The sequence below is a fragment of the Manis javanica genome, chromosome 5, assembly GCF_040802235.1.
Source record: "Manis javanica isolate MJ-LG chromosome 5, MJ_LKY, whole genome shotgun sequence".
NCBI lineage: Eukaryota > Metazoa > Chordata > Mammalia > Pholidota > Manidae > Manis > Manis javanica.
The window spans coordinates 133,771,044-134,347,759 of NC_133160.1; the positions used below are offsets into that span (position 1 = coordinate 133,771,044).

General features: G+C 37.9%; 6 protein-coding genes and 3 pseudogenes across 34 annotated transcripts; 3 read left to right on the plus strand and 6 right to left on the minus strand.

Annotated features, from left to right (window-relative positions):
- The first annotated feature begins 2,671 nt into the window (after window positions 1-2,671).
- On the plus strand, window positions 2,672-17,603 carry OCIAD2 (OCIA domain containing 2). Of its 11 annotated transcripts, none has more exons than XM_073237631.1 (9): window positions 2,672-2,809; window positions 3,173-3,427; window positions 3,736-3,886; window positions 5,055-5,175; window positions 9,084-9,180; window positions 10,659-10,712; window positions 14,362-14,409; window positions 16,399-16,516; window positions 17,428-17,603. In XM_073237631.1, exons 4-9 carry the CDS (start codon window positions 5,110-5,112, stop codon window positions 17,507-17,509), a joined length of 465 nt encoding a protein of 154 aa, XP_073093732.1. In that variant the 5' UTR covers window positions 2,672-2,809; window positions 3,173-3,427; window positions 3,736-3,886; window positions 5,055-5,109; the 3' UTR covers window positions 17,510-17,603. The 11 variants fall into 11 exon arrangements, with proteins under 11 accessions (XP_073093732.1, XP_073093734.1, XP_073093737.1 ...); XM_073237633.1 differs by having other exon boundaries at window positions 2,700-2,809; window positions 3,216-3,427; XM_073237636.1 differs by having other exon boundaries at window positions 2,700-2,809; window positions 3,273-3,427.
- Window positions 17,604-26,115: 8,512 nt separating this feature from the next.
- Window positions 26,116-54,000, minus strand: OCIAD1 (OCIA domain containing 1). 7 transcript variants are annotated; one of them, XM_036998657.2, is made up of 9 exons: window positions 53,860-54,000; window positions 52,303-52,365; window positions 51,819-51,899; window positions 47,683-47,736; window positions 35,894-35,941; window positions 34,461-34,596; window positions 33,405-33,580; window positions 29,815-29,967; window positions 26,116-26,631 (listed from the first exon to the last, which is right to left on the minus strand). In XM_036998657.2, the coding sequence occupies exons 2-9, from the start codon at window positions 52,358-52,360 to the stop codon at window positions 26,594-26,596; spliced, it is 744 nt and encodes a 247-aa protein (XP_036854552.1). In that variant the 5' UTR covers window positions 52,361-52,365; window positions 53,860-54,000; the 3' UTR covers window positions 26,116-26,593. The 7 variants fall into 7 exon arrangements, with proteins under 7 accessions (XP_036854552.1, XP_036854549.1, XP_017509457.1 ...); XM_036998654.2 differs by having other exon boundaries at window positions 29,815-29,961; window positions 53,579-53,935; XM_017653968.3 differs by having other exon boundaries at window positions 53,745-53,933.
- A 33,782-nt stretch (window positions 54,001-87,782) lies between these two features.
- Window positions 87,783-95,837, minus strand: LOC118968430 (cytochrome c oxidase subunit NDUFA4 pseudogene; annotated as a pseudogene).
- A 31,905-nt stretch (window positions 95,838-127,742) lies between these two features.
- FRYL (FRY like transcription coactivator) lies at window positions 127,743-423,651 on the plus strand. 8 transcript variants are annotated; one of them, XM_073237639.1, is made up of 65 exons: window positions 127,743-127,963; window positions 180,870-181,045; window positions 220,367-220,498; window positions 273,079-273,278; window positions 287,316-287,369; window positions 293,133-293,272; window positions 294,195-294,291; window positions 302,896-302,975; window positions 303,355-303,435; window positions 306,067-306,235; window positions 306,523-306,615; window positions 313,741-313,839; window positions 314,858-314,959; window positions 317,905-317,949; window positions 320,258-320,361; window positions 320,556-320,664; window positions 322,236-322,322; window positions 324,585-324,756; window positions 325,207-325,339; window positions 327,507-327,614; window positions 331,016-331,253; window positions 332,124-332,309; window positions 332,577-332,663; window positions 334,510-334,778; window positions 336,997-337,189; window positions 337,991-338,115; window positions 341,438-341,495; window positions 342,856-342,947; window positions 345,364-345,536; window positions 347,100-347,260; window positions 347,785-347,895; window positions 348,703-348,857; window positions 349,167-349,266; window positions 350,345-350,513; window positions 353,914-354,173; window positions 354,520-354,660; window positions 357,624-357,792; window positions 359,611-359,695; window positions 360,216-360,328; window positions 361,266-361,416; window positions 362,067-362,170; window positions 362,514-362,699; window positions 364,022-364,226; window positions 365,375-365,496; window positions 367,367-367,557; window positions 368,886-368,980; window positions 370,080-370,687; window positions 370,979-371,076; window positions 374,824-374,994; window positions 376,181-376,321; window positions 378,774-378,971; window positions 384,043-384,204; window positions 384,325-384,399; window positions 384,721-384,897; window positions 388,558-388,761; window positions 390,816-390,980; window positions 396,627-396,874; window positions 405,683-405,890; window positions 407,229-407,378; window positions 408,066-408,164; window positions 416,553-416,621; window positions 419,298-419,315; window positions 420,065-420,175; window positions 421,037-421,227; window positions 421,554-423,651. In XM_073237639.1, exons 4-65 carry the CDS (start codon window positions 273,159-273,161, stop codon window positions 421,810-421,812), a joined length of 9,084 nt encoding a protein of 3,027 aa, XP_073093740.1. In that variant the 5' UTR covers window positions 127,743-127,963; window positions 180,870-181,045; window positions 220,367-220,498; window positions 273,079-273,158; the 3' UTR covers window positions 421,813-423,651. The 8 variants fall into 8 exon arrangements, with proteins under 8 accessions (XP_073093740.1, XP_073093742.1, XP_073093743.1 ...); XM_073237641.1 differs by having other exon boundaries at window positions 364,025-364,226; XM_073237642.1 differs by lacking the exon at window positions 419,298-419,315.
- LOC140849627 (acidic leucine-rich nuclear phosphoprotein 32 family member E pseudogene) lies at window positions 287,378-291,757 on the minus strand (annotated as a pseudogene).
- On the plus strand, window positions 378,985-384,028 carry LOC140849628 (la-related protein 7-like; annotated as a pseudogene).
- Window positions 388,745-431,293, minus strand: ZAR1 (zygote arrest 1). 5 transcript variants are annotated; one of them, XM_036998546.2, is made up of 5 exons: window positions 429,695-431,293; window positions 428,087-428,179; window positions 427,931-428,005; window positions 424,253-424,312; window positions 388,745-388,881 (listed from the first exon to the last, which is right to left on the minus strand). In XM_036998546.2, the coding sequence occupies exons 1-5, from the start codon at window positions 430,631-430,633 to the stop codon at window positions 388,810-388,812; spliced, it is 1,239 nt and encodes a 412-aa protein (XP_036854441.2). In that variant the 5' UTR covers window positions 430,634-431,293; the 3' UTR covers window positions 388,745-388,809. The 5 variants fall into 5 exon arrangements, with proteins under 5 accessions (XP_036854441.2, XP_036854444.2, XP_036854442.2 ...); XM_036998547.2 differs by lacking the exon at window positions 388,745-388,881 and adding an exon at window positions 420,171-420,406; XM_036998549.2 differs by lacking the exon at window positions 427,931-428,005.
- Window positions 431,294-431,461: 168 nt separating this feature from the next.
- On the minus strand, window positions 431,462-437,052 carry SLC10A4 (solute carrier family 10 member 4). Its single transcript, XM_017674720.3, has 3 exons — window positions 436,330-437,052; window positions 435,379-435,589; window positions 431,462-432,519 (listed from the first exon to the last, which is right to left on the minus strand). The coding sequence occupies exons 1-3, from the start codon at window positions 436,899-436,901 to the stop codon at window positions 432,013-432,015; spliced, it is 1,290 nt and encodes a 429-aa protein (XP_017530209.1). The 5' UTR covers window positions 436,902-437,052; the 3' UTR covers window positions 431,462-432,012.
- A 52,198-nt stretch (window positions 437,053-489,250) lies between these two features.
- Window positions 489,251-559,501, minus strand: SLAIN2 (SLAIN motif family member 2). 2 transcript variants are annotated; one of them, XM_017678665.3, is made up of 9 exons: window positions 558,554-559,501; window positions 532,577-532,725; window positions 527,083-527,247; window positions 525,170-525,331; window positions 521,983-522,342; window positions 521,399-521,536; window positions 513,000-513,077; window positions 493,509-493,827; window positions 489,251-492,205 (listed from the first exon to the last, which is right to left on the minus strand). In XM_017678665.3, exons 1-9 carry the CDS (start codon window positions 558,940-558,942, stop codon window positions 492,139-492,141), a joined length of 1,827 nt encoding a protein of 608 aa, XP_017534154.2. In that variant the 5' UTR covers window positions 558,943-559,501; the 3' UTR covers window positions 489,251-492,138. The 2 variants fall into 2 exon arrangements, with proteins under 2 accessions (XP_017534154.2, XP_017534158.2); XM_017678669.3 differs by lacking the exon at window positions 513,000-513,077.
- Window positions 559,502-576,716: the final 17,215 nt, after the last annotated feature.

Sequence of the window (576,716 nt, forward strand, 5' to 3'; positions counted from 1 at the left end):
ATTTATTCACTCCTGAGGGCAAACAGTGTTCCACTTACTGAACAAGATCAGTCCCTGCCTTCAAAGAGCTCATAGTCAAGAGGCTGTGACAATGGATGGCAGCAGTGGTGGTAACACAGTGTGATAACAACCCAGGGACATCAGAGTGGCACTGTTGTGAGCACTAGGCTCCAGGGTCTTATGTGACTGAGTTAAGTTACTAGCACCTCCCTTAAGGGACTGCTGTAGGGATGGAGTGAAAAGGTGAAGAAAGACCAGAAGAGTAACTGGCACATAGTGTTCAACAGATGTTAGTTATGAATATTAAACTTATATACATATATATGCATAAAAATATACATCAATTTACACACATACGCATAATAGGTATCATTGTAGAGTGCAAGGGGAGCACAGCAGGTGGAAGGGAAACTGGAGTTGGGCAGGGCTGCCCACAGGGCATGACCCCGTAGGTCCACCTTTAGGAATGAGAGAGAGGCTGAAGCAGAGGAACGCTGAAGCTCCCGCACCTGAGAACGGTGCGGGAAAACAGAAGGGAAAACAGCCACTCTGTAGGCCCCTGGAGAGCGTCAGAGAGATGTACTGGAGGTCAGACAGGAGCTGAATCATGCAACGCCCTGCTAATGCATTTGGATCTTGCCTAAGGGCAGTGCAGGGTTGTGGAAATTGTTCAAGCTTGAGCCTGCCATGAACATTTTGGCACTTTCCAAATCAGCCACATTTTTCATAGCATTAGCCAGCAATAATCAACTTTGTAGTCACCATCCTGAGGCCCTGTAGGATGCTCAAGCAAAGACTGCAAAAGGCCCTGATCAATGTTACATTTTTCTAGGGCCAAGTATGTTTTATTTTATTCTAATTCTTTGAGAAGTGATAAATCCTTTGTGGGAAGGACCCATGTCTTTTATCTCTGAAAGTGCCTAGAACAATATGTGGGCACATTAGATTCCTCCAACAAATGCCAAGTGATAAATTCATATTATGAGGGCACATCACATATTGGTAACATCTGGTTTTGTAGGCCAAGTAACTGAAACATTCTGGCAAAAAGTGGAAATGGGGGCAGGAACATAGACTTTATTGTAGCAAGTTGTTAACAGACACATGCCCTTAGGGTATTTGTTGGAAGGTAGACTTGGATATAATGAAGGGCTGTTCAGTTTTATCACAAAACCAATTAGAAAGCTGTGCCTTTCAGACCACAAATATTTCATACCATAGGGCTATTTGTGACTTCTGGTAACACAATGAAAATTAGCAATTGAACTATATCCCCTTAATTTGGAGAAGAGGGGAAAAAAGAACTGGTGCATCACATGGAGGAACATAGGCTGGGGGATGTACTGAGGAAAAAGGACACAGCAAAATAGCAGTGTCTGGCCAGACAACCTTAGCCCAGGCTCATTCATTCATGCCCAGCAGCCACCTGTTGGCGCCCCTGCATCCGCGGTGCTGAGTATGCAGCGGCCCAAATAGACAACGAGTTCTATATCTCGTGAAGATGACACTGAAGCCGGGGAAACAGGCTGGGAACAAACAAATACACTGATAACCATCTAATCACAAGTCATGATAAGTGGGATGAAAGAAAACAGGACTTCCTGCTACCAAAGAGAAGAAGGAGACCTACTTTAGGCAGGGTGGGAGTCAATGCAGGTCAAGGAGGACAAGTCTGAGGAGGATGAGCAGGAAAAAGCCAGGACAAGACTGAGGGGAGGGGATTCCGGGCAGGGTTTCAGGCCTCAGGTGACAAGAGCTGGGTGCACAGGACCAAGAGGAAGGAGGCCCGGGAGACTGGAGGAGGGGCCAACAGGGGGCCGAGCGCAGGGGCACACAGACCAATTAGGACAGTAAGAAAAGGTGAGAAATAATAAGGCCTTCCACCTGATCCACAACCTCTCTTCCAACTCAACACACTCCGCAAGCCTGGCGTCTCCAGGGAAGAGTCTTAGCTGAGCTAAGGGTGAGCGATACAGGTAATAAAGACATCCAGCGGCTTCCCCCATGTGTCAGGAGTTGGGAATGGCCGGCGAGGCGAGGGGAGAGGCAATGGAAAAAGAGGGCTTGGGAACCAGAACAGCTTGGCTTTGACCCCAGAGCCCCAGGATGCCCTTGCGCACCAACTCAGCTACCTAGTCCATGAGATGATAGTACTCAAGCCAAAGGGTGTAAAATGGATTGCACTGGGGTGGGCAAAAATGGGTGGAGGTCGTCAAAAGGTACAAACTTCCGGTTATAAAATAAATGAGTCATGGGGAAGTATTGCACAGCATGATGACTATAGTTAATAATACTGTATTGCATATTTGAAAGTTGCTAAGAGAGCAGATCCTAAAAGTCCTCATTCTAAGGGAAAAAAATTTTTTTGGCAACTATGTATGGAAATGGATGTTAACTAGACTTATTGTGGTGATAATTGTGCAGTGTATTCAGACATCGAATCATGTGTCGTGCATCTAAAACGAATATAATGTTATATGTTAAAAAAAAAAAAGATTGCTGACAAGCGACTGTAAACACCTGGCCCAGGGAGGGTGTTCAGTAAATGGCCGTTGCTGTTAACTGGGAGAGGAAAGGAGCTATTTGGAAGACAAGGAGGAGGTGGAATCTACCAGGCGCCAGGACAGTACAAGACTTGGAGCGGGTGGGGGTTTCTAGAGAGGGCCGGGTCGGCCGGAGCTGGCGGGCCTGGGTGCTGCTGCCCCAGAGGAAGGCGGGGCTGGGTGCACTTGTTGAGTGACTAAGCGAGGAGCGGCGAGCTGAGGGCGGAGCGAGAGGAGAAGGAAGGCCGAGGGAAGCTCGGAAGGAGGTGCGGGCCGGGCGCGGGGAGCGGGGACCCGGGGACCCGGGGCTGCGAGGGGTGGGGCGGCCGCGCGGGGGAGGCGGGCTGCGCGCCATCCTCACCCCCGCAGGTGAGCCGGTCGGCGGGGGGACGGCGAGAGGGTCGGCGAGGAGGGGGGGCTCCCGTGCGGCCGTACGAACGGGGCCCTCGGGGACGGGGGTAGTTCGCAGCTGCGCCCAGAGTCGCCCCTTCCGACCCCTCCCTGCGGGGTTCGGACTCCCGCTGCCACCCGAGCGAGGCTGGCGTGTGGGAGGAATGGGGGAGGGGGGGCGGGTGGGGTTGGGATCTTGCAGGCGGCGTGTGGTTGGGGACGGCAGCGGATTCCTGCAGGCTGATTACAGGCCGCCCCCCGCCCCCGGCCCCCGGCGACCAGAAAGTGCGGTGACCCCCTCCGCTGTCCGGGCAACTGCGCGCCACCCCTCAACCCCAGACGGCGAACTGCTGCGCGCCTCCCTCCCGCTGCCCACTTGTCATCACTCTTGCCCCCGCCTGAAGAAGCTGAGGGTCCCCAAACCAGACCGGGCTTGGAGGCGGAGCCATACCTGGAAGGCAGGACCATCAGAAGGCTTGCTTGGATGTGGACTGGTGAGTGACTGGGTGCCAGGGAACGTGGCCACTAAAGCTGAGGTATGTATGGGATCTTTGTTTCTTGATTTGAGGCAAGGCCTATCCTTTAGTAAGGAAAGATTATCTAATTTGGCTTTAGGTCAGCAAAGATTTGCTGGGGGTCCTCAAGAAATAGGGTGTCCAGGGCCACACAGACAGCTGCCCTTTGCTGCTCCCACACTGCCTGTGTGCTGGGTGCTGAGCTGGGCTTTATGAACCTCTCTTTTCATTCCTCGTCCTTGCAACAGCCCCTCAAGGTGGCTGTGTCCATTGCCCCCACTTAACAGGTAAGAAAGCTGAGGTACAAACCTATAAAGTCACTTGCCCCTAAGCACAGGGCTTGCAAGGAGTAGAGTGAAGATGTGAACTCAGGTTGAGTTCCAGGACCTTCCACTGCAGGCCATCACGCTGCCTCTACAGGAGCATTAAGCACCTCAGGTGAGACCTGTTCCAGGTAAGGGTCCCCTTAGCTCCTAATGCCTGGTAGTTCAGTAGGAACAGAACTGTGTGTGATAAGATGTTCATTTTGCAGGGAAATCCATGGTAGTCATGGAGTCCAGGGGTGGGGATGGGGTGTGTGTGTTTGGGGGTGCACATGACTATGACCCTCATGGCCAAATCACTTCTGAGCCATGTGACCCCTTCAGAAGCTCCCTCCCCTTTGTATCAGCTATTCCTTCTCAGTTATTTCCTTGACCTGGTTTTTTTTTTTCATTTCTTCTCTTGCTGCTATTCCCTTGACTTCCATGTTCACATTCTCCAGTACCCTTTTTAGACAATTTTGTTCATCTTTCTTGCTTTGTCTGTCATGTCTGAGGTGACAACTCCTAAAATCATCTTTCCAGCCTTCCTCTAATCTGTAGCTCCAGACCCAAACTCTCAAATATTCTAATCCCTACTGACCAATTACAACATATTCCCTCACGGGCACCCAAATTCAGTATTTACAAACTAAAATTCTTCCCCCCAGGGTCTTGGTTCATGTTTCTTCAGTTCCTTGCCTGGACTATTACACCTTCCAAGCTGGTCTCCCTGCCCCTGGAGTCCATCTACCCTGTATAGACCCTCTTGAAAGCTCAAATGTCTTAGCCTTTGGTATGTTCAGGCCTGACCAGAGAGAACAGAACTTTTATCCCCATTTAGCACGCTGTGCATACCTATAGGAGAGCTCTTTGTATGTTACAGTAACTGCTGACTTGTCTATCTTCCCCTTTGAGGGGTGAATTTTTACTACTAATTTTACCTTATCTTCTTTGTATGCCCTGGCCTGGCACATAATAGACATTAAGTAAATATTTGTGTAATTCATGACCTTGTAATGAGTTGAAACTTTTTTAGGACACAATTTATAGGTAGAAAAACATTTCACTGTGTATAGTATGACATTTCACTCCACTCTAAACCTGATCTGTCACCATTAGTGAGTTAACTGGTGTGTGTTGGTGGGAAAAGAGCATTAGAAACTGAGTTTGTGGGATGTTGGAGATTAAGACTAACGACAAAATGAAAATAAGTTTTCCAAATAGATGAGTTGATGCTAAGGGTGTTTTTAAGGTAGATACAAACACTCAGTCATAGCCTAGTAACTCTCCTCTGCTTTCCTTAGACATCATCTGAGGAGGCGGAATACATTCTAGAAGAGAAGCAAAGACGAAGTCATTATGGCTTCCGTGTCTACTCATGGAAACCAAGACAAAGGTCCCCATTTGTCACCACCAAGCAAGCAGGTATATTTTTAATTTGCAAGTCTGTCTTTGGAAGAGAAACGTCATGTAGGACTTTCCCTTAACCTCATCCTTGACCAGCTATCTTGCTTTTTTCAGCCTGGCACGTTAGTGGATGGGTTCAGAGAAAATGGGATGGGGAAGGAAAGTGTGTTTTAGGCTGCCTTGAAAAGGAGCCTTTTGAAATTTTATTTGCAAATCATTTCTTTACTCTTCCCTGTTTAGAATCCAGCTTAACTAACTGTTACATAGGCTGTTAGTGATGAAGAGATTTCCTTTGGCAGAGCAAAACTTAATTGAGTCTAACACAATGATTCTTTATGCTTGTTTTTACATTTTTTGTTACCAAGGCTAATCATACAAAGGTGTTGCTGTTCAGGATAGCAGAGTCCTTAACTAGTATGTGAGCCATCAGATTGAGGACCCAAGTGTTAACATGGGCACGATTTTTCAGCTTGTTAAGAATGAATATAGTGTGTTTTAGGAACATATAAATGAAAAAAAAGGAAGTATTGTGATGGGTGAATGGAGTTCTTATTCTCTAGGATCAACTTTTCAAGATGTTTAAGGAGCAAAGTTTAGGAGAGGCCATCAGACATATGATACCAAGTTCACAAGGGAAAGAACTTAGACACCCTAGTTGCCGCTATGAAATGGAGAGCCCTAAAACATTCACGGCTCTGCAGAGGAGGACCAGCAGAGTCTCCCCGACAACCAGAGCTCCGCTGGGGAGACTCTGCTGGAGCTTCAGTCCTGCCCGCAGGACTCACAGCGACGACGACGGTTGGTGTCCTGACCCTGGATGTGTACGTGTTTGTGTGTTGGGGCTGGGGAGACAGGAGGTGTTCCTTACTTCTGCTGCAGCCACAGGCAGACCCAGGAAAGATATTTATACCAGCGTAAGGAGGGCTGGCTGAGGAACAAAGTAAGTGGAGAATGCGAACGACCCCTTCTCTGGTCTCTGAGACCACCGCCTCCCTGTGCTGTGCTGTGCTGGGGGAGCTGTAGAGGAAGAAGAGGGAGGCTGCCTGCTTGGGTTGTTGTAGAGCTCAGGGCTCTGAAGACTGGGTGCCATGGAGTCCTTCCACCTTGTCATCGTGCCTGTCAAGTGCTCGGCACAGCTTCTGCCCATGGGAAAGTGCTCAAGAAATGGTAATCACATTGATATCTACTGCAAACAAAGAGTCTAAAAAAAAAACTGGCAAAATAGGCAAAGTAGACTTCAAAAGCCAAAGAGCGGCACTTAACAAAGAAAATACTACAATTCCAAGAGATAAATGGCACAGGATCTACATAAATTATTCACAAACAGGGAAATATAAGTGTGACTTGTATAAGAAGGAACAAATTAAATCAAACTTTCTAAAAAAAATTATTTGAACCACCTACAGAATGGGAAAAATTTTTTGTAAACCCTGATAAGGGTCTGGTATCCAGAGTATATAAAGAGTTTTACCACTCAACAACAATAAGACAAACAACCCAATTTAAAAATAAGCAAAGGACTTGAATAGATATTTCTTCAGATAAGATATATAAATAGCCCACAAGCACATAAAAAGATCCTCAGTGACATTAGTTGTTAGGGAAATGCAAATCAAAACCATGATGAGGTACAACTTTATACCAACTAGCATGACCATAATTAAAACAAACAATTTAGTTTAGTTAGCTTACATAAATTGAGTGATTTAAATTTTTATGAAACAAAAAAATTAAATGTGCCAATTTGAAGACAATAGCAAACAAATCAAAATAACAAGTCTTGACAAGGTTGTAGAAAAATTAGAACTCTCATCCTTGTTGGTGGGAAAATCGAATGGTTCAGCTGCTATGGGAAACAGGTCAGCAGTTCCTTAATAAGTTAGCAGAATCACCATATAGCCCAGCAGAACTGAAAACGGGTTCAAACAAAAACTTGTATGGGAATGTTCATAGCAGCTTTGTTCACAATAGCTGAAAGGTGGACTGTAATCCAAATGTTCATTAGTGGAGAAACAAAATGAGTCTATCTATACAGTGAATATTATTGAGCCATAAAAGGAATGAAGTACTGGTACAACATGAAATACGCTACAACACACATGTATCTTGAAAACATTATGCAAAGGAAAAAGCCAACCACCAAAGGTCACATATTGTATGATATCATTTGTATAACTATCCAGAACAGGCAGATCCATACAGACAGAAAGCAGATTTGTCGTTGCCAGGAGCTAGAAGGAGAAGGAATGAGGAGAAACTCCTTCATGGGCATGGAATTTTCTTTTGAGGTTATGAAAAATTTCTAGAACAAGATAATGGTGATGGCTGCCCAACATCGTGGATGTACTTAATGCCATAGATTGTATGCTTTAAAGTAATTGCACTGTAAATATTATGTGTATTTTACCACAATAAAAATTAAGGAGCCACTGTGTAACAAAAAATGACAACCCAGGTCCTATTACTGAGATTGCCTGAACACTGGAGGGTAGCCTGGCTGACAAATATGTAGAGATGTTCAAAGACATTAGATATTAGAGAAATGCAAATAAGACACTGAGATATTACTTAATACCTATTAGACTGGATAATGCCAAGTGTTACAAAATCCTTTCATTACCCTGACCTGCTTAGAATCCAGCTTAACTAGCTCTTCCGTGGGCCCCGTGCGCACAGAGGAGTGTTCGGCAGTGCTGGTCGGGTGGATACTGGTGTGCCATTGCGGGAGCACTCTACCAAGTCTTTGTCAGATTGGAATATACATGCCCTACATTTTCCTTCTGGATACATACCTGGAAAACGTTCCCACATGGGTCTGTAAGGGACATGTGGTGGCAGGAACTTGGAGGCATCCTGGAGCATTATACAGCATTAGAAACAATGGACTAGATGTACATAGCAACATGGATAGATCTTTACAGCATTGAGCTGATTTGAAAATATTCTTTTAAACATCATTAAGTGTACAAAACAATGCTATTTGCATAAAAAAGATGCACACACTCAAAATAATGAACATTTTGCAAGAATGCATACAGAGGATCCATATTAAACACCCAGAATGGTGGTAAGGGGCAGAAGAGAATGAGAATGGAGAATATGGGTAAGAGTAAGTGATACATACCTACAAAAGGGGAAGGATCATAAAAAACACGAATTAGTCCAGATCATAACATATCAACATTATAAAAAAAATACCCTGGAACTACTAAAAATAACTATGTCAACAGTTCCACCAGAAATTTCGTGTGGACTAAAAATAACTTTGTCAACCATATCAACAGTTCCACTAGAAATTATGTTTGCACGTATAAATGTGCAAAAAAGAAAAAAAAAAGACTGTTAAGACAAAGCAAACTATGGAGAAAAACAAAAAGCAGTCTGTTGAGCTCATAGCCTGAAACTGCATACTGAAGTCTAAATAGGTAAAGTGGAATGCAGATCTATAAATAGATAATTTGTATTGCACTGCTTTGAGTGGGATCCCAGATGGGTAAATATTTTGCTCTTGGGGAAATCTCTCTTTTCACCCAAGAGACAACATTGAACAGACCTTAAGGAGACTAGGTAACGAAGGGAGTGAGTAGCATCGCAGAGACTGAGTTGCATGGACCGGGGCTGGAGGTGAGAAAGAAAACGTGGCCACAGCAGGAATCCGTTGTGACCACTATCTATCTGTTCCATGCTCGCTAGTCAGTACATAACTCTTTGCTTTCCAGCTGGGGTTCCTTCCTTGCCCAAGCCCATCCAGCATTCCCAGCGGGAAGGCACTAACTGAAACTGGCCATTACTCTGTTGCTGGCAGTCTGCACAGAACTCATGCTGTGTGACCAGGGTGAATAGACCTCGCTGCCCTCCTCCAGAGAAAACAGAGCAGATGCTTTTCTGGTGATTTCAGTCAACTCACCATATAACTTTCCTTACAGAGTCTATTGTTTTGTCCAAAATCAAAACTGCATATCCATAGAGGAGAGATTTCAAAGATTATCCGGGAATGTCAAGAAGAAAGTTTCTGGAAGAGAGGTAAATGCACCTCTCTTAATCTTTGTTAACATATTTGCTGCAATAAACTGCCTAAGTAGCATATTAGAATGATGGTAATGATGTATTTGTGAGCAGGAACTTTACATAATTCCCTGAAGAACTTTGGTATGTGGGGCTGTTTAGAGTTGAAATCCATGTAGGGACCCTTTTAAGGGCAGAGATAATGTCTGATTTAGGAGCACTTTACCTTGCATAGCAAAAAAGTGATGCACACAATACTTCCCTTCATGTGGGTGAGAACACATACCCAGAGTGTTATTTAGAATTTCCTGAGAGAGTAGACCTTCCTAAATGCCAGCAGACTCTAACCTTTAGAGCTCAGAATGATATTGGGTTCATTGCTTCATGAGCCAAGTACAGTGCTTCACATACAGAAATACCTATTAAATATCTGTGGAATGAATGAAAGCGACAGCCTTCCATGAACTCTTCTCTTACAATGTCTGAAATAACCTTTCTGCTGAGCTCCACCCTCTTTCTGGGCTTGCCTTACCTAAGACAGCAGTATGAATTCAGGCCATGTATTAAGGTCTCTTTGAATTTAAAAAATTCACAATTTGTCATATAAAAATGCCATAATAGAGCCTATAGGTATAGTCCCAATGTTTTGCAATAGAGATGATTTGCACTTTGGAATACTCATTTTGCTTTCTCAAATCATTCAAATTCACTATTAGTTGTTTGGGAATTAACAGTTTAGAAACTGATATTCATTATGTATTACTATGATTATTGTGCAACCAGAAATTCATGTTTTTTCTGACAACCTGAGTAAATTTAATTAAGCCCTAGCGATTAACATTTCAGTATGAACCATTTAGCTACCATCGGGTAGATATGAGTGGAAAAATTGGTTGCCATTTCATTTGTCTTGGCTGCCAGGAAGAGCTATATGTTTTTCACTGCTCTCTGCTTTTGGAAGAAGCCATTTTACACATTTTGACAGAACTAGAAACTGCCTATGCCAGACTAACTTGCCTGTCTTGAAAATCATAGCTAAACATCATCCATGCTTAATGTGAATGTAGCCGTCGTGAAATCTTCGGAAAACAGACACATCCAAATTGTACAATGAATGTCATCAAAGACAGAAGCAGGGAGCTACCCTAGACAGGGCGTGCGGCTTGTCGTGCTAGTGCTGCCTGTCTGTATGTGGTGATCAGAGTCTGGGGTGTGGTGCACAATCCGTGAGCAGGACGTCAGAGGTGGAGAGGCAGGGATTTAGGTTTTGTCTGAATAGTGCTGGGCCTCCCTCAGGGTGAGCACCTGGGGCAGAGCCCAAGGAAATCCCCATGTGGTACTTAACAAATATCCTGTTGGGTAAGTAAAATAACAAATGACCTAAAACTCATTGCCCAGGTAGGTCAGAGACAAAACTCAAAGTAATTCTCCCTGACTTCTAGGTGAGGTGCCAAATTTAAAAACAACCGATATTGAGGGGCATTTTTGTTTTACAGCTCTGCCTTTTTCTCTTGTAAGCATGCTTGTCACCCAAGGACTAGTCCACCAAGGTAAGAGTCAATATTTGTTAAATAATATAACCTAAGAGAGCCCAGTTTTCTGTGACCCTCCCACCAGCTTTTTTGGCCCCTGGCATTCATTTTTTGGTGAAGGATTTATTTATGCAGGTTTTTGCCTATTTTCAGCCTGTGCCCCCATCTCCTGAAGATGTCCTAATCCCTAGAATGAATAGTTGTATTAGGTTACACGGCAAAGGGCAAGTAAGGTTGCAGATGAATGAAAGTTGTTAATCAGCTGACCTTAACAGAGGGAGATCAGATTATTCTGGATTATCCTGATAGGCCCAATGTAATCAAAAGGGTCACTGGGATTGAGTGGATTAGAAAGCAGAATTAGATGGCAGCTCGCAAAAGGCTTAGCTCAACACCACTGGCTTTGAAGATGGAACAAGAGACCATGAGTCCATGATGGAGGGTGGCCTCTAGAAGCCAGAAAGGCAGGAAATCCTCGCACCTCCAGAAAGGAGTCCAATTATGCCAATGCCTTGATTTTAGCCGAGGGCTATCCTCTGAATGTTGGTGTCCCCTCCAAAGTCACATGTTGGAATCCTAATGCCCAGTGTGATGGGGTTAGGAGGTGGGGCCTTTGGGAGGTGATTCAGTCATGAGGGTGGAAACTTCATGAATGGAATTAGTGCCCTTGTAAAAGAGACCTCACAGAGCTCCCTAGCCTGTTTCACCACATAAGGATACAATGAGAAGTCTATGACCCAAAGAGGACCCTCACCCAACCTTCTGGCACCTTGATCTTGTACTTCAGACTCCAAAACTGTGACAAATTTCTGTTGTTTATAAGCTACCCAGTCTGTGGTATTTTGTTAGAGTGGCCCAAAGGGACTAAGGCACCCAGTGAGACCCATTTTGAACTTCTGACCTCCAGAACTGTAATGTAACAAATTCGTGTTGCTTTAAGCTAATAAGTTTGCAGTAGTTGTTAGAGCAGCCACAGAAAGCTAATGCTGTGCCTTTCTCTGTACCAGAGTCTCTGTGTCTCCAGGGGCTCAGTATGTGGTTAGCCAGGCTGTGGCCTGTACAGGTGTGCTCCAGGGAGGAGGGAGGTGGGGCTGGAGTCTGCCCAAGCACTCTTCATTAGCCCTGTGTCCTGGCAAGAGGCTGGATCTGCCTGAGGAAGGGCCCCGAATTTGTATAACAAATCAAGAGGACTGGCAGCTGCCTGCATCTCCTCACATAACCTCTCCTTGCCTCTCAGAGTTTCCCAGTTTCCTCTCTATCTTCCTGCCTTGTTCTCTTCTTTCTCCTTGTCTCCATCTCACCAGAGAACCCCAGGCATTATATAGTCCCCAAATAACAAGAAGGCACATCGCTCTGTTGAGGTCCATTATATTTAACACTGCTGATTACCAGCATCTTAGAAAGAGTGTTTGTACCCAGCAAATATGAGGGAAGATTTCTAGTACTTTTTTGGGTCTCAAAGACTACATGTGTCATATATCTAGGAGAATCCCACTTCAATCAATATTATTCTTGTCCTGAGAGGTGATATGTTAAATATGATTTCACTTGTGTGACTTGAAGATAGTGTTTTTACAGACGTTTATTCATCAGTCAGTAATAAGCCTTTGTCAGACCATTTCTGACAACAACAAAAAAAATTTAGGGATTGTGTTGTATAAGTTAAACTACTCAAAATCTACCATCTCTTGTATATACTTTTCCAGAGTTGTATGTTAGCTTTCTACAGCTGCCAAAACAAATTACCTCAAACATCATGGCTTAAAACAATGTAAATTCATTATCTTACAGTTCTGGAGGTCAGAAGTCCGAACTGGGTCTCCCTGGGCTGAAATCAAAGTGTTGGCAGGGCTCTATTCCTTTTCTGGAGGTGTGGAGCTTCCTTTCCCTTTCTAGCTTCTAGAGCCCACCCACATCCCTTGGCTCCTGGCCCCTTCCTCTGTCTGCAAAACCAGGAACATTGAGCCATGTTCCTCTCATACTATCATCCATCTAGTTCTGTCTCTGAATATCTTTTCTACATTCAGCGGTGATTATGATTACAGTGGTCCCACCCAAATAATCCAGGATAATCTCCCTATTTTAAAGTTGTCTGGTTAGCAATCTTAATTCCATTTTCTACCTTAATTTCCCTTTGTTATGTAACCCATAGCATATTCACAATATCCAAGGACTAGAATGTGGCCATCTTTAGGAGACCATTATTCTACCTACCACAGGTTGTAATGTTTTCATTTAAAAACTGGGGTAGCTGAACAAAAAGGCATGTTACAGTCTGGGAGAATATATTTGTAAATGACATATCCAACAAGGGGTTACGTCCAAAATATATTAAAAACTCACATGCCTCAACACCCAAAAAGCAAGTAACTCTATTAAAAAATGGGCGGAGGATATGAACAGATGCTTCTCCAAAGGAGAAATTCAAATGACCAACAGGCACATGAAAAGATGCTCCACATCGCTAATTATCAGGGAAATGCAAATTAAAACCACAATGAGGTATCACTTCACACCAGTTAGGATGGCCAACACAGAAAAGACTAGAAACAACAAATGCTGGCGAGTATGTGGAGAAAAAGGAACCCTCCTACATTGCTGGTGAGAAGGTAAACTAGTTCAACCATTATGGAAAGCAGTATGCAGGTTCCTCAGAAAACTCAAAATAGAAATACCATTTGACCCAGGAATTCCACTCCTAGGAATTTACCCTAAGAATGCAGGAACCCAGATTCTAAAAGACATATGCACCCCTATGTTTATCACAGCACTATTTACAATAGCCAAGAAATGGAAGCAACCTAAGTGTCCATCAGTAGATGAATAGTAAAGGAGATGTGGTACACACACACAATGGAATACTATTCGGCCTTAAGAAAGAAACAAATCCTACCATTTGCAACAACATGGATGGAGCTAGAGGGTATTATGTTCAGTGAAATAAACCAGGCGGAGAAAGGCAAGTACCAAATGATTTCACTCATATGTGGAATATAAGAACAAAGCAAAAACTGAAGGAACAAAACAGCAGCAGACTCACAGAACCCACAAATGGACTAATAGTTACAAAGAGAAAGGGAGGGAGAAGGGGAATAAGGAGCATTACAATTAGCACACATGACGTAGGGGAGGGGAGCACAGGGAAGTCAGTATAGCACAGAGAAGAAAAATAGTGACTCTACAGCATCTTACTATGCTGATGTACAGTGACTGTAATGGAGTATGTGGTGGGGACTTGATCATTGGAGGAATCAAGTAACCACAATGTTGCTCATGTGATTATATATTAATGATACTAAAATTTTTAAAAACTGGCAAATACAGACTGTGGATCTCTGAATTGAAATTCTGTGTTGAGCTATGTAAAAAGAGGCAGAGCTAGTAACTAGTTTTTGAAACTAAATTGTAAGCCTCACCTGTGCCTCGATATCTTTAAATCAGTTTTGACTTGTCCATTTCCTGTTCTTTTTCTACATGTTAAAGCTAATGCTTGCTACGTCCCCAGATGACTATTTCAGAGTCAAATTCAATCAAGAATTGATTTATAAATACTTGTAAGATTACCTCTTTAGATTGAGAATCTGTATATATCTTAAACTTTGAAGGTTTCTTAAATCTAAATAATTTATAAAATGAAGTAATAATGTACTTATATATTACTCCTTAGGTTATTTAGCAGCTAATCCAAGATTTGGATCATTGCCTAAAGTTGTGCGTAAGTCATAGAAGTATAAAAAACAAAAAACAAAATGATTCTGTTTTTTTCATATCATATACAACTGTCTTTGTACATCTTACGACTATCAGGGAAAAGAGGCAAACATTTCTGCTTCAGTTGAAGTATAGCTGACATAACATATTTGTTTCAGATGTACAGAATAGTGATTTAACTTTTATATACATTATGAAATGCTCACAATGATAAGTATAGTTACCATCTGTCACCATACTAAGTTATTACATTCTTATTGACTGTATTCCTTATGCTGTGTTTTTTTATCCCTGTGACTTATTTATTTTATAACTGGAAGCTTTTTTGTTTGATATATCCCACTGGTTATTTTTGCTTTTGTTCCCTTGTCTAGGGAGACATATCCTGGAAAAAGTTGCTAAGACTGATATCTGAGAGTTTACTGCCCATGTTTATCTTTTAGGAGTTTTATGGTTTCAGGACTTACATTTGAGGTGTTTAATCCATTTCTATTTTTTTTTGTATGTATGCTGTAAGAAAGTGGTCCAATTTCATTCTTTTGCATGTTGTTTTCCAGTTTTCCCAAAACCATTTATTGAAGAGACTATCTTTTCCCCATTGTATATTCTTGCCTCCTTTGTCATACATTAATTGACCATATAAGTGTTAAATTTGTTTCTGGGCTCTCTATTCTTTTCCATTTCTCTATGTATCTATTTTTGTGCCAGTGCCATACTGTTTTGGTTACTAAAACTTTGTAGTATAGTTTGAAACCAGGAAGCCTGACATCTCTAGCTTTGTTCTTCTTTCTCAACATTTCTTTGGTTATTTGGGTCTTTTTTGGTTCCATATACATTTTAGGATTTTATGTTCTAGTTCTGTGAAAAAATGCCACCAGTTATTTTGATAGCAATTGCATTGAATCTGTAGATTCCTTTGGGTAAGATGGACACTTTAACAATATGAATTCTTCCAGTCCATGAGCATGAAATATCTTTCCATTTATTTGTGCTGTTAGATTCTTTTTTTTTTAAAGGTATATCACAGATCAAGTTTCATAGGTATGTTAGATTCATTTTTTAAAAAGAAAATGTTTAGAGCAACAGAGATACAGATGTCCAGGTTAACCAAATTGCCTCTGTTGACTCTCTGAAAAATCAATGTCCATTCTTTGCCACTTTGCAGTCAATACTTAGTCTAGTCAGCACTTTCTGATATAAAGCTGAGCAATAAGGACTTCACATTAAGCAGTCCTCTTTAGAGCACAGACTAGAAGGGACTGGCAGGATATACAAGAGGATATCAGTAGCCAAGCCTCTGAATGATAGATCTGTTAGGGATTTTAATTTCCTCCTTTTGGCCAGTCTTTTCAAAATATTTTCTATAATGGACACATAATAAAATCAGGGACCTCCTAATACACTTACCACAAACTTGGAATTTCATCTTCTTCCACTCATTATACATAGACATGTACAAAGATGTATTCCAGTTGACAGTCTGAAGCCTTATTCCCAGAAGGAGGAGCAAGTTGGAGATTTTTCCCATAGGAGATTCCCTCTGCCTCATGACCTCATTCCCCTCAGGCAAATGGACTACAGGTCCCCATATTCCAGTCCATAAAGAGAATTAAGGGGTTTTCCTGCCCAGTGATTTGCAGGCTACCCATAGACACCACCCAAGCCCACCTGTCCCTCCCCTGGCAGCCTCAGACCCTTGTTGGCCAGCTGGGCCTCCCTCTGGCTGCCCATCTCTGGGACAGCACCTTTGCTTGCTCTTTCCTGGCCCTTCTCACACCAGTTCAAATCTGAGGTCAGAAAGTCTCTAGTTCCCAAACCTGCTTCAAATTAGCTTCCTAAAAGGGACCTTCATCTAAGAGTTTTTGTTCATTGATTTATCATCATACTTTTAACAAAAAAATTGCTATTGTTAATAAAGAAAATTCTAGAAGATAATTAATGGAGGAGATTCTGAACCATTAAAGTATCTATCTTTCCTAACCTGCTTTTACAGTTGTTGGTATCCTAGGATTTGGCCTTGGAAAGGCATCATACATAGGCATATGCCAGAGTAAATTCCATTCCTTTGAAGATCAGCTACGTGGGGCTGGTTTTGGTCCAGGACATAACAGGTTTGTAATCTGACTGAGGGATTGTAATGAGTAGAATTATAAAAAGTTAAATGAAAGATCATTCACCATTTATAATATTGAAGTTTTTTAACATCCATATGTTGAAAAAGAAACCTCATTAATCCTCAAATTTTGAGTTGTTACTATTCAACTTCAATTAATAATTATTTATTATTAACTTAGTTACCTCTTTCATTTGCTCAGCAAACATTTAGTGAGTACTTACTATATTGAAAGCCTTGGGCAAATCTCTGAAGCACACTTAATCAGCAGAATTGGCTTCTACTGTCACAGGGTCACACAAAATTCAAATAAGTTTCTTTGCTGCAGGACTTCTCAGAGCCTTTGCTATGTTAATATATATTGTGATTCTCATTGGGGAACATAAGCAGTGAAACTCTGGAGTTAATGCATGATCTCTGCTGTTAGAGTACTGCGCAGTGAAAACCAGTTCTACTACTTTCTAGGCATGTAATCTTGGACGGGCTTCTGAATTCAACTCTGATCTTTAGTCTTCTCCTTCGTAAAAAATGGTGGTCCAAATTGTTTTTATGGAATGTTATAAGGAATAAAAATGATTTATGATACTAAGTGCTCAATAAGTAAGAGCTATTTCTAGCATAGTATTACAGGACTAGTGTTTGGGACCCATTTTTCTAAAGACCCTCACATGTCACCATGGGTTCTATTTGATAGGCAGCGCAATACTGTGAAAATAGCATTGGACATGAAGATTATTGGCTTTTGGGGAGGATGAAATTATAGAGGTCTCATACCAAGAAAAAGCTCCTGTTATCCCTATTAAAAAAAAAGTCTTGTGAAGTTTACCATAGAAAATCTCTCTAAATACCATGTTAAGACTAGAGCTTCCATTGTCAGAGTACAAACCTCTATTTTTGCTTCTATTCTAGGCACTGCCTGCTTACCTGCGAGGAATGCAAAACTAAACGTGGATCAAGTGAGAAGGGAGATTCACAGCCTTCGGCTTCCTAAACTGTTTTGCATTTGAAGTTTCTTAAACCTCTGAATTTGTACACACTTAACATGTCAAGTGTACTTTAAAATAATATAGTGGAATAGAAATATTGTGATTCTCTCACTCTATTGAAATGTTTTCTGCCGAAGGTTCTCAATTGGATTGAGCACTGTATGTTTTTCTGCTATGTAAGCATATGTTGGGAGCATCCACACACCAAAGGAAATGATGTTGCAGTCTAACTTGCTAAAGACTAAGTAAAAGACTTCTTATCTTTTGACCCTCCCCCGCCCCCATCCATTCTTTCACTCTGCTTTTGTTCAGGGTTTTAAGATCTCTAACAGAGGACAGGATGAATGTTGAGGAACTTGGGAAGTCACACCCCAAAGAAAAGCAATGTATATGAAGATGGAAACAGGGCAAGAGAGATAGTATCTTTGAAGTATGGGAAGTGCTTTCTAAAATCTGGGGAACAAGATTTTTTTTTTTTTACAAACAGTTGAGGTATGCATTACTTTATTTATTTACACTTTTTTAAATTTTGGTATTGTTAATATACACTTACATGAACAGCAAGCGTTGTGGTTACTAGATTTTCCCTGTTTTCAAGTCCCCACCACACACCCCATTACAGTCACTGTCCATCAGCATAGTAAGATACTATAGAATCACTACTTATCTTCTCTGTGCTATACTGCCTTCCCTGTGCTCCTCCTGCATTATATGTGCCAATCGTAATGCCACCTTTTGTCCTTATCCCTCCTTTCCCACCCATCTTCCCCAGTCCCTTTCCCTTTGGTAACTGTTAGTCCATTCTTGGGTTCTGTGATTCTGCTGCTGTTTTGTTCCTTCAGTTTTTTCTTTGCTCTTATACTCCACATATGAGTGAAATCATTTGATACTTGTCTTTCTCTGTCTGGCTTATTTCACTGAGCATAACACCCTCTAACTCCATCCTCGTCTTTGCAAATGGTAGGATTTGTTTTCTTCTTATGGCTGAATTATATTCCATTGTGTATATACAGCACATCTTCCTGATGGACACTTAGGTTGCTTCCATGTCTTGGCTAATGTAAATAGTGCTATGATAAACATAGAGGTGCATATGTATTTTTCAAACTGGGATCCTGCTTTCTTAGGGTAAATTCCTAGAAGTGGAATTCCTGAGTCAAATGGTATTTCTATTTTGAGTTTTTTGAGGAACCTCCATACTGCTTTCCACAATGGTTGAACTAATTTACGTTCCCACCAGCAGTGTAGGAGGGTTCCCCTTTCTCCACATCCTTGCCAACATTTGTTGTTTGTCTTTTGGATGGTGGCCATCCTAACTAGTGGCCATCTCATGTGGTCTTGATTTGCATTTCTCTGATGATTAGCCATGTGGAGCATCTTTTTATGTGCCTGTTGGCCATCTGAGTTTCTTCTTTGGAGAAATGTCTGTTCAGCTCCTCTGCCCATTTTTTTTATTGGATTATTTGCTTTTTGTTTGTTGAGGTGTGTGAGCTCTTTGTATATTTTGGATGTCAACCCCTTATCAGATATGTCGTTTATGAATATATTCTCCCATACTGTAGGATGTCTTTTTTTTCTATTGATGGTGTCCTTTGATGTACAGAAGCTTTTTAGTTTGATATAGTCCCACTTGTTCATTTTTGCTTTTGTTTCCCTTGCCCGTGGAGATACGTTCATGAAGTTGTTCATGTTTATATTCAAGAGAGTTTTGCCTATGTTTTCTTGTAAGAGTTTTATGGTTCCATGACTTACATTCAGGTCTTTGATACATTTCGAGTTTACTTTTCTGCATGGAGTTAGACAGTAATCCAGTTTCATTCTCTTACATGTGGCTGTCCAGTTTTGCCAACACCAGCTGTTGGAGAGGCTGTCATTTCCCCATTGTATATCCATGCCTCCTTTATCATATATTAATTGACCATATATGCTTGGGTTAATATCTGGACTCTATTCGGTTCCACTGGTCTATGGGTCTGTTCTTGTGCCAGTACAAAATTGTGTTGATTACTGTGGCTTTGTAGTAGAGCTTGAAGTTGGGAAGCGAGATTCCCCCCTGCTTTATTCTTCCTCTCAGGGTTGCTTTGGCTATTCGGGGTCTTTTGTGGTTCCATATGAATTTTAGAACTATTTGTCCCATTTGTTGAAGAATGCTGTTAGTATTTTGATAGGGATTGCATTGAATCTGTAAATTGCTGTAGGTTAGGCAGGATGGCCATTTTGATGATATTAATTCTTCCTAGCCAGGAGCATGGGATGAGTTTCCATTTGTTAGTGACCTCTTTAATTTCTCTTAAGAGTGTCTTGTAGTTTTCAGAGTATAGGTCTTTCACTTCCTTGGTTAGGTTTATTCCTAGGTATTTTATTCTTTTTGATGAATACTGTATATCTCACTTACATAGTTTTTAAGCAGAGACTCTTTTCTCTGTGTCAGAATAGATGATTTATGCATTTATGCACAATTCCATTGTGAATGGAATTGTTTTCCTGATTTCTCTTTCTGTTAGTGTACAGGAATGCAACAGATTTCTGTGTGTTAATTTTGTATCTCACAACTTTGCTGAACTCAGATATTAGATTTAGTAGTTTTGGAGTGGATTCTTTAGGGTTTTTTTTATGTACAGTATCATTACATCTGCAAACAGGGACAGTTTAACTTCTTCCTTGCCAATCTGGATGCCTTTTATTTCTTTGTGTTGTCTGATTTCCATGGCTAGGACCCCCAGAACTATGTTGAATAAAAGTGGGGAGAGTGGGCATCCTTGCCTTGTTCCCAATCTTAAAGAAAAGTTTTCAGCTTCTCGCTGTTAAGTATAATGTTGGCTGTGGGTTTGTCATATATGGCCTTTATTATGTTGAGGTACTTGCCCTCTGTACCCATTTTGATAGTTTTTTTCATGAATGGATGTTGAATTTTGTTGAATGCTTTTTCAGCATCTATGGAGATGATCATGTGGTTTTTGTCCTTCTTTTTGTTGATGTAGTGGATGATGTTGATGGATTTTTGGATGTTGTACCATCCTTTCATCCCTGGGATGAATCCCACTTGATCATGGTGTATGATCCTCTTAATGTATTTTTCAATTTGGTTTGCTAATATTTTGCTGAGTATTTTTGGATCCATGTTCATCAGGAATATTGGTCTGTAGCTTTCTTTTTTTGTGGTGTCTTTGCCTGGTTTTGGTACTAGAGTGATGCTGGCTTCTTAGAATGAGTTTGGAAGTATTCCTCCCTCTTCTATTTTTTGGAAAAAAGTTTAAGGAGAATGGGTATTATGTCTTCTCTAAATGTCTGATAAAATTCAGCAGTGAATCCATCTGGTCTGGGGATTTTGTTATTGGGTAGTTTTTTGATTACCAATTCAATTTCTTTGCTGGTAATTGGTCTGTTTAGATTTTGTTTCTTCCTGGGTCAGTCTTGGAAGGTTGTATTTTTTTAGAAAGTTGTCCATTTCTTCTAGGTTTGGGGACCAAGATTTTTAACTTAATGAAAAACATTTTGCTTGAATAAAGAGTATAATGCACACCAATTGCCCTTTTACTGACCTAGTTGGCTCAATGTCTCATTAGTATGGCAGGGTTTTGGAAAATCTCCTCATGTTTAGGCTACTAGCTTAGGCAATGGGTACATGCTCATGGTCAGCACTCAAGAACTGAGTTCTTTCATTTACTGCTAGTGGTCTGAAAGAATGAACACTCCCCAAGGAACAGTTTATTTAGAGGAACCACTGGAAGAATTCCCAGAATGACACACTTTTGGGGCTCCCAGGAGCTTGGAAGCAGCCAACCCACCCCCAAGTTGGACTCCTGGTCTCCTGTCACATTTTTGTGTGTGAGAAACAAACACCCCTTTTCCAATGAAGACCTGTTTTCTAGGACAGGTTGTCTGAGTCCCCAAGAAACTTCCCTTGGTCCTTGCATTTTCAGGAAAATGCTTCATTGATGTGTCACCATTTGTATATTGTTTGTGTGTATGTGTGTGTTGTGTGTGCACATCTTGAAACCTGTACCTTCAAAGGAAAAACAGGAAGCATCATTGGTAGTTAATACATGGTATGAAATATTTTATTTTAAACATCAGAAATACTTGAAACGTTTTATTTTTACATGATCACTGAGTGTATGAAATGGAATGATTCTAAGTCTCTTTTTATATATCCTGGTTCTTCAGTTGATGAAGTTCTATTTCTGTATATCAGTGCAGAGCCAATTTCATAGTTTCTTGGAAGCAGTTTAAGTCTTGGCTCTGACAACTACCAATTGGTGACTGTCCATTATCTTAGCTATTGGGCACATTTATTTCCTGCATCCTAGAAAATTATTTCCCAGGGATCAGAACATTTTCACATTGCTAAGCACAGCAAGTCATTTTGAAATCAGTCTCAGGGTACTGGGAAAAGATGAATCTTATTGTTGAGAAGGCACATTGTTTCTCCAGCTGACATCTTCATAGTTCTTCTGAATCAAATTGGGTTTATTTGAGCTCTCTGCTTTTCCTAAGTAGATATTATTCATTTGAAGCAGTTTATCACAGTGACCTTAGTGTGAAAGGAAATCAATAAAGAAAAAACTGGAAGGTCATCCAAGAAATCTCCAATATATTGCTGCACTATCTGTTTTATATAGCAGAAGCAAGTATCTGGGGAAGAATGTCTGTTTCTCATAGGAAGATGTGCTGAAGGAGCAGTATTTGTCATGTAGCACTTAGCAATTATAAGGCTTTTCACCAAGCTGGTCATAAACTTAGGAAAGCAGTACCCTCATAATGAAAAAAAAATACTGTATATATCTCACTTAGATAGTTTTTAAGCAGAGACTCTTTTGTCTGTGCCAGGATAGATGATTTATGCATTTTGTTAAAATTATGTAATAAAATTTATCTTGAATGACTTGATTTAAAAATGTCACTTAGGTAATTTTTTTAAACTCAGTGCAATCTGTTAATCAACAGAGAACCTCTCCACTTTGAAAATCCGCCCCCAAATGTCAACTATGGAGTTTTATTTCACAGACATTTATCTGGCAGAGATTTCAGTGATTAACTCTGAGGCTGCAAAGTCCAGAAGCAGACAGATAAAGTAATTGAGTAAAGCTGGACAGGGGCCCGGTGTGGGGGGGTGTTGGTGCAGGCTTTATGTGAAATATCCTGGTTTTTAAATGTTTCTTTCATATCCAATTATTGTGTGCCTACTCTGTGCCAGGCACTGTCTTAGGTTCTGAGAGTGTTAACAGTGAACACAACCAACAAAATTCCACATTCCTGGAGTTTTTATATTCTCATCACTGGTTTGGGGCTTGAGATCCAACCCAACCCCCCCTACCCCGCCTATCCACCATGGGAATCCCCTGTGCTGTCTGGGCAGGAGAGATGCCAAGACGTACATATGTATTTCCAGGGGAAGAACACCTGTTGGTCCAGGTGCAACCCAGTATACTGCCCAGCTGCCAAATGATTCAGAAAGTCAAGAAGCCCAGGTTTGCCTTCCTCCCCTTCTGAACTAGAAGCTCCTCCAGGACAAGAAATGTATCTTTCTTTTACTTATGCCTCTCCACCTCCTGCCCCAAGGAGAATTCTTGGCCAGATTACAGGCACTTTGTGAATGTCAGCCTAAACCTGTAAAGGGAATGAGAAAGAATGGGAATGGGACAAAAGAGGAGGGGTCTGGGGTGTAGAAGTTAACATTAGGGAAAGAAATATCAAAAAGGAACCTCCCTAAATAGGGTTTGGAAAACCAGGGCTGTCACCACAATCCTTACGATTTGGAAGCCCAGAAATGGCTTCATTCATTGACAAGCATTTTTCAGTACCTACAATATGCAAGGCAAGGTGCTCAAATAAATAGGGGTACATTCATATATAACATAGTCCCTATCCTCAAAAGAGGTAAGTAGAGGAAACAAGAAATGCAAATAAATAATACAATGTAATATAATATTTACATAAGAGATACAAACTAAACCCACTAGAATTCAGGTGCAACATGGTTACTTTTGCTGCCTTTGTAGATTGTAATACCGGCCCAGTTCCTTAACTCTCCTCATATCCATGGCTTTGTCATGTGATTTTGCATTTCCTTCCCAGAGTGAGTGGGGCATACTTACCTCTTGATTTTAGGTTGGTCCATAACTGGCTTTAGGCAAAACGAGGCAGAAATGAATGTGTGCCAGTTTCAAACTTAGGCCTAAAAAGACCTGTTTCCACTTGTTTCTGTCATGACCTTAAGAACATACCCCAACACTAGATGCAGAGGCAATAGCCTGCAGATAATCCATCAGCTCCACACTTGCCTAAAATTTAATCCCTATAATCAACCCCTTACTCTATATTATTCATAGCAACTCATCTGCTTTTCTATCAAACTCTATCAAAGAAACTGGGTAGCGGGAAGTAGAATGGTGCCAAAACAAAAACCTAAAATGTAATATTGGTTTGGGGAACAAGTGGCAGATGGGTGCTGGCAGGACTTTTAGGAGATTGTTAGTGAAAACCTAAAGGGCCTGGATGAGGGTGTTGGCAGAAGTCTACAGAGCCTAAAGAAAAAACTGGAAGGTCATCCAAGAAATCTCCAATATATTGCTGCATTATCTGTTTTATATATCAGAAGCAAGTATCTGGGGAAGAATGTTAGGAGCCCATGCTAGCCCACGGAGACGCGGTCAGGCCCCAGCTGCTCCAGCGCCCTGCGGCATCTGACTGCATACTGAAGAGACCCAGAGACAAAGACCTTCCAAAGAGGGATTATAAAGGAGAGGGAAATGCTACTGGAAGCTGGCAAACTGATTTTGTGGTAAAGTTTAGCAAAACTGTTACCTATGGTAACAGAAAATAGCAAATGTACCTAGTGAGCATGACAATCTAGCTAGGATTTCTAGACAGTGTTGAGGGTGCCACCTGGCTTTTTCTAGCTTCTAAAATAAAATGAGATGCAGTAAGAACAAATTCTTCCACTTCCAAATGTGATTTGTAGGAAATAGACTCAGAATTCTGAGACTTTTAAGCCAGCAAAGGGCTCTCATATTCAAATAGCTTCCAGGCAAAGATTAAATCCTGAACGGGGCAATTACTTTTTTTGGGCGGGGGGAAGGGGGGAGCAATTACATTTTCTATTCAAGACCACCAAAGTAGGCAGTGCCTCTTAGGTCACTGCAGGTACATGTTGCTCATGGCTTATAGAACTTTAGGGCTGTTGTTCCTCAGCCTCGCAGGGAACCCAACATAGGAAAGAGACTGTTTCCAACAGACTTACGGGTGACTTTTGTTCAAAGGAATGGATTATAAATAGAATCTTACGAACTCTGTAAATTTAAAAATTTTCAGTATGGATAGAGACAATATTAAAAAAAAGAGGCCTTGGGATTCCTGATTTCTATAGGCAGGAAACAGGCTGAGAAAACCATTCATCTGCAAACACAAGCTACTTTTACAGGAAAAGCAAGACTGAGAGCCATGGTGAACCCCTGAGGGATATACCTAAGCCCTTGCCACCGAACTGGCAACATGAGGCTAACTAGACTTCACAATTGCCATGGGCAGGTGACTGATCTAAACCTGCACTACCTGAATGGGAACATCCAAACAATTAATGTTATGCCTAATTAGTTAAGTATTTGAGATGAACAAGACATATAACCTCTCTTCAGTTCACAGGTGTTCAGACTGAGAGGAATGATACTTCACTCAAGGATTTCCCCAAGCATCCCTTCCACACCTGGACCTGGTTAGGTGGTGAGCTCCTCGACTTTGAGCTATTACAATAGGATACAAACTGGAGGTCCCAGTAAGGTAGGTTTACTTTCTATGTGGGAGGGATGTGAATTACTGTGGCCAAAGAGTGGTTGAAAAGAAAATTACAATTTCTGTCTTATATATTCTTTTAAAGATGTGGCTAGGTGGGGAGTCTTCCATTTCTGCCTTTTGGTGGGCAGGCTTGTGAAGCTAAAAGACTCCATGACTTCTGAGGCTAGGTCACAAATAAAAGACAACAGATTTTGTGCTTGCTGGCACACTCCCTCTAGGGCCCTAAGTGGTCACACGTCAACATGTTGTCTGATGTCCCTGTGCACACCCTGTTGCAAGGAGCCCATGCTAGCCCATGGAGATGCGGTCAGGCCCCAGCTGCTCCAGCTCCCTGCTTTCAGCTCCCCCCAGCATCTGACTGCATACTGAAGAAACCCAGAGACAAATCACTCAGCAGACAACTTCCTTAATTCATGACCCACAGAAAAACTGAAATCGTTGTTTTTAAGCTACCAGTTTTGTGATGGTTTGCAGCATTACTTAACTGAAACATTATGTTTATGGTAGAAATGGAAGGTAAGTAGAATTTAGATAAGATCCCAATTTCATTTTCCACTCATCTGAACCAGAAACAAAATTAGGTCAATAATGAAAAAAAGTATTACTGAAGTTTTATTCCCATGGAACTTGCAAATTTTTCAAATATGACCATTGCCTTTTTAAGGCACTGAGCTATTTACTGTAGGTTGATTTTATTTACAAGACACATTCGTATCATTATTAAATATTCAGAGATAGATGACGATTTCCTATCCCTACATCACTTATAATCGTACTTCAAAAATAGATGGCAAACAATAAAATCATCAAAAAGATGCATGTTCCTTTATATTTTATTTACCATAAACATTAATACAGCAAACACTGAAGAAAGGCTTAATAGCTTTTTGATGTAAAGCTTAATACTTAAAATTAGGATTGTTCCCCACACCCACCCCAATTCAACATGCAAGATCATTTACTTTCATATATGCTGATTCCAGAGCATTACAATCTCTTGATAGTTTTGGAAGAGAGTATCCTTGCCCTGTAACTTAAAACAATTTCACAAATTGCATATAATCACGGTATAATACCATCATTCATGTAGTTCCCCAAGGTGAAAACATTCACAAAATATTAACATTAAAATGTTTCTAAAGCATCACTTTGTAAGCCAAACCATAAAAACCCAGGTTCTAGTTGTAAATGTGTTTATGAAGACTGCTGCTGAGCTCAAAGCATGCAGATATTCATGACCACCTAGATGAAGCTGGATATTGAAACTCCTTCAGTAGGTCCAATGATGCAATTTTTCATTCATCCCAAGTATCTCCATATTTGTTTACTTTGACTAGGAAAAAAGCACAAATATCAATGATTCCAGACAGTAACAAGGCACTATCCTATCTTAAGTTTGTTTCTATTATGATGAAAAGTTATGTTTATCTTTCATTTGAATAAATGCACATGAGAGTCAAATTATAATTATAAAAAGGGGCTGGCTAGACTTTTGTGAACTGGAAGTTGACAAAAGCACTAATGCACTCTATCAAGAACTTCATGTAAATATTTGATCCTCACAACAACCTTATAAAGTAAACACAACCCCCATATTAAGGATGAGAAAACAGATTAGTAACTTGCCCAAGGTACAAGCCTAATAAAACAAACAGAACTGAAATTTGAAAACAGGTTCTGTTTAGGTCCAAAGCCTGGGGTTGCCTTTGTAACTTTACTATACTAGCTAAGTAAACATACATATTACAGCACACACACAAAAATCACTGGGAAATAAAAATTACGAATAGTTGAATTTCAATTTTTTACAAAAAATACAGTATTAGAGACAGTCAAGTCTTCAGGTTGTAGTTAATTCAATCTTCTCTCCCATGAGCTGTAATACTAGTACAAAGAAGGAAATGGTTTTCCAGTATTTCTGCATTTTACATGAAATTCAATTCTGAAACATACTCCTCCGTCTTCTCTACTCTTTGTCTCTCTTCTATATAGCTTTCCTCTGTGAATTACAATCACTCAGAAGTATTCATTATAATGTAAAGAAGCAGTTATCAAATTATGGACTAGGAATCCCTTCCCCAAGATTTTCAGGGAGTCTGTTAAGTCAAAACTACTTCATTATTATATTAAGGTATTATATAGCCTTTTCCTCCCTTATATTTTATCTTTTTCTCTTGTTTTTATACCCTCATGAATACAGGGGTGTCTTCCAGAAGCTACATGATGTATGGTGACATTGCTGCCTGACAGCTTATTGAGAATGTCTGTGTTTTTAAAATTTCTCAGTCTTAATTTCTAATTAGGTAAATGCCAATAAATATAATCCATACAAATTACAGTTGAAAACTTTAAGTGACAGTTTCTGACCCAGTGAATCTACACTGTACTTTTTTCTATCTAGATTCTGGAATAGAACATTCTAGAAAATCACCAAAACATTCCATAACAGGTGTTTTCTTTAATGATACAAAGCTCTAAAAAATCAGCTTTCTTTCACGAAGAAATTATTTCACATCACTATGTTATGTAACAGAACTTTAAAACTGTTCAGTCAAAACCACAAATGTTGAAATCCAGCAAATGCCAAAGGTTTATACCCTATTTCCTTTTCTTAACCTTTATTATGATAGAAGACCTAACCAAAACACTCCATTTCTCATATATCAGTGCATGGTACTATGCTGTGCAGACATACAATAGAAAAGATTACAAAAATTAGAAAAACACTAATGCCTGCTCTCATGGAGCTTACAGTCTAAATCCTCTAATTAATCAGCAGAACAAAGTACAAGTAAGCCTACATATTACAGAGAAATGGCCACCAAATGCATCAGGTTTATGCTACATTTTTAAAATGACAAACATTAAAAACTGTTGTTGGAGGGAGGAACAACCTAAGACAGGCACAGTCGCAGGGGGGCCATCAGGTGAGAAATTGGGGATCAACAGAGGTGAGGCTTAGAATCTCACCCCCACTGTTTTGAGAGAAATATTCTGCATCCGTGGATGTTTTGTTGCCCTTGTCTAGCTTGGATTAATACTTAGCCTATAGGCACAAACCTGATCATCTACATTTGCTTTCTTACAGCACTAAACTATGTTTTCTACCTTTATCTTGCATCTACCTACCACTTCAGCATTTTATTTAAAAATAATAATAATAATAATAATAATAATAATAATAATAAGGGAGAAATGTGGGATTCACATATAAATCAAGTATAAAAATCAAACGAATATTCGTATCTGACCTGATTGTTTGTAGTTCATAATGCGTGATCAAAACCAAAAGTTTCTGTGATGACTGCCCTTGTACTGTTCACCATGTAAGAACTTATTCACTATGTAAGAACTTGTTCGTTGTGCTTCAGAAGATCGGAGACTGATGAGAATTAGGCTTGGGGTGGATTAATGATTGTGCATTGAGTCCCCTGTACAGAATTTTATTGTTGTTAACTGTTAACAACCATTTGATCAATAAATATGAGAGATGCCCTCTCAAAAAAAAAAAACAAAAAAAAAACTGTTGTTGGTTGCAAGTCTGTTTTTTAATGCTAGATTCTTTAACATCAGTAATATTAGAGAGATTATCTATCATTATGAAAACAGAATTCTAAATGAAGCAACCACTAACAAGTGGAAGTAAAACTGACACTAAAAGAATGAATGGTCATAAAAAATACTAAACATTTTTATGTATGTTACATTCTTTGTGGCATATGACTCACACAAAGGTACCAAGGACCTATTTCTTCCTTTAATTTTTAAAGTAGCAATAGAAAACCTTGAAATGACAACACAACCTCTAAAATTCCTCAAGAGAAACATAAAATTCTGTATCAAATCAGCTACAAACCCTTATTCAAAAAGCCATCTTCTGTTAGAGGTAAACTTGTGTGTCAGGAAATTTACTTGGGTTATTATATAGCTGTTCCAAAAGTACTTTTAAAAAATCTGAAAATTTATAATTAAAAAACTTTTAAATTTATAATTAATTATAGAGCAAAAGTACTGTTTAAAAAAAGGTCAAACTCCTCTTTTGGAAAAGCCCTAAAAGCTGGTCTATAAGGCATATAACTGTATTTCAATTTCACAAACATAAGAAAATCAATTTCATTACTCAATCATGATTCTGATTCTGCCAAAAGTAGCATTACAGACTAATTATCAACCTTAGGTCACTAGATCTGGTTTTATGCAATACATGCATCATTAAAAAACCAGTATCAATTCCCAAGGTGACTTCTTATAAAAGGGAACAAATGGATGTGTGAATTTTACACTGTATTACAACTAGTCTGTGTTAAGTCATACTATTTGGACTTCATATTTTCTAACACAAAACGGCCTTTGAACACCTTAAAAAAGGAAAAATTGGTAACTGTGAAATAGCTATTCTTAAATGTTTGGTTAATTGCTTAAGGAATTAAATTGCACATTACGATAATTAATGTTTTTAACTAATGCTGCAGTTTCCAATCCTGAATAGTAAAGTGATTCAGACTAACTATCGTACCTTCTTTTTTTGGCATTCTTTCTTGCATAGGCCTGACTGAGGGGTCAGTCTTATGTGTTAAAGTTACTTCATATGACTCTCTGTTCTTATTCCTTAATTCCTCATATGTAATGTTTTTTCTTTTAGGACTTTCTTCAAGGTTGGGATCTGGTCCTAAAACAACAAACAGTTAATAAATGGTGATAAAAGGATTTGAATGAATCCAAAGCAATTAAATTTTATAAATGCTCTTTACCTACAATAAAAATAAAGTGAAATAAAGGATCAAGTTATTACCACCATTCCAAAGTACCATATTTGCCCCAATGTAATTACAAAACTAAAACCAACTTCCTCTTACACTTCTAAGCTTTTGTAAAATTTTAAATCTACATAAAAATTTAAAACCAACCACAGCTATGAATCTACATAAAAATTTAAAACCAACCACAGCTATGAATCTAATATATGCCGGCACAATTCACTCATTAAAATGCTACCACTGTTTATATAACTAAAGAGAAACTTATTCTACTACTGACCATTGAACAAAACCTGACATAATTCTACTTTAGTAATATTTCCATGGTTACATGTTCCTATAGTAGTCTATATGCAAACCCACCAATTACTAGAAAAAAATTTTTATTTTTGCATATTTAAACAAAAATACTTGAAAATAGCTATTGAAAAGTATAAAATACTTTACTCATATAGTATGCATCATTTTTACTCAGGTCTAATGAATGCAGTACTGAGGCAGAAAAAGTGGCAACTATAATTTTGACCAGCAAAAAGCATTCAATCTTTATCTCCCCCAAAGAGATATATTTGAGGTATGAATATTTATCAAAAGTGTCAAATACTAAAGCAAAAAATAGGTGGTTTACTCTTAATATTGGTTAACAGGAACAAATATTGAACACAGTTTATAAAATGTATAACCAGCAAAAAAGGCCATATAATCATTTTTAAAGAAATTAATGCTAATGTACTTCAGTGAACTACTATTTAACTTAGTCTTACACACCATTCCAAAAGTATTTTTCAAAGAGGTTTTAATGAGATATATATGAATTGGGCATATCATTTTAATAATATAATCATATTAAATAACTAAAAACATGATTTTTCTAAGTGGTACTATTTCGGAACTCAATAGTAAGGTCCCAAGAATAATCCAGAATTTTCAAAACAATGTAACATTAAATGTTTTCAACCATAATTAAATGTTTTAAATTAACGTTTAATTAAAATTTTCAACCATAAAACCTTTTTGTCTTGCTACAAAATATATTTCACTTCTATAAAGCAAACCTTAGGATTTATTTTTTACTAATTAAAATGTTATACCATTCTTGGAAATGTTCTTGCTAAAAAAGAATGTATTATAACCTCACATTGGGCTTAAAAATTAAAAGCACTTTGCATTTCATTAGTAATGAGTAATTACTGAACTCATTTCCCTTCACCATAAATGATATTTTTAGATGTCTGAAGGAGACAGCATGTACTAGATTCCTAGTCAGCAACCCACAGCCAATAATTAGTAAATGTCCTTGGGCAAATCACTAAACTTCCTTGCATCCTGGTATTCTCAATCATGAAATACACAAGTTTGACTAGCTGATCTATTTCTTAAATTTCTTCCAGGTCTAATACTTTTTCTTACCATAAAGAAAAATATTTCCTTGTTATGAAATTGTGACAAATAATGGAAACATAAATCACAGAAGATTAGGGAAAAATTTTTCCACACAAAAAAGGCCCAATGAAAATATCCTGCATTGTGTAGGCAGCATGACTTACTACTTTGGGAAGGTTAAAAAGAGCTGGAAGGATAAAGAAAACGTAAAACAGTATTGATCTAAGTCTAACTATTGTAATAAACTGTCTATGGTTAAGTCTAATAACAACTATTAAGGAGTGCTTTCTATTTTGAAACATTAGTAGTAACTCCTTCAATTCCTGTTAGGAGAAAGCAGAACTGAAGGCAGCAAGTAGGACTTAAACAAAAGGGAAGGGTGTCCTGGCAAGAGGGACAGCGGCTGGGACAAAACAAAGGAGGCCACTGTTGGCCCTTGTGGAGAGCAAAGAACGGCAATCCTGACTTAGAGCAGGGGATGAGAAAGCAGAGCAGTGGACAGATGGATGGCTGTAGTGGAGAACATAAAACATATGAAAATATGGGTCTGCAAGCAGATACCAAAGGGCTTTTTGTTTGCTTGCTTTTACTTGGGGAAGAAATTACATGACATGTAATGGAATTTTCTAAAGCAAATAAGAAGGAAGTATACAAGTGATTACAAGGGAAGAGTTGGTGCACAGTTAGAATACAAGTAGAATGGATTTGAACTTGAGAGACTGGGAAAATGAGACGCAGTAAGGGACAAGGACAACTGCCTTTGGAGATAAAATAATGACTTTCACCACACTTTCCTAATCTGCCTACCTCCTTTCCTTTCTGATAATTGGATGTCTCTGTTTCTACCCATTCAGAAAAAAAAAAGTTGAAGTTGAAGAGATTCTCAACAATTTCCAACCTTTTAAGAATTTAATTATCTTAATTTCCATTCTCTCCTGTTTCTTTCTCTGCAAATTTAATATACACCCTCTCCCTGACCCTGACTTTTGCTCTAAAACAATGCTGTCCAATGTAATTTTCTGTAATAATGAGAATGTTTCTGGCTGCACAGTCCAACACAGTAGCCATTAGAACATCTGGCTACTGAGCAAGTGAAATGCTGCCAAAGCAAATGAGGAACAACTGGTTTTTAAAGCTTTTCAGATTTTAGGATTTTAAGTAAGAAATTGCAGACCCTTACTTCCTATTTCTAATTCATCTTTCACTGAAAGAAACTAACATTTGTTGAGAGCCCATTACTTGCCAGGTAGGAACTGATTACTTATCTTATTCCAAAAGTTCTTTAAGAGTGGTATTATCACCTCCATTCCAGAGATTAAGAAACTGAAGGGATCACAAATTAGTTACTTGCCTAAAGTTCCACATAAACTAGCAAGTGTCAAACATGATTCAAATCCAGTCCTTAATCCAAAGGTGATGTTTCACTTACATTATGCGATCTTCAAAGCTAGTATTTACACAAACTTCACAAAGCATTTTCACATGGATTTTCTCACTTGACAACAGTTCTGTAAGGCAGGTAATCATTATTTTTCTCACATTACAGATAAAGTTGAAAGTCTTTAAGACCAGTCTATAAATGTAACTTTTTCTAGAGCGTCCCTGCCAAACAATGTCACTTCTTCTTTGCTATCTACTAAACTTTGAATATTAGTATTTTCCAATTAAGGAGACATATTAATAACCTGTCCTTTGTTTCTGTATCTTCAAACAGTCTGAGAAGAGTTTCTCAGGAACCAGAACCAGGACTTACTCATTTTACTTCTATACTTAAGCAGAGTGCCAGACACTTCCTGGACCTCAAAATATGTGGAATGAATGAAGAAATGAACAAATGAACAAACATGCTGTGTTTAGGCTGACAGTGGAAACATACAGGTGATATCCAGCAGAAAAGTCATCAAATAAAGTTAATACATACGTTGGACCATAAAATGGTGAAATTCATTTCAAGAGAAGTTTCTACCTTGCGCAATATGATCAGTAATACCAGTGGGCGCAGATTCATTCATAGAAGCACTGAATGGAATTGGTTCATAATGAGGAAGCATCTCTTTTTCTATGTCGTCTGCTGCTGGGGATGTCACAAAAGATGACTGACCACTCATATTTGAGTCGTATTTTGACTTTTGAGAATAGTGCCTATTAAAAGAAAATCATATTATGTAAGAAAAAAAACATCAGCTATAGACTATATCTATTTAAAGTGTACTACAGTATAAAAATCATTTTCTAAAGGAATCATTAAATTTTAACAGTCATTCAAAAGAGTTAAAGGGAAGTCTGTTTCATTCTGCTATAAAAACATTGAAAATATGTTGACTTACTTAGACAACTTAAAAATTGTCATTCTTAATATAAAGAAAAGAAAATGTATATCCTATTATCTAATTACGAAGGTTCAGAGATCATTTTAGTGTGTTTAAAGTTCTTTGGAAGAAAAAGTACTTCAGATCAGATAATGTGTCTATTTCCCACATTAATTGGGAAGTCACTTCCACAGCTAGGAAGCCATAAAACACTACTGTGCTAAAACATATAAGGAATGCTAACCCTCATGGGGTTTACATTCTTGCCACTTATGACAGTATATACCAAATCCATGTAATAACCTTTTTACCTACCTATTCAGGCAGATTCATTTATCCATACTTACACAATTTCCCCACTATTTTAAACAACAAAAGGATTAAAAAGTTAAAAATTTTTAAGAGGTGAGATTGACATAATTTGGGAATTCAAAATTCAAGTCCAAGATACAGTAACAAAAGATGTTTTCCAAATTAAAATCCTTTATTCTGGGACATGGACTCCCAACAGGATACAGCTATATTTAAAACAAAGGTAAACATATTTCACCCCACTTTAAAAAGCAAAATTGGCATCAGCTTGAAGCAAAATAGCAAGTTGTCAAAGGTCTTTCAGTTAGGCAATGTTTCATGCCCTGAATTACGGAAGTATCCAGTGACAATTTTTTCTAGCTAACATTAAAAATCTTTAATAAGATCAAAATCTAGCTTACCCAGGTGGTGAAGATCGTCGTGGTTGTCCCGATCGTAAAGCTTCTCCAAGGGGAGAATTCTCAAGATTCCTGAACTTCTCTTGGCAAGTTTTCACGTAAGAAAGCTTTCCAGCAAAGTATCCCATAATACAAGCAACTTATTTGTAAAAACAAAGAAAAAATGTGACCCAATGTGCCTTTTTAGATAAAAATCTTTTCTAAAAGAACATTTTTAAAAAATGTGATTCTAAGTATGTCTCTATGTGGACAGAAATTCCTAAAATAATGGTAGAAGTACCAAATTAAATCAGATTCAGAGTTCAAAGAAAGATTCTGTAGACATAATTCACTTTCACAAAACAAAATAAGCCAAAATAAAACTGTTATAAGATAAATTCAACTTTATTATTTTATTAATATAGATAGAAAATGTGTGGTAAAAGTATAACGGAATGAAGAATCAAAACATCAGAGTTCTAGCTTAGTCACAGAAATTTAGGCCATTCTTTTCCTGTAAAATGGGAATCATACCATTTGTCTAGCTAACTTCATAAAATAATTTTTAAAATTAAGTGCAATAAATCCTTTAAAATAATGAAGTATGAAGTGCTACCTAAATGTAGCTATTGATGCATCATGTATCCATTTTCCAATACAAAAAAAGCTAACCTGGGAAGATTCATAAAAAGCCTCAGGTATTCCTTTTTAGGGCAATTAAGCTTCTTTTCTATTAACTGTATTACAAAATGTAAGTCAGTTATGCTTATTTACATTTAAAATGTAAATTAGGTTTTTAAATTAGGCTTTATTTAAAAATATACTTTGATTAATCAGAGTATCTGAATAATTTTCTTTCCTCATAGACCAAGAGAATGTATTTTCAGATATTTTTGTATTAAAGTATCATTGATATACAATCTGATATTGTACAATACAGTGGGTCAACAGTTACGTATGTTATTAAATCCTCATCCCCTCTAGTGCAGTTACTATCTATCAATATAGAAAGATGTTAAGAGAATCACCAATTACATTCTCCACACTGTACTACAGTCCCCACGAACCACATTGTGATTGAGAATTACTGTGCCCCTTAATCCCCCTCACGTACTCCAAACCCCCACCTTAGTGCCGACTAGTCACTCCTCAGTGCCTATGAGTCTACTGCCATTTTGTTCATTCTGTTTTGCTTTGTTTTTATATTCCACAAATTAAGTGGAATATATGGCAAATGCTCTACAAAATAAATTTATAGCTCCATTATAAAGAGAAAAAAATGACTTTTAAGTAACTAATGATTTTTAATGCTAACAAAATGTCCAAGTTTAATAAAAAGCTTAAACAAAACTCATTAAGGCAAATAACTCAATTAACTGTTACAAGTTAGGCAAGACAAAATATCTGATTAAAACTGTTTTTCTTAGCTAAAGAAAACTAATTTTGTTCATACTTACATATAAGTTTAGGCAGGGAACCATATTTGGGATGACTTGAAAGGATTCCTAAAGTTAAGAGTAAATATTTCGTCATTAATTGTTGAAGAAATCACATTTACATAATTGATGTTTTATCTTGTATTAAGATAAAGTTTATGCCAAGTTTATTCTAAAAGTATGTAAGAAAATGACAAACTGGTAAAAAATGAAAAGAAACTATGCTAGTAATTATCTGCTAGTCATTATCTGGTCTCTTTTAATGTGAGACAGAAGTAGTTTATAAATTTAGCAATGAATATAAAAATATAGCTATTTTGCAGCCACTTTGGGCAACACAAAGATATAAGGAAAAACTAATACAGACTATTTTTAGTATTACCAGACATTAGCTCTTTTTATAACCCCAAAGAAGTTTAAAGCTACTTAAAAGAGAAAACCAAGTAAATTAAGTATCAACAGAAATGAAGAAAATCCAATGACCCTACAATCTATCAGAATAGGTGAAGTCACTTGATATGAAGTCAATATACAAAAAATATATATTATTTCTATGCACCAGGAAAAAACAAAAACCAGGAAGTAATTAAGATGAACATTTTTAAAAAGACACAATTTATTAACAGTACCAAAAAATATCCAAGACCCAGGAAGTATAATGGAAAATATGAAAAGTTGCTAATACATTGAAAACTACAAACCTTACTGAGAAATGAAAGCTAAATAAACGGAGAGATACACCATTGTCCATGAACTGAAAGAGTAAATACTGTAAAGGTGGCAATTCGCCATGAATTTACATATACATCCAATGTGATGCCAATTAAAACCAATGAAGTTTTCCCCAAAATTTTGAAGCCAATTCTAAAAATCACAGAAACACAGAGCCAGAATAACCAAGGCACTACTGAGAACAAAATTGGAGGACTACCAAAAGATATGAAGACAGTCTGTTGCAGAAGAGAGTCCAGAAACAGAGCCACACATACAAAGCAACACTGCATTGTACTGAACAAAGAATAGTCCTTTCAAATTACACTGCTGGATCAACTACATATACATCAGCAGGAAAAGTGTATCTTGATCCTACCTCATGCTATATTCAAAAACAATGATTTTGGATCATCTCATTGTTTTTTAATATAAGTATGAAATATAAAATAAAGTTTATAAAAGAAAGATGCCCTTGTAAGAGACAAAAATCTTACACAGGCCACAAAAAGCCCTCATCATAAAGGAGAGATCTGACATATTGGACTCTACTACATAAGAACTAGTTAATCAGTGGGAAAAAATAACTGCAATACATACATCTGACAAGAGACTTTCTACCAGAATATATAAAGACCTCTCACAAAACCAATAGAAAAAAAGACCATCCAGTGGAAAAATGGACAAAAGATTTGAACAGACACTTCACAAAAAGGATACATTCAAATGGGCTATTAACAAAAAGGTCCTCAATTTCACTAGTCACCAGGGAGAAGCCAATTAAAACCACAATGCACTGTTCATTCACAATAGCTGAAATTCAAGACACAAAAATATCAAGTGTTGGTAATGTGACAAAAATAGAGTTCTATTAATAAACTGGTAGTAGGAGTGTAAAGTGGTTCAGTTTGCAAAGTTTGACAGTACCTACTAAAGCTGAATAGATACATAATGTTGTGACCCAGCAAAATATCTACCAAGAGACACTATATTCTTGGCAGAATTATTTCCAGTAGTCAAAACTGGGAACTGCACAATAGCCAATGTATACAGTGGGATGGATAAACTGTTGAGGTATACTCACACAACAGAAAGCTGTATGACAATGAGAACATATAATCTCAAACTACATGGAAAAATGTGTATAATGTAGTGATGCACTGGTAAACCAGCTCTCCAAATAAAAAGCCCTGATTCTAATGTCAGTCAATTTCTGTTGAGTAAATACTTACAGCATGATAAATTTCAAGCTACCAATGGTTTAAAAACCAGCTTGCCAACACGTGGGCAACATTGTGCTTAACAGATCCCCCCCATTATCAAAGTCCCCACCACATACCTCATTAGTCACTGTCCATCAGCGTAGTAAGATGCTATAGAGTCACTACTTATCTTCTCTGTGTTATACTGCCTTCCCCGTGCCCCCCACAGACATTATGTGTGCTAGTCGCAATGCCCTTTATTCCCCTTCTCCCTCCCTTCCCAACCACCCTCTGCAGTCCCTTTCCCTTTGGTAACTGTTAGTCCATTCTTGGGTTCTGTGAATCTGCTGCCGTTTTGTTCCTTCAGTTTTTGCTTTGTTCATATGCTCCACAGATGAGTGAAATCATTTGGTTACTTGTCTTTCTCTGGCTTATTTCACTGAGTATAACACCTTCTAGCTCCATCCATGTTGTTGCAAATGGTAGGATTTGTTTTCTTCTTAAGGCTGAATAATATTCTATTGTGTATTTGTACCACATCTTCTTTATCCATTCATCTACTAATAGACACTTAGGTTGCTTCCATGTCTTGGCTATTGTAAATAGTGCTGCAATAAATATAGGAGTCCATACGTCTTTTTGGAAACTGGGATCCTACAATCTTAGGGTAAATTTCTAGAGTGGAATTCCAGGGTCAAATGGTAGTTCTATTTTTAGTTTCTTGAGGAACCTCCATACCGCTTGTCACAATGGTGGGACTAGTTTACATTCCCACTAGCAGGGTAGGAGAGTTCCCCTTTCTCTGCATCCTCATGAGCATTTGCTGTTCCTAGACTTTTCTACGTTGGCCATCCTAACTGGTGTGAAGTGATATCTCACTGTGGTTTTAATTTGCATTTCTCTGATAATTAGCGATGTGGAGCATCTCTTCATGTGCCTGTTGGCTATCTGAATTTCTTCTTTTTCTTAATAGTTATTTTTTAATAGAGTTATTTGCTTTTTGGGTGTTGAGGCATGTGAGTTCTTTATGTATTTTGGATGTCAACCCCTTGTCAGATATATCATTTACAAATATATTCTCCCATACTGTAGGATGCCTTTTCATTCTACTGATGGAGTCTTTTGCTCTACAGAAGTTTTTTAGCATGATATAGTCCCATTTGTTCATCTTGCCTGAGGAGATGCATTCAGGAAAAAATTGCTCATGTTTATATTCGAGATTTTTGCCTATGTTGTCTTATAAGAGTTCTATCATTTCACGACTTACATTCAGGTCTTTGATCCATTTGAGTTTACTTTCGTGTATGGGGTTAGACAATAATCCAGTTTCATTCTCTTGCATTTAGCTGTCCAGTTTTGCTAACACCAGTTGTTGAAGGGGCTGTCATTTCCCCATTGTATATCCACAGCACCTATATAGTACATTAATTAACCATATATACTTGGGTTTATATCTGGGATGGCTCTCTAAACTGTTCCATTGGTCTGTGGGTCTGTTCTTGTGCCAGTACCAAATTGTCATGATTACTGAGGTTTGTAGTAGAGCTTGAAGTCAGGAAGCATAAACCACCCCCCCACCTTTATTCTTCCTTCTCAGGATTGCTTTGACTATTTGGGGTCTTTTGTGGTTCCATATGAATTTTAGAACTACTTGCTCTAGTTTGTTGAAGAATTCTGTTGGTATTTTGCTATGGATTGCGTTGAATCTGTAAATTGCTTTAGGCAGGATGGCCGTTTTGACAATATTAATTCTTCCTATCCATGAGCATGAGATGTGTTTCCATTTGTTGTTTATCTTCTTTAATTTCTCTCATGAGTGTGTTGCAGTTTTCAGAGTGTAGGTCTTTCACTTCCTTGGTTAGGTTTTTTCCTAGGTATTTTATTCTTTTTGATGCAACTGTCAATGGAGTTGTTTTCCTAATTTCTCTTTCTGCTAGTTCATCATTAGTGTATAGGAATGCAACAGATTTCTGTATTAATTTTGTATCCTGTAACTTTGCTGAATTCAGACATTAGATCTAGTAGTCTTGCAGTGGATTCTTCAGGATTTTTTTATGTACATCATCATGTCATCTGCAAACAGGGACAGCTGAACTTCTTTCTTGCCAATCTGGGTGCCTTTTCTTTCTTTGTGTTCTCTGATTGCCATGGCTATGACCATATAATGGCCTTTATTATGTTGAGGTACTTGCCCCCTATACCCATTTTGTTTAGAGTTTTTATCATGAATGGGTGTTGAATTTTGTCGAATGCTTTATCAGCATCTATGGAGATGACTGTGTGGTTTTTGTCCTTCTTTTGATTGATGTGGTGGATGATGGTGGATTTTTGAATGTTGTACCATCCTTCCATCCCTGGAATAAAACCTACTTGATCAGGATGATCTTTTTGATGTATTTTTGAATTCGGTTTACTAATATTTTGTTGAATATTTTTGCATCTATGTTCATCAGGAATACTGGTCTGTAATTTTCTTTTTTTGTGGTGTATTTGCCTGGTTTTGGTATTAGAGTGATGCTGGCCTTGTACAATGAGTTTGGGAGTATTCCCTCCTCTTCTACTTTTTGGAAAACTTTGAAGAGGATGGGTATTAGGTCTTCACTAAATGTTTGATAAAATTCAGAAGTGAAACCATCAGTCCAGGTGTTTTGTTCTTAGGTAGTTTTTTGATTTCCTATTCAATTTCCTTGCTGCTAACTGGTCTATTCAGATTTTCTGTTTCTTCCTGGTTCAGCCTTATAAGGTTGTATTTTTCTAGAAAGTTGTCCATTTATTTCTTCTAGATTATCCAGTTTGTTAGCATATAATTTTTCATAGTATTCTCTCATAATTCTTCATATTTCTGTGGTGTCCATAGTGATTTTCCCTTTCTCATTTCTGATTCTGTTTTTGTGTGTAGACTTTTTTCTTGATAAGTCTAGCTAGGGGTTTATCTATTTTGTTTATTTTCTTGAAGAACCACCTCCTGCGTTCACCGATTCTTTGTATTGTTTTATTCTTCTCAATTTTATTTATTTCTGCTCTGATCTTTATTATATCCCTCTTTCTACTGATTTTGGATCTCATTTGTTCTTCTTTTTCTAGTTTCATTAATTGTGAGTTTAGCTTGCTAAGTTCTTGAAAATTTAATAATCAGCTCTCTGGAGCTGGTACAATTCAGTTCCAGCATACCACTGGATGAATCTCACAATGTTGAAAGAAGTTACAAAAAAGAATTCTTGAGAATTGGCTTGAAGATGGTGGCATGAGAAGTGAGACAGAAACCTCCTCCCAAAACTACATATAATACAAAAATACAGCAAATACAACTAATCATGAAAGAGTGACCAGAAAGAAGACTGAAAAGAGAGACCTCACGGAAGAGGGTAAAGCAGCAAAGGCACGATCCAGCGGGACCCAGGCTCTCCCTCTACACCAGTTCACTGGTGGAAAAGTAACAGAGCTGGGAGGGAGTAGAAGCCCAGATGGCTGGACGCACAGCCATGGAGATCCACTTTGGGAGCACAAACCTACATTACATGGTGCTCTGGAGATTAGTTGGGTTGGAAAGCAAAGACAGGCAAAATACTCAGAGAGACTGAGATTCCAGCCACTTGTAGAGAACAGGAACTCACAACCAGCCACTCTAAGACAAAAGAAAGGCGGGCACTTTGTAAAACTTCACAACAGTGAGAGGGCTGCTAAAGGCCCAAGTATTACACAGAGCTTATTGCTCAGGAGAAAGGACAAGTGGACAAAACATCCTGGCACACTCAACCCAGCAGGTTGGAACTTTCAGTGGCTTGAGGCACTCCTTCCCCCCTGGCTGGCAATGCAGCCTGGAGGTCCCCCACAGTGATACGCAGCCTGCGTCTCCTTCCTCCTGGCCAGCACCAGTTCACTTGCCTGCTGTGAACAAGACAAGGAACAAGACAAGGATGACCACTCTGTCCACTTTTATTCAACATAGCACTGGCGGTCCTAGCCATGGCAATCAGACAACACAAAGAAATAAAAGGCATCCAGATTGGTAAGAAGTTAAACTGTCCCTGTTTGTAGATTACATGATATTGTATATATAAAAACCCCTAAAGAACCCACCCCAGAACTACTAGAACAACTGATTTCAGCAAAGTTGCAGGATACAAAATACATGAAAATCTGTTGCATTCCTATATACTAACGATGAACTAGCAGAAAGAGAAATCAGGAAAACAATTTCATTCACAATTGCATCAAAAAGAATAAAATACCTAGGAATAAACCTAACCAAGGAAGTGAAAGACCTATACCCTGAAAACTACAAGACACTCTTAAGAGAAATTAAAGAGGACATGAACAAATGGAAACTCATCCCATGCTCTTGGGTAGGAAGAATTAATATTGTCAAAATGGCCATCCTGCCTAAAGCAATCTACAGCTTCAATGCAATCCCTATAAAATACCAACAGCATCCTTCAACAAATTAGAACAAATAGTTCTAAAATTCATACAGAACCACAGAAGACCCCAAACAGCCAAAGCAATCCTCAGAAGAAAAAATAAAAGATGGGGGGATTATGCTCCCAGCCTTCAAGCTATACTACAAAGGCACAGTAATCAAGCCTATTTCGTACTGGCACAAGAACAGACGCGTATGTCAATGGAACAGAATAGAGAGCCCAGACATAAATCCAAGCATATATGATCAATTAATATATGATAAAGGAGCCATGGCACACAATGGGGAAACGACAGCATCTTCAATTACTGGTATTGGCAAAACTGGACAGCTACATGCAAGAGAATGAAACTGGATTACTGTCTAACTCTATACACAAAAGTACACTTGAAATGGATCAAAGACCTAAATATAAGTCACGAAACCAGAAAACTCTTAGAAGACAACATAGGCAAAAATCTCCTGAATATAAATATAAGTAACTTTTTCCTGAATATATTTCCTTGGGCAAGGAAAATAAAAGCAAAAATAAACAAATGGGACTATATCAAGCTAAAAAATTTCTGGACAGCAAAGGACATGATCAGTAGAATGAAAAGGTATTCTACAGTATGGGAGAATATATTCATAAATGACATAACTGACAAGGGGTTAACATCCAAAAAATGTAAAAGAACTCATATGCCTGGACACCAAAAAGCAAATAACCAATTAAAAAATGGGCAGAGGATCTGAACAGACACTTCTCCAAAGAAGAAATTCAGATGGCCAACAGGCACATGAAAAGATGCTCCACATCGCTAATTATCAGGGAAATGCAAATTAAAACCACAATGAGATATCACCTCAGACCAGTTAGGATAGCCAACATCAAAATGCTGGTGAGGAAGAAGAGGAAGGGGAACCTTTCTACACTGCTGGTGGGAATGTAAATCAGTTCAACCATTGTGGAAAGCAATATGGAGGTTCCTCAAAAAAATTAAAAATGTAACTACCATTTGACCCAGGAATTCCACTCCTAGGAATTTACCCAAATATGCAAGATTCCAGATTCAAAAAGAAATATGCACCCCTATGTCTGTCACTGCACTATTTACAACAGCAAAGACATGGAAGCAACCTAATTGTCAATCAATAGATGAATGGATAAAGAAGATGTTACATATATACAATGGAATATTATTCAGCCACAAGAAAACAAATCCTACCATTTGCAACAACATAGTTGGAGCAACAGGGTATTATGCTCAGTGAAATAAGCCAGGCAGAGAAAGACAGGTACCAAATGATTTCTCTCATTTGTGGAGTATTACAATGAAGCAAAACAAAAGAACAAAGCGACTAGAGGTTACCAAAGGGGAGGGGGAGGGGAGGGTGGGCTGGGAGGGAGAAGGGGATCAAGGAGCATATTGATCGACACACATGGTGTGTGTGGGGGTCACATGAGAAGACAGTGTAGCAAAGAGAAGACACGTAGTGACTCTGTGGCATCTTGCTATGCTGATGGACAGTGACTGTGTGGACTTGATAATATGGGTGAATGTAGTAACCACAATGTTGTTCATGTGAAACCTTCATAAGACAGTATAGCAATGATACCTTAAAAAAAATTATGTATCAGTGATACTGTAATAAAAAAAAACTTAAAAACGTATGACTTCATGTATACAAAGTATAAAAACAGAACTAATTTATGCAGTTAAGCTTTATACAACTGAGGTGATGAGAAAAAAGATGTGCCAACAGTACTTACATTCACAGAAAATTGTTCCTTTATTCTGTCACTAAATAGTTACAGATCACTTACAAATATAGGCATCATGTACTAGGAAATAGCAATGTACAGCAAACAAGACACTCTCTTCAGAGTTTACAATCTTGAGAAGGAATGAAGACAACAGAATAGCGATGGTTGCTATTCTTCCAAATAGTCGGGAACCTATCACATGCACTATGTCATCTGTCAGCCACCAGACAGCCTTTTTTTTTTAAGGAAGTAGCAAGATTCGAGGCAGACTTACTGAAGGCTAATTCAGTATTCCTGGCAACAGTAAGTTGAATTAATTATAGTGGCAATGCAGATGGAAGCAGACAGTTCACAGAGATATTTAAGAGCTGGACTCGAACTGACATTTACTGGACAAGGCAAATAAGGGATATAAGTGGAAAGTATGTCTCAGATTCCTGGATGAAGAGTGATGCCATTCAAACAAGGGAAAGATGGAAGAACTAGTTGGGGGCAAATGAATTCAATCTGGAATGAAATGAGCTCAATCTGAGAATCCTGCAAGGAGAGCAATTCATGTGGCAATGTGCAAAACATGGTCCTGGAGCAGTTATCTAGGCCAGACATAATTATGGGGATTTCAAGCAATAAATGGTCAGTGAAGCCCACATCATTGCTGGGTAAAATAAATATGTAGTCAATTACCCATCTTCAAAACCCACTTCTTCCATGAAACTCTCCTTAATAAACTAACTCTCTCTCTCTCTCTCTCTCTACCTAAAGTCAGACTATGAAGACCACCACAAATGGAAGAAAATCTACACTACTATGTAAGTATCAAAAGATCATAATTTTTGTCTTTTAGCACTATATTCTAAAAACAGTGCATAGTACATATCAGACACTCAAAAAAAACATGAAACAGTGGAGGGACTGCCAGAGATAGAAGAAAAATCAGAAGAATGTGCAGTCATGGAAGCCAGGGGAGGGGCATGTTTCAAGGACTGGTTAAAGTTGAATAATGGTCAAGAACAAAAACTATCTACTGAATTTAAGCAACAAGGAGGTAGTGTTGGCAACTTTTGCAAAGTTTTGGTAAATGTTAGAATAGATGCATATCTATGAAACAGGCTGCAATGGATTAAAAATAGTAGAAAGTAAAGTGCTCACTCATAAAGTCTGGCTTCAAATGTATGACAGCTAGGAGCAATTGGAAAGGGATATGAACGAAGAATTTTTTCAAGTTAGAACAGACCTGAGCATGTTTCAATGTTGTGACAGAAAGGGAACAAGTAAAGAGGGAGTAGCTAAGACTATGTACAGTATGACACACTATGGATCAAAGCAGACATAATGTTAGCCATTCTGACTAAATGCAAAATGTCCTGGTGGATTCTGTTTTCCTTTTCTTAAGTTTCTCCTGATTTCTTTTTGGAGACTGACTTTTCTTTATTAGAATACTCCACCAAAAAAAATAGGACCCCAGTACAATTTCAATAATAATAAATTAAGCCCTTAATTCTGGGAGGTAGTTATATGAGTGATATCACATTCAATGTTTTATAAAGATGATGTGACATTCTGAACAGAAAATAAATGTCATCCCACAAATTAGGTTAAATCATTTTCAACTTATCCTTCAACTTATTTTCAATTTAACCTTTCTAAAAAATGGATCACTAAATTCCACCACAAGAATTCAAGCAGTCATTAATGGCCAATTACAGTGGAAGATGTTGGAATGTTGCCACTCATACATACGACTTTTGCAAAAAAATCATACAGGCATAAACTGCCATTGATGACAAACCAAATAATTAACCAGACGATGACTAAAAGTCTAGAATTTAGCTACAAGAATTTGGATCCTTCTTAATATTAGGTCCTAGTATTTTGAGTAGGATTCACCCTAACTACATGAGAACAGTTCTAGCAGGATGTATCAGCAACTAGAAAAATTTGCCTGGTTTAATTTCCCTCTGGTTCAATTATATATGAAATTAGTTATGCATAGGAGCAAGGTGTAGCTTAGGAATGCTAGGAGGGAATAAAAGAGAGCTGTGATGAGATTTTCTTGCTGGTCTACATGAGTACATACCATCTGACCTCCCCAACTGTTACTTCTGTCTTACCTTCAAGACCTCCAGAGTCTCCTGCTCTAACTATGCCCAAAAGCTCTAAAAAGTTCACCTCACAAAATTACCATTTCTCCTGGTTCTTTCTACCTCAGCTATTCAGTAGTCTTCACTCCCTGCTACATGACATTGCCTCTCTAGCCACATCAGTTTCCTGACTGTCCCTCCCAATGGTCATGTTTCTAATTCTGATCATCATATCCCTCCTTCCTGATTATTCCTTCTCTTCTAATCTCAATGCTTCCCATCTTCAAAACCCATTTCTTCCAAGAAACTTTCCTTAATTATAGCAGCCCCACAGAAACCTTTCTTTCAAGACCTATAGCTCTTGGACTCTCTCTACACAATTTAGCAGCTGATTAAGTATTTAATTATATTCTCTATTTGCTTCAACATTGTGTTCACATTGTTTCCTCAGATGAACTACTAGCAACAATTAAATTTCTTTTGTTTAATCCCACTCATGCCTAGCTCCAATCATTAGTTCAATACCAGGCTGGATTACCATAGACAAAACAAGTAGTACAATAATAAACACTATAATTTCTGTTTATAATTTTCCTTAAGTTTTCCTTAAAAGTTACCAGTTTCATAGTTTTCCTTAAAAATAATGTGATTAAGATGTTTTTGTTTCACACTGTAGAAACAATCTCTATAAAACAGCTTATTACTAAAGGACATGTAAGTGCATATTATCTTGACTTTCCATTTTTAAGATTCCTGTAATGGTAGCACATGAGTTTCTTTGGGAATTCTTTAAATAAACAAAAATAAATTTTACCCCCCAAAATCTTCATTTCCCTCAAAAACGACTTTTCTTAAGAGTTGTGTCAGTACTAATTCATATTAATGTGAAAAGGCTAAAATGTCCTATCTTAGTCACATGTTAGGAGGTGCTATTTACCTAAATGCATAGGTTTCTGGAATTATGTGGAGGCCCTCCTAAGATCACCACCCTTTTCTGGCATACCTTATTCCAAGGATGTAGTTCACATAGTAAATGTAATAGCATTTCATTTTAAGATACAGAGACTAATACATTTAATACTTATCTAAATTCAATTCTACATATGAATACACTATACTACTTTAGCCAATAGAATTTGGAATAAAATGTGTCCCCTTCACCCCACCACTATTGTAAGACAAAGCTGGTTTAAGGAGCTAGGAAGCTATTGATCTGTAAACCAGTGCTTAAGAATCACCTAGAACTTGTTAAATCAGATTCCTGGGCCCTATGTCAGAGATTCTGATTCAGGTCTGGGATGGGGCCCACGAGTTTGTGTTTCTAATCAAGCTCCTAGGTGACAGTGATGTTGATGGCCCCCCCCCAGACCAGGTTTATCTACCTCCGTGCAAACCTTAGGCAATTTTTTAGTTACTTTATGGCTCTTGAAGACTGTTAATGTTTCTACAGTGCAGAACATCAAATTCTCAAATCAAGATAATGTGAGTCGATGGGTCCAGTAGAGACATAACTCTTCTGACACTGTAGAAACTTATCAATGATGTTTCATACGATACATTATCATACTTCATCTAAAAATCAGGAAAATAACACGTAAAAACATGATGTTATCCAAAATGCTAAGTAAATTAGAAGTTTAAATATTTACCTTTACTAATTAATCCTTGAGTAATCAACATACTCGTTGCAGCCAAAGGCACAGCTACAGAAGAAAAAAACTTGTCAACATTAACAAAAGGAAAAGATTTTGTCAGAGTTCATTAAGATAAAGTGTGTATCAGTTATACCACCTTCGAAGTATGTTGCACAATTATCATCTTTAAGAGATTTTTCCATTTTTAAAAGCTGTATTGTACATAGCCAGAGGAAATATAAAAGCAGCATTTAAAGAAAACATTACAAAATATTAAGTGATGTAACTGAGAAACTACTGAGATTTAGGCTATAAAAGAGCATTCATTATTATCATCAATTAAGACAACATCAATTAAGTAAATAGTGACCAAAAGTTACATGAAGCTTAGAGATGTTAATTAATTTGCCCAAGGCCATACAGCTACTTCAGTGCCAGGTTCCAGATTCTAATGAAGACTATATGATACTAGATCTCAATCTTTTAAGTACTGTATTACAATGCATGAACCAAAAAACGATATATTTGCCTGCAATCGTATGATGGGGACAAGAACTAAAAAGCATGTATTTTAAATACTGATGGTTTTTCTTATAAATCAATTCCTTAAAACTAAATGAAAATATTACATCTGTATACATATGCTTATTAACCCAGAGTGAAAAACCCAGTTCTCATTGTAATCTTAAAGGGGCACAAAGCTAAAAACCACTGTTTTCTACACCAGCAATGTCCAGCAAACTTTTCTACGCTGGGAGTGGTCTATGTCTGTGCAGAAAAGATTAACACAACAGCCTTTAGCCTATCCTTAGAAAGGCCTGCTTGCAGGGTCCTGGCTGACGTCTAGAAACGAACAGTTTCCTACACAGATACAAAACAGCCTGAATGAGTAGTGGCTCACTGTGCCTAAACTGCTTATACAAATACAGTTTATGCTGAACATCTTGCTTTCCTTCTTGGAGTCTGCAATTTTGGTAACTGCTAGGCAAAGGGTACTTATATGACCAGCCCCAGTAAAAGTATCTACTGAGACACCCCAGGCACTGAGTATCTACAGAGATTCTTGGTAGGTAAAACCACTGTACATATTATTACAACTAGCATCTGGAGAAATTTAGCATGTCCTTTGTCCACTGGAGGGGACTCTTGGAAGCTTGTGACTTATCTTCTCTAAACATCACCCCATCCTCCTTCCCCTTTGCTGATTTCATTTTCTAAGCCTTTTTGCTCTTATTTTTAATTTAAATAGCTGTATGTGGCTGCCACACTGGACAGTGCAGTTCAATACCAGGTTTTAGGAAATATCTGTAAAGGACCAGATAGTAAATAGCTTACGTTTTGTGGGCCACACAGTCTCTGTCCCAACTATTTAACTGCCATGTTAAAAGCAAAAGCACTGAGACAATACAGAAACAAATGAACATAGCATTGTTTGAATAAAATTTTATTTATGGATACAAAAATACGACTTCATGTGATTTTTAATGAAACAAAATATTCTTGATTTTTTTCATCATTCAAGAATGTTTAGCCCATAGCCATATAAAAACAGATTTGGCCCTTGCTTGGACTATAGTTCCAGATGTAGCCCTAGACTAAATTCTGGTCTAGACTACACATGGGCAATTTAAGAACTAAGGTAATTAGGACATTTGAATTATCAGAGAAATTTCATGATTAAAATCCTTAACTCTGGAATAGGGCATGAGCTTTACCACCAGACACAACTTGTAGAAACCCTTAAGTTTGAATCCTTGATCTACTTACTAACAGATTTTACCTTTGCTGGAAAAATGGTTTATTTAATGTGGGCTGGTTAGAATAACTTCATGTATTATCATTTAAGGTTTGTCATAGGACAAGTCTCTTAATTATAGCATTAGTACAATATGCAGTCATTTTTTTCCTTCAGCTTGGTTCAAGGTTGCAAAATGAAGTACTGAAGAATCATGTAACAAAAGGCAATGAGTTATGGTAATTGACAATGCTTTCCCCATTTCACTTTCTCCTTAGGACAAGATGGTATAATGCAAAGAACAGTCTGATTAAGGAGATTCTAGTACTAGTTTTGCATTCACCAGCATATCTTTGCACACATCTCTTAATTTCTTCTTAATGTATACGGGTACTGGATTAGAACTAATGTCTCTTTCCAACTCATGTATTCTGTCACAGAATAGGAGAATGTTAAATTGAAAGGTACTTCAGAGATTATCTAGTCTTCATCCTAATCTGAGTAAACTGCTATCTAGAAAGAACAAGTCATCTGCTTAAAGCAACATGACGGTTGGTCTGTGGTAGAGCTCAGATCAAAACCCAAGTCTCCTGACTCCGAGGTCAGTGGCCTTTTCCACTGCACTTTGTGACTCCTATTTCAGTCTATTAACTCTGGTTCTTTAGGCACATCAATAATACTCCTGACCAAAAGCTATTCTACATTATGACCATGGTCCAAAACATATCCAATACAGGACCCTTAAAATTCCTTAAACTCTTCTTCCCTTAAAATAGCAAAGTGCTACTCTTAAATTCATTGTTTTCAATTAAATTTTATTTCATTAATCACAACAGCACTAATAACCATTTGATAGCTTTACACTTACACAACAATTGTAATTGTTAATCCCCATAACAATCCCATGATAGGTTAATAATCCCCAGTTTACAGATGAGGAAACTGAGGCACACACACATTTTGGAATTTGCCCAAAATCTAAAGCTAACAAGTGACAGGGCTAGGATTTGAATTTTGCAGGGTCAGGCTCCAAAGTCTATTCTCTTCTCACTATAATGTCTCATTAAAAAACCAAAACTATACATATATATTATTCACAAAATCTATAAATGATGCATGAATCAAATATTAATTCATACACCTTTTCAGTAATTCCAGAGGTTGAGAACTACTGTAATATGTAATACACATTAAACTGACTCTTTTACATAGATTCTTTCATTAACTATATGTTTAGGTACAGATTTTTTTATCAGTACATAGGGCCACAATTTTAAGCAACTGGAAATAAGATACCTTCAGTTATATTTTAAGATTAATACAAGGTGGGTTCAAGGAGGAATAAACAAAGTAACCTCAAAGAAACAGAATGGCACTTAGATGGACAAGTCTAATTTTAAATTAGGATGACTGTAACTGATTATATTTAACAGACCTAAAAAATGTGTAAAAATTACCTTCGTAAGTATATGTATTTTTTGCATATTCCTACTTTCATCACAACCTTTTTTAAATCAATAGAACAAGATGATACTCTCCAGAGTTAACATGGATTTAACTATTCATTTACATAAATATATATGTCACATACTGCATAGAATGGTCCTTATTTCAAGATAACAAATAAATACAAAGTTTCCTATGCATGATTATTAGTCCTTTCCTGGTAATTATATATTGAAGTCTCTATCATCTGTGCTTACAGCACTGTTAAGCATAACACACCAACTGATGAAAATGGACACCCTGGTAAGTCACTGAAGTCACCCCATTTTCAAAATTCCATTCTGCTTTTTTGTTAGAATTACTTATCTGAAAGGAGCTCAGTGAGCATGTAAAGCAACACCAGTTTTGTTCAAAAGTATCATGTTTTATGTTACTTTCAACATTCTTCGTGCTTAAAAAATAAAAAATTCATGTATAAAACGTCCATAGTCAGAAATCAAGAGCTGGTAGTATAACAACATTTCACAATGATAGAATGGGAACTAGCCAATTTTTACGTGTAATGGTTAAAAGTAGAAGAGTTAAAATCATAAGCTTTTGTTTCAGACAGACCTGGCTTCAAGTCCAGACATAACAACCTACCAGCTGTACATGCGAGGTAACTCATTTAACATCTCTAAACTTCACTTTATTCATCTGCAAAGTTCAGGGAAAGTTATCAACCCTATGACGTGTTTTTATATAATCATGTACACTTGATAAATGTTATTACTATTATCAACAAAATGCCTCATCATCTTGAAAGAAGTTCTTTCACTACTACTTTAAAATATGGATGATTCTACTTCCTTAGTCAACCTCTTTTAGCAATAACCACACTACACTAGAGGGTGCCAATTTTTTCTACATTAAGTCAAGATAATTTCAGGTACTAAAAGTCAAATTTTGTTGATTAGAAAACTTAACTTACATCTGAACCAGAAGCTTTCATCATTGCATTCTGCGAAGACTCTTCTTTCTTCTTCTGTTGGAATGTAATCAGCCCCTATGTCTTTTTACCAAGGAAAATCAGCAAACATTGTAACACCAATGGAAAAACCAAGTCTAAAAAATCAGCTCTGTCTAAACATTAACAAAATATATGCTTTTTCAACAAATGAAGTAATAAAACAAATGGCTTGTAAATTTTTAATAAACTTTAACTACTATCTGCTAAGTCAGGACTGGCTACATAATGTGCTGGATCCAGGGCAAAATGAAAATTAGGACCCCCTTGTCAAATTATTAATTTCAAGATGGCAAAGTAGATCATTAAGCCAAGTGTGGGGGAGCCCCTGTGCGACTGCACAGGTCACATACCCATGAAGCAAGCCAGCACAGCTGCCACTGTTATTCAAGGCAGTGAAATCTCTCTACATAGAAAGTGCTTGTAATTATATTTAACTGATAGTTACGGGGAATTGGTCTTGGAATTTCTGCATTCGGCTCTCGAAAATCAGCCCTCCCATTCATCTTTCCTGCATCAAAGAGATTTACATTAAGTATTAGAAACAATCAGGAGATAGGCCAAAGTAAATCCAGATACAGTATTATAAAATTACCTGTCAACATGGTAATCAACCAACAAATATTTACTAAACACTACTACACCTGAAGTACTTGACATAAAAAGTTACCCAAATAAAAAAGTCAGATCTATTACTAATTTTGGACTGATTATTCATTGCAGGTCCCTTAACTAAAAAAATAAGTGCTTTAGAAGTACTTATCAACTGATTATATCAAGCTAAAAAAGAAAAGGATATCAATAAAACAACGTATTTTTTTTCCTCCTGGACCTGGTTTATTTCATATTATCCTATGTTTTGGTCCTTTCAGAAATACATGCCCAGTGATTGTTGATAATCCCCCCAAACTGAAGAGGAAAAATCTCAAGTCATTTGATTCCATTTTTCAAAAATGAAATACTCATCAGGAAACATACAGTCACTACCACAAAGCAGTACTCAAAAAAAATTTAACAAAAACGTCATATTCTACTGCCTGTGCTGTAAAGCTAAACAAATTCTGTACCCTCCAAGCTTTCCTCATTCCCCGAAGAGACTTAGCCTCTTCCTCCCCCAGACTTAGAATATATGAAATTTTTAAATGCATAGCATTTCAAGAACATATTTTTATTTTATAATTATTTTTTAACCCATGCCTCAGGACTCAGGAGACACAACAGATTAGATAATTATGCATTTTACAGAATGCTTACACAAGATTATTCCCACCTTAAAAACAATTTACATGAAAACGGGAAATGGCATATCCAATGCGAACAATAATTGGCGCCTTTCCATAATTCACTTATTCAATTAATTTCTCACTAAGGATCTACTACATGTAATCCTTTAGCTAGGGAAAAAGGAACAGAAGGACAGGATGAATTCATGAATGGATGGAACTTGATCAATAAACAACTTATATACTAAACCGTAAAAGAAGAAATGAAACCTCACTTCCCATACCAGCATCCTACCTAGAAACCCTAAAAATAGACTGTCAGGGTTGACAAGGTCCTTTTAGCCTTTAAGTTATTTTAGCCCTTTAAGCTCTTAATCACAAGGAAAAAAACTGAAATGAAACCTCGGCGGCCTACGACAGATCCCGCACTCCATCCCCTACCAACCATAGCTGCCTCTCCCACTTGCAACCCGCCTCCGCCCGCGCTCCCCACACACACACCCGTCACCACGAGTCACTCCCTTCCTCTCCAGGTCACCCGCACTCAGGTGCCCGAGACCCCAGGCGCGGCCTGCCCACCCTCACAGGCGGGAAAATGGCGGAGAGTGAAGGCAGGCGGAGAGCCGTGCGGAGCGGGGAGTGGGGCGGGGCGGCTCTCTGCCGTCACCTCACGCACTTCCCGACGACAACGAGCCCGGGAAGTCAGAGACAGAAGGCCCTTGGGGGATCCGAGAGGGGTCAAGAAGGAGGACAAGGGCGCGGAAAACGGAGGCGAGTGGTACCGCAGTAGTTGGGGTGGGTAACAGACAGCAACCCGGCTGCCGAGAAATCTCCCAGCTACGGCTCAAAATGACCGCGACCCGGAAGCACTGGGGCCTATGGAAGGAAATGACGTCAAAATCTCCCTGCGGGCACTAAAAGCAATCAGTCTCGAAATATACGAAGGCGACCGCGTCCGTCGGCCCCGCCCTTCTCTGCTCTCCCCTCCTCCCTTCGCCTCCAGCCGTGGCGCTCGCGACCTGCACTGCGGCTGCGCGTGCCCCTTCTGCGGGCCCGAAGCGTCGCTCCGCCCCGCCCCTCGGTCCGCCGCGGTGGGAGGCCCTTCTTGATGTCCTTGCGACGTACGTCTGCTGTTCCCACGACCACTGGCAGAAATGTCCTGGAATCCCTTTTCGTCCCCTTGTTGAGAGTTCCCGACTTCCCTTGGTTTTCTCTGTTTTTAGACTTTACATAATTCATTTCATTCTTTGAGCCTAGGCTAAGTAGTATAAATACTAAGCATGAGTACTTGGCTGTTACTTAAGGCGTGGTTGTTACCTTCCTGAGACGTGATTTTTGCATCCGAAAAATGTAATTAACACCTATCCTACATAATTATTAGGATTAAAACAACACACTTAAAAAGAGGCTTAAGTACTTGATGTTTATCCATGCATGGAAATCTTATTTGAACTCGGGGCGTTAGACTTTTGTTCATCAGTCATGCTGCCACATCCAGCCACCACTCGATGTATCGATGTATTCATTCTACAAATATTTATTGAGTGCCTATTCTAAGGCAGATACTGGAAGTTACTGGGGTTTCCACAAAGAATACCAGTTTGTTTTTGATTCAACTCCTAAAATACTCAGATCTTTCTGAGCCCCTCTGCCACTATCCTCATTTCATCATTTTCATTGCCTTAGAGATGCCCCGAATTATTCTCCCACAGACATTTAAGAGAAACAGCCTAGGTAGAGCCTTTGGTAGCTCCCACCATGCACAGAAAATAAGGCCCTTCATGGTTTCACCTCTATCCTCTTGAACCTTACTTTCTTGTATTGTCTTGTTCACCAATAGGAAACACAGCCTACCATCTTTGCTACACTATCCCCTGTATATTGTTCCCCCTGGTGCAGCGCTCCTCCCTACGTGATCAACTCTGTTGGTATTTCAAAATCCTACTTTTATATTATTTTCTTGATGAAATCTTCCCTGAAACAGACCCTAAAGAATTAATCACTCCCACTTAGCACCTCTTTACTTTGTTCATACTTCTGTCACTACAATGTTGTAGTTCTGCATTGTATTGTGATCTTTCTGCTTCCATATCTATTACAGAGCTCCTTTAGGTCAGAGACCTTGGTTTATAAGTCTTTATACTCCCAAATATATCCTTAAGATAATCATTATTAATAATGTTCATTTTGTTCCTGGTACATGCTAAGCTGGTTCTGGGCCCAGGGCCTTTTCAATTGCTGTTCCCTCTTATAGAATGTTCTTCCTCCAGATGTTCACATGGCTTTTTGTCTCAGATTACAGCTAATATAACATCAGAGACACCTTCTCTGATCACCCTTAAAATAGCACTCCAGTACTTACAAGTAAGAATAAAGCAGGGAGGATTACGCTCCCCAACTTGAAGCTCTACTACAAAGCCACAGTAATCAAAGCTATTTCTTACTGACACAACAACAGAGAGCCATAGACCAATGGAATAGAATAGAGAGCCCAGATATAAACCCACACATATATGGCCAATTAATATATGATAAAGGAGCCACGGACATACAATGGGGAAATGACAGTCTCTTCAATAACTGGTTTTGACAAAACTGAACAGCTACATGTAAGAGAATGAAACTGGATTACTGTCAAACTCCATGCACAAAAGTATACTCAAAATGGATCAAAGACCTGAATGTAAGCTATGAAACCATTAAACTCTTAGAAGAAAACATAAGCAAAAATCTCTTGCATATGAACATGAGCAACTTTTTCTGAACACATCTCGGGCAAGGCAAACAAAAGCAAAAATGAACAAATGTGACTACATTAAGTTAAAAAGCTTCTGTATAACAAAGGACACCATCAGTAGAATGAAAAGGCATCCTGTAGTATGGGAGAATATATTCATAAATTACATATCTGAACAAGGGTTTAACATCCAAAATACATAAAGAACTCACATGCCTCAACACCCAAAAAGCAAATAACCGATTAAAATATGGGCAGAGGATCTAAACAGACACTTCCCCAAAGAAGAATTTCAGATGGCCAACAGGCACATGAAAAGATGCTCCACATTGCTAATTATCAGAGAAATGCAAATTAAAACCACAATAAGATATCACCTCACACCAGTTAGGATAGCCCACATCTGAAAGACAAAGAATAACAAATGCTGGTGAGCATGTGGAGAAAGGGGAACCCTCCTACACTACTGGTGGGAATGTAAATTAGTTCAACCATTGTGGAAAGCAATATGGAGGTTCCTCAAAAGACTAAAAATAGAAATGCAATTGACCCAGGAATTCCTCTTCTAAGAATTTACCCTAAGAATACAGGATCACAGATTCAAAAAGACAAATGCACCCCTATGTCTATTGCTGCACTATTTACAATAGCCAACAAATGGAAGCAACCTAAGTGTCCATCAGTAGATGAGTGGATAAAGAAGATGGGTTACATATATACAATGGAATATTATTCAGCCATAAGAAGAAAACAAATCTTTTGCAACAACATGGATGGAGCTAGAGAGTATTATGCACAGTAAAATAAGCCGGGCAGAGAAAGAAAAGTACCAAATGATTTCATTCATCTGTGGAGTATAACAACAGGGCAAAAACTGAAGGAACAAAACAGCAGCAGACTCACAGGCTCCAAGAATGGACTAGCAGTTACCATAAGTAAAGGTTTGGGGAGTTTGGGTGGGAAGGGAGGAATAAGGGGAGTAAGGGGTATTATGATTAGTGCACATAATATGGGGGGGAGAGCATGGGGAAGGAAGTCTAGCACAGAGAAGACAAGTAGTGACTCTGTAGGATCTTACTATGCTGGTGGACAGTGACTGTAATGGGGTATGTGGTGGGCTCTTGATAATAGGGGGAATGTAGTAACGATAATTGCTCATATGAAACCCGAGTATAGATTGTATATCAATGATAGCTTCATAAAAAAAAATAATACTCCTGTCATCCATGTTACCTCATGTATCATTGTCATAGCACTTATATGAACTAAAACAATTATTGTTTATTATCTTTTCCACTCACTAAGGTAAAATATCCGTGTCAGAGGGAGCCTGACAAAATGATTGACACACAGTATGAAATCAATAAGTACTTATTAAATGAATATGTTGAGTACATTTTTACAAGAAAAGAAACAAAAATAAAATTATAAGACTGTGGGTAAAGTTGTAACATTTCCAGAATATCTCACCTGACTTTGGTACATTTGCATATACTCAGGGGTGGAGAGAAGTTCATCTCCATGTCAATGGGTAATTACCTGGGCTACTGAGGGCATGTCTGAACCTGAGAGGTTAAGGGGAGAGGCTTGCTGGCTGGCTGGCTTCTTCCAGAGCAGGGGAGAGAGACAGCACTGGACTGCAGTTTGTAAGCAATAAACAGGTTTTAAACTTTATTTCTCCCTTTGACTGATTTCAGTTTTTAGAGGTATTTTGCCCCAGGATTTCATCTCCCTGGACTTACATTCTGGCGCAGTCGGCAAGATTCCTCTGAACCCAAGATCTGTCATAATGGGTACGACCTTTGGAAGGGCTGCTCTTGTGGATGGTGGGGAGGCTCCAGCAGATGCAGCAGCAGAGGGTGCCTCTTCACCTGTTATTACCCCCCCCAGCTGTGGGGCTTCCAATTTGCTAACCCCTACTGGGGAATTGGTCTAGGATAAAGTACCTCTTAAAGGGGTGGGGCCTTCCCCAGAACTGGGGAAGGGTAGAAACACCAGAAACTGCAAAATTAGACCTCCACGAGTTGGAAGACTGCTTGGAGACCTTAGGTGGCCGTGTAGAAGCTGGCATTGTAGGGTCTCTTTTCACCGAGACAGTGGAAAATTTTATACAGGAGAAAGACAGGGTTATCAAGAGGGTTAGCAAGGAAAGAGAGGGTCTTAGGCAGGAGAGAGACACACTTCAGCATTGCTTGGAGGAGCTGGGCCGATACCTATGGGATACTATTAAAGAAGAGAGACAGTTACTGAAAAGACAGGGCATGCTCCTAGAAGACTCCTTAGCAGCAAGGGGGAGGCAGCAGGAAAAGCCACGTTGCAGGAGGCCATCGGGGAGGGGGAAGGAAAGAGTAGTGCCTTGAGCCCCAGAAATGGTGAAGGAGGAACTGTTGGTGAAGGAACCGGAGGAAGAAGAGGAGGAGGGGAGGACACTGGCAGATCTGCTACCCAGGTCACAGCTGGAGGTACCATCTTCTCCTGTTTTAAAGGCCTGCCCAGCTGTAATTAAGAAAATAAAAATGAAACAACTGCAGCTCCTCAGGGAGAAGAGCAGCCCCCTCCTCAGGTTGTGGAGACCCCATGCTCCACCCCTATACCCAGGATGAGCTGGTGGACATGAGCATCCACTATAGGCAGAGGCCATCAGAATCTCTGCCTACATGGCTTGTATGTCTCTGGGATATGGGGGTGGAGAACATTGTTATGTTGGGTACTGAGATGAGTAGAATGGCTTCTCTGATGACTCACCCTTCCCTCTGGCAGTGGTTGCAAAATTCCCATCACACCTCCAGAAGTCAGACACTCCTGGAATGGCTGAGAGCTACCATGAGGGTAGTTGGCCTAATCAGGGTGATTTACCATATTTTCCCAGTAGTTGGAAAACATTTGCAGAGCAGGTACTGCAGGATTTGGGTATGAAAAATATCATCTATAGGAGGGACCGCCAGGGCCCTGATGAGGAGGCGTTCACTACAGGAATGAGAAATCTGGTGCTGCATACAGCTCCCACATCTCTCCTTGGGTCCCTAGTGAATACTTTTGACCCCCACCTAGGACAACCCATAAGTGAGGCTACTCGTACTTTAGCAGATCTGGGGGACGTTAAAGCAATAAGGGCACAGAGGGAAGTATGGGCCACTACTGAAAGGAGAAGTGCAAAAGGCCCCATGAAGGTCTCGAGGACCCAGATGTGGGTTGACTTGATAAAGGCCGGGTTAGTGAAAGAAAAACTCAATGGACAGCCCAATAGAATATTGTTAGAACTGTGGCACCAATTAAAGCCAGAGCAGCAGTTCCAGACGCTGAGGTCCAGGACACAGAAACCAGAGTCAAGGCCTCATGCCCGGCCTATGTCCCTGCAAAACTTCATGAGAGGCAGTACTCAGACTCGCCTGAGCCCTCACCTCCACAGGAGAATGATTGGGCATCACGGTTTGACTGAAGAGGGGGTCAAAGTCCCCACCTTGGGGGACACCATGGGGACCAGAGGCTATATGTAGAATTAGCAATTCATTGGCCCCCTGTGCTGGTGCTGGTGGACACAGAAAGCCAGATGGCTCCTGGCATATGACTGTAGACTACAGGGAATTGAATAAAGTCACACCCCCTTTGCATGCTGCTGTTCCCTCTATAGCAGACATTCTGGACACCCTCAGCCATGAGCTGGGAATGTATCATTATGTAGTAAACCTTGCTAATGCTTTCTTCTCTATTGACATAGCACAGGAAAGCCAGGAACAGTTTGCCTTCACATGGGAAGGCCAGCAGTGGACATTCACTGTCCTTCCACAGGGATACCTCCACAGTCCCACCATCTGTCATGGACTTGTAGCCCAGGACTTGGCCACATGGGAGAAACTGCCAATGGTGTGGCTGTACCATTATATTGATGATGTCATGCTCACATCCGATTCTCTTTCAGATCTAGAAGGTGCAGCACCTAGACTGGTCACATGGAAGAAACTGCAAACAGTGCGGTTATATCACTACATTGATGACTTATGCTCACATCTGATTCTCTTTCATATTTAGAAGGGGCAGTTGCTACACTGCTGCAACATCTACAGGAAAAAGGATGGGCTGTGAACAGCACCAAGATTCAGGGACTGGTTTGTCTGTGAAATTCTTGGGGCGTGTCTGGTCGGGTAAAACTAAAGTTGTTCCTGAAGCAGTCATAGACAAGGTCCAGGCTTTCCCCACCCCTACCACTGTGGCAGTATTACAAGAGTTATGGGGTCTTTTGGACTACTGGAGAGTGTTTATCCCACACTTGGTACAAATTCTGAAGCCCTTATACCGGTTGGTATGAAAGGGTATCAGGTGGGACTGGGATGAGACATGTGCAGCTGTTTTGACTGCTGCCACACAGGCAGTCAAGGCCATACAGGCCTTGAATGTAATAGACTCATCAAGGACCTGTGAACTAGATATTCATGTAAGCAAAGATGGTTATGGATGGGGTCTTTGCCAGTGGCTTGAACGGACATGCCAACCTATTGTATTCTGGTCCAGCTATGGAGAGGAGCAGAGGTGTGGTACACTTTGATAGAGAAGCAACTGGCTACTGTGAACCATGCCTTGCTGGCTACGGAGCCCATCACTGGAACAGCTTGGACCAAGGTAATAACCACCTATCCCATTGCAGGGTGGGTGCACGACTGGGCCCAAAGGCCACAGAGTGGTGTGGCACAGACACCTACACTGGCCAAATGGGGCACATATTTATAGCAGTGTAACACCCTCTCTACTAGCCCCTTACGTGGAGAACTCCAATGCTTATTGGAGCCAGTGACCTATACCATTGGAAAGCAGAAAGAACTTGCTTTTGAGCCATTGGTAGCTGAGAGTCTTCATCAGGAGGGAAAAGCCCCCATACCTGAAGATGCTTGGTACACAGATGGCTCTAGGCATGGGCAGCCCCCAAAATGTAGGGCTGTGGCTTTCCATCCTAAGACTGAGATATTATGCATGGAGAATGGAGAGGGGAAGAGCAGCCAATGGGTTGAGTTGCAGGCAGTATGGCTCGTGATCATCCAGAAGCCTTCCCCCATAGTTGTCTTCACTGACAACTGGGCTGTCTATGGGGCTTGACCCTGTGACTACCAACACAGTATCATGCCAATTGGATGGTTGGTCACCAGCCCCTTTGGGGGCAAGAGTTGTGGCAAGACCAATGGGCCTCTAGTCAGACTAAGACCATTACCATATATCATGTGACTGGCCATTTGCCTTTGGCATTCCCAGGGAATGATGAAGCAGACTCACTGGCCCTGGTGCACTGGTTAGAAGTGAAAGGAAAGGAGCGACACACAGCAGCAATTCACCGGAGAATTCCGCTTTATTAGGGAAAGGTGCTGGGTTATATAAGAAGGGGCATGGGATGATTGCAGTCTTACTTCTACGGGGCTGGTGGCTATTGGCTAGGTGCTGGGATTGGGAGGGGGGCGAGAGGTGATTGGGCTTCAGGTGGCGCCGGCAGGAACCGAGGACCCCGAAGAGAAGCCGGAAGTTCGCCATCTTACTGGTGGGGGCCCTTCAAGAAGGAAAGCCTGCCTCTGATGTGACCCAATGGCTACACCAGCATTTGTTGCACAAGGGGCAAAAGACAATGTGGGCTGTACCCCTTCAGTGGGACTTGCCATTGACCTTTAAAGAAGTCAGCAGAGCCTGGAAGGAATGCCTTGTGTGCTCTAAGAAGGACTTAGACCAAGTCCCACAGCAACATGGGACAATAGTAAGGGAGCCAATACCCCTTGTTAGGTGGCAAATAGACTATATTGGGCCTCTGCCCATATCTGAAAGATATCCGTATGCCATGACTTGTGTGGACATGGCTACTGGAGTATTGGTTGCTTTTCCTGCACGTTGTGCAGATCAGGAAACCACCAAGAGGGCCCTGGAGCATCTCTTTGCAGCATATGTCTGGCTGCAGGTGACTGAGAGTGATCAAGGCACCCACTTTACTGGGCATGCATTATAGGAATGGGTGCAGCAATTAGGAATAAAATGGAAATTTCATGTACCATATAATCCTACTGGGGCAGGCATGATAGAGAGGTACAATGGTTTGTTGAAATCTGGCCTGAAGTCAAACACCAATAGTCTATAGGGTTGGTCAGCTCACCTATGAACAGTGCTGTGGCGTTTGAATGAGAAGCCACGTAAAGGAGCCTTGAGCCCTGTGGATATGCTCATACACCTTGCTGCCTCTCCTATACAATTGTACTTCCAAACCAAAAAAGAGTTATTAAAGCCAGGATATGGCCAGCAGAGCAACCTCCTCCTGCCAGCCCCTACTACATTTAGCCCTGGAGACACTGTTGAATGGACCTGGCCCTGGACATTTTGACACATGGACCAGTGATGGCTGGCCCTTCTGGCACCTTGGGGGAAAGGCCTGTAAGCTGACCTCCTGTGTATTTCTGGAATAACAGCTGAATGGCCCCCAAAGGTCATGGTAGTGTACCTAAAACATCCAGGAAGTATGAGCATCTTGTTGGGAAGTTTTGTTTTATCTTTATGGCCAGTGCATGTACCTCCTGTAGCCCTATATATTGACCCATCTGTAACTCCCACACAGAGGGGAGTGAAAGTCTGGTGTATTAGACCAGGACGAGATCCCATTCCTGCCACTGTTCTATCACAGGAACACTCTCTTGCATGTACCCTACCTTATGGACAAGATTTGCCAATGCTGGTGTCATTAAAACATGTATTTTATCCCCCTCAAAGTTACTTTCTTCTACAGTCTTTGTGGCCTGAATGCACCCCCTGGCTGCAGCTGCCACATGATGATTCCTCTGAACCCTCAGCTACTGACTGCCTATGGAATGGACAAGCTATGGACTTAATCTGCATAAGACTTTGAACCTAGCTGAATCCTCTGGCTTGAGGATTGTCATGATTTTATTGCTGCTGCTATTGTTATATCATTAGTCTAGTCACAATGCTCCAGTTTTCTCACCCAGGGACCATTGCGGAAGAAGGGGAACAAGTAGATTGTAAGGCAAGATTTCTGAAGGGGTGGCCTGTGGGTAAAATTGTAACATTTCCAGAATATCTCGCCTGGCTTTGGTGCATTTGCATATCCTCAGGGGTGGAGAGAAGTTCATCTCCATGTCAATTTGCAATTACCTGGGCAACCAAGGGCATGTTTGAACCTGAGAGGTTAAGGGGAGGGGCTTACTTGTTTGCTGGCTTCTTCCTGAGCAGGGGAGAGAGATGGTGCTGGACTGCAGTTTATAAGCAACAAACGGGTTTTAAACTTTATTTCTCCCTTTGACTGATTTCGGTTTTTAGAGGTATTTTGCCTGGGATTTCCTCTCCCCAGACTTACAAAGACGTACTAGGTAAGCTTTTGCTAAAGCAAAAGCTGCTCTTTGCTTTCTGACTAAATTGTAAGATTCCAGAGTCCAGTTTTATTACTGAGCCAGGCCTAACACATGATAGATATTGATGAATGTATTTTCTGTTGCCTACATATTTCTTAGCAATCAAGTCAATTAATAAATTGGATTTCTATTGATGAAAGGGTATGGAGCTCTTTCTATGGGAATAAACATGATACTGCACATTCAAGGGAAACTATCATTTTCTGTGCTGGCATTTAGAGGTTGTTGAGTCCATTGATAATATGGCCAATGCAATAATCAAAGAATTCAAACATAAACTGTGTAAGATCCAAAGTCTTACTTGAAAGCTATTTCACATTTGATAGAGCCTACAGTATTTATTAGCCAGTTCAGACCATTGGTGTTTTAATCTTAAACTGTGAGATCACCAGAAATCATTATACTTGGATTAAATTAAATCAGCTCACTTCAAAATACCTCCACTGAGTTAAGATGTAACAAAATCTCACCATAAGAAATGTGCTCTTGTTGGACAATTTTTAAAAAATTAATTATAAAATAATTGTTTATATACTCATTAATTCATGTAAATGAAACCCACATAATAAATTCCTCCATGATTTCAGTGTCAAGAAAAAGTTTGTCTTTTCAGGTGAACTCTTGAACTTCCATAATCACAATCATTATTTCAGCATATTTCCACTTATGCTCCATGAGGGTAGAGACTGAGTCTTATTTGTTCACTGTAGACTATCCAGTGTTCAACATATATTTATTGCTCAAAATGTAATGTAATATGGTGATCATTTCATAAAGCATATAAACCTCTGAAAGTAGCTAGTGGAAAATAAAGTTTAATGACATGTCCCTGTACTCTACAGATGATGAAATGTGGGCAACATTCAGCTCTTCACCCTAAATGGCAGAAAATTCAGCAAAAGGGGATGTTGCTTGTTGCCCATTGTGGGCAAGGGACACTTAAAGCTACCAGAGATATTTATGCTCTAGATGACCAGGAAGCATGGCCGGCATCCCAAAGTGTAGCTGGTTGGGTGGAGACACAAGGAGACAGGATAAGGGCTCCTCATGGCTGCAGCCCCAGGGAGTAGTCCTAGAGAGCAGCCCCAAATATCAGTCTTCACAGTAACTGGACATGTCTGGCCTTTTGTAGTTGATATATCATTTTTGAGGTATCCAGGCTAGCTGCAGGGGGACTACTCAAACAATGCAAATTATAGCTCATCATTATTTTGGTATACTTAAAATGCAAAAATTCATTTGGATTCAAAATTCTATGTTACATTTGTTAATGAAAAATAAGAAAGATCTGTTAGACTAGCACACATAATGTGGTGGGGGAACAGGGAAGGCAGTATAGCACAGAGAAGATAGGTAGTGACTTTATAGCATCTTACTATGCTGATGGGCAGTGACTGCAATGGGGTGGGGGGACTTGATAATATGGTGAATGTAGTAACCACAATGCTGCTCATGTGAAACCTTCATAAGATTGTATATCAATGATTCCATAATTTTTAAAAAAACTGTTTTTAATAAAATGTTACATAAAAAAGATCTGTTAGCCTTTAGATAATTCAAAAAGAAAATCATTAAAATTCAGAAAATTTGTGTAGCCATTTTAAATTTACATCTAACATTTAGAGTTACATTTAGTGAAGAAAGTTTCATGTTTAAGAGACATCTGAAGTCTTTTTACAATGCAATATTAATTCAAATAGAGTCAATTTATTGTCTTTTGTTTTCTACCCTTGTATTCCATATTTTACTTTTTATCACCATTACATTATAAACATACACCTATATGTGTAAGTAAATATGTATAGGTATATTTACTACATATATACACACATATATATAAGCCCTCTGTAGAAGCCTCAATCTTCTCCAGTTTATTCTAGTGAATTGCACAAATGTCATTTTTCTATGTTTACTGTTACATAAAAAAGGTTGGGACATACATAGAAATTCTGTGGAGAGGTAGAGACAGATGAGACAGAGGATAGTGCATAGATGATGGATCAGTGTAAATCGGACAACTGACGCATCCTTTGAAACAGGGAGGAAGAAGGAAATGAAAGGTACAAAATACCAGTTAATATATTTGTGAATGAAAGACAAGGGCGTTGAGGATACTGGCAAAAAAAATATTTGAAATGATGGGCAATAGAATTGAAGTTGGGTGGGGAAAGAGAGAAGAATCAGATAGGTATAAAGTTGGGGCTATCTGAGACCTGGCAGTCACCATGACAACAAAACATAGATGTATGTGGGCTTATCTGTTTGGGGAGCAGGAGGAATTCAGCATTGCCCAGAATGTAAGTATTTCATAGTCAGTGGATTCACACTGCTACTACAAAAGGCTTTGTCATCATTAAAATGCAGTTAATGGGAAATGAAAGGGAGGTTAAAAGAGTTTGAGGTTGCTGGGGTTCTGAGCTGCAGGATAGTTCCACAGGTTGACCTCCTATCCCTTAGCATAGGAATCCTGGGATTTTATAGGAGCTGAAGCAGTGCTACCTGAGAATGGAAGGAGAGATTGTCTCCACATGGTCAGACCCAGGTTACTTCATGGACCTCAGGAGTAAAGTCTGCATTTATTCACATATAAAGCCCATTCTAGTTTTCATACTTCTGTCAAAGTGTAACACTTCTTTAAGATCCTGCAGAAGGCAGGCTTCTCAAGGGATGTGAATTCACTGGCAGATTTAGCACATGACTCCAAATAAACACAGTTTTAGGCAAATGAAGTTTCAAGACAATTTACCCCCAGCTCCTCCTTGCAAACTCATTGTCACTCCTGAGTCTCTGCTACAAAGAAATCTTACCTCTGTCACTGTGTGAATTTCTTTTAGACCTAATTTGAAGGGATTTCAGAGATTTGGGAATCCTAGCATGTATCTGAAATTATGCTTGGACATATTTTCCTGGGGCACATTTTGTGCTTGGTTTCCCTTTCACAGTGGAAGATATGAAGAAAAGTATCAATGGAATTAGGGGTCTGTGTTTCTCGATACGAGCTTAAAAAGAGTCAATATTTTTGAGATCCTAAATCACATAAAGAAAGCACGAAGCACAGGGTGCAGCACTTAGTTTGTATGCAGTAAATGTGAGTTCTTTTATACTTTTTCTTCAGGATTTGAAGTGCTAGAAAGGAATTTAGGGGAAAAAAGAGAGCAAGTGAGATGTGTGTAAGCATACAGGTGATGTAACAAAGACTGTTAATCCCTGGTTAACAAATGCAATCATTTGTCCAGCTTTCCCATTAAAATTTAAAATAAGTTTATTTTTAAGGGCAATATAGAGCTTCCAATGATGAACTATCCTCATTCTAATCAATGCTGTGTGGTGGCTAATAAATCCCAATTATGTCATTTATTTGCTCTTTCATTGATTTCAGCTCTCTTTTTGGTATCCTATTATGTTCAAACATGAATCTGTCAAGTTTGTTGTAACTACACAGAGTCAACTCTTCGTCAAAGGGTAGAGAAGAATTTTTTTCCATATCTAGGTGACCCTCTCTTTTGCTAAGAATCCTTTCACTACAATGCATATTCGAAAAGAAAGCCTTTCTGAATAGCCATCCCCTGCTTTTTTTTGTATGAAAGTTTCTTTTGAAGGCAGAAGCAGGAAGGGGGAGGGAAGTCCTCCACAGGAGGTGACCCTTGCAGCCTGCTCCTTATGCTGTCAGTCAACCAGAGAACCATCTGTCCTACTTTCGATTTCAGGAGCCATCTTGCACATCTGCTGTGCCTTTTCTAATGTCACTAAACCCACTAAAAGCTGTTAGATGAATTGGGGGAACCAGAGCGCAGCTGTGCTTGGCTGATTTTGTGTATTTGCAGCTAGGTCCTACATGCCAGTCTCAGTTTTGAAGTTATTTTTTTAATGAAATTAGAAAAAAAAGGAATAACTTATTTTATAATAACTCCTAATAGAGTGAACCTTAAAATTTTGTCCTCTGAAAGTTTAAAATATATATAAACTCCCACCAAATGTTTAAAATTCAAGACTACTGTAAATATTTAAGTAATTATTTATGAGTTCCTCTTAAGAAAAAGTATCAAATAAAAATCTTTTTAAGACTGACTCAAGAGCCAACTTTCTGAGATGGAAGTAAGTTTTTGCTATCTATATGCTACAAGTTTGCAGGCTAGAAATCTAAAGTATTAAGAGGTTAGGCCAGTTTCTCTCTATCAACTTCAAATTGACCAAAAGACAAATACAGTATTTGTTTGTTTATCTGTGCAGGAAATGAGGACTTTTACATTCTTGTGAGGCTATATGATAGAATTTTAAAAGCTTATTGAACCAGAATATTGAGCCATAGGAAATTATTCCTGGCTGCATGCCTATAGACTCTGAAAATTCTCTTCAGTTTTTCTCAGTATTAGCCCCTGACAGCATTTTCATATGCCTTTTTGATAACACTTGCCACACCAAAGTTATTTATTTTCTTGTTTAAGCGACATAATGATCATTGCTTTGAGAAAAAGGACTTCCCCCTTCCATCTTTATATCAACAGTATCAAGCATACTAGGCTCTTGTTTAAATGTTTAGTTAAATGAAAATGAATCAGGGCAGGAACATGGGACAAGCATCATGATTAAGTTTTCCTGCCTATAATGAAAAATGCCAAGATATAAATAGTATAGTAAGAACAGGAGTGACTCCATCTTAAGGCTAAGATTCCATTTAGAAACCAGAGATTTAGGAGGTAAGATTCCTAACATACTTTATAGTAATCAGTAACCTACCCTATTTTAAGGTCGGGCAAGCAGTCCTAAATGATATGTCCCCACTGCTTGAGGGTAACCACTATCTTGGAAAAGAACAGAATCAAGAAATTCCTTGTGTTAAGTTTTTCTTACAGAATATCCAGGGGACTGACCATGGATAATGTCACAATGTCTCTCATTGGAAATAAACATCGTCAGTCCATAAGTTATGTCAAGCCTATGCCCCCAACCCCACCCTTTGCCACCATTCTCAGAATCTTTAAAAGACACAAATTCCAAGCTTAAGCGTGCCTCCTCTCCAATGTTATCTATACTCCCTTTTCTTCACAAAGGTGTGTACTTGGCCTTAAATAAACCCTCCTTGCTGCTCAGCTTATTGCATTTTGTCTCTGTGCTATTCCAGTGGTAAGCATCTTTGTTACCTCACTATTTTATTCAATTATCTAGATTTAAGCACAAGTCTTCTCTTTGTTCTACTTCAGACAAGTAGGCAAGGGCTACTGAGATCTCTGATCTGAGCTTGCAAGTTCTTGTCACCTGGGTGACCTGGACAGGACCATAGCTATGCAATCATGCTTTTTAGTAGCCTGTCTGAAAATCTCCTTTCTTTGCCTTTGGGAAGTTCTCAGAACATAATCTCACTCCATCCAGTGCTCTACAGTTCTCCCAAATCCTGGGATAGTAGGGACTTAGCTTACATGCTGTGCAGATTCAAGCAGACACTGGACACCAGGTGACCTTGGCTTTAGGAGTTGGCAAGAAATCTGCCCTATGTCGAGCAGGAGCTCAGTGAGCCTGCCTTTCCTCCCTCTGTTCTTTCTTGCTCTCTACTGCCCGTGCAGCTGCTGCCATTCACTACTGCTCTCGTTTTAATGAATTCCTTCCTTACCTACACTCTTCTGACCTGTTCAAGAATTCTTTCTCAATCACAGTCAAGAACCCTCCCCCATCCAGAAAGAGGTTTCACCTAGTGTGCAGAGAGAGACCTCCCCAGATGCAGCTGCCCAGCAATACAAAGTCATTTATGTGTGTAATAGAGAAACTTTGTTGTATTTCTTCAAAGGACCTTGAATAGATGGAATTAGCATCCACAGGTTCTTATCACAACATCTGCCTTCTCATCTGCTTCTGTCTTTCTGAAGTGGACTTGTCTGAAGTAGAACAGAGAGGAGACTTGTGCTTAAATCTAGATAATTGAATAAAATAGCAAAGCAATAAAGATGCTTACTATGGGAGAAGCACAGAGACTAAATGCAATATGTGTGCCAATATATTCTCTTTCCTCCTGTTACTACAAATCTTTCACCTGTGTTCCTATCCCAGACCAGCTCTACACTAGAGACAGAGCCTATCCTCTCATCCTCTCTCATTTACCCAAAGGCATCCCTTCAATAGCTCTATCTACTCTCTCCCACATCCCTGATTTCCCTCCATTGTTGAAAAATTCCCATTGACTTATCAACAAGCTGTCATTCTCACACTTTTAGCAACAAAACCTGCAAAGCTTCCCTTGATCCCACATCTCCATTTGGTTGCTATTCTATGGCAAAACTCCTTGAAAAATTTGTCTTTAATTCTGTCTCCATTTCCTCTTCTCCCAGTCTCTGTTGGACCTACTTTGAGCATGCTTTTATCCTTCCTTTTCCTTGGTAAATGTCCTTGTATAGTCCCCATGACCTCCATGTCACTAAACTGATGTCTCAGTCCTCAATCACTGCATTTCTTGACCTATTCTAAAGCATTTGACACAGTCGATTGTTGCTCTTCAGCAACAAGAAGGTGGGGGGACAAGCAGGACCAGCCTGTTATCCCCGGGGCTGAGTGAGAGGGCAAGTGTTGGTGGCTTGGACACCCTCCCCTGAGATCCGGGGAAAAACAAAACCACACCAAGCCGGGAGATGTGTCAGCCTTAAGGGCGCAGCAAAACTCAGCTTTATTCCATCAGAGGCTTAGTTATATAGGGGAAGATAAGGAAGTAACAGAAACCAATGGGAACTGATTATCTCATCTGTCACTAGGGTCTTTAGGCAGCTTTTGGGTTAGGTGGGGAGGAGGAGTTAGGGCCAAGAGCACGCATGCGGGAAGCTAGTTAGGCCACGAACGTGGAAGTAACGAGGGAGGGTGGAAACCTCCAGTGTGCGGCTGTCACAGGCCTAAAAGAGACAAAAGGTCCCAACAATTCTCCCTTTTTGTTTTATAAATGCTCTGGGATGTCTGGGGAGGCAAGGCCCCTGTCTTAGGTTGTCCCCCTCTGGGGATCTTACCCATCATGGGCGCATGGGGAGATAGTTAGGGGGAATTAATGGACATGGCCTCATCATAAGGTTCACAGTGATCATAGGGGTCACTAGCTTCTGTGGCAACTCTCTGGTAATGTACCTGCACACACATCAATTGAATTGATTCAATTCTTTTTTGGACAAACTGGATAATCTTGTTAATAATGCAGGGCCCAAAAGTGAAAAGTAGGAGCAAAAGGATAGGACCAAGGAAGGGCAGAATATAGGGCAACCACCCATGTAACTCAGTCCAAAGAAAATTGGCTTGTAATTCTTTTCGGCATCTCTCGAGGTCTTCTTGAAGTTGCTTGACCTTATTTTGGACTATGCAAGAGCGATTCACATAAAAGCATCACTCTTCCTGTAAAAAGAGACATAAGCCTCCCTTTTCAGCTGTGAGGAGATCAAGCCCCCTACGGTTCTGTAGGACTACTGTCGCGAGGGAATCCAATTGTGCTTGGAGGTCAAGAATTGTGCTGGCTACAGCTTGTATATCATCAATTATCTGTTGAGAAAGAGCTTTATAATAATGCAGAGAAGTCCCCAATCCTGCTGCCCCAGTGGCAGCTCCAGTGGCCACCTAAAGGCCTATAAGCAGGGGGATAACTTGGATGGCCCTTTTTGATCTACCTCCAATGTGGTCTAAAGCAGGAATAGGGAGGCTCTGATTATTAGGGACCACTCCAATGTCAGGGAAAATTACAGCTGGAGCACAAAGCCCCGTCCAGTCTGTCGGGAGAAAGCCAAACGCGTCTTACCCACAAATGAAAACTGTTCCATTAGGGGGACAGAGAAAGGTATTGTTCACAGTAATATTTTGTTGGCAAAAAGAATAGTGGATTCGACCTACATCTCTCCTACTAGTATTATCAGTACGGGGGTCAGCTTTGAAGCATGGGCCTTTAGGGGAAAGAGGGTCTAGATAGACTCTAGAACTTGGGGTAACAGATGGCACTGGGACTCGGTCTGTGACAGGTTAACAAGAAGAGCATTGGCTTGTAATGGCCCCAGCCTCAAGCACAGCCAGCAGTCCTTAGCTAAATCGGGACTGGTTCTATTGAGTAAGGTAAAAGCAGCCTGTATGATTGATTGTGTCTCAGGATCAAGAAGCAATTCTCCCCTGATCTCCGGGAGGCTAAGAGGGTGGTAAATCGGGGGATTTTGGTCTTCAATCAGCCTGTCTACAAGTTTTTTAATTTTGGTACTGTCGAGCCTGATCTTGGACTCTGCCCCCATCAGAGGCACCTATAGGGGCAAATTTATTCCAGCAGACGTTCTCTCCCCTATTCTTTCAACAGTCAGCATATTCATCCTTGCCTTTTATCAGAGTTGCATACCAGTATGTTTTGTTCTGGTGAGTGCAGGGGATAACATCCTGATAGCACTGAGCATGAATGGAGGCAAGAAAAGTGGTGCAAGGACACTCAGAGGGGGATTTCCCTTGAGCATGTGAAGATATTTTGGGACCTGGCCAACAATGGTGAGAGAGAACTCTCCCAGGGAATCCATTTTCTGTCCCTTGCATAAGTGTAACTGCCCATTGCCCATTAGGGCAGGTTTTGGTAGAAGCATAACAGTGTGCGGGGGCAGGGGCCTTGGAGTGAGTGCAGGCTGTACAGGGGTCTCCAATGGTTTTTCGTAGTATGGCTTTTGCTTGACCAGGATCTCCAAATCCTGTCCTAGCTAATGGGAGATTTATTGCCATTAACAGGAAGACCAGCATCATTGGGTTCATTACAGACCCTGAAAGAGAGAAAGAAGAGAGATATCCTCAGGAGACGTGGGGCCTTCTGGGTCATCATTGACATCAGTGAACTCCCCCTCCTTAGGGGGGTAATACTTGAGATCCCTTGCGGGGACCCAGATTGGCCTTTTTTCATTGGTCGGAAAGACACAGTCAAATCCCCTTCCTGCTATAATGAGGGGGTCTGGGCCCCTCCATTCTCCAGTAAGGGGGTCCTCCCATTGGGCTCTAATCATCTGATAAGTAACGGTTGTTGTCCAGTGCTTTTGGAAGGGCGAGAAGTGTTTGCCTTTGGCAAAATTTAAAATATTTAGAGTAAATAATGTCTTCTTTAGTTGATCATGGTGGGGGGAGTGTTCCCCCTTTTTGTTTTATTATTTGACATTTGAGGGTATGATTGTGTTTTTCCACAATTGCTTGTCCTTTAGGGTTATGAGGAATTCCAGTGGTATGGGAAATTTGCCATTTACTCAAGAATTCAGTGGAAGATTTACTAATAAAGCAGGGACCATTATCGGTTTTGATTTGATCTGGCAGGCCAAGAACGGTGAAGCACTGGAGAAAATGGCTTATGGCATGTTTAGATTTTTCTCCCATATGGGCTGTAGCCCAACAAGCATGGGAGAAGGTATCAACTGTTAGAAATATGTATTTAAGCTTCCCAAAAGGGGAAAATATGTGACATCAGTCTGCCAAAGGTTATTGGGCCTCAGGCCTCCTTTTGAAGCAGAGGAACTTGTAGAAAAGGTTGGCATGACTTCATGTCCTAATGATCTTTTTTAAGTCTCTGACAGGAACCTGATGGAACCGATGGTGTAGTCTCCTCCAATTAGCATGTGTAAGTTGATGAAAAGAGGTGGCCTCCTGTACTGTGTAGGCTGAAGCTAGTCGGTTGGCAAGAGCATTGCCTCTCTACAAAAAGCTTGGAAAATCTTGATGTCCCCTTAGATGTTGTACAAAAAGGGCAACTAGTCTCTGTTTTAACAAATTGCAGGCTTGAATCATCAAAGGAGTGATGGGATTATCGTCAAGTCTGATGTGTGTGCCCACAAGGTTGGGCAGTAGATTGACAACTAAAGGCTATCTGAAAACAGATTAAGAGGGCCTTGGATCTCAGATAGAGCTAAAACAACAGCATAAAGCTCTTTAAACTGGGTGGAGCCCTGTACCTCATGAAAGAGGGTTACGGCCGGAGGGCACTCACTTGTGCCTGGGGGGAACATTACCATAGAGGCTCCCCGTTTACCCCTGTTGGTAAAAACAGAGGGGAAAGAGGGGTCTGCCTCAGTGAGGAACATTTATGGTGGCTGCCATGCCAACTGGCTAAAAGAACTCATCCACTTATAGGGACCATAGTGACAGTCCACTATCCCCAGAAAGCTTTCCATGGCCATTGCTGATCTGGAATTATTTCTCTGTAGCCACAAGAAATCATTGACCTGAAAAGGGACGATCAAAGAGTGAGGTTCACACCCAAAAAGACAGACAGAAAGATCTCATCCCTTGACAATGCAGTTGGCCATTTGATCCACTATAGAGTACACTCGGGGTGCCCCTCCCACAGATAGATGTATCCAATGTACAGGATCTCCCTCCTGAGCAAAAAGGGCAGTGAGGAGGGTCTCTCCCACCATAATATAGAGGATTGGTGGCAAGTTTGGATTAAATCTTTTTAAGGCAGCGTTATCAATGGCATGGTGAACTTTTGTCAATGTGTCTCTATGTATAGGGGTTAAAGTCACTGTTGAAGCTAGGTTAAGGCCTTTTAATAGGTTGAAAAGAGGGATAAGATCAGCTGTGGTTATAGGAATCCAGGGCCTCATCCAATTGATTTCCCCCAGCAGTTTCTGGAGCTCTGGTAGTGTATACGCGTCCTGAATACATAACTGGGGCTTAACAGGGGAAACAACATCTAATGTTAAAGTAGTCCCCAAAATTTTAAAAGGAGCTATCTGTTGAACTTTATCTCGGGCAATTTGAAAGTTGTAGTTTTTGAGCAGGGAAAGGCACCTTTTAAAGAGGTCGTCTAATTTGTGGGAACAAGTGGCCCCCAAGATAATATCATCCATATATATTTAAAAGAGTATGTCAGATTCCTCTCAGCTTGTTGCTGGCATTCCTCTTTATACAAAGCACACCACTTAATATAAAGGGGGCCAGGGAGAACTGCCTGGGCAAGAGCTCTCCAATCTGCAGTGGTGCACGGATGGTGAGCAAGTCCCTGGAGGATGGTCTCAGTCCAAGGAGCATTGGGGCCATCCTCAAGAATGGCCTTCTTTAATTCCTGAAGGTCACCTGGCTCCCAAGGGTACCAGGGGCAGGGCGGTCACCTCTGGGATTAACAATGACTGGAAATAGCTGACATGGCCCTGGGTTAGGTTGTGGGTGGAACAATGGATTCTCTTGGGGTTGGCAGCCAATGGGAGAGCATGAGTCCTTATATGGGAAAGGAGCTGGAACCTCTGCCCATTGGCAGCCAATAGGAGAGCATGAGTCCTTATATGGGAGAGGAGCCAAAACCCCTGCTCGTTGGTATGGAGGAGGGGGTGCTGATGATGATTTGAAAGGGTTAAAAGAGGAACTAGTACCAGGAAGTGGTGGGTACAAAGGAGCCGTGGATTTGGGAGGCCAGGGGGTGGCATCAAAAGGGTCGAGGGCACCATTGCTACGATTCTCATCCAGCTCTTTATGGCTATCTTGTCCTGCCAGTGTGGACTCAGCATGAGGAAGGGGATCAGAATCTCCCCAGGAAGGGGCTCCCAACCCGGTGGTTTCCCTGTCTATTAAGTTCTTGGCAGCTGGCTTCGATGGCTGAGGAGGGAAGCAACTCTTAAGGGCTGCTAAAGTGGGGAAGGTCTCCGGAGGGGGGATATTGAAAGGAAGGAGCAACACACAGCAGCTATTCACCGGAGAATTCTGCTTTATTAGGGAAAGGTGCTGGATTATATAGGAAGGGGCATGAGCTGATTGAGGTGTCACTTCTACAGGGCTGGTGGCTATTGGCTAGGTGCTGGGATTGGGAGGGGGGCGAGAGGTGATTGGGCTTCAGGTGGCGCCAGCGGGAACTGAAGACCCGGAAGAGAAGCAGGAAGTTCACCATCTTATGGGTGGGGGCCCTTCATTTCCCCCTTTCTCCTCTATGGGGTTGTGGACATTTTTTTCTCTCTGACTGCTTCCTGCTGAACAGAGGCGGAGAAGGGAGTGAGGGCTTGAGGACTGGGAGGAAAGGGTTGATAGGACTCCCCACAGTAAGGACGAGTAGATGTGGACTTCTTCAGATTGGAAATTAATGAAGGTTCCCTGTAACCATAGGTCGAGGACCTGTTGATTCCAATGGTGCCAAGAGGATATGGGTGTCAGGAGCCAGGCGTCTGCGGCCATTGTTTCTAGGAACAGTTTCCAGTGGAGAGAGGGGTCCATCTCAGTGTGTAGTGAGGAGGTCACGTGAGGGTGAGGGATCTTCTGTGGCCAGAAGCTGATAGTTCCTGAGTAAAAGCTGGTTGAAAGTTTGATTAGAGATTTTTCCGACTTGGGATTTGATGAACTTTATGATACAGGGTAAGAAGAGACAAGTGAGAAGAATGATTATTATGGGGCCTGCAATGGGCCAGAGCCAGGTGAGGAGGGGGTTTGTTAGTATTGAAGAGAATGGGTTGGAATTGGAAGCAGAGTGGAGGCTGGAGGCAAGGTCGGTGAGTTTGGTAATGTCAGTTTCCACAATGCCGGATTTGTTGATGTAATAGCAGCACTCTTCCCGAAGGAAGATGCAGGTGCTGCCCTTTTCGGCTGTAAGCAGATCTAAGTCCCGCTGGTTTTGAAGGGTGACCTTAGCTAGCGAAGTGACATGTCTTTGGAGAGAGGCCAGGGAATCGGCAGTGGATGTCAGGGCTCCCTCAAGTTTGGCGTTGAAATCTCTAATTGCCCATAGAGAGTGACCCAAGGCTCCCCCTGAAATTCCTGCCCCAATGGCTGAGGTGGCTAGGGAAATACCAACCATAATGGGAAGGAAAGCAGCCCTTCTTGTGAGCAAGGGCAAGGGAGGTTGGAGCTCAAGGAATTCTGCCATGCTGTAAAGTGTAAGCTGTGGGATTAGGGTGACGAGAATGCAGGGTGTGCTGGAGTTGGGATGCAGTGAGTTGAAAAGACTGCCATTACACCAAAAGAAGTGTCCCGGTTGCGTAAAAGTTGTAGAGCCGGAGGTAGGGGTGTAGATAGACAGTGAAGTGCACTGGAGGGGAGAGGGGTTGGGCTACACAGTGGTGGATGGTGAGATTATCTGTGTATTCTGGTTCCCATGGGGGTATGTCTGCCAGGGGGCGGAGGGGTTGTCCTTCTGCATGGAAGGAGTAGTTGGAAATATTAAGGGGCAGGGCGGCCAGCAGTGGGCGCTGTAGTGATGTGCACAAGAAACAATTGGCGGTGTTGAGGGTGTGATTGAGAAAGATGATGGTATCTTGAATGAGCTGTAACTAAGAGTAGGAGAAATTAGAAGAGGGGTGGGGATAGGAAGATGATGAGGTGCCATCAAATGTTTGAATAATGACTTTTTTGGAATGTCCGATATCTGATGCAACTTGAGAGATCTAGGAATGAGAGGGAACATACTCTCGAGAGATATGAAGGGTACCATGGGGGGTCAAGGACCCCCATAGTAAACTGAGGCTGTGACTCCGGTGGCCCATCGAGAGTCCCAGGGATCTGGGATTGATAAGGAGAATGAGCCGTTGGGATATTTTATGAAACGGTTGGAGGAGTAATACTGTGGGTACCAGGAGTTACCCATGTAGTGAATGGTGCAAGACCAGTAAGGACATCCCCCATAGGTGTCTGGCCATCGCCTGCAATAGGTTTGTTTTTGGTCATAGAGGAAGCAGAGGTAGGGAGAATAAAGGTAGCTGCTAGTGAACACTTCAGTGGAGGGAGGAAAGTGGAGGTATAAAGGCTCGGAGCAGCCTTTCAGAGGGCAGTCTGATGTGGCAAAGAGGGCAGTAATTTTTGCTTGATGCTGTGTGTAAGTCTGTCTGACTTTGAATCACCATACAAAGGAGTCTGGGGTGGCAGGGAAGACAATAGGAATGAGGAAAAAAAGAGAGAGCAGTAAAGGAGGAAAAAATCATGATTCGGGTATGGATGGCAAAGGGGGTGAATGGGAGATGTGGAGTAAAGGAGGAAAAAATCATGATTCGGGTATGGATGGCAAAGGGAGTGAACAGGATATGCGGAGTTTCAAGGGATCAGAGGGTGAAGCGTGGTAGAGTAGACAGCGTCTTGGGCTGTATCCGAAGGACTCTGGGTTGTGACTGATGGGTCTTGGGTGTCCAGAGAAGGTGGGTTCTGGGTGTTTGGTTTCAACCTGGAGATATGAATCCAAGGGGTGACAGAGTTATTAGGCAGTGAGAGCTTGGCGGCCAAGGGGGTGCAGAGAATAACTGGTGTGGACCTTCCCATTTTGGGGTGAGAGAGGGCTTATTTTCTGGAGGCTTATAAAACACTAGCTGACCGGGTCGTAAGACAGGAGGGTTTTGGGAAGCGGATGGATCCGGGAGAAGCCAATCCTGATATTTCCATAGTTTGGTGCAGAGGAGAAAGTGTAGCGGAAGTGCCATGTTGGGAGGAATTGGTCCTTTGTGGGGAGGGAGCCCCGGGGGTAAAATTGGGCAGCCGTACATGATCTCAAAGGGTGACAAGAAAGAAGGTTTTTTTGGGAGGGCCCGAATGTGGAGTAGAGCTAAGGGAAGTAAGCGAACCCAGTCAAGGTGTAATTCCAGAGATAGTTTGGTCAGGATGTCTTTTAGAGTCCTATTGGCTCTTTCTACTTTTCGCAAAGCCTGTGGTCGATAAGGACAGTGTAGATGCCAGGTGAGTGAGAGTGACTTGGAGAGGTTCTGAATGATTTGGGCAGTGAACTCAGGGCCATTATCTGATTGGAGGGAAGTGGGCATCCCAAACCTAGGAAAGATCTGGGTGAGGAGGATAGAGGCAACCGCGGATGCTCGTTTGTTAGTGGTGGGGAAAGCTTCGACCCATCCTGAAAATGTATCTACTAACAGGAGTAGGTATCTGGTACGCCATACAGAGGGCATGTTAGTGAAGTCTATTTGCCAATCTGCGGTGGGGACATTACCCCTTGCTTGATGAGCCGGGAAGTGTCAGGCCTTGTGGGGCGTATTAGGGTTAGTGCGTTGGCAGATGGTGCACCTGCGGATGATTTGGTCAAGTAGGGTTTTGTCTTCAGGAGAGAGAGAAAAAAAGGATTGTAAAAAATGTATCAAGGATTGGAGGCTAGGATGGAACAGATTGGATAAGAAGCGGAAGAGGAACTCTTTGTCCTGGGAACAGAGGGTGTCTTGTGATAAGGCTAAAACCACAAGGGCAGATGGATCGTTGTCTGGTGCATCTTCTGATAGGGCAACCGACCGGGCTACTCTGTCAGCTTTGTTGTTACCCCTTGTAATGAGGGAGTCATCTTTTTGATGTGATTTGCAGTGGACTATGCCCAGTCGGTGTGGGAGTTGTGAAGCCTCTATAAGTTTGGTAATTAAGGCTGAATTAGTGATGGAATTTCCTTTTGTGGTGAGGAGGCCTCATTCTTTCCATACTGCCGCATGGGACAAGAGAATGTGGAATACGTATTTGGAATCAGTGTACAGTGTGAGAGACGTGTCCCAGGCTAAAGTGCAAGCTCTGGTGGCCGCAATGAGTTCGGCCTGTTGATTGGTTGTACCAGGGGGTAGGGCTCATGCCTGGTTGATGTCTTTGAGGGAGACTACTGCATATCCTTTGTAGTGCATGCCCTCATGTTTAAAGGAGGGCCCATCAGCAAACCAGATGAGGTCAGAGTGTGAGAGGGCTCCTTTGGAGATTGTGGAGTGGCATGGAAGGAAGTTGTGAAGGGTTTCCAGGCAATCATGCGAGGGAGTATGAGGAGAGTAGGGCAGAGGAAGAAGAGTGGCCGGATTCAGGGGCTGGCAGGGGAGGAAAGAAATGTCTGGATTTTGGAGGAAAGAGGACAGTAAGGTCAGGAGTCTGGAGGGAGGGAGAGTCTGTAAACTTTTGTAGGTTAAGAGGTCTTTTAGGTGATGTGGGGACAGAATGGTAAGGGGCGCCCCGAATGTCAGTTTATGAGCTTCCTTCTGCAAGAGCTGCCTAATGCTCGTAGGCAGGGGGCCCATCCCCAAACTGTGGGGTCTAATTGCTTGGAAAGATAAGCTACTGGGGCAAAGGGTGGGCCATAATATTGGCCTAGGACTCCTAGAGCTTGACTGGACCTCTCATGAATGTATAATGAGAAGGGCTTTGACAAATCAGGAAGATGGAGAGCTGAGGCTTCTACAAGGGCTTGACGGAGCTTAATGAAGGAGTGTCGGGGTGAGGAGGATAATGGTTCTTCAGGGGGGCCCTTGCTGAGGTCATATAGGGGTCTTGCCAACAGGGAGAAGTTAGGGATCCATGCTCTAAAATACCCAGCCAGGCCTAGAAAGGAAAGGATTTCTGTCTTGGTTTTGGGAACAGGCAGGTCAGAGAGGAGTCATTTTCTGTTTAAGGTAATGGACTTTCTTTGTTGAGATAGAAGGAATCCGAGGTAAGTGACAGAAGGGGAAGAGATTTGAGCTTTGACAGGAGATACCCGGTAACCTCTGGAAGCTAGAAGGTTAAGTAGGGAGGCAGTGTCAAGTTGAGACTGTTCCCACGAGGGACTGCAGAGTAGAAGATTGTCCACGTATTGTAATAAGGTGAACTCGGAGTGATCATGATGAAACTGTTTGAGGTCCTAAGCTAGGACCTGTCCAAAAATATGGGGATATGGGGACTATCTCGGAAGCCTTGTGGCAAAACTGTCTAAGTGAGTTGTTCAGAATGTTTTGTGTATGGGTCCGTCCAGGTGAAGGCGAAAAAATCTTGGGAGGAGGGGTCCAGAGGGATAGAAAAAAATGCGTCCTTGAAATCTAGGACTGAAAAGTGGGAGGCTGAGATAGGGATCCGTGATAAAAGGGTGTGTGGATTTGGAACTAAGGGATGGATAGGGACGACGGCCATGTTGATGAGGAGAAGGTCTTGGACAAGGCGGAAAGATCCGTTGGTTTTTTTAACAGCTAATATGGGGGTGTTAAATGGGGAGTGAGTGGGTCTGAGGTAATTTTTGTTTAAAAGATCTTGAATGATGGGTTGAAGGCCTATGAGGGCTGAAGTGGTTAGGGGGTATTGGGCCTGACAGATATACTGAGAGGGGTCACGTAATTTGATAGAGGCAGGAGGACACAGAGCCACGGAGGGGCTTGTAACGTCCCAAACTTTGGGATTTACAGGGTGTATGAGGGCGGAACCGGAGCTTTCATTGGGTAGAGGGGGGTCGTTGGCTATGACGGCCATCAGAAAGGGAGTACTGGGGGCTGTGGGAGTGGATATAGTTATGGAAACATGGAGGAGAGAAAGGATGTCCCGTCCTAGTAAAAGGATGGGACACTGGGGCATAACCAGGAAGGAGTGGGAGAAAGGTATGGGATTGTCTTGGATTGTGCATAAAAGGTGGGGGGTGGGGGGGGTTTAATGGGAAAATCTGTTTACCTCCTACCCCAACTATAGGAGTAATGGCAGGTGTGGTAGGGCCCCAGTATTCTTGCAAGACCAAGAAGGTGGCTCCTGTATCTAGGAGGAAGGAGATGGGGCAACTGTCTACTGTTAAATTAACTCTGGGCTCCTGTTGGGTGATGGAAATGGTTGGGTGAGAAGATCCCGGGCCCCATCAATCCTCCTCCGCCAGTCCCACTAAGGTGGGCTTAGGATGGGGGTTGTTCGTCCAGTCTCCCCTTCGGGTGGTTGGGCAATCAGACCCCCAGTGGCCCTTTTTGTGGCATCTGGGGCATGGGGTGGTAGGAGATCTGGGGGAGGGGCACGCCCTTGACCAATGTCCTTCTTTTCTGCACTTGAAACAAGCTCCTGGGGGGGGGGGTTGTTTGTGGAGGGGCTCCCAGGTTGTGGTTTTATCAACTGGACCAACATCTGAAAGTTGGCCTGATCAGCCTTTTGTTTACAGCGTTCTTTCTACTCCTCACAGTTATGGAAGACTTTAAAGGCCACTGTTAGGATCTCAGTCTGCGGAGTAGCGGGGCCCTGATCTAACTTTTTGAGTTTAGCTTTAATGTCGGGGTAGCTTTGAGCCAGGAAGTATGTCATAAGGACATGTCTTCCGTCCGGTGTTTCTAGGTCTAGGCTGGTGTACTGTAATAGGGCTTGGGTGAGTCTATCTAGGAATTCAGAGGGAGTTTCTTCCTTTTTTTGAATTATGTCCTGGAGCTTTTGAAAATTGACTATTTTACGAGCTGCCTTTTTCAGACCTGCTATTAAGCAGGAGGTGAAAATATCCCGAGAGCGGAGACCTACAGCAGTGTTATAATCCCAGTGTGGGTCTTGTTCGGGGACAGCGGTGCAGCCAGTGGGATAGGTGGGGTCAGTCCTGTGGGTTTCGGTAGCATGTGTTTGGGCGAAGTCCCAAACTCATCTACGCTCTTCAGGAAGGAGGGTATTGGCCAGGAGCATGAAAATGTCATGATGTGTGAGGCTGTAAGACTGGAGGGTCCATTGAAACTCCCTGATATATGTCGTGGGATCAGTGGAAAAGGAACCAAGGTGTTTTTCAAGTTGGGCTAAATCCCCTAAGGAGAAAGGGATGTGAACGGATCCTGCCACCTCCCGTAGGGGGGGGCAATAATTTGGGGAGATCCCCAGGATCGAGTCTGAGGGGGACTGAAGGGTTCTGGCTCAGTCTGTGGGGGAGAAACAGGTGATGAGGGTAAAGATGGAGGAGGCCCCCGGGACCTAGTTAAAGGGGGGCTGAAAGGCTCAGGCTCAATCTGTGGGGGAGGGGCAGGTGAGGGGGCGAAGGCAGAGGAGGTGAGATGGGGAAGGAGATGGTGGGAGAGGAAGGGGAGGGGCTGTTGTAGGAGAGGAGGGGGAAGGGAGAGGACGGGAGACTTGTGCGGGGGAGGCAGTGGAGGCTGCAGCGATGCGGGAAAAGGGCGGAGGGGTTGTAGGAGGGGGAGGGGCCGCGGGGGAAGCCTGTATGGTAGAGGTTCGTTGGCCAGGTCAAAAGTAATCGAAGAGGGACTGGGAGTGTGTGGAGGGGAGGGAGGCGGCCTGCAGGCTAGGAGAACTTGGGGTGGGCAACAGGTGGTGCAGAGGCCGGGATTTTAGGCTAGGAGGTGAAAAGCCTCAATATAGGGAATCTCCTTCCATTTTTTCAGGCGCTGGCAGTAGTTAAAAAGATCGCGAGTGATGTCAGGATCAAGAGTTCCCCCTGCAGGCCATTGGTTGTGATTGTCTAGAGGGTATGTTTGGCCAATCTTGGGAGCAGTATTTATGGAGAAGTTTTGGTTTTATATCAGGCGTCAGGGAGAGGGTGGCTAGATACTTGAGCAGGCATTCAAGAGGTGAACTTTCAGGGAGGGATGAGGAGGCTCCCATGGCTAAAGGAGAGAGAAGGAGATGAACAGGGGAAGATGAAAGGAGATCCTCAGACTGGGAGCAGACTGCAAGGAGACAAAGGGCATCCCCGATGATCCTTGGTGGTCTGCGGAAACTCGTATACGAGTCAGAATTTCTTAGGAAGTGTGGGTCGTCACCCAGACTTCCCTAAGAAGGCAGAGTGCCGGAGTCATGAGGAACCTAGTACTAGGAATTGCCGGACAATCATGGTCAATGGCGCTGCGATAGTTTGGGGAAGAGCGGCCTGCTCCAGGGGAAAACTTACCCAAAGGCCAAAGAGGAGTGGTGAGTGTGAGGAGCCAGTGCCAGAAAAAGAGACGAGGGCAAGGTGCTGCTGGTGTCGCGGGAAGACGGGCCCAGTTGGGGTGTCCCGTCTCCCGGGTTTTGGCACCAATGAAAGGAAGGAGTGACACACAGCAGCAATTCACCGGAGAATTCCGCTTTATTAGGGAAAGGTGCTGGGTTATATAGGAAGGGGCGTGAGCTAATTGAGGTGTCACTTCTACGGGGCTGGTGGCTATTGGCTAGGTGCTGGGATTGGGAGGGGGGTGAGAGGTGATTGGGGTTCAGGTGGCGCCGGCAGGAACTGAAGACCTGGAAGAGAAGCAGGAAGTTCACCATCTTACGGGTGAGGGCCCTTCAGATATCACCCCGATTAACTTGGGCTTTGCGTACAAGTTGCTCCACCTTGTCCCATGTTTCCCAGTCAAACAAATTACTTGCAGGCAGCCACGGGGCGACCTTTACTAAGGTCTCCCAGGTTTTGATAGCTTGGCTGTCAGAGAGCTCTAGGCCTCTACTTCGGAGGAGGACCCTAAGGGATTCAAGAGAGGGATCAGGCTTGGAAGAAGAATGTCCCATATTTTATGAGATTACACTTACCCATAGTCCGATTAGCTCGTCAGCGAAGTTCCTCATTCCTCACACGGGGCACCAGTTGTTGCTCTTCAGCAACAAGAAGGTGGGGGGACAAGCAGGACCAGCCTGTTATCCCTGGGGCTGAGCGAGAGGGCAAGTGTCGGTGGCTTGGACACCCTCTCCTGAGATCCGGGGAAAAACAAAACCACACCAAGCCGGGAGATGTGTAAGCCTCAAGGGTGCAGCAAAACTCAGCTTTATTCCGTCAGAGCTTAGTTATATAGGGGAAGATAAGGAAGTAACAGAAACCAATGGGAACTGATTATCTCATCCGTCACTAGAGTCTTTAGGCAGGTTTCGGGTTAGGTGGGGAGGCGGAGTTAGGGCCAAGAGCGCACGTGTGGTAAGCTAGTTAGGCCACGAACGTGGAAGTAACGAGGGAGGATGGAAACCTCCATTCTGCAGCCGTCACAGGCCTAAAAGAGGCAAAAGGTCCCAACAGTCGATCATTCCTTTTTTAAACATTTTCTTCAATTGGCTCTAAAATATCCCACTTCCACGTTTTTTTTTTTCTATTTTACTGGCCTCTCTTTTTCAGTTTCTTTTGCTGTTTCTTCCCCCCTCTCTGGCTTCTAAATTTTGGGGTGCCCTTGGATTTGGCCTTGGACATCTACATAGTCACTTCCTCAGTAATCTCTTCCAGTTTCAAGGTTATAAATACTATCTGAAAACTCTCAAGTTTAGTTTTCCAGTACAGCTCCCTCCCTCTGGAACTTCAGACTCATGTATCCATGTACATATATCTAATTGGCATCTTAAACTTTACATACCTTAATCCAAATTCCTGACCACCAACTCTATAATAGAAGAAAATTAACCTCTTATTTTCAATCTTTTCCAGCTAACTTGAAGGCAAGTCCTCTTTGCATTTAATTAGGTCAGAATCTTTGGAGGCATCCTTGACCCTTTTTTGTTGTACACCCTACATAATCTCTTGGTAAATCCTACTGGTTCTAATACCAAAGCATATCCATCATCTGATCCCTTCTCACTAGGCCCACCACTACCACCCTGGTCCATGATATCATCATCTCTTGCCTAAATTATTGCACAAGTCCCCTAACTGCTCTCCCTGCCTAGCTTCAACCTAATCTTAACATAGTGGCCACAGTGATCTTGTTAAAGTCCTAGTTAGACATTGACTCCTCAGTTCAAACCTTCCAATGGCTTCCCATCCCTCTCCAATAAAAGATAAAGTCTTTATAGTATCATACAAGACCTTCCAAATCTTTCTCAACCTCCCTTCTAGACCTCATACTCTACTATTTCCCTTACTAAGAACACTAGGGCAATGCTGCTTTTGCAGTTTCTCAAACATGCCAAGTAAGAGCCCATCTTAGTGTCTATGTAATTGTTTCCTCTGGGTGGGATGTCTGACTGCCCTTGGATATGTGCCTAATTAAGTCTTTCATCTATTTCAGATCTTACTTGAAATATCATCATTTCAATGAGCCCTTCTTGATCATCCTGTTTAAAAATCACATCCCCTCTCCTCCTTCTCTTCCATCCTCAATCCCTGCTCATTGCTTGCATATCCTATTCCCTCTCCTACTCCCTGCTTTTTGTTCCTCTTCCATAGCACTTACCACCACCTGTCCTATTGTTCTGCTTACAAGGGGAGCAGCTACATTAATTAAAACTGTTTTACGAGTCCAAAGAAGAAAGGATAAAGGCCTGAGCTAAGATAGTTGAAGTGGTGACAAAGACAGGAGAATGGATTTCAGAAATAAAATAAAATGTATAATCAAAAGGACATTGTTACCAACTGAGTAGGGTGGTTAAAGAGGAAGAGCACAAGAATGACTCCTGAGTTTCTACCTGTGGTAACAGTGCCAGATGATAGAACCACTGACTGACATAGAGAATACTGTAAGGTTGAAGGCACTGGGGGGAGGGGGGAGCATGTCAGACACTGATGATGTGCCAAAGTCCCTGGCTGCTGGCCCCTCCCAACCTGAAAAATGTGCCTTAAGCTAGCCAATCCTTGCTCCGCTGTAAATCTAAGCTCTGCCTCCCCCTACCTTCTTTAAAAACTCGCTGCCTGTCTACTTTCACTTGACTTCCCTCGCCTGTGATAGCCAGACCGCGGAACCTCGCCCCAGGGCATTCAAATAAATTACCTGGCCCTTTGTTGCCTCTCTTTGCCTGCTTATTTTGGCTAAAACTTATCTTACAAATACTGGAGGGGAAATGGATGGAGGGCTGAGTTTTGGACATGCTGATTTACATTGTCTACAGGATACCCAAGTGGAGGATTGTAGTATATTGGTGTGGAGCTCAGAAAAATACCTGGGCTAGTGTTCACAGGCTTTGATGGAGTTGATGTCAAATGGTGGATTAGAAGAATCGTGCATTTAAATGCACAGCATTTAAAGCATTGATTCCCAATCCAAGGACTTTGAGCATCAGATCACCTCAGGAGATTTTGAAAATATGGGTTCTCTGGAGCCCTTCCCCAAACTTACTGAATCAGAATTTTCAGAAATGAAACTGAAGGACCTATACATTTTTGGAAAGCTCCTGGTTGATTCTGCTGGGGCTAGTGTGCAGCATGTCAGAGGCAACTGAGAACCAGTCATTAAAATGATGGATAGAAGAGTCCAAGAAATATTACTCCAAAGAATAGGTTAGAAAAGTTAATTAATAACACCCAACATTTGTTGTGCACTTACTATAAGTCAGGCAGTGTTCTACATATTTCAGAGCAATATCAAATGAAATCCTCACAACAACCCTATAGATAGTAGGTATTACTATTGTTCCCATTTTACTATTCCATTTATCATTACTATTCTCCATTTATTATTTCAGATGAGGAAGTGGAGGCACATAGAGGTTTGCATAACTTATTCAAGATCACATATCTAATAAGTGATAGAGGCAGGATTTGAATTGGGCCCATACTCTAAATCAGTGCCTCTCAGACTTTAAAGTGCTTACAAATCATCTAGGATTTGTTTAAAAACTAGATTCTGATTGAGTTAAAATGTCAGAGATTCTGTACGTATAGCAAACTCCCAGGGGAAGCCAATACTGCTGGTCTTAGAATCACTTGAGACAGCAGAGTTCACCACTGGTTCTCAGCTTGGTTACATATTAGAATCACCTGGATGGATATTTTAATAAATCATGAGGCCCCCACCCCAAACTAATTCAAGCACATTTTTTGAGTGTGGGATCTGGGCAGGGAAGAAACTAGGGGTGGGAATGGAACACTGAAAGTAACTAAAGTTAATTTTTCCAAAGTGGGGAGGATGGCAGTAATGATACTGTGTCATCAACCAAAGAGTGTGATTAATCAAATCATTCTGTGTAACTGTGATCTAATTTTTATTAAAAAACCCACACAATTTAAAATGATTTTTTAAATATATTCTGTAAATATCAAGAAAATGTAAAGTCTTTCTGAGTAAAGATAAATTATAAAAGTAACTCAAGGAAAGGATGAAAACCAACAAAGTTCAAAGTTTACAAAGAAGATGTTCTAACAAAAGCAATAAAAATTGAATGTTTCTTTCAAATGTTTTCCCAAGTTTAAGTGACAAATGCTAAAGCCAGACATGAAGCTGTGAATGAATAGAATGTGGGTAGTTCTAATTTTTGAAGTTCTAGGATATTGTCTTTCCTAGAAATCAATTATTTATAAAAACAGCATAAAATGTATATATCCACATACCCACATAAAAAAATTGCTTATCACTTACATTTAAATGATATAATTTTCTTCTAAATAACTGTAAACTAAACATACATGTATATGTAGATAAACTAGGATAAAAGAGACAAGAGAGAATTCTGATAAATCTTATATATGTTCTTTTTGAAGCCTATCCAGTATAAGTCATACAATTAGCAAGACAAGAATTCAGATTGTTTATTATCTGTATACCCTCATCCATTCCTTTCCATTGCTGTGTAACAAATTACCTTCAAGCTTAAAACAATAAACATTTACTGTCTTGTAGTTTTTAGTGGGTCAGAAATTTGAGAGTGGGTTAGCTGTGTAGTTCTGGCTCAAGGTATCTCATAAGGCTGTGGTCAAGTTGTTACAATTATCTGGAGCCCTCTCTTGGAGCTGCCATTTCCAAGGAAACACACCCCCATGGTTGCTAGCAAGGGCCCCAGGTTCTCTCCATAGAGCTGTTTGAGTGTCATCATGACCACGCAGCTGGCTTCCGCAGAGAGAGCATTTTTCCCCCTTTAATTCTAATAGTTTATTTCCTAAACCCTAGTTACAAAGTTCAGAGCAAGTTTTCAGCTTTAAATAGTGACACATACGAAGTTTCAGACATCTATTAATGAGTGCAAACCCCAACACAATACACCAATGTGATTTCATGTATTTAGAGGGGAAATATTCCCTGGTTAAGTGGAAAATTGTGCAGATGGCTTCTGGAAGACCTTCATTCTAAGTTGCTGTATAATGAAACCATTTTATTTAGAAGTCTGAATCTTCTCTCTTCAGTTTTCTGTCATCTACATTCACTGAGAAGAGCCTGCATTGATCACTGGGACTCAATTTATTCCAGGGTTCTGGGTTATTCTTTCTATCACAACTGACATCTGGAATGAACAATGCCAGGCACAAGACATACGGTTCTGCTCCACTACCTCTGGCTCCAATTAAGATGAAGAAGGGGTCAAGCTCGGATGCTTCGTAGCCTTACTGACAATCTGGCAGAATTTGATTGCAGCAGAGGCCACAGGTCCAGAAGGGAGAGCCAGGGCAAGTATTCTAAGAGATAGAAAGGGGGAAACTGCTATGCCTTTTGTAATCAGACGCTACCACCATCACTTCCTCCACATCTGTTAGAAGCAAGTCACTGTGCAGCTCATACTCAAGAAGCGAGAAAGAGAGAAAGTTTCCCCTTGCTAACTTTGGAGTTCTTGGATCCAGGTGCACATGAGGTACAAATAGTCACTATTTTTTAGTAAATGAGAAAGTTGGTGTACAAGTGGTGCTATAGGATCATAGGATTGTAGATAGAATACTGGAGTGCTTCACAGTAGGACTGAGCATCAGACAATCATCCAACTTTTGTGACCTTCAGCAAATTAATTTCTCTGAACTGATTTTTACTCTGTGAAAGGTGGAAGATGCTCATAGTGCCTATCCCACACAGTTGTTGTGAAGAATAAATTAGATAATTCATGTAAAGCATCTTGCATGTAGCAAACTCTCCATAAAGGCTATATGTACACATTAGAAAAAGATATGAAACAATATACCAAAATTTTAGTGCCTTTTTTAGATAGTGAGCTTACTGATGAATTTTATTTTTTACTACTTTCCATATTTTAAAAATTGTAATAATAAAAAATCAGATTAAGGTATCTGTCTTCCTATAAAATACAAAATAGAAGGAATCATCACCAATAATATTAAATATCTCAGAGAGATTTGGTGCAGTTTCCCAATGAGAAGATTGGTCTATAACTATACTAGCAGATTTCTCTCCAGATAAAAATGCATGGGAAAGAGGAAATCCTGGGAAAGTTCTCAGTCAAAAGGGAACATTTGAAGGAAGTAATAATATCTCGTATTTATGTAGCACTTTTTACTTTACAAAGCATTTTTACAAATGTTCCTGAATCACCAGAAAAGGTCATAGAGATACGGTTATTTCCACTTTACAAACAAGAAGCTGATGCTCAAAGAGATTAAATGACAAAAATAACAGAATTTGCAAATAACACAGCTGGGATTGAATCGAGTCTTCTAGGTTCCAAGAAAAAAGATGAAGAAGAGAAAAGAACATAGCATTGTTGCTGTTTCAGAATCTGGAGAACCTTTTCCTAGAAGTTGCCCATGATAATAATATTAGATATTTTTTCCTGTGACTCATTCTGAAATATCTTTTCACTCCTTAGGGAAATTCCATAATATTATTTTCATCTTTAAACAGTATTTTGTTTTTTGTGTTGTTTGGTTTTTAATGGACAACAATTTCCAGTGTAGATGATTACTTGTGGAGTTCTTACTAAAAAAATCAAATTTCAAGAAAAATTTGAGTAAAGCACATAGCTCTGGAGATTTTTAGTGTGTATGTATTTGTGTTGGGGTCGGGGTGAAGGGAAGGTAGTGATAAAATGAGTAACTCCTGTTGACCAAAACGGAATTAAACGTTTACAATCCAAACATGAATGAACATAAAGAAGTTGAGAAGCTAAAGATTAATCACTCCAAATCTAGAGGAAAATGGCATGTGGATTTGTAAAAATAGGTAGGAACCTTAAATAAACTTGGACAGGAATAGTGTGTTTGTACTAAAGGCAGGGCAACAAGTTTGCTGCTCACATGAAGAGCAGCAAAGGCCATTAAAGGGAATGTTAGGAAGGGAGTGACATTGTCAAAAGGGCAACAGAGGAAGTTGATTCTGGCAGCAGCTTTGGGAAAGGACTTGAGAAAAAAAATCTGGAGAAGAGGCTTTTCTCAAGGGGAGTAATGACTATACAAAATACATAGGTGGGGTTGCAAAAATGGAAAAGTTTAAGCATACAAGATTCATCTGTTTTAAACTTTTATGGAACCTTTCCAGCTCAAGTCCTTTTCATCAAATCTTAATTTTCATCTGTCTCTCCACTATCCTTTTGAATTTAGCTTTCATTAAAACCTACTCAAAATCATTAAAACAAGTCTATTTTAAAATCCACTGTCTGATTTGACCACCTGCATTAACCTCAGGTTGCGTCCCAACAAGGCTCAGGCATGTGTAATCAGCTGTGGAGCCCAACCATCTGGGCATTCCAAACTCCAGCAGTAAGCATTAACACCTTGGACTTGAAATTCTAGAACAGAACGCCCATTGTTTCAAACATCGTCTGTGTCATGAATTTATGATAAGGGGTGTTAGGTTAGGGGGGAAAGGCTGTTACTCAGGCTTGTTGAACCACTTTTAACTTGTTGGGACATGAGTTTCAACTCTTTGAAGTCTAGTCCTCTCCTGTTTATCTGAAACAGTTCATTGTTGAATAAACACGTAAGAGCCTGTAAGTTTTCTTTTTCAGACTGTTGCTAGTTTAGTTTGCACTCAGCTGCTTTGTATTCTATGTATATAGAAAGGTTGCATGTAGAACGGCTCAGAGGACCCAAGGAAGGTGTCGAAAGTCAGCCTTGGTAAAAATCAGCGCTCTCCCTACTGTCACCCTGCCCTCAGCAGGGTGGAAGGGCGGGCCATGGGGCTGCACCTTCCCAAGGAGCATGAAACTGCTCACCTCTCTCCTACAAAGTGCCAAGAAATCAAGCCTAAAGCAGGGGCTGCCATGAAGATTGATACCCGCCCTCTTTTAAGTGACCATCAGAATTCATTTCATTATGCCAAATAGCTTATATACTTAAGCAGAACAAATAAGTCCAACTGCCTGGGTCACTCATTATCATTCACAGAGTTTAGTACATCCACAGATCTGAATAAGTCTCCCACTGCTTCCCACCAGCCAAACTCTTCTACTGTGTGCTTTGTAATTTATGGTTCCTCTTTCTTTAACTAAAACTTAGCTAGCCTTTGAAGACACTACATTGTCCTCAGCTTTCTCAAGTGGTAGCTGTGTTTTCTCCCACACTCCACTTAAAGAGGAACTAGAGATGATGTCCTCATTTTTCATTGCTGCTTTTAGATATTTTTATTGTTCTTCCTCCCTAAAAAGACAACATCAACAATAACCAACTCAGCTTCTCTGAAGCATGTGCTATCAGACCACTATCCCTCTATGAGTCATCTAACAGCCTTGCTAACTCTTCCTTGTTCAATGAAGATTTCAGATTTTGTTTTTCTTTCTCTCCACCATTACTCTACACTCCTGTACTAGGTGACTTAAGCATCCACAAAAATTATCCATGTAAATACCCTATCTTCTGAGTTCGTTAATCTAACTTCCAATATTATTTTCCTCCACTGATTTCAGCAAAATACTATCATGGTCATGTGGCTTAACAAACTTTTACCACATGTCTATCTCACCTCCAGAAATCTCAACTTTCAGTATTTCACCCTATTCTGATCAATCATTTCTTATCTTTCTAGCTCTACCATCACCACCACCCTCAATCAATCTCTTTGGAGCAACCAATCTAATGGCCTGCTATTTCTTTATTGTCCATTTTCCACTGTGTTACTGTCTTTTCTCCTTATGTGGTTCACTAAAAACCCACTCCATTGCATATATCCACAACTTCCTTGCCTTTCTCACTTCCAATCTTATTCACTAGAAAAACCCAACCCTACCTTAAACACAATTCTTTATATACTTCAAATCAGCATCGATCCGTTGAACATGGCTAGAGCCCATGTGGGCTTCTCATACTTCAAAAAACTTCTAACCATTGTCTTGCCAATGGGTTTCAGCCCTGGGCAAGTTCACTATGGATTCACTGTGACCAAAGAAATTGACAGCAAAACGTTCTTGGGGTGAAAGGGTTTATTACCCGGCTTGTTCTCCAGCAGTAGGTCAAGCACTAGCGTCTCTGCCTTCGCCCAGAGCTGATCTCTCTATATAGCACAATAATAGCTTATTGCCTACAGGTGTGGAAGCGGCAGCCCAGCAACAGGCCAGTTGCATCATCAGGTGGTTTAAGGTCAGCGAGGATCCTAGCGATAGGAACCCCAACTTCCCCACACTCCAGAATCTACAATCTACATACACCCTTTCAATCTTCTGCAATGGTCCCTGTGCAAGAAAGCTGGAGCACTGTAACCAGATTCCACAATAGCAACAGAGGATAACAACATCCTAGAGATAATAAAAATTAAGATACAGCAAGATTTTGATAGAAAAATTATAATTATCCTCAAGCCAGAGGAAGTTCCCAATCCATAAAGACTTTAGGGGCAATAAGACACATGTTTTAATGCCACCAACAGAGGCAAATCTTGTCCATCAGCTAGGATGCATGCAAGAGAGTGGTCCTGTGATAGGACTGTAGCAGGAAGGGGGTCCCTTCCAGGTCTAGTATACCATACTTTTACTCCTTTCCCCATGGGGGTTCCTGAAGGGTCTATATATAGTGCTACTGGAGGTGCATGCACTGGCCATAATGATAAAACTCTTGGGTAAGATGCTCTTACCTTCTAGCTGTTCAGGATATAATATTGTGACCTTTGGCAGCCACTTTGCTGTTATTCCAGGAATACACAGGAGGCCAGCTTCCAGGCCTTGTCCCCAAGGTGCCAGGAGAGCCAGCTATCATTGGTCCATGTGTCGAAAGGTCCAAGGCCACATCCACTCAATGGAGTCTCCAGGGTTCAGTGCAGTTGGTGCTGGCAGCATGATGTTATTCTGGTGGCCAAACCTCGGCTTCAGTGATTCTTCCTTGGTTTGTACTTGCAATTGTATGGGGGAGGCAGCCATATGTGCTAACATGTCTACAGGGATCAAAGCTCCCTTTTGGGGTCTCTCATTTGAATGCCATAGTATGGTCCATAAGTGGACTGACCATCCTCACAGACTATTGGTATCTGACTTTAGTCTGAATTTTAACAAGCCATTGTGCCTCTCTATCATGCCTGCTGCAGTAGGATTGTATGGCACATGAAACTTCCACTTGATTCCCAGTTGCCATACCCATTCTTGCAGTGTATGTCCAGTAAAATGGGTGCCCTGATCACTCTCAATCACCTGTGGTCGGTCATAAGCAGCAAAGAGATGCTCCAGGCCTCTTTTGGTCACCTGCTGGTCTGCACAACAGGTAGGTAAAACAACCAGAAGTCCAGTAGCTGTGTCCACACAAGTCATTGTGTACTGATATCCTTCTGACACAGGTAGAGACCCAATATAGTCTATCTGCCACATGACGAGGGGTATAGGCCCCTTAGCAATTTTTCCATGTTGCTGTGGAACTGGGTGTAAGTCTCTTTTGGAGCACACGACACACTCCTGCTGGGCTCTACTAACTTCTTCAAAGGTCAAAGGCAAGCCCCACCGATGGGCTACAGTCCTCATTGTCTTTTGCCCTGCATGCAGCAAACGCTGATATAGCCATTGGGCTACATCAGAGGCAGGTTTTCCTTCTAACCAACGTATCTGGGTCAATTTATCTGCTTCATCATTTCCTGGGGATGCCAGTGGCAAATGACCTGTCATATGGTATACTGTAATTATTTTGCTCTGACCACAGGCCCATAAGTCTTGCCATAGTTCTTGCCCCCAAAGAGGTCAGTGATCAGCCAGCCATTTGGCATGGTACCAGGTTGGTAGCCACAGGTTCAAGCCCCAATAGACAGCCCAGCTCTCAGTGCAGACAATTATAGGGGAGAGCTCCTGGCTGATCATAAGCCACACAGCCCGCAACTCTGCCCATTGGCTGCTCTTCCCCTCACCATCTTCCATCCATAGTGTCTCAGTCTTAGGATGGAAATCTATGGCCCTCCATTCTGGGGGCTGCCCACGGCTGGAGCCATCTGTGTACCATGCATCTTCAGGTACAGGGGCTCTTCCCTCCCAATAGGGACTCTTTGCTACTAATGGTTCAAAAGCAAGTTCTTCCTGCTTTTCACTAGTATATGTCACCAGCCCCAACAAGCATTGGAATTCTTCACTCAAGGGCCTACTAGAAAGAGCACTATGCTGCTATAGGTAAGCACCCCACTTGACTAGTGTGGGTATTTATGCCACACCACTCCTTGGCTTTTGGGTCCAGTCTCATACCCACCCCAAGATGGGATAGGTGGTATTACCTTTATCGGGGCCCTTCCAGTGATGGGTTCTGTAGCCATCAAGGCGTAATACACAGCAGCCAGTTGTTTTTCTATCAAAGTGCATCATACCTCTGCCCCCTTCCAGAGTTGTGACCAGAATCAAACAGGTTGGCGAGTTCGTTCAAGCTGCTGCCAGAGATGCCAGCCATAACCATCTTCAGTGACATGAACATCCAGCTCACAGGGCCTTGATTGGTCTATCACACTCAAGGCCTGCACAGCCTTGACTGCCCATTTTGCTGTAGTAAAGGCAGATGCACATGTCTCATCCCAGTCCCACCTGATGCCCTTTCATACCAGCTGGTATAAGAGCTTCAGAATTTGCACCAAGTGCGGTATAAACACTTTCCAGTAGCCTAGAAGACCCAGAAATTCCTGAAGCAATGTTACAGTTGTGGGGGTAGGAAAGGCCTGGACTTTGTCTATAACTGCTTCTGGTATAATTTTGGTCTTACCCAACCAGATGACCCCCAAGAATTTAACAGACAAACCAGGTCCCTGAACCTTGGTGCTGTTCAGAGCCCATCCTTTCTCCTGTAAATGCTGCAGTAATCTAGGTGCTGCACCTTCTAGACCTGAAAGAGAATCGGATATGAGCATGACATCATCAATATAATGGTACAGCCACACCGTTGGTGGTTTCTCCCATGTAGCCAAGTCCTGGGCTACAAGTCCATGACAGATGGTGGGGCTGTGGAGGTATCCCTGTGGGAGGATGGTGAAAGTCCATTGCCGTCCTTCCCCTGTGAAGGCAAACTGTTCCTAACTTTCCTGCTCAATGTCAATGGAAAAGAAGGCATTAGCAAGATCTACCACATAATGGTATGTTTATGTTCTCAGTTCATGGCTGAGGGTACCCATCAAGCCTGCAATAGAGGGGACAGCAGCATGTATAGGGGGTATTACTTTATTCGGTTCTCTATAATCTATAGTCATATGCCAGGAGTCATCTGGCTTTTTTCAGGCCACACTGGGGAATTGAAAGGATTATGGGTGGGCTTTATAATACCCACCTTTTCCAGCTCCTGGAGACTTTCTGCAATCTCTTTATGCCCTCCAGGCAGTTTGTATGTTTGGTATTAGTCAACCCCCCCCCCCCCCCCCCCGCGAGGCACAGGCAAAGCTATGGGTGGGTGCCTAGCATGTCCCTTCAGAACTGCCTTCACCACACGTACCTCAGTCTGAACTCACCTGCAGTGGTCTGCAACCATAGACCCTGCAGGATATCAATCCCCAAAATATACTCAGGAATAGGAGATATATACACAGTATACTCTTTTGGGGTAGACACCCTATTCCGGAAGGGATTTGGGCTCTTTTCACCCAGATAGCCTTCCCCCTGTATTCATCTATGATACTGGGGGTCCTGGGGAACTGCTTAGGGTTACCATGAATCAGCGAACATTCAGCCCCTGTGTCCACCAGAGCAGGACACGTTGTATGTTCACTGGGGACCAATAGACAGCTATTTCAACATGTGGCCTCTGGTTCCCCCCTGGTCCCTCAGGGCAGATACCTTGACCTTTCCCTCAGTCAAACCATGTTCCCCAATCACCTTCCTGTGTGGGCTCAAGTGAGGTTGGCTTGTTCTCCAGCAGGAAGTCTTGCAAACACACAGACCGGATTTGTGGCTCTGTTTCTGACCTCTGCCTCTTTTGTCTTAATGGCTGGAACTGCTGCTCTGGTTTCAGCTGTTGCCATAGCTCTAGTAAGATCCTATTTGATTTCCCATCTAATTTCCTTCCATCTGCTCCTGCCCATATTAAACCAACCCACATCTGGGTCTTCATAATCTTCATGGGGCCCTATAAATTCTTCTTGTGAGTAACAGGTCTTATTTCTTTCTGGATTCTCATTGCTTCTGCCTCTCCTAAGTCTGCTACTGTACGTGTCACCTCGCTTCTGGGATGCCCTAAGTGAGGGGAAAGAATGGCTACTAGAGACCCAAAGAGGGATGTAGGAGCCATTTGAAGTATAGTATTTCTCATCCCAGTAGTGAAAATCTCTTCACCTGTGTTATAATTCTCTGGACTATATATGGCATTCCTTATGCCTAGCTCTTGTAGCACCTGCTGGAGTTCAGCATATGTCTGCCATCTAACAGGAGAGGATGGCAGATCACCTGGATTGGGCCACACAGCATGAAGTACAGCCATAAGCCAATCGAGGAGGGAGTGACTCTCTAGAGTCTGATGTGCATTTTGTAGTTGCTACCTCAAGGCAGGCTGCACTGTCAGGGAAGACAGCTTTTCCATCTCTGATCCCGACAGAACAATTCCATCCACCCCTAAGTCCCACAGCCACTGGCTCAGCCTGAGTATAGGGGCGGACCATAGAGTGCTCCATGGCCTGGGGAGGGGCTGCTCCTCTCCTTGGGGAACTTTCAGCTGCTGGGTTTTTATTTTCTTTACAACCACTGGGCTTGCTTTCAATACAAGAGGCTCCAGTGCCTCTGGCACCACACCTTCATCCTTCCCCAGCTCCTCCTTTTCTGGGGCTGATGGCACCTTTCTCTCCCCTCGCCCGAGTGCCTCCTCTGCTACAATCTTTACCTTTTCTACTGTGCATCACAGTGATGCTACCTCTGTCTTCAGAAGGTCTCTTACCTTCAGCTCAATGCTTTGCAGCTGATGTTCTCATGCCACCTCCACCTGTGCTTCCCTCAGGAGTTCATCTTTTTTCTTGATGACCCCTTCCTCCTTCAGAACTGCCATCTCGTCTCCTATGGCACTTTGCTGCCAGCGCTTTCGTGCTGCCTCCTCCCACATCCAGGCCATCTCCTTCCTCAGGGAATCCACAGAGGTTTGCAGTTCGCATTCTCGTGCCACTCCTCCTGCATCAATGCCATTTCCCTCCTCAGGGAATCTACTGAAGTTTGCAGCTCATGTTCTGACGCTGCCATTTCTTGGGTCTCCTCTGTAGACCTTTTTAAGACTGTGAGAAGCAGCCAACCCACAGTCCCCCCTGCCTCAGAGGCACTCTGCTTCTCAAAGAATCTGCTCACTCTACCAAGAGTCACTCCTACTGCCTCAGGTGTCACCTCCACTTGCCTCCAGTCCTGGGGTGGGGCCCAGTCCTCTAGGAGGCAAGCCACCTCAGACCACATGCCCATTGGGGGACGATCCACTGTCTCACCATTCACAGGGGCAGCCTGCTGAAGCACCCCTCCCATAAGGGCAGCCTGTCTTTTCCCTTCATCAACAGTGAACCCTACCGACTTTTGCCAATTGTCTTGCCAATGGGTTTCAGCCCTGGGCAAGTTCACTATGTATTCACTGTGACCAAGGAAATCGACAACAAAATGTTCTTGGGGTGAAAGAGTTTATTATCTGGCTTGTTCTCTGGCGGTAGGTTGAGCACTAGCATCTCTGCCTCCATCCAGAGCACTGGGCTGAGCTCTCTATATAGCACAACAATATCTTATTGCCTACAGGTGTGGAAGCAGCAGCCCAGCAACAGGCCAGTTACATCATCAGGTGGTTTAAGTTCAGTGAGGATCCTGGCGATAGGAACCCCAACTTCCCCACACCATAGAATTCCTGTTGACAGTCTTGCTGCATTTCTCTAGTCTTTTCCACTCTCTTAGATCATTACTATACAGCTTCTCCTCTATCTTCAAAGGTCAAACATCCCCACCCCACTTCTCACTTTTAGGTAATGACAACTCTTCCAATTTGACTGAGAAAATAGAATCAGTTGGCAAAAAAACACCTCATTTTTTCTTCCTTAAATGTATCAGCCTGCCAGCACCTGTTCCTATCTATTTTGCCTTCCTTTCCATTACCCTGCATGGCTGTCAGTGTTCTCATCTGAAGCCAACATTTCCACATGTGTACTGATTCTGTCCTTTTGGCCCATCAATGATCTCAATACACCATTAACCCCTCTCTCCCCTGCATGCACAATTTTTCCTTTTCTTCTTGATTATTCCCATCAGCATACAAGCAGTATGTAAATTCTCTCTAGTATCCTTGTCCTCCTCAACTAATGTCATATTTTCCTACTCCTTTTTACTGCAATAGTCCATTAAAATTTATCATTACCATCTTTACTTTGTCACTGCATAATCTTCAATTCAACTCTCTCCATTTCTGGTGTTTACATTGACTATTTCTCCAAGAATACTCTTGTTAAGATCAAACAATAAATCTATATTGCCAAATCTGTTGTCATGTCTAAGTTCTCACCTTGCTTGATTTTCATAGCATTTGATTTGATGATCATTCCCTCCTTAAACATTTCTTCACTTGGTTTCTTGAGCACATCTTTTTCTTGCTTCTCCTACGTCACTGGCCAGTCTTTTAAGACTGTTAAATGTTGGAGCACATCAGTCATTGACCTTTACATTATCTTTGCTTGTTCATGCTAATTTCCTAAATGCTCTCACTTCATAGGTCTACAGCCGTAAGTACCATCTCTACAATAAAGTCTCCCCAATCTATCTTTCTGGCCCTAACCATTCCCCTGAGCTCCAGACTCATATCCCAGTTCCAACTTGATAGCTCCCCTTGTATGTGTACTTGGTATTTCGAACTCCAGCTCTTTATTTCCTTTCCCAAACCTGATCCTTTCCATGTGTACCCCATCTCAGTAATTGGCACTCATCTTTCATTCCTTTGACCTGGAGTCATCCTGGACTCTTTTCTTTCCATCATTTTTCCCTCTATTTTCTTTTCAGTGCTTCAGCAAGTCCTATCAGCTCTATCATCATAATATATTCAGGATCCAGTGAAATCTCACCACCTCCATTGTTACTGATAGGGAAAAACTTACAAAGACAGCAGTCTAGTCCAGGTGGCTCCCTTCTGCTGCTCTTCTTAGCAAAGACAACAGAAAGTCCCTTAACTTCCCCCTCCCCTTCACTCCCCACTCTGCCAGGCACTTACTCCCTAAACTTACTCCCCCTTGCTTGCTCCTTTGCTGTGCACATAGGAATGTTACAGAAGCAGAAAGATATATATTGCTTCATTTGCCTTCATTTGGGGCTCAGACTTTGGGAGATTACTCCCATCTGAGCCCGCCAGTGTAAAATAAACCCTCAACACTCCAAGACTTCCAAGTGCCGCTAGGTTCTTCCATCAGTGATCCAGTCCAAGTTTTTCCAGTATTTTCTGTAACATTACCATTCAAGTTCAGGCTTACATAACCTCTCCTGCAGTTTTTAACAATATTCTTCTCACAGGTCTCTCTGGTTCAACTCTTGCCCTTACACAATTCATTTACAGAATCTAGAATGATCTTTAATTGGTAAAGCCCTGCAGTGTTCTCCATTGCATTTAGAATACAAACCCAGTCTTTACCCATATCTACAAGGCTCTAATGACCAGGCCCACCTCTCTGACCTCATCCCTATAACTCTCCCACTCCTTCACTCTGATTTAGCAACTTGGACTTCCTGCTCTTCTTTGAATATACCAAACTTGTTCCTGTCATAGGGGGAAATACAGATCGGAGAGAATCTGAATTTGCTTTTAGGATAGACAAAAACATAGCAGTGATTTGGTTAATTAAGCATGCTGGGTTTCAGATGGATCTATCAGTTGAATCAAATTGCACTTGCAATGTTATACATACAGTATTTGTTGATGATTGTTGATGAAGTAGTGAATTCCATGGACATGTCAGAAGCCCATAGTCATACAGTACTTTGGCTATTCCTAGTGCTAGTTGCTCTTTAGCCAAGACTGCTTTGGTTTGAGTTATTTATATCACAATGTACTTCTTTTTTTCCAGTGGGGGATAAGATGGAAGATATTGCTCTTGTGATTAATATATTAATAACCTCTCATGAAACCTACCTGTGGCTTATTTTTTAATCAACTCAGGATTTTTCTTCTCTTCTCCTTTTCTTACTCTCGCCTGTCGGAAAAGGCCCACCCATCTCTTTTCCACTTTCTTCTCTTTTCCTTTCATTCTCATTCTTCTCCCAAAACCAGTTTGAAGAAATTTTACTTGCCTCAAATTTTAAGTTAGTCTGCACTACAAGCAACCCGAGGGCAAAGGCCATGCCTGTGTTGTTCACTGCATTCACAGTGCCTAGCACATTGCTTGGCACATAAATTAATAATAACTGTGAAATGCATGGATAAATGGAAAATACATTCCCTAGTTTGCAAACAAAAACCTAGCAATTTTTTGCATGGCCTAATAGAGAAAATAGAGACCCAGTCTTTGCAGAAATAAAAATGTTTCATGCGGTAAGAAGAGGATTGTCATGACAGAAAGGTCAGCAATTATCCTTTAAGAAACTTCCCAGGAGCATGTAATACCTGAATGATACTATTTACAACCTTTGCAGCCATCATTGTTGAGAGGCTCAGTCATAACCTTAACAGGCCCAATTTTATCAAAATACTGAGTATACATCCATTTCTTAGGACTGGACCAACATTACCGAAATTCATAATTATAACTTATGAGCCAGAATGCCAATCTATTAGTTTATCATGATAACTATAAACATTATAAGAATTAGAATAGATGAAGTTTCTATAAACAGTACATGCCTGTAAAAGAAGCTTTATAAGATGGTATATCAAGTAAGAAGGTTGCTTGGTGAATAGGGATTGCAGATCCATCACAACATAGTAATTAAGACTCAGACAGAGTTGACTTAAGATCCTAAGCCTGTCACTGATAACCTCTGTGACCCTGGGCAAATTATTTAAGCTCTGAATGCCTTAATTTCCTCATCTGTAAAATAGGGATAATAATGGTCCCTATGTGTAGAAAATGTCTTTTGGGATGTCTTCACAGGTCACACTGGTTCACTTCTTCTAAGAATAAAGACCCTTCTCTCTCTTCCTTAAATATAGGCTTCTTGTAGCCATGTTTTATTGATTGACTGATTGTTTGATTGATACAGTCTTATTTTATTTTCTAGTATACAACACAGTGGTTCACAGTTACCAATATTATTAAATCCTCACCCCCACTAGTACAGCAACTATCTGTCAACATAGGAAGATGTTACAGAATCAGTGACTATATTCTCCATGCTGTACTACTGTCCCCATGACCGACTTATAATTGAGAATTTGTGCCCCTTTTATTCCCTCACCCTCCCTTCCCACCCATCACAACCCCTCCCCCATGGCAACCACCCATCCTTTCTCAGTGTCTGATTCTACTGCTGTTTTGTTCCATCTGTTTTGTTTTGTTTTTATATTCCACAAATAAGTGAAATCATATGGTATTTGCCTTTCTCTGCCTGATTTATTTCACTGCCTCAAGACCCATCCACGTTGTTGCAAATAGGTGGATTTCTTTTCTTTTTATAGCTGAATAATATTACATTGTATATATGTAGCACATCCTATTTATCCACTTGTCTATTGATGGACTCTTAGGTTGCTTCCATATCTTGGCTACTGTAAATAATGCAGCAATAAACTAGTGCATATATCTTTTCAGATCAGGAATTTGGTTTTCTTTGGGTAAATTCCTAGAAGTGGAATTGCTGGGTTGAATGGCATTTTTGTTTTTTGTTTTTTGAGGAACCTCTGTACTGTTTTCCACAGTGGCTGTACCAATTGACATTTCCACCAATAGTGTAGGGGGGTTTCCATTTCTCCACATCTTCACCAACACTTAATATTTCTTGTCTTTTGGATAGTGGCCATTCTGACTGGTCTGAGGTGATATTTCATTGTGGTTTTGATTTGCATTTCCATGATGATTAGCAATGTGGAGCACCTTTTCATTTGCCTATTGGCCATTTGTGTTTCTTTGGAGAAATGTCTGCTCAGGTCCTCTGCCCATTTTTTAATCAGGTTATTTGTTTTTTTGGTGTTGAAGCATATAAGTTCTTTATACATTTTGGATGTTAACACCTTATTGGATAAATTGTTAAGAATATATTCTCCCATGGTGTAGGTTGCCTTTTTGTTCTGTTGATGGTGTCTTTTTCTATATAGAAGCTTTTTAGTCTGAGGTAGTCCCACTTATTCATTTTTTATTTTGTTTTCCTTGCCCAAGGAGATGTGTCTAGGAAAAAATTGCTCATATCATATCAAGAAATTTTTTTGCCTATGCATTCATTTTAGAGTTTTATGGCTTCATGTCTTACATTCAGGTCTATGATCCATTTCGAGTTTACTTTTGTGTATGCAGTTTGACAATAATTCAGTTTCATTCCCTTGCATGTAGCTGTCCAGTGTGACCAACACCAGTCATTGAAGAGGCTGTCATTTTCCCCATTGTATATTCATGGCTCCTTTATTATATATTAATTGGCCATATGTATGTGGGTTTATATCAGGGCTCTCTATTCTATTTCATTGATCTATGGGTCTGTTCTTGTACCAGTACCATATTGTTTTGATTGCTAGAGTTTTGTAGTAGAGCTCAAAGTTAAGGAATGTACTCCCCCCAGCTTTGTTCTTCATTCTCAGGATTGCTTTAGTTATTCAGGGTCTTCTGTGGTTCCATATGAATTTTTTTATATTCATTTTATATCATTAATCTACAATTACATGAAGAACATTATGGTTACTAGACTCTCCCCTTCACCAAGTATTCCCCCCAAACCCCATTAAAGTCACTGTCCATCAGCATAGTAAGATGCTGTAGACTCACTATTTGTCCTCTGTGTGTTGCATGTCCCTCCCTATGCCCCCCACATATTATACATGCTAATCGTAAGGCCCCCTTTCTTTTTCCCTGCCCTTATCCCTCTCCACCCACCCCTCCTGCCCAGTCCCTTTCCCTTTGGTAACCATTAGTCCATTCTTGGGTTCTGTGATTCTGCTGCTGTTTTGTTCCTTCAGTTTTTCTTTGTTCTTGTACTCCACATATGAGTGAAATCATTTGACACTTGTCTTTCTCTGCCTGGCTTATTTCACTGAGCATAATACCCTCTAGCTCCATCCATGTTGTTGCAAATGGTAGGATCAGTTTTTTTCTTATGGCTGAGTAATATTCCGTTGTGTATATGTACCACATCTTCTTTATCCATTCATCTACTGATGAACATTTAGGTTGCTTCCATTTCCTGGCTATTGTAAATAGTGCAGCAATAAACATAGGGGTGCACCTGTCTTTTTTAAACTGGAGTGCTGCATTCTTAGGGTGAATTCCTAGAAGTGGAATTCCTGGGTCAAATGGTATTTCTATTTTGAGCTTTTTGAGGAATCTCCATACTGCTTTCCACAATGGTTGAACTAATTTGCATTCCCACTAGCAATGTAGGGGGGTTCCCCTTTCACCGCAACCTCGCCAACATTTGTTGTTGTTTGTCTTTTGGATGGTGGCAATCTTTATTGGTGTGAGGTGGTATCTCATTGTGGTTTTAATTTGCATTTCTCTGATGACTGGTGATGTGGAGTATCTTTTCATGTGTCTGTTGGCCATCTGAATTTATTCTTTGGAGAACTGTTCAGCTCCTCTGCACATTTTTTAATTGGATTATTTGCTTTTTGTTTGTTGAGGTGCGTGAGCTCTTTAAATATTTTGGATGTCAACCCTTTATTAGATCTGTCATTTATGAATATATTCTCCCATACTGTAGGGTACCTTTTTGATCTATTGATGGTTTCCTTTGCTGTACAGAAGCTTTTCAGCTTGATATAGTCCCACTTGTTCATTTTTGCTTTTGTTTCCCTTGCCCAGGGAGATATGTTCATGAAGAAGTCACTCATGTTTATGTCCAAGAGATTTTTGCCTATGTTTTTTTCTAAGAGTTTTATGTTTCATGGCTTACATTCAGGTCTTTGATCCATTTTGAGTTTACTTTTGTATATGGGGTTGGACAATAATCCAGATTCATTCTCTTACATGTAGCTGTCCAGTTTTGCCAACAGCAGCTATTGAAGAGGCTGTCATTTCCCCATTGTATGTCCATGGCTCCTTTATCATATATTAATTGACCATATATGCTTGGGTTTATATTTGGACTCTCTAGTCTGTTCCACTAGTCTATGGGTCTGTTCTTGTGCCAAGAGGAGAGAATTCTTAAGTAGCCTTGGGAATATTTGGGTACTAAATGGTTTCAGGATTTTTCAATGAAAATGGAGCAATGGCAGGTAGACAGAGGTAATACCTGGAGGTACTCCTTCAGAAAAATCTTTCAGGGAACAATTTGAATTAGTTGTTCATGTATAAAACAAGGAAGCATCAGTTCTGCGATCCTCACCTCTTACATTAATGCCTACCTTTACCCATTGTAACAGGCTGTATTCCGATATCAGTTCTAGTAGTTTTGGAGTGGAGTCTTTAGGGTTTTTTATGTACAATATCATGTCATCTGCAAATAGTGACAGTTTGACTTCTTCTTTACCAATTTGGATTCCTTGTATTTCTTTGTTTTGTCTAATTGCCATGGCTAGGACCTCCAGTACTATGTTGAATAACAGTGGGGAGAGTGGGCATCCCTGTCTTGTTCCCGATCTCAGAGGAAAAGCTTTCAGCTTTTCACTGATCAGTATGATGTTGGCTGTGGGTTTATCATATATGGCCTTTATTATGTTGAGGTACCTGCCCTCTATACCCATTTTGTTGAGAGTTTTTATCATGAATGGATGTTGAATTTTGTTGAATACTTTTTCAGCACCTATGGAGATGATCATGTGGTTTTTGTCCTTCTTTTTGTTTATGTGGTGGATGATGTTGATGGATTTTTGAATGTTGTACCATCCTTGCATCCCTGGGATGAATCCCACTTGGTAATGGTGTATGATCCTTTTGATGTATTTTTGAATACGGTTTGCTAATATTTTATTGAGTATTTTTGCATCTGTGTTCATCAGGGATATTGGTCTGTAGTTTTCTTTTTTGGTGGGGTCTTTGCCTGGTTTTGGTATTAGGGTGATGTTGGCTTCATAGAATGAGTTTGGGAGAATTCACTCCTCTTCTATTTTTTGGAAAACTTTAAGGGGAATGGGTATTATATCTTCTCTGCATGTCTGATAAAATTCCGAGGTAAATTCATCTGGCCTGGGTGTTTTGTTCTTGGGTAGTTTTTTGATTACCACTTCAATTTCTTTGCTGGTAATTGGTTTGTTTAGATTTTGTTTCTTCCTTGGTCAGTCTTGGAAGGTTGTATTTTTCTAGGAAGTTGTCCATTTCTTTTAGGTTTTCCAGCTTCTTAGCATATAGGTTTTTCATAGTAGTCTCTAATACTTCTTTGTATTTCTGGTGGGTCCGTCGTGATGTTTCCTTTCTCATTTCTGATTCTGTTGATTCTCTTTTTCTCTTAATAAATCTGGCTAGAGGCTTATCTATTTTGTTTATTTTCTCAAAGAACCAGCTCTTGGTTTCATTGATTTTTTTCTATTGTTTTATTGTTCTCAATTTTATTTATTTATTCTCTGATCTTTATTATGTCCCTCCTTCTGCTCACTTTAGGCCTCATTTGTTCTTCTTTTTCCAATTTTGATAATTGTGACATTGGACTATTCATTTGGGTTTGTTCTTCCTTCTTTAAATATGCCCGGATTGCTATATATTTTCCTATTAAAACTGCTTTCACTGCATCTCACAGAAGTTGGGGCTTTGTGCTGTTGTCATTAATTTCCATATATTGCTGGATCTCCATTTTAATTTGGTCATTGATCCATTGACTATTTGGGAGTGTGTTGTTAAGCCTCCATGTGTTTGTGAGCCTTTTTGCTTTCTTTGTACAATTTAGTTCTAGTTTTATACCTTTGTGGTCTGAAAAGTTGGTTGGCAGAATTTCAGTGTTTTTGTATTTACTGAGGCTCTTTTTGTGGCCTAGTATGTGGTCTATTCTGGAGAATGTTCTATGTGCACTTGAGAAGAATGTGTATCCTGTTCTTTTTGGGCGTAGAGTTCTATGGATGTCTATTAGGTCCATCTGTTCTAGTGTGTTGTTCAGTGCCTCTGTGTTGTTACTTATTTTCTGTCTGGTGGATTTGTCCTTTGGGGTGAGTGGCGTGTTGAAGTCTCCTAAAATGAAAGCATTGCATTCTATTTCCTCCTTCAGTTCTTTTAGTATTTGTTTCACATATGCTGGTGCTCCTGTGTTGGGTACGTATATATTTATAATGGTTATATCCTCTTGTTGGACTGAGTCCTTTATCACTATGTAATGTCCTTCTTTATCTCTTGTTACTTTCTTTGTTTTGAAGTCTATTTTGTCTGATAGTAGTACTGCAACACCTGCTTTTTTCTCCCTATTGTTTGCATGAAATATCTTTTTTCATCCCTTGACTTTTAGTCTGTGCATGTCTTTGGGTTTAAGGTGAGTGTCTTGCAAGCAGCATATAGATGGGTCTTGTCTTTTTATCCATTCAGTGACTCTATGTCTTTTGATTGGTGCGTTCAGTCCATTTACATTTAGGGTAATTATCGATAGGTATGTACTTATTGCCATTTCAGTCTTTAGATTCATGGTTACCAAAGGTTCCAAGTTACTTTCCTTACTATCTCAGAGTCTAAATTAACTCACTTAGTATGCTGTTACAAACACAATCTAAATGTTCTTTTCTATTTCTCCTCCTTTTTCTTCCTTCTTCATTCTTTATATATTAGGTAGCAAATTCTGCACTTTTTGTCTATCCCTTGACTGACTTTGAGGATAGTTAATGTAATTTTGCATTTGCTTCATAATTAGCTGTTCTACTTTCTTCACTGTGGTTTTATTACCTCTGGTGACAGCTATTCAACCCTAGGAATGCTTCTGTCTATAGCAGTCCCTCCAAAATAGACTGTAGAGGCGGTTTGTGGGAGATAAATTCTCTCAGCTTTTGCTTATCTGGAAATTGTTTAAGCCCTCCTTCAAATTTAAATGATAATCTCACCAGATAAAGTCATCTTGGTTCCAGGCCCTTCTGCTTCATGGCATTAAATACATCATGCCACTCCCTTCTGGCCTGTAAGGTTTCTGCTGAGAAGTCTGATGTTAGCCTGATGGGCTTTCCTTTGTATGTGATCTTATTTCTCTCTATGGCTACTTTTAGCAGTCTGTCCTTATCCTTGATCTTTCCCATTTTAATTACTATGTGTCTTGGTGTTGTCTTTCTTGGGTCCTTTGTGTTGGGAGATCTGTGGATCTCCATGGCCTGAGACACTATGTCCTTCCCCAGATTGGGGACGTTTTCAGCAACTACCTCCTCAAAGACACTTTCTATCCCTTTCTCTCTCTCTTCTTCTTCTGGTATCCCTATGATGCAAATATTGTTCTGCTTGGATTGGTCACACAGTTCTCTCAATATTCTTTCATTTTTAGAGATCCTTTTTCCTCTCTGTGCATCAGCTTCTTTGTATTCCTCTTCTCTAGTTTCTATTTCATTTATTGTCTCCTCCGCCGTATCCAATCTGCTTTTAATACCCTCCATCGTGCTCTTCAAAGATTGGATCTCTGACCTGAATTCATTCCTGAGTTCTTGGATGTCTTTCCATACCTCCATTAGAATGTTGATGATTTTTATTTTGAACTCCCTTTCCGGAAGAGTCACTAGGTCCATATCATTTAAATCTTTTTCAGGAGTTGTATTAATAATTTTACTCTGGACAAGATTCCTTTGGGGTTTCATGTTTGTATATGGCGCCCTCTAGTGTCCAGAAGCTCTATTCTGGAGCTGCTCCGCCCCTGAAGCAATGTCAGGGTTCGCAGGGGAGCAGTACTGGTGCCTGAGGGGAGAAAAGAGCTGTTCCCCACCTCCCGGCTGCTGTGCCTGTCTCCACTGCCTGGGCCAGTGAGCCGAGCACACAGGTATACGTTTTTGTCCCAGAGCAGCCGGATATGGATCCCTGCTTTCCACAAGCGGCTAGAATCCCAGTCTCCCCAGGAACTCTGCCTGTATTAACTTTCCAACCCAGTAGTCATGCGAGTTTCATGAAAGAACTATGAAATGTAGGTTTGTGCTCCCAGTGCAGATCCCTGGAGCTAGGTATTCAGCAGTCCCAGGCCTTCCACTCCCTCCCTGCTCCATTTCTCTTCCTCCCACTGGTGAGCTGTGGTGGGGGAAGGGCTCGGGTCCCGTGGAGCCTCAGCTCTGGTACATTACCCCGTTCGGTGGGGTCTGCTCTTTTTTCCAGGTGTGTGCAGTCTGATGCTGTCCTCTTTCCTGTTGCTCTCTCAGGATTAGTTGCACCAATTTTCTAATTGTATGCAGTTTTAGGAGGAAACCTCTGTCTCTCCTCTCATGCTGCCATCTTTAGTCCATCAATCTGGTTCCATATGAATTTTAGAACTATTTGTTCTATCTAGTCCATTGGGAGATGCTTTTGGTATTTAGATAGGGATTGCATTGAATCTGTAGATTGCTTTGGGCAGGATGGTTATTTTGACAATATAAATTCTTCCCATTCATGAGCATGGGATAGATTTCCACTTATTCATATCTTCTTTAGCTTCTTTCATGAGTGTCTTATAGTTTTCAGAAGATAGGTTTTTCATTTCCTTGGTTTATTCCCAGGTTTTTTATTCTTCTGATGTAATTGTAAATGGAATTGTTTTCCTGATTACTCTTTCTGCCGGTTTGTTGTTAGTATATAGGAATACAACAGATTTCTGTGTATTGATTTTGTAATCTGCAATTGGCCTGAATCCAGTTATTAATACTAGTAGTTTTTTGGTGGAGGCATTAGGGTTTTCAATGTATAATATCATGTCATCTGCATATAGTGACAACTTAAGTTCTCCCTTACCAATATGGATGCCTTTTATCTCTTTGTGTTGTCTGATTGCCATGGCTAGGACCTCCAGTACTATGAAGAATAAAAGTTGTGAGAGTGGACATCCTTGTCTTGTTTCTGATCTTAGAGGAAAAGCTTTCATCTTTTTGCTGTTGAGTATGATGTTGGCTGTGGGTTTGTCATATATAGCCTTTATTATGTTGAGGTACATACCCTCTATGCCCATTTTGTTGAGAGTTTTTATCACAAATGGATGTTGAATTTTGTCAAATGCTTTTCCAGCATCTACTGAGATGATCATATGGTTATTATCCTTCTTTTTGTTAATGTGGTGTATAATACTGATGGACTTACAAATATTATACCATCCTTGTATCCCTGGAATAAATACCACTTGGTCATGGTAGATGATCCTTTTGATGTATTTTTTAATTCTATTTGCTAATATTTTGTTTAGCACTTTTGCATCTATGTTCATCTGGGATATTGGTCTATAATTTTTTTTGTAGTGTCTTTGCCTGGTTTTGGTATTAGAGTGATGATGGCCTCATAGAATGATTTTTGAAGTATTCCCTCCTCTTCTACCTTTTGGAATACTTTAAGAAGGATGGGTGCAAGTGTTTCTTTAAATGTTTAGTGGAATTCAGTTGTGAAACCACCTGTCCCTGGATTTTTGTTTCTTGGGAGTTTTTTGATTACCAATTTAATTTCATTGATGGTAATTGGTCTGTTCAGATTTTGTGATAATTTCTGGGTCAATCTTGGAAGGTTGTATTTTTCTAGAAAGTTGTCCATCTCTCCTGTCCAATTATTGGCATATAATTTTTCATTGTAATCTCTAATAATTCTTTGTATTTCTGTGGTATTTGTTGTGACTGTTCCTTCTTTATTTCTGATTTTGTTTATTTATGTACTCTCTTATTTTCTTGGTAAGTCTGGCTAGGGGGTATTTTGTTTATTTTCTCAAAGAACCAAATCTTAGTTTCATTAACTTTTTCTATTTTTTATTCCTTATTTTATTTACTTCTGCTCTGATCTTTATTATGTCCCTTCTTCTACTGACTTTGGGTTTCATTTGTTCTTCTTTTTCCAGCTTCTTTAACTGTGAGTTTAGACTGTCTATTTGGGATTGTTTGTTTCTTGAGGTAGGCCTTTATTATTATGTACTTCCCTCTAAGAATGGCCTTTGTGGCATCCCATATATTGGATTGTTGTATTTTTGTTTTCATTTGTCTCCATGTATTGTTTAATTGCTGTTTTAATTTGATCATTGATCTATTGATTATTTAGAAGCATGTTCTTTAGCCTCCATGTATTTGTAGGTCTTTTTATTTTCTTTGTGTAATTTATTTCTGGTTTCATACCATTGTGGTCTCAGGAATTGCTTTATACAATTTCAATGTTTTTTAATTTATTGATGCTCTTTTTGTGGCCTACTGTGTGATCTACTCTGGAGAACATTCCATATACACTTGAGAAAAATGTGTATCCTGCTTCTTTTGGGTGGGGTGTGCTGTAGATGGTCTCTTAAATCCATCTGATCTAATGCATTCTTCAGTGCCTCTGTTTCCTTATTTATTTTCTGCCTGGTTGATCTGTCTGTTGATGTGAGTGGTGTGTTAAAGTCTTCTACAATAAATGTATTGTAATCTATTTGCCCCTTTAATTCTGTTGGTATTTATTTTATATATTTAGGTGTACCTATGTTTTTTGCATGTGTGTTTGTGTATCTATTATAGGCTCTAGGTTTGTGATTACCTAAGGTTCAAGTATAGCTTCCTGACTATATAAAAGTTTATATTAAGTTGCTGATTGCTGATTGCTGTATTTCAAGCACAGTCTAAAAGATCTTTTTTTCTTCTTCCTCCTCCACACTTTATGTGTTAGATATCATAATCAAAACTATTTAGCTTTAGGAATATTTCCATCTATAGCAGTCCCTTTAACATATCCTGTAATCATGATTTTGTTGTTATAAATTCTTTGAGCCTTCATTTATGTGGAAATTGTTTAATCCCTGTTTCAAATTTAAATGATAATTTTACTGGGTAGAAGATTTTTGGTTGAAGGTCCTTCTATTTCAGTACATTAAATATTTCATGCCACTCCCTTCTGGCCTGTAAAGTTTCTGCTGAAAAATCTTCTGATAGCCTGATGGGGTTTCCCTTATAAGTAATATTTTTTCTCTCTCTGGCTGCTTTCAATGCTCTATCCTTATCCATAATCTCTACCATTTTAATTATTAAGTCTTTGTGTTGTCTTGCTGGGGTTCCTTTTGTTAGGGGCTCTCTGTGTTTCCATGACCTGAATGTCTATTTTCTTCTCCAGAGTGGGGAAGTTTTCAACAATTATTTCCTCAAAGAGACTTTCTATCCCTTTGTCTCTCTCTTCTCTTGGTACCCCTATTGTGTGAATATTGTTTCATTTGGATTGGTCACACAGATCTCTTATCATTCTTTCATTCCCAGAGATCCTTTTTTCTCTCTGCTCTCAGTTTCCTTGTGTTCTTTTTCTCAATTTCCATCTCATTGATTGTCTCCTCTACTTGCAGCAATCTATTGTTCATTCCCTCCATTTTGTGTTTCATTTCAGTTACTGTATTCTTCATTCTGGCATCTCTTTGTTGAAGTCCTCCCTGAGATCGTTAATACACTTCTGCAGATCAGTGAGCATATGTATGACTTCTACTTTGAAATCTCTGTCAAGAAGATTGGTAATCTCCCTTTCATTTAGCCTTTTTTCTGTTGTGTTATCCTGTAGTTTTGTTTGGAATATATTATTCTGCCTCCTCATATTGTCAGAGTTTCTGTGTTTCTTCCTTTGTTTTAGATGGATCTGCTATGCTTCCTGATCTAGAGAGTAATGGCTTTATGAAGAAGGTATCCTGTGGTGCCCAGAACTCAGGATTCTTTCCTCTCCAGTGCCTACTTTTCCTTTGCTGTGGAGCTCCAGCTGCTATTGGTGGGCAATGTGCGGGATTGCCTTTCTGTCTACCTGCAGTGGGTTACGTCAGTCTGCTGATGCTGGTGGTTTGCCTCTACCAAGTTTATGTGATCAAGCAGTGGTTTCTTCTAGGATCATTGTGGGTGGGGCCACCCTCTGCCTGCCTTGCAGTGATAGTGGGCTGCTGGGTTAATGGGGTGGAGAGGGCAGTTGCAGGATGAGTTACACAAGGGCAGGGTGCATAGTCTCATGGCAGTGGCAAGTCACTTGCTTGTGGTGCCCTTGGGTGCTCCACAGTGGCATGGAGTCACGTGGTGGAAGGGCCCTTGGGCTTGGGGTGGTGTGCAGAAAAGAGGGCATCATAAGTCCAATGGTGGGAGGCCATGTCAAGTGCAGAGGCAGTTAGAAGTGCTGCAGGGAAACACTGCTGCAGCAGTGAGTCCTGTGGGTGCCTTCTAGCAGCAGTGAGGTGTGCAGCACCAAGCTTGGCCACCTGTGAGGAGGAAGGAGCTTTTGGAGTTGGCTCCTGCAAGGGTCTCTCCAGTTGGGCTGAGATACAGCTGTTAAAACTGGGAGATTCTCCCTGTGCCTGCCAGGCAGCAAAGATGAATGCTGCTGGGTTGAGTGGGCTAGCAGATGGGTGGAATGCAGGAAGCCTATGTGGGGCCCAGCCACCAGTGAGGGGGATGGAGCATCTGGGGCTCCTGAGAATGCTCAACATTGTGGGCCAAGGGAGGGCTGGAGAGGTATTGTCCACCTGCCTGTTATCCTGCACAGACAGCCCTGTCCAACTTTCACCCCTCTGGCTTTTCTCTCACTGCTGGAAAATCTTTCAAAGTGCTGCCTCAGAGTTTGGTCTCAGTGGGACCATCAAGCTTGCCTGTCCTCCCAGTGTTCCAACTGTCCCTGACGTCCAACCCCTTTAAGCACCAGAACCCAATGCAATGTGGACTCATATTCCTGAAGCAGATCTCCAGGGCCATAGTTCCTGGGTACCTATCCCTTCCCTGTTCCTTTTCTCTCCCTCCCACCTGTGGGCTGGGATGGGGAAAGGGCTGGGGTCCCACTTTGTCATGGCTCTGCCACTTTACCCTTGTCTGTATGGTCTTCTCTTTTTCCCCAGGTGTAGATGGTCTGTTTTGCAGTCTTCAGTTCATTTTCAGGTTTAGTTGTGTTTGTGGGCCAAGGGAGGGCTGGAGAGGTATTGGCTTCCTTTGTGTGTGTGTGGGAGGAGGTTTCCATCTTGCTTTCATACTCCACCACCTTGAGGGTCCCCCTCCCGCCCCGCCCATGATTTTATATTATAACCTTGTACCACTGTCCACAAGGAAATGGATGATGTCTGAACTTATTTAGATGGGGTTAATCAGATTCTCTCCCATGAATTTGCAATTTAGACCCAGAGATTCCATCTAGTATGTTCTGTTTGCTTGAATGAAGTGACATAAACCTGGGATTGGAGCTGCCACAGTAGAGTATGATGCCTGCCTATGTGCTGCCAGAGCTAGCTGAGGCTGGTCTGTGGAGAAAGGGAGAGGGGAATGAGTGAAGTAGACTTGCCAGAGAAACAGAGATGAGGACTATGGGGCACCAGAGAGAGATACTGGGGCAGTGTCTGCCAGCTCCCTGTTCCAGGTCCTTCAGAGGCTCAGCAGCTTTACTCTTTCTGGAGACATCCCTGTGTTCTCTCATAATAAAGCTCCTCTTCTTGCTCAAGCTATTTAGGGCTGGTTTCTGCCACTTGCAACAAAAGAACCTTGACCGATATAGCACTACATGGTATTTTAAAGAAGTCAGTAAGTTAGCATGTGTAATCATAGTACTTTGCCACTGGGACTGATAGATTGACTCCTTCAATCCAGTCATTCTCTCTCCATAAGAGCTTGGATGAAGGCTGTTAACAGTTCTGTGACTCTCCTATTTCTCAGTATCCATGGCTAACCATCCACATTCTGATAGGCTTTTTAGATACAAGGCATATTTTATCCTTTCAGACTAGTCTTGTAATGTTGGGAGCCATTCCTTTTATGGTGACTTTGGATTTCTCTTCCCTAATTCATTGTGTGTTGGCTTTACAATGAACTCCAAGATGACCTTTTAATCCCTTTCATTACCAGATACTGTAAGGAATCTCAATGCAGTCTCTAAACTTTGAAAATAGCTTATGATCCACTTGGCTTGTCTGTTAATGGGTATTAAATAAGCTGAGAGATCTTAACAACTCTGTTGTCTATCTTGTTCTCATCTTCTTCAGATTCCTTTATTGATTTCTTAAGGTAATTCATATGGGCTAAGTCAGTCTTCTCTGTCTCAGTTGTTCCAATGCCCCCATAGTTAGATACCACTCTCTTAATTGCTCTGTTAACCTTCTTGGACCCTACTCTTCAGAGGACTTTCTCTGATGTAGGCTAGGGTAATGAAGGAATTAGGAGAAAAACACACAGACCAATTGGATATAAATACTAGAGAATAGTGGAAGATGGTGGTAGCAAAGAGTTTTGGGGTCTGTAATGGAGTGGCCATTAAAAACAGCAATAACTCAGGTTCTCTGAGGTTGCAGAATCTCCATGTCTGAGCACAGATTGAGGCCCAGATGCTTTCTCTGTCACCATCACTCATCAGTGACTGCTGTTGCCGTCATGCCTGCCAGGAGGAGCCACTGCTCTCCTTCAGACTTGTTATTGCCACCATTTTCACTGCTTTTTCTGGAAGCTCTTCAGTCACAAGTTCTCCAATGTGAAGGACACTTTTGATGTCAGTACCATTTTGGAAGCTAGAACAAACTGTTTTCTTACTTGCATGAAAATTACCAGGCTGACATTGTACAGGCTAAAAATATTCACATAGCAGAACTTCTATAAATAGATCCAAAATACTAAATTGTGTTGAATGCGATTGCACAACATCCATCAGATATCTACATATGGTTTGTAAAATGTGTGTTATGGAAAATATGACCTGCTAAAGTGCTGGGACTTAGAAAGCTGAGGATTTTCATGAGTGGAAAAAACCCTCACAGATAAAGATTTACATAGCTTTACTGATTGAGTGAAAGAGCACAATTCTCTAAAGGTAAGATGCCTCTTTGAAGGACAATTTAGAATATTGTTCAGTTATTATGGATTTTATTCTATGTCAAGCAGTAGTTTACTGAAAGGTTTTTATTTTTTCAATTGGTTTGTAAAAATATTTACTATGTTGGTACTTTTATTATATGTAGAAGATAAATAATTTTTGGTGTGGTCAACATCCTGAAAAAATTACAAATCAATTGCATATTGTTTTGCTACTTGAACTTCAGCCTCTGCTTCTCTATGATCATATTGGCAGAATTGCTAATATATTTCTGATCTGTTTGTCATTACATAATTAACATATAGGATATATAGGTATATATACATATCTATGTCAGTTATCAGAACTGAAATTCATGCCAAATATGCTTGCAGAAAAATAGTAAAACATTAAGGTTTTTATCTGGATAGTTCAAACAAAAGAAGCCCATTAATCAATGGATGACTAATATCAAGATAATTGTGGCAAAGCTTTTTTTTTTACATTTTTAAAAATTTTGTTATCATTAATTTACAATTACGTGAAGAACATTATGTTTACTAGGCTCCCCCCTTCACCAAGTCCCCCCCACAAACTCCACTACAGTCACTGTCCATCAGCATAGTAAGATGCTGTAGAATCACTACTTGTCTTCTCTGTGTTGTGCAGCCCTCCCCATAACCCTCACCCCTGACATTATACACGTTAATTGTAATGCCCCCTTTCTTTTTCCCCACCCTTATCCCTCCCTTCCCAGCCATCCTCCCCAGTCCCTTTCCCTTTGGTAACTGTTAGTCCATTCTTGGGTTCTGTGATTCTGCTGCTGTTTTGTTCCTTCAGTTTTTCTTTGTTCTTATACTCCACATATGAGTGAAATCATTTGCTGCTTGTCTTTCTCCACCTGGCTTGGCAAAGCTATTTTTAAATGTACCTGTGGGATTGAGCAAGTTATTGGTTTCCTTTTGCTATAGATAACTTCAAAGAATATTTATTTGTATATCTTTGTATTATTATTCCAATTGGCTAGCAGGACTACTATATATATACTGTGTATCTTTATGTGGTTTTTGCAGTATCTAGGAACCACCTAGAAAATAGGCAAGTAATGGTGAAATTAGAGGATAATCCTGGAAAAGATAATGAAATAGGGTCTAAGGTTCCAAGGCTGTGGTTCCACAGAGCCCACTTTTTCCTGATCTTTCTGTCCCCTTTCCTCATCACTCTTACCTGTGGAGTTTACATGATAGTAAATGTCTTTTTTATTTTTAAAGATCAGGTAATACTTCCAGCTATAACAAATGATGGTGTGCTTACCAAAAGACATATTCTTCCTTTTCTGCATGCTGTCAAAAAAATGATATTGTAACAATTTAAGAAAAAGGGATGCTTGTCTCAATGGCTTGGATCAGAATTCTTTTTCGGGAGAATTTCAAACTGTCTCCGTTTTGGGAAAATGCCTCAATAAGTTACTAAGCCTGGACATCTTGAATACCAGCTTTAGAAAGGGAGTAAAAATTGCTTAGTTTGGGAATTTGCAGGTTAGGAGGCGAGAAATTCTTGGCTACTGGGAGAATGTTGAGAAGAGAAAGAGGAAAGAGCCTATCAGAAGGGTGAGCATGATCCAGGGATCATGGCAGACCATGAGAAACCATTGGTGGTATATGGCTGAAAGGACTCTGAAGAAGAGAGTATATACAATAAAGCACTCCGTTGAGCTTTCCTGAGGCTGTGCCTTCTGCCTGAAATACTTTCCTGCTCCCCACCGCTACTTCACCATGCCAATTCATACTCATTTTCAATCTTCGTCCAAGAATCCTTCCTCAGGGAAGCCTTTCCTGACTTCCTAGCCTAGATTAGAACTCATTGTTCAGAGCAACCCATACTTTTCCTTCGTAGCCAGTTATTACGGTTTCTATAATCACACTTATATATATTTGTGTGATTATTATGCCATAAGCTCCCTGAGGATAGGGATCGTGTCTATCTTGTTAGCCATTAGAGTCTGCATGCTTAGCATAGTGCCTAACACATACTAGATACTTAGCCAAGAATGATTTTTTAATGACTTAGAGTTATTTTAGAGCCGGAGGTATCACTACAACCCACTGGCTAGCCCATAGGTAAATCCTGCCCACTACTTGTTTTTACATTACCTGCAAGCTAAGAATTGTTTCTGTATTTTTAAATGGCTGGAAAAAAAATCAAAAGAAGAATGACACATCTTGACCCATGAAAATTAAGTTCCACTTCAGTGTCCATAAATAAAAGTTTCATGGGATCATAGCCGGGCATATTCATTTATGTATCTCTATGGCAACTTTTGAGCTATAGCGACTGAGTTGAGTAGTTGTGACAGAAACCATATGACCCTCAAAGCCAAAAATATTTACAATTTGGCCCTTTACAGGAAAAAAATGCTGACCCCTGTGTTAAACAATAGTAGTTCTTGGCTCTGGGGCAGCTTGTGTTCAGAGAAGCACCTGCAGGTGGCTTTTCTCAATTGTTAACAATTTGCTTCTGTTGCTGAAACAAGTGGTGTATTTATTTTCCTTAGCTGGTAGGATAATTAAAGAGACTTTCCTTTGTCCTTTGTTTTTCTGCTCCTCTATCAACAGCCAGAAGCCCCCACAGGCAAGCAGTCATATAGTAGATTCCTTTGCCAGTGGTATGATCATGTAACTGTTTTCCTTCCCTAATTTCCCAGGTTTTTTTTGGACAATTCATGAATTCCTTTCCCAAGTGAGGTAATGAATTGATAGGTGGTAGCAATGGATTTAAATAACATGCCTCATTTTCCCTTTCCTTTAGCTCATAAACTGGGAATGGATTAGAATTATTTTCTGTCTTCTTTTAAAGGGACTATATTGCTTTCCAGTTATAAATTCCTACTTAGCAGAACAAAACTTTAAAATACACATTAAAATCTAACAGGATTTTAAGAGAGTTTCAAAGTGTTTTCATCAGAGTTCTAGACAACCATCCCAACAGGAACAGATGAACTGTTCATTACTTCAAATAATTTAATTAAAACGTCTAATCTGAAAAGTAACCACTGTATATGTTCTTGGCTGCTGCATTCAAATATATTTTTAGCTTCAGAGTAGACAAAGGGGATTGTACTTTAATATAGGTATCTTTCTTTACATTATGCCTTTTACTTCTGAAAAGCTGTTTGCGAGTGGATATAGATCTAAATTGAAAAATATTTTAAAAATTCCCTCAGAGTAACTCACTTACAAAGTAAGTATTTAATCCTTGATTTGTCTTTTCTTTAAGTTCACATTTTATGCAATGGATCTGTTTAAAATGGAAGTCCCCTTCAAATGCTAAAAAGAAAGAAGAATGTTAGAATACTAACTTACCAGCAGTAAGATACTTTGGATAAAGTTAAGATCTTATTGACAAGGCATTCCAATCTATATAAATACTATTAACATTTCTATTAATAATAAAACTAAAAAAATATTCAAGAAGCATTTAGCAAAGGCCTCCATAAACAATAAGAGTTTCTCTTCAAATATTTTGGCAGGAAGCTAAAAAGTCAATTAGTGATGACACTAACATTTACTCATGGGCAGAGTGAAAATTAATAAATAAAAAGTCAAAGAGTTTTTTTCCCCTATGGACATTGTGGAGTTAAAAATACTTTAGGAATATTTTTATTTCTAAGCCATCCTTTAAAAGAGATGAAGAATCATCAGATCAAGTAATGAGTTGAGTGTAATGAGTATTCTAGACTCAGTTGGAAGTTTGTGTAATTCCCTTATAACATCAAATTTATTCAATGAACTTTCATTCTAAGTTACAGTTTTCCCAATTTTGAGTTCTGAAATATTCTGATTTTATGAAATAATGCTGAGAATAAACAGAAGATTTATTTATATTTATATTTATTTTATTTTTTTAAATTTTGTTATCATTAATCTACAATTACATGAATAACATTATGTTTACTAGGCTCCCCTCTTCACCAAGTTGCCCACACACATCCCATTACAGTCACTGTCCATCAGCATAGTAAGATGCTGTAGAATCAGCACTTGTCTTCACTGTATTGTGCAGCCCTCCCCATGCGCTCCCCCATATTATACATGTCAATTGTAATGCCCCCTTTCTTTTTCCCCACCCTTATCCCTCTGTTCCCAGCCATCCTCCCGAGTCCCTTTCCCTTTGGTACCTGTTAGTCCATTCTTGGGTTCTGTGATTCTGCTGCTGTTTTGTTCCTTCAGTTTTTCTTTGTTCTTATACTCCACATATGAGTGAAATCATTTAATACTTGTCTATCTCCACCAGGCTTATTTCACTGAGCATAATACCCTCTAGCTCCATCCATGTTGTTGCAAATGGTAGGATTTGTTTTCTTCTTATGGCTGAATAACATTCCATTGTGTATATGGACCACATCCTCTTTATCCATTCATCTACTGATGGACACTTAGGTTGCTTCCGTTTCTTGGCTATTGTAAATAGTACTGTGATAAACATAGGGGTGCATCTGTCTTTTTCAAACTGGAGTGCTGCATTCTTAGGGTAAATTCCTAGAAGTGGAATTCCTGGGTCAAATGGTATTTCTATTTTGAGCATTTTGAGGAACCTCCATACTGATATCACAATGGTTGAACCAATTTGCATTCCCACCAGCATTGCAGGAGGGTTCCCCTTTCTCTGCAACCTCGCCAACATTTGTTGTTGTTTGTCTTTTGGATGGTGGCAATCCTTACTGGTGTGAGGTGATATCTCATTGTGGTTTTAATTTGCATTTCTCTGATGACAAGCAATGTGGAGCATCTTTTCATGTGTCTGTTGGCCATCTGAATTTCTTCTTTAGAGAACTGTCTGTTCAGTTCCTCTGCCCATTTTTTAATTGGATGGTTCACTTTTTGTTTGTCAAGGTGCATAAGCTCTTTATATATTTTGGATGTCAACCCTTTATCGGATCTGTCATTTATGAATATATTCTCCAATACTGTAGGGTACCATTTTGTTCTATTGATGGTGTCCTTTGCTGTACAGAAGCTTTTCAGCTTGATATAGTCCCACTTGTTCATTTTTGCTTTTGTTTCCCTTGCCCAGGGAGATATGTTCATGAAGAAGTCACTCATGTTTATATCCAAAATATTTTTGCCTATGTTTTTTTCTAGGAGTTTTATGGTTTCATGACTTACATTCAGGTCTTTGATCCATTTGGAGTTTAATTTGTATGGGGTTAGACAGTGATCCAGTTTCATTCTCTTACATGTAGCTGTCCAGTTTTGCCAGCACCATCTGTTGAAGAGACTGTCATTTCCCCATTGTATGTCCATGGCTCCTTTATCATATATTACTTGACCATATATGTTTGGGTTAATATCTGGGGTCTCTATTCTCTTCCACTGGTCTGTGGCTCTGTTCTTGTGCCAGTACCAAACTGTCTTGATTACTGTGGCTTTGTAGTAGAGCTTGAAGTTGGGAAGCGAGATCGCCCCCACTTTATTCTTCTTTCTCAGGATTGCTTTGGGTATTCGGGGTCTTTTTTATTTCCACATGAATTTTTGAACTATTTGTTCCAGTTCGTTGAAGAATGTTGTTGGTAATTTGATAGGGATTGCATCAAATCTGTATATTGCTTTGGGCAGGATGGCGATTTATGATATTAATCTTCCTAGCCAAGAGCATGGGATGAGTTTCCATTTGCTAATGTCCTCTTTAATTTGTCTTAAGAGTGTCTTATAGTTTTCAGGGTATAGGTCTTTCACTTCCTTGGTTTAGGTTTATTCCTAGGTATTTTATTCTTTTTGATGCAATTGTGAATGGAATTGTTTTCCTGATTTCTCTTTCTATTAGTTCATTGTTAGTGTATAGGAAAGCCACAGATTTCTGTGTGTTAATTTTGTATCCTGCCACTTTGATGTATTTTGATATCAGTTCTAGTAGTTTTGGAGTGGTCTTTAGGGTTTTTTATGTACAATATCATGTCATCTCTGCAAATAGTGACAGCTTAACTTCTTCTTTACCAATCTGGATTCCTTGTATTTCTTTGTTTTGTCTAATTGCTGTGGCTAGGACCTCCAGGACTATGGTGAATAACAGTGGGGAGAGTGGGCATCCCTGTCTTGTTCCCGATCTCAGAGGAAAAGCTTTCAGCTTCTCGCTGTTCAGTATGATGTTGGCTGTGGGCTTATCATATATGACCTTTATTATGTTGAGGTACTTGCCCTCTATACCCATCGTGTTGAGAGTTTTTATCATGAATGGATGTTGAATTTTGTCGACTGCTTTTTCAGCATCTATGGAGATGATCATGTGGTTTTTGTCTTTCTTTTTGTTGATGTGGTGGATGATGTTGATGGATTTTAGAATGCTTTTCCATCCTTGTATCCCTGGGATGAATCCCACTTGGTCATGGTGTATGATCCTCTTGATGTATTTTTGAATTCGGTTTGCTAATATTTTGTTGAGTATTTTTGCATCTACATTCATCAGGGATATTGGTCATTAATTTTCTTTTTTGGTGGGGTCTTTGCCTGGTTTTGGTATTAGGGCCATGTTGGCTTCATAGAATGAGTTTAGGAGTATTCCCTCCTCTTCTATTTTTTTGGAAAACTTAAAGGAGAATGGGTATTATGTCTTCTCTGTATGTCTGATAAAATTCCAAGACAAATCCATCGGGCCCGGGGGTTTTGTTCCTGGGTAAGTTTTTTGATTACCACTTCAATTTCTTTGCTGGTAATTGGTTTGTTTAGATTTTGTGTTTCTTCCTTGGTCAGTCTTGAAAGGTTGTATTTTTCTAAGAAATTGTCCATTTCTTCTAGGTTTTCCAGCTTGTTAGCATATAGGTTTTCATAGTATTCTCTAATAATTCTTTGTATTTCTATGGGGTCTGTCATGATTTTTCCTTTCTCGTTTCTGATTCTGTTGATATGTGTTGATTCTCTTTTTCTCTTATTAAGTCTGGGTAGAGGCTTATCTATTTTGTTTAGTTTCTCGAAGAACCAGCTCTTAGTTTCATTGATTTTATATATTGTTTTATTCTTCTCAATTTTGTTTATTTCTCTCTAATCTTTATTATGTCCCTCCTTCTGCTGACTTTAGGCCTCATTTGTTCTTCTTTTTCCAATTTCGATAATTGTGACATTAGATTATTCATTTGGGATTGTTCTTCCTTCTTTAAGTATGCCTGAATTGCTATATACTTTCCTCTTAAGACTGCTTTTGCTTCTTCCCACAGAAGTTGGGGCTTTGTGTTGTTGTTGTCATTTGTTTCCATATATTGCTTGATCACTATTTTAATTTGGTCATTGAACCATTGATTATTTCGGAGCATGTTGTTAAGCCTCCATGTGTTTGTGGGCCTTTTTGCTTTGTTTGTATAATTTAGTTCTAGTTTTATTCCTTTGTGGTCTGAAAAGTTGGTTGGTTGAATTTCAGTCTTTTTCAATTTACTGAGGCTCTTTTTGTGGCCTAGTATGTGGTCTATTCTGGAGAATGTTCCATGTGCACTTGAGAAGAATGTGTATCCTGTTGCTTTTGGATGTAGGGCTCTATAGATGTCTATTAGGTCCATCTGTTCTAGTGTGTTGTCCAGTGCCTCTGTGTCCTTACTTATTTTCTGTCTGATGGATCTATCCTTTGGAGTCAGTGGTGTGTTGAATTCTCCTAAAATGAATGCATTGCATTCTATTTCCTCCTTTAGTTCTGTTAGGTTTTGTTTCACATATGCTGGTGCTCCTGTGTTGGGTGCATATATATTTATAATGGTTATATCCTCTTGTTGGGCTGAGTCCTTTATCACTATGTAATGTCCTTCTTCATCTCTTGTTACTTTCTTTGTTTTGAAGTCTATTTTGTCTGATAGTAGTACTACAACACCTGCTTTTTTCTTCCTCTTGTTTGCATGGAATATCTTTTTCCATCCTTTGACTTTCAGTCTGTGCATGTCTTTGGGTTTGAGGTGGGTCTCTTTTAAGCAGCATATAGATGGGTCTTGCTTTTTTATCCATCCTATTACTCTATGTCTTTTGATTGGTGCATTCAGTTCATTTACATTTAGGATGATTATTGAAAGATATGTACTTATTGCCATTGCAGGCTTTAGATTCGTGGTTACCAAAGGTTCAAGGTCCCTCAACTTTTGCTTGTCTCGAAATTGTTTAATGCCTCCTTCATATTTAAATGATAATCATGCTGGATACAGTATTCTTGCTTCAAGGCCCTTCTGTTTCATTGCATTAAATATATCCCATTCTCTTCTGGCCTGTAAGGTTTCTGTTGAGAAGTCTGATGATAGCCTGATGGGTTTTCCTTTGTTGGTAACCTTTTTCTCTCTCTAGCTGCCTTTAAAACTCTGTCCTTGTCCTTTATCTTTGCCATTTTAATTATTATGTGTCTTGGTGTTATCCTCCTTGGATCCCTTCTGTTTGGAGTTCTGTGTACTTCTGTGGTCTGATCGATTATTTCCTCCCCCAGTTTGGGGAAGTTTTCAGCTATTATTTCTTCAAATACACTTTCTATCCCTTTTTCTCTCTCTTCTATTTCTGGTGCCCCTATAATGCAGATATTGTTCCTTTTGAATTAGTCACACAGTTCTCTTAATATTGTTTCATTCCTGGAGTTCGTTTTATCTCTCTCTGCTTTAGCTTTTATGCATTCTTGTTCTCAGGTTTCTATTCCATCAATGGCCTCTTACATCTTATCCATTCTGCTTATAAATCTTTCCAGAGATTGTTTCATTTCTGTAATCTCCTTCCGGACTTCATCCCTTAGCTCTTGCATATTTCTCTGCAGCTCCATCAGCATGGTTATGACCTTTATTTTGAATTCTTTTTCAGGAAGATTGTGTAGGTCTATCTCTCCAGATTCCTTGTCAGGGGAGGATATCTGGGTTAGTCTGTTCTGTAGCAAATTCTTCTGCCTTTTCATGGCAATAGAGGTAGTTGTAGGGAGTTGGCGCCTGTGTTGGCTGGGAGAACGTCCCTTATTGTTGGTTTGTGGCCTTCCTCTCCTGGGAGAATGGCAACCCCTAGCGGCTTGTGCTGGGCAGCTGTGTGCAGATGGGGTCTCTGATTCTTGTCTGGCTGCTGTGGAGTTAAGCTCCACATTGCTGTGGGCGTGGCCAGCATCAGGCTGCTGCTCCACTATGGCAGAGCGGCGTCGGAGGGGAAACAGGCGTGAGGCTGTTTATTTCTGTGAGGGGCCTCCAAGCTGCACTGCCACCCAGGGCGTTAGGGTGATCAGAGTTCCCTGGGATTCCCAGCTGCTGGGCTAAGTGTCCCAGGATGTTTCTGTCCAGCTGTGGTGTCCCTGTCCCTTTAAGTCTTTCAAAAGCACTCACTTTTCTTTGTCCCAGGGGCACTGCCTGCGGGGACCCACTCGCAGGTTTTACTGTCCTGTTTCCCTAGCATCCAGCACACCACGCACTGTGTGTCTGCGCTCCAGTGCAGATGCCTAGGACTGGCTATTTAGCAGTCCTGGGCTCCCTCTCCCTCCCTGCTCTGACTCCTCTCCTCCCACCAGGAGCTTGGGTGAGGCTTGTATCTTACCCCCTTTGTGAGGTGCTGGGTTCTTGCAGGTATAGATGTAGCCTGGCTGTTGTCCTATATCTTCTGGTCTCTCTTTTAGGGATAGTTGTATTTGTTGTATTTTCAAAAATATGGTTTTGGGAGGAGATTTCCCCTGCTCTACTCATGCCACCATCTTGGCTCTGCCCCTATTTATATTTATTTTTATACCTCAAAATAAAATGTTGTTTAGCCTATATCAGTTCTCAGAAATTCCTTGCAAATTTTACCATTGCATGGAATTAAGAAGTCTGGGAACCAGTTATCTAGACTAATTGATAAGGTAGATTTACAATAAAATATCAATTAATTAAAATACTCTCAGGATAGTATTCTCCTTATTATATTTTCCCTTTGTAGCTTAACCTTTCTGTTTCATTGATCCCATTTTGACATGCATTTATTGAAATCCTTCAGTTATGCCAGCATCATCCTAAGTGCATAAAGATGGATGCAAAGATGCATAAACACAGATTTTTCCCTTGGAGGACAAACCAGGTAAGTGCGAAAGACAAAAAGAAATGCTAAATTCATATACCTGCTATCAGAATAATAGATGTATATATGTGGTAGAGAAATCATTAAGTTGGGGAAGAGGGTGCAAGCAGAGAAGACTTCAGAAAGAAAGTAACACTTTCACTGGGTTTTGACGGACAGGTAGGAGAGTCCTCCAAGTGAGCATGAGAGGATGGCTATTCTACACAAAGGCAACCACATGCCCAAAGGCAATGGAGGCTTGAAAGAGCAGGATCATTGATATTGAAAGAGCAGCCATTTCAAGAGTCAAATAGGTGTGCAGGGAAGAAATCTGAGAGGTAGTCTGGAGTCACATTATAGAGGGATTTATATGTTTGGCTGACATGATAGACTATATTCAGTTTGTATACTTATAAGGTGATTCATTATACTCTTTGGAGAATGGAAATCTATTCTTCACTGCCCCCCTCAACATTCTTCCTCAACATGTAATAGTTACTATAAAAATGCATGATGAACTGAAAATAATTTGCAAAATAAATGGCAACACAATTTTTCTGAGAAGAATTAATTACTGGCTTAACAGGTGGTTCTTTGATATATATTCTTCCTTATAAAGAAACAGGAAGAATAAGTGATCATACTGTATTTCACGCTTTGAAAGAGTTTAACAAAGATCTATATACAAGGATGTTGAAATCTTTGGTTTTATTGGTACTCTGCAGGGATATTTCTTTTTTTTTTTTTTTTTTTTTACTATTTTTTATTTTGGTATCATTAATATACAATTACATGAGCAACATTGTGATTACTAGATTCCCCTCATTATCAAGTCCCCACCACATACCCCAGGGATAATTCTTTTTAAAGAATCTGGATCTGACTTAGAGATGGGAAACAAAGGTAGGAAATAAAGTCCCTCTAGAGGGAAAAGTTCAAGTTGTACATTTCTCCAGTGTTTGAGTTGGGGCTGTTTTCAGTAACAGTGAACATTCTTAAGAATGACCTACTGGAAGCTCCTGATTTGTAGATATTCTAACTTATTCCTCACTATGAAATACCAATAGGTTAGGTGTATAGGCTAAAAAATGATAAATAATCCTATTGTGTGCAAGTGTAAAATAGAGAAAAAAAACATAAACTATACTTATAAGGTGATGGTCTCAGCATGGTTGGTTAATGAAGGGAAGAGAATCTAGAGGTTATTGTAGACTAGTTTCTGGAGTTGTGAGTCCAATATGCTAGTGTTAACAAAACAATCTGGACATCATAAAGCAGGTGTTTTACAAAGAACTTGAAAACATCGTATAGACAGATGGCGAATGAAATCTGCAATTGCGTACACATCTGAAATACTAGATGTCTGTATATCCAGGAGATCATACAGGATATTAGAATATAGAATATTCTTATTCTGACTATATTCTAATATAGAATATCAGAACACAGCAGCAGCCTCTAAGCTTGAGAACATTAAATCAGGAGAAAACCAGCAGTATTTGGCTGTAGTAAAAAAGAAAAAAAAAGTAACAACCAGAACCCAAGCAGAATAGCCTGAACATAGGGGTTTAGGTATGGCCACTTAACAAATAATTTATAATAAATATTTGTGAAGGCCATATAAGTATAACCCATATATTTCCTTGTCTCTTGTCCCCACAAACACCTACACGACCTACACGTTTTTCCCTTTTCTCACTCTTAGATATTAATGGGAATCCCCAAGAGATTTTTCACCTGGGCTCACAGAAAGTAGTTTTATTTACTTAAAAAATGTATAAATAAAACAAGTTTATTTCACCCTTTCTAGCACTCAATCCACTTCAAGATACTGCTTGCTGAGCGCTGACACTCTCTTGGCACTACGGGGTTCCACTGGGCGATCACTGCAAATGCACTAAATATAGTAAGGTCCAAAGTCTCTTAAAGTTCATTGTACTGGCAAAAAGGGGCAGAACGCTTAACCATTTTCCTCTTACATCCGTAGATGGGTACCAAAGCACTAATTGTACCCAGTTTTAGTCGTCACAGCCCTTTCAGTTCTTATGGCTTCAGCGGGAAACGGGAAATCCTACTGCAGACTGCAACAGGCAGCCGCAGAATTTCTCCTCTTTTCACGCGTGAGATTTTGCTGTAGGGTCAAGCTTCCGGTGCCATACTCCCTTTCCCTGAAGGAACAGCCTTCCGGTGCCCGCTTGGGCTCCCCCTGGGCTCCCCCTGCTACATTCCTAGCAAGGAAGACGGACGTCTTCAACTTTTGAGGTTGTCATGAGGGGGATCATCTCTTCAATCTACTCAGAAGAGTAATATAGCTCTTGCGACAAACGCCAAGACAACACAAACGACATGAATTAAAGGGAACTTTTAATGGAAATGAGTTAAATGATTTTTAAAACGGATTGCGAGACAAGGACATCTCAAGGTTTGCAGATACCTTTATTGAAGTTCTTCGAGGGTAGCGAAATGCCAGTGGAATCGACAGAGAAGCGCACAGTGAGTGAAAACTTGTCGAGTGTATCTGGGACTAGAATTTCAGGTATTCTACTCATTGTGCCCACTCCTAGACCACGCAAAGAGGTTTCACAGGATCCCAGCTCCAGTTCTCTGGAGAAAATTTTGAAATTTCCTCTTCTCCCTTTCCGCCTTTCCCCACACACGCTGTGATTTTGTTCACGAGCACTACCAACATTTAAAGGAAAAAGCCTCTAGGAGTGGCAAAGTAGGGAAGATTTTGCGGTTCTATTTCTCAAACCCCCACAGGGAGAGTGATAAAGGGTAAGGGGCGTGCAGGCCAAGTTCTTCCTTGTCCAATCAGATGCACAGGAAGATGTCCTTTTACCAATAAAAATAAAGATCGCTTTCCGGAGGCGGGAGGCGAGCCTTGACTGCCAGTTTTCCAAAGCAACGATAAAGTCAAGGACAGAGAGTGATTGTAGAGAGAACCAACCCGGAGAAGGGGCGGGGTCGGGGGTTGTGGGTGGGGAAAATATTGAGCGGCGTCTGGACTGGCCAGTGGGGAGCGAGAACTGCTGTTCCTGTTGTAGGACTTTCCGCCAATCAGGAAGGCAAAGGAGTGGGCGGGGTGGTGAAGGGGTGGGAAGAGCTCGCAGCACCACCGGGCGTCCGTCGGGCTTTGGGAGAGAGAGAGCAATCCGGTTAAGATCCGAGTCGGAGGGAGGTTTAACCGAAGATCTATTCCGATCGGATTATTCCTTAAAGGGGACGCGCCATTGTCAAGAGAACCGAGTCTGGGCGCCGGAGGGCGGGGACCGGCGGCGCCCGAGGAACGAGGCAGCTGTATTTGGACTGGGGACCGGGTAGGTGCTTCCTGGGGAAAGGCTTCATTTCACTTTCTCTTCCAGCCCCAGGGGCAGGCGCCGGGATGCCCGGCGGCCGCAGCCACAGCCCTGGCGGGGAACGAGGTCGCTGGCCCTCGCCGGCTGCGCTTCCCGGTGGGAGCGGAGAGAGGCGGGCCCGGATGGCCGGCGAGCTGCGCCGCCCGGGCGAAGGTTCCTAACGGACACTAAACCTCGGCGCAGCCCCCGCCTCAACCGAAAACCCGCCGGAGTGGCAGCGTGTCCTGCGGGAGCGCTGCGCGCCGCGGCTCCTCCGCTCCCCCGTTCTGCTCGTGCGCGCCGCCTTCTCGCGCCCTCGCGGGAGCCGCCCGGCGGGGAGGAAGGCGGCGGCGAGGCGGAGGAAGGTCGAAGGCTACGGCTTCGCGGGCCCGGCTGCCAGGGGAGGGCTCGGGAGCAAACGGCGCGGCAGCAGGGGGCCTCGGGTGGGAAGGGGCGCTGGGGACCCGTGGAGCGCGCGGAGTCGCCAGGCTACCCGGCATTGTCCCTCTTTTCCTTTGCTTGCGTCTCTCCGCCCACTGTTGGCGGTCGTGGGGAGGGGCGCGGCCGCCACCGCGGTGCCTGCGCCGCTCGTGGCCGGCCGCGCACCCCCAGACCCGGAGCCTCCCGGAGCCGGAGTGGGCTCCGCGGACGCCGCCGCCGCCGCTCGCCGGCCGGCCGGGCCTGCGGAGGGTCTGTGCTGCTCGCAGTGTCAGCACAGGCGCAGGCTGTCTAGGCGCTAAGCAACTTTTCTCTGCCGATTGATGGAAGTTGTGACTTCCGGGCGGCAGGTTCTTTGAGCTTAGCCTCGTTTCCTGCGTTCTGGAGAGGCTGGTTTCTAGGCGGAATGGTTTTTCGATTGCTGTCGGTCTTGCCTCCCATCCCAGTTTCGTCTCTGGACACCTGAAATCGCTTCTCTCCTGGATTTGCAATTATATGGAGACATTAATCTCTCAGGACAAGATAATTTGAAAAGAAAAGGAAAGGAGATGGTGGTGCTGGTGAGGTACAAGGACTCTACATAGAGCTGAATTTACCTTAACCTTTGAAACCGTGAAAAGTATGACCTCCACGTATTGGCGAAGGTTTTTTTGGAAGGAAGGAGGAAAAAAAAAAGTTGCTAAGGTCTGTAGGACCAAGAAAAAAGACTTGATAAAAATAAACTTAGTTTTGTAAAAGGCTCTTACATCTAGCAGATTTCTTCCGTAAAGTTAATTTCTACTACCAAACTCATAGGCATTATAATTAGTAACAGCAGCTTTTGCTGTTGATAAAACGAGTATAAGAGATTTCTTTCATCAGCATTATTGCTATATTCAACCTGTCAATACTTGCTAAAGAGACCTATTTAGGAAGAGCACATTCCTTGTTAGATACCTTATTTAGAAAAGGAATGTTTTCATAAGCATTCATTTTTGACAGTTTCTTCTTATGCAATACTTTGTACTGGCATGTGCAAGTTACAACCCTATAAACAAAGTAGCAGGGCGTGTGTTATTCTGTAGTCTTTTTTTTTTTTTGTTATAAAAAATAGCGTTCTATCCTGTCTCTTCCCTTCTGAGTTTTTTGTAAGAATACTTCTCCAGAAGAGTGAACTTTGTTGGAATACCTGGCCCTGTGTTTTGTTTTATTTTTTTATTTTTTAAAACAATACTGACAACTTCCCAAAGTGTTCATTGACTAACTCACTGTCTAGTAACTTTCAGGGTGGTGTGGAACAGAAGTTCACCAGGCTCATCAATAACACCAAAGGAGAAACTGTGCTTGGGAAACAGAAAGCCAATTTCAGATGATAATGTTTGAGAGATACTCTTCCCACAGAATTTAGTAATTGTAGACACACAAAAACTTGATCTTTTGTACTAACTTTGATGGTATCTGACATTGTTACACCTAATTACCACCACCGCCCCACACTCCCGAAGTCCTCTTCTGTGATAAGGATGTCAGGCAAGCTTGCTGGCATAATCTTCCTTTGGGTCTCATAATAGAAAGTAGAAGCCTAAAGCAAGTTCCAAGTGTCTGCCTTTGTTTACTTATCAGCTTATTTGAACAATAGAGAAAAGAATTTCTGAACTTTTAAAAGATCATGTATAAAGACAGCATTCAGAAAGAATCTTTGAAATATTGAGGCTGTGTTTCCTGGGAAACATTTTTTTCTGGTGTGTGTTTTGCATTGTTTTAAACACATTGTCATATATACACATTGCTGAGACATTTCTTGAGTTGTGAACTGTCCCTTGAGGTCCTTGGGAACCAGCCCTGTCCTCCATTTCTGTGCAAATTCACTCTATCACAATAAATGTGTTATCTTAGATCTTTGTGACAGAAAGAGGTAATGTTCTATAAGGCTGCTCAAGAGACTTATTCAATTTTTTTAAATACGTTTCTGAACAAATTATACCTGAAGAACAGCAGTTAGTGCAGTGTCTGGGGGAAGATTTGTTAATATAGATGATTTTCGTTTGTAATTTGTTTGTAGTATCTGTTCCACAGACATCTTTTGTAATAGTGGTAACTTACTGTCACAATTAGGTTTAATCTGTCCACATCTGTTTAGTATCTCTTTATTTAAGAACTGTTATGGGCAGATAAGTAGAAATGGATGACAATCATTGCCCTCAAAAGTATACAGTTTAATGGGAAGATATAAAATTATCATCATAGGAAGAAGTATGTATCTCAGTCCAGTAACATGTGCAAAACAGCAGTGACACAGGATTTGTGCCAAAATGGTAAAGGAATAGCAGAAGGAGAGAAAAAAACCTAGGGGACCTGGGAAAGTTTTCATTGATTTATATAACAGATTTTATGGTATAGTTTGAAATAAATTTTTTAGAAAGTCTGTTTGGCGGTTGGCTGTGTGTATTTCTCTGCCTGGACTACTTTTATCTATAAAATATTTTTTTGGGACAGAGCATGTGCTCTGAATTTCAACTATTACATCACTAGAGGAGTCATCCATCTAACCCTGCTCAGGTGTCACTTTGTGTTCTCTTAATCATAAGTGATTGGTCCTCTTACTCCTGTAAAACCCTTTTATAGCACAAGCCATGCTGACTTGTAGTATGGTAATGTGTATATTTCTTCATTGGATTGTAGACTTTGGTAAAAACCATTAATAAAACTTGAGTGTTCCCCCCCCTTTTTTTCACTGTTACTGAAATATTTGAGCAGTTTTATTAGCCCACCATTATTCTGTAAAACTGTAAGCTACAAAGAAGTTCAAATTGTTTATTTGGGGAAAGTGTGTATATGTGTGTTAAATATAAAACCATTTTTTAAATCAAAATTTCACTTGCTCATTGTGAAATGTTGATATAAAAGAAATGTATAATTTAGAAATTAGAAGTGCCTCCATAACTCTGCCTTTTATCACATTATAACCATTGATACTGGTTTGCTGTTTTTTTTCACCTTCTTTTATTACCTTCAAATAGGACTGCCTTAAATTATTCCAGTTTTTCCCCCCTTCTTTTATTACCTTCAAATAGGACTGCCTTAAATTATTGCACTTGAAAATTTTAATTAGTAAGTTAGGTATACTGGGAATGGAGAAAGAGCATCAATTTTATATACTCATTTATTATTAATTTCTCCAGGCTCAGGAATTCTAATTCTTTTACCTTTTCATGAAATATAAGGCTGCCACTAGGGTGTTTGTATTCAAAACAGAGCCTTCATAATCATTTCTAAAATTGATCAAAACCTGTGTCCCTGATAATTTGGAGTGCATATTCTTAGTATAATCTCATGTTTTGATTCTTCTAATCTCTAGAGAGCATTAAAAATTGCTTTGAAACTGTCAACAGACACTCCTCATAGTAGTCCAAGGAGGATAGTAGGAAGCCATTTGTTCATGATCAAATCACATGCAGAAGTTTGCTATGTTGCTCATGACAAAAAAGGAGCTACACTCCAGGCTGATAAATAGGTGATGCAATTCTGTTGTTCTGGGTGCTTCTGTAAGCTAGCCCAGAGGGGAAAAAGGTTTTCCAAAGGTCCTAAATAGAAACCCAGCTGCAAGCTGCCAACTGGCTTAATCAGCTGAGAAATCTCCATTCATTCAGCAGATTTTAACTAAGAACTGCACCTACTATGTGCACCAGGATAGGCATTGAAGATAACGTCTCTACCACAAGTTATGAGCTCCTCTGAGTAGGATCCTCTGAGTAGGGTCCTTAAATAGAGTGGTACCTATGCATTAAAGGTAGTGTGAACAAAGTGCATGCCTACCTAGGTGAATTTATTATTCACTCCTGTGTATTGTTCTGCATAGCTTCTTCCAAAGTGTCCTAAGAAACAAACTTGGACTAACGTAGGAGGTGGATTGGGGTCCATGGAACCTGTTAAATTACATCTGTAAGCTCTAGAATTTTTCTTGAACACTGCCCTTTCTATGGGGCAGAATATTTTTGAAATTATGCAGAGATTGATGTGTCTTTCCTTAAACCCTACAGGGATCGTCCATTTCAAAGACTGCCATTATGTGACTATCTGTAGCCAGCCTATAGTTCGTAGTTTGCTGATAAAGAGTAGTAACACATTCTTTTAAACTCAAAACGTTATAATAAGCAGATGCCTTTATCAGGATTTTGTTTTTATGTTACAAAAATAATTATTTTGGAAAATCACTTGTATTAAAATACAGTGTAAAGTATATCTGACTTTTACAAAATGGACTGCCCCTACCCTCACCCCCTCCTTTTTATTTGCCGGAACGAATTGGATGGTTAGGAAAAGGGCCTTGTAGGACTGCCAGTGATAGAATCAACCAAGCCAGGAGTATCTGACAGAGGGGTACTCTCTGGAGTCTGACCATAATGCAGCAGTTTGTGAAGAGTTAAAATTTAAATAACAGCGTTACTGAGAAATAATTTACATACAATTCACCTATTTACAGTGTACAGTTCAGTGGTTTTTAGTATATTCCAGAGTTGTGCACTACCACCACAGTCAGTCAGAACTTACTCCCCTCACTTTGTCACCTCTCTTAACCTCCCTTCCCAGCTCTGGGCAACCACCAGTCTACATTCTGTCTCTATACATTTGCCCATTATGGATATTTCATATAAATAAAAAATAACATTTTAATAAATGTTAAATTATTTTCTCTTAGTATGTATAAATCCTAGGAGTAGAGAGAGTCCTTTTATGATATGTGTAGTTCTGAGTGTTGAAACAAATTTTTAAGAAGGAATTACCTAAATCCTTATTTTACCTAAGCCAGGAGAGCAATGGCAAAAGAGGTTTATTTTCCCCTCTAAGAATCTTAAGGCTCACTTTAGTAACACATTTTTAGATTCATTTAATTATTTGGTGACTCTCTACAAGCAAGCAATTTATGTCTCAAATTCTATATACTAGACTTATATAAAGGACAGTACTCTAAAAGAAATGAAAAGTACATAGTAAGTTCTGTTCACTGCTGAATATAATGTGATATTTACTTTATTGGTTCAAAATGTACTTGTATTGTGCAACTTGCCATTTATTTGACCAAACAGTACTGCATAGGTGGATCATGGTGAACTTGTATTGTCCCTGCACAGTGTGGGTGGCCTTGTAGGCACTGAACAGTAAGTGCATATTGATTGCCTGATCACTACGATCATAGATATTTTCCTCAGCTCTCTTGGCCCTTATTTCCCATCTTGAATAACAATGGTAGTGAAATAATATTATTGAGTACTCACTAAGTAATGTGATGAGTACTTTTTTTGTACTATCTTTTAAGGTAAAGGGATGCACTTTAGTTTTGAGAAATTTCTGTAATTACCTCCATTGAGTGTAACTGTAAAGGCTTCTGATCATGTCTTTGTCTGTTTTTTTTTAAATTTTGGTAGCATTAATCTACAATTACATGAGCAACATTATAGTTACGAGACTCCCCCCATCATCAAGTCCCCACCACATACCCCATTACAGTCACTGTTTATTAGCGTAGTAAGATGCTATAGAATCACTACCTGTCTTCTCTCTGTTGTACAGCCCTCCCCATGCCCCTCCCCTACATTATGTGTGCTAATCGTAATGCCCCTTTTTCCTCCTTATCCCTCCCTCCCCACCATTCTCCCAAGTCCCATTCCCTTTGGTAAATGCTAGTCCATTCTTCTGTGAGTCTGCTGCTGTTTTGTTCCTTCAGTTTTTTCTTTGTTCTTATACTCCACAGATGAGTGAAATCATCTGATACTTGTCTTTCTCCACCTGGGTTATTTCACTGAGTATAATACCCTCTAGCTCCATCCATGTTGTTGCAAATGGTAGGATTTGTTTTCTTCGTATGGCTGAATAATATTCCATTGTGTATACTTACTACATCTCCTTTACTATTCATCTACTGATGGACTCTTAGGCTGCTTCCATTTCTTGGCTATTGTAAATAGTGCTGTGATAAACATAGGGGTGCATATATCTTTTTCAAACTGGGCTGCTGCATTCTTAGGGTAAATTCCTAGGAGTGGAATTCCTGGGTCAAATGGTATTTCTATTTGAGGTACCTCCGTACTGCTTTCTACATTGGTTGAACTAATTTACATTCCTACCAGCAGTGTAGGAGTGTTCCCCTTTCTCCACATCCTCACCAACATTTGTTGTTATTTGTCTTTTGGATGTTGGCCATCCTTACTGGTGTGAGATGGTATCTCATTGTGGTTTTAATTTGCATTTCTCTGATGATTAGTGATGTGGAGCATCTTTTCATGTGCCTTTTGGCCATGTGAATTTCTTCTTTGGAGAAGTGTCTGTTCAGATCCTGTGCCCATTTTTTAATTGGATTATTTGCTTTTTGTTTGTTGAAGTGCATGAGCTCTTTATATATTTTGGATGTCAACCCTTTATCGGATCTGTCATTTATGAATATATTCTCCCATACTGTAGGATGTCTTTTTGTTCTATTGATGGTGTCCTTTGCTCTACAGAGGCTTTCAGCTTGATATAGTCCCACTTGTTCATTTTTGCTTTTGTTTCCCTTGTGCTGGGAGATATGTTCATGAAGAAGTTGCTCATGTTTATGTCCAAGAGATTTTTGCCTATGTTTTTTTCTAAGACTTTTATTGTTTCATGACTTCATTCAGGTCTTTGATCCATTTCAAATTTACTTTTGTATAGGGGTTTAGACAATGATCCAGTTTAATTCTCTTACATGCAGCTGTCCAGTTTTGCCAATACCAGCTGTTGAAGAGGCTGTCATTTTCCCGTTCGGTATCCATGGATCCTTTATCGTATATTAATTGACCATATATGCTTGGGTTAATATCTGGACTCTCTATTCTGTTCCACTGGTCTATGGGTCTGTTCTTGTGCCAGTAGTAAATTGTCTTGATTGCTGTGGCTTTGTAGTATAGCTTAAAGTTGGGAAGCGAGATTCCCCTTGCTTTATTCTTCCTTCTCAGGATTGCTTTGGCTATTCAGGGTCTTTTGTGGTTCCATATAAATTTTTGAACTATTTGTTCCAGTTCGTTGAAGAATGCTATCGGTATTTTGATAGGGATTGCATTGAACCTGTAGATTGCTTTAGGCAGGTTGGCCATTTTGAGAATATTAATTCTTCCTATCCATGAGCATGGGATGAGTTTCCATTTGCTAGTGTCCTCTTTAAATTCTCTTAAGAGTGTCTTACAGTTTTCAGGGTATAGGTCTTTCATTTCCTTGGTTAGGTTTATTCCTAAGTATTTTATTCTTTTTGATACAGTTGTGAATGGAATTGTATTCCTGATTTCTCTTTCTGCTAGTTCATTGTTAGTGTATAGGAAAGCAACAGATTTCTGTGTATTAATTTTGTATTCTGCAACATTGATGAATTCAGACATTCTAGAAGTTTTGGGGTGGATTCTTTAGGGTTTTTTATGTACAATATCATGTCATCTGCAAATAGTGACAGTTTGACTTCTTCTTTACCAATCAGGATGCCTTGTATTTATTTGTTTTGTCTGATTGCTATGGCTAGGACCTCCAGTACTATGTTGAATAACAGTGGGGAGAGTGGGCATCCCTGTCTTGTTCCCAATCTCAGAGGAAAAGCTTTCAGCTTTTCGCTGTTCAGTATGATGTTGGCTGTGGGTTTATCATATATGGCCTTTATTATGTTGAGGTACTTGCCCTCTATACCCATTGTGTTGAGAGTTTTTATCATGAATGGATGTTGAATTTTGTCGAATGCTTTTTCAGCATTGATGGAGATGATCATGTGGTTTTTGTCCTTTTTGTTGATGTGGTAGATGATGTTGATGGATTTTTGAATGTTGTACCATCCTTGCATCCCTTAGATTAATCCGACTTGATCTTGGTGTATGATCCTTTTGATGTATTTTTGAATTCGGTTTGCTAATATTTTGTTGAGTATTTTTACATCTATGTTCATCAGGGATATTGGGTCTGTAGTTTTCTTTTTCTGTGGAGTCTTTGCGTGATTTTTGTATTAGAGTGATGTTGGCTTCACAGTATGAGTTTGGAAGTATTCCCTCCTCTTCTATTTTTTGGAAAACTTTAAGGAGAATGGGTATTATGTCTTCTGTATATGTCTGATAAAATTCTGAGGTGAATCCATCTGGCCCGGGGATTTTGTTCTTGGGTAGTTTTTTGATTACCAATTCAATTTCTTTGCTGGTAATTGGTCTGTTTAGATTTTCTGTTTCTTCCTTGGTCAGTCTTAGAAGGTTGTATTTTTCTGGGATGTTGTCCATTTCTTCTAGGTTTTCCAGCTTGTTAGCAAATAGATTTTCATAGTATTCTCCAATAAGTTTTTGAATTTCTGTGGTGTCCATTGTAATTTTTCCTTTCTCATTTCTGATTCTGTTTATGTGTATAGCTTCTCTTTTTCTCTTAAGTCTGTCTAGGGGTTTATCTGTTTTGTTTATTTTCTCAAAGAACCATATCTTGGTTTCATTGATTTTTTTTTCTGTTGTTTTATTCTTCTCAATTTTATTTATTTCTTCTCTGATCTTTATTATATACCTCCTGCTGACTTTGGGCCTCATTTGTTCTTCTTTTTCCAGTTTCAGTAATTGTTAATTTAGACTATTCATTTGGGATTGTTCTTCCTTCTTTAAGTAGGCCTGGATTGCTCTATAATTTCCTCTTAGAACTGCCTTCACTGCATCCCACAGAAGTTGGGGCTTTGTGTCATTGTTGTCATTTGTCTCCATTAGTGCTTGATTCTATTTTAATCTGGTCATTGATCCATTGATTATTTATGAGGATGTTGTTAAGCATCCATGTCTTTATGAGCCTTTTGTTTTCTTTGTACAATTTATTTCTAGTTTTATACCTTTGTGATCTGAGAGGTTGGTTGGTAGAATTTCAATCTTTTTGAATTTACTGAGGCTCTTTTTGTGGCCTACTATGTGGTCTATTCTGGAAAATGTTCCATGTGCACTTGAGAAGAAGGTGTATCCTGCTGCTTTTGGGTGTAGAAGTCTGTAGATGTCTGTTAGGTCCATCTGTTCTAGTCTGTTGTTCAGTGCCTCTGTGTCCTTACTTATTTTCTGTCTGGTGGATCTATCCTTTGGAGTGAGTGGTGTGTTGAAGTCTCCTAAAATGAATGCATTGCATTCTGTTTCCTCCTTTAGTTCTGTTAGTATTTGTTTCACATATGCTGGTGCTCCTGTGCTGGGTGCATATATATTTATAATGGTTATATCCTTTTGTTGGACTACCCCGTTTATCATTATGTAATGTCTTTCTTTGTCTCTTGTTACTTTCTTTGTTTTAAAGTCTGTTGTTGTCTGATACTAGTACTGCAACACCTGCTTTTTTCTCCCTATTGTTTGCATGAAATATCTTTTTCCATCCCTTTACTTTTAGTCTGTGGGTTTGAGATGAGCCTCTTATAAGCAGCGTATAGATGGGTCTTACTTTTTTATCAATTCTGTTACTCTGTGTCTTTTGATTGGTACATTCAGTCCATTACATTTAGGGTTATTATCAATAGATATATACTTATTGCCATTGCAGGCTTTGAATTCATGGTTACCAAGGATTCAAGGGTAGCTTCTTTACTATCTAACCATCTAACTTAAATCTCTTACTAAACTATTATAAACACAGTTGGTTGATTCTTTATTTCTCTCCATTCTTAGTCTTCCTCCTCCATTCTTTGTATGTTAGTTGTTTTATTCTGTACTCTTTTGTGTTTCCTTTGACTGCTTTTGTGGATAGTTGATTTTATTTTTTGCCTTTAGTTAGTATTTGGTTGGTCTACTTTCTTTGCTCTGATTTTATTTTCTCTGGTGACATGTTTAGCCTTAGGAGTGCTTCCATCTAGAGCAGTCCCTTTAAAATATCCTGTAGAGGTGGTTTGTGGGAGGCAAAGTCCCTCAACTTTTGCTTGTCTGGAAATTGTTTAATCCCTCCTTCATATTTAAACGTTTATCATGCTAGACACATTATTCTTGGTTCAAGACCCTTCTGTTTCATTGCATTAAATATATCATGCCATTCTCTTCTGGCCTGTAAGGTTTCTGTTGAGAAGTCTGTTGATAGCCTGATGGGTTTTCCTTTGTAGGTGATCTTTTTTCTCTCTCTGGCTGCCCTTAATACTCTGTCCTGGTCTTTAATCTTTGCCATTTTAATTATTATATGTCTTAGTGTTGTCCTCCTTGGGTACCTTGTGTTGGGAGATCTCTGGGCCTCCATGGTCCGAGAGACTCTTTCCTTCCCCAGCTTATGGAAGTTTTCAGCAATTATTTCTTCAAAGACACTTTCTATCCCTTTTTCTCTCTTCTTCTTCTTCTCATACATGTATACTGTGAATATTGTTCCATTTAGATTGGTCATACAGTTCTCTTGATATTCTTTCATTCCTAGAGATCCTTTTATCTCTCTCTGCCTCAGCTTCTCTGTATTCCTGTTTTCTGATTTCTATTCCATTAAGTTCTCTTGCATCTTGTCCAGTCTGCTCTTAAGACCTTCTGTTGATTGTTTCATTCTGTTATCTCCTTCTGGACTTCATCCCTTAGCTCTTGCATATTTTTCTGCAGGTCCATTAGCATGGTTATGATTTTTATTTTGAATTCTTTTCAGGAAGATTAATTATATCTGTCTCACCAGGCCCTCTCTCTGGGGATGTCTGAGTGATTTTTGACTGGACCAGATTCTTCTGCCTTTTCATGGTAATAGAAATGGTCGCAGGCAGGTGGTGCATGTGTCAGCTGAGAGAACAAAATCCCTTCCTGCTTGCTGGTTGCCTTGCCTTTCTCCGCTGCCTGTGTTGATTACCCACACACTGGGAGCAGTTTCTGGGATAATCTCCTGAGCTGCTGTTGGTAGGGTGGCCCTTGGGACAGCCTAGCATATTGTGGGTGGTGGCAGACGTGCTGGGTATGTTCTCCTGTGAAAACAGCACCCCTTTGTGCCTTCCCGACCTTGCTCCGGCTTCCACTGCCTGTGCTGATTACCCTCACACTGGGAGCAGTCTCTGTGATAATTTCCTGAGCTGCTGTGGGCATGGCGGCCCTCAGGATAACCTAGGGCCCTGTGGGGTTGGCAGACTCACTGGTGTATTCTCCTGTGCGAATGGCACCCCTTTGTGCCTTCTGGACCTTGTTCTGGCTTCCTCTGTCTGTCTTGGGCAGTTGTGCGCTGGTGGCAGCCTCTGGGTCTGTCCCAGTTAGCTGCATGTTGGGAGAAGACTGTGTTGTTGCTATGGGCCATTGTGCCTTCTGGCTGCTCTGCAGCTTTGGCGGGTCCACTGGTTTGCTTGCAGCGCCGGCTGGGGGGAATGAATGGTAGACTATTGCTGTGAGGGGCTTTGGGGCTTTGTTAATGCCCAAGGGGTTAGGGTGCCTGAAGTTGCTAAAGATGACCAGCCTGCTGGCCTGAGTGTGCCGGGACGATTTTGTCCAGTTGTTAAGCCTTGTTCCTTTAAGACTTTTAAAAAGCACCCGCTTTTTTGTCTCAGGGGAGTCTGCTATGGGGACCCGCTCACAGTCTCCATCTCGGACCCTACCCTCCATTTCTCTAATATCCAGTACATCATGCAATGTGTGTCTGTGCTCCCAGTGCAGAATACTAGGGCTGGTTATTTAGTAGTCTTGTGCTTCCACTCCCTCCCTGCTCTGATTCTTTTCTTCCCGCCGGTGAGTTGGGGTGGGGGGAGTGCTTGGGTCCCACCGGGTCACGGCTTTGTATTTTACTCTTTTAATGAGATGCTTAGTTCTCACAGATGTAGATGTAGCCTGGCTGTTGTACTGTGTCTTCTGGTCTCTCTTTTAGGAGTAGTTGTATTTGTTTTATTTTCAAAAATATATATGGTTTGGGGAGGATATTTCCGCTCCCCTACTCATGCTGCCATCTTGAGCCCCTCCCCATGTCTTTGTCTTTTTAAGATTATTTTTTAATGACCGTTTCTGATCAGTCCTGAAACACTTTGATGCTACTTTCTTGATCTTGCCAGGAGTTGTCAACATGAGGTTTTCACAACTACATCCTGCTGTTGGATGACAGCATTTGCAAGATACAGATCTATTTCAAAGCATCCATACTTCAGAGAGGTTAAAGTACTGTTTTTTTAAAATGGCACCTGGGAATTGATTAGAAAAGGGATATTATTAGTCTGTTCACTGACTGCAGTGCAGTGCAGTCTTACTTTTTTGGCTGTAAAATATTCACATGTATGCTTTGTTGCCTGAATAGACCTCAGCATAATGTTTCAGCTCTTCAGGATTCCTTGTTTTATTTTGTTCTGTTTTGTTTTTTGGTGTGTCTGCATTTCATGGTAACCTTTAGATGTGACATAAATTCAGTTTAATACTGAGTAATGCTGGAAAGATAATTTAAATGCGATATTCAGTTTTGTTCTCCATTTACAAATTTCAGATGGATTATGCTGTCTATAATACTAGTAAAAGTACTGTTGGTGGCTCCATTCATGTGTCTCGGGTGTCAGAAGAACCTTCAGTCATTAGTTTCAGCCAGCAATATATACCCCACCGTATTTTGTTCGTTTATTGGTGAAACTGTTCCTTTCTAAATCATGTCTCTTAGTATACTTTGAAAATGGTTAGAGTTTTAGTCATATATGTCTTTATGGTTGTTTCACTTTCTCCTGTTGTAGGACTCATGGAGTTATGTTTTTATAGCTGGAATGTCCTTAGAAATGATCTAATACAACTCCTACATTTTTAGATGAGAATGAGACTGTGACTTGTTTAAAGTGTGGATAGAATTGAATTCTTTTTGATTCTCAGTTCAATGTTTTTACTGTTTTAACATTGCTTCCCCAAGTAAAACTTTCAAGGATAGAATCTTAGACTTTCATAGCCTCTGTAACAGAGGTCTGCAAAAATCTTACATCACTCCCCAGCAGTATAAAAATTGTGTCTACATTCCCAATATATGTGTGTATGTCGTGACTATATTCTACATATTATATGCATAATAAGACATTGACAAAAAATGAGATAAAGATGAAAAACGTTTTAGAACAATTTAAAATGTATTATTTCTGTGTTTTTGATTCCACTTAAAATATTAATAGTTAAAATAAGAGAAGTATGATTAAATGTCATCACTTAGAAAGGTTTTTATTTTGAAATAATTATACTCATTGGAAGTTAAGAAAATATATAGAGGGAGTCCTTCAGTCAGTGGCCCCCAGTTATAATATCTTACATAATGTTTTAATAACAACATTAAATCAGGAAACTGACATTGGAACTATACTGTTAAGTTGCCATATTCATATTTCACAGTTTTTAATGCACTCATTTGTGTATGTGTTTAATTCTCTGCAATTTGTTAACATTTCATGTCTAGGTTCATTTAACTGCCACCATAATCAAGATGTAGTACTGTTCCAACACTGCCAAGAAATGTCCGCCATTGTGCCCTCCTTCCCCATCTCCCCTGGCCCTATTTACTGGCAACCATTTATTTGTTCTTTACCTCTGTAATTTTGTCATTTTGAGAATGTTATCTAAATGGATTCCTACTGTATATAACCTTTGAGATTTGAGATTGACATTTTTCACTCAGCACTATGCCTTAGCAAACCATCCAAATTATTTTATGAATCAGTAGTTTGTTTCTTTTATTGCTGAATAGAATTTATTGCATGGATGTACCACAGTCCACAGTTTACCTGTTGAATTAAGAATGTATGAGTTGTTTCCATTTTTTGGTGTTTCAAATAAAGCTGCTATGAACATTTGTGTATAGGCTTTTGTATGAACAAAGTTTTCATTTCTCTGGGATAAATGTCCAAGGTTCAACTCTAAGTGTATGTTTACTGTTATAAGAAACTGTCAGACTGTTTTCCAGAGTAGCTGTATATTTCCACCAGCAAAGTATGAAAGATCCAGTAGCTCTAAATGCTTGGCAGAATTTGGTATTTTCACTGTTTTTAAAAATTTGAGTTCATTTTAATAGTTGTTTAGTGGTATCTCCTTGTGGTTTTCATTTGCCTTTCCCAAGTTGCAAATTGTTTCCCTAATGAGCATATTGGATTGTTTTTCATTGTTGAGCTTTGAGAGTTCTTTACATATTCTACTTATAAGATAAGTCCTTTGTCAGAGTTCTTTACATATTTAATTCGTAAGTCCTTTGTCAGATATGTGGTTAGCAAAAATTTTATTCCCATCCATAGCTTGTCTTTTCATTCTCTTAACAGGGTCTTTTACAGAGAAAAAAGTTTTAAATTTTCATGTAGTGCAGCTAATCTTTTTTTTTTTTTTCTTTTGTCAGTTGTACTTTTGGTGTCATGTCTATGGACTCTTCATGTAGCCTATGTAGCCTTAGGTCTTAGAGATTTTTTCCCCTATATTTTCTTCTTAAAGTTTTATAGTTTTATGTTTTATAAGGTAATCACTTTTATGCCTTACAGATAAAGTACTGGGATTGGCAACTGGTAGTTTCATCTCTACCATTTTCTTGTCTTGCTTGTATTTTGTTTTATTAATAGTATTTATTATAGTAATTTGCCTTTCTTTGCAAAAAATCTTTTAAAAACCCATTATAGAATGACATCATTATTCTGATGAGATCTGCAAATCTACGTAATTAGGCCCATGTAAACTCCTGATGTTGCAGTGTGCTGAGAGGGAACTAACAAGTGAGGATGGCACAGAAAGCCCCTCCCTAGTGTGGCACTGCCACCTTTCCTTTGGGAAACTTAGCTGTTGTAATGTATTGTGTGTTTTCAGTGTCACAAACAAAAACTCTTCTGAGATTCTGAAGCCAGAAGAGATTTAATACAGGTGTTAGGAGCTTACAGAATTGTTAGAAGGGCATAACATCAGGCTTTAGGGTGGCAGTGTAGCAGTAACCCACCCACAAGGAATGCTTAGGGTACATCTCTGGAGCTGTGCTGGAATCTGTTTTGGGAAACATTCATTAGAATTCAGTCAGCACTATTCTTTCTTGCTCTCAGGACCTCTGTCTAACACCTATGTTTTCTCTGCTCTTCCTGGAGAATAATGTAAAAGAGGTGAGTTTTCTCTTAGCTGTGCATGCCAGTGGCTTGATTGCCAGCAGTCATCACTACCTTGGTATTTGTTGAAAATAATTAAAGTTTGGTTTGCTTTATTGTATCCCTTGCATTTTATTCCTGGGTGTAGCAAATTTTGGCATGAAACCAAAAATGAGACATACAGATATCCTGCCAAAGACTGGTTTTATATAATCTGTGATGGCAGTTGACTTAAAATGCAATAAAATAAATTGAGAAATTTTGAGTATGTGTTCATGTTTGTTTTTCTGGGGAGAAGTCCATAGGCTCATCAGATTCCCAAAGCAGTCATGACCCAGGAAGAGTAAAAATGGCTGTTGTAGAGGATTAAATTCAGTCAATCATTTAACAGCAAAGCTTCTGCCATCAATCACAGACCCTTTTCCCTGATCCATCCTGTGTAGCCTTTTTTCAGGAAAAAAAAAGAAAATTACTCCTACCCAAGTGTTTAGGAATGGGCCAAGGAATATCCTAAGAGTTCATTATTAGATGAGAAGGGATCCCTGGGAGTCAAGTATAGCATCCCAATAACTGTTTTTTGAAAATGTTCCCATATGACCAATAAGATCCTGAAAAATAATGGGTTATGTATCAAGATATATTAAAATGTTGATAATCTATAATATAATTCACCTTGGGGAATTTATCTGAATGCTTGAAATAGTTATAAAAAACTTATATATTCAAATGTGGAGCCTGAAGTTGTACAATTTAGGAGGGAACTGACAAACTTAAACTCTGTAATCTGAAATTGGTAAGATATGTAAATGTATTGGATTTTCAGATCTGATAATGCCACCTTTTCACATAATTTTGGCCTTACTTCTTAACATATGACCTCTTCTCATATACCAGAGCCTAACTGGAATGTTACTTAGTGTGTAGAGATTTAAAAGCCTTTTCTTTATAAACACAATCATGCACAGAGACCTCAAATTTAAAGTAATCAAAGGAGAGATGATTTTGGTTGAAGTAGGGGGCAAGAAAAACCTTATGTTCTGTACATTTCCCTTTATTCTCAAATACATGTGCACATCCACAGATACACACATGAATACATAGAGCAGTGAAGGTTTTAGAAACAGGCCAGTGGAGGCTCTGCCTTCTGAATCCTGGTCCAGGTCCACAAACATAATAGTATCTCCTATAAGCCTAGGAGTTTGGGTAAGTTTATTCGAAGTTTCTAACAGTGCCATGTGTAGCTTCCCATTCCTCATGTATAAAATGAGTAAAAGGTGATTTCCCTCAAAGAGTTGTTGTAAGGATTAAGTAAACAGATTTAAAGGAAACACTTAGTGCTTGTGGCAGGCAGAATAATGGCTTCCTCAGAGATGTCCACATGGTAATCCCTGGAGCCTGTGAATTTTGTGTTACATGGCAAAAGGGAATTTAGGTTTCAGATGAAATTTAGGTTGCTAATCAGCTAACTTTAGGGAGTGTATCCTGCATTACCAGGTGGGCCTAATGTAATCACAGGGGTCTTTAAAAGAGGCAGGAGGCAAGGGTGTCAGAACCAGAGAGATGGCATCCTGAGAAGAAATCAACTGGCCATTGATGGCTTGAAGACAGAAGGGGCCAAGGAGTCCACGTGGAGAGCTTCATTAAACTGCCAAACAAGAAAACGAATTCCTGAGAGCTTCCAGAAAGGAATGCGGCTCTGCTGACACTCTGTTGAGCTCAGTGAGACCTCATATGGATTTCTGACTCCCACAGCTGTAAGATACTCAATTTGTGTTGTTGTAAGCCACCATAAGCCACCGAGTTTGTGGAAATCTGTCACCACAGCAATTGATCGCACTGTACTGATACAGTGCTTGCTTAATACATGAGAGCACCTAAACATTTTCTCTCAAAACAGCCTGAATTTGATTGAGCCTTTGTCTACATTAGCATATCTCTACCTAGTTTTCCCTTTTTCCAAAGAAAGATGTCCTTTATCGCTCTTCACTTAAGCCCCAGAATCTCATTTCTTCCACATTTTCCTTTACCTCCTGTAGCTTCATTTCTTTCCTGTCATTTTGCCCACTGCCTTGAAATATGCACAAAGCTGCCTCATCTGGGGAATCACCTGTTTGATCCTGCTTTACCACACTACCATTGCCCTGAAGACCCACAGGATCCTAACAGGTCTTTAGATTTATCAGATAGTTTTCACTTTAATTCTTTATAGGTTTATAACTATTATATGTGATATAAATTAATATAAAAATTGTAGTGCCTACCATTTCAAGCACTAAACTCTGTTGGTTGTGATGAAGTTTGAATGAGAAGGAGGTACATCTCCACAAGATCCTATTGTAGATAATAAGCAAATTGCCAAATAGTTAGCAAGCAATAAATACCAAGTATCAGGTGACTGAGTGTCAAAGTGAGTGGTAGAAAAGAAGAAATATGGGTGGCCAACAGACACGTGAAAAGATACTCCACATTGCTAATCATCAGGGAAATGCAAATTAAAACCACAATGAGATATCACCTCACACCAGTAAGGATGGCCAACATCCAAAAGACAACAACAAATGTTGGTGAGGATGTGGAGAAAGGGGAACCCTCCTACACTGCTGGTGGGAATGTAAATTAGTTCAACCATTGTGGAAAGCAGTATGGAGAACCTCAAAAAACTCAAAATAGAAATACCATTTGACCCAGGAGTTCCACTCCTAGGAATTTACCCAAAGAAAACAACTTCTCAGATTCAAAAAAACATATGCACCCCTATGTTTATTACTGCACTATTTATAATAGCCAAGACATGGAATCAACCTAAGTATACATCAGTAGATGAATGGATAAAGCAGATGTGGTTCATATACACAATGGAATATTATTCATCTATAAGAAGAAAATAAATCCTACCATTTGCAACAACATGTATGGAGCTAGAGGGTATTATGCTCAGTGAAATAAGCCAGGCAGAGAAGGACAAGTACCAAATGATTTCACTCATTTGTCAACAAACCAAAACTGAAAGAACAAAACAGCAGTAGACTCACAGACTCCAAGAAGAGACTAGCGGTTACCAAAGGGAAGGAGTTGGGGAGGGTGTGTGGGGAGGGAGAAGGGGATTAAGGGACATTATAGTTAGCACACATAATATAGGTAGGTTATGGGGAAGGCAGTACAGCACAGAGAAGACAATTAATGACTGTAACATCTCACTATGTTGATAGACAGTGACCACAATAAGGGGATAAGGACTTGATAACATGGGTGAATGTTGCACCACTGTGGTGTTTATGTGAAACCATCGTAGGATAGTTTATCAATGATACTTAAATAAAAAGAAAAGTGAGTGGTAGAAGACAGTAATAGGTATCACAAAGGGCAAAGCAGAGGCTCATTTTAGAAGTAACAACTTCTGAAGGCTTTGTAAAAGATTTTTGAGCTAGGAACATGCTTTTCAAGGAAGTAGGGAAATTGGTTTCAACAAAATAATCTGTTACTAAAAACAGTAAACTTCTCAACGTTTACTAGCTTTTATTTTTGTGAATATATAGGGAAACGTTTTCCTGTTGGACTTAAAGTTAAGGAGAGGCTCTTCTAGTATTAGAAAAACCTGTGAACTGAAATTACAGTAAATTGACGACACAGTTGTCTTGATAATTTGAAGTATAACCCAAGATACCTTTATTCCCTGTGTTGTCTTGAGTGATATGTATTGCTTTTCACTGTATTTTATTTTAAAGCTCTGTAAAAATCTCAGAATATGATTTGAAATCTAGCATGGTTTAATCTGAGTTCATTGTGTTTTATGTCCTAAAAACATTGACTGTGATCACATTTTTAAAGGAAAGTATTACATGGCCTCACTAAAGATAATTATGTTAGACTAACCTTACTTCTTTTTAGGTACCATTATTAGTTGCCAGTGGAGAGAATGCAGAAGATATGGTGTAACCAGATTTCCACCAGACATTCTGCAACATTTCTCTCTGTTGACGAGAGGGAGAATGTGGGCTGGATGACCATAAAATTAGGTGAAATGTGATTGGTTGAGTAGCACCTCTAAAAATTAATAATGAATTGATGACAACTGCAGAAAAATTTCTAGTTACATGCTGAAGGTTACTATCCCTAGTTTTTTATGATGTAAATGAAAACATGGCTACTTTGCTTATCAAATTTTTAGATGAAATGAATTTTTGGGGATGACTTCTGAAAATAATATTTGTCTGAAATGGTGGACCAAGGCTGCATAACTTAATGGAGCTTGTGTAGTCCTATATATGGGTTCAGAAAACAGCTGCATAATTACAGGGATGAGGGAGAGAGATGGTTGAATACAAACAACTTAGGTATTTCAATTGCTGTAATAAACTCAATATGGATATGAAATGTACTGTGAGTACCAGAAAGGCTTTATAGAATCATAGTCTGGACTAATAGGAGAAAGAGGTTCTGAAGAGGAAAGGTATTAGTCTTACTTTATTCTCTACAGTCCAGACTACACCTGGAGTATTGTATTGAGTTCTGGATGTCACATTTGAAAATGACTCAGAGAACAAAATAACAGGTATAGGTAAGGATGTGCAGAAATTGGAACCCATATACATTGCTGGTAGGAATGTGGAATGGTGCAGCTGCTGTGGAAAATAGTTTGGTACTTTCTCAAATAGTTAAACCTGGAATTATGATTTGACACAGCTATTCTACTCCTGTGTATGTACCCAAAATAATTGAAAACAGGTATTGAAACAAATACTTGTACACAAATGTTCATAGCAGTACTTATAGCAGGTTACGGTAGCCAAAAGGTAGAAACCATCCAAATGTAGATCAGCTGATAAATGGATAACCAAAATATGGTATATCCATACAATGGAATATTATTCAGCCATAAAAGGAAGTATTGATAAATGCTACAAGGTACATGAATCTCAAAAACATGCTCAGTGAAGGAAGCTGGACATAAAAGATCACATACTCTATGAGTCTATTGATATGAAATATCCAGGCCAGGTAAATCTGTAGATACATAAATTAGATTAATGGTTGCCGGGGCATAGGGAGTGGGAAGTGACTGCTTAATGGGGACCAATTTTTTTGGGGGGTGATGAAAATGGGAAGTAAATAGAGGTGTTGGTTGGAAAATGTGCATGTACTAAACACCATTAAATTGTATAGTTTAAAATGGTTGCTTTTATATTAGATGAATTTTACCTCAATTAAAAAAAGTGTTAGTACATATAAATCAATTGAATAATATTAAGACTTCAGAAATCTATGCTCAATTGATTTTTTTTTCTTTTTTTGGATAGAGGTGCCAAGACAATTCAATAGGAAAAAATAGTCTTTTCATGCCTTGAGGTCCATGTGCAAAAGAAGGAATTTGAACCCCTTCCTCACACCATATATAAAAATTAAGTAAAAATGGATCATAGACCTAAATGTAGCAGCCAAAATTATAAAATTCTTAGAAAATACGTGTAAATTTTAGTGATCTTAGATTAGGCAAAGCCTTCTTAGATGGGACACTAAAAAGCACAGGCAAAACAATATATATAAATTGGACTTCATCAAAACTTTTATGCCTCAAAGGACACCATCAAGAATGTGAAGAAAATACAGAATAGAATATTTGCAAGTCATATCTAATAAGAGACTTGTATCTAGGATATATCAACAACTCTAACAAGTCAATATTAATGTTAGGAAGGAAGGAACTTGGCTCCGTGTCGCAGGGAAGTCAGATATAGTGACATGAGAAACCAAAGTCAAGAAAGCAGTAAGTTTTAATGAACTCTGCATATAGTTGAGACAGGCTCTGGTGCTCATTCTGAGGCTTCTTTTATGTGGTTTTGGCGGGGCAGCAAAGTTCTTGACTGATAGCTCTTAGCTCTCTAGGCTTGTTCGGATTGGTGAAATGAGCACATGGGCTGTGCTGTGCCTATACTGATGTTTCTTTCCTGGGGAGACCCTAGACATCGCCTGAGTCACTCTTGGACCCTGTGGCTTCATCTGATCAACTTCCTGAGTCATTTTTTGGGGGCCCCCTTTTCTTTTCATCCGGCTCATTTCTGTCTTTCTGCCTAACATTAAGACAAATAACCTAATGAAAAATGATGACTAAACTGGTAAATTTTATGGTATGTAATTATATCTCAATGGAAATTGTTAAAAAGATGAATCAAGTATGTTTAGAGGCGATTTCTAGTCTTACGGGATTCAAAGTTGAGATCCTACTCTTTTTACTGCTTCTCTTTTTCCCTTTTTCCCTCCCCCACTCCATTTGCCAACTTCTATCAGTTTTACTTTTTATACTGACAAGGTTGAAAGCATTTACATTCTGTTCTGTAGCCTTAATGAACTCTTCTGTTGGTCATGTGCCTTATAATTATTCAAATATTCATTGCAGAGTGGAGTAGTGAGTTATGATGACATTTCCTTCTTTACACGCCAGTGCCATAACCCCATGTCAGTTGAAGGATGATGTCTCTAGTATGAAAGACAAATGGGCTCTCTTTTCCTGTAATCCATCAATTGCTCAAAATCATGTCATATATATATTTTCACACTTGAGCCATGACTTCCTTGAATAGCTTTTGTTGTTTTTATTGGTGTATCATTTTGGGTGTGTAATTCCAGGGGGAATATATTTTCCCAGCCCGGGGCAAAATACCCTTGAAACTGAAATCAGTCAAAGGAAGAAATAAAGTGGGAGAAACCCATTTATTGCTTACAAGCAGTCATCCATTTCTGCTCACCTGTGCCTCTTGCGACCCAATTGCAAAAAGGGACCCGACCCAAGCTCCCTGGTCCACGCTTGCCCTGGCTCCCCATTCCCCTTGTAATCACCTATTCATATGGAGATGGCTGCTTTTCTTCATCCCTTGGAAACGCCTATTGTTATAGAGATGCATTAAGGCATCTTGATCTCAGGTGAGATATTCTGGAAATACTGCAATTTTACAGATGACATATCTGTATGTCCTGACCTTATGCCAGTTGCCACTTTAGTTCTAAACACCATTTTCTCACAGGCAGAAAGAAGGGGAGAGGGTGGGTGCTGCTGCTTTTGAATCCTCCCCCTTTTAAAACATACTTAAAATTTTTTTAAACATAAAATTGTGAGAATAGTAATGTGAACCCCTGTCTAACTTTCCTAGATTCATCAGTTATAAACAGTTTGCTATACTTGCTTTTCCTTTCTTTACCTTTGCCTATATATCTAGATCTGTAGCTGTTTTTATTTTGGCAGATCTTTTGAGAGAAAGTTGAAGAGATCATGACTCTTTATTTACCCTTATGTACTTCACCACATATCACCCAAGAAAAGGACTTTCTCAGGTGATAGTGGAACAGTGATTAAATTCAGGAAATTTAACATTAATTGTCACAGGTTGAGTTCTTTGAGAGACAGGTGGAGCTGTCAGGTTGTGATGGTTCCCTGTCTGCCAGGACAAGGAACAGATGTGGAGTCCAGGTTGTCCATTAGAGGAGTTCCATACTGGGCAGAAATTGCTTGGCCTGTACCTGGACTTTCTCAGTTATGGGTTGGGAGCTGTCCAGAGAATATTGAGAGCCTCTCTTGGAAGTTGAGGCCAACTCTGATGAAGCTGACAGCTGAACCATACCACTCACACCCTCACACTTGGTCGTCATTTGGATATAAGTGGTACATCTCCATGTCTACCCAGCACAATAAATACCATTATCTAATATACAGCCCATATTCATATCCACCAATTGTCCAGTAATACTCTTCATAGCAAATTTCTCCCCATCAGATCTTTTTATCTTGGAGGAAAATGTTTTAAGAAGCTCCCCAGATGACTTCCCTGTGTATATCATTTGCCTGAAGCAAGTGGCTTGTTCATGGTGGAATGGGAGCACTTACTTGCTCAGGCCAGTAGCTGGCAAAGGTGAATGGGATTCTCAGGCTTAGTTTAGAGCAGCAAGTGATTCATCCCATGGGTCTGGGGGAGGGGCTACCTTCTCTAATCCTGTGCTTGTCACCTGATACTTTAAACAAAAATTAGGTTTCTTTATGAAAGAATAAGGGAGGAAAGCTGTGGGTTAATGATCAGCATTTTGCTGGAGTTTTCTGTTCCATGTCTCTTTCTTTTCTATTGAGAAAAGAAACATGCTGTCATTATAAGCCAGCCTCTTAGTTATTCTGTCTTTTGAACAACCCATCTTTTCTTCTTTTCATGGAATTCACTAATTTTCTGTCTTAATAGGATGAATTATTGTCTAGTCTTACTACACAGCTGCCATCTGGGACTTCTTTTTCATTTCACCCTTGGATCATTTCCACTGTTTCTTGTGTTCCCACATCTACTATATTGGTTTTCATCATTGTTTGCTAGAGAATACCCTCAAGTAATGTCCTTACATGTCTGAAGTCTTTTTATTCTGTCTTATCACTTGATTGATCATTTGGATATAAAAGGTCAAAGTTATTTCACTCTGGAAATTTTGAGACATTGCACTTTTATAATGAGAGTTTCTGAATTTAGATTCTAAATTCTTGTTTTTTCCTCAAATTAAAATCTTTTCTTGGTTGTGACATTTCACAAAATTTGTCTTTTTTCATGGGACAGAGGGTAGGTTGCTTATTCATCACCTGACTCCCTGTCTTATTCTGTACCTGTACCTTTATTACTGACCTTACTTCTTTTATTCTGGGTCATTTTAATATTGATTTCGGTGGTTCCTGCAATACCTTTGGCAGGTCCTGCACGTGTTAGTAATTTCTCCCTTTCCTTGATAATAGAAGCCCAGTTTGTTCAGATGTTTACTGCCCATGTGCTTTATGGGCTGCCCCGCACTCAGCCCAAGGGGGGAAATTCATGAATGTCACTCAGTTTAAAGTCAGTTGTGTCAGTTCCATTTTCCTTGACAATGATGGTTAGGCATAGTGATACATAAGGGAAGGGGAAGTCTGCTGGGACTCTGGTTTCCTGCAATATATGAAGGTACAGCCCTTCTTTTGGGTATTGTCATGTGAGCTGATCATACTTGGAACTGCTGCAGCCATCTTGTGTTATTGAGGAAAAGATAATGAATGTCCCTCAACTCAAAATTAACTTATCTAAAATTGAACCCCTTATTGCCAGTCCTCCCTCCCCCCATTTTTCAGTCCATCTTTCTAGTTGCTAAGGCCAAAAATCATGGCATTCTTTTTTTTTTATTAAGGTATTGTTGATACACAATCTTAATGAAGGTTTCACATGAGCAACATTCACCCATATTATGAAGTCCCGTACCCACCCCCCATTGCAGTCACTGTCCATTGGCGTAGTAAGATGCTATAGAGTCACTACTTGTCTTTTCTGTACTATACTGATCATGACATTATTCTTAACTTTACTCTTTGTCTAACACCCCATGTTCTATTAGAAGATCCTATCAACTTCCCTTTCAGATTTTATTTACAGTCTTATTACTTTTTCCTATTTATACCACTACCACACTGATCCAAGGCACTACCATTTCTTGCCTAGGTTACTGCAATAGAGCAGTACCTATCCAGGGAATTTTCTTTGGGCTCAGCTGGACAGACCTATGGATTGCCATTGATCACACTTGACATCATGTTCACTTGGGAGGATAGGGGATAGGAAAGAGCTTACCATCAGGGAAGCATCAGATGTTCTGTTTGGAAGTGTTCCCTGTAGCAGTCCACAAAGAGAATAGCCAGGACTATTTTCTGAGCCTCTCTTCTCCTTCCAGGTGATGTTAGGTGTGAATAATGAGGCTAACATGAGTGAGTGTGTGGCTAACCTGGCTTAGGAGCACCATGTTCCACAGAGCCATTATCTTGTATAACAACCCATGAGCATAGCTTCCCTTCTAGTACATGCCCAATTATAGGAGTCACCACAATGAGAGAAGGCCAGAGTTATGGCTACTCACCAAGAAATTCACCAATGGGTCATTTTTACTATAGCAATGTTGACTAGTGATACAGCTGACCTTCTATCTGTATGGTTTCTGGGGGACCAGAGCTAGAAAGGTCCACTGAATCCCAAGAGCAATTGCTCATGCTGAAAGACAGGGTTTCGCCAATACTTGAGTCATAAATAGCCTTTAACAGAAAGGTCCCCTGCTTCTGTGTGTTCCCTGTGCACTCTGTTCTAGGCATTGTAGCCAGAGCAATCCTTTCAAATGTATGACAATCATGTTACTCTTCTGCACTTATTACCTCTTTCCAAACTATTCTTTCTTCATTCATCTGCTCTAATCACCCTTGTTCTTTCTTCAGTGTGCCAGTCTTGTTTCCACTTTAGGGCCTTTGTATTGGCCCTTCCCCATGGCTGGAATGTGCTTGTTCCTGATAACCAACTGGCTGACTCTTTTTCCAAATCTTTGCTCAGATGTCACCTTTCAATGAGCTGTATTCTGACTGTTAAAAATTGCAATCCCTACCATCCCTGGCACTTGCCATTCCATGATTCTTTCTCCCTTTTTTTTTTCAAAGCTTCCCACACCTTTTCATACTCTGTAATTTACTTATTATATAAAGTGTTTGTTGTCTTCCACTGTTAACATGTAAGCTACAAGAGGGCAGGGTTCTTTTGTCTGTTTTGTTCATTGACATATCCCAACTGCCCAGCACAGTGCCTGACACATGCTTATGTGTTTAAATGAGTGGGCGCACTTTTACAAAGGGCTTACTGTGTGCTGAGCAATTTAACATATAGTAATTAATTAATCTTCATGCAAACCTCTTGAAATAGGTCCTTCTACTGCTTCTTTTTTAATGAGCTTGGAAACACAGGATAAGAAACTTACTTCATGTTGCATAGCTTGTAAGTGATTCCTCACAGGCTGGCTGTAGAGCTCTTAGTGGATATATGCATCTTTCTGTATACATAATTGCAAACCTACTTTTGATTATTTCTTTGGGTAAAATTTCCTTTATTAGGTTAGGGGTATGGACATTTTAATGTCTTAACATATATAGGTCAATTATTTTCTAGGATCCCATCCATCACAGGTGAATGCGTTTTTTTTTTTTAAAAATATTGCGGTGATTTGATTGCCTTCTAGTTGTCTTCTTTTTCTGATAATGAACTCTTACAGTGTTCCCTAGTATTTCTCTATATACTTGGGTGACAAATTATTTTCCTTTTATGTCTCTGGAAAGGGGCAACACACCCAGGATGAAATTAGGGAAGGTTTCCTGATTAATGGCAGCAGAAACCTCAGTGTTAAATAATGGGTGAATGTCTTGATTTAACTAACCCCTGAGAACTTGTCATTCTCAGTCTGTTCTGGGTCATGGGTCCCCTTTGAGAATCTGATAAGAACTGTAGACCTCTCATTAGAAAAATGTCTATTAACACATAACTTAAAATTTTTCATACAACTTACTGTATTGTATATTGGTTTCCACCACAGGCCATGTAAAACCAGTCTGCAAAGGTTTCTGTAAGTCTCATTTTTGTTTTTGTGTGTAATTATTTGCTATATTGAGGAACAAAATCCAAAATACTTGATAAAACAAAGTAAACTTTAGTTATTTTCTAAATGTAATGGGAAGGCTGGTTTATAATAAGTTGGAATTGTGGCATTGCCTTTGATATAGTGATATATATATATGCCACTTTTTAAATTTCCAAAAATGTTTACCTTTTGGCTTAATGGCAACCAAAGCTGAAAACCTGATTTGTAAGATACGTGGAAACAATTGGAGTTAGAGCCAGATCAGGTAAGAGGTTTTTTTAAAAAATTAAAAATAAAAAAACCCTTATATTTTAATAGACATTATTTATTTTTTATGAAGACTTTTTAAAGAGCCGTTACTGAGTCACAGCGAAATTGAGAGGAAAGTATAGATTTCTCATGTACCCACTGTTCCCACTTACATAGAGCCTACCCCATTATCAACATTCCACCCCAGAGTCATACATTTGTTTCATTCATGTATTCACATTGTCACATCATAATCACCCAAAGTTCCTAGTTTACATTATGGTTCAGTTTTGCTATTACACATTCTGTGGGTTTGGATAAATGTATAATGACATGTATTTGTCATTATAGTACCATACAGAGGATTTTCACTGCACTAAAATCTTCTGTATTCTACCTGTTCATCCCCTCTTCCTTAAACCCTGGCAACCACTAATCTTTTTACTATCTCCATAGTTTTGCTTTATCCAGAATGTCATATAGTTGAAGTCATAGAGTATGTTGCTTTTTCAAATTTGCATGTCTCACTGAACATTATGTATTTATGTTACTTAATGTCTTTTCCTGGCTTGGTGGCTCATTTCTTTTTAATGCTAAATAATATTCCTTGGTCTGGATGTACCACAGTTTGTCCATTTGCATTCCAAGGAACATTTTCATTGTTTCCAAGTTTTGGGAGTTATGTATATCTGCCTTAAACATCCATGTGCATGTTTTTATGTGGAAATATTTTCAACTCGTTTGGGTAAATACCAGAGAGTGCAATTGTTGTGTCATATGGTAGGACTATGTTTAATTTTGTAAGAAAACATCAAACTGTTTTCTAAAATGGTATACCATTTTGCATTCTGCCAGCAATGAATAAGAGTTCTGGTTGCTTCACATACTCCCAGAATCTGTTGTTGTCTGTGTTCTACATTTTGGCCATTCTAAATGTGCAGTGATATCTTGCTGTTTTAATTTGCATTTCCCTGATGGCATAAGATATGGGACATCTTTTCAGATGCTTATGTGTGATCTATCTTCTTTGGTTAGGTGTCTATTAAGGTCTTTGGGCCATTTTGAAAATTGGGTTTGTTTTCTTACTCAGTTTTAAAATTTCTTTGTATAATTTGGAAAACAATTTTTTATCAGATTTGTTTTTTGCAAATATTTTCTCCTAGTCTGTGACTTGTCTTCTCATTCTCTTGTCATTGCCTTTTGCAGAGCAGATGTTTTTCATTTTAATAAAGTCTAGCTTATCAATTGTTTCCTTCCTGGATTGTGCCTTTGGTGTTGTATGTAAAAAGTCATCTCCATATCTCAGGTCATCTAGGTTATCTTCTGTGTTGTGTTCTAGGAGTTTTATAGTTTTGTATTATACATTAAGGCTTATGATCCACTTTGAGTAAATTTTTTGAAGGGTGCAAGGTCTGTGTTTAGATTCATTGTCTTGTATGTGGATGTCCTGTTGGACAGCCCCATTTGCTGAAAAGACTGTCTTTGATACATGGGATTGCCTTTGTTCCTTTGTCAAAGATCAATTGCCTATATATATATTTCTTGAATTTATTTTAAATTAATTTTTTTGGCATCATTAATACACACTTACGTGAACAACATTGTGGTTACTAGATTTCCCCCATTATCAAGTCCCTACCACATACCCCATTACAGTCACTGTCCATCAACATAGTAAGATGCTTATAGAATCACTACTTGTGTTCTCTGTGCTATACTGCCATCCCTATGCTGCCCCCCACCACATTATGTGTGCTAATCGTAATGCCCCTTATACCCCTTCTCCCTCCCTTCCCACCCATCCTTCCCAGCCCCTTTCCTTTTGGTAACTGTTAGTCCATTCTTGGGTTCTGTGAGTCTGCTGCTGTTTTGTTCCTTCAGTTTTTGCTTTGTTCTTATGCTCCACAGATGAGTGAAATCATTTGATACTTGTCTTTCTCCACCTGGCTTATTTCACTGAGCATCATACCCTCTAGCTCCATCCATGTTGTTGCAGATGGTAGGATTTGTTTTCTTCTTGTGGCTGAATAATATTCCATGTGTATATGTACCAATCTTCTTTATCCATTCATCTACTGGTGGACACTTAGGTTGCTTCCATTTCTTGGCTATTGTAAATACTGCTGTGATAAACATAGGGGTGCATATGTCTTTTTCAACCTGGGCTCCTGCATTCTTAGGGTAAATTCCAAGAAATGGAATTCCTGGGTCAAATGGTATTTCTGTTTTGAGTTTTTTGAGGAACCTCCATACTGCTTTCCACAAAGGTTCAATCAATTTACATTCCCACCAGCAGTGTAGTAGGTTTGGTTCCCCTTACTCCACAACCTCGCCAACATTTGTTGTTGTTTGCCTTTTGGATGTTGGCCATCCTAACTGGTGTGAGATGATATCTCATTGTGGTTTTAATTTGCATTTCTCTGATGATTAGTGATGCGGAGCATCTTTTCATGTGCCTGTTGGCCATCTGAATTTCTTCTTTGGAGAAGTGTCTGTTCAGATCCTGTGCCCATTTTTTAATTGGATTATTTGCTTTTTGTTTGTTGAGGTGCATGAACTCTTGATATATTTTAGAAGTCAACCCCTTATTGGATATGTCATTTATGAATATATTCTCTCATACTGTAGGATGCCTTTTTGTTCTACAGATGGTGTCCTTTGCTGTACAGAAGCTTTTTAGTTTGATATAGTCCCACTTATTCATTTTTGCTTTTGTTTCCCTTGCCTGGGGAGATATGTTCATGAAGAATTTGCTCATGTTTATATTCAAGAGAGTTTTGCCTATGTTTTGTTCTAAGAGTTGTATTATGGTTTCATGACTTACATTCAGATCTTTGATCCATTTTGAATTTACTTTTGTGTATGGAGTTAGACAATAATACAGTTTCATTCTCTTACACATATTTGTCCAGTTTTGCCACACTAGCTGTTGAAGAGGCTGTCATTTCCCCATTGTATGTCCATGGCTCCTTTATCATATATTAATTGTCCATATATGCTTGGGTTAATATCTGGACTCTCTGTTCTGTTCCACTGGTCTATGGGTCTGTTCTTGTGCCAGGAGTAAATTGTCTTGATTACTGTGGCTTTGTAGTAGACCTTAAAGTTGGGAAGCAAGATTCTCCCTGCTTTATTCTTCCTTCCCAGGATTGCTTTGGCTATTCGGGGTCTTTTCTGGTTTCATACGAATTTTTGAACTATTTGTTCCAGTTCGCTGAAGAATGCTGTCAGTATTTTGATAGGGATTGCATTAAATCTGTAGATTGCTTTAGGCAGGATGGCCATTTTAACAATATTAACTATTCCTACACAAGAGCATGGGATGAATTTCCATTTATTAGTATCCTCTTTAATTTCTCTTAGGAGTGTCTTGTAGTTCTCAGGGTATAGGTCTTTCACTACTTTGGTTAGCTTTATTCCTAGGTATTGTATTCTTTTTGATGCAGTTGTGAATGGAATTGTATCCCTGATTTCTCTTTCTGCTAATTCATCGTTATTGTATAGGAAAGCAACAGATTTCTGTGTATTAATTTTGTATCCTTCAACTTTGTTGAATTCAGATATTAGATCTAGTAGTTTTGGAGTGGATTCTTGAGGGTTTGTTATGTACAATATCGTGTCATCTGCAAACAGTGACAGTTTGACTTCTTCCTTACCAATCTAGATGCCTTTTATTTCTTAGTGTTGTCTGATGGCCGTGACTAGGACCTCCAATACTATGTTGAATAGAAGTGGGGTGAGTGGGCATCCTTGTCTTGTTCCCAATCTTAGAGGAAAGGCTTTCAGCTTCTCACTGTTAAGTATGATGTTGCCTGTGGGTTTGTCCTATTTGGACTGTATTATGTTGAGGTACTTGCCCTTTATACCCATTTTGTTGAGAGTTTTTATCATGAATGGATGTTGAATTTTGTCAAATGCTTTTTCAGCATCTATGGTGATGATCATGTGGTTTTTGTCCTTTTTGTTGATGTGGTGGATGATGTTGATGGATTTTTTATTATTGTACCATCCTTGCATCCCTGAGATGAATTCCACTTGATTATGGTGTATGATCCTCTTGATGTATTTTTGAATTCGGTTTGCTAATATTTAGTTGAGTATTTTTGCATCTGTGTTCATCAGGGATATTGGTGTGTAATTTTCTTTTTTTGTGGTGTCTTTGGCTAGTTTTGGTATTAGAGTGATGCTTGCATCATAGAATGAGTCTTTAAGTATTCCCTCCTCTTCTATTTTTTGGAAAACTTTACGGAGAATAAGTATTATGTCTTCTGTATATGTCTGATAAATGGATTCAGTGGTGAATCCATTTGTCTTGGGGTTTTGTTCTTGGGTAGTTTTTTGATTACCACTTCAATTTTGTTGCTGGTAATTTGTCAGTTTAGATGTTCTTTTTCTTCCTTGGTCAATCTTGGAAGGTTCTTTTTTTCTAGGAAGTTGTCCATTTCTTCTAGTTTATCCAGTTTGTTAGCATATAGATTTTCATAGTATTCTCTAATAATTCTTTGTATTTCTGTGGGGTCTGTCGTGATTTTTCCTTTCTCATTTCTGATTCTGTTTATGTGTGTAGATTCTCTTTTTCTCTTAAGTCTGGCTAGGGGTTTATCTATTTTGTTTATTTTCTCAAAGAACCAGGTCTTGGTTTCATTGATTTTTTTTCTATTGGTTTAGTCTTCTGAATTTTATTTATTTCTTCTCTGACTTTGGGCCTCATTTGTTCTTTTTTTTTCAGTTTCAATAATTGTTAATTTAGACTATTCATTTGGGATTGTTCTTCCTTCTTTAAATAGGCCTGGATTGCTATATACTTCCCTTTTAGAACTGCCTTTGCTGCGTCCCACAGAAGTTGGGGCATTGTGCAATTGTTTTCATATGTCTCCATATATTGCTTAATCTCTGTTTTAAGTTGGTCATTGATTCATTGATCAATTAATTTGGTCATTGATCCATTGATTTTTAGGAGCATGTTGTTAAGCCTACTTGTGTTTGTAAGCCTTTTTGTTTTATTAGTACAATTTATTTCTAGTTTTATACCCTTGTGATCTGAAAACCTTGTTGGTAGAATTTCAATCTTTTTGAATTTACTGAGGCTCTTTGTGTGGCCTATTATGAGGTCTATTCTGGAAAATGTTCCATGTGCACTTGAAAAGAATGTGCATCTTGCTGCTTTTGGGTGTAGAGTTCTGTAGATGTCTCTGAAGTCCATCTGTTCTAGTGAGTTGCTCAATGCCTCTGTCTCCTTACTTATTTTCTCTCTGGTTGATCTGTCCTTTGGAGTGAGTGTAATGTTGAAGTCTCCTAGAATAAATCCATTACATTCTATTTCCTCTTTTAATTCTGTTAGTATTTATTTCACATATGTCGGTGCACCTGTGGTGGGTGCATGTATATTTATAATGGTTATATTCTTCTTGTTGGATTGACCCCTTTATCATTATGTAATGTCCTTCTTTGTCTCTTGTTACTTTCTTTGTTTTAAAGTCTATTTTGTCTGATACAAGTACTGCAACACCTGCTTTTTTCCCCGTTAGTTGCATGAAATATCTTTTTCCATCCCTTCACTTTTAGTCTGTGTATGTTTTGGGTTTGAAGTGAGTCTCTTGTGGGCCGCATATAGTTGGGTCTTGGTTTTTTATCCATTCAGTGACTCTTTGTTGTTTATTGGTGCTTTCAGACCATTTACATTTAGGGTAATTATCAGTAGGTATGTACTTATTGCCATTTCAGGCTTTAGTTTCATGGTTACCAAAGATTCAATGGTAACTTACTATCTAAGAGTCTAACTTACCTCACTTAGTATGCTGTTACAAACACAATCTAAGTGTTCTTTTTTTTTCTCCTCCATTCTTTATATATTAGGTATCATATTCTGTACTCTTTGTCTGTCCCTTTTTATTACCTCTGGTGATAGCTATTTAACTTAAGAACACTTCCATCTATAGCAGTCCCTACAAAATACACTGTAGAGATGGTTTGTGGAAGCTAAATTCTCTCAGCTTTTGCTTATCTGGAAATTGTTTAATCTCTCCTTCAAATTTAAACGATAATCTTGCCAGGTAGAGTATTCTTGTTTCGAGGCCCTTCTGCTTCATTGCATTAGATATATCATCCCACTCCCTTCTGGCCTGTAAGGTTTCTGCTGAGAAGTCTGATGATAGCCTGATGGGTTTTCCTTTGTATGTACTCTTATTTCTATCTCTGTCTGCTTTTAATAGTCTGTCCTTATCCTTGATCTTTGCCATTTTAATTATTATATGTCTTGGTGTTGTCCTCTTTGGGTCACTTGTGTTGGGGGATCATTGCACCTCCATGGCTTTAGAGACTGTGTCCTTCCCCAGATTGGGGAAGTTTCCAGCAATTACGTCCTCAAAGACACTTTCTATCTCTTGTGCTCTCTTCTTCTTCTGGGACCCCTATAATACGAATGTTGTTCCGTTTGGATTGGTCACACAGTTCTCTCAGTATTCTTTCATTCTTAGGATCCTTTTTGCAGGAATATTTTTGTGAGCTGAGCATGTTAGTAATTTTTATTTTGAAATCTCTTTCAGCAAGATTCATGCAATCAATTTCATTTGAATCTTTCTCAGGTGTATTCATAATTTTGCTTTGAACCAGGTTCCTTTGACATTTCATAATTTGTCTATGATGCCCTCTAGTGCCCAGAAGCTGTACTGTCTGGAGCTGCTCAGCCCCTGGAGCAATGTTGGGGGTTGCAGGGGAGCTGTGTTGCTGCTAGCCGGGAGGAAAGAGCTCTTTCCTGCTTCCTGGCTGCTCTGCCTCTCCCCACTGCCAGAATCAGTTGACCAAACACACAGGTGTAAGCCTGTATGGTTTGTGTTTGTAGCTGCTGCAGGTGGGGCTTCCCTCTGGCTGGCCTGACGCCAGGGCAGGGGTTGCCTGTTTGTGAGTCTGAGCCAGGTGCAGGGTAGCCTAGAGGAAGACACAGCAGGCTGCGTATCATGGTGGGGGGCGGGGGCTTTGAGCTGTGCAGCCAGCCAGGGGGATCAAGCGTCTGGAGACTCTTTAAGCTTCCAACCTGCTTGGCAGATTGCACCTGGACAATTTGGTCTACCTGTCCTTTCTCCTGAGCAGTAAGCTCTGTGCAATCCTTGCCCCTTTAGCAATCCTCTCGCATTTAGGAAGTCTCTCAGACTGCCCACCCAGGTCAGCCGGATATGAATCCGTTTTCCACAGCAGCTGGAATCTCTGTCACTCCAGGTATTCCACCTGTCTTAGATTTCCAACCCCACTAAATCGCCAGAGAACCATGCAATGTAGGTTTGTGCTCCCAGAGGAGATCTCCAGGTCTAGGTGTTCAGCAGTTCCAGGCCTCCACTTACTCCCTGCTCTGTTTCTCTCCCTCTCGCCAGTGAGCTGAGGTGGGGGAAGGGCTTGGGTCCCACCACGTCCCAGCTTTGGTATGTTACCCTGTTCAGTGAGGTCTGCTCTTTTCTCCAGGTATAAGCATTCTGGTGCAGCCTTCTTTCCTGTTGCTCTTTCAGGATTAGTTGTATTCATTATATTGTATGTGGTTTTAGGAGGATGTCTCTGTCTCACCTCTCATGCTGCCACCTTTAGTCCAGTCCTTCAGTTGCCTATATTTATGTGGGTCTGTTTCTGGGCTCTCTTTTCTGTTCCACTGATTTATTTGTCTAGCTTTTCTCCAATATCACATTATTTTGATTACTGTAGAATTATTGTAAGTCCTGGTTAGGTAGTGTCATTCTTCCAACTTTGTGCTTTTCCTTCCAAGCATTGTGTTGGACAGTCTGGCTCTTCTGCCTCTTGAAATAAACTGTAGAATCAGTTTGTTGATATCAACAGAGTAAGTTACTGGACCTTTGATTGGGATTGCATTGAATCTGTAGATCAAATTGGGAAGAACTGATTATGTTGATTATACTGAGTCTTCCTGTCTATGAACATGGACTTATCTCTCCATTTATTTGGTTCTTTGATTTTGTTCCCCAGAATTTTGTAGTTTTCCTCATGTGGATCTTGTACATATTTGGTAGATTTATACCTAAGTATTTTGTTTTTGGGGGTGCTGATACAAGTGGTGTGTTTTTTTACTTCTGGTATATAGGAAAGTGATTTACTTTTGTTTACTATATGTATCCTGCAACCTTAGTATAATTGCTTATTAGTTCCAGAAGAGAGAGGAGGAGGGAGGGAGGGGGATGGGAGGAAAATAGTGGGCTAAAAGGGAGAGAGGGAGTGTGTGTGTGTCTATTCTTTTGGATTTTCTATGTAGAAGATCATGTCATCTTCAAACAAAGACAATTTTATTTCTTCCTTTCCAATCTGTATACCTTTGATTTCCTTTTCTTGTTTTATTTCATTAGCTAGGATTTCTAGTACAATGTTGAAAAGGAGTGGTGAGAGTGGATGTCTGGCATTGTTCCTGATCTTAGTGGTATAGCTTCTAGTTTTACACCATTAAGTATCATGTTAGTTGTAGGTGTTTTGTAGATTATATTTATCAAGTTGTGGAAGTTGCCCTCCATTCCTATTTTCTGAGAGTTTTTATCATGAATGGTTGTTGGAGTTTGCAAATGCTTTTCCTGAATCTATTGAAATGATCACGTGATTTTCCTTCTTTGGCCTGTTGACCTGGAAGTCTCTCTTTCTTACTTTTTCTATCATTTCTTTTCCTGGAGGCAACTGGTATTATAAGTTTCTTGTGTGTCCTTTCAGAGATAGCTGACTGTTCTTAAAATTTTTAAAGATGAAATTACTGATTTTTGAAGGTGTATTACTATTTCTGTGGCTGTAGTCTATTTCTCATTATGATGTTATATTTGTATGTTTTCTATTTCTAAAACTCCTTTCCCTCATCCAATTTTTTCTGAATTTCAGTCAATTTTATTGAAATTTTCAAACACTAGTTAGGTTAGCTTATGCTGCAGTAACAACAATCACCAAATTATCAGTGATTAAAACACAGATATTTATTTCTTACTCATGTCAAAGCCATGTCTTTTAGGCAAGTTGCCTTCTCTGTATAGGCTTAGCATTGTTCAGCACCTGCATCTGTTGATTGCTGAGGCAGTGGGAGAAGGAGGTACAGAGCCAAGCCCTGACAGTTAAATGCTCCCATTGGAAGTGTATATATAATTTCTCAACATTTCATTGGCCAAGACAAGTCCCTTGACCACACCTAACTTCAAGAGGGAGAAGGAAAGTACAGTCCTCCACTTTGCAGAAAGAAAGAGAAACTGTTCATATCCTGTATCTTTAATTTTTTTGACTAGTTGATTTGTGTTTTCTTGCGAGAAAGAGTATCATAAAGCCTCTAACCCTAATTGAAGACACTCTTGGTAAGTCTGACTACCACTCCAGCCCCACCAAAGAGAGTAAATATCTTAAAAAAGCAAATGGTTTTTCTTTTCATGCATTTGTTGGAAATTTACCAATCTCATTATCCTTGGAATTCAGAAAATTTTGATTAGTTTTTATCTGCTGAGTCCCTTAAGACTCTAGATTTTTTCACATACACATTATTCTGTGTTGATAAATAGCACAGGCTCTGTCACAGTGTGGCATGACATTTATTCTCTCTTCCTCTTCTCTTAAAGGATAGTTAGAGCTTGCTGAAGATTGTAATTAGTTTTAGCCCAGTGAATAGGGATTGAGCATGGGCCATTCTCTTCTGGGGGCACCTAAGTGGAGTCGACTGGCAAGTAGGCTCTCAGAGCCTTTTCTCACAGCAGATAATGACTGATGTAAAGGCAAGTTGCTTCTCCTTTCCCACTGTTCTACCTTAAAACAGCTGTGTGAAAACTGCTGATTTCAGTTGTATGAAATTTCTGATTTTTAATGTTGCTTGAATTTTCCCTTTTGTGCTGATTAAATCATCCCAGGGTATATTGAAGCAGGGAGCAAGTCAAATGTGTATTCTTAGCTTACCATCTGAGTATTGTTCCTTCTTTTAAGCTTGTTTGTATGTATGTTGATTCAGGTATGTAACAAGAAGAAAGGAAACAGTTTAAAAATCTATTGTTTTCTGGAAACATTAGGTCACATCTCAAAGTAGATATAAGGTAGGGTATGTAAATATATTGGATTTATGTGTTGAAGACAAGAAATTCACCTCTCTCCCTGTTATTCTTGCACCAGTCTCCTCTAAAGATTCTAAAATGAAAATTTATGAAGTTAATATTTTGTTGAATAAAATATTTGAAAGTCTATATGTTGATTTTTTTCTATCTTTTTTTTAGTGCATGTCATTCATTAGCATTGGCATCATTCACTTTAACAAATGTTTATTGTGTGTCTGTGAGCCGGGAGATGGTGCATGGGGATTATAAATATAAACAAGACAGTTTCTTCCCTCCTGGAGCTTGCTTTTTTTTTAGTTGGGCAGGTGCAATTAAATAAATATTGAATGATAAACTATGATGAACAAATTCGTTTTGGCTAGAGAGTGATGGAAGAGTGTTTGCTGTTTCAGATAGGGTGATGTGGGAAGAGCCTCTTCGGGGGCAGGAAACATTTGCAGCCATCTGAATGAAGGGAGGGAGCAAGTCCTGCTCCAGGGAGAGAACTCTCCAGGCAGAGTGATTAATAAGTACATAGACTGGGATGTGAGAATAAGCTTCTTAAACTTGAGAAGAAGCAGGAAAGTAGGCATGGCTAGACAAGAGGAGATGTAAAGTTTAGAGAGGCCATCTTTTTCTCCATGTGATGGTAAACTACTGGAGGATTTTTGAGTATAGGGAGAGTGAATAAATTTATATTTTATAATGATTAATCTGGTTACTATTTGGAGAATTGGGGGATGAGTAGATAAGGATATCAGTTAAGAAGCTACTTTAATTGTATGGGCCAGAGATGATGGTGGTGCTGACTAGGGTGGTAGCAGTGTGTGGGAGAGAAGTGGTTAGATTTAATATAGTATTTTGAAAACAGGGTTGCCAGTACTTGTTGATGGATTAGATGTGAGGTAAAGAAGGGAATAAAAGTAACTGTCAGATTTTTGGCCTGACCAGCTAGAAAAGTGATGGTATTATTTACTGAGGTGCTGTGCTGGGGGTAGGTGTTTATTAGTTGAACTTGAGATACAATTAGGTGGGATAGATGTCCAAAGGGATAGGTAAATTTTTAAGGTTAGGCTCAGGAGGAAACGAGGTCTGGGCTAGTGATACCATCTGTATGTTGACAATCCCAAATTTGAATTTAAGGCCTTGAGACTGGATAAGGTCACTTAAAGGTGTCAGTGGAGAAGAGGGCCAAGGAGGGACCCTCAGTTCTTCTTCATTTTGAGTTGGAAAAGAGGCAGAAGAAGAGCAGCTTTTGAGGAAGAGGAAGAAAACCAGGAGAGAGTGGCATTTTGCAATCCTAGTGAAGGTCTTTCACAAAGGAGGGAGCGAAACGCTGCCTAGAGTCCACTAAGAAGAGAACTGAGAGAACCTTTGGATTTCATGAGGTGCGGAGGTCATCAGTGGTGTCGGCAAACAGTCCTGCAGAACCGTGGAGTAGAAAGCCTTGGAGAGGAGAGAAGAGCGAATGAATGAAGGGAAGCTAGTGGAAGCTGAACAGGGACAACTGTGTGGAGGACGTTATTATAAAGGGGAGCAGAGGAATGAATGTGCAGGTGCTGACGGGCTTGTCGTTGTCGAGGAAGTAGAGATTCTGGTCACCAATTCCAGTGTGTGTGTTGAGTGGGTTTCCCACACTGTCAAGCATTTCTCAGATGCCAGCAGGGTGTGCGACAATTCAGCTCAATTCTGACATAACCTGGCGATAGCATCAGATCCCATGGGCAGACAGCTCAGTCCTGTAGACTGTCCCCTGCCCCTAAACACATGCTTCAGACACCGGTCCAGATTGTCACTCATACTAATGACCTACCCACTGGCTGTAGGATGGAAGTTCCAACAACCCTCTCCTTAGGTTCAATTAGTTTGCCAGAGTGGCTCACAGAACTGAGGGAAATTATTTTATTTTCTAAATGACCAGTTTATTGTAGAAGGATGTAACTCTGGAACAGCCAGATAGGAGAGATGCATAGGGCATCTCATATGGGGAAAGGGTGCTGAGTTCCCATGCCTCTCCACGTGGCATCTCCCTGAATTCACCAATCTGGGAGCTCCTTTGGGTTTTTGCCCACACCTTGTTACATGGGCATGATTGTTTATGTCATTGGCCACTGGTAATTGGCTCAGCCTCCAGCTCTCCCACTCCAGTCCAGGTCAGGCCTGTGGGACTGACAGTTCCTACTCTCTAAATGATGAGGTTGGTTCTCATGGCAACCAGTCCCCATCCTTCGTGAGTTCCAAAAGTCACCTCCCTAACATAACAAAAGACACTTTTATGGCTTTCATTACTTAGGTGATTCTAAGGGTTTTAGGAGTTGGCTAGAAACTGGATGAAGAACAAATATATATATATTTCTTATTATAAGTCACAGTATCAGAAGAGGGCTTTTTTTTTCTCTCTCTTTAAGGTGAGTGATCATTATAGTATGTATGCTGATGGGCATGATCCCTTAGAAATGGAGGGGAAAAAAAGTGAGATTTTTGTCACCTTGAAACTGATATTCTCAAGTTTTAAAAAGTCCTTGGGAGATGATGTTGGATTGGAAGTTTTCTCTACCCCACCCTTTTCAGAGAGCCTTGTAAATTGCCTTTTATTTTTCTCCTTTTGGCTTGCTTAGTCTTATTGTGTATCTTGATAGATTTTTATCTTTCACATTTCTGGTAAATGGTGATCATTAGGAAGTTGAACCAATTGTGTTTAAAAATATGTAAAAGACATCTAACAAGGAATGTGTTTCCCAAGGCCCATTGTTTGCCACAAGAAAAGGAAACCACTGACTTCTTATTACATCAGTGAAGGTAAAATTACATTGTGAGCACAGTATTCCTTTTGTGAGTAACATTTTTTATACTGCGATCAAAAGAAATTATTTTATGAAAACAATAAATAAATGGGAAATGCAGACTTTTGTTACAAGTGGGGATTTATATAGTGAGAGCCCTTAAAATATCTGATTTCTCAACATTTTAAATTACTCTGTGGAAGTATTTGCTGTAATTCAGTTTATGATAAGTATAGTTTAAGCAAGTTAGAAGTTAAGTACTTAGGTCTTAATTTCTTGAAGTGTAATATAAGTTTTTAACTAATTTTAAGGGAGAAAATGTAGCAATACAGGATGGTGGAAATGTTTACTTTCTCTGTGAAGTAGAACTTTATGTAAGTTTAAGATATATAGCATAATAATATGACATACATATATTATGAAATGATTGCAAATCAAGTTGTTCTTGACTAAATCGTGAAATGGTGGGCTGCCATCGTTACATCATGAATTGGTCTGAGCGTAGCTCTGGGAGCCAGGACAAGTCCCCTGTGAATTCAGTAAGACCAAAGGAAGGCAAGAGCAAGAAGTTGGGAAATGAAAGGGTTTATTCTCACTGCTCAGTTCTCACTTGCACTGGTTGCTCTCTTCGGCACTTCTTGGGACCCCCATTGTGCACGGTTCCCAAGCTCGCTCTCTCTGACCGCCTTCCCCCTCTGAACCCAGGCTGCTTGGCTTTCTCTCTCGCGATCCCCCTCCCGCATTGGGACTGAACTGCCAATCCCATGACTGCAAATATGCTCTTATTACACAATGGGCGCTATTAAGGCCAGGTGGGAATCCTGGTCAGAAGGTTCCATTTTCCCCACAGTTAGATTCCCATAAACTGAAAACTACTGGTTGTCAGAATTTTCATCATCTTAACTTTCAGAGGTGTCAAACCTTAAACTGTTGGTTTTAGAGCAAAGAGTATAGTATGGCTGGAAAAGACTATTTATTTTTGTATTCTACCTCAATTAAAAAAATATTTATTGGGCACTCAAGTAGAATTAACAATAGTAACAGCATTTGTTGAGTGATACCTAGTTTTATACTTGATTACACATCTAATGGCTGGCTATTCTAATTCATTTTATACTTAATAACACATATAATACTTCTAAAAGTTTATAATCCCTATAAAAGAGCCCTTCAGTGTGTAACAGTTGAGAAACCCAAGACTCTGACTGTATAAGTAATTTTCTACTTTAAAAATAATTTCAGAGGAATTTCAATGCATGGGAATGAGGGAAGGGCAATCCTGATGCAAGAGAGATCTGGGTGAATGAATGAATGGGATGTTTTTGCCCAGAGCAGAACTTGGAGTGACTGTAGTCTAGAAAAAACATTAGGGAGATGGGCTAGCAGTTTATTCTCTTCTGTTAGCATTTTGACTTTGAGGCTAATGAATTTCTGGACTTTACCTTGTAGGTTTTGGGAGTACCACTGAATTGCTAAGCTAGGGAGTTTTGGGGTCAGAGTTGTGCATTAGGAAGGTGCATTTGGCTGTAATATCTGAGCTGCATCTGGAGTAGTGAGAGAGGGGAGGTCAGAAGCAAGTTAGAATTATTTTGAAGTCATTAGGAAGAGTATTTTATTATTGCTGTGTTTGAGGGTAAGTTGATAGAGAAAGTAAGGCATGTATGTGTGGTAAGAGGAAATAAACAGTCTATGGTGTGTGAGTCTAAGATTTTTTTTTTTGGTTTATTTTTTAATGGTCATCTGAATATACAGGTCAGATGTAGGTTTAGCTCTGAAAAGGGGGGATTTGATGAAACTAAGAGCACAAGAAGAGGGACTTTAGCACCCTTGAATTGAATTTGAAGAGTTTACATTGGGTTTCCTCTTTCAGTTTAAGAGACAACCGTATCTGTAGAGAGTACAGGACTTTGGCGGAAACTTGAAGGGTACTTTGAAAGGTAGAAAAGTTTCAACCTCTCTAAGGGGGAACTCATTAGGGTCAACCATCACTCTTCATAGTGTGAGATACAATAATAGTAATAGAAACTGTACTTCTGTTGGTCTTTTGTACAAGTAACTTAGAGTATCTCTCTGATACAATATTAGTTGTATAAGCAACTAGTTGAGTTAGTTAAACAGAAAATTTGTTTAAGATGAAGAATCAAGAGAAGGATACATACCTTAAATATTTTATAATTGGTAATGCTTATACATTATCAATCTTGATGTATAGTTGAGGCCTTCTCTTTAGGTTATCTTTTAAGTGACCTGCCCTTTTCAAGTCATATATCTTAATTTTCAGAAAGCATTTTCTTTTTGTGCTCATTTTTAATGTAATTTTTAACTAAATTACATAATATAGTAAGGACAACTGGCATAAACAGATTTTGGTACAAATACAATTTATTCTTGGTTGGCATGCTACTCAACTGCTGGGAAAAAATAAGATGGTGTACCAGAGAGGACTCTGCACCCCCCAGAAGAAAATTGAAATTTGGAAGCTGCGGCTTTCCAGGATTTCAGGTTAACAGGAGCCTGGTTTTATCTTGAATCCAATGCTTTTGCCATTATATAGTGTTACAAGGTGATAAGGAATAACGTGTAATATTGGTTAGTGGTCAATAAGTTGTAGATTATATTGTTTAATGTAATAGCTTTATTGGGAGATAACTCATGTCATGCAAATCACAAATTTAGAGTGTACAGTTAGAGCTTTCTGTATATTCAAGGATTATACAACCATCACCAAAATCAACTTTAGAAGTGATTTTCATCACCATTTTCATCAACCCCAAAAGAAATGCTATACCCTTTAGCAGTCACTCCCCATCTCCTTCCTCCTGACTATAGTCAACCACTAATCTATTTTCTCTCTGTATAGATTTGTCCATTCTGGACATTTCATATAAATGGAATCATGTAATATGTGACTGGTTTTTTTACTTAACATTTCTAAGATTCATCATACTGTAGCCTATATCAGTACATTGCTCCTTTTTATGGCTGAATAATATTCCATTGGCCAGATATACCATGTTTATTTATCCATTTATCAGTTAATGATATTTGTGTTGTTTCTGCCTTCTGGCTTATACAGATAATGCTGCTGTTTACATTTGTATACATATTTTTGCATGGATATGTTTTTTTTCATCTCTATTGGTGTATTTCTGGGAGTGGAATTGCTAAGTTATGTTTAACTTTTGAGGAGCTGCCAGACTATTTTCCAAAGTAGCTGTACCATTTTTACATTTCCACCAGCAGTGTCTGAAGGTTCCAACCACAAAGTTGTCATCACTTGTTACTGACTATCTTTCTTTTTGATTATAGCTATCCTAATAGATATGTTTATGTTTTCAAAGTGATTTTATTTTTTTGACTCTAACAGTTATAAAGGTCCTTTGGAGATACTTTGGGAAATATAGAAAAGGATAAAAGAAAAAAGTCACTATTTTAAATCACTATTTATAAGTAATACTTAGTGGGGTTTTTTCCCTCCATGTTTTAATGTAATTTAAAAAATGCAGCTGAAGTTGTATATTATTTTGAGTCATGCCTTTTTGTTTGTTTAACAGCATTTTTTCATATTATTTTTGAAATTCTGTTTTCATTTTATTCTATCAAGGAATTCCTCTTCTGTTCTCTCTGCTTTTGTGTTATTTTCTATTTAATTTTTCAAATTTTCCAATTATTTCAGAGAAGCCTGGGATGAAATGGGAATAAATATTCATGGTTAATTTGCCATGTTTAACTAGAAATCACTTCTAGATTAACTACAGCATAATATTTCTTCTGCTGAGTAAGTCATAACTATTTCTCCATTATGGACATCTAGATTTCTTATAACTTTATAAGTTGTGTTGTAAAAATTTGTATATAAAATTCTATCTTCAGAGTTCTCAGAAGTGTAAGTACTAGACAAATACCTGTTTTAAAGATTCTTGTTACATACTGACAAATATTTTCAGAATGGTTGTAAATTTTTTTTTTTTTTTGAGAGGGCATCTCTCATATTTATTGATCAAATGGTTGTTAACAACAATAAAATTCACTATAGGGGGTCAACGCTCAATGTACAATCATTAATCCATCTCAAGCCTAATTCTCGTCAGTCTCCAATCTTCTGAAGCATAACGAACAAGTTCTTACATGGTGAACGAATTCTTACATAGTGAATAAATTCTTACATGGTGAACAGTACAAGGGCACTCATCACAGAAACTTTCGGTTTTGATCATGCAATATGACCTATAAACAATCAGGTCAAATATGAATATTCATTTGATTTTTGTACTTGATTTATATGTTGATCCCACATTTCTCCTATTATTATTATTATTTTTATTTTTAATAAAATGCTGAAGTGGTAGGTAGATGCAAGATAAAGGTAGAAAACATAGTTTAGTGCTGTAAGAAGGCAAATGTAGATGATCAGATGATCAGGTGTGTGCCTATGGACTAAGTATTAATCCAGGCTAGACAAGGGCAGCAAGACATCCACGGATGCAGAAGATTTCTCTCAAAGCAGGGGGGGTGAGGTTCTGAGCCTCACCTCTGTTGATCCCCAAATTCTCACCTGATGGCCCCCCTGCGACTGTGCCTGTCTTAGGTTGTTCCTCCCTTGAGGAATCTTACCCGTCTCTGGCTAACCAGTCATCTTCCGGGGCCATACAGGGAAATGTAAAGTTGGTAAGTGAGAGAGAAGCCATATTGTTTGCAAAGGTTAGCTTTTTACTTCTTTGCAGATTTATGCCTTGTGGCTTCTATGCCCAGCACTTGTCTCGAGGTATCTTTACCACCTGGAGGAATTATGATACTCGGTAAATTCGATATGAGGCACGAATTCTATTTAAGGGTTGTAATTAGGAAGGAAGAAGAAAAGCTATAGATGTAGCATATGAAGGAAACATGGGAGGACTGATTATTTCTTTGACATATCTTCTTGTATAGTACCTTAAGTATGTATAGGTTTTAAACTACTAACTAATTTGCACCCACATATTAACATAATAGGAATATGGTGACATAAACAAAGCAAATCTATAATTACTATCCATCTCCAGTGAAGCCAAGAAAACCATTTAGGCACCCTAGGCATTTGTGAAAATTTATCTATGATATGATGGATATTGTCCAACTGTACTTGAACCATCAGACAAATTAAAGCAGCCCATTTCTGGGATCTGTTCACATCCCATATGTTCTTTTAACCATAGATAGTCTATAGTCATGCGATTTTGGAGTGCTACAACTTGCACCCCTCCCAACTCCTGGTTGAGTTCCAACAGTACAGATCTGGTCAAATTCGTTGTCTCACTGTATGCACATGCCAGCCTAGACATCTCCCTCCTCATTCCTATGGCAAGTCCAGGAGACGGTGGGCTGGATGCAGCCACAACCGCAGCATCGTCCGGATCCCTGTGGAGGCTTTTTGATGATCATCCCCCGGCACAAGTCCTCCAGAGAGTGCTGATGCCGGAAGCTCCTCCTCATATCGTATCTTAGTTCATTTTCTGGGTATCCAAGCTAGGCCTTGATCTTCTGCGTAGAAACAAACAGACCCTTTGCCCACACTTTGACATGCCCTCTATACCACTGTGCAGAACTCATTGGAGGTCAGCACACAGTAACTGCTTTTTTTTTTTTTTTAAATTAAGAGAAAGGAATATTATCAGAAAAGAGTACCTACATAGCTGATCATCTGACACCCTTTAAGTGATCAACATTAAGGATATTTAAAGCATGCGTTGGTCTTTGATTTACCAATAGTTTTATCCTGTTAAGGAGTAATCCCCCTTTTCTTTCTTTCTTTCTTTCTTTTTTTTTTTTTAATTTTTAATCTACACTTACATGAAGAATACTATGTTTACTATGCTCTCCCCTATATCAGGTCCCCCCTAACAACCACATTACGGTTACTGTCCATCAGCTTAGCAAAATGGTGTAGAGTCACTACTTGTCCTCTCTGTGTTGTGCAGCCCACCCTCCCCTTTCTCCCTCCCCCCATGCATGCTAATCTTAATACCCCCCTTCTTCTTCCCCCCCCTTATCCCTCCCTGCCCACCCATCCTCCCTAGTTCCTTTCCCTTTGGTACCTGTTAGTCCATTTTTGGGTTCTGTAATTCTGCTGCTGTTTTGTTCCTTCAGTTTTTCCTTTGTTCCTATACTCCTCAGATGAGTGAAATCATTTGGTATTTCTCTTTCTCCGCTTGGCTTATTTCACTGAGCATAATACTCTCCAGCTCCATCCATGTTGCTGCAAATGGTTGGATTTTTCCACTTCTTATGGCTGAGTAGTATTCCATTGTGTATATGTACCACATCTTCTTTATCCATTCATCTACCGATGGACATTTAGGTTGCTTCCAATTCTTGGCTATTGTAAATAGTGCTGCGATAAACATAGGAGTGCATCTGTCTTTCTCAAACTTGATTGCTGCGTTCTTAGGGTAAATTCCTAGGAGTGGAATTCCTGGGTCAAATGGTAGGTCTGTTTTGAGCATTTTGATGCACCTCCATACTGCTTTCCACAATGGTTGAACTAATTTACATTCCCACCAACAGTGCAGGAGGGTTCCCCTTTCTCCACAGCCTCGCCAACATTTGTTGTTGTTTGTCTTTTGGATGGCAGCTATCCTTACTGGTGTGAGGTGATACCTCATTGTAGTTTTAATTTGCATTTCTCTGATAATTAGCGATGTGGAGCATCTTTTCATGTGTCTGTTGGCCATCTATATTTCTTTTTTGGAGAACTGTCTGTTCAGTTCCTCTGCCCATTTTTTAATTGGGTTATTTGTTTTTTGTTTGTTGAGGCGTGTGAGCTCTTTATATATTCTGGACGTCAAGCCTTTATCGGATCTGTCATTTTCAAATATATTCTCCCATACTGTAGGGTTCCTTTTTGTTCTATTGATGGTGTCTTTCGCTGTACAGAAGCTTTTCAGCTTAATGTAGTCCCCCTTGCTCATTTTTGCTGTTGTTTTCCTTGCCCGGGGAGATATGTTCAAGAAGAGATCACTCATGTTTATGTCTAAGAGGTTTTTGCCTATGTTTTTTTCCAAGAGTTTAATGGTTTCATGCCTTACATTCAGGTCTTTGATCCATTTTGAGTTTACCTTTGTATATGGGGTTAGACAATGGTCCAGTTTCATTCTCCTACATGTAGCTGTCCAGTTTTGCCAGCACCATCTGTTGAAGAGACTGTCATTTTGCCATTGTATGTCCATGGCTCCTTTATCATATATTAATTGACCATGTATGTTTGGGTTAATTTCTGGGGTCTCTAATCTGTTCCACTGGTCTGTGGCTCTGTTCTTGTGCCAGTACCAAATTGTCTTGATTACTATGGCTTTGTAGTAGAGCTTGAAGTTGGGGAGTGAGATCCCCCCTACTTTATTCTTCTTTTTCAGGATTGCTTTGGCTATTCGGGGTCTTTGGTGTTTCCATATGAATTTTTGAATTATTTGTTCCAATTCATTGAAGAATGTTGCTGGTAATTTGAGAGGGATTGCATCAAATCTGTATATTGCTTTGGGCAGGATGGCCATTTTGACGATATTAATTCTTCCTAGCCATGAGCATGGGATGAGTTTCCATTTATTAGTGTCCCCTTTAATTTCTCTTAAGAGTGACTTGTAGTTTTCAGAGTATAAGTCTTTCACTTCTTTGGTTAGGTTTATTCCTAGGTATTTTATTCTTTTTGATGCAATGGTGAATGGAATTGTTTTCCTGATTTCTCTTTCTATTGATTCGTTGTTAGTGTATAGGAAAGCTACAGATTTCTGTGTGTTAATTTTGTATCCTGCAACTTTGCTGTATTCCGATATCAGTTCTAGTAGTTTTGGAGTGGAGTCTTTAGGGTTTTTTATGTACAGTATCATATCATCTGCAAATAGTGACAGTTTAACTTCTTCTTTACCAATCTGGATTCCTTGTATTTCTTTGTTTTGTCTGATTGCCGTGGCTAGGACCTCCAGTACTATGTTAAATAACAGTGGGGAGAGTGGGCATCCCTGTCTGGTTCCCGATCTCAGTGGAAATGCTTTCAGCTTCTCGCTGTTCAGTATAATGCTGGCTGTGGGTTTATCATATATGGCCTTTATTATGTTGAGGTACTTGCCCTGTATTCCCATTTTGCTGAGAGTTTTTATCATGAATGGATGTTGAATTTTGTCAAATGCTTTTTCAGCATCTATGGAGATGATCATGTGGTTTTTGTCTTTCTTTTTGTTGATGTGGTGGATGATGTTGATGGATTTTCGAATGTTGTACCATCCTTGCATCCCTGGGATGAACCCCACTTGGTCATGGTGTATGATCCTTTTGATATACTGTTGAATTCTGTTTGCTAATATTTTATTGAGTATTTTTGCATCTACATTCATCAGGGATATTGGTCTGTAATTTTCTTTTTTGGTGGGGTCTTTGCCTGGTTTTGGTATTAGGGTGATGTTGGCCTCATAGAATGAGTTTGGGAGTATTCCCTCTTCTTCTATTTTGTGGAACACTTTAAGGAGAATGGGTATTATGTCTTCTCTGTGTGTCTGATAAAATTCCGAGGTAAATCCGTCCGGCCCCGGGGTTTTGTTCTTGGGTAGTTTTTTGATTACTGTTTCAATTTCTTTGCTTTCTTTGTAATTGGTTTGTTTAACTTTTGTGTTTCTTCCTTGGTCAGTGTTGGGAGGTTATATTTTTCTAGGAAGTTGTCCATTTCTTCTAGGTTTTCCAGCTTGTTGGCATATAGGTTTTCATAGTAGTCTTTAATAATTCTTTGTATTTCTGTGGAGTCTGTCGTGATTTTTCCATTCTCATTTCTGATTATGTTGATTTGTGTTGACTCTCTTTTTCTCTTAATAAGTTGGGCTAGAGGCTTATCTATTTTGTTTATTTTCTCGAAGAACCAGCTCTTGGTTTTGTTGATTTTTGCTATTGTTTTATTCTTCTCAATTTTATTTCTTCTCTGATCTTTATTATGTCCCTCCTTCTACTGACTTTAGGCCTCCTTTGTTCTTCTTTTTCCAGTTTTAATAATTGTGATGTTAGACTATTCATTTGGGATTGTTCTTCCTTCTTCAAGTGTGCCTGGATTGCTATATACTTTCCTCTTAAGACTGCTTTCGCTGCATCCCACAGAAGTTGGGGCTTAGTGTTGTTGTTGTCATTTGTTTCTATATATTCCTTGATCTCTATTTTGATTTGTTCATTGATCCATTGATTATTTAGTAGCATGTTGTTAAGCCTCCATGTGTTTGTGAGCCTTTTTGTTTTCTTTGTAGAATTTATTTCTACTTTCATACCTTTGTGGTCTGAAAAATTGGTTGGTAGAATTTCAATATTTTGGAATTTACTGAGGCTCTTTTTGTGAGCTAGTATGTGGTCTATTCTGGAGAATGTTCCATGTGCACTTGAGAAGAATGTATATCCTGTTGCTTTTGGATGTAGAGTTCTATAGATGTCTATTAGGTCCATCTGTTCTAGTGTGTTGTTCAGTGCCTGTGTGTCTTTACTTATTTTCTGCCCGGTGGATCTATCCTTTGGGGTGAGTGGTGTGTTGAAGTCTCCTACAATGAATGCATTGCAGTCTATTTCCCTCTTTAGTTCTGTTAGTATTTGCTTCACATATGCTGGTGCTCCTGTATTGGGTGCATATATATTTAGAATGGTTATATCCTCTTGTTGGACTGAGCCCTTTATCATTATTTAGTGGCCTTCTTTATCTCTTGTTACTTTCTTTGTTTTGAAGTCTATTTTGTCTGATATTAGTACTGCAACCCCTGCTTTCTTCTCACTGTTGTTTGCCTGAAATATGTTTTTCCATCCCTTGACTTTTAGTCTATGCTTATCTTTGGGTTTAAGGTGAGTTTCTTGTAAGCAGCATATAGATGGGTCTTGCTTTTTTATCCATTCTATTACTCTATGACTTTTGATTGGTGCATTAAGTCCATTTACATTTAGGGTGACTATTGAGAGATATTTACTTATTGCCATTTCAGGCTTTAGATTCGTGGTAACCAAAGGTTCAAGGTTAGCTTCTTTAGTATCTTACTGCCTAACTTAGCTCGCTTATTGAGCTGTTATATACACTGTCTGGAGATTCTTTTCTTCTCTCCCTTCTTATTCCTCCTCCTCCATTCTTCATATGTTGTGTGTTTTGTTCTGTGCTCTTTTTAGGGGTGCTCCCATCTAGAGCAGTCCCTGTAGGATGCCCTGTGGAGGTTGTTTGTGGGAAGCAAATTCCCTCAGCTTTTGCTTGTCTGGGAATTGTTTAATCCCACCATCATATTTAAATGATAGTCATGCTGGATACAGTATCCTTGGTTCAAGGCCCTTCTGTTTCATTGCATTAAGTATATCATGCCATTCTCTTCTGGCCTGTAGGGTTTCTGTTTGAGAAATCTGATGTTAGCCTGATTGGTTTTCCTTTATAGGTGACCTTTTTCTCTCTAGCTGCCTTTAAAACTCTTTCCTTGTCCTTGATCTTGCCATTTTAATTACTATGTGTCTTGGTGTTGTCCTCCTTGGATCCTTTCTGTTGGGGGTTCTGTGTAATTCCATGGTCTGTTTGATTATTTCCTCCCCCAGTTTGGGGAAGTTTTCACCAATTATTTCTTCAAAGACACTTTCTATCCCTTTTCCTCTTTCTTCCTCTTCTGGTATCCCTATAATACGAATGTTATTCCTTTTGTATTGGTCACATATTTCTCTTAATGTTGTTTCATTCCTGGAGATCCTTTTATCTCTCTCTATGTCAGCTTCTATACGTTCCTGTTCTCTGGCTTCTATTCCTTCAATGGCCTCTTGCATCTTATCCATTCTGCTTTTAAATCCTTCCAGGGATTGTTTCACTTCTGTGATCTCTTTCCTGACATCTGTGATCTCCTTCCGGACTTCATCCCACTGCTCTTGCATTTTTCTCTGCATCTCATCCCACTGCTCTTGCATTTTTCTCTGCATCTCATCCCATTGCTCTTGCATTTTTCTCTGCATCTCTGTCAGCATGTTCATGATTTTTATTTTGTATTCTTTTTCAGGAGGACTAGTTAGGTCTGTCTCCTTCTCAGGTGTTGTCTCTGTGATCTTTGTCTGCCTGTAGTTTTGCCTTTTCATGGTGATAGAGATAGTTTGCAGAGCTGGTACAAGTGACCGCTGGAAGAGCTTCCCTTCTTGTTGGTTTGTAGCCTTTTCCTGGGAGATTAGCGACCTCTAGTGGCTTGTGCGGGGCAGCTGTGCGCAGACAGGGCTTCTGCTTCCTGCCCAGTTGCTTTGGGGTTTATCTCCGCTGTTGCTGTGGGCTTGGCCTGGCTGGGGCTGTTCCTCCAAAATGGTGGAGCCCCGTTGGAGGGCGAGCGGCCGGGAGGCTATTTATCTCCGTAAGGGGTCTCTGTGCTCCCTGCTGCCCAGGGGGTTAGAGTGCCCAGAGATCCCCAGATTCCCTGCCTCTGGTCTAAGTGACCTGTCCTGCCCCTTTAAGACTTCCAAAAAGCACTCTCCAAACCAAAACAACAACAGCAACATTGAGAGAGGGAACAGAAAGAAAGAAAAAAAAAAAAAAAGGAAAAAACAAGCGATTTTTTTTTTCTTTTTTTTTGTCCTCAGGTGCCGGTCCCAGGCACCCGCTCACTGGTCCTGCTGCCCTGTTTCCGTAGCACCAGGGTCCCTGTCCTTTCAAGGCTTCCAGAAAACACCCACCCACCTGTCCCGCAGGGAAGGAACGCTCGATATTCTTTGTCCTCAGGCACTGGTCCCAGGCACCCGCTCACCAGTCCCGCCGCCCTGCCTTCCTTGCACCGGGGTACCTGTCCCTTTTAGGCTTCCAAAAAGCACTCGCAGAAAAGAGAGAAAAAAAAGGGGAAAAACGCGCGATTTCCTCTGTCCTCAAGTGCCGGTCTCAGGCACCCGCCCACCGGTCCTGCAGGGAAAAACGTGGGATATTCTTTGTCCTCGGGCACCGGTCCCAGGCACCCACTCACCAGTCCCGCCACCCTGCCTCCGTAGCTCTGGGGTCCCTGTCCCTTTAAGGCTTCCAAAAAGCGCTCACCAATAAGAGAAAAAAAAAAAGGGGAAAAGCGCGCATTTCCTCTGTCCTCAGGCACCGGTCTCAGGCACCCGCCCGCCGGTCCCGCAGGGAGAAACGCGGGATATTCTTTGTCCTCAGGTGCCAGTCCCAGGCACCTGCTCACCGGTCCCGCCACCCTACCTCCCTAGCAACGGGGGCCCGTCCCTTTAAGGCTTCCAAAAAGCGCTCGCCAAAAAAAAAACCGCTCCGGTTTCTTTCCACCTGCCGGGATCCGGGGGGAGGGGCGCTCGGGTCCCGCCGGGCCAGGGCTTGTATCTTACCCCCTTCGCAAGGCCCTGGGTTCTTGCAGGTGTGGTTGTGGTCTGGATGTTGTCCTGTGTCCTTTGGTCTCTATTTTAGGAAGATTTTTCTTTGTTATATTTTCATAGCTCTATGTGTTTTTGGGAGGAGATTTCCACTGCTCTACTCACGCCGCCATCCTGGCTCCGCCCCAGAATGGTTGTAAATTTTACATTTCTTCTTAGAGTGTATATTTATTCCATTATTACTGTATATCATCACTAACAATGAGAAAATAGATAATCATTGAGTTTTAAGGTAGAAGAGCAGAGATTTTGCAGTTTTGTTCACTGATGTATATAGTGCTGGTATATAACAGGCACTGAATATGTTGAATTGCTGCCAGTAGGAAAGAGAAGGTTTTTTTCTGAAGGACAAGCAAAGAATTTGTCATTTCATTTTCTGGGAAAGTATCCTTTTATACTGATCATATAATACCTCATGTTTTCATGAAAAAATGATGAATGAGTAAAAGTCAAGCTTATTTGGGAAACAAGTTTAATTTTGTTTGAACATTTATATGTCTCAAGTCAATTTCAATAATGATATATATTATATAAAGACTACTAAAATGATACAACTTTTGTTTTAAACATGGTTGTTATTAATAACTAAACATATTTCTCTCTTTTTGTTTTTTTTGGTCTTATAGCGTTTCACATTCCTTATTCTGCTTTGTTTATGGCGAATCACTACTGCTCTGAGCCAGTGTACCCACTTTTGTGCCTGTAAAGAACAAGCTCCAGATTGAAAAAGCTTCTAGATGGATCCTTTCCAAATTTGGTTTCTTTTCTACAAGACTTGTGCCTCAACAACCCTATCTAAGTGGTAAGAATATGCATTTTAAAAAATTAAAGAAATTAGTAAAACAATTTTGCTTAGTATTGCCTTCCACTTTTTTATGCCGCCTTTTTACATATTAGTAATGCCTGCACTTTTTTTTTGGCTGTTAAAAATCATAGCTAAATATAGCAACCTCGAGGTTTTGGAGGCTTCAAAACAGTTCTTTCCATATTATATTCTGGGTACAGTATAATATGTGATATTTATGAAGAATATAAAAATATATAAACAATATTCTGTGTGCCTGCTTGATGTGTTGTGCATGTACTCTAGTCCCTTATTGTAAGGCTGAGGTGGTTTAACCTGTTACTCTCTTTTCCTATTTATTTAGGTAGGTATTTTGAGACTGTTGGGTCAAGAATATCCTTTTACTTCTTAGCAATTATAAATTATGTGCACATTTATGGAGATAAGAGAGGTGTGTAATGCTGCCTCTTCTTTTTATAGCATGGCACTGTGTGTGCCATTTCACATCCTAACATTTATTGGAAGCAGAGATACTAGGTAGCTAACATGTTTTTTGAACATCTCTGAGATTTACAAAGATTTTTTGCAGAGCAGAGGAGTAAAATTGAATAGAACAAGTTGCTAAAGTGGGAGAACTTTAAAATAAAATTATCGAAGTAGGCTCATTTTGAATGTTAGCCAATAAGTGTTTACCAAATGCTTGCTATTTATGAATGAAATATGTAATGATACGTAGTTTTGTAAAGAAGTAAGTCACTAGAATGGAAACCACGGCATTATATGAGGATGCAAGGGAGGGAGGTGAAGGCAGGGAGGAAGGAATGCGGTTCATTTTAGCTCTAGGTCTGGTCATTAATTGCATAGTGTTCTTCAGTGCAGTTAACCTTCATGGACCTTGGTTTTCTCATCTGTAAAATGAGTGGATTAGGACACATTGAAAAAAAAGATGATGGTGTGAAAAGTGAAACAGAAATCTCCTCCCAAAACCACACGTAACACGAAAATACAGCAAATACAACTAATCTTTTTTTTTTTAGATAATTATTTTTTATTGAAGGGTAGTTGACATACAGTATTACATTAGTTTCAGGTGTACAACACAGTGATTGAACATTTATATACATGATAATTCTAGGTACCAGCTATCACCATACCAAGTTGTCACAATATTTTGACTATATTCCTTATGCTATACGTTACATCCTGGTTACTTACTTATTTTACAATTGGAAGTGTGTACTTTATTTATTTCTTTTTTTAAAATTTCTTTCTTTTACTTATTTATTTATTTATTTTTTGTGAGGGCACCTCTCCTATTTTTTTTGATCAAATGGTTGTTAACAACAATAAAATTCTGTATAGGGGACTCAATGCTCAATGTATAATCATTAATCCACCCCAAGCCTAATTTTTGTCAGTCTCCAATCTTCTGAAGCATAATGAACAAGTTCTTACATGGAGAACAAATTCTTACATAGTGAGTAAGTTACATGGTGAATAGTACAAGGGCAGTCATCACAGAAACTTTCGGTTTTGATCATGCATTATGAACTATAAACAGTTCAAATATGAATATTCGTTTGATTTTTATACTTGATTTATATGTGGATACCACATTTCTCTCTTTATTATTATTATTTTTAATAAAATGCTGAAGTGGTAGGTAGATGTAAGATAAAGGTAGAAAACATAGTTTAGTGTTGTAAGAGAGCAAATGTAGATGATCAGGTGTGTGCCTGTAGACTATGTGTTAATCCAAGCTAGACAAGGGCAATAAAACATCCACGGATGCAGCAGATTTCTCTCAGAATGGGGGGAGGGAGGTTCTAAGCCTCACCTCTGTTGATCCCCAATTCCTCACCTGATGGCCCCCCTGCGACTGACTGTGCCTGTCTTAGGTTGTTCCTCCCTTGAGGAATCTTACCCGTCTCTGGCTAACCAGTCATCTTCCGGGGCCAGACAGGGAAATGTAAAGTTGGTAAGTGAGAGAGAAGCCCTACTGGTTGAAAAGGTTAGTTTTTTACTTCTTTGCATATTTATGCCCTGTGGCTTCTATGCCCAGCATTTGTCTTGAGGTATCTTTACCACTTGGAAGAATTGTGATACACGGTAAATTCGATATGAGGCACAAATTCTATTTATGGGTTGTAATTAGGAAGGAAGAAGAAAAGCTATAGAAGTAGCAGGCAGAAGAAAACATGGGAAGATTGATTATTTCTTTGACATATCTTCTTGTAGAGTAACTTCAGCATGTATAGGTTTCAAACTACTAATTAAATTGCACACACACATTAACATAATAGGAATACAGTTACATAACCAAAGCATACTTATAATTACCAGCCATCTCCAGTGAAACCAAGAAAACCAGTTAGGCACCTTGGGCATTTGTGAAAACTTATCTATGATATGGTGGATATTGTCCAACTGAACTGAAATAGCCTGAGAGAAATCAGACAAATTAAAACAACCCATTCCTGTGGACTGTTCACATCCCATATGTTCTTTTAACAGTAAATAGTCTGTAGTTGTAAGATTTTGGAGCGCTATAATTTGCACTTCTCCTAATTCTTGGTTGAGTTCCAACAGTGTAGATCCAGTCAAATTTGTTGTTTTACTGTATGCACAGGCCAGCTTAGATGTCTCCTTCTTCATTCCCATGACAAGTCCAGGAACCGGTGGGATGAGTGCATCTACACCTGTAGCAGTGCGTGGATCTTTGTTGGGGTTTTGTGATGATCATCTTCTGGCATGAGTCTTCCAGAGAGTGCTGATGTTGGAAGTTCTTTTTTGTATCGCATCTTAGTTCATTTTCAGGGTAGCCAAATTAGGCTTTGATCCTCTGTATAAGCACAAACAAACCCTTTGCCTACACTTTTATATGCCCTTTATACCATTGTGTAGAACTCATTGGAGGTCACCACATAGGAACTGCTTTTTTTTTGTTATCCTTAATCTACACTTATATGATGAATATTATGTTTACTAGGCTCTCCCCTATACCAGGTGCCCCCTATAAACCCCTTTACAGTCACTGTCCATCAGCATAGCAAAGTGTTGTAGAGTCACTACTTGTCTTCTCTGTGTTGTACAGCCCTCCCCTTTCTCCCACCCCCCATGCATGCTAATCTTAATACCCCTCTTCTTCTTACCCCCACCTTATCCCTCCCTACCCACACATCCTCCCCAGTCCTTTTTCCTTTGGTACCTGTTAGTCCATTCTTGAGTTCTGTGATTCTGCTGCTGTTTTGTTCCTTCAGTTTTTCCTTTGTTCTTATACTCCACAGATGAGTGAAATCATTTGGTATTTCTCTTTTCTCTGCTTGGCTTATTTCGCTGAGCATAATACCCTCCAGCTCCATCCATGTTGCTGCAAATGGTAGGATTTGCCCTTTTCTTATGGCTGAGTAGTATTCCATTGTGTATATGTACCACATCTTCTTTATCCATTCATCTATCGATGGACATTTAGGTTGCTTCCAATTCTTGGCTATTGTAAATAGTGCTGTGAAAAACATAGGGGTGTATCTGTCTTTTTCAAACTTGATTGCTATATTCTTAGGGTAAATTCCTAGGAGTGGAATTCCTGGGTCAAATGGTAAGTCTGTTTTGAGCATTTTGATGTACCTCCATACTGCTTTCCACAATGGTTGAACTAATTTACATTCCCACCAGCAGTGTAGGAGGGTTCCCCTTTCTCCACAGCTTCGCCAACATTTGTTGTTGTTAGTCTTTTGGATGGCAGCCATGCTTACTGGTGTGAGGTGATACCTAATTATAGTTTTAATTTGCATTTCTCTGATAATTAGCGATGTGGAGCATCTTTTCATGTGTCTGATGGCCATCTGTATTTCTTTTTTGGAGAACTGTCTGTTCAGTTCCTCTGCCCATTTTTTAATTGGGTTATTTGTTTTTTGTTTGTTGAGGCGTGTGAGCTCTTTATATATTCTGGACGTCAAGTCTTTATCGGATCTGTCATTTTCAAATATATTCTCCCATAGTGTAGGGTTCCTTTTTTTTCTATTGATGGTGTCTTTTGCTGTACAGAAGCTTTTCAGCTTAATATAGTCCCACTTGCTCATTTTTGCTGTTGTTTTCCTTGCCCGGGGAGATATGTTCAAGAAGAGGTCACTCATGTTTATGTCTAAGAGGTTTTTGCCTATGTTTTTTACCAAGAGTTTAATGGTTTCATGACTTACCTTCAGGTCTTTGATCCATTTTGAGTTTACTTTTGTATATGGGGTTAGGCAATGGTCCAGTTTCATTCTCCTACATGTAGCTGTCCAGTTTTGCCAGCACCATCTGTTGAAGAGACTGTCATTTCGCCATTGTATGTCCATGGCACTTTTATCAAATATTAATTGACCATATATGTCTGGGTTAATGTCTGGATTCTCTAGTCTGTTCCATTGGTCTGTGGCTCTGTTCTTGTGCCAGTACCAAATTGTCTTGATTACTATGGCTTTGTAGTAGAGCTTGAAGTTGGGGAGTGAGATCCCCCCTACTTTATTCTTCTTTCTCAGGATTGCTTTGGCTGTTTGGGGTCTTTGGTGTTTCCATATGAATTTTTGAATTATTTTTTCCAGTTCATTGAAGAATCTTGCTGGTAGTTTCATAGGGATTGCATCAAATCTGTATATTGCGTTGGGCAGGATGGCCATTTTGATGATATTAATTCTTCCTAGCCACGAGCATGGGATGAGTTTCCATCTGTTAGTGTCCCCTTTAATTTCTCTGAAGAATGACTTGTAGTTTTCAGAGTATAAGTCTTTCACTTCTTTGGTTAGGTTTATTCCTAGGTATTTCATTTTTTTTGATGTAATTGTGAATGGAGTTGTTTTCCTGATTTCTCTTTCTGTTGGTTCATTGTTAGTGTATAGGAAAGCCACAGATTTCTGTGTGTTGATTTTGTATCCTGCAACTTTGCTGTATTCCGATATCAGTTCTAGTAGTTTTGGAGTGGAGTCTTTAGGGTTTTTTATGTACAATATCATATCATCTGCAAATAGTGACAGTTTAACTTCTTTACCAATCTGGATTCCTTGTATTTCTTTGTTTTGTCTGATTGCCGTGGCTAGAACCTCCAGTACTATGTTAAATAACAGTGGGGAGAGTGGGCATCCCTGTCTAGTTCCCTATCTCAGAGGAAAAGCTTTCAGCTTCTCGCTGTTCAATATAATGTTGGCTGTGGGTTTATCATAGATGGCCTTTATTATGTTGAGGTACTTGCCCTCTATTCCCATTTTGCTGAGAGTTTTTATCACGAATGGATGTTGAACTTTGTCAGATGCTTTTTCAGCATGTATGGAGATGATCATGTGATTTTTGTCTTTCTTTTTGTTGATGTGGTGTATGATGTTGATGGACTTTCGAATGTTGTACCATCCTTGCATCCCTAGGATGAATCCCACTTATTCATGGTGTACGATCCTTTTGATGTATTTTTGAATTCGGTTTGCTAATATTTTGTTGAGTATTTTTGCATCTACGTTCATCAGGGATATTGGTCTGTAGTTTTCTTTTTTGGTCGGGTCTTTGCCTAGTTTTGGTATTAGGGTGATGTTAGCTTCATAGAATGAGTTTGGGAGTATCCCCTCCTCTTCTATTTTTTGAAAAACTTTAAGGAGAATGGGTATTATGTCTTCCTTGTATGTCTGATAAAATTCTGAGGTGAATCCATCTGGCCCAGGGGTTTTGTTCTTTGGTAGTTTTTTGATTACCGCTTCAATTTCATTGCTGGTAATTGGTCTGTTTAGATTTTCTGTTTCTTTCTGGGTCAGTCTTGGAAGGTTAATACAACTAATCTTAAAAGAGTGACCCAAGTACTGCAGAACAGACTGCGTACATCTGGGCGAAAGAGATGACCTCACAGAAAAGGGTAAAGTAGCAAAGCTGTGGAGCTGATGGGACCCAAGCCCTTGCCCAATCGCAGGTTACAGGCAGGAGGAAGAGAAACGGAATGCGGATGGAGTAGAAGCCCAGGACTGATAAACACCTAGCCCTGGAGATCTGCTATGGGAACACTAACCCATGTTACATGGTGCTCTGGAGATTAGTCGAGTTGGAAAGCAAAGACAGGCAGAATACTCAGAGAGACTGAGATTCCAGAAGCTTGTGGACAGCAGGTATACACAACCTGCCCCCTTGGAACAAAGAAATGTGGGCATGTTGAAAGAATTTCCAGCAGTAAAAGGGGGGCAAAGATTACACAGAGCTCGCTGCTCAGGAGAAAGGGAAGATGGACAAAATCGTTCTACCACACTCAGTCCAGCATGTTGGGAACTCTCAGTAGCTTCTCATGCTCCATCCCCCTGTGATGTACAGAGGCCCCCCACTGTGATATACAACCTCCCACTCCTTCCTTCCTGCAGGCACTGGTCCTGCACACCTGCTGCTCCTGTCATCATGCCAGGCCAGCTGGAGGATGGCCATGCCTACAGCAGCTAAAGGGGCATAGCATAGAGGCTCCTCCCTGTGCACTGGGCCTACTGGGCCTGCCAGTAGAGGCAGCCACTACAATTGGGAAGCAGGAAAGAGCTCTTTGCTCCCTGCAGGCTTCAGTTCCACCTGCCTGCAACCCCTGCCATTGCTATAGGTGCTGGGCAGCTCCAGAGAGTAGAGCTTCTGGGCACTAGAGGACACTGCCTACACAAAGTTATTATTCCATAGGAATCACTAAAAAAATAAAATGGCAAAAAAATTTTCTACAAGTGAAAAAACAGCAGAAGATGCCAGAAAGAGCATGAAGTGAAACTGTAATAATCAATCTTCTTCATAAAGATTTCAAAATAAAAATCATAAATATGCTTACCAAGCTACAGAAAAATATTCAAGATCTTAGGGAGGACTTCAAGAAAGAGAAATTGTAAAATAGAGTACCTGAAATGAAACATACAAGGGAGGGATTTAAAAGTAGATTAGATGGGGTAGAGGAAACAGTAAATGAAATAGAAATTAGAGAACAGGAAAACAAAGAAGCTGAGGCACAGAGAGGAAAAAGGATCTCTAGGAATGAAAGAATAATAACAACTGTGCACCCAATCCAAATGGAGCAATATTCGGATTGTAGGGGATCCAGAAGAAGAAGAGAAAGAAAAAGGGATAGAAATTCTCTATGAGGAAATAATAGCTGAAAACTTCTCTAATGTGGAGAAGGAATAGTCTCTGAGGTCATGGGGGTGCAGAGATCTCCCAACACAAGGGATGCTAGGAAGATAACACCAAGACATACAATAATTAAAATGGCAAAGATCAAGGACAAAGAAAGAATTAAAAGCAGCCAGAGAGAGAAAAAAGGTAACGTATAAAGGAAAGCCCATCAGGCTATCAGACTTCTCAGCAGAAACCATACAAGCCAGGAAGGAGTGGCATGATATATTTAATGCAATAAAACAGAAGGGCCTCAAACCAAGAATACTCTATCTGGAAAGATTATCATTTAGATTTGAAGCAGGGATTAAACAATTTCAAGAAAAGCAAAAGTTGAGGGAATTTACCTCCCACAAACCATCTGTACAGTGTATTTTGGAGGGACTGATATAGATGGAAGTGTTCCTAAGGCTAAATAGCTGTTACCAGAGAAAAATAAAACCACAGTAAAGGAAGTAGAACAAATGAATTACTAACCAAATGCAAAATGAAAATACCCACAAAGTCAGTCAAAGGGTACACAAAGAGTACAGAACATGACACCTAATATATAAAGAGTAGAGGAGGAGGAAGAAGAAGAAGAAGAGGAAGGGAGGAAAAAAAAGAAAGAACCTTTAGGTTGTGGTTGAAATAGCATACTGAATTAAGTTAAAATGTTAGATAGTAAAGAAGCTGCCCTTGAACCTTTCGTAACCACAGATCTAAAGCCTGTAATGGCAATAAGTACATCTGTTGATAATCATCCTAAATGTAAGTGCACTGAATACACCAGTAAAAGACATAGAGTTACAGAATGGATAAAAAAACAGGACCCGTCTATGTGCTGCCTACAAGAGACTCACTTTAAACACAAAGACATACACAGACTAAAAGTGAAGGGATGGAAAAAGATATTTCATGTAAATAATAAGGAGGAAAAATCAGGAGTTGCAGTACTTCTTTCAGACAAAATAGGTTTCAAAATAAATTAACAAGAGACAAGGACATTACATAGTGATAAATATGTCAGTCCAAGAAGTGGATATAACCATTATAAATGTCTATGCACCCTATTTAGGAGCACCTAAATATATGAAACAAATACTAATGTAATTAAAGGGGGAAACAGAATGCAATGCATTCATTTTAGGAGACTTCAACACACTACTCACTCCAAAAGACAGATCACCCAGATAGAAAGTAAGTAAGGAGATAGAGGCACTGAAAAACGCATTAGAACAAGATGTACCTAACAGACATCGACAGAACACTCCACCCAAAAGCAGCAGGATACACATTCTTCTCAAGTGCACATGGAACATTTTCAAGAATAGATCATACACTAGACCACAAAAGAAGCCTCAGTAAATTCAAAAAGATTGAAATTCTATCAACCAGCTTTTCACACCACAAAGATATGACAGTAGAAATAAATTATGCAAAGAAAACAAAAATCCCACAAACACATGGAGGCTTAACAGCATGCTCCTAAATAATCAATTGATCAATGACCAAATTAAAACAGAGATCAAGCAATATGTGGAGACAAATGAAAACAACTCAACACCCCAAAATATGTGGGATGCTGTGAAGGAAGTCTAAGACATAGCAGGACAGCCTTACCTCAAAAAAAGAGCAACCCCACATGAACAGTCTAAACTCATAGTTAATGAAACTAGAAAAACTAGAACAAATGAGGCCCAAAGTCAGTAGAAGAAGGGACACAATAAAGATCAGAGCAGATATAAATAAAATTGAGAAAAATAAAAACAATAGAAAGAATTGATGAAACCAAGAGCTGGTTCTTTGAGAAAATAAACAAAATAGATAAACTGCTAACCAGACTTATCAGGAAAAAGAGAGGGTGTACACACATAATCAGAATCAGAAATGAGAAAGGAAAAATCAATATGGACACCACAGAAATACAATTATTAGAAAAATACTATGAAAAATTATATGCTAATAATTGGAAAACCTTGAAGAAATGGACAACTCTCTAGAAAAATACAACCTCCCAAGCTTGACCCAGGAAGAAACAGAAAATCTGAACAGACCAAATACCAGCAATGAAATTGGACTGGTAATCAAAAAGCTACCTAAGAACAAAACCCCTGAAACAGATGGCTTCACTGCTGTATTTTATCAAACATTTGGAGAAGAACTAATACCGATCTTCCTTAGAGTTTTCCAAAAAATAGAACAGGAGAGAATATTTTCAAACTCATTCTAAGATGAGGCCAGCATCACTCTAATACTAGAACCAAGAAAAGATACCAGAAAAAAAAGAAAATTACAGACCAATATCCCTGATGAACATAGAAGCAAAAATCTTCAACAAAGTATTAGCAAACTGAATTCAAAATACATCAGAAAGATCATTCACCATGATCAGGTGGGATTTATTTTAGGGATGCAAGGATGGTACAACACTCGAAAATCCATCAACATAATACACTACATAAACAAAAAGGACAAAAATCACATGAGTATCCCAATAGATGCTGAAAAAGCATTTGACAAAATTCAGCATCCATTCATTATAAAAACTCTTAACAAAATGGGTTTAGAGGGTACATACCTCAGCATAATAAAGGCCATATACAACCAATCCGTAGCCAACATCATACTTAACAGCAAAGAGCTGAAAGCTTTTCCTCTAAGATCGGGAACAAGACAAGGATGTCCACTCTCAACAGTTTTATTGAACATAGTACTGGAGGTCCTTGCCACGGTGATCAGGCAACGCAAAGAAATAAAAGGCATCCAGATCAGTGAGGGTGAAGTTAAACTTCCTCATCACTGTTTGCAGATGACATATTGTACATAAAGAACCCTAAAGAATCCACCCAAAAACTACTAGAACCAATAATTGAATTCAGCAGAGTTGTAGAATACAAAATTAATACACAGACATCTGTTGCATTCCTATACACCAGTGATGAACTAGCAGAATGAGAAATCAGGAAAACAATTCCATTTACAATTGCATCAAAAAGAATAAAATACCTAAGAATAAACTGAACCAAGGAGGTGAAAGACCTATACTCTGAAAACTATAAGCACTCATGAGAGAAATCTAAGAAAACACTAATAAATGGAAATACATCCTGTGCTCATGGATAGAAAGAAATTAATATTGTCAAAATGGCCATCTTGCCCAAAGCAGTCAACAGATTCAATGCAATCCCTATCAAAATATTGACAGCATTCTTCAATGAACTAGAATAAATAGTTCTGAAATTCATATGGAACCACAAAAGACCCTGAATAGCCAAAGCAATCCTGAGAAGGAAGAACAAAGCTGGGGGTATTATGCTCCCCATCTTCAAGCTCTACTACCAAGCCACAGTAATCTAAACAGTTGGTACTGGCACAAGAACAGGTGCATAGATCAATGGAACAGAGTAGAGAGCCTAGATATAAACCCACACATATATGGCCAATTAATATATGATAAAGGAGCCATGGACATACAGTGGGGAAAATGACAACCTCATCAACTGGTGTTGGCAAAATTGGACAGATATATGTAAGAGAATGAAACTGTACTATTGTCTAACTCCATACACAAAAGTAAACTTGAAATGGATCAAAGACCGGAATGTAAGTCATGAAACCATAAAACTCTTAGAAGAAAACATAGGCAAAACTCTCTTGAATATAAACATGAGCAATTCCTTCCTGAACACATCTCCTTGGGTGAGGGAAACAAAAGCAAAAATGAACAAATGGGACTACTTCAAATAAAAGCTTCTCTACAGCAAAGAACACCATCAGCAGAAAAAAAAGGCATCCTATAGTATGGGAGAATATATTCATAAACAGCATATCAAACAGAGGGTTAACATCCAAAATATCTAAAACATTCACATGCCTCAACACCCAAAAAAGCAAATAAAAATGATTAAAAAATTGGTGGAGGATATGAACAGACACTTCTCCAAGGAAGAAATTCAGATGGCCAACAGGTACATGAAAAGATGCTCCACATCGCTAATTATCAGGGAAATGCAAATTAAAACCACATGAGTTATCACCTCATACCAGTTAGGGTGATGATGCTGAGAAAGGTGAACCCTCCTACACTGTTGGTGGGAATGTAAATTAGTTCAACCATTGTGGAAGGCAATATGGCGGTTTCTCATAAAACTAAATATAGAAATACCATTTGACCCAGTAATTCCACTCGTAGGAATTTACCCGAAGAAAATAAGATTCCTGATTGGAAAAGATATATGTACCCCTATGTTTATCGTAGCATTATTTCCAATAGCCAAGATACAGAAGCAGCCTAGGTGTCCTTCAGTAGATGAATGGATAAAGATGTGGTACATATACACAATGGAATGTAATTCAGTCATAAGAAGAAAACAAATCCCAGAGTTTGCAACAACATGGATGGATCTAAAGGGTCTTATACTCTGTGAAGTAAGCCAGGTGGAGAAAGAACAAGTACCAAATGATTTCCCTTATTTGTGGAGTATAACAAGTAAGCAAAACAGCAGCAAACTAACAGTCTCCAGGAAGGGACTAGCGGTTACCAAAGGGAAGGGGTTGGAGAGGGAGGGAAAAGGGGATTAAGGGGCATTATAATTAGCACTCACAATATAGGTAGGTCAAAGGGAAGGCCATATAGTATGGAGAAGAAACGTAATGACTCCATCTTACTATGCCAATGGACAGTGACTGCAATGAGATGGGGTGTGACTTGATAACATGAATGATTGTTGGGACCATAATGTTGCTCATGTGAAATCTTCATAAGGTTGTATATCAGTGATACCTTAATTAAAAAAAAATGAGTGGATTAAACTAAATGGTAAGGTTTTTTTGGTGTTTTCATATACCTAACATTTTGTGACCATATCGAACAAATCAGTAGATTTTTTTGAGGATATTTTTTCTTCCCTAACCTATCTGATAGAATTTTAGACCCTATTCTTGTAACTGTGGGATTAGAATAGGGTCCTATCAGAAGATTTTTCACTTAATTATTTTCTTTTGAAGTTACTTTTATTCTTTTTTCTCCCCGTTTCTTTTCCTTGACCTCTAGAATTTTCCTTCATTTGATTCAAATGTTGCCTTTTTGTCTCTTGTATCATGTTAGTGGCTCTCATCATGCTTCCTTTACCCATCTACCACCCATCATTTTCACCTTAGTAATTTTCCATGATCACCATATCTTAGACTGGTGGTTTCAATCTTGGGACCTTTTTAAAACATATAGATACCTTTTGAAATGAGCTTAGGAGTCGGGTGTGATTCTTTGGCCAGTAGCTGAAACCAGTTAGTAAGACAGCATTAGTTCACCAGGGCTGTAGCCCCAAAGTCCTTCATACTATGCACACCAATCAGTTTTTGCCATAGGCCTCATCATCACCCAGAACACTTCAACACTTCTATTTCTGAGGTCTTGGAATGTTTCCTGTCATGATTTCTACCCTCTTTCATGTCACACTTTTTGAATCTGGTTTTTGTCTTTATTACAACTTGTTGCTTCTTGGCATTTCCTCATTTTCTCATCAAGTTAGCTATTTTCTAGCCTCTTTAGCTTTCTACTCACCCGAATAGTCATACTTGTGGCAGCATCTTATGTTTTCTTGCCTTATTAATGTTCTGAGGAACCCTCTTACCAGATCTCAAACTTAAGTTAATTTACCCTGTATGTTTTTTCCTAGTTCTGGCTGCTGATGCATAACCAAGGTCACATAACCGAGTTTGGATCTACTCACCAATCACTTGCTTGGTTTCAAAACTGATTCTTTTCAGAGTTGGCTTCTTATCCTTTCTTCAGAAGACCCCACACCTTGTCACTGTCAAGTTGCCTTTTGGGGGCTACCTAGCATACTTCTTGACCTGTTCTCTTTATTTTAGATTTTTTTGTTGTGTCTGAAGAAGAAATTTGTTGCTTTAATTTTAATTTTTATTTGGAAAATTTAAAACAGACTGGTATAAAGAACCCCTGTGTATTCATCACTCAGGTTCAGTGATTTTCAAGTAATGACTGGATTGTTTGTTTCCCACTGACTTCCCTCCTGTTCCTATATTATTTTAAAGCAAGTCCTAGACATTATATGTTATTTGTATGTTAGTGTGTTTAAAGAACAAGACCTTTTTAAAAATATAACCATGATACCATTTCACTCTTCAAAAACAGCAACAATTCCAGTGTAATCAAATATCCAAACAATGCTAATTCTATTCCTCTCATACATTTTAAAGCAGTTGATTTGATTGAATTCAGATCTGGATAAGCCCTCTCCCCATTGGAATTGGTTGGTTGTTCTTTTAAGGTCCTTCTTGTGCCTTTTTGTCCTTAAAATTTATTGAACAAATTGGGTCTTTGTCCTAGATGTGGATTTTCCTGAGTTACATTCTTTGTGAAGTGATTAAACCTACTTATCTGTTCTTTTTATTTCTTACTAATTGGTAGTTGGAGCTAGAGACTTGCTCAGATTCAGGTTTGATTTCTTTTGGCAAGTGTCCATCTGGTGCACACAACATCTAGTTAACCTCTATTTTTCTGATGATTAGTTTCCATTTGTGCTCAATGCTTTAGATCAAGGGTTGGTTGAATTACTCTGTAAGGGGGCAGATGGTGCATATTTTAGGCTCTGTTGGCTATTCAGTCTCTGCTGCAACTACTGAGCTGCTTTTGTAATGGAAAAGCAGCCATAGACAATATGTAAATGAATGGTCTTATCTGTGTTCCATTAAAACTTTATTAACAAAAAACAGGGGATGAACTCCCTGCTTTAAGTTTATTAAATCATTAAGGGTTGTAAGAGTGCTATTTTAATACTAAAACCTTACTGTTCATTTATTAGGTGCATGTTCTATGAAGAGAAACTGTTTCTTGTGTATCTTTGTTACCTAGTAGTACATTTTGTGTAGGAAAGGTTCCATAAAACCTTGATAGTTTCCCTTTGGCTTACCAATTCAAAGTAATGAGTTGATTCTATTAGCCGTCTCTAACAGTGACCAATTAGGATTTCCCCCTCTCCCCTGAACTCATTATGGACTCTTAGATTTACACGTATTGGATTTTTAAAAAATTCATCGAGGAAATTCCCCTTATCAATGCTTAACTTAATCTTTGGTTAGGGAGAGCCTTTTACAGTTGCTTGCTGAGTTATTTTGACATGACACTAGTAGTTTTGATAAATTCTTGATTATCTAGTGTGACAAGGAGTTCCAGGCTAACCATGTACATTTCCTCTCCACACCTGGGATCAGCAGTTTCTCCCAGAAGTTCTGATTCCTTTGCTGGGGATTGGGATTTCAAGACTACAATCTGGGCTCCAGGTGTTCTCGTTACTAATGGATTGGTTATTGTTTCTAGGCCTTCTCAATAGTCAGGACTAGGAAAACAAATTTTTAAGATAGGGAACCTTCTGAGTTCATACTGATACTTCTAATTCAGTTTGAGCACTATAAGATTTTACTTCATCTTTTCAATTTTGCCATCTGTGTCTTGCAGTTAAGAATTTTGGTTCTCAGTGACACCAAAAATAATACAATTAGAACATTATATAATTATTTATAGTACTCATTATAAATACAACAGTCTCAGAATAGCAATACCAATGTTGAAGTTTTGTCTCTGCTTTTTTTTGTTCAACATTATGTCTGTGAGATTTACCCATATTGAATGAAATAGTGCTTTGTGTTTTTGTTTTTTTCATTGCTGTGTAGTACAGTTGATCCTTACCCACCAAGTGGAGTTGAAAATCCTCATATAACTTTTGTTTCCCCCCAAACTTAACTATTAGTAGTTTACTGTTGAGTGGAAGCCTTACTGATAACATAGTCAATTCATACATATTTTATATGTTATACGTAGTATTTATTATATTCTTAAGTAAGCTAGAAGAAAGAAAGTGTTTTTTTAAATTGTCTCAAACCTCAAAAAAAATATTCAATGTATTTATTGAAAAAAGTATGTAAGTGGACCAGTTAAAACTCTTGTTATTCAAGGGTCAGTTGGAGTACCACAACTTACGTATTCATTCTCCAGTCAGTGGATATTTGAATTACTTCTAGTTTGGGATGATAATGAGTAAAGCTCACTGTGAACACTCTTTTGGTGGATATACACACTTCTTTTTTTTCTCAGATAAATACCCAGCCATGGAATTTGCAATTCTTTTGGGCATAAGACACATTCCCTTAGGAATGTTTAGTCAAAATACTGTGTGTATTAGTTATGTATTGCTGTGTAACAAATCACCCCAAAACTTAGTGGCTTACCACAGCAAACATCTCACATTTGGTATGGTCAATTTCTGTAGGGTGCAGCTTAACTGGCACCATATAGAGAGACCCTCTAGCTCAGAGTCTCATAAAGATACAAGCTAGGTCAGGTGGGACTGTATTCATCCCAAAGCTCAATTGGAGGGGACATAAAGGAACCTTCTGGAGTGCTTCTAAGCACATTTATGTGATTATTGGTAGGTCTCAGGTCCTTTCTTGGTGTTGACCAGAGACGAGTTTCTTGGGTCTCTCCATAGGGCAGCTAACAACATGGTACTTGGTTGTTAGCTTGGAGTGAGGAAGAAAGGGTGTCCAAGATAGCAGCCATAGCCTTTTCATAATCTGTTATGAAAGAAGAATGACAAGCCATCCCATATGGTGCATATCTATTTAAAAAATTATTGTGGCAAAATATATATAACATGAAATAGATCATTTTAACTATTTTAAGTGCAAAATTCATTGTTATTATTAAATACATTAACAGTTTTGTGTAGTCACCACCACTATCCATCTCCAGAACTTCTGTCTTTCAAAACTGAAACTATACTTATTAAATAATAATTCCCCAATTCCCCTTTTCCCCAAGTTCCTGGCAACCACCATTCTACTTTCTGTCTCTGTGAATTTAACTACTCTAGGTACTTCATAAGTGGAATCACACAGTATTTGTCCTTAAGCATGTGGCTTAGCATAATGTCTTCAAGGTTCATCTGTGTTGTAGCATGTATCAGAATTTCATTCCTTTCTAAGGCTGAATAATACTCCATTCCGTGTTTGTGTAACATTTTGTTTTTTCATTCCTGTGTTTGATGAACATTTGTTTCCTCCTTTTGGCTATTATGAATAACACTACTATGAACACTACTATTTTTGGAAGCTAGTCCTAAATCCAGCCAACATTAAAGGGGAGGTAATTACATGAGGCTGTGGGGATCACTGGGTGCCTCTTACTACACTGTGTAAGTCAGTCCTGGTAATTGTCCTCTATGCAGTTATGCCACCCACTGGATATATACATAAGTTCACTTACCTTATTTTTGATATTTAATAATTGTTCTAAAGTATAATTTTGTTTTGTAGTCATGTATACTAGTTTTGTGGTTCCAGAGTTAAATCCATGAAACAGTGATTGTTCAAAGGAATCTGTTTTCTCTACCCTTCTCTCTTCTTCTCCTTCTAAGTAATTATATTCTAAAACTTCAGTTTATTCTTCCAGTCCAATTTTTAAAATAAAAATAAGCAGGCTATATATTCATATCCCTCTTTTCTTATATAAATGACAGAATACTGTATACCTTATTTTTTACACTTAATATGTTCTGGAAATCATTCCTTAGTAGTAAATTACTCATTCCTTTTCATAGTTACATAATATCCCTTTGGGTGAATGAATAAATCGTAGTTTATTTAACCAGTTTCCAATTGATGGGCATTTGGGTTGTTTCTAATTTTTTGTAAATAGGACAGCAGTGAATAACCTTGTCCACATATATATCTTTTCATAGTTTGCCATTGTGTATTTGGGACATATTCCCAGATATGGAATTGCAGGGTCAAAGGGTAAATGAGTATTCAGTTTTACTAGATATTGCCAGATTTATCCTCATAAGAATTACATGTTTGTGTTCCCATCAGTAATTATGAAAGTACCTATTTGTACATAGCCTTATTTACAGACTATGTTGTTAAACTTCTGTTTTTTTTTACCAAATGGAATCTCATTGTAGCATTAATTCCCATCTCTCATTTTGAGTGAATATCTTTTATTTTTAAATTGAAGTATCATTGATATATAATCTTATATTGATTTCAAGTACACATTCAGCAGTTACCCATATTATTAAATCCTTGCCCCCACTAGTGCGGCTACTATCTGTCAACATAGGAAGATGTTACAGAATCATTGGCTGTTCTCCATGCTGTACTACCATCCCCATGACCAACTTATATTATGATTGGGAATTTTTGTGCCTTTTTATCCCCTACCTTTCCTCCTTCTCTACTCACACCTCCCCTTCCCCCATGGTAACCACCAGTCACTTCTCAGTGTCTCTGAGTCTACTGCTATTTTGTTCATTTTGTATTGTTTTGCTTTTATATTCCACAAGTAAGTGAAATCATATGATATTTGTCTTTCTCCGCCTGGCTTATTTCACTTAGCATAATACCCTCTAGGTCCATCCTTTTTGCTTCTCATCCTTTTCAATAATGTTACATTTGTTTTTCTGGCTTAGTGATCATTCAGTATCAGATGACTCCACATCTATTCCACTATTCCTTCAAACTCAACTGCCTTGGATAGAGTTTGACTTTGTCCACAAATCTGATGTTCCTGTGCTCCCTCTCTCATTCATTGTGTATATGCACCACATCTTCTTTATCAATTCATCTATTAATGTGCACTTTTCATATCTGTCTTGGGTATGGTAAATAATGCAGCAATAAACATGGGTGCATATATTTTTTTCAATCAGGGATTTAATTTTCTTTGGATAAATTCCTAGAAGAGTGATTACTGGGTCGTATAGTATGTCTATTTTTATTTTTTTGAGGAACTTACATACTGCTTTCCACTGTGGTTGCACCAATTGACATTCCCACCAGAAGTGTAGGAGGGTTCCCTTTTCTCCTCATTCTCACCAACACTTATTTATTGTCTTTTGGGTAGTGACCATTCTAACTGGTGTGAAGTAATATCTCATGTGGTTTTAATTTGCATTTCCCTGATGATTAGTGAGTGATGTGGAGCATCTTTTCATGTGCTTGTTGGCCATCTATATTTCTTCCTTGGAAAATGTCTGTTCAGGTCCTTTGCCCATTTTTTAATCAGGTTATTTGTTTTTTTGGTGTTGAGGCATATGAGTTCTTTATATATGTTGGATGTTAACCCCTTATTGGATAATTGATTAAGAATATATTCTGTCATTCTGTAGGTTGCCTTTTTGTTCTGCTCATGGTGTCCTTTGCTGTACAGAAGCTTTCAATTTAATGTAGTCCCACTTGTTCATTTTTTATTTTGTTTCCCTTGTCTGAGGAGATGTGTCCAGGAAAAAATTGCTCATGCTTATGTTCAAGAGATTTTTGCTGATGTTTTCTTCTAAGAGTTTTATGGTTTAATGTCCTACATTTAGATCTTTAAACCATTTCAAGTTTACTTTTGTGTATGGACAGTAATACAATTTCTTTCTCTTGAATGTAGCTATTCAGTTTTCCCAACACAAGTTGTTGATGAGGCTGTTTTTCCCCACTGCATGTTCATGGCTCCTTTATTGACCCATATGCGTGAGTTTATATCTGGACTCTCTGTTCTGTTCCATTGACCTTTGGGTCTGTTGTTGTGTGGGTACCATACTGTTTTAATTACTGTAGCTTTGTAGTATAACTTGAAGTCAGAGAGTGTAATACCCCCAAGCTTTGTTCTTCTTTCTCAGGATTGCTTAGGCTATTTGATGTCTTTTGTGGTTCTATATGAATTTTAGGATTATTTGCTCTAGTTCATTGAAAAATACTGTTGTTAGATTGATAAGGATTGCATTGCATCTGTAAATTGCTTTGGGTGAGGTGGTCATTTTGACAATTTTAATTCTTCCCATCCATAAGCATGGGATAGATTTCCATTTATTTGTTTCTTCTTTAATTGAGTAAATATCTTTAAAAAAAACTTAAAGTTTTCTACAAATGTTTCAGAACCATTTAAGTCAACAATGAAATTTTTTTTAGATAACACACCTTGTTTACCTTAATTGGGCTGAATATCTTTTTACATGGTTAAGAGCATTTGCACTTGTTTTTCTGTTAACTGTATGTCTTTAGCCCCCTTTTCTCGAGGCTTGATTTGGTACTTTCTATTTTATAAGGAATATTTACATATTAGGAATAATTCTATTTTGTCTATTTGTTTTCTTCATCCTGCCAGTTAAGTGGAGGTACAGTATTCTCTAATGTGCTATTTATTAGCTTTCTTTACTTTGCTTCTCATCCTTTTCAATAATGTTACATTTGTTTTTCTGGCTTAGTGATCATTCAGTATCACATGACTCCACATCTATTCCACTATTCCTTCAAACTCAACTGCCTCAGATAGAGTTTGACTCTGTTCACAAATCTGATGTTCCTGTGCTCCCTCTGTCAGGTAATAGTATTGCCATTTTCTCAGATGGGAACTTGAAGTTGGTCTTCTGTGGCTAATTTATTATTAATTAAGCAAGCATTAGTTGAGGACCTATCATGTGTTAGGTACTGAGCTAGGCACTGGTAACTAATAGTCATAATCCTAGCTCTTAGGGGATAGTCTGATGGGGAGTAGGTATTAATCAAATACACGCACAAACCCATGTTTAAATGTGTGCTAAGTATTTCAAGAGAGAATTTAAGGGTTGCAATGTGTGATTAATTGGAGAGGTTAAGGTTGGTCTCTTTGGGAAAGTAACACTTAAACTGAGATTTCAAGACCTGTTAGAGTTCACCTGGTAGGAAAAAACCTCCATGCCAGTTTCCAGATAGGAGAAACAGTATGTGGAAGGATCCTGAGGCAGGGAAGGAGCTGAACTTCTAGAAGATGGAAAAATTAGTTTGGCTGGTATGTAGGGGAAAGAGGTGAAGGGCCTTGAGTTGTGATTTGATTTACTTTGTAAAATGGTCACTCTGGCTATGATGGGGTAACACCTTGGATGGGGTGCATGTAGAAGTTGGTGAGGAGGCTGTAGTAGTAGTTGTGAAAAGTAATGGTGTTCCATTTGTTCAGTTGTGACATTCTCTTAGTTCTATTTCATTGCTTTGCTAAATTCTCCTGAATTTTTATATTCATTGCCTTTTTCAGAAAGTTTTCTTGACTACTGTGATAGGGTTTTACATATTGTAAATGTTCTGTCCTCTTTGTTTCAGTCTCTGTTCCCCTTCCAGTCCGCTTCAAGATACTGTAGAAACCATAAGTCTGTTCATATCACTTCCTTTCTCAAAAATTCATTGTGGCTCCCTGTGATGGTTAACATTATGTGTCAACTTGACTAGGCTAGGCAATGCCCAGATTGCTGGTCGTGTCTGTGAGGGTGTTTCCAGAACAGATTAGCATTTGCATCGGTAGGCTAATTAAAGATCTGCCCTCACTGATGTGGGTGGGCATCATCCGATTCCTTGAGGATCCAAATAGAATAAAAAGGCAAAGTAGGGGTGAATTTGCTGTCTGTCCTTGAGCTGGGACTTCCTTCTGCCCTGAGACCTTTGAGCTCCTGGTTCTTGGGCCTTCAGACCCCAGGATTTATACCAGCAGCACCACCCTTCCACCTCTGGCCTAATACTCAAAGTTACACCATTGGCTCCCCTGGTTCTCAGGCCTTTGGGCTTCTGCTGAATTACACCACTGGGTTTCATTGTTCTTTAGCTTGCAGAGGGTATATCGTGGGACCACTCAGCTTCTACAATCATGTGAGCCAATTCCCACAGTAAATCTTCTCTCTCTCTCTCTCTATATATATATATCTCCTTTTGTTTTTTTTTCTCTATGGTCTCTGAGCCCTCACATACATCCCCACTGTGGAAAAATGAAAGCCGACCTGAAATTGAAGGCTTTATTCATCATTTTCTTTAAGCCTCAAGGTCTGCTCCTCTGAGACTACTTTCCTTTCGGCTACCAGACAGATACTTTTACCTCTTTTCTTTAGCTCATCAACTTCTGTCATGACATGTCTGCCTCTGGAACCCTGTCTTCCCTCTCTCTTTTTTTTTTCCCTCAAAGGCTCCACTCAAATTCTAACTATTCCTCTAATCCTTGTTAAATCCTTACAGTCAGGTTGACTTTTAACCCACATACCCTTTTCCTTTGTTGATATGCCTATTCTAAGATTCCTCACAGTCTGTTTTATTAGAAATATGTATTTATTTGGAGTGTAAGGAATTGTGTGTATTTTTCATTTTCGTAACTAATAGGAACTCAATAGACACTTGTTTAGTAGTGTAAAATTAGGGAGTATTCCATGTGGCAGATCTCTCATTGAAATCTCTTAGGGAAGAGAGAAGTCACAAGTACAATTTTACAAACATCTTGTATTGAACCTTTAGGAAGTGACTTTGTTTAGAGATACAAAAATCCTAACTTGCCTTCTGAAATAGTCTTTACAGCTCAGTGAAAAAATCAAATAATATTTTTACACTAGTTTGACAAAAATATGTTTATATGGCAATATCAGAGAGTTCTTATGACTTCAGGAGGGTAGTGGCATCTTTAGAACATTAAATTTTCGATTCCCATGGTGGTAGAGAATGGCCAATAAAATCATGAATATGTAGCATATCTAAATGTAGCTCTGCTTTCACCTGAGGTCTTTTGCAGATGAGTTGTCCGTGTAACTTGTTACCAGGTCTCTTACTAGGTTAAATATAGTAGTCTACATCTTGACAAATATTAATATATTTGAATCTCATATGTGATTTTGTTTATATATTGGGCCAGCCAGCATGTTTCTTCTGTGAAGAGAGGGCTACTAGTATTTACTACCTGCAAAATTGCAAAATGATTTTATGTAGTCTTTTTTTCTTATTCTCACAGGTTTTCCTTTCTCTCTCTCACCTTCCTCCTCCTTCCCTCTCTCCCTTTCTTCCTTAAATGGGTAAGTTAATGTAGCTTAGTATTATATAACTTGTACCACATACATTGTGCTGCCTGCTCAAATGAGGTCATTTTTCTGAAATTATATAAAGGAAATGGGATTTATACAGATTTGTTTTACATGTGACTTTTCACATATTAATCTTTTAGTCTGTTTGTTTAGATCATCTCTTGAAGTAAATGACTGTTTTTGTCATCTAATGAATACTGATTCAATAAAAGGTTTGGGAAATTATGATAATTTTGGTTCTATTCTAAATAGGATTTATATTTGTCATTGGAAATGCAGTAGGGGCTAAACTCTTAAACCTATTTTAAGAGTAAATTTTCTAAAGTCATATATCAGATTTTTGGCATTTTAGCAATATTAGCTAGTGAGAAGTATTTCAGTTGTATTATTTTAAGGAAAAATTATCTTGATGGAAAGTTTGAATGAGCTTGCTCAAGATTAAATTAGGACATTAAGTCTTAGTTTCTACAATATGATTTTTTTTTTTAATTTGAAACTTTAGGGCAGGTGCCCATATAGGTAAGAATCAAATTATCATTTGGTACTGTGATCTTCAGTCATAATGCATTTAGAGTGATGGAAGTTTTCATTTTTAAAACTTAGAATCTGTGAAACAAAAAATGTTTCATGTAGGTCATGGTTTGACAGGTTTATGAAAGGCTTAAAAGATAAAATTGTCATTAGAGCAATATTGCATTCCATGTAGGATTTATGTAAGGAGTAGTTGGTGAAAAAGCCTGACAAGATGGGAGAAATGACTCAGCTCCTCACTGTGCACCCTCCACATCTTATTTTCTCTCTCATTTCAGCTTCAGATATCATAACAACACTAATTTAGAAGCCTGATATATAAGATAAGCATTTGTTGTTTTGTATAATAACTGCATTTGTACCATCCTGGGAACTTCTTATAACATTCTTATTCTAGGACAGTTGATAAGGGGTGGTCCTAGAACTCAATGAGTCATACCACACCACGGATTCCCTAAGGTCATGGATATTTCCTATTCATTGTTTGTGTCCTTTGCTGCCTAACTTGATATACAGTTGGAGTCACTGAAGGCAGTAGAATTATGTCTGTTTTTATTCGTTATACTATACCTGGTTTCTAGAAATAATATCCTAGACAACACTCCCAGGGTATTATTCCAGTGACCCTGAACTCCAGTAAACTGAGCCAGGAACCAAATATTCACTCAACATAAAGCAGGAATAAAGAAAAAAAGGCATGTAGGGACCTTGGATAAAAAGGGATGATTTAAGTGGAGTGGATGGAAGTTTCATTTCAACCCACAGATATGGTAATTGATACTTGTAAACTTTATCAGGTTTTCCCTGTGATGTAAAACTATGACACAGAATTTTGCAGCTCATTGAAATATCATTGTGTTTGAACATTTACCTTTGGGAAACATTTTAGGTTAAAGACTATTTGAAGAAATCTGGCTGAAAGAGAGGATTGTTTCCTTTATAATGAAGTTATTCTTAGACTTAAATTAACATTAAAACATTAACAATAGAGGATTAAATTTAGTCTTAAACTAATCTCTGATTTGTTGGACAGGATATGATTTCTCCTTTATCCTCCATTTTTTTTTGCTTTCATGAGTTATATAAAATAAAGTCCTCAAATTAAAATGCAGTTATTTCAATGTTTTTATATTAATTCTGAACCTCATACAACTCCATCTAAGTTTATTCTTTTAAAATATAAAGGAATCTAGGTGTGCACTGTTTCTTAGTTCATTTACTAGCTATTTCAGTTTCCACAGTTGCAAAGTTGAACATTTACAGAAATTTGGATTAGTTTGGGATAAAATGAAGTAATGCATGTAAAACACCTAACCTAGTTTTTCATACATAGTAGACCCTTAGTAACGAAATAGTTCTTATTGTTCATATAATTATTGGGTACTTATTTAGCTTGGATTTCGAAGGCACCATTTCTTAGGGTGCAGTGAACCAATACTGAATTCTCCCCTCCTGTATTTGTAATTTATTTAGACTGATTTAACTACTGTGAATAATAAAGCCTGTGGTTGGGTAGGGTGGGGTTTTGACTTGTGTGTAAGTCCTTTTAGAGTTACTGCATGTACTGGAATGTTAGGGATTAAGCATTGTGGCATGTTCCATATGGTAATCCATAGTGACCAAATTGATTTGAAATGTTCTTTTGTTACAGCAAACATCCTCTGTACAGAAAATAAGAGGATATTGATCTGAATAAATTGCTTATTATTCTTTACAAATTTCTAGAATGAGAGGAATCATCAATCTGTATAAACCTTACCTGACTTAATGCTGTCTTTCATAAAAATGAAGAGAATGCAATTCCAAAATAACCATTTTGAGGGTAAAGCTAGATGCTGTTAGGTAACTAAGAGGGTATGTGATAGCACCCAATTTTGGAGGAAATTATGGCTTGGAGGCCTACAGTGAAACAGTCATGTTTCTTAGGCCATAATGTGTTACTTAAATGGCTCTTCTATCAATAGTTAGCTCCTCAAAGAAAGGCAAAAAGGCATTCACGTAGTGAAAGACAGTTCCTCAAGTTGGTCTTCTGGCATTGGAGGCTGAGAGCGCACTTCCTTAACAAAGTCTTCCCAGTCTTCTCCTTCATCTAAATTGATGACTGCCTCCCTTATACTTGACTGTAGCTTGAACATACTTAGGTAATTTCTCTCAAAGTATCTAAAATGTGTAGTCACACTTGTCTCTCTTACAGCTGATCTGTAAGCTCCTGGATGGTGGCATTTGTGTCTGTGAGTGCCACTTAGTACAGATTCTGGACACTTAGGGTTGACCCTTAGTCAGTGTAAAGTGCATGTCTCCCTGTGGCTTGTAGAGACTTCTCAACATTAAGTGCTCTAATTATTTGATGTTATCTCTCACAATTTTTTAATGAATAACTTGTATAGAGGCTGACCCCATCCTGTATCCTATACCACCCCCATCATTCCCCTTATTACTTTCTCCTCTGCCAATGCAATTTCTCTACTTCCTTTATTTCTTTCAAGGAACAATTCAGCCCTTTTCCATGAAGGTTTTTAAAAGTATGTTTCGTTTTAGTTAGTAGTAATTAAAAATTAGAAAACCAAGAAAAAGTGAGAAATGTTAACCAGAACTGGAAATTTGGAATTGGCCTGTTAAAAATATATTCTTTTAGTCAGAAACACATACAGAAATACAAATGATTATGAGATTACTATGAAAAATTATGTACCAACAAATTGGATGACATAGAAGAAATGGATAAATTCCTAGAAACATGCAATCTCCCAAGATTGGATCAGGAAGAAATAAAAAATCTGAACAGTCTAATTACGAGTAACAAAATTGAATCTGTAGTAAAAAAAACTCCCAAGAAATGATGGTCCAGGACCAGATCACTTTAAAGGAGAATTCTACCAAACATTTAAAGAAAATTTAATACCAACTTTCTCAAACTATTCCAAAAAATTGAAGAGGAAGGAAAGCTTCTAAATTCATTCTATGAGACCAGCATCACTGATACCAAAACCAAATACACTACAGAAAAAGAAAATTATAGACCTATATTCCTAATGAACATAGATGTAAAAATCCTCACCAAAATATTAGCAAACTGAAGTGAGATTTCTTCCAGGAATGCAAGGATGTTCAATATCCACAAATCAATTGTTTTGATACACATTAACAAAAGGAAGGATAAAAACCATATGATCATCTCAATAGATCACAAAAAAGCATTTGACAAAAATTCAACATCTATTCATGCTAAAAGCTCAATGAAGTGGATATAGAGGAAACACATCTTGACATAATCAAGGCTGTATTTGACAAAATCACAACTAACATCATACTGGTGAAAAGTTGAACGCTTTTCCTCTAAGATCAGGAAAACAAGGATGTCCATTCTCACTTTTATTTGACACAGCACTGGAGGTTGTAGCCACAGCAGTCAGACAAGATAAAGAAATAAAAGGCATCCAAATTGGCAAGGAAGGAAAATTATCACTTACTTGCAGATGACATGATTTGTACATAGAAAACCCTAAAAGCCTAAAGATTCCACCAAAACACTATTAGAACTAATAAATGAATTCAGTAAAGTTGCAGGATAGAAAATCAATATACAGAAGTCTGTTGTTTCTATATACAAATGACAAATTAGCAGAAAGAAAAATTAAGAAAACAACCCCATTTACAATTACATCAAAAAAGAATAAAATACCCAAGAATAAATCTAACCAAGGTGGTGAAAACTGTAAGACATTGATGAAAGAAATTGAAGAAGATGCAAATAATGGAAAAATATTCTGTGCTCATTAATAGAAAGAATTAATATTGTTAAAATGACCATACTCTTCAAAGCAGTCTACAGATTCAGTGCAATCCCTATTAAAATACCAAAATACCAACAGAACTAGAGCAAATAATCCTAAAATTTGTATGAAAATTTGCTGGAGTAACCAATACAGTCTTGAGAAAGAAAAACAAAGCTGAAGGTATCGTGCTCCCTGTTTTCAAACTATAGTACAAAGTTACAGTCATCAGAACAGTATGGAACTGGCACAAAAACAGAGATGCAGAGCAATGGAACAGAATAGAGAAATAAACCTATGCCTATATGTTCAATTAGTATATGACAAAAGGGGTAGGAATATATAATCTTTTCAGTCTTTTCAATATATGGTATTGGGAAAACTGGACAGCCACATGCAAAAGAATGAAACTGGATCACTGTCTTATACCATACACAGAAATAAACTTGAAATGATTAAAGGCCTAAATATAAGACCTGGAACCATAAAACTCCTAGAAGAAAACATAGGCAGTACACTGTTGAACATCAGCATTAGTAATTTTCTTCTGGATACATATCTCCCCAGGCAAGGGTAACAAAAGCAAAAATGAACAAGTAGGAATACATCAAACCAAAGAGCTTCTGCACAGCGAAGGAAGCCATCAGCAAAGTGTAAAGGCAACCTACTGAATGAGAGAAGATACTTGCAAATGATATATCTGATAAGGGGTTAATACCCAAAATATATAAAGAACTCATACAGCCCAATGCCAAAAATAAAATTAGAAACAAATAACATGTCCCAAATAATTAAATTAGTAATTTTAAATTTAAATTTAAAAGTTAAACTTAAAATTCAATCCCTGATTAAAAAAGTGGGCAGGGGACCTGATCAGATATTTTTCCAGAGAAGACATACAGATAGATGACAGACAGACACACTAAAAGGTGCTCAACATCACTAATCATCAGGGAAATGCATATCAAAACTACAATGATATATACCACCTCACCCCAGGCAGAATGGCTATTATGAAAGACAAGAAATTACAAGTATTGGTGAGGATGTAGAGAAAAGGGAACCCTCGTACACTGTTGGTAGGAATGTAAATTGGTGTAGCCACTATGAAAAACAGTATGGAGGTTTCTTAAAAATCTAAAATTAGAAATACTATACAACCCACTAATTCCACTTATGGGAATTTACCTGAAGAAAACAAACCCACTAATTTGAAGAGATATATGCATTCCTGTGTTTACTGCTGCATTACTTACAGTAGCCAAGATGTGGATATAACCTAAGTGTACATTGATAGATGAATGATAAAGACGATGTCGTACATATATACAATATAATATTATTCAGCCATAAAAATAAGTCCTGCCATTTGCAGCAACATGGGTGGACCTAGAGGGTTTTATGCTAAGTGAAATAAACCAGGCAGAGAAAGACAAATATCATATGATTTAATTCACTTATGTGCTATCTTAAAAATGAACAAAAAATAAAACAGACTCATAAGCATAGAGCAGACTAGTGGTTGCTAGATTTTTTCCAATAACTTAGTTCAGAATCTCAAAGTAATGGGAATTTTAGGTAAAGTTTATGGAAAAATGTGGGAGCCATGTTATGCTTTTTAGGTTATCATAAGAAGGTGTCTTTGATTACATCATATGGCATTTTATAGCACATAAAGGTATAAGGATTGACCTATTGTCTTTGTTTATAAAAAGGTTTTATTGTGATTTAAAATTTGAAGTCTTTTACATAGACTCCTTTTTCACCTTCCTACCACTTAAGTTAAAGCAGAAGAATCTGATAGTTAATGTATATATAGGACAAATCTTTGTTACTGAAATTTTCATTTTGGGGGGGAAAAACTATTCCTTCTAAGACAAAAGCAGAGGAGACCATTTTAGCCAAGAACTGGTGGCCTTTAGAGTACTCATGGTTGAGTTGTGAAAGTTTTGTGTTGTTTAGGCTTCTACTTTCTTTTTCTTTTTTTACTTGGCCTGTGTTTTGCTCTTTTCCTTGCTCATTAGTAGCAATATCATTAAGCCCACAGGAAGAAAAGATATTGAAACTAAATGTTAGTAGAATAATTTTACAGTGAATTGTTTTTATACTTTTTATGTACAAAGGAACTAGAATAGTATGTTTTGTGACATGTTCTATATATACACACATATACATACAATAATACATATTTTAACATTTTTATGCTTATAAGTTTTAAAAAATACACAATAGCTTTTATTTTTCCATTTAATAGCATGTGGAAAACATTTAAGTGACAGAAACATTTACATTTATCTTAGTTTGCATTACTGTTAGTTGAATTTAATCTCTATTTAGTGCTTCATTTTTTAATGAAAGCTCACTTCGTAGGCATTGGAGACGGAAGGATGAATATCTTACCCATCAGGGACTCATGATCTCAGAGCCAACTCTTAAAACCACAGAATTTTAGAACAGGGAGAAATTTAAGAGATGGTCTTTGGTTAGTTAGCAGGGTGTGTGTTTAGGCAGAAGTCCTCCAATTCCCCCCACTTCAGGGTCTTCTGTCCCCAACTCTCCATCCTCCCAGACATGCAAAATGTCATTTTCTGTGCAGAGGAGAGAGGAATTCAAGTAGGCAGATGATTGGGTGGCATTAAATGTGTAGCTTGTCCATCTTATTACACTGATGGACAGTGACTGCAGTGGGGGTGGGAGATGAGGACTTGATAATACCAGTGAATGCTGAAACCACAATATTGTTCATGTGAAACCTTCATAAGATTGTTTATCGATGATGCTTTAATTTAAAAGAAAAGTGTAGCTTGTCAGGTACTCTTTTCCATTTCCTTTGCCTGGTAAGCAGGGCAAGATGCAGGACCTTTTTTTCCCCCAAGGCCAGTTTTTTAGTCCAGAAATTGAAAACTGTGAAGTCAAGAATCGTTTTTAGTGGGTATTGACTAGAAGATAACACTTTTCTTTTTTTAATAGTTTGGAAACGATCAAAGTGTATTGAGGATTCTTTCAAATGTGTCATGCATGTATATATATGTGGCTTTTATAAAATGTTTTATAAATTCATTCACATAAAGTGTATTTTTTTACTGTGGTGAAGAGAGTTTGGAAACATGTCTTCTACTCTGTACATTGCACCCTTGCTTTAAACGTGGGGTCAGCCAGTGATCCCCCTTATACTTAGTGTGTTATTTATGCCCTCCTGTTGGCATGACAACAACAAAACAATAGAAAGTTTACAGTGAAAAAGCCAATTATTGCTTTTAAGTGCGTAAAATGTTTTCTACAGAGGTAGAAATATACACAGGTTATATTTTCTCCACAATACATCTTAATAAAGAATGTGCAGTGATGTAGTTTTTTCATTATACTGGTCTTACTTTCATGCCTCTGGGTACAAATAAACACTGTGGTGGATCTGTTATTCTGTATTGTTTATGATGTGCCTAACTTCATACTAAGATATGATTTAAGAAGTACCAAGAGAATTTGGATTATTTAATAATAGTATATAATAAAACTACTTATCAAATATTCATGTGGGTCCATACAGAGGCATAATTGTATTCTTGTAATGCACAATATAAATACTAATATTGTTTTGGAAAATCAGCATGGTATGCTGAAGCCATGGTTTGGCAAAAGGCATTGTAGTAAGTTTTTATCTGTGGGAATTACTGGCAAGTATAATTGAGAGATTCTAAATACTGCAGTTGTTTACTTCGCTTTTGAATTTGGCTTAAATATTTTTGGTCTTGTTATTTTTTAAAATAATCATTGAGTTATTGTTCTGAAAGACTGATGACAGTAGCTAAACCATAATTCTATGGATTTTAATAATTATATCTTATTTTAAAGATTTAAAAATAATTTCCTCCCACTGATGATAGTTTTTAAGATATTTAAATGCAATAGAGGAATGAATGTTTTCTGCTCATTCCTCATCTTAATGGTTACCAGCTCTTTGCTATTTTTACCTACTTCCTTTTTCCAGTTCCCAGTTATTTTGATGCAATTCCTCTGTCATAAAACATCATCTGTAAATATCTTAGAATGCATTTCTGAAAGGGAAGGGCTTCCATTTCTAGACATATAAAGCAGAATCTTAACCTTTTTAAGGAATGTACAGAAGTTATGAATGCTCAAATTGTGTTTGGGAAAATGAGATCATTTAAATGGAATAAGTGGAAAAAGAGAAATACCTGGTAAACAGTTATACTTAACAACAACAACAAAACAATAGAAAGTTTACAGTGAAAAAGCCAATTATTGCTTTTAAGTACCCATGGAGAAAAGGAAGAAATTGGTATTTTTGAACACCTAGTATGTGCCTACATTCCATACAAGCTAGTGGGGAGTAAAGCCAAGTGTATTTTCATGCCTTTTGAGATAGAAATTCTGTTTCTAACAGGTCTTCTTGAAGGGAAAAAATCAAAGATGTGTATAAAGACTGCCAATCAAAATATTCACTGCAGTATTATTTATAGCATTGAATAATTGAATCTAATGCTGAATAATAGTGGAATAATCATTATGTAGAATATAATAGTGGAATAATAATTAACAATCCACTAATGCACATGATATATTTATCAAGTATTGTAATGTTTTGTAACCACTAGAAATTACATAATATGATGTCAATAGTTTAAAACAGTTAATGCATATCAAAAGACCTGAAAGAAATTAACCCAGATATTAACAGTGGGTAATATTTATTAACAGGATTAATAGTGGCTATTTCTAGGTGTTAGAGTTATGAGTGATTTTTAGTTTTTCATTTTCTTTCTGGGAAGTGTTGGACATTTGTCTACCAGTGTATGTGGTATAAGTTAATAAATAATAAACACTTACTGAGTACTTACTCTGCAAGCACTAGTTAAGCACTTTGGAGCTTTTACACTTAATTCTCATAATAGCCCTAAGAAGTTTTATTATCCTTATTTTATAGATGAGGAAGTGGAGGCATAGAAAGATTGAGAACCTGGACAATATGAAGTTATCCTTATAAGTTTATTCTTTTCTTCCAAACATAGTTTTATTCCAACAATTAGGAAGATGCTGTCTTGTTTTTCTACTTCTTATAAGTACTGTTTTGTTTTTGTACTTCTTACCTAAAAATATTTGGTGAATATTAGTAAAAAATGTTTCTTTTAACTTACAGATAACATTTCATCTTATGAATATACCATGATTTTCTTCAACTGGTCCTTTGTTTTTGTTCAATGCCTGCCCTCCAGCATTCTGTTTATGGGAGTAGGGGTACAATGAACATCTTTGTAAATAAATCTGGATGTGCATTTTGAATTGTCTTCCTAGAAAAAGCTCTTGGAATTATTGGGTCAATGAACATAAACATTTTAAAGGCTTCTGACAAATGTTGTGAGATTGTAGTTGCCTCCTGCACTTCAGATAAATTGTTTAAAGGCTGTAAATTTGGGGAGGAATAGATTGTCTAAACATTAAGAATTTGTGCTTTCATAGTTTCTTTTTTAAAGTTAGTCTTTTCTCTAAGCCTTGCTGAAGATAGCAAACACAGAAAAAGAGGGGAGATGAACTTTGAAGATTAAATTGTGACCAACTGGCTTTATGACTTTGAGCAGGTACTAATGCATTTTTCTGATTAACTTAAAATTTGATTAACCTAAAAACCTTTTTATTGCAAATTGTTTTATAAACACTTATAAAATTTACATACCAAAAATTTGGCATCAGTTTTTTTCTTTGATCTCATAGTACATCAGGGTCATAATCAGGTAGAGCAATTTCTATTGTGAAATTTTAAAAATTACAGATATTAAAGGTATACATTGATTAGAGACTATAACAACACTTGAAAGTGTTTTAGATGTTGCATTTTAAAATAAAGATTTTTTTTTTCCTAAGAGGGCACTTACTTTGTCTTTGTGCACAAGCAAGAACAGAAAAATTTTTGGCTAACTGATGGTTTCTGTTAAATAATTAAGGTTTTATTATGTTTTTTCTTGAGCATATCATCTTCCAGATACAATGTAGGGGGCTTCTACAAAGACTTAACTGAAGGTTTGAGCAGAGAGAGGAGGATATTAACCTAAGGATGTCCAGAGATAATTAATGTAATCAGAAACTTTTCCTATGAAGTTCTGAGGAGGTTAAGATCCAGTTTTCTGGAGAGACCAAGATTGGTAAAAGGTAATCTGAGAGTCTAAAAATTTGTGAGAGGTCTAAATGGAATAAATAGAAAACGTTCTATTTAAACTTCAAGGCTGTAATTATTTTAATGGAAAAAAAGGTACTACTTCTGTTTATTATGAATAGTAAAATTATGAAACTACAATAAATGGTTCATGTACAAAATAAGCACGAGGGGGTAGGGGATTTTTATCAGGGGCTCTTAATCTGTAGTTAATGATTGGATTAAAAAGGTTCATCACCTTGTAAAATCAGGTATATGTGCATTTTGGAAGAAGCGGCCTGAGAGAGGGCGAGGGGAGATAGACCTAGCCAATCTCCCCAAAAAAGAATTCAAAATAAAGGTCATAACAATGCTGATGGATCTTCAGAGAAATATGCAAGAGCTAAGGGATGAAGTCCAGACGGAGATTACAGAAATGAAACAATCTCTGGAAGGATTTATAAGCAGAATGTATAAGATGCAAGAGTCCATTGATGGAATAGAAATCAGAAAACAGGAATACAGAGAAGCTGAGGCAGAGAGAGATAAAAGGATCTCTAGGAATGAAAGAATATTAAGAGAACTGTGAGACCAATTCAACGGAACAATATTTGCATTATAGGGGTACCACAAGAAGAAGAGAGAGAAAAAGGAATAGAAAGTGTCTTTGAAAAAATAATTGCTGAAAACTTCCCCAAACTGGGGGAGGAAATAGTTGCTCAGACCACAAAAGCACACAGAACTCCCAACAGAAGGTACCCAAAGAGAACAATACCAAGACATATAATAATTAAAATGGCAAAGATCAAGGACAAGGACAGAGTATTAAAGTCAGCTAGAGAGAGGAAAAAGATCACCTGCAAAGGAAAACCCATCAGGCTATCATCAGACTTCTCAACAGAAACCTTACAGGCCAGAAGAGAATGGCATGATATATTTAATGCAATGAAACAGAAGGGCCTTGAACCAAGAATACTGTATCCAGCACGATTATCACTTAAATATGAGGGAGGGATTAAACAATTCCCAGACAAGCAAAAATTGAGGGATTTGCCTCCCACAAACCACCTGTACAGGGTATTTTAGAGGGACTGCTCTAGATGGGAGCACTCCTAAGGCTAAATAGATGTCAGCAGAGAAAATAAAATCACAGCAAAGAAAGAAGACCAACCAAATACTAACTAAAGACAAAAAATAAAATCAACTACCCACAAAAGGAGTCAAAGGAAACACAAAGAGCACAGAACAAAACATCCAACATATGAAGAATGGAGGAGGAGGAATAAGAAGGGAGAGAAATGAAGAATCAACAGACAGTGTTTATAATAGCTCAATAAGCGAGTTAAGTTAGTAAGATAGTAAAGAAGCTAACCTTGAACGTTTGGTAACCACGAACCTAAAGCCTGCAATGGCAATAAGTACATATCTTTCAATAATCACCCTACATGTAAATGGACTGAATGCACCAATCAAAAGACACAGAGTAATAGAATGGATAAAAAAGCAAGACCCATCTAAATGCTGCTTACAAGAGACTCACCTCAAACCCAAAGACATGCACAGACTAAAAGTCAAGGGATGGAAAAAGATATTTCATGCAAACACAACAGCTACAAAAAAGCAGGTGTTGCAGTACTAGTATCAGACAAAATAAACTTCAAAGAAAGTTAACTAGATAAAGAAGGACATTACATAATGATAAAGGGCTCAGTCCAACAAGAGAATATAACCATTATAAATATATATGTACCCAATAGAGGAGCATAAGCATATGTGAAACAAATACTAACAGAATTAAAAGAGGAAATAGAATGCAATGCATTCATTTTGGGAGACTTCAACACACCACTCACTCCAAAGAATAGACCCACCAGACAGAGGCACTGAACAGCACACTAGAACAGATGGACCTAATAGACATCTATAGAACTCTACATCCAAAAGCAACAGGATACACATTCTTCTCAAGTGCACATGGAACATTCTCCAGAATAGACCACATACTAGGCCACAAACAGAACCTCAATAAATTAAAAAAGATTGCAATCCTACAAACCAACTTTTCAAACCAGAAAGGTATAAAACTAGAAATAAATTGTACAGAGAGAGCAAAAATGCTCACAAACACATGGAGGCTTAACCATGCTCCCTACTAATCAGTGGATCAATGACCAAATTAAAATAGAGATCAAGGAATATATGGAAACAAATGACAACAACAACACAAAGCCCCAACTTCTGTGGGATGCAGTGAAAGCAGTCTTATGAGGGAAGGTATATAGTAATCCAGGCATATTTAAAGAAGGAAGAACAATCCCAAATGAAAAGTCTAACATCACGATTATTGAAATTGGAAAAAGAAGGACAAATGAGGCCTAAAGTCAGCAGAAGGAGGGACATAATAAAGATCAGAGAAGAAATAAATAAAATTGAGAAGAATAAAACAGTAGAAAAAATCAGTGAAACCAAGAGCTGGTTCTTTGAGAAAATAAACAAAATAGATAAGCCTCTAGCCAGACTTATCAACAGTAAAAGAGAGTCAACACACATCAACAGAATCAGAAACAAGAAAGGAAAAATCACAACGGACTCCACAGAAATACAAAGAATTATTAGAGAATACTATGAAAACCTATGTGCTAACAAGCTGGAAAACCTAGAAGAAATGGACAACTTCCTAGAAAAATACATCCTTCCAAGACTGACCAAGGAAGAAACACAAAATCTAAACAAACCAGTTACCAGCAAAGAAATTGAAGCAGTAATCAAAAAACTACCCAAGAACAAAACTCCCGTCCAAATGGATTTACCTCAAAATTTTATCAGACACACAGAGAAGACATAATACCCATTCTCCTTAAAGTTTTCCAAAAAAAGGAAGAGGAGGAAATACTCCCAAACTCATTCTATGAAGCCAACATCACCCTAATATACCAAAACCAGGCAAAGACCCCACCAAAAGAAAACTAGAGACCAATATCCCTGATGAACATAGATGCAAAAATACTCAACAAAATATTAGCAAACCGAATTCAAAAATACATCAAAAGAATAATACACCATGAATAAGTGGGATTCATCCCAGGGATGCAAGGATGGTACAACATTCAAAAATCCATCAACATCATCCACCACATCAACAAAAAGAAGGACAAAAACCACATGATCATCTCCATAGGTACTGAAAAAGGATTTGACAAAATTCAACATCCATTCATGATAAAAACTCTTAACACAATGGGTATAGAGGGCAAGTACCTCAACATAATAAAGGCCATATATGATAAACCCACAGCCAACATCATACTGAACAGCAAGAAGCTGAAAGCTTTTCCTCTGAGATCAGGAACAAGACAGGGATGCCCACTCTCCCCACTGTTATTCAACATAGTACTGGAGGTCCTAGCCACAGAAGTCAGACAAAACAAAGAAATAAAAGGCATCCAGATTGGTAAGGAATAAATCAAACTGTCACTATTTGCAGATGACATGATATTGTACATAAACCCTAAAGACTCCACTCCAAAAGTACTAGAACTGATATCGGAAACTGATAACAGCAAAGTTGCAGGATACAAAATTAGCACACAGAAATCTGTGGCTTTCCTATACACTAACAATAAACTACCAGAAAGAGAAATCAGGAAAACAATTCCATTCACAATAGCATCAAAAAGAATAAAATACCTAGGAATAAACCTATCCAAGGAAGTGAAAGACCTATACCCTGAAAACTATAAAACACTCTTAAGAGAAATTAAAGAGGACACTAGCAAATGGAAACTCATCCCATGCTCTTGGCTAGGAAGAATTAATATTGTCAAAATGGCCATCCTGCCGAGAGCAATATACAGATTTGATGCAGTCCCTATCAAATTACCAACAGCATTCTTCAACAAAGTGGAACAAATAGTTCTAAAATTCATATGGAACCACCAAAGACCCCGAATAGCCAAAGCAATCCTGAGAAGGAAGAATAAAGTGGGGAGGATCTTGCTCCCCAACTTCAAGCTCTACTACAAAGCCACTGTAATCAAGACAATTTAGTACTGGCACAAGAACAGACCCATAGACCAGTGGAACAGAATAGACACCCCAAACATTAACCCAAACATATATGGTCAGTTAATATTTGATAAAGGAGCCATGGACATACAATGGGGAAATGACAGTCTCTTCAACAGATAGTGCTGGCAAAACTGGACAGCTACATGTAAGAGAATGAAACTGGATCACTGTCTAACCCCATACACAAAAGTAAACCCCAAATAGATCAAAGACCTGAATGTAAGTCATGAAACCATAAAACTCTTAGAGAAAAACATAGGCAAAAATCTCATGGACATAAACATGAGTGACTTCTTCATGAACATATCTCCCTGGGCAAGGGAAAGAAAAGCAAAAATGAACAAGTGGGACTATATCAAGCTAAAAAGCTTCTGTACAGCAAAGGACACCATCAATAGAACAAAAAGGTATCCTACAGTATGGGAGAAAATATTAAAAAATGACCGATCCGATAAAAGGCTGGCATCCAAAATATATAAAGAGCTTATACCCCTCAACAAACAAAAAGCAAATAATCCAATTAATAAAGTGGGTAGAGAAACTGAATAGACAGTTCTCCAAAGAAGAAATTCAGATGGCCAGCAGACACATGAAAAGATGCTCCACATCGCTAATCATCAGAGAAATGCAAATTAAAACCACAATGAGATATCACCTCAGCCCAGTAAGGATCGCCACCATCCAAAAGGCAAACAACAACAAATGTTGGCGAGGTTGTGGAGAAAGGGGAACCCTCCTACACTGTTGGTGGGAAATAGTTCAACCATTGTGAAAAGCAGTATGGAGATTCCTTAAAATGCTCAAAATAGAAATACCATTTGACCCAGGAATTCCACTTCTAGGAATTAACCCTAAGAATGCAACAGCCCAGTTTGAAAAAGACAGATGCACCCCTGTGTTTATCGCAGCACTATTTACAATAGCCAAGAAATGGAAGCAACCTAAGTGTCCATCAGTAGATGAATGGATAAAGAAGATATGGTTCATATACACAATGGAATATTATTCAGCCATAAGAAGACAAATCCTACCATTTGCAACAGCATGGATGGAGGTAGAGGGTATTATGCTCAGTGAAATAAGCCAGGCGGAGAGAGACAAATACCAAGTGATTTCACTCACGTGTGGAGTATAAGAACAAAGAAAAACTGAAAGAACAAAACAGCAGCAGAATCACAGAACCCACGAATGGACTAACAGTTACCAAAGGGAAAGGCACTGAGGAGGATGGGTGGTAGGAAGGCAGGATAAGGGCCGGGAAATAGAAAGGGGGCATTACGATTAGCATGGGTAGTGGGGGCGGAGGGGTCACGGGGAGGGCTGTACAACACAGAGAAGACGAGTAGGGATTCTGCAGCATCTTACTACTCTGATGGATAGTGACTGTAATGTGGTTTTGGGGGGGGGGGTTGTTGAAGGGAGTAGCCTAGTAAACATGATGTTCTTCATGTAATTGTAGATTAATGATACCAAAATTAAAAAAATAATAATAAAAAGAAAAAATACTTGGTGGGGCAGTCAACAATTATGGTACATCTGAATGATAGTGATTATGAGCATGGGCATGTGAATTAGTATTTTATTTATATTTATCAGTTTTTTTGGCTTCAGAAATTTAGTTTTAGTAATGATTTAGTTGATTATGCCTGTGAGTAAATGGAATATCATTATATTTTTTCTAACTTGGCTAAAGGAATTTCAATTAGGAATTTAAGGACAAAATTAATATTTTAGGGAGCAGTTTTTTCTGTTGGGCTACAGATTAATTTCATTAAACAGAAAAAAATAAGTAATAAACTGTTATGATTTAAGATGAGGATAATTTGAGTTTCAATGCCAGGTTTAAAATGTGGCGTATTTAAGTTAAAAAATGCCAAGACCTTTAATGGAAATGAAAACATGGAGTGCACACAGTTATATGTGAGTCTTTATATGCAGTAAAAGGATAGCTCCCTGTCGTCATTGGTTTTATTCTTAATAACCAATGAATTGTTAATAGATATGATATAGTAGTTTATAAACCATGACCCCCTTAGAGTTATTATAATTGGACTTTGAAAAATATGTATCCCAAACATTCTTTGTAGATGGGATAGATATTAGGCCTAGTGGATATATGAACTATTTTGCAAATCTGTTTATTTTAGTGTACAAAATAAAAATGTATTAAGTATATTATTGATTAATTAAGGTGTTAATGTATTAGGTCAGTCATTGGTTAGTAAGAACATTATTTGAGACTGCAAAGAGAAGAAAGTAAAGTGGAAAACCATACTTAAAAGGACTTAAGACACAGTAACAATTGCCTGTAGGGATTTTGTTTAGTTCTGGATTAGTACAAACTGTTTAAGAAAACACCAGGACACAGGTGGGGAAAATTGATACTAATTGGTAATTGATGTTATACAGAAATTATTTTTAATGTATTGTAGGTATTATAGTGATACTGGCCTATGTTTAAAAAGAAGTCTTAGAGAAATACATACAAAATTATCTACAGATGAAGTGGCACAATGTCTAGAATTTGCTTCAGAATAATCCAGAGCGGTGGGATAGGGGTCGGGGGTGGGTGAGGATATAAATGAAACATGATTTGCCATGAGTTAATCATGGTGAGTTCATTGTACTATTCCCAATCATTCTTTATTAGTTTGAAGTTTTTCATAATAAAAATTCAGAAAAAAATGTGATGCAGCATTATTGAAAGAAGATACCTATAGCACTAAGTGACACAGCTATGTAGGATGGATATAAGCAACATACAAATGTACTGATTATAAACAATCTAATGTAAATCTTGTATTTTGTTTTTCTTCAGAGCCAAAGCCATTTATTTGAATCTTGGAAGAATAACACCTAAATGCTTAATTCTCAAAACTGCTCAAGAGTCCCACAGTCAGGATTGAATGATCCATGTTACCACCAAGAAATTAGTGTCTTGAATTCTATGGTAAGATTATAACAAATATTTTAAAGTCTAAATAGTGACTCTAAAAAGATTTTTGAATGCTATGTCTGAGGAGCTAGCTTTTATTAATAATTTCTTAGTCCTGTAACCATTCAAAGTTGTGATAATCAACCAAAGATCTTAGCAATACCAACACACAAACACGGCTTTATGGCATTTCCTCTTTGCAGGTTCAGCTAGCAACAGATACAGTTCTGTCTCTTGCATGCCGTACGTTCCCCCGTCCTTTCCCCCAGGGTGGGTCCTTCTGAAGCTGATGCTGAAAAGCCAGGCTGTTTATTATTCCAGGATGTTTTTTAGGGATCAACACCCATAGGGAGAGGGGATTATTAGAAAGCAGATTGAGCAGAGGACACTGAACAGCAATGCAGGCTCAGCCAAGGCTTGGCCAGCCCTTCAGGGAGAATTGTGGTTGGGAGGATTGTGGTTGGGAGAGCTTCTTTGCCTTCATAGAGACATCTCCTCATTGCCTTCACATTTTGCACAGGCCATTATAGAAGTTGCTCGGCAAATGTTTTTCAAATGAAAGAAATCTGAGATAAATATTGTGGTCCCTTCTCTAGCACCTAATTTGTGCCCTTCCTTTCCCCGGTTGAACGTGCAGTTTTGAAAGGTGAGGTTAATAGTGGCACAGATGTTGTCTTGTACACTGTGAGCAAACCTGAAGGGAACTTGCCTCTATAGTCAGTACATATACCATTGTTTCTGGGCTCTTTAGATAAGGAAGAACTGCTAAGGGATCTGAGGAAACCCACAAACAACCAGTTAAGAACATGAGATCGTGTCCATAAAGAGGGAAAAAGCACTGGAAGACCAGGGGTATAGCTTCGAGGTCATTAAGGCATGGGGATTCTGGTTCTAGCCAGTTGTTTTTTCTGTTTGTGACTAATAATCTGACCAGGTATTCATTTTTATCCTTTTATGAGATCAAGGGTTAAGAGAGCTTCTACTACTTAGAAGTATATATTTAAAAGCCAACATTTCTTTCTAGTAGATGCAGTCCTGCTTTAAAGGAGGACATTTAAGATTTTTGCTTGACTTCATATTTTCCCCCCTTTTTACTGTAGGATTCCTTGAGATAAGATTTGGCTTAATAAATCCTCTAAATTTTCTCTGAGCCTGAATACTATATTAATGCTTTACATGTGGAGGGCTCTCAGTTAATCTCTTTCAAGTGAATGAAATAAAAAAATAATTGACTTCTTAGCTAATGTGGTAGAAGAATAAGAATTAATAACTCAGCAATTCAGAACCAGAAATTTGCTTGTTTTTACAGTACATTAATTTTTAATTCTTGTTATCTTCAGAGACACATGCTTCATCTTTTAAAATATGTACATCATTTTCTTCATGTTGAGAACAGGAAGAATGAGATTGTACTTGTGTTCACTAAGTGCATCAGATTTGGTTTTTTATTACTGAAACATGTATCCTTCAAAGTTGTAAGTTTGATTACTTAGGAAGTGTATGTCTTATCACTTCCCTTTTTTCCCCCATTTCCTTCTTGCTCACTTAGTACCCCCACCAGAGGGCAGGCAAAGGAAGGAAGAAAAGAAAATATTAATTTTAGCTCTCAAAGTCTTATGTAGGCACCTTTCAGTGGCATATTTTGTCATGCTTCTAGATTACATTAAGTCAGTAGGATCACCTACTTTGGCTATTTAAAAATATTTAGGAGAATGCCTAGTTATTTGGAAATGACTTATGTAATATTGATTACTGGGTTTGTTGAATTTAAATATTTATACTTTAAAATTTATATTCTTAGATCCATATATTTAAAATTATCAATTTTTTTTGGTAATTCACACCCAGGTTTCCATTGCTACTATTGATAATTACAACTGATTGTAATGAGCTTTTTGTGTTTAAAAGTAAATTAGAATGCTCAGAGTATAAAGTTTTAAATTGCTCCTTTTCATGTCCAATAAAGCTTGATGTTCCTGAGGTCTGCCAGTGAATTTTCAGAATGATAAGAATTATCTTTTGAATATAAGTTACTGTTTTGCACTTCAGTTGAAAATTTGTTTAAAAGGAAGACACACCTCAGACCAAATACAATTTGTCTTTTAACATTATCACAGTATAGGTTTTCAAAGTCTAAAAGTTAAACTAGGTGGAGGCTCAACATTTTATGGTGTCAGTATTGCTGTTAACACCCATTGCGTGTGTGTTTGTATATGTATACGTGAAATGCAGTTTCATGGTCTATAGCTGTTTGGTTTGTTATCAGTATTAACAGCAAATGTCCTAAAATCAGCTTCAAAACAGCTGGCAGTTGACCTACTGGTGTTTAGCACCACCTAAATTCACATGACGTTTCTTTGCTCTTTGACACAAATAGCATACCTTACCTTCTCATCAAGGAAGTTGGTGCAACCACCTTTCTGTGTGCTTGTGGGTCTAGTAAAGTAGAAGAACCTCAAAATGGATTTTTTAAAGAGAGTTGTTCCTCCCATTCTTTCGGGAGATGCTGTTTTGGATACCAGAGATAGTTTTCAGGAAAGTTCCCCAAGATTACTTAAGGTGAAACGACTCAGTTCACTTTCATCAGAGAAGACCGTAGATGAGGAAGATGGAATCAATTCCTGTCATAGTGATTATGACAGACACCAACATCAAAAACTAGGTAAAGAAAATGTTTTATTTTCAGTTCCTTAAAAAATATTTTAGGAAAGTAAAATTGTTTTTATAAGTATGAATTGTAGTGCACCTAAATCTTGTTAAAAAATATTTAATGCAGTAAATATATAGTTGGTCTAAAATTTTTAGTATCAAAATTTTTGCTTGGAACAGTTGTTTCCAACTTCTTTAATTGTTAATATAGAATTTGAAAAGTTATTTCGAAGAATGTTAGACACGATTGTAATATGGATGGATAATTATACTTTTGTGAGAGCATCAATTGAGAATAAACTAGTCTGCAATGTATAGAAAACTTACCTGCTACTTTTAATGCCAGAAATATTTATAGATGGTTGTGGTTTCTTTAGTGAAAAATATGTATAGAATTTTGAGGTATTTGTGGGGGTTGATATTTTGAAGAAACTTTTTCTTTGCTTTTGATAATTTTTTTCTGTTTTTAACTTTATTAAGTAAGCAATGTGATATTTTAAAAATTTTATAGAAATTCTCAAGCAACCCACTGAATTTACCAGAAATCCTCTATTTATTTGTAAAATATATTAGCAAATTCCTATAGTACAATGCACACTGTTCAAATCCCCTGTTACCATTTCTGCTCCCAACAGTTTGAGTTGTGGGCTTACCAGGAGTTGGTTGTGTTTTGAACAAACCTGTCTATGCCAGGTATACTTGTAATTATGTGATCATATAATTTAATTAGGTGTTACATAATTCAGTAAAGTATGAAACTGAAAAGAAAGGGTTATTTTGGTGAATGCTTTGGTCAGGCTCCATAAATTGAATTCCTAAAATCAATTTGCTTTTGAATTACATGTAGAGCAGAGAAGTGTACAATATTGGTGGTATTTGTCCTCAGATATCTTAAACTTCCCACTCTAGTTTGAAGATATTGAAACTGGAAATCGTAGATGATGGACGTGGATTGCATTTTGGGCAAGAAAGGCAAGGGTGTAATCAGCAAAAAATTCACCTTAAGAGATAAGAACTTGGCATCATATCAAAAGGCTAGGGAATAATATGACATATGACAGGCTAGTTTAAGTTAACATAAAACCTTCCGTGGGCTACTGATCTTTTTTTCCCAGATTCCTACTTCAGTGGAGCTTTTTGATTAAATGATTAGCTAACTGTTGTAATTTGCAGTAAAGGGACTCTAGTGTATATACTTGTATAATACTGCAATTCTGTTAAAGAAGTAAATCATTTATTTGCTATTCCTACTTCCTTAATAGAAAAAAAAGGAATCGAAATGTTCATGTTATGTAATTTTACTCATGAAAAGCTTAAATATCCATATTTTTTTTGTGGAGTCCTAATCATGTCATCAAGGACTGATTTCACTGATGAATATTAGTAAGTGGCACAAATAATATCTATCTTCAGACACAGAAGTTGGTAGGGAGAAAATGCCCTTTACTGATTCAGAGTATACTACAATGTCTGACCACTGAAGAACAACAAATATTAGGCATAGGCACTAGTCAGAGCCTAAGGATCAGGCAGTGTGTTTCCACAGGCTTCTCTTGTGACAGCTGGAAAGTTCTTGCATCTCCAGGATTGGGTTAATTTTACTCTGATGGAATCAGCCTTAATTTTGTTGTTGTTCGTTCTGTTTGGAGTTAGAATAAATGAGTATAAATATAAGACTTATCTTTATAATTCACTAAGAATGGAGATAATGATACATTGAACAGAATTAAATACATATCAGCATTAAGGACGAAAGAAACTCCAGCACCTTCTGCATCCCTCCACTCCCCAATCTCCAATAAAATGTAAGCTGTGCATGGACTTTGCTCTGTCTAGTGATATGTTCCATGGGTTGAAACATAATAGTTACTCAATAAATACTGGTTGAGTGAACAAATCTAAGTCCTCTTGAAAACCCTGTGATATAGGTTGTTACATGAAGCTTTAATTCAGAGAGGCATAACCAGGTTACTTGAGGATTTTAAGCTACTGATGGGTAACCATTATTTTAAAGCCAGACATTTGCACCTTGTACTCCATCCATCTCAGTGCAATATTGATGTTTCTGGATCTTTATAAAATATATTTCTTTAAACATTGGTGTATCTATCAACTTCAGTTCACTAACGAACATACACTTTTTTTGGTGCTTTCATTTTAATTAGCTATATTTCAATAAGAAAAAGCTTTAATTCTGGTACAAATTAAGCATTACTCTTGGAGACCCTGTTACACTTTAATGAACAGTTGATAATTATTTTTATAACACTCTGGTTAGATAAGCTGATTAAGTGAATAGCTGTTTTCACATGACTTTTACAAAAACAATTAAGAGACACACATTGAGATAACCATTTCCATTTCATTACGGAGTGTTAATGACTCCATGGGATATAAACATTTAAAGAGTATACTGGTATACCTTTCTTGAAGTATTCAGCACAGCTCCCTACCAGGGACAAAGCAAAATGTAGCACTTGTTATGAAATCCAGATGCCTTTTGGTTGAGTTTTAAAGACAGCTACCTATATTTGACTAGTAATGAAAGGGGATTCTAACTTATGAGCTGAATTTCCTCAATAAGTAATCTTTTCAGTTACAGTTTTGCAAAACCATTGCTCTCAGTGGTTGGATTTTGTATCTCCAGAATAGCTTGTTTTTGTTTGACATGCCTTTTACTGGGTAGAGGAATAGCATGGGAGGCCAGTTTTTTTTTTTTGAAGGGAGTGTGATGGGTAAAGAGTGATTTGAGTCTTCATGAGAGACTGGACTATTAAAATAGGGAATTTAGAAAATGTCCTCGGAGAAAACCAGGAGGAAGTGTTGTGACGTTTCAAATGCTTGTAGTGCTAACAGACCAAAGGAGATGGAGAATTGTTTGGAATTGAAATGTGATTTAAAAGGTTGTTGGTCAGGGCAATGTCATGGAAGAACTTGAGCTCCAAATAATCATTAGTCTGCTGTGAAATTTCTGGCCTGACTTAAATGATACCTTGTACTTACCATGTAAGTGTGTGAAGTTTGGAACTTCTTGCTTATACAAATGGGACTTGGAATCATGGGGCTTTCATAGTGACATGAAATCAAGTAGGTTCCCTTGCTTAAGAGGGCCTTTGAAGGGCTTTTCAGACTGTAATCACTGGAGGATGTAGGAAAAGGCATATTGGATGGTTTATATTCATGCCTTCTCTGAATCTGTGAGAATTCTCATGATACAGGAGTGATATTAGGAAGAATTACAGGCATGATGGCAGAGAGACAGTGAAGTATTGAGAAAGAAGTGGAGTGGACTTTGACTCAGACTAAGCTGATCTCCCCCAGTGACTGGCTGTGTGTCCTTGAACAGGCTACAAAGTTTCTCTAGACCAGTTAATCTCACCTATCAATTCGAATGATACTTTGTTTGTAGCATTGTTGTCAAGATTACAATAAAGGCAGCTAGATTGACACATAGTGAGCTTATGGGGCCTATTATTTACAAAAGCTTTTGGATTATTGACTTGGAGACAGATGAATAAAATTTAACTAGAATTTATTTTGGAACTGTCCATCACAGAAGATACTCTAGAATTTTGGATCTAGGTCTTTTATTGTGCATAATTCCAAAAAGTGTTATAGCATGTGATTTATACCTATGTGACAGTTCAGAGGAGTTGAACCACCTTTTCCTTTGCTTCTTTATTCACACTGTGCATTCTTCCAAATAACTCCTGCCAAATGAGTGTATGATTCAGATACTAAGGTTTTTAGAAGGTTAGTGCAACAGTATTCGTGGTTTCTCTTGGCTGTTTTTAAAATAGCCTATTGCTTCTTAAGAAGGATCATTTTAGAGTGTCTCCTCAAGTTACATGGTATGTATATTTGTAAAAATTTGGGGCAGTTAAGTATGCGGCTTAAGTTAGGGTTAGGCTCTTTACTTTTTTGGCTTTTAGAAACAGCTTGTGAGAAAAGCTGAAATAAAGATGCATCTGTCTCTCTTTTTAAGGGTTTTGGAATAGTTTTCTTTCTATCTTGCTCTGCTGTTTGCTAATCATAAAACTGATATTTATCCAGTATGAACTGGTATGGTGATACTGGTTGTTAAAATATTATAATTCCTCATATCTGTTGATAATTTAGCTACTGCTCTCTCTCCTCCCCTAAGTGTTCCTGCTTCTTCAGTCTTCCTACCCCTACCCCAGGACCTCTTAAACCACTCCAGGTTTCATCCATTAAAGGGTGAGTCCTAGGCACACCGTATCTCCCAGGACCCACCTCCACTCTGACTCTGGCCTTGTGCTAATTGTTGTTATCATACTTTCCTGATAGCTGTTTGGGTGATCACCCCTGCTTATTCTCACTCAGGAAGCAAAATGAAGGCGGTATTATAACTAAGATCAAATTGTTGAAACAAAAGCAGATAAGTAAGTATTAGGCAAAACATAATGAAATAATAAAGGTGTTAAAAGATGAATAAGATGAAAAATAATATCTATATTGAAAGATAATAAAGATGAGGTTAGAAGCTCAGTAAAACAGGTTAAGATGACTAAAACTATAAGTTTAAAATGTATCTAAAGGAATATGCTAGAGAGGTTAAACAAAAGGAAAGTGTGCTATAAAAGGAATTCAGGAAGCAACATGTAGTCCAAGGGTTAACTCCACCCACGGCCAACTGGTGACCTTGGGGTTGAGGCAGCTATAGATAGTTAAAAGGTCCTAATCCCAGTCACTTCCTGAAATTGGAACTCTGGGGTGGAGGGAACGAGAAGTCTGTGTGTCAATCCCAACCTCAATTAATTATTACCCGTGTCAGGACTCTGACTTATTGTAGTTTCTATTATTTCAATTAATATAAAAGTTTTATTTCTCTTACCAGATAGTGAGTTCTTTGTGAACTGAGTTGTTCTTATTTATGTAGGTAGCCCCAGAGCTTAGCCTGATAGCAGGCACTCATTGAGCAGTTAGCAAATATTTGTTCGTTGTTAGAGCCCTCTGTTCTTTGGTTCTTATCCTTTATGTGCCAGAGCAAGTTTTTACTTGTTACTGAGAGCTGCAGTCAATTGCCATATTTAGTCTACTGAATTTTTCTTCAAAATCACCTAACATGTTGCTCAGTAGTCAGTGGTTCCTAAGGCAAAACCAGCCTTTCATTAATTTCAAAAAGAAAAAAAATGGAGAAAAAAAAAGCTTAAGTCAAGCAAAGAATGATCTAGAACAGAGGTTAGGAAACTTTTTCTGTAAAGGGCCAGACAGTAAATATTTTAGGCCTTAGGGGCCACAAGTCTCTGTCACAACTACTTTGTTCCGATTTCATAGGGCACAAAGGGCCTAGGTGACATGTGAATGAAAGTGGTGTGTGGCCAGGCTGTCCAGTACAATTGTTTTCTATTTACAAAAACAGGCAATGAACCAGATTTGGCCTGTGGACCAAAGTGATCCAACCCCTAAGCTATAATACGGGAAGAATATTGCTAACATCAGAGGGCTACATGCAGTAACTTACTAGGAAATAGAAAATGGAAGCTTTGAAGAAAGGGTCCAGTGTTATACCTACTTGTATTTTCTGTAACCTTTGCAATAGTGTTTTTGTCTGTAGTAGGTGTTCAATAATTTGATTTGGGATCCACGGTAATTATTTAACCTCTCTGGGTTTCATTATCTTATCTAAAATTTAAGGGAAATGTTACATGAGCTTTAAAGGTCTCTCCAGTTAAAGAAATATCTGTGATTCTGTGACTGTGGGAGGCCAGATGGTTTGTTTGACCATAGCAATTGTTGGCTTACTACATTTCCTGTATGCCCTTAGTATCCTCATGTGAAGTTCTGAGATGGTAGCTTTTATCAATCATTTTGTTTATGGACCTTTCCACAGTGGAACTCATTGTTCACTAGGCTATACCTACTCCTCCCCCCTATATCACCCCATCCTGCCACATACATGGATAGAATACACATTTTGTCTTATTTTAATCATAAAATAAATTTATTAAGCCTAGTCATTTTTTTGTTTGTTTGAAGGCTGCATTAGCTCTAAAGGTAACTACACAATGTCAGGGGAGATTCCTTTAGAAAGTTGGCGATCAAGTTGAGAATCAGTTTGTTTTTTAGAATTATATTTTTCTAAATTTTGTATTGGCAAAGTGAACACTGATTACATTGTTGATTTATTCATTTAAACTGTTAAAGATAAACAAAAATCCAGAGTAATCTTCTAGATATTACAGATGTAAACTATAGTCTGCCTTACATAAATTCTAAATTCTTCTTTCACTTACACTTTTGGTAGGCTTTTCTGTTTCTAAAGAGTGATTTACTTAAGACTAGATAAGTTGTCTGATGATTTTATGTCACTACAAGTATCAGCTGGTATGTAATTCTAGTCTACTAGATGAAGAATCTAAAAAACTTTGAAAAGTTCTTGGTAAAAAGAATACAGAAAATGTGTCTTTTATTATTACAGAAAATGTGTCTTTTATTATTTCTCAGGCTTCTGAATTTTCCCAAACCCTATTTTTACATAAGTATAGATGTGTGCTAAAAATGACATGAAAAGATAATGATATTTTTATATTAGTGTACTTTAAAGTAGTTTTTCTTAAACATTAATGTGCTTAAGAATGACCTAAGGGATCTTATTTAAAAAAATGGGTTCTGCCAAGAATGGACTAACAGTTACCAAAGGGAAAGGGATCAGGGAGGATGCATGGGAAAGGAGGGATAAGGGAGAAAAAAGGTCATTACGATTAGCATGAATAATGTGGGGGGGGTACATGGGGAAGGCAGTATAACACAGAGAAGACAAGTAGTGATTTTATAGCATCTTACTACGCTGATGGACAGTGACTGTAATGGGGTATGTGGTGGGGACTTGATAGTAGGGGGAGTCAAGTAACCATAATTGTTCATGTAATGGTACATTAATGAAAGCAAAATAAAAATAATAAAAAGTAAAAAAAAATGGGTTCTGATTTATCAGGTTTAGGGTGAGGCTTTAGAAAATAATAGATTATGAAAGTAGGTTTTAACAAATTCCTTTTAATACAGTACATTATGATTAAGGTTAACTGTGCATAAACATTTTTCTGTGTTTTGGGCTTGCCCATTTAATTCTACTGAACAATCTCTTCATCCTTTTTTCCTACCCCCACTGGTACACTACTTTTATTTTTTTATTAATGTAACATTGATGTATACTTTATGAAGGTTTCACAAGAAAAACAATGTGGTTATTACATTCACCCTTATTATCTATTCCCCCCCACACCATACCCCATTGCAGTCACTGTCCAACAGTGTAGTAAGATGCCACAGAGTCCCTGTTTGTCTTCTCTGAGCTACACTGTCTTCCCCATGACCCCACACACACCATGTGTGCCAATCATGTTACCCCACAATCCCCTTCTCCCTCCCTCCCCACCTGCCCTGCTCCACCCCTCCCTTTTGGTAACCACTAGTCCCTTCTTCGAGTCTGTGAGTCTGATGCTATTTTGTTCCTTCATTGTTATACTCAAATGAGGGAAATCATTTGGTATTTGCCTTTCTCTGCCTGACTTATTTCACTGAGCATAATGTCCTCCAGCTCCATTCATGTTGTTGCAATTGGTAGGATTTGTTTCTTTCTTATGGCTGAATAGTATTCCATTGTGTATATATACCACTTCTTTATCCATTCATGTACTGATGGACACTTAGGTTGCTTCCATATCTTGGCTATTGTAAATAGTGCTGCAGTAAACATAGGGGTGCATATGTCTTTTTGAATCTGAGAAGTTGTATTATTTGGGTAAATTCTTAGGAGTGAAATTCCTGGGTCAAATGGTATTTCTATTTTGAGTTTTTTGAGGAACCTCCATATTGCTTTCCACAATGGTTGAACTAATTTACATTCCCACAAGCAGTGTAGGAGGGTTTCCCTTTCTCTGCATACTCGCCAGCATTTGTTGTTCCTAGTCTTTTCTATGTTGGACATCCTAACTGGTGTGAGGTGATGTCTCACTGTGGTTTTAATTTGCATTTCCCTGATAATTAGCAAGAAACCATCTGGTCTAGTAGTTTTGTTCTTAGGTAGTTTTTTGATTACCAATTCAATTTCGTTGCTGGTAATTAGTCTATTCAGATTTTCTGTTTCTTCCTGGATCAGCCTTGGAAGGTTGTATTTTTCTAGAAAGTTGTCCATTTCTTCTAAGTTATTCAGTTTGTTACCATGTAATTTTTCATAGTATTCTCTCATAATTCTCTGTATTTCTGTGGTCTGGAGTGATTTTTTCCTTTCTCATTTCTGATTCTGTTAATGTGTGTAGGCTCTCTTTTTTTCTTGATAAGTTTGGCTAGGGATTTATCTATTTTGTTTATTTCCTCAAAGAACCAGCTCCTGCTTTCATTAACTTTTTCTATTGTTTTATTTTTCACAATTTTATTTATTCCTCCTCTAATCTTTATTATGTCCCTCCTTCTACTGACTTTGGGCCTCATTTGTTCTTTTTCTAGTTTCGTTAATTATGAGTTTCGACTGTTGTTCATTTGGAATTGTTCTTCTTTCCTGAGGTAGGCCTGTATTGCAATATACTTCCCTCTTAGCATGGCCTTGGCTGCATCCCACAGACTTTGTGGTGTTGAATTATTGTTATCATTTGTCTCCATAGATTACTTGATCTCTGTTTTTATTTGGTCATTGATCCATTGATTATTTAGAGCATGTTATTAAGCCTCCATGTGTTTGTGGGCTTTTTCGTTTTCTTTGTGTAATTTATTTCTAGTTTCATACCTTTGTGGTCTGAGAAGGTGGTTTGTACAATTTCAATCTTTTTGAATTTACAGAGGTTCTTTTTGTGGCCTAGTATATGATTTATTCTTGAAAATGTTCCATGTGCACTTGAGAAGAATGTGTATCCTGTTGCTTTTGGATGGTTTGTTCTGTAGATGTCCGTTAGGTCCATCTATTCTAATACGTTGTTCAGTGCTTCTGTCTCCTTACTTATTTTCTGTCTGGTTGATTTGTCTTTTGGAGTGAGTGGTGTGTTGAAGTCTCAAATGAATACATTACATTTGTTTCCCCCTTTAATTCTGTTAGTATTTGTTTCACATATGTAGGTGATCCTGTGTTGGGTGCGTAGATATTTATAATAGTTATATCCTCTTGTTGGACTGACCCCTTTATCATTCATTATGTAATGTCCTTCTTTGTCTCTTGTTACTTTCTTTGTTTTGAAGTCTATTTTGTTTAATACAAGTACTGCAACTCCTGCTTTTTCTCCTTATTAGTTGCATGAGATATCTTTTTCCATCCCTTTTCTTTCAGCCTGTCTATGTCTGGGTTTGAAGTGAGTCTCTTGTAGGCAGCATTGATGGATCTTGTCTTCTTATCCATTCAATGACTCTATGTTTTTTGATTGGTACATTCTGACCATTTACATTTAGGGTGATTATTGATAGGTATGTACTTACTGTCATTGCAGGCTTTAGATTTGTGGTTACCAAAGGTTCAAGGGTAATTCCCTTACCATCTAACGGTCTAATTTAACTCACTTAGTTACAAACGCAACCTAAAGGTTCTTTTTTTTTTCTCCTCCTTTTTCTTCCTCCTTCATTCTTTATGTATTAGGTATCATATTGTGTACTCTTTGTCTATCCCTTGATTGACTTTGGGGAAGTTGATTTGATTTTGCATCTGCTTAGTAATTAATTGTTATACTTTCTTTGCTGTGGTTTTATTTCCCCTGGTGACAGCTATTTAGCCTTAGGAACACTTCCATCTATAACAGCCCCTCCAAAATACACTGTAGAGATGGTTTGTGGGAGATAAATTCTCTCAGCTTTTGCTTATCTGAAAATTGTCTAATCCCTCCTTCAAATTTAAATGATAATCTTGCTGGGTAGAGTGTTCTTGATTTGAGGCCCTTCTGCTTCATTGCATTAAATTTATCATGCCACTCCTTTTGCCTGTAAGGTTTCTGTTGAGATGTCTGATGATAGCCTAATTGGTTTTCCTTTGTATATGATCTTTTTTCTCTCCCTAGATGCTTTTAAAAGTCTGTCCTTATCCTTGATCTTTGCCATTTTGATTATTATATGTCTTGATGTTGTCTTTCTTTCTTCTCTTGTTTTGGGAGATCTGTGCACCTCCATGGCCTTAGAGACTCTCTCCTTCCCCAGATTGGGGAAGTTTTCAGCAATTACCTCCTCAAAGACACTTTATATCTCTTTTTCTCTCTCTTCTTCTTCTGGTACCCCTATAATACGAATGTTGTTCCATTTGGATTGGTCACAGAGTTCTCTCAATATTCTTTCATTCTTAGAGATCCTTTTTTCTCTCTGTGCCTCAGCTTCTTTGTATTCCTCTTCTCTAATTTCTCTTCCAACCATCTCTTCTACTACATCTACTACATCTAATCTGCTTTTAAGTCCCACTGTTGTATGTTTCATTTCAGATATGGAATTTCATAATGATTGAATCTCCATCTTAAATTCGTCCCTCAGTTCTTGAATATTTTTCTGTGCCTCCGTGAGCATGTTTATGATTTTTATTTTAAAACTCTCTTTCAGGAAGATTGGTGAGTTCAGTTTCATTTGGCCCTTTTTCTGGGGTTTGTGAGATTTTGGTCTGAACCAGGTTCCTTTGATATTTCATAATTCTATGTGGTGCTCTGTAGTGCCCAGAAGCTCCAGTCTCTGGAGCTGCTCAGCCCCTAGCGTGAGGTTGGGGGTCATAGCGGAGCGGTGATGGTGCAGGGGATGAAAGAGTTGTTTTCCTGATTCCTGGCTGCAGTGTCTGTCTACAGTATTAGAGCCAGTGGGCCGAGCACACAGGTGTAAGCCTCTTTGCTTGGTGTCTCTAGCTATTGTAGGCGTGGCCTCCCTCTGGCTGGCCTGATGCCAGCACAGTGACTGCCAGTTTGTGATCAGGTGCCAGCATGCCAGGAGGAAGGCGCAGCAGGCTGCATGTCACAGTCGGGGGGTCTTGGAGCTGAGTAGGCTGCCAGGGGGATGGAGTGCCTGAAGCTCCTGAAAGTTCCCAACCTGCTGGGCAGAGTGCATCCAGACAACCATGTCCACTTATCCCTTCTCCAGTACAGCAAGCTCTGTGCAAACCTACCCCTTCAGCAGCCCTCTCTTTCAGGGAGATTGGTTAGTTCAGATTCACTTGGGCCTTTTTCTGATGTTTGTGGGATTTTGGTCTGAACCAGGTTCCTTTGGCATTTCATATTTGTGTGTGGCACCCTATAGTACCCAGAAGCTCTATTCTCTGGAGCTGCTCAGTCCCTGGAATGATGTCGGGGTTCACAGGGGGAGTGGCACTGTTGCATGGGGTGAGCAAAGAGCTTTTTCCTGCTTCCTGGCTGCAGCACCTGTTTCCACTGTCAGAACCACTGGGCTGAGCACCCAGGTGTAAGCCTCTGTGCGTTGCATTTGTATTTGCAGTAGTTGGGCCTCCATCTGGCTGGCTGGCCTGATGCCAGGGCAGGGACTGCCTGTTTGTGAGCTCGTGCTGGCAGGCTTGGAGGAAGGTGCAGCAGGCTGCATGTCACAGTGAGGTACCTCAGAGCTGATTAGCCAGCCAGGGGGATGGAGCATCTGAAGCTCTTGAAAGTTCCCACCCTGCTGGGCAGAGCACACCCAGGGAACCTTGTCCACCTATCCCTTCTCCTGAGCAGCAAGCCTCTTGCACTCCTTGGCCCTTCAGCAGCCTTCTCACTGCTAGGAAGCCTCTCAGACCGCCTGTCTTTCCTTTGTTTCAGAGTGGCCAGATGTGGATCCCTGTCCTCCACAAATAGCTGGAATCTCAGTTTCTCCAAGTATTCTGCCTGTCTTAGCTTTCCAACCCTACTAATCTTCAGAGCACCATGCAGTATAGGTTTGTGCTCCCAAAGCAGATCTCCAGGGCTGGGTGTTCAGCAGTCCTAGGCTTCCACCCCCTCCATGCTCTGTTTCTCTTCCTCCCGCCAGTGAGCTGGGGTGGGGGAAGGGCTTGGGTCCCACCAGATCCAAGCTTGGTATGTTACCTGTTTTGTGAGGTCTGTTGTTTTCTCTAGGTGTATGCAGTCTGGTGCAGCCATCTTTCCTGTTGCTCTTTTAGAATTAGTTGTATTAAATGTATTTTTGTATTATATATGGTTTTGAGAGTAGTTCTCTGTCTCATCTCTCATGCCACCATCTTTAATCTCCCGCCTCTAAGTGTAATTTTTGTCTTTACATTTAGTTGCCTCTGCAGTTTATTGGCTCTTTCTTTTCCTAGTTTTGTCTCTTCCTCTTGCACTTTATTACAGCCTTGCTGACTCACTCCTTTATTTTGTAACTAAGAGTAATATCAAAAATTACTCTAATGATAAAAACCTCTAGTTGATGGAAGATTTACTATGCAGACTTATTGATAATGCAGGAAAAATTCAGAAAGGCAAATATTGACAGGAAATATTGTGCCTTCACTTTGCAATGGGTGCTGCATGGATAAGGTGACTGTAGGTCTTCAGAGACCCTGGCCAGTTGTGGTGTACATCTCAGTTCTGGCATGTCATTAAAGGACTTACTGTCATGATCAAAACTTTATATTCACTCTATTTATGGATCATAGAATTTTACCTATTCGCTAGTAGGATTGACAACTTACAATGCATATACTCTTTCCTTCCCAATACATCTGTATGACATGCATTGATAATGAAAGTACCTTAATATTAACAATTGTAGCTTCTTTGGGGACAGTGAATATATACTGTGTGTGTTGTAAAAATACAAATCCAATAACTAGCAGCATTTTGAATAGAAAATTTTAAATTTGGATGTTTACTAACAGTATCTTAAAAAGTTATTTCAGACAGTTAAAGATAATATCTGATGTCCAGAGTTCTTAGGATTTTAAGAATCAATTTTAAATATATTCAGAAACATCAGGGCTTTTTTTTTTTCATTCAAGAAATAATAATATTTTAGTGCTGGGCCAAATGATAGCAAATTGGTATGGTTTGTGAGGGCAAAGAAGGAAGTATGATTACAGGGTAGAGGCTGCTTTGTTTTAAGCAAAGGAAGTAATTTTTTTTCTTACGTGTGAAGTACAGAAAAAACTTAAACCAAAAGCTAGGAACATGTTGGGCTATTAATATGTTCTCTGTGTCAGGAAGGTAACAGTAATTGTACCTTATGGAATACACAAGTAATATAATTGCTGCATAGGTTACCACTTCCAAAATCTTAGAGCTTAGTTAAAATGCTTTTTTACTAGTTTTATGTTGCTAATTGTGAATGTAATGATGTATTGGTCCAACCCGTGACATTTGTGTAAAACTTATCTTTATTAGACACCCTTTTATAGCTATGACCATTAGTTCAGAAACTTGACTTGCAGTTCTATAATAAACAGTTAATTTGGATGGAGCCTGAAACTTCTCTGCCCTGAAATCTGGGTGGAATTCTGGTCCATCTTTCAGGAGCAGATTCCCTACATTATTCCCTTGCTTATTTTGTTCTGTTCTTTCATAGTGCTGTATTAAATTATTGTCTCTCTCTCTCTCTTTGGTGGTTTTATTTTTCTTCATTTCAGTTGAACCCCATTAGTTAGTTAGTGGTTATTCTTAGTCAGCAAGTATGTGAACATAATGAATCCAGATTTCCCTGCTCATCAGTGGAGAAGACAGCTGGGTTTGGCTGGTTGTCTGTCTGCTGCTCTTTGTTTTAATGTCCTCCTCTTACCTCTACCCCTGACATCACTTCTGCACTGCGGATTTCTATAACCAAAACTCTGTTTGGTGCCACATGCCTGGCTATTGCACATTTAATGCCACCGTCCACACACAGTCACCTAAGCCTCAGGGTCATTTTTGAGTTTATCAGCTTTACTTTTTTTCGTATCCTATCAATCACCAAATACATCAAGATATATTGTAGGAAAAATTGGAATCCCTTATTGCCTTTTTAGGAATTAGTATAAGTATACTATTTATTTTTTAGTCATTCTCAGCAATTTAAATAACTCATTGACTTCCATTGTGTTCTCTTCAATAATTCTCTACTTAACCCGTCAAGTAGTGAGTCTGACCTTTTTCCTGCTCAGGAATCTTCTACAGCATCTAATTACCAGTTTCAATATTTCTTGGGGCCCTATGGGTATTTCAGGAATTCTTTGCAAGTCATCTCAGGCAAGTGGAAGAAGCAAGTGGTAGGACTCTGGTGCTCTAACCCTGGTCAGCCAGGGTTACTTTGATTTTAATCTGTTTTCCTTTTTGGGGTTCTTAGGGTGCCAAGAATCAATTAAAATGTATTCTATAAATCATGATATCTTAGCACTGGTCCAAGTGATAGTGAATTGGTATGGTTTGTGATAAGAAAGAAGAAAGTATGATTACAGAGTAATCATCTTTAGGCATAAAATTTCACTCTTCAGAAGGAGATAACACTGCGGAACAGATTTCAGGTTTGGTGGTGTTCCCTCAGAGGAGCCAGCCCTGTCTCAGTAAGGCCTTGTCTGGTTTTCTCTGTCACTGTACTTCTTGCTTTCATAGCACATAGACACAGTTTATAGTTTTACTTTTGTGATTTATGTATGTAATTTTAATTTACATTTTACATTTATATTTGTAATTACAAGATAAAAGACAAAATTACATTTTGTAATTTTAATTTACATATGTAATTTAATTTATGAATATAATTTTGTTTTTGCATGTATGTTTGTTCCTCTATATGTGGTACACCATTTTCTTTGACTGCTTGTGAGATTTTCTCCTTGTCATTTGCTTTCAGTAGTTTGACTATAGTGTGCCTTGGCATGTGTTTCTGGTATGTGTATTTATTGCCACTTGAGGTTTGATGAGAGTTTTGAATTTGCAGGCTTATAGGTCTTCATCAAATTTAGAGAATTTTTTATCATTATTTCCTCAAATAGTATTTTGTGTTCACTGCTGTGAGATTCCAGTTATGCATTAGACCATTTGATGTTACTCCACAGGTCACTGAGGCTTTGTACATTTTTTTCACTGCTTCTTCATCTGTGTATCAATTTGGCAAGTTACTGTTTCTGTTTCTTCAAGTTTATGGATCTTTTTTTCTGCAAAATCTAATTTTCTTTGGTCCCACCCAGTGAATTGTTGTTTTAAATACTGTATATTTTATTTCTCAAAGTTCTATTTGAGTCTATTTTGAGATCATCTATTTTCTCCTCATTGTGTTTATTTTTTCCTCTAAGTACTTGAGCCTATTTATAATAGCTTTTTTAAGAGCCCATATGCTAATTTCATCATCTCTGTCATTTCTAGATCTACTGTATTGACTGATTTTTATGGGTCGCATTTTCCTACTTCTTGACACATCTAATAATTTTTAATAGGATGTAAGACATTGTAAATGTGACATCGTTGAGAGCTAGATTTTTGTTATATATATATATATATTTTTTTTAGAGGGCATCTCTCATATTTATTGATCAAATGGTTGTTAACAACAATAAAATTCAGTATAGGGGGGTCAACGCTCAATGTACAATCATTAATCCATCTCAAGCCTAATTCTCGTCAGTCTCCAATCTTCTGAAGCATAACGAACAAGTTCTTACATGGTGAACGAATTCTTACATAGTGAGTAAGTTCTTACATGGTGAACAGTACAAGGGCATTCATCACAGAAACTTTCGGTTTTGATCATGCAATATGACCTATAAACAATCAGGTCAAATATGAATATTCGTTTGATTTTTGTACTTGATTTATATGTTGATCCCACATTTCTCCTATTATTATTATTATTTTTATTTTTAATAAAATGCTGAAGTGGTAGGTAGATGCAAGATAAAGGTAGAAAACATAGTTTAGTGCTGTAAGAAGGCAAATGTAGATGATCAGATGATCAGGTGTGTGCCTATGGACTAAGTATTAATCCAGGCTAGACAAGGGCAGCAAGACATCCACGAATGCAGAAGATTTCTCTCAAAGCAGGAGGGGTGAGGTTCTGAGCCTCACCTCTGTTGATCCCCAAATTCTCACCTGATGGCCCCCCTGCGACTGTGCCTGTCTTAGGTTGTTCCTCCCTTGAGGAATCTTACCCGTCTCTGGCTAACCAGTCATCTTCCGGGGCCATACAGGGAAATGTAAAGTTGGTAAGTGAGAGAGAAGCCATATTGTTTGCAAAGGTTAGCTTTTTACTTCTTTGCAGATTTATGCCTTGTGGCTTCTATGCCCAGCACTTGTCTCGAGGTATCTTTACCACCTGGAGGAATTATGATACTCGGTAAATTCGATATGAGGCACGAATTCTATTTAAGGGTTGTAATTAGAAAGGAAGAAGAAAAGCTATAGATGTAGCATATGAAGGAAACATGGGAGGATTGATTATTTCTTTGACATATCTTCTTGTAGAGTACCTTAAGTATGTATAGGTTTTAAACTACTAACTAATTTGCACACACATATTAATGTAATAGGAATACGGTGACAAAAACAAAGCAAATCTATAATTACCATCCATCTCCAGTGAAGCCAAGAAAACCATTTAGGCACCCTAGGCATTTGTGAAAATTTATCTATGATATGATGGATATTGTCCAACTGTACTTGAACCATCAGACAAATTAAAGCAACCCATTTCTGGGATCTGTTCACATCCCATATGTTCTTTTAACCATAGATAGTCTATAGTCATGAGATTTTGGAGTGCTACAACTTGCACCCCTCCCAACTCCTGGTTGAGTTCCAACAGTACAGATCCGGTCAAATTCGTTGTCTCACTGTATGCACATGCCAGCCTAGACATCTCCCTCCTCATTCCTATGGCATGTCCAGGAGACGGTGGGCTGGATGCAGCCACAACCGCAGCATCGTCCGGATCCCTGTGGAGGCTTTTTGATGATCATCCCCCGGCACGAGTCCTCCAGAGAGTGCTGATGCCGGAAGCTCCTCCTCATATCGTATCTTAGTTCATTTTCTGGGTAGCCAAGCGAGGCCTTGATCTTCTGCATAGAAACAAACAGACCCTTTGCCCACACTTTGACATGCCCTCTATACCACTGTGCAGAACTCCTTGGAGGTCAGCACACAGGAGCTGCTTTTTTTTTTTTTTTTTAATTAAGAGAAAGGAATATTATCAGAAAAGAGTACCTCCATAGCTGATCATCTGACACCCTTTAAGTGATCAACATTAAGGATATTTAAAGCATGCGTTGATCTTTGATTTACCAATAGTTTTATCCTGTTAAGGAGTAATCCCCCTTTTCTTTCTTTCTTTCTTTTTTTTTTTTTAATTTTTAATCTACACTTACATGAAGAATACTATGTTTACTATGCTCTCCCCTATATCAGGTCCCCCCTAACAACCACATTACGGTTACTGTCCATCAGCTTAGCAAAATGTTGTAGAGTCACTACTTGTCCTCTCTGTGTTGTGCAGCCCACCCTCCCCTTTCTCCCTCCCCCCATGCATGCTAATCTTAATACCCCCTTTCTTCTTCCCCCCCCTTATCCCTCCCTGCCCACCCATCCTCCCCAGTTCCTTTCCCTTTGGTACCTGTTAGTCCATTTTTGGGTTCTGTAATTCTGCTGCTGTTTTGTTCCTTCAGTTTTTCCTTTGTTCCTATACTCCTCAGATGAGTGAAATCATTTGGTATTTCTCTTTCTCCGCTTGGCTTATTTCACTGAGCATAATACTCTCCAGCTCCATCCATGTTGCTGCAAATGGTTGGATTTTTCCACTTCTTATGGCTGAGTAGTATTCCATTGTGTATATGTACCACATCTTCTTTATCCATTCATCTACAGATGGACATTTAGGTTGCTTCCAATTCTTGGCTATTGTAAATAGTGCTGCGATAAACATAGGAGTGCATCTGTCTTTCTCAAACTTGATTGCTGCTTTCTTAGGGTAAATTCCTAGGAGTGGAATACGTGGGTCAAATGGTAGGTCTGTTTTGAGCATTTTGATGCACCTCCATACTGCTTTCCACAGTGGTTGAACTAATTTACATTCCCACCAGCAGTGTAGGAGGGTTCCCCTTTCTCCACAGCCTCGCCAACATTTGTTGTTGTTTGTCTTTTGGATGGCAGCTATTCTTACTGGTGTGAGGTGATACCTCATTGTAGTTTTAATTTGCATTTCTCTGATAATTAGCGATGTGGAGCATCTTTTCATGTGTCTGTTGGCCATCTGTATTTCTTTTTTGGAGAACTGTCTGTTCAGTTCCTCTGCCCATTTTTTAATTGGGTTATTTGTTTTTTGTTTGTTGAGGCGTGTGAGCTCTTTATATATTCTGGACGTCAAGCCTTTATCGGATCTGTCATTTTCAAATATATTCTCCCATACTGTAGGGTTCCTTTTTGTTCTATTGATGGTGTCTTTCGCTGTACAGAAGCTTTTCAGCTTAATGTAGTCCCACTTGCTCATTCTTGCTGTTGTTTTCCTTGCCCGGGGAGATATGTTCAAGAAGAGATCACTCATGTTTATGTCTAAGAGGTTTTTGCCTGTTTTTTTCCAAGAGTTTAATGGTTTCATGCCTTACATTCAGGTCTTTGATCCATTTTGAGTTTACCTTTGTATATGGGGTTAGACAATGGTCCAGTTTCATTCTCCTACATGTAGCTGTCCAGTTTTGCCAGCACCATCTGTTGAAGAGACTGTCATTTTGCCATTGTATGTCCATGGCTCCTTTATCAAATATTAATTGACCATATATGTTTGGGTTAATTTTTGGGGTCTCTAATCTGTTCCACTGGTCTGTGGCCCTGTTCTTGTGCCAGTACCAAATTGTCTTGATTACTATGGCTTTGTAGTAGAGCTTGAAGTTGGGGAGTGAGATCCCCCCTACTTTATTCTTCTTTTTCAGGATTGCTTTGGCTATTCGGGGTCTTTGGTGTTTCCATATGAATTTTTGAATTATTTGTTCCAATTCATTGAAGAATGTTGCTGGTAATTTGAGAGGGATTGCATCAAATCTGTATATTGCTTTGGGCAGGATGGCCATTTTGACGATATTAATTCTTCCTAGCCATGAGCATGGGATGAGTTTCCATTTATTAGTGTCCCCTTTAATTTCTCTTAAGAGTGACTTGTAGTTTTCAGAGTATAAGTCTTTCACTTCTTTGGTTAGGTTTATTCCTAGGTATTTTATTCTTTTTGATGCAATGGTGAATGGAATTGTTTTCCTGATTTCTCTTTCTATTGATTCGTTGTTAGTGTATAGGAAAGCTACAGATTTCTGTGTGTTAATTTTGTATCCTGCAACTTTGCTGTATTCCGATATCAGTTCTAGTAGTTTTGGAGTGGAGTCTTTAGGGTTTTTTATGTACAGTATCATATCATCTGCAAATAGTGACAGTTTAACTTCTTCTTTACCAATCTGGATTCCTTGTGTTTCTTTGTTTTGTCTGATTGCCGTGGCTAGGACCTCCAGTACTATGTTAAATAACAGTGGGGAGAGTGGGCATCCCTGTCTGGTTCCCGATCTCAGTGGAAATGCTTTCAGCTTCTCGCTGTTCAGTATAATGCTGGCTGTGGGTTTATCATATATGGCCTTTATTATGTTGAGGTACTTGCCCTCTATTCCCATTTTGCTGAGAGTTTTTATCATGAATGGATGTTGAATTTTGTCAAATGCTTTTTCAGCATCTATGGAGATGATCATGTGGTTTTTGTCTTTCTTTTTGTTGATGTGGTGGATGATGTTGATGGATTTTCGAATGTTGTACCATCCTTGCATCCCTGGGATGAACCCCACTTGGTCATGGTGTATGATCCTTTTGATATACTGTTGAATTCTGTTTGCTAATATTTTATTGAGTATTTTTGCATCTACATTCATCAGGGATATTGGTCTGTAATTTTCTTTTTTGCTGGGGTCTTTGCCTGGTTTTGGTATTAGGGTGATGTTGGCCTCATAGAATGAGTTTGGGAGTATTCCCTCTTCTTCTATTTTGTGGAACACTTTAAGGAGAATGGGTATTATGTCTTCTCTGTGTGTCTGATAAAATTCCGAGGTAAATCCGTCCGGCTCCGGGGTTTTGTTCTTGGGTAGTTTTTTGATTACTGTTTCAATTTCTTTGCTTGTAATTGGTTTGTTTAACTTTTGTGTTTCTTCCTTGGTCAATCTTGGGAGGTTGTATTTTTCTAGGAAGTTGTCCATTTCTTCTAGGTTTTCCAGCTTGTTGGCATATAGGTTTTCATAGTAGTCTTTAATAATTCTTTGTATTTCTGTGGAGTCTGTCGTGATTTTTCCATTCTCATTTCTGATTATGTTGATTTGTGTTGACTCTCTTTTTCTCTTAATAAGTTGGGCTAGAGGCTTATCTATTTTGTTTATTTTCTCAAAGAACCAGCTCTTGGTTTCGTTGATTTTTGCTATTGTTTTATTCTTCTCAATTTTGTTTATTTCTTCTCTGATCTTTATTATGTCCCTCCTTCTGCTGACTTTAGGTCTCCTTTGTTCTTCTTTTTCCAGTTTTAATAATTGTGATGTTAGACTATTCATTTGGGATTGTTCTTCCTTCTTCAAGTGTGCCTGGATTGCTATATACTTTCCTCTTAAGACTGCTTTCGCTGCATCCCACAGAAGTTGGGGCTTAGTGTTGTTGTTGTCATTTGTTTCTATATATTCCTTGATCTCTATTTTGATTTGTTCATTGATCCATTGATTATTTAGTAGCATGTTGTTAAGCCTCCATGTGTTTGTGAGCCTTTTTGTTTTCTTTGTAGAATTTATTTCTACTTTCATACCTTTGTGGTCTGAAAAATTGGTTGGTAGAATTTCAATATTTTGGAATTTACTGAGGCTCTTTTTGTGAGCTAGTATGTGGTCTATTCTGGAGAATGTTCCATGTGCACTTGAGAAGAATGTATATCCTGTTGCTTTTGGATGTAGAGTTCTATAGATGTCTATTAGGTCCATCTGTTCTAGTGTGTTGTTCAGTGCCTGTGTGTCTTTACTTATTTTCTGCCCGGTGGATCTATCCTTTGGGGTGAGTGGTGTGTTGAAGTCTCCTACAATGAATGCATTGCAGTCTATTTCCCTCTTTAGTTCTGTTAGTATTTGCTTCACATATGCTGGTGCTCCTGTATTGGGTGCATATATATTTAGAATGGTTATATCCTCTTGTAGGACTGAGCCCTTTATCATTATGTAGTGGCCTTCTTTATCTCTTGTTACTTTCTTTGTTTTGAAGTCTATTTTGTCTGATATTAGTACTGCAACCCCTGCTTTCTTCTCACTGTTGTTTGCCTGAAATATGTTTTTCCATCCCTTGACTTTTAGTCTATGCTTATCTTTGGGTTTAAGGTGAGTTTCTTGTAAGCAGCATATAGATGGGTCTTGCTTTTTTATCCATTCTATTACTCTATGTCTTTTGATTGGTGCATTAAGTCCATTTACATTTAGGGTGACTATTGAGAGATATGTACTTATTGCCATTTCAGGCTTTAAATTCGTGGTTACCAAAGGTTCAAGGTTAGCTTCTTTAGTATCTTACTGGCTAACTTAGCTCGCTTATTGAGCTGTTATATACACTGTCTGGAGATTCTTTTCTTCTCTCCCTTCTTATTCCTCCTCCTCCATTCTTCATATGTTGTGTGTTTTGTTCTGTGCTCTTTTTAGGGGTGCTCCCATCTAGAGCAGTCCCTGTAGGATGCCCTGTAGAGGTGGTTTGTGGGAAGCAAATTCCCTCAGCTTTTGCTTGTCTGGGAATTGTTTAATCCCACCATCATATTTAATTGATAGTCGTGCTGGATACAGTATCCTTGGTTCAAGGCCCTTCTGTTTCATTGCATTAAGTATATCATGCCATTCTCTTCTGGCCTGTAGGGTTTCTGTTGAGAAGTCTGATGTTAGCCTGATTGGTTTTCCTTTATAGGTGACCTTTTTCTCTCTAGCTGCCTTTAAAACTCTTTCCTTGTCCTTGATCCTTCCCATTTTAATTACTATGTGTCTTGGTGTTGTCCTCCTTGGATCCTTTCTGTTGGGGGTTCTGTGTAATTCCATGGTCTGTTCGATTATTTCTTCCCCCAGTTTGGGGAAGTTTTCCAGCAATTATTTCTTCAAAGACACTTTCTATCCATTTTCCTCTTTCTTCCTCTTCTGGTATCCCTATAATACGAATGTTTTTCCTTTTGTATTGGTCACATATTTCTCTTAGTGTTGTTTCATTCCTGGAGATCCTTTTATCTCTCTGTATGTCAGCTTCTATACGTTCCTGTTCTCTGGCTTCTATTCCTTCAATGGCCTCTTGCATCTTATCCATTCTGCTTATAAATCCTTCCAGGGATTGTTTCACTTCTGTGATCTCTTTCCTGACATCTGTGATCTCCTTCCGGACTTCATCCCACTGCTCTTGCATTTTTCTCTGCATCTCATCCCACTGCTCCTGCATTTTTCTCTGCATCTCATTCCATTGCTCTTGCATTTTTCTCTGCATCTCTGTCAGCATGTTCATGATTTTTATTTTGAATTCTTTTTCAGGAGGACTAGTTAGGTCTGTCTCCTTCTCAGGTGTTGTCTCTGTGATCTTTGTCTGCCTGTAGTTTTGCCTTTTCATGGTGATAGAGATAGTTTGCAGAGCTGTACAAGTGACCGCTGGAAGAGCTTCCCTTCTTGTTGGTTTGTAGCCTTTTCCTGGGAGAATAGCGACCTCTAGTTGCTTGTGCGGGGCAGCTGTGCGCAGACAGGGCTTCTGCTTCCTGCCCAGTTGCTTTGGGGTTTATCTCCGCTGTTGCTGTGGGCTTGGCCTGGGTGGGGCTGTTCCTCCAAAATGGTGGAGCCCCGTTGGAGGGGGAGCGGCCAGGAGGCTATTTATCTCTGTAAGGGGTCTCTGTGCTCCCTGCTGCCCAGGGGGTTAGAGTGCCCAGAGATCCCCAGATTCCCTGCCTCTGGTCTAAGTGACCTGTCCTGCCCCTTTAAGACTTCCAAAAAGCACTCTCCAAACCAAAACAACAACAGCAACAATGAGAGAGGGAACAGAAAGAAAGAAAAAAAAAAAAAAAGGAAAAAACAAGCGATTTTTTTTTTTCTTTTTTTTGTCCTCAGGTGCCGGTCCCAGGCACCCACTCACTGGTCCTGCTGCCCTGTCTCCCTAGCACCAGGGTCCCTGTCCTTTCAAGGCTTCCAAAAAGCACCCACCCACCGGTCCCGCAGGGAAGGAACGCTCGATATTCTTTGTCCTCAGGCACTGGTCCCAGGCACCTGCTCACCAGTCCCACCACCCTGCCTCCCTAGCACCGGGGTCCCTGTCCCTTTTAGGCTTCCAAAAAGCACTCGCAGAAAAGAGAAAAAAAAAAGGGGAAAAACGCGCGATTTCCTCTGTCCTCAAGTGCCGGTCTCAGGCACCCGCCCACCGGTCCCGCAGGGAAAATCGTGGGATATTCTTTGTCCTCGGGCGCCGGTCCCAGGCACCCGCTCACCAGTCCCACCACCCTGCCTCCCTAGCACTGGGGTCCCTGTCCCTTTAAGGCTTCCAAAAAGCGCTTGCCAAAAAGAGAAAAAAAAAAGGGGGAAAACGCGCGATTTCCTCTGTCCTCAGGCAACGGTCTCATGCACCCACCCGCCGGTCCTGCAGGGAGAAACGCGGGATATTCTTTGTCCTCCGGCGCCGTTCCCAGGCACCTGCTCACCGGTCCCGCCACCCTCCCTCCCTAGCAACGGGGGCCTGTCCCTTTAAGGCTTCCAAAAAGCGCTCGCCAAAAGAAAAAACCGCTCCGGTTTCTTTCCACCCGCCGGGAGCCGGGGGGAGGGGCGCTCAGGTCCCGCCGGGCCGGGGCTTGTATCTTACCCCCTTCACAAGGCGCTGGGTTCTTGCAGGTGTGGATGTGGTCTGGATGTTGTCCTGTGTCCTGTGGTCTCTATTTTAGGAAGATTTTTCTTTGTTATATTTTCATAGCTCTATGTGTTTTTGGGAGTAGATTTCCACTGCTGTACTCACGCCGCCATCCTGGCTCCGCCCCCATTGTTATATTCTTTTAAAGAGTGTTCTTCTGGAAGGCAGTTAACTTGCAGATAGCTTAATCTTCTGAGGCTTGTTTTGGGTCCTTTGAAGCTAAGGAGAATTTAAAGTAGACTTTAGCAAAAAAAAAAAAAAAAGTAGCCTTTAGCAGCATTAGTAAGGCATGATCCTTCTGGAGTGTCTACAAAATGTCATGGGTATTCAATCATAATACTTTCAGATTTTTCTTGTTTTTGATGATATTGATAGTGTTGAGGAGTGTTGGTTGGGTATTTTATAGACTGTTCAATTTGGGTTTCTCTGATTTTTTAAAAATAAACTGGTGTTATTTGTGGGTTTGGGGGAGAAAGAACACAGAGGTAAAGTACTACTTTCATTATATCATATCAAAAATGTGTACTCTTGACTTAACACTGATGATGATAACCGTGATCTCCTGGCTGAGGTAGTGTTTATCACATTTTTCCACAATAAAATTACTGCTTTCTATATTGTACTCTTTACAAGGCAGTCACTAAATGTAGACTACATTTTTAAGGGTTGAAGAGTAATGCTTCTTCTTTGAGTTTGAAGTAGCCACAGGGATTATTTGAAATTCTTCTGAATGTGTGTCAGAGCTCCCTAAGACCACTTCAGGTTTAGTTAGAAGGACTCACAAGATATAGCGTATAGTTGGACTCACAGCTCTGATTTATTAGAGCAAAAGAACACTAAGCAAAATTGGCATAATGAAAAGGTGTGTTGGGTGTAATCCAGGGAAACCAGGTGCAAGCTTCCAGAATGTCTCCCAATAGCTTCAAGAGGAGGCAACTGATTTCCCAGCAGTAAGCAACAGACACCACAGGTGAGATGCTCCAACCAGAGAAGCCCATTAGAGACTCAGTGCCCAGGATGTATAGTGGGGCAATCACATAGGCACCCCCTGCCTGGTGCATACCCAGGTTTTAGACTCCCTAAACGAAAGCAGAGGTTCAGCATGAACTGTATTGTTTGTACCAACAGTTTAGACATAGTGAACTACTCTTAATCATTTCTGGGAATGGTGGGACCCTCTTAAGATCTAAGTTCTTACTTGCTAGTCCAATGGCAATCTCGTAGGTAAGCCTTTCAAAGGATACCTGTTAGGCCTGTTAGGTTAACTTCTTTCTGTACAATATGAGATTTGTCTCTTCTCCCTTACTTATTTAATTTAACCATACTTACCTTAGTGAATCATATATTTATATCAGTAGAGACTAATGGATGTTTGTATTATACTTTGGGTTATATTCCAAAATTACATTATTTCACTGTTCAAACTGTTAAACTTTGGTTATGAGCTACTCTTTCATCTGGCTCCCATATGCCTTTGACATACACACACTGTTTTTGTGTTTCGAGCCCTTTCCTACTTTGTGGTTTATCTAGTGTGTTCCATGCCTTAGCTCTAGAACCAGTCATTTCTCCAAGGAGCCCTGCTTCCTTTTTGTGATAATGTTTTAAGATGTTAAAACAAATTCATTGCAGTACATTTGAAAACTATATAAAAAAGTAAGTAGAAGTAAGTACACTAAGAAATAAATGTTAATCACTGATATATTATAGATAATTATTGGTAATGGTTTGTTTCATTATTTAATGAGGTTTCAAAACAAAATATGAAGTGACATTTATAACTCTCTTTTTGTTTTGGTGCATGTGTGGTATTAATTACCTGTTAGCCTGAGAGCATCTTTCCTTCCTGTGGCAAATTTCTTAAAATAAGCCAAAAATGAAGTTTGCTGCATCAGTTGACTCTTACTTTCACAGTGATCTCTCTAGCCTGTGATGCTGTTTAACAGTAGTAGATTTTACCCATAGTAGAATTTTTCTATTAAAATTGGAGTTAGTCTCCCTCAAACCCTGCTGTTGCTTTATCCACTAAGCTCATGTAATATTCCAAATCCTTTGTTATCATTTTAGCAATCTTCACAGCATCTTCACCAAGGAATGATTCTGTCTTAAGAAACAACTTTCTTTGCTTGTGCATAAGAATCAACTCTTCATCTGGTCAAGTTTTATCAAGAGATTGCAGTAATTCAGTCACATCTCTACCTCTAATTCTAGTTCTCTTGCTATTTCCACCACATCTGCAGTTACTTCCCCCACTGAAGTCTTGAACCCCTCAAAATCATCCATGAGGGTTGGAATCAACTTCTTCCCAACTCCTGCTAATGTTGCTACTTTGACCTTTTCCCAAGAATACAGAATATTCTAAATGGCATTAGTATGGTGAATCCTTTCCAGATGGTTTTCAAATTACTTTGCCCAGATCTGTCTGAGGAATGTCTATGACAGCTCTAGCCTTATGAGATGTATTTCCTAAGTAATAAGACTTGAAAGCCAAAAGTACTACTTGATTCCTGGGCTGCAGAATGGATGTTGTGTTAGTAGGCATGCAAACAAGAGTAATCTCATTGTGTATCTCCATCAGAGCCCTTGGGTGACCAGTCATAATTTGAAAGGGATCTTTTTATGAGCAGTAGGTTTCAACAGTAGGCTTAAAATATTCAGTAAACCTTATTGTAACCAGATACACTGTCTTCTAGGCTTTGTTCCATTTCTAGAACAGAGAAGAACGGACTTAGCATAGTTTTTAAGGGCTGTAGGATTTCCAAAATGGTCAGTGAGAATTGGCCTCAACTTCAAGTCACTAGCCGCATTAGCCCCTAACAAGTGAGTCAGCCTGTCCTTTGAAGCAAGGCATGACTTCTTTTCTCTTGCTGTGAAAGTCTAGATGGCATCTTATTCCAGTCTAAGACTGTTTCATCTACACTGAAAATCTGTTGTTCATGAATGACCTCAGCTTGATCTTCTGCATAACTTGCTGTAGCTTCTGCATCAGCACCTGCTGCCTCATCTTGTACTTTATGTTATGGAGACGGCTTCTTTCCTTAAACTCATGAACCAACCTCTGCTAGCTTCAAACTTTTCTTCTGCAGCTTCCTCACCTCTCTCAGCTTTCACAGAATTGAAGAGAGCTGGGGCCTTTCTCTGGCTTAGGCTTTGGCTTAAAGGGAACATTGGGGTTGGTTTGATCTTCTATCCAGACCACTCAGACTTTCTCCCTCTCAGCATTAAGGCTGTTTTGCTTTCTGATCATTTGTGTGCTCACTGGAGTAGCACTTCTAATTCCCTTCAAGAACGTTCCTGTTGCAGTCACAGCTGGGTGCAAGAAGCCTAGGTTTCAGCCTATCTCAGCTTTCGACATGCCTTCCTCACTAAAGCTTGATCATTTATACTTTTATTTTAAAGTGAGAAATGTGTGACTCTTCTTTTCACTTGAACAGTTAGAGGCCATTGTAGAGTTATTGCTTGGCCCAGTTTCAATAGGTGTCTCAGGTAACAGGGAGGCCTGAGAGGGAGAGAGGTGGGGGAACAGACAGTCAATGGAGCAGTCAGAACACGCACAATATCAATTAAGTTTCTGTCTTATGTGGCTGTGTTTCTTGGTGCCCCAAAAGAGTTACAATTGTAACATCACAGATCACTGATCACAGAACACTGTAAAAAAATAGAATAATAATGAAAAAATTTGAAATATTGCAAGAATTACCAAAATGTGGCACAGAGACACCGAAGTGAGCAAATGCTGTTTTCAAATTGTAGCCGAAAGAGTTGCTGGATGCAGGATTGCCACAAACTTTCAATTTGTAAAAGGCACAATATTTGTGAAGCACAATAGAGTGAAGCTTAATAAAATACGGTGTGCCAGTATTAATATATAATCAGAACCTATATCTAAATGACAATATTTCTGTAGTATTTACTGGTAATTTTCCTGGTACACACTCTCTTGGTATATCTACCTTCAACTTAGAAATGTAAAGCAAGTAACTCATTCTATGAATCCTTAAAATAGCAGTGAAAGGGTTATAGAATTGCATGGAAATTGATGAAAAGAAAGAGAGAAACCTACTTTCTAACTCCCTGAGGGCAAGAGACCTGCCTTGGGCATCTTTTGCACCTAGTGCTTTATGAGCCCATGCCAAGAGGACCTTAGCAAAGGCTGACAGTGTTGAAATTCTGAATTTCTTAAAAGAATTATGAATCTTATCACTTAAAAGCATTTTAAAATATATTCTAAAAGGTAGAGAGAAGTATATTTGAAAAAAGCTATCCAAATCGATTTTTTTCTGCTTTGCCAAAGATATGCCATTGAAAAATGATTTATGTGGCTATCTTTTTATGATGATGAGAGCAGAAAATGTATATGTATGACCCAACTTGGAGAATTGTGAGTTTATAGAAAAAATAAAATAGAAGACTGACATTTTGAGTGGTCTTTTGGCAAGCTTGCAATAAGTTCTAGGCTATGTTTCTTTCTGTGATTAAACTGATATTTTCAGAATGGAGAACTCACTTGAAGAATGGTTAGAGTATTATTATCCATGTAATTTAGAAGTATGATTAGTAAGTGAAGGATTGAGAAAGCATTCAGAATACAATAGAACTCTGCCCTGGTCTTCTAAAGGAACTGTTGTGTGCATATGTAGTTCTCCTGGCCAATACTTCAGTGAATTGGGTAATAAAAGTTTGGGAAGGGTTAGAAAGGAAATAGTTACTCCACCAGCCTTTTTTAACATAATTAATAATTGGAATAGTAACACTATTTATTTTATTCTTTACATGTCAGAATAAAGTTCAGAGTTGAGGCCCTGTCCATAAGGGCCTATTGACATTTTCTGTGTAAGTGAAAAAGTGCCATTTTCACTCACCTTCCGTCTACAAGGAAGTCTTGGTATAAAATGGAGCTTCCAAAATTAATTTTCCTTCTGACATTATTTTTAGGCATCTGTGTCCCAAAGAACCTGTTGATTTACTTTGGCCATATATACATAGTAACATACTGGTTAGATATAATAGAAATTTCAGGTCCTGACTTCCTCTTTTAGATCCATATAGACAAAATTTAAGCAGAAGAAACTCCTTTTTTGTTAAAGCTTGTAAGAAAATCACCTATTATTTAACCCTCATTCCCCAAAGTTATTATATTCTGATATTCTGTCTGACAGTTTTGCTCATTATAGTTTATAAAGGCTTACTAGGACTAAACATTGGTTGATTTGGTGGGACATTATAGCCAAAGAATATTAAGTAGTTTTTAAGATTTGTGTGAGACTAATAGACTTAGCTATTGGAGTAGAAAAAACATGATAAAACATCTAGGTGTATATCTCCTAACTTGTCTGCTTATTTACATGGTTCAGTTCTGAGTCTGGGGATTTAATGGCATTTGTGTTCCATTAGACCAGGGGAAACCTGCTTTTGACTGTTTCTGAGATGTCTCTGATCAAGAAGATGTGCATAATGGTGGTAGTGTGGTGGTGAGGTTGTGTGTTAAGCCTTTGCAGCCCTGGTTTGAATTTAGCCTTGGGGCCTGTTCAGGAGTAGGAATGGCTCAGACTTATTCCAGATTTCTTGGACTGCTCTGAAGAAACACAAACTATAAGTGACACTCCCAAAAGTAATGTTACCACTGAATATGTCATCATAAATATGCTTATCTTTTTCCCTTAGTTTATGATACCTATTCATGGAAGCATTGAAAGTTCTTTTAGCTTTTAATACAGTACCATTTGGCTGTGAATAAATTTATTCAGTTATGACTTTGATCAGTGAATTTCCTTACTCATTGAGGTATTTAAAGGTAATATAAATACAGTGATATAGATTGATCATATAAATATTTTGCCACATATGGAGAAACACATGCCCCATTGACCTTCAAAGTAACGGTAAGCTAATTATGAGGTCAGGACATTTCTACTGATATTATTTTTTGTCCAATTTGTGAATTTTTTCTACTATTTTGAAGAGCCATTAGGCTTTTAACAGTGTCAGTTTCCAGCTTTAAAACAGTTTCTATAGGATAAAGTTTTAAAATTGGGCATTTGACCAGAAGATTCCTTGCTATTAGTTGATATTCTGACTATAAGATTTTCAGGGGAATTACTGCTATATGAAGAATGGGAGACTCTATGTTTTAAAATAATCCCATTATTATCATAGAGCTCTCACTTTTGAATAAGTAGCATGCAGCAAAGGAAACTTTATCCTGAGCTGAGCAGTTTTAGAGGACTGAGGGAGCTCAGCCATAGCATTCATGACATCATCTTTTCATTCCAGTAGCCAGCGCACTCGGCATCATCATAAACACACTGAGAAAGTCACTGCTTACTGCCTGGGTCTGTAGAGGGGTGGAGAGAATTTACTACAAAAATTGCCTGGAGAAACTGATCCTGGAGTGGGATAGTATCTCCGATATATTTCTCTGTGGGTCAGCTCTTGCAGGAAGAGATTTAAAGATCACGTTGGATCCGAATTCATTTTTATTTCTAAAGCCCTTAGCTAGTGAGAAAAGTTGGCGCCCAGGGCAGAGCTCTCTATCCTTGTCTGTTTATTAGCCGTAGTGGCTACAATGAAAGCAGCTGGAGACACAGCTCATCAAAACTGATAACAGGAACATGCACAGAGGAGAGAATTTTGGCCAGGGGTGTGTCTACATAAAGATAGGTGACAGTGCCCTTCCAGGCACTTACAATAAACTTGTAAGCTTTTATTCCACCGGATGGTTCATCTGCATTCAGCAGCGCTTCCACTATAGTTGTGCGTCACTGCGAGACTGCATGGTAATGAAGCCAAGACACTGTGGGCCAAACTGCTGCCTGTGAGAGGAGAGGGACCAGCGGCCTAGGGAGCGAGATCAGCAAACCGGCTCCTGCTGCTGCCAGTGCAGCCAGTGGAGACAGAATGTTGAGTCTACAGGATTCTGTGTTTTTTGAAATTAGCATAAAGTCCTTGTTAAAGTCCTGGAGCAGCAGCTGTGAGTATAAATGCCTAACTGGGAGAAATGCTGAGGTATGATCATGCCATTTCTTGCATGCTAATTCTTTACATCAACCCAGATAAAATAAAAGCTGTTGAAAATAACATGAATGTTTTCTTGAATGATAATCACTAAGATAGAAAGTCTAAATGTGTACACACTGGACAGTTGTAACATCAGCAGTTAGCTATTCTTTGATTAAAATGTACCAGCCTTGGCTTTCTTGTTAATTTGTATCTTTCTGGCAAAGTTTCTCTCAGTTGTGAAAAATGGGGGAAAAAGATGACAGACTCTAATCTCTTCAGGGTTATCAGATACCAATACTATTCCCTAGTTCTCTTAGCACAGAAAGGTTGTTTCAACTGACACCAGCTATCTTAAGGCTTCAGACAATGTAATATAAGGATCATAACTTTCCTGTAGTCCTGTAATTGAAGTTACAAGGAGTAATTTCATATGTAGTGAATTTTCTGGTAAAGAACATTCAGGATGGCATACATATATTCAAAGTTCAGGTAAGTCAGTAAAAATAGTGTCATTTAGCTATTACTTTGTCCATAATTCCCTTCCTAATTTGTGGATTTGGCAGAAATAGATTTTGTTTCCAATGCTGCTTTTCCCTGAAATCTCAAAGCAGTTACAGAAATTATTTACCTAGTCTGTTTTTCTTCTTTTTTTTTTTTTTTGCCAATATTGTATCAGTCTTATGACACCAAGTTAGTGAAGTAAGCAAATAAATAGTGTGTTATAGTCTGTTTTGCCCAAAGGAAATTGAAGTATAGAAAACAAAGATGTGACTTTTCCAAGGTCATCCTGTGGCAGTGAACTGGAATTACAACTCGGTGGTTCCTGCTCCCAACTGTCCTCCTGGGACCTGAGCAGACTAATGAATAAAATATGAGAGACTGGATCTAATTTTTTTCCAATTAATCCTACCAAAATATTTATTTAGTGTAGTTTTGTTTTATAAGCAAATAACATAAAAAAGACCAAATGTTGAAATAGGGGAAAAACCCTCAGATAAAGCCTTACAGAATATAATATGAGGAGATTTGTATTATACGAAATAAACTGCATTTATAATCTATTTCTTCTGTTTTTGATCTGTGAGTGATCCTTGCATACGGAGACACTGTTTTGCCAAATGGCAGGAAGTATCTTCATTCTAGGGAAGTTTCTAAGTGAATAATATGTATAGTTAAAATATTGGAAAAATTATAATTAACGACTAATTTAAATTAAATACTTTTTACTACTTAAAAGGGTAATACAGAACACAGTTTTACTAAAATAACTAGACCATGGTTTCTAATCTTTCTTTCCTCCTTCCTCCTTCTTCCTTCCCCCATCCTCACCAAGTACTTTTTAAAAAAAAGTAAGACATTTTTATTGTGAGAATGAAGCAATAATTAATGACTTCTTACATAGTGACAGTGTGTTATGTCAGAGCAGGTATCTTATGAAATCTTAGTTCACAAGTATCTAAGCAAACTGTGATTAGTTTTGTGAGCATTTAAATATTTCTACATGTCATTGCCTGAACTCTGTAACCAGTGACAGCCAACTCTCATGTAATCATATTCCTTGAATCCAAGAGTGAACCAAAACCAGATGTTTGTAAAGCCTTTGTTGATAGCTGTTATTAGTATAATGATTCACTTTATGGGCATCCCATTACCCTCCCGCATTAATGGTGACATATCTCTTGAAGGTGTTTTTACAGTTGTAAAGCAGTAAGTTAATATTGAAAAGACATGACTCGCCTCACTGTTCTTCAGTAAGGCCCTACCTATGTCTGATTAGCCCTGGAAAGTGGAAGAGTGTTGTTATTTCACCAACATTGTGGTTGTCTGTTTTTGGTCTTCTCTTAGCCCTGTTGTATTTTAAAAAGAAAGGATTCAAATATTTTTGAGGCCTTAGCAAAGGACAGTAATTATCTGTGTCTTCCTAGGGATGTTTTGTTAACACGACACTTCAGTAGTATTAATTGAGCATATACTGTGCTGTAAAAGATAGATGTGATCTTTGCCCTTAAGGAGTTCTAGTTCAGTCAGAGTAAACATGAAAAGTTAGCAGTAAGGAAGTTAAATCAGAGTGTTGCATATGCATGATGACTTATCAAGTGACTGTCACACGCGTGAAGAGCAGAGTACGAGATGGAAGGAATCATACTGATTCCTTATCAAATGCCCTTATAAACAGGGGACAGAGAAGGCTTGGGAGGGAATTTGAGTTTAATTTTGAATGATAGCATGTCCCCCACCATAGCAGGCAGTACTGCCATCTATAGTCCCCTTGAGATAGATAGCGGGGCTGAGTAACACCCCTCACTCGCCCCTGCTCTCTAACCCCCACCCCCTCTCTTTCAGGTGTTTTGTCAAGACTTGTCATTCTGCCTCTGACTTTCCTCGTTATCTCCTGCCTCTGTGGTCACAGCCCCTTGCCCTGGGTCACACCCCTCCGCGTTCTCACCTGGGCCTTGCCAGTACTTCCTTCTTGTCCTGCTGGTGTCTTCTGCATCGCTCCCTGGGGTCATTCTAAACACTCACTCTGTTAGTCTCTCCCCTCCCTACTTCGCACTTTTCTTTCCCTGTGGGATGAAGCATTTCGTCATTCAGGCCCTGCTCACTTTGCCAATTGCCTCTCTTGCCTAGAGCATGCTTGCCTATTTGTGGCAACCTTGGCCTGGAATGCACCCCCTCTACTCCCCACCTCCACCCCTTTGTCTGCTGCACAGTGAATGCTTTGAAGACCCATCCTTTCCTGAGTCAGCCAGGTATTTAATGCTGCTTCTGTTCTGTTCTTCACTTTAAACATAATTGTATCATTACACTTAGGACCCTGTTTCATGTCTTTCTCAAGTACTTCAGTGTAAGCTCCTAAAGGGCATAGACTGATTGTCTTTTTGTTCTTTGTATACTAAATGCTTAGTTAAGTTATGGTAAATGTGCAGGCAGTTAATAGAAAGCTGAGAGATGCAGTCGCTTTTGTTGGAATGGATTAATAATAGGAAAAAAGGTAGGAGGAGAAATATATGACCCCTCTTATATTATGTGATTATTATTATATTAGCGATGCCTCTCACGGGAACAGTTATTGAATCAGGAATGCATAAAATGATGCCTTAGTGATTTAAAAAATGTACGTTTTGCTAAGTTCTGTTTAGTGAGTTTCTTGGAAAGAACAGAGAAAAACCTGATTTATTAGTAGTCTTTGTAAAACAAAAAAGAAATGGCAAATAATTTTTCCATTAAATAAATTAGACATTTCAAGTATTGCCCCTATTTTCCCAAAGATACAAAGAAAAATCTGATTTTTGTTATTGAACTTAATAGCAGTACGTATTATGAATTTTTACCATTGAACATAATGTTTCATGTTTACAAGATGCATTTGCTATGATTTGTATTACTATTAAATAATATTGCTAAATACACTTTATATTAATCGCTGGAGACCATCTGTTTCAAGGCTGCTTAACTGGCAGAATGGTGATGCAGTACTGCTGAAGTTTGATTATAGTTGAGCTTATTTATTTCAGTAGAAACAATGAAGTGACATTCATATGGCCTAAATTCAAGATTTTGTCTTTTTGCCAATAGTTTTAGGCATTACTTCTTTTAAAAACAGAGCCAGGAACATTCTGTTAAACCAGCTGTGTGGTGAGGATGTTATCATTTAAAAGATGGGCTTAATTTCCTAAAATTGAGACAACAAGGCAAGATTCACTACTGAGATCTATCCAGTTATGTATCTGCAATGTTAATTAAGGTCTCAGATGCACTTATTATCAATATAATACCCTTCTAAACATATTAAAAATCATAGATTTAATTTTGCATACATAATCTTAGGGCAGCTAGTGTTTCAAAGAATTCAGTTTTTATTGCAGACACAGAAGAGTTTTAACCACAATTTTATAAATCAGAAGGTGAATAAGATGTGGTATTAAGGAACTAAATTTGCATAAGTTACCTGGATTTTTGCACAACGAACAAGGTCACAATTGGAGTTTTTAATGTTCAGATGTCTTTCCTGGATTGCAGAGGTAGTAAAAGCCAATCCTAAAAAGCACAGTTATGCATTTATGTAAATTTGCATTAAAATCCATCTATTACTTGATTAAAATTATTTACATTACACTTACCATTTATTGAAGTAATTATGGGTCTGGTGTTGTGGTAAGTACATACTACCTGCATTTGTGTGTGTACAGCAAATTATGTGTACATACATTCATTAAATCTCAGGTAATCATCTTGAAAATCTGATGAAGAAAACTTATTGCTATTTAAATTAGTAGCTAGTTGTGATATAATTCACACACCATAAAAATCAACAGTTTAAAGTGTGCATTTAGTATTTTTTAGTGTATTCACAAAGCTGTTCAACCATCACCACTTTCTAATTTTAGGATATGTTTATACCCTCAAAAGAAACCTCATACCCATTAATCAGTATTTCTGTATGGGTTTGCCTACTCTGGACATTTCATATAAATGGAATCATACTATGGGTATTCCTTTGTGACTTTTATTTCACTTACCATATTTTTAGGTTTATCTGTTTATAGCATGTACCTAGTTATTTTTTATGGCTGACTTATATTCCATTGTATGGCTTTATCACATTTTGTTTATCCATTCATGTGTTGATAAATCACTGTTTTTCACAGAAGAATAAATTAGGGCTCAGATAAGTTAAAGAGTAGTAAGAATAAGCCCCCCCTCCCTGCAAATACACATCCAAACTTTTCCCCCAGTTTTGAGATATAATTGACACACAACATTTTATAAGCTACGGTGTACAATGTAATGATTTTATATAGGTATCATTAATCTACAATTACATGAAGAACATTATATTTACGAGGCTCCCCCCTTCACCAAGTCACCCCCTTCATAGTCACTGTCCATCTGTGTAGTAAGATGCTGTAAAATCACTACTTGTCTTCTCTGTGTTGCACAGCCCTCCCCGTGACCCCCACACACTATACATGCTAATCGTAATGCCCTCTTTCTTTTTCCCCCCCTTATCCCTCCCTTCCCTCCCATCCTCCCCAGTCCCTTTCCCTTTGGTGACTGTTAGTCAATTCTTGGGTTCTGTGATTCTGCTGCTGTTTTGTTCCTTCAGTTTTCCTTTGTTCTTATACTCCACATATGAGTGAAATCATTTGGTAATTGTCTTTCTCCGCCTGGCTTATTTCACTGAGCATAATACCCTCTATCTCCATCCATGTTTTGTGAATGGTAGGATCTGTTTTTTTTATTATGGCTGAGTGATATTCCATTGTGTATATGTACCACCTCTTCTTTATCCATTAATCTACTGATGGACATTTACATTGCTTCCATATCTTGGCTATTGAAAATAGTGCAGCGATAAACATAGGGGTGCATCTGTCTTTTACAAACTGGAGTGCTGCATGCTTAGGGTAAATTCCTAGAAGTGGAATTCCTGGATCAAATGGTATTGCTGTTATGAGCATTCTGAGGAACCTCCATACTGCTTTCCACAATGGTTGAACCAATTTGCATTCCCACCAGCAGTGTAGGAGGGTTCCCCTTTCTCCACAACCTTGCCAATATTTGTTGTTTGTCTTTTCGATGATGGCCATCCTTACTGGTGTGAGGTGATATCACATTGTGGTTTTAATTTGCATTTCTCTGATGATTAGCGATGTGGAGCATCTTTTCATGTGCCTGTTGACCATCTGGATTTCTTCTTTGGAGAACTGTCTATTCAGCTCCTCTGCCCATTTTTTAATTGGATTATTTGCTTTTTGTTTGTTGAGGTGTGTGAGCTCTTTATGTATTTTGGATGTCAATCCTTTATCGGATCTGTCATTTATGAATATATTCTCCCATACAGTATGGTACCTTTTTGTTCTATTGATGGTGTCCTTTGCTGTACAGAAGCTTTTTAGCTTGGTATAGTCCCACTTGTTCATTTTTGCCTTTGTTTCCCTTGCCCGGGGAGATATGTTCATGAAGAAGTCACTCATGTTTATGTCCATGAGATTTTTGCCTATGTTTTTCTCTAAGAGTTTTATGGTTTCATGACTTACATTCAGGTCTTTGATCTATTTGGAGTTTACTTTTGTGTATGGGGTTAGACAGTAATCCAGTTTCATTCTCTTACATGTAGCTGTCCAGTTTTGCCAGCACCATCTGTTGAAGAGACTGTCATTTCCCCATTGTATGTCCATGGCTCCTTTATCGTATATTAATTGGCCATATATGTTTGGGTTAATATCTGGAGTCTCTATTCTGTTCCACTGGTCTGTGGCTCTGTTCTTGTGCCAGTACAAAATTGTCTTGATTACTGTGGCTTTGTAGTAGAGCTTGAAGTTGAGGAGCGAGATCCCCCCACTTAATTCTTCCTTCTCAGGATTGCTTTGGCTATTTGGGGTCTTTGGCAGTTTCATATGAATTTTTGAACTATTTGTTCCAGTTCATTGAAGAATGCTGTTGGTAATTTGATAGGGATTGCATCAAATCTGTATATTGCTTTGGGCAGGATGGCCATTTTGATGATTTTAATTCTTCCTAGCCAGGAGCATGGGATGAGTTTCCATTTGTTAGTGACCTCTTTAATTTCTCTTAAGAATGTCTTGTAGTTTTCAGAGTGTAGGTCTTTCACTTCCTTGGTTAGGTTTATTCCTAGGTATTTTATTCTTTTTGATGCTATTGTGAATGGAATTGTTTTCCTGATTTCTCTTTTTATTAGTTCATTGTTAGTGTTTAGGAAAGCCACAGTTTTCTGTGTGTTTCTGATTTCTCTTTCTATTAGTTCATTGTTAGTGTATAGGAAAGCCACAGATTTCTGTGTGTTAATTTTGTATCCTGCAACTTTGCTGAATTCCTATATTAGTTCTAGTAGTTTTGGAGTGGAGTCTTTAGGATTTTTTATGTACAATATCATGTCATCTGCAAATAGTGACAGTTTGACTTCTTCTTTACCAATCTAATACATACATATTTTGCAAAATGATTACTACAATAAGATTATTTAACATCCATCACTTCACACAGTTAGAATGTTTTTTTCCTTGTAATTAAAACTTTTAAGATCTGCTCTCTTAGCAACTTTCAAATACATAATACAATCTTGTTAACTACAGTCACCATACTGTATGTTACACAAAAATTCTTTATCTAGCTAACTTCCTTTAATCCTTCATATTTTGATTTAAAGTCTTCCTTGATACTTAAGCAAAATCTGAAAAAAGCAATAGTAAACAGTTTGGGAGAAGGGCAGGTGGGCAGAAAGGATATCATGTGCTGGAGGAAATACAGCCAGTTTGGCTGGATCAGAGAGGTGTGGAGCAAGGAGGAGTGCCGGCAGTGAGCGGGAAAGGTTGCCAGGGGCCAGGCCATGTAAAATCTTGAAGACCTTGTTATGGATTTTGTTCTCTAACCTAAAGCCATGGGGAACCCATTGATGGGCTGTGTGCGGGTGGTTGGGTGATTTCCCCAGGCTCCATTGTTCATGGGGTAGGGGCAGAGAAGAGTGATGAGAGAGGTGCTGTGTATGCAGGGAAATGAGTTAGAATACTTCTGCAGTAGACCAGATATGAGGTGAAAGTTGAACGAATGAAGAAATGTTATTTCTGTATTTAGTAAGCATGAATATAATGCTTGGGTAGGTATTCTTCTAAGTGCTTTACAAAATACCAACTCATTTAATCATGTATATGGGAAATATTTAAAAGGTAGGTACTCTTCTAAGTGCTTTACAAAATACCAACTCATTTAATCATGTATATGGGAAATATTTAAAAGGAAATATTTAAAATATTTAAAAGGTCTTGGGTTAGATATGGGAGGTGAAGGAGATTTTTAACTAGGTTTTTATTAAATGAATTTGGTAGGATAATTTATGTTCTCATTGACATTAATTCCATTGACAGTTAATGTGGGTCATCATAGAAATGAATCATCTATTGCTTATTGCCAAAATGCCCTCTCATTCCTGAGAGAAATCTGATTTAGGAAATGAAACCTAGACGAGGAAGCCAACTCGTTATGCTTTAAGTGAACAGTGTCAGTTCTGTGATGGTTCCCGAATTTAGAGTCCCTAGCTGCACATCCTGAATTTGGGAATCATAGGTCTGCTTTATTCATTAAAAAAACAAAAATTCCATCTTCTTGAGCTCTGTTTAGTTCATTTGACAAAAGAGACATTTTATCCTCAGGACAGAACATTTTGTGTTGTGAGAAGTTAGGTACAGCTGATTATCTAACTCAATAAGCATTTGATTTCATGATTCATTTGAACATTTTTCATTGGTAAATATTAGAATAAAGAGATACAAAATTTGAAATCAGGGAAATCCTACATAGCTGGTCACAGTATTCATAGGTGTCTGAGAGTATTCATAAAGGTCACTGTGATTTCTGTGGTAAGTTTCAGACCCATGATTACATAAACCCTGACATCCTTACCTTTTCCGCCCTGGGCCGTCCTATGCTAAGGTAGGGGGTTTGGAGAACCCAGCTCACTAAGATAGGTGGCTCAGCATCAGCCTCATTCAGAATCTTGGCCTGACTTTGTTCTTGGGTTGTAGCATCTAGGCTGCTACCCATTCTCATGTCAGAGCCTCCACCTCTGATTATTGGTATTTATTTCCTCCTTCCTTAGCCTTCCCTTGTCAAACTTTTTGTACTCCATTTCCTCCAAGTTTGGGACCATGCTTTGCCCTTCAAGAGAAAGAAGTTTTTATCCAAAAACAGAAACAAAGACTTGAAGAGAATCAAGTTCTGCTGACATATGTTTTTAATGATTAACCCCCCTCTCTAGCTGCATATTTCCTGGTCTTTGACTTTGCATTATATATCCATTTGCTACCGTAACATCTCTTGCTCTTTCTTTGACCTCGCTATAGGGCTTTTTACCTGTTACCACACTTAGATACCGTATCTGCCCCCATTACTAGATTTCTTATTACCTGTAACTGATATTCAGCCATTATGCATCCTTATGGCTTTACTAGTATTTATAGCCAGAAACTGTTCTGATTACTCCTTTGAACTGATTGTTAAATATTTCAAATATGGTATCTGATAGGTATCTGGCTTACAGTGTCTAGGCCCCAGATCATTATTAGGTTCCAGCTTGTTCTACTGCTGTCTGTAACTCTTTTCGGCTTCTCTTCTGGAAGTAACCATATTTATGATCTCACTATCACAGTGATAAGACATAGTTTGCTAGACATTTACCAGATGAGATGGCTTTGTTCTCTTGATTATTCCTGCTTCTAATCTGTTAATTTCATGATGTCACAGGACACTGCCTGTTCAGTGGCATTTCTCACAATTTTATTTTGAGTCTACTGGTTGGTTTTCATTAAGCATGTTATTTCCCAATTTAAAAATTTTTGATAAAATGAGTAATACTTTTAAGGGTTTTTACAAAAAGAGAATTTTTAAAGAGAAATGTGTTTGAATATGAAAAGCTATAGAAGCCAAATTCTAAGTTATCAGACCTATTTGTACTACAAGATAATGAATTGTAAATGTGATAGTAATTCATAATAGAAAAATCATATGGACTGTTTTAGAAGCAGCATTTTTAGTTATATTTATTGACACATGATACAGATAGTAGTTATAAAGGCACTCATAAAAAAACAATGAATTAATATCCATTAACATGTAATAATGGCAGCAACGTAATAATAACAAGCAAAGATTTACATTGGATGTATTAAATGGATCTTTTCTATTTAAAATAAGCTTCAGTGATGTTTATAGCAGCTTTATTTATAATTGCCAAACTTGAAAGCAACCGCAATGTCTTTCAGTTGGTGAATAGGTAAATGAACTGTGGTATATCCAGACAGTGGAATAGTGCTAAAATGAAATGAGCTGTCAAGCCATGGAAAGACTTATAGGAAATTTAAATGCATATTACTAAGTAAAAGAAGCCAATCTGAAAAGGCTACATATTATACTGTATGAATCCAATTCTAGGACATTCTGGAAAAGGAAAACTATGGAGACAGTAAAAAGATGAGTGGTTGCCAGGGGCTGGAGGGAGGGGCAATAAATAAGTGGAGCCCAGAGGATTGTTTTGGGGAAGTGAAACTATATGATGAGATAATGATGGATACACTTGTTCAAACCCATATAGTGTACAACACCAATAGTGGACTGTCAGGTAAACTATGAATGCTGGGTGATAATGATGTATCAGTGTAGGCTCATCAACTGTAAGAAATGTACCACTCTGCTAGGATATGTTGATAATGGGGAGGCTATGCATGTGTAGGGGCAGGTGTTATATGGGAAATCTCTGTTGCTTCCTCTCAGTTGTGCTGTGAACCTGAAACTGCTCTAAAAAATAATGTCTTGAAATAAAGAAGGAAAAAAAAGGTTTTACATAAACTTTTGTAACAATATGTGAATGAGTCATTTTTAATGTAGGGAGAAGATGGAAAAAAAGGAAATGATAATTCCAATAAAACAACCTTAGCAGTATTCTTGAAGTTGAAGTTAGTAGAGCATTTTTACACAGAGTACAAAGACAGTGTATCACCATGTTTGATGAACAGGGCCTCGTATGTTTCAAATAGAAAGTAGTCACTCTGGCTGCTGTGAAGTTGCTATTTGATCTGCTAAGAGACAGGGATAGCTGTAAAGGGAGATTTCTCAGGAGTCTGCATAGACTATTAGTATCTGAGCTTAAAATTCAGCTATGCAGAAAGAAGAGGGGATTACTTTCAGTAGAGATGAGATCTGATGGCTAGACTAGATACTGAACATAAGGCACAGAATCAATGATGGCTTACATCAGTGAAATTTCAGCCTTTGAAACCATGGATGATGAAAGACAGGATTAATAGGGCTCCAAGATATGTGGTTTGAGGCACAGACAGTGAGTAAAACGAAGTGGCTGAAACCCTGAGAGAAAAATTGGGTCATCAAGATCTCTAGTATGATCTAGGAGAATCATGTATGACTTTTTAAAATTAGGTTTTTGAATTGCTTTATTGATCCTTCACTTTGCTTCCTAGAGCTTTGTTCCTGACATGCATTTATTTAACACACTCTCTGAATCGCTTGATGGACATTATTTGTGGAATTATAAAAATAGGTTTCCTTATTTATGGTGTTTTTAAAACTTTAATGAGTAAAATTAGTTTTAAATAAAATCATTCTGTAGAACCAACTGTTGCACTTTAGAAGAAGAGTGAGTGTAAGGTAGTAGTTTTCAACCTTGGCTGCCCATCAGAATCAATATACAGGACTTTTCAAAAAAAAATACAGATGCCTGGGCCTTGCTCTAAAGATTTTGATCCTGAGTTAAGGAATTATCATAGAAGGCCAGCAAAGACTGGGACCAGGTCTGAAAACTTGACTTTGCCTTAATGCTGAGAATGGTTATAAAATCTTTTTCTGGGGATGGCATTATAATAAACAGTCTGACAGAGACAAGTTTTATGTTTGCCAACTTACTATTTTACTATGAGAAATATACCAAGTGGATATTACTAGAACTGGCTGATTGGCCTTTGTTTGTGGGGTACATCATACAAAACTAAATGAATTGTAATCACAAAGTTGCATGGAGATCCTGAAAACCAAAGAAATTAATATCTGTGATGCTTTGCATACAGGGGCAAAATACTCATCCTTTTGTCCAGCCTGTTTGGACAATGTATTTAGGTGGACATTACCTTTGCATCAGCAGTGTGTTATAGGTTCAGTTTCCTTGTGCATTGCCAACAACGGGTCTAATTATTCTTTTTTAGTATTTGCCAGTCTGATGTGTATAAAATGAAAGCTTGGTACTACTTTAATTTGCATTTTCTGGGTACTACAAGGTTTGAATGCTTTTTCATATATTGTCTTTTTTTGGTTTGTTCTTACATGAATTGCCTAGTTATATCTTTTGCTGATTTTTTCTATTTTATCTTTTTCTTATTAATTTGTAATTTTTTAGTACTTTGAATATTTTATATTTTCTGTGTCTGTATTATATTTTTTACAACTTTTGTCCTTGTTTATGATATAATTTACCTTATTAATATTTTAATTTTTTATTTGGTTGAATGCATTCATCTTTTTTATAATTTTGGATCATCTGTTTCTTTACCCCTGGATTATACATGTTGACTACTAAACTTTTTTCTAAAGCTTTTAAGAATTAATTTTCAACTTCATGTCCATCTGAACTTTAGTTTTTGAATGTAGTATATTATTTTTTTTTCAGATAAATAGCCAGATATCCCAACATTATTGCTAAATAAATCATTCCCTTCCCTCTGATTTGTCCATGTTAGTATTCTTACTTGGATTTGGGGTGTTCTCTAATCTTTTATACTAGTCTGATTTATCTTATGTTTACTGAGTTGATTACTGTTATATTCTGATATAGTTATGTTTTGATATAGTGTTTCATTTATAGTTACAATATATTCTCATTATAGTTGTCTTCTGATTTAGGAAATATTCTTTGTATTTTTTGAAATAATTTTTTTAGCTTTCCCTAGGTATTTATTCCTCTATCCTCTTAAGATAGTTTCATCAAGTACCATCTAAACAAAATAGTGTTGAAGTCTTAATTGGAATTGTACTAATATGTTAATTTTGTAAGAATTGACACTTAAAATAACAAATGCTCCCTTTGACAAATATGTCTGAACATTTGTTCAAATCTTTTGTGTCCTTTAAGAAATTCTTGTACTTTCCTCTGTGTAAATCCTATGCTTTTCTTATTAAATCACCTATTTTATATTTGTGGGTAGAAGATTATCATTGATTTTCATTTCTAGGTGACTAATGCTAGGTAATAGAGAAAGTTTTATGTCTTCTTTGCAATATTTGTGACAATGATTGATTGCATTTACTTATACTATCCTGTAACTTCCATGATAGTGTTGATTAATAAGGCAAGAATCAACATCTTTGTTTAGTTTCTGTTTTTAGTTGAAATAGGTTTAGTGTTTTGAAACTTCGAGTGATATTTGTGGCTGGTGTTGGGAAATATTCTTATTTTCTTTGTCTCTGGCTACTGGATATCAGTATTGTGCAGTTAACATTTCTTTGTTTACTAATTGAGTGTGGGCCATATGACTGCAGTATTTTAAAGTGTAGTCCCAAGAGTTACAGAAGGGAAAGCAGTCTCAACCTCTGTGAGCATCTTTTACGTTGTCTTTTCTGTTGTCTTTTTAAGATCCTTGTCTTCTCCCATCCTTTCAGCCTCAGGTGTATAGAGGATTCAGCCAATCTATTTAGATTCTGCTCAGCTTCTCAGAAGTCAAAGATGGCAGCCCATCTATGTGCAGTTGTTTACCTCCCTCATGCCCTGGTCTAGGTGAGATCCTTCCTGTGCCAGGTGAGGTCCTGCAGGATTCTGGGGTTCAGATTTTTCACTTCAGGCCTCTCCTATGCTGAACTCCAGGCTCAAGTTTAGCCAGAGGAGACAAGTTTGCCACAGTAGCTTTTTCACTGGCAGTGAGTATTTTTATGAGGAGGAGGAGAGGGGAACAAAAGGAAAACAATTGTCTTGTTCCTTCTGATGCATACCCATGGATGAGATGTTATTCAACTCATTCATTTTCTAGAAGGAAAACAAACGCTTTTAGAGAATAAGTAATTTGACCAAGTTTATGATACTGAGTAGCCAAATCAAGCCTACGGCCCTTGTATCCTGACTCGTAGGCCCATGCACATTTTATTTTATTTTATTATTATTTTTTATTATGGTATCACTGATACACATTCTTATGAAGGTTTCACAAGAAAAACAATGTGGTTATTACATTCCCCCTTATTATCTAGTCCCCCCCATACCCCATTATAGTCACTGTCCATCAGTGTAGTAAGATGCCACAGAGTCCCTACTTGTCTTCTCTGAGGTACACTGCCTTCCTTGTGACCCCACACACACCATATGTACCAATCAAGATACCCCGCAATCCCCTTCTCCCTCCCTCCCCACCTGGCCTTCCCTACCCCTCCCCTTTGGTAACTGCTAGTCACTTCTTGAAGTCTGTGAGTCTGCCGCTATTTTGTTCCTTCAATTTTGCTTTTCTAAAGCTTTTAAGAATTAATTTGTCTTTCTCTGCTTGACTTATTTCACTGAGCATAATACCCTCTAGCTCTATCCATGTTGTTGGAAATGGTAGGATTTGTTTCTTTCTTAAGGCTGAATAGTATTCCATTGTGTTTGTGTACCACATCTTCTTCATCCATTCGTCTACTGATGGATACTTAGGTTGCTTCCATATCTTGGCTAATTTATATAGTGCTATAATAAACATAGGGGTGCATATGTCTTTTTGAATCTGAGAAGTTGTTTTCTTTGAGTAAATTCATAGGAGTGGAGTTCCCGAGTCAAATGGTATTTCTATTTTTAGTTTTTTGAGGAACCTCCATATTGCTTTCCACTCCTTTACATTGAACTACTTCACTTTCCCACCAGCAGTGTAGGAGGGTTCCCTTTCTTCACATCCTCACCAGCATTTGTTGTTCCCAGTCTCTTCTATGTTGGCCATCCTAACTGGTGTGAGGTGATATCTCATTGTGGTTTTAATTTGCATTTCCTTGATAATTAGTGATGTGGAGCATCTTTTCATGTGCCTGTTGGCCATTTGAATTTCTTCTTTGGAGAGTGTCTGTGAGTATGGTTAGTTTTATAAGAGACCTCCAAACTGTCTTCCAAAGTAGCTGTAGCATTTTGCATTCCCACCAGCGATGAATGACAGCTCCTGCTGTTCTGTATCCTCACCAGCATTTTGTGTTGCCAGTGTTCAGATTCTGGCCATTAGAATGCATGTGTAGTGGTTGGTATCTCTTGTTTTAATTTATTTCCCTGAAGACATATGATGTGGAGTATCTTTTCCTAAATCAGTTTGTTGATAGCCACAAAATAATTTGCTGGGATAGGCTTGCTTTTTAAACTAAGAATTTTGCTTTTGCTTTTTAAATTCAGAAAGTTTTTGTATTCGTTCTTATTCTGAGGCCATTTACTTTATACCATTTCTTTCTTAGGTTATCATCAAAATTTTATTGTTAGCCAATATAAGTAGTAATTTTTGTAATAGTAAGCAAATATATGGAACTTTATTGCTTTGTTATAATTTTTGAATTATATAAATTTATACTTACACATATGCATTGATATGCACATACATACATATATATAAGTTTGTGACTATAAAGTAGGAATTTTTATCCTTAAAGACACCACTTTTAGGGGTGAGGAAGTTGCAGGCAGCTTTCACAGACTCTGCTGTGAAATCATGTCTGCCAGCTCCTACCATCCTTATTTGAAATATCAGCATTGTTGAGAATCACTCTGTATTTTGAGGGAAATTACTGTGCAGAGTACTGTGCCTAAACATATAGTAGAGGCAGAGGAAAAAGAGGCTGCTATAAAATGATGAAACCAAACATCCATCACTGTAGGGGTTACTTGTCTTTTCTCCTTGACTGAATTTAGACATATTTTATAAGGGTATAGTAGTCTTATGAACTTGAAAAAGATAGTAATTATTTTATTAAGTATGCTATTAAGTTCAGTGCTATATAGAGAGTAAGCTATCTAAAAATGCCATATTTTATTTTTTTATTTGTACATTATGTACGAATACATAAAGCATAGACATGCTGGCATTCAATTCCCATATCTTAAGTATTCAGGTCTTGCTTTATTATTAGTAGTAGTTTGATAGTCCAGGGATGTTTGATATGACATTGGATTTTTACAATTTATAATTCAGTGCTTGAATTGTGTTCTTGAGAATTACACTCTTAACAGTTGCATCTTTATTCTCTCATAGGCTTACACAGATTAAAAACAAATTATAGTAGCATCTAGAGAACTATTACTATTTAACATTATAATATATTTAACTCAGGCAGTCCAGTGGTATCAAATTAATCTAATGAAGTGGAAACTACCCACCTTACCTTGTGTGAAGTGATCCCCCCTGTTTCTTAACTGTTAGCAGAATGTGAGAAAGATCCACATACTTCCACCAAAGCTGAACATTATAGTGAAATACACAGTTGCGGGGAGGGGAGCACACAGATAGATAAAAATTAAGGTCTAATTTTTATGTTTTAAAAATATTATTAAGGTTAAATATTACTTCATGTTTATTACCCCTCTAGTTTATCTTTTGTGGCTTGTTTGTTCATGTCTTCTGTTCAGTTTTCATTTTGGGGATGTGGGTCTCAACTGATTTCATTAGAGCTTTGTGGATGAAGATAAAAGTGATTAACTGTATTTATTCTACGTTGCAAATATTTTTTCTTGCCTTTTAATTTTATTTTGGTTTTTATACATACTGTCTTATGTCCTGTTTTCACTTAACTCTGTATGTTGAACATTTTCCTGTGCCATTCAGTATTTTTGGGTAGTGTCACTTTTTCAGTTGTCTCTACAGCATTCTGCTTATTATATTATTCAAATAATTAACTTTGCCAATCTCATATTATTAACATTAGATTGTTTTGTATCTGAAATTTCAAACAGCAGATCTGTTAAGTGTTACTTTTTGGTATTAATAAAGTCAACAGGGATTTAAAAAATAATAAGTACAATTGAATAAATAAATTTATTTGATTTAAATATTTTTCATACTTGACGTATTTTTATTTTAGATGATAATGCAGATATTTGTAAGATAAAATATTTGTAAAATCTTTTTGGAAAATAAATAGGTTTTTCCTAAAATTTTTGGCTTTTTGGCAAATTTCTTAAAAGAGTGTTTTTTAGGTTAATTTATGTTATGCATTTTAGGAGGCAAAAAATATTAAAGGCAACTTATTTGAGGGATCACTTCTGCTAATTTTTTTCTTTTTTGATGAGACTGTTTGAAGGCCTAATTGTCATTTAAAAATTTTATACATCATTGAAGTCTATAATTTAAGTAATTAGGTCTGATAGAAGGCTTCTTAATTAGTTACATTTATTGTAAAGTTAATGCCAAAGAAACTTTGTAGCTCTGTTATGATCTTATGAATCTTAATTAGAAGAAAAGTTATATTTTGTATCTGCTACATAAGTTAAAATCTTGAGAATATTTCCTCATTTTTATTTCTAAAATGTAAATTAAAATTCTAGAAACTATGTGAGTAGTGTTTTTTGTTTTTGTTTTTACTGTTTTATAATTGCCTAATCATTTTATTATATTCAGATACAGAGTACACTTAAAAATCCAAAATATATTTTTAAAGTTTAAGATCATCTTTTTTCACAGTGACATTTGTTAACAGATTCTCTCCTTTATAATACACAATGTTGGATCATGAAACAGAGTAAACAAATAGGTCATTGTTTAAAATAATAGTGTGTACTGTTTTCAAAGCTCTGTGAATTTTTGTTTTGAATTGTTCTTATATAATTTTGGTACTAGAATACAATACATGCTGTATTTTGATTTGATGTGATACAAAAAATATTTTAGGTGCAATATTAACAGTTTTTTATATTCTCTGGATTATTATTTTACATATGTATATGTCATTTTTAGTATATAAACATAACTTTTAATCTTAACCTTGGAGGAAATTATTCTGTGTAAAATAAGTAAATACAGATGTAAAATAAGTAAAGAGAATGAATAGGGTGTGAAAGAAAGCTAAGCATTTGAAAGTTCTGTCTTTTAAAAAAATACATACTTTTTAATTTGCAAATTCTTTTTCCTGATCTTACTGCCATAACCTGACTTTGATTACTATCTAGAACTTTCTTTTGGGTCACCCTTATATATGTGTGTGCATGTATGCATATGTATCACAGGTTACTCTGACATACCATGTTTGGTAAAGTAGATTTTTTTTTAGTTGACAGACAGTGCCTTATGAGTCTGGAGTGTAACTATTTAGAATAAATTTGTTCTTTAGTTACGCACACACATACAAATAGAAATTCGGTGTTTGAATAATTGTATTCTGCTTCCTTTTTCAAGGCAGGGTTTACTTCTCGGATAGCATATGAAAGGGCAATATTTGGAAATCAGGTTGAGATATAGAGATGTACAAATTTGCAGGTTCTTCATGAGTATTCTAGGCCAAAGAGGATGCAGAAGCAAAGTTAGAAAATGGAAGGGTCTGTGTTATGCAGCAGGCTGGAAGATCAAGGTGACTGGATAAACTACATAGAAAGCCAGGTAGATTGCCCAGGCAGTCAAGAGAACAAAATCTGTGAATATAAAAAAGCAAGCAGTGGTGTGTGCTCTTTTGTGCCACAGTGTCCTATTTGCCTGACACCGTGTCATCCTTATCTGAGGAAATGGCTCTACTATTCCGTGAGTGATTAGAACAAAACCCTATGAATCATTCTGATTGCTTTTGTTCACCTTGATAGCAATCCTTTTCCTTTCTCCTGTGTCAGTGTCTTCCTCTTTGCCCATCTCACTTGGATTTCTCTAATGGTTTCTTGATGTTCCCTTTGCCTCTTCCAGTCCATTCACTGGAGGAACCAGAAGGATCTTTTAAAGAGAAGCCAGATCCTCTTATCTCCAAGATAATACTTTTCACTGAGTTTTAACTGTATTTAGAATAAAATCTAATTTCCCTTAAAAGTTCTAAAACTTTGATCTCAGGCGAATGATTCTGACCTTGTCTCACATTGTCCTCCACCCCTGCTTCCTCCCTTGAGCTCCAACCACACTGGTCTTCTTTTTGTTTAATGTGCACACTCAACTTTGTGCTCTCTGTTCCTGGTCCTTTGCCTTGCTGCCTCTTTTTCACGATCTAGATTTAAGTTCAAATGCTTCTTCAGGGAAGCCTTTCCTGCACAAGCTCTCCTCCAATGTAGTATCTTTCAATCCCCTAACTGGTCACTGTTTCATTTATTCACATTTGTTTTATTTCCTTCATGGTACATGACTTTGTTTAGAATTCATTCATTAATTCACTATGTATTTATTATATACCTTGTATATGCTAGGCATTGTTCTACGCACTTGGGATTTATCAATGAACAAAAAAGACAAAAGAGAATCCCTATTCTTATAGGATTCACATTAAAATAGGATACAGAGAAAAACAGTACATAATAAACAATACATATCTGAGTCATCGTTTTGTTGGGCTATATGCTAGGAGGTGGCAAGTATAATAGACAAAAATAGAGTATGGTAATATAGGTTGGGAGATCTGAATGGGGGGGTAAGGGGCAGGATGCCTATTAAATAGGGTGGAAGTGGTAGGCCTCATTGAGTTGATCATTAAAGTAGAGTTCTTTTGTTTCTTTTATTTTAGCTTCAGCTCCAGTCAGCAAAGTGAGTAAGTATTGCGCTTCTTCAAGCTTTCATTCCACTTTGGGAAACAAGAGTATCATCATGTCAAGCATTACGATTGACCCAGATGTCAAGCCTGGTGAATATGTCATCAAGAGCCTCTTTGCAGAATTTGCTGTTCAAGCTGAAAAGAAAATTGAAGTTGTAATGGCTGAACCCTTGGTGAGTAGAGCTGACCTATAAATCAGAAATATTTTCTTGACTTTTCTATTAACCATTATAATATAATTTCCCAATGGAAATAGTATATTTGAAAAAAATATTAAAGGAAGCCAATCTGAGAAGGCTACATACATAAAATTCCAACTCTCTGACATACTGAAATTATATTGATTCCACTCAGTTTTGCTATGGACCTAAAACTGCTCTTAAAAAAAAGTTTTTAAAGGGGATAGGTTAGTAGTAAAGTGATCAAGAAAGCTGTAATGACTTAAAAACCCACTTTGATAAGTTACTGCAGGTCATCAAAAAGGAAACATGGACTTCACCAATGGTAGTAGTTGATACAGATAAAACATAAGAGAAAATTAAGGAAAATCTGGAATATTCTGCAAGTTGATGATAAAGCAGTAGCCAAACTTAAACAAGTCAAGTTGTTTTCAATGTATATATAGTACAAGAAGCATACTTAAAGAATGTGAGGAGCCCCATGTGATTAGAGCTTTTGGTGAGGAAGAAGAAAGAAAGGACTGAAAACAGACGTTTGAGTCAGATTCTGAAGAGTTGTGAAGGCTCTTATACATAACATAGTGGTTGGATAATGAGAGAGAGGAGAGATTTGAGGGAAAGAATGTTTAGCTATTGCATGTAATTCAGGCTGGAATGAAGAGAGTCTTGAATTAGGACATTAACAGTAGAAGTGGTTGCAGAAGAATGTAAGGTAAATAATGGAAGTAGTTTTGTCAAGCAGAACCTGACATAATTAAATTGGAGTAGGTATTTTGAGTGAGAGTGAAGGTTAAAGGTTCTTTGAAGTGTTGGAAAAGGTGGTAATGTATTTATCTAGGTAAAGAACACTTTATTATTGGGCTAGAGGTGTAGAAGATAAATATTCTTCACATACGTTAAGCTTCAGATACTAGTGATCTAAACCATGTGGGATGATTTGATCATAGCTGGAGACTCTTTTGGAGAACTCACAAGAGATGGTGGTCAGAAGGGCAGATGATGGTATCAAGGGAAAGAGAATATAGAATAATGTTGTTACTGTTAAGTAGTAGAGAGAGGCGGAGTACACTGAGCACTGAGAGAGGAGGTGGTTGGGTTTGGTAAGTCAGCAGCCTGACAACAGTTTTATTAGGATGATAGAACTTTAGGAAGTAACTCTGGGTTTGAAGGCAGTGGGTATGTGCCATATGGAGACTGTGATATACTTAGAAGTAGGTTGATTGTCATGAAAATGGAGGTGGAGGATGTAACAACTAAAATTTATTTACTCCTTACACAGCTGGGTTAGGGATAGGTGTTCACCACCAGTTTGAGACTCTGAGGGTTTGTTACGTGTCTGAAGCCCAAAGCTTCAGAACGAGGCAGAACGTGGCAGAACAAGGAGTTAGCACAATAATAGCCTCAGAAGCTGCATGCTTACTTAGCCTGCTATGTTTCCTCTGAAGGAAGAGAGGAGAGGAACAGAAGAGAGAACAGGTGGTAAGATAGGACAGGAGGGAAGTTGAAGGAGGTACAGTTTTGTGTTCCTAATTTTCTTAGTGAAGCAGGTCTTAGCATTGCTGATTGTGAAGGTATGTGAGTGGGTTCCATGCATGCCTGAATTTCTTTCAGATCATTAAGTGAGAAAGGCAGCTACTCTGAGGAAAGCATCTAGAAATCATGTCTTTAAGATCTAATAAATATGTAGAAGATCATTAACCAGAACATATATTTCCAAAATGTGCAGCTCACTATATTCAAATAAATCATGCCATGGTTGCTGTCTGCATAACAAATTAATGATTTTTTTTGACATTGTATATCTGTTTTATAGCATTTATGTAATATAAAATTCCATTTTAGAAGTAAGATTACAAGAACTTGTAGATGTGAATTAATGATTATAAAGTTTGATTATAAATGTGATTAATCTATACAGTGTTATTTTCTTCATCAACGGCCTATGACTTACATGACAGAATGCTACACTAGCCTACTTCCACAGTATACAGTAAGAAAGGGAACCACTTTAAAAAGTATATACATTTAAAAAATGTTTGTGGAACATGGTGACTATAGTTGATGATACTGTATTGTATAATTGAAATTTGTTAAGAGAGTAGAATGTAAGGGTTCTCACCCCCTCAGATAAAAAGATAAATATGTGTGATGATGGGTGTATTAATTAACTAGATGGTAGGAATCCTTTTATGCATATATCAAATGTATGCATATATCAAATCATCACATTGTGCACTTTAAATTTAATTTTGTCAGTTATGTCTCAAACCTGGAAAAAGAAAAAAATGTTTATGAAAATTTTCAAATATTGATAAAAGTAGAGGTAATATTATAATGAACCCTCAGGACCCACTGCCTAGCTTCAGTAATTTTCAACTTGCACAGGACCTTTTAAAAACACTTTACAGATTTTGTAAAATGTTTTATAAACAGCACCATGTGATCTGTCCGTGTTACGTCTCAATTATTATATATTCTTACAGTACTTTTAATCTTAAAATATAAAGGTCTTGAGTAAAAAGCATTAAAAGAAAATGTGGGTGAAATTGCCTAATTCAACTGAATCTATAAAAAAGTGACTTGGTATCTTTCTCCTTCCTTTTTCTTGCAATGCTGTTGTTAATGTCCAGCTCAGGGTCAGGTTCTGTCATATTTCAGGCCAATGCAGTAGCTTTCTTACTGGTTAAAAAGTGACCCATTGCCTTTAATTTTTCCTTGTTCTCACCAGATGTACTTCATTCAAAATACAAATATTATGACCTTTCTGCTTTAAAAATCTTGCTCACTTTTTATTGATCTAGAATAAAATAGAAGGTGCTTGGTAGAGATTTGTATTTTCAATTAACTTTAGCCTTTAAAGCATAGCTGCGGTATATGCCCTTTGTATTCTAACAAAACATAAGGTCATTGTTCTAGCCAGAGTTTTTAATAGTTCTTTCAGAATAGTCTGATGCTGATATACTTTATTTTTTCATTTAGTAACTAACTTCAGAGACATCTGTTGTATAATCTGAGATCAAAAAATTATAGGGAATAGTAGTGAGGATTCCATCAGATAATATAGATCTTCCTCGACTTATGGTGGATTTACATCCTGGTAAACCCTAAGTTGAAAATACCTAAGTCAAAAATGAATTTTATACACCTAACATACCAAACATGATAGCTTAGCTAAGCCTACCTTAAAACATGCTCAGAACATTCACATTTAGTCTACAGTTGGGCAAAATCATCTACCACCAAATCTGTTTTACAATAAAGTATTGAATATCTCATGTAATTTATTGAATATTGTACAAAAGTCAAAAACAGGATGGCAGTGTGGATATAGAATGGTTCTAAGTGTATCAGTTGTTTACCTTGTGATTGCGGGGCTGACTGGGAGGTGCAGCTCACTGCTGCTGAAGCAAGGATCATACCGCATAATCTCCAGCCTGGAAAAAGACCAACATTCAAAATTGACTGTACAGTTTCTACTGAAAGCATAATCGCTTTCCCACCATCTTAAAGTTGAAAATTTTAAGTTAAATAATCATAAATCAGCAACCATCTTTAGGTGTTTCTACCCCATCACACTGTGAATAGGAGTTCCTGCTTACTCTTCCTGACATACAACGAGAATTTCCAGGGACACGGCTGGGAACATCCCCATCATATTTTACAGATTTTAGCCCCTGTATTCTATATACCAGCATAAATTCTTATCTGAATCAGATCTCTGCCAGCTTTGTTTCATTTATGGCCAAGTCTGAGTAGATTGTTTTTGTCTACCACTCATCAAGATTAGATAATGAAGATACATTTAATATTCTGTTGTTGTAATGTGTAGATCATAGCTTCAGATGTGTTTATCGTGATTTTATTTCTTTTGAAATGTATTCTGCACCCTTTTCAGTAGTAAAAACCATCCAAGAAGACTCATCTTGAGTCCTGGTATGAGACTTTTGCAGGGTCACTTTAAAGACAATAGCATTCATGTATTGTTATATATAAGGAGGCTAGTATGTCTTATGGTCAGTTGGACAGTAGGTCACATGGAAACTTAGAAACACCAGTGTGAATGGCTTTTGCTGAAAGAATTTAATTCACCACTAAAATGAGAAAATTTTCCTTTTCATTCTATTATAAGAATCCATAATAAAAAGAGGTTAAGGAGGCCAAAAGATATGAAGATTAGCTGAGCTTGATTTTTAGCCACAATTTCATTTTTATTTTAGAAGGAAGATTCAAGAAGGAAGGACAATCACTGATTGAAATTATAGCTTGCAAAGTATACAATCCAATACCTTAGGTTTCTTTCTTCCCAAAAGGAAGTGGATCAATCCCGGGTATTGATCCAGGCACACCCAAGCTTCTCTATTAATCTTTTACATTGCCAGGAACTAGAAAAGAAGGTTTTAACCAGTCACCTACTGATTTAGACTTTATGTGTTTGGTTGAGGCCTGACATTTTCACAACACTGCAATTTCTACCACTTTTTTTAGAATATTAAAAAGAAAGCACATACTTTGATTTCTCTATACTATCTCTTATTTCCTCTAAAAGTATTGCCTTCCCCTTAACCGTTTATTGTAACATTTTATGTTTTATGGTCGAGGCACTAAGCAGCTGATTGGAAGCCTGTGGTCTTCACTCTGAGATCATCTGAGACATCAATGTCAGATATTTTCTGGGATTCTTCAGAGTCCTCAGAGAAGGCTCCTCTAGTACCCTGAATGGGGGGGTTTGGGCTTAGCTGCTACCATTCTGGGGATTTCTGCCACCAGAAAATAACTGGTTTTTGATATTTGGTATATACATTTTCTACTTAAGCTCCCTGTCTTCATTATACCTCGTCTTCAACTGTGATATCCCTTAGTCAGCGTTTCTGTCTTGCCCTTTCCTTAGGACAGTTCTTCTGTGGGTAACGTGTCAACCTGCTAAGCAGAGTGGGTGAAGGGAATGAAAGGGAGGGTCTCAGTGTTTTTAAAATAATCGTTCAACCAGTGCTCATATCTTGAACTTCATCTTCACCCACACTTTCAGAGGACCAAGTTCTCCAATTTATGAGCCTTTTGGGAGTTCTAATGTATTGGCTGGATTATCTTGCCTTCCCTCTGAATGATAAACTCACTCACTTTCCCTGATTACATACAGTTCAAATGTCATCTTAGTGGTCATTCTCTCAACCCCCATTCCAGCCTCCTATCCTAAAGTCTAAGGTAATATATATTTTCTTTGCTCTCTCATTAGACCTTAGCTCCATGAGGATGGGAATTGTTTTCCATCTCATTCATGACTAAATGTCTGGAGCCTAGATCTGTGCCTGGCATACTGTACACTCAGTAAATAAGTCAGATGAACGAGTGAATGGGTGCATGAATGAAAAGGTGTCTGACTTTTCCCCTGGCCTATTTAGGACTTGGTGTTGTTCGGTGAGATACATTAGTTATGCTCTTTATCTGTTTACCTCTCTCATTCTCTCTACCTTTTCATTTTAAGCCTTAAAAAAATCCTTTTATTCTTGTCCTGATGGTTTAGGGACAATGGAGGCTATGTGTGTGTTCAGTCTACGTTACTTAATTGCAAATCATTGAAATATTTCAGTATTATTGTTACGCCATCAAAGTCTTTTCAATAAGCTCTCTTGCTGTCCCTGGCAGCTACATGTTGCTTTGGTATACTATACATATGTACTTAAGAATCCAATTAAAATAGAAAGGATTGTGAGCTTTAGAACCATGATTAATGTTTTATATTAATGACATTACAAAAAGTGGAAATAGTTCCAAAGGTTATATAATAAAAGTAATGACTAACCTTCCATTCTGGATCAAGATCATCACTGTCCACAGTTTTTGGTCTGTCATTTTTCATGTCTATTACTTACCATCTCTGGAGTACCTGCCACCTGTTCATAAGAACAAAAATGGGAGATTTTTGTATATATATACATACCTAGATGTTTTTATTTTAATATGTAAATCGGAAATTGTTGTTAGCCCACATAAATTTGCCTCATTACTTCTAATAGTTGAATATTATTTCAATAAAAGAACGTTCCATAAATTTTTTTTTAGTTATTCTATATTGATAAGTAGTTTGGGATTACCTCAGTTTGGGCTACATTTGGAAAAATAAATGGCTGTAGTAAACATTCTTGTACCAAACTCTTTGTGTTCATGTATATGTGAATATAGAGAATAATTTGTATTCTTTTTAGTTGTGATAATGGGTTGAATACACTATAGGCATATTTTTTAATGGTTTATCTTTTCAAAATTTCCTATCAAAAGACCATGATTAGGGCATCTTTAACTGTGCTATAGTCAAACAGAGAGGTTTATACAAAGCCCTTGATTAGTAATTTATATTTAGTGCAGTACACTTTTTTCATGTTCTTGAACTTATAGTAATGTGAATATCTGAATATCCTTTTGTGTTCAAAGTCATTTCTGAGTTCTCACTCTGGAAAAAAATAGTCCAGGTTTAGGGAAAGTTTTTGTGAGATGTCAGATCTTCAGAAATCTTTGAGGAGATGTGAGTTTGTGGGGAAAATAAAAAATATTAAGTGCAACATATATAGCATGATAATATATATAAATATTAATATAAATATTATGTTTGTAGATATTATATATAAATATTGATACATATTTAAGTGTTAAGTTATAAAACAACAATATACGTGTTTCCAAAAAGGTTATTGCTTTCTTTCATTCTGCTTGGCCATTACTTTATTGTATAAACATGCTGTTGAGTAATAAGCCACTTAGTTCAACATTCCTGAAAATATTACTGAAGACTTTTAGAGTAAAAATGGGGATTAAATAAGTAAGTTGGGGAAAAAACGCTTATTGTCTCCCCCAAGTTCCTGTCTTTGATATACAGGGTACTACACATTAAGATAGTAAAGGCCATTTTAGCTCAGTATTTTTCAGACTTTTAGAATCTTTTAGAAACAGTATTCTTTGGGACTTGTTTTGGGACTTACTGTTTTGATTAAATTTTAGAACTAGTTAACTGGGCATATATATTATTGTGCAGAATCATCATCATGTTGCATGTAAATGGTGTGTAGTTTGGTTTTAGAGATACAAGACCTGCTCTGCAAGATAATTACCAAAGTGTAGGTTTATATTGCAGTATACTTCCCTCTTAGCATGACCTTCACTGCATCCCACAGATTTTTGCGGTGTTGAATTATTGTTGTCATTTGTCTCTATATATTGCTTGATCTGTGTATTTATTTGGTCCTTGATCCATTGATTATTTAGAGCATGTTATTAAGCTTCCATGTGTTTGTGGGCTTTTTCATTTTCTTTGTGTAATTTATTTCCAGTTTCATACCTTTGTGATCTGAGAAGCTGGTTGGTACAATTTCAATCTTTCTGAATTTACTGAGGTCCTTATTGTGGCCTAGTATATGATCTATTCTTGAAAATGTTCCATGTGTACTTGAGAAGAATGTGTATCCTGTTGGTATTGGATGAAGTGTTCTGTAGATGTCCGTTAGGTCCATCTGTTCAAATACATTGTTCAGTGCCTCTGTCTCTTTACTTATTTTCTGTCTGGTTGATCTCTCCTTTGGAGTGAGTGGTGCGTTGAACTCTCCTAAAATGAATGCATTGCATTCTCTTTCCCCCTTTAATTCTGTTAGTATTTGTTTCACATATGTAGGTGCTCCTGTATTGGGTGCATAGATATTTATAATAGCTATATCCTCTTGTTTGACTGACTCCTTTATCATTTATGTAATGTCCTTCCTTGTCTCTTCTGACTTTCTTTGTTTTGAAGTCTAATTTGTCTGATACAAGTACTGCAACTCCTGCTTTTTTCTCCCTATTAGTTGCATGTAATATCTTTTTTCCATCCCTCTACTTTCAGTCTATATATGTCTTTGGGTTTGAAGTGAGTCTCTTGTAGGCAGCATATAGACAGGTCTTGTTTTTTTATCCATTCAGTGACTCTATGTCTTTGGGTTGGTGCATACAGTCCATTTGCATTTAAAGTGATTATAGATAGGTATGTACTTACTGCCATAGCAGGCTTTAGCTTCATGGTTACCAAAGGTTCAAGGGTAATTCCCTTACTGTCTAACTCTAATTTAACTCCTTTGTATGCTATTATAAACACAACCTAAAGGATCTTTTTTTCCTCCTTTTTCTTCCTCCTCCGTTCTTTATATGTTAGATATCATATTCTGTACTCTTTGTCTATCCCTTGATTGACTTTTGGGGTAGTTGATTTGATTTTGCATCTGCTTAGTAATTAATTGTTCTACTTTGCTATGGTTTTATTTCCCCTGGTGACATCTATTTAGCCTTAGAAATGCCTCCATCTATAGCAGTCCCTAAAAATGCACTGTAGAGGTGGTTTGTGGGAGGTAAATTCTGTCAGCTTTTGCTTATCTGAAAATTGTTTAATCCCTCCTTCACATTTAAATGATAACCTTTCCAGGTAGAGTATTCTTGATTCGAGGCCCTTCTGCTTCATTGCATTAAATATATCATGCTACTCCCTTCTGGCCTGTAAGGTTTCTGTTGAGAAATCTGATGATAGCCTGATGGGTTTTCCTTTGTATGTAATCTTTTTTCTCTCTCTAGCTGCTTTTAAAAGTCTGTCCTTATCCTTAATCTTTGTCATTTTAATTATTATATGTCTTAATGTTGTCTTCCTTGGGTCCCTTGTGTTGGGAGATCTGTGCACCTCCATGGTTTGAGAGACTATCTCCTTCCCCAAGTTGGGGAAGTTTTCAGCAGTTACCTCCTCAATGACACTTTCTGTCCCTTTTTCTCTCTTCTTCTTCTTGTATCCCTATAATGTGGATATTGTTCTATTTGGATTGGTCACACAGTTCTGTCAATATTCTTTCATTCTTAGAGATCCTTTTTTCTCTGTGTCTCAGTTTCTTTGTATTCCTCTTCTCTAATTTCTCTTCCATTTACTGTCTCTTCTACTACATCTAAACTGCTTTTAAACCCCACCATTATATGTTTAATTTCAGATATGGAATTTCTTAATGATTGAATCTCCATCTTAAATTTGTCCCTCAGTTCTTGAATATTTTTCTGTACCTCCATGAGCATCTTTATGATTTTTATTTTGAACTCTCTTTCAGGAAGATTGGTGAGTTCAGTTTCATTTGGCCCTTTTTCTGGGGTTTGTGAGATTTTGGTCTGAACCAGGTTCCTTTGACATTTCATAATTCTATGTGGTGCCCTGTAGTGCCCAGAAGCTCCAGTCTCTGGAGCTGCTCAGCCCCTAGTGTGAGGTTGGGGGTCGTAGGGGAGCAGCGCTGGTGCCGGGGAGGAAAGAGTTGTTTTCCTGATTCCTGGCTGCAGTGTCTGTCTCCAGTATTAGAGCCAGTGGGCAGAGCACACAGGTGTAAGCCTCTGTGCTTGGAGTGTCTAGCTGTTGTAGGCGGGGCCTCCCTCTGACTGGCCTGATGCCAGCGCAGTGACTGCCGGTTTACAATCAAGTGCTGGAAGGCCAGGAGGAAGGCTCGGCAGGCTGCGTGTCACAGTGGGGGGCCTCGGAGCTGAGTGGGCTGCCAGAGGGATGGAGTGTCTGAAGCTCCTGAAAGTTCCCAACCTGCTGGGCACAGTGCATCCAGACAACCTTGTCCCCTTATCCCTTCTCCTGTACAGCAAGCTCCATGCAAATCTGCTCCTTCAGCAGCCCCCTCTCTGCTAGGAAGCCTCTCAGACTGCCTGCCTTATCTTTGTCCCAGAGTGGCCTAATGTGAATCCCCATCCTCCACACACAGCTGGAATCTCAGTCTCTCAAGCACTTTGCCTGTCCCAGCTCCCCAACCCCACCAACCTCTAGAGCACCACACAATGTAGGTTTGTGCTCCAAAGCAGACCTCCAGGGCTTGGTGTTCAGCAGTCTTAGGCTTCCACCAGCTCCCTGCTCCATTTCTTTTCCTCCCGCCCCTGAGCTGAGGTGGGGGAAGAGCTTGCTTCCCACCAGATCAAGGCTTTCATATGTTACCCTGTTTCCTGAGGTCTGCTCTGTTCCTGAGGTCTGTGTGCAGTCTGGTGCAGCCTTCTTTCCTGTTGCTGTTTTAGGGATAGATGTATTAACTGTATTTTTACACTATATGTGGTTTTGGGTGGAATTCTCTGTCTCACCTCTCACGCCGCCATCTTGAATCTCCCAGAGAATAGTTCTTAAGAGATCTTTAAAGTACAAACATATACATGCAACCATACATTTATTGTTGTTTGAAAACAATTAGATTTGAAAATAATGAAATGTAATCACCTCACTTCTCTGTGCCTCATGAATTTTGTTTATATTGTTATTCTCACATTTTAAAACACCTGTATAACTGTAGTTTTTGTACTTATATTGTCTTAGTTCTGTAATTAAGTAACAGCAGGCCTCAAGTTTAAGAATGAGATGAAATAATCTGCATTCTTTGTGGAAAATTCAGAAAATAAAATTAGCTAATAATGGAACAACCACAAAACAACCTATAATCCTTCTTGTTAGTGTGTGGTGTATATATTTCTAGTGCTTTAAATTTACTTATATGTATATACCACCATATGTATCTTATCTCTCTCTTTTTTAATTAAAGTATCGTTATACAATTTTATGTGCATTTCAAATATACAACACAGTGGTTTAACAATTATCCATATTATTAATTCCTCACCCCCTCTAGTGTGGTCACTGTTATCGACATAAGATGTTATAGAGTCATTAACTGTATTTTCCATGCTGTACTATTGTCCCCAGGACCAACTTACATTGTGATTGCAAATTATTATGCCCCTTTATCCTCCTCCTCCTCTACCCTATATTTCATCTTTTTGTGAGAATTTTATCTATTCTTCTCTAACTTAATTAATACATTGAGAACATTTTCCCAATCTGTAATTTAGTTCTACCTGTGATTTTACCAGCTATGTAATAGTCTACTATTTGGATACACTGTGGTTTTTGTACCCAAACTCCCCATTGTACATTGATGTTGCTTCTCGTTTTTTACTGTTTATAGTGAATGTCCTTCTATATACCTTTTGTAAATGTGGACACATTTTTTTCTCTGGGACATATCTTTCTTGAATCAGAGAGGAAGTTAAATCTGAAATGATGTCTGTTGTAGCTGGGATTCTCTAGAGAAACAGAACCAATAACGTGTGTGTGTGTGTATATACAAAGAGATTTAGTATAAGGAATTGACTCACATGAACATGGAGGCTAAGAAGTCCCAGGATCTTCAGTGGGCAAGCTGGGGACCCAGGAGAGCTGATGGTGGAAATTCCAGTCTGAAAGCCAGCCAGCTTGAGAACCAAAAAGAGCTAATGTTTCACTTTGAGATAGGAAAAAAGGCAGGTCTAGGCTGAAGCCCGAGCTGAGTGCCGGCAGGGTGGAGGAGTTCCTTCTTATTCGAGTGGATCAGCCTTTTTGTTCTTTTCAGGCCTTCAGCTGATTAAATGGGCCCCTCCCATTTAGATAGAACAGTCTGATTTATTTAGTTCTACTACTTTAAATGCTAATCTCATCCCAGAAATACCGTTACAGAATAATGTTTGACCAAATATCTGGGCATCCTGTAGCTTAGTCAAGTTGACACATAAAGTCATCACAATGTCCAATGCCCATCAAAACTTTTATCCGTCTAGGATTTTCTTTACTCCCCATTTCTCTCAACCTACTGCAGCATAGTATCATAACCCATCTTTGACTCTTTTGCTTTTTAATGGGTGTAGGTACCTTTATATACCAATGACAACCTTCCTGTGCTAACTTGACAGTGATGTAGACTGACGCTTTCTCAGGCATTTCTTCATACAAGCAAGAGTGAGTGCTCATGCAGATGAGAGACGGTGGAGAGACTTTAGTATCCAGCATGCCCTCTGGACCCAGTGGTTGAAGTGTAAAGGATCTAAGCTTTCCACAATTAGTTACTCCAAACCGTCTTTGGTCACTGCTTGCTTGTAGTAGGAACTCAGTATGTGTTTTTTTTTTTTTTCAGTAAATAAATTAACAGGACAGATGGAAAAAAAATTCCAGTACTGTTGTGTCCTGAAGCAAGATGCAACACTAAACAGAATCTTTTCTTATTACCATTTTAATTAATAGGAAGCAACCATACTGAAAGTTCACTTCATGAAAGTATTGTATTTCACCGTCAACATACTCTTTCTTTATAAAGTGGGCTCCTGTGACATCATGAAAGTTCAAATAGTGCACAAATCTATACACAACTTTCCACTCCCAGCCCCCAACCTTCACCCCTTTTCCTAAGTATCCAATTTTCTCTCCCTACTTACAAACTTTCTTTTTTTTTAAAAAGAGGTATTCTGTATATTTAGCAGCTAATGTGAGTGTATGTGTGTATAGTATGTACTGATTATGCCTAGAGGAGTCTTCTATGTTAATATGTATGTAGCTGTGACATTCTTTTAAAAGTCTTCATGGTATTCTCTAAATGCATCCTAATATAGGTAGCCTTTTATTTCTAATCTTTGCTCTTCCAAATGAGACTGTAGTGAAAATTCTTTTCAAACATCATTTTGCAGATACATGACTATATCTGTAAGATAAATACTTAGGAGTGGAATTTTTTGCTGGGTCAAAGGATGTATACATCAAAAAATGTTGGCAAGTATTACCAAATACTGTTCTAAGGAGATTATTAATCTGTTTACTTTCTCGTTTGCATTATTTGAGAGTCCTCTTTAGTAGGTAACCTCTTCCACACATTGTGCTATCTTTTGTGCTGCTATTGCACTTCTCTTTTTTCTATTGAGTTATTGTATTTTCCCAAAAAAGATATTTAGAAACTCTTTATGTGTTAAGAAAGTTAGGCCTTTGTCTATAGTATTTATTGCAAATATTTTTCCTATTTTATTATTTGACCTTCGTTCGTCACTTTTTTTTAACCATGCATATACTTTTCTTTTTATTTACATGTGGCTGATTTATTATCTTTGTTTTGCTTCTGCATTTTTGTATTCTATTTTGGAAAGATCTGAGTTTGTTAAAAAAAACCTACCTTCTTCTAGGACTTCTTTTTCCTTCTATGATTTTGATGATTTGACTTTATATATTTAAATCTTTAAAACATTTAGGATTCATTGAGGTAATGATCCCACTTAAGTTTTCCTGAAGGCAAGTAGTTGTCCCAATATCATACATTAAATTTTCCATCTTTGCCCCAATATTGAATTTCTACCCTTATTATTTTCCCATGTGTATTTGTATCTTATTTCCATGTTTTCTCTACTGATACAGTAATATGTCTAATTATGTGAGTTCCCAGTTGTGTGAAATTCGTTATTCCTGTTTATTTCTCCATATGAACATTGTAATCAGTTTATTGAATAATTTTTGAAAAGGTTTCTGTTTTTAGGAGGGTATCACATTAAATTTATTTTAACATTAACTGTTAGAGTTGCTCAAAAATCAGATCTAGGCCCTTTCCTTACTGATGTCTCCCTAGATAACTGACTTTGTTTCTTGAACTTACTCTCTAGACAGTGATGACTTCCAAATTTCTATCTCCAGGCTAGTTCTGTTCTTCTGTGTTTCTTTAATCTCCTATTAGCCAACATTTCTCTTTTATGGCTCACAGGGACTTCAAACTAAACATGAACAAAATATGTCCTTCCACCTGAACTTTGTCTTCCCATTGTGCTCCTGTTTTGAGAGAATGGCACCTCCGTCCATCCGTCCACACACAAACTGGGCACTTAGGAGCCATCCTGATGCCTCTTCTCTTTCCCTCCCGTGGGCTCCTGCTCTCTCCCCACCTCAGCCTTCTCCTGCCTTTCCCCCACACCCCACTCCAGTCGTAGGACCTACACCCACTCTCCTTGGAGGGTGTCATGGAGGAAGCCCCGGCTCTGGACCCACCCTGCCAGGGCTTGAATCCTAGTTGTGTGATCCTGGGCAAGGGGGAGACCTACCTATCTTTAAAACAGTCAGATTACAAATGAAAACAAAAAGAAAACCAACTCACAAATCAAAAGTGTTTATCATATATAAGACTTCTAATATTCTGTATTTATACTTTTTTTTTTAAATTGTAGGAGAAGCCGTTGTCTAGATCTCTTCAGAGGGGTGAAGATCTTCAGTTTGACCAGGTATGCCAGTTTGGGGGATTATTTTTTCCTGAAAGGAAATGATTGTCCTAACAGTCTGGTCCAAATATATCCAATATTAAAAAGTTCATTTATTTTGGTTAGTGATCTTATATATCTTTACACACTGGAGTCAGTCAGGAGTTGCTAATTTGTTTCTTAATAAAACAAAATGAGCTATAAACTGTGAACTTCATAAAGTGAACTTTATTGGTTTCTGTTAATATAGCATTTAAGACATTTTACTTATCATTTTAATCTTTGAAATTTTTTGAATTTTTTTTTGAAATTTTGTGCCCTTTGAGATTTTTTCTAGAATGTTTCCAATTACATCCCTGAATCTTACCTTGTGTACTAATTTCCTACAGTTTCAACATAATAAAAGTTTACCTTTTAACATTTTATTTTTTCCTGTTGGGGTTAAGGTCATGCTTTCCACTTGTTGAGTTTAGTTTTTGATCAAGTATACTTTTATCATAATTAATGTTTGCTCAAGAATTATGATGTGTTGATTCTTTGCACAAACCAATGACCCAGATTAGCTGTCTATTGCCAGCTAGTATTCCTGAGCTACTTTTTTCAAAATTATGTATTGAGAAAACAGAAGTTAATATTCATATAAGTCTATTTGATTAGGTAAAGATGACTAGTTAGAATTATTTACTAGAGGCATAAAAAAATACTGTGTTTCTGTATAGTCTACTTCTGCTGAATATATATCACCAGGAACAGTGCTCTGGTACCTATAGTTTATAGTAGCTCCCCAGGTGATTCTGATGCGCACTTAACAGCCACCGATCTAGGAGGAAACCATAAATAGGAAGACCTATCCTCTGTTAAAGTAATACTAAGATCACCTTACTATTTTTCAAATTTGGTGCTACTAAAAAAGGTATTACCAATTACTGTTATTTATCCATTACTAACATATCCTTTTAAAGTTATATCACTCACATTTTGAATCTGCATCAGTAATGAATGAATGAATGTGTAATGAGAATTTGAAATCCTATTAACACTTTAAGGAAAATTTTCATTTTCTTATGTAAATGATTAATAAAACTATACATGATCATGCCTCATAGTATGATTTTTTTTTAACAACAAATCTTCAATTTATTTGAAGCAATTCAGTTTCAAAAACTTCTAAGTTACACCAGTCACAGAAAAAAAACAGAACAGTCAGAAACAATAAAAGAATAATCAGGAGTACTGCATTTTTTTGTTTGTTTTTAACACTGTCATGGCTTTATTCAAAACACAGATGCACAAAAGTATTAACTTGAGTTTTTAAGGAGTTTTTCAAGAATTTAACACACTATTTACATACTGCCATACAAACAACATTAAAATAGGACTAAAAACTTCTACAAAATATAAACCCCACCCTTAACTTATTTGCATGGAAACACCACCCACAAAGTTAAGTAAGTCTTAAGAAGTAATTTGGAGGCTCTAAGTGTTGTTTTCAAACCAAAGAACTCTAATTTTGATTGCTCAATAAGATGATTGATAAGAAAGTCAATAGATTTAATTTTTAAAATAAGTATTTCATAAACTGTTACACGTACTATGTAATGAGAATTGTTAGGGACTAAAACAGGGCATTTCAATTTTAAAAAGGTGTAAAATATTAGTCTTTTGGAGATCCCAATTCCCCCACTAAAGTTTTCCAAAGAGTTTTATTTCAGTCAATTTTTCAACTTTTTTAGCTTATCCACATGTAACTTCATACTTTTTACTTTAAAACCCTAAGTCATAAATTTTAAACTAAAAAAGAAGCAGTAATATATATACTCTGTAATTTAAATGTGTGCCACTATGGAAGTACAACTTCAACTAATTTCAAAACGGGAAAAAATTAGACAGCCAAGATTAAAAAAAAGCAATTGCCTTGAACATGGAACCTCCACAACAAAGAGGAAAATGTACTTATCTACTCACATTATATTTAGTAACCATAAAAGGAAATACACACTCACACTTATCCCAAATTATTTTTCTATTTTTAACGGACATCCACTTGAAAGTAAATCTTAATTTTAACACTGATTTAGTTTAGTTTAAAATATTTTTCCAGTTACCCAGCATATTCCAATTAAATGCTATCTGTGATGCTTAAGAACTGTAGGAAGAATAATTAAAGGTTCTACTCAAAAAAAATTAGAAATATTTTGTAGAACCATGACTAAATCATTTGGGAAGCTAACTTAACTTGCATGTCTTATTAATTATTATTATTATTAATTACTACTCTGACTTTTGAAGAACACTAATGCTGCTTCCAAAAGCCTCCTCTGCTCCTTTTCTTTCTTCATCTTAATAGTCTGTACATTTTGTCAACCAAGAATGAATTTCAGTAAGCAGAACCTGTTGCATAAAATTGTATTGATAATAATATTCTCATCTCAGAAAATACTCAATTTCTTTCACTTTGCTTGTTTAAAACTGAGACAGGTCTGAGAAGGTGGTTGAGGTATAAGACTAAACAGTTCCCTGGGTATATCCATAAGTTTCTCAACTTTTGTTTAAGATAGAGGGAAAGGAGTAAAACAAGAAAGGAAGGCGAACCTAAGGAATTGCTGAGAGAAAAATGAAGGATATATACTTAAAAACAAAACAAACAACTGTTGGCATCTTCAGCTTGAAGAAGAAAGGGTTCACTTGCATGTCTCTGAATTTAGTACAAGCAATTTTTCCTTCAAAAATAAAATCTTATTAGTCGCCTGGCTTAGTTGGTTTCAGAAGGGTCCACAAAAGCCATGAACTACATTGCTGAATAGAACCTTTGCTACGTTGCTTACTTTCTCCAAGTTACTCATATAACAAAAAGCAACCAAATCCTCTCAGCCAAAAAAAAAAGTCATTACCTTCAAACTAAAGATCTCTGGGTCACCTCTAAAAAAATTAACAAGTTTTTATCCAAGAGATTATTTTCATTTCATATTCCAGCTGACTGTGATTTGTTAATTTACAAATAACTTTAAAACTTATGAATAAAATTCACCATACTACACCTGTGTAAAAGCAATCGTGTTTTAATTATGGGCTAAAAATGATTAACACATTAAGCTTGAATTAGGAAATGAAGATTTTAAATAAATTGCTAGGGAATTTCACAATGGGAGAGTCAATGAAATTTTTTCTCTACATACAATGATCATTAATAGACTAGTAAATCTTATTTGGAATGATAAGGCAAAAATAGTAAAATCACACTTTTCCTATAAAAAGTTACACTTTTATCTTCTGTAGGGATCGCTATCATACATGAAAAAACAAAGATGTGACCACTCTACTGCACACCTGAGAACATTAGGGAATCTGATCTTAGAATGATCTAGTAATCTTCCTCCTCTCCATCATCTTCAGCATCTCATTTTCTCTTTTGCCCTCGAAGACCTTCTTCCTCTTCCTCCTCCTCTTCCCCTTCTTCAACATAGTCATCATCATCATCTTCTTCATCCTGAATTTCTTCTTTCATTAAGTATGAGAGGCCCACTTCCTCTTCTCCCTCTCCCAATTCTGAGCCTGCTTCATCTTCATCCTCCTCTTCCTCCTCCTCCTCTTCCTCATATCCTTCAGGTAGACCAGCTTCATCTTCCTCTTCATCTTCATCGTCTTCATCTCCATCCTCATCATCCTCCTCTTCTGAGTCTGGTGCGTCATTATCCTCCTGATAAATCCATCTAAGTATGTGATTTGCTGCAGCAGTTCAAAAATACTTTCTCTTTAATCTTCGAGGTTTGTGATCTCACAGTTTAACAAGTCAAGACTTTTCAAATTTTTAAGATTTTGCAAAGCTTCTACTGCACTGAGATCTTTGATTTTGTTTCCACTCAGATTGAGGTAGATAAGATTTGGACATTTTTCTGCCAGGATTTCCAAGCCTCCAGAAATTACATTGTCACTTAGTTTCAACTTTCGAAGTTTATTTAAGCTGGGCAGCCTAGTCAGTGAACTTAGTTCCACGTTTGCCATACTCAGAAACTCTCGCTTTTTAAAAGTATCATTCAGGCCTTCAGTTTCCCCATTGACACACAGGCATTTATCAAGGACTAACTCTGTCACCTCCTCTGGGGCTCTGTTCCTTAACTCCAGGTTAATCCTCTTCTTCATCTCCATGTCCTCCTCCTGCTCTTCTACTGCTCTCCTCCCTTACCCTTTCCCACTACCAACCCTCCCCCACAAAAATTAAAGATTTGCAAATGAATGAAAACGCAAATATAAACGCCCACCACCACTAGATAGATGGGGTTGGGTGGGGGGAGAATAGTAAATGGAGTCGAAGGAGTTGGGACTCTAACTCGGCTGCCCCCACCACCTTGTCCACACACTCGCGCGCACTAACGCGCGCGCGCGCGCGAGTACACACACACACACACACACACACACACCGTATGATTTTTTTTTTCACAGAAAATTTATGTATATAGTATAACTGCTTAATACATATTTATAGTAGTGAGGGTGTTTATTCCTTTAGATACTACAGCATTTTCCTTTGAGTACTGTTCATTGTTAATAAAATATAAACTTCAAAAAATACTTAAATATAATCAGGATCTTGTTTTTCCTTTAATTTCCTACGTTGGAAACTATTTACCTGTTAAGTTATGGTAATTGATAAATAAAAGCATGATTAAAGGAAGGCCAAGATAATGAAAAAGAGAAAAACAGGCCCCATAGTCATATAAACTATTTCAGTCTTTTCTGCTTTCCTGGATGAAATACATTTTGTTTTGAAGTTACATGAACAACATAAAATATTAGGAAATCAAATGTTTAATTCCTAGCAGTATCAACTTACCTTCATTAACTGACACTTCCTATAGTCATGGAACTGAATGAGGCTTTGAGTATTAATGCAACCCAGTTTTTTAGTTTAAGGGAAAGCATGAAGCATGTTTGGCTTTATTCTTATTTTAAAATAATAGTTTTATGAGCAGTGGGTTGAATCAGATACAGAAGTTCTTAGAAAGAGAGATTATTATTTTTTCTTGAGATCCTCAAGATGAAGACTGACCTTAGGTACCTCCTAACACCGCTACAGGAAAGTTGACTTCACTCATGAAGCAGATGGTACTGACCTAGAACTTAGGAAGTTTCAGGGATGCCTCAGCTGGATTGCAGTTGTTCATCCCAGTACAATTATCCCTATGCTGTGCCATTATATATCCCAAGCTTTAAAGATTATTTACAACACATTTCCAGTATGTTTATTTATGGGTATCACAAATGAATAGTGTAATTATAATTCTCTGTTCTGTGTCATAGCAGTACAAAGTACATTGGAGTTTTCCCCACAGTTTCAACATACGGTAGTCTCCTTCATCTATTCTAGGCAACATTTTAGAACCTTTTGTTCCCTTATGCACAGAGGAACTGAGGGAGTGGGGAGGGAAGTAGTGGTTTCCTTGGTGCCCTGGGTCTCCTACAGGTGTCCCTGTGTGTAATCAGGGATGTTACTCATGGTTGTGTTTACACTTGTATCATCTGGAGGCAGGAAAAAGGTGGGAAACCGCTGAGCTAAACTGAATGGATTTGGGTAAAGTTTAATAGCAGTGAAATTTAGCCCACTTTACTTTATTACTGGATTAAACCCCTAGTCCCCTCGCTTTTTTTTTTACTTTAAAACACATTTATTGCATTCGAGTTAGTATGTTTATTTTAGAAGTTAATCATTTCTAAATTGTTGCTAGTAGAGTTGGGAGCATGATACTTTGACGATGCATTTTATCTTCTGGTAATATCTTGTACTTTCAGTTGATAAGCTCTATGAGCTCAGTAGCAGAGCACTGTCTCCCTTCCTTACTTCGCACCTTGTTTGACTGGTACAGACGCCAGAATGGAACTGAAGATGAATCTTATGAGTATAGGCCTCGATCTAGCACAAAGTCTAAGGGGTAAGTGGCTTATTTTCCACTGTTCTATCTGAAATTGAAACACTTCTAATGAAAGGACTGATGGTGTTTTAACTGAAAATTGTTATTCTTCAGTTCCTAAGTGAAAACATTGATAACTTTGGTTATGAAGGTGGTAGTAAGGGGAAAGGATAGTCCATATGTAAGCTCTAAATCAAGAGAATGGTACCAGTTAAGCTAGGCACAGCTCTACATGACTTATCACTGGTACTAGTGATGCAAAAATGAATTTTAGGAATACCATTTTGGGTAGTTGAGGGAAGAGATTTAATAGTTATAGAGGAACTGAAAATATTCAAAGAAGGGCCTATTCACAAGATTTCTGATGGGAAGCAATTGGGTAATACAGAAAGACTACCAAAATGGGTGCCTTCTCAGTGTATAAATCCTAGAACTTATCTTTGCCTTCTTCACATTTCCCAGGTAGACCTTGACTTTATGTAAAACAACTATTTGTGTTCAGGTCCATGGTTTAGAATTGGATGCCATTTGTGATTTTTCAACTTAGATTTGTGAAGAAGTTACCTGGCACTGTATTTTCATCAGAAAAGGTGTTACTTCTATTTCAGTTTTTAATTTAAAAAAAAATACTAATCAAATATGGAGCAATGTTAGGTTTTCTAAGTGAAATTTCAAAAATTTTACTTCCACTTACTAATTCCTATAGAGTTGGTTTAATGTCTGACAGGTGTAATAGTAAAATGTGTGTATAAATACCAAATGTACAAAAAGAGACCACAAGAACATGTAATACATACATTGGGTTATTAAAAAAACTTGTACTAACAATTTGCTGTAGGACACCATACATATTAGGAACTCACTAAATAAAATGACCTGCTAACCAATAGCTATTTTTAAACTTGAAGTCTTAATGCGATCCTAATTGGGGTTCTTGTTTCAGGGATGAACAGCAACGTGAAAGAGATTATCTTCTTGAAAGGAGAGACTTAGCAGTAGATTTCATTTTTTGTTTAGTTTTAGTTGAAGTTCTAAAGCAGGTAAGCTCTTTTGTTTCTGCAAAGTCTGAATTTCTTATTTTCTGCTTATTTTGCTTTCATGTTTGAGTTACCTAATTTAGAGCATTATATCTAAGATTCTGACCCTCCTTAACTAAATTCCTATAATTTAATTGCCCTTCTTTGAGTTGCCTGGGACTTTCATGTCCTGTAATTCACTCCCTATTCCTTTTATCTTTGTGTGCAATCTAAGTAATGAAATCTTGTTAGCAAAATTGAGCTGAATAGAAATTATGTTAAATAAGGGCTTTTAGTTACAAATATAGTCTGCCTGTCATTCACCTACTTCAATCCACCTTCAAAGAAGTGTACTTCCTAAGGTATCAAGCCTGCATTTCAACATGTAAAATTTGTACAACTAGAGTTGAGAAAATGGGGGTGATTTGACATGGGTAAGACTGAATTGTCAAGTACAAATGGTTTTTGGACAAGTGAAAATACCTCAGGGTAATAAATTATTTATGTATATTCATTCAGTGAATGCTAGAATGACTACTTTGGAGGCACTGTTCTAGGCACTACACTCATGAGCTGAAAATCTGAATGGCATAGACAGTAAAGCTATAAATGTATAATATAATGCCAGGTATTATATATATTTTTACTATTCAGAATCAGTACAAGTTCACATACTGTACTAATTTTGAAGGTATTTTTTATAGTTTGTAGTCCTTAAAAAGTTGTATGTCATTGAAAGATGGTCCTTATATTTCTAGCCATGCACATTGTAGTGTTTTGGAAAAAGCTAGGCAACATAAAAGAAAAAAAAACCCCACATTTTGCATATGACATGTTTGGACAGGGAGTTTTTTGTTTTTGTCAGATAAAATGGAATAGAATATATAATATGACAATAAATAGCAAATGTAAATTATAAAAATTGTCTATTTTTTGACATAGCCAATATAAAAAAAATCTGAGTTATATTATCATTTATACTTTGCCTTTATTTTTACAACATGTATGAAAAAGCATTGCAAGCTATTTGAAATCTACAAAAGAAGTAATTTTAAAATATGTAAATAAATGAGTTAAGACTAAAATCACTGTAATTACTTTATAACTTTCATAAAGGTTTTTTAGAAGATGTAGGAAGGAAATGCCCTCAGAATTGTTCTAATAAGCCACATTAACTTTCTGTGACCTCCAGTGTAGCCAGGGTCATAAGCCCCTAAGGCCAAAGTAGGGGTAGGAGGCGCTGAGGACCAACAACACCATAGACCATAAATGGACATTGACTAGAGCTCATTGTGAATTATTCCTGCCATCCTTTTTGTGCAAAATGCAGGTCATTTGAGTGTTTGATAACTAGCATTTGCTTTTCTTTGCCAGGTAAATGGTACAGAGTTTCTTCTTCCAGGAGGAGAAACTGTAAATGCCCTGCCCTGACATTCTGGGCCCTCCCTGATGGGGCTCCAATGTGCTTTCTCTCCTCTGTTTCCCATGGCAGTCTTCTGCTTAGCAATCAGTCTCTCTTCTCACTGAAAAGTTGCCTTGACTGCACTGGCGTCAGAACCTCAACACAGACAACTCCGTGGAGGTTGTTTTTTTCTCCTCTTCCTCTTTCCCTGTCCTTCCCCCTTCCTGTAGTCTGCTTTCATCCTCTTCCTCCTCCTTTTAAAAAATAACCCAGATAACTCTTGTGGTAGAAAAAAACATCAAGATCTATAAAGGTGAGAACATTCTTTCAGTAGTCTCATTTATTTTGAGTCTGTTGCACAAAACCCTCCCAAGACCCATGGTTCACATGGACTCAAAGTGTGGAAAAGAGAAATACAGTGGCTCTGATAGCTAATCTTTGTTAAGAGTTCTTTCACCAAATTGTTCCAACCTACAGTACCCTTTCTACTTACCCTTTCTCTCTTTTATCATTATCTTCATACCTTCATTCAAATGTACCTGTCAAAGAATAAAATATACCACCAAGAACACAGATACGCATTATTTATTTAAAATCCTGTATAGATTTTCTTTTTTCTGAGTGAAAGGAAAGTCTTTTTAGCTTCTTCAAAACTAATAAAACTACATAAAATGAAGTAAAAATCAATAGAACTTTCTGAAATATCATGACAAACTAACCCAATTTTCTTATGTGTCAAAGTGATGTAGGGTTTAATAGATCCGAGGGTAATCAATGTAATATATCTTGAATTTAATAGGACTTTTGCTTTCATCCTACATAATATACATATATTAAAACATGATTCAGTTTTACTTGGATGAGGTGTATGGTTCCAGGAATACTGAAGTATTGAAACGAAGTTAGTTCAGTCTCAAGGAGTAGTAGATATTCCTTGTGGGTTAGTCCTTGACCTAACATATTATAAATAGTTTCTTGAATAGTTTGTCATGTCTTCAGTGATAATCACACATGTTTAGAACTCTTCATAATGCATAAAGACTCTATAACCTCTTGTAGCAGCTGGTCATTATAATAAGCTCTGGGAGATAGCCACAGCAAGGGTTTTCATCCCCATTGTGTCATTTACTTGCTTTGTAACTTGGACAGGTTATTATCCATTAACTCTTTCCTCCTCTGTAAAAGGATGATAATAGTACCATTTTTATAGAATCATGAGAATAAAATAAGATAATGACTCGGACTTGGAAACTGCCCAATAAATATTACCTGTTATTTGCATTTTGCAGTTGAAGAAATGTTCTTAATTGTAGTGACTTGCTGATGATTATAGAGCCTAGTTCACTTTTTGCCCCAAGTTTTCTCCCTTTAATAAAAAAACAAAATCGTTCTTATTGGTAAAATCTGTGTCACAAAATTAGGTGATGAAATGACCAACATCTTGGAAAAGTTAACATTTTAATCATAACAAGTTAGACAAAGATTTGAGTTAGTATAAATGTGATGAAATTAGTGTAATTCACCATGGGAACAAAATTAATTCAAGATGATAGAAGACTGATTTTATTTTTTCAAGAGAGTCAGAAGAATAATTTTGGGGTTATGGTCAAGTATAAATTTTTGCATTGTTAATACCAAAGAAAAGGCTTTAAACATGATAAAAAGCATGTTTAAACAGCATGTTGGAAAGTTTCAAGTAATTTGCTTTTTAGTCATATATTAATTTTTTTGAAACAAGCAAGATTGGAAGACAAGGTCTGTGAACCATTTCAAGCTTTTGGCTTAGTTTTATCACTGCTATTGTGAAAGTACCAAAGGTGGAGTAGATCCGTAGTATTTTTAGCTTTAACATAAGCATTTTAGATGTTGAGTGACTTTGAAGGTTGTGGGATTATTTGTGATTTTGCTAAAATGTCCATTACTCACTTCCTTTGCTGTTGAGGGGTCATAATATAAGTAATGAAGAAGCCTTACTGGCTCCCCAGTATCCCTATTTTAACCTGGATTTGTTGTTTTTACTTTCATGATGTGATGAGAATATTACATTTTGAGAAGTGGTGGTAGGAATAGACTTGGAATAAAGCTTGTGTATTCTTTGAAGTTTCTTGAATGTGCAAGTCAGATCAGAGCTGCTTTTAAAATCACACAAATGACAAGATCTGAAAAATTCTTGATAACAAAGATACAAATATTACTCCATGAAAGCAGAACTTCTTCTCTATTAGCTAAAATGGGACCCTTTCTCCTCCGTTTTTGAAATTCAGTTTGGGAGTGTTTTGTTTGTTTTCTAACTACTGAAAGTAAGGGGAGGAATAGGGATGTCTGTGTGTTCTGGTAATGTTCTTTAACATTCTGAAAATGTGCTTTTTTTCCTTCTAAAAACTGTAAACATGTATTTCTTCTTTCACTTCTGTTTCTCTGTCACTTTTCTGGCTATAATATGATAAAACTGAAAGTTTACTTTGCTCATTTGTTTCATTTACTAAGTGCATTTTCTTATATCAGAAAGTCCACTCTAACTTCTGGACTTCAGTTCCCTATTGTAAAATAGGGGACAAATATCTACCTTGTAAGTCTAAGTGTTAAAAATAATGTTTACAAAAATGTCTAATGGCTGGCACACAGACACTTAAAAGTGCTATTGGGGCAATAGAAGGATAGAGGGTAGGGACAGGGAGTGCACAGTTGTGACTAAGCAGTGTCCCTTTCTGTCATTGTTAGAGTTAGGCATAACTAAGAGAAATTCTAGGGTTATGTTAACTTGTCTTTGTATCTCTGGCTTAGAGCACATTAACCATCCCTGTGAGAAACTCAGTATGGTAAAACCACAACACAGCACAGTAAGTGGGGTACAAAAAGATTAAATCACGTTAAATGCAGTGTTGCATTACTGCCAAAGTTACTGAAGTGTCTGGAGACAGCCTGCGTGATTAGCATCATGATCTCTGGGCTAAGTTCTGGGGGTCAGGCCGCTTGGTCTATATATAACCCATTCCTGACTAAAGTTTGGTATCACCTCGTGATAGATGTCTGCTCTGTTTTAATTACCAATGGGTAATTACCAAGTGGGATGTGTAGGACAACAGCTGTGGTTCCAGAAATCCTTTTGTTGCCTTGGGCCTATTTCACAGGCAGCCAGACTAGGAGAGCACATCTGCCTCCCTGCTTCCCTAGTGGGCTCTGCTTTCCTGCTGTTTTTTTCCCCACTAGGACTTGGCCTCAGTATCTCCATCCTGTTCTAGTCCCTTCATTTGCCCTGCATTTGCAGGTGGTAAGAATTTGGGCCTGGTCCCTTTTAGGAAAAGGTTGAAAAGATGAGAGAAGAAGAGTGAGTCTCTTGTTGTAATACACCCGGTTTTGCATTGTCCCAGGGCTAGTAACTATAAGTTCTAATATGTTACCTACATTTTACAGGTGGGGATGTAGAGACTTCCTCAAGGTTACAAAACTAGCAAAAGGAGAAGCTTTTTTGATTAGACTAATCCAAAATCCATGGTCTTTCTACACTTCTGTCATTATAATCAAGGAAATGTTTTTATTTATCATATTTATTTATTATATAGTTTACCTATAATAAACAGCTTGGCATGTGTATAAGGGAGCACTTTGGGGATACTGGTGTTAGTTTCTTCTTAATGTGAGATGAACAATGTGGTCCTGAAAAGAGGTATTCAGATTACCAGGTAAAAGATTACTGTGTTTCTACTTAATTGATGAGTCAATGTTCTGAAAATTCCTACTTCAGTAAGATGTGATTGCTACACTTTTGTAGTGATGGAATGTGTTTGCCTATAAAAGATTGAAAAGCTTTTTGTAATTAAGCAGTCAATCATAAAATTCCTAGTTAAGTATCCCTGATTGCTAGAGAAAATTTAGTTTACTGATGTGAGACAGAGGTTAAGATTATTCTTCTATAGTCAATTCTTGACCTTTACTTTGTAGAATAAACTCTGTCTTACTATTAACAAGGGATTTTAAAATCTCAGCTTCTGCAAATTGAACAAACTTCAATTCTTCCCTTTCATCAGGTTACTTTTAAGAGGCTCACTGAGAGCTAGAAAGGTAGAGTTTGGGTTGCAGCTGCTTCCTTACTTAACATCTATTTGCTTCTGTGCTAGGATGGTATAGGACTCTTTCTCAAGGTCCATTTCCTTGTGGATTTATTGGATTCCAGATATAGACCTTTAGGACAGTCCCCATTTCTAGGAAATCTGAGACTAATTCTCTCGCATCCTCCTCTGGTTAACCATAAATATCAAGCCACTTCATCAAGGTGAGGCTGTAGCCATCAGTCCTGAGGTCTCACCAGGCACCTCTTAGAGCCAGGTCGGCCTCCGTGCTTCCTTCTGCTGGGGACCGTGTCTTAAAAGCAGTGCCAGTGTTCTCCTCAGTGTTAGGTGAATTAGTCATCTTCTCATTGACTTAAAGAAATCTAGTTATTTATTGGCTTTCTTGGTTTATTGTCCCTCATTACAGTTTAATTATGGTTACTCTGTCTAATGCCTCTCTCCTGTTTACTCATTTTGAATTAGTTCCTGATTATTTTTCAGAACTAAATTCAACCCCCTCCTGAGACTCCTGATTTTCCTTTGTAGGAAATAAATTACCTTCATTTTTAACAAAAATCTCTCCTTTATCAAACCCTTAGGAAGCATTCCAGCCATCTCTTAAGTAATCACAATTCTGTTTTTTTCCCCAGTCTAGTTTGTGGCTTTCTTGGTTATATTTTAATATCTCTATTACAGTTTTGTCCTATTGATGAGGTGTTCTATAACCTGTATTGTTAAACATTTCAAGGAAATACAGAATTCCTGTGTATGCTATTTTGTTTTAATTAGACTGCAGAGCCATAGAATTGGATAAATCATGATCCTGGTTCAAGATACATTGCTGTCAGTGATGTCTGCATGTCTGCCTTTGTTATGTGTTTGTTTACAATATAGTAGTCACCTGTGAGTCCACTTTCGCCTATTATTTAAGCCTAATTATGCCAATTCTAGTTCATTCCTTGGCTACTCTCTTATTATTATACTGATTTTTATGTTAATCATTCCTTTAACTTTAAAAAATGTTTGCATTTTGTTTGAGTAATGTGTTGTTTTTTTTGTTTTTGAACTTTCTAAAGTCCTCTGGGGCTTATTATTTTTGCACTCAACACTGTGTCATTAGGATTAAGCCGTGAAGCGCGTAGCTATGACTGATGTTTTTCTTGGGTGTGTAATTGCTAGTGTATGGTGCTCTACCCTCCTAGGTTCAGTGTCCGGGTCCCTGGAAAATTAAACTGACAAATGTCCAGTTAACAAGAGAAGAGATTATATGGAGGCCTTCATAGAAACGAAGTGAAGGCCCAAAGAAGGGTTGGACCAAGAACTTTATTTTAACAAAGAGCAGTACTTTGTGAGGAAGTGACAAGATAAAGGAAAAAGGCTTGGCCTTGTAGGGGTGGTAAATTGGGGGAAGGTAAATGTATCCAGTAAACTGATGGAAGACAGGGCTGTTTAGTAAGGTTTGTTTGTACAGACCCATTTTAGTTCCGACTTTCTGTTCTGGTGATTATGGTTGTTCTTCTCTTCATGGTACAGGAAAAGGGAAGGGAGACTGCTTTTAGGCAAAAAAGGGAAAGGGTAAAGGGTTTTCCCTGCATCTGCTGTTTCTCATTTGCCTTTGGCTCAAGACATTCCTGTGCCAAAGTGCCAGATTTTGTGGTGGCATACTTTGATCCCCTTCATGAGATTGCAGGATATGTAAAAAATTGATTTAAACCTACACCGGCAGTGTATGTAAAACCTTATTCACTTAACATTGTCTCTGTATGGTCAGACTTAATTTTTTTCCCATTGCATAGGTATAAAATGATACCCTGTGTATTTTCATTCTCCTTATTACTAATGAAATCAAGCATCTCTTCATATGTTTATTGTCTTGGGAATAGTATAACAAAGTACAAAAACAGAAAACTATGAAACTCTGCTGAAAGCCTTTAAAGAAGTGGAAGGATATTCTATGTAAATACGTAAGAATAGTTATCTCCAAATTGCTCTATAGACTCATTGCAACTCCAGTAAAAATCCTACCAGTTTTTGTGGAACTTGGAAAGATGACTTTGAATTGAATATAGAAGAACAATGGGCCAAGAATAGCCAAGCCAGCTCTGTAGAAAAATAAGGGGTGGGGCAGGGGAGAGGGACAGGACTTACAGTACCAGATATCAGAACTTATAGTAAGCTGCAGTAATTAAGACAGCACAATTTTAGTACAGGTGTACACAAATTGACAGAGTTCAAAAACAGACCCACACACATATAGAACTAGAATATATATCAGTCACGACTTGCATTATCTTTGACCTATCAGTTCATGCTTTTGGGCTCTACCTTGTGTAACTGTGTAAGTATATAATCTTAAATGTAGAGGATATTTATTGTATAACATTTTAAATATTGAATATTGAAAATCTGGATTGAAATGTTCATTAACAGGGACCTAATTTTATATATATATATATACTGTGTATTGTATGGCTGTTAAAAATATAAGGAGGAGCTCTAAGTACTGACATAGATGCATCATTCTGTTGAGTAAAAATAGGGGGTGCATGTGTGTAGGGAAAAGTCTGGAAAGATATACACCACATTGTTTATAGTGATTATATATGGGGTCAGTGATAGGGATTTCTGGTTTAAATATTTTTATCTGTTTTACCTATTTTATATACTAGAATTTAATTTTGAAAGACCTCAAGAAAACAAAGATATTTAAGTGACAAATTTCTAATACTAATAAGGCCATTAATAGTTTTATAGTTGGAAAAGTTGGTATGCCTTTTGACTACTGTTCATGATTTAAAAAATCAGACTATCTGGAATGTGGGGCTGGCTCAGTCAAAGATTGCTTTCTGATAAGCGATGCAGAGAGGCAAACATGAGTGTCTTTTCTACTTCCTAGCAGTAACAATTACAATAACAACTACAATAAAGGCACGTTTCCTGTCCTATATAGTCCATAGCTCAATATGAAGCTAAAATTCTTAAATAGAGTTTGCTAAATTAGATGAGTAATTAAATTCTTAGAGAAAATAGCACTCTTAGAAAAAAGTAATATTCACATTAATAATAAATCATATAATGGGAATTAAAATTGTTGATTTAATTAGGTGAAATGTTGAGAATACTAAATAAAAAAAATTATGGCCTCACTTTCTTGGTAATTTTTTTTTTCTATTCTAGATTCCTGTTCATCCTGTGCCTGATCCCTTAGTTCATGAAGTTCTAAACTTAGCTTTTAAGCACTTTAAACATAAGGAAGGGTAAGGAAAATTAAAATTTGGGATCATGCTTTTCTCTGAAGTTCAAGTTTAGACTGTTCAAATATAATTTGACCTCTCATTGATCATGTGTTTTTAGAGTTCAAAGCAATTATCTTCCTATTTTGTTGAATCTACACAAAAAGCTAATAGGGGAGATTTCATAAAGATAATTCTTAAAACTTGGATTTATAAGAATCAGAAGGTTAAATTTCATGGGAAATTGAAATCTAGACAAAGAAGAAAATTCATATGGTTTTTATCCTATAAATGAATCTTCAGAGAAAATTATATAACGCTGATAAGGAATTTTAAGATTTATTAAGAAAAAGTTTGTAGAAAAATTTAATGAAATACTACATTTGTTCTCTTGTAATTTTAGATATTCAGGAACCAACACTGGGAATGTGCATATTATTGCAGATTTATATGCAGAAGTAATAGGAGTTCTTGCCCAGTCAAAGTAAGTTTTATAAATCACAGATTTTGATTTGCTGTGGATTTTAGAATCCTTATTACTAATTAATGTAATAGACATGAATAATTTCAGGTTCATTTTTTTTCAGTTATTGTGAAGTCTGCTCTTTTATTAGCTGCTCTGTTTCTTAGATGGTTTTTAAGTAACACCTTAATTTCACAATTTGTTCTCATTTATTGGAGGTGTTCCATAAATGTCTGAATTGAGGAAGTCAGAAATAGCCAAGAATAGTCAGGACATTCCTTTATTCCCTATTTGTAACTATTCCCTTATTTCCTAGTCTAAGAGGTATTTTTAAAAATACTTCTTTCAGAACTCTTAAAGCTAATAATTTTAATACTTTACAGTTATTGAGTGCTTTTATTTCTGAGAGAGCAATGTAGTGTCTTCTTTCTAATCATCTCATTTGTTTTAATACTACACAGTTTTGAGTAGGTGTAAGAGATACAAGAAGGGAAAGGCAGAAGATCGTAGGTTACTCCATAAAGATATTATTCATTATTAGGGGTAGTGAAACATACTTATAGTAAACAGTCAAAAAATGTTTGTCCTTAGTGTCTTGTGGTTGCTCTAAAGACTAAAGATTTTAAATTTCATTTGTTGTGACTGGGAAATTTTTAAGGTAAACATATCAGTTCAGATTTTCTTGGAATCTATTTAAAGAGTGTTTGGACCTGAAATCATCTTATAAAAACCTTTCTAAATTCTAAGAAGGCAAGCTTGTTACTGTTAATGTTTTAGCATTTAGCTTTTAATGTTAAATAATGTATTTTATTTAGTATATTTTTTATCCTTTGTAATACACTATGGACCCTGTATAATTAATGCTATAGAACTTAGAACATACTGTATTTTAAATGATTTGAACATAGAGTAGACAATAATATCTTAATATTTCGTTATATTTAACCAATAATGAAACCCTATCTCAGGAATACAGGCACTTAAACATAAGACACAAGCAATGATATATCTCTTTTTGTGGCTTAGTAAGTCATGATATTTTAATTTTTATCAAAAATGAATTTCTATCAGGAATATATAGATTAGAAATTCTAAATTATATATTAGCAAGTTAGATCCAAGGGAATACTACATAACCGCTAAGTTAATTCTAGGATGGTAAGAACAGTAAATCCAAATGACCAGTAAATTTAAAGGTTATGCTCACCCTCATTCGTCTAGTTATAAAGGAAATGCCACTGAGCAATACTGAGGTGTTTTCCACCCATACATATAGTGAGCACAGAAGGAAACATGGATGGATCTACATTAGGTTAGGCTCAGAGCACATGCATTTGATGGGGCAGATGGTGAGGTAGAGTAGAGGAAGGGGAGGGGAGATAGAGAAGGCTGGGGATGCAGTAGAATTTTGTCTATGCATTTCCTTTGATTGTAATGACTAATAATTATTATGAGAAATTTAACAAAAGAAAAAACCCTTGAATTCTAATATCACAATGGAAAAATTCTTACCACTTTATATTTTCTGAATAAAATGCAAAACAATACTTTCATGGAAAATGGTATTATTCTCTTAAGACTCAAATAGAAATAGATAAGTTATACTTGTATCCATATTTCATTAATATGTAATTTTCTTTTTCCCTGCAGTTGTGAGTGACCATTGGAAAGTATTCTTCATTTGTCATTTTAACTTTTAGAGCCAGTTTCCTCATGTAACATTAACAGTAAAATCTTTGTTTCCTTATATATACAGAGGTAGAAATTAAGTATTATTGGTTAATAAACTATTAGATTGTTTTTGCAGTATAAGCAGAAGAAAACTTAGTGGCCTTAACAGTTATGGTCATTTTGAATCCAAGATGATGCTCATATGTCTTTTTTTTAAATTGAAGTATAGTTGATTTACAATCTTATATTGGTTTCAGGTGTGCAACACGGTGATTCAACAGTTACCCATATTATTAAATCCTCATCCCCACTAGTGTGGTTACTATCTGTCAACATAGGAAGATGTTACAGAATCATTGGCTATATTCTCCCTGCTGTACCCTGTGACCAACTTATATTGTGATTGAGAATTTCTGTGCCTTTGGTGCTCATATTCCAGAAGCATTTTGATTCTTTAGCTTATTGTCATTGAGACCAGTGTCCTCTTCCTTCTCCTCATCAGTTTTTCTACTGTGTAAGGAGATACTAATGTTAAGTGATCATTAATACCCTCCAAACGATTGGTTTTTCTCTTTGATCAAATCTATAGTCTCCAGTCTGTTCTCCATATAATTCCAATTATAGATTGCATATAAAGGAGTTTTAATAATTGGAGATATAATTTACATGGAGACTTTTTGTGGATGGATTATTTGATCTTACTTTTATTGTTATTAATGGTAATGGTGATGTATTGACATAGGAATAAAGAAATTCTGTTATCTCTCTTTAAGGAATTTCTGATTTTAAAATAAGCAAACAACACTGTTAGAATAACAAATAACTTTGTGTGCCTCTGTGTGCTCTTCTGATAATTTTGATGAGGGCAGAGAGAAGGGGGATGATATTTAGTTAAAACATCTTTTGATTTCATCTTTTAATACCATATGGGAAATTAGTGTTTTTAATTCAGATCAAATGATGTGTCCATGTGTATTAAAGATTTCAGGCTGTGAGGAAGAAGTTTGTGACGGAATTAAAAGAACTGCGACAAAAGGAGCAAAGTCCACATGTGGTCCAAAGCATCATCAGTTTAATAATGGGAATGAAATTTTTCCGAGTGAAAATGTATCCTGTAGAGGATTTCGAAGCATCATTTCAGTTCATGCAGGTGATATACCTTCTCTGTTGCAGTGATTAGAATTAGCCTGCCAGTGCTTGTTCTTGCTTTTCACAACGTTGTAAAAGAAATAAAATACATGTAAATCAGTGACATCAGTACCATAGTTCCTTATTCCAACTGTTAAATGGTCACAGGTGTGAATTAACTTTCTTTTTTAATTTGAGCATGTTTTGGCCTCAGCTTTTGGTAAACTTGCAGGGTTTACAAAATGATTATGATATTCAAAAATTTTTTATCTTTTTTGTTAACTGAATATACCTTTTCCCCCTCTCAAGGAATGTGCTCAGTATTTCCTAGAAGTAAAAGATAAAGATGTAAAGCATGCACTTGCTGGTTTATTTGTGGAGATTCTTATCCCTGTAGCTGCTGTAAGTATGTTTTTATTTTTATATTATATTTTGAAAGTACCTTTTCACTGAAGAAGTTGCCACATGAAATACTCTTCCTTTCTGGTAATGTCATAGATAATTGAGCAGAAACGTTGACTGTAATGAGTATGGAGAGAATAGTTATTAGGCAAAAAGAAGAAGAGCATCCATCAGTTTCTAAATTAAAACCCCAGGCCCTTAAGATACAGAGGCTGTAATATAAGGAGGGCAAAGTATTTGCAAACTAGCAGTAATGGTTGCCTCCAGTAGTTTAGTATAACACACTGCTTAAATTTACTCCTGGCATTTTGCTCCTTACAACACGGCAGCCATTTTAATAGCTTCTGAAGAATTCAAAAGTACTGACATAGATCCTAGAATTTACAGGACCATCTTGCTTTTAAAAAGCCTGAAGTTGCCATCACATTCATCATACATTATCAAAACATGTATCCTAAATTATTTAGAAAATATGACTGCTATAAATATAATTGCAAAAACTTCAAGGGAAGCAGATTTATAGGTGCTTTTCTTGGTATAAATGTGTGTTACTAAAAAAATAATTTTGTAGTTACTAGTAATAGCAGGCTACAAATGGGATTAAGGGATTTTATAATATTTAGATGTTAGGGTTTCTTGTCTCCTTTTGTTTTCTCTCACTCAGTTTTTCTGTATGTATGTGATATGCTACACACTTTCAGTATTAATATGCTTTATTTTATAAGTGATATTCTTTTTGTATGTATATTACTATTTCACTTTTAAACAGACAAGGTAAAATTGACATGCAATGAACTACACATTTGACATATGTATATGCCTATGAAACCATCACCACAATGAAGTTAATGTATATATCTGTCACATCCTAAAAGGTTCCTCATGTTCCTGTTTAATGCCCCCCCACCCCCACTCACCCCACCTAGTTCTAAGGCAACTATTGATCTTTTTCCTATCCCTCCACATTAGTTTTGAGTTTCCTAGAATTTCATATTAGTGGATTCTTAACTGCACAAACTTTTTTTTCTTCCTTCATTCTGAATAATTATTTTGTGTTCCAGCTATCTAGTAGACTGTGTCACTTGCTATTCCTTTTTCATTGTTAAGTAGTATTTCATTGTATGACTTATGTGTTTACCTGTTTTGGAACATTTGGGTTGTTTACAGGTTTTGGGTGTTAACAAATAAAGCTGTTAGGAACATTTATTCATAAGTCTGTTTATAGACATATGCTTTTATTTCCTTTGGGTAAATATTGAGGAGTGGAATTGCTGGGCCATATGTTTAACTTTTAAAGATAATTGCCAATCTACGTTCTAAAGTGGTTGTGCCATTTTGCTTTCCACCAGCAGTATGTGAGAGCTCTGATGCCTTCACATCCTCACCAGTGCTTTGGCCAGTCTGTTCAGTTTCAGCTGTTTGTGGTATTTCACTGTCCTTTAAATTTGTATTTCTCCAAAAACGTATGAGGTGGCACATCTTTTCATATACTTATTTATCATTTGTATCTCTTCTTTGATAAAGGATCTATTCAGATGTTTTGCCCATTTTTAAATTTATGCTTTTTCAAAATTGTCTGTTCTAGGTCCATTGCGTTTCAGTATAAATTTTAGAATCACCTAACCAATGAAAAAAAACTGGTATTTTAATTGGGATTTTATTCAATTAATAAATAAATAGGGAAGACAGACATCTTAATACAGATTCTTACAATTTGTGAACATAGAAGCTCTCTCCTATTACTTAGGTCTTTATTTTCTGTCAACTATGTTTTTTAGTTTACAGTCTACAGTCTTGAGCATATTTTGTTAAATTTATCCCTAGGCATTTCATATTTTTATGATGTTGTAAATGGCATTGTTTTAAAATGTCATTTTCCAGGTGTTCAAAATGCCTTTCAACGTGTACATTTTATTTTTGCACTGGCTCAGACCTCCAGTGCAATGATAAATGTAAGTGATGAGAGCAGACTTCCTTGCCTCCTTTCACACCTTAGGTCTAAGTGGTCAGTCTTTTACCAATAAGGATGATATTACCTGCAGGTTTTTCACAGATGCCTTTTATCATATTGAGGAAATTGATTTCCATTCTTAGTTTGCTACAGGTTTTTTTTCCAGGAATAATTGTTGGGTTTTGTTAAATGCTTTTTTCCTCTGTTGAAATAATCACATAGTTTTTTGTTTGTTAATATGGGAGTTACATTGATTTATTTTTCAAACATTGAATAAACCATACATTCCTGGAGTTAAACTCTGAATCATAACAAGATGTTTTTATATTGTTAGATTTTATTTGCTAAGATTCTTGATTGAGAATTTTTGCATCTGTCTGCATTCACAGAGGCAATTAATCTTTGGTTTCCTTTTCATGTAATGTTTTTGTTTGGTTTTATTATCAAGGTAATTTTGAAAGAACTTGTACAGATTTACCTTTATGGCTTCCTTTAGAATTGGATAGAATTCACCAGGAAAGCCACCTGGCCTGGAACTTAACTACCAAATAATTTCCTTCAAATGACGTAGGGCCGCTTAGACTGTTTCTTCTTGAGTAAGCTTTCACAGGAGTTTGTCCATTTTGACTGAATTAATCAAATTTATTGGCTTTAAGTTGGTTATAATATTCCCTTATTTAAATACGTATAGTATCTGTAGTGACTTTTTAATTGAAGTATCATTGATATACAATCTTATATTGGTTTCAAATGTACAACACAGTGATTCAACAGTACGCATATTATTAAATCCTCACCCCCTCTAGTGTGGTTACTATCTGTCAATATAGAAACTTGTTCCAGAATCATTGACTATATTTTCCATGCTGTACTATGTTCCATGTGACCAACTTATAATTATGAATTATTTTGCTCCTTTATTCCCATTCCCCTTCCCACCCACACATCCCAACCCCTTCCCCTTGGTAATCACTGGTGTAGTGACCTCTTTTATTCCAAATATTGGTAGTTTGTGACTTTTCTCCTTTTGTTACACATCTGTCTGGCTAGAAGTTTATTAATTGCTTCTCAAAGAACTGGTATATCTTGTGTTTTCATTTTCATAAAGCTCAAAATACTAATGCCCCTTATGAAATCCATGGCTTATTTGGAAGCATTTTGTTTACTTTCTAAGTATTTGGAGATTTTCCAAAGACTTTTAGGTTATTCATTTTTAATTTGGGTCAGAGAACATACTCTGTATGGCTTGGATCCTATTAATTGCATTAACATGTGTTTTTTGGGTCAGAATATCATTTATCTTGATGAATATTCCATGTATACTTGAAAAGACTATGTGTACTGCTGTTGGATGGAGTATTCCATAAATATCAAGTAGGTTGAATTGGTTGATAGGGTTTTTCAAGTCTATGATAGTCAGCCTTGCTAATTTCCTATCTACTTGTTCTATCAGTTATTGAGAGAAGAGTATTGAAATCTCTGACTGTAACTTCAGATTTGTCTATTTCTCTTTGCAGTTCTGTCAGTTTTTGCTTATATATGTTTAAGCTCTATTATGAAGACATAAATGTTTAAGATTGTTATATCCTTTCAAATTGACACCTACATTATTTTGAAATAACTTAACCCTGATAGTATTCTTTGCTCTGAAATCTACTTTGTTTGATATTAATTGTAGCCACTCCAGCTTTTTTTTATTATGTAAGTATAGTATATCTTTTTTTCCCTTCTTTTGCTTTTAACCTACTTGTATTTTTATACTTAAAAGTACACTTTTTTTTGTAGGCAGGATATGGTTGAGTCTAGCTTTTTATCAAATCTGCATCTCTGCCTTTTAATTGGGGACCACATACATTTAATATGATTATATATTGATATAGTTATTTTAAATCTGATTGTATTTAGTTATTTATCTTCTTACTGTATTTTTTATTTTTCCCATCTATTCTTTGTTTTCTTCCCTTTTTTCTCTGCATTCTTTTTGGATTAATTGAATGTTATTGTGATTTATCTCCTTTGTTGCTTGTGAGTTATCTCTCATTGTTTTGTCATATTGTTTATGGTATGCATCTGTAACTTTTCACTGTCTACCTCAAACAATATTGTACCATTCATGTGTAGTGCAAGAACCTTACATAGGTATGCTTCCACTTTTTCCCTGAAAACTCTTGCATGGCAGTAAGCTGGGGCTGCCAAAGGGCTGGTCTCGTTTATTTTCCATGCCACAGGGATTCCTTTCTTTTGTTGACTGATGGATAGCGTTTGGCATATCATTCCATATATTTTGTCCATTTTTTGTTTGTTTCAGATGGTATTGTAAATTCAGCAGCCCCCTTTACAATATTTTCGTTAGAGATGGAAGTTAGTAACATTCTGTTTATTCAGGCTTTATTCTATTTAATGATTTAAAAAAAAGGTATTTATTTTCACATTGAGAGTTAATATGAATAGTTTTAGCTTTCATTTATAAGTAGTAAATTAATTGACTTGTGGTTTATGTGTTCATTTGAATTGGATGGTAGTACTCAGGTCCTATCTTTATAGTTTAGAATGGGTGGACAAGGAATTATAAGAAAAGTTAAGAGTTGAAAATATTAATGACATTGTGATTGGCCTGATATTTTTTACCTGTATTGAATATTTACTTACAAATATTTAAGATTTTTTTTAATGGGTACAAACAAAAATCATGAATTACAGCTTTGCAAGTAGTTTGAGTCAGATAACTCCCACCCTCTCACCCATTTTTTTAGCCATGTGATTAGGTTCATTATATCAAAAAAGAAAACACGATTATCACTTATAAACACCATGTTAGCTTTAGTCTTTTATCATTAGTGCATGTACTTGAATTTCTTTTCCTAGAGATGGGTTGAATTACTGCTTATTCATCTCAGATTGTCATTTGTACTTCTCTTTGCCTGAAAATCTATTTTGCCAGGTATCTAACTGGGCTTAGGTTGTAGATTTTAAGGTAACTCATCAAAGGAGCAGGTTGTAGGAAGCCCCTTGACTGTGGTACATTATTACAATGTTGCCTAATTCTTCTTTTCTGCTCTGTTTGCTTTTGCAATTTATTTGTTGGCTAAAGCAGCCCTAACATAGTGCTTCAAGTTAGGTGGCTTAAACAATAGAAATTTATTGTCTCACAGATATGGGGACTATGTCTGAGACCAAGATGTTGGCAGGTTGATTCTTTCTGAGGGCCTTGGGGCAATCTGTTCCATGCCTCTCATCTCACTTCTGGTGGTGGTTTACTGATGATCTTGGCTGTTTCTTGGCTTGTTGAACCATCATTACCTTTTCTCTGCCTTCTTCTACACATGGCATTCTTCTTATGTGCATGTCTTTGTCCAAATCTCTCCCACTTTTAGAAGGACACTGGTCATGTTGGAGTAGGGCCCTCCCTATTCCAATATGATCTCATCCTACTTAACTAATTACATCTGCAATGACCTATTTCCAAATAAGGTTACATTATGAAGTATATGGGGTAGGACTTAAACATGAATTTTCAGGTAGAGGAGTAGGGAAACACAAAATTCAACCCATAACACCTGCCTCTGCACATGAAGCTCTTTTGTCTATAATGTTCTTACCTCTTTAATAACCTCCCTTCCCCTTTGTCTGGCTGAACTCTGCTTATTTGTGCATCAGAGCCTCTTCTGTGCAGGGAATATACCAGTGATCAAGTAGGAAAGACTCCCTGTTCTCCTAGAGCTACTTCTAGTTCAAAATAACAGACCACAAACTAGTATATGAAACATGCTGTATGTAGATGGTAGTAAGTACCATGGAGAAACATAAAGTAGACTGGGGGATAAGAATTGCTGAAGGGTCCAGGGGTTGAAATTTTAAGTAGAGTGGTATAGGAAAGACCATCACCTTGAAGGAGATGGTGACAACTGGGCAAAAACTAAAGGAATGAGGGAGTAAGATGAACAGTGTCTGGGGCACAGGCTTCTTAGGCAGAAGGAACAAGTCCAGACAGCCTGAAGAAGAGCACGTATATGTTCTAGGAAGAGCAAGGAAGCCAGCCAGTGCGGCTGGAACCAGAGCAGGGGCAAGGTAATGGAGATAAGGCAAGGGAGTTAAATGGGAAGCTGTTCAGATATCTCAGGTAAGAGATACTGAGTTCAGGTTAGGTGTTACTTCCTTGCGGAGATTTTCATAGGGGTCCCTTCTGGTTTGCCAAGACACGGAGAATTTCCTCTTGCAGCTCTAGTTATATTGTACCACATTCCCACTGCCTATTGACTTGCCTGTGTTCTTTGCTTGTTCCCTCAGGGCAGAGACCAGGTTTATCTTTTTTACTTAACATCTGGTCATTTGAAACATTGTAGTATGGTTGACCCTTGAACAATATGGTTTGAATTACACAGGTCCACTTACATGTACATTTTTTTCAATAATATCATATTGGAAATTTTTTTGAGATTTGTGATAAATTTGCAAATGAACTATGTAGCCTAGAAACACCAAAAAAAATTAAGAAAAAGTTAGATTTTTAATGAATACATCAAATATATGTAGGTACTAGTTTTTTTGTCATTTACTATAATAAAACAACACATCTGTTAAAAAAGTTAAATTTTATCAAAACTTACACAAACACTTGCAGACTCTACATGGTGCCATTCACAGATCAGAGAAATGTAAATAACCATAAAGATGCACAATTAAATCATAACTGCATAAAATTCGCTAGTTCATACTGTACTACTGTAATAATTTCTTGCCACCCTCTGTTGCTATTGCAGTGAGCTCAAAGTCTCAAGACAACTCGTCTTACAGACAGCATAAATGAAAACAGTGTATTACTATAATTGTATTCTCCTAATTTTTTCCTCTAGCTTTATTGTAAAAATATAGTATATAATACATTAAACATACAAAATATGTGTTAGTCAACTTTTAATGTTATCTGTAACGCTTCCAATCAACAGTAGACTGTCAAGTTTTTGGGTAATCAAAAGTCATACACTGATTTTTGGCTGTGCGGTGTGTTTGCGTCCCTAACTCCCATATTGTTCAAGGGTCAGCTGTACTTCAGTGAAATACTCAGTGAATTATTAAGGAATTATTTCTAACCTTACAGAGAAAGTTCCCATAATCATTCTGTAGTTTCATGTCTGTAATCATTTTCTTTCTTTTTGTATTACTGTTTTACCTAGGCTGTTAAAAATGAAGTGAATGTTCCCTGTTTGAAAAATTTTGTGGAGATGCTTTATCAGACTACTTTTGAACTGAGCTCCAGAAAGAAGCATTCATTGGTATTGAGAAATATTTCAAAACGTTACATATTTAATTAGGAGTTACAGTAGTTTATTTATGAACTTCATGGAAATTTATGAGAATTATAAAAATTGAAATTGTAAAATATCCAAAGTGTAATATAAAGGCAAATTTTATGTATTTTCTCCTGTTCTTTTTAAAGCTTTCTATTCATGCTTTTACTAGCTCTACATTTTATAGGTTATTCAGACTTCATTCTAGGTATTTACCTGTCTTGACAGGTGCCTTAAATTATGTATTATAATATGGAAAAGGTTGAATGTACTCCTATATTAAACCATTAATTCCTTTATTTTACATTATAATAAATTGCATTTTGAAGCACCAGATTATTTAGGACCCATTGTCTAATTATATCTTCTCTATTTAGAGATTTAAGGCATTTTTTTGCACTTAACCACCCATTTTGTGTAACTGAAGGATTTTCTTTAATTTTCATGCAGTTTGGGAGAAAGTTGAGAGAATTGTACAAATACTTAACCACTTAAGACAAAAATATAATAATAATAAACATTGATCATTCCAGGCACTGAGCTAAGTGCATTGCATTTCTTTGTCTTACTTTAAGCCTCATAACCCTATAGGATATGTCTGATTGTTAGTCTCCATGTTACATGTTAGTAAAGTGAGGCTTCAAGCATTTTACATATCCTCTCTGAAGCCACACACCTGGCAAATAGAAAGCTGAAACTTGAATGCTGGTGTGTCCTCTGATCCCAGATCTCAAAACAGCTATACTCGTTGAGGGAGTACTGGGTCTAGGGAGGAATAGTAGCATGTTCTAACTCAGGGAGATTTGATAGGTCAAGGAAGTGTTCATATAGAAAATCTGCCCTTTATCATTCTTTGTTAGATTTCTCTATGAGATTGTATTTCTTATTACAAATGGGATAACTGCTTAAAAGAATTTTTTTTCTTTGTGTATAAGAGTAGATGAAATATAATTTACAGGTTTTTTTCAATATGTATTAATTCTCTTTTCCCTGTTTTCTATAGGCTCTATATCCACTAATTACCTGCCTTTTATGTGTCAGTCAGAAACAATTTTTTTTAAATAACTGGCATATTTTCCTACAGAACTGTTTATCACATTTAAAGGTAAGACGTGATCACGTTTCTGACCTGTAAGCACTGACTGTAGTATTCACTCACACTTACGCATTGAACAGTGTGTAATAACACTTTCATTACTGCTGGTATACTTAAATAGTAATACTTTACCACATTCCTTTTCTTGTACATACTTCATTCCTTCTACAGGGAATCATGTATAGACATGAATAAACTTGGTGGAAAATTTAGTCTGTCTTGATGAATGCAAAATTATACTTTTTAAATGATTGTTTATATTTTCTTAGCACTAGCAGTATTTGTTAACAGATTCCTTTAGAATTGCAGAGTATTAGCTGATCTTAACAAAACACTCCAGATTTTGTGTGTGGGGGGGGGGGGGTTCGACAAAATTCAGTAGTGTTGGCTCAAGTCTGAATGATACGAGAAAAGCCTTGCTGATAAAATATCACCAAGAGCACATTTAATGTAAGTATGCCTGGCCAAACATGCAAGTGTGGTACTGGATCCACATGGGCATCAAAGCTCCTGCAATGATTCTGACTGGAGTCAAGGAATAATTGTTACTAACACTATTTGGTGCATCATGTCCGGTCTCTCTTAGTATTGAAAACAAAACTATGAGATGGAAGAAAGGATCATTGTCTTCCCAGGATGCTCTCTGGGAAGGATCTAACAGGATCTTCTTTTCTTCTGTGGCTAAGAGCACAGTTAATGTCTGACTCAGAACATGGGAATACTCTTCATCTACATGCCACCTGAATGCTTGATTTGAATACTGTTTTGATACGTAGATGGATAGATTTGAATATTTACTTACGAATTACAGACACATGGCAAATGTGACATTTCATTTCTTATTATTCCTCTAAGTTAGTGTTAAGTCTGAACACATACTTTGTATCTCTCTGTGCCTTGTTTTCACTGTCTTCAGTGACTTCCTCTGGATCTATAGCTCCTTGTGGTGGTGTCAGAAGTAGGGCTGGTTCTTCTTTCCCACTTGAGGAATGATCTACTGGACAACATATCCTATCTATCTTTTTCATGATTTTATGTATCATTTTTAAAAAATCCTTAATTTCTTAGTAAGGCATACAGGAAATACAAGTCTTTGAAAAACATTTTTGGCTGTTTTTCTCCTAGATATACGTTGATGTTATTCATGTGTGGGTGAGAACTGATATATTTACTTTGCTTTATTTATGAGAATGCCCAGGACCCAAATCAAGCTGATTATACTGTTGGTGTCATGTCACCAGAAAATAAGTTCTATTTCATTAATTACATTATATTGTTTCTGTCCTTATTTTGATAATTCATACAGATATAGGTATTAAAAGGGAACTGATCATTTTCAGGGTAGTATAATTTTTTCAGACTTTTAATGAAATATTTTAAGACATGTATTTAAGTGTTTCTGGAAGGTTGCTTTGTTTCATGACAATTCACTTTTCTGTTGCTTGTTGGAATTTTTATATATCTATCTATATATATATAAAGATAATATATAGATATGTATATGTATTTACATTTCCTATATATATAAAGATCATATATAGATATGTATATGTATTTACGTTTCCACCTAACATTTGCAATAACTTTTTTTTGTCTTAGGCTTTCATTTAAAATGCTTCTCTTTTCTTTTAACCCTTTCCTCCTGTTTAAATATTTCTGGCATCTTGTCCATTTTCATTAATGGCTGTGTCAGTTTGCCAGGCTAAAGGAGATAAGAGCCACTTAGCATGAGTATTTGGAATATAGTTGTCTTGGCCATTAACCCTTAACTTAAATATTAAGGCTCTATTCAGCAGAAATTTTATGAATTGGCTCCTGTTTATTAAGTTTTAGATACTGTGGCTATGCTGTAGAGTTGAGGTGAGGAGCTGAGCATTCAGGGTAAAACAATGCTACTTATCTGTTATAACAGGTGTAAATAATTTGTTTTATATGTAGGAAAAATTGGTTCAAGATACAGGCCTTACCTAAACTGATTCTGTTTTGAAATTTAAGTAGTCTCTTGATTTCAAAAAAAATCTGTAATATTTTTCCATTTATTAGATGTGCTACTACTTAAAACTGATTTTTATTAATATTTACCATATGTTAGATTCTCTAAACAAAGTAACGGAAGATCTGTAAGCAGCCCATGTTCAGGGAGCCAGGAAGTGATGGAGGCAGGGTCTGCATCTAGGCCCATCCAGTTCCCTGACCTTCACTCTTCCCAGTCCACCAGGTTACCTTTTAATGTATTAAAAGGAATGTTGCTGAATGGAATGTTTTAAGAAAATATTTTTGCTGTAATTCTGGGATACTAAAAAGACGTTATTCTCTTGAATCACAGGAATAAATCTGATACATTTTCAAAGCACTTTAAGATACTGCACAACTTTTTTTAGGTTACCATACCAGTTTTTGAAATTGGTGACCATGAAAAATGGGCTTTAGTCCTATAGGCTCACAAATAGCATGAGAGAGCATCAGGTTATTGTCACAGAAAAAGTCTGTTATTTTTGTCCCAAACAGAATAATTTGGTAGTTACCCATTCCCATATCTTTATATCAATTGAGGGCACTATGTGAAACTTATTTTAAAGTTTCTAATCATAACGGGGGGATAATAATAATAGACTTCAGATAAAAATAATTTGAAGATTTTTTCTACAGCATATGCTTATTTTCTTGTGAAAATTTAAACTCATTTGAACTCAAATACAGTGCTGTGAGAGGAAAAAATAGGCAATTAAAAATGTAACTGTTTTCTCTAGGTTTGAGTATTATAGATTTATCCCATGATGCCCAAATTATAGGATTTTTTTTTCTTAGTGTTTATGGTCACTGTCTTGGACATTTAAAATTTCTCCTAAATAGAGACCTTGCTGAATAGCTGTCTTGTTTTGTGCTTATTTTCACCTAACATGCATGTGCTGCATCTCATTTTCATGTTTGCTGTCTCACATTGCTTTATTTAGATGCCATCTAACAACAGTATCAGAAAACAAATAGAAACACTCCAGGTGAGTTGTATTGATGTTACAAAATAAAATACTGCTTTCTCTCTGTTAAGTGTGGCTTTTTTTCCTTTACTCATTGTTGCACGGCATGTCTAATGTATTATTCAAACCTGCTTCTAATACTGTAAATGAAGAGCAGCAAACAGAAGGAACATTTGTAGGTTTAATATTCATGTAGCCCCATGAAGATAAAGTTGAGAGATAAAAGTGATAACAGATGTTGCTGTTAACCAGAGTCCTTAATTTTAAAATATTCTGTTTGATTTAGATTAGCTGTTATAAATGAAATTTTTTAACAATTTTCCAATGAAATTAAAGGAACAGTAGCTTAGAGTTTGAAAAAATATGATTTTGATGCATGACTTTTAAAAGTATTATCCTATTGTTTGGGTTTTAAACAAATTATTTTGCTTGTGGCTCACAGTAGAAAAAAGGGGAAGAAACATTAAAATGATTGCTGCCAAAGAGCATATTGGACATATCAAAAATTTATTGTATGTTAATATTGGGTTTATATAACAATCTGATTTTTCAAATTATACCAAAATTGTAACTAGGTAATTACATATCTTTTTGTTTAAGGCTAACATCAATTTAGGATGTTTTTATTATTCAGACAAGTATAGCAGCATTGTAGTGACTAAAAATAATTAATATTTGATTTTTATTACTTAATCTTGTTGTTTTGGTATTATTTAGTATAGTTTGCTTTGTAAACATAGTCCATATTGGAAAGTTTGAAAATCAAGTCTTTTTCATGCCAGATACCCCAGCATTTAAGATAATCAAAATATTAACCATTTCTATGAGAACAATTTTTTATGTGGAATTGGCCTTAAATATTTTTAATATATCTCATTATATATTTATTTTATTAGTCATAGTTTGAAATAATTTAATGTGGAATAATTTGGAGTGTACATAAAACAAACTGAATTCATATTTTAGTACTTGATACCTTGGATTTAAATGATAGAAAAGAAAGCTATGTTATAGAAAAGAAAGTACTACAAAAAGCTTGTTGTTATTAGTAGCATGCAAACATATGATATACTTTATATGGTACTTCACATTACTAACAAATTAGTAGAAACTACTTGGAGAGTATATTTGAAGTTTGGGATCTATTAATTTGCGATGAAGGGGGAGGGGTTGATATTGAGACTCTGGTAAAGTAACTAATATTCCATTCCTAATAATAACAAATTTTCACATAAATGTACAAAATTATATTTTCTAGTTTTTTTATAAAAATATCTTCCAGTTGTTATTTTTTTTCCATTGCTTTCAGTCATACGTAGATGTCCATTCTATGGGATGGCTAAATTAGTATTTTAAAAGCACCTTTTTGTTAATTGCTATATATAAAATAACTGTTAACAATAAGAAATCCCACAAATCAAATTAACACTAGTTTAAAGCAATCTTACCACCAGTGAACAGATGCATAAAAAGTTTCACTTAATAAAGGTAGTTATTAGCTACTTTACAAATTTCACAATTAAATCTTATTACATGATCAGTCATTTGAGAATTTTTATAACAACTAGTATGAAGAAAATGTTTGCTGATCAGATTTTGATTGAAATAGAATACTTCCTTGATTCTAAATACTAATTTAAATAATCTATTCTACATAAAATCAAAAGTATAACACCTAACATTTAGTGTCTAACACCTAATATTTATTAACATGTGCCAGGCATTGTTCAACTTCATTACTCTGTGGGGTAGGTGGCGTGGTATCTCCATGTTGGAGGTGAGATGGTTGTGGCACCAAGCAGCACACAATGCTCAAGGACAGGGTTTGACCAGTCATTCCTAATTTCAGAGTCTACCCTCTTAACCCACTATTCTACATTCTCTCTTACAAACATCATCACTCAGTATTTTGCTTTTTTTCATAAATAATATTTGGTGTTCTAAATTTTCACTGTGTATGGACTGCAGTGAATTTTCTCCACAGATGAGCCATCCTTCATCATTATGTCCATATTGTGTGAGCCATTTACCATCAAGTAGCTGATGTGTGTATACTTAAGGAATTCTTTGAGGTGTCAATGTAATGCTAATATTTCACTGTTTTGAGAACTAAGGAATAGCTCAGAATTTCCTTATTTTTGATTACTTTTGCGCTGTTTGTACTTAATCTACCGAACATATACTTAACACATTTAAACCTGTTTTAGATCGAATACAAAAAAGGGGAGTGGTGAGGGCTTTTAGTTGTTCACAGAGAATATATTTGATTTTAAATGATTGTTAGTATTTTAATAAGTAAGTTATTTTACTCTTTTTTGTTTTTAAACAGAATAAAGATCCTAAAATGTCTCGAGTTGCACTGGAATCTTTGTATAGATTATTGTGGGTTTATGTAATTAGAATAAAATGTGAAAGCAACACTGTAACTCAAAGGTGAGTGCCTTTGTATTCAAGAGTATTTAAAGTAAAATCTTAGTTTAAAAAATCACACTGATGAAATGTTAGCTAACACTGTATAAATATCTTGAGGAGGAATATGAATTCTCTTGGTATGTTAGGAAGAATAGGAAGAATGTTTTGCTGTGAATTTCATTATCCCATTATGACTTAATCTTTTTTTCCTCTAGTCGTCTTATGAGCATAGTGTCAGCACTTTTCCCAAAAGGTTCACGCAGTGTGGTTCCTCGTGATACACCGCTCAATATATTTGTCAAGATCATTCAGTTCATTGCTCAGGTGAGTGCTTCATCCCATGATATGTATGTACATGTAAATTATAAGAGTAATCTATTGCAGGTTTTAAAATTTATTATACATCTAAAAAACATAACAAAAACATTTGTTAATATTGAATAGTGAAAAAGAAAAATATGCTTTCAAAAAAGTAAAAAGATGTGCTGTTCACTTTATGTGACACAATAAGTTTAAACCATTGATCTACATGCTTGGGGAAGAAAAGGAAACCCACAGGTGGAAACTATTAATTTAGGAAGGGTCAAGAAAGTGTCTCTTAATCTTCCTCTTAGGAAATGGACTAATTACCTCATGAGTATCTTGAAAGATTTTTGGAAACTTGTTTTCATAATCTGAATTAATCTGGGTTTTAGTTGCAGATACTAGAACCCATTGTAGCTTGTTGAACCCAAAGGGATCTTTTAAAACATACAGATAGTTCACAGTATCACTAGTAGGACTGACTGGTCTGAGTGACTAAGAGGAAACTGCAGAATTGGTCTCTCAAGGAAGCTGCTACTCTGCCAGTCAGAAAGCTGCCCAGATTAGGAGGTCACCACAGGTACTTCAGATTCAGTGAGCTGCCGTGAGCCCCACCAGTAAAAGATTGCATCCTCCTCTACCGCCTCCTGTGCTCCATTTCTTGAAGACTCCCATGAGTGTCACTTGGCAGGGTCTAAATCACATCCTGAAGCCTACTGTCCTAAGGAATCCTGGGAAATACCGTTTTAGCTTTCTGGCCTCTGCAGTAAAGGAAGGCATACTAGAAGGAGGTTTTGGTCACATTCTCTTCTGGGACATCAGCCTTGGAGAAGCATAGGTAGGGTTACCTCCTCAACTTAGAAAATGCTTTGATTCCAGAATATTCTGTATTTTCTTTGAACTAAAACTGACCACTTAGATGACCCATAATGTAAACATTTTTGACAGTGAGGTACAAGGAATATTAAGTAAAATTAATACATTTCTATTACTGGAGCACAGGCCTAATGATAATTAGATAAGTATAAATGTGTCAGTAAGATGAATGACAGCAAATTGTGCTTTAGATCTAGTGTTTGGAAGAATTTGCCATTAGCTTGCATCTCTTCCCTTTTTTTCCTCTAGGATCTTACCCGCTCCCTTGGGTTAATCACACCAACACTCTACCAGAACTATAAAACTCTCAAACATCAGTTAGTCTTATTAGGCAAGCTTTTTCTTGGAGATTTCCTTCCTGGAGCCCTGTTCTTCCTGTCTCATGTAAACTCACTGTTCTTTAGGCCTGTTGCATAGCAGTATCTTAGGACTTCATTTCATAATCATTCTAGAAATTCCTTCAGTTAGTTTTATAAATATTTTTGTGAATAAATGTTTACAACTTTTATCCTTTTGGTTGGGATATTAAAACATTTGATAATATAATCATGTTTTTTAACCTTTATTCATATGTGTTTTTCTTTTATCCAACTAGATTTGAGGACTTACGGGCACAGACCTGTGTTATTGCCATTATATGTATAATTCTGAACGTGATACCCAACATATAGTAGTAGGAAGTTGTAAGGATTTATTACTATTTTTTTTTCTTCTAGGAACGTTTGGATTTTGCAATGAAAGAAATAATATTTGATCTTCTCAGTGTTGGAAAATCTACTAAAACTTTCACCATTAATCCAGAGGTAAAAAAATTATAATGTAGTAGTATATTATCCTATTCAACATTTTAATTTAAAAAAAGTTTTTTTAGAGCATAATTTCTGGAACCAAAATTTAATGTCTCAAATCCCTAGTCAGAAGCTTTACTTCCAACTACAAGTGTGACTTGAGTCAGGTTATTTAACCTTTCTGATGACTGGCTGAATGGTTTAATAGTAGTTTTAAACATGGTGAAAAAGTAATTGAAAGAGAGGAAATTTCCTGGCTAAGCCAGCTCAGCTAACTTCTAAAGTTGAGACATGAGCTCAGGTTTCTTTTATTAATGTTAGTATTATTTCTTTAATAAATATCACTTATTCAACATTTGTTGAGCATCAAAAATGTGTCAGGCACTGTTTTAGGTTTTAGAGATAAAAATCCTTTTAAGTGGAGCTTACAATCTTAAAAAATATTGAAAAATTAAGATAAACGTTATTTTTTATTTCTGTGGCCCTGTTATTCACTAGTAAACTCTAACTCTTTAGACATTACATTTTAAGATTGTTGAAAAGTATTTTACAGACTACTTGCTCATAGGAATCTAATTACACTGGAGAATATAAAAGGCAAAATAGGTGTTCCCTTTTTTACTTCTTTTCAATTACTGTGCTGGTCCTTGTCATACTCAAATCCTGAGATATACATGTAATTAACAAATGAGTTAGAATGTTACTGGGGCTTTTTAAAGTAGGTTAGTAATTATTTCCAGATTTATAAAGTGAGCAGAAATGAGTGTTTTTATAGATGACACATTTACTGTGCTTTTCAGCAACCAAAATCACATAAGGAAAGACATTTTTTTGAACATCCATTTTAAAAAATATTCTCTCCATTAAACAAGTTTATTTCTAAAAATAAGTTTTTTCCTTACTGAAGCTCTCTATACTAGGAGTATAAAAAAGGTGATTTTTGCTGTTTTGTTGCTGTTTTTCCAGACTGACTTTATTAGGAGTATCTTCAATCTCTGTTTTCTTTTCAGGAAGCTTTTTAAGCTTGTGAGATCTAGTTAAAGACAAATAAAATGATCCATTAATCCATTTAATCAAATACATGCAAGTTGCAATTCCCTGGAGGCACCTCTGTGAACACCAGGGTATTGTAGAGTTTTCCCACCCCCCCTCCAGGTGTTTTCTGTGACCATGTGATAGGACCATCTGATACTAGTAAGGGAGTGCACCAGTACTATGTCATAGGTAAAGACAAGTAAAGCTTAAAACCTTAATCTTATTTAGATAGCCACATATATAAATAAAGGTTCTATTTCCCCCCTGTAAGCCAATGAACTATTTTGCATACACACTGGGATGCACATACCCTCTTTAGAGACCACTAGTATTAAGTCAGGGATAATAATAGCTTGGCCTGAGATAGTGGTGTGGGTGGAGAGAAGACCATTTACCAACACATTGAGAAGGGAGAAATGCACCTGTTTTGAACATGTCATTTCTGAGGTATTGTTTTGACATGCAAGTAGAGTCGAGTGGTCTGAGGGTCTTCTGAGTTTAGAGGAGAGGTGAGGCCCAAATTAGTGGATGATCTGGTATGGGTGGTAATTGAAACCATGTAAATACATGAATGTACTGTGGGAGAGAATACATAATGATAGAAGGCAGTCCAGGACCTCGTCTTGGAACAGTCTACCATTTGATACTCAAATAAAGGAGGCTAAACTAGAAATGCAGGTAGAGATGATACACCTGACAGAGGCACAGGTGTATCAAAGGAAGAGAGTATTTCAGGAAAGAAGGAATGCTTGATAGTGTTCTGTGCTGCTGAAAAGTCAAATAAGATGCTGGAGAAATGCCATTGTTTTGGATAGACTGGTCACTGATGAGTAAGAGTCGCTTCAGAAAAATATTGTGGAGAGGGCTTATTCCATGAAGATAGTTGAGTATATTTAACAAATTGGAAATATTCAATTGAAAGGGAAATGTTGAAGAGAAAGGATAATTGGTAGTGTAATGTTCCTGCAAGAGCAGATGGGATTCCAACAGCTAGGAAGACAGTACCCCAGTCCCCCCTCAACTGTAGTAAGAGCAAAGGAGAGGAGTAGGAGGTACAGATATAAGCAAATGGTTGTTTCTGTAGTGAGAGATTGAGGAAGTTAATGTTTTTTTCTTCCTGTGAAGTGGGAGACGTACTTGCTGAGCAGGGGCCAGGGGCCAGGATGGTAGGACAGTAGGAAAGTTGAGAAAAAGATATTTTCTGGCACTGACTTCTTCATTTTGAAACTTTCTTTTCTGAAGAGGATGAACATAGGCCTCAGAGTCTTCCTTGTGATAGCGGACAGCTTGCAGCAGAAAGATGGTGAGCCCCCGATGCCGACAACGGGAGTTATTCTTCCATCAGGAAACACTCTTCGTGTGAAGAAAATTTTTCTAAACAAAACTTTGACAGATGAAGAAGCAAAAGTCATAGGTTAGTGTTAACTGAAACAAATATATTGCTTTTTAATACAGTTTCTTTTGTAAAATTTTATGATCAAATCTAAAATGTATATATATATATTTGCCCAACATGTCTATTCCATTATACAAAGCGATACAAAAACGAGTACAATTTTGATATCTGTAAGTCTTCATATTAAGAATCTCCTGGTTAAATCTTTATATTCTTACATGATACTATTCACTGCATTTTGTCCTTCCTTCAAATTAATTTTAGTTCTGTGAATAATTTGGCTCATTTTCTGCAATATAGAGAACCTAATCACCAGGGATAAGATTATATGTCACAATTGAAATTACTTCTTTGGTGACAACAGTAAGCTAACATCACTGAAAGATTGATGGGCATTTGTTTTCTGCAGAAATAACTGTATTCTCTCTCTAATTTCTGACATCTTCTAACTGAGGTTTTTTCCCCTAGGAATGTCAGTTTACTACCCGCAAGTGAGAAAAGCATTAGATAGCATTCTCAGACATCTGGACAAAGAAGTTGGGAGACCTATGTGTATGACTAGTGTGCAGATGTCTAATAAGGAACCTGAAGATATGATTACGTATGTCACACATTATTTCTCTTCATTGCTCTTTCAGTTTTCATAAAAAATTATAGATGGTTGATTCTTGTGTGTTTCCTTATTTTCTTCTCGAGTTCTCCTGTGTTACCATCTACTGCAGTTTTTAATACAGCGATTCTTTCCATATGCTCAACTTTATTCTTTAAAGTGCTGTCCAACCAGTATAGACAGCAAAAGGCATCCTGGATCTTGGTTTAGTTTGTTGTCAGTGACAAGGCCCTATACTTATTTCATGAGTGATAGATTAATCCTGGTTACCCCTGATGTGTGTGGACATGGTTGGTTTATTAAGTCAAACAAAAACTCTTATTTCTAGAATCCCAATAAACAAAAAAGAACACTTGAAAATCTGGTAATCAGAGGTACAGAACAGAATCAAGTGAGTAGTTTTTTCAAAACAGTACCTCATCCCATCCACCCCCATGGTCCTAAGACATCTGTCACTGCCTCTCATCCCAGCACCTTTTTTTTCCTTATTGTTAGGGATGTCCCCCTGAAAGGAGGATGTGTTTATAGCAATAATTACTTTTATATGCTTGGAAGTATCTACATATATTGTGTAACGGGGGGCATTTTCTAGATAGTGAGAACTGCACTGTAGGTTTTAGGGTACCAAATTGCACAACTGATCTCTCAATACAGAGTCATTATATACTAGTACACACTAACTCTGGAAATTACTCTAAAGTGATATGTTTTTCCCGCATTATGTCCCCTGGGACATCTCCATCCTTTTGTCACAACCACTTTCCTCATTTATGTCAGTAAGTTTGCCCTCACTAAGTTCCTGGCTTGAATGTAGAGGCTTCCACCACAGCAGTGTCAGCTGGTTCTTCTGTAACTCCTGTTAATGTCTGATCCGAATTTCACTTCTGGTGATAGCACTTTTCCTTTCTTTGCTGCACTTCCATCTTTATTGGCCAGTTTCCCCTTTTGATTATCCATGTTAGGGTTATAAAATGTTTATTAATTATCTCTGGTGACAGGAAAGCAGCACAACTATACCCGTTGCTGTCTGTGTGAACTGAGTAACAATTGTCCAGCAACCAGTCACAACAGACTTTGAAAAGGTGATGTGATTAGACACTGATCATAATACACATCTATTGTTAGTGATTTATGGACTAAAGAGCTAATAGGGAAGCTTATTTGTGCAATTGCTTTCAGTTAATATGTGATAACCGAAAATTAAGCTATGTTGTTGGGGACTGGCATTATTAACTAAATTGTGATAATTGAAGTTCATGCATATTGGAACCATGCAGAGAAGATGGACTAAATAAAATCTCTAAAAGTAGGTAGCAAATACATTGCCACTATAATGACTACTGACCCACAATGCTTAAGATATCTAAATTCTTTTCTACAGAAGAATTACTTTATTGGGCCAACTGAATAACAATTTGAATAAAATAAATTAACTAAAGCTTTACCTTGAAATACAGATCAAACTAAAAGCCAGTATATTAGGAGGTCAATACTTAAAATAAAATAATAAAATCATTGAATAATTAGAAGAAAATATAGGAGAAATAAATTGCATCAAGCCTCTGGAAGAACCAGGGTTTTCAAAAATTGACACATTTTATGACATTAATATGTATATTTGTGTGTATATGTGTGTGTGTGTACTAAGTAAAATAAAAAGACAGGAACAGACAATACCAACAGTGGTCTATAAGAATATCTATTTACTAAGACCCCTGTTAGTATATAGTATAAATTAACAAAAAATTTTTTGCTAACTTTATAGGCCCCCATTATTTATATAAGATCAATATTATTTATAATTTAATAATATAATTTATTGAAGGATAGATACTGATTGAATTATTTTTTATTCTTTGAAATATATTCTAAATAATTTTCTTAATATTATTTAAGCATAATAGTTCCTTTTTTCTTGTTTTCTAATTACTAAAAATCATTTTTGCTTGCTAGCAGTGTTTTTTTCCATGAATTATCTCTGTATTCTTTTGTCCTTTTATAAACTGGTAACTATTTGCTGGATTTGTTTGAGTTCTTTTTATATTAAATACATTAAACTTTTCTGGGGGACTCCTGTATTCTCTATTTTTCCAAGTCAGCTTTCACTGTCTAGCATATGTAATATACTTACTAAATTCTGTTGTGATGTATTTTTCAGGGGGGAAAGAAAACCCAAAATTGATTTGTTTAGGACTTGTATTGCTGCTATTCCAAGGTTGATTCCTGATGGTATGAGCAGAACTGACCTCATTGAATTGTTAGCAAGGTAAATGAGAATTACTATTTGCTAGTTAATTTTATCTCTTTCAGTCCCTTTAAATTTTTAACACAGTTGTTACTGTTGTCATTAGAAGAGCAATAATAAACACATTTTAAAATTATTATTTACTTGCTAAACTTCCATTTTGTCTTTATGCTTTGTTAAACACATTCTCCCCACTCATTTTTAATTTTTAAAGTTCTTTGGATTCCCCTATATATCCTATTTTTCAGTTCCCTAGACTTTCATCTAGTAATATTTCTTGGAATTTATGCCACACATTACCACTTGTTGAATGGACATAATCAGCGTGTGATGAGGCCCATTAGGCTATTAAGTGTCATGTTAAATCCTATAGTCATTTCTTTAGCACCTCAGGTGGTGACCAGCTGTCATTTTCACTTTCATTCCTGTTACAGAGCCTGTAGGATTCAAATGTTGGTCTCGCTTTCTTCTGTTGGGCATGGGCATGCCATAGCTCTGCAAAATGAGGAATAACTTGACAAGCCACACTTGAATACTAGCTCCTAAAACTAATTCTAAGATGAGATGATGGGCCTATTGAAAAACTGCTTTGTTGATGTACTTAGGGATTCCTTAGATAAGGGGGTCAGCAAACTTTTCTGTAAAGGACCAGCTAGTAAATAATTTGGGATTTGCAAGTCAGATGGGTCTGTCACAGCTTCTCATCTCTGTCACTGCTGTGCAGACGCATCATGGGCGACATGTACAGGAGTGGGAATGGCTGCGTGCCAGTGAGCTTCTGGCTCAATTTGACCCTTTGCTATTGTTTGCTGGCTCCTGCCCTAAGTGAAAAACCAAGTACAGTGACTATCATGAGCAATGGTGCTTGACTGTATTGAAAGATGTTTACTGTTGCTAGGCACTTAGAACTGAGGCATAGATAAATTCACAATGAACAGTCAGCTGACAGACTTGTCCAGCAACCTTTCTGCCTTGTCCTTGGAAGGGCCTTAGCATTACACACACCCGTGCATTACCCTATCCACAGCTGTTGTAGGTTGTGATTACATACAGAATGGCATTTGTCTCTATTCAGGATTATGAGGAGAGAGGGAGTTACTTTGAAACTTTGCACCATGAGATGTATTCATCCCTTCCCACTCTATCTTCATTGTTGTTATGAATTAGATAGAAGAGTTACAAAGTTCATGTCAACATTAGGGAGGGAAAAGAAGTTTAATGATTTATAATGTTCCTTAGGAAAGCAGTAAACAACTCTCATTCAATTCTGCTTTTATTCCTCCCACCCCAGTTTAACTTCCCTATGTCTTTGTGGATGGTGATCACATGTCCCCCACCAGAGTGAAACCACATAAATGAGGGGCAGAGATGGGGAGTCTACTGAAGGAGCGAGCATGGGAACAGGGAATGGCAGTTTGCCTTGCCATTTACTTTGCTGCTTTTCCCCATGATACTCATTTACTAATTAATATACTTTAGCAGAAAAAAAGATTTTAGGGTGTGTGCTATTTTGTCCCCTTTTCCTATCACAGGATAATAGTTTAACTCTTACTTAAAAATAAAGGAAACTAAACAAAGATGGCATTGTAGATTTGTAGACTTGTATGCTGTATCTAAGGAAAGTTAATTAATTCCCCTGCCTTAAATTAGCCAGGCTACATTGTTACTCTCTATATATAATGAGTCATTAATTCATGCGTACAGCTGACCCTTGAACAACAAAAGATTTAGGGGCACTGAGTCCCTGCACAATCAAAAATCCATATATAATTTTTGACTCCCCCAAAACTTAACTACTAATAGCCTACCATTGACAGAAGCCTTACCAATGACATGAACAGTCAACTAACACATATTTTGTATGTCTTATGTATTATATGCTCTATTCTTACAATAAGTAAGCTAGAGAAAATTATTTTTTTTTCCAAATTGTTGCAGACCTTCAAAAAAATTTCCAATATATTTGTTGAAAAAGATCTGCATATAAGTGGGCCCATGCAGTTCAAACCCGTGTTGCTCAAGGTCATCTGTATGTATCCTGAGTCACACAGATAGGTGAAAGATGGGTATTTATACCTCTGTGGATTCAAGGGATGTTGAAATACCTTGAGAGTCAGTGTCACCGAGACAGTCACTCGCCTCTCCCGCAGTATGTCCCTGGGTGCCGCCCTCAGACAGAATCTGGGGCTGGAGCTCCTTGATCTGACCCTGTAAGACATATCCGATGTGATCCTCAAACTGCTGTGGCCCCACGGCTTCCTCCCAGGTCTGTCTAGCTGGGATAAGTTTTCTCTTCAGTCTCCTTGTCAGCTGAAGTTTGGCTTAGTGAAGACCAGAAATGAGGTCAGCAGAGTGAAGACTGTGCTGCCTCCTTCACCTGAGCCACACAGTGTTCCTCCTTTTGTCATTGAGAATCACTCCAGCTTCCCAGCTTCCCAGCTTCCCAGCTTCCCAAGCATGTAATTGTGACATATTGTTAATACTACCTACTGACTGTATTCATTCAGGCTGTTTGTAACTCTGATGCATTTTTCTTGATGGTCAATCACTAAAGTAATCCTCTTTAGCCCCAAAGCAGAAACTCTTACCCATATGACATTCCCTACTGGTTTTCTTGTTTATTTCTTATGGTTTTCTTGTTCGTCATTCTCTTTTCTATGTTCTGTTAAAACCCTTTAATTAATACTATGTTCATGTCCTCGTACTGTTCTGTTATCTTTAAAAGGTAATTTTATATAACCTCTCCATTGATTTTTAGACTTAACTCTTTAGGACCTTATGTATTAGTCAACACATTTTTTTCCCATTTTTTTCTAGACATAGTCCATTTATGATGTTACTCTTAAATTTGCTCTCATTCTTACCTTCAAAAACTATTTCTGTTAAATTGATTCCATCTTGATTTCTTCTATTTCCTTCTTTACAGTCAGCCATCTAATATTTAACTCTACCTCAGCAGCATGAAAGGAATGATAGAGATAAATCATCTTCTTTCCAGTGATGGTAAAGGACTAAATACATGTGAGATAGTACTAAAATACTACATGATTGGATATAATTTTTGGACTGACTACAGGATAACAACATTTGGTATTTTAAGGATTAAAGAATTTTTAAATGTAATTCTGATGTGCTAATCTATATTTTCTAAAGGAGAGCATTTAGATTTTAATGAAACTTACTATCTGAATTATAGTAAAAATACCAACTAGTATTAATAGATTCATATGTGAATTTAAACAAATAAATATAGAATACTTAAGAATGAACATAACAAAAAATAAACATTGATCCCTATCTTCGTACTTCTTACAAGCCAATCAAGAGGACATTCTTTTTTTTAAGTTCTTCATTTTAAGTTTTAGATGAAAAAACTAGTTGGGAGGCTTTGAGGTTTGCTAATGGAATTTTGTTCCTGGTAGGCTCACAGTTCACATGGATGAAGAACTGCGTGCTCTGGCTTTCAATACTCTGCAGGCACTAGTGCTTGATTTTCCAGATTGGCGGGAAGATGTTCTTTCAGGATTTGTGTATTTTATTGTTCGTGAAGTGACTGATGTCCATCCCACGCTTCTTGATAATGCTGTAAAGATGCTGGTACAATTAATAAATCAGTGGAAACAAGCAACCCAAATACATAACAAAAACCAGGACTCACAGGTACCATATTATTTTGTATTATCTCTTTGTATGTGGTCAGTGGTAAATGACCAATAGTGATGTTAATGTACACTGACTTCCTCAAAAACTGAGAGTTTTACTAGTTTTATTTTCCTTCAAAGTGTTCATAATCCCTTAAATGAAACTATCTATAGTTCAGTATTAAATACAGCTTTTGTGTCCCAAATTTTCCAACCTTCCTCCTTTGGTAGCAGTCTTGAATGAACATAGAGAATAGAAGTATTTCTAGCTCACATTTAGGTTGTTTCCAGTATATTTAAAACTGATATAATAAAAGTTTTGGGATGTCTTCCATTTGTGTTATTTCCTTGTGTAGCCATGGCACCAGTCCCTATTTCACATACACAGTATGTGTGTTTCTCAGCCATATATGGTGCTCAAATTATTGATTTATGGTAATGTATAGTCCTACAACCTTGGAGTTTTAGAGCTGTGTATTTATCTAAGGCAGCCCAGCTTCTCAACCTCTGAAGATCGTAGATACCACCAGGGGCCTGAAAATCTCTGTTTCTAACAAGCTCTTGAGATAATGCCATGCTGGTCCACCGTTTTGAGTTTGAATGAGATGATCCAATCCCCTCATTTTCCACATAGAAGTGTTAGACCAAGAGTGGTCGATTGGGTCTGCTCCAAGGTCACGAAATAGTCAGAGAATGATAGAAGCTACTAGGTACAACGTAGTATTTAGACTGCCAAGTAAATGCTTTTTTGCATTGTGTACATTAGATTACCTGAGCTGAGTCAGACCTGTAGCTATAATTTATATGATTTGCTTTACTCTTTATTGTTTTACTGGAATATTTATTCATATTATTTTCTTTTATATTTAATTTCTGCTTATTTTTCAAGCATGGTGTAGCTAATGGAGCCTCTCATCCCCCTCCTCTGGAAAGGAGCCTGTATTCCAATGTATTCCATGTGGTCGAAGGGTTTGCACTTGTCATTCTCTGTAGCAGTCGACCTGCCACTAGGAGATTAGCTGTCAGTGTCCTTAGAGAAATACGGGCTTTATTTGCACTTTTGGAAATACCGAAGGTAAGATTTAGGTATATCATTTAGTTATCTAATGAAAATACTTATATACTACCCTTTTGTCCATCCTTATTCCATTTCTGTTAATACTGTGCAGGTATAACTTACTTTATAATGAAGTGTTTCTGGCAGGGTCTAAACTAATCCACCTGCCATTGATTCCTTTTTTTAACAAATAGTGCTAAAGTGAATTTTTTATGTTTACTTAGATTTGGCAACTTTTCTTAAAATTTCCTAAGTATTTAAAAATTTATGATGTCTTTTTTACAGGGTGATGATGAATTAGCCATAGATGTGATGGACAGGCTGAGCCCATCCATTCTAGAGAGCTTCATCCATCTCACTGGGGCTGATCAAGTAACTAATGATTTTATGCTATTCAGTCTTGTTTTGGAACTTAAGATAGACATTCATACAGGAATTTCCCTTACAAATGTAATGCATTAGAGAGTATTTTCTAGAAAGTACTAGAAAATTCTTCCAGAAAAACAAACACTATATGGTTTCACTTAATACATGGAATCTGAAAAATGAAACAATAGATAAAACAAAACAGAAATAGACTTATCAACACAAGAAATGGACTGTTGGTTACCATGTGGTGTAGGGGAAAATGGGTGAAGTAGGTGAAGGAGATAAAGAAAAATAAACTTCAAATTACAAAATAAATTAGACACGGGGATGGAAGTGTAGCATAGGGAATATAGCTAATAATATTGTAACATCTATGTGGTGACAGATGGTAACTACACTTACCATGGTGAGCATTTAGTAATATATATAATTATTGAATCACCGTGTTCATCTGAAACCAATATGATATTGTATATATATTAACTATATTTCAAAAATTTTTTTGAATAGAAAGTATTTTTGAAAACCGTGAAGTTCTTTAAAAATAAATATTTTTTAAAAGTAGTACTCGTTGATGCTGTGATTAGCCCTTTTCCCGGCAGAAATAAAAATACTTTGTCTTGGTAAGATTCCACTCTGTCCAGCCTAGGAAGTTTCTCTTTAATGTTACTATTGACTACTATTTGCTACTTATTATAGCATATAATATTCTTGACATAGATGTGCTGCTTGCTTAAAAATGCTAGGGTAAAATTTTTTGTTGAAAGTTGAATCAAAATAACTATATTTGTTTGCTTTGCCACCTAAGTTTAAGTGCAATGGAGTAAATATGTAGTATTTCATGCCAGAGTCATAAATAATTTGACTCATTAAAATGAAGTAGCAGCACTTTGTCAACAAAGGCATTGTCAAGAAAGCATTTGTAGTGAAAGCTTATGCAAGCTTTCTTAGTTGGGTTTGAAAAAAAGCGTCATAGATCTAGATGTCAAGATTGATTTAAGAGTAACTATCAAACTTCACCACTTGAAACTTTTTTCTTCTGGAATACGTTGGGTAAGGGTCTCTGCTTTCTGCGTAACACTTGGCTGTTAAAACTTACAAGTTATTTATGATTATGGGAGATAGAAAAATTTTATAAACAAGAGATGATCATAAATTTGTACAATTTAAAGAATTCTGTTTCCCGTTATTAACCATGACTTATGCCAACAAAAGGAGTAAAGGATGTCTCTTGTCTAGTGCCTAAACCCACCCCCTGCTCATAGCAGGGATGTTGTAAATATCTGTTGAATGAATTGAGCCTCTGTTCAGTTTAAGACTGCATTTGTTTTTGTTGTTACTGTTCAAATGATACATAATTTGCTCTGAAGTTAAATTTTTACTTCTTCAGAATAAGAACTTGGAATATCATTGAGCAAATATTAATAATGTGCATTTGGAGAGGAACCCATTTTCCCATCTGTTTCACTTAAGTTCTGTAGGGCATATCACCATGAAAGTTAATGGTCTGTTTTTGAGTTCTCAGCAGCTTCAGTATGAAAGTTGTATATTCATGTATGAATTACATAAGTAGTGGTTCTTCACCATTTTAATTTATAGATCCTTCTGAGATTAATGAAGGCCATGGAATCTTTCTCCAGAGAAACACATGTACACACATAAACAAAAAAGCTTACATGTGATTTCAGGAATTCAATACTCCCTTAAACCCATCTTGGGTCTCATATTACTCCTGTTTTAGAACCTCTGTTCTAGAAGCTAATAGGCCACTTATAGTTTAAAGTGACTCATATAGCAAAACTTTGAGAGTTATTAAAATATAATTGATTGGGTTTTTTTCTCTACATAGACTACTTTGCTGTATTGTCCTAGCTCAATAGATTTACAAACATTAGCAGAATGGAACTCTTCTCCTATTAGCCACCAGTTTGATGTGATCAGTCCATCACACATATGGATATTTGCACATGTAACCCAAGGCCAAGACCCATGGATTATAAGTCTCTCCAGTTTTTTAAAGCAAGAGAACCTTCCAAAACACTGCTGTACAGCTGTGAGCTATGCCTGGATGTTTGCATACACAAGACTTCAGTTGTTATCCCCACAGGTTGATATAAAGTAAGTGATTTTCCCAGTGTAAATTTGAAAACATACAGACTGTTTTTATAATGTATGTATTTGAAAAATTATACAAATTAGAAATCCCATAAATAATATGCCACAATGTATTGATTATTAAGGAGGGAGATGAAAGAGGTAAAGAATATAGTCTCATAATCTCTTCATCCTTTTCATGTTATTCAGTCTCACCAAACTGTAATTATCAAGTTACTTAATAACACAGTGGTTGGTACATGGTGTATGTCTGCTGAATCTGTACTGAATAAAAGAATTAATGAGGAAAGAATCTCAAGATAAGGATGGATATAGATACAGATAAGTTTGTAGATAAAGGGTGAGAAGTAAAGAGAAACCAGGCTCAGTGACCTTACTTTCCCTGATGATGTTATAAGGAAGTCCATCTGCCGATAGGGTTTAGTGATAATGGCATTAATTAGGTTATGGTGTTGAGGGTAATAATGCTAAGGGTTTGGAGTAACTGGTGATGGGACAGAGTGTTTTCCAAGGTCATTATAAACTGCAGTTAAGTTATTGTTGCTCCTAAACATAGAAGAGAATTTTTGAACCAGACTCCTCATTTCACTTTATCCAGTGTGCCATTGATCAGATTGCATGAGTCTCTCATGAAACTTGCCCATATAAACCCAAAACCTAGAAATATGTGATAATAAGTCATTTTCTTTTTCCTCTACACAAACTACTATGCTATAGGCTTACATTAAAGGCTCTCCAAACCTGGCTCCAGTCTACTTTTTCCCTTACTGTCTGTCATTGCCATCCATGTATTCTTAGGTTTGATCCAAAACAAACCTCTCAAAGTTCACAAAATGTGATCTATAGTTGCCATTCTGTGAGCTTTTGCTAACATGAGCTTAGAATGCCTCTTATCTTCCCTATCCCCTGCATGTCCTTATCTGGCATATCTCTTAATTCCACTTTATTTTTAAAAGCATCTCTTCATCTCCAACTCAGAGGAATGATTTCTTCTTTTGGATTTGCATATATTTTTTTTTGGTATTCCTTACATATACATGCTAATTATATATCTATGTATATTTTCAGATACTGTGTGTGGATTTTTTTTTTTTAAGTGAAGATTGACACTTGGCACTTTGCATAAAATTTATGGCCTCATCTTATTTAGTCACCCCTAATTACCATATTTTAAATTACAAGCTCCTTTCCTACCACCATTCTGTTTCCCCTTTCTGCTGTTTCCCTTGATCAAACTTAGCATCACCTGACATCTGACACATTCTATTTATTTTTGTATTGTCTACCTCCCCAAACACACAGAGTGGTGGTGATTATTATATAGATTTTTGGTTTTTTGTTTTGCTGCTTTCACAAATGCTGTGAACGTTTTCTAACATACTAAGGCACTTTAATGAATTGAATGTATCTATTACTTATCTTAATATTTTATAAATCTACTGAAGGCAAGGATTATCTATTTGTATTTTTCCTGTTTTTGTTTTGCCCTCAGTCCTTAATCCCCACAGAATTTTGATGTTTGGAAAGATTTATGGCATCATTCCATACATATTTTTTTTTTGGTCTAATCTTTCAACACAGAAATTTGACAGAAGCCTTAACATGTAGATATTCTTTTTCTTCTGCAGTTTCATTTGCAGGAAGTTACCCAGGAAAATAATTAAACTCTTATAACTAAGCACACATTCAAATGTACAGTGTCAGGTAAAATAGGGAAAAATTACTACTAACTGAAATAACGTGGAAGATATTTAAAATATATGTTAAGTATAAAAAGTAGGTACAAAACAAAAGAAACAATATTTGACTTCCATAAAAGACATATATTCCTATATTTATATACATGCACACATATGAATTAAAGATGTACAGTAGAATGAAGTGCTTATTTTGGTATGGGATTAAAGATGATCTTCATTTTGTTTTCATTTTTTTGTCTACCTTGAACATACAAACTAAGTTATAAGATGTGGCCTGATAAAATATTAACTTTGGACATAGGAATAATAGATTGTGTTGAAATGATCCTATAATGTTTTAATTTTCAGTCTTTTATTTTATTCCTGTATATCTTACATCATTCCACAAAGATTTAGTAGTAGTAGTAATAAAAACTTTATGTTATCTCCCCTAAATTGATAGAAATTTAGCATTAGTTAAAAATTAACTTTTCAAAACATGGTGTATTATTTGTATCTACCTGTTTTTTTCCCCACTGAAGTAGCCCCATCAATGCTAAGAAAGTAAATACTACCACAAGCAGTGACTCCTACATTGGCCTGTGGAGAAACTATCTGCTTCTTTGCTGCAGTGCAGCAATGTCCCCATCTTCCACATCCACGGGTTCTGTGAGATGTTCTCCTCCTGAGACGCTGGCGTCAACCCCTGATAGTGGCTATAGCATTGATTCCAAAGTAAGTGCTCCACGTCTGCCTCTGAATCTGAATGGCACCATATAATAGTGTTCTAAAATTTCTTTTCCAGGACAATAAAGTAACTTGGTGGAAAAGTACATTACTTGCACTAATGATCGAAGTAGTTCAAGAAATCCCACTACTATGGATTCCTGGTTGGAGTCAATAATGTATAGAGTTTATCTTTGTGGGGGGAAAAGGGTCATGCTCATTAAATTCACTATAATGAATATTTTTTAAGTAATTTTCATTTCCTCCTTCCCTTATTCTATTTCCTATAGTGCTCACACTTTTCAGTAGCCAAAAGAAATCGTTTAAGTGATGAAATACCTTTTTTAGAATTTTTCTAAATTACGTAATGATACAAATCATACTTGATAGGAATAGTTGTATAGTCTCCATATTATGACACAAAACATTTATAAAGTAATTGAAGAAAATTTAGAAAACTTAAGACCTGGATGTCTAACCAACACTGATGACTCTTAGAAGTAATTTTGTTGAATTCATTTTCATGAATCAAAAACAGAATATCTGTCTGATGGAGGGATCAGGCTATTGTGTAATGGTAGGTATCTGTAAGAAATTAAGAGACCCACAAAGCCTGATTCTGTTAACACACTTGGAGTGAGCCATTACACAAATCATTTAACCTTTTTAGATCACACCTCAGGTGAATTTTGAAGCACCATTCATGCTAAAAACATCTATCCATTGTCCTTGACCAAATATTACAGAAATGTTAAATTATATACTTGGATGTATTCTCTTTGGTGGCTATAAATATGTATTTTTTTCCAGATTATTGGCATCCCATCCCCTGCATCCTTGTTTAAGCACATAGTTCCAATGATGCGCTCTGAGAGCATGGAAATCACAGAATCCCTTGTTCTAGGTCTTGGCAGGACCAACCCAGGAGCTTTTAGGTAATTATCTTCATATGTTTTCTCTATGCACTGAAAGAGGATGCATTAAATGTGGCCACTTGGACAGAAGGTGAGGTAGAGAACTTATTACAAGGATCATTCATATCTGTCCTGACATTTACCATGTTAGTTAACTAGCCGTGTGACATATAATAAGTACTTGATCCATTATTTCTGCATTTTGATTGAGCAAATAAGATTCACCTTATTTTCTTCACAGAATTAGTGTGAAAATCAAATATACAATATGTATAAATATGTTCTAAAAACGATAAAAAGCCATGTAAATCTTTTAATACTTTCCAACCTGATTTATTTATACAATGATGCTTTTATTTATAGTTTTGGTCTATTGTTTAAAACTATAGTTTCCCCCCTCTCAGTAAAGACAGTTAGACTTTTTTCATTGATGTGTAACATCAGTTACACATTTTGTTACCTTTGCTTATGTACCTTTCCTTAATATAACATGATATTGTTGTATTTAAACTATAGTTTCCCCCTTCTCATTAAAGAGAATTAGACTTTTTTCACTGATGTGTAACTGACATATAACATTATATTAGTTTCAGGTGTACAACATGATTTGATATTTGTATATATTGAGAAATTATTACCACAATAAGTCTAGTTGATAGTCATGCCTATACATAGTTAAAGAAATTTTTTGTGTGTACAGTGAAGACTTTTAAGATTTACTCTCAGATATGCAATACAGTACTACTAACTATAGTCCCCATGGGGTTTATTACATCCCCATGACTTAATTTATTTTATAATTGAAATTTTGTACCCTTGACCTCCTTCACCTATTTGACCACCCACCTCCTGCCTCAGGGAGCCACCAATCTGTTCTCTGAATCTATGAACTTCAGTATTTTTCTTTGTTTTAGGTTTGTTTAGACTCCATATATAAGTGAGACCATACATGCTATTTGTCTTTTTCTCTGACTTATTTCACCAAGCGTAATGCTCTCAAGGTCCATTCATGTTGTCACAGATGGCAAGATGTCATTTTTATTTATGGCTGAGTAGTATTCCATTATATATATATATATATATATAATAAAAACATATATATGAAATTTTCTTTATTCATTCATCCATCAGTGGTCATTTAGGTTGTTTCCATATCGTGCCTATTGTAAACAGTGCTGCAGTGAATGTGGGGGTGCATACACAGATCTTTTGAACTAATGTTTTTGTTTCTTTTGGATAATACCCAAGAGTGGAAAGGTGGATCATATGGTAGCTCTATTTTTTATTTTTTGAGGCACCTCCATGCTGTTTCCTATAGTGGCTGCACCAATTTTCATTCCCACCAACAGTGTGTAAGTGTTCCCTTTTCTCCACATCCTCTCCAACATTTGTTGTTTCTTGTCTTTTGGACAGTAGCCATTCTGACTGGTGAGAGATGATACCTCATTGTGGTTTTGATTTGCATTTCCCTGATGATTAGTGATGTTGAGCATCTTTTCATGTGCCTGTTGGCCATCTGTCTGTCTTTTGAAAAATGTCTATTCAGATCCTCTACCCATTTTTTAATTAGATTGTGTTTTTTTGCTGTTGAGTTGTATAGGTTCTTTATATGTTTTGGATATTAACCCCTTATTGGGTATATGGTTTACAAATATTTTCTCCCATTCAGTAGCTTGCCTTTTCGTTTTGTTGATGGTTTCCTTTGCTGTGCAGAAGCTTTTTAATGTGCATAGTCCCAATTGTTTATTTTTGCTCTTGTTACCTTTGCTTTTGGAATCAGAGCCAGGACCAATGTCAAGGAGCTTACTGCCTATGTTTTCTTCTAGGAGTTCATGGTTTCAGGTTTTACATTCAAGCCTTTAATCCATTTTGAGTCCATTTTTGTGTATGGGGTAAGATAATAGTCACAGTTTCATTCTTTTGCATGTGGCTGTCCAGTTTTCCCAACATTTATTGAAGAGACTGTCCTTTCCCCATTGTGTATTCTTGGCTCCTTTGTCATAAATTAACTGACCTTATTTGTATGGGTTTATTTTGGCTCTATATTCTGTTCCATTGATCTGTGTATCTGTTTTTATGCCAATATCAAACTATTTGTATTACTACAGCTTTGTAATACAGTTTGAAATCATGGAGCATGATGCCTCCAGCTTTGATCTTCTGTCTTAATATCGCTTTGGCTGTTCAGAGTCTTTTGTGGTTCCATACAAATTTTATGATTGTTTGTTCTATTTCTGTGAAAAATGCTACTGATATTTTGATAGGGATTGCATTAAATCTGTAGATTGCTTTGGGTTGTTTGGCCAATTAACAGCATTAACTTTTTCCAGTCCATGAGCACAGAATATCTTTCTATTTGTGCTTCTTCAGTTGCTTTCATCAGTGTCTTATAGTTTTACACAGTGATGCTATAATTTTATAATCTTGGTCTATTCATTAAAACTATAGTTTTTCCCCTCTTTTTCAAGAGAATTAGATTATTACTTAGAAGAAATTTACATACATATTTTATATTATTATTGATATTTTCTGATATTTTTGATATTAATTATCATTAATATCACAGTAAGACCACAGAAATGTCACTTCTTAAAAAACAGATTTCCATAAATAGAAACAATTCTGAGGCAAATGCTTTCAACATCTGCAGTGATTCCTATGGATGATGCGATTGTGAATGCACTTTATTTTCTTCTGCCTTTTATATTCTCCCAATCTTCTATCATGAGTACATTTTCAGTCTAAAATAAAAATAAAAGCAGAGGTATTACCATTTTCATGAAGTTCATGTTTTTTGACCTATTAATTCCATTTGTAAGAATCCTAAGGAAATAATCAGAAATAAAGACAAAGATTAATGTACAGAAATGTTCACTGAGGCAGTATTTATAATAACAATAACAAAAATCAGATAAGATTTAACAAATCAGTAATAAGATAGGAAAATTATGGTGTCCCAGCCTAAATAGAATATTATAAATTAATTAATGGCATGTGAAAGTCATTATGCTAGTGTTAAGTAAAGAAAAAAAAGAAGATACCACCTTATATATTATAGTTTCTACTATGTAAGATGCGTGTGTTCTGCAAAATTATTGGAACAGAAAAATTTGATTAGTACTACAAATCTGAATAAGTGGCCTATAATTTTTCTGCTTTCCAGATGTTACAATGTGCATGTGTTATTTACCAAAACAAAATAATAAAAATTGTATTTTAAAAAGTAGGATTGGCATTAACATTTATCATTGTACATCATTACATTAGTATTTACATATTTGTGCATGTTAGATTATATCTGTTGAGCTACTAGTTAAAAGAATGCATATCATGTTTCTTCTAGGGAACTAATAGAGGAATTGCATCCCATAATTAAAGAAGCGCTCGAAAGAAGGCCAGAGGTAAGCTGTGTAGTTTTCTATCATTAAATATTTTTTTAACAAACACTTCTTGTCTTCTATATTATATCAAAAGTTAGAAATTCAGAAGCAAATAAGTAAAAAATTGTCTAATGCAGTTTTCAACATTTTTTAAATACACAGAACTCTTTTTTTTCCTCCACAGGAGATCTTCTGCAGAAACCCATTATATAAAACAGATGTTAAATTGCTCTAGCTGAAGGGAGGACAGTCAGTCAGCATCTAGATCAGGGTTGGCAAACCTTTTCTGTAAATGTCCAGATAGTAAATATTTTCTATCTGGATATAATAATATAAAATATAAAAAATTATAAAAATATAAAATACCTTTGCAGGCCATACTGCTTCTGTTGCAACTACTCAATTTTACTGCATGGACTGTTAAACAAATGGGTGTCACTATATTCCAGTAAAAGTTTATTTCTGCAGTAGTGGGCCAGATTTAGCCTGAGGGCAGTATTTTGCTAACCGCAGGTCTAGATACCAAGTCTACAGATCTATGTTGAGTTCTGATCAACTTTTAGAAACCACAGGTCTGGTGGGACAGACAGATGTGTAAACTATACACTCACATAAGGTCATAAATAAGGGGTTATAAGAGCTACAGAGAATAAAGCCTCTAACTCTGCCTGTGGTGTAAAAGAAGGCAGGAGAGATGAAACGATGATGTTTGAGGTGAATTTTGAAGTATTTCCCAAGTAGAGAATCAAAGGAAAGACATTTGAGGCAGAGGAACAGCATTTGCAAACTTTATTAAAGAACTTGCACATTGCAGATTCTTTTGTGTGATTGTATTATGGGGAAAGTGATTGATTGATTAGGCTGGAAAGCAAGATGGGAACGATCTGATGGAAGACTCCTGGTTTCAGCTTTATCCAGTAGTGCAGTGATCACCATGTGGCTCTGGTGTCTGAGAGTTACCTGGAGAGCTTGCTTAAATGTTACAGAGTACTAGGCCTATTGAATGACAACCCCTGGAGTGAAGCCCAGAAATTTTCTTTTTAAGCCCCTTAGATGAATCTGCTTTAGAGCAGAGGCTGTTAACATTGGAGATCCAGTGAAGTATTTAAGCAGGAGAGGGAGATGGTGACAATAGCTGCTGCTCTTTAGAGACTTGAAAGCAGCAACGTGCAATTAATAAACACTGACTTATTAATTTCAAACTCTCCACACATACTTCTGATGCAGTAGCCATCAAAGTGCTCGAAATCTTGATCGCAAATAATTGTGGTGAGCCCCCAAACCATAAGACATTCACATTATCCTTTCCAAATAGCACCAGCAAGTTTTCTATCACCTTCCCTGAAAGATTTTTAATTAATATCTTTATATCTTGGAATAGAATATGAAACGGCGCAGGCGTCGAGATATTTTAAGAGTACAACTGGTACGAATATTTGAACTGCTGGCAGATGCTGGTGTCATTAGTCACAGGTCAGTATTGGACTTAGATTTTTAAAACTTTGGAATGATTAGGGAATGTAATATTTTTTCTCTTATGAGGTATATAAAAACAGAAAAGTACCTTTACAGCAACAATGAAGTCTCTGCGTCACTGTAAACATCACCTGCCAATCAGAGGCATCCAACACGTTCACCAATGGCTAAGAAAGGTACTGAAATCTACCACTAGAACTAGACTGCTTCAGGTAAAATTGGGTATAATATTCTTACGATTTTGGTATTTGTTAGGACCTAGTAGTCCAGATAAGTGGACAGTAGCCTTTTACTGTGACTGATTTCACTATTTCTTACCTCATTGTAAAGATCTGTTTCTTCTGCACTTGTAAAAATCATATATTTAATGGCTAAACATGATAAGGTTTGCAAATTTATTCCAATCAACTGTCAATATATCCTGTTGGGAAAGATTATGAATTCCAAAATCATAATTCTGTTTGCACACTTCACCTACACAAAAAGCATAAACCTGGAGTTAATTGCTTGAAGAAAGGCGTCTTGACATCAGCCCGCTGAGGAAAATCGCATCAGCTTTGTTGTGAGAAATAACTATTTCTTTAGCAGAGTAATGGTGTTGCCTGACCATTGAAGGAGAAACAAAATGGATCTGACCATTTCCAAAAAATAGGTAACTGAAAGAGATCTTGAGAAAAAAAGTGTTAATAATCAAACAAATGTAGTATTGTTACTTTAACACTTATCCTGATTAGTTCTTAGTGTACCTAACACCTTTCATATTTAACATCAAATGCTATTGACAAAGTGCTTTTAAAACAGAGCATTAATCAACGAGAATTTAAACCATTGACTTAGCTTTCTTTTTCAGTAAATGTACAGCAAATGAGAAGGAAAAAAAACCATCATTTTTTTTCTGCCCTACACAAAAATAAAACAGTGGAAATTAGGATAAACAAATTTAAAACTTGATGGGCTTGATGGAAAAAATTAGCCTAATACACATTTGAATCTTTTTTCTTTTTTGGTTGCTTTTAATGTAATGTTAGTGAATGAAGAATCTTCGAATGGTCCTATTTTGGGGAACTGCAAGGTGTTGGTCTATTTAAAATTTAACTACAAAAGCTATACTCACTATTGAGTAATGGTTTTGAGCTCAGTCATATATTTTGGCTTCAGTTTTGTTTTTTTAAGAGAAATGAACCTAAGACTTTTGCTATTATGGACGTTTTATTTCCTTGGTTAAAGAAAAAAAGATGAATTTTGAATGCCAAAAAGGCAGGGATGTTTGTTGTGTTCATCAAATTGACCCTGTATGATTATTTGCTAAATGAATGAATGTTTTATTCTGGGCCAGGTTGCAATCTACTAAATTGGGTTCCCATCCACTAATAAGTCAGGACCCAAAAATTAAGAACATTTGCTTGAGGAATAAAAGAGAAAATTGAGGAATAAAGGAGGAATTCCTGAATTCATTCAGCGTATTCTTACTATTGTAGACTGGTATTTTAAGTATACTGTAGTACCATTGTGACTCTGTACTTTTGTTTTGATGGCTTTAGGATTTTTATAAGAAACTGTTCACAACTATTACAAAAATTACTTTTAATATCACATACATTAGAAGTCCTTGTCAAATATAACAAGAAAAAGCTGACCAAAATAAATGTAAATTGTACTAGCTAATTATTTACATAGCACTTAGAGTTTACTAGGACTCATGTAGTGAGAGATTCATATTCTTACTAAAATGCTCTGAAATAGCTACTGGTTAAATGCTTAAACACTGATTGAGCAAGACTAGAACCCAAGACTTCTGACTCTAACCAAATAACCCCTTCCAGTCAGTGGTTTCCAGGCACAGCCTTTATTATTGTGGAGGTTCTTGAGGCAACTCCATAGATCTAGACAGAAGATTTGAAAATCAGCATCCTCACTTGAATTCTCTTTGTATTTTTGTACCCCCAGTAATACCTATCCTAGAATCTTGCTGGGAATAAGTACCTAATGAATATTTGGTCATTTATGCTAAAGCCATAATGTGAATATCATGGCAACTATGAGAATGTATAGACCTCATCTTTCCTTTTTCTGCCTTTCTAAATTGATCCTCCCTATCCCATGTGCCTCTTTACTACCTTATTTTGACAGAGAGGAAAACATCTGGCATTCAGAATAGTTGATTAAAGGTAGAAATGGAATTGAATAATGTAAATTGCATACCAATTCCTTGATTATGACACACCATCTATTTTTATACTTTAGTAAATCAAAATCATGTTCATTTAATTTTGTATATTAAGTTCCACACTATCATGACCATGCAAAGTTTAATATATATTATTCTGATTTTGATTACTAGGAGTTTGTTTTGACTTAAATTATAATTTTAAGTCACATTTTGTATATCATTTATTTTCCTCAATATTTTCAGTGCAAGTAGTGGCCTTGATAATGAAACACATTTCCTCAACAACACTTTACTGGAGTATGTAGACTTAACTAGACAACTCCTGGAAGCAGAAAATGAAAAAGACTCTGACACACTGAAGGATATACGATGCCATTTTAGTGCCTTAGTGGCGAATATCATCCAGAATGTTCCAGGTATTATATCAGTTTCTTAAACCGTTACTGAATATTACAGAACCATTGCATTTTTTCTGCCCCTGAAGGCTTGTAATCTAAGTTGATAAAGCAGCTTGTGGAAAAATGTGTGAACATGGGTGGTAAGTGTTTTGTTTTTCGTTTGATTTAGTGTCTATGATGTGAAATCAGGATGAACCCAGTAGAGATTTTCAATGATAATCAAGTTTATTTAAATGCAAAAATTAAAACAAGTCAGAATAAGCTCTTTGAACAAACTATTCTAGATGTAGTGAGCAAAGAACACAATGCTCCAAAGGGTAGTTGAGAATAGATTTAACAAAATACTTTTGAATAACTAGAGGGGGTGTGTAGTGAGCCCTTTATGTAAAGTATAACAAGGGTACAGTGTTATTGATTGGTTCCTTTAATCACATGTGCTAATTATTTATCAGTATGTGCTAATTATTGAGCACATACTATAAGCTAGGTGCTGGTTTAGGCACCAGAAAGATTGATACATGCAACTACAATTTAAGGAATCAAATTCTTTACAAGTATGAGATATAAAAATGTGACTCTAGCCTTTGGTATACAATTAAATACAAATTTTCTTTTTCTTTCTGAAAAAAATATTCAAGTTCTTTTGTTACCTTCAAAAGCATATGCAAACATTTGACTTTCAAATTAGGAGCATCATATTTTATGTATTTTATAAAAGCAGGGTATTTTATAAAAGGGTCTGGTAAGCCTTTTAAGTACATTAATTTCAAGTGCAGGAGCCCTGTTTTGACCTTTAGGGGCAAATGATGCTATTTAGAGGAAAAGAGCATTTTTTCCCCTCTGAATGTTCTAATCTAAAGCGCCCTAGTGTAAAAGTTTAATTCAGTCCATTGTTAAACATTTGTTATGACTTCCAGATTGGTACATTATGCTAGTGTTGAGTTTCTTTAGTAAGCATTGATGCAGAGTACTTGCAGAGTAGAATTTTAAAGTGGAAAGAGTCCTTGGAGATCATCTAAACTAGTAGTTTTCAAATTATGTTGTTTCTCTTTGGGTGCCATCAGCAAGAGGCCACAGGATGAATTGGGACACCAGGCCTCACACCTTACTCCAGATAGATCAGCTCCCACTTTGTCCATTTTGTACATCAAGATGACACGTAAGGATCCTTTTATAAAGACAGCTGTGCTTCTGAAAACAAAGTTTAAAAACATCTAGTCTAAAGCCATCACTTACCAAGGAATCAAAACCCAGGTTGTGTCCATGTTAATGTCTTAGCTGAGCTTACAATAGCTAGTGCAAGGAGAAGCAGGGTCCTGACTCCTGCTCTGCACCAGCCTCGGGCAGTGCTGTGCCTACTCGGCTGAGTCTCACATGATGCTGCTACATTATGTGGGACCTAGGCTGCAACTGTTTCTAGGACTTTTATATATGTAAATAATCTTTGTCACTATGGAGGTTTGGGGTAGGTTAAAATGAAAACTTTTGCTTTCTTTTTTATGGTTTTACATATTCAATAACAAGTTGACATGCATGTTAAGGTAAAAAAGAAATGGAAATAATTTTTTTTTTAATTTACAGTACACCAGAGAAGAAGTATTTTTCCTCAACAGAGCCTTCGTCACAGTCTCTTTATGCTGTTCAGTCACTGGGCAGGTCCTTTTAGCATCATGTTTACGCCCTTGGACAGATACAGTGACAGAAATATGCAAATTAATAGACATCAATACTGTGCACTAAAGGTATTTACTTATAAGTCTGATTTCTTTTTTTTGTTGTTAAGAGTATAGTTAAATTTCATCTCATAGTGCTTAGTATTACAAAAAGGACAGGGGCTTCTTCTGTGTACCTGGAAGTATTAGAATATACTTTCCCTTGCCATATTCAGACATTTATACCATAAGTTCATTTAAATACATGAAATACAGAGCAAAAAGTTAAGAGTCTAGATGCCATTTTCTCAAAGGACTGAGGACTACCTCAAAAAGTACCTGTTTTTCTCCTACATCAATACTTTCTCTTAGTCTTTCTATTTTTCTTCTCTTCCAGTTCAAATTCCATGTCTACTTTGGTATCATGTTTACTTACTTATAATAAATTACTTGGTTACAAAAATTACTACTATGCTTTCCTTTGTAAACAAAAAAAGTGGAAGATAACTCTGTTTATTTAAGCATGGGTAAAAATATCCTGCCTCGTCTCATTAAGCAACCAACATTTAACCTCTTAAATGTTTTAAATGTAATTCTAATATTATTGTTTGAAGGCTATGTCTGCTGTACTGTGTTGTGGCCCTGTTGCAGATAATGTAGGACTGTCATCAGATGGCTATTTGTACAAATGGTTGGATAACATTTTGGACTCTCTGGACAAAAAGGTAATTATGACAGTTCCCTTAAAATTTCATAATAAATTGCACTGCATTATTTGGAGATACTGTGCAGCCCACTGAAAAGAAGTCTTTTTTTAATAAGATAGGATAGAATTTTATGCTAAAAACATACTATGTAAAATTAAGTAGGATTCCATAATTTAAGAAATTTCTAATCTTATTGTTCATTTGATTAATTCAGATTTCCCTTTTATATTATAGGATTAATACAGCAATGTATATACAGGTCCCACAATAGAATTCTAAGTCTATAAATAAAATACTAACATAGAACACCCTGAGCTCCATGGAAGGAATGTTATTTGCCCTGTTTGATTTCAGGTTTTGACCACTCTCCAGTTAATCATCCCTTCTTGCCCTCCTAACTCTCAGTAAGACACACAAACCGCAGTTTAAATCAGGATTTATATTTCTCCTCCTCAGAATAATTTTTTTTATTGGGTCATCAAAAAACAAGAATAACACTTGGTAAAAATAACTACAGAGGTTAATAACTCACTCTTCTGAATGCACTTCATCACTGTTGATATTCGTCAACTGCTTTCAGGGCTCTTCTGGGGGACAGAATCATACTATTAAGAGTCTTGAGTATAAAGCAGGAGCCCAAGTAAATTTCCCTGTCATATTTTTCTGGCTAAATACAATGAGAAGGAGTTGAACAAAAGGAGACTGGATTTTGTGGTTAAATATAACAAATGATGCATTATATTATTTTAATAAAATGTAGAGAAGTAGACAGTTAAATAACATGTAACTTTCTCTGTTCTGAACCATTTGGTGACCTTTACATAGGTTCATCAGTTGGGCTGTGAAGCAGTTACATTACTGCTGGAGCTGAACCCAGATCAGAGCAACCTGATGTACTGGGCCGTGGACCGATGCTACACTGGTTCCAAGAGAGTGGCAGCTGGCTGCTTTAAAGCCATAGCTAATGTTTTCCAGAACAGGTACTTAAGCTACTGTCTTTCATGGGGGATTTTGTAGTGTTTTTATCTTTAAGAACGTGTTTCGTTTTGAATTTCACAAACACTAAGAAACATATAGTATTTTCTTTCCTTAAGCTCTAATAAAATTCTGTCAAAATAATGACAATAATCATCATCTATTCATTGTTGAACCTTCTGCCTTAAAAGCCCCAGTCACCTAATGGACTTAGAAGCTGCATCCCTACAGCCTTGTCTTCCATATATCGTATTTATTAACTGGTGTGAAAGCCTTTAAGCATTGTTTACCTAACCTATAAACTTTGTCCCTAGGGATTATCAGTGTGACACAGTGATGCTTCTAAATCTAATACTGTTCAAAGCAGCTGATTCTTCTCGAAGTATCTATGAAGTTGCTATGCAACTTTTACAGGTTTGTAAACAAATATTAATTAAAATATTTTTTACTCAGGATTTAATGAAACACCACAACTTACTCTTGCCCTTAAAGTATAATATACTAACACTTAGCTTTATTTTTGATAGTGAGGTATAGTATAAATTCCTATCATTAGAAATAGAAGACAAAGATAATATGGGTTATTTAAGTCTGTAAGTAATACAAACTATTCAGGAGTGTATTGCAGAGGTATATATATATTACCGCCCCCCCCACACACACACACCTGTGTGCATGTGCAAGTACTTACAAAAATCCAGTAGTTAGGGCCTGTGTGTGCATGTAACTATTTCTATTCAGATAAGAATAACATGAGTCTCAAAAAAAATGTTTTTTTGAGAACCAAGTGAAAAGTAATTAGCTTTTTTTATTATAACCTTGTATAATTTTTCTGTATTAGACTGAGAAAAGTAACATAGAAGGTTAATTTACCAGACTTGGATATGTCATTATACAATATTCATCTAATTATAATAGGATGAGGTCTTTACTCTTAATGAAGGGTTAAAAATGGGATGTGAATAGGTGCTGATTTTTCCAAAGGGCTTGAATTGACACTAATGCTGGTATAAACCATCTTAGGAATTATACTCTAATGTCTTTGTAATTAAGAAGAAAGTCAATAGTGTAGTTCTTTACATAGTGTCATGACAAAAGAATTTTTATCTTACATTCTCTACTTAATATGTGATTAACCAAGATGTTTGAAGATTTTTTTTCACTTACACATTTCATATAGCCATATTTTTTTAACCAGAAAAGTTGTAAATCTTCAACTAATTGTATATTAAGTTGTTAATGTTATTTTCAGACTATTCTACTAAACCAGACCACTGGCATTACACACAAGGAATGTAAAGCCTTATAAGCAGTTACAGATCTTTTGCAAACATTTCTTGGAATTAGACATTAACATCTGAAATACTTTACTATATATATATATATATTGTTTTAAACTGAAATATTGTTTAGGAGATTTCATTTTTTAAATTAGGTTTGAAATTAAGAGGGCCCATAAAAATCTTAAATTGATGAAATTACATTCTTGTAGATCCTGGAACCGAAGATGTTTCGCTATGCTCACAAATTGGAGGTTCAGAGAACAGATGGAGTCCTCAGCCAGCTGTCTCCTCTGCCACATTTATATTCTGTTTCCTATTATCAGTTGTCTGAGGAATTAGCAAGGGCATATCCTGAGCTAACTCTCGCCATATTCTCAGGTACGATCATTGAACTGGATAAGAGTGTTTCTTTAGCAACCATTTCTAAAAAACTACTTTTAGGAAATTGTAAAGAATCAAAGTTGATTCAAAGTAAAACGTGTCTTTATATGACAGAATTTTCTTTCTTTAGTAAAAACTCTTAATACTGATCTATCAAGGTGTTTAGATATCTTATTAATGAAGTCTTCACAAGGCCCCTCCCTTTTCTTCCCACCCCAGCAAAAAAAAAAAAGGTAGGATGGGGCTCCACCTGTAATTCAAAAATATTTCTTTAGCAGATGTGGAAGTTCCTGAATCTTCTAACATGTGTTTTATCTTGTGTTTTGGTATGGCTTTAATAATAAAAATGGCAGGATTAAAGGTACATATTTCTTTCTGTAAATCAAACCTCTAATTATAGGAAAAGGTCCTATACTGCCCTAAACAAAACTATTGCTAGGATCCCACACTGATTTCTGGTCCAGTTTCCTTTTCTTGGGTCCAACAAACATCTTGCCACAGATTTCTAGAACATCAGGGCTACGTGTCAGGCAAGATGTCATATCTATCTGGATCTCCCAGACTAGACTTTAGGAGAATTCTGGGGTCTATTGACTTTAACCTACTGTCCAATCAACACATTGTTGCAAATACCCCCATAGTGCTTTATCCTTTAACTGAAAAGTTTTACTTAATAACACAAAAGACACTCAGCTAGTTTTTCTGCTTTTCACCAGCAATGTCTCATTCTAGTCTGCAGGCTGGCCAGTTACCAAAATAGGCACCCAGCATGTTATAGGGTTCTGCTGTAGGTCCTTTCTTTTCATACGGGCCCAAGGCATAGTAGCCTTAGTCTTCCTTGGGTGTCTTTCCACTGTACCCATACCAGCAGTAGAAATAGTTTGTCTCCTATCACTAATTGGCATGAGTGGGAAAAAAACAGCTTAAATTATTCCCACCGTTTAGTCCTTAAAGCAGTTCACCTGTTTGGTTTGCACTGCTAGATGGTGGCAATCATGCCCCTTCCTCTGCACAACTCCCACAGCCCTGATGGCTCTTTCACGCTGGATGGGGATGGTCATCCACATAAAGTAGTGGCCACCATGAACACTGGTCCCACTGCTGCTGGGCTTCTAGAGGCTCCTGCACAGATTGCAGAGGAGTCCATGACTCAGAGGTTATGGAACTGGTCAGGAGGGTAGCTGGTGCACGTGTAGACAGTGCCCACAGCTGAGTCTCCTTGTCATCTAATTATGACTCCTTTGCTTAAAATAGTTTATTCTCAACCAAACACATCCTATAACCCTAGATAGTGCAGCTTTCACTTTTACTGTTTCCAAGGCAACATGAGCATAGTATTTATTAGAGATTTTACAGTATAGATGTCAGTGCAACCTTTGCCCACTTTAAAACTTAAGAGCCCTGCCCCTTCCTTTTTCCAGGACCACCCTTGCTCTTCATAACCTTTTCCTCTTTCACACCTGTGCATCTTCCTAAATGGCCTTTAGACTTCATTAGTGTGAGTTTCCTCTCTATGTAAACTTTTGAAGACCTTCTGACCAATAAATCTACTGTCTGACTTCTAGTCTTCAATCTCTTTGCTAGTTTGCACAGCAATTAGTGTTAGTCACCTTACATTTCTTTAAATTCTCATCTCTCTTGATGTCTGGAAGTAGATTATTTTCTGGTTTGCTTTCTGCCATGGACTTCTTTTCTGTTACTTGTGGTGGATTCTTTTCTTGTTTCCATATTTTAAATATCAGTGTTCCCAGGGTTCTATCCTGAGCCTCCTTCTCATGAGATCATGTCTCCCTAAAGGAGAGCAGGCTATCACCATGGCCCCAGCTCCCCCACACACTGTCTCTCCCCATCCAAAATCTCTTCATTCAACTGCTTTCAGAGATTGAGGTTATATATCTCACACTTGAGGCAATAACACTTGATGTATTAATAGAAGGGATTCTTGTAAAAAATTAGAATTGATCACATCTGTGCAAAGGCATTGGACTGAGCCCTTCATTGGTACTATGTTGAATATGCACAATAATCCTGTGAGACAACTACTTTTGTTACCCTCCTTTTACAGAATAATAAGTTGAGAATCAGAGGTTGACAGGTCCACCCTTGGTCAGGAGGTCGTGTGTGGTAGAGCCAGGATTCAAACCCAGGGGTGTCAGTTCCTGAACCGTGTTCCAAATCTCAGCACTTCATATTCACTCCTTCTGCCAAGTAAATAAGTACAAGTTCTGGTGGGCAAATGGGTGCAGAGGAGAAAAAACGATTTTTATTTAAAGTGGTTTATGGAAATTAAACAGTGTATAAAGGCTCCTGAGCTTTGGATTCTACCTTGTGTTTTAATCTTCTGCTGATACTTGTCTGCCCTCCGGCAAATTACTAACTGTTCAGTTCATGTTTTTCATAAACATTAAATGAGGTAAATGTAAAAGTACCAAGCATTTCATGGGAGAACAAAAATGTGAGATTCTTAAGGGTCAATTTAAATTAATCCATGTATAAAGATCGTCTTTTATCTTATATTTACCTTTACTTATTTACAGAGATAAAAAAATTCATAAAATTTTCCTAATCATTTTAAGTGTACAGTTTAATAGTGTTGTATATGTTTACATTGTTGTGAAACAGATCTCCAGAAATTTTCCATCCTGCAGAACTAAAACTCTCTCTTCTACTCCCCTTTCCTCCTTCCTCCTGGCTCCAGTAACTACTATTCTACTTTTCATTTCTATGAATTCTACTACTTTAGATAGCTCACATAAATAGAATCATACAGAATTTGTGTTTTTGTGACTAGCTTATTTCACTTAGCATAATACCCTCCACGTTCATCATGTTACAGCATGTGACACGATTCCCTTCCTTTTTAAGGCTACATAGTATTTCATTGTGTGGCTGTATACCACATTTTGTTAATCTGCTCATCAGTGGACATTTGGGTTGCCTTTACCTCTTGGCTGTTGTGATATCACTGCTATGAACATGAATTAACATCTCTCTGAGACCGTGTTTTTAATCTTTTGAATATATATCCAGAAGTGGGATTGCTGAAGCATATGGTGGTTCTATCTTTAATTTCTTAAGGAACTGCCATACTGTTGACCATATTGGCCCCACACCATTTTGTAATCCCACCAATAATATACAGACATTTATATATCTTAACCACCAGAAAGTATTTTGTATAAAAGTAAGGAGATGTGTTTTATGTTAGCTGTTAATTTTATTTATGCTGTTATTGAAGCCAAATTTATTCAAAGGAGAAAGTACTCATAATTTTTAAATGGAATGAATAAAATCTGGTTTCTTGTTCTTTAAGAATGAGATGTTGAAATTCATTACAAATCAAAGGAAACTGAAATTCCATCAGTTGTTGCTTCTTCTGGCTTGTTTTTGATTACAGAGATAAGCCAGAGAATTCAGACAGCTCACCCCGCCGGCCGGCAAGTCATGCTTCACTACCTATTACCATGGATGAACAACATCGAGTTAGTAGATTTGAAACCTTTGCCCACAGCCAGGCGACATGATGAAGAAGAAGATGATTCCTTAAAAGACCAAGAACTTATGGTGACCAGCAGGCGCTGGTTACGAGGGGAAGGCTGGGGATCTCCACAAGCCACTGCAATGGTTTTGAACAACCTGATGTACATGACAGCAAAGGTGAATGGGCTTTCATTTGCAGTTGCCGCACAGAATTACTTAATCAGGATTACTAAGCAAGGTTAGGAAGAGATGAAGAGATTAGATATTCCTGTGATAGCTAAACAAATATGCATTATGAATTTATTTCTTTAAGAAACTTCACATTAGATATATCTTTTGGGGAAGGAACTAAAATCATATGTGGTTATGCTACATTTGTTGAAAGAAATGATTATTCCTCTAAAGTATGGAAAAGATTAAAGCTGTCTGTAAAAACATTATTTTCTAGTATTTTATGGTGTGACAAGTTTGATGTTTAATAGACAATCATTCCTGAAGTAAGTACTGTGTTTCGTGCATCTAGTACGGTGATGAGTTGGCCTGGTCGGAGGTGGAGAATGTGTGGACCACACTTGCAGATGGCTGGCCAAAAAACCTAAAAATCATTTTGCACTTTTTGATCAGCATTTGTGGAGTGAATAGTGAACCAAGCCTCTTGCCTTACGTATGTATTCAAGTTCATTTAATTATTTTTTAAAAAATAATATGTACCTGGTGTTTTGTAGTATTCTGAGTATGGGCAGCAGGAGACCAGCAGAGACAAAGCAAGGCTGGGCGGATGATGGTCAGGAAATAACATGTGGATTTATTCACTGACTAAGTCAACCAGTACTACCCAGCATTATTGCCAGCCAGGCGCTCTGCTAGGTTCTGGGCATTACGATCTGATGGGTGACACAGATTTTATCTCTTGAAACTACACCTAGTTTACTTGAGTAAATCAGTAAATTAATAAAGTACAGCCTTGATAAAGGGCTCCACAGGAACTTTGTAGAGCAGTGGGAGTGAACGCTGGGACCCACAGCTGCCTACGAGGATTAGAGATGATACTTGAGAGAAAGTGATGTTGAGGCATACACCACAAAACAGAGGTTGCTTACAGTTTCTGCTAGGCGAGAGCTACATTAGGATATTAGAGCAGGATGGTGAGCAAGAGCAATGCTTATAGAATTGATAAGGCTTCTAGAAGCAAGGGAACGCTTGGCAAAAGATATCCAGTGAAGAATGGGGCAGTCTTTACCTTTAGGGAGGAGCAGTACTTAAGTTGGCTCCAGTTTACAGAACAGTATGAAACTCCCAAACATGAGGGTTCAGTGAACATGTGCACACATGTATGCAGCCATGTATGTATAGATACAGATGTCGATTTCAGTCACACGGTCGCATCTCCTCAAAGTGCGTTCCACAGAAGACCATCTCTGCAGAATGCTGCCGCAAATGTTACAGGTCCTATTTTAAACAAGCTGTTCAGTAGCTTTGCTTTACCCAACATTTCCCCAGTCAGCTTGATTACTGAAAGCAGTGTGGTGAAGGCATGATACAGGATCAACATTCATTGACAAGCACTTGGAGAAAGGTAGGTGTGTGGTACAAACCAGCCTGATCCCACATGGCCTTTCTGACCATACCTCCTAAAATTCTTCCTCTGCCCTTAAGCCGTGCTGCCCCCGCTGCTGCCCTGCCCTCGCAGGCATCCCCACTCAAGGGCCTTTGCACTGACTTGCCCTCCCTCTCCCTAAAGAGTCACATTGCTCACTCCCTCCCCTCTAGGCCATGCCTCAAGTGTCCATTCTCACCGAGCCCTTGCCACCCTGTCCAAACCTGCAGGTGCCCTGCCTGCCACCTACTCTTGTTTTTTCTTTTACCTGCTTTGTTGATTTTCCTTGCACTTACCATCACCAGCCATGTTACATATTTTACTTTTTTGCATCAGTCAATCCAGTAGATGGTGAGCTTCTTAGGAGCAGGAATTTTTGTCTGTTTGGTCCATTGCTGCCTTCCCAGAGCCTAGAATACTGCCTGGCACATCGAAGGGGCCCATTCATTGGATGAATGAATGAGTGATTTGGGCTGAACTAAAAACAGCCATGAAATTATAATTCCAAGAAGCTGACATCAGTGAAACTCAGGAGTAACCTTCTGCCATGAATTTATTAAAAGGAGCCATTTTTAGTGACAGTAATGGTAATTCCTTAATTACCATTTCTTAATCACTTATTACGGGCCAAGCATGGTACAACCACCTCATCTACATTATTTCTTTTAATTCTCAGACTAAATCTGTGAGTTTGGTAAGATTACGATAGTTTTAAAGACAAAACAAGGCAGAGAGGGGAGAAGAATAACTTCCTCAAAATCATAGAGCTGTTTAGCTCTGTCACTCAATGGAACTGGAATGCCCACCAGATCTGGTTGTGCAAAGTCATGAAAGCATCATGGAGGAGGCAGCAGGGAGGAAGGTGGGCTTGCAGACTTGACTGGATCAGGGTCAGAGTGGCAGCCGGAGGTCCTCACAGTAGGACAAAGCAAAGGCACAGAGGCAGAATGCACCCTGCATGGTCGAGGCGACTGCACCCGAGAACAGAGTTTTAGCAGATAGTAGACCAGGTTGGGTTTAAAGAGAGCTAGCTGTGTGTAGGAGGTCAGTTTTTAATGGGTAACTCTTAAAAGATTTTGGATATGATATAATAAAGCATGCTTTGAGATTTGTCCAGGAGTCATCTAAGGCAGAGCCTCTCACCTCTCTGTGTGCATACGTATCATCTGAGGCTTTTGCTCTGGTTCTGGTTCTGGAGGTCCAGATGGACCTGAGACTCTACTTCTGTCAAGCCCCATGTAATGATACCTATGCTTCTAGGATCATACTTTGAGTAGTAAGGATTAAAGCATGGAGTAAAAAAGAGATAAGCTGATCAGATAGTAAGCTATTTCAATAATATATATTACTCAAACACAACCAATAATGAATGCTACTGAAATGTTTTCACTTACTTAACTCATACTATGTACTAGACATTTTTAAAGTGCTTTATAAATCTGATTTAATTATAACAACTCCATGAAGTAGGTGCTGTTATCCCCATTTTGCAGAATGAGAGTGACCTTCTGGATGGCGTAGCTAGTAAGCTGTAGCTGTGCCTTCCAGCCCAGGCAGGATAGCATGAGTTCTAGTGTACTTTGGATTCCTTGCTCTTAATCACTACTCTGCACTTCTGGTTTGAATATAGAGATTGGGGAAGGCAGAATAAAATAAGGCCTGGGTTTGGCGACTGGCTGACTAAAAATAAGGGGAAAATTTGGGATGATAATTAATTGAAATCTTTTCCATTAAAAAAAGAAACTTTTACATAAAAGTGTCTTTTACTTTTCTTAAAAGAAGCAGCAAATAAGGAAGTAGATAATGTTGTGAAAACCATTAAACAATGTATGTAGGTCATAGATACAATGTTGAGGGTTAGTGGGAGGACAGTATTTAGAAAGCTGACTAATGTCTTACTGACCAGTGTATATTCAAATTTAAATTGTGTTTATTCATCTGTCATTTAAAACTGAACTTCCTCCGATAAAATTTGAAGGCAAATTTTGAAATAAAAATTTTTCTTTTCTGAACAATTTCTTTTGGGACAGGTGAAGAAAGTTATTGTGTATTTAGGGAGAGACAAAACAATGCAGTTGCTAGAAGAGCTAGTGAGTGAACTACAGCTGACTGACCCTGTCAGCTCAGGGGTCACTCACATGGATAACCCCCCATATTACCGCATCACTTCCAGCTATAAAATCCCTTCCGTCACCTCAGGTGAGAAGTTATTTAAAACTGATTCGTTTGTTTCAAAAGAAAAGCTTTATACAATTGTTCGTTTTAGCAAGTATTTGCTTTAAAACATCATCATGAAGAAAATAAGCAAACATGAGTCATGTATGGTAATTAACTTGTCAGGACTTTGTAAATCCTTGTATGAGTAAAAAGTTTGACAATGTAAGGATTTTTAATATTTACATGCTTATTCTAAAGAACTGGAATATAGGCTTATATATCCTTGTACAATAGATATATTTTTTAATGAATATAATTAGTGTGTTAAATATAGAAAAGGCTTAATTGGAATTACTCTAATTTCATGTTATAATTATTTGGGTATGTATTATACATAGTATCAAATTATGTGAGTATGCTGTTTGTATATACATATTTTATATTTATTATAATATTTTGACTTGAAGAAATTATGTCCCAGAGGTAATAACTTGCATTGAAAATTGATACAATATCTGGGCTCTTGTAGATTAGATTTCCATGAAAGTCTTTGTCACTTAGTTTATATTAAATGTTTTCTGCATGTTAATAACATTATCTGTGTAATTAGAAATCTTTTAAATTATATTTTATAATTTATTTTTTGTCATCTATTTTCATCTCTTAGCCTTTTGTTCTACTTCCTAGGGCATTTGTAGTGATATATTGAATTTTTCATATCTGCCAGAATGTTTTTAATTCCAGAGTTTATTTTTTAATTAGAATGTTTTCAGGAGCCTTCTCTGCATGTTTCATGGTTGGACTATTTTCTTCTATAACTGATACAATTTTCTTTTCCCAATAGAAGTTCCTATTTTCTCTATTGCTGTTTGTTTTGGTTTTTCTTAGTAAAAGCATTTCTTCAAAAGCCTACCCATTCTAAATCTGTCTTTTTACAGAGTGGAATATTAAAAAATGGATTGGATGCTCTATATGTATATATGAACCCTGTTGACTTTTATACAGTGATTTCATTGGTGTACATGTCTGTAGGACTTTTCTTGGACTGATCAGATTCCCCAGAGAAAATTATACTAGTCGTCTGCCTAAAGTAGAGGGTGTAAGGCTCTGTGCGTGTTTGTGTGTGCAAATACATATAATCTTTAGACACACAAACAACATAGTCTTCAAGCCTCTAGTAGCCACATGGTATAAGAAGGTTGTAGACAGATACCGTCTCAAATTTTAGTTTGTATATTTTTACTTAATCTCCCTATTCTTAGTACAGGACTTCCTCCTTCACCTGCACATGGTGTGCCCTAGTCCAGAAATCTTCTGATTTTCTGTCATCAGAAAAGACTCCTGGAAGTTGAGAGAGACAGACACCCCACCCCCACCCCAGTTACAAGAGGCAGGGGCATAGATCTTGGGAACCAACTACTTTATAGATTTTCAACCAGTGCTGACATTTTTAGCACCACCTTCAACCGTACTTCCCGAAGTCCTTGATACCACTAATTCCTGAGCCTTTTGGAGGTTCAGCAGTATAGCTCTAGAAGCTTCTCAGTTTTCCCACTTCCAGGCTAGGATTCAGCCTCACTTACTCTTGTCCGTTTGTTTTCCACAACTTTGTTCTGCTGCCTCCTTTCCCTCTTGGCCCTCATGAGTACATTCCTTTTTAAAAAATCACATTGCTCTTCTCAGTGGAGTTTGACATTTGTATGTTCTTACTGAGTTAGCCCAGTTTTAAATTCACAGATAGTTTTATTTCTGATTATAGGAACTACTTCCAGCGCTCTTCTCAGTGGAGTTTGACGTTTGTATGTTCTTACTGAGTTAGCCCAGTTTTAAATTCACAGATAGTTTTATTTCTGATTATAGGAACTACTTCCAGTAGCAATACAATGGTAGCCCCCACAGATGGCAGTCCAGATACTAAGCCCATAAAAGAGACCATTGAAGAGAGGTAAGGCCTCTGTTTTTCATTAGCTTTTCAGCTTATACTGACATATCAGAATAAATGGTAGTTTCTGCATTGCAGTGTATATTTATTTCATTGTGTTAAAATTCTAGTGAAGAAATATATCTCCATTTATGAAATTTTCCACATTGAGTGTCAACATTAAAGACACTGGCATGCTAGGCTCTTTTGTGTGTAATGGATGAAGAGGTGGAATATGTCCAGTCACTTTTTGTCTTGCTTACATTTTTCAACTTTTCTAAATGGATATTTACTCTGCCTGCTTTATGTAAATATGTTTCACCAGAACATTACTACCACAACAGTTGAAGAAAAATCTCCAGGTAGAAATAATTGACTTAAAAGGTGAAGCTTTTAAATTGTAAGGTGGAAATTAATATATATCATAGTAAATTTTTGTTAATATTTTTTTAACTGTATTCTCTTTTAAACATAGAAAGTGAAACATAAAGTACAAATACCATTGCACCATGAACTGTGACTAACTAAATGCTCTTTCTCATAGCTATGTGCACCTAGACATCTACAGCGGACTAAACAGTCATTTAAATCGTCAGCATCACAGACTAGAATCTCGATACAGTAGCAGCTCTGGAGGATCTTATGAAGAAGAAAAAAGTAATACATCTCAAATGTTTTTTTGTAACTACAATGGTGAGGTGTATCATTAATTATATTAAGGCTAATGAATGTTTTTTTCCAATAAATTGTTTTTAAGAAGAGTATTTATCTGCCACTAGTGGTGTTCCAACATAATCTGAAATGTCTTGATATTAAGAAGCAGCATAAGTGGGGGAAATTTGTTCTAAAAGCACAGGTTCCCTGTCAGTAAACCAAAAGAAACATAAGAATTGGTTCTCAAGAGGCATCATAGAATAGGCACTGGCAACAGGCTGCTTTTTGGAACAGGTTTGCTCCATGGATTCGGGTTTTACTTAAAAGTTTCCCCTTGCAATTCCAAAGTGGATATTCTACCCAAGTCTCACTATAACACTAAGGTAGGGTTGAATAGAAGCACAAGCCTTCAGACTGGGAAGGGACCCTGAAGATAATCTGGCCCAATCTCCTCATTTTGCACATGATGGAACTGCGGTCCAGAGAGGTTAAGTGACTTACCCACGTCACACAGAATTCACATTTCCTGATGTCATTTTTTATTGCACCCTGCAGCTCCACTGTGACAAAACACATTTCCTTTTAAAGATGGTTTTCTGTTGGCCCTATCTCTGAGTAACTTACCAGAATGCCCTTGGTACAAGGCAGCTTTACCTATAATGTGATCTCATGGTTGGGACATCAATTGTGGAATCATAATAAGTGCTAATGTAGTTTTGCTTTGATATAAAGGATGGAACCTGAATTGATTTTTCTTTTGTTCTCTGATTAGCTTGACTTGATACTGTTTGTACCCAGGTCTTCCAAGGAAACATATGTCAAAATAATGGGAAATCATTTTTTTTCACTTTCTAATGCTATAAATAGTTGGTGTCTTACTATTTGCTTATATTGGCAGAAAATAGATGGTGTAGAAAATGAGATCATTTTATTTTGATAGGTGACTCAATGCCACTTTATTCTAATTGGCGGCTGAAAGTGATGGAGCATAATCAAGGAGAGCCACTACCCTTCCCACCAGCTGGAGGCTGCTGGTCACCACTGGTGGATTACTTGCCTGAAACGTCATCACCTGGATTACCTCTTCACAGGTGGACCACAGCGTCATTCCTATTTCATATGAGCCAAGTCGCTGCTTAGCACTTTCAGCTTTGCTTTATGCTATCTGACAACACAGAATAAAAGCAATCTTCTTTCTTTAGATACTGCAAAATTTGGACCAATGTGTTTAGATTTTAAGAAATTGAAAAACTCAGAATTCTAACAGTTTATATTAATATTAAATCTAATTCTGCTGCTGCTTTTCTGGGTGTCTGGCATAGTTACTTGACCTTTCTGGGACCCAGTTACTACATCTGAAAAATATTACTTTATGGTAATAGGCACTATTATTTTGAATTGAATTCTACTTAGCAAAATCACAATAGGACAGTTACTGCAATCTTTCAAAGTTTATTAATGTACCAAACATGTATTGAACACCTACGATGTGGCAAGCAATATGCCAGGTCTCAGGGTTGAAGATGAAGAAAATACAGCCCTTGCCTTTGAGGAGCCCTTAGCAGATAGGTTTTTTCTAAAACTATCACTTAACGGTTTCTTCAGCTGTATTTCTTTCCCTCCTTTTTTCTTGAGAAGCTGTATTTTCCCATGAAATGCTGTATTAAAGTGTTGGGGTAATTTGTGTAAGGTCTTCTTTAGTTTTATTCCAGTAAAGCATTAACAGTGATCTTTGTCCTAGGTCTAACATAGCTGTGATCCTTCTGACCGATCTGATCATTGATCACAGTGTGAAGGTGGAATGGGGAAGCTACCTCCATCTTCTTCTTCATGCAGTTTTTATAGGTAATAAATAATGGTTCTCATTCCTTCATTTCATATTTTTGTGATAATTTAAAGGCACTCTGGTGTTTTTTAAATTTTCTGCATGTTTCTGTTTCCGTTGTTTGTATGTCATTCCCAAAATGCTTTTTACTGATCTGTGGACCTTACTTTGATTCTGCATAGCACTGTATAGGACAACGGGCTACGTAAAAGCGTGTAAGAACTCTCAGCCAATAAAAAAACTGTGGTACATCGTCCTCCACAAAATGTTGTATATACTTTCTCTTTTCTTTAAAATATGTTTGGTAGCAAGAAAACTCCGTATTTCTCTTTATTGATGATTATTTTCTGCTGTCCTTTTCAGGGTTTGACCACTGCCACCCTGAGGTGTACGAGCATTGTAAACGCCTGCTTCTGCACTTGCTCATAGTAATGGGATCCAGCAGCAACATCCGCACTGTTGCATCTGTCCTTCTCAGGAACAAGGAGTTTAATGAGCCCAGGGTGCTTACCGTCAAACAAATTGCACACTTAGATTATACTTTCACAGGTATTTGCCTTAAAAGTATCACTTGAAAGTGGACCAAGACTTTATAATATGGGATCCTGCAACAGAGAAAGTCAGCTAAGTAAAAGTTGAAATACCAGGGAACATTTTTTGAAATGTAGTTTTAATAATAAACTGGAAGTACCATGTATCTTATGTATTAACCATTAAAAGAAGGAATTAAACTTGAAATATTTCAGTCTGTATATTGTCTCTAAGGATCCTGTATGAATTCTAAGTTTTCAAGATGTAAGTTGGAGATATAATGAGAGTGCTTAATTTATTGAGCACCAATTATGAAGAAGATGTTGAACTTGTATTAGGTTCCTCCTACTCTTAAGATCTGAAAAATTGACAAAGCAAGACATTTTGAATTTTTTATTTACTTACTTATACTTACTGCATTTTAAATGTTATTAGACATTTTAATAAGTTCCAAATGATACATTTTGAAGTAGTAAAGTCCAAATTCATTGAGACTAATATGAAATTTATTTCACTGTTGTGGTTTTTTCTTTTTTACTTTACAAATTATATTTTCTTCTGTCCTAATACCCTAATATATGTATTCCATTCATGAGTATCATCAGATTAATAATAATGATCTAGAAAATAATTGCTTTTAAACATTGAAATAGAATTACTTTTTCCTAATCATATAATGTCAGATATAGGGTTTATGAATTTTAAAGATACTTAGTTAAAACCCAGTTATTTACCAAAAGCCCTGCAGCTAGTAAAAAAACAGTTATTTGAAAACTGTGATTAAGGATAAATGGCATAGAGTTTACTGCCTTTTTATGTTTAAAGCATCTTTATTCAAAATTCCAGTTTTATTGTTTTAAGGCTCCTTTTGCTATTTTGAAAGTACGATTATCAGTGATAAGCTTTAAAATTAATAATTGACATAAACATTACAAATGGACTTTAAAATTGGCTTCAAGTAAAATGAATCAGAAAGTGTAGGATCCTTTCCATAAGAAATGAAAAATCAAAATGTGACTGACCGAATACACAGTGAGGAAATTCACCAAAATATTAGGAAATTGCCTCTTTCAGCTTTCTTCAGCAGATGGCAGCAGAAGACTGCACAATACAGAAACTGCACATACAGTTAAGTTTTAATAACAGGCTGTGAAAACACCGTTTGCCCCAAAATGTGCTTGATGTTATTTGGTGCTTATGAGGCGCACTGATTGGCATCAGCTGGCACTAACAGATCCCCTGTGTGTCCCATATAATCTACAAGGAACAATAGTTTAATTCATTAAATTCTGTGTAAGGCTCTTTACATCTGGGTACTCACAGCTGCCGTTCTGTCTCAGCAGGTGTTAGTGATTTTATACCTGATTACCAGCCCTCCCCTATGACTGACTCAGGGCTTAGCTCAAGTTCTACCTCTTCTAGTATCAGCCTAGGAAATAACAGCACGGCCATTTCCCATCTGCACACCACGCTCCTCACTGAGGTTGACATCTCAGTAGAGCAGGATGGAAAAGTCACAACCCTCCTGGAATTCATCACCTCAAGGTAATGTTTGCAGCTCTTCTTGCAGCATTCTAGCAACACACTTGTGCGAAGTTGTTCTTCATTTATCAGCTACAATGAACCCTCAGTTTTGTTTTCTGAAATGCCATTGATTTAGAAGATGTAAGTTTATATTAAGCACTATTTAGAAAATCTGATGCAACCAAAGACTTTCTTCTTTTGTGCTCACACAGTTATAGGCAAGGAGGGCCTTAATTGTGTCTGGATACCGAGTGCCCCAAGAGAATACAGTATTATCTAAGTACATACTCAACTTCCATTGGCTACATAACAGTTCATCATCAAATATTTATTTACAGTCTGCTTTCTGCAAGGCACTATATATAAAATAGAAACATAGATGGGGAGAAAGAAACTGGTGTCCACAGCAAGAGCCAGGTTACAGGGGCATGAGAAAACAAAGTATGTTTGGAAAGGGTAAGTGACCCAGTATGCTAATGCTGAGTAAAGTTTTTGGACAAATCTTCTGAGAATTCAAACTGGAGGACTATGAAGCCTAGGCTAGGAGAGATTATTGCAAATATTTGAGCTGGATGGGGAGGATGGGAGGTGCTGAGAAAAATCAGTCTCCTAGCAATGTAGAGGTAAGTTCGATATTGGAGACTGTGGGCAGTGTGGCCATGTGAAAGGTTTTCAGTGCCCTTTGGGCTTATGCTTATAAGGGGCTAAGTCGTGTTAACCAAGGTGGTGGCCTTGAGAATGCAAGGACCTGATAGGACATTATTCTACCCTAAACTTTCCCTGTAATTTTAGCTAGTAAGTTATTTTCTTTGCATTATAACCTAAATACAGTCTGGCCTCTACAAATTTCAGTGTTCTGATGTGTGACACAAAAGCAGTGACCAGTACTTTCTCACTTGGCAAAATGTGTCCTCATTTCCTACTACCTCTGAGAGAATTTGACTGTAATGATGGATGGAAGATGTTGAAATTATATGTAACCCAAATCTTCTTCTACTTGCTATAGATCATTACAATCCAAGGACAGAAAGAGCAGTAATAGACTTGTGACATTCAATTTGACTTACTTAACTACTCTCTAATTGCAAAGGCACATTTTAGATGAACATTAGTAGCACTGTTAATAAAAGTAAAAAACCAAGGGAATTACATCTGTTCTCTGTTTTCAGAAAAAGAGGGCCCCTTTGGAATCATGAAGATGTTTCTGCCAAGAATCCCAGCATAAAGAGTGCTGAGCAGTTGACTACATTTTTGAAACATGTGGTTTCTGTTTTTAAGCAGTCAAGCTCAGGTATTTTTTAATAAATTTGTCAGGTGATATTTACTTTCAATGAGATATTTTAATGTGATGTCAGAACTTCTGATAATATTTAAAGCAAAAGTTGATAGTTGATATGTCTAAATTAGAAGGTTTTAGACAGGCTTTTTTTTTTTTTTTTTGAGAGGGCATCTCTCATATTTATTGATCAAATGGTTGTTAACAACAATAAAATTCTGTATAGGGGGGTCAATGCGCAATGCACAGTCATTAATCCATCTCAAGCCTAATTCTTTCAGTCTCCAATCTTCTGAAGCATAATGAACAAGTTCTTACATGGTGAATGAATTCTTACATAGTGAATAAGTTCTTACATGGTGAACAGCACAAGGGCATTCATCACAGAAACTTTCGGTTTTTGTCGAGAGCCGTAGGCCATAGAAACAATGGTCTCGCCCTTTTTGCCTAGGTCTCTAATTTCTCAAGCCTGCCCCGTTTACAAAGATCAATTGACACAGTTTGCAATTAGACCGCTGGGATAGAGATTAAGCAGCTGCCATGATAACATCCTCTCCTTAGTAAAATATTCTGTCTTTTCTCAGTAATCCCCCACCCATGATCTTTTCCAGAGAACATTCTTCAGTTAGGTATCCAAGCAACCTAGATAACCCTTGCCACTTCAGCTGGGGCTGTTTACCCCTCCCAGCTCCTATATAATCTACCTTGTAAGAATAAACTTAGAGACCTTGATCAGGACTTGGTCTCCTTTGTGTCTGGTTTGTCTCTCATCCAGGTTAACTTCCCTCGAGCCCTTGTTGAACTCCCCGCCGGTTGGGGCAGGTTTCGATCACGCATTATGAACTATAAACAGTCAGGTCAAATATGAATATTCGTTTGATTTTTATACTTGATTTATATGTGGATCCCACATTTCTCCCTTTATTATTATTATTATTTTTATTTTTAATAAAATGCTGAAGTGGTAGGTAGATGCAAGATAAAGGTAGAAAACATAGTTTAGTGTTGTAAGAGAGCAATTGTATATGATCATGTGTGTGCCTGTAGACTATGTGCTAATCCGAGCTAGACAAGGGCAATAAAACATCCATGGATGCAGAAGCTTTCTCTCAAAACAGGGGGGGTGAGGTTCTAAGCTTCACCACTGTTGTTCCCCAATTTCTCACCTGATGGCCCCCCTGCGACTGTGTAGACAGGCTTTCTTTTTAACTTATTAGTGTTAACAATTTGTTTTGGTTGAGAAAAATTAAGTTACTACTTAAAAATAAAACTTTATGTGACATTCTGGCATTACTTTTGCATATGGTGGCATAATAAAATTACAATACAAGTGTGTATTATGAAGCAGTTACATTAAATTGGTAATACATGGAGATGACAAACTTGGAAAATCTTTTTTATACTGTAATAGCCTTCTATAATCTAAAATTTAACACATTCTGAAAATGGTAGTAAAAATACATGCATCTGAAGCAGAGGTTCTCATCTCGGGACAGTTTTGCTCCTTGGGATATTGAGCAGTGTCTGGAGACTTTTTTGTTACAGTTGGGTGGGTGGGACAAGTGGTTACTACTGGCATCTAGTTGGTAGAGGCTAAGGATGCTGCTAAAGTTCACAGCTCCCTACAACAAAGAATTACTTTAACAAAATGTCTCTAGTGCTGAGATTAAGAAACCCTATTCTCAAGGATTATTTCCTGGCTATTAGAACAAAGAGTCATCTAAAATTCAAATAGAGTTCAATGAAAAGAAAAAGCAGTGACTTATAAAATTTGAGTGCCTACCCGGGTTGCCAGGTACTGTGCTGGGCACTGGGCTTAAAATGGTTATAGCCCCTAGATTCTGAAAAGCAGGGAGCACTTACTTGTTTTCCTTGGTTTTCACAGAAGGAGTTCAATTGGAAAATCATCTTAGTGAAATCGCCCTGCAGACAGCGCTTTCGTGTTCTTCTCGACACTATGCTGGGCGATCCTTTCAGATTTTCAGGGCCTTAAAGCAGCCTCTCTCTGCAACCACACTTTCTGATGTTCTCTCCAGACTTGTAGAAACTGTAGGGGATCCAGGAGAAGATGCACAGGTATTTCATTAAGTTCTTTCAACAGTTATTGAGCAACTACTCTTACAAGCACTTAGTGTCAAATATAGATTGCTGCAGGTAGAGCACAACAGTGGTCATTCAGATGCTGACAAGCAGACAAAGAATTTAGAAACAAAATTTTGTAATTAATACTTAAGAACATAATAACTGAAACAAATAGTTTAGTGCAAAGCTTTACATTTACACGCACATGTACACCTGGATATTACCCTGGGATGACTGCAAGGTAAAAGAAACTGTAGGTTAAATTAAATGTAAAGTAGACACTGAGTTTCTAAGTTAAGTTAAATGAAATAATTGCAATAGAGAACTGAAGTCCATACACATTAATGATTTTTATTAACACTGTTCTTGACACTGGGGATACAATAGTGAACAGGACAAAGTTCCTGGCATTCTGGAGTTCACATTCTTTTGGGGAAAGAGGCCTTTAATCCACCAACAATATGTAACACTATCTTACTTAGTGATCAATGTTGTGAACATAGTAAGGTAGAAAAAGGGGTTAAACAGTGATGGGGGAGAGGGAGTTGTTTTATATAAGGTAATCTGAGATGTGTTTTGAACACATCCTTAAATGAAGTGAGTCCGTGGAGATCTGGGAAGAACATTTTTGGCAGAGGGAAATAGGACTAACATGTGCAAAGGCCCTGAGGCAGAAACAATAGACCTTTCTGAGGAACAGGAAACAAATCATCACGGCTGGATGGCAGAATCCAGAGGCAGGGGAATGATGGGTAAGCAGGTGGAACTCAGGTGAGGCCTGGTGGGCCCTGATGAGAGGTGGGATTTTACTCTGAATTAATGGGAAACCACTCATGGGTTTTGAGAGGAGGGTGGTGGATATGATTTGCTTTTTTACAAAACTCACTCTAGAGGCTAGGTAGAGTCCTTAGGAGGGCAAGAGGGGTCAGTTCAGAGACTGTTGTAAGAGTCTAGGCTGAAATGGTGGCAGTTTGGATTAAGGGAAGCCATGGAGGTACAGAAAAGGGTTCAGACTTAGGTATATTTTTCAAGTAATATTTTCAAGACTTGCTGATGAATTCAACTTAGATGTGAGAGAAACAAAGGTGGCTCTTAGAGTCCTCACTGAAGCAGTTTGGAGTGAATTGTGTACCACTGCAATCAATTTATACCATTAGTTTGATGAGTTTTCATCAGTCAGCAAGATCATGTTGCTCAAGAATTTAATCATTTTGTAATATTAATGTGGCGTTTGTTCTATTTTTAAACCTCATCAGGTAGTCCATTGCTATTTATTTCTTTTTTTCCAGAGAGTTATTAATTAAAATCTTCCTTTTTTCTAGGGATTTGTGATTGAGCTTCTTCTCACATTGGAGTCTGCAATTGATACTTTGGCCGAAACCATGAAGCATTATGATCTTCTTTCTGCCCTTTCTCAGTAAGAATTTAAACCAGGCAACCTGTAGATTTGTATATATATACTTAGTTACAGAACTATAAATACTTCGTTACAGAACTCCAGTAACTAAGTATTTATAACTACAATATTATATTATTCTAATATTGGTAGGGAGAATAACATCAAAACATTCAAGTGGATTGCCAGTGGAAAACAAGCCTCTATGGGGGATATAGCCTGAGGCTGTGTGCAGAGAGCCAGACCGAAGTGGCCCTGCTATTGCTACCAAGTCCTGGTCGGGGGTCTTTCTGCTGTGCCACTTGGCTTCAATATCATTGACAAGCCCCATTCCTGCCACACTGGGCATCCCATTGGCCACACCCCAGCCCCCCAGCAGGCCAGGTCCCTCAAGATGCTGCCTCTCCTCCCACTTTCTCTTCTTTGCAAATCTCCAGCTGATCCTTCAAGTCCCATCTCAGATATCACCCCCTAGCTCAGCATTTCTAGTTCCCCCATGGTGGTGCTAATTATTCATCCTTTGGGTTTTCAGTGTTTTCCTCATATTTTAATAATAGCAATTTACAGGCTTTAATTTATCCATTTACCTATCGGTCTCCAATAGACTGTATCTAATATTCCTAGCATTTTGCATACCACCAGCACATATAAAAACCATTCTATCATTTTTTTTTTAAATCAGTGATAATTGGACGTGAGGGAAAAGGAGAATCAAAAATAAATTTTTGAGCTTGGTTCTTTTGGGAAGAGTGTACATTGACAGAAATAGGGGCATCAGGCCCATCAAGTTTGGGGATAAGACAAATGAGGTCTGCTTTGGTCAGTGTTTGTAAATCCCAAAGCTCAAAAGAATCAGTAGTAACCATGGCAGGATTTTCACTTCAGGTCTCATCTGACTCAAAGGAAACAGTTGGCTACAGTAGAAAAGGTTCTGCTGTACATTGTGTTTTAATAAGGAAGAAAGAACTGAAATTTGACTAAGCCAAGTCAGATATACTTAAAAATGATTTTTCCTGATACCAGTTACCATTTTTTCAGCATTATCAAGGGTGACGTTAATGTAGCAGAAGAACTGACAGTGAGTGCATTCACCTTTTCTTTCTCCTTGTTTTTTTTAAAGAACCTCATATCATGACCCTATAATGGGAAACAAGTATGCAGCTAACAGGAAAAGCACTGGACAACTCAATCTAAGCACAAGTCCCATTAGTAGTAGCAGTTATTTGGGATATAACAGTAATGCAAGAAGTAACTCTTTGAGATTAAGTTTGATTGGTGACCGAAGAGGTGACCGGCGGCGGAGTAACACACTGGATATAATGGATGGACGGATAAACCATAGCAGTAGTTTAGCAAGGACTAGAAGCCTTTCCTCTCTCAGAGAGAAAGGAATGTATGATGTGCAGTCCACTACTGAGCCTACCAACTTGATGGCCACCATTTTCTGGATAGCAGCATCTTTATTAGAATCAGATTATGAATATGAATACCTCCTGGCCCTCAGGCTTCTCAACAAACTGCTTATCCACTTGCCTTTGGATAAATCGGAGAGTCGAGAGAAGATTGAAAATGTACAAAGCAAATTGAAATGGAATAATTTTCCAGGCCTTCAACAGCTCTTCCTGAAGGGTTTTACCTCAGTATCTACGCAAGAAATGACCGTGCACCTCCTCAGTAAACTCATTGCTGTCTCCAAGCACACACTGGTGGATCCTGCCCAGTTGTCAGGTGATGTTAATAGAATCACACTAACTCATTGCTTTTTAATGTAGTGAAATGTAAACTAATCGTTTGTCTTGAAGTCTACTAATTTCTGCTTTTCCACAAATAGTTTTTTCCTAATATGTGAGACAGCTTAAATTCTTTGGTAAAAGCAAAAACCAAAAAAGAATATGTAGAATGTCAAGTACTCCAGAAAATAAAAATAAAATGGTTTTTATGAACCATTAAAATAGACCTTTAATTTTTTTAATACTGTGCAATAAAATTGATTATTGTTTGCTTTTTGTTTTTTGATAGGCTTTCCTCTTAACATCCTTTGCTTATTGCCTCACTTAATCCAGCATTTTGACAGCCCAACTCAGTTTTGCAAAGAAACAGCTAGTCGAATAGCAAAGGTAAGCAAATGTTATGCTGAAAGATAACACTAGAGGGACAGTTTTCTTGGAGCATATCTTAAGGGGGTATCTCTTAAAAATCTTCTTTACTGTCACTTCCAATGTGAGTTTCACATCTAAATTTTTATTCTTGTTAGCATATAAAGGAATTATATAGTGAGTTATACAATGTAAGTTACAACTGCTCAAATGACAGTGAATAAATTTATTTGTTTAGAATAACACTCTTCTGAGTCTTGAGTCTTTTTCTGCTCCCTTTCCCTACTTTTTATCTTCCACCTGTCAGTTTCCAGTTCACTTATTTCTTCCCTACCAAACATTTGCTCATCATTGGGTTAGGTGCTAGAAATACAGTGATTATCAAAGTAGATCAAATACTTACCTCCATGGGCCTTACAGTGTGGGTTCAATCAAGTAAGTAGACAATCACCATAAAGTCTGGTATGGGGGGCAAAGTACTCTAGGGGCACAGAAAGCAATAGTCTGCCTAAAAGAAGTCATATCTATGCTGAAGTTTAAGGTTGAATAGGAATTACTGAAATAGGTCCCTGGGGGAGAAACAGAGCAGGGCTGAGGGTAGAAGTTTTCTAGGCAAGAGATATTAATTGCATGTGCAAAGGCCCTGAGAAGGAAGAAGGCATGATACATAATTGTAAAAGTTCTTTCTCTCTTGTGTTTGCCTTTCTTTTTCCTGCCTTTTAACATTCTCTTCATCTTCCCTCTTGCCCCCTTCAGTCTTTTTTCTACCTTATATGGCTCTTTCCCTCTCATTGTTTCTGAAACAATGTAGCTATTTTTCAGTTGTCTGTTAACATTTGTTTAAAAGTGTTAGACCTCATAATTTTAAAAGAATATGATTTTGACATTTTACACTTTAACAATTTCCTCTCTTAAGAACAACAAAGAACTGTCAACTACCTTGCCTCTGTTTAAATGTACTTTGTAAATTCTTTTTTTTTGTCAGTTGAGTCACAGAAAAAAATCTTTTCAGACTGAAAATATGAACAGTTATAAGAAGGAGTTATATAAATTTATAATAATATACATATAACAGGAAATCAGGTGAACTGGGGGGAGATGAGTGAACAGCAGGAGAAATAAGGTGACCCAAGGGAGAGCAGGGGCCGGGGAGAGAAGTCAGGAGTTTGCAACAATTGGAAATAACAAGTAGATTCTCTGGAATAGCTTTTTATATAAGCAGAAAAGCAATAAAAGCTTTTTAAAAAGCTGAGATTCAGTTAACAAGTAGCACAGCAGTAAATGGAAAGAGCAAGTGTGCAGGAAGCCAAGTAAATCACCCACCTCTCATAATGCCCAAATGTCAGCACTGCTGAGTACTAATTTATCTCTGGGTGCCAGTGTAATGAGAAAAATACTGCCAGCTCAATTAATCACATTAACAGTAACAAGACTAAGATCCATTTCATTATCTTCATGGATAGTAAGTATTAAATGACAAGAAAATATATAATAAAATAGTCTGCAGAATCCATTGCTAAATTTTAATAGATAAGGAGAGACTTAACATTATTTTCAAAGCATGTGTTTAAAAAAGAACTATTATCGTTAATGGAAATATATCTTAGTTTTGAAAATGATTGTTTCCCTAAAAAACCCCATAACATCTATTTGCATTAGTGAGGTCTAAAAGTGATACAAAACAATTCATGAAAATAATCTTCATTTTAATATTCTAATGACCCCATCACTTAGAAAAATGTTGTACCCTTAGGTGTTAAGCCTCTGCTGTCATCACCAAGGCAAAGAATAGTAAACTACCAAGTTTCTCTTTTGTTTTTAAGAAATCAAACATGGCTTTCTGTGAATCATCAACTGCTTTTACTGTCTGTTTTCTTCCTGTGGCGCACACAAAGGCACCCTCTGTATGCTTTCACCAACCTGCAGGATATGAATTAAACTGATTTCTTAATCATTCTCCCACCTAAAGTGTTGAGAGTAATTTTCTGCCATTATGTTCTTCCTCATTATGCAAATATCCCTACTTGTGTTTGTGTCCTTGGAGAGCACAGAATTTGAAAATGAGGCAACACTTAGGACAAATATTGTCCTTTTTAGTTATTCTGATGGATGTGGCAAAATAGTATGCTAAAAAAGTTTGTTATAAAACATACTCTTCTTAGAATATGTTTTAACATGTTAATTCAGAAATTAAATCTAAGCCAGTGGTTTTATTATAAAATTGCACAGGCATATATTCCTAGGAGTCTTCTTCCTTTTCAAAAGTAAGTTCTAAAACAATTATTCTTTAAAAAAAATATTCTCTAAGAACGTAAGAATTCTATAAGAATGTTTTATTCCAGGAATATTTTTATATTTTAAAAACGTACTTAAATTTTAAGATTTACTTTAAAATTTTCCTTTAAAGAATTTATTTTAAAATACAAACATTATTCCTGAAAAATACCAAATTGTGAAATTATAAAATTATGTGTTTTTTTAAAAATAATACGATTATTATATTTTAAAATGCAAATAAGACCAAGTTCTTCTCTCTTCCTGGTATCTGTTTTATGGGTAAAAGGCTAATGCATGAAACCAGCTGCCTTCTAATGACTGTATAAAATAAATTCTAAGGTACTGTGTTAATAGTCTACACAGCCTTGCCATGCCTTCATATTCTGGGTCTGTGCAATGATAATGTCCATGTGATGAATCAAAGGAAAAGGAAAAGTCAGTTATATCCAAAAATCAAAGCAGACTCAGTTATATTCATCTGAAATTTGCAAATATATGTATTTTTAAACATAATAGCCTGTTCTTTACCCAGTGCCCCAGGCAGTTTGTGAAAATAAGCACGAAATAGCAATAAGCTGGAAGAGTAAATGAGGAAAATGAGAAAAGGACAGCTGAAGGAAATCAAGCGGGACTAGCCCTTGATGACGGGTGTAGGGTGGCGGGCCCTCATCTGTTTTGTCACAACACCTCAGGGAACAGACAGACTAAGGAGTATTTGGTCAGTGAGGTCCTCCCAAGCATTTGTTGACTCAGATTCCGTAGTACTTTGTATCTAGCAAACTCTAGGAGATTGCTGCTCTTTGAAAAGATTGCTGCTCTCTGAAATGGTCTCTAAATGATTGGCCAAGGACCTTAGGAGCTTTACATGACTTCCAGAAGAGCGCCGTGGGGGGTCACCCTGCAGGTTGTCATTCTTTGGACATGCGGGACTCAAAGCCTTATCAGAGCTCCACATGAAATCCTGTGAATCTATCACACACATCCAGGCTCTCTGCAATTAAGCGCTCTACTGGGAGCCAGAGAACTTGGGTCTAATGCATTTCTTCTTGGTCACAGCATTTCCGAACCTCACCGAGAACTCCCAGGTTGAGCCTGCCTGTTATGTCTGCACTGAACCATGTAGGGATTCTCCAAAACAAAATTCTTTACAAAGCAGTTACAAAGTGATAGCTAGCATTTACAAAACCATGTGTGGGTTTTTACAAAGATAGTTTTACCAGAGCATCAGACTGAAAAAAGCCATACTATTTAACACTCACGAAAGTAATTAACATATTCATGTCTTTGCATATTACCTATTAAGTTATTCTCTTAAGAATGCCATGTGCTTTTTTTCTCTTCTATATAGCTTTTTCGCTGTACTGATACAAAATGCATAAATCTTTCACATAAACCTCTAAGTTACTCTCTTAAATAAATTTTATATAAAATCAAGTTGAAACTTAAGCGCTTTTATTTTAGGGGAATGAAATAATTTTATTTATTCTTTAGGTTTGTGCAGAAGAAAAATGCCCAGCACTTGTTAATCTGGCTCACATGATGAGTTTGTACAGTACACACACGTATTCCAGAGACTGTTCTAACTGGATCAATGTAGTGTGTAGATATCTGCATGACTCCTTCTCAGATACTACATTTAATCTTGTGACTTATCTTGCAGAGGTAAATTTATTTTTTTTAAAAAGTATTTTTTAAAGTGCTCTGTGAATTTTCCTGTGTACTTATTTCTAGAGGCAGCACTGATACTAATCTTCAAATTGTCTTAGAAAGTGGATATAGGTAAAGTTTTTTGTTTTAAGAAAAATATAGGTAATTCCTTCCAAGTATAAAGGAAGTTTTCATGAAGTTTTTTTTTTCATTTTCTAGTGTTTATTTCCTCATGCACTGTCCTTAAGTAATGTAAATTAAAAATAATTTAAACCTCATCTTTATTTCAAATAAAAAGTGGGTCTTTAGTGGTCTTGATCCTAAAGGAGGCTTATAATTTTTGTTTCTATAATATTAGTTGTTGACTTTGAGCTATGTGCTGACAGCTTCCTAAATGAATGCAAGTCTCCAGGTTTATCATACACTATGTAATTAGGACAAGGGCCAGCAGAAAACCGTGCCTACCTGCTAAATAGGCTTTGAATTTAAATGCCTTGGACCAACTTCACATTTGTGTACGATAAAGCCCAAGATTAAGTAACATCAGTTCTCCAGTCATGGGGCTCTAAGGTCTAGAACTGGCACAGTATAGCCTCTTGTATACCACAGAGGGGCAACATTTTTCTACTATGTAGAAAGAATACTTTGTTCCAGATATTACTCTTAGTAGTATGTTATCCTTGTTTTATTATTATTCTCAAATTGTAACAACAGTACTAAAACTAGTTACACGTATTTAAAACTACATATATTTAATTGTCCTACAAACAGCATGAAGCAGATAATTTTGCTATTTTATTATAAAAAATTCAAGGCTCAGAAAGGTTAAAAAAAAAAAACTTGCCCAAGATCACATAGCTCATCAGCGGCCAGTTCAAATGTTTAGGGACAGCTATTCTTTGGTGATGATGGTATGGTAGTTTTTCTTCTAACCTAACGTAAATGTTGCTCACTTTAAATTAGTTTAAGGAAATAGAAGAAAACACTAAGATTAAGATGAAGAATAGTTATCTGTTGCACCTTTTTGAACCAAGGACAAGTAGCAATAATAGACATTACCTTTTACCTTTGTTAGTCTCTGAATTCCTAATAATCTAACCATAACCTCCTAGATTGAATCTATTATGTTGTTCAACATCACAAATATAAACACTGAATTTTCTTGGCCTGATTCAAGTATACTTTTCAATATTGCTTTTAGCTGTTAGAAAAAGGATTGTCTAGTATGCAGCAGTCGCTACTACAGATCATCTATAGCCTTCTGAGCCATACCGACCTCTCTGCTGCCCCCGCCAAGCAGTTTAACCTGGAGATCATAAAGATCATTGGCAAATATGTGCAGGTGAGCACAAAACTTACGTATAGAAGGGTTCTTCTCAAAACAGTTTATAATCGTAAAAAATTAGAAATACCATAGAGGTCCAAGAGTAGAGAAGTGAGTGGTTAAGTCCATGAATCATGGTTTTAGGATTCGGGCAAAATGGTTCTCAATGTAAGTGCAAAAAGGCAAAATCTAAGTGGTAGGATTGGTATGATTCCCAATTTTGATTTTAACCTTACACTTACAGCTGTACATTTCAGTAATGCCTAGAAAGAATGTATGCAAATGGAAGCAGTCACCATCTCTAGACAGTACAATTGAGACTTTTATCCCTTTCTTTTTTTAACCAGATTCTACATAATGAACAAATACTGCTTTTAGAAACAGAAGAACTCTGAAGAGTCTGTATTTTAAAGTTGCTTTCTGTGTCTGATAAAAAGGCAGATATTTAGAAAGTAGAAAATCAGATTTGGTTTAATGTAAATGATGACAAGTCAACCTAGCCTATACTGAATTTCACCTTTGAACTCTCTGTTAAGAAAGGCCTTGGCTGAGTAGATAAGTATTTTGTTACACCTTATCAAAGAAAGCAAATTCTTTAAGAGCCTTAAATTAAAATTTTGTATTTCTACTCCAGTTCTATTGGCACTCAGTAAAGCAAAACTTAAAAATAGAAATACTTGGCTAGCTATGAGTTTGTGTAGCCCTTATCTGAAAGTAATAAACTATATTAAAATGTTTTCCATTATGAGTTAAGTAATCCAAATTCCTTTTACCTTTCTGTGAAAATCAATGATTGCAAATATTCACAAAATGTGAGATTCGTGACTGATCTTGTATCTTCTCTGTCTTCTCAATGAGTGAGGCTTCACCAAATAACAATTAACATTTTTTTGCTAAAACATTTTTCTTTTCTTCTTAAGGCATAAAAAGTTAATTCATCAAATATTTGCTGAATCTCCTACAGAGAGACACACCACATTGACTTACTAATTTATGAAATGTAGATGGATTTCTTTTTTCAAAACCATAAGCTCACATGCTCACTGGGCAAGCAAGTTACCATAAGAGGGCATAGATCTGTGACTAAATGAATGGCACATTCCCCATCCAAAAGGAACAGCACAACTTAGCTTCCCCTAGCGGTTGCCATGTGGGAGTAACAGGTCAGACTTCTGTTTTTTAAAGGAAAACTGGAAATCTGGATTTTTCTCTAAAATATCCTAACTTCAAAATGTTGGCTCAAATTCCTTTCTAAATGTCATGTGAACCAAAGTCAAGTTTAGGTTAGGTGTCATCACAGTAATTTCTGCTTTATTTAAACATTAAAATTCAGAGAATTGAATTCCTGATAGTCTTGTATATTTAGAATACAACTACCAATATAATTTATGGAAACATCCCCAAAGAAGCTTTAGCATTTTATAATGTCCATAGCTTTTCATTATTTCTGTTAGAAAAAAAAGATGATGATTTCTAGTTAGTCATACCATTGGTAAAGTTACAATTTTTCACAATGATGTGCTTAAAATATCACAGTATCATGTGGATATCATTATTATTATTAAATGTCTTGTGCCTTAGGTGTCTTCATATCAAGATGTCACTAGCTAAGTTACATAGCAATTCTGCCAAAGATTTTTCACTTCCTTTTGTTTTTGTGGTGTGCAAACCCCCACCACCACCACACACACACACACACACCTTAAAATGTTCAACTGTGAAACAGTATTTATAATACAAGGTTGAGGTGTGATTTTGGTACCATAAATAAGAAAAAAAGTAGTTCTTAAATATGTATTCTTTTTAGTAGATGGTAGAAGAAAACTACAGATTCTTACTTAGACATTGATTCTTCTCCACATATACATCTGTCATGTAAATAATTCCTAAATTATGTTGGTGAAAATATATAAAACTAAAAAGAAACTCAGAGAACACAGCTCCCATGGATGGAGGAGAAATAAACTCACCTTACACAGCTTAGTAATCTCTGATCTTCACTACTACAGTGTTCATGCTTATTGTTTGGTGCTCAGATTATCCAGAAAAATCTAGGTGTTTTTAGTATTTTAATATTTTTAAGTCGGAAAAAGAATATGCTTTAAAACTTGTTTATCTACAGGACTTAAAATTTTTAAAGTATATGACTCCTCTGTTTACCACTTAGGCCAGATTACTGTATTAGACTTTCTAACTTAACATTTATAAAGCACTTATGGAAGAAATGCAAGGTATTCTGAGTTGGTAGCATTATTATGTGTATGGTGTCTCATAAATCTAACCAACCATACAAATAATAATTTACCGTCGCCTTTCCTTTTGTAGCTCAGACCACTGTTGAAGACCTCAAAGTAAAAAATAATTTATGAGCTTTTGTAGAAACATTTTAATTTTGTACATTGTATGCTAAAATTTTATACTTAAATATGTATTTGTAATTTTTATATGTCTGTTAATTTTTTTAAACCAGAGTCCTTATTGGAAGGAAGCCCTTAACATATTAAAACTGGTGGTGTCTCGCTCTGCAAGTCTTGTTGTACCCAATGACATCCCCAAGACCTATGGAGGAGATATAGGTTCTCCTGAAATATCCTTCACTAAGATTTTTAATAATGTCTCAAAAGAGTTGCCTGGCAAGACTTTAGATTTTCATTTTGATATATCTGAGGTAAGATGCTCAGAGATTGATAGTTGTACTCTGTTAGAAATTTTCATTGTTCATTTATTCATTCTTTCATTCAACAAGCATTGATGGAGCTCACACTCAGTAGGAGACACTGGGATAGGTGCTATGAAATTCGTGGGGAGAGGGAAGCCTACTTACAGGAAGCTTACAGCCTCCGGGAAATACGCAACTAAACATTGTGATAAATGCTTTGGCTAGAAGTAAATTAAAAGTAGTATAGGAATATATATCACATACATCTAATCTGACTTGAGTGTGAAAGATATGTAACCTAGACAGGTGTCCTGACAGTTCAGGGAGGGGAGATTAGTCCAAGAAGAAGCAGCATGTGTGAATGAAGGCTCATTAAGTTTGAGAAAGCCGGGTGCTCGGGAAACTTGGTATAGCACACCTTGAGCATGAAGTACAGAGAATGGAGGTAGAGTGTGGTGAGGCATAGGAAGGGGCTAGACCGAAGGGATCTCGCATGCCATAGGAACAAGACAGTTTTATCTGGAAGCATTAAAAACTCTTAAAGGACTTTCAGCTTGAGTAGGAGATACTAGGATTCACATTTTAGGAAGATCACTGGCAACAGGATGGAAAAAGAGACCAGGAAGGAGGGGAGGGAAATTAGTAAGGAATCTGTTGGAATAATTAAAAGATAATGTTGGACTGTCTCAGGGCAACAGCAGAGGAAATGAAGAGGGAAGGGATGGTTTTCAAAAAGATGCAGGAAGTCTTTGATGGGAAGGAGAGGAGGTGCAAAGTGAGAAAGAGGTGTCCAGAACAGTTGCCCTGACGGTGCGATGAATGTTGGTTCCATTCAGAGAGAATGAGAATGCTAGGAGAGCGGCTCTTAGCAGGAAAGGGAGGAGGATGAGCTCAGTCTCAAGGGACTGAGAAACATACTGTTGGGGGTGTCACCATCAGATTGTGAGATCTGAAATATTAGAGGCAAACTTGAGTGGAAGTAGCAGTTTAAGGGTTTTCAGTGTTGTATAAATGGATAGTTACAATCGTGGGAGGAAAAGTAAGGCTAAAATCAACTAAGACCTGAGGAGCCCAGTATTGTAAGACTAGAAAGAGGCAGGGCCCATCAGTCCCAAAGGGAACCTGGGCCCTGACTAAGTCACACATTAATAATACAAATCTCATGTCAGCTTTTTTGACCCCTGCTGGCAACCCCCAATTTTTTCTTTCTCCAGCACCTGAGCCAACTCTTCTTGGCCTTGGTGCCATTGAAATGGTCTTTTTGCTATTTAGTCTTGGTATTAGAATTTACCCAAAGCTTTATCGGTTATTTCTTTTTAGGTAGAAAGTATGTTTACTGCTCATTTTTAGGTAAATATTGTCTGAAAATTTCTAACATGGAGTAATTTCATAGTAATATGATAGAGAAAATGGGCTTCTTTCTTCTGAATCAGAAATTATATCTGAAATTATTTGTTTGAATCAGTGCTATGAATTCTCAAAACACTTGATATACTTAATTTCTATTTGTTTCATTAAAAATTCCCAAGAACCTGCTTTGTATAGGCACTGGAGGTAAGTAGAGGAAGAGCCATTGGCCCTGTATTTTAGGAATAGAATGGAGAATGGAAACTAAAAGTGAAAATGAAGAAAAGGCAGTGAAAGAGGAAAGCAGTGAAAAGAAAAAAGAAGTAGAAAAGAACCAGGTCTAGAGTTTAAACAGGTGCTTGCAGATAGTGCTAAGCAAATGGACTTGCAGTTTGGAGATGCAAATCTTCACAAGGATAGATTTCTTTGAGAGCACATAGAAAAAGCTAGAGATGAATATGGTGATACGTCATTTCTCGTGTCCTTTAACAAAATGAAAACATTGACCACTGTGGGTAAAATTGTAATATTCCAGAATATCTCGCCTCACTTTAGTACATCTGCATATCAACAAGAGCTCAAGGGTGGAAAGAAGTATGGCTTTACTGCATTGCATCATTCCTCAGGGGTGGAGAGAAGTTATCTCCATATCAGTGGGTAATTACCTGGGCAACAGAAGGCTTATCTGTACCTGAAAGGTGAGGGGACGGCCGGTTTTGCTTCTGCTGGAGCAGGAAAGAGAGAAGGGCCCAGACTGCAGCTTGCAAGCAATAAACGGATTTTAAGTTTTGTTTCTCTCTTTGACTGATTTCGGTTTCTAGAGTTATTTTGCCCCAGGATTTCCTTTTCCCGGACTTACAACCACTGATGGAAAGCTAATTGCCAGAGCACTGTAAAGTTCAGTTGCTGTAGAGGTGGATTTTGAAGGCACCAAAATCAGAAGAAAAAAGCCTTGGATGAAAGAGCAAAGGGTGAGGATGAGCAGACAGTGTACATGGAGTCACTTCCCCCAAAGGTTGTCACAGCTGGATTGAAAGAGTGTTTGGGGAATGAGGCAATGTTGTCTATGTAAGTACACCACGTAAATCTACTGGGCCCCCAGAGGGATTTGCTGTATGGAATTGGAAACCAAAGAGCAAGCAGCAAAAGTAATTGCATTTCTTAACAAACCACCAGAGGAAACACCAGCCTCTCCTGGTATAGTCCCTAAGATAGTGAAAAATACACCCATTGCTGCCCTTAGAGTAGCGGAAGAAAGAAAAAGTAAAAGAAACAGAAGAAGAAAAGCCAAATGGAAAAGGAAAACAATAATATTGAGACTAAAGAGTCAAGTATGGACACAAGCAAGGAGAGTGTCTGTAAAATGAAAACATACAGGACCACATCTCAGGGCTCCAGAGTAGAGGTAACTGATGCCAAAAGCCACCTTCAAAGAAAAAGAAAAAAATGGGGGAGCGCTGAACTGTCCAGCTTACCTTTAGTCAGAAGAGGGAAGCGGAAGAGCAGTAGCTCGGGAGATGCCGAATACCTAACTCCCAGATCTGAAATAAAGAAAAGGGCTCAGAAAGACAACATTAAAAAATACTTCAGAAGTCTCCGAAGAAAACAAAGATACAGAAATCTACTGAAGAGGAAAAGGATACTGAAGATAAAAAACATGGATTGTTCTGAAAAGCAAAAAGGAAACAAGAAAGAACATAAAGAGAGGCATAAAATGGGAGAAGAGGTTATTCCATTAAGAGTACTCTCAAAGAGTGAATGGATGGATTAGAAAAAAGAGTATTTAAGCACTGCAAAAAAAAAAAAAACAGCCTGGCTTCCTTAAAAAGAAAAAAAACAATATCCCAAGTAAAATCAGAGCCAGAAATGAAGCAGACCATGGAGTACCTAATAAGTCTGGATGGAAAATGAAAAAGCAAACAATGAAGTGTTGTCCCCAGGAGAAGTTAATGCCAGGGACCACAGTCCATGAGTGGCATGATTGTGAAGACTGTTAGCACAGAGCCTCTACCTAAAGCAAGTCAGGGAGGCTTTGGCAGTGATCTCAGAAGTGGTTTCCGTTGGTTAGCTAGGAGATACAGAATGCTATGCGTGAGGATGCTCAAGCAGTAATAAACAATGTGTACGGAAATTAAAAAGAAGCACTGCTAGAAACTCGAGATCCTTTCTGGTGATCATGAACAGAGGTATTGGCAGAAAATTTTAGTAGATAGATAGGCAGGCCAAGCTTAATCAGCCTTGTGAAAAGAAAAGAGGCACTGAGAAGTTAATCACCAAAGCTGAAAAGATTAGACTTGCAAAGACTCAAGTAAACACATTAGATTTTCTGGATATGACCAAAAAAAAAAATTTTTGATTCACCTCTTAAGATTTCACTGGACTTGAGCTAATCTTAGGAAATCCGTTTTTATTATGGTAGTAATGTATAATGAATGTTTTTCTAAAACCTACATTTAATGAAAAGAAATGTCTTTGTTCCTTGTATATAGGACCTTTTTCTAGAGGCAAGTACATTGTATACCACCATTTTTCACTGAACATTTTATTTGTTGAAATTATCTTGCTTACATAGAGGAGTCTCAAAGTGATTTAGTAAATAAAGGTATTTTGAACATTAAAAAAGTCACACAAGGGCTAGGGGACTCAGGGTAATAGATGAGATGGACACCTCAACAAATCACTACACATGGCAAGTGTCTAACTGCCCAGAGGTGGAGGGCACTTAAGAGAAGGCATCCTCAGCAGTTTCCAAGACGATTATGGGTTTGCTTGGTGAATATTCCATGTGAAATGGGCAACATGTGCCAAAACATAGGTCCATAAAATTGCACTGTGTTTGGGAAGCAATAGCAAGCTCAGTCTCTTATCATATTACTATGCTATGTACTCCATGTTAGAAACTCTCAGACAATATTTACTAACAAATGAGCGATAAACATACTTTCTACCTAAAACTCCCCTGTAATTCTTGTTCAGTAACTTCCTTCTTGAACAGTTACTCCCTAGGCTGCTGGGGGGTAAAGTTCAGGAAGGTGTGTTGGCAGTTGAGGCCAGGGAGATAATCAGGAACCAGATTATAAAAGGATTTGTATGATATGCAGATGAACTTGGATATTGTTTTCAAATGCAAATTCAAGACACTTCATAAAGTCAAAATAAATATAAATGAGCGCTGGATAATTATAGAATTTTTTACTGAAATAAATTTTAGAAATCTTACACATAAGATTTGTCGTAAGCTACATAGATATTTTCCTTTCTGGAGTTGTTACTTATCTTGAATATTTGCGAAAGCACATTACTGAAGCACATCTAACAATATGCATTGAAAAAAACACCAGGATGTTAAGACATTTAATCAGTGGTGAGATTACACATGATTATAAAAATCATTTTTATATCTTCTGAGATTTCAAAGAAGGCATATTTTAGAATCATGGAGGTAGATGTAGAGGTTATGGTTTTTAAAGAAAGCAGATCAATATTTAAAATAGGAATAAGCCCTCTGATAATCTTCTCAGAGACTCATTTCCAAGAAAGGGAAACCTCTTGATTTAAAAAAAGACATCATTACCTTTGTTTTTTTTTTAACATTTACCTTATCTTAGGTAACCTTTCTCCTTACGCTGTTTTTTTGGTTGTTTGTAAAAAAAAGAAATGTCATATGGGTATACTATTAACCTTTTTATGTTGAAATATTTGAGTCAAACACTGGTGTTTTGTTTCTGTGTAGACACCAATTATTGGAAATAAATATGGTGATCAGCATAGCACAGCTGGAAGGAATGGGAAACCAAAAGTTATTGCTGTTACTAGAAGTACTTCTTCCACTTCTTCTGGTTCTAATTCTAATGCCTTGGTTCCTGTTAGTTGGAAAAGGCCACAGTTATCACAGGTACATAAAAGAACATCAAAACCGAATACTCAGAACGATCAATTTTGTTGCATGTATGAAAACTTGAGAATTTGTCTAACTTTATCAGTAATCCTAACATTTAAATTTTTTCCTCCATAGCGAAGAACAAGAGAAAAGCTGATGAATGTGCTTTCTCTGTGTGGTCCAGAGTCTGGCCTTCCAAAGAATCCATCAGTGAGTAGGCACAGAGGCATAGTGTCAAGGTTTAAAAAATCATGTTATTCCATGGAGAGATGAAAGTTATTTTGTTTCCTTGCTTGCCTTTTTTAACTTACCTTACTTATGGTGTTAACTAAGAACAAAAATACTATCTTTGTGACAGTTGGTACCTTTGCCAATTAAATAGTCAATCGATTAGACTTTCACACAAAAGCCAAGTGAAGCTCTGTATTCATAGACAGATGAGGCCTGCAGTGAGTGACCCTTGGGGCACTGATGTCTCATATATAGTGACAAAGCTGATGGATGGCCTTTCTTTTTTTGGCTGGGGTTCAGGTTGTATTTTCTTCTAATGAGGACTTGGAAGTCGGTGACCAACAGACCAGCCTGATTTCTGCAACAGAAGACATAATTCAAGAGGAAGAAGTAGCTGTGGAAGATAATAGCAGTGAGCAACAGTTTGGCGTTTTTAAGGATTTTGACTTCTTAGATGTTGAATTGGAAGATGCAGAGGTAAGGATGTGGGTTCTCTATTATAATATTTATAGAAGAGTTACAACTATATAAGAATTAATGATTTGGCTATAGGATCTTTCCTTATTAAAGGCAGTGTAAAGTCACAAAGGCAAAAGTCTAAATGGGGCACTAAATTCAGTCAGTACCATTAGTGAGTAGCACAATAAGTATGAAATAAAAGGAACATTAATTTTTCATTTTCATCTTTAAAAATACAAAGTAAAATATGGGTTTATTCAAAAGAATTTTTTAAATTTAGGGTGTACTTACACATAAATCTTTTGTATGAGCTATGCAAATTAATGCACAGCAGAATGGTAAAAAACTGTATTAAAATTCATCCAACACAATTTTAAGATACAAGTACAAACACTTAACACCAGCCTGATGAGGCTACTTACTGCTCTCTAGAACCCTCTCCTATGGCAAGTGCTGAGGCTCTTCCTGTGACATCTTCGTCAGTTCTTCCTTAGGTGGCTGGCCCTCTCAGATGCTTCATTTCACTCATCAACCAAAGGGCTTTCTCTCCTCTACATTGATTCAGCCTACATTAAGTTGATATTTGTGTCATCTAGATAATTTCTAAATGTAAAATCCAACTCCAAAAGTAGTTTATTAGCTCACAAACTGAGATTAGTTCAGAGTCAGAGCTTCCTTAGGTATGAGTCAGTGAGGCCTCTAGTTAGTGGCTTTGCAGTTCTCTGCAAGTCAGCTTGACCTCAGACGGGGGTCAGATAGGTACTTCCACACATAGTATGTTTGAAGAATGAGGGTCATTTCCAGAAATGTCTTCCTACCCATGCAGTGGCTGCTGTCCTTAATGCTTCAGCACACTTCAGTCACATCTCACTGGGCCAAGTTGGGACATTTGCCAGTTTCTAAAACACTCATTGTGGCAAGGAGAGTAGTATTGCCCTGGTTGTGTCAAGCTGTTGAGTACCTGTTCCTGTAGCAGATGTTAGGCCTCTAAGTCACAATCTCCTAAACCTGGAAAGTTTGTCAAATTGGTCAAAAAAAAGGCCATTCCAAAAATTTTATGAATACATGTTTGTGAGAAGCCCAAAATGTCTTATCCTGAAGTCCCAATAGTATATCATTGATACATCTTTCTCAAAGGAATTTAAAGTCACTCGTATAACTCATGCACTCATCAATTCTCTTGAAGCGATCTTTCCTCTGGCTCTAATAAGTGAGGTGGAGGAATGCAGTGTAACGGCCTGTGCCACGTCACACCGTTCACTGTTCATAGGAGACTGGTTTATGGAGGTTGTCCTCTCTGCTTCCATGTCCCTTGCAGTTAGGAGGGTGTGACTTGTGATGCTGCAGAGTCAAACAAATGCCTTTGCTAGCTTAGGAGCTGGAGGTGCTCCTATGTAATTGATCGCCATTTACATATTCCCGAGGACACAGTCGTACAGGTTCATAGGAGCCCCAAAACAAGTGATACTCAGCACCCCCGGCACTGGCTTTTGGACTTTTTTTTACTGTGATCCACAGGTAATACATATTATATCACATCCAACTATATGCAGACACACACCTTTAAAATGACAGTTTCAAGAATATGAATCCTTACTCCATGCTATACACACTGATATTTTCTATTTTCTTCCTTCCTTGCCCCCCACCTCTGCCCAAAAAAGCAGGTCACCACCCTCTATAATTGATTTCACATCCACAATTTGAAAAACATGTTGTAGGAAATAGGACAGACCTCAACAACCAGGCAAAAAAGTGTGATGGGTTGAAAAGACCTGCTGCCCTTCCTCAAGGGCATGAGCAGTTACTCAATTCTTTTGTAGTTATTTGCTTTTTTCACTTCAGAATTTAAAATTTCTAAATGCAGGCTCTTGACATTTTTGTAATGGTAAGGTTATTTTTTTTGTTTGCTTTTTTTTTTTTTAAAAGAACACTGTAAATGCTTCCAAGTACATCCCAGTAGTCTAAAATGTCAGTAGTAATAAATTTGGCTTTTCAATAAAACCTTAGATTGAATTAAGGATGTTTATTGTTGTTCTATCTTTAATTCAATCACAATAATTTGGGGAGGGTAGTATTAATTTATGCCTCATAATTAGACCAAATCAAATGATAGAAGATTCTCTAAAACCTAAACAGTCTCACTTGAAACATGGAAACAGGAACAGCTTTGCTACAAAACAAACTTACCTGTTAATGAAACTTCTAAAATACCCGCCCCCCAATCTTGAAAGCCCACAGTGTGTATTCTTTAATTCACCAAATATGTACTGAGAACTGCTGCCATTATTATATGTTATGCTACATAATAATACTGGAAATACATTGTAGGAAGGTGACTTTTCAAAGTGCAGAGCCCTAGGGCTTCTAGCATATACCCTAAGAAACAATGAAAAATCCAAAGGCCAAATGGGCACAGCCCCTGGCCACCTTTATCAAGCAGAGCAGCTCTTGTTTTGTAAATCAGTTTTGCACAGTTGACTTCTTTCTTAAATTTCTTTTAAAGTGTTCCTTTGCTTTATTAAAAAAAGAGAGAAAAGAAAAAAAGATTTGAAAACCTCTATTCCAGACAATCCCCCTTAAGTAAAGGAACACAAACAGATCATATGTTGCTAGTCTACTGACTGTAATTTGTCATAGCAGGGCTTAAGAAAGAGTGTAGGAATTTATATCCTCACAAAAGGAGGATCAACTTCAAATAACAGGAACATAACTTATATAAATCCTTAAGTGGAATGAAATTGAGATTTGTCATTATTTCCTTTTGACCTTTTGAAGTTTGAAAAGGTTATGTTTTGATAGCTGTGATCTTGATTTTAAACTTTTATAGTAAAAAAATACATAAAATATAGTGTACAAAATACAGTCAACCATTAGATTCAGCCAGAACCATCCTACAGATGGTACACACTTGCCTTTTTTCACTTGTTTCCTGTTAAAATAATTGTGACCTTGTATGTTGTGAACTGAATGTGGGTATCTTAAGTCAGCTTTGCACTACATCAACTATTAAATCTTATGTAAGTTTTAAGATTTTCTTAAAGTTTGTGTTGCCAGAGTGTATCAGAAATGTTGTTTTAAGTGTCTGTCTCTGACTTTTTCACAATATATTTTGTATAACAGAGTAATCTGAATTCACATGTTGGCTTCCTGCACAAAACAGAGGTTAATCCAGAGCTTGAATCAGTCTTTGGGTTTGAGAAATGACAAAGAGTTTTCCCCAAAAGTGTAGTGTATATTTAAATGTTTGTCTTCGTTCTTTCTAATTCTGTGTGTTTTCCTTTTTGCTAACCAGGAACTACAGGTATGTTGCAGCCTAGTGTTGTGGGTTGTGTATTTACTGTCACCTGTGATGTATTTGTCTCCTTTGTGGCGTCATTTGTGTTGTGTATTAGCACAGAAATGGCCTAGATAGATTTAGCTGTTCCCCAGTAATACAAGATAGAAAGTCAAGAAAATTATTTAACATAGGTTATGAACCATATATTTTGATCTCCTTAAATATGAATATTTAATGATGTTTTAAAAGTTTAAAGAAATTGAAGGGCTGATTGAAACTCTGCTTATGACAATGCAATAAGTATTCTTCATTTTGGTTTATGTTCTCCTGGTGTATTACATTTACTGTGCTTATGAGCATGTATTTGAGGTCTTAGAAATCATGTCTTGCTTTTCCAGGGCGAAAGTATGGACAATTTCAACTGGGGAGTCCGCAGGCGCTCACTGGACAGTATTGACAAAGGAGACACCCCCTCGCTGCAGGAGTACCAGTGCTCCAGCAGCACTCCTAGCCTGAACCTGGCAAACCAGGAGGACACAGATGAGTCTTCCGAGGAAGAGGCAGCTCTCACGGCCAGCCAGATACTCTCCCGCACGCAGATGGTACACACTTGCCTTTTTTCGCACAGTGACACTTGGCCTTGTTTCCTGTTAACTTCCAACTTCGCCGATACTGTTTCTTGACTTCCTGATTTTCATTTCAGTTTGGGTAAAATGCATACACTGAAATGAAAATACAAAATTGCACTACCAATGCTAGCCATGACACAACTAAACATTTAAGTTGACACTGTGTACAACTTAGCAGCTAAGACATATTTTATCTTGTTTCTCTCTTGGTACAGTGAGTTACTCTGAGCACTTTTAGAGGCCCTTATCTTGAATAATACATGTTTTTTGGTGTCAATGTGAACAACAACCTGTTTAATTTGCCACATACTTTCTTCCCTAATTAATGTGGAAAGACTTCACAACCTCAGCCTCTTTCAAGATTAAGTCAGTTATGTGGAGGTTCTGACTTGTACCTCAAGGGTCAGGTGGCAGAGATTTTAAGGTCGTAAAGAATGAAAAATGAGGGCCTCAGGACTACTGTGTTCAACTGAATGTGGGCAGGAAGGGAGATGCAGCGGTGTCTGGGCTGGAATTTGCCGATGGCAGTGTGAGGAAAGAGACGGGGTGTGGCACAGCCACCGTGGTACCTGTGCTGAGAATCGCCTGGAGTCACACAGCTCTTAACAGAAGTGCCCCTTTCATAGGGAACCAAGCTCTGCCTGTCTTTAATATGGAGCCATTTTCCCTGCACTCAGTCTGCTGGTAGGGTGCTGGCAGCAGTGTTGAATGTCAGGGGCTGAGCTGGCTTTAGACAAAATGTAAAGTGGCCCATTTGCAGTTGACTCCTGTCCCCTCTCCTGTTTTGGCATCTCATTGTTGCCCCAGCATGTCTTTACAGGAGCCCACCCCCCATTTAAGGGTAAAATGGGAACAGCAGCCACAGTTAACACTCACTGTTTACCATGCACCAGACTCTGCTCGAGATGGGTTACGTCTCTTGATCTCTGTGATCCTCCCCAGCCACATGGGGTGGGTGTTCCCACTGCAGTTCTGCAGAAGAGTTTGTCCCAGGACACACAGCTAGTAAGCAGATGTGAACCAGGTGGTCTGCTTCCAGACCCATTACACCTGAGGCTTCGTCCCCAAGGGACACTTTTCATTTAGAGGAATGGTCGAGTTACTGGCACAGTGGCTGACTGAATGAGGCAAAGACCTCCCTGGAGCCAGACTGTAGGCTCGGAGTCTGGCATTGTGCCACCGACCCACCGTGTCACTGTGGGCAGGTCACCTAACCTCCCCTTTAAAACAGGATTCTGGGAGTATCTGCCTCCAGGGAATTTCATGAGAAGGGAAGCCACCAAGCCTTAGTAAGGGTTTAAGGAAGGCTGACTCCGTGAAAGCCAGGGGTCAGAACTGACTGTGTAAGGAGACATAATGGTACAGGAGATAAAAAGAATTTTAAGTTATTTCCTCCCCAAAGGCAAAAAAGATTAGCTTTGGCCTTTACCTATTCTGAATCATAAACTTGATATTTCTTATATTAAACATTGACCATGAAAAATGTATAACCCTGCTTAAAAGAGTAAAAATATTTTCTTTTTTCTCATTACCTACTGCTACTTTCCAGAGAATATAAACCCACTACTGATGTGCTGCCATTACAGCAATTTTATTGCCCTAATTTTTTTGTCTTACTGAAGTTTCGTGGGCCCACTTCCCAGTTAAGGCTGCTGCCTGAGCGGCCGTGGTGTGCCTGGCACTGGGGCCACAGGGATGGAAGGGAGCCCCCGCCCTCACAAGCCTTCAGACCAATTGACCTTACCATAAAAATACCAATTTCAATTCAGAGTTAACATAGTTCCTAGAGCTCTTCTACTTTACCCTGTATGAATGTTTGGGTTCCGCTGAAGTCTGGACCACTCGCATTAACAGCACCCATACCGGTACCATCTGGTGGGGGGTGGTGGAGGTAATTTTAGGAAGTCCAGGAAGCTTTTCCTAACTAAGCCCCCCAAAATAGCTTAACGATATAGATACACTCTTTGTGGCCTTTGGAACCCTCGCTGACACAAATGAATTCCTCATTTCGCTATTCCTCCTTGTAGCTAAGCAGTGATCCTGCCGCAGATGAAACGATGCCAGACCAAACTGATTTACTGCTTCAGTCCCGAGAGTCCGCTGGTGGCGCCTCGGCCGAAGTGCTTCAAATCAGAGATGAGACCCCAGGTTTGGAGCCGTCTCTAGACAATGCTAACAGCCAGCTGCCTGAGGTGGGGAGAAATGGGGGCTGGGGCAAGGCCAATCGGGGCTCTTCCTAGCAGTCCGTTACATCCCTTGCTTTTCTTGCAAAAGAGTTTTCATCTGGTACACTAATTATTTGATTTGTTTTCAGTATTTCTAACCTGTTGGGTTGTTTTAAGTAAGATAGTAAAATTTGATTGATTTAAAAAAGTTGATAGATTAAGGAAATGACCTACAGGTTAAAAATAATCGAGTATTTTTAATGAGCATTTTGTGTTGCAGAATGTAATTAGGTTAATGTACAGACGCTTCTCTGGGGATGGTGAGCATCTTCTGTGGCGCTCGCTATAGGACCGCTTTTGTTTTTTCTTCTTTTTGCTTTGTATTTGGGTATATGTGATTGGTGCTATGATTTGGGATTAAAACCTCAGGCCAGCTGTGTTAGCAATTGGTTAAATGAAATTTTTAAAAAAGACTTTGGAACTACTAGTACCGGATTTTTTGGAAAGGCCCATGAGAAGTAAGCCAGATTCCAAGCTAATGACTGACCAAAAATAAGTAAGTATTGGTTTTCTTAGTGTGTTTTTTTTCTTCTTAAGATTATTTGAGATACTTTTTTTAACTGTAGTTGCTGTAGCTCTGTAATGTGCTTATTTGCCTTGGTAAGTATTAGGAAAATACTGTCGTTTTTCAGTGTTGAAATTAATAGTTATTAGATCCCATTATTTTAATAAGCTAAGTTCTTGTGCTATTATTAAGCTGACAGTGTATTTTACATCTTTAACAGTAAGAAGACATATTTGAAATGAACGCATTTGGGCAATTTGTAAATGCTCACAATTATAGCTGAAGTTTTAGATAATTAAATTCAACAAATATTAATGGGTTTTACTAGATGCCAGGCATTCAGTAGGTGCTGGAAAGATGAATGAAAGATGACCTCTGTGCTCTGGGAGTGCATTTTCTCTTAAGAGAGATAAAGGAGGTTATAAAAGCATTACATTTCAGTAGGAGAAGCTCAATCCTAGACATGTTCAGGGCTTTGTGAGAACTCAGGGGAGAGACTGATCAGCTGTGCTTTGGGGGTGATGGTGGTAAAGAACAGGCTCCATGGCAGTTGGGACATCACAGGCAGAGGGACGCCACATGGAAAACGTGGCAGTGTAAGGAAACATGGTACATTCAGGCAATAGCAGGAAATTGAGTATTTCAAGAGAATAAAATGGATGGGAGCAACAGGAGAGGTGGATAGGGTCTAAAACGTGATATTACACTAAAGACTTAGACTTTATCTTGAGGTGATAAGTCATGAGTCATATTCTTTCAAGAGATACCTGTTATGTGACAAGTGTTGTACCAGGTACCTAGGTGGCAGTACAGAGCATATGAACATTGGGTCATTTAACCAATCCTTACAGAGCCCCAACCACAGGCTGGGGCACTATCCTAGGCTGGGCATACGGCAATGTGTGAAACAAAGGCTGCAGGTTCTATGGAGCTTAGCTCTAACAGGAGACAGAATGAACAGATATAGCCAATAAAAATATAATATATCAGAAAGTGATCATGTTGTGTTATTCCTACTAAAAAAATCTAACAGTAATGAGAGCTTGATGAGGGAGAAAGGTAGACAGGGTGGCATTTGAGGTGAAACGAAAATGACAAGAAGTAGCCAACCTTGAAGAGTGTTCTGGGCTGAGGACACAGTAGTTTAAAAGGTCCTGGTGTGTCTGAAGAACAAGCTGGCCAGTGGGACTGGAGCACAGTGACCATGAAAGGGTGAAGAGAGAGGGAGCTGAGGGCTGGGCCAGGGTGCTCTCAAGGTCAATATTAGAGGCCTCAGCAGCTAAACTATTGGAGGAATTTAAGCAAAAGGACATAATCTGATTATGTTTATTTTTTAAAATCTCAGCTTGTTTGGAAAAATAAGTTCCAGTACCAGGAGCCACGTGGAGCCTCCAGTCTAGGCTCCTGTCCACAGGGGAAGGTCACAATCTGGTTTTGTTCCAGGGAAGCCTTTGTGGTGGAGGTGTGCACGACAGGTTAGAGGTGGCTGAGTAAGGGGCGTCCGACCTAGTCATGCATGAGCATGAAACTTGACAGCTGCACCTTAAGTGGATGGCATTCCTTTCTGTTGCTGAGAGGCTTGTTAAGTGAGCGTAACTGCTCGTTAACAACCTAATCCACTGTGTCTAGTTTGGATGATAGCATGTTAAAAGGTCAACAGAATTCTTATTTGAAACAGTGAAAAACAGCAACTGATACTAGTAATGCCTTCTTAATGAAAGCAGTATGGTTAATGGGTATGTTTTAATTTCATTTAATTAACAAATAGGGAAATATTTATTCTTGGTTTTAAAATAGCAATAATCAGTAAGTAAACTATTGCCTAGAAATAATTCATATTTTTTGTACATGAATTGGAAATCCATGTTTCCAAATATATTGGAGATTGTGTTATTTCAGGTGCGGCAGCCATTCATCCCACAGCACAGTGGTCCCCTGCTTATCCACAGGGACACATTCCAAGGCCCCCAGTGGACACCTGAAACCACAAATAGTACTGAACCCTATATCTACTACATTTTTTCCTATACATACATACCTAAGATAAAGTTTAATTTATAAATGAGTCACAGTATAAGATTAACCACAATAATAATAAAATAGAACACTTGTGACAGTGTATCCTATAATAAAATATATGTGAATGTGGTCTCTCAAAATACCTTACTATACTATATTCACCTTTCTTATGCTAAAGTGATATGATAAAATGCCTGTTTGATGAGGTGAAGTCAGGTGATATGGGCATTAGGCTGCTGTTGACCTTTTGACACTATGTCAGGAGGACCATCTGCTTCCTGACCACAGCTCACTGTGAGTTACTGGAACAGGAAAGTGAGACCATGGATAAGGGAAGACTACTGTATTTAATGGGCCTACTTCCAAGGCAGGATAATGTTCCTGAAGATTCTATTTTTTTTCCTAAGGAAAAACACTTCAGTTTACTGTTTTTTTTCCCTTTTATAATAGTGTTTCTCATTTTGTCACTATAAACTTTGTGACATTGGTGGATGAGAATGAAAGAGCCATTTTTAAACCACAGTATTTAATTTAGACACAGTGCTGTTAATTTTTATATTATCACCAGAAGAATGACTCTCCACAGGGGAATAATACAAGTTTGTATTTGTTGGATATGTTGACCTAATTTGTTTTTCCCTGGTGTGCCTAAGAGTGTCAAATGACCCAAAATTGCCCCTTTTTAAAAAAAGTATGAAAGCACCAAGATAATGAAATAAAACCACAAGTCTGTTTTTTAAAGTAATTTCTTGGGATGAGGAAAATAGGTGAAATACTTTATGAATTAAAGGAGAAAATCCATTCCTACACTTGTTTAAGTTTTTCCCCTCAAATTATGTTAGTATCAGGAAGATAAAACAGAATAGGCTACAGCATTTCATGTCGTGACAAACTTTGGAGTTCAGCCTGTCCCTTCATCCTACAAATTACACTCTGAGCTCTAGAAGGAATTAAGGCCTTCACTTTTATTTTTAGAGAAACCTTCACAGAGGGACCTCTTCTAGTAGTCATAATAGTTTAGATAACAACTCACAGATGACAGAAATTATTCCTTACAGGAAATGAGTCTTTGAATGTAACTGTGTACATGTGTTGTATAGTAAGATAAAGTTCAAGAAAATGTGATTCTCATAATCTACATATGGCAGTGGAATCTATTCCATTAACACAAATGACTTCATGAAATCTAGGTGTTACTAGAAAATTTCAGCATATATTATATATTAGTAACTGTGGATTAAACATCTATTTTCAACTTATTTATTCAAGAACCAATGACAACCTAATACAGGTGTAAACTAACAAAACTGAGATTTCTTACAGTTAATGGAAGCTAAGAAGCCCAAAATCAAGCTGATTAATTGTCTGGTGAGGCCTGGTAGCTCTTCTTGCTGTGTCCACACATAGTAGAAAAAGAACTAGCTCACTCTCTGGCCTCTTCTTATATGGGCACTAACTCCATTCATGAGGGCTCTACCCTTGTGAGCTCATCACCTCCCAAAGGCCCCACCTCCTAACACCGTCACGGTGGGGTTAGGGTTTCCGCAGAAGAATTCTGTGGAGACAGAAACCTTCAGTCCTTAACACTATTGCTACCCATCTTTGTCAAAGCCCATCGTATGTTGTTTCCTCCTAAGAGACCAGCCTCCCTTACCTCAACAGATGTGACCTCTCCCTTCTTGGAGAACCAGTAGTTCTGTGTATAGTAATTATCATATTTACCTTACACCTAACATACTCTACTATATATTATTGTCATCTCCACATTAGCCTAGCCTAACCCCATGATTAGATTGAAAACTAATTTTACTTAGTTACTAATTTATCTCAGAGCACCCAGCCCCGAAACTTATCAAATCCTTCATTTTATTTTATGTTAGAGATGAAATTTACAAATGCACATACACTAAGGCCCAGGCTGGTCTAAGGTCAGAGGCTCTTTCACACAATTTGAAAGGAAGACCCTATTTTTACCCATGTAAAAGCAGTAAGAAACTACTGTACAACTAAGTAACAGTACTTAGGTCTAAGTACCAAAAGAAAGTGATCTTTAGTCCTAAAACTGTGAGACCAGTCATGCTTATTTTCAAACTGGTTAAACTAATATCCATGCACATTAAAACTGGTGTTGATACTGTCATGATATAACCCTTAGCATCTTTCCTTTTAAAGGTAGTAGCTCATTTAGTCAACCAAAATCTGTTATCAGGCATGCAGCCACATTATTTCAATAATGTGACAGTGGGTGGAAGCTAAAAGCACTAGTGTACCTTATAACACACATTTCCAATACCATGTGCTGCGGGTTAGGAGAATGCCATCATTCTTTTTGATAAATGAGCTTGTAATTCATTTAATCTTCAAAAGCCTAAGATTTTCAACAACCTAAAATTTCCCAGTGTTTTCTGAAATCTAAGTCAGTGATGAAGCATTCTTAGAACTCAAACCTGAAATAAGGCCATTATTTCAGGTCTTATTACCTGAAAGCAGCTCTTACACCACAAATCTTCAGTTCATTTGTTACCAGAGAAAAGCCACCCTTGTTTTGGCTCAGCAGCTTCCTGACTGGTCAGTACCTGTTCTTGATTCACAGGCAGACGCACAAGACCACTGGGTTAATCATTTTGAATTATCTCCCCTCTTTATATCCAGAATTCACTGGATAAAATGTTCTGGTGTAATGAAAGAAAAGGCATTGAAATAACAGAGAATGTGTAGTAAAAATACAAAATTCTATTTATGTAGAATTAGAATTTGTATGAGAAAAGATATTTTACCTAAGGATAGATTTCTAAGTAAATAGATTTCTGAATCCAATTAAGAGGGAAAAAAAAGATCTCTTTGATGTTTCTCTATATTTTAGATATAGGTGATAATGTTTTAATTTCATAATTTTTAAAACTCAGAACTTTTTTAAAAGGCTGTTTCACATAATCAGAGTCCAAAAACTCCAAAGATTAAACTAAGTAATTGAAGACTATATATAAAAACAGATTTAGATTGATGGTAATAGTCATTTATTCTGTGTTGCTATAAAAATTATTTTTTAATGTTTATGAAGTCCATAAAAATATATGGTTGTTTTACAGGATATAAGCTCAGTATTAAGGGAGGAACAGGTTATTACAACCTTTGAAGATGGGTCATACATAATTCAAGAACAGCAGGATTCTCTTGTGTGTCAGAGAATTCTTGATTTAGAAGAAACTGAAATGCCAGAGCCTCTAGCTCCTGGAAGCTACCCTGCATCAGTTTGTGAAGAAGATGTTACCTTAGCTTTAAAAGAACTAGACGAAAGATGTGAAGAAGAAGAAGCTGATTTCTCTGGACTATCGAGGTGAGAATATGGTATCACACTTTAATGACGTGGTATTTTCTTTCCCATCCTCTCCCAAGTAGACCCTCTATTCCAGTTTACTTTATTTCTGTATATGTGTGAGTATATAGTCATACTGTCTTCATTTTTAAAGATAAAATGACTTACTGTGATGGGTTTATTTTCTTTTGCTGATATTCACTAAAGCAAAACACGTAGCCCATTCTCAAAGCATAGTGAGTGGCATTCTGTGTTTAGAAATACACCAGTACCTGTTTTGGCAAAACGCCAAATAGCCACTCATTAAAACCAATATTGGACCACAGCCAGAACAAGTATCAAAATCATGGAACAAACTTCTGTGATGTCAGAAAAAATCTGAAATATATACAAAAAAATTATTCCACAGTTTCATTATCAATGGTCAGGTTTTTAAACTTTGACTTATATAATAGGCAGAAGTATAACTTCTTAGTGCTGTCAGATGTTAGATGGTTTCTTTTAAATGTTTGTGGCTTGTACATTCACAATGATCACAAATTGAAGAATTCTCAAAGATGACATTTTCTTGACTCTTGACTAAAAAATTTGAATAACCAATTATTAAATATAGTTCTTAAAGGAAATTTCTGTGGCAGTTATGAAACAATTCTATAATGATTAGAATTATGATAAATCTCTTTTATTTTTGTTATTAAATTTTATAAATATTTGTGACTCAAAATAATGTTCTTTATAAAGGTATCCAACTTAATGCACTCTGTACCATTGTATTTGCCTATTCAAGAGTTTAAATTTCCTTAACAATTACTTTTATATAAAAGTTAACATTAGGAATCATCAAATATTTCAAAGTTTTACTCATACGGTAAAAATTACTCATACTTCAGGCAGTAAGAGTTTAACATATACAATGCATAAGATTTATTTCATTTTGTATATCTAGAATGTCTAACATATATTTGAAAGTCTATATTCAGTTATTAATAAATCTTGGTGACTAGTCATTCTTTTTGATAAATGAGCTTGTAATTCATTTAATCTTCAAAAGCCTAAGATTTTCAACAACCTAAAATTTCCCAGTGTTTTCTGAAATCTAAGTCAGTGATGAAGCATTCTTAGTATTCAAACCTGAAATAAGGCCATTATTTCAGGTCTTATTACCTGAAAGCAGCTCTTACATACTAGTAATTCATACTAGTAATTTGGATATGACAGTAGCCTACAGATCACTCATTGTTCATACACAAGTTCAGGGAAGCCAGAGGTGATGGGGAGGTAGATGTCAGCTGTTTGGCTTTGTAAAAGGTGGGGGCCAAGTAGTTTGTCCAAGTACCAAAGCCAAAATTGAGTAATGCATCCCTAGTAAATATAGAGGTATCTACCCAAATTTACAGGATATATTTTGTCAAAAAACAGTCACCACAGTGATACTATAAAAATTAACTTGAGGTATAATTTAAGTTTTCATTTCAGATGTCTGCTTTATTCTTATGTTTTTCCCCAGTCTTTACTCAGATCCCTTTCTTGCATATGAATCACTCAACTCCATAGTTTATGTAAAGCCTTACAGAGCTACCTTGTAATGTGAATCATGCAGTTTTAAGACCTTGGAGCAATACATTTCTTTATGGAGTGTCTGACTCATATACTTCATCAAAACCCAGTTACACATTCCTTTATGCAATGTTCAACCCAAGTACATTTTTTAATGTAAATTTTAATTGAAGTAAACATACTCAAGGAAAAATAAATGAATCTTATACATTTCAATAGAGTTTCACAAAGTCTACATAGTCATATAACAAGCACCTAAGAAAAGAACATTACTAGGAAAAAAAAATTACTAGAACCTCAAAATTCCCTCATCCTATTTCCAGACACTATACTTCCACCTAAATTTGAACAAGTGTTGGTTTTACCTATTTTTGAACTTTATATAAATGGAATCATACTATATGTTCTTTTCAATCTAGATTCTTTTTCTTCCTTACTATGTCTGTGACATTTATTTATTTATTTTTAATTTTTTTATTAAGGTATTATTGATATAAACTCTTATGAAGGTTTCACATGAAAAAACAATGTGGTTACTACATTTACCCATATTATCAAGTCCCCACCCATACCCCAATGCAGTCACTGTCCATCAGTGTAGTAAAATGTCACAAAGTCACTACTTGTCTTCTCTGTGCTACACTGTCTTCCCCGTGACCCTCCACATCACCATGTGTGTCAATCATAATACCCCTCAATCCCCTTCTCCCTCCCTTCCCACCCACCCTCTCACACCCCACCCCTTTGGTAACCACTAGTCCCTTCTTGGAGTCTGTGAGTCTGCTGCTATTTTGTTCCTTCAGTTTTGCCTCATTGTTATACTCCACAAATGAAGGAAATCATTTCGCACTTGTCTTTTTCAGCCTGGCTTATTGCACTGAGCATAATATTCTCCAGCTCCATCCATGCTGTTGCAAATGGTAGGATTTGTTTCTTTCTTATGGCTGAATAGTATTCCATTTGTGTATATGTACCACACCTTCTTTTTCCATTCATCTACTGATGGACACTTACATTGCTTCCATATCTTGGCTATTGTAAGTAGTGCTGCAATAACATAGGGGTACATGTCTTTTTGAATCTGAGAAGTTGTATTCTTTGGGTAAATTCCAAGGAGTGGGATTCCTGGGTCAAATGGTATTTCTATTTTGAGTTTTTTGAGGAACCTCCATATTGCTTTCCACAATGGTTGAACTAGCTTACATTCCCACCAGCAGTGTAGCAGGGTTCCCCTTTCTCCACATCCTCACCAGCATTTGTTGTTCTTAGTCTTTTGGATGCTGGCCATCCTTACTGGTGTGAGGTGATATCTCATTGTGGTTTTAATTTGCATTTCCCTGATGACTGGTGATGTGGAGCATCCTTTCATGTGTCTGTTGGCCATCTGAATTTCTTCTTTGGAAAATTGTCTCTTCATATCCTCAGCCCATTTTTTAGTCGGGTTATTTGCCTTTTGGGTGTTGAGGCATGTGAGTTCTTTATATATTTTGGGTGTTAACCCCTTTTCAGATATATCATTTACAAATATATTCTCCTATACTGTAGGATGCCTTTTTGTTCTGTTGATGGTGTCCTTTGCCATACAGAAACTTCTTAGTTTGATATAGTCAAATGATGTTTGATATACTCAATGATGAGTTCATTTTTGCTTTTGTTTCCCTTGCTTGAGGAGATACATTTAGGAAGAAGTTGCTTGTGCTTATATTCAGGCAATTTTTGCCTATGTTGTCTTCTAAGAGTTTTATGGTTTCATGACTTACATTCAGGTATTTGATCCATTTTGAGTTTACTTCTGTGTATGGGGTTAAACAATAATCCAGTTCCATTCTCTTGCATGTAGCTGTCCAGTTTTGCCAACACCAGCTGTTGAAGAGGCTGTCATTTCCCCCACTGTCTTTCCATGCCACCTTTATCGTATATTAATTGATCATATATGGTTGGGTTTATATCAAGGCTCTCTAGTCTGTTCCATTGGTCTATGGGTCTGTTCTTGTGCCAGTACCAAATTGTCTTGATTACTATGGCTTTGTAATAGAGCTTCAAGTTGGGAAGCATAATACCCGCAGCTTTATTCTTCCTTCTCAGGATTGCTTTGGCTATTTGGGATCTTTTGTGGTTCCATCTGAATTTTATAACCATTTGCTCTAGTTCATTGAAGAATGCTGTTGGGTATTTTGATAGGAATTCCATTGAATCTGTAGACTGCTTTAGGCAGGATGGCCATTTTGACAATATTAATTCTTCCTATTCATGAGCATGGGATGTGTTTCCATTTATTGGTATCTTCTTTAATTTCTCACATGAGTGTCTTGTAGTTTTCAGAGTATAGGTCTTTCACTTCCTTGGTTAGGTTTATTCCTAGGTATTTTATTCTTTTTGATGCAACTGTGAATGGAATTGTTTTCCTGATTTTTCTTTCTGCTAGTTCACTGTTAGTATATAGGAATGCCACAGATTTCTGTGTATTAATTTTGTATCCTTCAACTTTACTGAATTCAGATACAAGATCTAGTAGTTTTGGAGTGGATTCTTCAGGGTTTTTTATGTACAATATCATGTCATCTGCAAACAGGGACAGTTTAACTTCTTCCTTGCCAATCTAGATGCCTTTTATTTCTTTGTGTTTTCTGATTGCCGTGGCTAGGACCTCCAGTACTATGTTGAATAGAAGTGGGGAGAGGGGCATCCTTGTCTCATTCCCAATCTTAAAGGAAAAGCTTTCAGCTTCTTGCTGTTAAGTATAATGTTCGCTGTGGGTTTGTCATATATGGCCTTTATTATGTTGAGGTACTTGCCCTCTATACGCGTTTTGTTGAGACTTTTTACCATGAATGGATGCTGAATTTTGTCAAATGCTTTTTCAGCATCTATGGAGATGAACATGCGATTTTTGTCCTTTTTGTTGATGTGGTGGATGATGTTGATGGATTTTTTAATGTTGTACCATCCTTGCATCCCTGGAATAAATCCTACTTGATCATAATGGATTATCTTTTCAATGTATTTTTGAATTCAGTTTGCTAATATTTTGTTGAGTATTTTGGCCTCTATGTTCATCCGGGATATTGGTCTGTAATTTTCTTTTTGTGCGGTGTTTGTCTGGTTTTGGTATTAGAGTGATGCTGGCCGTATAGAATGAGTTTGGAAGTATTCTCTCTCCTTCTACTCTTTGGAAAACTTTAAGGAGGATGGGTATAAGGTCTTCACTAAATGTTTGATAAAATTCAGCGGTGAAGCCATCTGGTCCAGGCATTTTGTTCTTAGGTACTTTTTTGATTACCAAATCAGTTTCATTGCTGGTAACTGGTCTATTGAGATTTTCTGTTTCTTTCTGGATCAGCCTTGGAAGGTTGTATTTTTCTAGAAAGCTGTCCATTTTCTCTAGGTTATCCAGTTTGTTAGCATATAATTTTTCATAGTATTCTCTCATAATTCTTTGTATTTCTGTGGTGTCCATAGTGGTTTTTCCTTTCTCATTTCTGATTCTGTTTATGTGTGTAGACTCTTTTTTTCTTGATAAGTCTGGCTAGTGGCTAGGGGTTTATCTGTTTTGTTTCTTTTCTCAAAGAACCAGCTCTTGCTTTCATTGATTGTTTCTATTCTTTTTGATTTTATTTATGTCTGCTCTAATCTTTCTTATGTCCCTCCTTCTCCTGACTTTGGGCCTTATTTTTTCTTCTTTTTCTAGTTTCATTAATTGTGAGTTTAGACTGTTCATATGGGATTGTTCTTCTTTCCTGAGGTAGGTGTGTATTGCAATATACTTTCCTCTTAGCATGGCCTTCACTGCGCCCCACAGATTTTTTGTGGTGTTGAATTATTGTTGTCATTTGTCTCCATATATTGCTTGATCTGTCTTTATTTGGTCATTGATTCACTGGTTATTTAGGAGCATGTTGTGAAGCCTACATGTGTTTGTGGGATTTTTCATTTTCTTTGTGTAATTTATTTCTAGTTTCATACCTTTGTGGTCTGAGAAACTGATTTGTACAATTTCAATCCTTTTTAATTTACCGAGGCTCTTTTTGTGGCCTAGTATATGATCTATTCTTGAAAATGTTCCAAGTGCACTTGAGAAAGAATGTGTATTCTGCTGCTTTTGTGTATAGAGTTCTGTAGATGTCTGTTAGGTCCTTCTGTTCTAATGTGTTGCTCAGTACCTCTCTCTCCTTACTTATTTTCTGTCTGGTTGATCTGTCCTTCAGAGTGAGTGGAGTGTTGAAGTCTCCTAGAATGAATGCATTGCATTCTAGTTCCCCTTTTAATTCTGTTAGTATTTGTTTCACATATGTAGGTGTTCCTGTGTTGGGTGCATAGATATTTATAATGGTTATATCTTCTTGTTGGAACTGACTCCTTTATCATTATGTAATGTTCTTCTTTGTCTCGTGTGACTTTCTTTGTTTTAAAGTCTATTTTGTCTGATACAAGTACTGCAACTCGTGCTTTTTTATTCCTATTAGTTGCATGAAATATCTTTTTCTGTCCCTTCACTTTTAGTCTGTGTATGTCTTTGGGTTTAAAGTAAGTCTCTTCTAGGCAGCATATAGATGGGTCTTGTTTCTTTATCCATTCAGTGATTCTGTGTCTTTTGATTGGTGCATTCATACCATTTACATTTAGGGTGATTATTGATAGATATGTACTTATTGCTATTGCAGGCTTTATATTCGTGGTTACTGAAGATTTGAGGTTAACTTCCTTACTATCTAAGAGTCTAACTTAACTCACTTAATATGCTATTACAAACAGAATCTAAAAGTTCTTTTTTTCTCCTTTTTTTTCCTCCTCCATTCTTTATGTATTAGGTATCATATTCTGTGCTCTTTTATCTATCCCTTGATTGACTTTGGGAATAGTTGGTTTAATTTTGCATTTGCTTAGTAATTAACTATTCTACTTTCTTTCTTTACTGTGGTTTTATTGCCTCTGGTGACAGCTATTAAACCTTAGGAACACTTCCATCTATAACAGCCCCTCCAAAATACACTGTAGAGATGGTTTGTGGGAAGTAAATCCTCTCAGCTTTTGCTTATCTGGAAATTGTTTAATCCCTCCTTCAAATTTAAATGATAATCTTGCCGGATAAAGTATTCTTGTTTCAAGATTCAAGACCCTTCTGCTTCATTGGATTGCATACATCATGCCACTCCCTTCTTGCCTGTAAGGGTTCTGCTGAAAAGTCTGATGTTAGCCTGTTGGGCTTTCCTTTGTATGTGATCTTATTTCTCTCTCTCACTGCTTTTAATAGTCTGTCCTTATCCATGATCTTTGCCATTTTAATTTCTATATTTCTTGGTGTTGTCTTCCTTGAGTCCCTTGTTTTGGTAGATCTGTGCACTTCCATGGCCTTAGAGACTATCTCCTTCCCCAGATTGGGGAAGTTTTCAGCAATTACCTCCTCAAAGACACTTTCTATCACTGTTTCTCTCTCTTCTTCTTCTGGTACCCCTATAATGCGAATATTGTTCCATTTGGATTGGTCACACAGTTCTGTGAATATTCGTTCATTCTTAGAGATCCTGTTTTCTCTGTGCCTCAGCTTCTTTGTATCTTCTCTAATTTCTATTTCATTTATCATCTCCTCTACCATGTCTAATCTGCTTTTAAAACTTTCCATTGTATGTTTCATTTCAGATACTGTGTTCTGTAATGATTGGATCTCTGACCAGAGTTCATTCCTGAGTTTTGTAATATTTTTCTGTGCCTCCATGAGCATGTTAATGATTTTTATTTTGAAATCCCCTTCAGGAAGATTCATGAGGTCGATTTCATTTGAATCTTTCTCAGGTGTTGTATTCATAATTTTACTTTGAACCAGGTTCCTTTGGCATATCATATTTGTATATGGTGCCCTCTAGGGCCCAGAAGCCCTACTCTCTGGAGCTTCTCAGTCCCTGAAGCAATGTCTGGAGTCGCAGGGGAGTGGTGTTGGTGCCTGGGGGGAGGAAAGAGCTGTTTCCTGGCTGCTGCTATGCCTGTCTCCACCGCCTGAACCAGTGGGCCGAGCACACAGGTATAAGCCTCTGTGCTTTGCATTTGTAGTTGCTGTAGACACGGCTTCCCTCTGGCTGGTCTAACACTAGGGTAGGGTTTTCCAGTTTGCAAGCCAGGTAGGGCTGAGGTGCAGTAGGCTGCATATCACAGAGGGGGTCCTCGGAGCTGTGTAGCCAGCCAGGGAGCTGGAGCACATGAAGATCATGGAAGTTCCCAACCTGCTGGGCAGAGTGCACCTGGACAATTTTGTCTACCTGTCCTTTCTCCTGATCAGTAAGCTCTGTGCAGTCCTTGCCCTTTTAGCAGCCCTCTTGCTGTGAGGAAGTCTCTCAGACTGCCTGCCTTTCTTTTGTCCCAGAGCAGCCTGATATGGATCCCTGCTTTCCACAAGTGGCTGGAATCTCAGTCTCTCCAGGTATTCTGCCTGTCTTAGCTTTCCAACCCCCTAATCACGAGAGTACCATGTAAGCACCATGAAATGTAGGTTTGTGCTCCTAGAGCTGATTGCCAGAGCTAGGTGTTCAGCAGTCCCAGGCCTCCACTCCCTCCCTGCTCCGTTTCTCTTCCTCCCACCAGTGAGCTGGGGTGGGGGAAGGGCTTGGATCCCACCGGACCACGGCTTTGGTACATTACCCTATTCTGTGAAGTTTATTCTTTTCTCCAGGTGTATGCAGTTTGGCACAGTCCTCTTTCCTGTTGCTATTTCAGGATTAGTTGTATTAGTTATATTTTCATATTATATGTGGTTTTAGGAGGAAGCCTCTGTCTCACCTCTCCAGTCACCATTTTTAATCCTACCCAAATACATTTTTATCTTTCTTCATTGTCCCATTTTGTTTGCTCTCTGATTGTTGGGATTATAAATTCTTCAAAGGATATGCAAGGGCTTATGTTTCTTTAAGTCCCACCTGTTTCTGCCATGCCACTAGGCACACAGCACGTCCTCATGAAATAGCTGAGCTGGCATTATATGTCATAGTTTATTACATTGGGTTTGGACCAATAGTCCTGGGTTCATATTCAGGCTCTGTCATTTCCTGCCCAATAACCTAGGCACATTATTTAATTTCGCTGAACTTATTGTTTCCTCATCGGGAAAACTGAGAGAATACGAGTACCTAACCCTTATAGAGTTGCTGTGAATTTCTTACAAAATTTAGGTTGTTGTATGTTTTCTAAAGCAATGTGTATGAATAAAATAATCTGATGATTTAAACTATGTTGAGTCTTTTATTTTGAGATAGTATTATGATCACTCTGATATTGTGTTAACAGTCAAGATGAAGAAGAGCAAGATGGTTTTCCAGAAGTACAGACATCACCTCTACCATCCCCATTCCTTTCTGCCATAATAGCTGCTTTTCAGCCAGTAGCATATGAGGATGAAGAGGAGGCCTGGCGCTGCCATGTCAGTCAGATGCTGTCTGATACCGATGGATCCTGTGCGGTGTTTACTTTTCATGTGTTTTCTAGGCTCTTTCAGGTTAGTGAGGTTTTAATTTCTGAATACATATTATAGCTACCTGATAAAGTTTTTGGTTTGAAATCATTATCTGAGATTTTAATATTCCCACTTATTTTCTTTAAAAACATTCTTTCCATAAGACAGTGATGGTATTTAAATTTACACTGTGGTAGTGTGGTACTACTGGTACTTTATGCAATGATTAGTACACATCTCTCTCTTAAGGCAGTTAAAATACAACTTAAAAACAGCATAGGGATTTTCTGCAGTATGCTGGGAACCATCAGGGATGCCAAAGAAATATAAAGCATGGTCCTTGCCTTCAGGGAGCTTACTGTCAGTATCATAAAACAGTTTATATTAATTGGCACTTTAATCATTATTTGCTTTCAACCCCCAAATAATAATACAAACTACACTTATTGAGTGCTCACTACATACTAGGCATCACACTAAATGCTTTACATTAAGTTTTTTCTTATAGCAGACCTGTGGACTGTGGCTATATGTTTATCACCCCATAGCTGAGAAACTAAAGACACACCACCACTTAAGTCATTATCCTTAGAATTTCGACCACCTTTCCTTCCTACCTAAGCAAGTTTTGCCCATCTTGAAGTCCCAGCTAAGGACATACTCTCACTGAAGCTTTGCTAACCCCATCACCCTCCAGCATTGCCACTTGGTTTTCTATCTATATTCCTTTATTTCCAATGATATTCTGAGTTTCTTGATGCCTGAGGTTGGGGTTTGTGCTTTTTTGTTTTTTAATTAATCATAACAACACCTACCAGTGCTACACATGTACACGTAGGTACACATCAGTTATTTGTACCATTACTGTACTACTGCTCATACAGTCTAATGCACTGAGTGCTCACTCTGGGAGAGGCAGTATCTGATTACTCCCTGTGAATGAATATTCTTGAGTTTTAAGAAGATAGTACCTTTCATGCATTTTTATGACTTTAATTAAAGTCAGATAGCAGCTCACAGCCAAGGATAGTAAACTACTTTACCGAAAGTTTCTTTCAATTAGAACTTTAGAAGAGCTTTCCTCAAACGTGTGAGGACTTTATTTCCAAGAACATGTGTCCTGTATTCCTTCTGTCTCTCCTAATCACCAGTTTCTTTTTTCAGTCATACGATTTTGTAAATCTTTGATCATTTTTACAAATTAGTGTTTTCTAAAGAAGAGCCTAGAAATATGGATTTACAGGTCAGTTATTAGAATTCAGTATATCACTATAGTAACAGTTTTTAAATAAAAGTTTGCCCTAATTATAGATTATACTTCTTAAAGATGAAATAGGCCCTGTTATGGAATAGTAAACCTTTTTCATGCTTTCCCCATAGACAATTCAAAGAAAGTTTGGAGATATAACAAATGAGGCAGTCAGCTTTCTTGGTGAGAGTCTGCAGCGCATTGGTACCAAATTTAAAAGTTCTTTGGAAGTGATGATGATGTGTTCAGAATGCCCAACAGTCTTTGTGGATGCTGAAACAGTAAGTTACAGGAAAGCTTATTATAAAGACTAACTTTGAATGGCATCATTCAGTAAATGATTGTAATTTTCTGAAAGGCAATTCACAATTTAAAGTATAAAGATTCATATTTTTAACCAGATTATAAATATCTAGCAAAATATAATTCCAGTATGTTATGTGCACTGACTTGTTAGCTGTTCCTGATTCTGACCCCTCCAGAGTCCTAGATAGGGAAACCAATGAGTCACACTCTAGAGATGTGTACTTTTTCCCTGATTCTTGAATAAGAGATATTAGGAGAGGGCTAGACGTCCCTCATGAAAAACCTAGAGCACCTCAATCTTCCTCTTATTTCCCAGCACACTCATAATTTTGCATTAAGACATGTAAGGAATTAAGGTTTAAAAAGCTCCAAGGGGTTGCCTTCCAGGTATATACCGGTTTGACATGCCATCTCTTGCCTGGGCCAGTTTCTGAAAGCATTTGAGGTGTGCTTATCTTTGCTGACATCCCTGAAATCCCACTGCACTCCTGCTCCATTTCAGTGAAAGATCAGCCTTTAGTGTGGCACAGAGTGCAGGAAGGGACAACCAGCACCGAGTCAAGCCAAAACCCAACTAGCAGAAATTCCACATCCCCAAATTGTCAAGGCCATGACTGTGATGAGAAATGATAATCTGGATCAATGTGTTTTTGATTTGACAGCTGATGTCCTGTGGCTTGCTAGAAACACTGAAGTTCAGTGTTTTGGAGTTGCAAGAACACCTGGATACATACAATGGCAAAAGAGAAGCAGCTGAGCAGGTCAGTCTCTGTTTACCATGTGGAAAGTAGTTTGCTTTTGACAGTAGAAGTGTTAATCTGGCAGCTGAATAGCCAGATAGAAAAGAGGACTGCTCAGCTCTTGCCCCAGGGTCTTACTGACAATGGTAGGGCTTCTAAGCTCTGTCCAGTGAATTTTCCTATCTTTTGGCTTTTAGAAATTGGCCCTCTAAGAGCCTAAAAACACAATGGAAAACTATAGCTTTTTTAAAAGCTTCTATGTGAAGACTGTCTAGCTTCTGTCAACATTGAAAATGGGGAAATAAAAGCAGTATTTCTCTGAGAATGTATTATGAATCTGTGGTCTAGAAAATCTGCAGCCTGTGATGAAGTTACAATCTTTTTCGTGTGATGTGATGTGTATATGGGCATGCAAAGGGAAAAATAGGCAAGTAGTAGAGAATATTACCTGCCAAGACGTGTTTATTCACTCTAGTCTGGCACTGTAAAACACAGGAGTTCTGGTGTCTGAGATAAATGTTTTCAGTTAGCAAGGGCAGAAAAACAGAATAATGACAGATTAGAGAAAAGGAGAGAATTTTCAACATCAGGAAAGTATTGACGAGATCTAGTCATCTTAACAAAATACAGTAGTCTCCCCTTTACCTGCAGGGAATGTGTTCCAAGAACCCCTGTGGATGCCTGAGATGGTGCATAGTACTGAACCCTATATATACAATATATAGGGTTTTTTCCTGTACATACATACCTATGATAAAGTTTTAACTATAAATTAGGTACGGTAAGAGATTAACAACAATAATAAAATAGACCAATTATAACATTACATTTTAATAAAAGTTATGTGAATGTGGTCTCTCTTGCTCTCAAAATACCTTCTTGTACTGTTCTTACCCTTCTTGTAATAATGTGAAATGGTAAAATGCCTACATGATGAGATGAAGTTAGTTGAATGACATAGGCGTTTTGATGTAGCAATAAGCAACTATGGACCTTCTGATGAACTATCCGAAGGAGGATTATCTGCTTCTTGACCATGGTTGACTGCAGGTAACTTGAACTGTGAAAAAGCAAAACCATGGATAAGGGGGGGAGGGAACTACTGTAATAGTGCCATGTACGTTCTGATATGTCTTTTGTGTGCTTATGTTCACTTATCTGTTGAGTATCTATTTAGGAGTGGAATTGATGGATCATATGGTATACAAATGTTAACTTTTAGTAGATTCTGCCGAGTAGTTGCTAAAAGGGATTGTATCAAATTAGAATCCCTTCAGAACTGTATACAAGACTTAGTGTTGCTTCATGCCTATCAACACTTGGTATTGCCAACTTTGACAATTTCAGTAATTCTCCTGTGTGTGTGCGGTCTTATTTCATGATACCAATTTTCATTTCCCTTGATGTCTGAGTACCTTTTCATATTTTGTGAATTGTGCTTTGAGGTATCTTGCCCATAATGGGTTTCTTATTGATTTATTGGAGTTCTTTATTCCAAACATAAGCCTTTTATTGGATATGTATTATAAATTTTTCCCCTCCTGGTGGCTGCTATTTTCACTATCTTAATAGCATTTTTCATGAGCAGAACTTTTTAATTTTAATTAAGTTCAAGTTATTAGTCTTTTCCACGTGGTTAGTGACTTTTGTGGCTTCAGAAATCTTTGCTACCCTAGAAGCTGTGACCAATTGTTAAAATAATGGCCCTGATGAATCATTCCTTCCTGTGTCCACGCCCCTTTGTGACGTGACTTTGTTGTTCCTCCCATCCAAAGAGGGAGGCTGTTTCCCCGTCCCTGAGTCTGTGATGGCCTCGTGACTTGTTCTAACCAATCAAATTCAGAAACAGTGCTGTGCAGCTTCTGAGACTAGCACAGAAGAGGCTTTCGGAGCTTCTGCTTTTGCCCTCATGCTGGTCAGAATGTCAGCTGGGATAGACCCTGGAAAACTATTTGACCTCTATTCTCCAGAGTATGAGAAGCCACATGGAGGAGAACAGAGACATCCCAGCTGACAGCCAGCAAGCCAGGCATATGAGTGGGGCCAACTTGAAACTTCTAGTCCCCAGCAGGCCATCAGATGACTGTAGACTCATGAGTGACCCTAGGCAAGACCAGAAGAAACTCCCAGGCAACACAGATTTGTCCTGTTGTTTTAGGCTAGTAAGGCTTACAGTGGGTTGGATATGCAGTAAATACATTTACAATAGGAAAACATCAAATACCTACAAATAAATCTAAGATTTGCTTAGACCTCCACACAGAAAATCTCAAATATTACCAAAAGAAGTTAAAGTCCACCTAAATAAATGGAGGACTATACCATGTTCATGAATGCCAAGACTCAGTAGTGTAAAGATGTCATTTTCCCCCAAAATGATCTGCGGATTTAATGCAATCTCATTCAAAATCTTAGTATATTAATGATGACTGACAGGCTGACTGTACAGTTTATGTGGAAATACAAGTGGCTAGTAATAGGGCAAATGATCTCCTTAAATAGAGGTCAGGAAACTGTGGCCCTCAGGTCACATCTGGCCCACTGTCTGTTTTTGCAAATAAACTTGTTTTAGAACATAGCCATCCCATTTGTTTACATATTGTCAATGGCTTTTTTTTTAATAATCTAAGGGTAGAAAATGTACTGCCTTATCCACAAGTTTAATCTTGCTGTTACGGGCTTAAAGTTACCTAATATAGTGGTTCTCAAACTTTACTGTGTGTAAGAATCACTGTGGGGAACATGGCAAAATACAGATTATTAGTTCTTCCTTAACTTAAAACTTGGTGTAGTCCCCCCAAGAATCCAATTTCTGACTAGTCCTGCTTCCCGTGCTTACCCTAGGTGATTCTGACACAGTCTGGAGACCCCAGTTTAAAAAACACTGACCCAGTTTCTATAGTCAGGGTTAACCTTGACCCTATCTGTATAGTAAAAAGACTGGGAACCAATCATTACAAATTAAAATTTTACTTTTCTTAAATGGATAACATGACATGGACTAAATTATAGTTGTTTTTTAAACAATGAGTTACATGTAATAAAACACACAAACTCCAGCTTACAGCCTGATGAACTTAGACATATGTATATACTAATATAACCATCACCCAGTTCAAGATACCAAACATTCTAATTTTTTTTCCCTTCACCTATTTTACCCATACCCCTTCCCCCATTTCCATGGCAGCCACAGGTCTGTTCTCTGTGTTTATGAGTCTATTTTAGTTTTGTTTGCTTGTTTTTTATATTCCACATCTAAGTGAATCATATGGTATTTGTCTTTCTCTCTGACTTATTTTACCTCTAGGTCCATCCATGTTGCTGCAAATGACAAGATTGCCTTCTTTTTTTATGGTTAAGTAAAATTCCATTGTGTATATGTATGACATCTTGTTTATCCTTTTACCTATCAGTGGGCACTTGGGTTGCTTCCATATCTTTGCTATTATAAATAATGCTGCAGTGAACATAGGTGTGCATGTATCTTTTTGAAACAGTGATTTTGTTTTCTTCAGGTAAATTCCCAGAAGTGGAATTGCTAAGTTGTGCGGTATTTCTATTTTTAGTTTTTTGAGGAACCTCCATATTGTTTTCCATAGTGGCTACACCAGTTTACAATCCCACCAGCAGGGTGTGAGGGTTCCTTTTTCTTCACATCCCCTCCAACACTTATTTCTTGTCCTTTGGATAGTAGCCATTCTGACTGGTGTGAGGCGACATCTCATGGTGGTTTTGATTTGCATTTCCCTGATGATTAGTGATGTTGATGTCTCTTGTCAGCTATCTGTTATGTCTTCTCTGGAAAAATGTCTATTCAGGTCCTCTGGCCATTTTTTAATTACTTTATTGATTGATTGATCGATTGGTTTTGGTGTTCAGATGTATGAATTCTTTATATATTTTGGATATTAATACCTTATGAGAGATATGTCATTTGCAAATAAAGTCTCCCATTCAGTAAGTTGCTTTTTAGTTTTGTTGAAGTTTCCTTTGCTGTGCAGAAGCTTTTTAGTTGGATGTAATCATACTTATTTTTGCTTTCATTTCCCTTAACTGGGAAACATCCAGAAAAAAAATACTTATGCTGGTGTTCAAGAGTTTACTGCTTATATTTTCTTTTAGGAGTTTTATGGTTCCAGATTTTATATTTAGATCTTTAATCCAATTGGAGTTTATTTTTGTGTATGGTGTATGACAGAGATCCATTTTTCTTCTTTTGCATGTGGCTGTCCTGTTTTCCTAATACTGTTTATTGAAGAGACTGTCTTTTACCCATTGTATATTCTTGCCTCTTTGTCATATATTAATTGATCATATAGGTGTGGGTTTATTTCTGGGCTCTTTGTTTCATCAGTCTGTGTATCTGTTCTTGTGCCAGTGCCATACTGTTTTGATTACTGTAGCTTTGTAGTTTAGTCTGAAATCAGGGAATGTGATACTCCCAGCTTTGTTCTTCTTTCTCAAGATTGCCTGAGCTATTCAGGGTTTCTTGTGGTTCCATAAGAATTTTAGGATTATTTGTGACAAAATTTTCAGTGAAAAAAATGCCATTGGTTTTTTGGTAGAGATTACATTGAATCTGTAGATTGCTTTGGTCAGTGTGCCATTTTAACAATATAAATTCTTCCTATCCATGAGCATGGACTTGCTTTCCATTTATTTATATATTATGTGGTTTCTTCCATCAGTGTCTCATAGTTTTCAGAGTACAGGTGTTTCACCTTCTTCATTAAATTTATTCCTATGTATTTTATTATTTTTGATGCAATTGTAAATGAGATTATTTCTGAATTTCTCTTTCTGTTCATTATTTGTATATAAAAACACAACAGACCTCTACGTATTGATTTTGTATCCTGCAACTTTACTGTATTCATTTATTAATTCTAGTAGTTTTCTGGTGCTGTCTTCAGTTTTCTAATATAGTATGATGTCATCCGCAAGTAGTGACAGTTTTACTTCTTTTGTAACAATATGGATGGTTTTTATTTCCTTTTTGTTGTCTGAATGATATGGCTAGAACTTCTAGTACTATGTTGAGTCCTGATCTTAGCTTTCAGTTTTTTGCTATTGAGTATGACATTAGCCTTGGGTTTGTCATATATGGCTTTACTATGTTGAAACATGTTCCTGTGTATATGTCTATGCCTATTTTTGCACTACAACAGAGTTAAATAGTTGCAATAAAGAATGTAGTTTGCAGTGCCTTAAATATTTGCTGTCTGCCATTAACAGAAAAAGTCTTCCAGACCTTATCCATGAAGGACAACACAAAATCTAAAGAGGAGTTAGACTTCCAGGCAGGAAGACCTATTAAGAATCTAAAAGAATGAAGTACCAGCATATGAATATACAGATAGACCTATGGAATATAAAGAGAATCCAATAACAGACCCGTATATACATAATAATATGAAATATGATTTACAACAAAAGTGCCATTGAAATGCACTGGGAAAAGAATATTCTTTTCAATAAATTATGCAGAACCAATTAAATATTTATATGGGAGAGAAAAATGAACCTTGCTTCCCTTCTTGAGCTACCATCTCACTATTTCTTGTTTCATCTATTGTTACTTTTTTTCTCCTGTCTTGTCTTCCCTACCAACCAAGTATTTTTTATTATTTGATTTTTACCCTCTAATAGTTTTTTAGTACTGCATTCTTTTAATATTCCTTGAGTCATCTGAAGATCAAGAGTGAAAGCCTGAGGTATTTTGCAGGACCCTGCCATCTTGGCAGGAATTGAATGATTTTTATCTTCCTGGCACCTAACTCCAGAGGTCTCTGCTTACCTTTTCAGGCTTCCATATGCTGCTACTTGGTTTCCTAGTCTCTCCTCCTGCACGATAAACTTTAGGAACAGTGAGTGCCCCAAGGGGAAAGTGGACACATACTGCTGGGTTCCCTTCCCTGCAGTTTCCTTTTCTTCAGGATCCTGGCCTTCAATACCTCCCTGCCTTTGATAAACCTGTTTTCCCAACCCAGTGAAACTTGGCCACAAACTTCCTGATCAGCCTCTATGCCTAGGGACATGAATAAGCAAATTCCCTTGGCCTTTATTATGGTGTCTTTTCATATATATATATATATATATATATATATACACACACACACACACACACACACACACACACAACAATAATAGTATTATACACAGCAGTAATAGTAGTATAACTCCATTCGGTTCCTGGACCCTATTCCAATGTATGTAACTACGTGGGAGGGCCTCTTCCCCCACATAACACCAAGCAATTTGCACTCTGCTGCAGGGTGTTCAACTCAATTCTGATGCTGTCTGCCCGGAGACAGCACCAGATTCCCCAGGTTAAGGGCTCCATCGTACAAGAGTGCCCTCAACCCCTCGCTCCAGACACTGGTCACAAGCCGCAAGGCAGTTTCTCCTGCTTCTGACCTACCAGCTACAGATTGGAGGTTCATAAGGGAGGTTCTCCCCCTTATGTTCAATTATTTGCTAGAGCTGCTGACATAACTCAGGAAAACACTTTACCAGTTGAATAAGGGATATCTTCAAGGATACAAGTTAACAGCTAGGTGAAGCGATAGAGGGCAGGGTCCTAAATAAAGGAGTTTCTGTCCTTGTGGAGCTGGGGCCTGGCTCTGTGGCACATGGAGGCGTTCTGGTTCCCCAAGCATAGAAGCTCTCCCTGACTGAGCAGCAGGATCCAACAGTGCAGAGTGTGATAAGCTCTTTTCAAGGGTTTTTGTGAGGGCTTCATTGCATAGTCCCGATTGACTAAATCATTGACCTTTGGCTGATGCAGCTTCCAGCCCACCTTTGGGTGGGTCTAGAAGTCTCTCATTAACATGACAAGACACCCATTTCACCTTTAAGACTGCAGTGTTTTCAAGAAGTGTAGATGAAGACCAAATATACCTAGGAAATATATATTTGGTCATACGAATGACCATGTATTTCTTATGACTCATTCTATCGCACATTCTACAAGCTACTGCATCATGCCCAGAAGCTGAACCTCTCCAGTTAAATTTTAACCTTCATTTAGGCCATGAGTGAAGGAAACATTATGGCAGGAAGACTGATGAGATGTTAACTGCAGAGTATTTTGTACACCAGTTATCTTCTGTGTCTCATATACACTGGTAGAAAGGCATGGTGGACCTGTACTTTTCAGGCCAGTGTGCAGCCACAAGACCATAGGGTTGGGGCTTGCCTTTCAACAGAATAAAAAAATCAGAATAATTATGTTCAACAGTGCCCCCCAAAATGCTGTGTCACTAGGCCTACAGTATAAACTATTGTATTTAGTAAGAATAGGCCATTAAATAATCAATTGAAGTTTTTTTCAAATCTATTAGTATACTTGGACAAATTGGACTGGATTAGTGATGATGATGAAGTACATTAACAGTCTGAATGAATTAAACAAATGTACAGATTCCATAGTAGATGTCGACTCAATCTTGCTGATATAAAGAAGCTGGATAGTTTTTGACAATGGCTGCCAGCAGCTGTATCTCACTAGAAAAGTTCAACATGTTTTTCTTCAGAGCTGCTGTCAAGGAAAGACCCTAAGGGTCTGTACAGTCTGAGGGGCTGGGATAAAATGGACATAAGGTCAAAAAGATAGTTTTGAAATAACTGAGATGCCTAATTTTAATTCTTTGTGTGTACAATCTTAAGCCACAATTGAGAATTTTAAATTTAGCACTGAAATATTTGCAGAGTAAATTTAGTATAGCTAGCAGTTTTTCTCAAAGTCCTAGTGATTTCTTGTATATATTGGTTTATTATTAAACATGGTAATTTTTTACACACATAAAAAAGAACTAGGAAGTCTAAAGAACTGATACCAATAATGTCAAACTGTCAAAACCTAGGAGCTTGAAGGCACTTGAGCTTGGAAATTCTATGACTCCGGTGTTGCCACTAACCCACAGTACTATTATTTTTATTTGACCAAAGAAAAGGTACCTGAAGTAAATAACCAACTTTGGGAATAGCCCCTGAATATGGAAAAACCACATTGACGTCTATATCCATTATTCTGTGGAGATAACATGTTTGTCATTCATTACTGTCTCAAAAGGAAGAAAAAAGGAAAAGAAATAATAAAAAGATTTAAAATGGATTTTGGTTTCTGTTTCACTAATTAAAACTGACATCAGTCTTCTGAGATGTACACTTCTATAAGCAAAAGGACCTGGTTAATTCTGAGTTGCCATTATTAAATTGACCAGCGGGGAAAAGCACGTCTTTTATTTCCTCATCTTACACTGGAATTAGGTCAGGTATAGGTTGTGAAGATTTCCAATTTCACTTTTAACTTTGTTGTTCTATACTTACAGGCTGTTTAATTACCAACTTCATTGCGTATTGTACAATCACTATATTAAAATTTACTGTCACCTGTTTCTTTAGTGGTTAGACAATTGTAAGAAGACATTTGGTGCCAAAGAAGACATGTATAGAATAAACACAGATGCACAGGTAAATTTCTTATTCTTAGTTTTGCTATATTTCTGTATCAGATAAAATAATGTGTGTGTGTGTGTTCAGATGTCCTCATTTGACATTCTTAGAAGTAAAGAATATTTGTAACACTTTTCATTTTTGCTATCAGAACAATCTTTGTAAAAAGTTAGGTTCAATGAAATATTGGCTTAGTAATGAAAAATCTACTTTAATAAAAATGAACAACCAGATATGACTGAAGCTTAATAACATTCAGTAGATAAGCTTGGTGGATATCTGGACAGTCCAAGTTGGCTTTTAGTTGTATCTGCCCCTTTAAAAACACTTTTATTCTGCACTAGTATTCTGCACATAAATTGGTCAGGAAAGCAAACCTAAGAGTGTATTATATACATTCTTATTAGCCATTCTAACAGTGAAATTCTGATTAGATAAATTACCATGTTTTTATAGTATAAATTCAGTGAAAATAATATTAATATATTTTCTTAGAGAATATGTACATGTATAACATTATATTAAGTGAAGATAAATTGAGACCTGTGAATTATTCTAATGGGGGTGCAACTTCATATGGGGAAGATGCATTCATCAATTAAAATGAATGCTTCTGTGTTTGCCATCATAAATCCAATCTTTTTCAATACTGATTGCATTGTTATGGATTTCCAGTCACTCTAGAAGTTATTGTATTAATAGAATATAAATTTGAAGTTTTTAAAAATCTGAAATGTTGAGAAAATACATGTGTTGTACTCTCAATATATGTTAACTATTTGCTAGGTGCTGTGCTAAGCATTTCACCACCATATCGCTATCCTTACAACTCTGCTAGTAGATGCTATCATTATCCCCACTTTGCAGTTGAGGAAACTGAAGCTCACAGAAGCTAATTTATCTAAAATCAGTGAGTAAATAGTTAAATATTAAAATCTAGGAAAGCTGATTCTAAATCCTGCACTATAAAAAGAATTTGTCATATCATCTCTGTAAAGAAAGAAAAGAAACAAGTAATTAACCCCAGACTAGAAGTAGATCCTTTGGTTCTAATTCTGTCTTTGACAGTATTTAACATCATGGCTTAAGCAGGAAATATAAGATGCTTTTTTTCCTATGTAAGTTAGATGGTTAGACCAAATGCTTTCATATATCCCTTCTACCTTGAAGAAAATGAGTTTTATCTCCAAGAGTCTAAGCCAATTAATGTAGCTTGAAGTTTTCTACTAAATGAAAACTAAAACTGTACATTTAATAATGTATATGTTTCTCCTTTCATATTCCACTCCTTGAGTGGGCACCCTTCCTATACATTATCTACTGTCTGTCCCCATGTACCACTATAGTCTTTGCATAATAAGCAATCAATATTTATTTTAAAAGAGAATGTACATGCAAATTTCAATATAAACAGCAGTAATTGACATTGTACAGTGTTAGCATATTCAGTTTAATTTCTGATAATTCAGAGCTATAGAATTACATTTGTGTTATTTCTAGTAGTTGTGGTGATCATAAACTTATCAGTGATTTCTTTTTCTCAAAGTAGAGGCTATGGAGATATACATATAGAATCAGTTCTATTTTATTTATGCTAACAGAGGTGATAAAAAGTATTTAAAATTCAAATAGTTGTTAGTTTCCATGAAAAACTATATGAAGTAAAATGTCGGAAATTGTTATGCTAATATGTTTGATATTGGATTGTGGTCAACTAATGTTCACCAAATGGCTATCAGTGTATTTTATGGGAAGCTAAATGGAGCTAAATAAAGTTTACCTTTGCTTAGCAAATCCCTTCAAAACTGATAGGAATAAATGTTATACAAACAGTCCTTCAGTAGAAACCATTTAGAAAAGCAGACTTCAAAAGGGAGAATTTAGAAATAATATTTATACTATGGCAATTACTATTTATTTAGAAGTCATTCTTTCCATTAATGAGACTTGCAACCAAGTTGCCTTAGATATTTATGTAAATATTTTTAAATTTAAATAAGTCCATAAACTATGTTCCATTATATATTTTATACACATTATCTTGTTTGATTTCTGAAGTTTACATTACATTTGGAATTCAATTTAAAACACATCTGCTTTCAGTATTTTACCTTCTGACCACCCATCACCAATTATGACAACATAGGACCTAATTAGACAGTAAAGGGTAGGAAGCTTAGAATGAGCCACACCAGAGGTAATCTTCGCACTGGTAAGTATTTATTATATAAGATTATAAGCCAATTATTTTTTTCTGAGCAGAGGTAACAGTAACTCATTTTTTCTGACCAGAAATATTCCACTTTACTAATGTGTCATGACATTTGGCTTTTTTTATTTTTTGGAAAGGTTATAAAAACCTAGAAGACCATCATAATTGCCCAATTTCCTAAGATTGCATAAAAAATAGTTGCTTTATTCTTTGTAAGCTTTCACACAAGAAATAAACCATAGCCTAAACATAATTTAGTTACCATTTGTCAGAGTTAAAAACACCCTGGATTGTTACAGTAAATGTCTAAAAAGTTTTTTGTGGACATAGCATCATACATTTTTCTTTGGGGTGTAATTACATGTTCTTCAGTTAGTCTGGGACAGCTGTGACCCGAGTTAAAATGAATGATTTATTACACTAATTCTTGGTCTTTTTCTTCCTTTGTATTTTTTTGTGACCCGATCACCTTCTTGCTTTAGCAAATGGAAATTCTAGCAGTAAGTGACCTGTCTTAATTTATAGACTACTTATCCATGTCAGACAAACTGGTTTTCACTTGCCATTTGTCCACTTGTGACCTAGCAATGTTTTGTCCTGGCCTACTTTAAGAGAAGTGTGTGCTTCAGTTTTGCATAGCCCTAATCTGAAATGTTGGTCCTATAATAATCTGATTTTATAATTAATATGTACAACTAACATCTTTTAAATTTCTTAATTTTAAAAATCAAAGTGCATATCTTAATTTCATTGTCTCAGTGAGATTATAGTGTTTTTCTTAGAAAGATGAATTCATTTTTAGGTAAGAGGTTACCCAGTTTTACTTTGCTGTATCAAGCACTTGTTGATAATTGCAGTGAGAGAGATATACATCATGATGGGACAAAACTGTATGCATTTATAAATTTTTTTCATTATGCACATAAAATTTTAAGTTACAGTGAATCCTTTTTAAAGCATCCTATATATTGCCTGGTGAAAAATTCTATTTGTCTAATGTGAAAACGTGCTTCACACTAAAAATGAATTATGTAACCAACAGTCTTTAAATTTTATTTTAATCCCAGTCTTCAAAGCATCTTTCACCTGTCTTTCATCAGCTTCATACCATATTAACTTGCTTACTGCAGAAAAATAAATGCCAGGACAACTTTAACAATTATTTATAAATTGTTATTGGAAATATGCTATCTAGTCAAATATCATGGAAAATATCACCTAAATGTAATGCAATGTTATTTGTTTCTAGGAGCTGGAGCTCTGCCGAAGGTTATACAAGTTGCATTTTCAATTGCTGCTTCTGTTCCAAGCCTACTGTAAACTTATCAACCAAGTAAATACAATAAAAAATGAAGCAGAGGTAAATATTTAGTTGGAGTAGGCATCAGCAACTGGTTCTAAAAAGTTAAAATACATGAAATACAAATTTTCCTTGTATGAGAGTTTAAGTCAAAAAGTCACAGCCAATCATTTTTTTTCCCCAAAATTATTTTTTGATGTGATGTGCTATTTCTGGACCTGTTAGTAATTAGTCAGCAGATAGCAAATAGCCTTCAAGACCTTCAAGGTCACAGTAGCAGCAACTGATCACCTATAATCAAAAGTCAAGGAAAGCACATCAGTTAAGACATAAAATCTTGTCTACGTGTTTGCATAGTTCTCGCAACACAAGAACAAACACGTCAAAAACACTTTAAATGTTCGAAATCATGTACTGGATAGTTTCTTTTTCCCCCATTGTCAACCACTGACACTAAGACTATCACTGGGGAAATTACTTAACTTTTTTAAATGGTTAAATAATTTTCTAAAATACAGACACATACTGGTTTATATAAAATACCCTGAGTAAATAATCTTTTAAGATATACTTTACTGTCAAAATTTTCATGATTCCCCCATAATGGTAAATGTATTTATCATCTAAGATGTAGTATGTGTCACATGTGTATAAATATTGTTTATAGCCTGTTTCATTTATTACAACATAATGTTCTATTTATTACAACCTATTGGTTTATTAAGAGTATTTGAAGACTACTATTTGGTGGCTGAAATTATTTTTCCCTACTGAATAGAAAACTTGAAATATTAACTGTCTTTACTAAGTTTAACACTTGAAAATAATCTGTAAAACAAAATACTACCATCAGATGCATCTTCACACCCAATTAAGTGCTCTTTTGTTACTGAATATACAAGGTATATTTATTTGATTTAGGTCATCAACATGTCCGAGGAACTTGCCCAGCTGGAGGATATTCTGAAAGAAGCCGAGTCCGCTTCAGAAAATGAAGAACTTGACATTTCCAAAGCTGCGCAAGCTACTATCGAAACTGCCATTCATTCTTTAATTGAAACTTTGAAAAATAAGGAATTTATATCCGCTGTAGCACAAGTAAAAGCTTTCAGGTAAGATATGAAGAGATTTAAAGGTGCTGCCTTTATACCTAGACTGGGGGTTTACAATGACTGGGGTCTGGTTTTCCATTTGATGTTGCAGGATCACATCTTTGTACAATTTGGAAAGCATGACTGTTGTTTTCTACAGTAACCACTGAAATAACCCTGATTTTAAATTTTCATTATTACTTTCATTACTATATTTTTTCAAATATTAAAACATCCTCAGTGATTCACAAGGAAATTTTGTTGTTATAAGAATTAACTTAAAACACAGTTAATTACAGTAAGTGCTTGAATGAGCCTCAGGACTTAAAAGTACCATGTATTTTCAGGTCTCTCTGGCCCAGTGATATCTTTGGCAGTTGTGAAGATGACCCTGTGCAGACGCTGTTACACATATATTTCCATCACCAGACGCTGGGCCAGACAGGAAGCTTTGCGATTATAGGCTCTGACCTGGACATGTCAGAAGCCAACTACAAATTGATGGAACTTAATCTGGAAATAAGAGAGTCTCTACGCATGGTGCAATCATACCAACTTCTAGCACAAGCCAAACCAATTGGAAATTTGGTGAGCACTGGATTCTGAGGAACTTCAGGCATTTAGGAAAGAAACTAAACTGAAGATTAAGAATATTAACAAGCACCTTTTATGAACCCTTGCAATTCACTGATACCTTTTTCTGGCAGCATTCACGACCATAGTGTAACTAATTTCACACTTACCCAGGTAAAAAAGAATGTCAGACTAAAAGATCAGAAGGGAAAAAAGTGTAACTGTTGGACAGCTGCCAATACCTCCCACAGTAACTGTACGAAGAAGGAGTTTTTTAATTAACCTATGTGAAAAGAAAAGGGCTAAAAGTGATGCATACAAATACATTACTTTCTGGAGAAAGAATTCTAAGAATGTTTGCAATAATGGCCTCTAATACTGAGACATTGGAAAGCAGGTGTCATGAGGCTGAAATCAATGCTGGTTCATTTTAGCTGAAAACCTGCAAAGCTGCTTGGATTTCCAGCAGTCATAACCGACGACTGATGCTTCATCATCTACATGCAGAATGTCTAGTCGGATAGCTCTACACAGAAGGATTTAATTTGCAGAAAACATTGATTTTTTTCAACATGTGGGATAGGGTGTGGGTGTTTTGTTTTTTAGTCTGTATAAGGAATTGTGTGTGTGTGAGCTGGGATGTGTGAATCTGTGATAGTCATATTTTCAAGGTATGGATGTTTGGTGATAACGTTTCAGAGCATGCCTAAAAGAGCACTGCAAGATTATTTTTGAAGAAATTTTATTTTATTAGATCTAACTCTTCATAGTGTGTAAATGTTAGAACATTTTAATAATATTTTAAAACTGGTCTTTCCCAGTATTTCGAAAAGAAATAATATATCTGTTAACGTTATTGGAATGCTGCTCAGTTCTCTGATCAGTGCTTATGTTACGATTGTTGATAACTAACCAAAGTAGATGCCTGCAGAGACTTTAAAATGTAAAATAAAGATGTATGCTGCCCGTCAGCTATTCTCATTAGGAAAGTTAACTTATTTTATTCCATAGTAAGTATAGAAACTTTATAGATTTAAACCAGTATCTTCTTGTACATTTGTGCAATGCACTGTTATACAAGAACAGCTGTGCAAAGCTAAAGAAAAGTTGTGGTCATTGATGGTAGATACATGACTTACAGGCTCTGAAGTCTGCAGAATTCAAGAAGAGAGATGTGAATGCATTTTTTATGTGTTTATTCAAGCCTCAATGTGTTTCACCCTAAAGGAATCTGGGGCTCTGGGGGAAAATGAAAAGAAGCCTGAAGACTGACTACCAAAACATGCAGCATACTCACTCACCGTCTAAGCCCGCAGCAGAGCATGAACTGGATTCGCAGTCCTTTCTTAAATAGTATTTTGTAAAAGAAATGAATGTAGTCCCACAATTCCTCTGATCTGAAGGGAACACCTTGTATTTTTGTATATGCATCTCTTATCCACTGTGACTCTTCTTTTAAACTGGGCTCTGTGATTCCAGGGTTTAGAATGTAGAGATGAAATGCTTGGCTTTGCCTTTTCTTGGGGGTGTGGACCCTGCCAGAAATGTAATTATGCTCAAGTGCACTAATTGAAGGCACTGTGCACCCTGTTGGACTGCTAAGTATAGTTATATTACCTGTAAAGTTCCATAACTGGTCAAGGCACATTCAGAATCACTGTATTTTTTGACCCTGATAAAAAACAATTATTTTGATGGTGTTCTGGTACTGTAAATGGTGTCCTTTAAATTATTTAATAACTGGGTGTGGGGCAGGAAGAGAGGGATGGTGTCCAGTGACACACCACACTTTACATCCTCTATTACCGTCTCCTATTTAACTCACCTTCCTTATATATCCTTTTTGTTAAAATAAAAAGCATTGTAGCTGTCGGTTTGTGTTGTGTTTTGAGAAAGGATGATTACAATGTGTAATCATTTAGAAACTTTTCAGATATTACCTTCATTATTCTTAAATTTTTCTGAGAACAAAATTAGTCAATTTAACCAATTACCAAACCTTACCTTTCAAACCATTGAAATTTCATATTCATTTACATGTAACTAAGTTTATTAAAAATGTAATGAAAATGAATACACCTTCAGAAAGCAAGATGCAAATGCAGGATTAATAGTGTCCTGCAGTTGGATTTTCCTAAAACCTGAACTTCTCTGCTACTCGTCCTCTGAACTCCAAAGTTTACATTTAACAAAACATATCAAATGTTTATTAAACACCTTTACTTCCAATCAGAGCCCAATTTTTGCTCAGCCTTTCCCTTTTGCTCACTAAATTCATTATTTTAAGTAGTAAGTTCATAGAACACCACCACCAAGAGAAGAAATCTGGCAGTTTTTCATGCTGCTTTGAAAAGAGCCATACAATTTTTTTACACAATTTAGAAAATATTTTCTACATCTACTCATATAAAATAGAGGGTGTAGTGCAAACTACCATAGGTCTAGGATAAACATTCTCATGAAACAAACTCACCAAAGCCAGAGTAAGCTTCCCTCGTTCATAAGAACAGCTCATATACCACACCAGCATAACCTAAGTGAAAGAAAAGAAGGTACCAGAATCAGTGTAACTATAACTACGTTATGGCATTTTATTAATTTTCAAAGTAAGCCACTGTCACTTTAGCAACAGGGAACATGCTGAAAACTAGAGGTACTTGTCACCCAGAGATATTTCTAGCCTCTCAATCTTGTTCAAAAAATAAAAATCACACTTTATTAATTGTGCTCATCCACAGTGACAGTGCCTTCCCACTGCTGTTACCACCACCCTTACAACAGAAGGGCACTGCTCTGTCCAGTGCCTGACCGCCTGCCACAGCTCCGACCTTGCCCTCCTCTCTTGAGAGAGTAGCTGCTCTAGTAGGAAAGTGGTGAACAATATTAAAACTGCCCACATTAATAGCCTCAGGATACACTACATGTCTATTTCTATTCCCTGGTTCATTCAAAAAGTGTTCTGAGTGCGCAGTATGTGCCACTTGCATACTACATTAATCCAATGAATTTCCTTCCATCTCTCTACCCTCAACCACATCAGAGGCAACAGGGTTAGAACAGAACATCACTTTCACCCATCCCTAGAGTTCTTGTTCCTCTCCCTTTGACCCCAACACCATTTCATTTGATCTTCACAAGTCTCCTTCCTGGCTTACAGGCATCCACTGTTCAGCCAAAATGACCATTTCTTTTTAAAGGTGAAATGTCACTGTACCCACCACAGCTTTAAAACTTTTTGGTGAACTGATGACAAAGACCAGGCCTCTGGAGTGAGGTCTAAAAAGTCCTCCCAATCTGGGCCTTCCAGTCTCACCTGTCAACATGCCCTTCCCTGTCCTCCAGAGTACTCAACCACTGGGCCTTTGTACATGTTACCTTAGTCTGGAAAATTTCTCCTTTCCTTCTTTGCCCAATTAAATTCATCCAAACTTGAGGTCAGCTGCAATATCATTTGTTAGGCAAAGTTTTACTGACTTCTCTAAGCCTGATCCCCTATTTATTACAGGCACTTAGATTACTCTTTCATACCAATCACATGGCAGAACTTCCATTCTACCGTTTTTTAATGCAGAAAATAATGACCCACTAACCTGGAAACTATTAGGGCAGAGGCCATTATCTGCGTTTTTCTGTAGTAAGTGCAAGGCTGACTCAACTGGTGGTTTTCACACTTCAATTCCATAAGCAACATCCAGGGTCTTTATAAATGCTTAACCTCCAAATAGTGATTCAGTGGGGAGAGGAGCCTAGGAATCTGCATTTTTACAAGTCCATATGTTTGCAGAAGGGCCTTTCCATTTTGCTCTAAGGGTTCTAGATGCCTTGAACTCTTTTCAGGTTCTGTTATTTCTCATATTTGTCTATGCACAAGCATCCAAGATGTTATTTGTATGGTCCCTCTATGGAAGTAAAGGTTAACCTTAAACAGGAGGATTAGAAAATTAGGAGGCCTAATTAGCACCTGGTTGCAGCTAGGTGGTTTCTATAACCGTTAAACCAACAGGCTTCAACTCCAGTTTCATCAGAATCCCCTAAAACTAAAGAAGTGTCATCCCTACTTAGGAGAGCCCTCGGAGCAGGGTTTCAGAGTTCTCTGAAGGGTCAGTGAGGATGAGAATCCCTGGTACATGGTGCAAAACACCGCTTCCAGGTCTAGAACTGCAAGCCGATAAAAACAAAAGCTCAAGTTGTCTCAGTCCAACTAACTTGAACTCTTCAAGGACATTCAGGAAACCTTATCATTTGATGAAGCTAACATCTAAAAGCTGCCTGAGCCACCCTGTTCCAGTCCCCATCTATGAAACCGTGACTGAACAAGCTTAGTTCACAGCCTTTCCCCTGCCAAGGACTTTACTGCTTACTAAACTGAGGGCACCAGTGGCACTGAAGCTTCCCCCCCCCCAAGCTAGCCAGCCACTCAGGGTTCTGACTCTGGTTATCCCCAACAGTCCCCTCATACACCAAGCAGGTCTCTGCCTCCTCCTTCCCCAGAAGAAAGCTTATTTTGGTTATTAGATGGTTTGTTAATCAATAACTTATTTGTAAGCTCCAGTCCAAAAGACCCACATAAGCCATAAACCCCACACCTCTGAGCCCTTCTAATGAATATTAAATAAGGTAAAGCGGCAAGCACAACACAAGCTCTCCTGGACTTTTCAAAAACATAAGGTTTTAGGCGATTTATCAATTGTTTTGCAATACTTTTATTTAAAGGCTTTGTCAAAAGTACAGCCTTCCATGAAATATTTTGAGAAGGGAGAGGAAGGGCATGAAAAAAGCTAATTCGTCTGCTCCACTAGCACATATCCACCAGGAATTTTTTTTTAAACATCCACTTAAATGATATATTTGAAGCTGAAAGTGCTGTCACACGACAGGCGTTTGCCTTTGCATCTCCCACACAAGTCCTGACGATGGGGCCTCTTAGGGTCAACATGGCGAAGTTTTACTGGGCAGGAGCATCTAGTCTGTTTACAGCTCTGAAAAATCAAAATGAGAGGCACATACAGAAGATAAACCCTTGGTAATTACTAGCACTTCCAACTTATTTTTCTTGTCCTTTCAAATATTTACTGAACGCACTCTAAGGCACGGCCCTGTGCTGGTCCTGTTCTGTCCACAGCCCTTCTGGCAGTCACAGGGTTAGGAATAAAGAGAGTTTAACAGGCAGTCACAGTCCCATGTCATGCAGGATTCAGTTCTGAATTGTGAAGTTTCTTTTGAAATACGATTGTTGAAAAGGAAGTCTTTTCCTGCACTTGAAGGGTAGAGAACAAGCAAGCAGCTTTCCTGGTCCCCTCCCCTAAGGTATGAGGGTATGACTGGTAGCAAGCCCTAGGGCCGGCCTGGGTCATGGCTGTCTTCACCTTGCCACCTGCTGTAAGTGGCTTCAAGCTGAGGCATGAGGCCAAGCAGCAGCTCTGAGCCAGGAGCAGAGTGGTGAAGGCATATTTAGAACCTTACCCTACTCTGCCATGAGCTAAATAAGTGAATCTAAACAGCTGTTCTTGCTTTGTTTCTCTCCACCCACCCCAAGATGTTCATGCTTCCAAGTCAAGTGCACTGACTAGGCCGCCTGAACTGGCAAGTCAGGCTCCATGTGTGGTGATGGGTGACTTTAGTTAGACAACAGGGCAGTGCTTAATAGTAAAGAAGCAGTATCTTACCAGTCAAACCCATAAAGTTAGGCTACTTAGGTTTACTTTAAAACAAATCTTTTGCAAGCTCTCAGGCAAGAAACTTTTAAACTCCATGCTCATACTAAATACTTTAACTTGGGTGTCTGCTTCATAAAAGCATCAGGGCAGAACAGGTGACCTTTACCACCTCATGGTAGTAGAAGGGTATTCTATTTCTCAGTTTTCTTTCTCTTACACTAGACTGAATGCTAGGTAAAGCAAACATTTTTCTGTATTGCAAGTGAGGTAAGTCTCTAAAGCCATTAACATGATCAAGATTTGCAAGGGCAGAAGGAAACTGTCGCCACAGTCCTGTTGCCCAGTGGAGTTATTTCTGACTACTACCAAAAATCAGTCAAGAACCTGAGGGCACTGGGAACCTAGGCTCTGTTAGGAAATATATTCAAGAAACGACACCAAGACCCTCGCCACCACTACCCAGTTCAGACATGACATGCAAACATCCGATTTACTTGACAGGTGATATCCTCCACTCGGTAGGGGTTATAAGACTTCTGACAAGTTCTGCAAAACTGCTTAAAGTAAACCTGTGATGAGAGAGGAAACACTTAAAGCACAGCCCTCTGGCCCCGGTGTCAAAAAGACATCGGTTCCATGGTACTTCTCACCTTGTTGGTGCCCTGCACACACCACACGTAGGCACTTTCCCACCGGATTTTGCAGTCCTTGCAGTGATAATAGCCATACTTCTGCTCTAAGAACTGAACAAAAGGACATCGGAGTTTAACCAACATGACATTTGAATTATCCATTTCAGAAGCTGGGAAGGATCTATTTGATACTTAAAATTATCAACTTCATCCCACATCACAGAGGAAAGTAGGACCAGGTTCATATTAGCCTCTAGAATGTAATAACTAGATAAGCTAATGGCTTAAGCAGATAAACAAGCATGGGCCCAAGAAAGTCTATATGCCAGATTAGCTTGGTTCATAAAGCAAATTACTAAATACATGGCTTCCCTCAGATAAGCAAGGGAAATGCCCAGCATCTAGGGTTCTTTGAACTTTGAGATTCTCTAGGGAGGCCTTCTCTCTGTAGGATCCGGGTTTGATTTTAGAACACACACATATGGAAGTTGTTAAGCTGAAGAAAAGGAATAGATTGCACCCTAAAACATTTTAAGATGTTCACCCAAAATTAAGTTCTCTACACTGCTAGTTCAATTTCCAAACAGTAGTACTAGGAATCTAAACTGAGCATAAACCATAATTCATATTTGACATGAACTAAAGTAGCTCTGCCTTATTCTTCAGCTTTTCTTTACTAGTGAAAAAGTTGTAAGTTTTTGGATTTAGGCCTTTAGAACTGGCAGGAACTGTAGAGAGCACAGAGGGCAATATCACAGGTGAGTGAACTGAAGTCCGGGAAGGTTATGACTTAATATCACATGATGTAGACATCACCTAGCTGTTATATAACGTCTTGATTCTTTCTTTCCTTCCCACCCCCTTCAACTCTGGGGTCAAAAGGGTGCTGTGGAAGAGACCCCATAGGACTCCTTTGAGCCTCCTACCACTTCTCAGTGCCCTTCAGGATCCTCCAGCCCTTGATGGGTCAGCCAGTGTGAACTGACCCTCCAAGCCTGATGCACTTCGGACAGCAACACACACAGCCTCAATGCTTTACCAATATTAAGTTTCTGAATAGGGGTGCTTTTCAGGAGCAAGGAGAGATCCTAAGAGAGGCATTTAAGTAGCTCTCGCTTCTGTTAGAAGTTTTAGAAATTCAGGCAATTATCAGTGTAGAGCTGATGAGGACCCGGGTAGTAAACTGTTAGGGCTTTTTACCATACTTAATTCAGAAATGTGAGTGGGATCCTTGGGAATCAACTCTCCTGCCTGCAAATTCACTTTCTGATGCCCTGCTGAATACTAAGACTAGATCATCCAAGTAAGTGCAGAATCAACCCTGTACTACGTACCCACGGTCAGTTTTATAAGGTAAACAGGCTCGAAATAAGTGTTAAAGGGCGTCTCCGGCGCCTGCCAGTGTTTTACAATCACTGCAAACCACCAGGCTTTGCTCACTGAATCCTACTGTTGAAGAAAGGCTACCGTCTGCGGAAAGGCACACAGACGGGCAGCGTGCCTAATGCTGCCCGGCGCCTCCGGGGCAGCCACAGGCGAGGGCAGAGACGGGAACCGGGAGGAGACCCACAGCTCCGGGGCTTCCCTGCGCTGCGGGCCAGGTCCCCTAACCACCTCTGGCCTCACCTGGAAGCGCAGGCGCTCCTTGCCCGGCTCTGGGCTCCGCGGCGACAACCTCTCGCCCGCGGCGTCCTGGGTCCTCCCCGCCGGCGGGGGATGCTCTGCACGCCCGGGCGCGCGCCCCTGGGCCGCCTCACCGCCCCGAGCCCCCCGCGGCTGCAGCCCCGGCCCGTCGACCGGCTCCCAGCTCGCCGGCACGGCGGCCTGGGCCTCGTCCTCCTCCTCCTCCTTCTCCTCGTCCTCGTCCTCCTCGGACAGCAGCCGTTGGGGCGCCCTCCTCGCCAGCATGTCTCCCTCCTCGGGGCCTCGGGGCTGCGGGGGTGGCGGCCCTCGCTCTCCCTCCGGCGCCCCGGACCTCTGCTCGCCGGTCGCGGGCTCGGCCCCTTCCAGGTAGGTGGTGAGGCGGCGGCAGGCCACCGGCGAGTACACGGCAACGGTGCGCGGGAAGCGCACGGGCCGCGGGGCGCCGCGCGGGGGGCTGCCCTGCTCCGGGCCCCGGCGGGCCGGCTGCGGGGACGCCGAGCCGCCGCCGCCCGCGCCTGCCGAGCCCTCGGGGCCGGAGCGGCGGGCCCTGCGCAGCAGCGTGCGCCGCCCCAGCGAGCACTGCACCGAGACGTCGCGGCGCGGGTTCACCTGCACGGCCACGTCGCGGCTGCTGGCCCTGCGCGGCCGCGGGGCGAAGCCCGGGCTCACCTGCGACAGGAGCGCCATGAGCTGCGCCCGCTGGTAGCTGTCGAAGTACTCGGCGGCCGTCAGCTGCGCATAGCCCGGGAAAGACGACGAGGCCGCCCCGGCAGAGGAAGACGAGGAGGCGGCGGCGGGAGGGCAGCCCCCGCCCGCCGCGCCCTTGCCCTTGGCGGCCGGCGGACAGGGATACGGGATTGAGTAAGGGACGCAGGCCGAGTACCTGGGACGGCCCAGCGCCGCGTCCCCCAGGGCAGCCATAAGCGCAGCCCAGCAGCCCCTTGCCGCCGCCACGCCCTAAATAGGCGGCCCGGCGCCCGCTCCGCCGCCGCTCCCCGCGCTGCGCCGCCCGCCCGCCGCGCACGTCCGACCGTGGCTGGTGTCTCGCGCCCCCGCCGAGGCCTTTCCGTGTGAGGAAAATTTCCACACACGAAGGTCGGCACAAATCCCCTTCGATGATCTGGACAAAAGGCTATCGCGGCCTTTGCGATGCGAGAACTGATTTCTAAGTGAATTTGCCCGAGGTGAAGAAGATACCAACGAGGGAGAACTATCACCCGTACTGGTTGAGCCAGGTGGGCCCCATACCTTGATTATCCAGGTGTCTACGCCGCCAGGGAAGCTGCAGCGAAGCTGGGCGCCTCTCGTTAGTGAGCAAAAACGCGAAGGTTTGGGGACTGTTTGGGACCTGTTACTTGTGTTCTCAGATTATAGGTTATTTAATTGTCTCTGCGAGAGCTGTTCTGAGAAGTCTACCCACCGAACCCTTCCGTGGGTGTAGAGAGAAAGCCCTGGCATCCGTACCTCGGCTAACTGTTTCCTCCGCTGGAGCAGGTCCTCCCCGCCCCCACCGCAAATGGAAACCACGAGGTACTGTTGACTGTCACGAGGTACTGATTACTATTGGTCGTCTCTGGGGTGGAAAGTAGTTCTAGAAATTTTCCTAACCAAATCATCCCTCCAAATGATAAATTGACTTGAGGTGTGTTCACATAAATGCCCAAGACCAAATCAAGCCTCCAGTTGAAAAGAAAGTGCCTTGTCTGCTAGAAACATGTTGGCTGTTCATTACTAATAGATACCAAATAATCAAGTACATTACTGTATTTGTTTTCTTCAGATTTGATACAAGTTTGACAATAAAAAACTATATTCCACTGTTTAATTGGACTGTTTGGTGCTTTTTCTGAGTACAGGTTAAAATTCAACATCATCAGGTATTCATAAAATGAGCAAGCACACATTTTCTTTTACAAGTTACATTAAACTGTTATGCTCTACAAATATAGCTTGTTTTTACTTATATAAGATAGCGCACCAGAATTCTACATTTCCAAGACCCTGTTTTCTAAGAGTTTACATATTTGAAACAGTCATAGAAATTGGTAATAGTGAAAACCGAGAAACACATTTGTTCAGGCTTCAGGTCAGCAGCCCCAGGTGCAAGTTATATTTTGACATTGATTTATTTGCGAAAACACTTGGTTGCTACAATGCACCCCTAGAATGGAAGATCATAACTGTTACATGATGATAATGTGAACCAATTGTTATCCTTTACGTAAACCATGAACACTACCAGAGACAATAAATATGAAGCTGTAGTTTAGCAAGACAGAAGCTCCTGTGTATCTCCATGTTTAGAGAGAAGTCTGAGTGGTTTCCATCATTATTAAATTATCTATTTGCATTGCGCCATAGGAAGGGTCTGCCATATCCTCATCTTTTCGTCTCACATAGGAAATATCTGTATCTTCATCTAGAGGATCTTGTTTGTACACTATTTCACCTCCGTACATTTTATATATTAAAACAAAAATCCCTGCCTCTGCAGACTGGAAAAGGGCATAAAGCAAGGGAAACATGTACATATTTCCTATGAGTCGTGGTGGAAAGGCTAGTTTCAGAATGGCGGTACAGAGCTGCACATTCTGACTACCTGTTTCCAGGCATACAGTCCTCTTGCAGTTGGGTGGAAGACGAAAGAGAGCAGCCAAGCCATAGCCTGAGGCATAGCCTGCCAAAGGCATAAAAATTGCTACCACGTAAACAGTTGCAGGAATACTTGCCAGCAGTTCAGGTCCTAGCATCGTGCCCGTCATTATGAAAAGGACCACCAGCGTCACTAGCAGACACCACAGGGAAACCTAGCAAGAGAAAATGGATAGACAGACAAGCCATCAAAAATAAGATAGCAAAAGAGGAATTAGGCAAGAGAATCCCAGGCTCTTGGAAGAGACACATCTAATGTGACTACACAAAATGAGGCTCTCTGCCATAGTCTTTGAAAGAGTATTTCTGATGATGGATAGGTCACCTTGTCAGGTGGACAGACCCATGTTGGACAGCTCTAATTACTTGGATGCCTGTCCTTATAGTGAGAATTTGCCTTCTATAACAGCTAACCACTGTCTTGGATAGGCTCTCAGGAGCAACAACAGCCCAGACTGCTCCTGTAAAACAGCTCTTCAGAAGTTTCAGAAACAGTGATGAGGGAAAGGCTACTCTCCTCCAGGCTGACTGTCCCCAGACTTTCATATAACTCTGCCGTGGAGTCCTGACTATTCTGAGCATGTGTTTCATTTGTGAATGTGTCTCCTAAAAACAGAGCAGTCAGAACTGAGCCCAACATACCAAGTATGGTCTAATGAACGGAATGAGCAAATGGACATTACTTTCTCTGAATAGGACCCCATGTTTTCCATTAGAAATTAGTTCTGGTTTTATACGTGAGATAGGAGTCTATTAACAATGATGAAACTTAGTGTGTGATATTTTTAACCTGCAAAATACTTTATATCTCAGAGAATTGTTAGCAACATTGAAACAATTACCAACTCTTTGATTATGTAAGAGAAAAAAAATTTAAGATGTAAGGAATTCTTTGCAATTTTGCAACTCCTCCCTTTTCATCTGTTCATGAGAAATTTCCCACCTATGTCTCTAATGATGCCTAGGAATTCTTATATATAATAGATGGATTTTAGATAAAGGACAACTGACTTGTGTCACCTTGATGTCTGACTGGTACATTTCACTCCTTTAAGACAAGCTGTGTAAATAGGAAGGTGGAAACCTAAAAATTCCTTTCCTAGTTCTTGGGCAGATTAGTAGTTAGCTTGTTTTCATTAGAGAAGAGGGTGGGAGAAGTGATCCAAAAAGTTTAGGTGTTCCCTGGATACCTGGGAGGAAACCACTTTAGAGACTGTGGGGTTGACATATACTTGATACTTTCAAAAATTATTTAAAATGTATCTGGGCTGGTCAAAAAAGTCTACCCCAGAAGATATTGAATTAATTATTATATTAGGTACTCATACTACAAATGTACAACTACAAAAACCAAATGATTATAAATAAAATCTTTTCTTATATTAAGTTTTCAAAGTATATCCACATCAAAAGTTTTGATAGGAAATCTGATTCTTCATTGTAAAAATATTGGCTCCAAAGTTTCCTTTGCACTATTTTAAATCATTTGGGTGCTCACTGACATTGACTGTTCATGACTGTTCATTTTAAAGTGTTTGCAAAAGTATAAAAATGTTACAAAGCATACCTTATTGTGTGCTGGTCCAGAAACAGGGATAGGTTCACCTTAAACTCAAAGTTAGATAATCTTATTAAATTTTTTATTATTTAATTATTTATCTGCTTTCAGCATGGGCATAGCTTATTTGATCTTAGAATTCCTAAGGTTTTCTAGTAAATGGCATCACATTAATAGTATTAGCTTAATAATTAAGCTTACTAAGTTCTTAGTGTCTCTTAAGATTCTCTATGGACATGTATACATATTTACATATACATAATACATTCAGGATATATGTTTATTATAGAACATACTTTCTTTTACTCAAGGATAAATATATGTACATAAAAGAACCCTCTATTTTTCATACTAATAGAAGTCCCTCTGTATTATCAGATTACTTTAGGAAATATGTTTTAATATGGGCAAAACACAAAAGATTATGTCTTCTTAAATCTACATAATTGAAACATCAGAGTGACTCTTTTACTCTTCATTTGTCTAAAGGAATTTGTGCATTTTACAGTAATTAGTTACATATTTTATTTGGCTAACTTCCTAAAATGAGAATCCTGTTTGTGGTTTACCCTATTTACTACTATTTCAGAGTTTTCAAAGAATGCTTAATTTACAAATCTTTAAATTTTGTTCTCCATTCAACTATTACAAAATCTTTACAGCTACAAAAATCATCAGTTTTCTAAAAAATAAAGCAATACTGGAAATATTGCACAAAATAATAGAAATCCCCATCCTTTACGAGCTGTAGAAACCATATGAATTACTGCAATGGGGAAGGAAAAAGAAACATACACAAATTTAGTAAGGGCAATCTATTCTGCATTATTTATCCAGGACCCAATTTTATTTTGTGCTTTAAAACCAATATTTTGTGTATTTCATTACATTGCCCTGATTTAATTTTTAAATTACTTTTGATCTTATCAGTGTGCACTTATTTTTAGAAAATTAACATGTTAAACTTCTACAGTTTTCAGAATGAGTTCCACTTTTTAAAAATATAGTAGTGTGTAGTGTTTTAGAAATGCATTACTATATTGTTAAACACTACACAAATTCTATTAAAATAATTTTATTTTACCTGCTTTGATTTTTAGTAAATACACAATCTGTTAGTGGAAAATATGTTGCCATTTAATTGAATTTTCATCTTTCCCCCCATGATATGTTTCCTCTTGTGAATACTAATAGTTCTCTTATGCTGTTTTTAATTAAGATGTGTCTTAAAGCCGTCATTTTTGGAAGTCCAAAAGGTGGAAGTACTCTTTGTGGAACAAACTTTTTGTCTGGTTGGTTGGTCATCCACGCAAGGGTTGTCCAGTCCTTTTCCTTATACCTCTTCCCTAAGCTTCTTAGCATTTCAGCGCTGGGTCAGAGACCAAGGACTCTCTAAGGATGTAAAATATGTAAAGGGAAGAATATGTAGAATATGCAAAAGGAAGAGGGGCCTTACCTTCACAATGCAGTCGGCCACCCTGTTGTATTTGTACCGAATAAAGACGCCTAACCCAATGGGGATGAGAGTGCTGCAGAGAGTCAGGGTCACGGCCCCTAGGGGTAGTAATTGCACCAGAGGGGCGTTGAGCCAAGCGCGGCTGTAGACCCACAGGCATAGGGGCATCAACACCAGGGCCAGAAGCGTGGAGGAGATGGTCATGATGATGCTGCAGAAAAGGGAGTGAACAGAAATCGCAATGGGCCTCTCCTGCACACTGGGTAGAGAAGAAAGAAAGAGCGAGTACGTTCCCAGCTTGAAGTCTAGGGAAAACCTACTTCCTCCCTGGGCAGCGCCAAGGGAGCATCATGTCTAAGCAGGGTAACAAAATACACTCAGGACTGCTGTGGGGGGTGGGGGATTCTAAAGCCTATTGAGCTGCTATAGTCTGGATGATTCTGAGGGTAAGGACCACTTTTCGGTTCTTTTTTAACCCTTCAAGCACCCTGTTAAGAAGCACTGGAACGCTGCCAAATACTACTTGTTGGATGGAACTCAGTTAGGTTGTCCTATCTATGGGATTACTTTCTCTTTGGAGGCCCAAAGCCCTATTTTGTTTCACATTTCTGACGACTTCCCAGCTTCTGGTATCCCAGTTCCCTTTGTCTTGTAAGGGCACGGGCCTGGGCTGGGAGCGCAGCACTCAGGGCGGATGGTGAGAGCGCGGCGGGCGAAACCCCAGGCCCTTGGAGCAGCCCCGTCCCGGTCTAGATCTTCCTTCGCAGCACTACCTGTTCACGCCTGCCTCGACTTCTAAAGCCCGGGCGTCAACATCTTCCACTTTCCTCTTCCCTCTTCCATGCCTCCTTCCAACCGCCTCTCCTTCCTCTCTCCCGCGTCTTGAACCCACGGCTGCAAAGGCGGTTGGCTGGGACGAGGGAGATGCCTGAGCAACACACCGCTCCGTACCTGAGGTTCATGTCGCCGTCAACCAGCAGGGACATGAGGTTGGAGAGACTGCCGCCGGGACAGCAGCCGCACAGGAGCACGGCCACGGCGGCCACCCCGTTCAGCGAGAAGGCGAGGGCCAGCAGAAAGGCCAGCAGCGGCAGGACGCCGAACTGGCAGAGCGCCGCCAGTAGCGCGCCCACGGGCCGGCGGACGTGCTCCCCGAAGTGGTTCACATCCACCGTGCAGCCCAAGCCCAGCATGGTGATGCACAGGGCGGTGCCCACGAACACGTTCAGCCCGTGGTTCAGCGGCGTGTCCCAGAACGGGGTCTCGTGGGGGGCCCAGGGCAGACCCCCCGCGTAAGGGCCCAGGCCGGCCGTCGGCTCCGGGGTCGGAGAGGGGCCGGGGCCGAAACGGACGCTGGGACCCGGCCCGAGACTGAGCGCGGGACTGGGGCCGGCGCTGGAGGCAGGAGCGCCGGGGAAGTCCGGGCCGGGGCTCAGGCTGCTGCCGTTGGGCGACAGGGTGTAGTTGTCCGGCTGCAGGGAGGACGCGGCGAAGAGCAGGGTGGCGTTGTCGGTGCCGTCCATGTTGCTGTCGGCGGGAGGCCGCGCGACTACCTTCGTCCCGCGCTGTGATTTCTATTCCGTCCGACCGCGCGCCTCTCTCCGTCCTTCGGGGACCGCCGCCGCCCGCCCGTCTGTCCGTCCGCAGCGGCCAAACGAGGCTACGTTCCAAGTCTGGGCTGCGCGCAGCTGACGTCTCCGCGGCGTTGGGCGCGGCAGGTGGGCCCCGGGCGCGGTGGGCGACCGACGCCCGCTCGCCCGCACTTAAGACCGCGCAGCCCAAGGGGACCCAATCGCCGAGCCCCTGCACCGGCAGGCCCGCCCCCGTCGCCGAGTCCCCTCCTTTGAATCACCAGTAAGTGGTTCTGAGAGTGCAGCCAGGGGCGGAACAAAGACCTGACAAAGGACAAGAAGAAGGAAAAACCGTGCCTGGCTGCTGATCAAGTTCGCTGCTGGGCACTGCCTTTTTGATAATGAAATCTGGAGACTCGGACACACATAAACACACACACACAGAGGGCGGGGGGTGTGCGGGGGAAGCTTTCACATGCATGCATAAAACCGTATACACTGCAAATACCCTACAACCCTGAGCATTGAGAAGGGTGCCTGACTTACTAGGAGAGGCTTTCTGGTAGCAAGACACAAAGTCTAGCTTTAATTTGCGAACAGTTTTTAAATAAGATTTTTGTGTTCCCAGTTAAAGCACACAAAGTAGCGATGATACTGGCGGTTTTTGAGCCAGGTCTTGTGCAGTGTGTGTGCCTTCATTTGATTCTCACAGCAGAGCCCTGGGACAGATACCTCTCCTCAGTACAGATAAGAAATCTGAGGCACAGTGAATAGATTTATCAATCAAACCTCCAAGTACCTGGCTGAAAGTGCGCCGCGATGTGCTGTTAAAGAGTGCAGTGAAGAGTTCTGCAAAGAAAAAGCTCCGTGAAAAATGTGTATTTTGGAAGTGATTGGTAGATGGAGAGAGGACATTTCAGAGGCCATTGATTTATGGTGTTATGAGTGTAGTCCTGGCATTAGAATTAAAGGACTGAAAAGAAATGAAGTGATGAGATACCCTGCTTCAGACAGGATTATCTCCAAACACATCAAACCCAGAGTTCTTGGGAATGTTGACTCAACAACTTGAAGTCAGTCACTAGATGCATCTACAGAGGAAAGGGACCTCTACCTAGCAAGCAGGCAGCGAGAGGCATTGGAGAAGGCATCTGGCTGTCTGGAAGGAACATGAAGTGATAAGCCAGTTGAACTGTGAAAGCCAGTGGTAGGACTTTCTAGACTGAAGTCTTAGTTCAAAATCAGTCTGCATGGAGCCAAGATCCTAGAGTCGCTTCTACCTGGGGACTTGTTCCTACCCCCTTTTCTGATGCCACAGGACACTGGGTGACTTTTGTTTCCCAGTGGTGGACTGTGCTTGTGTGTTTATACTTTCTCCTACCCAAATTTCATGAAAGTACAGAGAATATGAAAAATAAGACTAAATTCACAGCATACTGCATTCTTAATTGCAAATAAATAATTTATTTATTCTCCATTAGATCATAAATCCCATGCAGGCAGAGCTTCTGCCAGCATTTAGGAAAACATGCCCTCATATTTTCCCTAAACAGTAAACCCAAGAAAATAATGCAGTAACATCTATAGAGCTTTGAAGAAAGTGGAATGTGACCAAATATATTCTCAGTTTTCATTTAGGCTTATGTAAGCACAAAAAAGATTTAGATATACAATGAAACATGCTACCCAAATACTTTCATTAAGGGAATATATTCAGGGAAGACATGTGGAGAAACAGACCTGGAGGAGGTACTACTGAGCCTTTACATCCTTGAAGCCACAGGATGAGACAGGCCAAGGACACCAGTGGCAGGAGACGAGCTGAAGGCCAGCTCTGCAGGCACCACTCCCATTTGTCCCCTCCTTGTGTTCAGAATATTAAAATCCACAATCAGATTAAATAAGCAGCAATTATGGGCAGACGAACCCATCCAACTAGCTCCTCTTTTGGTTTGGGGAGGGATCTGGGAGGCAGTTTGTGCAATGGGTGAAGAGTGTAAAATAGAAAGGGGTGGACCTGGTTTGTAAATCAGCAGGATCATGCTAAACCTTCAGTATTGAGGGCTTCTTGGGGCCTGCAGATGTTTTCTCTCTCCTGCTAATGTGTTACTGTCACTGTAAAGAAAGCAGATGTTCTTACCTCTCCTTTCTAATCTCCTTCACTATTTAGGAGCCAACCCCAGGATTAGGAAACAGCTCATTCTCCAGGTGTGGCAAGTTGGTGAACTGGCCTGGGTCGCTTAACCTCCTTGACTGCCTCCACTTCATTCTTGCTGCCTCCATAGCCCTAAGATGAGCCTCTTCTCTGATCCAGTAATTCTGTTTCTAAGTTTTTATCATAGGGAAACAATCAGGTAATTTTTTTAAAAATGAGAGCTACCGTGAGTACTTACTATATTCCAGACAATCTTCTAAGCCTTTATGTAGACCACCTCATTTAATCCTTACAGTAGGCTTAAAAAAAATTTTTCCATGTCTTCCCTAAGGGATAAAGCTAGAATTCAAACCCAACCTTTGGGATCCCAAAGTCTCTACCCTTGAGCCAGATGCCATGTGGTTAAATAAATTGGAGTGCACTAATCAGGGGACTGCTAGGCAGGGCCTGTGGATCACGCTTAGAACCACGAACCGGAGTTCTTCATCTGAAGCCCATGGAAAAATCTGAGACTCTCCTTGAAATAACGTATCAACCACTCTGTATACAGACTTTTTTTTCTTTCTGAAAACTGAGTCCATGACTTTCCTCAGGTTCCTAAAATGGTCCAAGACCTATTTAGAGAATTATGTAATGACAAGGGGGAAATTACTGTGATACAAATCTTAAGTGATAAAACAAGTCAAAAAGCTATAAACGTACACACATACACTTATATTCTAGTAAATATATTAAACACATATAAAGTTAGAGGGAATTTCTCCAGTGTATATTATAATTAAGTTACAGTGGTATTAAAAGTGAATTCTATTTTCATTTTTTGTATTTTGCTGTGTTTTCCAAATTTCTGCCACAAATATATTTTATAATCAGAAAAAGTATAAATGTTACTTTAAAAGTATAAAGTCCAGGGGAAACATATATGCCACATAAATAGCAAATGGCAAATAACTGTAACCAATCCATAGGTGATAATTTGAAAGAGAATAAGGGAAATGACACAGTTTACAATAGAAAATTATACTCTATTAAATTTAAAAAGTTTAACCTAACTAGTAATTAAATAAACACACAACATGAATGTTTTTTAAAAACCAAACAAAGACTACCAAAGAAACATTTAATTCTGAAAATGCAATGGAAGAAGTACTGAAACACCTTTGACGGTAATGGGGTACTTGATAGGGGCTTCTGGGGAAAGCAATTTGATAATGCAATTCTGCATCTGGACATTTTATTTTAATTAGGATCGTTTCAAGTGAAGTGCCAGAAACTCTAACTCATATTGCTTTAAGCCAACAGAATAATTTATTGACTCATGAAAATGAAAAATCTCCAGGCATGGCTGGCTCCCAGGTTAAAATGAGGATGCAGTCTCCCTCCGTTTCTCAGCTCTGCTTTCCTCTTTGTCACCTTCATTTTCCTGTGTGCTTTCCCCACAAGGAGACTCTGCAATTTCAGGTAACAGATCTCCCCCACTATCTGAAACCTTTTGTAGGTTGAAATGGCATAAAGTGAAGAAGCAATGACCATTAATTTATGTGGAAAATTTTTTGAGCATTCCCAGACCTCCAAAATAACCTTTCTTAGGCTCTTCTGATATGTTAGGACACATCTTGCTAACTAACAGATGCACAAAATAAATCAAGATAAAGCACAGGTGCTCAGAGACACAGGCTAAAGCCATGGTGGCTTGTTGCTGAGATTCAGAGTGTTGCTCTGGGGATGGAGCTGCTGCTCAGGGTGCATGCTGGCCCTATTAACGGCTGCTGCAAAACAAGCACTAAATGCTGTTTTTGCTTTTCACCTTTTTTTGTAAAAGCAAAAATACTCCTTGGATTTCTGTTAGTGAAAACAGGTACTGATGTAGGTTTTTCATAAAAGCAAAGTGGCATAAAACAAACTTCAGAAAACTGGGGGATACCTATATATTCTACCAGCTTAGAATCATCCATGGAAAGAGAATGCCTACTTCTCAATAATTCCTATAAAAGTCCTGGGATTAATTTGGCCTGTGCCTTTCCCCTGCCTATCCTGCATGTCAGATCAACATAAAGCAGTCATCTTTGTAAAAGTACCAACTTTTCTGCTCTCAAACCACATGATGCAATTGTGCACCTCCCAGTCATTACCAAAAAGCCATCAGGAGAGATTTGATTTAGTCCGGGTCTTTCTTTCCATATTATCTCAAAGCCTGTACCAGAGAAACCCTCAGCTATCCACATATCCCTTCAATGATTTGACAATAAGGGATTGCTTTACATGGGAAGATTGTTTTTTTTTTCTCTTTGCCGCTAATCTTCTGCTCTTTAATCAGTTCCATCCTGGTTTTCACCTATTTAACTTTCCTATTACTGCCAACTAACCTGAGAAGCAAGAGGTCCTTTGCTTTGTGGAAGTTCTAACATTTCAATGTTTTGATGCATGGGAAACTTTCTTGGGGACTTCACATAGCAATCTTGGTATGGCATAAAGTCTTGTATCAGGAGGCATTTGTCATCTGATAAAAGAAAAAAGAAAAAACAATGTCTACAAAGCTCTAGCAGGATATTGAACTGAGGAATTATTTGATCTAAACTTGAAAAAAATCTCCAGTGACATTTTTCCAAAGCTCCCAACTGAAAAATTACCTCTTGTTAAGTAATCAGACAACACAGTAAAAAGCAAAAATGTGATTTAAAAAAAAAGAAGTTTTATTAAAAGTAGACTCCACTAATTGGTTTGAATTTGGGCTTTTTTCCCCATTACTCTATACAAAGTAAAAAGAGCATTAACATTTTTGAATTTCAGAAGGGTTATTTTGAAATGTTCTTTAAAGACAGACTTCTCTTGGAATAATTTAAAACTTCTTGTCCATTATATAAGAAATCATAAAAACTACTTGCTCACTCATTTAACCTTAGTAAATAATGATATGTGTTAGTAGAATAGTAATGAATGCTGGTTTCATGAGATCCTAAGTCAAGACTGTGGTCTGTTAATAATTTTACATCTCATGTATTCTTTTCTTACTCTCATTATTGAATTAGTCTTACCAGTCAATAGATCTGAGAATTATTACCCATGACTGCTGCTTACCAGTATCTGCCATTGTTATCCATTACCCTACTTTGTCTAGAATATTTACTGGGGGATAGTAAGGTCACTGCTTTTCCCCCATCACTTCCAGAAAATCATGTTGACAGGACTAATGGGGGCTGGAGATGGGAGCATTAAAAATTGGTACTAGTATTTTTATCAGATTAGCTTAGACTTAGACTCTCTCTTAACTGACCAGAATATAAATGTATTTTCCAAAAAATCTGATATTTTGGAATGTATTTGACACATATGTGCATGTGTGTGTATAATATATATATGCAAAGTGTGCATACACATGCACAGTCTTCTAAATTTTCTATGCAGGGAAGTGGCAAATCAAGATTCAAGACTCAGAAAGACACTTCCAGAAGCTCTGGGTAAGTGGATACAAACAGGCATAAAGAACAGTGAGGGAGTGAAGCTAGGAGGCTGTTATGATGATGACAGAAGAAAATAATGGTAGCTTATGAAAGAGAATAAGCTTGGAAATTGAGAGGAGAAGATGCATTTGTTGTGAAGGAGAGAGATGACACAAAGAAAATTAGGCTTTAATTTGGAAGACTAGGAGGATGGTAATGATATTAACTGAGATACAGAACATAGGCAATAGCAATGTTGAGACTCAGGTTTTAGATGGGTTGGGTACAGGATGTTTGGAATGTCCAGTTGGAGACAAACACACAAATGAATTTTCATTCTGAAGCCTATGGCAGAGAACTGGAAAACAGACATGAATTGGCAGTTCAGATTTACAGCAATTGTTACACATGGACTTGCTGGTAATATGGCTGACTCAGCAAACTGAAAATCCTTCTTTTACAAAAAATACCCAGATATGCCACGTAAAATATGGCATAGAAAAGCCCATAATAGAGTTAAGCAGAATTGCTCCACACATCTAATGAACATTTCAGAAGGAAAGAATATGCAAAAAATAACATTTTAAAATGTGATAATTAAGAATTTCCAGACTTGCAGAAAGACACAAATCCAGATTCTGGAAGCACGATAAGTCCTGAGAATGGTAAATAGAAATAAATCCATACCTATACAAATTACATTCTTTTTGGCTATGTTCTTTTTCAGACTCCCTTGTGTGTTCCTTTTCTTCAGGAATGTCCTTAAGTCACATCTATTTTTATACGCCTTCTATACTCCTTTTCAGACTCCCTTATTCAGTCATATCTTTAACTGTTGCTGCTTCTAGGATTCAGTCGTGGGCTCTTTTTCCTTGTCACTCTGTACATTCTTAGGTGATTACATTAACTCACCTGGCATTAGCTCTGAACTGTAGGCATTGGGTCCCAAATCTCTATTGCTAACCCCAAATCTCATCTGAGTCCTAAACCCACCATAGGTATTTGCAAACATGACATACAGAACTCATTCTCTCTTCCCAATCCTTTATCTCCTCTCTCCTTTACCCTAGTTAACTGCTATTATCAGTCTCTGGCCTTTACATGCATGTTTCTCGGGCCAGGAATACCTCCATTCCTTTCCTTTATGGGGAAAAATCCTGTTCATCCCTTAAACTGTACTTCAAATTTCATTTCCCCTGTGAGCCCCTTTAACTTGCCTCTTGTCTCCATGTTAGTCTGGTACTATCTTCTTTGGGTTCCCAGATTACCATTATGACCCTCACCCATAACTATTTTTTGGAAGCCTACCTTCTCCAACAGACGCTAGTAGCAGGAGCTGTACTAGTGTGGTTTTGTGTCCCAAGTGCTACTTTTGCGTGTTTTTTATCCTGAGATAGGCCCACTTTGAATATACATGAATGAATGGGCAGATGGATTAATGAATAGATGTATCCCATCCAGCCAACACAGAGGGAATCAAGACTGGTGTTAGGGTTATACTGTCATCTGGTGACAACATTCGCTTCTGCTAGCTTGGCTTTGATTTGTAGGCGGATGTGGAGAGCGGGTTGCTGTCCAGAGCACACTAGCTGGTTTTCCCTGCTGCGTGTTTTTCAGCAGAAGGGTGTTACCAATCATTGGCATAAAGCAGCCTCAACAGCTCTGCTCCAGATGACCTGATGTGGAACTGTCTGGGCTGTGGCTGGAATATTAAATGGCATTGTGTTTCTGCAGCTTGCTGAGCAGCTTGAGTCACAGTGGCAGTAAAAACGTTTTAACAAAATTAAAATCTCTGTGGGGGAGGGAAAGCAGAGAATAAAGAAGGTTGGACAAAATGCTGAGATGAGAACAGTGGCAAGAGAGAGAGATGTTGGTATTGCCTGATTTCTATATTTAGCTGTAATAAAAAAGTAGAGATTAAGACTCAGAGGTCTTCATTTGTGATTTAAAATCGTCTAAAATTTGCTTCCCATTGAATCGAGCAAAAAAAATGATAAGAATTTTCTGGAAAATACATACACTAAATTGAAAGGGGCCATGGGGCAAAGAAATAAAAGCTATTTCCTATGAGAGCAAATTGAAATAGATCAATTACCTCTTGTCACTTCCTGTTGCCAAACTAATGAATTACTTTTTAAAAAGCCTGTGCACTGCTGGGTTTGGCACGAAGGATATACCTGATATGTGGCTTACACAAATGGAAAATGATTGGGACGACAAAGTACTGCTGCCGCTTTAGGGAATCAACATAAATAATTCCTGTTAATACAGAGAAACTACAACTTGAAAAATCTTTGTGGCAAGTTAGAGCCCTGAGGAGCACATTGTATTTTACTTCCACGCAAAGGAATATTTCTAGTGTTCCTCTGAGCAAAGGAAAGAAAAAGGGATCTAAAAACTGTAAAATGTGAAACAGCTTTCTTTGGTTTGCTGTATTAAGAAAGGAAGAACTAACTGTCGTCTCTTGCTTTCCAGACCCTGAGGGTACAGAGTAAGAAAAGATCTCTTGGACTCATAGACAAATGTAAAACGATGTGATTAGAGCCCAATATGAGGGTATCAAAGAATATCAAAAAGCCAAAGGCTGGAAGAACAGTTGGACCCAGGAGGGACTAGAGGCAGGCACTGGAAGTCACGAATCGGCTTTTCTCTGTTTCTTTTTCTACTTCCAAGTGGAGGAACAGCCCAGTGCCAGCCCGGAATCGTGGAAGGTCTGCTCTGCTCAGAGGGAGGGGGCCAGAGTGCTGGAGGCCTGGAGGGGCTGGGGGAAGAGTGACAAGCGGTGGAGAGAGAAACACGGGTAAGCAGGTGAGCCTTAATTCTGTAGGCTCTGGAGGGCCGAGTTCATAAGCAAAGAGGGTGATGTTTTTAAGGAAACCCTCTCTGGCAGCAACCCGGAGGCCAGCCCAAATCCAGGGCTCTTGACCTTTTTCCGTGAGGACATCCGTGTTCATGTCTTCCCATTTTCCCAGGTGTAACTAACATGGGGCCTTTGTCCTCGAGAAAGCATACTGAAACGTAAGTAGGAGCATGCCTCGAGTCCACGCCAAGTTATTGTAAACTAAATTTATCACAACAATTGGTACTTCTATTATTATTAAATTGTTTTCAGTGCGCCTCATGATTGATCATGAAAGAGTCGTGGTGCTGTGGCTGAGCTGCTAGAGCAAAGGCGGTCGTCGGCGCTGCACAGACTCGTGGGGTCGCCGGGAGACGCCCGGGGCCCGGGCGGGAGGAGGGGGAGAGGAGAGGAGGACCGCGCTCGCTCGCGCTCTCTCTGTCTCTCTCTCTCTTTCTCTCACACACACAAACACACTTCAACCACAGCAGCTTCATTTTAATATTATTGTAGGTCTTTTTTCTGTTTCAATAAGGTATTTCACTGCTCCAAAAAAAAATAGCTTGCTGTAGATAGAAGATGGCAGAGATTCGAGGCAGATAAAATCAAATCAGAGATAACTGCAATAGTGTGGGTGAGAAATAATAAAATTAGTGTAGCTAAATCTAGTTGAATGGATGTTTTAAAGCTCATAAACCGATATGAATCACACTGCCCAAGATATAAGGTATTTCCCTTATATATGTTATAGGAAACCATACCACTAATTTACATGGGATTGGATGCAAATAAATTAACATATTAAAACAGTGCTTCTCAAACTTTAATGTATATAACCATCACCTGGAGAACTTGTTAAACTGTAGATTCTGATTCACAGGGTCTGGGCAGGGCCTGAGGCTCTGCATTTCTAGCAAGTTCTCCGGGAGATGTGTCCTCCAAGGATCACACTTTGAGTCGCGAGGCATCGGAGAACCCTACAAATAATTTCAAGATTTAAAAAAGTGTCCCTAGCCTGATGAAAGAGCATGTTCTTTGAAATCAGAGACCCCTGGATTCAAGTTAAGGACTCAACACTTATAAATTACAGCTGAGCTCTCAGCCTGTTCTTCTAATAACATCTGACTAACTGGTGAGCTGTTGTGAGGGACAAGAAAGATAATACACATAAAGTATTAGCACAATGCCTTGCTCATAGTGAAAACCTAGTAATGTTATCTTACTATTATTATTATCATTATGTTCTAAAAGCCAATTTTATAAGAGTAACCCACAAATCCCCTTTATCAGAATCACTGTGGTGCTGGTTTGAACTGCAGATACCTGGACCCCACATCAAATCTACTGAGGGAGGATCGGCATTTTGAACCAAGCCCTTGCACACGAAAGCTGAAAACCAGTGCTGGAAGCTACGTGCATATGTGGCTAGACATGGTCAAACCACTTCATACAAACGTATGAAATGCATACGTTTCAGTATGCATGTGGGTGGAGGTGGCTAGGGGAGCCCTCTCTCTGGAGGTAGCATTCAAGTTGAGATCTGCACAAGAGGAGTGTGGTAGCCACATAAACATCCAGGGGAACAGCATTCCAAGCAGAAGGATAGTAATGCAATGGCCTTGGGATGGGAGCAAGCTTGACATGTTTCAGGGACAAAATGAAGGCACTGATATGTGTTTACAGTAAATATGTGATATTAAATATCTCCTAACAGACATTAGGACCCTCAGCAGAATTTGAACTGTGACATTAGCACATTAACAATTACTCTTCTTTTAATTCAGTGAGTATTAAGTGGCCCCCAGCTGGAAGGCTTTCTGCTAGATGTAGAAGGTAGATGCATCCAAAAGTGTCTGCCCTCCTAGCTAGTGGTGAAACAGACATGTACGTACATGGTTAAGTACCCTTTCAAGTGAGTCCTTGCCCCTTTAGCAGCCCTCTCGCTGTTAGGAAGTCTCTCAGACTGCCTGCCCTGAGCAGCTGGATGTGGATGCCTGTTTTCCACGAGCAGCTAGAATCTCAGTCTCTCCAAATATTCTGCCTGTCTTAGCTTTCCAACTCCACTAATCTCCAGAGCACCATGCAATGTAGGTGTGTGCTCCCAAAGAAGATCTCCAGGGCTAGGTGTTCAGCAGCCCCAGGCCTCCACTCCCTCCTCGCTCCATTTCTCTTCCTCCTGCCCATGAGCTGGGGTGGGGGAAGGGCTTGGGTACCTCTAGGTCACAGCTTTGGTACCTTACCATGTTCTGTGAGGTCTGCTCTTTTCTCCAGGTATATGCAGTCTGGCGCAGCCTTCTTTCTTTCCTGTTGCTATTTCAGAATTAGTTGTATTAATTATATTTTCATATTATATGTAGTTTTAGGAGGAGTTCCTTGTCTCACCTCTCATGCCACCATCTTTAATCCCATCTCAAAAATTTTTTCAAAGAAGAAAAAGAGGAGGAAGGAGAGAAGGAGAAGGAAGAAGAACTATATGTCCATATCTACTCCCTAGTTTATGTTTCTATACAACCTCCCCTAGACTAGAAGTCTTCTCTTTGGAGAGGGTATAAGATTTTCTGTACTGGGGAACATTAAACATAGTAGAAGGTAACAACACAATAAGCAAAAAACAGATAATGTGTACACACAAGATACTGTGATTACTTTAGCTTTCTTCCCCCTACTTGGTTCCCAGAACTTGGCAGCAGGAATCAAAAGGTAATGACAGTTGTGTCTCCATAATAAAATGGCCCAGCAATTAAAGGGAGTTCAGAACATCCAGTCAGCTTTTCAGTCTCCCACTCTCAAGCATGAGCAGAAAACCAAAGATTACTAAACATCTAAAAACATCTAACATGAATGATAAAGAAACATAATGAATAAGCAATATTCAAAAATAGAAACTAAGGGACAATAAAACATTTCAAAGTTTAAAAAGACCCATTCAGATGTGGTTATTACAATCACAAAAAAAGAACGGATGCTATAAAAATGAACATCTAGAGAACAACAACAAAAAACAGGTCTTAATAGATAAAAATGTGAAAGCAGAAATGAGACTTGGAACATACAATTAAAAATTTCTACAAAATAAACCAAAACGACAGAAGCAGAACATAGGAGAGAAATATAAAAATTCAGTGGTGTCTGACATAGGCAAACATCCTCTGAACATAAGCATGAGCAACTCCTTCCTGAACACGTCTCCTCAACCAAGGGAAACAAAAGCAAAAATGAACTCATGGGACTACATCAAACTAAAAAGTTTCTGTACAGCAAAGGACACCATAAACAGAACAAAAAGGCATCCTGCAGTATGAGAGAATATATTTGTAAATATCCAACAAGGGGTTAACATCCAAAATATATAAAGAACTTACACGCCTCAACACCCAAAAAGCAAATAACCTGATTAAAAAAATGGGCGGAGGCTATGAAGAGACAGTTCTCCAAAGAAGAAATTCAGATGGCCAACAGGCACATGAAAAGATGCTCATCATCACTAATCATCAGGGAAATGCAAATTAAAACTGCTCTGAGATATCACCTCACACCAGTAAGGATGGCCAGCATCGAAAAGACTAAGAACAACAAATGCTGGCGAGGATGTGAAGAAAGGGAAACCCTCCTACACTGCTGGCGGGAATGTAAGCTAGTTCAACCATTGTGGAAAGCAATATGGAGGTTCCTCAAAAAACTAAAAATAGAAATACCATTTGACCTGGGAATCCCACTCCTTGGAATTTACCCAAAGAATACAACTTCTCAGATTCAAAAAGACAAATATACCACTATGTTTATTGCAGCACTATTTACAATAGCCAAGATATGGAAGCAACCTAAGTGTCCATCAGTAGATGAATGGATAAAGAAGATGTGGTATATATACACAATGGAATACTATTCGGCCATAAGAAAGAAACAAATTCTACCATTTGCAAACAACATGGATGGAGCTGGAGGACATTATGCTCAGTGAAATAAACCAGGTAGAAATTGGAAAAAGATGAACAAATGAGGCCTAAGATCAGCAGACGGAGGGACATAATAAAGATCAGAGAAGAAATAAATAAAATTGAGAAGAATAAAACAATAGAAAAACCAAGTGAAACCAAGATCTGGTTCTTTGAGAAAATAAACAAAATAGATAAGCCTCTAGCCAGACTTATCAAGAGAAAAAGAGAGTCAACACACATCAACAGAATCAGAAACGAGAAAGGAAAACTAACGACGGACACCACAGAAATACAAAGAATTATTAGAGACTACTATGAAAACTTATATGCTAACAAGTTGGAAAACCTAGGAGAAATGGACAACTTCCTAGAAAAATACAACCTTCCAAGACTGACCCAGAAAGAAACAGAAAATCTAAACAGACCAATTAGAGCAATGAAATTGAATCAGTAATCAAAAAACTACCCAAGAACAAAACCCCCAGGCCAGATGGATTTACCTCAGAATTTTATCAGACATACAGAGAATTCATAGTACCCATTCTCCTTAAAGTTTTCCAAAAAATAGAAGAGGAGGGAATACTCCCAAACTCATTCTATGAAGCCAACATCACCCTAATGCCAAAACCAGGCAAAGATCCCACCAAAAAAGAAAATTACAGACCAATATCCCTGAAGAACGTAGATGCAAAAATACTCAACAAAATATTAACAAACTGAAATCAAAAATACATCAAGAGGATCATACACCATGACCAAGTGGGATTCATCCCAGGGATGCAAGGATGGTACAACATTAGAAAATCCATCAACATCATCCACCACATCAACAAAAAGGACAAAAACCACATGATCATCTCCATAGATGCTGAAAAAGCATTCGACAAAATTCAACATCCATTCATGATAAAAACTCTCAACAAAATGGAAATAGAGGGGAAGTACCTCAACATAATAAAGGCCATATATGATAAACCCACAGCTAACATCATACTGAACAGCGAGAGGCTGAAAGCTTTTCCTCTGAGATCGGGAACAAGACAGGGATGCCCAGTCTCCCCACTGTTATTCAACGTAGTACTGGAGGTCCTAGCCATGGCAATCAGACAAAACAAAGAAATACAAGGAATACCAGATTGGTAAAGAAGAAGTTAAACTGTCACTATTTGCAGATGACATAATATTGTATATAACAAACCCTAAAGACTCCACTGCAAAACTACTAGAACTAATATCGGAATTCAGCAAAGTTGCAGGATAGAAAATTAACACACAGAAATCTGCAGCTTCCCTATACACTAACAATGAACTAATAGAAAGAGAAATCAGGAAAACAATTCCATTCACAATAGCATCAAAAAGAATAAAATACCTAGGAATAAACCTAACCAAAGAAATGAAAGACCTATACCCTGAAAACTACAAGACACTCTTAAGAGAAATTAAAGAGGTCACTAACAAATGGAAACTCATCCTGTGCTCCTGGCTGGGAAGAATTAATATCGTCAAAATGACCATCCTGCCCAAAGCAATATACAGATATGATGCAATCCCTATCAAATTACCAGCAACATTCTTCAACGAACTGGAACAAATAGTTCAAAAATTCATATGGAATTGCCAAAGACCCTGAATAGCCAAAGCAATCCTGAGAAGGAAGAATAAAGTGGGGGGGATCTCGCTCCCTAACTTAAAGCTCTACTACAAAGCCACAGTAATCAAGACAATTTGGTACTGGCACAAGAACAGAGCCACAGACCAGCGGAACAGAATAGAGACTCCAGACATTAACCCAAACATATATGGTCAATTAATATACAATAAAGGAGCCATGGACATACAATGGGGAAAGGACAGTCTCTTCAACAGATGGTGCTGGCAAAACTGGACAGCTACATGTAAGAGAATGAAACTGGATCACTGTCTAACCCCATACACAAAAGTAAACTCCAAACGGATCAAAGACCTGAATTTAAGTCATGAAACCATAAAAGTCTTAGAAAAAAACATAGGCAAAAATCTCATGGACATAAACATGAGTGACTTCTTCATGAACATATCTCCCCGGGCAAGGGAAACAAAGGCAAAAATGAACAAGTGGGACTATATCAAGCTAAAAAGCTTCTGTACAGCAAAGGACACCATCAATAGAACAAAAAGGTATCCTACAGTATGCGAGAATATATTCATAAATGACAGATCCGATAAAGGATTGACATCCAAAATATATAAAGAGCTCACACACCTCAACAAACAAAAAGCAAATAATCCAATTAAAAAATGGGCAGAGGAGCTGAATAGACAGTTCTCCAAAGAAGAAATCCAGATGGCCAACAGGCACATGAAAAGATGCTCCACATCCCTAATCATCAGAGAAATGCAAATTAAAACCACAATGAGGTATCACCTCACAGCAGTAAGGATCGCCATCATTGAAAAGACAAACAACAACAAATGTTGGTGAGAATATGGAGAAAGGGGAACCCTCCTACACTGCTGGTGGGAATGTAAATTAGTTCAGCCATTGTGGAAAGCAGTATGGAAGTTCCTCAGAATGCTCAAAATAGAGATACCATTTGACCCAGGAATTCCACTTCTAGGAATTTACCCTAAGAATGCAGCAGCCCAGTTTGTAAAAGACAGATGCACCCCTATGTTTATCGCTGCACTATTTACAATGGCCAAGATATGGAAGCAACGTAAATGTCCATCAGTAGATGAATGGATAAAGAAGAGGTGGTACATATACACAATGGAATATTACTCAGCCATAAGAAAAAAACAGATCCTACCATTCGCAACAACATGGATGGAAGTAGAGGGTATTATGTTCAGTGAAATAAGCCAGGTGGAGAAAGACAAGTACCAAATGATTTCACTCATATGTGGAGTATAAGAACAAAGGAAAACTGAAGGAACAAAACGGCAGCAGAATCACAGAACCCAAGAATCAACTAATAGTTACCAAAGGGAAAGGGACTGGGGACCATGGGTGGGAAGGGAAGGATAAGGTCAGGGAAAAAGAAAGAGGGCATTACAATTAGCATGTATAGTGCGTGGGGGACACAGGGAGGGCTGTGCAACACAGAGAAGACAAGTAGTGATTTTACAGCGTCTTACTACGCAGATGGACAGTGACTGTGAAGGGGTATGTGGGGGCGACTTGGTGAAGGGGGGAACCTAGTAAACATAATGTTCTTTCTGTAATTGTAGATTAATGATACCAAAACTAAAAAAAAATATATATATATATATATATATATAAAGAAAAGAAAGAAAGAAACAAATCCTACCATTTGCAACAACATGGATGGAGCTGGAGGATATTATGCTCAGTGAAATAAGCCAGGTGGAGAAAGACAAGTGCCAAATGATTTCCCTCATTTGTGGAGTATAACAACGAAGCAAAACTGAAGAAACAAAACAGCAGCAGACTCACAAACTCCAAGAAGGGACTTGCGGTTAACAAAGGGTAGGGGTGGGGAAGGGAGGGTGGAGAGGGAGGGAGGAGGGGACTGAGGGGTATTATGTTTAGTACACATGGTGTGGGGGGATCACGGGGAGAACAGTGTAGTACAGAGAAGGGACATAGTGACTCTGTGGCATCTCACTACACTGATGGACAGTGACTGCAATGGGGTATGGGGGGACATGATAATATGGGTAAATGTAGTAACCACATTGTTTTTTCATGTGAAACCTTCATAAGAGTGCATATCAATAATACGTTAATAAAAAATTATTACTGAGATGTCATCATTTTTTTAATCATATAAACGTAAGTGCTCATTGGGCTCTACTTTAGGACTTCTCAAAGATGTTGAATCTGTGATCGAAATCTCCCTCCACAATAGACTACTTGTCTATTTCTCCTTGTAATGTACCCAAACCTGTTTTATATATTTTGAGGCTATATTTTTAAGTGCCTTAAAAAAATCAACATCTTCATATCCTCACAATGACTTGAGTTTTTTGTCTTTATGAAGTGACAATTTTGTATTCCTTTTGTCTATTAATATAGCTACTCAAATATTCTGTTAATACTGAGTTGTTTTTTTTCATCCTTTTACCTTAAATTGTCCAGTATGTTTGTATTCTAGATGTGTCTATTGCAAAGGGCACACTAATTTTTTTCCCAGTCAAAAACGACTTTTGCTTTTTATTGGAGTGTTTTGTCTCTCCCTCTCTCTATAATATGATTATTAATATACTTGGATTTAAATCTGTCATCTTATTTTGTGCCTGGTCTGTTCTGATTTTCCTTTCTCCCTTTCTTCCCTTTCTTTGAGTGGACTATTTTTTTAAATTAAACTAGCATTGATATACAATCTTATGATGGTTTCAAATACCCAACACAGTGGTTCATCCATATTATCAAGTCCTCATCCCCTCCAGTGCCATCACTATCCATCAACAGTAGTAAGATGTTACAGAATTATTAACTACACTACCATTTAATGGACTTTTTTAATCATTCAATTTCCCTCTTCACAATAGTTTAGAAGTGTATATTCTGTTTCTTTTCTTGTGTTACTGTGTTTAGTTATTCTGCTCTTCAGATTCCTTAGTGTAACTCACAACTTGCGTCTGGGATAATTTTTCTTTTGCCTGAAATACAACCTTTTGAATTTCCTTTAGTAAGGAAATGATAGTGATGGACTGTTTTTTGCCTGTCTAACAATATCTTTAGCTCTCATTCTGAAAAGATATTTTCACAGAGTGTGAAATTCTAGGTTGGCAGTTGCGATATTCTTTTGATGTGTCAACCTGCCTAGTTTGCAAGTATTGAATCAAACACTAGTCCAGGGATTGCTGTGAAGGTGTTTTGTAAGTGTGATTAACATCCATAATCAGTTGACGTTAGGTAAGGAAGATTATTCTGTGTTGCGTGCCCTGTCCTCGCCGGCAAGAACAGCATGCAACAACAGCAGGATTCTTCTGCAGAAAGCTTTATTCTTCAGCTCTTTGTGAAACAAATGAGTTGGGCAGGACCCAGAGGGGAAGGAGAGGCTTGCTTATATAGTTCTCATGCTCTGACCTGGTTGGTGCGGCTCCATATGCCTTATTAGCATAACCATTTGGTGGGTCTCATTGGTCCTTATGCCAAGGCGCAATTAGCATGTAGTTTAGTGGTGTGGGATGATTTGTCATTAGGAAGTTCGGGGCCTTCTGGCTGCCCTGCATTGGGCGCTATTTTCTGAGCGCGGCTGCCAACATCTCCCCCTTTTTTGTCTAACAGAAGCTCAAGGCGGAACTTGCCAGCAGAGGCGGAGACAGAGGCCTGACCTCCATCATACTTCCTGATGCCCCCTTTTTGGAGAGGGGTTCTGGGCATCTACCCCTATGCAGTCAGGCATGCCTCTCAGAGGGGTCCAAGACCTCTTGCAGTGCTTTGCCTCGCATCCTCTGGCTGGCGTTGGGACCGCTTGGTACAAAGGGTTTGGACCCTTTTTCTCAACCCTCTTGCACCATGAGCTTCTTAAATAAAGCTGTGATTAAGCATTGAGGTACTCGGGCCTGGTGCAGTGCCACATGGGCTCAGGGTGCAAGAGCTACTTCAAGCTAAAGCCGAGCTTCCTTCTTAAGCATGTTGAGCCACACTTGGGGAGAGGCGCCAACGTCTATCGCCATTAGGGCTTGAGCAAGGATCACCTTGTCCTGCTTATGTTGGTTGAGGAGTCTGCATAACAACCAGAGTAAGAGCATGAGACCTCCAAGCAGGAACACGCCCATCCCAGCCATGCCCGCCCACTCCTTGACGTGGGAGAGAGCTCTGAGGAACCAGGAAGAGAGTCCTTCCGCTACGGAGATATCTAGACGGGTGGAGTTGATGTGGATAATTTCTCGCCGCAGCTCTTCTAGTGTCCCATCGAAGTCTTGGGACCAGTTTCCTGAAAGATACTGGGACAGGTCTCGTGACAGATTAGCTGCCCGTGTAAAATTTTTATATTGAATGCTAGTGATGCAGAGGGCACGATATTTCCGCTCACATCCCAATTGGGCCATTTGCCAGAGCACCTCTATTTGTTCCTCCACGAGATCTATGCGTTGATTGAGGATCATTATTCCTCCTTTCAGTTTGCCATCAAGTGTGGACTGTTGGTCCAGGGCAGAAGCTACTGAGGCTGCAAGGTTATTGAGCTCTGTAGCCGATTTGATGGAGGTGTCTAAAGCTATACCAGTGGCGGTGGCTGCGACCGCGGTCGCGGAGATCAGGAGCACTATGGCGGCTGTAACACCGAAATCGCGCCTTTCTCGAAACAGAGTCATGGTGTTAGGGGCGTCTACGGGAACAGGGACCCAACGGGGGATGCGGACTACCAAAGCATTGGTAAAGTTACGCGCATCCCAACACTGAGACAGAAAGCAGGTTTCATTGGAGCAGGAGTCAAAGCTGCTATTGGATAAGATAAACAGAAATGGGGGGTATACGCATACTGGAGAAGGTGGAAAAAGGGAATTAGGTGACTCTGGACCTGATTTTGCTGAACACGTGTAGTTCTCGTTGTTATGGGTCATGATCATGTTCCAGTGTGCGCGCATGTGGTTATTCTCGCACCAAAAGGTGATATTTTTTACACCGATTCCCCCACCCTGGAGGGCGGAAAAGGGGGAGAGGTCGGTACACGAGCCATTGACTCCACACAGCATCCATTTATGGAAGGGGTTCATGCTCAGCTGCTGACGAAACTCGCCTTCAAGCACCTTTACTGGCCACCAAGCCTCATTGGCTGGCCGTCCCTCCATATCTGGGGAGATGGTAAACTCCTGCCTCTCAGTTGCCCACGTTACTACAGTTGACTGACAGTCAGTCCAGGGCCACAGCTCTCCCTCATAGTCGCCCACACAATGGGAGGCATATTTGGGTTGACGAGGCCTGTTGGTGGAATTGTTCCTGGGAGAGTGTACAAATGTGCCATTGATCCAGAGAACCATCTGGTGGATAGTCATGTTCTTATAGGGCGGGCTCCCTTCCTTATTAGGCCCTTCAAATTTAGCTGACATAACGGGGAGGCTACTGGCCTCTAGAATTATGTCACTGAACCATCCGTATTTCCTCCGTTTCAGGGAGATACAGCCAGCTAGATTCTGAGTGGTGAAGCATAATGACCCATTAGTTACGAAGGATCGGTTTTCTCCCAGGGGAGCTACTAGGGTGTCTTTAACTAAGTAGGGCAAGTTCATACTAGCATTGGTAGTAAAAAAGCGCGGAAAAACGGCTGCATTGAAACGGACAGGCATAGGCTTAGGAAAGGCAGACAGGATTCCCCATCTCAATACTCCCTGAGTCGGGGTCTTCAGTGTCAGGAGCAGGGTCAGGAGGTATAGCGAAGTCATCTCCTTTGTTTAGGACTTTCCTCGTTAGGCGCTCCGGGATCCAGAAGGGATTTTCTTCACCCTGGGGGAAAACACACACAGCTCCCCTGGATCTGATTATGATTGGATCCGGGCCCTTCCATTGGTTAGATAACACGTCCTTCCATTTTACTAGTTCTTGTGGGTCTTTTGGCCACTGATTACGGCGATCCACTGCTGTATGGCCTTGAGCATCCAGATTCAAAAAATTTATAGTGAAAAGTGCTAGGGCTATGGCAGTTTTTGGTGTGGGGGGTATATCTTCAATTCCCCCTTTTTGTTTAAGTAAATAGGATTTGAGCGTGCGGTTTGCGCGTTCCACAATCCCTTGACCCTGTGGGTTGTAGGAAAGGCCAGTGATATGTTTTATCCCCATGTGATGACAAAATTGAGCAAATTTTGTAGAGGTATAGGCTGGGCCATTGTCTGTTTTCAGAATCTGTGGTAACCCCCATGCGCTCCAAGCCTCAAGGCAGTGCTGGATGACATGGGAAGCTTTCTCTCCTGACAATGGGGAGGCAAAGATGACTCCTGAACAAGTATCCACGGATACATGTACATATTTCAGTTTCCCAAAAGATGAAATATGCGTCACATCCATTTGCCAAACTTGTAAAGGCCTAATACCTCTGGGGTTGATCCTAACATGAGGTGTGGGAAGGAAGCTGCAGCAATGTTGGCAGCTAAGGACAATGTTCCTAGCTTCGGCCCTGGTTATGCTAAACCGCTTGCGCAGTGTTTCGGCAGTGACATGAAATTGTGTATGGAATTTTGAAGCTGCGGTGATAGGGTCTAGCAGGGGAAAAGCTATATTTCTGGTTGCGAGGTCTGCCAGGTGGTTGCCTTGGGTCATAGGCCCGGGAAGGCCTGAATGTGCTCTGATATGAGTTATATACAAAGGAGATTGCCTATGAAGTAGTGCTGATTGTATCTGTTTGAACAAAGTGGCTACTGGGCTGGACGCTTTGATTAGCCCGGCCACTTCTAGAGATTTGACTGCATTAACTACATAACAGGAGTCAGACACAATATTTAAAGGTTCAGGAAAGATTTGTAGGACCTCTAAGACTATGCGACATTCCACTATTTGTGGAGTGTCAGGCGTGTAGCCTTTTGTCACAACTTTGCCATCATGGACATAGGCACCTGTGCCTGTCTTAGACTCGTCCGTGTAAACTGTTTTTCTATGAGGCAGCGGGGTTAGGCTAGTGACCCGAGGAAATACTAGGAGATGATTTTTGGCGAAGTTGATGAGGGGATGTTTAGGGAAATGATTATCAAAGGTTCCTGAGAAACTGTAAGCAAGTATGGCCCAATCATCGTTCATAGCACATAATACTTGTATCTGTTCTACGCTGTAAGGGGTTATAATTTTAGCTGGAGCCTCTCCGAAATGTGTCATGGAGGTTTTTACTCCTCTCAAAGCAAGTTTGGCCACGGCTGCCAGATAGTACTCTATTGTCCTAGCCTGAGAGGCTTGGGGATGGATCCAGATCAGTGGGCCGTGCTGCCATAAAACTGCTGTTGGCAGCTCCGGGGTGGGAAGCAACTCTAAGGGTTCATTCGATTGCACTCTATTTAATTGTGCTGTCATCAAAGCCTGTTCTACTTTGCGAATGGCTTGTAATGCCTCAGGTGTGAGGGAGCGCGGTGACGTTAGTTGTGGGTCTCCTTCTAGGGTTTTAAATAGTGGAGTCAATTCAGTGGTGGGTATCTTTAAGTATGGGCGCAACCAATTAATATCCCCTAGGAGTTTTTGGAAGTCATTCAAATTTCGCAATTGATTATGTCTTATCTCAAGCTTTTGGGGGCAAATTACATCTGTGTAAATGGTTGCTCCTAGGAATTTGCTAACACTAGATTTTTGGACCTTCTCGCTTGCTATATTCAGTCTCCAATTTTCTAGGGATCTAGTGAGATCTATATATGCTTCTTCTATTTCCGCTGGTTGTGGGGAGCAAAGAAGGATGTCATCCATGTAATGGATGATCTTTAGCGTGGGATAGGTCTTACGAATTGGGTCTAGCGCTCGCTGAACGTACAGTTGACATATGGTGGGGCTATTTGCCATTCCTTGAGGGAGGACCTTCCACTGAAATCTGGCATCGGGTTGTTCATGGTTAATAGCTGGCAAAGTAAAAGCAAATCTTTCCCTGTCCTTGGAGCTTAGAGGTATAGAAAAGAAACAATCTTTAATATCTATTATGAGCACTTTCCATTCTTTGGGTAAGGCAGAGAGGAGTGGCAGTCCCCGTTGTACCGGTCCAAGCATTCTCATTTGAGCATTTACTGCTCTCAGATCATGAAGCAACTTCCATGATCTTGACTTTTTCCTGATTACAAATATGGGTGTGTTCCATGGGGACACAGAGGGTTCTAGGTGTCCCACTTGGAGCTGCTCTTGCACTAAGCAATGAGCTGCTTCTAATTTTTCAGAGGATAGGGGCCACTGAGGAACCCATACGGCCTCCTCTGTGAGCCAAGGTATGGGCATGGCATCTTCAATGGCCCCTATGAAAAACCCAGGCCGTGACGGTCATTCTTTACTTTGGGCAGGATGGGCTCTATGCGTCCCTGTTGGTGTTTCCCCAGCCCCTTGCCAGGGATGTATCCTATGTCTATCATCATGCCTTGGGCGGGGGTGGACTATTCATTAATGAGTTTGAGGCCTAAGTCTCTCATGACATCCCTCCCCCATGAATTGACCGGTAGAGGGAGTACATAAGGGGTGACTGTACCCTCTTGTCCTTCAGGGGCTCGCCATTTCAATGGTTTGGCACTAATTGAAGGGCTTGACTCATATCTTAAACCTTGTAATGAATGTGAGGATTGGGTCACAGGCCACTTGGAGGGCCACCAGGTTGCAGAGATAATACTTTTATCTGCTCCAGTGTCTAGGATTCCCTCAAAGCTCTTTCCCTCTATTTGAAGAGTTAATTTTGGTCTGTCTGCTAAATCTAATACTATGAAGGCTGAATCCCAGTCAGAGGAGCCGAAGCTCCTTTCTCCCCTCTCCGTGTTGGTAGCAGGATAATTGGCGTGGAGACTAGGTAAAACTAAGAGCTGGGCTATGCGGTCTCCCGGGGATATAGGGTAGATTCCTCTAGGGGCCGAACACATGATTTTTACCTGTCCTTCATAATCTTGATCTATGACTCCGGGATGAACTACCAGGCCTTTCAATGCAGCAGAAGAGCGCCCTAGGAGTAACCCAATGGTATTTGGTGGTAGGGGGCCTTTAAAGTCTGAAGGGATAGGCTGAACTCCCATCTGTGGAGTCAACACTATTCTGGTGGTGGCACGGATGTCCAATCCCGCGGAACCTGAAGTGGCTCTCCTTGGGGGGCCTGGTTGTTCCCGAATGACACTTGCGTGCTGGTTGCCCCATATATTTGCAGGCCCTGGTGACGGGGGCCCCTCTGGGTGTTTTTTGGCAGTTCTAAGGGTTTCCCTTCTATATCTTTAATAGACCGGCACTCATTGGCCCAATGCCTGCCTTTCTTACACTTAGGGCACAACCCAGGGGTCTTTTGGGTTGTTTGTTCTGAAGCTGGGCTCTTACACTCTCTCTTTATATGTCCTAATTTCTCGCATTGAAAGCATTTGATACTTCTGTTAGTGATCCTGGCTTGTTTGTGGCTCTGTAATATGGCCGCGGCTAGGCCCGCATTGGTGAGTGGCCCTCCTATTTCTCTACAGGCTTTCAACCAGGCACGTATCCCTTTTTGTTTCCAGGGTGTTATCGCCTGTCTGCATTCCTTGGTACATTGTTCAAATACTAATTGCTCCACTAGGGGCATTGCTTGTTCCTGATCTCCAAATATTCTGCCTGCGGCCTCCATCATACGAGCGACAAAGTCAGAAAATGGCTCGCTCAGCCCCTGAATAATTTTTGTCAAATTGCCTGATACTTCTCCTTTGTTGGTGAGGGCTTTCCATGCCTTGGCGGCGCACGTGTTTATTTGTGCATATACCTGTAAGGGGAAGGCGGTCTGGTTGGCTACCCACTGTCCTTGGCCCGTCAGCATATCATATGACCACGCAGGCTGTCCTTCGGCCGCGTTTGCGCGTGCCTGGGTCATGCTGATATCATGCCACAATGCCTTCCATTCTATGTATTGCCCCATACTAGAAAGGCATGCCTTAGTTACATATTGCCAGTCTGCGGGTGTCATGGCTGTCTCTGTTAATCTCTCAACTTGTGCTATGGTATAGTTGGCACTGACTCCATAAGCCCGAACGGATTCTGCTAACTCCTTAACTTGTTTATGGCTCAGGGGCTGGTGAGAGCGTACGCCATTATCCTCAAATACAGGAAACATTTGTCTAATTGCCTGAAGAGTATCTGGGTGGCAAAAGGAGAGTGCGCCACTCACGTAAGGTGGTGGGGCAACGGGCGTCGGGGGACACCCTGCTTTCATTTTTTCCTTGGTCCGCTTTTCAACTTTGCTGGTTCCCTTACTTCTACACTCTGCGGTTTTATTTTCTTCCCCTTCCTCTGCGGACGTTAATTCCTCCTCAGATTCCCTATTGGAGAGTTGGAGGTCCCTCAACTCTTTCCAGGGGTATTTACTATTTTCTCCGAGGCGATCGTCACTCGCTTCTCGGGGCTCTTTCGCTTTTGCCCTAGGCGGGCTTTCTCCCTCACTCTGAGGTTTCTTTACCTTCGTTTTTGTGGCCTTTTTTCGGCCGCGCGCGCTCTGTTTCCCGTTCCGTTTCTGACATGCTCTCTTGGATATCTGTCAATGCTCTCTGACCTTCTTTTATTACCTTTTCACATCTCTCATCTTGCAGACAAGCTCTAATCAGTTTCCAGAGGGGCCTGGTGCCTCCCCTCAGGCTACCCTCCTCCTCCTCTCTATCAAGATCTTTCCCCAGTTTGTCCCAGCTCAGGATTGAGAGGGACCCTGAACAAATGAACCAGGGGGCCACACGGTCTATCTCCTTCACAAAAGATCCTAAGACTTTGCTGGAGACCTTCAAGTTTCGCTCTTTGAGAGCTGTCTGCAGCGCCATGACTAATGACGGTGCATTCCCCATGGTGCCTCCTTATTTACAGAGAACCATCAACCATCATCCTAAAAAGCAGGGGCCTCTCGGAACTTACCCCTCCGGGCTTTCTTCTGACCTGCAGTTCTGAATCCTCTCCAGATGTCTGAAGGGTCCTCCCTGTGCCGGTGATGTTCTGGTTCCTGGGTTTCGGCACCACTTGTCGCGTGCCCTGTCCTCGCCGGCAAGAACAGCATGCAACAACAGCAGGATTCTTCTGCAGAAAGCTTTATTCTTCAGCTCTTTGTGAAACAAATGAGTTGGGCAGGACCCAGAGGGGAAGGAGAGGCTTGCTTATATAGTTCTCATGCTCTGACCTGGTTGGTGCGGCTCCATATGCCTTATTAGCATAACCATTTGGTGGGTCTCATTGGTCCTTATGCCAAGGCGCAATTAGCATGTAGTTTAGTGGTGTGGGATGATTTGTCATTAGGAAGTTCGGGGCCTTCCGGCTGCCCTGCATTGGGCGCTATTTTCTGAGCGCGGCTGCCAACAATTCTGGATAATCTCTGGCCTGATCGAATACTTGAAAGGCCTTAAAAGTAGAGCTTCTACTTTTAAAAATACTTAAAAGTAGAGGCTTCTCACAATGAAGAAAAGGTTCTGCCTGTGGCCGTAGCTTCAGCCTGTGCCAGCTAGTCCTTGTCTGCCATACAGATTTCAGACTTGCTTTTGCCAGCTCCCACGGTTTTACAACAAGTCTCTTAATATGTATTTCCTCCTGGCGCTGCTCTTCTCCACTTGAACTCTGACTGATAACAGTGGCTATCTTCCTTCAGCTCACTTAAGACATTATGGCGGTATCTTCCAGCTTCCATGAATTCTATTAAGAACTCTGTTGTCTGTCTAACTGCTATTACTTCCTTTCCCTCCTCTGGCTGCTTTTAAGGCTCTGTTTTTCTGAAGTTTCACTCTAGTGTATTTAGGTGTGAAAATCCCAAGCAGCATAAAATATATGTATATACCCTTAGCCTCTGGAATCTAGGGATTGGTGTCTTTTTTTCCTGAAAAATGCTCTGCCAGGATCTCTTCAGATATTGCCTCTGCCCACTTCTCTCTCTCGTCTCCTGGGGTTCCAGATCCAAGCCTTTCTCACCCTGCCTTTCATGTCACTTACTTCTCTACTAGATTTTCCATCCTCTCATCTGTTACACATTCTGAGCAATTCTGATATATCTTCCAGCTAATTTCTCTGTTACCAAACATGTCTTTCAAGGCTTTTATTTGGGTTCTCATGGTACTCATTTCCAGAACTATTTTGTTCTCTCTGAAATCGACTGTCACTTTTGTTTTCTATAGCTATGTTAAAGATTGTTATTTATACAATTTAATTATATATACTGTTAATTCCAGTATCTGAAATTTAAGTGGATCTCTTTCTGCTGTCTTTTTTTTTTCCTACTGGTTTTCATTCAGGTTGACCCACCTTCTTGTGTATTTTTGTTTGCTGATCATTGCTGTAGAGAAAGATTTGGTGGCTTGCCTGGTGCCCAGGATAAAGGAGCCCTATTTCATGGAGGTTTTGCATTTGCTTCTGCTGAGCACAAAGACACACCAACTGCGGACCACCTCACTGTGAGATTCTCGGGTTTCCCCAGGCTGTGCTTATCCAGGGTACACACACTTTTGAGGCCCAACCTGGGGCCATACCTTCTCAGGGACTTCTTTCCCCTGACCTCTTTGTTTCTGTTTCTATGTGTGCTTGTTCATTTGCTCTTTCCCTGCTCTGTTACTGCAGGGAGGCAGGGCGAGTTTACCTTTGGTTTACCATTTCTTTTATTGGGTAGCTAATATTCTGCCTTCAGTAACAATGTGTGGGTTCCCCTGCCCCTCACACCAAGCAGTTCTCTGACACCAGCTGGGTATCCTACAATTTAGCTCAATTCTGTCACTATCTACCCAGAGATAACATCAGAGTCTGCAAGCTAAGGGCTAAATCCCACAAGACTGCCCCCACTCCAGATGCCAGTCCCAAATCAGATTGTTACCAAAGCTTCAGACCTAGTGATTTAAATCAGAGGTTCCCACAACCTCTTTGCTGGGTTTGGTTAATTTGCTAGGGTGGCTCATAGAACTCAGGAAATCCATTTACTCACTAGATTACTGGTTTATTACAAACGATATGAATCAACAGCCAGATGAAAAGATGCATAGGGCAAGACATGGAAAAGGATGCAAAGCTTTCATGCCCTCTCTGAGTGCACCACTCTTTTGCTTTTACCAACCAGAAGCTCTCAGAACCTTGTCCTTTGGGACTTCTATGAAGGTTTCCTTACATAGGCATGACTGAGTAAATCGTTGGGTCCCTCAGCAACCAGCCCCAACAAAAGTCACCTCATGAACATAACAAAAGGCACCTTCTCTCCTCACTTTGGAAATTCCAAGAGTTTTAGGGCCTCTGCCCCAGGAATGGGGAGGAAGACCAAATATATACTTATTACAAATCACAATATCCCAGTAACCTTTTGGGGTCCCTCGGATATAGAGACAGTCACCTCTAAGTTTCCTCTCCTTTGCCAAATGAGGGCGGACATGTCAAAACTGAATGTTCAGTACCAGCAAGCACGCTTAGCACACCATGGTTTTGGTGCTCAGATACCTTCCATCGACTTCTAGGTTCCTCCAAAATTTAGCATGTTGGGTCTGACTATCTTCTCAATTCCTTATTGTTTTCAATGTGACTTTAAATATATTTTATCTGACATTTTTCATTGTAGAGAAAATGTTGGCCCTTATTATCTAGCCCATAATTGATGGAAACTGAATTCCTGCTTGTGTAGGATGTTGCAACATGCAAACCACCTTTGCACTTCCTTTTATCACGCTGGCCAGTTAGCCCAGTAGTGGAGAATCTTGGTCCTGCTTGCTAGATCTGGACTTCATCATTTCATCCAACAGGCAATACATTTTCTAAAATTGGCTCCCAGGTGCCCAAACCCCAACCATTAAAATAAACAAATTCAATTGTGTGCTCATCTGTAAGCATGCTCTGGCAGGAAGACACCAAGTGAGGTGGGGGTTCCCTGAGAGCTCCATTGTGAGATGGTGTGGAACTTGCAAAGAAATATGAAGGGGGAGGCAGAGACAGAATCTTGGACTGAGAGTCGATTGCCAGCAGGTGATTTTGCTGGTGACACAGGCAGTTAGAGGGTGCCCACCTATCCAGGTGGAGTTAACAAACAGGAGACTTGACCCTTCTTAGAGAAGGACTAAGACTTAGTGGAAAACAGCATGTGGGTGTGATTAAGAGAACAGTAACTGAGTATGCAAGATGTGTTTGCTGAAGGCAGGAGTATTGGGGGCAATTTGGGAGACTGTTTAACGATAGTGTTTTGAGACTCAGAGGGCCTGGGAAAGAGGGTCTAAATAGCTTGTGTGAGACTGAGGGCTTGGTGGGCCAGAACTGTCAGCTATATTTCTCTTCTGGCAACTTTTCTTGACTGTCGACAGCTTTCTGTCTTCCATTTCTGTTTCCTACCCATGTATGTCTCCTTTTCTCTGCTTATTTGAACTATTGATATAGAAGATGGTGAGTTTTGATGGCAGGCCCTAATAATTAGTGTGCTCTAGTACCATGCTTCTCAAAAAATGCAAAAAAAGCCACACGGTCTTCCTCAAGTTTTGCTTTTGTTTGGAAGATTTGGAAAACAAAGTTTTTCTTTATTCAAAGGAATAATTTACTTTACAATCCTTTACTACCCACTTTCTTTTCTCAACTTTCTCCACATACTTTCCCAAGAGATTATTTCACAAGCAGGGCTTCAGTTACCAAATAAGCAGTTAACGCTATCGTCTACATTTACAGCCCTAATGTCTTTCCTAGGCTCCAGGTTCTTACATCCAACTTACCCATCAAGCTTTACTTGTCTAAAACTCAGCTCAAAAATCTTTCCAAAGCACATGCTTTCTTCTCCTGTTATTCATTCATTCATTCACTCATTCAGAGTCACTGGGCTCCAGGTACCACTACAGTAGCCACCATAAATGAAGCACGAGCAAGAGATACATGGCCCCTACCCTCACAAAGCTTGTAGTCCAGTGAAGTCAGTTCATAAGTAGAGAAGAAAAACTCCAAGAACTGAAGAACAGGAATCTCCACATTGAAAAGGACCCAGAACAATACATTTTAAGATCTGACCTAAGAAAAAAAAATCATGAAATATCAAAACACTTGGGACAAAGAAAATACCCATTTCTCTGTGCAGGGGAGTCCACATTCAAAGGAACAGGGTTAGAATGACAATAAGACTTCTAGTACAACCCTAATATCTAAAGACCATAGAAGAACCCCCTTCAGTATTCTGAAGAACTGAGGAATTCTATTATTTTCAAGGGAGACTACTTTATATTGCAAATTATTATGTATGGGCCCAGGCAAATGCCCCAGGCATTCCTGGCTGATAGTATCACTATCGATAGGCTGACACAGACAGAACATTCACCTATGTAAGTGTTAATCTCCTTGAAATGCACTCTCACAGAAATATCCAGAATAATATATCAACCAAGTTGACATATAAAATTAACCATCACAATGAGGGAAAAATGAAATATTTTAAAAACTTCAAGGCCTCCAACAGTTAACTTCCCACGTATGCTTTCCTGTGAGCCTCTTAGAAAGCTGCAGAAAAGCAAAAGCGTAAGCTAAGAAAGAAGACGCACGGATCTAGGATAAGGTCCTAACACAGGCCAGTCTCAGGAGCAGCAGGAGGAAACCTCCTGGACAAACCTGAGCAACAGGTGTTACTGGGGGGTAGGAAACAGAGATGGAGTCTCTGATGTTCTCTTGTGTTTCTCTGAGAGTCTCTGAGGGCGGTTTGTTAAGGGCAGTGATGCCAGAGCTGTACTTTGTGGCCTCAGTCCTGGCTTTACACTTTGTCGCTAGGTTAGCTCATCTCCTCAGGCTTCAGTTTCTTCACATGTAAAATGGGAAAGGCTATAGTATGCTTTGCCTAGAGGGATGATGGGTGGTCAGATGACCTAGGCTATGATGCAAATAAATACAAAGGGGGAGGTAGAGACAGAATCTTGGACTGAGAGTCATTTGCCAGCTTAAAACCAAACGTGTTCTTTCTTATGCTGAATGTCCCTGAGGATTGGCTGGGGCCTCCACATTGCCCTCACTTAAGTAAGCTGCGGGAGCCTCCATCACCTGGATTGCCAGCATTTTCTGTGGCAAGGGGAGGAAAAGTGTGTGTGGGGGGGATTATGTACCAGCTCTTAAAGGCTTCTGTGCAGAAATGACATATGTTCCTTCAGATGAAGCAAGGTGTGGGTACAATTGTAATATTTCCAGAATATCTCACCTGACTTTAGTGCATCTGCATATCAACAGGTGTTCCTCAGGGGTGGAGAATTCATCTCCATATGAGTGGGTAATTACCTGGGTGACCGAGGGCTTATCTGAACCTGAGAGGTTAGGGGGAGGTCTTGCTTGCTTCTGCCAGAGCAGGAGAAAGAGATGGCCCGGACCACAGTTTGTAAACAATAAACGGGTTTTAAACTTTATTCCTCCCTTTGACTGACCCCGGAGTTACACAAGGGAACAGCATGGACATGTGATTCTATGTAGCACCCAAGTGAAGGACATGGAATGCTGATGGGCACTCTAACAGCCCTGGGAGAACCCCGAGCCCTCTCACCACAGGGCAGGATCGTGGCCCTAGATCAGACCTGGAGCATGGCTGGAGCCACCAGAAGGGAAGAACAATGGGTCCTTGAAGATGGAATATGCAGAATGCCAGAGGAAGGGGAGGGAGCCGTCACAATTAATGAACCAATATTGATAATTATTAACTAACCATACTTTATTCAGATTTCTTTAGTTTTTGCCTAATGTTCTTTTTCTTTCTGTTCCAGGATCCCATCCAACAAAACACATTACATTTAGTTGTCACATATTATCATTTTATTTTGATAAATATGAAAATCTCATACCATTTCATTTACTGAAAATAAAACAGTTCAGAGCTGGCTGAGGAAGAATTCGTATTTAAAACACTCCAAGAGAAGACAAGATCTCCCCCTAGTGTTAAAAATGGAAAATAGCATCTTGCCTTTTCAAAAGGGCTAATGCAGAACAAATCTTCCTTAAAAAGTTCATTTTGGGAGGGCGGAGCCAGGATGGCGGCGTGAGTAGAGCAGTGGAAATCTCCTCCCAAAAACACATAGAGCTATGAAAATATAACAAAGAAAAATCTTCCTAAAATAGAGACCACAGGACACAGGACAACATCCAGACCACATCCACACCTGCAAGGAACCAGCGCCTTGCGAAGGGGGTAAGATACAAGCCCCGGCCCGGCGGGACCCGAGCGCCCCTCCCCCCGGCTCCCGGCGGGTGGAGAGAAACCGGAGCGGTTTTTTTTTTTTTTGGGCGAGCGCTTTTTGGAAGCCTTAGAGGGACGGGCCCCCGTTGCTGGGGAGGCAGGGTGGCAGGACCGGTGAGCAGGTGCCTGGGAACGGCGCCGGAGGACAAAGAATATCCCGCGTTTCTCCCTGCGGGACCGGCGGGCGGGTGCCTGAGACCGGTGCCTGAGGACGGAGGAGGTCGCGCGTTTTTCCCCTTTTTTTTTTTTTTTCTCTTTTTGGCGAGCGCTTTTTGGAAGCCTTGAAGGGACGGGGACCCCAGTGCTAGGGAGGCAGGGTGGCGGGACTGGTGAGCGGGTGCCTGGGACCGGCGCCCGAGGACAAAGAATATCCCACGTTTTTCCCTGCGGGACCGGTGGGCGGGTGCCTGAGACCGGCACTTGAGGTCAGAGGAAATCGCGCGTTTTTCCCCTTTTTTTTTTCTCTTTTCTGCGAGTGCTTTTTGGAAGCCTAAAAGGGACAGGGACCCCGGTGCTAGGGAGGCAGGGCGGCGGGACTGGTGAGCGGGTGCCTGGGACCAGTGCCTGAGAACAAAGAATATCGAGCGTTCCTTCCCTGCGGGAATGGTGGGTGGGTGCTTTTTGGAAGCCTTGAAAGGACAGGGACCCTGGTGCTAGGGAGACAGGGCAGCAGGACCAGTGAGCGGGTGCCTGGGACCGGCACCTGAAGAAAAAAAAATCGCTTGTTTTTTCCTTTTTTTTTTTTTTTTCTTTCTTTCTGTTCCCTCTCTCATTGTTGCTGTTGTTGTTTTGGTTTGGAGAGTGCTTTTTGGAAGTCTTAAAGGGGCAGGACAGGTCACTTAGACCAGAGGCAGGGAATCTGGGGATCTCTGGGCACTCTAACCCCCTGGGCAGCAGGGAGCACAGAGGCCCCTTACGGAGATAAATAGCCTCCTGGCCGCTCCCCCTCCAACGGGGCTCCACCATTTTGGAGGAACAGCCCCAGCCAGGCCAAGCCCACAGCAACAGCGGAGATAAACCCCAAAGCAACTGGGCAGGAAGCAGAAGCCCTGTCTGCGCACAGCTGCCCAGCACAAGCCACTAGAGGTCGCTATTCTCCCAGGAAAAGGCTACAAACCAACAAGAAGGGAAGCTCTTCCAGCGGTCACTTGTACCAGCTCTGCAAACTATCTCTATCACCATGAAAAGGCAAAACTACAGGAAGACAAAGATCACAGAGACAACACCTGAGAAGGAGACAGACCTAACTAGTCCTCCTGAAAAAGAATTCAAAATAAAAATCATGAACATGCTGACAGAGATGCAGAGAAAAATGCAAGAGCAATGGGATGAGATGCAGAGAAAAATGCAAGAGCAGTGGGATGAAGTCCGGAAGGAGATCACAGATGTCAGGAAAGAGATCACAGAAGTGAAACAATCTCTGGAAGGATTTATAAGCAGAATGGATAAGATGCAAGAGGCCATTGAAGGAATAGAAGCCAGAGAACAGGAACATATAGAAGCTGACATAGAGAGAGATAAAAGGATCTCCAGGAATGAAACAACACTAAGAGAAATATGTGACCAATACAAAAGGAAAAACATTCGTATTATAGGGATACCAGAAGAGGAAGAAAGAGGAAAAGGGATAGAAAGTGTCTTTGAAGAAATACTTGCTGAAAACTTCCCCAAACTGGGGGAGGAAATAATCGAACAGACCATGGAATTACACAGAACCCCCAACAGAAAGGATCCAAGGAGGACAACACCAAGACACATAATAATTAAAATGGCAAGGATCAAGGACAAGGAAAGAGTTTTAAAGGCAGCTAGAGAGAAAAAGGTCACCTATAAAGGAAAACCAATCAGGCTAACATCAGACTTCTCTACAGAAACCCTACAGGCCAGAAGAGAGTGGCATGATATACTTAATGCAATGAAACAGAAGGGCCTTGAACCAAGGATACTGTATCCAGCACGACTATCATTTAAATATGATGGTGGGATCAAACAATTCCCAGACAAGCAAAAGCTGAGGGAATTTGCTTCCCACAAACCACCTCTACAGGGCATCCTACAGGGACTGCTCTAGATGGGAGCACCCCTAAAAAGAGCACAGAACAAAACACACAACATATGAAGAATGGAGGAGGAGGAATAAGAAGGGAGAGAAGAAAAGAATCTCCAGACAGTGTATATAACAGCTCAATAAGCGAGCTAAGTTAGGCAGTAAGATACTAAAGAAGCTAACCTTGAACCTTTGGTAACCACGAATCTAAAGCCTGAAATGGCAATAAGTACATATCTCTCAATAGTCACCCTAAATGTAAATGGACTTAATGCACCAATCAAAAGACATAGAGTAACAGAATGGATAAAAAAGCAAGACCCATCTATATGCTGCTTACAAGAAACTCACCTTAAACCCAAAGATAAGCATAGACTAAAAGTCAAGGGATGGAAAAACATATTTCAGGCAAACAACAGTGAGAAGAAAGCAGGGGTTGCAGTACTAATATCAGACAAAATAGACTTCAAAACAAAGAAAGTAACAAGAGATAAAGAAGGCCACTACATAATGATAAAGGGCTCAGTCCAACAAGAGGATATAACCATTCTAAATATATATGCACCCAATGCAGGAGCACCAGCATATGTGAAGCAAATACTAACAGAACTAAAGAGGGAAATAGACTGCAATGCATTCATTGTAGGAGACTTCAACACACCACTCACCCCAAAGGATAGATCCACCGGGTAGAAAATAAGTAAAGACACACAGGCACTGAACAACACACTAGAACAGATGGATCTAATAGACATCTATAGAACTCTACATCCAAAAGCAACAGGATATACATTCTTCTCAAGTGCACATGGAGCATTCTCCAGAATAGACCACATACTAGCTCACAAAAAGAGCCTCAGTAAATTCCAAAATATTGAAATTCTACCAACCAATTTTTCAGACCACAAAGGTATGAAAGTAGAAATAAATTCTACAAAGAAAACAAAAAGGCTAACAAACACTTGGAGGCTTAACAACATGCTAATAAATAATCAATGGATCAATGAACAAATCAAAATAGAGATCAAGGAATATATAGAAACAAATGACAACAACAACACTAAGCCCCAACTTCTGTGGGATGCAGCGAAAGCAGTCTTAAGAGGAAAGTATATAGCAATCCAGGCACACTTGAAGAAGGAAGAACAATCCCAAATGAATAGTCTAACATCACAATTATTAAAACTGGAAAAAGAAGAACAAATGAGGCCTAAAGTCAGCAGACGGAGGGACATAATAAAGATCAGAGAAGAAATAAACAAAATTGAGAAGAATAAAACAATAGCAAAAATCAACGAAACCAAGAGCTGGTTCTTTGAGAAAATAAACAAAATAGATAAGCCTCTAGCCCAACTTAAGAGAAAAAGAGAGTCAACACAAATCAACATAATCAGAAATGAGAATGGAAAAATCACGACAGACTCCACAGAAATACAAAGAATTATTAAAGACTACTATGAAAACCTATATGCCAACAAGCTGGAAAACCTAGAAGAAATGGACAACTTCCTAGAAAAATACAACCTCCCAAGACTGACCAAGGAAGAAACACAAAAGTTAAACAAACCAATTACAAGCAAAGAAATTGAAACAGTAATCAAAAAACTACCCAAGAACAAAACCCCGGGGCCGGACGGATTTACCTCGGAATTTTATCAGACACACAGAGAAGACATAATACCCATTCTCCTTAAAGTGTTCCACAAAATAGAAGAAGAGGGAATACTCCCAAACTCATTCTATGAAGCCAACATCACCCTAATACCAAAACCAGGAAAAGACCCCACCAAAAAAGAAAATTACAGACCAATATCCCTGATGAATGTAGATGCAAAAATACTCAATAAAATATTAGCAAACAGAATTCAACAGTATATCAAAAGGATCATACACCATGACCAAGTGGGGTTCATCCCAGGGATGCAAGGATGGTACAACATTCGAAAATCCATCAACATCATCCACCACATCAACAAAAAGAAAGACAAAAACCACACGATCATCTCCATAGATGCTGAAAAAGCATTTGACAAAATTCAACATCCATTCATGATAAAAACTCTCAGCAAAATGGGAATAGAGGGCAAGTACCTCAACATAATAAAGGCCATATATGATAAACCCACAGCCAGCATTATACTGAACAGCGAGAAGCTGAAAGCATTTCCACTGAGATCGGGAACCAGACAGGGATGCCCACTCTCCCCACTGTTATTTAACATAGTACTGGAGGTCCTAGCCACGGCAATCAGACAAAACAAAGAAATACAAGGAATCCAGATTGGTAAAGAAGAAGTTAAACTGTCACTATTTGCAGATGATATGATACTGTACATAAAAAACCCTAAAGACTCCACTCCAAAACTACTAGAACTGATATCGGAATACAGCAAAGTTGTAGGATACAAAATTAACACACAGAAATCTGTAGCTTTCCTATACACTAACAACGAATCAATAGAAAGAGAAATCAGGAAAACAATTCCATTCACCATTGCATCAAAAAGAATAAAATACCTAGGAATAAACCTAACCAAAGAAGTGAAAGACTTATACTCTGAAAACTACAAGTCACTCTTAAGAGAAATTAAAGGGGACACTAATAAATGGAAACTCATCCCATGCTCATGGCTAGGAAGAATTAATATCGTCAAAATGGCCATCCTGCCCAAAGCAATATACAGATTTGATGCAATCCCTCTCAAATTACCAGCAACATTCTTCAATGAATTGGAACAAATAATTCAAAAATTCATATGGAAACACCAAAGACCCCGAATAGCCAAAGCAATCCTGAAAAAGAAGAATAAAGTAGGGGGGATCTCACTCCCCAACTTCAAGCTCTACTACAAAGCCATAGTAATCAAGACAATTTGGTACTGGCACAAGAACAGAGCCACAGACCAGTGGAACAGATTAGAGACCCCAGAAATTAACCCAAACATATATGGTCAATTAATATTTGATAAAGGAGCCATGGACATACAATGGCAAAATAACAGTCTCTTCAACAGATGGTGCTGGCAAAACTGGACAGCTACATGTAGGAGAATGAAACTGGACCATTGTCTAACCCCATATACAAAGGTAAACTCAAAATGGATCAAAGACCTGAATGTAAGGCATGAAACCATTAAACTCTTGGAAAAAAACATAGGCAAAAACCTCCTAGACATAAACATGAGTGATCTCTTCTTGAACATATCTCCCCGGGCAAGGAAAACAACAGCAAAAATGAGCAAGTGGGACTAAATTAAGCTGAAAAGCTTCTGTACAGCGAAAGACACCATCAATAGAACAAAAAGGAACCCTACAGTATGGGAGAATATATTTGAAAATGACAGATCCGATAAAGGCTTGACGTCCAGAATATATAAAGAGCTCACACACCTCAACAAACAAAAAACAAATAACCCAATTAAAAAATGGGCAGAGGAACTGAACAGACAGTTCTCCAAAAAAGAAATACAGATGGCCAAGAGACACATGAAAAGATGCTCCACATCGCTAATTATCAGAGAAATGCAAATTAAAACTACAATGAGGTATCACCTCACACCAGTAAGGATAGCTGCCATCCAAAAGACAAACAACAACAAATGTTGGCGAGGCTGTGGAGAAAGGGGAACCCTCCTACACTGCTGGTGGGAATGTAAATTAGTTCAACCATTGTGGAAAGCAGTATGGAGGTGCATCAAAATGCTCAAAACAGACCTACCATTTGACCCAGGAATTCCACTCCTAGGAATTTACCCTAAGAATGCAGCAATCAAGTTTGAGAAAGACAGATGCACTCCTATGTTTATCGCAGCACTATTTACAATAGCCAAGAATTGGAAGCAACCTAAATGTCCATCAGTAGATGAATGGATAAAGAAGAGGTGGTACATATACACAATGGAATACTACTCAGCCATAAGAAGTGGAAAAATCCAACCATTTGCAGCAACATGGATGGAGCTGGAGAGTATTATGCTCAGTGAAATAAGCCAAGCGGAGAAAGAGAAATACCAAATGATTTCACTCATCTGAGGAGTATAGGAACAAAGGAAAAACTGAAGGAACAAAACAGCAGTGGAATTACAGAACCCAAAAATGGACTAACAGGTACCAAAGGGAAAGGAACTGGGGAGGATGGGTGGGCAGGGAGGGATAAGTGGGGGAAAAAGAAGGGGGGTATTAAGATTAGCATGCATGGGGGGGAGGGAGCAGGGGGAGGGTGGGCTGCACAACACAGAGAGGACAAGTAGTGACTCTACAACATTTTGCTAAGCTGATGGACAGTAACCGTAATGTGGTTGTTAGGGGGGACCTGATATAGGGGAGAGCATAGTAAACATAGTATTCTTCATTGTAAGTGTAGATTAAAAATTTAAAAAAAAAAAAAAGAATGAAAGAAGAAAGAAAGAATGAAGGAAAGAAAGAATGAAAGGAAGGTGAAAGAAAGAAAGAAAGAAAGAAAGAAAGAAAGAAGGAAGAAAGAAGGAAAGAAAGAAAGAAAGAAAGAAAGAAAGAAAGAAAGAAAGAAAGAAAGAAAGAAAGAAAAAAGAAAGAAAGAAAGAAAGAAAGAAAGAAAGAAAGAAAGAAAGAAAGAAAGAAAGAAAGAAAGAAAGAAAGAAAGAAAGAAAGAAAGAAAGAAAGAAAGAAAGAAAGAAAGAAAGAAGAAAGAAAGAAAGAAAGAAAGAAGAAAAGGGGGATTACTCCTTAACAGGATAAAACTATTGGTAAATCAAAGATCAACGCATGCTTTAAATATCCTTAATGTTGATCACCTAAAGGGTGTCAGATGATCAGCTATGGAGGTACTCTTTTCTGATAATATTCCTTTCTCTTAATTTAAAAAAAAAAAAAAAAGCAGTTCCTGTGTGCTGACCTCCAATGAGTTCTGCACAGTGGTATAGAGGGCATGTCAAAGTGTGGGCAAAGGGTCTGTTTGTTTCTATGCAGAAGATCAAGGCCTAGCTTGGATACCCAGAAAATGAACTAAGATACGATATGAGGAGGAGCTTCCGGCATCAGCACTCTCTGGAGGACTTGTGCCGGGGGATGATCATCAAAAAGCCTCCACAGGGATCCGGATGATGCTGCGGTTGTGGCTGCATCCAGCCCACCGTCTCCTGGACTTGCCATAAGAATGAGGAGGGAGATGTCTAGGCTGGCATGTGCATACAGTGAGACAACGAATTTGACCAGATCTGTACTGTTGGAACTCAAACAGGAGTTGGGAGGGGTGCAAGTTGTAGCACTCCAAAATCTCATGACTATAGACTATCTATGGTTAAAAGAACATATGGGATGTGAACAGATCCCAGAAATGGGCTGCTTTAATTTGTCTGATGGTTCAAGTACAGTTGGACAATATCCATCATATCATAGATAAATTTTCACAAATGCCTAGGGTGCCTAAATGGTTTTCTTGGCTTCACTGGAGATGGATGGTAATTATAGATTTGCTTTGTTTATGTCACCGTATTCCTATTATGTTAATATGTGTGTGCAAATTAGTTAGTAGTTTAAAACCTATACATACTTAAGGTACTATACAAGAAGATATGTCAAAGAAATAATCAATCCTCCCAAGTTTCCCTCATATGCTACATCTATAGCTTTTCTTCTTCCTTCCTAATTACAACCCTTAAATAGAATTCGTGCCTCATATCGAATTTACCGAGTATCATAATTCCTCCAGGTGGTAAAGATACCTCGAGACAAGTGCTGGGCATAGAAGCCACAGGGCATAAATCTGCAAAGAAGTAAAAAGCTAACCTTTGCAAACAATATGGCTTCTCTCTCACTTACCAACTTTACATTTCCCTGTATGGCCCCGGAAGATGACTGGTTAGCCTTAGACGGGTAAGATTCCTCAAGGGAGGAACAACCTAAGACAGGCACAGTCGCAGGGGGGCCATCAGGTGAGAATTTGGGGATCAACAGAGGTGAGGCTCAGAACCTCACCCCCCCTGCTTTGAGAGAAATCTTCTGCATCCGTGGATGTCTTGCTGCCCTTGTCTAGCCTGGATTAATACTTAGTCCATAGGCACACACCTGATCATCTGATCATCTACATTTGCCCTCTTACAGCACTAAACTATGTTTTCTACCTTTATCTTGCATCTACCTACCACTTCAGCATTTTATTAAAAATAAAAATAATAATAATAATAGGAGAAATGTGGGATCAACATATAAATCAAGTACAAAAATCAAACGAATATTCATATTTGACCTGATTGTTTATAGGTCATATTGCATGATCAAAACCGAAAGTTTCTGTGATGAATGCCCTTGTACTGTTCACCATGTAAGAATTTATTCACTATGTAAGAATTCGTTCACCATGTAAGAACTTGTTTGTTATGCTTCAGAAGATTGGAGACTGACGAGAATTAGGCTTGAGATGGATTAATGATTGTACATTGAGCGTTGACCCCCCTATACTGAATTTTATTGTTGTTAACAACCATTTGATCAATAAATATGAGAGATGCCCTCTCAAAAAAAAAAAAAAAAAAAAGTTCATTTTGGAAATGATAACGAACATCATAGTTTAACTATCACCAATAGAAAGAGAAGACACATTCAGTTACTAACAAAAATGGCAAACAACCTCAACAATAAAGTGTCCTTGAAGAGAGAGGGAGCCTTGGACCTGACAGTTTTGTGTAAAAAACCTAGAGTTGGGGTGCAGTTATCCCAAACAGTGCCTTATTCAGAAAAGGTAATCAAGTACTGAATGACCAGTCTTATGGGTTTACATTCATTTCTATTCATTAATGAGGATCAATAAATCTAAAAGGTAGGGCATTCAATCCCTGTGCATATTATCCTAAATGGCAGTCTGACTAGTCTTGATGGGCAATATAGTTAGCAGCTCTTCCCACTTCCTTCTTCCCTTCCCTATTACTGGACATCAGACCTCTGGCTTCCCAAACATTTGAACATAGTGAAATACCAAGAAGCACGCCAAAAAAAGCCTAGGAAAAAACTCTCCCAAAGATGGAAAAAACAAAAATTAGGCATCTTTTTAGAAATGGACATAGTTAAGAACTTTGAAATTACTGGCTACTCTTATATGTAATTCTTACAATTTGGATTATTTGATTTGGATCAGCAGAAAAGGAGAGTATGTGTATAAGGACGGCCCCAACACTGGCTTTCTGGAAGTGGGACTGACAACCGGGAGCCAAAGAAGAACCAAAGCCACTGAACACAGAGTCCAGCCATTGATTTTATTGATGAGATTAAATTATTAAGTAATGGTCATATCGTAATCAGGGTTTTTGGTTATGAAAGCATTGGGAAAAGATTTTCATTAAAAATGACTAAAATCTAAAAAGGTTTTGGACCTTAGCTAAGTTTCTATTATTTAGAAAATTCATTTGCTAATAGCAGACCCTGTTAGTTGTTAGTCTAATCCAGCACCCATTCCCCTTCCTCCATTAACAGAATTCAGTTATTTGGAAAGGCAATATAGTCAACTAGATACTCATTTCTCTGACCTACTTTAGCTAGGAGTTGCTTTGTGACAATTTTGGTCAATTTCTAAGCAGAAATTGTTGGGCCTTTTGGGAAGCCTTTGCTTTCTTGATAAAAGGGAACAGATATCCTTGCAGTGCCCCTTTGCCCATATTTCTGGCTTGAGAAAAGATGTGATGGCTGGATTTGCAGCAGTGGTATAGAACCGAGGGGCAACAAGAATGAAGGCAAAATTCAACTCTAAGAATGGTGGATCAAGTTTTCTGTCTTTTGTCTCATAGCTTCCCAAGCATTAATTAAAAAATGAGAATTGCCGCATCATATTTTTATAGACCAGGCTGTCTGACAGATTTTGTGTTTCCTCCTGAATGGGTAAACATTTTTTTCCTTCACTCTATTTACCATTCTAGCTCATTTTATTTCAACCTGAGGATCTTACTGTCATACAGTTTTTATACTCAAGTTACTGAATTTGTATACCAGCAATCGATATCTCAATAATGGTTGACTTGTAATTATTACTATTCAATATTGACAAATTATAACAATGTTTTTCCCATTGAAATTCTGTGTGATTTCCACAACTTTTTTAGGTCTGACACTTGCCTCAATAACTGACCTACCAACTCTGTTGGAATATCAGTGGCTTAAACATAATGGTTATTTTCAATTGTATCATAACATCCTGCCACACCCCACCATCATTTTATTTCATGCATTCTCTGCTTGGAACTTTCAGCTATAAGGGACAAGTAGCTTGACCTGTATGAGCTAAAGTTTTCTTTCAATAGAGTGGGAAAAAAGTACTACTGTCTGCCACATGGGTTTTGAGATTGAGATGCTGCACGCCCAGCACACACATGGTGAGCAGTTAGCATGTGGTTGCTGTTGGTAGTATTATTGTTCCAGCTAACTACATCCCACACTCTCCAGGGACTTTGCTTTCTTTGGGATGGTGAAACCTAAATAGTTGAACTCTGTCAGAGCAAAATGCTTCAACAAATGAAAACAACCATTAAAACACAGGCATTTTGTCTATTCCCACCAGTCCTGACCACTTGCCCTTGTCTACTCTATTACCAGGTAGTTTTTCAGTCCTATAATATAATAACCATTTGATCTTTTATAAGGGATTTGAAAAGCTGTTTGTATGGCTAATACTGAGACCACTTTGAATGTTCTAAACATTTAAAATAAATTTGAAAATGCTTTATTATTAACTTTATTGAGATTTCCCACTGATTTTATTGATTTCTAATTAGTCTATTTATTCTTACATTTAATTAGGAAGTCTATCAAATGGGCAGCAGGATAAATTAGTCAAAGGATGTTGGCCCTTAACATTTCTAATAACAAGGATGTCAATTTTCAGAGAAATTATTGCAAAACCATCTGAGGAGATGGTTTGAGTTTTAATATTGTTACCCTATGAAGTGCTCTCTTTATATAAAATGGGTCTGAAAATGGGCTAATGTCTTTCAGGGCAGGGAGAATGAAGGTGGTAGCTGCTGCTAGACAATATGCTAGGCTTGGTCACAGTCAATTCCTTAGTGAGAGATTAGCATTGAGGATGTTTCAAAAAAAGTGAAACGATTTAAGATGTAAACTTACTAAGGGAAGAAATCTTTATGACTACTGCACATAGTACAGGTTCTGGCACATAGAAAGCACTGAATGAATCTTTTGAATGAATAAGTATTTTAATTCTCTTCTGACTATGACATTTAGAAATTTCAAAATCATGTTCTCTGTCTCTCGAGTGTTAGTAAGTTTTGTTTTTATGGAGACTCACATTATCCTCTTCAGATTTTGTGAGAAAGAAGTCTGCGATTCAAAGAAAATTTGTTGTTGTGCTTCAGATTATGGTGGAAACATCTTGGGTTAAAAGAGAAAGAGCATCCATTTATGATAAAAACTCACAACAAAGTGGATATACAGGGAACATACTTCAACATAAAAAAGGCCAAACATGACAAGCCCACATCACACTTATCATACTCAAGCCAACATTGTGCTCAACTGTGAAAGCCAAAAGCTTTTCCTCTAAGCTCAGGAAAAGACAAGGAGGCCCACTCTCACTAATTCTATTCAACATAGTATTGAAGTCCTAGCCAGAGCAATTAGGCAAGATAAAGAAATAAAAGGCATCCAAATCAGAAATGTAGAAGTAAAATGGCCACTATTTGCAGATGACATGTATTACATAGAGAAAACACTATGAGCCTCTGCCAAAAAAATTTCAGAATAAACAAATTCAGTAAAGTTGCAGGATATAAAATCAATACACAATAATCTGTTGTGTTTCTATACACTAATAACTAGCAGAAAGAGAAATTAAGAAAATAATTTTATGTATAATTGCATCAAAAATAATATCTAGGAATAAATTTAACCAAGGCAGTGAAAAATCCATACACTGAACACTGTAACACTGATGAAAATAACAGAAGAAACAAATAAATGGAAAGATATTCTGTGTTCATGGATTGAAAGAATATTGTTACATGCCTATGCTACCCAAAACAATATTCAGATTCAATGTAATCCCCACCAAAATTCCAATGGCATTTTTCACAGAAATAGAATAAATAATTCTAAAATTTGTATGGAAGCATAAAAGACCCAAAATGGCCAAAGGAGGAGGCACTGCACACTGTATAAACTAAACTAAACCTACAGAACTTGCTTGCTTGCTGAAGAAATAGGTAGAAACTTTTAATACTTAGATTAAAATATAAATATGGATTCTTCACTTACATTCATCTTCTTCCTAAGAGGATATTTATATTGTAAAATAAAATTAAATCAGAGCTTTGAAAAGGAAAAGGAAGCACAAATATGCCATACATGGTTTCTCCTATTCTCTTCAGTTTCATGATGTTTTCCCGTGTAATTATAAACTCTTGCATTTATGTAAACCACCTTAAATAATTTGGGGCCACGGGAGGCTATAAAAAAACAAGTAGTTACTACAAGTGACACAGTTGAACATCACATATTGATCTAAACTTTCTGGCCAAAGGGACAAAAATGCAAACAGGATAAAGCACGATAAGTCTTGTAACCAAGAGAGGGAGCCCTCGCTCCGCCAGAGACGATGATTCTCCAGAGTGAAGTTCTCACAAAGGCCCTTCCTTAGGGGATGCTGAGCCACAGAATGAGCAATGGTCTTGATAATTTTATATCAAAGGTGGAAGCAGCTTTTGTGGTTGCTCTTTATAAAAGCTTTGAAAAAGTCCAAAGCAAAACATTAAAGTAAAATTTATGAAAATGCTTTTTGTGGCCCAAATATATATATAAATTTAAGATGACATAACTGAGAAGGCGAAAACAATGAAGAGCATGTCCCACAGAACAGACTGTACCCACTGAACTAAGTCAGACAGGTTTCTTGGTGGCATGGGAAAGTACGAGGGGAGTTACAGTTCTCTTTTACTTTTTGAAAAACCACTGGGTGTACCTACTCACATGGTCAAGAATTTAAACAGTACAAAAGAAAATATTCAGGTGGAAGCAGTCTCCTCACTGCTGTGAACCTCTGGCATTTCCCTGCTCTGCAGGAGGCCAGTCACCAGCTTCCTTTGTAATCCTCTAAGGACGTTCATTGTGAATCAAATACCACACATAAACTTTTTATTCCACAAATGGCATTGTTTGGCACCTTGATTTTATTTTTAACAATGTATATTGGGTGTCATTCCGTATCATTACATATAGAGATGTTGGTCTTCTTTATGGCTGCATAATATTTTGGTGAATAATATAATTTAGCAAGTTTCCTACTGATTGTCATTTAAGTTCGGTCTTTGCCACAAATAACACTATAATAAATATCCTTGTATTCATGTCTACACAAGCACATGTGCAGGTATAGCTGTAAGATAAACTCTCAGAGGTGGAATCGCTGGATATAAAGGTACATTTAAAATTTTAAGTGTTACAAATTGCTCTCTAAAGAAACTCTCACTAGCAATGCTTTCATTCAGTATTTGAGTGCCTACCATGTGCTGACACTTAAGATACATACATCTTAAGTGTATGTAAATGATAAATACATCAGACATGTCTGCTCGTGTGTGTGTGTGTGTGTGCGCGCGCGCCTTAGAGAGGAGAAAGAGAGGCAAACAGAGAGAAGAGTTTTCAAGAATGACTCCAAAATTTTCAGCCTTTCACCGACAGCCAAGATGGTTGACACAGGTTTGCAAGATAGGAAGTTTCAGTTTACACATGTACACCCTGAGATGTCTGTTGAACATCCAAATGAAGATGCTAAATCAGTAGCTGGGTGTGTAAATCTGGAGCTCAGGAGGTGGGTCTGAATCCCAGACAAATAATAGATGATTTCTAAGTCATGAACCACTGAGAGTGAATGTAGAAAGAGAATGGACCAAGGACTGGTCTCTAGGACACATCCAATTAATTTTTGCAAGAATAAAATTGATAAACTTCTGATGAAACTGACAAGGAGGAAGGGAAGGGAGTGGGAGAATACACAAATATCCGAATATCAATATGTGGAATGTAAAAGACATAACTTCAGATTATACATTAAAAAGTTAAGAATCATGAAAACCTTCACTGAAAATTATATGTATTTACTTATCCAGGATATAGAAGTTCTACAAATAAGAGAAAGAGATTAGAAAATCAAGCAAGCTATTTGAACAGACTTCAGAAGAGAACATCCAAATGGTCAATAAGCATATGAAAGGGTTTTCAGTCACTGTAAGTTATTAAGGAAATGAAAATCAAACTCACAAAGATGTCACAACATACTCAGAATGACTAAACTAAAAAGGACCACCAACATAGGCTAGGATGTGGAGCAACAGGAATATTCATACGCTGTAGGTAGCAAGATGGTACCATTTTCAGACATACTTTAAAAAGCTTAGGAAAATTGTCTTTGATATTTACTCATATATTTGACATTTATTGTGCTTCTCCTTCATCCTTATGATACTAAGTTTCCTTCTGGTATTATTTCCTATAAGGCAAGTCTGCAGAGAACAAATTCATAGTTTTCCCTCATCTGAAAATGTCTATTTCACCTTGATTCCTGAAGAATATTTTCACTGAATAGACAATCGAGTTGATAATTCTTTTTTTCCAGCCCTTTGAAGACATCGTTCACTTTCTTCCCAGCTCCCAGGCTTCTGATGAGAAATCTGTGATCATTTGGATTGTTGTTCTACTCTGTATGTTTGTATCTAGATGCTCTCAAGACTTTTTTAAATCTTTGGTTTTCAGCAGTTTAAGTCGTGTTTGGATGTGCGTTTGAGTTTATCCTGTTTTCTTGAATTAAGTAGTTTAATGATGAGGTGTCTGAGTGTGATCTTCTTTGAGCTTATCCTGCTGTCAACCCATATAGATTCAGGTCACCAAGATTCTTAAATCTATAAATTTGTCTTTCATTGAATTTGAAAAGTTTTAACTATTGTTTCTTCAAATAATTTTTCTTTACCTATCTCTTTCTCTTCTATTTCTAGGATCCAGTATTAGTGTGCTAGAGTCAGCTTATATCAACTTCCAAGAGTTGATTCTACATGTCTTCCCAAATCTCCATTCAGTGACACCATATTGATAGCTTGAAAAAGGCTTTAGTGAGAATATTTATACCTGGACATTGGAAAACACTATAAATAAGGGCTTTTTTTGAGTTAATCTACCACGGCACTTTAATGATACAAATGTTAGACCTTTTGGTACTGGTTGTCAGGTTCCTGAAGCTCTGCTCATTTTTTGATCTTTCATCACTTTGCCAGCTTGGATAAATTCTATTGATCTCTCTTCAACATCAACACTTGTTATCTTCAGTCAACTATTGAATCCATGTACCAAATTTTAAAGATTTCACCTTTTTTGTTCTGAAATTTCCATTTGGTTCTTTAAAAAAATTTTTTTTCTACTCGAGAACTTCTTTAGTTCCATTCATTTCAAGTGTTTCCTTTATTTCATGTTATAGTTAACAGCTGTCTTAAAGTCTGATAGTTATAGTATTTGCATCATCTTGGTATTGACATTTATTCTTTCTTGAGAACTGATCACATTTTCTTGGTTCTTTATATCCTGAAATATTTTATATTATATGCTGGACATCTTAAATATTAGAGTTTAGATTCTAGGTCCTGTTAAAATATTGTGGACAACGTTGGTTTTTGTTTAACAATCAATGCAGATAGGTTCAGACTTCAACATCTGTTCCATTTTCTGTGGCCTGTGTTCCAATGTCAGTTTGGTTTACAAAGGCTTTGTTATGTTTTATTGGGTATGTCTCACATGTGCCCTACTTAGGAGTTGGTCTCTGTCATGCCCACTGGTATTAATTGTAGTTCAGTTCTCAAAGGTTTTTGGCTGTGCTCCCCTGGGTCTGTTCTGAGTAGGTGCAGCTCTCAGTTAAGTGCAGGGCTTGTGCTAATCAAGATAATTAGCTTCTCCTAGGTAAATTCCTAGGAACCTACTCTCGGGTTACCCTCTTGCCCCACAGGTTCCCTTTGCCCTGTCCTCTCGTTTCTCTCTTTTAGCTCCACCACTATTACTGTGCCGTTCTCACAACTCAGGCCACCTTCTGGACAAAGAGAATAGAAAAAATAGAGAAAAATGGGGATTATCCTCATACTCTTCAGACTGCAAGGGTTCTTTTCCCATTTCCTCTGTCCAGAGAAGACAGGGGTTCCATCAGTTTTAACTTCCGGCACTGATTGCTACTGGGGCTTAGCTGGGGACTTACTGGTGACATGTCATGAGAGAAAAAGAGATAATAAAAACCCTCAGTACACTCTAGCTTCCAGGAGGTCCTTTTCTTCTGGTCTTTTGAGGCTTTTCTCAGTTTCCTCTGGCTTAACCTGTCAGAGGATCCACTGTGACAGCTCTGCCAGGTGCAGGTCTCTTCTTCAGGTATGACTTTTCTCCCCAAACTGCTTGTTTTACTTTTCAATGTTCTCAAGTAGTTTCATTTTGCATTTTGTTCAAAATTTTTAGTTTTAAGTGGGGGAGAGAGGTTTTTGAGGGCTTTCTCTATTTTAACTATGCTTGAAGTCCAAAACTGCATTATGTTTGAGGCCAAAATTGGAAACAACTCAACTGTTTTTCCATATTAGAATGGACAAATCATGATACATTTAGACAATGGCACATGATATGGCAGCAAGAATGAGCTGACTATAGCAACATCAGCAACATGGGTGAATCTCACATTTTTGTTGTTTAGTGCTGGAGTCTGAGAGAAACCCTGTTTTTAGCCTTTCATCTAAATATGATAGAAAAAAATTACAAAGTGTATGGTTCCCGTTACACATAAAAATAAAAAAGTAGGCAAAACCTAGAGGAAACAAATTGTAGGAGAACAATGAAAGTAGAAATACAACAATGAAAAATCTTGGGATGCAGCAAAAGCAGATCCAGGAGGGAAGTTTATAGCATTACAGGACTACCTCAAGAAAGACAAAAATCTCAATCTAAACCTATACCTAATGGAACTAGAAAAAGAAGAGCAAAGTCTGAAGTTAGTAGGATGAAGGAATTAATAAAGATCAGAGTATAAATAAATGAAATAGAGATTGAAAAATCAACATAAAGGATCAATGAAACTAAGAGCTGGTTCTTTGAAAAGATAAACAATATTGATAAATCTTTATCTAGACTTATTGAACAAAAGGGAGGACTCAAATGAGTAAAATTAGAAATGAAAGAGAAGTTATAACTAATACCATAGAAATACAAACAAGAATAAGAGATTACTATGAAAAATATGCTGACAAATTGGACAACTTGGAAGAAATGGATAAATTCCTAGACACATGAAATTTCCCAATACTGAACCAGAAAAAAATAGATCTGAACAGACCAATTAGTAGTAATGAAATTGAAACAGTAAAAAAAAACTAAATCCCAACAAACAGAAATCCAGAACCAGATGCCTTCACAGGAGAATTCTACTTAACATTTGAAGAAGAGTTAACACCTTTCCTTCTCAAACTATTCCAAAAACCTAGAGAAGGAAAGCTTCCAATTTTATTCTGCAAAGCCAGCATTACCTTGATACCAAAACCAGACAGAGACACTACAAAAAGAGAAAATTACAGAACAATATCTTTGATGAACATAGATACAAAAAGCTTCAACATAATATTAGCAAACAAATCTAAAAATACATTCAAAGGATCACTCACTGTGACCAAGTGGGATTTATTCTAGGGATGCAAAGATGATTCATTACCCACAACTCAGTGTGATATACCACATTAACAAAAGGGAGGAAAAAAAACCATACGGTCATTTCAATAGATGCTGAAAAAACACTTGGCAAAATTCAGCTTTTATTCATGATTAAAAACTCTCAACAAAGTGGGTATTAAGGGCACAAATCTCAACATGATAAAGGCCATATATGACAAACCCACAGCTAACATCATACTCAATGGTGAAAAGCTGAAAGCTTTCCTCTGAGATCAGGAACAAGATAAGGATGCTCTCTCCCCACTTTCATTCGACACAGTAGTGGAAGTCCTAGCCACGGCAATCAGACAAGATAAAGAGATATGAGGCATCTAAATTGGTAAGGAACAAGTAAAACTCTATTTGCAGATGACATCATACCATATATATATATATATATATATATATATATATATATATATATATAATATATATTTCCATATATTTATATATAGAAACATCCTATATATAAAAATAATCACTTTCTCTATATATTCTCTGTATATATTCTATATAAATAGAAAACCTAGGTTCAACCAAAAAACTATAAATCAATTCAGTAAAGTTGCAAACTAAAAATCAATATACAGAAATCTGTTGCATTTTTATATACTAATAATGACTAGCAGAAAGAGAAATTAAAAAAACAATACCACTTACAATTGCATCAAAAAGAAAATAACTTGGAATAAATAAAACAAGGAGACAAAAGACCTATACTCGGAAAACTATAAGACACTGGTGAAAGAAACTGAAGAAGATATAATTAAATGGAAAGCTATTCAGTACTCACAGATAGGGTTAGAATTAATATTATTAAAATGGCCATTTTGCCCAAAGCAATCTACTGATGCAATGCAATCTCTATCAAAATACCAATGGCATTTTTCATTGAATCAAAGCAAATAATTTTAAATTTGTATGGAACCACAAAGACCTCCAAATAGCCCAAGGAATATTGAAAAAGACCAAAGCTGGAGGTACCACACCCGACTTAATACAATGAAGATACAGTAATCAAAACAGTATGGCACTGACACAAGAACAGATACATAGACCAGTGGAACAGAACAGAGAGCTTAAAATGTAATGGGTGTTTCAAATAGAATTAATGAATTAAATGACCATACAGGCATGGGTTTATTTTTGGGCTCTCTATATACTAAGGGGAATTTATAATAAGGATACTGAGCTGCTTCACAGAATTCAAGGATAGATACTGGGCCTCATGAAAAGGGACTCAAATGTTACCAGAGCCTTCTCACTACAAATGTTTCCTCCAGGAAGATATGACCACTGACATGAAACAATTATTTTGTATGATATGCCCTGAGACATTTGTGGTGTATACCTTTTGTTTTGTTTGCCCTAAAGACTAGGCCCATTTACTAGGGACAGCGGTACTTTCAGGGAAAATGGTCTTCCTTCACTTATCCATATGGTGTTTACGGGAGATACATGCTTTTTACTTAATCCCAATCACCTGGACACATTAGTCCAGTAGTGGACACCTGACCTGTGCTGGAGAATCCTATTCCTAGAATATTTGTTCTTGGGACCAGAGTTCTATTTTTGAATAGACACACTTAGAGTGCAGGGCAGAAATGTATTAAGAACCCATCAGGTTATTCTAAAGTTTGAGAACTCTAGACTTTTGATCCTTTTTTGATTGTGCTTATTATTTCTTCAATAGTATGTTGTTTTTAAACTGGATTCTATTCAATAAATACTGTAAATTTCAAGGCTTGATAGCCTGTGTGGGGAGCAGTTCAAGTATCACCAAAATATGGTATGAAAATATACTATATGAAAAGTTTGTTAAAGTTTTGTAATTAGTATTTGTATACTCTTTCTGGACTTCACCCTCTGCCAACAAAATCCATCTAAATGAATGGCAGTGACCTCAGAGTTAAGAAAAGTTACACTGTCAACGAAGAATATGATCCAATTTCATGAGGGAAAAAAAGGGCAATACTGTTAAATTTAAGTGGTTGTTTACCTATAGAATAAATGCTTTTTCTTCTTTGAAATTTACTTTTTCTAGTTTTCTGTAACAGTTTTTCATAAGAAAAAGCAATCTTATAAAGATACAAACTATGTAATTTTTAAAAAATCAAGCAATATCTGCAATCAGGAACTGGGAACTGTGTCAAGCTTTCAATAGCAGTTGATGTACACCTCTGTTCAAAAGCAAACTCATATCAGCATTGTAAATAAAATATATCTTATCTCAAAACAGACTTTCTACTCTTCCATTTAATATTTTAGAACCATGTTAGGTCAGAAGTTAAAATATTTATTTGGTATGATTAATCTAAATATTTAAATGGTGGGATTGAGGTGAAATGTGGGACCATTTTCACTTTTCCATTTCATATTTTCATTTTTTTAAGCATGAATCTCTATTACTTTCAAAATCAGAAGAAATAAAGCTTTTTGCTTTTCTTCTTTTTAAAAAGAAAACATTGTTACCCAGTGTAAATACAGAGTTGGTTTGAAATTGGCATGCAATTAACATAGTTTTAATCTAGTTGTATTAAATAAGGACCAAGAGTGAAATCTGTTCCATTTTCAGACTAGTAACAAGAGGGCCAGTCCACTCAGACTTGTATTTAGGATCATTCAAAATACATTAGAGGTTGCTAAGGTTGTCTTCATGCTCATGTGAACATCCTACTGAGTACTTCCCTCCAGGTTAATACCTCTATCATTTATTCTGCTTTTGTAACTCAAAGGTACTTTGACACAGCTTATGAAGCACCTTCATATAGGTTTTCCTGTTGCACTGGGTATATTACAAGTTTAAGTAAACTTCTCATTCACTAATTTACAAGTATACTGACATTTAATTTTAAATGGCTCTTCAAATTTTAATTTGGCTTGGGAGAATTCAAAGATGAAGATATCATTTCTCTATACCTCATTAGTGCGACTAACTAACATGGAGGACAGTAAAAACCCAAAAGAAATGTGGGGAACTAAGTAAGCTTTGTACAGTTCTTGACTTTTTTTCCATTCATCTGTAAGTGAAAAGATGGACATGATTAAGTATTCATATTTGGTTTGAAAATGTATTAATTTCCTCCCCTGGAAACTCAGCAAAATGGCTTTTTGGTTGTTTATGCTAGCTTTTTCTAACTAAGTATCAATTGACAGCAGGTGAAAAAGTTCCAGGAACAAAACAATTTTGAGTAAACTACAAATTTACTCCAAATAATCCACAAATGAAATAACTAGGACACAGAGAATATAACAGTATGTATTCCAACCTCATGAAGACCAAATCTCATAGGGCAATATGATTTAGCTTTATGTGTTTAAAAAAAATCAACTGATAAATTTATTAAAACCATGAAGATCAAAAAACTTATAAGCAATTGGTATGGGGGGAGAAATCTTACCATTTCCAGAAATTAATAAAACACTTGAAAAAACAAGTATAAATTTAATAAACATTATGGTCAGGCTGTTTATTAAGGAGGCAACCACACATACAAGTTTGGCTATAGAAAAGTTTGCAAATCAAACTTCATGTGATCTAAAAGGATCATGCGTGATGTCAAAAGTGGACACCTGTACATTCAATAAAAAATCATACACAGTCTAGATTATTCTAGAGTTATACAAACATCTGGGGACACATATGTGTCTAATTTCCTTTCAAAAAAACTTTTATAAAAGTGATGTATTGAAATAATTTAAAAAAATAACTGACAATTATGAATGGTCCCCAGTTTTACAAAATGTGATTTCCAGGGTATGAAAACAAAAAAGTCAACTCTTCAGAGAGTATTTTATATTATACAAACAAGTTTTGTAGAAAAATGATCCAGCAAATGCTTCAGTTAAGAATATTTATATTTTTTCCAATTCTTTACACTTTTATTAACACACTTACAAAAAATAACATTCAAACACTGAGAAAATTAAATAACTTTGGAAGCAGAGCTCACAGCCTTCTGCTTGCTTATAAGTGACAATTCTGGGCTGTTGGCACAAAAAATAATCAACATTCATAAAACCCTTACTACTATATATCAAACATAAGTTAAAATCATAGGCACTAGTTTATCAAATCCACATTTCTTCTGTAAGACTAACCACAGTGAATCCTTAGATTTTCCCAAACAGAAAAATTGGCAATACACAAAGGCTTTCTAGTAAAAAGGCAATTTTTCTCTTTAGGAAACTAAAAGCCAATAGTCTGTGGTAGTACAACAGCAGGTAAAATAATACTTTACCCAACTCAGATCCAAATACATTTTAACAAATGATGAAATATTTTAATTAAAAAAAATACTTTTTTTTTCTGATGCAGCCATTTAAAAATGAAGTTAAATAACCTGAATACTCCTTTTGAAACTAATTAACTTAAAAATGTAATGGGTGTTTCAAAGAGTTAAAATTCCTTTTAATTATTAGATTGCAGCATTTTTTTTTTGCAATGTTGCTCTGAAAACTGTATTGTGTATATATGTTGTTTAAAAAGAGACAGCAGCTAGTTTTTTCTTTTACTTAGTTTTTTACATGATACCCATCCCTCCCAAGCAGATACTTTCTTTATCTTTCTCTGAAAAGCAACATTTTTAGCTCATCATCATGTGAATTCTGGTGCCATCCTTTCCTGACCCACTCCCACCACCTTCAAATTCAAAGACAAAATTTTCTCCTTGCATTAATACACTAAAATACATTAGCACCGGCAGTTTCAATCTCCAGCTGCTTGTGCTGAGTGACTCCCTACTGGTCAATCTAAAAAAGACCACCTGGTGTCAGGCATGGCAGAACTGGGGTCTTGGGTTTAAAAGCTTTATTATTCTCTCAACCTATCAACCTCAATGCTATCCTGAATATCAAGATTCCCATTGCTCTCTCAATTTCTTTTGCCAACTTACAATAAGTCGTTGACTAACAGGAGATGAACTTACGTTCAAATCTTTAGAATACTTTAGGTGACCTGATTGCCAATATTTTAGAGCTGTTCAAATTAAATATTTAAAAAACACACCTCATCATGGAAAATGAAAAGCCTACTGCAGAAGGAAGTTTTAATCTGGTAATAGTATAATAAAACTGAAATAAAGTGATTTCCAGGATATACATAAGGGCCATTACAGAGCAAGTATTTAACATACTCGAGTCATATACAGTAGGCTTCATGTTACCAAAAATGCAACAATTGATGTAAGGCAGAATCTAAGTCAAAGGGACAGTATTTTCAAAGGTTTTATATAGTTATACAGTTTAAAGTAGATCAACTTAAGTAGGATTTAGCAGGCTATATTTTCCTACCACATAACGGATTGTGTCAATTAATAGTAACAATACAACTGTCATTTACCAGAGATTTTGTAAATTAAGTGCATAGATTCCCTCCCCCCTCCCATTGTATGATTTCAGGTTGTAAGCACTGAGGCAGTTATTTATATCAAGAATGAAGACACATACTACTTGCTCTTTCCCATCATAGAAACCTGCTAATAAAAACAAGATCTTTTAGTTCTGTAACAGATAAAATAGCTTATGAAGAAGTTGGTTTCAAATAGCAAAGGCTGTTTTTCCTGAGCCAGGAGCTATAAAGTTTAGAAAGATTGTACAACTGATATTAAGCCCTTTTGGCAATCAAAACAAACACATAGAAGTTCAGTTATCAGTGTAACAGGATGGATGCATGCGGTAACACTAGCTGATGGTGGTGATATGTGAGCCACATCCAAAACTTAACAAAGTAACAATTTTTCTAATGAATCTGCAAAAATAATTTATAGAAGTCTCCCAAATCTAGGTATCATGTTTTAAACTTCTAGCCCAGGCTTCTTCCCACCTGAGACCCCTCCAAGTCAATCTGTTTCTTGGAGTACTAGTGAAACATTTTAGATTAGTCAGAATATCAGTTCTCATTAACACAAATATTTATTGATACTATTTATACAGTTAATTAGGTTGAACATGAAGTTTTAGAGAGCTTGAGTTCACCATTTTCTTGTGCACAAAGATATTATTCTTTCATTTACAAATGGTCATTTCTCTTTGGCATCCATTAGTTTTTTGCTCAGATATTGGCCTCTGTCAAATATTTAAAAATCAACTGAGTTTCTATTAAACAAAACTAAAAGTGACTCCATGGAGAGTGATTGTATGATTACCGAACATATCTGATGTTATATGTCATTAAAGTGCTGCTTGATCGTCTCTGTCAGTTTGTGCTAATTAAGACAGAGAGGGCTGGGATATTACAAATCCCAAGAGTCTTATCTGAACAGTCTGCATATAAAAGTTGTCTTTCAGCCTGGTGAAGGGGTATCCATGAAGCTGTGGACCTCTGTAATCTTGTCTTTGCTGGTCAATAACAGCCATCTTTCCAACTGTCATCTTTCATACTACCATATGTCTTAGGAGTTGGCAAGGACCTGAAATAGAGCAATTTTATAAAGTGATTCACAGACTTTATGAATGAGTACCATTCATAAATGTGTCACCCACATGCATTAATTGCTTTGCAGCAGCATCATGATCCAAACATGTTCAGGTGTACTGAGATCAAAGCTCTAAGCAGCTCTAAGCACAACTGTCCCACACTCAGCATTTCTACAGTTTTCAAGTTTTACTGATTATCTGGTGATTTTACTTTTTGTTAACATAGCTACTAAAGTAAAAAAAAAAAAAAGAAAAAAGAAAAGATTGCTCATCTTTTCCAACTTCACGGATCACCAACCTTAAGAAGGGCAGAGTGATAAATGTGGTATTAGAGGGTTAGTGTCACCATTACGAGGAAGGCAGAACTGTACAGTACTTAAAAGGACTTTGATTCAAACATACTTCAAACTACAAGTCTTATTAGTTATGTAGTCTCGGGCAAATTACTTAACTAGATTTCAATATTCTCCTTTGAAAAATAAGAACAACAGTGCATACATATTCATGTTATTGTAAAAATTAAGGTACATATAAGTTACTCAGCACAGTGCATAGCAAGAAACTGTTGTACTCTACTACTGAATTCAGAAATGTATCTTACAGTAAAAGAAGTATGGATAATTCAGTTTAAATGCTTATGGGATGAAAGTATTTTTTTCATGCAAATAATAAATATTCAAAATTTAATTGTGTTTGACAGTTAAATTTACTGGTGGTAGTAATCCTACTGATGAAAGGTAGGTAAAGATTAGATGTGTGGTTCTCAAACCTGGCCTGGCTCAGAATCACCTGAAGATTAAACAAACTAAAAACAGAAAACCCATAGTGAAACCACTTCATACCAGATCTACTCTCTTGGAGTAAAACTTGGGCCACTATATTTATATAAATTCCATAGAAGATCTTAATTGTAGCAAAGTTTGAAAACCACATTCCTGAAGAATATTCAGAACCGGTAGCTAGAAGTTTTACTTAAAAATATCACTCTAATATGCTTTTATTCTTTATTGAATATCATTATATTCAAAATGAACAAATATCACAACGAAGTTGAGTGGTTCTAACAGTTTTTTCTAGTTCTCTAGGATGGTAATCATGTTAGGCATTTGGGCAAATTAACTTGAACCAAAGTGGTATAATACCCTAATGTCTCCAAGTGAGGATTTCTTTAAAATAATGTTTTATTTAAATTGTACTAAGACTCCCTCTGTTAGCTATCAAATGCAGAGATAATGATAAGTCCAGCTTACCCACTTTCCTATGCTGAAGGAGGTAGAAACAGCATTTACCACTTACCTGCGAACAGGCTGCGCAAGTTTGCTGCGAGGCACTGGTATACCCCCAGCAGAAGGGGCACTGGGTCTGGGCAAGCCACTTCGCATCACAGTAGTCCCTGCAGGTCTGGTTAGAGTAGTGCTGTTGATATTGTTGGGAGGATTTGTTGGAACTGTGTTCTGAACCAAGGGAGGCCCAGGTGAAGAGGTGGTTTGTGTGAGCTGTGTTGTTTCTTGGCCACCAGGAGAACCAGAGCCATGGTTACTAAATGCTTTCACTGGTTGCCGAAGAGCCAAAGGAGATGGTGCTGCAGGGGAGCGGAATTTGCCTGGAGAAGGTACTGTAGGATGGCAAAAAAAAAAATCAGTGTTTTCAGCGGAAATCAAGTGTAAATGAAGCCACTGTTTTATATTACACTTGATGCCTGGACACCAGCATATCTGTTCATGAAAACTCACTCTATAGACATGAAAGGAATAAAGAATATTTCTGAGCTAAAATAAATAACTGTTAAGTCCTAAATAACCAAGTCCTTACTCAGAGGATTGCAACTATCCTTGACAACAATGTTTTAATGAGGCCAGCTAGGAATCCACAGCATCAGAAGAGAAAGGACTGTTTCCCTGTAGCAGTTTACCTGGATCAGACTACAGATTGAAAAAAAAAAATTCATGTAAACATGTATCAAGTACCTGGTGAGTGTAGCTCAAGTCTTGTATCACCTACAGTGCAACTTAAAATTTAGAAACTAAAAACTATTTTTTTTAAATGCTTCTATTGTTATACTTCACCAAGTAGGAGACTCAGATCATATCAAGAGGTATATGACATCATAGGATGAAGATGGTACATTTTCTTGGAATGTCAGTTCTACTAAGTGGTAAGTTAAAACACTTATGTTAAAGCAAATGATAGATGAAAGAAAAAGATGTACAATTTGCATTAATTTTTAGACAAATTAAGACTTCAAGTAAACTTTATTACTGTGGTGGTCAAGTAGCATAAGCTCATATTTTCTTGGGGAACACATTCATCCTTCCCTGTTTATTCTGCTAGATAAATCACCTCTGAAAGGCCATCAGTTTTAGTTTGTTCAAATGCCCATGGATGGTTATACACAATGTAAATTGAAAATATTCCTTTAGCATGCTTTATGTAACAAAGAACTTTGAGATGGGGTTCAGACAGAACTGGAGGGAAGGAGAAATGAATGCAGCAGAAAAAGGTCACTCTAGTCTCTCTCAACCTCTATTAGTTCAGGGAGGATTTAAGTGGAAGAAAAGCTTGGGCCTGGGACTTGGTCCTAAAACTGCAGAAATAGATATACACAACTTCATCCTTCTCACTTCTACTAATCTGTCTAAAGAATGTAAGTAACAGTAAGGTCTATAACAGTAGTGAGTAAGAGAGAAAAGAAGGATGAGTTTGGCTACTATTTTCATCTGATGTCTGGGAGGTAGAAGAGATGGTAAGCCTTAGCTTCAAAACTCCAAAATGAGGGATATTCATCTCCTACTTCCTTTCAAGGTTTTTTGTACACAGCCTCATTCCTTTCCAGCTGGTCTTCCCCACCTTTTATATGACCAAAGGGCCAAACGTCAGCACCCCTGTACTTGGCATTACTAGGCTCCAGTACCCGATGTGCTTGAATGATCTCTGGAGTCATGATTCTTAACCTGACTGCATTAGAATCCCGGGGAGCTTTAAAAAAAAGGGAAGCCCAGGCACAACCACCAGGGAATCTATCTGGAATGGAATCCAGATACTATTTTACAACTACCATAGAGGCTTTCAGTCATGATGGCAAAACTGGGAAGGGGCTAACCCTCCTGCTGTAATAAAACTGGACAAGATACCTAAAATGGTTTTTAAATATTGGACAACAGGCAGAATGGGACTATAATCCCCAAGAGAAGGAAAATAAATGTGATGAGCTCTGTAAGCACCCTGGCTATATTTCTGGGAGGTGGGGGAGGGGGAGATGGTTAGGGTGGGTTTGGAAACACTTTTTTGGACTATGGAGTGAGGAGGAGAATCCCAAGCAGATCAAAGTAATCTTGTTGAGAAGACAAAAATTGGGATTTGAAGGGCAGAATAACTTAGAAAAGTGAACTGCTCCAGAAGACCTCCATAATTTAGCTTAGGGGTCTGCTTGGATCTTTGGCTGAATATTGAGCTAAGCATATACCAAGTGAAGCTTCATGAGATTGGGCGAAGGACTAAAGCATTGTAAACTGAACAGTTTCCAAAGCTTATACAGACTAGGAAACATTTGCGTTTCAATCAGTGAGAGTGAAGAATCTTCACCAAGCATCTGGGGTAATCAGGAGACACCACAAAAGGAATAAACTAGCCCTAGAAAAAAGCTACTCTAAACCCACTCTATTAAAACTTATAAACAAGCCTCTAAAGTTGAGGTCAGCAAACTACCACCCATGGGCAAGTTAACTATTTTTGTAAATAAAATTTTATTAGATCATAGCAATACCCATGTGTTTATATATTATTTATGGTTGCTTTCCAGCCATAAGAGCAAAGTTGGTTACAACAGAGACCATATTACCCACAATCCTAAAATATTTTGTATCTAATCCTTTAATGTTTGCTGATCTCTGCTATAAAGGATCAAACTGATTCATAAATAACTGCTCGCCACAACAAAATCCAACACTATTTGAAAGATAACACAACCCAGCACAAAACAATATAAAACTTCACAATGTCCAAAATCCAATAAAAAATTACTAGACTTAAAAAGAAATAGGAAAATGATAACTAAAACCAGGATAGAAATTAGTCAAACAGAAACAGATCAAGTCACAGGGATGACTGAATTAGCAGACTTTAAAAGAACTAGTACATATATATTTAAGGATATAAAGAAAAATATAAACAAAATAAGATGACAAAGAAAACATTTTCAAAAGAACTGGACAGGACTTTTAAAGGTGGAAAAACTTAAAATATATCGATAATGCTAAGTTCAATGGATGAGAATTAGTAACAGTTTAACTGCTACAGAAGAGGCTACTGAAGATAGAATAATTACTACCCAAACTAAGGCATATGGAATATAAGAAGGCTCAAAAGTATAAAATGATAAAACCTCAGTGACATACAAGTAAGTACCATTTGGTCTAATAATATGCAATTTGAGTCCAAGATTTGGGGGTGGAGGATGGGGTAGAAGAATGAGTGGGATAGAAAAGATTTAAAGAAAGAATGACTGAGAATTTTCCAATTTGATGGGGGGAAAAAAGTCAAAAACTATAGTCATGATTTTCAAACTTGGCTTGTATTAGAATCCCGCACAGGATTTTTTTTTTTTTTTTGAGAGAGCATCTCTCATATTTATTGATCAAATGGTTGTTAACAACAATAAAATTCAGTATAGGGGGGTCAACGCTCAATGTACAATCATTAATCCATCTCAAGCCTAATTCTCGCCAGTCTCTAATCTTCTGAAGCATAACGAACAAGTTCTTACATGGTGAACGAATTCTTACACAATGAATAAATTCTTACATGGTGAACAGTACAAGGGCATTCATCACAGAAACTTTCGGTTTTGATCACGCATTATGAACTATAAACAATCAGGTCAAATATGAATATTCGTTTGATTTTTATACTTGATTTATATGTTGATCCCACATTTCTCCCTTTATTATTATTATTATTTTTATTTTTAATAAAATGCTGAAGTGGTAGGTAGATGCAAGATAAAGGTAGAAAACATAGTTTAGTGCTGTAAGAGGGCAAATGTAGATGATCAGGTGTGTGTCTATGGACTAAGTATTAATCCAAGCTAGACAAGGGCAGAAAACATCCACAGATGCAGAAGATTTCTCTCAAAGCAGGGGGGGTGAGGTTCTGAGCCTCACCTCTATTGATCCCCAATTTCTCACCTGATGGCCCCCCTGCGACTGTGCCTGTCTTAGGTTGTTCCTCCCTTGAGGAATCTTACCCGTCTCTGGCTAACCAGTCATCTTCCGGGGCCATACAGGGAAATGTAAAGTTGGTAAGTGAGAGAGAAGCCATATTGTTTGCAAAGGTTAGCTTTTTACTTCTTTACAGATTTATGCCCTGTGGCTTCTATGCCCAGCACTTGTCTCGAGGTATCTTTACCACCTGGAGGAATTATGATACTCAGTAAATTCGATATGAGGCACAAATTCTATTTAAGGGTTGTAATTAGGAAGGAAGAAGAAAAGCTATAGAGGTAGCATATAGAAGAAAACATGGGAGGATTGATTATTTCTTTGACATATCTTCTTGTAGAGTACCTTAAGTATGTATAGGTTTTAAACTACTAACTAATTTGCACACACATATTAACATAATAGGAATACGGTGACATAAACAAAGCAAATCTATAATTACCATCCATCTCCAGTGAAGCCAAGAAAACCATTTAGGCACCCTAGGCATTTGTGAAAATTTGTCTATGATATGATAGATATTGTCCTACTGTACTTGAACAGTCTGAGAAAAATCAGACAAATTAAAGCAGCCCATTTCTGGGATCTGTTCACATCCCATATGTTCTTTTAACCGTAGATAGTCTATAGTCATAAGATTTTGGAGCCGCACTGGATTTTTTAAACACAGGAACAAAGAATAAGGTATCTTTGTTTTTAAAAAACAGAGAACCAAAGATAAAATATCAGACTTCTCAACAGGAATGAGGTATGCCAAAGGACAATGGAATAACATGTTAAAGTGCTTAAAAGTCTGTAAATCTAGATAGAGTTCTATATCCAGCAAAATTCTTTCAAAACAAATATCAAAATAAAGACTTTTAAAGACAAATGAAATCTTACAAAATTTGTTGCCAGCAGTCCTTCACTAAAAACAAATGTTAAAGGAAGTTCTTCTTTAGAAGGAAAATGATACCATGAAGTAACCCCAATTTACATAAAACAATAAACAGTAACAGGAATGGTAAATATGTCAGGACACATTAGAGATTTTTAACAAATCATTTTTCACTTTCACTAAAAGATAACTACTTAAAATAAAAATAATGAAAACATACTATGGGATTTAGCACCTATGTAGAACTAAAATAAATTAGAAAAGTGATACAAAGAATGGGAAGAAATGGAACTATAATGTTGGAAGTTTCTTAGTGATCTGGTATATGTACTGAAGATAAATCTTAATTAAGTTAAATATGTACACTGCACACTCAAGAGCAACCACTTAATAAAAAGCAAAAAATAAGAAATACATAGAAAATAAGTCAACACTGAAAGTAAAATGGAATGTTAAAAAGTACTCAGCTCTTCCAAAAGACTTAGAGGAAAGAGGAGGGGAAAAAGGAACAAAGATCTGAAGGGACAAGGAAAAAACAAATTGTGAGATGGTAGATCTTAAACTAACTGTATCCCAGAATAATGACCATGCATATATGGTCATTAACATATAACAAAAGAGGCAACAATATACAATGGAGAAAAGACAGTCTCTTCAATAAACGGTGTTGGGAAAACTGAGTAATACATGCAAGGAAATGAAACTGGATTACTCCCTAATGCCATACACAAAAGTAAATTCAAAATGGATTAAAGACCTAAATATCAAGAAACCATAAAGCTCTTAGAAGAAAACAAAGGCAAAAATCTCTTGAATATAAGCATGAGTTATTTCTTTCTGGACACATGTCCATAGGCAAGGTAAACAAAAGCAGAACTAAACAAGTGGGGGGACTACAGCTAACTAAAAAGCTTCTGCAGAGCAAAGGAAACCAAAACAAAATGGCAACCTACAGTATGGGAGAATATATTCATAAATGATACATCTGATAAGGGGTTAACATCCAAAATACATAAAACCCATATAACTCAGCACCAAATAAACAAATAACCCAATTAAAAAATGGATAGAGGATATAAATAGACATTTTTCAAAAAAAGACATACAGATGACCAACAGGCACATGAAAAGATGCTCCATACCACTAATCATTAGGGAAATGCAAATTATAACCATAATGAGACATCACCTCACACTTGTCAGAATGGCTACTATCCAAAAGACAAGAAATAGCAAGTGTTGGCGAGGATGAGGAGCAAAGGGAACCCCTCCTGATTGTGGTGGGAATGTAAATTGGCACCACTACTATGGAAAGTAGTATGGAGGTTTATCCAAAAACTAAAAATAGAAATACCATATGACCCAGTAATTCCACTTCTAGAAATTTACCCAAAGAAACAAAAATCTCTAATTCAAAAAGATATATGCACCCCTATAATTACTACCAAGATATGGAAGCAACCAAAGTGTCCATCAATAGATGAATGGATAAAGATGTGATTCATATATACAATGGAATATTATGCAGCCACAAAAATAAAGAAATCCTGCCATTTACAACAACATGGATGGACCTAGAGGGTATTATGCTAAGTGAAATAAGCCAGGCAGAGAAAGACAAATAAATACCATATCACTTATATATGGAATTAAAAAAAAAAAACAGCAATAGACTCATAGACACCAAGAAGTGACTGGTGGTTTCCATGAGGGAAGGGTTGGGGTGGGTAGATGAAATAGGTGAAGGGGATAAAGAAGTACAAAATCTCAATAATAATATAAATTAGTCACAGGGATGAAAGTACAGCATGAAGAATATAGTCAATAATTCTGTAACAACTTTCTATATTGACAGATAGTAACTACAATAGTTGGGGTTGGCATTTAACAATTTATGAAACTGTATACTTGAAACCAATACAATATTATATATCAACTATATGTCAATTTTAATAAAAGCCTGTCAATAATTGCGATAAATGTGAGTATTAATTACCCCCAATTAAAAGATAAAGATTGTCAGTAAAGAGCAACATGCCATCTAAAAGAGACACTTTTTAGATAGGAAGACACAGGTTAAGTAAAAGGATAGAAAATATACACCATACAAAACTGATCATGAAAAAGCTGGAATGTCAGTGGTAATAAACAAAAATAGATTACACGAGAGACAGAGTTCAAATAGTAAAGGGGTCAATTCAACAAGAGGACATAACAATACTGTGTATCCCAAAACTTATACAGAACACACAAAACAAGCAGACATAACTGACAGGTGTGTGTGTGGGGAGGGAGTCTACAATTAGATATTTTAACACTCCTCTCTCAGTAATTATCAAACAGGTAGAAAATCAGAAAGAACACAGACAGGAACAACACCACCAATCAAGTTGTCTTGACATCTACAAAATACTCTGCTCAACTGGGCACAGCTCAAATGTCCAGTGGTGAATAGATTTTAAAAAGTTGAGCTACATCCATAAAATAGGATACTACTCAGCAATAAAAAGGAATAATCTGTTGATATAACAAGGATGACTCTCAAAAGTTATGCTGAGCAAGACTCCCAGACTCCCAGAAGGAACTAGCAGTTACCAAAGGGGAGGGATGTGGGAGGGTAGGGGTCGGGGAGGGAGAAGGGGATTGAGGGGTTCTGTTTAGTAAACATTATATGAGGGGTCACGGGGAAGACAGTGTAGCACAGAGAAGGCAAATAGTGAATCTGTGGCATCTTACTACACTGATGGACAGTGACTGCAATGAGGTAAGGGGTGGGGACTTGATAATATGTGTAAACGTAGTAACCACATTGTTTTTTCTTGTGAAACCTTCATTAGGAGTGTATATCAGTAATACCTTCATAAAAAAAAGTTACGCTGAATAAATTAAATGCCAGACACAGAACAGTACATATCATAGAATTTCATTTATATGAAATTCTACAAATGGCAAATCTAACTTATGGTAACAAAAAACAGATCAGATAATTGCCTGGGGTTGGGAGGATTGACAGGGAAGGAGTACAAGGGAACTCTGGGGATGTGGAAATGTATGGCTTTTCCATGCTGGTGGTTACATGAATGTATACTTTGGTGAAATTCAAATTGTGCATTTAAATTCCACCTGTATAGATGATTTTTTAAAAACCACAGAAACAACTTCATAAAGGACTCTAAAGTAGAGCCATAGCTGAGAATAATGGCTTTTGAATCAATCTTGTTGTTTCCCAACAACTGTTACAGTCTCCTCTAGTAGAAAGCTACATATGTCCTCAGGGCCTGAGTACCCCTAAACTGCAAATTCTGTGATCTTCACAGAAGACTTTTTACAACTTATATCATCCATTTCCCCCCTTTTATAGGTTACTATAAAAATGTTTTTTCAATTCCATTCTCTACAGTCCCACCTTTGTCTCCCTTGCCAGACTAATTTCTACCCAAGTTGTTTTCCTGTGTTTCTGGAGGCTCACTGGATAACTGAGGCTCCACTTCTCTAATTCCTCTAGCCACTACCTAAGGGTGGAGCCTGGGTCTACTCCTTCCAGTATGAATTCTAGAAAAGCCATCTTCAGTCCTTTCACCAGAGTTGGGGGCCTTTTGACCAGGGTTTTGTTTTGGTGGGGACACAAGTTTCAGACAGGAGCAAGAACAGTGAAGTTCAGAGGTGGATCATGAGTTCCAAAGAATAATTTGAAAAGCCTAGGGAGTTAGGGATAGATGGAAAAGAGGTCATATGAATAGATGCACTAAGACATTGTGAATGACTATCTGGTAGATGAGGGATGACCAAGGAGTTCTAGGCTTCCTTTGTATGGTGACTGACATAAAGGGTATGGTGAAATTAGGCAGATTATATTGATAAGGCTGAAAGTCTTTCATTTCTACATAACAGCCTTATAAATAATGGAATATACCTATTTTTTCATTACCTTACCCAAATCTTATCTTGGCTTTATGAAAAGCAACTTTTCTTCTGGAGAAACTTCTGACTACCATTTTAACTATGTACCAGATATGCCAGGGAAAAAGTTGTCTGAAATTTTTTTTAAAAGTGAATCTCACACTAACACTTGGGAAAATGTAATAGATGTATTTTTCTTTATTTCTCTAAGTACAATTTAAAACCTTGGGCATTATATATAAAGCAGACATAAGACTCTGCAAGGTGGAGAAAAGAAGAAAAGACTGCCTTGGGATACTGCAGCTTCAGAGATGTCATGGTAATGAATTGGGTTTCCTTTTTGCCTCATATATCACAGATTGGAGCTGAAGAAGCTAGCATCCTGGAAAGCCATTGGGTGTGACATAAGAAAAGCCTGTTCTCTCTAGTCGAAGGTCTTAGAAAACTTTTAGATAATAATAGCTCTACTCCAGCTAAACACCACAGAAAAAACTGTGGCCCTATTTCCACCCACACCAGCAAAGGCTGTGACAGGGGATGGGGAGAAGCTACACCTCCATTCTTGTGAAGCTTAACAAGGCACCACAATATCCTCCAGGGAGGTGTCAGAGGATGCTGAGTGGAGAGTCAGGACTTTCATGATTGCTTAGTGGTAACAAGATCACCTCCATCACAGTGTGAGTGGAAACCCATGTGGGAAGCCACACTTTTACCTCCACCTAGTCAACCTCTCCCCCTTGGGTGTCAACAGAAGACTGAGTAGAGAACCTGGGCTTCTAGTCCCACCTAGTAGTAATGAAATGAGACCCTACTCCCCATCCACCAAAATCTAAGTGGTGTCAGAGAAAGAATATAAAAAAGAAGGCTTAAATAAGATCTAGAATCTCTTAACATAATCTGACAATGTCCATATTTCAAAAAAAAAAAAACTCATTGTACAAAAAGAATGAGGAAGATCTTCAACTGAATAAAGGAAAGAAAATCTATAGACATCAACATCAAGCCAACAGATATGGTAGAACTAGCAGACAAAAATTTTAAAGTAGTCATCATAAAACTGCTTGAATAAGTAATTTCAAACACTTGAAGCATGTAAAAACAGAAAGGCTCAGCAAAGAAATAGAAGTATATCAAGAATTAAAAGGAAATTTTAAAACTGGAAAATGCATTAGCCAAAATAAAAAGCTCCATGGAAGGGCTTGACAGCAAAATGGAGAAAACAGAGGAAAGAATCAGTCACTGACAGATAGAACAAAATAAGTTTACCCAATCTGAACAACACAGAGAGAATTGATGGGAAAAAAATTTGCCTTTCAGAGACCTCTGGGACTATAAAAAAACACCTAATATTTACATGTCACTATGGTCTTGGAAGCCCAAAGGAGAGACAAAAGTACTCTGAGAAATAATGACTGAAAATTTCCCATGCTGGACAAGTAACATAAACCTACAGATTCAAGATGCTAAGTGGAAACCAAACAAGATAAATCCAAAGAAATCCAAGCCAAGACACATCACAGTCAAATTTCTAAAATCTAAAGACAAGGAAAAAAATCCTGAAATCAGAGAAATAACATCAAACCTAAAGGGAGAAACAGTAACAACAGTGGATTTCTCATCATAATCAATAGAGGTCAGAAGAAACATGGCACAATATTTCTCAAGAGCTAAAAGAAAAATCAATCCAGAATTATATATACAGAAAAAATGTCCTATAAGAATTAAGTGAAAATCAAGACATTCTCAAATGAAAATCAACAGAATCTGTGACCTACCCCAAAACACCAGCCAAAGAAGTTCTCTAAATAGAAAGAAAATGATAGAAAGAACCTTGGAATATCAGAAAGGAAGGGCAGGGTATGCAGAAATATAGGCAAATACAATAGGCTTTCCCCTCTCTCAGGTTTCAAAATTATGTTAAGGCTGAAGAAAAAAAATTTTAACACTGATATAGTTGAAAAATGTATGTAGAGGAAATATTTAAGACAATTATATGTGGGGGAAAGGGACATGAGGAAGGGAAGGTTTATATACTTGACTGGAACTGGTAAAATGATGATACCAATACCCTGTCATATATATATATATATATATATATATATATATATATATATATATATATATATATACATATGTGTTGTTATATATACAGATATACACAGCCACACGTTAGGTATACATAATGTAATGTAATGCAACCACTACAATCACTATGCAAATATATATACTCAAAAACACTACAAAGAAATCAAAATAGAATTCTAAAAAATGTTCAAGTAACTCACAGGAAGGCAGGACAAAGAAAAAAGAAATGAAAAACACAATACAAACAGAAAATGAAAATGGCATATCTACACATATCAATCATATCAATAATTATATAAAATGTAAATGATCTACCTATACCAATTCTAAAAGAGAGTTTTGCAGAGTGCATTAACAAACATGACCTAACTTTATGTTGCCTACAAGAAATATTTCAAATATGACATAGAGAGGTTGGAAGTAAAGGGATGGAAAAAATACATATCATGAGACAAATTCAAAAAGAAAGCATGAGTAGCTGTATTAATATCAAATAAATAAAAATAAAATTACCCAGGACAGAGAGGGATAGTATATAATGATAACAGGGTCAAACTACAAAGAAGACATAACAATCCTAAATGTGTATGTACTAAACAGAGATGCAAATATGTGAAGAAAATTCATAGATGGGAAAGGAGAAATAGACAAATCCACAACTACACTTGGAGAGTTCAACATCCCTCTCTAAACAACAGATAGAACTACAAAGAAAACCAGCAAGGATATGGAAAAACTCAACACTATCAAACCACCTGATCTAACTGACATTTGTGGAATACATTATTTTCAAGTGCCCACACAAGATAGACTGTACTTTGAGCCACAAAGCAAACCTCAACAATTTAAAAAGGACTGAAATCCAGGGATGCAAAGATGGTTCAATATCCTCAAATCAATGTGATATACCACATTAACAAAAGGAAGAAAAAACATATGTTCATCTCAGTAGATATTGAAACTATCTGACAAAATTCAACATCCATTCAAGATAAAAACTTTCACCAATGTGACTATAGAGGGAACGTATCTTAACATAATAAAGGCCATATATGACAAACCCACAGCTAACATCATACTCAATGGTGAAAAGCTGAAAGTTTTTCCTCTAAGATCAGGAACAAGACAAGGATGACCACTCTCCCCACTTCTACTCCACACAGTACTGGAAGTTCAAGCCATAGCAATCAGACAAGATAAAGAAGTAAAAGGCATCCAAATTGGTAATGAAGGAAAACTGCCACTATTTGCAGATGACATCACACTACATAGAGAAAATCCTGAAGATTCCACCAAAAACTATTAGAACTAATAAATGAATTCAGTAAAGTTGCAGGATACAAAATATACAAGAATCTGTTACATTTGTATATACTAATAACAAACTAGCAGAAAGAGGAATTAAGAAAACAATACCATTTACAATTGCATCAAAAAGAATAAAATGCCCAGGAATAAACTGAAACAAGGAGGTGAATGATCTGTACTCTAAAAAATCTGACACTGGTGAAAGAAACTGAGGAAGACACAAATAAATGGAAAGCTAATAATCCATGCTCATGGAAAGAAATAGTTAATATTGTTAAAATGGCCATATGCCTTAAAGCAACCTACAGATTCAATGTAATCCCTATCAAAATACCAATGGTATTTTTCAACTATCTAGAGTAAATAATCCTAAACTTTCTATGGAATCTCTCTCACACACACATCCCAAAAACAAAAAACAAAAATAGCCCAAGAATTCTTAAGAAAGAACAAAACTGGGGGTATTATACTCTCTGATTTCAAATTATACTACAAAGCTACAATAATCAAAATGGTATGGCAATGCACTGACACAAGAACAGATATACAGACCAATGGAACAGAACAGAGAGCCCAAATATAAACCTATACCTAGATGGTTAATTAATATATGACAAAGCAGGCAAGAATATACACTAGAGAAAAGACAGTCTCTTCAGTAAATGGTGTTGGAAAAACCGGACAGCTACATGAAAAAGAATGAAACTGGATCACTGTCTTATACCATATACAAAAATGAACTCAAAATGGATTAAAGACCTTAATGTAAAATATAAACCATAAAACTCCTAGAAGGAAACAGGCAGTAAACTTTTGAACATTAGCATTCATAACTTTTTTCTGGATATCTCTCTCCAGGCACGCAGGGTTACAGCAAACTAAAAAGCTTCTTCAGAGCAAAGGAAACCATCAACAAAAGGAAAAGGAAACCTACTGAATGGGAGAAATATATTTGCAAATGATATACCTTGTTAGGGACTAATATCTAAAATACATAAAGAACTCATACAACTCAACACCAAAAGAATAAATAATCCAATTAAAAAATGAGCAGAGAACTTGCCTGGACGTTTTTCCAAAGAAATACAGATGGCCAACAGGCACATGAAATAATGCTCCACATCATCAATTATCAAGGAAGTGTAAATCAAAACTACAGTAAGATATCACCTCAAACCAGTCAGAATGGCTACTATCCAAAGGAAAAGAAATAACAAATGTTTGTGAGGAAGCAGAGAAAAGGGAACCCTTGTACACTGTTGGTAGAACTGCAAATTGTTGCAGACACTATAGAAAGCAGTATGGAGGTTGCTCAACTAAAAATAGAAGTACCATGTGACCCAGCACTTCTGGGAATTTACCCAAAGAAAACAAAATCACTAGTTCAAAAAGATACATACACTTCTATGTTTACTGCAGCATTATTTACCATAGCCAAAAATATGGAAGCAACCTAAATGTCCTTCAATGGGTGAATGATAAAAAAGATGTGGTACATACATACAATGGAATATCAGTCAACCATAAAAAAGAATTCAATCTTGCTATTTGCAACATGGATATTATGTTGGGAGGGTATTATGTTAAGTGAAGTAATCCATATAAACACTAATACCATATGATTTCACTTATATGTGGTATATAAAAAACAAAGCAAATGAACACATTAAACTGGAATAGACTCATAAACACAGAGAACAGATTGGTGGTTGCCATGTAGGGTTGGGGATAAGGGGATAGGTGACATAGGTGTAGGGGGAATAAAACAAAAAACTGAAATTATAAAGACTAGTTGCTCTGATCATAATACAATCAAACTAGAAATCAGTAACTAAAAGATGACAGAAAATCACTTTAAAATTAAACAGTACACTTCTCAATGGAAATTAGAATACATGGAACTGAGTAAGAAAAATTAAAATACAAAATAATTTGTGGATGCAGTGGGGGAGCTTAACTCCTTTCCAAGTTAAGGATTTGACTCTAATGTGTGTGTGTGTTTGTGTGTTTGCAGGGGGGAGGGTGTCTTCCCACACACACAACACCAAGCAATTCTTGAATACCAGCAGGGTATCTGAGAACTCAAATCCATTCTTATGATATCTGCCTGGAGACAGCACTAGATTCCTCAGGTTAAGGCTCTATCCTACAAAACTGCCCTCCACCCCCTACTCTAGACAGCAGTCACAAGCCCCAGTAGTTAACTATGCTTCTGACCTACCACCTGCAGATGGATGTTTTAAGGACCTCCCCATTAGGTTCGATTTACTTGCTAGAGCCACTCACAGAACTCAGTAAAACACTTAACACTTACCAGTTTAATAAAGGACTGTAAAGGATACAAGTTAACAGCCAGATGAAGAGATCCACAGGGCAAGTTTCCAAATAAATGAGCTTCTATCCTCGTGGACCTTGGGGCCTGGCTCAATGGCACATGATGGCATTCTGGTTCCCCAAGCATAGAAGTTCTCCCTGACTGAGAAGAAGTATCCAACAGAGCGGGGAGCGATAAGCTCTTCTCAGGGGTTTTTCTGAGGGCTTTACTGCATAACCATGATTGACTAAATTACTGGCCATTGGCTGATTGAGCCTCCAGCCCCTGCCCTTGGATGGGGGTTTAAAAGTCTCTCATTAACATGACAAGACACATTTCATCTTTAAGACTCTGCAGTGTTTTGACAAACTGTGGATGAAGACCATAGATACCTGGGAAATACATATTTGGTCAAATAAATGATAAAATATGTATTTCTTATGACTCATTACATTGTAGTGTAGTGGGTCATAATTAGGAAGAAGTCTAGGTCAGTAATGTAAATTCCTACTTCAAAAACCTAGAATAAGTAGAATAAAAGAAACCCAAAACAAGGGAATAATAAAAAGCAGAAATCAATGAAATTGAAAAATAGAAAACTAGTTCTTTTAAAAGGACTGTAAAACTGACAAGCCTGACAAAAAAAACCCCAGAAAACACAAATTACCAGTATCAGTGATGAAATGGGTATCACTGTAGACCCTGAAGATACCAAAAGGATCATTCATAATCATGGGATGACAATCAAAAAGATTATACATGAACTATCCTACACACATTAATTTGGCAACTTAGATGAAATGGACCAATTCCTCAAAATGCACAAACTACCATAACTCATCTGATATGTAACAGATAAGTTGAATGGCCATATAATCATTAAATAAATTATTTTGTAATTCAAAACCCTCCAAAAAAGAAATGCGAGGACAAGACAGTTTCATTGGGAAATTCTACCAAATGTTTAAGGAACTAACACCGATTTCTACATACTCTCTACCAGAAAACAGAAAAGGAAACATATCCCAATTCATTTTATGAAGCTAGTACTACTCTGATACAAAACCCAGAAAAATAAAAAAAGTATACTATAGACCAATATACCTCATGAATACAGACATAAAACTCTTTAACAAAATATTAGCAAATAGAACTCTGTGAAATATAAAAACAATTATATAGTAGGAACAAGTGGGGTTTATTGCAGAGTGCAAAGGTTCAGTATCTGAAAACCATTCAATGTAATCCACCCCAATAATAGGCTAAAGAAAAATCACACAATTATATCTATTGATGCAAAAAAGCATGTGACAAAATTCAACACATTCATGATAATAATTCTGAGAAAAGGGAACTCCAACTTGATGAGGTGCATTTAGAAAAAAATCTACAAAAAATTAACATTACACTTAATGATGAAGGACTGAATGCTTCCCTTCTGTGATCAGGAACAAGGCAAGAATATATGCTTTCACCACTCTTAATTCAGCTGGTTCTATCCAGTATCACAAGCAAGAAAAGGAAATAAAAAGCATATAGATTAGAAAGAAACTGTCTCCAGTTTCTAGTATCATAAGCAAGAAAAGGAAATAAAAGGCATATAGATTAGAAAGAAACTGTCTCCAGGATTGTTTTCATATAAAATTCCAAGGAATCTATAAGATGAAACTTTTAGATATAATAAGTGAGGACAGTAAAGTCAAAGAATAGATTAATACATCAAAATAAATGGTATATACCAGCAATGAGTAGAGATATCAGGATAAAAAGTGCAGTACTATTTGCACTGCCCCTTCAAAAGGTAAAAGAAATATTTAGATGTAAATCCAATAACGAATCTCAGCAAAAATCATAGGTTAGCTGCAAAGATCAAGTGAGTAATACGTGTATAAATTGTTGATTAAAGTATTACCAAAATTGTAAGGCATATCAATGTCTCTGCCTTCTTTAAGGAATATTGGTGCCTTTCAGCCTGTTACAGCTGAATTCTATGGAAAGATATTCAACACCACTCAGGAGAGTCCTCTAACATGTCCTTATAAATTGACTAAAATATGGGGATTAAGCAAATTAGGCTCTACTGCCCAAATTATGACAGTAGCTTACAATTTCTCTTTACTCATTTTAGAGACTGAGAATTACACCTGAATTAAGGCATAAAATGAAGGAGTGTTATCTACTCTGGGCAAAAATTAGAACTCTATTTATAAAACTGACATATGACTAAGAATGCTAACCTTAGTGTCAAAGTTAAGTCATCTCTAAAATGGAATGGCGGTTGATAGGATTTACATTTTTAAAATGTTTATTTTTGTCTTTTAATACTCATTTAATAAAAATGATAAATTTGTTTTCTATTTAAGTTAAAATAATTCAGCAGGCATCTAAAATAACTCTAAAATGGAGAAGTTGTGTAAACTATACACCATTTTCACCTTGACAAACAAAAAAGTGTTTTACAGGTAATATATCTCACATGTATCTAGCAATATAAAAATTACACACTCCAATTGGTTGTCTTCACAATGATGTGTCCACTAAACTATAAATACATTATTTGTATAATTTTTAAATGTATGTAAATATCTAATACACATATAGTTTGCAATAAAAATACACATATTGCTAAACACTGTCCACAATGGCTAACAGGAAGAAAAATATTAACAAAAAGAAAGAACAAAAATACTTCCCTGAAACACAAAAACCTTGCAAGAAGAAAATACAAACAGGAATGTGCCCAGTCTTATCTTCAGTTAGTGGTATGACTCATTCAACACTTGTTTATGGTGTGTCTCTTTGTCACAAGCAACACAGTTCTTAGTTCCTTCCCCTCTTCAAACTCCAGCTACTACTAAATGCAATTAATATCAAAGTGACCACATTTCTAATTTTAAGGGAACCATCTTCTTCCTCTTCCCATGTTCCTGTGAGTCCTTAAAATTAGTACATCAGCTTTCTAGAAAATGTTATAGGCTCATCCCCAGGATGGGACAATTGCTTCATATGACAATTTACTATCTAGTTCATGTCTCTCTATTGGACAGGTTTAACGTGCCAAAGGTACTTAAGAACATGTGTTGTCTGAATCCTGTCTGCTTCATATCTCCACAAGGGCAGAGAATTTCTCTCTCAAAGCCTAGCTATGAGGGGAAATTAGAAAATCCACTTTGGCTTTGATCCAAGAATACCAAAATATATTCTCCAATTCAGCTTTACCAGTAATTAAGCTAATATTTTAAGTCCTATTGTATACTTCTGTGAATTTTTCAACTGGTTGAGAACTTAAGAGTATAAAATTATTAGCCTCAAGCCACAATACTAACCAAAAATTATGAGAGTTGGGATTATGTTAAGTAAGAGATTAAACAAAATGAAAACAGAACAACAAAACCAAACACACATACACACCCACTCTCTTTCTCTGTCTCTCTGTCTCTCTGTCTCTCTGTCTCTCTGTCTCTCTCTCTCTCTCTCTCTCTTCTTTCCCTTTACAACAACAAGCAGACAGGTAGAAGTATCAGGAATTACGAGATTGGGTTTTCCTGCCACCTTATTGTGGAGGGTGGGCAGTTTGGTGACTTAGTCACTAAAAGAATATAACCCCCGCTACCTCTGCAGGCAAATGAAAAAAAAAAGGAAGAAAATCAGCCAGAAGTTACGATCTTCTTAACCTAATAAACAGCAACATAAAATCTTTAAGAAAAAAATTTTAAATAGTTAAACCTACCTGATCCCAAAAAACATTATGAAGCAGTTCACAGAAGCATACAACAAATAAAATACACGTAAACTTAAAATCCTCTACTTTTTTGTATTATGAAACAGTAATCTCTTGCCCTGTTTGAGATACCACAACTTTTTCATGCTTATGTTTTCACCTACATCCCACTCCAAGAAGTACTCAAAAATATCTAGCAGTCTCAAAAACGAAGGCTAAGTTCCTCAAATAATTTCTATAAGGATGCATACTATAATGATCCTTAATAAGTCACCTCCCACTCCATCAAAAGATTATGATCTATCCAGTCTGCTATTTCTGACAGTGCTACCAAAAGACATCTGTATCAGAAGCCCATGGTCAACTTCTGACATTCAAAACACACTCACTCACACATCCTACTTTTCTATTTGACTATTTCCTTCCTTTCAAACTCTATTATCTAAAACTACTTCCTTAAATTATACTTGATCTACCAAATTATTGTTAAAACATTTGTACATTAACAAACTTGCTAAAATATCTATTTCAGTACTTTTGTAACTGTATTAACCAAATCCTTTTTTCCAAAAATCAAATCTCAAACCTTCTTTTTTGCATAATGTACTTTGGTGCTTTATCTTCCTCTATATCTTACTTACTGAGTTCTGAAGATACCAGGAAATCTGCATGTCCTGAATAGGGGAAATATTTTTCCTCATTGCCTATATTTATTCTGCCCCATTTCCTCTAAGTCTTCCATTCATTCTTATTTAATCCATGGTATTTTTCCCAATTCTACTTCTATCTAGACCTATATACACATCCAATCACTTGGAGCCAATATGATATAGCTCTGGTGTCTAACCTTCATTTATTTAACTCCTGGTTCTTACAAAAGCTATTCCATAAATATTCCAAACATTATCAATTAACCACAATGACGTGTGACTTTAGCATCCACAATGGCGTGTGACGTTAGCATCAACTTCTAATGTGAAAGCATTCCCATTTCATCCTAAACATAAGTAAATCCAAAAATCAATGTCAGAAGAAAGAACATTACATATAGAATGTCTGGCATTTGGTTCATGTTAAAGTATTCATTAGTTTATCTAACGTTAAGTTAAAATAATGAGCTTCAGTTTTAGGTTGGTAAGAAAAACGCTACTATCTATTTCAGAATAGCAACCCAATACATACCTTTGTAGAAATGAGTTTCTTCTGGATTTATCCAAGTAACAGAGAATGAATCCAAATTACATTATTAAAAAAAAAAAAACTAAATGTCCTACAGACATTGCTGACTCAGTATGCCAAAAGGTATTAGATTTAATTAACTTGACCATTTGCTGAAATTTAAATCTTAGTAAGAGGCTGTAGTTACCTCTTTTTGTAGATGAAGTTTGAAGCAACTGTTTGGCTTTGAGGGAAGTACGAGGCAAATTTTTCAGCCTTTGCGAAGCTGTTGAAAAATAAGGAACTGTAATATTTGCCTGGAAGGACAAGATAAATGCTACAGGTTCTGTATATTTTAATACAAACTTGAAAATTTATCAAGGAACAGAAACCACAAGGTGAAAATATGTTAGAATCCCAGAAGCAGAGGAATTTTAAAGTGATGCTTGGTGCATTAAGTTGGAAAGGAAAGGGGATGGAAATCTTAGTGCAAAGTGCATATTTCCAGAAATAGTTTCTTATAGATGAGAAAATCTACAATATGTAAACCGACCAAAATATCAAAGAGAAAACAAGCCACCAGCAAACATGCTACAGGACGCAAAGAATAGAAAGCTTATAATTAAGTAAAAGTGATGAACACAAGCACACAGTATAGAATGAAATAAATGTAGTATTTGTTCAATGCAAAGCAGACTTTGGCAAAGCAGTTATTGTTAGATGAATTGCCCTAACATGAAACAGTAAATCCCATACTCAAAAAGGAGAAGAAAACTCAGAACCAGGCAGGTCCTCAAGAGAGCACAATCCCATGGCCTCTAGTATGTTCATCATCACCTTGCTGTAGAACACAACTAAATTGTACTTTAGACTTTGGTAGCAATGTATCTGGGCTGTGCATATATGCCTATGGGGTAGATAGAGAGGGGTGAGTGTGTATATTGGTGGGGTTGAGGGGTTTGGAGGAGCCAGAGCATCTGCTTTCTAAAGTGATTAAGGGGGAGTCTGAAACTTTCTTCAAAACTCTTAATCTATTAATTGCAATGAAATGCACAAAACTGGCATGTTAGCAGCAGCCCAGAGCCACCCATAGTTATTTAAAGCTCACCACAGTGAACTGATGAATCTCACACCTACCAGTGCAGTCACCTATTTAAGTGGCTATAAAATGTCACTGATTTGAAAGTCAAATTTCATATACCTCTAGGATTTATATGCCAAAACAAAACAAAATACCACCTTACAATCATAAATCCGGCCAGAGTTTAAACAATCACTGGGTTGATAAAGATATACTTGATAACGATAGAAGAGAATTAAGAAGAATTTCTCTTTCACTCTATTGCTTAACCTTATCAATGCTGAAAAAATACTGTTTTCTCACTGTCTGATAACAAACATCTTTAAAAAGTAACAAGTGTACCTGATTTTTATAGTACTCAACACATTACTATAGCTAAATAATATTTTATGCCAGTTTAACTTAAATATTGCCATGAAGACTAGCAAAAATTCTCCAAACCTTAAAAAATAAACCCATCAATTTTATAATGCATTCTCTCATATTCATTTATATATTTATTCATACATGTTTTCAACCATTCGTATTTTCATTAATTCACTCATTCATTTGTTGCTGCTTTCTCTAAATCTTTTCAATAGTTAATAATCGACTTTATTCCAGGTACTGTTTTAAGTACAATGGGATTATTAGCCAACTAGACAAAGTTCCTGTTTTCATGGACCTAACATTCTCGGAAAGGGGAAACAGACAATAAACAAAGAGTAAAATATATGGCCTGCCAGATGGTGATAGTTGCTAAGGAGAAAATTAAGTAGGAAAGGGGGACAGAAAGTAGGAGATTTAAGTTGCAAATATAAATAGGATGATTAGGAAAGATTTACCTGAGATGACATTTGCATAAAGATTCAAAGGAAGAGAGGAAGTGAACATATAGATATCTGGGGAAAGTATTCCAGACAGAAAGAAGAGCAAAGGTAAAGGACCTGAGGTAGGAGTGTGCCTGTATGTTTGAAAAACGAAGTAGGCCACTGTGATTGGAATGGATTAAATGAGGGCAGAAGGTACTGACTCTATTTACACTGGCAACCCACACTATCTACTAACCATTACAATTTTTTAATAAAGACTAATATCACATATTGCTTACAATCAATGTTTTGGAAAGGTCCTATTTAAGCTAACAGCTATGGAAACTCTAATGGACCTTATTCATCCCTCAAGTTTAATGTCACAACAACAGCATTTATAAACAACTGAAAACTGTCCAATCATCTGAAGAATCAGATTATAAACAGAATCAGGCAATATACTCTAAATTTGCCTGATACAATAAATTTGGCAGAATGAAATAATGATTTTTATAAGGCACCACACAGTCACAAATGTTACTCAACTAAAACAAATTTATCTGATTATCAAGCTTAATTTGATCCGTTTTCTAGACAAAATCACCTTTTAAGTGGCAAAACATAGCAGATAAACTGAAAGTCTCCAGATCTTTCTAAAATAAGAATTCCATGCATTAGCTGTTTTAAAATATTTATGGTTTCCCTGGTTTGTTTTAATATTTATGTAATTCCAAATTAAAAAGACCCACTGTGAGAAGCAAAGATGGCACAGTGAAACAATTACTCTTACTACATTATTTAATGGTTTCCTCAACAAACCAATTCCAAAAACCTCTGTATTTCTGTTAAACATATATCACCATTTTCCAAATCATCCAAGCTCGGTTTTCTTACTTAAAATTCCATTGATCTGTCCCTTCCTTTTCATCCCCACTATCTCCTAAATACCTGATTCAGAGCTTCATCACTCTATTTTTGGACTAGAACAGTGTCCTTTTGGGTCTCCCTACATCTAATCCTTCCAGTTTATTCATGCACATGAAGCAGGGTGGTGAAAGTGCTGCCTCCAGCCCCCAGATGCAGGTAATGAGTGGGTGCCGGGAATTCAGAAACAAAAATAAAACAAGCTTGGTTTGTTTTTTTATTGTCATGTCCCAGCAATAATAATCAATGTTATTAATAAATGCTCCTCCCTAAAGAAAATAATTTGTTGGCCTAAGTTATAAACAACTGCTGCAGGTACTGTTCTGTTAATAACATATATGTAAGATTAAATTAGCACATTTTAATACTTATCCTTTAATAAACATTGCATGTCATGTGAAGATAATTAGGAGAACTCCCAGTTAGAGTCTCCCCTGACACACGTGGATTCAGCTACATGTTTCTTTCAAGAGTAAGTTCATAGCCATTTAAAATTAAGCTCACTTCAGCAGAATATGTGCTCCCAACCCATATGGTACAATGATACATACATTCCTGTATTTGGACAGATTAGAAATAATGATGGAATGATGATTATCAAATCAATGAAAGAATATGAGTTACTTCAATTCTGTCATTATATGTCACTTTGAGTATGTATTTAACATTTTTCAGCTATGAAGACACTTAAGAATCATTAGACTTAATCCCCAAAGGAAGGATGTAGACATTATGGAAATTTCTAGAATTCCCTATAAAATGGGATTTTATGACTCTGCCACATTTATCTTATGTTGAAGATTTTCCTTATTTATACAGCAGTTGCTTTGTGAAAAACAAAAACCTTTCAGAATTAAAAATTGAAGACTGTTCTTCAGTTGATCTAAATGAAGTTGATAAATTTGGCTACAGTGTGTATTGAACCTCAATATGCAAAGATCAATTCTGAAGAAACTGACAAATTTGCAGCAGCTGAAGGTATAATATTCAGTACTATAACAGTCTAATAAGTAAGTTTTTTCCTTTAAAAAAACTAATAAATCTAAAAGTATGAACCCATTATCTTTTCTTTTCACTGTAATGTTGATTTTATTATTTATCTTTTTCACAGTTATAAAACAAAATTCTATAAAAAAATTGTTTTCACTATCTGCATTTTTTCCTGGCCATTATTATAACTCATTACATTTCATGATTATTGAACATAATTTGTTACATGGGGGTATATAAAAAATAATCTTATCCAAGTGCCAAGTACTAAATAAGCAGAAGCCACTATAAATAAAAATTACTGTTATGTAAAATGTCCCTTTGTCCCCAACCCCTCCCCCTGACATTGTTTCAAACCTTTTACTGCTTATAAATTCTCATTCAGTCATCCTTTAATGGTCTCTCCTCTGCATCCAAATTTCTCAGTGTAACCCAGTCACATTTCTACTTGATTAGAAGTATAGAAAAAAATTGATTCAGAGCTTATCACCCCCTGCACCACTGCCTTTGTTCAGATCTTCATTTCTTTCCTCGATTATGCATTAGCCTAAGTGGTTTCTAGACTCTCCTCAACTCTAATTCACTCTCCACATTGATAACAGATTGAATTTTCTAGGAAATAACTTTGATTAAAAGCCTACCATGGCTCCCTACACTTATAGGATGAAATCCAAACTTCTTAATATGATACTAAAAACTCCGACAATCTGTCCCATACCTACATTTCTCATTCTTTGTCACTGAACACACTATTCTGTACCATACCCTTTAGTCATATAAAACCACTATAATCAGTGTCATCTTTAAGACTTCATTAACAATCCCACTGCTAGGAAAATCTATCCTCCCTTGTGTGGCAACACATAAGCTCCTCCTGAGCTATCTGAGATAGCTTTCTGAGATGGCTTTCAGTATCTTCCCAGAAAACCTCTTCACACTGTTTAGTTTAATGCCTCTCTTGTTCTTTCAGAAGTTCCTGCCTATCATTCCCTGCTACTGAAGGGCCCAAGCTGTTTCATTCATATTTATATTCCCAGAGGGGGGAACAGAACCAATAAGCAAATACGTTAAGTAATTAAGGAGCACATAAGTGACAGACTACAGGGTAAAATCCAGAGATCTAAACTAAACAATCAAGAGGCTCCACAGTTGAAGTCTAATACAGTGGTTCTCAAACTTGAATAGGCCCAAGAATCAGCTGAGACACGCCTAAAAAACAGAGATTCTGGGTTTCAGTCCCAGACGTATTCAAACAGAATTTATAGAAGAGCCAGAAAACTGGATTTATAAAATATCTTTGTGAATAATTGACCCAATATCATACTACTTATTCTTAATCAGAAGTTTTACAAATATTTCATTCATTCTTACATTAACACATTACACATATTTATTGTAACTTTTTTATTTCAATTTATGTTTCATAATTATGTAAAATTCAAGTGTAATATTTTAGTGTTTTGTTTCTAAATAAAGTCTGGATGAGAATTCCTTCCCCAGGGGCCTCAGTGCAATCTTGCTGCATACATAAGCTGACCACTGCTCTGGAAACTCTCTTCAGTGAGAGGTCCAGAGTAGAATATTGATCCTATATATACTTTTTCTCTGGGGGTATACTCGATATCCTATACAAAAATATTCTTCCATTTGGCTAAATGTAAACAAATGAATAAACACTACACTAAATTATTTTAATCCTTTGTGGTAATTCACAAAGTACTTTATAGTTCAAATCCCAAATCATGCTCCAACAGAGTCATCCAAAATACTTTACAAGATACATACTCATTCAGTTGGGTGAGAAGGACATAATCAAAACAATGACTGGGAGAAAACCAGGAGGCTCAAGGAGAAGTTGGGAGGAGGGAGTAATCCGGCTTGGTTTTGCCACTTTTCTAGTTATATAACATCAAACATATAATTTATATGGATCTCTGCTCCCTCTTTATAAAAAGAAATGGGTTGCTGTGGGGTTCAAATGAGGTAATACATGTGAAGTAAATATTTTAAAATATTAACCAAAGTTTGAGCATAATTATTATTACTTTTTTAAACCAGGAGATTTTTGGGGGTTTTCTCCCTTTTCTTTCCTTATTTCTGAACTAGTAATTTCAGTATTTTTCTGAAAATTAAACTTTCTATTAAACCTGTGCTCTAGCAGCCTTAGAAAGCAAGACACTCATCTTGAAAAGCTCTGTTACTGACATTCTTTCTGTTAACTAGAGAAGCTGATAAAATTATATGTATCCATGATCTCTGCAATGCTCTGGTTTTCTTAAACTTTTTAAGTTACTTACATTTTCCAAATACAGAAGTCAAAAATTGGTAATAGCTATAAAAAGGAAATTACACTAGAGCTCTTAAAATACTCATATTTGAATGCCAGCATCCACAATAATGCAGCCACAGCAAATAAGCATATAAAAACAGTGATTGGCATAGTAACAAGGCAAAAGTAGTGGTCCCTTAGGTGGAAATAACAGCAACTTTGCAAAGTTAGGTTCATGCAGACCAGCAAGTAAGAACCAAAAGCTTTACCACTAAAGAGCTGGAAAAACAAATACTTCAAAGAAAACAAAATGCAACATCTATTATACTAACTGGTTTATACAAAAAATAAAAAATACTAATTCACATATAAAATGTATAAAACTTATGATAGTATTTGCATATACTTACATATCAAAATAAAAAAGGCTACTATAAAAACAATATACATATACACACACACTAATTAGAAGAACACTTAACATATCTACATTCTTATGTATCAAAGATAAATGTAAAATTTTAAGAAATATAGATAACAGTTTGCTTCATGATGTATTAACTTCAAACAAGAAGCTTTAAATATTTTTATAAAATAAACTTTATTAAGTTTTAAACTTGCTAATATTGTTACTACTTTCCAAATACATTTTTGTGAGTAATGACTTTACACTAAAATACGTTTGTGACATTTTAATCCTCACTACAGCTACAAATATAATAAGAATACATACTTTTTTAAAAGAGTATGGTACCTTACTTTCTCTTCTGCCTGTACATTATTCAAATATTGAAATACACTATTATGAAACTGCATACATATACTCCACATAGAAGTAATTAGTGATTAGAATCTTATTATGTTTCCCTATAAATTTTTCTTAATTAACAACTTCTGGGAAAAAAGAAAAAATTATTCACCTGTGGGAAATTCTAGGGAATCAGTAGGTGATTATATCATGGTGATTTTACCACTGGGGAAAGTAATTAAGAGTTTAAGATATGGTCAATATAGTTTTCTACTATTAACATTTTTATCATAGGTCCTTAAGCTTTTCTTTTTTCTTCTGTTTTTGTGAAAAATTATTTTTCATTTCCATGCAGCTTTGAGATACTAGAACAGTTCAAATGAAGAGCATGTTTTAGGGCATGAGAAAATAACCCTGAGTAAAAGAGTTGGTACTGACAGTAAAGAGGGTGGAGATATATGTAATTAGTAAAATAGGGAAATAATTAGTGTTAATAATTGACCTACTTCATAGAATTGTTCTGAGGATTAAACAGGATTATGTATGTACAGAACAGTATGTTGTGAGTTTCTGTAATGTAAATAATATCAAAAGCAACTTATAAATGAGAAAAGTTTACCAATACTATTACAAAAGTTATTTTCATTCAAATACATCTTTTCCTGGACTGTTAATTTCTGAGTCACCAAGTAACAACGGCTTAACACAGTATCAGCTAACACAAAGGATCATTCAAAGCAGAGTGAAAGGGAATTAAAATAGAATTGAAAGCTTTCAAAGTTGTATTACTGAATAAGTAAGTTATAAACGAATAGTCAATAACGTCATGTTTCTATCACTTCTTCCTTACGGCTCTGAGAAAATGAAGGACCACATCACAGTGACCACATCAACCATAGCCGGTAACAGGTTACAAAGGAACTGAGTGCATCAGACTACAGGACTGAGGTGAGCTGTGGGCATATTGAACATTTCTAAGATTATAAAAATGACTTTGATAGTTTGTTTAAAATTGGTTCGACTACATGCTCACATTTATCATAGTTAATAAGTAATAATTTTTGTAAAGAGTTCAATTCTTTTGTAATCACCTTGCCCAGTAAAGTACACAGTGCCCATCTACTCCCACATAACTTCTCAGCACAATTTGGCCACTTTGCCTTCCAAGTTCTTTCTGCATGATTCTCTCAGATTTTTGTTTATGTTGCATATGTCTCCTTAACTCAACAGTCTCAACCCTTCTTTCCATCAAATTATCTTCAATTTTTAAAAAATATGAAGTCCTACATTTGAAGTATTTGTTTTATTCATTCAGAATTTAACATGTCTTTAATTGTGATAGCGAGTTTACAGGATCATTATTGATTTTATAGGATCTCTAGTAAGAAAGCTGCTTGGGTTTTAAGTGGTCTGTTTCAGGACTATTTATCCCTCAAATCCTGTCATTTTTAATGTGTAATATTGCAGAATGTGAAGTTTTTATATATATTTATAATGAATAACATTTTAAAAAATATACAAATATATAATTACATGTATTTATATATATAAATTATATTTATATATTAAATAGCTAGACTTAACTTATTTTAAAATTCTGGAGAGACCAATTTCATACAGATGTAATTAGTAATACAACTGGGTATCTAACAGGGACAAATTAAAAATTTTAATATATCTTAATTATCTTATAGCAATTAATCTCTACACTTTACTATAATAGTTTAACATTGCTATTCAGCACAAAATTAATATCTATAATTTTCATTTTCCTTTAAATAACTAATACATGAAAGACACTTACTGGCTGAAGCCTGAGGTTGCATGCGAGGTATTCCTCCATTTGGCACTTGAAAATTTGAGTCACTTCTGCTGCTTTTCACTGAGTCAACTTGTGTATTAGATGTTCGGGATAGGTTTGGAAGACTGCGTCTTAATTTTTCTATAACAATAGAATTTCAATTTTTAAAAAAATGATACCATTCTTTCAGATGGAGAAAGAATTAAACTATTAATTGAGATTCAAAAATCAAATTCTTTATTTAAACATTCTGCATATTTTAGAAAAACAGGAATTACATGTCTTATAAAAATAAACTCAATCCAAATTCTATAAATGCATAGCAGAGGACCTTTAAAAAGAACCATACATTATTTAAATCAAAATCTGTACCATCAGCTATAGATCACTTCATGAGTAGAACAAAGAAAACCAATAAAAATTAAAACCAATAAAAATCTCTTTTATTTTTTATTGATTCACTATTAATAAACCAGTAAACTGACTAAATTCTTGATCCACTTCTCTGAAATACAGAAACTTGATAAAAATTGAATTTTCATAATGAAATATAAAGGATCATCTTTTCCCAGAAACATTCTAATTACCTTCATTTTTAACATTGCTTGTCTGTAAATCCGAGGGATGGCCCTGAAGTGAAAGGCGAGGTTGCTGTAAGCGGCTAATCCTGGGCTGTGGGGACACTCTACTATATTCTATTCCCCGAGCAGGAGATCGTGAACGAGGTGAATTCCTTGGTGACTGCTTAGGTGATGGTCGAGGTGAATTGCGTGGTGATGGTGAAAACCTGTTAACAGCAGGGTATACTGCATGATGCATATTGTCATCTTCATCATCTAAACTTTGTGCATCAAGTTCCTGATCACTAAAAGTACCCCGTCTTGTAGAATTGCAAGATGAACCAGAACTGCGCCGAGATGTAGTGGCTGCATATTCTTGCCGGAGACCTGACAATAATGAATGTTATTTTATTTCTTTAGTTTATTTTATTCCTTTAGTTTAATCTTTATACATTTAAATATTTTTAAGATTCAAAAGCAAGAGATTATCATTGAAAAATTGAAATGCGGTAAAACGTGTAAAGGAAAACTCTCTTTTCACCTGAATCATCTTAGACATTTTCCCATATGATGCAACATAAGCCACACTGACAGGTTATTTTTTAGTTAAATGAAATCCTATGAACCTTCGCTCAATTTCAACATTTCTTCTTGAATCTGAAATCTATATTACAAGTAGACCCATAAATTTAATAATATTTCTATTCCCAAAGACAGTAATGCAAATTTGAGTGAGATTAACATTAAAGGAGTATTGAGCGAAAACAATTACTGTCCAACCAGTGGAAAGAATACATCAGTGAGTAAATAAACTCCCCATATACTGAATCACTGGATTAATCTTATTCATGAAGATGATGAGGGAAACTTTTATCCCACACTTAGGAATTTAATACTTGGGGCATAAATGAAATTTCAATTGCTTCATAGCCCAAGAGACTTGAATAAAACAAGTTTAAATTCTAAGCCATCAAGCAAGAATTTTCAAAGGAGTCCCCTATGTATCTCGATACATCCAGAAACATCTAAGCAATCTTAGAAGTAATTCAAATAGTACAAAAACTTCTAAAATAAAAACAAATGTTGACACATATTCAAAAAGGAAAAAAACGGCAATTCAAAAGAAGCACAGGATTTAGATAACATATTGAGCAAGGCCTGCTAACTACTCGCAGTATAGTGTAAAACATCTGTTATAGAGTAGAATACAAACTTTTAAGTTATATATTCACACAGAGTGCTATCAATATGGTTCCCCAAAGTAGTGGATTGAGAGTCACACTAGAGTACCTGTAAAACTACAGATTCCTGGAGCCCATCTAGACCTTCAGTCAAGTTTGAGAACTGCTATAATAGCCGACAAGATACTCAGTATCTTGTTATAGCAAATGTGGCACGAAAGTGAGAGCAGACCAGTGAAAGAGCACTGTTTTAGAAAAGAAAAACCCAGATCCTGATGCAGGCTCCCCACTAACAAGGGGATCTTAAGGAAGTCACAATCACTGTGGGATAGTGTGTTTCTCATCTTAAAAATGAGGGGGCTGCATGGTATGCCATGATTTTTCTTAATGGTAAAGTCTCCAGATAAGCATTTATATTTAAAAACAAAACAAAACAAAAAAACAAATGAGGGGGCTTAACCAGGCAACAAGTCAAATATGTAATTCTACATTTCTGTTACCAAAAAACTACACAATGATGTAAAATGGAAAATCATTCTCGAAAAGAAAAAAAAAGCTGATGTTTTCAAGGAGGTATCACACACTGTTAGCATTTTTTTTTTTAACTCACCAGGAAAAGGAGTATTTGTATAAGTGGGTAACTTAGAAAGGATTACTAAAGTGAGGCTAAAATTTCTATCATTTGCTACCAACATACAATATGAAAGCTCTATCAAATAGCTGGTTGAATTCTGAACAAAATACTGGGGTAATACTGGGGTCTAAAGTTAGGGCTCAAAGAAGAAATGACTGAGTTTACTCTTAGTTAGGCGTCCTTCTGTCACAGCCATGACGGTAACTAGCCCCTCACTAGCTGACAATACCACAGTCTCAGTGAGGAATTACACAAAATTACACAAAAGCACCACCTTATTAGTTTCTAGGGCTAAAGATAAATAAAGCAAGCACCAAGTCTATCTTTCTAAGGGAAGCTGTGTGAAAAATGGGAAATGAATCAGCAGAGTAAGAAACATTCTGCAGTTTCTTAATAAATGTGCTAGCTTGATAAACTTACTTTGTATTTATATAAAAGAATGGGCCTCAAACAAAGTTTTTTTATCTAAATTACAGCAATGCTCCCTTACCCTCAGCCAACTGACAAGGCTCTGAAATATGTGCTTCAAAGATTTTCATTTAAAGGTTTAAAGGGATCACCTTAGAGACTGCTTATTTCACAATTAAGCCAGTAGCATCTTATAATAAAATGTATAAGCAATAATACTATCACTATTATTTACATTCAGATCAAAGTCAGACATCAAGAATCCTTGACATATGAAAAAGTTTGTGCATATGTACATTTTAGGGATGACTGGGGACATAATTTTTATTGGTTTCTCAAAGGTGTCTGTGACCTGAAAAGTGGCAAGGACCACAGTGCAAAGCATCACATGCTTCATTTAATGTCAAAATTCCAATTTTTCATGAAGGTCTCTTTCATAGTTTATACCTTACATTCTTAGAGTGGTGATATTTGCCCCCAAGGGGGAAAAATTAATTCCTGAAGTGTGAAAAATTTTAGATATCAATAATAGTTTGTGTTCTTCATAATATATAAAGAGATATGAAGTGTATCTATGGGATTAGAATTTCAAGAGGGGATGGTGGGCAAAAGGTAAAAATGTCTAAAAAGGCCCGTTAGGGGTCGATAATGAAAAAACGTTGAGGAACTCTGGTCTACACTAGGGAAACACAGAGTAATACAGTCATAACTACACTAGTGAGTTCCAGTGCAGAGTAACATATAGGGTTCCAGTCATACAGAAGCTGAGCATAACCTGCCTTTCTTTGCTCCTCACACAGCAAACTGCTCTATATAAAATGATCTCTGAAAACAAGTTGATGAATAAAGAAGCCCATATGTTGAAAAAGCCTCTGAGATTTCAACATTTCTACTCTTACTACATTACTATTTCTTTAAGACATATTTAATACCCACAACAAAATTGCATAGTAGTAATGAGACACCTAACTTTAACAATTAATATACTTACTTTCTTCCTGCATCCGAGCTAGAATCTGCACATCTGTTACATCATTTAGCTTATAATTGGATCCAATAGAATCTTCATCTAATTCTGAAGCACTTAACTCACTGTCTATAGAGGACTGAGGACTGAGTGGAGGATTTCCGTCTGATGAACTTTTCAAATTACCTTAAAAAAAGAAAAAGATTCAAACTTTGATGAAAGAAAAACTGAACATCTATTGCAATTAACTCAATATTATATCTTTTGATTCAGTCCATTATTATCTTGCCTTTTCTGTCTGTAAAATTCCCAAATACTGAAATTAAAAATTGACCTTGCTAAGAATAAAGAGGGTTATAGAGACTCCTTCATATACTGTGGCATAAATACAAAACATATTTCCCTTAACTATAACTCATCTACCCTCTCATGAAACAATTAAGCTGTTAACACAGTACTGGCAAGTAGTGTTCAATAATACATGTTAGAGGATTTCAACTTTTACAAGATAGTCAATAAAACTGCTGTATAAATAGATGAATTTATGATGTGTTTTCTCCTTTCCAAATTCACAGTTATTAGCAAACACCATCATCTTTTCCCTGAATAAAAAAAATCCTTTCCTTAAACAAGAAAACTGTAATTTGAGGAAAATTAGGATTCCTTGGAGATTTACGAATAAAACAAAAAAAGGACACTAGGCTCATTTCTCCTACATTACGCCATGTTTACAAAATTCCTTTGTGAACTAGTAATGGGGATCCAAGAAGTTCTCGTAAGTTTTGCACAAAGATAGGATGAAAAAAATTACTGGATAAAAAAAGTATTTTATCACTCTAAACCAAAAGCAGGGAAGGAAGACAGGTCAGAGGAATGAATGATATACATATCCAAAAGAGTCTAACTAGTTCCTAAAGAAATGCTTTCGTCAGATCATCAAGTTCAAGTAAAGAATAATGAATTTCCAACTCTGACAGTAATACTTCTAATACAGATTTATTTGAAACACTTGTTTCCCAGAATTCTTCACCGTAAGAGTCAGCTCCAACATGAAAGACACATAAGAGCAAGAATATAGAATAGCTGTTGTTTACATTATCATAGGAAGAACATAGTGCAAATGACAGGAAAAGTATTACAAGGTCAGGCTCAAATAGTGCCTGAATAAAACTGTTAATGTTAAACAAATATAGCAGATTAAACTTCTTAGTATGACAGTGGATGAAATAGTAGCAAGTACCAACTTATGAACAAAGCAAAAAGCAGTCAATAAAGTCATTAGACTAGGGAGTTCATGGTGAAAAAATTGAAGTGGCTAAAAATACTTTAATTTTTTAGAAAGCTATAATAATTAGCCATAACGTTAACAGCAATGAGAGTAACTGAATAAGTGGTTTCAAAGGACAGTAAGCTACAGAGTAACAGTCTCAATCACAGAACCATAGCAGAATATTATTTCCCTAATTTACAGCAATCTATCTCTCCAATATAATTTAAGAATCAAAAACTCTTTCAACACATTCACATATAGGCTTATATTATTATTCAAGTACAATATCAAAGCTTATTACATAAGGTTAACTTATTTAATGAAATAAGTTAAAATAGAGTTTTTATTTATAGCTTTCACAACCTGAGCAAGCTATTCAATAAGCATCTACTGGTTAAAAAATCAAGCTTGTGACCCTATTTAATCAAGCCAGATTAAAAAAACTTGTTGAGTACATGATAAAGAAAACTTTACATATCTAACCTGGCTCATCCGTATTCCTTTTGCATATAGTACCTAGTGCCAAGGAGCTCCTCAATGATATTTTCTCTAACCAGTTAAAAGCTTTATAAATAAAAGCTTAACTACTGAGGAGTAAGTTATTTTCTAAGGTAAGGCACTAAGTTAAAAACCACTTCTTAGTTACACCATTTCACTTTCTCCTTACCTGAATTTCCAGGAAGTATTAGCTGTTTGACTATAGGAGGTCGCACAGGGGTTGAGGATGGAGAATTGAAACCACTGCTGTATGGGCTACTTGCATTTGGACTGTAAGGACTTGTGTAACTCACAGAGTTGAAAGGATTATTATATAAATTTTGCCTCTTGAGAGCTGTTTTAATGAGAAAAGGAGAAAATCAAATTTAGTAACTGAGAAAAAGTTACCATTTTATTTCAAATATTTTGCTACTAGTAAATTCATTAAGTCATTATTCCATTTAAATACAGAAACAGTCTTGTAGTACTGGGGGAAAATACATATTAATAATCACAACAAGATATTTCCATTACCTTAAATTGTTATGGAAATAAAACAATGAAAATAATATGAGAAAAATATCTTAACAAATTATCAGCCACTAAAGTAGTTTATCTCTATCTTGTTGATAGCTCTACCAACACTGAATGGCCTGTAAAAATAAAATGAAAGTAAAAAGCATGTTTATATTTTCTTATTTTTTCTATAACAAACATATATTGCTGAAAAAAAAAAGTGGGGCCAAGCTTATTAAGTACTGACTATTTGGGCCAGGTTAAGATCAAGAGATGTGAGAGTTCTCTTTAAAAAAGGAAAAAAAGCCCTTTCCTGCTCTTTTCCAGCCCAAAAAGGGGAAAAAATTGGTGATCTGCATATAAAATTACAGAAAGAGCCAAAAGTAGGGCTAGGATATTGAGTGCAATTATATACAAGAAAAATTAATACTTAAAATAGAATTTCTTTCTTCCACCCCATTCTAAAATCCATACCTTATTTAATAAAATAAGTTACAATTGTTGGCAAAGCACTGTGTAGAGCATACAAATGTGACATGGTGCTTTTCTTAATGAGGCTTATAGCTAAGTAGTACAGGCAGAAAAAAAAATGATTTCAAGGCAAGTGAAATGCATACTATCATAAAGGTGCAAAGGGCTGTGAAAATGATGAGACAGGAGTAATTCATTACACTTGAGAGAAACTAGTTAAGGCTTTTTTTGGAAAGAGGCACTGGAGCAGTCTTGACAGGATGAGTAATAATTACAGTAATAAACTGAAAGTGGGAAAGTATATGCTTTCATCTGTGTTTATAACAACAAAAGCAGTGTCTTGAAAATTTATTATGTTCAGGGAGTAAGAGTGAGTAGTCTAGAAAAGTAAAGCACACAGTGAGGGACATAAGAGGAAAACCCAGCTAGGGCCAGGTCACTAAAGGCCTGCAATGTTATACTCAGAACGCTGAACTTTATTCAGTAGTTGTGATAATGCTATCAGTGACTTTAGAGCAAGAATGATATGATCCAATTGATTTATGAAAAAATGACAGAAATTTTGATGTAGAATAGATTAGACTGAACTAGGCAGTTTAAGTGACCAAAAATAAAACAAAATAAGGAAAAGAAGTACAGATATTAAAAACTGGAAAGGATTACTAAAGGAAAAAAAATAAGATGACTGAAGTTTCTGATATGCCTGACAGAGTAGTGTGGTTTAAAGAAAAGGAACATATGTTTTTGGTTTAGCTTTTCTGTTTAGTTGGACAGTGTAGTTTTATACCTACGCACCATGGAATAAGAAACCAGACACCACACTTCAAACATATTTAGCATGTTGTGTGCTGCATTTGGTCAGAAATATTAACTTGAACAGAAATGGGAGTACTAATTTCTTGTCTTTACACTCTGATCTTTGAAGCTTATTTTCTTTTACTTGACTATTTAATCACTAGCATTTTAGGTCCTCAGACTTTCTATCTTCTCACTCTACAACCATATTTTTTTTCCTGTGAAATATCATTCATACCCACATTAGTAATATTAATCTAGCTCCCCATTATTTGTATCTCCAGCCCTAAACTTTCCTGAGCTTCAGCCCCACATACACTGCCCATTTAATGTCTCCCCCTGAGGGCATGGCAAATATACCCCAGAGTCAACAAGTCCAAATTCAAATTCATGATTTTTCTGATAAAATCAAATTCTCTTCCTGGGGTCCCCATCTCTGAATAAAAATAGCCATTCTGTCACACAAGCTGCAAACTAGGAAATCACTGTTGTCACTTTCTTCTGTCTCCCACATTTACTTCATTCTCTTTTTCTTCCACATTTTTTCATTACCACCCTCCCCTGCAACACACACTGCCCAGCTCAACCCCCCTCAAAAGCATCTTACATTCACTTTTGGCCCTCCCTAATCTATTATTCATACTACAGCCAAGCACAACTTAATCTGATCATGTCTTTCCACCCACATATACCACACCCTTGAATAAAACCCTTTAATATCTTCCCACTCCTTTTATAATAAAATCCAAAATCTTTAACATGGTCTATGAGGTCTTGGAAGAGTCGGGCTCCTACATATCTTCCTGGCCTTATCTTACATCTCTCAGTTCCTTTATCTTCTCCAGCCACCCTGGCTTGTTCCTGTTCTCCATATATGCCATGCTCCTTCCCACATGACCCCGCAGGCCCCCTACAGTTCTTTTGAACCTGCTGTTCTGTCCACCTTCAACATCCTACCCCTTCTTTTGCCTTCTCCCTTATCCCACTTAAATTTTTCTGAATCTTTAAGACTCAGGTCAAATATCACTTCCTGAAATAAAATTCCTATATCTTAAAGCTCAAAGCACTGTATACCATTCTTTTATTACATATCACCAGTTATAAAAATTATCTGTATTAAAATCTTTCTCCTACTAGATGAGGAAAAACTCCATGAGTGCAGGTGCAATGCTAGTTTTTCCTCATCATGTATCTTCCACCCTTTCTCCAAGCCCTAATACATAGCAGGCTCTTAAATATTAATTGAATATATGCATGAATAAATGAGATTAATTTGAATAGAGATGTTACTGGACACTATATGAATGGATGAAATTATCAAAAGAGAGCGAGGTGAGACAAAAGAGAGGTCTGGGTTACCCTAACTTAAAAGATGGGCAGATGGGTACTGGGGAACTGGAAAATTTAATAGGTACAGATTTTTAATACGGGATGATGAGAATGTTTTGGAGATGGACAGTGGTGATGGTTCACAGCAATGTGAATGTACCTAATGCTAATGAACTATATATCTGAAATGGGTAGAATGGGAAATTTTATGTTATGTTAACTTCTACCATGATACAAAAAAGATGGGCAGAGAATTAAGACCCTTCAAAGAAGACTCCAAAACAAACAAACAAACAAAACAAACAGCAGGGAGAGTAAGACAGGGCAAAAACGATAATGCACTATCACAAAACATGAGAGAGGAACATCTTAGGAACAAGCAAGTGGTAGTGCACTGCAGAGAAGCTGGGTTCGCTGGAGCAGAAATTGTTCTACTAGAACACAATAGTTAAGTTCCCAGGAAGGTTTGTCTTATCAAAAAATACATTTAAAAACAATCTTCCTTCCAACTTGGGAAAAGTGGAGTTTAGGAATAGAAGGCTCAAATTTGCAATAACCAAATTCTTTTTTATTTAAATATATATTATATTTATAGCTGTAGCTATTGCTTTTATAGCATATAGCCATAAAATCTAAACATTGTTAAAAAGATCTAGTACTTGATTATACCTCATTTTGGTTCAACAGCAATAGCTGCTCTTATATACTCTTACTATCTTTAATACCCTTGTTACAATACAGCAAAAGCCACTCATTCAAATTGCTTTTTTTGAGGTGCAATAACTTGGGATTTTCTCCTGTAAGTCCAGGTTACTAATTTTCAATTGCTAATAGTTCCCATTTCTTAAGATGCTTTTAAACTAGGGGTTGGTAAACTGCAGGTGAATATGGCTTTCCTGGAACACAGCCTTGCCCATCCATTTATGCATTATCTATGGCTGCTTGTGTATAATAAGGGCAAAGCTGAGTAACTGCAACCAGGACCTCACAGCCCACAAAGCCTAAACTGTTTACTATTTGGCTCTTTACAGAAAAAGTCTGCCAATTCCTGTTTTATGTTTATCTATTTACTGTCTGCCTCTCCCACTAGGTTTATTTTATTCATTGCTATATCCTCAGAGTTGAGAACAATGCATAGCACATAAGTTATGAAAGTATACTGTTGAATGATGAAAATTCCTAACTATAAAATATGTTACACTATTTCTAAAGTGAAAGAGTATTGGAAAAATGTTCCTAAAAATATTCTTAATAAATGTCTGAATAATATCATCTAACAAATGAGTTAGAAATTTTCCAGTTATTTCAAATTGTCTTCTAGCTTGTCTACATATTTCTAATAATCTCTTACAAATATAATTTAAATCAAGCTCCAGGATATAATTATAAAAAGCACTTGATATTCAGACAAAAACATTTTTAAAAATTACATAAAAACTATTGCTTTTCCAAAAAGGATTCTCTTAATAGAGAAAAAGACTTCAGTATCAAAACAGACTCAGAAGCTCTGTAATCACATCCAATATATTATTTTCATACAATACATTACTCTTTACAGCCAACAAAATTACTGTATGCCAGTTTAATTGTTTAGTCTTGCCTCCCCTGACCATTTTCAGCTTATACTTAGCAAGAGGACACATATTTCAGTAATAAAACCAAAATAAACAATTTTAAGTACATGGCTGCTAAGTAAACACAAAGCAAAAAAACAAAAACAAAAATCTATTTAGATTAGTTAATCACACATAATCCTTTACTACATGAGTATTCCAGAAAACAGTAGCATTCCTAAGAGGCTGAGAGAAATTCTGAGTCGGTATTTTTTCTACATTCCTACTCACACTGGCATGCTACATTAAATGCCATAAATAAAAACAGACTCACTTTGTCAGCTTTTTGAGTTCTACTAAACAAAAGAGCCTAAAATTTAAACCTAAAATGTCAAGTTAAAAAAAAACAAGACAAAAACATAACAAAGAAGGGAAATGGATACATTTCATAAGCATCTACAATGAGCCCAAAAAACATGCTAGGCTCCTTCATGAGCATTATCATTTAATCCTTAAAATAACCTTACAAAGTTCATAATTCTTAAGAGAAAAACTGAGCTCACGTAAGTTCAATAAATGTGCAGAGTCACACAGAAATTAAGTGCTAGAGTGAGAATGAAGTCTCTCTGGTTCTCAACCTGTATCTTTCTATCACATGAGAATTACCCAAGGGTGGTGAGATGATTTTAGATGATATGAAACATGTTTTAAATAGTTACTTGTTTTAACTTGTACTAGAAAAACAGTACCGCATAAAAATCCAATATTTCACAGATATTATTCTTTAGGATGAAGCTAATTAAAAATGAGGACAGTAGGGAAAAAAAAGCTGTGAAGTTAAATGCTAGAGCAGGGTTATGTGTATCTGGCAAAAACTCATGATGGTATGCAGAAAGAAATTCAAAAAAACACTGCCAAGCAAACAACTGTCTTCCTAAAAATGTACTGTTCAACAAGTATCCTTTTTTTGAATAAAGAAAGCAAAAAAGATGAATTTACAAGTAAAAATTACAGACATACCTGACATCGTTTGATCAAGTTTGTGGATAAGAGACTTTTTAGCACATTCCACATCAGGACTTGGGTAATCCAACACTTGCCTACACCAAACTAATGGACTAACCAATTTCTGCATTGGTGTAAGTTTTTTCTTTGGTGATGAGTACAGCCTAGAAGAAAACAAAAAACAAAAATGAAAGGGTGACACTCATTATTAAGTACAAGATTATAAGACATGGATCCATTTGAACAAAGCAGCAGTAGATTCATGAACACTGAGAAGAAACTAGTAGTTACCAAGGGGGAAGGACTAAGGAAGGTTGGTTGGGGAAGTAGAAGGGGATAAAGGGGCACAATAATTTGCAATCACAATATAGGTTGGTCATGGGGACGGTAGTACAGCATGGAGAATACAGTTAATGACTCTGTAACATCTAACTACATTGATAATGACCACACTAGAGGGGGTGAGGATTTAATAATATGGGTAACTGTTGAACCACTGTGTTCTATATTTGAAACCAACATAAGATTGTTTATCAACAACACTTTAATAAAAAAAAAGATATGGATCCTTTTGTATAGATTTAAATTGGGGGAGAGTGATAAGAGTGTATTCAAAATCTTCCACATTTATTTGTGTATAAGAAAATGACACTATAATCATCAATATGAACACAAATCTCAACTATTAAATGAACCCAAATGAGACCAACTGTCCAATCCTAATATGTCTTATTTTTCTCTTTCACTCATTATAAAAATTATGAGGAAATATCTGATTCTATAATAGTTTATTCTTTTTTCAATAGTACTTGAGTAATTCCCTAATATATCATTAAGTTTTGTCTAGGAGGCAGAATGAGGATATAAATACCTTGTTTTTACCTCCCAGTTCTCTTCCTACCACAAACCACGCAAAAATCTGCCTTTAGTGATTCACTCCCTTTAGTTAAGCATTATACACTCCACAGCCCTCTTCTCAAATGATGAAAACAATACTTTAAATCATAACAGAATCATTTATGAAATTACTTCAGTTTCAGGAAAGAAGAAAGGGATAGTATTTTATAAGATCCTACAGAAGATATACAAAAAGAGTAAGGTGATCAGAAGATGAAGGAAGGGTGCACTTTTATTAAATTTCCTACTTCATAGTTTTTCCTCAGATTAGTCCAGATTATGTCAATTGATATTAGTTTATTTCAAATATGACTGGTATGAAAAGTGGAAAGTTACTTGAATTCTAACCAGAGTGGCTTCCAAATTAAGACACTTCCAGTGTAATTTCTGCAGTGAACAAAATTATGCCTTGATATATCTACATAGTTAAATGTCTCAAGTCAAGGAGTTAATAGTTTCACATTTTACATTAATCATTAGGACAGTAAAGTACTTTCTGAAATATATCTTTGTGATAATGGAATGGACAAACTACTTTCTAGTGACAACACATACATTTTCTATCTCTTCTCTCAACTCCCCTGTCTATCACTTAGGGCTGTCACTCATATTATTTAGCTCTGCTCAAGAAATTCAAGACTAATAGGGCAAAAGTAATTTATCTAGTGCACAATTCATGTTCAGTTGGACAAAAATAATGAAGTAATCTCAATTTATGAAATACCTAATTAACAACTCAATGAAAATGAAACCAATGGAGTTCATTTTCTTTTCAACTCAAATATTACAAATGTGTCATAACAAAGCTCTACCTCAGCAACCCCTTCTTTAATTGTGAACTATCATGTACTGGTGTTCTATGTTAGCAAATATTTAATAAAACTATAGATGAATAAATAACATTAATAAAATCACTTTATGATACTATCACCACTCTTTCAAAATATAACTTTTCCCTACACTGGTTTCACACAACTTACCTGTATGACTCATGTATAATTAGTATATTCTTCTACTGGCTGTAAAACTCACTTCAAAAAGTGCAAAGAACTTGAGTGAGTCTAAAAGCATGCTCACTGAAAGAAGCCAGACACAAAACAACACATACTGTATTATTCTGTTTACATGAGATGTCTAGAGAAGGACATGGAGCAGAAGGTAGATTGTTGTTGCCTAAGGCTAGAGGTAGGAGTGAGTAAAAGGTTTCATTTTAGAGTGATATAAATGCACCAAAATTACATGGTGGTGATGGTTGTGGTAAGAGTGTCATTTTAGGACTGTAAATACACTAAATTCATCAAATTATTCAATGAAATAATAAAGGTAAGACTGGAAATAATGAAATATAGACTAAAAAAAATAAAGGAGTAATGAAACTAAGAGCTGGTTCTAAGTAAAGGTAAAAATCAATAAACCTTTAGCCAGATGCATCAAGAAAAAAAAAAGGACTCAACCAAGTAACATCAGAAATGAAATACCACTTACAACTCACACCAAAGGATTATAACAGTATTTAGAAAATTATATGTTCACAAACTGGATAGTCTAGCAGGAAAGGATAAATTCCCAGATACATACAGTCTTCCAAGAAAAAACCAGGAAGAAATACAAAAAACAAGAAAATTATAGACGAATATCCTTGATGAACAGAGATGCAAAAACCCTTGATAAAATATTAGCAAACCGAATTAAAAAATAAAATTAAAGGATCACTCAACCATAACCCAGTGAGATTTATTCCAGGGATGCAAGGATGGTTTGATATCCATAAATCATCAATGTGGTACACCATATTAACAAAAGAATAAAAACCATATGCTCAATAGATGCTGAAAAAGCATCTGACAAAATTCAACATCCATCATGATAAAAACTCTCATCAAAGTGACTACAGAGGGAACATACCTTGACATAATAAATGCCATATATGACAAGCCCACAGTTAACATCACAGTCAATAGTAAAAAGCAGAAAGCTTTTCCTCTAAGATCAGGAACAAGACAAGGATGCCCACCCATATTACCACTTTTATTCAACATAGTACTGGAGGTCCTAGCCATGGCAATCAGACAAGATAAAGAGATAAAAGGCATCCTAATTGGTAAGCAAGAAATTACTCTATATGCAGATGACATGATACTATATATAGAAAACCCTAAAGACTCCACCAAAAAACTATTAGAATAAATGAATTCAGCAAAGTTGCAAGATACAATATGAATATACAGAAATCTGTTGTATTTCTACATACTAATTACAAACTATTAGAAAGAGAAATTAAGAAAACAATACCACTTACAATTGCATCCAGAAAAATAAAATGCCCAAAGGTAAATTTAACCAAGGAGGTCAAAGACTTGTACTCCGAAAATTCTTAAGACACTGGTGAAAGAAATTGAAGAAGACATAAATAAATGGAAAGCTATTCCATGCTCATGGATAGGAACAATTAATATTGTCAAAATGGTCATCCTGCGCAAAGCAAGCTACAGATTCAATGCAATCCTATCAAAATACCTATGGCATTTTTCAATTAACTAGAGCTAATAATCCTAAAATTTATATGGAACCACAGACAAAACAAAAAAAAACCAAACAGCCCAAGCAATCTTGAGATAGAAAAGCAAAGCTGGGGGTATCACACTTCCTGGTTTCAAGCTATACTACAAAGCTACAGCAATCAAAACAGTATAGTACTAACAGATGCACAGACCAAAGGAACAGAATAGAGAGCCCAGAAATAAAGCCATGCCTATATGGTCAATTAATACAGATAAGGGAGGCAAGAATATACAATGGGGAATAGGCAGTCTCTTTACCAATGATGCTGGGGAAACTACATGCAAAAGAATGAAATAAGCACTGTCTTACACTGCACACAAAAATAAACTCAAAATTAATTAAGGACTTAAATATAAAACCTGAAACCATAAAATTCTTAGAAGAAAATCGGCAGTAAACTCTTGAACATCAGCGTTCTTAATTTTTTCCTGGATATATCTCCCTAGGTAAGAAAACAAATAAAAACTACAATGAATAGCCAAAATTTGGAAGCAACTTACATGTCCATCAACAGATGAATGGACAAAAAAGATGTAGTACATATATACAATGAAATATTACTCAGCCATAAAAAGAATGAAAGCTTGGAGAGGATTAAAAATGGCAGAATAGGAAGGCAAGATGGAAACCTCCTCCCAAAAACACATAAAAGGAAAATACAGCAAATGCAACTAGAACTGAAAGTAACCTGAAGACTGTGGAACAGACTCCCTACACCTAAGGAAGAAGACAGGACCACACAGAAAAGGGTGAGGCAGCAAAGCCAAGATCGAGTGGAACCCAAACACTCCCCTCATCCCAGCTTACAGGCTGGAGAAAGAACAACAGAGCAGGGAGGGGGTAGGAGCCCAGGAGTGCTGCACATCTTGCCAGGGAGAACTGCCTTGGGAGCATAAGCCCACATTCAGTTTGAAGACTTGCCAGCAGTGGGAGCAGTACCAGAGGGGACAAGGGTTGGATGGAACTCTCTCCTCAGGAGAAAGGGCAGGTGGAGGATATCTCCTCAGCCCTTTCTCAGACCAAGAGATGGGGAACTCTCAGGAGCCCCAGACACTCCATCCCCATTTCTGACAACGCAGCCCCACAGCTTCTCCCTGCACGTGCTGCTGACAGACAACCCACTTGGGTCAGCAGCAGCATCAGACTTTGCTGCCTGCCAGGCAGCGGGAGACTCTCCCAGTTTGCTTGGCTCCATTTCAGCCCAACTGGGGAGATGCCTGGAGGAGCAAGCCCCACAAGCTCCTTCCCTGCAGATGTTCAAACCTGGAGCTGTGCATCTGGCTGGGGCACATCGGTTTGACCACCCTATTAACCCTGCAGCCCTGCCATTGCTGCAGGCCAGGCAGAGGGTGGCCCGCCACACAGTGAGCTCAACAGAGACTTCTGAGCTGATCATACAGAAGCAGCTCAAGCAAATGCCCACTCAGATTTAGACCACTACAAAAGTCAAGCAGAAAGGTGCCCCACCCACAGCACGCCTACAGCTGGGGCCCTGCAAAATAGAACCAAACACTAGAGTAAAGACTCTTGAGCTTCTGGGTGCCAAAGCATGCCTTCTTCATAAAGTTATTACTCTTTATACCAGAAAGCATAGTATAAACATTTAATACAAAGGAGGAAACAGAATCCCTGACAAAATGAGCAGGAAGAGGAATTTGATCCAAATAAAACTACAAAATAGAACCTCAGAAAGAGGGCTAAACGAAGCAGAGATCACCAATCTTTTTAATAAAGATTTCAAAATGAAAGTCATGAAAATGCTCACAGATTTAAAGAAAAGTATTCAAGATCTCAGGGAGAACTTCAACAGAGATAAAAAACCTGAAAAAGAGCCAGAACTGAAGAATACAGTATCTGAAATGAAGCACACAATGGAGTGACTTAAAAGTAGATGAGATCATGTAGTGGAGATGGTAAATGAGATAGAAATTAGAGAACAGGAAAACAAAGAAGCTGAGAAACAGAGAGAAAAAAGGATCTCTAGAAATGAAAGAAAGGTAAGAGAGCTATGTGACCAATCCAATGAAACAACTGCATAATAGAAGTACCAAAAAGAGAAAAGAAAGACAAAGGGATAGAAAATCTCTTTAAGGAAATAATTGTTGAAAACTTCCCCAACCTGGGGAAGGAAATAGACACTCAAGTCATGGAAGTACAGAGATCCCCTAACAAAAGGAACCCCAGCAAGACAACACCAAGACATATAATAATAAAAATGGCAAAGATAAAGGATAAGGAGAGTGTGTTGAAAGCAGCAAGAGAGAGAAATAATACTACTTATAAAAGAAATCACATCAGGCAATCAGCAGACTTCTCAACAGAAACTCTACAGGACAGAAGGGAGTGGCATGAAAAATTTAATGTACAGAAACAGAAGGACCTCCAACCAAGAATCCTCTACCTGGCAAGATTACCATTTAAATTTGAAGCAGGGATTAAACAATTTCCAGGTAAAAAAAGTTGAAGGAATTTTCCACCACTAAGCCAGTCTTACAAGACATGATAAAGAGACTGCTGTAGGTGGAAATGACTGTAAGGCTAAATAGCTTTCACTGGTAGAAAAAAACCCACAGTAAAGGTAGTACACCAAGTCATTACCAAGCAAGTTTGAAAAAAAAAAAATCAAAAGAAGCAAAATCAATTATACACAATATCAGTTAAGGGATATATAAAAAGTGCAGATTATAACATCTCATATGAAAAATGTGGAGGAGGAGGAAGAAGGAAAAAAACATACCTTTAGGTTGTGTTTGAAACAGAGTAATCAGAAATTCAAGAGACACTATTATATAGTAAAGAAGCTATCCTTGAACCTTTGGTAACCACAAAACTAAAGTCTACAATAAACAAACACACATAAAAATAAACTTAAAAAATAGAAATCCAACTACAACACTAAAGAAAACCATCAGTAACAAGAGTATAAGAGAGGAAGAAACATAAAGGAGATATAAAAAACAGCCAGAAACTATTAATAAAATGGCAATATCTATCAATAATTACCTTAAATGTAAATGGACTGAATGAACCAATCAACAAAGAGTAGCAAAATGGATAAGGAAACAAGACCCATCTATATGCTGCCTACAGACACTCATTTCAGACCCAAAGACATACACAGACTAAAAGTGAATGATGGAAAAGGATATTACCTGCAAATAATAGAAAAAAGCAGGAATAGCAGTACTTAGACAAAATTGATTTCAAAACAAAGTAAGTAATAAGAGACAAAGAAGGACATTCCATAATGATAAAGGGATCAGTTCAAGAAGAAGCTATAACCATTATAATTATCTATGCACCCAACATAGGCACACCTAACTATGTAAAACAAACACTGAAAGAATTAAAGGAGGAAATTATTATAACACATTCATTTTAGGAGACTTTACCATATCACTCACACCAATAGACAGATCAACCAGACATAAAATGAATCGAGAAACAGGGGCACTGAACAACACATGAGATCAAATGGACTTAACCAGTATCTACAGAACACTCCATCTAAAAGCAGCAGGATACACATTTTTCTCAAGTGTACATGGAATATTCTCCAGAACAGATCACATACTAGGCCACAGGAAGAGCCTTAACAAATTCAAAATGACTGAAATTGTATCAAGCAGCTTCTCAGAACACAATGCTATGAAACTAGAAATAACTTCACAGAGAAATCAAAGACTTACAAACAAATGGAGGCTCAACAACATGCTTGTAAATAATCAATGAATCAATGAACAAATTAAAAGAGAAATCAAGCAATACATGGAGAAAATTAAAACAAAAACACAACAGCCTAAAATCTGGGACACGGCAAAGGCAGTTCTAAGAGGAAAGTAAATAGCAATACAGGCTTACCTCAAGAAACAAGATCAAAAGTAAGCAGTCTAAAATCACAATTAAAGAAACTAGGAAAAGAAAAACAAATGAAACCAAAGTCAGCAGAAGGAGGGACATAATAATGATCAGAGCAGAAATAAATAAAATAGAGAATAAAACAATAGAAAAAAAGCAACAAAAGCAGGAGCCAGTTATTTGAGAAAATAAAATAGATAAAGCCATAGCTAGATCCATAAAAAAAAAAGTGTACACACATACAGAATCAGAAATGAAGAAGGAATAATAAATGGATATACAGAAATACAAACAATTAGTAGAGAATGCCATGAAAAATTATATGCCAATAAATTGGACAACTTAGAAGAAATGGACAACTTCATAGACAAATACAACCCTCCAAGACTGACCAAGGAAGAAACAGAAAATCTGAACAGACCAATTACCAGCAATGAAATTGAACTGGGAATCAAAAAACTCCCCCCAAAACAAAACTCCAGGTCCAGATGTCTTCACAGCTGAATTCTACCAAACATTTAAAGAAGAATACCTGTCCTTTTTAAAGTATTCCAGTAAGTAGAAGAGGAGGGAATACTTACAAACTCATTCTATGAGGGCAGCATCACTCTAATACCCAAACCAACAGACACCACAAAAAAAGAAAATTACAGATCAATATCCCTGATGAACACAGATGCAAAAATCCTCAACAAAATATAAGCAAATCAAATCCAAAAATACATCAATCATTCATCATGACCAAGTTGCATTTATTCCAGGGATACAAGGATGGTACAATATTTGTAAATCAATCAGTATCATACACATTAACAAAAAGAAGGATAAAAACCACTTGACCATCTCAATAGATGCTGAAAAAGCATTTGACAAAATTCAACATCCATTCATGATAAAAACTCTCAACAAAATGGGCATAGAGGGTATGTACCTCAACATAATAAAGGCTATACAAGACAAACCCACAGCCAACATCATACTTAATAGCAAAAAACTGAAAGCTTTTCCTCTAAGATCAGGAACAAGACAAGGATGTCCACCCGTATTACCACTTTTATTCAACATAGTACTTGAGGTCCTAGCCAGAGCAATCAGACAACACAAAGAGTTAAAAGGCATCCAAATTAGTAAGGAAGAAGTTAAACTCTCCCTATTTGCAGATGACATGATATTATACATAAAAAACCCTAAAGAATACAACAAAAAACTACTAGAGTAACTGAATTCAGCAAAGTTGCAGGATACAAAATTAATACATAGAAATGTAACATTCTTATATACTAACAACAAACTAGCAGAAAGAGAAATCAGGAAAACAACTCCATTTTCAATTGCATCATAAAGAATAGAATACCTAGAATAAACCTAACCAAGGAGGTGGAAGATCTATACTCTGAAAAGTACCGGACCCTCATGACAGAAATTTAAAAAGACACCAAAAAATGGAAATCTATCCCATGATCATGAATAATACTGTCAAAACGGCCATCCTGCCTACAGCAACCTAGATTATGCAATCCCTATCAAAATATCAAGTGTTCTTCAATAAACTAGAACAGATAGTTCTAAAATTTATATGGAACCACAGAAGACCCCAAATAGCCAAAGCAATCCTGAGAAAGAAGAACAAAGCTAGGGGGTTATGCTCCATGACTTTATGCTCTACTACAAAGTTACATTAATGAAAACACTTGGTAGTCACTCAAGAACAGACCCATAGATCAATGGGACAGAATTGAGAGCCCAGATATAAATCCATACATATATGTTCAATTAATATATGGCACAGGAGCCACAAATATACAGTGGGGAAAAGACAGTTTCTTCAACAACTGGTGGTGGCAAAACTGGACAGCTACATCTAAGAGAATGAAACTGGATAACTGTCTAACTCCATACATAAAAGTAAACTCAAAACATATCAAAGACCTGAATGTAAGTTATGAAACCATAAAACTCATAGAAGAAAACATTGGCAAAAATCTCTTGATTATAAGTATGAGCAATTTTTTTCCGGATATATTTCCTTGGGCAAGGGAAACAAAAAATGAACAAGTGGGACTATAACAAACTAAAAAGCTTCTGTACAGCAAAGGACACCATCGGCAGAACAAAAGGGCATCCTACAGTATGGAAGAACATATTTGTAAATGGCTCATCAGATAAGGGGTTACCATCCAAAATATATAAAGAACTCACAAGTTTCAACACCAAAAAAACAAATAACCCCCTCAAAAAATGGGCAGACGATTTGAACAGACACTTGTCCAGAGAAGTACAGATGGCCAACAGGCACCTGAAAAGATGCTCCATATCACTAACCATGCAAATGCAAATTAAAACCACAATGAGATATCACCTCACACAGTTAGAATGGCCACTATCCAGAAGACAAGAAACAACAAATGCTGGTGAGGATGCAGAGAAATAGGAAGCCTCCTACACTGCTGGTGGGACTGCAATTGGTGCAATTGCTGTGGAAAGTAATATGTAGGTTCCTGAAAAACTAAAAATAGAAATACCATTTGACCCAGTAATTCCACTCCTAGGAATTTACCTGAAGAAAACAAAATCCCTGATTTGAAAAGACATATGCACCCCTATGTTTATCACCACACTATTTGCAATAGCCATGATATGGAAGCAACTTAAGTGTCAATAGATGAATAGATAAAGAAGATGTGGTACATACACAATGGAATATTATTCATCCATGAAGAGAAATATCCTGCCTTTGCAACAACATGGATGGAGATAGAGGGTATTATGCTCAGTGAAATAAGCCAGGTGGAGAAAGACAAATATCATATGATTTCACTTATTTGTGGAATATAAAAACAAAGACAATACACAAGGCATAAAACAGCATTAGACTCATAGACACCGAGAGGTGACTAGTGGTTACCAAGGGAGAGGGGGACTGCTGAACCACTCTGATGTACATTTGATGATAATAATAAAAAAAAGAACAAAAGCTTGGTACTTGTGACAGTGTGGACGGACCTTAAGCGACTAAGTCAGAGAAAGACAAATACCATATGATTTCACTTATATGTGGAATCTAAAAAACAAAAACAAACTAGCAAACAAAGAAAAGAGAAATAGATTCATAAATAGAGAAGACTGGTCTGGTGGTTGCAATACATTGCAGGAAAGTGGTTGTGAAACAGACAGGAGATTTAAGAGGTACAAACTTCCAATTATAAAATAAGGAAACCAAAGAGATGAAAGGTACAGCATAGAGAATATTCAATATTGTAATAACATTGTATGGTGACAGATAGTAACTACATTTATTGTGGTGAGTATTTTATAATGTATAAAATTGCCAAATCACTGTTTCACATGTGAAACTAATATTGCATATGAACTACACTTCAATTAAATAAACAGAAATTAAAGACATCCATATTGTAAAGAAAGAAGTAACATTGTCTTTATTGATAGACAACATGATCCTGAATAGAGAAAATCCTTTGAAGACATCTACCAAAAACAAATAGAATGTGTTTAGCAAGATCACAAGATATAAGATTAATAGACAAAATACCAATTGTATTTTTATATAATTATCAATGAACAATTTGAATATGAAATAAATATAACAATTCAGTTCACAACAGAATCAAAAAGAATAAAATACTTAGGAATAAACTCAACAAATGAAGTGCAAAAGTTGTAAAGTGAAAATAAAACAGTAAGAGAAATTAAAGACAAGTGGAGAAATGAACCAAGTTCATAGATATAAGGACTCAATACTGTCAAGAGTCAATTTCCAAACTAATCCACAGAATCAATACAATCCTTTAAAAAATATATCAGCAGGCATTTTTAGAGAAATTGACAAGCTGTTTCTAAAAGCTATATGAAAATGTAATAGCAAAGAATAGCTGAAATAAATTTGAAAAACAAAAATCTCATTTTTTTTAAATTTGAAAAATCTCTGGTTTTGTTTGCTTCCAACCCTTCTATTTACTGCAGCCAAATTTTTTTTCTAAACTATGAATCTGCCTTTCTTGGTATTCCTCTGCTACAAACTCTGTGCCAGTTTTCTTTCACCCAAGGATAGAGTCTTCCAAAAAATGTTCCTCAGGGTCCGTGAGACACCAAGCAATGATCTAACTCTCAGCAGTTCTTTTTTTCAGTTACATTTCTCACCCTCCCTCCACCACCCAATCTAAATAACAGCCATATGGTACTAATTTCTATTCCTGGAAAGCCCAACACTTTTGCTTCTGGGTCATTTATGCAGGCTTGTACCCCTTGCCTGAAACAAGCTAGATTCCACTTTTTGCTTACCTCACCCTTGCATGCCCAACTTCAGCCAGCCCATTCCTACTTTCTCCTGAATCACAGCTTAAATGTCATTTCTTCAGAGAAACCTTCCTTCAACACCTCTCATAAGACTATATTTGGTGCCCCTACTATATACTACTATTTACTATAATGAAGCAAGGTGTTTTTTTATTTTTAAAAAAATTTTAATTGTAATTGATATACAATATTACATTAGTTTCAGGTAAGCAACACTGATTCGGCAGTTACATACATTATGAAATGCTCACCACAATCAGTGTAGTTACCATCTGTCATACAAAGTTATTATATTATTGACTATATTCCCTATGCTGTACTTCTCACATGAAGCAAGGGGGTATAATAAAGCCATCTTTGCAGCCACTTAGATATGCCCCATCAAAAAGGATATTCCATTTTTAACCCTTGTTCTATTTATAAGATTTACTTTATACTCTATTCATTTTTGTCCTGTTTGAGGTTTTGAGTTGGTATTTGTAAGTTGAAAAGAGACATTTAAAAAACTGAGAGGCAATAAGAATGCTGCAATATGGATGAGTCTCAAAGACACTGTGCTGAAAAGAAGCCAGCCACAAAAGACCACACTGTATGATGCCATTTATATAAAATGTCTAGAATAGGCAGATGGATGAGACTGAAAGTAGATCAGTGGTTGCCTAGGGATAGAAGTGAGGGTTGGAAGAAGAATGAGAAGTGACTCCTAATGAATACAAGGTTTCTTTTGGGGATGTAGAAGATATTCTAAAACAAGATTATGGTGATGGTTGTACTATCCTATAAAGATACTAGAAATTACTGAATACTGAAAACCATAGTATACTTTAAGCAGGTGAATTTTATGGCATGGTATGGCATGTATTATACCTCAATAAAGCTGTTTAAAAAATCTGTCAGAAATAGGCTCTTCAAAATACTGCTTTTTGCCTTGAATAATCATTATAGAAGAATTAAATATGATTAAAATACAATTTATGTATATGGCTAAATACTAAGAGTACTAGTATAAATATAATTAAGAATATGATTATGAAACTGATAATAATAAATCATATTTTGGTCATGTCACACATATATGGTATAATATACAGTGATAAAAAAATTAAGACTATAAATTCATTATTTTTTTAAAGTGTAACAGTAATGCAAAAGTATAACAATAGTAATACAGAAATGTATAAATACAAGGAGTGATAATAGCCCTCTCCCCCTATCAATTCTATCTCCCAAGGTTATTTACAGTGTGGAGTATGTCTCTCCCAACTTTTCTGTGCACATACATAGTAGACATATAATTAAATGATGGAGATAGGAAAGAAGACCGCAGTTACTTTGCTGAATTTATGGTAACCATAGTAATCACTTTCTGTACTACAGGTCAGCTGAAAGTAGGCTAGTGAAGCTAAGAACAACAAAGATTTAACGTTAAGTTAAAATACATTTCTTTAGATTGGTGCGAAAACTTTTTACAGGCCAAGGAAAATAAAATTATAATACCTCAAAACCAGCCTTCTTTATCTATTAAGGCATATTTAAAGCAAAAGAACAGAGCCTTTGTGTTCACAAAGTTCAATGCATAATCCCTGGTACAGTGATTGACATTTAGCAATGATTAAATATTTGAACCTGCAAAAACACTGAATAAAGCAACCATGTTTTAAAATACATATAAAAACAATAAAGGAAATGTACCAAAGAAAATGAGATCAAAGTGACCATTTTGAGTGTTTGTTTTTATAATTTTATATTTGAAACTTTCATTAATAAAAGTATCTTTGGTTTTATCCACAAATATAATTTAGTAATTCTAAACTATTAGGATACATTGTTTTATGATTTAACAAGCTCTCTTAATGTGGGAATAATAAATGTTGTTATTATCTATACTATATCAAGTGTTTATTATATGCCAAACATGGTTTCAGTATTTTAAACATATGAACTCTTCCAATTTTCACAACAAACCTATGAGATAAGCACTATTATAATCTCCATTTTATAGATGAGGTCACTAGGGCACAGGGAGATAAATGACTTGTCCAAGATGGCACAGTCAGTAAGTGGCCAAACCAGGATTGCTCCAGAACCTGTGCCTGTGACTATTACACTTTACTACCTAATGCCACTGTTTAAAAAAAAACACAAAAGATCCTTAAGAGTTCAATACAGTAATTATTCTAACAGCCTCCTGCTGTTCCTTGCTCTCTTCTAAACCCTAGAGTTGTAATTGATCAATTACAATTAAAAAATCACAACTCAATTAAAGAAAAGTATCTTCAGTTCATATATATATATATATACTAAGAGTCTTTTTGAACTTTAGAGTGATCATCACACCATTTACTATTATATTTGGCCCCCCAGCTGACATAAAGGCATATGATACTATATTTATATGAAGAAATATAAAATAGCTTCTGGTTTTTAGAGCACTAATCTGTATTACCAATAATAATGGTAATTATTAGCAAGGTAAATTCTTTTTTTTCCTCTTTTTTTTTTCAGTTAGCAAGGTAAATTCATTGATAAAGTCTTAGAACAGTTTAGAAGCACTTAAGTGACACTGGCTGCAGGGTAGGACGCATATATAAGCAGCAGATATGACAGCAGAACACAACATGGTAAACCGAAAAACAGAGCAAGCAGAACAGACTGAAGGAAAGCTTTAAAGTAGTGAACCCCAAACTTTTATACAGCGACAGTCTATGCTTCCATTTTCCTTTCATGACTCTTGATTCTTACTCTGGTATGGCATGGGTTTTTTAATCTTAAGAAAATCAAAACAGTTTTGATATTCTCTGAGATGTCATAAAACTGAGCTTGGAAATTACTTCTTTAAAAAGATAAACTTAAAGTTAAGGTATAGCCATGTACTACTGGGAAATAACAGTTACAGTGAGACCAACCCAGAGTGTAGCAATCATAAATTGAGTTGTTTCTTTTTGAGAAAAGATATTAGTAGACTGGGAGTCTCAAACTATACCAAACTCTGAAATTTTGGCAACAGCTATAAAGCAAGAGCCAGTCGTTATGTATACTAATACTTACCTTTTCAGCTACAACTGAATACATAGATTGCAACTACTACTCATAGAATTTTTTAGTCCACAAAAAACATACATGGGTGTATGTATATACCCATATATACATTACTATATATGAGATTTGTGTGTGTAATCCACACTGATTTGTTCGGAGAAACTTGCTTGTTAATAGCTAACTGTGAAATGCCTTAAACAGGATGTTAGCTATAGAAGTGATGGTACTTATAGCTAAAAACCGTTACTTTTAACAAATGATGTATCCTTCAAACTCCAGATAATAATAATGACTCTAAATAGTTTATGAAGGTTTTAAAAATTAATTAATTTTATTGTTGAGTTTTCTGCAAAGATATTATGAGAAAAATTCACAAACAAAATTATCCTCAGAGAATTTTCTATGTGCAGTATCCCTACGAGTTCTAAAGTTTCTTAAATTACAAAACATTTTATCCACTTTATGAAACTATGAACCAAATAACAATAGGAAGAAATCTAAATATATTTAGATGTACATATTTTTGTATAAATACATATATATTATTTAAATATATGTGGTTTAACCTTAACAACAGGTTAGCCTAAAAAGGAAATTAGCAGGCCCCCTCAAAAAATAATCACATCCTAAAATTACTATTACTCCTTCTATATATAGCTAAATAGTTATGAATAAAGATATACTATCTAATCTCATTATAATGATAAAATATACTAATTAGGCACTAAATGCATATTAAAAACTTCTCTAACAAGACAGCATTTATTAAGTTCCATTCCTCAAGCTTATCAGACTCCATAGGTCACGTATAGTCAGACTGACCCACCCCTGCTTCTTTTTCACACCTTTTAAACAAAACAACCCTTAACAGCCACACATGATTGGGTAGTACTATTTTACTCTCTGAGAGATGGGCAGAAGCTCCTGAATGGAGTAGTGGAGGGCCACGTATGGCAGGGCCTTCTTTATAGTAAACTGCAGAAGATGGAAATGGTTTGATTCATCCTCCTGAATTCTAAACCTCTAATTTTTAACTAAATAATGCCTCCTTCTTCATCTTACCTTTCCAAATATTTTCACAAATCTCATAGCAGATATTATGGTAGTGCATTATCGTGCTATTATTTCTCATATTTCAAGGAGATACAATCACTTTTTCTTTTCCTCTCTATAGTCCTTTAACATCCTTAAGAAATTTCCATTTTATTTCAGAATCTGAGCCTTTTCCAAGATCAAAGCAAACTGTATGATTAGCAATTTTTGAGCCACATCTAGTTTAAAGACCTAATTTAAGCCTTCCTCTTAAGCAAGCTGGTTTGTTCCTAAAGATGTCTATTTCCTCCATAATTTATTTTTTATTTTTCTTTTTTTCCTCCATAATTTAGATTCCCAAATCCAAGATCCCAGAGGATGTGATTAATAGAACAGGCAGAATAGGAACTTTTATTACTGAAAGCCTTAAAACCTAATATGCTTTTACAAGTTCATTTTTGCTACTAAACTAGCACAACAGTAGACACTGTGCAGTTTGTTTTGGCTAGTGTAAGTTATTACTATAAGGAAGAGTACATTGTTGTAACTCAACCCATTTACACTAAGATACTACTTATTTCCACATTAATTTTCCCTAACATCTCTATTCTCAATCTGTTGTCTCCACTACAGATAGAGGGAGTTTATGTCAGCAATAATGAATCTCTGAGTTAAGGAAAAGGGAGGAAAGTAACAAAAATGACAAGCTTCTAGATTCTAACAACTAATTTTAACTAACAAGTACTAATGAGGCTGTGACTACTAGAAATATCTATGCAATCAGTATTAAGCTCTCATCTACAACAGTGCAGCAGAATAGATGAATAAACAATTTAAAACTCATTTATAAAGTATTTCACACAAACAGCCCCCTTTTGCCCACATGTAAATTCCTTTTCAATTAGCACAAATGACACTTGGAATTGAGAAAACAACTGTATGAGATGGAGAAATCAGTTCCTAACCCTCCCCCTCAAAAATGAGTATTTAAATAGTAAAGATTTTTATGTATTACATGTACCTGTTCATTCTTTTATATGAGGCTTTTAAGAAATTCTAATAAAACCATTAATAACGCTTTGTCCTTTCCTTGAGAGCCAAGACTGTTTCTTTTCTCAATACAGGCAAAGCTGCTTCTAGGTAAATTAAATAAAGAATATGTGAATTTATGGAAAATTGGACTAAAATTCCTTTATTTTACAAAAATGTGGGATCCTAAGATTAAAAGTGCATGGATGAAAGTAGAGGACACTAAATTTAACTAAAAATGTTAAACAACTGTAAATTTAAAAACGAGGATATTATGTGAGTTGATTATAGGCCAAAAGGCCAAGGGAGGATATAAGTAATGTCACTTAACTACTACAAACTGGAATTTTAGTACAAAGAAAAGATGTAACAGCAATAAGGGAACCACTTCAAGTTTTTAGACATCTGTTGAAAACTTCACCCTGCACACAGCAGAACACTTAAGACATTCCTGATTTGCCTTAATTTAATTTCTTAAAAAGCTGGGGAAGAAATGAGAACTGGATCTGTTCTACCACCAACAAATTAATGGGGATATGAAAATGACCAAAATGCTTGAAGAAACCAGTCATTTCATCTTGAGTTTATAGAAGAAAGAAAACTCTAAACATAGTTGTGCAAACCAATTTTTAGAAAACTTGATCTAAAAACATTCAGAGTACATAGAATAATAATAATGATTTTTTTTATGGGGGGAGGTGAAACTGGTATATGTTTAAAAAGTCCTTACCTTCTACTATAATATTTAGTAATTAAATGATGTCAGGATGGAATCTGCTTCTAATAGTCCAGGGAGTTGAGGTTTGTTTTTGTTTTGAATGGTACAGATGAAATAAGTAGCATGAACTGGTAAGTGTTGAAGATGGGTAATAATTTAAGTGGAGGTTCATTTTACTGTTTGCCCTACTTTTATACAGTTTATCTATAAAAATTTCCAAAATACGGTTGTTTTCTTTGAAGTTCAATGAAAAGATATGTGAGTCCGTAAGGGGTTCAATGAAGAGGTTCAAGCACCGAGAATAAGTACCTTACCCAAGATCATACAGCTAACAAGGGTGGGTGCAGGGATTCTAACTCAGGCTATCTAGTTTGAGGCATGGCTCTTGGCTAATTCACAGGGGCTCCAGAGGCCAATTTAGACAAGAATAATGAGTAGAAAAAGAAGTCCTCACATAAAAAAATTAATAAAAATGGACACAGCGCTCAGAACTGTTAAAGACAAATGATCAAAACACAGAACTGAGGGAATATATAATACCCAAAAGTGAATAATGGTACAAATCTATTAAGAATAACATTTAAAAAATAAAGATAATTAGAATTAGGTAAGGGTTGAAAAATTTCCCCATCTTTAAAATGGGGGTTAATAACAATGTGTACTGGGGTATTAGGCAGATAAAATACCTTATATGCAAGGTGTTTAGCATAGTATTTGTCACATGTTAATGCAATGAATGATTGTTAGCCATTAAAAATAAAAGCAATAAAAATCACATTGAAGGATGTCTACTTTAAACACTTGTACCCAATATTATACAAGATGTTCTAGCCAGGGCATTTAGTCAAGATGATGAAATAAAAGGCACCAGATTGGAAAAGAAGTAAAACTTTATTACCAGATTACATGATCTTACATACAAAAAATCACAAGGAATACACACACACATAGAAAAAAATTATGACAGCTAATAAATAACTTTGGCAAGGTTGCAGGATACAAAGACATCAATATTCAAAAATCAACTGTATTTCTATACAGCAGCAATAAACAATCCAAAAATGAAATTAAGAAAAATAATTCTATTTATAATGAATCAAAAAGAATAAAATAACTAGGGATAAAATAAATAAATGCAAGAATTATACACTGAAAATTACAGATAAAAATATTAAAGACAACCTAGGTGAATGGCAAGACATACAATGCCCTGAAAGAATGAATATTGTTATTAAGATCCCAATAATTAAGACCTCTAAACTGATCTTTAGATTCAACCACTATCAAAATTCCAACTGCCTTTTTTTGCTGAAATTTACCAACTGATTATAAAATTCATATGGAAATATAAGGGACCCTGAATAGCCAAAACAATCATGAAAAAGAACAAAGTTGAAGGACTCACTTTCCAATTTCAAAACTTACTAAAAAGCTATAGTAATCATGATTATGTAGTACTAGTATAAGGATAGTCACAGATCCATGGAATAGAATTGAGAGTCCAGAAATAAACCCATACATTTATGGGCAACTGATTTTCAACAAGGGTGCCAAGACAATATATTTAATGGGGGCAGAAAAGTCTTCAACAAATGGTACAGGACAATTGTATATCCACATGTAGAAAGAATGAAGTTGGACCTCTACCTCATGCTATATAAAAACTCATAAAGGATCAATGCAAATGCTGGCAAGGATGTGGAAAAACTGGAACCCTTGTGTGATGCCAGTCAGAATGTACCATGGTATAGCTGCTATGGAAAACAGGATGGTGATTCCTCAAGAAATCAAACACAGAATTACCATTTAATGCAGCAATTCCACTTCTGGATATATAACCAGAAGTGAAAACAAATATAGCCAAAAGAAGTGAACTGATATTTGTATGCCCATGTTCATAGCAGCATCATTCACAATAGCCAAGAGGTAGAAGCGTCCATCAACAGATGAATAAAGAAAATGTGATATGTACATACAATGGAATATTATTCAGCCTTAAAACAGAAACCCATGTCATATGATACGTGGATGAACCTTGAGGACATCATGCTAAGTGAAATAACTAGTCACAAAAAGACAAATACTACATGATTCCATTTAGGAGGTACCTTGAAGTAGCCAAATTCACAGAAACAAAGTAAAATCGTGGCTGCCAGGAGCAGAGGAAAGAGGAGACAAGTTCTGTGGGTGTAGAATTTCAGTCATGCAAGATGGGAGGGATCTGCTGCACAACAATGGGCATGTAGTTGACAGTACTTAACTATACACTCGGAAATTGTTGGGAGGCTGAATTTTATGGGGTGTTTTCTTTTTCCCACAAGAGGAAAAGTATATACATATAATATGAACATCATATAAACTTAGGTTTGGGACAGAGGCTCAAGTGCTGTTTTCTCTGGTCCACTGAGGATTATGAGATTAAATAAATCTTTAGAGACTTAGAAAAGGAAGGAAAGAAATTCTGAGCATTTCATGACCATTCATGCTACATGAGTGAAGATGCTAAGTGAAATAAGCTAGTCACAAAAGAATATTGTGTGATTCTACATATATTAGTTATCTAGTAATTTATGTATCTATAGAGACCAGAAGTAGAATGGTTGTCAGGGACTTGGGAGAGGACAGTTATTGTTTAACAGGTATGGAGTTTTAGTTTGGAAAGATGCAAAAGTTCTGGAGAAGGATGGTGGTGATGGTTGTACAAGGTGAATGTACTCAATGCCACTGAACTATATAACCTTAAAAATGGTTAACATGGTAAACTTGATGTTATGTACATTTTACCACAATAAAAAAAATGGATCAAAGACAAACCAAAGAGCCAAAATTATAAACCTCTAAGAAGAAAAGACAGGATTAAATCTCATGATCCTGGATTAGGCAGAGGTTTCTTAGATATGATACCAAAAGCACAGGCACGAAGAGTTAAAATAGATAAACTGGACTTTTAAATAAAAACTTTATGCTTCAAAGGACTCCATCAAGAAAGTGAAAAAAACATACAGAATGGGAGAAAATATTTGCAAATCATGTATCTCACGAAGTATTAGTATCCAGAATATATAAAGAACTCTTACAATTTAATAATATAAAGACAGCCCAATTAGAAAATGGATAAATGGTTTGAATACACATTTCTTCCAAAGTATACAAATGGCCAATAAATACATGAAAAGATGCTCAACATCATTAGTCATTAGGGAAATGCAAATCAGAACCATGATGACATACCAGTAGGATAGCTATATAACAAAACAGGCAATACCAATTAGCAAGGATGTGGCGAAACTGGAATCCCTGTGTATTGCTGGTGGGAGTATAAAATGGCACAGCCATGGAAAACGGTCTGGCAGTTTCTCAAGAAGTTAAGCATGGAGTTAACATTTGACCTAGTAATATGCAAGAAAAACTGAAAACACATTCGTATAAAAACTTGTCAATAAATGTTCATAGCAGCATTTTTCATAAAAACCAAAAGATGGAAACAACTTAAACACCCATCAACTGATGAATGGATAAACAAAATATGAAACATTATTCAGACATAAAAAGGAATGAAAACAAGGGAATCTTTTGATCCATGCTACAACATGAATGAATCCTGAAAATTTTGTGCTAAATTAAAGAAACCAGACAGAAAAAGCCACATATTATATGGTTTCATTTATAGGAAATGACCAGAAGAGGCAATTTCATAGACACAGAAAGTAAGTGGAGATGGGGTAAGGGGGAAATGGGAAGTAAGTAATAGGTTTGGAGTTTTGGGGGGGATATTGAAAATGTTCTGGGATTCATAATGGTGATGGTTGCACAACTTTGTGAATATACTAAAAAAATCACTGATTTACATGCTTTAAAAAGCTAACTTTACTATATGTGAATTATATCTCAAATAAAGAATTGAGAAAAAATTATATGGAGAGAATTAGTGTAAAAACGGGATAGCCTAAAATACTGGAGCAAAATGTGCAATGATACTAAATGACAAAGAAGGTAGAGATACTCTTTAATTTCTGTTTCTCTGCTAATAATGAACAGGCTAAATATACATTCTTCAAAAGAAACTAGAGTTCAAATGAGGCAAGGTGATAGTAAGAGGGACTATAGCTTGAAACAAGTTCAGGAGTACCCCTCCAAATAATGGCAAATTATTTAAATTTCATCACCAAATTACTTCTGATGCAAAATATGTCAATCTGAAATATCATAGCAGGGCCAAAAGCCTGGGTAAGAGAACATATGATAAATCCTAAAGAGAAAAGTAAGTAGTATCTAGAAATTCTAGACCAAACTTTTTCCTTCCAAAATTCAAAACTGTGTTAAACAAAATGCTTGTGAAGTTAGAAAAGAAAAAAGCCAGAGGACTCACAATGAACAAGCTAAACCAAGTTAAGCGCAATTTCTATTTTGATAGGTTTATTTCACTGCAGTCAAGAACCTTGCAGGCACAGAACAGCTTAATACAGCAACCCATTTAGCAAAATCTTCACAATATCAATAGAAAATAGCATAGAGACTTGACAGTAAGTGGAATTAGTAGTTACTAAATCACTACAAGGTGTGCTGATTAACAGACTGATGTTAACCTGAGAGAATCTAGTCAAGCTTCATACCTCAGGGCCCTTTATTCTGTCATTTTATTATTTTTATCAACAACTGGAATGAAGACCCAGTACCTATGCCTACCAAATAAAAAATGACAAAAAAGAGAGGATATTAAATGCCTAAATCAAGACTAACAAAATGAAATATAAAAGCCTAATATTACACAAAAAACTGGGCTAAGGAGACTTAGTTTAACAACTATGTAAAAAGATATAGAGCGTAACTGAGACTACTGGCTCATATTAATAATAAGTAACAGAAGTTAAAACCTTTAATGAAACATTTGGTTTTGAAACAGTAGCATTTAGCTCAAGCAAGGTATATCCATCACACAAGTATTCATCTAAAATGCTGAGTACAGTTCTGGTACCATGTTAAAGACAATGAGCAACAATTAGAATTCATTAAGAGATTAATGACAGTGGTTGAAAGATCAGAGAATTACATTGTCCGAGGAATGATGAAATAAATTGGGAATGTTTTACTCTAAGAAGAGCCAAGAATACTCAGTGTGTGTGGCAGAGAAAGGAATCAGCCAGATCATTATAATAGTCTTCAAATATTTTAAGGGGCTATTTATGTGGAAAGGCAATTATACTTGGAAAAAGCAAAATATAGTGGGAACAGCAAAGGCTTTGATGTCATAAAGATTCACTTACTGAGTTCATCATTTACTGTGTTACTTTGTGGATAAAATGAAAGCTCCCGCGCCAGGATTCTCACCTGGCTGTGGCGGGCTGGCTCACTACACATGTGTGGGCAATACGTAGCTATTGACTCTATATAAAGAGCTCCGCCCAGTGCTCTGGGTGACACAGTAGCAAGGCTGCAGGAGAGCAGAGCAGAGGCTGGAGTGGTGGCAGCGCTGAGGACAGAGGTCCAGAGGCCCAGACACTGGCTTGCTGCATGCAGACCCGCTCTGAGTAAACGGGATTTTAGTGATTAACCTGCCACCGTGGAAATAAAGTTGGGTATAACCCTTTCAATCCAAGAACGTTCTACTGTCATCCCTTTGGTCACACTGAATTCACAGTGAACTTGCTGGGGACTGAACCTCATTGGCAAGACAAACTTGATGCTAAGATATACTTTCCTTACATAGAAAATAATACCTTCCTCATAAATAGATAAAAATTAAATGTAACTAGTATACAAATGTTTATAAGCTGCCCAGCATAGCCTGACACACTGTGATGTACAGTGAAGTTCCCTTCTCCCAGCTGTTCTAGAACACTGTTTTCCAAACGGAGTTACAGAACATTCTTAGTGAGTTGTAACCACTTTCTTCTAAACAGAATAGAAATTATCAGAGCTTACCACATGTACTAAAAGTAACTAGTTTTGTGAAACTTTTGTTTCAATAATCCTATATATGTGTATACTAGGCTATGACGTAAAGTGTATCTTTTATCATGAAGGTGGGTCAAAAAAAAAAGCTATAAAAGCCACTTCTCTAGAGAACTGAAAAATGTGCTCTACAGAATCCTGGAAGCTCAAAAAAGCTTAGGAAACAAACTGTTCCACTTATTTACTATATCCAATACATACAGCATATCAAAAAGTACCTGTTTGTTTTTTTTAACCTCATTTTTTGCACATACATTTGATTGCAGACCCACCATTATTTTTCATACATTATTTACACATTCAGGACTAACATTTTGTGGTGTACACTTGGGGATAAACATTCCTCTAGATGAAAAAGAGCATACAATTGGTTAAAGTTACAGAAAGCAGTTTAGCTTGCTAAGAAAGAATAAACTCTTGATTGAATCATCCACCCTTTGCCAATAACACCCAGCCCTTCCAATTTATACTCCCAACACATACTCAAAAACAAATGACTTATCAAACTTTGAATTCACACAGATCTTTTAAGAAAAAGTGTAGGACATATATAATATCAAGATAGGTAGCCAAGATCAAAGCAGCAAGCAGAAACCCTGATCAAAGTAACTTCTGGCACAGTATTTAAGGCTTGCTTTACCTAAACAACCCTTATGCTCAGAAACCAAAGCAGCAAAACACTTAATCAGCTTCTCCAAGTGCAGTCAATGTGCTCTAATAATACATAATCTAAAATGGGCTGATGAGTGCAGCTAATACTCATTACTAAGAGCGTCATTATCAACACTTGGAAGAGGAATGTGATGATATTTAGATGATTCTGGGTTCTTGTAAAGTGTACACATACCCAGGATTTCTCTTTGGTAGGACATGACTTCACACTAATGTGAAGAAGTGTCACTACCATAGTCAGTTCTAATAATATTTGTATCACTTGGCAATCAAATAAAGGCTTGACATCATATATTCAAGATTATCTCTGTAATTCAAACCTACCTAATTGGGAATTAGAAATATCTCTGACTGTGTTCTAACAGTTGTCAGAGCATAAAATATCCTTCCAACTCTCCCCAACCCCAGACTCCAAAGCTACCTTCTCCTCAAAGTTTGCCTCAACTACTTTAGGCTATTATTTTCTTTCCAATTTCTGAGCACTCTCAGTGCTTTTTGTTCCTATCACTCTTATTAGCAACTCACTGTACACGTCCCAGCTTATATAACTAACTACATAAAACTTGGCTCCCAAGAAGACTGCCTTTAAGAACAGGGATCAACATTTTAGTCTTTAAAATCTTCCACAATATCCTGTAATAAGCTCTCAAAGTATTTCTTAATTTAAATAACTAAGCTTAAGAGGAATAGTAACTAGTCTTGGGGAGCTTACTAGATGCCAGACCCAGCGCTAAAAGTGTACATGGGTTATTTTATGTAATCTTCACAACTCTTAAAGAGGTAAAAACTACTATTTTCTCAATCAAATAAGAGGAAGAAAGTGAGGCTCAGAGTAACCACCGTCATAGAGCTAGTAAATGGCAGAGCAAGGCCCTGAACTTCAGTTCGGAGCCTGAAGTTCAGACAAAGTTCTTAACTACCTCAGTACAATGTAAACCTGCAGCCTGGCAATACCAGAGCCCATGCAGGATTGGATTTCACTAAGACAGAAGTTTCCATTTCAACAAAGGGTTGAAACACTTTAGCTAAAATTCAAAACGTTGAAAAGGGATAAATTAAGAATTTCCCGTAGATATCTTTAGCGGTTGCAATAAAATGAGTGAGAGCAGCTCCCATGTCCTTTCTATTTATGGAAGTGATATATTAAGGTGTGGGTCACAATTTTATCAAGAAGTGGCTTATGACAATACTGCTTTGGTTTAGGTTTCAAAATAGGGCTCTTTTTCTCTACCCCATGGTTGACATGGAAATGAAAGATGGATGTGAAAACTGTCACTTCACAGATCCAAAAACTGCAGACCCAATTCTTGTGTAAAAAATAAAGAGCCAGGGCCCTTGTCCCACCCTCTGCCCTCTTCACACAAAGCAGCACCACCCTCTGCCCTCTTCACACAAAGCAAGCTTTACCCCACTACCCAGAGGGGAGTGCTGATTCACACGGCCTCAGAAATGTATCCGTCTCCCACTGGTCCAAAACACCGACCACTGCACAGACCGAAACCACTCTGGTCTACTCCCTGCAACCAGTGATACCACATTCATGGAGACCCTTTCCCAACATTCAATGCCCAGGCCACCATCCGAAAACCAGTTATTTCACACAAAGCAGGATACTTTCCTACATAGCAGTTGCCCAGCTCCCATTCCTCCGAAGGGGAGCAGCCCTTCCCAGGCTTTACCAACCCACGGATCCCAACGGGTCCACAACCCAGAAGAGAACTAGCTACAAAACCGGTTCCTCCTACACGCCCCGAATCCCCAACTCCAGCTGACCTTTCCGCAGCCAAAGCAAGAAAACCAGGAGTCCCCGTCAGAGAGCGGATCCGGCCACACAAAGCGAGGTGTCCCAGTAGGGGACCCTCGAAGACGCTCTCTACCCCGGGGCCCGTCCCCGCCCAGCCCCGGAGCCCCGCGCTCACCAGCTCTCCTCCTCCTCCTCCCAGCCTGACAGGCGCTCCAGCTCCTCGGGCCGCAACGGCTCTACCTCGTCCAACAAGCCGCCCTCGCCCGCTGCCAGCAAGGAGGTGGCGTCCCGCATCTCCTCGCCACTCGTCCGCCTCAGGCCAGGACCGGCCCCGCTGCCCGACTTGGCGCTGAGGCCCAACGGGATGCCCCGAGGGGACGCCGCGCCGGAGGAGGGAGTGGACGCGCCGGTCCGAACCGGGCTGCCGGGCCCGAAGGAACCGGCACCCTGCACGGCCCCGGAACGGCTCCTCAGCTGTTCGTTCTGCTTCTCCAGCTTCTTCACCAGCTCCTGCAGCTTCCGCACCTCCTGGTCTGCGTTCACGTTGGAGTTAATGTCCTCCATCCCGGTCCTGTCGCTTCTGCCGCCTGCCACCCGCTTGGATTCACAGAGACAGGCAAAGCGTCCGAGGAAGAAGCGTCGCCGCCGCTGCCGCTCACTCTAGCCGAGGCGCCGGCATGCAGCAGGGCCAGGCCCCACCGCCAGGGTCCCCCCAGCTCCGCTTGGGAAGCGCTGCCGGCCCCAGCCGAGGCGCCTCATCTGCGCCGGCTCCAAGATTGGGGGAGGCGGTGCCAACATCCGGCTTCCACCGCCATCTTTCCTCCGTCCCTCCGCCCCCTGCAGCCCGCCCCGAACGTGACCTTAGAGCGTCGTGGGTGGACGCGGCCGCGGGCCGGCGCTGAGGACCCGGCGGGGCGGACCTTCGGCCGGAAGGGGCGTGTCAGAGGCGTCGCCGGGCGTGGGGCTCTGAGCGGTGGGCGGGGAATAGGGATTCCGGCAGCAGGCAAGGCCGGGCGTGGGTGGAGTGTGTACTCGGATGCATCTGAGATCGCAAACTGGAACTCTTGCTCACCCCACCTCTCTTGTTCTTGGGTGACGGTGTGGAGTGTGTTCAACACCCCCAAAACACGGGCGTGCGGGACTAGAGCCGGATCCTGTCCTCTCTGTCGGCTGGTTCTCAAGTGGGCGCTCACCCGGGCCACTTGGAGAGACAGTTCACTTGGTCTGTTTGTTCAGCAAATATTTATTCGGTGCCTACTTGGAATAGGATATTGTCAGGGCTGGCAGGAGCCTTAAAGACCATCTGTGACACATTTCTTCCTCTGAAAACGAGAAAACAGAATCCCAAATGGTTAAGAGAGGTCTAAGGTCAAAATAGTAACCATAAATTGCTGACTGCTTACTGCCGCCAACACTGCTAAGCACTTGAAAGGCATTGTCTCATAGATTAAAACGGTGGACACTGGCAGGGAAGCGGGGCGTAATAAACCACTCGTTTCTTCTCATTGTTAATTGATGCATAATCTTCTCTTTAGATTGTTTTCTTTGGAAAAACTTTTTCATAGTGTGTCGACTATTTTTTAAAGTTGTGTATTAAAAGTACCTAATAAGCTGACATATAATAAGGAATGCTGAGAGGTGTGTGTAAGTAAAATACCTGCCTTCAGTGGCACCCGTTTATAAAGTGTACTACTAACAAGAAAACAAATACCTAAAATGTTTTGATCACATTCATTTCTTTTTGGATGTCAAATCTAAATTACTTGACTTGTGTTTGCAGATTTCCTCTAATTGCCTCCTCCACCTTAGCTAGTAATGATCCAGCCCTATTACACTTGGGTGTGGACTCATACCTTAGTTTATGAGCTTCTACCCTTTAGCCTTTCTGTGCTGTTTTTCCTTGCCTAAAGTATTCTACCTGCCAAATCTGATTCCTTTTCTTAAACCCATATTCACCCACCTGGGAAATCTTTTCCTGACAATTTCACAAAGATCTAGTTATTTTGTTTACTCTAGCAATTACCTGAGCAAATTACAACAGATGTTTGCACTTTTAAAAAATTTATTCTTTTCTAAGTCTTTTTTTGTTTTGTCTATATACTTGATGAAAAGGGACCATTCATTTTATTTTCCATGTCTAGTATGGTGTCTGATACAGAGAACATTTAATGCCAGGCGTCTTGCCAATGGGTTTCAGCCCCTGGCAAGTTCACTATAGATTCAATGTGACCAAAGAGATGACAGTAGAAAGTTCTTGGGGTTAAAGGGTTATACCCAACTTTATTTCCCCAGTGGCAGGTCAATCACTAGAATCCCATCCACTCAGCTCTGAGTCTGCATTCAACAAGCTGGTCTCTGCCTCTGGACCTCTCTACATACACAGCTGTCTCAGTCTCTGTACTCCTCTCTGCTCTCCTGCAGACTTGCAGCTGTGCCACCATTTTCACCCAGAGCCCTAGGTGTAGCTCTTTATATTTATAGAGTCAATAACAACATATTGCCCACACATTGAGTTAGCCAACCGCCAGGTGGAAATCCTGGCCACAGGAACCTTCACTTTATCCACACCTGCTTTTCTTAAAGTTAAGAATATAAATCTGGTCAAGATCCAGATAGATGTTTATTCATATAAAAAAAAGCATTGACTATTTCAAAATTTGCTGACTAACTGTAAATATGTAGAGTATTTTCCTAGCTACATAGTCTTTGCTAGCACACAATAATTGTGAAGTAATATATAATCTATGTAATTGTGGATAAAATGAGAGTTCCTGTGGCCAGGATTCTCACCTGGCCCTGGTTGACTACCTCACTGCACACCTGTGGGCAATACATGGCTGTTGACTCTATAAAAAGAGCTCTGCCCAGTACTCTGGGCATGACACAGTAGCATGACTGCAAGGCTGCAGGAAAGCAGAGCAGAGGACAGAGGCCCAGAGGATGGCTGTGCAGAGAGGCCCAGGGACTGCTGTGTGGGACAAGGGTGCACAGAGGCCCAGAGGATGGCTGTGCAGGATGACTGTGCAGAAAGGTCCAGAGGACAGTTGTGCTGGCTGAGAGGCCCAGAGGCAGAAACTGGCTTGTTGTATGCAGACTCGCTCTGAGTGAATGGGACTTTAGTGACTGACCTGCCACCTGTGAGAATAAAGTTGGGTATAACCCTTTCACCCTGAGAATGTTTTGCTGTCATTTTCTTTGGTCACACTGAATCCATAGCAAACTTTCCCAGGGCTAAAACCCATTGGCAAGACAATTGGCATAGTTGGCAGGGTTCATTGTTGGCCAAGGAAAAAGGCTGCCCTTGTGGGAGGGGTGCTTCAGTGGGCTGCCCCTGTGAATGGGGAGACAGTGGATCATCCCCCAATGTGTATGTGGTCTGAGGTGGCTTGTCTCCTAGAGGACTGGGCTCCACCCCAGGATTGGAGGCAAGTGGAGGTGACACCTGAGGCAGTAGCGGTGGCCCTTGGTATAGTAAGCAGATCCTTTGAGAAGCAGAGTGCCCCTGAGGCAGCGGGGACTGTGGGTTGGCTGCTTCTCACAGTCTGAAGACTGAGTGAGCATTGTTGCAAGGCACTGCAGCAGAGGAGGCACTTGGGGGAGTGGAGAGAAAGGTGCCATCAGCCCCAGAAATGGAGGAGCTGGGGAAGGATGAAGGTGTGGTGCCGGAGGAACTGGTGCCTCCTGTATTGAAAGCACGCCTAGTGGTTGTAAAGAAAATAAAGATCCAGCAGCTGAAAGTTCCCCAAGGAGAGGAGCAGCCCCCTCCCCAGGTCATGGAGCACTCTATGGCCCGCCCCTATACTCAGGCTGAGCCAGTGGCTGTGGGACTTAGGGGTGGATGGAATTGTTCTGTTGGAATCAGAGATGGAAAAGTAGTCTTTCCTGACAGTGCAGCCAGCCTTGAGGCAGCGATTACAAAATGCGAGGTGACACATACAGTAGCTGAAGCAATGAGAACCCAGAAAGAAATAAGACCTGTTACTCACAGGAGGAATTTGAGGGGCCCTGTGAGGGTTACGAGAACCCAGATGTGGGCTGATTTGATACGGGTAGGAGTAGATAGAAGGAATAGATGGGAAGCCAAATAGGCTCTTACTGGAGCTATGGCAACAACTGAAACCAGAGCAGCAATTCCAGCCATTAAGACCAAATAGGCAGAGGTCAGAGACAGAGCCACGAGTCCGGCCTGTGTGTCTGCAAGACTTTTTGCTGGAGAGGCTGAGGAACAATATTCAAGTTTCCTTGCACAGGGACCATTGCAGAGGATTAAAGGCACATAGATTGAGAGGAGAGAATCCTGGAGGGGTGGAGTGTGGATAAAATGAGAGTTCCTGTGGCCAGGATTCTCACCTGGCCCTGGTTGACAACCTCACTGCACACCTGTGGGCAATACATGGCTGTTGACTATAAAAAGAGCTCCACCCAGTGTTCTGAGCATGACACGGTGGTACAGCTGCAAGGCTGCAGAAGAGCAGAGCAGAGGGCGGCTGTGCTGGACGACTGTGCAGGCTGAGAGGCCCAGAGGCAGAGACTGGCTTGCTGTATGCAGACTTGTTCTGAGTGAATGGGATTTTAGTGACTGAACTGCCACCTATGAGAATAAAGTTGGGAATAACCCTTTCACCCCGAGAACATTTTGCTGTCATTTTCTTTGGTCACACTGAATCCATAGCAAAGTTGCCCAGGGCTGAAACCCACTGGCAAGACAGTAATGCACTTCTAAATATCACTGTTGTCTCTGACAAGTCTAAACTGGTTGCCAGAGGGTTAAACATCATGACTACTTCACATATAATAGCACTTTCCCACTAGCATTTAATGGATTGTGAAATAGATTCCAATCAGGTTTTGTAACAAGAACACTTCAAATATATTCCTTGAAAAGAATAATTCATATGACATTATGAAGTTAAAAGCAATATTTCATGGGGCAAGAAAAGGTTGGTGGGTTGTGGAGCAATGAATGGAGAATCAGAATGCCTGGAGGGAGATTCTAGCTACAGTATAAATGTGGTGCTTGACCTTAATCTCTATCCTCAAGGAGATCATGCTGGCCATATATTCAAAATGTGTCTGAATAATTTTCAGCACCTTCACTGATACAACTCTAGTTCAATTTGCCATTGATTCTAGTTTACTATGATACTCTTTAATGGGCTGTTCCACTCTGCTGCTTACAATCTGTGATGCACACAGCAACCAGATAATCCTTCATGTAAGTCAGATCAGGTCACTCCTTTGCTAGGAATCCTCCACTTGATTCCTACCAAACTTAAAATCCCAAGTCCTTTCCTTGGCCTCTAAGACTGGACACCTGGCAACTTCTGCAGTTATCTCACTAACTGCCAGTCTTCCCCTCCATCACTCTACTCCAGCCACACTGGCCTTTTTGATGTTCTTCAAACATGCCAAGTATGTTTCTACTTTAGGAGCTTTGCACTTGCTGTGCTCCTTTCTAGGATCTATTCTTTCTCCACATTGTCACTTTACTGACTCTCTGCCATCATTCAGGTCTCAACTCAAATATCACCACCTAAATTCACTAGCTTCATTATTGTGACCCTTATAAAATAGCATTCCTATCAGTCCCCATCCTCTTAGCCTGTTTCATTTTTCCTCAGACACGTTGTACATTTCTTCCTTTGTTTATTGCCTGTCTCTCCCCAGTAGAATGTAAACTGCGAAAATAGGGCTCACTGGTATATCTCTGGTGCCTAGAACAGTGCCTACTATATTGTCAGCATTCAATAAATGTTGAGTGAATGATAGATTTAGGTCAAGTGAAGCCTCTTACCAGAGATTTTCAGGTAAATCTGTTTATGTCTCAAATCATTAAAGTGGAAATTTTTAATATGTTCAAGTCTTGATTTTTTAAATTGTATTTTCCTCTTCCAAAGGAGCAATATGTCACACTATATATGTCATCCTCAAAAACTAGGTCATTCTCCACTTCCCGTGTGCCAAACAGCCCTTAAGAATTGCTGAGGACAGAAAGTCTTAGGTTCTCTGTGAGAAGTATGAGGACAAGAATATTTTGATTCTATCCTATACCTTATGAGGATCCTTCTCTTTCAGGCTAACTACAATACTGTCTTTTCTGGTGACTCAGAAGTAGAGTATGTTTTTATAAAGTCACTCTAAAAATGGCTCTATTATGTAGAGATGAGGAGTAAAGCTGGTAGGTGTCTGCAGTATGCATCACAGTTATCCCAACTAGCTTTTCAGGTGTTGTCTTTTACAGTAAGCTTGCTTTGTTCCTGGATAAAAGAGTTGCTTCTTTTCTAAGCAGGTGTGGTCCTTTCCATAACTTGCTCCTACTTGCATTAGCTAGCTCTTGGTGAAATTCCTCACAAAGTGGAAAGGATTACAAACCATTAAAGGTATTTAGAATGAAAAACTATTACTCAATGACTTAAAGGTATTAGCAGTCCTAAAATCCTAAATGAAGATGTGTGTGTGTATGTGTGTGAATGAGCACATGCCCAAAAGCAGTTTAGAAATTGCTAGGCACTTACAGAAATATTTGCATTTGTTTTAAAAATGCTCAAATTCTTCAAAGACATCTTTACTATTCAATACATCCACTTTTCCCCTCATAGGCACACACCTGGTTAGTCATTTCCTACATGTCCCCTCTCACCTGTTCCTATCCAGCAAACTTCCCCCGGATGTATTTTCTAGTCTATCAAGGTGCCTCCTCTTCAGTATCTTGAAACAGGCAATTTTAAGAAGGAATCCCAGGAAATTTATAGGGTAAGTGTATAAGAAGCTCTGAGTTGAAATTTTGGGGCAAAAAATAGAAGGGCCCAGGATTTGGACCTGGAATTTTTCCTGTCAGCATTGATTAGATCTTACTGTTATTGGATGCCTCAAAAGGGGTCATAATGTCAGGCATCACTTCCTTAAGCAGGTCCTCTGGCCCCAGGGTGGCCCCCTATCACACTGTTGGGGACATGTATTATACTGATGCAGGGGTGGGGAAGTCCATGATCAGGGCAGAGGTAAACAGGGTGTTAAATTCTTTGGAGGCTGCTGTCTTAGCTGCAGATGAAATAATACCTCATCTCCCACCCTTTTTTGTGGGAGAAAGTGCAGAGATAAGATTGTTAAATAACATTTATTATTTCCTCCTTTCTTTAAGTTTTATATCAGCAGGACAGTTGAAGTTGGAAAAGTGGAATATGAACCACTTCTGAATATCCATGATGTTCTAGAGAACCTACCACTAAAGAGTGGGAGAAAACTTATTAAGAATCATCCAGATCTCCAAGTTGATAAGACAAAAGTCCCAGTAATCGTATCAAGGATTCAAAATACATTATTCTGAGTATTGACTTACATATGTTATAGAGATAGTAGACTATGAGTAGAGGCTTGTATTAGGCTAACATAAATAAAGCTGTCACTGAGATATTTATATAATTGCTCTTCCATCTAGGAAGTTATAGAGAATTCCATTCCTGAATGTTTGGGATACTTCTAGAATATTACACAGATGATGACTGAAAGTCATCATCAACTATTCAGCTTGCCCAGGCACTTCCTGAAAGTTACTTTCTTATTCATCGTCATCCTTATGAGAACAAACTATATGTACACTGGAAAATTGATTCTGAAATATCCAGGTCTCTCTGAACTGGCCCAATAATAATAGTACCTAACAATTATTGACCACTTTTATAATATGTAATAATACTTTAAAACAATAATCCTTTGAGATAGGTCTATTAGTATTATTATCTTCATTTTACAAATAAGGAAAGTGAGAAAAAGAGGTCAGCTAATTTCCCCAAATCCCATAGCCAGGAGGTAGTAGGGCTGGATTTGAATCTAGGTGGTCTGACTTCAGAATCTGCACTCACAGTCCCCAATGGTCCATGACCAAGATGAGTTCTCCATTGCTTTCCTTAAAAATGTATTCTGCAATGGGGTATGGGGGGGGGACACGATAATATGGGTGAATGTAATAACCACATTGCTTTTTCATGTGAAACCTTCATAAGAGTGTATATCAATAATACCTTAATAAAAAAATGTATTCATACCTTAGTAAGCTACCCATCTGGGATGGAGAATGGGGACAAAGGTTATTGCCTTTGTGAAATACTCAATGACTCTCCTCTTGCTTTAAGAGCAACTTTGCCAGTTCTGAAGTCTTAGCACCTCTGGGACCCAACATGTTGAAACAATCTGTGCCTTAGAGAGGAAGGCAATTCCTTTATCTTTTGCTCAAAAGACTTCCTAGGAGGCCATGTACTCCAACAGTACTCCAGGGCCTCGAGAGGTGGATAGCCAAGTCCTGAAGATACCTCCCCCACGTCCCTCCCCGTTGGCAGCTTGCAAGCTGAAGCAACTGAACTTTTCATTGTAAAGGCTGGTTGACTAGTCCAGCCTGTAGGGGTTTACAGAGAAGAAGTTGGTAGAGGGAGCATCTTACCCAGGCGGGTGGTACTCCAAAACTGACAAGGCATGAAGATTATGAGTCAGAATTGAGTGGCAATAGTCCTAGGCCTATACATGAAAGAAGGGAAATTTGAACAGGTCCTGAAATAAGGAAGACTAGAGCCAAGTATCAAAGACAAAGCATAGGGCCAGGGAAACAGATGAAAGCATGGAGCAGTGATCCAAACAGTAAATGAGAGGGTGATTCTTGACAAATGCTAAAACTGAGTGGTTGCCGACAGTTGCCTTTTTATGCCCTTTATACCAGGCTGTGTGGGAGGAACAGTTGCAGTTAAAGGGCTAGTGATGCGTGCCTGGCAAAGTTGTGGGTTTCTCCTCTTGGGACAAATTGGTAACCAGATATACTGGACTGGGGCCCAATGTGCAAAGCTCACTAATGCACAAGGATCCACTATTGTGTGATCTGTAAATAGATTCCATCTCTCAAAAGTCCCTGGAAACCAGATAGCCCTCATCTAACATCTGAATGTAGTCTAAAGAAATGAGGGTAGGCTGTTGGGCAGGGCAGGGAAAAGATGAGTAGCAGAGCATGGCACAGGTGTTTCCCCTCTTATCAGTGGGTATGGTTTACTGCAGATAGGGCACCTGCACTGGAAGTGGTGGCTCACAGTCCAAACAGAGTGGCTCTGTCTGTTGGCATGGCTGTCTACTAGCACTACAGGAAGACTTGTTTCCTCCTTTCTACATTACTATTTTCCCAGATCATCTGAGCTTTCACTATTGCATGTTTTTGTCGCCCAAGTCAGTTGGCCATGTATTTAGATAACCTTCAGACACAGGCAGCTATTAGTTAACAGTTCTCCTTAAGCATCCTCTAAGTCTCAGACCTAAATTATGACATGGTATCTTTGTGGACAGCTCTTAAAACCACCAAAGTTTTGCTGTGCATTGGCAGCAGGAAAGATCATAGTGTTGACTGTGAACATCCTGGAAGCAGGAGGCATGTAATACTATGGGATAGTGGGGAAGTGTGTATTACTTTCAAAGATAGGATTGCAGAAATTGGGCATATGGCGAAGAACCAAACGGAGAAAAAAGACCTGACCTCACGAAGCTTACATTTTAGTGACGTGCAACAGACAATAAACACATTAGTAAGATGTATAGTATGCCATGTGATGATAGTGCTGTGGAGGAAATAAATCCAAGAAGAGGATAACAAGTGAGTGTGGAGGGGGATGGGGTTGCAATTTTAAGTGGAATGGTCAGGGAAGGAATCACAGAGATGACATTGGAGCAAAGGTCTGAAGGAGGTGAAAGAGCAAGAAGACATGCAGGTACTAAGGAAGACTATGCCAAGTGGAATAGCAAGTGCAGAGGCCCTGAGGCAATATGTACCTGGCTTCAAGGAAGAAGAAGAAGGTCTGAGTGACTAAACTGGAGTGAATGAGGCGGAGTGTCATGGGAGTTGAAACCTGAGAGAGAGGAAAAGATTTTAGGGGTATAGTAGGCAACTGTGAAGACTTTGACTTTTACTTAAGATGAGAAAAAAAAGGACAGATTTTTGAGTCAAAGAGTGATGTGACCTGAGTTCCATTTTAATAAGATCCTTGTCTTCCCCACTTCTTGCATGTTTGCCAGTTGCTCTATCCTGCTTTCTCATGGCTTCTGTGTTCCCTTCCTAACATCAGCTTACATGTGGGTTTGGGCTGGTGTTGGAACCACTGCTGACATTTCAGTTGTTGTGCCTACTGTGACCTAATCATTCAGTCTCTCAGTGTCCCTGTTCCAGATTCTTGGGTGACATAATAGACTCACACATTATTAGACTAACTAATATTAGTCTATTCTAGTTAAACAATCTGAGGCCAGGGGACAGAGGTAAACAGGATCCTGTATTTCCAAGAAGGAATTACGGGCAGAGAGGTAATGGTTAGCACAGTTTCATCAAACATCTCAAATATTTTGTTCTCAATACATACATAACAGGCAATGAATCTAGCATTTTTAGTTAAAAAAAACCCAGAAACCCTATAATCCTATCATACTGCAGTAATAGTAATAATAAATGACTTTATAATGCTTCATACTGAAACAGAGCTTCTAAATCTATCTGTGGAAAAGATCAGTTTTCTTACTTTTATTTCCAACCCAGAAGAGAATACTCTTGTAAAATATAATAAAAATGAATTCCTAGAAAAATTAAATGTAAAAAGACATACAAAATTGAAGCCTAAATTTTTAATAATTTGATTCAACACATAGAAAATTACTCTGTCAAATTGCTATAAAAGTTTCTAAAAGCTTAGTCTCAATTTCGGTACTTAGCATGCTCTACTAATTAACAGTTCCACACCTTAAATAGCACTGTACTAAAACTCACTAACCTAAATAGAAGCTAAATTTTACAATCATAATAGCAGATGAATGGCATTTCATATTCTTAATGAGCACATTAAAGAATATGAAATTATGTGGTTGTTTTTCCTTTTCTCACTCTTCTCATTAAGAGTGTAGTGTCCTACATGTAGTTTCTACTGAATCTTTGTTGCCCAAAATATTTCTCTAGTAAGAAAATATTTCATCACTGGGAAAACAATGTATAATTTGTCCTACTTAGATTTGCTATAACTGCTTTACTGCTAAATACGACTGAATATGATTCAGTTTTTCTTTTGGGAGAAACAAGGGGAAAAAGGAATTATCTTTCTTAAGGTTCGGTGACAGAAAAACAACAAAAAAGTATTAACACTAAACTAGGGGGTGAGGTGTTTATAATTATTCACCTTTCATCAATATCTAAAATCTGGTCCTATAATTGATTTGGAGACAATTTTCTTAATTTAGCAAGTATTTAAGTGCTCAATTGCTATTCTAAGTTCTCTATAAAGTGAATTAAACTGATTTAAGCCCAATATTTTATGGTTCCATCATCTAAGACAAACATATCAAGTATAACTGGAGAAATCATTGATTTGTTTCCAAACTACTGTTCTATACTCATTGATCAGAAAGAAATCACATAATAAGTTAATCTGGTAGCAGCAACCCTTGACTACTAATTTATTTCCTAAGACTGTATGACTTTCTTTATCCACAGAATGCTGGATAACCAGAATTTCAAATTCATGTACAAACATAATCTCAAAATATCTGAAATAGTTATGGGGAATTGAATTGGGGACATTTAACTGCCTTGGATTTTTTTAAAGATAGCTATGAATGTTCCAAGTTTTGTTTTTATTCATACAGAATCAGAATATTCAGATTCCCTTAAGCAGGAAAAACATAAAACAATATCCCAGCTGACCCTTTGCAACATGCTGCCCTTTAAAAAACAGAAAATAAAAATTGAGAAACCAATTTTAAGGAAGTATTTCAAATGCATTATTGCTAGGAATTAAAATGTTTCTCCTTCATACCAATTGTTTTGAAAGCACATTAATTCTGTTTTCAAATTCTATACCTTTTAGAAAGACCATCAATGTTTTTCTTAAGAAAAACAGTTGAAATGTTAAAGGTTTTATAAGACACAAATTAGTAAATACTTCCTGAATTCATTTGTAAAAAGGGTTAAACTAATTCCCCTAACCATTCTAAGAGCTACCATGCTTCAGAGATGTATAGATGGTAGATGTCTGCTGTTTTTCTGTTTAGCTTATCCTCTCCATCTCACCCTCAACCTGGAGATATTTCTTCCTGGGCCTTGTGCATTTCTGCACATCTTGTGAGGGAGGCACAGGCTGCCCTTGTTGGATGATCTTTTCAAGAATGTTTATATAGCAAACAGCCTTGGCATATAGAGATAATGTCTCTCTCTAGAGCAAAGAGCAGGTTTGTTTACTATTCATTATGATAAAAGACAATGTCTCCCCCCAGGGCCAAGGTCAGGCATGCATACTGCCCATTGTAAAAGTTTTGGGTTCCCTGAATTTGGGGTTTCTCACTTGTAATACAACCCACAGGGTGGGTAAGCACCTCCTGTTCTGTTCATGTCACTCTGTGGGAATTGGAGCTTGGAACCAGCGTAAATGTTGATATTCTGGCTACTGTTCTTGGTATGAATGATATATTGTTCTTTGTCTCTAACACAGGAACCTGTGTTTTCTGCTAACTTGAAATCCCTGAAACTGTGTCAAGCTAACTTGTAAGTAAGGCAAAATCCCCAGGTTCTCTAAGTTATCCCAGTTTCTGCTTTGAGTTATTCTCTAAGACCCACCTGTATACCTTTGCCCTTTGGCTTCCTGAGAGAACCCTGTGGCTACGTAATAAATTCTCCTTTTATTTAGGCTTAAGTGGGTTCCCATTACTTGTAATCAAAATAGTTCTTATTCAGCCAAGAAAATCCGGGGGGGTTTTTTCCTGAAAATTAGACAATAAGGGAAAATATTCAAGTGGTTTTCTAAGTGCTTTCATTCAACAAATTTTTGTTGAGCAGTTATGACATTCCAGATATTATGCTGGATGCTGGGACTACAATAGTAAACAGCATATGGGTCATAGCATTTTAATTCTCATCAGAGAAGAAGCCTAAAATATACGTAAACCAACACATGATAGTTGCAAGTTGTAAGAAGTGCTATGAAGGAAAAAAAAATGGATGAAGGCAAAGATTAAAAAGGGGGGCTTCTCCAATCATAGAGAGACCAGAGAAGGTGACTTTGAGAGAGCTGAAATGTAAAGGGTGAGAAGGCAGAAAATCGGTACAAACTGAAGGAACAGTAAGTGCCAAAATCTTGAGAAGAGCTTAAGAAATGTGAAAACTGAGAAGAACAAATGTGAATAAAGGTAATGAGTAAGGGGGAAAAAGTCAGGTGGTGCAGTGGAAACTTAGGCAGGAACCAGATTATTCAGGGCCTTACTGACCAAGGAAAGAGGTCTGAGGTTAGTCCAAGTATAACTGGAGGCTATTAAAGAGTTTTAACTGCTTGAGTGACAGGACCCAATTTACATTTAAGAAAATGTGTTTTACTCTTGTGTGGAGGATGGGTTGGAAGAAAGGAAAAGTGGAAGCAGAGAGGCCAGTCAGGAGGTGTTGTTTTGTCTGGGAGAGAAATGACGGTGGCCAAGGACAGGTGATAGAAGTGGAGATAGAGAAAGTGGATTCCGTGTACTGAGGAAACTGGGACAAGGGATGGGGGCAGGGGTGGCAACTGGGTTGAAGGGCAGGGTTAGGGAGAAATCACCATTACCATTTGGACTATGTTTACTTTGATATTTTTGTGCCATATCCAAGGGTAGATACCAGGTTGGCTGTTGAAGATGGGAGCCTAGAGTTACATGCAGATCTAAGTTAAAGACATAAACTTAGGAGTTATCAGTGTGCACATGGTATTTGATCCCAGGATCCTAGTCTCCAGGCTTCTTTCAGTTTACTTTCTTAGGCATTGGTGCCCACCCTCCCCAACTCAGAGTATGCAGGAATTTCTCAATCTCCTGCAAACTACAGAACATGAAGAACTGGGAGCACCATCTCCACATTTCTCTCTGCCTAACGGTGCCACCATTGCAATTTTTTTCTACTATGGCTGTTCCTTGTTACTGAGAGTCTTCCTACCAAGTGGCCAACTCCCACAGGAGAGACAGAACATTCTTGACAGAGTGGAGCCTTTGCTTTCAGCCTCTGCTTCAATCTACCTGGAGGATTTCTACTGACATAGTTTAATGGGGTAGGGTTCTGGGTCCTTTTTCAGTTGTATATCCTTTCATGTTCATATCTATAAACTGAAATAACATTCCCACTACCCCCTTCCCCAAACATAAGTGTTTTGTCTGTGAAGACTGTTTTTTGAAAAACAGCCTTTTTGTTGACATATAAGTTACATGCCATAATATTTGCACACATTTAGTGTACAATTCAATGAGTTTTAGTAAATATACAAAGTTGTATAATCATCACCACCATCCAATTGGAGAACATTTCCATCATCTTCCAAAAAACTTTCATGTTTATTTGCAGACACTTCTCATTCCCTCCCCCACAGCCCCAGGCAACCCCTACTCTATTTTTGGCACTTTTTTGGCCTTTTCTAGATATTTCATATAAATGGAAACATACAATACATGGTCTTTTGTGTCTGATTCCTTTTACTGAACTTAATGTTTTTGAATTTCATCCATGTTGTAGCATATGTCAGTATTTCATTCCCTTTTTATTGCTTAATTTCCTTCCATTGTATGGATATACCACATTTTGTTTATACATTCGCTTGTCGATGGCCATTTGGGTTGATTTTGGCTATTATGAACAATGCTGCAAAAATAACATCTTCATCCACCAACCTCACTTAGATGTTAAAAGAATTAATTTTTTAAATTGTGTGTAAAGATGGTGTAATATGAAGTGATTTTTCTTGTTTTCCAAATTTTCAGAAATTTGATTACACTGTACATACAGTTTTAAAAGTAAATTTCATTCATTTGGTTTAAAATTTACCATGAAATAGTCCAGCCATACAAAAAAAGTGTAAGAAGTATAACACACAATCACAGCTCAAGAAATATCCCTTTTTCTGGAAGATAACCACTGTCATGAATTAGTATTTTCATTCCCATTCATGCAAAAGTACTTTTACTAACATTTATATAGTCTTACACAATATATAATCTTTTTTGTGTGATTTTAGACTGAATGTACATTGTATAAAAAAAATGGTACCATGTATTCTTCTTAGTACTTTAGTAATTAACTCATTTTCATTTTCACAATAACCATATGATGAAAGAACAATTACCATCCCCAATTTACAGATAAGGAAACTGAGGGTAAGTGGAGGTGGGTGAGGAAAGAGCATGAGTAAGTGTGGGTGACCAGAGATCATAAATGGGATCCTTTTTAATGCTTTTCAGAGAAATTAAAGCTTGGAATTCTTTTTATAATTCTTTATGGATGCAAGGCTGGGCTTCTAAAGTATTATTCCATGTGGAGACCAGGTCACTTTGAGCCCTGGGAATTAGGAATAAGTTTGGCTAATTTAAGAAGAAAACAGATTGCTTGGAAGGATACTGGGTACCTCAAAGGATTGTTAGGAAAACTGGAGACGTAGGCTGAGTAAATGAGCATGAACGGAGTGGACTAGGCAGCCTGGAACAGCCAGATCCTGTCCCCAGAACATCGGCTTATCTTGCCTCTACTGGATACACTGTTGTACCCCCCTTAACTCTGCTCTCACTGCTGTCACTCCATGAGGCACTGGATGCTGCCACGGCCACAGAATTAACTCTGTAAACTACTCCTGCTTCTTTGTATCAGGACTCAGAGTCCTGAGTAGAGGGCTTCCAAATGGCTGACCTGTTCCCTAACTGAGGAATCTAGGAGAACAAGTATTGGCCCTTTTGACTTCCCTAGTGGCAGGCAGAAACTACCTCCTGCCCAACTCATGCAACTGTAGCTTCCCAAACAGGAAGTTTATTTGTATCATCAAGTATAGAGCAGCCCTACGTCTGCTATAGAACCTTACTAGAGGTAATGCCTTGTGTGAAAGGATGATTAGGAGATGGCCAGTATACCGGTCTGCATAGGCTATCAGTCCAGATAGGATTCATTAGGCAGCAGTAACAAATGAGTACAAAATGTCAGCGGCTTATGGCAACAAAGGTTTATTTCTCACTCATGTCTGTTGCAGATTGTCCACATTGTCTTCACTTTAGGGCCCAGTCTGATGAAGCAGCCTCTACCTGGAGTGTTGCTGATCTTGCAAGCAGGTGAGGAAAAGAGTTTAACAAGTCACATTCTGACTCTTAAAGTTTATGCTTGGAAGTAACAAACATAACTTCTGCTCACGTATTATTTGCTAAAACAAACCATGTGGTCAAACCTGATATCTGTGGGGTAGGGAAGTATGACATGACCCCAAAGAGGGAAAACCACTTATACTGAAAAAGGATAAGGTGTATCCCAACCAGCTTCTTGTGGAGGTGGGAAAGTATGCTAGGTAGTGGGAATGAGCAAGTAAGAGGCAAGAAACAGAATGGTGTTTGTGCAATAACTAGAAATAGGGTGCTATTAATAAAGTGTAAGGCTCAAGGCAGGAAAAGTAAGAGATGAAAACAGTAGTGACAGGTGGGGAATATGTAACAGACCCTTGTCTTCAGGATAAAGAGCTTGATCCTTATTCTTCAATCAGGCAACCTTGAGGGTATTTACAAAGGAAGGTGAGGTGGCTAGATTTGTGCTTGAAACAGATTTATGTGAAAGATGATTTGAAAGAGATCTGTTAGAAGGCTACTGCATTTATTGAGGTGAAGGATGATGACAGCCTGAATCAGGGAATCTTAATAAGGGTGAAGACTGGTGACAGAGGAGGCAGAATGGCTGAGCTGATTGATCAGATGTGAAAGGTGAGAGTAAAGGAGGGGAAGAGGGTGCTCCAAAGTGTCCCGCCGGGGCGATTCAGTGTCCTTCACCTTCCTACCAAATGAAATAGCGGAATGTCCAGCACCACCAAAGCATCTTAAAATTTAGGATTGTCTCTCTCCCCACATGTATACATGCGACAAGTCTATAAGCTCCCAAGAAAATCAGAATGGCTAAATATCACCATCATACCCTAGTGTAAAAACATAGAACTCAGAAACTAATGTTCTTCCTCAGGAGACTACTTGACCTCTCCTTTCCATTTCTCTTTCTTTCATCATCCTGTTCTTACTCCTCATCCTATTCTTTAAGATGAAGGGTTAGAGTGAAAAGGCACTCACTTTCCTACATGGCTGGTAAAACTATAAATTACAGCAACCTGTATGGGAAGAAAATTTGGCAACATGCTTCAAAAACTTAACTATGTTCATAGATTTTGGCCAGATAATTCTACATTTGGTAATCTAATCTAAGAAAATTATTATCAATGTGGACAAGGATTTGTGTACACAAATGTTTATTCCAGCAGTATTTATAATTGTGAGAAACTGGAAACAACCTCAGTGACAAAAATTAGGACACTGTGAGGATACATCTCTGTTTTCATTAATAACATTTTCATAAAAAAAGAATTTTAAATGAAATGGAAGAATCCTCATGTTATGTTAAGGGAAAAAAGGATATAAAGGTAAGTGTTATAATATCAAGTTTGGATCAATTTAAAATCTTCTCTTTCCCCACATGATTACATAGGACAAGTCTGTAAGCTCCCAAGAAAATCAGAATGGCTAAATATCACCATCATAACTGGTTATAATAACAAGGGAACATGTTGCTCTTTTAATTGTGGTTAAATAAGGCCCTTTTATAACAGCACAGAAAAAAATGCAAGAAATTATATCAAAGTTATGGTGTTATTGGTGATTTTTGTTTTCTTCATTTTACTTTTCATTTTCTCCAAATTTCTAGAATATAATGATTTCTTTTATAAGCAGAAGAAAAGGCACTTTTCAACCCTATCCCTTCACTACGTCTTACATCAACTCTAAGGCAATAAAGCCATGTTGCTGACAATGTAAGATAGTTAAAGGACAGGCACAGTCCCCTGGACTCCTGAAGCAAATTACTAGATAAAAGGACATAGTGTCAGCCTGAGCTGCATTCACCTACCCACAGAAGCTCAGCAATTAGTTAGCAGATGATTAGTGCTGAGTTAAATACCTACTGAACAGCAGAGAAGAGCTGAGCTTTCGACTTTGACCTTCAAAGTTTAAGATTGGAAGCTAGAAGATATGAAGCCACCAGTGAGACTGGTCTGATAGTGACGGCCTCTCACTTCTGCCGTTTCCTCTACCCTTCAGTCAGAACAGTTCAGCCATCTGAGCATCTGTGGGCCAGGGCGCATCCAGTTGCTGACCCTCTGAATAATTAATGGGAGACAGCAAACATGGCTTGGGGAACATGTTGCTCTTTCACTGCGGTTAAATAAGGCCCTTAATAATTGGTCACCAGCTAAAAAACGTTAGGAGGGAGAAAGAATATAATAGCTCCCTCAATTACATCAGTGTTTTTCTAGGCA

What these genes read in the sequence shown, in the direction of transcription:
- OCIAD1 (XM_036998657.2), bottom strand. Translation starts at nt 52,360, where the DNA reads ATGAATGGGAGGGCTGATTTTCGAGAGCCGAATGCAGAAATTCCAAGA. An exon ending in TCAAGGATTAATTAGTAAAG is followed by an intron (nt 35,942 to 47,682) that starts GTAAATATTTAA and finishes TCTTAACTTTAG; the next exon opens with GAATCCTTTCAAGTCATCCC. An exon ending in CGACGATCTTCACCACCTGG is followed by an intron (nt 33,581 to 34,460) that starts GTAAGCTAGATT and finishes TTCTTTTAATAG; the next exon opens with GCACTATTCTCAAAAGTCAA.
- SLAIN2 (XM_017678665.3), bottom strand. Translation starts at nt 558,942, where the DNA reads ATGGAGGACATTAACTCCAACGTGAACGCAGACCAGGAGGTGCGGAAG. An exon ending in AGCTCGGATGCAGGAAGAAA is followed by an intron (nt 522,343 to 525,169) that starts GTAAGTATATTA and finishes CATTATTGTCAG; the next exon opens with GTCTCCGGCAAGAATATGCA. An exon ending in GCAACCTCAGGCTTCAGCCA is followed by an intron (nt 513,078 to 521,398) that starts GTAAGTGTCTTT and finishes ATTTTTCAACAG; the next exon opens with CTTCGCAAAGGCTGAAAAAT.
- OCIAD2 (XM_073237631.1), top strand. Translation starts at nt 5,110, where the DNA reads ATGGCTTCCGTGTCTACTCATGGAAACCAAGACAAAGGTCCCCATTTG. An exon ending in AGAAAGTTTCTGGAAGAGAG is followed by an intron (nt 9,181 to 10,658) that starts GTAAATGCACCT and finishes TTTGTTTTACAG; the next exon opens with CTCTGCCTTTTTCTCTTGTA. An exon ending in ATCATTGCCTAAAGTTGTGC is followed by an intron (nt 14,410 to 16,398) that starts GTAAGTCATAGA and finishes CTGCTTTTACAG; the next exon opens with TTGTTGGTATCCTAGGATTT.
- ZAR1 (XM_036998545.2), bottom strand. Translation starts at nt 430,633, where the DNA reads ATGGCTGCCCTGGGGGACGCGGCGCTGGGCCGTCCCAGGTACTCGGCC. An exon ending in AGGAGCGCCTGCGCTTCCAG is followed by an intron (nt 428,180 to 429,694) that starts GTGAGGCCAGAG and finishes CCTTTTGTTCAG; the next exon opens with TTCTTAGAGCAGAAGTATGG. An exon ending in GTGTGCAGGGCACCAACAAG is followed by an intron (nt 428,006 to 428,086) that starts GTGAGAAGTACC and finishes CTCTCATCACAG; the next exon opens with GTTTACTTTAAGCAGTTTTG.
- FRYL (XM_073237639.1), top strand. Translation starts at nt 273,159, where the DNA reads ATGTCAAGCATTACGATTGACCCAGATGTCAAGCCTGGTGAATATGTC. An exon ending in AGCAACACTGTAACTCAAAG is followed by an intron (nt 320,362 to 320,555) that starts GTGAGTGCCTTT and finishes TTTTTCCTCTAG; the next exon opens with TCGTCTTATGAGCATAGTGT. An exon ending in GCTGGTGTCATTAGTCACAG is followed by an intron (nt 342,948 to 345,363) that starts GTCAGTATTGGA and finishes CAATATTTTCAG; the next exon opens with TGCAAGTAGTGGCCTTGATA.
- SLC10A4 (XM_017674720.3), bottom strand. Translation starts at nt 436,901, where the DNA reads ATGGACGGCACCGACAACGCCACCCTGCTCTTCGCCGCGTCCTCCCTG. An exon ending in GACGGCGACATGAACCTCAG is followed by an intron (nt 435,590 to 436,329) that starts GTACGGAGCGGT and finishes CCTTTTCTGCAG; the next exon opens with CATCATCATGACCATCTCCT. An exon ending in TGGCCGACTGCATTGTGAAG is followed by an intron (nt 432,520 to 435,378) that starts GTAAGGCCCCTC and finishes TTCTCTTGCTAG; the next exon opens with GTTTCCCTGTGGTGTCTGCT.